The sequence below is a fragment of the Homo sapiens genome, chromosome 14 (genome assembly GCF_000001405.40).
Source record: "Homo sapiens chromosome 14, GRCh38.p14 Primary Assembly".
Lineage (NCBI taxonomy): Eukaryota > Metazoa > Chordata > Mammalia > Primates > Hominidae > Homo > Homo sapiens.
In genome coordinates, this window is record NC_000014.9 from 26,423,435 (window position 1) to 27,000,150 (window position 576,716).

The following is a 576,716-nucleotide window of genomic DNA, read 5'->3' on the forward strand; positions in this document are numbered from 1 at the left end:
TTTTTTTTTTTTTTGAGACGGAGTCTCGCTCTGTCGCCCAGGCCGGAATGCAGTGGCATGATCTCGGCTCACTGCAACCTCCGCCTCCCGGGTTCCAGCGATTCTCTTGCCTCAGCCTCCCGAGTAGCTGGGACTACAGGCATGCGCCACTATGCCTCGCTAATTTTTGTATTTTTAGTAGAGACAGGGTTTTACCATGTTGGCTAGGCTGGTCTCAAACTCCTGACCTCAGGTGATCCGCCTGCCTCAGCCTCCCAAAGTCCTGGGATTACAGGCATGGGCTACCGTGACAGGCCACATAATGTATTTTAGATAAGAAATCCCTTATGCTAAGAAAGAGGAGCTTAAGAATAATAATTTCTTATAAATTTTATTCTTTATATTAGATATTAACTCACAATCAGTGCTGCTGCTTTGTAAGTTTCTACTTCCTCTGTGAAATGTGCAATATCAGCAATGTATGTACACTGAAAAGAGGGAGTTTTTAATTTATTGAAATATGGTAGCAGGCTGGGCGCGGTGGGTCATGCCTGTAATCCCAGCACTTTGGGAGGCCGAGGCGGGTGGATCATGAGGTCAGGAGCTCGAGAACAGCCTGATCAACATGGTGAAACCCCATCTCTACTAAAAATACAAAAATTAGCTGGGTGTGGTGGCACGTGCCTGTAGTCCCAGCTACTCAGGAGGCTGAGGCAGGGGAATCGCTTGAACATGGAAGGTGGAGGTTGCAGTGAGCTGAGATCACGCCACTGCACTCCAGGCTGGGTGACAGAGCAAGACTCTATCTCAAAAAAAAAAACACAAAACAAACAAACAAAAAAACAAAAAAACAAAACACACACACACAAAAACGAATGATATATGGTAGCAACTGAACATTTACAAATAGACAATTAACCAGATATATTAGTTGTTATCCACAATGAGAACTGCATTTCTTTTTGCATTCATGAAAGAAAAGAAAAAATAAAGAAAAACAAAACATATGGCCATTTACAAGTATTTGTAAGGAGGGAGACTCTAAATAATTAAATTCAGAATAAAAAGGATAAAAACAGATGAAGAAAAAGAAATAAAACATTAAGGGGAATTTAGTAAGATTTAATAATAATTTATATTCAAAAGAAGATTGGGGAGGTTGGGAAAACAAGATGTTGAGGAAAGAAACCTGTTATAAAGGGATTTATAATTTTAAGGGGGCAGGGAATGAAGTGAGAGATATGTATTTCTTTATCAAAAATGCAGGTTTTAGTTTGAAATTCAACTACAAAAGCAGTTTGAACATACGATTGTTATGTGTTATTCCCAAGCAAAGAAGTCCTTCCTTCTTTCCTTCTTTCTTTTCCTCCCTCCCTCCCTCTCTCTGTTCCCCTCCCTTCCTTCCTTCCATCCTTCCTTCCTTCCTTCCTTCCCTTCTCCCTCCCTCAATTCCTTCTTTCTCTTTATATCTTTCTTCCTATTCCACGTTGATCAAAGCTCAGATACTGCATTGTGCACCATGCATTCCAAACAAGGCAGGAAAACTGAAGAGAAATGAACTACATTACCAAGAAGTGAAATCTCTCTTGGGAAGCAAAAATGCATCAGGAGACCTCTTAGTTTCATGTCTTAGCAAAATAAAACCTCTAAGTGGTCTTTGGCAGGATTTTACATAACCTAATGAATAAGAAAGATGAAAACTTATGCTTAATTAGGCTTGACAAGAAATCAATCATATTTGAAGAACAAGTAAGTCTGATTTAAATACCAGGGAGGTCTCTAAGAGTACCCAAATCTGATCCGCTCCTGTGCATAAGTCACACAGGTAACTGTAGCTGCTACCCACAATGTCAGAGCCTTGGAGTTCATTGAAAAAGCACGTTCAGAAGAAGGCTATTCATTCTTAAAAATCACTCTTACTACATCTTGGCCATGCTTTGAATTATTTGCAGCAGCATTCTAATTGCTGCTTCTTGGGTTTTGTTACTATCGGGTGCAAGAAAACATTATCAGCCAAAACGCAATATAAAGAGAAATATAACGTGTTGTGGAAAACAAGCACAGCATTATACAATATTGGATTGAGCATTGTTTTGTCTCTCTGACCTTCTTACCATTATTATGGATTACATATTTTTATTTCTACCTCACTTATTTTACTAATATCACTGAGAGGTAGAGAGATTGTATATATTATCTCTCATTTTAAGATAAGTAATACATTAGGTAAGTTCTCCAGTAAAATTTCAAAAAAGGCAGTCTGAAGCTTTCCTTAGTTCTGTGACCCAAGTCACCGAATAGAAACAGAAACACAACCACCAGACTATGTATCAGCCTCTATTCTGCATGAAATCTGCCTTTATTCTGCTTCCAGAACAAACCATGTCACCTTGGGCAAATTATATAATCACAATCTCTTATCAGTTTCCTCATCTACAAAGTCATTCACTCTTTCAACATCTGTTTTTCTAACAATATGTTGTAAAATGTTCTTTTCTAAGATTCTACAAACCTATGTCATTATATACTTTTTCCAATTAAAAGTTATTTAATAAAAAATAACAATTTAGTGACTCTCACAGAGTGAGAGTATACATGTTAGCAATACTAGAATAGTGAGCCTGAAATTATTCCTTAATATTTGCCAAGAATCTTAAGATTTTGTAATTAGAACATTAAAAACTCTTTTAACTCTGACTTCTGTAGAAAACCCCAGTAATACCTGATTTTAGGATAATTTTTGCTTTAAGTAGAGGATTTGCTATGAATATAAATGAATTATTATAATAAGAGGTATAAAACAGCAAGAAATGTCATCTGTAGAATATTCTCACCTGTATAAACTTAGTCCAAGATTATAAAATACACAATAGACACTAATCCCTCCTAGGATGAATATCCTTTCTTCAACTTTCTAGGGACATCTTCAAGCTGCTTATGACTTTACTCATTAATATTAATAGAATTCTTACTATGCTCAAAGCTCAGAGACAGGGCTATTGTCTTTTAGGAGAAATATTACTATATTATGGTTTTAATAGATTTTGTTACCAACAGGCTGATAGTTAGAACCTCTTTGAAAGTGACCTCCTGCTGATACTTTAATTTCTTAACTTTGTAATGAATTCAATATTAGGAGACTTTGAAAAATTATTAGGGTGCCAGAAAATCCTCTTGGGAATAAAATTTAGAAAGCCACTACATTTTACTGCCATGGAAAATCCATTCTTATGAAAACAGAAGAAAATATGACTGCTATACTGTTAAAATATTCTAAGAAAAGTCACTCATGTAAAAATGGTATTGCATATTTCCGACAGTTAATCAGTCCCCTCCACTAGGAGACGTTTTCAAAATTTAATTTAAGACTATTCCAACTTTTTCTGTTATAGTAGAAATAGAATACAGTAACTCACCTGACACTGCCCTCTAAAGTTAGAGCTGGTTATTGAGTTATTATCGGCCATCTCGTCTCCACACTAAGTCCCATTTCCTTTCCTATTGGGATTTTAGTTCTGAATTATTAGCCAGTTTTGATTAAAAAACTTTTTGGAAGTTCTCTGTCACATTTTAATGCTAATGAATTTTAAAAATATGTCATGTAAAGGTAAAATAAGTACTTACAACAAATAACAGGGGGTGGGGGAGTAGGACAGTAAAAGAAAGGCGATTAACTCACAAGATACTTCAGAGATAAGTACTAGAAGAGATACTGGGTGTTATCACTGGAAAAGGCTGGACCCGCCAACGTTCAAGAAGGCAACTGGAACTATTGGGCCCACGTGTTAGAAATTTGGCCTAGACTCCAGAAGCTGTGTGCAAGCTGATCATTATGAGTAAATTCCTTAGGGATTTGTCACCATCACAGTTACGATAGAAACTGTTATATTAAGTACCATATCCCCACCATGTAGGAGGTGGGGATCTGTTTCTACAGAGGCTTTCCTCATCAATTGTTCCAAAAGCAACAGGAATGCAGTAAAATGAAACATGGCAGAATTCCAACCTAATTTCCTTTTACTCCCAGATACGAATATTCACTGCAACTTAAGCCAAAGCCAAATGGATGCTGGAAGGGAGTTTCTTAATTTAGGACTTATCTATTAAAACAATAAACATAATTTCTAAAACTCAGAACCTCACAGTGCTTGCAGTTAGGGATATTTTTATGACATAGCCATATCTTCTTATCAGTATCTTCAAAACTTACTTGTTCAAATCTTTATATGAGCATAAAATACTGTCTTCAGAAAGGCCAATTTTCGTCACTATAATAAAGACCACACACACATTTTGTTCCATTCTTTTCCTTGTCCTCAATGGTCTGTTTCATACTCTTGGGACTTCACTTTGGTGATTAGATGATTGTTTGTATTGTCATTGAGTGTACGATTCAGAGCTGATTCTTGGCAGATACTAGCTAGTGTGGCCAGATATACCAGTTTTCTTGGGAAATCCAGGGTACATGTTTTATGCCATTGTTGTTATTCACAGAGCACCCTTTGAGTTGTGGAAGTGGCCTGGTTTGGACAATCCATTACACATTCACTCTACTATTGTTTGTTTCGTTCCTCCTCCCTATTGTGATGGCCTCCTAGATCTATGATTGAGGCCCAAGGTGAAGGGTCATTATAGGTGGTGTGGTTATTTGACTAGGTTCTGTCTGGCAATCAGCACCCTTCTCCTCTTTGCCAGTCATCATGCTAAGTTGAGTTCTGATACAAGACACACACTTGGGAATGGATCTTGTCTTGGTGACATTCTTGATTAAAGAGTATGGAAAGAGACAGATAAACTCAAGATGGAATTTGGTAAGCAGAAAATACAGAAAGTATGACTGAGGCAGATGATGGAAAGATTTGGAAAAAAAGGAAATAAAGTAAGGACAAAGCAGGCAAGAAATATAGTAGCAGGCACTTCACAAAGAAAGTTAACAGTATGGCTCCTTTTCCAATATTTCTTTTGATACAATTTTTCTAATGACACATTCCTCACACTTCCCCATTCAGATAAAAGCAGGTATCACCTGCGGCAGCATTTCATATTTCTCTGCAAGGTCTTTCTTCTGGAGCTAGTGTTCTTATTTACTTTTTGGTCCTTTCTCTTGTTGAAATTCTTCTTCAGATTCTATTTATTCAAATCTCTGCCTTTATTAGGTCAATAGAATAAATTAATTTGCATAAAGATGAGAATGGCTTAATGTGACTTTTCCAATAAACTTAGATTTTAACAGAGAATTTCAATGTATTCTTAACCTACCCAAGAGTGTCTTATGTTGGGGGCTGTGACAGTGATAAAAGGGGAAAATATATTTTGAGTCAGTGGGCTATCACCTTTAATTTATACCCGAAGGCCTCTGCTTACTCCACATACTAATAAGCTGATCCTCAAGGCCCCTGCCAGCCCTGAGTCTGTGTTTACTAGTTCTCAGTGTTGTGGCTGACACTTCATGTTGTTGTTGGCTTTCGAAAGTAGGACATTTCTACCTTCAGTACAGATAACTCAAATTATTATTATCTGCTTCAGTGTGTAAAAGTCATCCTCACTCTGTCCAGCTTTAGAAAATGCAGCTACTCTTCTCAATGTGTACCTAGGTTTCATGACTATTGGAAGAGAGTACAGCTCAATTTGTGCCATTGTAATTATAATTGTGAAATTAATGTAGGACCTTACATAGTAATTTTCATAAACTTTCTCTTTAAATTCCGGCTTCTGAACATAAGAATGCTGAATGCAGATTTTTCTTTTCAGACTTTTCCAGTCATTTCTTTTCTGGATTATAAATGTGCTATAATGAGCATTCAAAACAGGCTTTTTAAAATAAAAGCATTTTATCAAAATGAACATTTCCACAATTAGATTTATGAGAGTGGTATGGATTACTGGAAAGCAAACTTGTGAGGATCAGGAGGTGTGATTTCCAGTCACAACTCTATCATGTCTTTGTCATGTAATCACTAACTGACCTGCCCCCAACCAAAAAAATCACAAGCCTACTTAGCCTGATGGCTTTCCCCTCTGCTAGTGTTCTAGTGTGGTGTTACCTCCTTTGCATCTTCCTATGTGTTTTGTGATTATCCTACAGAAAACCTCTATTATATCAAATACCAAGTATAATATAATCCTTGGTCTCCTTTCACATTTCCTTCAAAGTTCAGACAAGACCTTTTTCTTGTCCATCTTAATAAACCCAGGGTTTATTACAATGTCTAGCATATTGCAGACATGTAATGTTTATTGAATTAAAAAATAAAAATCACAGACAAAATGATCAGACTCTGCTATGCATACTGTCCTTATCTACAGATAGGGACTAACTAACCATCTCTGGCTCTTCCGCACTCACAAGACGGAGAGAGTGACTCCCTGGAAGAGGCCTTGCCTTTTTCAAGTAGTCTTCCCTAACTCCCCTGTGCAAAGTTAACTCTCTCTACCTCTGTCCTATGTCATTTCCTCTTACTTTATGCTGTTTTATTCTCTTCATAGTCTATTTTTTGACATCCCCACTCAAATATTAGCTCTATCAGGTAGGTGTTTTGTCTGTCTTGTTCTATCCAGAATCTGTTGTGCACTTTAGAGAGATATGCACACATAACAGGTACTCAGTAAATGCCTCAGCGAATAATGGACTTCTATATGTGACACTGAAGAGACTCTAAATAAATGCAAATATTTTTATGTGGCAAAATTACTATGAAAATTCAACGCATTTTTATCATCACTAAATTACACTGAGATGTCTCCTTTGCTTAATAATAAGAGAATACGTTAAATAAGAAAGAAAAGGTCTTGTTTACTGATTTTTTTTCTTATTTAGTTTTGTAACTATCCTTTCTTTAGAAGGATTACAACCATCTGAGCCTTTTAAAATGCAATTTCTTATTTTCCTGAAATTTTTCTGATTCTTTCTGAAAAGACTAAGGTGCGTTTCTTTTTTTTTTTTTCTTTTTTTTTGAGACGGAGTCTCGCTGTTGCCCAGGCTGGAGCGCAGTGGTGCGATCTCGGCTCTCTGCAGGCTCCACCCCCCAGGGTTCACGCCATTCTCCTGCCTCAGCCTCCTGAGTAGCTGGGACTACAGGCGTCCGCCACCACGCCCGGCTAATTTTTTGTATTTTTAGTAGAGATGGGGTTTCACCGTGTTAGCCAGGATGGTCTCGATTTCCTGACCTCGTGATCCGCCTGCCTCGGCCTTCCAAAGTGCTGGGATTACAGGCATGAGCCACCGTGCCCGGCCTAAGGTGCATTTCTTGAATTTTTTTTTCAAAGTTGGAAGATACTATTTTATATGAGAAAAATACAAGCTTGTGTTTCAAGAATTAAACATATATTCATTTTTATTCAGTGTGAAGATCTCGACTTGATACTTAATTATAGTATTAGATTATGGCATGAAGGTAGTTTAGGGAATAACACTCAGATGTAGGTGATTTCCTTTATTTTAGGGATGACGTTTTGTGGATCCGAATGTGGACACCCATATAATTTGTAAAATCAGAATTTCATAGTCTGATTCTAAAAGGAGATTTTTGGTATTGGGCCTTCTGTGCCCTCTGTGTTTTAAGGACATTCATGTAAAAACTTACCATCGTAGATGTGTGCTGATTTGAGACTGCCATCGAGTAAGTAGTGTTTCACCCAGTCATTTGTCATGTTTATTTTCACTTTGATCAATGAGGATGTTGTTCAGAAACATTCATGAGAATATGAATATCACAATTATATACACACGGTATTTGAACATATTCATACTTAGGAATGGAACTATCATATCTGTTCATGCATAATGAGGACTGCAAGCAATGTTTATAGGAGGCGAGAGTTTTGTATTTTGTGGTATTATTTAATTTTAATATGGTCATTTTACAGGCTACTAACAATAAGCAACCTCTGCTATCTCCTCCCCCACAGAAATAAAGAGCTGTTAGAAAGCTTTTAACTATGGATTCAATCAGGAACCAGTTGTTTAAATTCAACCAGGAGATTTTATCCTACCACGCTTCACCATTATTCAGCAGAAATAATCATTTAAGACCAAATTGGAGCCAGGCCTCAATCAGTCATACTTCTTGGAATCAGCTGAAATGTCATCAAATGTGGGCTTGTTTAATACAAAAAGCAAAAAGAAATGAAATAGATAATATATGATTCTACAATTGGTCCTACATAGTGCAAGTTTACCATTGTCTATGTCTTAATTTGAGCCAAGGGAATATCTGATAGCTATTTAAAATTTTATTAAGCCAATGGTGGATATTTACTCACTGCTTGAGAGTCGGGTCTCTATAATATATTTTAGAACATAAAGATTGTAATCCAAACATATTTTAACTTACCTTCTCAGGTTCTGGATTATTTCTGAGAACAGCTGATCTGGGTAGGCAGCAAACAGGTTAAAAATTTAAATACATCACACATGTAAATATTATTATTGCCATTGTTGCTGAATCATGGTATATTCTTCATACAAACTAAAAGCTAAGTGACCCTCATACATTTGGCATTAAATATTGATATTAAGCATATGTGTTATCTGAATTTTAGGTAGAATATAAAGATTCATATTTAAAATTAACCCCTTTTTTTAACCTTTTAAAAATAAGAGGAAAATTATTTTTTAAGTATACTATATAGTACAGTGTTGGGGGTATATCTAGGTATTGGTATATTTTAAACTGATTGATATTCATATTACGAATATACACAATATAATTTTCATTTTTTCAATTCAAAGTAAATAAAAACATAATTAGTTTTATTATTTATTATCTTTCTTGGTTATGCTGAAAGCCAGGATGCAATAATTCCAGATGTTCAGAACCTGAGATTAATTTATCAAGTTAGAAATGAAATTTGTGACTAGGTAAGAAATATTCTGACTCTAAATCTGTTTGTTCTAAATGTCCTAAGTTTGGGAGTGATAAAAATAAAACAAAGTTATCAATTATCTCTTAAATTTCATTAATTTGCATCCCATTCTAGCTTAAATGTTGGCAGAAAAATGGAATATATGGGATTATGTGCATTTATTTTTCAGAAACTTCACTCAATCTTTATACCAAGGGACGAGACTGCTCTACATAAAGCATTCCTGTCTGCTAATTTTGTTTTCCTGTTATTTTAAGTTCAGTTGTGCAAGTTCAGTCATATTATTAAACAAAAGAAAACTTTACTCTTCTTTAATTTCAGGTTTTTTTTTTTTTCTCTTTAGGCTTCTATAAAAAGTTTAATACTTATAGCAATGCATATTTTAGAGAAACAAACTTATAGGATAAATTTATTTAAAAGTATAATATTGATATTTTTTGTTTAATGCATAGAAATCTATGATATATATTTTAAATTTTAATGCTGAATTTAAGTGCATTTTAAGTGCAATAAAGGGGTGTTATGAGAAATTAAATGAGACAACTACTTGAGAGTGTTTTGAAATTTGTACTACAGCAAAAGGCAAATGTAAGTTGATATTGTCATCTTCATCTTTGTTCTATGTATCCCGCAGAACAATTTTTCAGCTTTCTTACTGCCCTAACAGTGTAGAGCTGCTGTTTCTCTCAATAGGCCTTGCCCATGTTTCAGTCTTACATGTGTCTAACATTGTTCCTAATGAACGTTCACATCATTTCTGGACAGAAAACTAGACAGCAAAAATAATAATAATAATAATAAAGTTGGGTCATTTTTTCACATACATTTTTTCTATGCTATGACTTTTTTATTAATATAACAAAAGATATTTTCTTATGCTGTATGGTAATGAACTTCACATATATGGCAAATTAAAAGTCTGAATAAAGATTAAAATGATATTAACCTCCCAAGCCTTAGATGTAAAAAATACGTTTCTGATGAACCAAAGTGGCTCTAGACTTTACATTGGGAATTTCAATTTAAACACCCAAAGACGGAGATAGAAAAGTTTTTTGAAGTACAATTTCATCAAAAACATCAAAATCGCCCTCTCCCTCTTTTAAAGCATATTGAAAACTTCAGTAGGGTTATAAAAAAAATCTATCTTTCCTTTTCACGTTGGTTCTTAAAAAATATTTATTATAATTCTCTGACATTTGGTAAATGCTGTATAGACTGTTGATCGATTCTGATAAAATAAGCCTTCTTTTATTTAGGATCAGTATCTGCTATTTATCTTGACTATATTTATTACAGATTGTTTGGAATTCCATATCTATTATGTAATTCATGTTTTGAAACTACATTATGTTTCAGATCTATATTTGTTGTTAATGGTAACAAAACTTGGTCACTAAATTAAAATGCATATCATTAAGAAATAATTTTAAAGTGTTGATTGTAAATATCTAGGATATACAATATTCATTTTTTATTCTATCTTCTTAATGAATATAATTATCTATCAAAAGCAATTAAGATGATTTTCACTGCTTATTACATACCAGAATTAGTAATAAGCACAAAATAAACTAGGTTTCATAGTTCAACTTAAAAATGATTCTTTTTTTATTCAGAAAATCTTTACCACTTAAAAAGCAGTGTTTTGAACATTAATTACAATATTCAACTTAATGCTTTCAAGACCATAGCAAACCAAATTTTCACATTTCTATGTATTGCAATCAAATGAAAAGAAAGGGTATTTATTAAAATCCTCTTGTTTTCAAATATCAATAGCTAATAATGTCTCAGTTTACATTTGGATATACATCTTGTCCTTTCCCCATGTTTCTACTATTTGATTTTTTCCATATTATTGACCTTAGAAAACATTTTAATGGCAGAAAATATACTTTTATCTCAGAATGCAAAGCTCCTGTGTATACTGAACTTCATTTTGATTAACCTCTATATAGTGCTTAAGTACATATATCCTTTAGATGAGTAACTCTTGCCCAGAGTGAAAAAGAAACTCTGTATCTTTCCATTTCGTATACCTTTCAAAAAATCTTCAGACCATGTAAGATTTTGCAATCAGATTTCTATGCAACTACAAATCCATTATGCCCATAATAAAATTAAACATATTTTAGCAGAAAGAAGCATTGAACCATGTTTTAAATTTTCACCTTGTATATCAGATCATATGCATGATGTTGATTGCTTCTTAGTAAAATAAGGGAGCTATGCTTGACAGTCAATTTCAGCAAAGGTATTGATTGATCAAACTAGTAGAGGAATGAGTGTTTTAAAAGTATATTCTCGTTTAGGTTTTAAATGTTCCATAACCAGTAGTGATCACTAATATTTTGAAGACTCATAGGCACACAAAATATTAATGGAAGTGCCAGTGTTTCTTGTGGGATTGTCCAAGTTACTTCTTATTCTATTTTTATTCCAGTGAAGAAATCCCAGTGAAGAAACTGAACTTTTTAATTCTAACATGAAGTATTTAACTACCCAAAAGCTATGTTTTGAAGACATCAACAATACAATGTGGTGTGTATTAAAAGGATGTCTGCCTTGCCCTTTTCTCTAATATTGAAATTGGGTGAATCATTATCAGGCTGAAAAAAAGAACATTAAATTTGATACTGGTTCTACCATGTTCAAGGGTTAGTAAAGAAAAAAATACAAATTGATGATACGTCAAAGCACTCTGACAACTTTAAGGTATAGTTATGATCATGTTGTAAGAGTTTTGGGCTGTGCTGAATTATTTAAATTTTTTTTTTCAGACTTGCAGAAAACCAGTGAAGGGGTAAGGATGTGCTTATAATTTCTCTTACCTTCTTTTTATAATTATTATACTTTAAGTTTTAGGGTACATGTGCACAACGTGCAGGTTTGTTACATATGTATACATGTGCCATGTTGGTGTGCTGCATTAGCCATATGAGCAGAAAACACACTCTGTGGAATGGAGTATAGCTGAAATTATTCACAAAATGTGCCCTACGAAGACTGCCAAAATTTAGCTCTCATTTTTCTTATTGTGTAAACTTACCTCTGATCATTTACAACACTTTAATGATGAGAATATTTATCTGTTGTCCTACAATTCTTCAATGAAGAAATAAATACAGACATACCTCAGAATCTCTTCATTAGCTTTTAAGAGTTCTTTCTAAGAAGATATTTCTTACCTTTAAAATTTTCAAACCAAATTTCCTTTATCTTTTAATAAAGCGTGTGCACTAGATATTTAAAATATAAAATTCTGTGGTGTTTAAAAAATATTTTATTCTATATTAACATTATTAAAAATGAGTTTACAGGAAAATTACTTATATGAAATATACAACACTACGTGGTTAAACACAAAAGTTACTGAGATATTAGTTTTTATTAATATTTAACATAGTATAATACCAGTATCAATGCATTTCCAGTTCTTTATTATTTATTCTTGTATTTATATAAAAAAGCAGTAGGTTTTTATGTAGGGGTTTATGAAAGATTTAAATTGAAATATGATTAGTTTATGGGCACTCTGACGAACCTGTTGGCTTGCTGAACTTATTATCACAAATAAGAGCAATTAATTGCCAGATATTCAGTTAATTTCAGCAAGTATTTTAATTAATTGCAAATTTTTCTGTTATTAATCTTTAGAATATTAGAAGTTTTCATTTTTTCCCATTATTCATTGAAGTTTATGGACACAGAAAAATATATATATTTTTATTTTTTTTATTTTTTTGAGACGGAGTCTTGCTCTGTCACCCAGGCTGGAGTGCAGTGGCACAATCTTGGCTCACTGCAAGCTCTGCCTCCTGGGTTTACACCATTCTCCTGCCTCAGCCTTCTGAGTAGCTGGGACTACAGGCTCCCACCACCACACCCGGCTAATTTTTTGTATTTTCAGTAGAGATGGGGTTTCACTGTGTTAGCCAGGATGGTCTTGATCTCCTGACCTCATGATCCGCCCGCCTCGACCTCCCAAAGTGCTGGGATTACAGGCACAAGCCACCACGCCTAGCCTGAAAAATACATTTAAAAAGTTTTCCTGGCCAGGTGCGGTGGCTCACGCCTGTAATCCCAGCACTTTGGGAGGCTAAGGTGGGCGGATCACAAGGTCAGGAGTTCGAGACCAGCCTGACCAACATGGTGGAACCCCGTCTCTACTAAAAATACAAAATGAGCCAGGCGTGGTGGCAGGCGCCTGTGATCCCAGTTACTCGGGAGGCTGAAGCAGGAGAATCGCTTGAACCCAGGAGGCGGAGGTTGCAGTGAGCCAAGATCACGCCATTGCACTCCAGCATGGGCGACAGAGCGAGACTCCATGTAAAAAAAAAAAAAAAATTTTCCTTAAGTGTTCATAAACATCTTCTTGTGCCTGTAATAAGAATTTTCATATTATCAATTAATAAACCAGTATTAATTACATATCTTTGTATGATCATTTATATTCTACTCTTCAATTAATTTAGGGAATTGTTACCATTTGTTTTTAGTTGATATGAAGAATTCTACTGATTTTTAAATAAAATCTGTTGTAATAACTTTATGGGAGCCTCTATGTGTAGCTGTAATAGAAACGAGTAAGACGAAATACTTATTTAATGCTTATTTTGTGTATTTATATGTAGACATTTGTCTATGCAATCGAAACTTTTTCAAATTTAAGACTTTATCTTACATTCTATTAAGCTTATATATTTTGTAAAGTACTTTCACAAATATTACTATGCTCTTGTTCGACATATTTTATAAATTCATTTCCCTTAATTTGTAGAGGAAATTAGTATTTATTGAAAAACCTCTTGCTTCCTTGTGGTTGAATTCAGGTACTGAAATGTAGGTATACTTAAAACAAATATAATGTAATTTAATCCTTATATGCTGAGGGAATTGTGATCCCCATATTCTATACAGGGTATCTGAATCTACAAAATGTTCAGTATCAGAGGAGTGAGACTGAGATTCAAATCTGTATTTGTCTATTTCAAGACCCACTTTTCCTCTATAACATGCTGGGTATGTGGGATTTATGTCTTCTAGCTGATGTTCTTTGGTTAAAATTTCTGGTAATAAACATAATTCCTTAAGAGAAGTCACACAGTTTCTTTTGCTAATAATAAAAATAGCACCCTGACATTTATTCTTTTGAGATGATAGAAACCATATCTATAACTCTTAAGTTCTTATCATGCATCATTTTAGATATTATTTTTCTTAGATAATTCACTTCAATCTATTTTAGGCTAGATATATTTGTTGCCTAGACTCTGCCTTAGGGTAGAATAAAACTCTGAAAACCCAATAAAATCAAGTGATTTATATCCTTCTTCATTTGGACAAGGCACAGGCAATTACTTGAAACACTTGAGATTAAGGTAATTGTATTTTTTCCTGCTAAAATATTCTGTTGATTATTATTTTAGAGAAAATAATAATTCTCCTATTATGGAATGGCCACACTAATTCTAATTTTTTTCTGTTGCTCTAAAGTGTAAGGCAAACAGAATATCTTATAAAGATCATTGTCAGTGATTATGTACTTTCATTTTTTATGAAGACCTATGTAAACAAAAATGACTATACTATTAACAGTGGATATGCAAGGGCTACTTCACAATTAGAAAATAGCATAATTTGATGAAATATTAGGAAATATTTTACCTTTAATAATATATTTTTGGCTGTGAAATATATAGAAAATTTATGTTAAAAATAATCCTTGTAAAACAATTGAGATATTTTTAGAACTTACTTTGTTATATTTATTCTACAAAGAAATAACCTCTGAATATGTTGAATGTGATGATAGAATTGGATATGGTACAGTTAATTTGATTCTCACAACTATTTTGATAATCAAATAAAAAAGATGAGGAATATAAATAGTGCACTTGATTACTAGGAGACTGAAAAAAAATCCTATAAACTATATCAATATATGTCAGATATGGAGTTTGCCCACATCTTTTTTATTTTCTTGCCTTTCAGAAAAGAGAATAACAAATTACAGATGAAGAATTATTTTTGCAGAATTTAAAAACATTCTATTACATGTTACTCATATTTTAATATGATTTCTAATAAAATATCACCCCTGAACTTTTTATAACATATGACCTTTTGATTTATAAGAACACATTGGTTATATCTTGATAATTCTATAAAATTTAGTACATTTCAGAATGTAATAAATTTAAAAAATCCAATGAATACTTTAAAATTTAGAGTCCCAACAGAATTTTCAAGAAACAATGTATTGATTAGTACCATATATCATATAACCTCTATATGAGAGCATTTATTTCCATTTAAAATTGATGTTGATTACTTTTATATTGGTTTTAAAATATAAAATTCTTAAATAAATTGTAATCGTTTTCTGAGTGTGTATTACTAACTCACTTTTTGTTTTCACAGGATTGACCCAATCCATGTAATATTACCAAACTTTCCACCATTTGATTCCTCTACAGTATGTACATCCTTTGATAGTTTGAGAAAATGCTTATATTTTAAGGACAAACTATCAAGTGACAAAACATTTCTTAATGTAATAGCTTTATGAAACAGATTTAAACTTATGTAATACACTGCATCTTGTGTGCACTCAAAATGAAATAAAATGAATTTTCTCTAGGGCCACACAACTAATGCACTGGACAGATGAGATACACATTTATTTCAAGTAATTCCATATATCCCTACCACGCTATTCCAGTTGCTTGCATGTTTATTCCCATAAGACGCTTTAGTTGTTATAAAAGTTATTGTTTTATTTCTACAGTTTTCAAGGTATCTCTCAAAAGGTAACATGCACTGTGACAGGCCTAGAGGTATAAATTAAATGGTAATGTAATTACTTGTGTACAGCTATGATTCTGAGAGCTTTAGACTATTTCAACTTTTTAGAAACAGAACCCATTAACTTGCATTAAAGTTGCTTACTGCTTAAAATATTCTAATGCATTTATCATTTTAATTTTAAAATCTTAGCTCTCAGTAAAGTGGGATCCTCAATTTATTAATTTTATCTTAGTGACTTGAGACTCAGTGGTTGTATTTCATTTTCTGTAAAATGGAAATCAAATTAATATCTATACTTTATAATATGAGAATTAAAGAATAAAAGTACATTCTGCATATGGCAGAAGATAATATAAATATTAGTTATTTTATTCTATTCACACATTGGGGAATTATTTGTGAAAATACTTTTCCCAATATTATGTGAGAAAATTTCTTATTTACTTTCGTATTTTCAAAAGCCCCAGAAAAACTGTAGAAGTTCAACTTTTAAAATATATTTAAGGTCAACAGCAATAAAACTTAAGCTAATGAGAAGAAAAATATTATAATGCCTATTTTAACATCATCATTGTAACTTTGTTTTTCCTAAACATTTGAAGTTATATAAAAAGAGGTGTGATTAGCTTAATTATACTCCTTTTAGTGTTTTACCATAAATAAGTGATGACATTGTCATTGTTGGTGAAACTAATTTACTCTACGTTCAAAATCAGAATCAGCATATACATAGAATACATGAATACATGATCTCAATTGAGTGTTAAGTCCTACTATTCAGAAAAAGAGGATTTTGTATATGCACTTTTATTATTTACTTTTGTCCTTGGGTATAACACTATGCTTAAAATTTAAAAATAAATTGGTGAAAGTTCCTCCTTGATTTCTTCATGTCAGGATAGAAAGTAATTTATGTCTGAGTGAGAAATAAAATAACAAAAAAGTGTGTATCAATCTGTAGCTATGTGATGTATGGAAGAAACCAGAGCAGAATTAGTGACATTAATAATAACATGTTTTTGTAGCATCATTACGTTCTACATGCCACTTAACTGGTACTTTAATTAGTGTACAACTTCGGTTATTGTTATAGGAGACCCAATGATGAGATAGTATTGATTTTAAAATAATACTCAAGACTTGAAAAACTCACTAAATATAAAAATTCACAACAGAGATAATATTACATTGTCATCAACCTCTGTATGCTTACAGAAGGTCAAGGGCTTATAATGAATTATCTTGGTTGGCTTAGATCACTAGACTTGGTTGTCCAGTCACTCTTCAAACGATTGATTCTCTAGTGCTTTGCCTTCTTGTCCTATCTTTCTTCCTTTTTTGTCCAAGCTATGTATTTAGAATATCCGATTTTGTTCATAATTGAAAAATCCACATGCAAACGAATGCCAAACAGATTCCAAGTTTGTACATCATGCATACTGATGATGACTGGATCCATCAGCATACAAAACTCTTTTCAGAAAGTTAAAAAAAGGGAGAAAACCCATCATTACCATTAGTCTATAAAACCTTAAAATACCTTTAATATTTAAAGAAAAATCATTACAAAATAAAAACTGATGCATACTATTAAAAAAATAAGCTGTCAACTAAAAAAATGGGTATAATTTCAAGCTACCTTTTAATGGCTTTAAATGAGATAGGTCCTAAAGGGGGCAGATAACAAGAAAATCTTTTTAAAAACCCCCATCTCCCCCCCTTTTTTTTTTTTTTTGAGACAGAGTTTTGCTCTTGTTGCCCAGGCTGGAGTGCAATGGCATGATCTCGGCTCACTGCAACCTCCACTTCCCAGATTCAAGTGATTCTCCTGCCTCAGCCTCCCAAGTAGCTGGGATTACAGGTGTGCACCACCAACCCGGCTAATTTGGTATTTTTTTAGTAGAGGTGGGGTTTCACCATGGTGACCAGGCTGGTATCGAACGCTTGAACTCAGGTGATCCACCTGCCTCGGCCTCCCAAAGTGCTGGGATTACAGGCATGAGCCACCATGTCTGGCCCCCAATTTTTAAAAGTTCATTGAAAGTAAGAATTTTTATGTTCAGAAGTATCTGCATTGGCAATTATTTAAAGATTTCAAATGACAAGCCTGTTTGTAAAGACAATGGACAATGATTCTGTTTAGTTATTTGCTAGAATGTATAAAAATCAGTTTTATAGATTTGAAGATTAAAAAATGATTTTTTCAAAGTTTCTGATTCAGATTAAGCCTCTGTAGTGCATATGGAAGTAACATTGTTTTGGGAGTCATGCAGTCAATCTTCACAGGAAGTTTAACCTCAGAGGTTTTCCCTGTACTGGCAAAGTGATGCAAAAATTCAATAATTGAAACTAGCCAATTGAGTATTTGGCCTTCTGAATCATTTTTTATACAATCGGTAGTTGCCTGAGTGCAAATAGTTTTGATAATTGCTTCTATTCTCTATCATCACCCCCCAACAAAAAAACAAAACAAGACACACACACACAAACCTAAAACAAAACACCCATAATCTTGATGCAAGATTGAAATGTTAAAAATCTTGAGTTGTATCTCCTAAGTGATAAACTACTAGCCAATGCTTTCTTCTGGGGAATGGAACCTCACAAAATATATTCTGTACAGAATTGAGTGAAGAATGTTTTTCCTAAGATACTTTGAAAAATATAACTTTTTCTTTTATTAAAAAAGATTTATAAGTTAATGTGTATTATGCCAATATTTTAAAAATTACAATATATTTTTTTCTGTGCTGAAACCTTAAAAGTAATGGTTTATTTTCAATACAATTTCAGCATAAATTGGTCTCACTATAGGTCTACAGGCTTCCTCTTATCAGAGCCTTTTTCAACATTTATCTCCTAAAATAGACAACATAAAATATAGAAATGCTATATATCAAGTCCATCAAAGATTATTTCTTAGTATACTACAATAATTTAATATAGTATGTTAATCTACTAAGGACTTGAACTATCTTAAGATTCACAGAAAAAGATATAACATTAAAAGTGTGGAAATTTTGATGTCATAATTTTGAAATTTAAATTATAGAAATTCTGTTAAAGGAAAAATTTGATACAATTACCCATTATCTAAAATACTGACAAGAACAGTATTTTTTATTGATCAAAAGCTGTAAAATTGATAAGCCAATAAACTATACTCTTGGAAATGCTTAAAGTTTTCATAAGCCAGATCCTCTGAAATATTTTACTAGCTTAAAAAAATGGCAAATACAAATACTTCATTAAAATTTGAGTGCCCTTCATAGTTCAATAGGATTGGAATACTCAATTGAGTCCTTAACCAAAAGGTTAGCATCTCTGCTCTAGCAGAATGACAACTTAAAAAAGATACACACATTAGTATTTATTCTAGTATATCTATTGATGTATTGTGTACAAAGCATTTTTTATGAAATGGAGACTCTACACTAACAACAGAAATAGATGACTATATGTTATCCTAAAACAGTTTCAAATGCATGAGCATAAATCAGAATTCAAGAAAAATATATGTATTTTTAGATATCAACTTTAATCATAACGCATAAATGACATTAGAGAAGACTGAGGAGGCACCATGGTTCAGAAAAGTCTATATTCCTTCATGGATACATGTAAAGAAACTGATTAACTGCATCAAATAATCTTTTGATTATCAACTGTTTGAACACATGATTTCACTTAATTTGCTCTTTCATTTGGTACCGAGTTAAAGCAAATGCAAACTGGTCCTTTGTTTTGGGCAGTGGCTAAATTCATGAAATTTGGGTTGGGGGAGAAGTGTTGTTTTTTCATAAAAATTCTTCAATCATTTCATAGAGGTAAACATACTTAAATGCTAAATACCTGACCTTTTTGAATAAATGCAGACCTACCTTGATTTCCACAATAAGCCTCTATTCATTTCCATGAGACAATGTTTTCACAAAATGTAAGGCAAAACAGGTGTTAAATTACTTAAGAGAACTCATAATTTAAATAATTAAAACTAATTTGTGTTTAAAGCTATTTGCAGATTTATTAGAGAAACAAATACAAATATGCATTTCTACAGAACTGTTTTAATTTTCCAAAATGAGCTTAAAACGTGTTCCACAGTTTTTGCTTGTTTATATATCTATGGTAACCCAAGTATTGGCTTCTGTACCACTTTGTAATGAGACAATTGCCTTTCCATTGCAATTATAAAAAACTATTTAAAAAAAATTCGGCACATACACGTTAAATATTTTTCCTTAAAAAAATAATCTAATCAAAATATTGAATACTTTAGAATTAAACAATATTTTATTTACAAATCTGATTTGATGTACTTTATTATACAAGGTAATGCTTCAATTTTCAAGAACAGTTTTTTTTGTTTATATAGACCAGTGGAATGACATCCTGTCTAGTACTATACCTCAATATTTTTCAAAATTAACATGACAAGTTCTCTAATACTTTCATTTTTTGAAAGAAAAGTTATTTATTTGGGGCACATATCTGATGAAACAAAAAATAACATGCAGATTTCCAAATATAATCTGTTAAAGTAATATGATACTTACCCTTTATGTAAAAAGACATCTATGAACAACAGTGCATAACAATATTATGTATTCATGTTTATGAGAAACCAAGCAGAAGGCAAAATGAGTTCATCCTGTTTTCTAATCATGTGCAATTTTGTATGGCTGTTTGCCTCAGTTAAGTAACGTGTGTACATTAAATTTATGACTGTATTGCACTCAAAATTATTGTGTATAGCCATGCTTGCCCTGTATTTAATGAGTGATGAATATTTCTCCTACTAACAGAGTAACTAGTCTCAAATAGTGCCTGTGATGTAAGGGGTATTAAATTATATTTTCATCTCTCAATTGCTGCCTTCGAAAGCAAGAATTCCCTTCTTGGAGAAGACTTACAGTAAATAAAATTATTAAGTAAATAAACTTTACTTAAGGACTCAGTGAGGAATCAGCATATAAATCAAGACTGAAATATAAGAATGGATTAAAAGGAATATGATTATCAGTACCTTTGTTGAAATCTATTACCACCATTAAAATTTCCAAGGAAACATAGGGCCTGTAACGTAGGGATTCCATTCATTGTTAAATTACTAAAATCTACCAATTTAATGCTTTCATACTGTTTATTTTTTTCCAATAAAAAAATAAATCTCATACATTAGAAGTGGTACACAAAAAACGGGGATAAAATTTATCAGATTCTTGATAGCACCATTTACACATTCTTAAAGTAAACATTAATATGCACTTTCTTAGAAAGCGATATAAATATATAATACAGGACTTGCTAACCTCTGTTAACCATCTGAATGCGATGGAATAATCTATCTCTACTGTGCAGGTAGGCTTGTGCATGGTGGTGTGGCAATATCATTTTAAAAGTTTGTTACAGATGTGATGGGAAGCTGGAAGGAGTCGAATAAGCAGAAAAAAGAGCTTAGATCTATTGTAAGCAATGAGTCGAAATGAGCCGTTACAGGTTAGAATTTATCTTTGTTTCTAATCATTCAATGAGAAAATGACTTCCACAGAAATAGATACATTTAACTGTTTCAGGAGTGGGGTGGGTGAAGTGAAGTAGGATTGAAAGTCCTACAGGTAATAGCAATAACTGGAAGTGCAGACGAAATTGGTCTTCAGTGCAAAGAGGAAGGCAGCCGTTTAAAAAGTCTAGGTGCAATGTTGTGGTGCTGAAAGAAAAGCTCCCAGTGATAAAGAAAAAAACAAAAAAACAAACAAACAAACAAACAAAAAAAAAACAAAAAAACTGCAATGCAACTTCAAGCAGTAATTTTGTGGTGCTGAAAGGACAGCTCCCAGTGTTGAGGAAAAGATCTTGGATCTAGAATGAGGTGTCCAATCTGTATGATAAACAGCACACTGTGTCTCAGAGCGCCCATTCAATCTCAGTAAGTAAATGAAATATTGATTGAAAGTGACCCTGAAACAGAATGCATTAAAAAGACATAGAAAGCTGCAGAACTGAGGTAATTCGTATTCAGCGTGTTCACCAGCCTCCCTATAGCAAAACAAGTCTATAAATAGTTGCATTTCATAAGATGTTTGGCCCTTGTATCATCAGTTTTCTCCATTTTGGATCAGTACAGCTGAACAGCCATTGTTACATGCCTACCTGTGGCAGTTTGAAGCCATACTAATTTTCTTGCAATAAATTAAAGCATCACATCACAAATCAATTCTACATGGTCTATAAATTTCAGAGAATAAATTTTTAAACAGCATGAAGCTGATTTACACATAATGCATACAAACCCTTATCTGTCACCATAAATTAAAATGTAATATCTTCAATTTAGCTTTCAGTTTTAACTAACATATAACCATGCTAACTAGGAAAAGTTTAAAATTCCCATTTACAATTAAAATTGAACTAAGTGCATTTTCAGCAACACTAGCTAATAAAACACACATAATTGTTTAAATGGTTTGGCTTCAAAGTAACATTAAATTCCAGATGAAATGCATGGGCTCCACAGTGGACTACTGGAATTTTGAAATAAAAGATCGAAGATTTGCTAAGACTGAACAAAACATTTTAAAGACCCAACATTTGAAATGCTTCTAGTACACATCCTAGATCACTTCCTTTCCCTTTTTCAAACTAAGTGGGGCCCCAATCTTTGCCTTTGTTCACTGCTGACTCTGAGACAGCATGGTGAAAGAAATTTACATAGATATTATTTACTGTTAATGTATTATAAATGATCTGAGACTTGTGACATGCAAGGAAAAAATGAGACGGGAGACAAGTGATGCTACATGATGAACTAAGCACATTTATAATGATAAAATGAGTAAATATAATAGCGGCAATGCTAACCACTGATTCCACGAGATACACTATTTGTCAAAACTTACACAGCTACAGAGTATCGACGATAAATAGTCATTACCAATTAACACAGTTTACTACAGCTTTTCTCTTTCATTTAAACAAGCATATCATTCCCTTTTAAAATCATTCTCTAAATAAATATTTAGAGATAGAGAACTCTAAATGAAATAACAGTCCAATGTTAAAAACTAAAAAAAAAAAAATGAGTCTACTCTTACAGTTTGACAGAAATGAATTATTAATAGTGGAAGGGGAAGGGATCAGGAAATAATTTCAAGTTCTCAATGTCCAAAAGTAAATTGCACAGTAAATCAATATGAAATGAAGAGTCCATATAGTTCAATGAACAAAAGGGAAAGTTCATGAGGACAAAGATCACAGTTCAGAGAGAGGCTGGACGAAATTCAGACATGGAGCATCACACTCATTGTTCTTTAATTGGTTGCACAGAAAGGAGCAGCTGGGATGCCATTTAGCTTGCTAGGATGGACGTAATCAATGGGTTGAAGTTGAGATGGAAGTAATTCTCTTTTGTAATTCAGTTGCTCAGCCAGATGATCCAGAGGTAGCCAGCATTTTATTTTTGTCCATTGAATTTAAGACTGCATGCACAGCATGAGGAGGTGCTTGGGGATGGATGCCCCTATGAGTGGCCTTGAGTGGGCAAACTCAGAGGTTAACAGATGGTGTGTCAAATGGCCTGGACAGTTGGCACTCAGGAGAGGTACAGAAGAGGGTGACAGTTGTTGGGTCTTGGGAACAAAGGCTTACTCTGAAATGACCTGTCAAAAAGCCTGACAAAGGTAGATAACACTACCTCTCAAGATAAGCTGCCTCTTCTAAATAAGCATGCAGGAAATACTGTCTGGTTGGTGACATAAAAATGCTCCACAAAACATGCAAATTACCGAGTATTAGAAACTGCATTGGCTGCTAGCGCCATGCTGCAAAGACTCCATCATGGGAGCAAACAGCTAAATCACAGATAGCTTCACAGTAAAATCTACATTCACAATACTAATAGGTTTCTAGTGTTAACAAATTATACACAATTATAAGCTCTTAAAATGCAACATACTTATCAAGCAGTTGCAGATAATGAAACATTATCAGCTATCAATAATTTGTTGGCACTTTCACTTTTGTTTATAAAATTTCCAATACACTGTACCACAGTTATGTGTCTAAACAGTGAGGATGTTAATGGAGTAATGACTGTTCTACTGGCCAGGCGATGGGATCAGTAGTGAATTCAGTGCTTAAAAACAAATGTACAAACCTCTGAAGAGGTGGGACTCCATGTGAGAACTTTTGTTGAACTTACAAATGATGAAGAATGGGCCATGGCCAGCATGCAGCATTATTTCCATTGTCTAGTTCAGATGGAGAACAGGTGCTTTTATTGATCTGTAAACTTACCAATATAATTTTCCACAGTTTTAACCTTTTAAATATTTTACAGTGCTTTTATGCAACTATATTGCTTTTTGATCATTTTAAATTTAAAACTTATTTTCAAAATATTGTTTCCTACTTCACTGTGCCCTAAGCAGGAAGTAAGACTTACAGGACAGTGCTTTGGCCTCACTCCATTTTAGGTCACTGACCCCACCATACTCAACCTAACAGTAGTTAATTTAGTGTTATCTAGAACTAATACTGAAAACTATACGCATATCCCTGTCTACATTCAATCATTAAACTACAATAATGCTGGTAAAATGGCAGGCTTAAATCTTACACTAGAAACACCTCTGACAAATATACACAAGCAAAGTATAGAGAACAAAACAGATCAAGAAAAAATTCTTTCTATGAAACATCTGGTAAAACACATATTATTTACATATACACATTGTCAACATAGTCGCATTCATTTGCATAATTATATATTAATAACAGAAAAACTTCACTTCTGCAAAGTACAGTACATCCTTCTTGAAAATGGGGTAAAGGAGGGGTTAAAACAATCTGATGTGTAACTGGGGCACTCAACCCACTTTCTGAGGATTGGCAGCCCGAACTCCTTGCTCATATGTGATCCTTTGTGTAATTAAATATTGAGCAGCCTGTGTTGCAGCTGGTGTTCCAGTAATGGTTACCTTCCGATTCCTTGTGCCAGGTACGAATTCTCCTTTTTTGGAGATCTGTATCCTTGCACCAGTCAACTCCTGGTATTCCACTAATGTTTTCCCTCCTTTGCCAAGTATTGCACCAACTAAGTTTTCTGGCACTGCTATTTCAACTACATCCTTGGATCCATCTGTGGACTTTTCTGTTCCTAGAATGGCACTGGCAGCTAGGGGAGAAGCAGCTCCAAAATATCCATTGGTTGCAGCAGTAGCAGCAGCCAGGCTACCTAATGCAAATGTCCCCGCCGTACCACCAGCTGTGCTGCCACTGGCTGAGGCTTCACTGGCATAGGTGGCCAATAAATTGGCTGCTGCTGCTGCTGGGTTGGCACTGGCAGCTGCTGCAGCCAAAGCCCCTGTTGCTGCTGCTTGACTGAGACCTAAACCTAAAGTGTTGAGATTATATCCATAGCTGGCTAATGTATTAAGTGCAGAGGTGATGGCCACCAGGTCATTGCCTGTGAAGCCAGATAAAACTGCTGGAAAGGCTGCAACGCCAGCAAGGTTAGCATGTCCTAATAGCCCTGCAGCTGCTGCAGCAGTTGGTAACACTTCAGCAGTGTTTGCATAAGGAGATCCGGTTGGATTGGAATTTGCCACTGGACCTGTCACATTGGCATAACTGATATTGAGACAGCTGCCACTTTGTGGATCCTCTTGTATCTTCTGGATGATAAGTTCAACAGCTTTTCGGTTTTGTTCAGGTTCTCCACTCACAGTGACAACCCTCTCTTGCAAGTTGATCCCATCAGGTTTCTGGGAAAGCTGCACCCAAGCCCCTGACTGCTCCATTACAGCCTTCACAGTAGCACCTCCCTTCCCTATTATCAGACCTGCTGTGCTGTTGGGAACTATAATCTTTACCTGTAATTAAAAAAAATACGTATAAATAATACTTCTGTTTTGTGCATATACATTATATTACTTTGCTATCCTAGAAAAGTAAAATAATAAACTGAAAATTAAACATAATTTATGAAACAGAAATATCACAACTTTAAAGTGACTTTTATCACACTTTAATATAACTATCTTGTAAAATTAGAATTTTCAAAGGAAAAACTCAATTTTCAGGTCAAAATTATTAAATAAAATTTTTCCTTGAGTCACTGTGAATTTTGCAACAGAATTTATAAGAAATCAGTATCTTAACAAGAGGGGATCATAACTATACACCAAAGGTAACATTTTTATATAGCTCCAAAAATCACATGCTGTTGATGATTCTTCACCTATTGTAACTTTAAGAAAATGCTTTGTTCTAAAACATTTAAAAAACAAAGAATGCAGAATTAAAAAGCAAAGTTAATAAAGATAACAGTAGGAAAGTTCAAGCCTGAGTCCCTTCAAAACATTAATTTCATGTTCCTTATCACCCAGTAATTTTTTTGTTATTAAAGATAGCTTACTTGTTTCATGACTGTCTTCAGAGATAAAGGTCAGTAAAATTATTAGCATTTTCATTTAAACTCACATATGAAATATAACTTCATAATAGTTATTTCTAAATAATTAATAATTTTTAATTTTTCAATGGCTTGGGGTAGATTAACCCTATTTAAGAATTATATTACCTAGCTGCACTATCTATATTTGTAAAATAATTAGTCTAATTATTCGCTTTTTTGGCTATCATTGCTACATTTTTAAAATTAGGGCTTACTACCATCTTACCAAATGGTACTACCATATTTTCAGAGGATACTGAAAAATTACTGCAGTGACATGAATATTCAATCCAATATGACCACACATAGACATCTTTATTTGTATTGAAACATCCAGCCACAAAAATCAGCATATTTTGACTTAATCACAATAAAAATTATTATAAGAAATATCAAATCAATATGACATTTTCTATCATCCCTAAAATTAAAATGTAAATAGTAACATTTAAAATTATATTATGGAAGCATAATGACACATATGACAATGTTTTATGTCTCACTGGGTAGGTCAAAACTTGTGATTGTTGTGTTACTGACAAAGCACTGAAGTAATTGCTTTCCTTGTTCCAGACATTAAAATGGGCAGGCTAAAAAAAGTGCTAAAATTTGAGCAGGACATTTAGTTGTTTGAGGTATTCTATGAGGGATTTCATTAGCTAATTTTTAGCAAGCATCTCTAATGCTATCTTTCAAACACAAATGTGGATAAGAATATTTTAAAGAAATACAGCCATGCATTTCAGGCAATTTTGTTCTGGAAGGTAGCAAGCAGAGAAAGTATAAATGCAAATTCTAAACCAAGTCACCTCACAAATATATTTACACATATAATACACACACACACACACACACAAACCTCATTTTATTTCCATGCACACAATTTACAGTAATAAAAGAAATTTAATTTTGTTTCATTACAATTTATTAATACAATCATTTCATTTTATGGAAAATAGTCTAAGTTTTCAAGAACTTAGAAAGTTTGAGAAATAGTCTAAGTTTTCTTGGGAATGTTAAACATAAACTTCATATTCCCTGATTAAGTGGATTCAGTTTCAAGAAACAGACCAAGAAGTGTTTTTATAACATTTGTTAGTTTTGCTCACAGACATCTTTTTGTACAAAATTATTTGTCTGAAAAGTTAATGTGTTACAATTAGAAAGTTAAACTATGATTATATACTATACCAATTATAAAGATGAATTACAATCATCTTTATTTTTATCCCATACACATGAAATACTGAGAAAATGCACTTTTAAGGATTTAAGTATCTGAATGTTAAATATGATTGTATTTTTATGGATAAGCAATTCTTTTCAAAATGATAACCTTTTTGTAACACTATTGAAAACATCACGGACTGGCAAACTGCAGTGCTTTAACATATTTTTAATGAAGAAAAATGTATTAATCGGCCAAGACTTTTAAAAGAGCTAGTCTTATGTTATTTTAAATTATAAGTAATCATTTTTGTTTTGTTCAGTGTAATGGTTTCCTGCATGATAACCACAAGAAAAGTACAGAAAAGGATAATTATAGGCTGTTAATAAAAGGTAATGAAATTTTATTATTTTATAACATTCACTCTATGAAATGTGTGAAGATATTAATTTCTACTATATGGCACATCAGTCTCACATTATATATGTTTTTTCACAGTTTTTTTCTTTTTAACTCTAAAACTATTATCTAAAACAACTTGCACATGTGGGCATTGCACTTACATTATTGAACATTAGCCTGTCTTTTTTAACAATAAAAAAACAATATATTTTTCCTTCTTTTCAATACTCAACATTTTATTTTTATTTATTTATTTATTTATTTTTGAGAGACGGAGTCTTGCTCTGTTGCCCAGGCTGGAGCGCAGTGGTGCAATCTCGACTCACTGCAACCTCCGCCTCCCGGGTTCAAGCGATTCTCCTGCCTCAGTTTCGCAAGTAGCTGGGACTACAAGGCATGCGCCACCATGCCCAGATAATTTTTGTATTCTTTTAGTAGAGATGGGGTTTCACCATATGTTGTCCAGGCTGGTCTCAAACTCCTGACCTCAGGTGATCCGCCTGCCTCGGCCACCCAAAATGCTGGGATTACAACCACGCCCGGCCAATACTCAAAAACTTTGAAATAATATATAATTTAAAATAGTGTTAACTTTTAATGACAGTAAACATCTTCCAAAAATATCCATATTTTTGAAAATTGAAGAATTATATGACAATGTCTATCTTTATATTAAAGGTGCTTTTATGTAGTTAATACTCATCTTCTGAATTTTAGTGTTTAACCATTTCAAAGAATCTTAAATAACAAATCTGTCAACCACAATCAATGTTTAATCAAATATTGATGTGGCCCCAAGTTTTGTTGGCAAGATTAAAAAACTAAAGATGTGTTATGACTTAAGACCAGACTTAATGTTTGCATCTTAGTAATTATAATATATAGCATTTTCTAACTTTAGACAATAGGCTATTCTGTGTAAGACTACCAAATTTAGAAAATTAATGGAAACATAAATATAAAAAGTTTCAAAATTTAATAAAAGTAAATACTTAATAGCTTACACAAGGCATTTATCACCCAATTTTTATTTTTGACAAAAGAACATGAGAATCCTCTTTGCCTTACACTGTCTTTTTTCTCTGAATAATTAAAAAATATATCCATACCTATTTGCACACAGTATTAATCTAATATGGGCAGAGAGAAGAAACAGACTCTCTGAAAAGAAGTTGAGACAAAAAACTGAAATTCAGTTAAATAACATTACAAGGACAGTAGTTTTATATTTACATTTTAAGTGTCGGGCCAGAGTTAAGGAAAAGTGAGAGAGAAAAACATGGAAGCTTTGAGATGGTGGACAACTGAATACTGGTGGGAAAAAACAGAGGAGAAGCAAAGAGAATTATGTAAGATAGATTATTTTCTCTTACTTCTTAGATAAAGGCATTTACCAAAGCAAATGTCTGTATACTGATAGTATTTAAATTCCAACTGAAACGACAAATAGCAAATTCTAACTGTATACATGGATTCATTTTCACTGGTGAAGTCTGCTAATGCTCTGGCTGAGAAAAATACACATATTCTTATTTCTAAAGAATCGGGAGAAAAGAACTGATCTTCAACGGCATACCAATTATTTGGTATAACATGTATAAAACTAAGTCAGATATGTTCTTGACAGTTACAAATCAGATTGCCCTTCAGAGTTATGATTATATTTGCTAGCATCTACCTAATCATTTATAAACGCTTACTGAATGGCCCAAGCCCTGTGTTGAAAGCTGGAGATAAAGGATATATATGACATTGTTCCTGCCTTTAAAGAGGTTATAGATAGTTGTAGAAAATGAGTGTGTATCAGTGCAGGAGTCTTAAGGGTGCTGCACAGAAGTATATAAGGTTATAAAGGAGACACAAAGTTTAACTGGAAAAAGAAAGAATAGGTAAGAAAATCCTCTAGAGATGAAGATATTTCCCTAATGGTCTTTACACTCTTTTTTCACAACCAAGTATTTCCATAAATTTGGTCACTATTGTTTCGGTGTTGGACAGTTCCTGTTTCAAATCTAAACCCATTTTAGCAGTGATGAACTGCTTCAATTATGTATGTATGTATGTATGTATGTATGTATGTATGTATGTATGTATTTATTTATTTTTAGAGAGGGGGGTCTCCCTTTGCCACCCAGGCTGGAGTACAGTGACACAATCATAGCTCACTGCAGCCTCGAACTCCTGGGCTGAAGCGATCCACCTGGTTCAGCCTCCTGAGTAGCTGGGATTATAGGTGTGAGCCACTGTACCCAGCTTAATACTACTACTTTTAAATTAAAAGAATCTTTACTTAAACCTTCCTTATTCTAGACTCACAAGTTATTTATCCAAAAAAAGATAAGATTAACAATATAATTATACTAATTATGCTAGCATCAACTGTTATCAGAAAAAAGTAATAAATTTACAATTTCTCTATTTGCAATCACAAAAGAACTTCTATAACAATCCTATGAGTTTTAAAAATACCACATAAACTGATTTTAATATTGATATGTTTCTAATTAAAAACAGACATTAAGATATATTTACTCTTTCAACAAATAAGAACTCCAACTCATGATGGTTTTATGGCTATAAAGGAATGAGACTACCTATAGGCATCATATTTCTTCATTATCATGGCAGAAAAATCATAAACTATTTAATAAAACCACATATTGAAGTAAATGCAAAACAACTTCCATTATAATTTGAGAGCTCCCAATTAATAGTATGAATTATTTTATTTAGGGCTGCCATATTTACTACACACATATGACATTACACTTACAAAGCAATTCCTATCAACAGTGGATACCTGTTATTTTACTCAGTCATTCAGTTGGTATCCAATCATTCTTCTTCTGGCAACAGAGCCCCTGTTTTCCTCTGGAAAACACCCTTTCTCATTCTTAGTGTATGTGCCTCAGATAAGGCTGACAATCTTTCAATATCTCTAGAACAGGGGTGTCCAATTTTTTGGCTTCCCTGGGCCACACTGGAAGAATTGTCTCAAGCTACACATAAAATACACTAATGATAGCTGAAGAACTTTAAAAAATGCAAAGAAAAAAAAAACAGAAAAGTTTTAAGAAAGTTTACGAATTTGTGTTGGGCCACATTCAAAGCCATCCTGGGGCACAGGTTGCACAAGCTTGCTTTAGAAGTAAAAACATGACCCAGGTCTGACCTATTGCTATACTCACACCCATAACCTTTACTGGTTTGGGTTTGAGCACATGACGCAGGATGGCCAAACAAGAGCATGAGAAGTTGGGAAACTTGTCGATAAAGAGATATTTGTGTTTCAAATCTAGTAGAACACCAGCCTGGCATTGCTAGTGGCTATCTTACCACTATTATGAGAAGAGGAAGAACCTGACTGAAAATGAAGTTAACTCAGATAAAAATGAGACTGCATTTTTTGGCATCTGAATCTAACCCTGTCTAAAGCCATCACAGAGGAAATACAACTCCCTTTTTTGCTTAAAGAAATTTGAATTGAATTATGATAATTTCTATAATTTTGAGGGCTTCTATAATTTGTAACTGACCAAAAAGTACCTTTGAAAATATTTTTACATTCTTTTTATATCATGCATTATTTGCCTATCAAAATACTGACATTTCATTTTATCTCTTAAACTTAATAGTCAAGATATCATAGTTCTGGTAAGGAAAGACATGTAGATTAATTTACTTTTTACCATGATATACACTATATAATCTAACCAGAAAAATGCCTTTTATTTTCCCAATGTATTACAATTTAGGATACTGAGGCTCCACTTAGTAGCATCCAGTGGAGATACATGTGCCATTTTGGGGAATCTACATTGAATTGTTGAACAAAGCAAATTGAAAAATGGTATCCTTTCGATTACAGACTTCAAATAAATAAAAATCTGCCTGTGTGAATGACTGATTTGATAAAATATGTACAACAGATTTACATGAATAGAAGTATCCAAAAGAATTTAAAAAGCAGTTCTTCCAACTTCCACTAGTTTGTTTAATCTACTTTTGATAACCAAATCCAAGGCAGAACAGTTTTCATAGCATTGTCTAATATCTCTCATAAAATACCATGCCACCTTGTCTCATGTATTTTTACCTTTCACCCATTGCTCACTCAGATTTTAAACCTAGGAGCTATCTGTGACTTCTCCTGCTCCCTACATCTATATGTTCTATTATGTGCTGTTCTCCAGTCTTACTACTTTATCCTATCTAAAGCATAGTGTAGTATAATACAAATATAGAATTGGCCATTAATAGATACGTGGTCTTACCCTGGCTCTGCTATGTGACCTTTCTCAAATGACTTTAGTTTCATCATCTATAAAATCAGGCAACTTAGTGAGACTGAGGATAAGGAGTCTTTATTTTAGCATTATGAGAAAATTCTGTTCAAAATTCTTCAATGAACCCTTCCTTCAACTCCCCACTGAATTACCCAGACAATTTTCTAAAGACAAAATTTAACTTACTTATTTTTCCATTTAACACATTATTTCACTTTGCTCCTGAAACATTATTCAAAATTTAAAGATATACAACACTATATCCCAGGGAGGGATATAACTTAGGAATAAGAAAAATAGAAAAAAAAAATCTATGCTTTCTAGGTGAAGGAGGAACAGAAGAGAAGCACTTCAAACTATTCCTGTTGAGATGATGAGCACTCTAGACATAATTACTTCACAAAAGAAAACTACTAGAAGTTAAATAACTATGAAAAAACTATGAAGGTCATATAATAATAAACTATTGCAGGAAAGCCCATTATTTAAAAATGAAAATAATTTGGGGTATTGTCTTCTTAATGCTTACTAAACCAGATTTTACTAAATTGAGGTTATACTGATGAAAGGCTTATAAGCCTTCATCATCCATGTGTCAAGTTAACAAAAAGCTCTTTGAAATCATTATTATTTTAAATCACCTCTTTTTAGCCCAGCTCTTTCAGGGCACATATAGTAAGACATATGTTCAGAGTTCTTAATTTTGATTAGCAAAAAATGTATTCAACATATTTGAATATTTGAAATGAAAACTAATGTTTTCAATTTAATGTTGTAAATTAAACATTAAAATTAAAAAGTAAAAAATACCTACGAAGATAAACATAGGGCTGTGTTCATTGAAGTAGATGGTGGAAAAGGGGTGAAAGATGAAGATGGAAGAATTTCTATTTTATCCATTTTAAGCTTAAAATGCCTATCAGTCATCCAAGTGAAGATGCCAAATAAGTGGCTGATTATGGGTCTGGAGGCCAGGGGAAACGTGGGAGTTAACATACAAATTGTATTTAAAGTCACAGGAAGAGATGAAATTATTTAGGGGGAAGTAAAAGTGAAGCAAATTGTTAAATAATGAAAATTAAAGAATTAAGTATGAAAATATTTAATTTCTAAAATGGTGAAAGATATTCAAGGTAGAGCAGCAAAACTGATCATCAAGTAAAAAATAAACCAAATATAAATCAGGGAGGGGGTAAACTATTATCTTTTTCTTTTTTAAAACATTGGTGTCCGTATATATTGTCTTTTGCAAATCATATTGTAGTATTCATCAAATTTTGAAATGGGTATCATCTTTCACTTTGTTTCTGTCCTTATGCAATTCTTCTGGGGAAATTTCCAAAACAGAGGACATTGTACAATGTATTAGTACACTGTACAATGAACACTAGTACACTGCATAATGTATTAGTGTTTTAAGGTAAGTGTTTATAAGTCAAAACACTAAATGTCATATACAAAGGACAGTATGCAGGCACTACACTATATGAAATTATAAAATGATGTAGAAAATAGCAATGCAAAGTTGAATGTATATATATACACACACACACAAATATATACACACACACACACATATATATATATGTAGTTTGGGTTAAATAATGTAAAAGTATATAATTATATTCAGGTAAAACAGAAAGGGAGGAATAGAGATTGCATTTCAGATGAGCTTTTTTCTCTTACCATATACACTTTGTCTTATTTTTTAAAAGCAGTGTAACAAAAGGAAATGGAACAATTGTCCAAAATTAGGCTGCAGAATAAATGAATCCTCCAAAAGTAGAACAATTAAAAAATAATTTTGGCACATTTCTGGAATTTATTGCACAATTATTTATTGAGTGGCTACTACGTGCCAGGTATAATTCCAAATGTTGGGGATGTAGGGGTAAATAAAAAGGATAAGATCTCTGTTTTCATAGGTTTTACAGTCCAGTGGTATAATAAAAATAACAAAATATTTAAATGTATACACAGTCATGCACCAAATAACAAAGTTTGGTTCAACCACAGACCATGTATTCAATGGTGATCTTACAGGATTATAATGGAGCTGAAAAATTTCTGTCACCTAGCGACATTGTAACCGTTGTTAATGTCCTATCACAAGGCATTTCTCATATGTTTGTGGTGATGCTGGTGTAAACAAACCTACTGCTCTGCTAGTTGTACACAAAGTATTGCACATACAATTGTGTACAGTACATAAAACCTGATAATGATGATAAATGACTGTTACTGGCTTATATATTTACTACACTATACTTCTTATCATTATTCTAGACTGTACTCCATTTACTTATTAAAAAAGAAAAGTTAAAGATAACACAGCCTCAGGCAGGTCCTTCAGGAAGTAATCCAGAAGAACACATTGTCATCACAGGAGAGGATAGCTCCATGTGTATTAGTGCCCCCAAAGATCTTTCAGTAGGACAAGATGTGGACAGGGAAGACAGTGGCACTGATGATACCATCCCTGTATAGGAGTAGGCTAATGTGTGTCTTAGTTTTTGTGTCTTAGCTTTTAATTAAAAAGTTTTAAAACTAAAACAAAATGAAAAGAAACTAAATAGAAAAAAAGCAACAAACAACCCCATTAAAAATGGGCAAAGGACATGAACAGACATGCCTCAAAAGAAGACATACATGTGGCCAACATACATATGAAAAAATGTTCAACATCACTAATCGTTAGAGAAATGCAAATCAAATCCACAATGAGATATCATCTGACACCACTCAGAATGGTTATTAAAAAGCCAGAAAATTACAGATATTGGAGAGGTTACAGAGAAAAGGGAACATTTATATATTACTGGTGGGAATGTAAATTAGTTCAGCCACTGTGGAAAGCAGTGTGGAGATTTCTCAAAGAACTTAAAACAGAGCTACTATTTGACCCAGCAATCTCACCACTGGGTATATATATACAAAGGAAAATAAATCACTTTACATAAAAGACACATGTACTAGTATGTTCATCACAACACTATTCAAAATAGCAAAGACATGGGATCAACCTATATGCCCATCAATGGTGGACTGGATAAGTAAAATGTGGTATATATACACTATGGAATACTATACAGTTGTAAAAAGGAAGAAAATTATGTCCATTGCAGCAACATGGATGTAGCTGGAGGCCAAATTAATGCAGAAACAGAAAGCCAAATACTGCTTGTTCTCCCTTATGAGAGGGAACTAAACACTGAGTAAACATGGACATAAAGATGGCAACAATAGACACTGGGACTCCCAGAAGGGAGAGGTTGGGAGGGGGAATGGGTTGAAAAACTACCTATCGGGCACTATGCTCACTATTTGGGATCATTCATACACCAAACCTCAACGACATGCAAATTACCCATGCAAAAAACCTGTACACATACCCCCAAATCTAAAATAAATGCTGAAAGGAAACAAAATTAAGAAAACAGTGTACAGAATAAGGAAAAAGAACATATTTTTGGACAACATGTTAGTGTTTTAAGCTAAGTGTTTAGAAGTCAAAAGAGCCAAAAAGTAAAAACATTAAAAAATATACGAAGCAAAAAGTTATACTAACCTAAGGCTAATTATTAAAGAAAGTTTATTTTTATACAATTAGTGTGCCCTAAGTGTACAGTGTTGATAAAGTCTACAGCAGTGTACAGTAATGTCCCAGACCTTCACATTCACTCACTACTGAATCACTGACTCACCCAGAGCAATTTCCAGCTCTGGGTGAATGAACAGAATTCAGCAAATTCTATTCATGGTTAGTTCCCTATACAGGAGTATATTATATTATATTACATGTTATACACGTATCATATATACAGGAGTATCATTTTTTATCTTTTATTCTGTATTTTTAATACTTTTAATGTGCTTTTTGTTTTGATACATTTAGATATACAAATAGTTAACATTGTGTTACAACTGCCTACAGTATTTAGTAAGGTAACATGCTGTACAGATTTGTAACTTAGAAGCAATAGGTTACACCAAGGGCCTAGGTGTGTATTAGGCTATACCTTCCAGGTTTGTGTAAGTACATTCCATGATGTATGCACAATGACAGAAACACCTAATGCTGCATTTTTCTGAATATATTCCCATCATTAAGCAAATGACTGTAAAATATGCATGACTGTAAATAGTGAGTTGATAAATGACAGAAAAGAACATTTAGAAAATATTTTAAAATTTTTAAGTAGGAAAATTCAAAATCATAGTTTTAAATGAAAATCATGCATTTAACCTGAATGCCCATTTATAAAAAACACTTTATGTAAGAAAATAAAGTTAATCTAGGAATAAAGAACTTTTTAAAATTTTGAGTTGTTTATGGATTAATACTCTATGACATAACCAAACTAAGTAACATTGGAAGTAAATGTCTCAACTATGTTTGAAAATCCATCTCCATTTAAACTTATGTAACTAGGGAATTAAGTTATAAGGAAAACTTTCACAATTTGGATTTTTATTGTACCTTTATACATTTTTTATTGTCATTTTTACCATTAAAATTAAATATTATTAGTTAAAAGTCTGATGTGCCATATTTTTGAAATGATTTATTAAATTGTAGTTGCTTATGGGTATTTTATATTTACTGATTAGGTGAATTATATATTTCTTATTATTTTAATTTCACCAACAGTTTTCCTAAAGGCAATACTTATTTTAAAAAATAAGTTCCCTCTCATTAGGGAGAACAAGCAGTATTTGGCTTTCTGTTTCTGCATTAATTTGGCCTCCAGCTACATCCATTTTAAAAAATAAAATAAAGATATTTCAGTATCTTACTAGTAATGGGAGGTTGATTATTTACTATCCCAAATGACTGTCATTAAGAAAATGAAAATGTTATACATTAGTATTTCATTAATACTTGACATAAATAACCATATAAACATTAACATTTAAAAGATTACTGAAACACATCTGCCATTTAACAAACTGTACTATTAGTCACAAAACTATATTCTTTTCATATATATGGGTGAAATAGTTCATTTATAATATTTCATAAATCATATATAAAATATACTAATTTTTAAACTTCTGTTACTTGGCTAAAAGCAATTTGAAGCCAGGTAATAAAAAGGAACGTTTTCTTTTTCAAAAATATTTTTAAAGAGTAATTGAATAAGAAATATGAGCTAAACCAAACACCAATAAAATGAATTATATGGCATTAGGTTCAGAATAAACAAAAATGATCAATTTATTGTCTCCGGAAAAATTCAATGATAAAAAATTAGAAAAACTAATAACCAAAAAGGGCAATTATAGATTTCTGAGGTCAAAACAAGGAAAAACACTTTTTTTAATTCCAAAACGAGAAGGTATCAAACTCCCCAGTTTTGCAAAATTACTTTTATCTGAGAGAATAATGTGAAGACATTCATGTATCTAAGCATTCTTTAAAAAAATTAAAATGTTTAAAATAAACTTGATAACTATCCAATTCTACTATTTTAGATATTTTCAATTTTATATGGCTTTGCTTGAAAAATGAAAAATTCTATTGAACTGTATACACACACACACAAAGCAAGAAGATAACTACACATTGTGGAATAAGGAGACATTAAGTGGTTTGGTTATATAAAGGCATGCATAATGTTCTGTCTTGAGAACATGTTGTGTGCAAGAATTACTGCAGCTATGGCTGCAGGGAAAACTTTGATGAAACAGAGAAACCACCTTTGCCTACCAAGTGGTCCAGAGAATCTTGCAAATCTACCTAGTATGAGCCAATACTAGACACAGGATTCTATGCATTTTACCAATGCCTGAGCCATATATGGGATGTAAAAAAAGGAATGTTACAGAGCGACTATTTCATTAACTCTTTCCCCTGATGTGTACCACTTTCTTCAATCTTAAAGTCTTAGGCGTTTCATAAACTTAAAAACGTCTTCATATAAAATCACACATTTAAAAGGGATTTTGGGAGGTCACATAACCTGATATTTACCAAATATTGTGTTAAAATACTAACCTGAAAACATTACTGGTGTGCTGCTTTCAGTGGTATTTTAAATAGCTTCACCACATACTATTTAACTTGCCCTAAGGGAGATCCGATTCCCGTCACTGGTGTGGATAATAGACTACCTACACTACAGCACACTAGCAAACTCAGAAGTCTGCAATGGAATGAGTATGGGCAGGAAGCACTTATTTAATCATATCCATAATTTTTGGCAAGAATATTGCTAAACGACCTTAAAAACTCCTAATGTAGGCTGGGCTTGGTGGCTCATGCCTGTAATCCGAGCACTTTGGGAGGCTGAGGCGGGCAGATCACCTGAGGTCGAGAGTTCAAGACCAGCCTGACCAACATGGAGAAAGCCCATCTTTACTAAAAAAAAAAAAAAAAAAAATTTGCCAGGCATGCATGGTGGCTCATGCCTGTCATCCCAGCTACTCAGGAGGCTGAGGCAGGAGAATCTCTTGAACCTGGGAGTGGGAGGTTCAGGTGAGCCGAGATCGCATCATTGCACTCCAGCCTGGGCAACAAGAGTGAAACTCCGTCTCAAAAAACAAAAACAAAAACATCCCACAAAACTCCTAATGTAATCTGCATATAAAAATCTCTAAGAGAACCTCTAACTGTATTTAATAATAGTCAAAAGTATTAAGCTAAGGTAAATTTATTATTGACAAAAAGATTTTTTTTTTGTAAATTCAGTGTGCCCTAAGCGTATAGTGTTTATAGTCTACAGCAGTATACAATAACGTCCCAGGCCTTCACATTCACTAATTATATCTAAAAGGATAATCATCCTTTGTATAATAACCCTTCATAGATTTAAGTTGTATTAATTAGTAAACACCAACTATTCTCAATGCTGAAACTAATACCTACCCTTCAACTTTTGTACAAATTTAGTATTTTTCAAATCACAAAGTATGTATATTGTTTCATGGTAAAGTCTCAATGAATTAACACTTGAAAAAAAAGAGACAGTGTCATATAGTACACAATTATCAATTTATTATAAACTAATGTGCTCTTATCATGTGATAGTGTTTCTCAAACATTTCAAGAGGCGTCATGAAATATTTTATCCGACTGTTCAAATATAGATGCAAAATCTCATAATAGGTCTATTAATTAAGAATCTACATAGGTAATTTTGATATAAAGCTAGAGTTGAGTATTTTTCATGTTTTAACTCAAAAGGATAAATAAAAATATTACATATGTTACACAATCATTTAATTCGGCATAACTTTAAAATATGAAGCAATTGCCACTCCCTTTGCCAGTCAGTAAGTGCTTCCTCTAGGCCTGAAGCCTCTCCCCAGTGAGTCTTCTTGACCTCAATAAAGCATCAAAAAAGTAGGAAATCAAGACGCCAAGTAGCTTTAAAGCATATGTAATGTCAAAGACAACCAATTTTCCACTTGGGAAATTACCTTCTTTCCCTTAAAACATTGCATATACCACAACTGAAATAAGGATTTGTTTTCCATTATCTTTTGTATCCTCTGTTATATTTTAAAAACAAAGTAGAGATATAAGAAGGGAAATGTAGTGATTTTCATATTCCTTGTCATCACTCTAATAATACATGAACAAAGTTCTTTGACTATTAAAGATAGGGCCAAATGTTTCTTAGCAACTTAATTTTCTTCATATTGTATGACAATATTCTAGGCTAGTTTATGCAGATCTAACTCAGCATTTTAAATAGCTTCACCAGATACTATTCTGCAATATCAGAATTTATTTAATCACTCTCCTGTGATTAAGGGTGAAATTGGTTTCCAACTTTTATCATACATACGTTCTTTTATTTGTTTCTAAGTATTGGTGCAGTAAGTTTTACAGGATAGATCTCAAAAGCTGTAATGTAGCATTTCTTGTATCAACATTGTATGAGCATGTTTATTTCTTGTATCTTTGCCAGCACTTTAGATTTATAAACACACACACGTCTTGAATTTCTGATATGTGTATTATACACAAACATAAAGTTTTGTCTATCTGATATAAAGTAGTGCAACTGTGTGATGTTGATTCCAATTTCCCTGATGACTGGTGAGTTAAACATGTTTTTATATCTGTATTGGACATTTCCACTCCCTCCTCTGTAAATTGTCTTTTCATTTTTATATTGGGTTTTCATATGAACCTAGGAGTTCTTTGTATAGCCGTGATACGAATTAACTGTCATGTGTTCAAGATATTTTTTCCAAATGTACTGTTTTCTTTTGCTTATTAATGGCATATTCTGCTATACCAAAAATAATAAATGTTTATATACTCAAATCTGGTAACTTTTTATGTTTTGGATTTCTTCCTTGCTTAAGTCATCCTTGATTTCGTACACCATAATTTCAAATAGTCTTACAGTTTCAATCTTGAATGCATTGGGATTTATTTCTGCATATCGTCTGAGGTGGAAATTTATTTTCTTTCAGGTGGACAGTCAATATACCAGCACCATTCATAAAATAAAACATCCTTTTTAATAATGAATTAAAATTACACTTATACATTACTCTGGACCAGGCAGTGTTCTAAATACTTCTCATGTATTTGTTCATTTAAAAGTCATGACAACTCTGCGAGGTAGGTAGTCACATTTTACAATGAGAAAACACGCATGGCAAAATAAAAAAATGTGGCCTCACACATTATAAAATTCGGATGTAACAAAGATTTGATTGGAAGCCAGGTATTATGGCTCAAGACCACAGTTCTCCAAATCCCTAGATCACACTTTTTCTTTATCATACATTAAGTTCCCATATATAGTCATGTGCTGCATTGTGACATTTTCATCAATGACAGGCCACATATATGGTGGTCCCATGAGATTATAATGGAGCTGCAAAGTTCCTACTGCCTAGTGATGTAGCAGCCAAAGCATTACCTTTTCTGTTTAGATATCTTTAGATATACAAATACCACTGTTACAGTTGCCTGCAGCATTCAGTACAGTAACATGCTGTATAGGTTTGTAGCCTAGGAGCAACAGGTTGTGTATTGTAATGGGCTATACCATCTAGGTTCATGTAAATACACTCTATGATGTTCACACAACAATATCGTTTAGGATACTTTTCTCAGAACATATCCGTGATACATGACCTTACTTGGATCTATTTCAGAAATATCTATTTACTTCATTTACCAATTGCATCTATTTGTACGCCACTTTTATTGTGACACATTTATAGTAAATTTTAATGCTGGCTGATCTCAATATTACTAGTTTCTTGATATTTCTTTTATTAGCTGATTGATGGTAATTATCAGGGATTTGTTTCTATATGAATATTAAAATCATTTTACCTCAGAAACCAGAAAAATGGGAATATGATGAAAATTGTAATATATTTATATTTTAATTTAAAAAGGATTGATATTCCTATATTAAATCTTCCCCACGAAAATTATAGTAAGTCTATCCATTAAGGGAGTGTTTCAGGCCTTTATATAAAAATTGTATATTACTTAATATGAATTCAGTGTTTTTGGTTCAATTTATTCCTAAGAATGTTTGCAATTTTGATATGTATATGATACATACTAGGTTGAGCCACAGGAAATTACAATCAAATATCAGCAATTTCATAACTCTCATCCTAGTGATAAGCAAAACACATAAAATCTAATAGACATAACAAAATAAATAAGTTCATTAAAAAATGGATGTCACGATATTTCTAGGACCTTCTTATATATTTCTGATGAACATTATCTTGATATCACACAAACACAATACACTACTCACACATATGCTGAAAGAAATACAAATTAATTTTTCTTTTTTTGAGATGGAGTCTTGCTCTGTTGCCCAGGCTGGAGTGCAATGGCGTGATCTCAGCTCACTGGAACCTCCGCCTCCCGGGTTCAAGCAATTCTCCTCCCTCAGCCTCCTGAGCAGCTGGGATTAAAGGCGTGCACCACCACACCCAGCTAATTTTTGTATTTTTAGTAGAAGGTTTCACCATGTTGGCCAGGCTGGTCTTGAACTCCTGACTTCAAGTGATCCACTCGCCTCGGCCTCCCAAAGTGCTGGGATTACAGGCGTGAGCCACTGCACCCGGCCCTAATTTTTATATTTTGTTGGAGAATTATGATAATATTCGTATTTGAGACAAGTGCCCAGCTGGTTTTCAAATTGTGCTCTGAATACTGTAAGGCATAAAATAGACATCAAGCCAAGAAGGCTATGTTCTTTTAGCTTAATCTCTTCATTCAACTATAAGTATTCTTTTCTAGTTGGTTTATATTGTTAGAGAGAATTCTATGCAAAATTTCATTTCAAATATTGTAAAAAAAAAGAATTTTAGAGCATATAGACTTGTAAGCCTATTCTTTCAACTAACGCTAGTCATTCAACAAATATTTACTGAGGACCTATTATGCTCCAGGCTAGTGCTTCACATACATCAGAGAATAAAACAGAAAAAAACCCTATCCTCATGCAATTTACTTTACTCAGAGAGTAAGAAACACAATACACAATACACATGATAATAAGCCAAGTATACAGTATTCATGAGGCAATGGAAAAAAGCTTAAAAAACAGCACGATAAAGGGAATCAGGAGTACAGGGGGGGAAGGGGGAGGCCAGGTTGCCATATAAGGAGGTCAGGTAAGCCTTATGGAGAAGGTGAATTTTGAATAGACTAGAAAGCGATGAAGATGTTAGCCAAGCAGATCTCTATGGTAAGAGAATTTCATGCAGAGAAAAGCAAGAGAAAAATACTGAGGTGAGGGTATGCCTGATGTCTGCAAGGGGCAACAAATGTCAATGTGGTTGGGCCAACATGAGTGAGGAGGCCAGTGGCAGGAAATAAAGAGATTATGTGGCAAAGGCCTTTTCTTATAAGTTAACTAAGGCCATTTTTGACATGTTGGCTTTTACTCAGCGAAACGGTAAACTATTTCAGGTGGCAGCAAAGAAATAAAAAACTGAGTTATTTTAAAAGGAACAGGTTAGGGGTAGTTTTTGGACTTACTGTATTTAAGATGTCAATTAGGTATGTAAGTGGAAAGCCTGAGTGGGGAACTGGACATAGTCTGGAGTTTTACTGTGAGAACTGGACCAGAGATAAAGGTGAACACAAGTTATGTGGGGCCTGAAGCATATACAATTTTAGAGGACATCTTTGGGAAAACAAAATTTAAAATTGTGAACATAAAATTAGGTAATAATTCTGCACATGTGAGGAATAATAAAGATTAAGCTTCTTTAGTTCATGGTTGCTATGGTTAAAATGTTTTTGTCCATTCCAAAATTCATGTGTTGGAAACTTAATCCTCAATGCAACAGTTTTGGGAGGTGGGGCCTTTTGGGAGGTGTTTAATTCATGAGGACTTGATTAATAACACTACAAAATGAGCTTTCAGGAGTTGAGTTTTCTCTCTTCTCCTCTTCTGCCATGTAGGAACACAGCATTCATCCCCATTTTGTACTTCTGTCTTCTGCGATTTCAAGACACAGCAAGAAAGCCCTCATCAGATGCCAGTGCCTTGATCTTGGACTTCCCAGCCTTCAGAGCTGTGAGAAAAAATGTTCTGTTCTTTATAAATTACCATCACAGGTATTCTGTTACAGCAGCACAAAATGGACCAAAATGGACTAAGATAACAGTACATTTGTCCCACAGTGGAGACACAAATTTCACAGATGTCAGCATATAAAAGCCAAGGTAATGGAGAAAGAAGACTCAGAAGAATTCCCAAGTATTGAGACCTGGAGCACTTCACCATTAAGTAGATAAAAATAAGAGAATAAACTAGCAAAGGATTCTGAGAAGAAGCAAAATGGAACCAGGCAGGAGGAAAATCAAACGTGGGTAGTATCCTGGAAGCCAAGTAAACAAAGTATGCCAAGGAGGTGGAAGTGATAAATTTTAACAAATACTGTTGGTAGATAAAGTAATATGTAGACTAAGAACAGACTACTGGAATTAGCAAAGTGCTCATCATTGATGTCCTTGGCAAAGAGTTTTGGTGGAATGGCGGAGGCAAAAATTTGACTGAAGTGGATTTAAGAATGGGAATACAGACACTGGGAAATAGAGAGTAGAGATAATACTTTGTAAGTTTTACTACAAAGGAGTAGAAGAAATAGGGCATTAGCTGGTGGGGGAAGTGACATTAAGAAAGTTTTGTTTGGTTTTCTAAGATGAGAGAAAAAACAGTTGCACACTGATGGGAATGATTCTGTAGAGAGCAAAAACTTGACAGAAAAAGGAGAGAGAAGGTAGAATTGCTGCAGGAATGTTCTTGAGTAAAGGAAGAATGAAGTTTAATGGACAACTGAAATGAATGGTTTTAGACAAGAGCAGGGAAAATTTACCTATAGTAATTGATGAGAAGGCAGACTATGTGGGTACAAATGCTGCTTCATTAAGTATGTGTTGGTATGAGTTTGTGGAAGTTACTTTTGATTGCTTCAATCTTCTCAGTGAAGTAGGAAAGGAAGTAAGGTCATTAGCCGGGAGAGAATAAGAAGCAAGAAACATTGTGGGGGTTGTGGTAGGGACAATTCTTTGAAAACTTCCATGATCTCTACCCACTGGTGTTACAACCTGTACAATCTTCTCCCCTTGAGTGTGAGTGGGACACATGACTTACTTCTCACTACAAGAATATGGCAAAAGTGATGCAATGTCATTAGCATGATTAAATTATGTTGTAGGGTAGAGGTGGTGAGAACGTTACTCCTGTGATTTGGTTCAATATATAAGACTCCATTTTTGCTGGCACACAATGTGGAGAGATTCTCCTACTGGCCTTGCAAGAAGCAAACAGCCAAGTTTTGAAGGTCCTGTGGAGAGGGACGTGTGGCAGGCAACTGTGGGTGGCCTCTAGAATCTGAGAGTTGCCTGTAGCCAATAGCCAGTTATAAGTTGTGGCCCTCAGTCAAACAGGTTAAAAAAAAAAAAAACCCTCACAAAAATTGAATGCTGCCAACAACCTGGATGAACAGGGACGCATATTAGTCAAACCTACAGGTGAGAATGCAGCCCAGCCAACACTGATTGCAGCCCTGTGAGGTCACAAGCAAAGGGCTCAGCCTGCCTGGCTTAAGTCATGCATGGGCTCTTGACCTACAGAAATTATAAGAAAATAAATGTGTGTTGCTTAAGCCACTAAGTTTGTGGTAATTTGTTATACAGCAATAGAAAACTAATACAGGATTGAAAAGAGAGGAGAGGTTGTGAAATAGTCATCTAGAGAATAAGAGAATAAGAAAGTCAATGAGCTTACAAATGACAGAATTAAGAATCCATTTGTGACTTGTGGTCATGAATTTAAAGTGAGACCAATTATTTTTATTTTTATTTTTCTGCAACCATAGTAAGGGTACTATATATGAGCTACCTATTTTCATGTGTTTTATACAATTTGATAAATGCTTATAATTTCAAACTTATCAGTAAATAAACAAATGTTTATAAACACATATTTCTGAAATCATTCTTTTATTCTTTTCATGAAATTTCAGAAAAATTCCAGGAGAGCTAACAAGGACTAAGGTTAAAACCAAAATTTAATTTTTGGTACCACTGATTAACAAAACCATTTTGTTGAATCTTAATGGAGTGACTGAGTAACTTAGTATTAATAACTTAGAACTGATTGAACGCTACTGATTCTGTTTAAGTTTTATTTGAAAGTTAAAACATGTTGCTTTAAATAATTTGATCTATTTGCTATATCTTTATATCTGCTTCATATTTAAAACTCCACGTGTAGAAGAATATCAAACTTGTACCTTACAATATGAAACACATGCACAGAAATACAAGTTGTAAAACTGTTAGTTCTTATAACGTTTCTTCTTCAGTAGGGGAAGAAGAGCAATTTTATGTATTTTTAGGCAACAAGTAACTGAGTATTCTTACTAGAAAATAATTGTAAAGTAGTTTAAAGCAGACAGGCTTTAATTACAGAAATATTTTAGAGTTGAAAAAACAGCCAATACTAATACTAGAATCTTTCCAAAGGCAAAACTCAAAAGCTTTAATAAGCCATTTGCTTTATTATTTACTACGTTAAAGAATAATCTTTTTCATTAGCACTTGACAGATAAGAAATTAAATAAACATAACCTAACATTTATATGATGTTTATTACATTCAAGACACTGTTCTAGGAAGAGGTAACTGTTCTTCATTTCTTATGTCAATCCTATGAGGCAATATTATTTGAATTTCACAGACGGGAAAACTGAGACTTAAGGTAACACACAAGACTGGAGAGCAGTGGCATGATCATGGCTCACTGCAGCCTCGAACTCCTGGCCTCAGGCACTCCTTCCGCCTCAGCCTCCAGGTAGCTAGGATTATAGGCAAGTGCCACCATGCCCAGTTAATTTTCAAAATGTATACATTTTTAGAGACAGGGTCTTGGCTATGTTATGTTGCCCAGGATGGTCTCAAACTCCTGGCCTCAAGTGATTCTCCTGCCTCGGCCTTCCAAAGTGTTGAAATTACAGGTGTGAGCCACCATGCCATCATTTTATAAGGCTTCTCATATAGTCTTTCAGTTTTAAGAAGGAAATTATTATAGGACAACACTGTAGTCAGAGTCTGTCAGTCTGACCTACGGAAACGTGTTAAGGGGTCTCAAGGTTAATAAAGTAAAATTCGGTATGTACTGAAACATGTCATCATTTTTAAAATAATAAAAAGTATTTTTAAATATTGGAAATGCAGATCAAACTTACTCTTTGAATAGTTTTCTGTATTTTTTATTTTTGGTTTTCTGAATATTGACAGTCCATTAGTTCTTTTCATTACAATTAGCTTAAGATGATCATATTAAAACCTATTTTCTTATCTTGGTTATATACTTCCAGATATAAGTCAGTATAGCAAAGCTAAATTAATCAGGACTATTGACAAGAAACAAATGAACAACAAAAAACACATTTCCTTCTGCCCTACCACATGATTAGAATCTACTGGAAAATACTGTTGGGGAGAAAATAATTACAAAGTATTAATAATATGAAAGATTGATGATTACAATTCTTTCAATGAATTACGGATTTTGTTTTGTTCTTCTCTTATATCTTGCTTCATGATATCCAGGAGATATTATGCTTCTTTGTACAAGAACAGAAGAAAACAGAGTATAAGTAACAATATAACAGAGTATAGTGGACAGAATATAAAATTACAAATGACTTATTATTTCAAAATAGCAAAATTTAGATTTGGCAAGGGTAAATGTAGCACTTTATCTAGAGGGTGAAAATACAACATTAGTAAACTAAAATATATAATTTGCCTTTTAAAGAAACCATTTTATAAAGATTCACAAGTTCATATAAGAATAAATGAAAGAAAATACAAATTTAGCTTCAAAGGCAAAATTATTAAGGAGGTTTTCTTTTCTAGATCCAAGGTTTTTTACCTTGAGAAAAATCATTCGTTTTATTTGTATTGTGGTTGTGTTTGTCACGTTTACATTTGGAAAAGACTGAACAATAAAGTACAAAAGAAATATTAAAAACACAAAATCAGTTGTTTTCCTAAAAGGTTTTTATACCATATAATTAAAACTCAGTAAAAGACAAGGTATGTAGAGTAAAAATGTAAGTATACTTTTAAACTTCATGCATTTGTAATACAAGCTTGGTTGTCACTTTATGTAGTACCATTTCCTTCAAAGAGAAGTGTTGGGTTTTACAACACTGCAGATGTGTATTTACTAACCACTTTACTGGGCCTAAAAATGTTTGCATTATAAAATGCTTTTGTTTGAAGGGAACGCTATTGCATAAAATGAAAATCAAACCTGTAGTATAAAATATCATCCTAAATGTTAGTTTTGCTTCCAGTTATTATATTTAAATCTTTCTTCAGGTTGCAAAAGTATTAGGATAAAAAAATCAGCAAAATAGTTCTGATAGTCTTATATTAGATAATACGCAAAAGCCACATTTAATATATTTAGCAAATATAGTTCAAAGTTAATAATTTGTTAGTCAACTATATGAAAAATATATTAAACAGATAAGCTTATATTTAATATTTAAATAACCCCATAAAGCCTTTTATTATTAAAAAAAGCAAAAATATTAAAGAAAATAACATTTCTCACCTAAATGAAGCTCAACTCACACAAAATAAAAATGTGTTTAATAATTTTAATAAATATATTATTCAACATTGTCAAATTAAAGTACAGTATGGCTCTGAATTACACAAATATTTTAGATAATCTTCTTATATTTGTCAAAAATAACTACATTTTTGAAGAATGACCTACAAATAGTACCAAAACAATCATAAATCAAACTAATAAAATATATTCTACTTGCAAAGTTTGTCAGCAGAGCAATGAAAATGCTTAGAATTTTTTAAAATACTAAGAAAACACCATCTCCTGAGTTGTTAAACATTAAAATTACCACAAATACCAATTTTCAGTTTCTTTTAGATTGCTAGAAATGCTTTTCATCAATAGTTGAAAGTTGTTTACATCATAAGGCATGTCTCAAATAAAAAGCAAATAAAATTGCATTCACTTTTAAAGATATACCTTTGCTCAATTTATACATTTTTTTTTTTACATATATGATATCCTTAACTTACATATGAAAAATTCTAGGAAGATACAATAAGGGAGATTAAAAATACCAATTCAATAAATAGGCTTCAGTGCTCCATTAGGTAGTCAAATTTTAAGGAAAAATAATAAAAAATTAGAGTAGTTTAATATCTGAATATAGTATTTGTTATCTAAAATTAAAAATGCATATAAAATTTTAGAAATAATTGATATTTCTTTCTTAGGTTATTTGGAATCTGACTATGGTGCATATATGTGAATGAACGAATAAATCCTTAACCCACCATTATCTTTTTCTCCAGTTTGCAGGCAATCACCCGTGAAAAGTATGGTGTAGATGACAGGATGATACTGTACCTGATTAGCTCTGGAGGTGGTCATGGGATCAGATGGAGAGGACTTGGTGGTAGTTGGGGAAGATGGCAATGTCTGGGAAACAAAGCAGTTCAGGAGCAAATCAACCTTTATAAGCCTTAAACTGATTATTTAAATAAAACAAAATAAAATAAAATGTAATATAACGAGAACAAAATCCTATGAACAAATTTTTCTCCTATTCATTTGAATTTAATGGATTTTAACATCAATTAAGTAACTAATGCATGTAAAGATGCATGCATAAGCATGTAAAAATAAATTCATGACTTGAAATCATGATGGTGACTGATAAAAATTCACATGAGTACTAAAAGTATCCTGACCATATTCATGAATAGTAGTTTCATTTCTTTCCCTCTTGTTTTCTTGGGGAAAAGAGATGTAAAAAAAAAAAAAATTCAAGAAGTTCAATGAATAAAACCAAAAGAGTCACTTTCCTATCGATGAATACAGTCGGAGATTTGAAGAAGTGGTGAAATGAAGTTTACTTTGGCATAAAATTATCCACCTACTTAATATGTTGAACATCACCAACAAGTTGATTCCACATGAATTTAGGGATCCATACTTAAAAGCAATTAAATTTGAAGTTCTGAGTTCTTAATATCACATTATCTTCTAAAATATTAATTTTTAATAAATTTAAGGCCCGTCTGAAAATGTAAACATTAACCTCATATTAATAAACAGGTAACTAATAGCATTCTAACAAATCATCATAATATTTTTATTATTTATCTTAAAGAGTAAATTTAATATAGATGAAGAGTATAATATAGCATCATCAGCTGTGTTAAAAATAAACACAAAAATATTAGGAATCATATTTATTGTTCACTTCTAAACATATACACTTACTATATATATATAATATGTTGTATAAGGCCATCTACACATGTTGAACAATTCATTAAGATTTTTAAAAAAGTTCTTATGTCTAACAGAAATACCTTAAAAGTGTAAGATGTTTAGAATTTTTTTAAGTGTCATATGCTCACTAAGCAAAATAGCATTGCTTATGTTACGTCCTCAATAGATAATATTTCTAAACAGGTGAAATGGGATAGGTTTTTATATTGAAGATACACTTGTATATGGACATTATGTTTTATATTATATTAATATCTATTTGTCAAAATTACTCAGATATGAGCAAAAGCATAACTTTAAAGGTTCAGCAGTGTCAGGAAAAGCAGATGAAATTACTTGAAGTCATATTTTTGCATTTGACATTTCAAAAGTTGTAATTTGCGTACAATAAAGCCATTAAGAGTTAAAAATAAAAAAAAAGAATAAGAAATTTCCAGGCTTCTGGTTAATTCACTGCCCTCCAGTAACAAAATACTACTGTTTCTAACATCATACCATGTTTTACATAGTCCACTCCTCAAATAATTCCTGATTCTTCTAAAGTTAAAACCTAAGTACTTCTAGGAAACCTACAATAGTGAGTCAAACCAAGATTTTTACCAAATCATACAAAAAAGGGGTAGGACAGCTATAGTAATCAGTAAATCCTCAAAATTCTAAAAAAGTTTTAAATCTTTTGTTTTCTATTTTTGTTTTTTATAATTAATTCTTGCTATTTCTCAAGAGAGACTTCATTTCCAATCATTAAAAATTTCCCTAATATTTTATTTTCCATGCAATACTTTGCTGAGACATATGCTAATGACTCCATGCTATGATTGTTCTATGAATTGAACAGTAAAGGTTTTATTTTTCTACCATTGGTTACAACTGTTACTACAGAGGATACCTGGGAGGAGTTAACATACATGTAAAAATCTATTCAGTACTAATCTCAGATTAATAATGAGTCTGGTGACTAAGTATGTGTTAAATCTAGAGATCATTTCTCCCAATACAGGTTAGAATCCATGTTGATTAACCTACAGAAGCACGATTCTATGTGTGTTGAGCTCTTCTATTTCCATTAGAAGTACTATCTAATGGAAAATAATTCTGAAGTACTACAGGTTTAATATGACATCCACCTTGTCTTGGATACAAATTCTCAACAAGGTCTTAACTGCAAAGAACCATGTAGAAAAAGTTTAATTGCAAATTGAACTTTTAATTAAAATTAAAATTTAATATCGAATGGCTCAGAATTTGTAATCACTTAGATTAATACAATCTGTCGATTTTTATTGCCTTTCTTTTTGCTTGGCATATATATAAAATATTGGACATGTATTAATAATTGATAGAACTTACATTCATCAAAATTATCCCTAATAATTGTGATGCTGTTTCTTTCCTACAGGAATAAAATCAATGATTTTAAATTTCTAGACAATATCAATGTGCCTAAGATAATTAAACTTTTGGTTGGTAAACATCATAATCTGTTAAGAGGTTACATTTTAATATATTTAATAAACAAGTAAAAATTATGTAAGTTTGGGTTTCAAGTTGTAAGAGTGTTGAAATGTTACAGTAAGTTGTCTCTATATTTTCTTAGTTTAAATTATTAAAATAATGAAAATGTAATGAAATAAAGATGTGACAAGTTTTGCAGCTATTATTCATATAAATACTTTTAAGCACAAAAAGACCCCTGCTTTATAAATTCAATTTATAACAATAAAAATACCCTCGAAAGTTTCCTTTCAGTTGATTGTTTTTTAAATACTAGGAGAAAAAGTGTTCTCATAAACAGCTAAATGTAAATATACTAAAGTAATACTTGTAAAAGATTATTAAATTAATGGAACAGGTGTGATAGTTGTTCTCAACCATACAGATAAAGCCATACAGATTTCTTATAAAACAAAAATCCGTAAGAAATATTTCAATGTGCAATATAAATGTACAAGTTGTTTATTTCCTTAATATTTTATTATATTATTATTATCATCATTATTTTATACAGACAGGGTCTCGCTTTGTTGCCCAGGCTGGTCTCAAACTCCTGGCTTCAAGCAATCCTCTGTCTTGGCCTCCTAAAAGTGCTCAGATTACTGGCAAGAGCCACTGCACCTGGCCTGTTGCCTTAACATTTTATAAGCAAACTGTTTACATCCATTTACTGTACAGAGTTAAAGTTTAGTGGTTTCATGTTAAATATCCTTTAGTAAAATTTCTGATATACATCATGAAGATGTAATTAACTGAATATCCACATAACATTATATACTGATATATTAGTTAGAACAAAGCACACAGTCCTACAAAAATTTTTTTCTACATTTTTCAAATAATGAATGTGAAGGACAGACTCAGTTTTCAGTGCCATTTTTTCTTTCAAACGGAAAAGCATAATATATATTTTATCTACATTACTTGAATGGCTGTTTAATAATTCTTTAGACGCTGAAGGGTGAAAATACTTAATGCAGAATAATTATTAACAATTTTAAAACAGTGGATCTTTTGGAATATAGTTTTTTAAAAAATCAAGAATTTAACAGTAGGTAATTAAATGTAGACATAACTAGGCTTTTGGAAATAAGTGTGACTATTACAAATTATGAGATGAATTCTTGTTAACAAATGACAGTTTTGCTGGGCCAGAGAATATTATTATTAATAAACACTGTAATAAACAGAGCTTGCTTTCAAGCAAGTCTGCAGTAATAGACTGTCAAGAACCTCTGGTATTTATAGGCAAAGTGAAAACAGCGACGAACAACAAATCTCAATTGTAATTCAAAATCTATTACTAGTGAAGTAACATTACTGAAGTAATCACCTTCCCAATCCCCTATTTTGAGTTCTGTTAAATAAATCTGTGTACTGTAACATTTGTATACATACTGTACCAAAATGAATAAAATATTTAAATATTTAACTGTCATCTTTAGTTTTTAATTTCTGACAAATATCTTCCTCTTTCCAACATGTGAACTGTCTTCCAGCATCTGAACTAGTCAATTCACAGTTCTCTTTTCCTATGAATAGCTGTACCTACAAGCACCCTAAGAGTCTGTCTGGATTTTTAATGCAAGAGAGAACAAACAGCATAAGTGACTTCTTTTTTTTCCCCCCCAAAATCTTCCAGATAAATTAAAAGGGCTCTTTAGGAAAATGTTTGGCAAATCTGTATTCCATAGGATGTCCTTTGATTAGACATCCAAGGTTTTTCATTATCTGGCTCCCTAACATCTATCTAACATTAATTCCCTCTCGACTGCAACATAAATGTCCCACTTCTGCCAATACAGTCTCCTTACTATTCAACAAATATGATACCCTTCTCCCCAAATTCACATCATTTCACCTTCCTAAAATAAGTGTTTTTCTTTCTTCTACTCTAATTAGGCTATTCCTATACATTCTTCAAGGTCCAGTCAAGTTTTCATCTATTTACAAGACTATTAACTGTCACTCTGACCTGTATTTCTTTTACACGCCTCTGAATTTTTTTCTTTTCTTTTTTTTTTTTTTTGAGACAGAGCTTCGCTCTTGTTGCCCAGGCTGGAGTACAATGGCGCGATCTTGGCTCACTGCAACCTCCACAACCAGGGTTCAAGCGATTCTCCTGCCTCAGCCTCCCAGCAGCTGTGACTACAGGCATGCGCCACCACACCCGGCTAATTTTGTATTTTTAGTAGAGATGGGGTTTCTCTATGTTGGTCAGGCTGGTCTCAAACTCCCGACCTCAGGTGCTCTGCTCGCCTCAGTCTCCCAAAGTGCTGGGATTACAGGCGTGAGCCACAGTGCCTGGCCACGCCTCTGAATTTTTATAGCATATTGTTTACATTGTAGTTTTGGTATATAAATACAATTTTAATTTTTATAAGTTATTTTAAGTACTTATCTCACAAACTGGTCTGCAAGGGCTACAGTTTAGTATATTTTGCTACTTACTAAGAAGGCATTTAGTAAATTCATAATTATTCATGCCCATGAATAATGAACAAACAAATTAACAAGTGCTATTTTTGTCAATTTATCATGACGACAGTAAAACTCTTAGGGTTAAATGAAATATTTTTGATATCTTACTTTGATTTTTTTTAAATACAAGAGAATTCTTTAAATGTCCATAACTACTTCTTCCCTGATGTAGCTTTTAGAAAAAATACATATATGAATTAAGAATTAAATATTCCACAAGATCTAATATATCAAGTTATATATAAGGCCATTGTGCTAAATTTCATTATTCTACTATATGAAAGACCTGAGAGACCAGCAGGCACTACTTTCCCAAGAAATTATACTTGTCTGAGAACCCACTCAGTCAATAAGGGCAGTTTTCAATTGGATAAAATACCTGGTTCATTCAATTTACTTAGTTTAAAACATACATAAGAAACATACAAAATGTATTTTAATCTATTCTATTGCAAAATGATTTTAGACATAACTATTTTATACTGAATAACAGCATAATTTTTCAGAAGTAAAATTAAGGTCATTTAAATTTATATATTTATTATTTAGAGAATAATCCAGCAAAGAGTACTACGTTGGTAAAATTGGATACCTAGAAAGTCAGAGAATCCCAAACTTAGAGCAAAAGGTCTGACTGATTTATAATATTTTGGAAATACATTTCACTGCTTTACTAGATTTTTCAAGTAAAATTTTCAACTTTTATAATATAAAGAAAATATGTAAGTGTTAAATACAATGTCTTATTAGATTTAGTGTTGTCTTTTTAATAAATCCTTTTAAATGATACACTGTCACATACATTATTGATTACATGAAAATATTAAATAACCAACAATACTTCTAATTCCATGAATACCTACAAGTCTTACAAATGGATGCAAATACACAAAAGTCAATAAATCACTATTATTTTTTATACTTATCTTGAAGTTAAATAACATCCAAAAAGGCAAATAAAAATAAAGCAAATATTTTAAAATTCTAGTCTTCATAAATCTATACTGGCACTGGATATATGATAGCCTGTAAATCTCATACTGCCATATAGCAAATTAGAATTTTAACAATGATTCATAGACCATTATTTGGTGGTATGAGATATTTATTCTTATAAAAAATAATAATAATTCATATCACCGTCCTGAACATATTGTCAATGGTATCATACTACTAAATTTTATGTTTTACTTAAAAAAAAATCAAGATATTGGCTTCTATCCCTAAATGTTTGAATTTTCTCACAGAAATTACAAAAGAAAAGGAGGAACTTATAGGCTGGATTAAGGCAGAAAGCCAATAGACCTTATACTTCAGTGCTTATTCTGTAAACTCTTAGCCCCAGGTGATTTTAACCTAAGTCTTTAACTACACTTCTACTTTTAAACTCTGATTAAAGTCACAGTATTACTTTCAAGAATTCAGTCTTCAAACTACTCTTTGTATTCACTGAGGGTAAAAAAAATAAACACAACTATAAATGACTGTGAAAAATAAAATATCCACTGATTTTACAGCTTTAAAATATTTATATTCTCCCATGTATACATTAAGGGATACTTCTTTTAAGACTTATGAAGGGTATAAACTGAACCATTTGACACTGACAAAGATTATAATATGAACATTTTTGTATAGAATAACAACTACCTACTCATGATTTAAACATAAAGGGATTTTTTTAAAAAAGTAATTAGTATAAAATTAGACATTAGTCTATAATTTGAAAATATATTGCCTAATTATCAATTTCTATGTTTATATTTCATTATTCAACATTATATTTATCTATATATTGGTAAAATTATAGGATTCATAACACTGTTCAGTATAATACTTTTTAAATTCAGAAACATGAAATTAATAAGACTTTGAGCTACATTTCAAATTTATTACAATGAACATGAGTATTCTGTAAATTAAATATTCTGTGAATTACTGAAGAATAATACATTTCTTTTGAAGCCATAGTCTGTGATAGTAAAATTACGTCACAAATTAAGACGCTAATTATAAAAAGGCAAAGGCAGAAACAATAATTATGAACATAATAAATTTATAGACGTAAAAGAGTTTACGGTGGAAGAATCCACCTTATTTAACATGAAATAATGTCATTTTCCCCCTACATCATGTCACCCATTATTCAATCTTAAAAACTCACATCAGTTTTTCCCAAGTAAAATTTTTTACAAAAAATCTCGTACATTAAAAATGAACATTGGCCCTTTATGACATATGTTTAAATACTACATAAGTTACACAAAACACAGTAACTGATTTGTAACAAAGGACTGTATGGTAGGTACATAAATTTACTATACATTTTTTTGATAAAAAATGAGAACATGACAACAAAATTAACAAAACAGGAGCCTCTATGCATAATAACTATCCTGAAAACTACAAATATCACTAAAAATAGGGTATTGGAAATTTTGAATGTATCATTGAAATACTTATACTTTATTTAAAAAGTGATATAATTTTAAACAGATTCAATTCCTATAAATTAAATTTGTGTCTATAAATTTAAAAAGGGCAATCACTAAGAGTCACATAAGTGCTCCTCAATGTAACACTAATAAATGAATAATTCAATTGATCAATAAATTAACTGATCAATCTAAGGATGAGACCTTGATAGTCTTTAAATAACTAAATGACAACTCTGGTATGTTTTATGTGTGCTTAAAATAAAAGTTTTATGCTAACACTTTAAGGCTTCTTTTGTAAGGAACTTATACTATGCTGTGGATATTTCTCTTTGATTTCTCAACTAAACACTCACTTGTTTGATGCGATCTGGATTAACGGTGGTCTGGGGTTGTAGAATGCTGACTGGTTCTGTCTTGGCCACATTTTGGGGCATTTCTCGAATTTTTTCTGCAATGAATCCATGAACTGCATTCAGTGCTTCAACCGTTCCCTGGATCAAGCACACTCGCTCAGTAGTACCTGTGGATAAAACATTGATTTTCAGAAAATATTCCACACTTTGCATTAAAAAAATTATGAAAAAGGATGATATCATAACGCCAAAAAAATGTAAAATGCAGAACTCTAACGTAAAACATTTAATTGAACCACACGTAATATATACATGTCTCTTCTCATGATTCCTTTTATAAATTCCGTTCTAGTTGTTTTGGTCTCAAAAAGGGCATTTGGATTGCAGCTCAATCAGAGATCCAGAGAAGTTGTGAACATATCACTGATTCATTGACATAACAAATACTTATTGAGTACTTATAAAAGAACTTAGGGTTAGAAACTGGTAACATGCCAGTAAAGATCTATAAACCCAGTTTTCAAAGAGCTTACTCTTCAGGGGGAAAAAAACCGACATAAAACCAGAGAATTGTAGGACATTACAGTCTGAAAATAATGGTGGTAACAACATAGATGGTACAAGTTGTTCCATCACTTACCACGCTCTTCCTTTAATCATAGCAACACTTGTTACCCGATATTTTACATTGTTTTTTTTTTTACTTTTTCACTAGAATATAAGCTCTACGTGGAGTGTAAATTTGTTTTGTTTTGTGCTGTAGTATCCTCAAAGTTTAGAATAGCTTCTGGCACACAATAGGTACACTGTAAACATTTGTTGGATAAATGAATCAGTGCTGTCTTTATTGATGATATAATTTTAATAAAAAGAATATTAGGACTAAACATGAAATTTAAATAGTTTATGAAACTTGAAATTCACAAATATTTGTTAAAGATATTATTAATAGTATTTATTTAATATCTTGTGAATAAAATGTAAATATATGATGCAAGACAAGACTAAGGTGAAACTGTGTCTAACACACAGGTCGTATCACCTATTTTATACTTTACAGATATACATTAAGGCAATAAAAATAAATTAGTTTTTCAGATTATTCTCAGGCTTATTGTAGAAGCCTGGTATTCCACTGTAATCTTCTCAGTGACCCAACATAACACATGAACTTGCTTCTAAGAAATAAGTATTTCTTTTCTAAACAGTTGTTAAAATTTTCCAAAAAATGGGATTTTAAAATTTATAAAAGAGTTTTTGAATTAATGGAAATATTTTCAATTACCTAACATATTTCCTTTTGGTGCTACTGTTTCAAAATTTCAAGGTACTTTGTAAAATGTTTTAAAATACATTCTGAAGGACAAATTTGTGAAACTACAAATATTTAAAAAGTCATAAGGAGTTTATACTGCTTTAAAGATTCTGACACACAGACCAATTTTCTAGTAGTTTTGAAATTAAAATAATAGTAAAAGAATATCATTAATACTTCTAGAAGACAGAATTAGATTACAGGAATTAGAAGCAGAAATAAAAGAAAAACTTAGAGATATACCTAAATAAAATTGTCATATTTTAAACAATGAAAATTCAGATCTATAAAAATCTAAGTTTCCTGGATTTTACAAAACATTTCAATAGACCATGTATATGGCTTTCATTTGTAAGGGTGGATAAAGCCTGAAAAACATAATGTGAGTCTGTGGGTTTAATTTTTCCAGTTTCTCTTAATCAGCTTTTCTCATTCTTGTCTATCTTGATATACATATTGTGGTTCCTGCATAAAATGATCTAGTTTATGGGGATACTCTAGGGAGTCTTTACAAGGTTGTATTAAGTGTCCAATAAATGACTAGAAAGGATAGGAACTGATCAATGTAGCTAATACAAAGTGTTCTTATCCAGGTCAGCAGACAATATGAAAACAGATCAGATTACATTCTTGTTTTTGGAGACAACTACAGAGTGCTCTTTTGTGGATGCCAAAACAGTCTAACTTAGATAGAGATAAAAAAAAAAAAAAAAAAAAAAAAAACATGGCTCTAAATAACTAAAGAGATTATAAATCTATGCTGTCAATAAAATTCTGATAATACAAACCATGTCAGACCACACAGTAGCCCCTATACTTTTCAGATTGCAGAGACTAACAGATAGTGAGTGGAAATTACTGAGCCATAAAGAATTATGACTGTCTAAAGCTAAATTTCACATATTAGCATCTGTGGGACAATTGAAAATAGTTCACAGGTTCACAATTGCAGTACATACTGTTTGAAAATTAAATTACATAATTTGCATTAGAACTATTAACATAAAAAAAGGAAAGAAAAAAGGAGATTCTATATCTACCACTCAGAAATGCTACAATCCTCAGAAGAGATGCTATCATATTCTTCTACTGAACTTATGGCCTTTTCACTCAGAAAACACAAAACCGTAATTTTTAGGAGAAAGTCACAAAAAAGGGAGACTGTCAGGTGTATGATCAAACTGTGTTAAAAAAAATGAGCCTATAAATCATAAAAGTTGCTGGTTTTGTCATTTTAAAGGATTTAGGCTCAATTAGTATCTAAACTAAACTGCCTGTTATTTATCATTTTATTTAACAGTAGCATTTATTTCTCTTTGAAACACACTAGCAACGAGAGGTGAAAACCAGTTACATAAAAGTACATGCCCATATTTTGTATAAGATAGAGGTATATAAGATACCATTAATTAATTAATTTTTTTGAGACAGAGTCTCACTTTATCACTCAGGCTGGAGTGCAGTGGTGAGATCTTGGCTCACTGCAGCCTCGACCACCTGGGCTCAAGAGTGATCCTCATGCCTTGGCCCTCCAAGCAGCTGGGACTACAGGAAGGCACCACCATGCCTGGCTAATTTTTTGGATTTTTTTGTAGAGACAGAGTTTCGACATGTGGCATAGGCTGCTCTTCTGAGCTCAAGTGATCTGCCCACCTCAGCCTCCCAAAGTGCTAGGATTACAGGTGTGAGCCACCACGCCCGGCTTAAGAGACCATTAATTTAAAACTGCACTTTTAAGAAAGAAATCACAAAAAGTATAATAAGAAGGGGCAATGTCAAATACAGGCATTGACATTTACAATGACTTTAAGTTTTGATTTAACATACAGTATTAAATGCTAAAAATGCACAGGTTTCTAAAATTACATACAATTATCAGTTTTAATAGAAAAGTTTTCACAGAAATTTAATAAAATATATTCAGTGCTACTATAAGTTTAGGTAAGTCAGTTACACAGTTCCTGTTTCTACCTAAGGTGATCCATCACTTATGCACTGGGCCCTGTGCCCCCTTACCTACCAAGTCCACTGCTTCTCCAGTTAGAGTTATTTCTTACATCATAATTTTTTTCTATTGAATATTCCCATCAGTAGGAAATATGTTGTAATTTCTACAATTTTTAAAGACATTGATAGAGTTAGAAAATTACTCTTTTGCAAACCTAATGACAAAATTAAGTTTGGTAAAGATCATAAATGGATAAAATCATCAGATGAAAGGTTAATATAAAATTTTCAATAAAAACATCAGGTATTACCAACTGATTTCAATGATCAACATTAGCATGACGAGTATGAAAACCAAACATTATATGCTTCTTGATGTGATGTAATAAAAAACACACAGAACCAATTATGATGTACCTAAAAGTAGTTGAACCTAAATCTAATCAAACATTTAGCACTATAGATTAATACTGAAAACAGAACAATAAACGATACCATAAGGAAGCAAAGACACAAAAATAGTTTATAAGACAACTGATGCAGCTTCGTCAATAAAGAAGAGATTACTCTCCAGACAAAAGAAGACTTAAAATATGTTATGACTAAATGTAAGGCAGAATTTGGTTGGGTCCCAAATTAAACAATTTTCACTTGAAACAAAATTGAGGCAATGACAAGGACAGAGTTTTGGCACCAAATAATTACTGTTAACTTCAACATGTGAGATTATGGCATCAGTTTACAGAAAGTGTCATTTTTTTTTCTTTTCTGAGATGAATACTGAAATATGTACAGGTAAAATGTAACTGAACTTGCATCAAAATATTTCTGCAACAACAAAAAATGAGTAAACTTTTTAGGCATGACAAATCTTGATACTGTTGATATAGATGAAGGGTATAAAGAAATTAATTGGCCGGGTGCGGTGGCTCACACCTGTAATCCCAGCACTTTGGGAGACCGAGGCAGGCGGATCATGAGGCCAGAAGATCGAGGCCATCCTGGCTAACACGGTGAAACCCCATCTCTACTAAAAATACAAAAAAAAATAGCCGGGCATGGTGGCGGGCACCTGTAGTCCCAGCTACTCAGGAGGCTGAGGCAGGAGAATGACGCGAACCCGTGAGGCGGAGCTTGCAGTGAGCCAAGATCGCGCCACTGCACTCCAGCCTGGGCGAGACTCCGTCTCGAAAAAAAAAAAAAAAAAAAAAAAAAAAAAAAAAAGAAATTAATTGTTCTATTTTATACATGCTTACAATTTTCATTTAAAAACATTTAAAAAATCTCATTGACCTCATACCCCTCTTCTAGTTGCAGCTCAATTTCCTTATCCCTCAAAATTCCTTGAATGAGTTTTATAGATACTCTCTTTCTACTTCCTCATCACCCAATCCTGAATATACTCCAATATGGCTTTTTTTCTCCTTGAATCTAGTAGATTCTACAACTCTACTGAAAGCATTCATCACAGCTGTACCTGGATAAATCTAATCTTCAAGTCTTCATGTTGTTTGCCTCGTCAGCAGCATTTTATGCTGTCAGTAGGTGACCATTCTGTTCTAAAAACACTTCACTTGGCTTTCAGAATGCCACATGCTCCTAGCTCATGGTTTTTACTCAGTTCATTAACTCATTTGATAAAAATGTATTGAGTCCCTACTAAATAAGTATCATATTAGAAGCTGAAGGTACAGCAATGACCAAACAGGAAAAAAAAAACGAACAAACCCTGCCTTCATGGAGCTCATATTCTAGTTCATGTGGACAGACACTATACATAAGAGAAATAAAACACAGAGAAAGAATAGTAAAAGAAAATAACTGTTATGAAAAACACTGAGAGACAATGACAGGCTCAGCAGAGACAAAAACAACAGTATGAAAGGGACTTTGTCATGTTTACCACTGTATCTCCAGTGCCCAGAAGAGTGCCTGGCACACTACAGATACTCAACAAGTATTTTTTTTTTAAATAAACAACTTCCTGAGTCTAAAATTTCTTGTCTGTATTTTGAAACATATATGTGATTGATTTCTAAGGCCTTTTTTATCTACAAAATATCTATAAAGCCAGTAAATCTCTCGGTTTATAAGATCATTCAACGAACATAAAAAGCAGATATATTTCGGAAAATGATTTAAAAACTATAATAAGTTATAATTTATCATTTAAAAAGGGCACGTGGTAAAAGTTTTTTGAGACAGGTACTAGGAGAAATAATGGATAATTTAACAATTTTTTTCTTTTTCCTAGGGTAGAAAAAAATAGACAAACTCTGAAAATGAACTCTACCTAAAATAATATTGTTAGGGAGAAAAATATTTTTTGTTGTGGTCTAAAGTGCTATAAAAAACTGTTTAGATACCTGAGACATTATTCAAACCAGAGTAAGACTATTCTAGAATAACGAACATATGCTAATGATTTGATCCACATAGTTTCAATTGTCATCTATAATGAAAATTAGTGAACATTCTGTTCATATAAAAGAAAATGCATCAGTTTATATTCCTACTGGAAATATAACTCAGTATCTTATGAAAGAATACAGACATAATTATTTAGGAAATATTAATGTTAGTGTAGAGTAAGTCATTTGGTTGGATGAGTGACACTGAAACATCACAAAATAAAACAATAATACAAAAATGTAGTAGAAAATTTATTAACACTTCTATGACAATCTATAGCAATAATTTTGGCCTCCAAAATAACTTAAGAAAATGTAAATACCAATTAACTCTAACAGGCAAAAGCTGATATTTAAAACAACATGATATACAGATAATTTATAGAGATAACTGCTACTTATTATGCAGAGAAATTACTAATTTTGGATAGCTAATATTGTGATCAACATGTTTTTATTTCATGCAAGTAAACATTTAGTTTCTATCATATCAAGAAATATCTTGCAATATATATTTTCAAATACATTTAAATTTCCTTGCTATTTGGAGGTATGTCTGTCTGTTTACTCTTACACAAACAGTGCTTTGTGAGTGGTATCTATTCTTTTAGTTTTCATATTTTTCCTCTTTTTGCCACTTATTTTTGCTGTTTGCTAAAATATCTGATTATAACAGGCTCTTCTCTTATAATTTGCTGTTTCTAGTCCTCAGCAACCTAATAATATACAGTTAAATAAGACTGTTAAAATTATATAAACTATTAACAAGTAGGTTCCGGGCCGGGCATGGTGGCTCACGCTTGTAATCCCAACACTTTGGGAGGCTGAGGCGGGCGGATCATGAGGTCAGGAGATCAAGACCATCCTGGCTAACACGGTGAAACCCCGTCTCCACTAAAAATACAAAAAATTAGCCAGGCGTGGTGGTGGGCACCTGTAGTCCTAGCTACTTGGGAGGCTGAGGCAGGAGAATGGCATGAACCTGGGAGGCAGAGCTTGCAGTGAGCCGAGATCACACCACTGCACTCCAGCCTGGGTGACAGACTCAAAAAAAAAAAAAAAAAAAAAAAAAGCCAAACAAACAAAAAAAAAACCAAGTAGTTTTCTTGTTCCTAGTGACAACCATAGGGAATATGTGGCCTTTATGAAATCATTTTTGATTTCATTTTTCTTTATTTCCAAGTTTGGGGTCAGTGTAAATAGATAAAATATTACTTTAATGCTTTCTTCTTAAAAGATTTAAAATTCTATACAAGCATCTTAATTTTTAAAACTAAAACACAAAGTATCCTTTCAACAGACTATGTTACCATTTATTTAATAAAAATCACCCATAATAGTCTATATATGATAATCACTTTTCATATTGTCTTTATAAATAGATGATTTACATTCATTTCTTAGGTTACCAAATTTATTGCTATAATTACATAAGCAAAAGTCTCATTTATGAGTATTTAAGATAATGAGTCAGCAAAAGCTCCACTGAAGGACATTGAAGGGTTTTCTAGTCGCAGCAATGTAGTAGTACATTCTTTCAGGGGAAAGTATATACTTAACCAATTTCAAGAAATGAAGCAATTCAAAGGTCTTCTCTGAAGCTCACAACTACAGACCTTTTGTTTCCTTTCTATGTCCCTATACGCATACGGAATAACTTAAAATTTGAAGCAATTTAACAATATGCATCTCAGAATATTCTTTTAAGTGACTTTTAACAGTAATCATCCTTCCTTATCTTCATAAGCCAATTTGTGATTTACAGAAGATATATAAATATGAATTATAATACATATATTTATATATTGTTAGTATAATTGATTGACACACATAAAATCTCATTTAATGTTCACAATAATCAGGACAGATATCTCCAACTTACATGTATGGAAATGGAAGCAACTGTGCAAAGACATATAGCAAACACAGAGAACAGTAAAAGTCTTGTCAAAAACAATTTTTTATCATTATACCACATACCTCCTAAGAATGTAATATTAGGCCAGATAGCAAATTTAACACATTTAAGAAAATCGCATATGTTTCAGTTGATTGTGGAAAAATTATTTTCATGTAACTTTGATGTTTCTTTAAAAAGCATTGTCTTAATACCATTAACATTTCTCCAAGATTTATTCCAAATCTGTCATAAAAAGAAATGATTGACCCTTCTTGCAGAGAACAGACCACCACAGGAGATGGTTAATAACTATGTGGGCTATTAGTAAGATTTTTTAGGACAAGTTTTCAGATCAACAAAAGTACTTGATAAAATTGCCATTAAAAGTAAGTTCAATTTGTAATTGCAGCTTTTATACCACTGTACAGTTACGCACATTTGATAATACTTCCTCCTACCCTACAATTACTGAGGAGAAAATACACTATTTCAAGAAAAGGTCTTTTAAAAAAAGAAATCATAGGAATTGACATCTTATGATGTAAAGTAATAATTGGGTTTCTTCTCTAGGTGATTAACTCTACACAATTATCTCTCTACTTTTAAACTGCAAAAATTTGCAAAAGGCCATATAACATGCTTAATCCAAAGTCAACATAGTGAAGGCCTGATTCTGTTTATACAACATGTTTTCACATTAAAATATCACAAATCAAGTCAAAGGATGAGAGTATATTTTTCAGAAAAATCTAAAAATATTCATTCTTCAGAGACCTTAGGAAGAGAGAATGAATGGCAAAGTAGATGTTGTCCAGCTTGTCGTTCATTCATTCTCTGTCTCATCATGCAAATGGAATACTAATTTACTTAACTAGCTATTCCCATAAAGTAGCATCTGCACAGCTGAGGAATCTAACTTCTGAAGAACCCTGAAAACAGATATATCTGAAAATTTTATATAACAACTGCAATTATTCTCAAATATATTGCAATTTATTTCTAGTTTTTAAATTTTGAGGCCATGCAAAAAACAGTTAAGATGATGACGATTCATTCATCCTCAGCATAGGTTTATGCTAAATTTAGGATCACTATAGCAATCCTAGTTATGTCAATAGTATAACCTTTTAATTTCCACAATTACAGAAATATAAAACTGCCATAACAAATTTTTATTAAAGTGCAATTACATTTTATATGTACATAATAAATAGAGATTTGCTGACTTGTCTCCACTCCCCCTCAATATCACCATTTTTGACAGTAATTTGTACTTTTAAATTTTTGCTATGAGAAAAATGGCACTTGAAATTCTTCTATCTATCCTTTATGTATTAATAGGAATTCACTTTTGCAAAGCTTGATTTGATATCACATGTCCCAGCTGGGAAAACAGTTTGCACCAAACATGTGATACCAACTCAAGCTAAGAAACTCAGAAGTGTGACCAGTGGTGGAATGCATAGCTAATCAGAGTCATGTAAAGGTAAGGGGAGCAGCATTGCAATGGACATGCAGCATGGTAACGAATCAGAGATTGCTTACGAGATGAGAGCAAGAAAATTAATGTCTCTTACATTAATTTCTGACATGTAACAAAGTTGTCAACTTTGAGACCTAATATAGATTAATGCATTAGACAAAATTAAGCAGTAACTTTATGTCATATTTTTTAAAAATATAGAGTTTATAGAATGATCCATTTTTTAATCATAAGCCTACAAATTCAACTGAAGACAAGGCCTGCATTTGTTGAAATTTCAAGGACTGAATTATTTAAATCAGTGAATAATCAATGAATATCATATCACTGACTACATGCACTATATCAAATAAATGTAGAGGTAGGATAAAGAATTTTGACTGTTTAACTTGGTGGGAGAAGTAATATAGGAGAGTAGACTATAGTCGGAAAAACAACAGAAATTTAAGCGTATATGTAATCTATTATTTAAAAGTATTATATTATTATTAATATTAAAATGTATTAATTTTTTATAGTTTTAGGATGCTAAGATAATAGAAAAATGGCAATTTAAAAACTGTACATATACCAAGGCGAGTGGATGACCTGAAGTCAGGAGTTTGAGACCAGCCTGGTCTACACAGTGAGAACTCCATCTCTACTAAAAAAATTTTGTTATTTTTTAGTGGTGCACGCCTGTAGTCCCAGCTACTTGGGAGGCTGAGGGTGGAGAATCACTTGAATTTGCGAGGCACAGGTTACAGTGACCAGAGATCATGCCACTGCACTCCAGCCTGGGCAACAGAGTGATACTCTGTCTCAATAAATAAATAAAAAATAAAAATTGTGCTACATACAAAACTGGTCCTTTTACCCATCTTTAGGTGTACAATTCAGTGGTATTAATTAAATTCAAATGTTGTACATATACTCTCACTATCTCTTTCCAAAAGTTTTTCATTATCACAAACTGTAACTCTAACCATTAAGAAATAAATTTCCATCCCTTCCTTCCTATATCCCCCAGTTACCTCTAATCTACTTTTTGTCTCTATGTCAAAATTCTAGATATTTCGTATAAATGGAATCACACAATATCTGTCTGGTGTCTGGCTTATTTTACTTAGGATAATATTTTCAAGATGCACTGATGTAGCATATCTCAAAAATTCATTCCCTTATTACAGCGTAACAATATTCCATTGCATGTTACATACCATATTTTATTTATCCATTTACCTGTTGGTGGACACGTGGGTTGTTTACACCTTTTGGCTATTGTGAATACTGCTGCAATGAACACTGGTAGCATCTGCTTCAGTGCTTGTTCTCAATTATTCTGTGTACAAACCTAGGAGTGGAATTGTTGACTAATATGGTAATTCTAGCCTTTTGAGGAACAGATAAACTGTCCCAAGCCGCGGCACCATTTTACATCCCCAACAACAGTGTAAAAGGGTTCCAATTTCTGTAAGTCTTAGCCAACATTTATTATTATTTTTTAGTAATAGCCATCCTAATAGGTGTGAAGAGCTATCTTGGAGTTTCGATTTGCACTTTACTAATGACTAATAATGTCGAACATTTTTGCACGTGCTTACTGTTCATTTGTATATTTTCTTTAGAGAAATATCTGTTCACATCATTTGCACACTTTTCAAATGGTGTCTTTTTGTGTGTATGAGACAGGGTCTCACTGTGTTGCCCAACTGTGAGTGCAGTAGCGTGATCATTGCTTACTGCAGCCACAAACTCCTGGACTCAAGCAATCCTCCCAGCTCAGCCCCAAGTAGGTGAACTACAGGTGCGCACCATCACATCTGGCTAGTTTTTTTTTTTTTTTTTTTTTTTTTGAGACGGAGTCTCGCTCTGTCGCCCAGGCTGGAGTGCAGTGGCGCAATCTCGGCTCACTGCAAGCTCCACCTCCTGGGTTCCCGCCATTCTCCTGCCTCAGCCTCCCAAGTAGCTGGGACTACAGGCGCCCGCCACCACGCCCGGATAATTTTTTTGTATTTTTAGTAGAGACGGGGTTTCACCGTGTTAGCCAGGATGGCCTCGATCTCCTGGCCTCATGATCCGCCTGCCTCGGCCTCCCAAAGTGCTGGGATTACAGGCGTGAGCCACCGTGCCCGGCCACATCTGGCTAATTTTTTTTTAATTAAAAAAATTTTTTTTGAGATGGGGTCTCGCAATGTTACCCAAGCTGGTCTCCAAATTCTGGACTCAAGTGATCCCACTGCCTTGACCTCCCAATGTGCTGGGATTACAGGCATGAGCCACTGGGGTTTTATTCGTTGAGTTTTAGGAGTTGTTTATATATTCTGGATATTAAAGTTATTGTATAAATTATTTTCAAACATTTTCTCTCATTCTGTAGGTTGTCTTTGTTAATGTCCTTTGGTAATGGACGTTAATAATGTCCTTTGATGCACAGAAGTTTTAAAATTTTGATGAAGTCCAATTTATTTTTTGTTCCCATTTTTGTTACTGAATAATCCATTCCCAAATCCAAGGTCATGGAGAACTATTTCTACATTTCCTTCTACAGTTTTATGGTTTTAGCTCTTATATTTAGGTTGTTGATCTATTTTGAATTAATTTTGATATTTTAATATGATATGAGGAGGGTTCTAACTCCACTCTTGCATGTGGAAATCCAGGTGTCCCAACAACACTTGTTGAAGAGATTGTTCTCTTCCCATTGAATGAACTTGATACCCTTGTCAAAAATCAATTGGCTATAGTTATGTGGAATTATTTCTAGACTCCATTAATTATTGTCTTTCCTAATGACAGTACCAGACTCTTTTGGTTACTGTATCTTTACAGTAAGTTTTGAAGTCAGGAAGTGTGAATCCTCAACTCTGTAATTTTTCAATATTGTTTTATCTATTCTAGGAACCTTGCAATTCCGTATGCATTTTCAGAATCAGGCTTCCCATTTCTGTAAAAAAAAAAAAACATTTAGAATTTTGATAGCAATTAAGTCGAGTCTGTATACTTTGGGTAGTACTGATATTTTAACAACATTAAGTGTACTCACCCATTAAATGGGATGCCTTTCCTTAGGTCTTCAGTTTTGTACCTCCTTGGTTAAATTTATTTGCAGGCATTTTACTATTTTAGATGCTACTGTAAACGAAATTTATTTCTTAATTTCCTTTTTGGACTGTTCACTGTGGTGTATAGGAACTGATTTTTGTTTGTTCTAAAACTTTGCTTAATTTATTAGCTCTAGTGGCTTGCTTGATTCTCTGGAGTTTTGTATATACAGGAAGATGTCATCCGCAAATAGAGATAGTGGTACTTCTTCCTTTCCAATTTGGATACCATTTTTGTTTTCTTGTCCAATTATTCTGGCTACAAGTACCAGAAAAATGTTTAATAACAGTGGTGAAAGCAGGCATCCATGTCTTGTTTCTTATCATGGGAAAAGCTTTCAGTCTTCACTATTGAGTGTGATGTTAGCTGCGGCTTTTCCATAAATTCCTTTTACCATTTTAACAAAAAATGTGTAATGTTTTATCACGAAAAAAATTACAAACCTATCATTAATACACTGTGGTAATCTATATTTTTCCTGGTAATCTATATTTTTCCAGCGCATTAAAGCTATCCTATGACTATAATGCTGAGAACAAATAACAAAACACTTAGTTAAAATAAATAGCGGCTGGGCACGGTGGTTCACGCCTGTAATCCCAACACTTGGGAGGCCGAGGTAGGCGGATCACTTGAAGTCAGGAGTTCAAGACCAGCCTGGCCAACATGGTGAAACCCCATCTCTACTAAACATAAAAATTAGCCAGGCATGGGGGTGTGCACCTGTAATCCCAGTTACTCGAGAGGTGGAGGTTTCAGTGAGCTGGGATTGTGCCACTGCACTCCAGCCTGGGCTACAGAGTGAGGCTCTGTCTCAAAAAAAAAATTAAAATTAAAATTAAAAATAAGTAAATAGCTTCAGCATACCACAACATATTTAGAAAAAAAATGTGACTTTGGGTATGAAGGCAAAGCTCAGAAATTCTGCTCAGAAATTCTGCAACTCAACTCATTTGCTAAAAATTATTTTTGTATGCCCTGATGTGAAACACAATGGAGTATCTTATTACCTATTTTTTCAACATTAATTATTATAGAATTATAAATTAAAGAATATCAGAATATCTTAAGAGTTATAGGGGCTAATAGTGACATGTGAAAATAGATAATACATCTGTCAGACACCTGTTTGAGTACAGGTCAAAATAGGTAACTACAATTCAGGTAAGTTTCTGTGACACTATGAACAAAATCTGACTTAGCCATTACAAACAGTTTTAAAAATACAAGTCTCAGAATATTACAGATCTATGTTTCCATAATGTATTTCTGTTAATTCCAATTCTTCTTTCATATAAGTCTCTCTCCTATCCTTGTCTCTTTTATTCTGAATTATTAAAATGCTATAGATAAGGCCTGACAACTGGCAGAATCCCAGAGTAGATATTACCTGGATGTAACAGAGTGTGATCCCTGTCAGGTATATTCATGCACTATCACAGGAATACACAATCATCCACAGTGTCAAACCCAGTCTTCCTCTGGACTGTCTTCTGACTTCTAATACACTTGAAGACAGATCCTTGGACTCCTGGTCACTCACTAGCCTCTAATCCAAGTGAGGACAGATGACTGGCTCTCTGTCACCATCTGGCCTTTCCTTTAGAGGGGAATCTCTGAGTCTGGTTTCCTGTATACTCTCCCTGCAGTTTTTGATCTCCTGCCCCTACTCATTAATCTGCCCCCTGTGAACAAGTTCTTGGGTATCCTTCAGTTAGTTCATTTGAGCCAACTCTTCCCCTAACCTTTAGTGACTTCAGTATTTCACTACCCCTGCTCCTCCCCCATCAAAACTCACCACATAATTACAAGGAGCAGAAAAGAAAGGTCAGTGGTATCATACCCTTAAAATAACAAGCTGGATTATAACTCTAACTGCCCATCTTCCTCTAAGAGACTGCTATTCCTCATATTTCTACATATCGAAGTTACCAGAAGTCTGTTTCTTCAGCCATCATCAGACTCTTATCCTCATAGTAATCCATATATCTCTGAATCTCACCCAATTCTGTATCCTTCCCTGTCCCTCTAAATTTCTTCATAGTGCTCTTGGTTACCTCAAGTTTGAGCATATGCCTCATATCCAAAACCTCTTTTATGAATGTTTCTTTTAGCTTTGTCTCTTAGGCAAAATTAGACTGTGTCCTTAGCTCTTTATGTCCTATGGAGCAGGTAGGGAAGCTGTTGTCTTTCTCTTCTCTCTCAAATCCCAGGTTTTGGGGGAGGGGCATGAAATTTTGGCTATTTTCCTTGGTCCACTTTGCCACTTCTTTGTTAAAGTTGTCATAGCCTTTCCTCTTTTCTTCAAAGTGTTTGGAAGCAAAGGCTGAACAGATGTATAGGTGTAGAGGCAGACATTAAATCAGTTTTCAGTCAATAAGGCAAAATGACAGAGATACTGGTAAACTGTAGCCATGAGGAAAAATATCAAGTGCTATAGTATTATGGCATTTTACCTTTCCTTTTCATGTAGTGACTTCCATTAACCACTTCCTCCTTATGGAAATAGTTTCCTCTTCTGGCTTCTGTGTTGCTACTCTCTTCCCAGGATGATGTTCATTTAGTCCCCATGGTTGTAAATACCATAAAATATAATCTGACTTCATTCTCTCTCTCTCTTTCTCTCTCTACCAACACCTCCCTAGTCGGAGACACTATTTGCTCTAAACATGTTCATTACAATGGTCTGCTAATTACTGTCCATCTTGGTTCACTATTTGCTCCACTACAATCCACTCCTCTCTCAGAATAATAGTTTGAACCTGTAAATATTATGTAATTTACCTGTTTAAAAACTTAACGGCTTCTCATCTCATATTAAGAGTTAAGTCTAAACCCTTTACTATGGCTTTCAAAACCCATCAAGATCTGACCTCTGCTGAGCTCTCGTCAGTCCCCATCTCATATTACTCTTTCTCTCTTTTTCTTCACTCCAGGGAGTTAGGTCTTTTTTAGTTCCTGGGACATGCCACACTTATTCTCTCTTAGGCCTTTTTTTTCCCACTGATCTCCATCCTGGGAACACTGTTCCACTGGCTTTTCCCATAGCAGCCCCTTTCTCATCATAAAAGACTTAGCTCAATAATACCTTATCAGAGAAGACTTTCTTAACAGCCATAAACAGCCTCTTTCAAATCACTATCACTTTATGCTTCTTTATGACCCTTACAATTTTCTGAAATTCTTGTTTGTTGTAATTTGCTTACTTCATTGTTTGCCTCTCTCTGGTGGAACAAAAGGTCCAAATGAACAGGAACTTGGACTGTTTTGTTCACATGTGTATCCCCAGCCTACTACTTAGCAAGTTGTTAACAAATAACTATTCATTTAATGAAATAAAACTATGACCTTGGATGAGCCCTATTATAACAAGCTTTTTTTTGTTGTTGTTTATTATACTTTAAGTTTTAGGGTAGATGTGCACAATGTGCAGGTTAGTTACATATGTATACATGTGACATGCTGGTGCGCTGCACCCACTAACTCATCATCTAGCATTAGGTATATCACCCAATGCTATCCCTACCCCCTCCCCCCACCCCACAACAGTCCCCAGAGTGTGACGTTCCCCTTCCTGTGTCCATGTATTCTCATTGTTCAACTCCCACCTATGAGTGAGAATATGCGGTGTTTGGTTTTTTGTTCTTGTGATAGTTTACTGAGAATGATGATTTCCAATTTCATCCATGTCCCTACAAAGGACATGAACTCATCATTTTTTATGGCTGCATAGTATTCCATGGTGTATATGTGCCACATTTTCTTAATCCAGTCTATCATTGTTGGACATTTGGGTTGGTTCCAAGTCTTTGCTATTGTGAATAGTGCCGCAATAAACATACGTGTGCATGTGTCTTTATAGCAGCATTATTTATAGTCCTTTGGGTATATACCCAGTAATGGGATGGCTGGGTCAAATGGTATTTCTAGTTCTAGATCCCTGAGGAATCGCCACACTGACTTCCACAATGGTTGAACTAGTTTACAGTCCCACCAACAGTGTCAAAGTGTTCCTATTTCTCCACATCCTCTCCAGCACCTGTTGTTTCCTGACTTTTTAATGATTGCCATTCTAACTGGTGTGAGATGATATCTCATTGTGGTTTTGATTTGCATTTCTCTGACGACCAGTGATGGTGAGCATTTTTTCATGTGTTTTTTGGCTGCATAAATGTCTTCTTTTGAGAAGTGGCTGTTCATGTCCTTCGCCCACTTTTTGATGGGGTTGTTTTTTTCTTGTAAATTTGTTTCAGTTCATTATAGATTCTGGATATTAGCCCTTTGTCAGATGCGTAGGTTGCAAAAATTTTCTCCCATTCTGTAGGTTGCCTGTTCACTCTGATGGTAGTTTCTTTTGCTGTGCAGAAGCTCTTTAGTTTAATTAGATCCCATTTGTCAATTTTGGCTTTTGTTGCCATTGCTTTTGGTGTTTTAGACATGAAGTCCTTGCCCATGCCTATGTCCTGAATGGTAATGCCTAGGTTTTCTTCCAGGCTGTTTATGGTTTTAGGTCTAACGTTTAAGTCTTTAATCCATCTTGAATTGATTTTTGTATAAGGTATAAGGATGGGATCCAGTTTCAGCTTTCTACATATGGCTAGCCAGTTTTCCCAGCACCATTTATTAAATAGGAAACCCTTTCCCCATTGCTTGTTTTTCTCAGGTTTGTCAAAGATCAGATAGTTGTAGATATGCGGCGTTATTTCTGAGGGCTCTGTTCTGTTCCATTGATCTATATCTCTGTTTTGGTACCAGTACCATGCTGTTTTGGTTACTGTAGCCTTGTAGTATAGTTTAAAGTCAGGTAGCGTGATGCCTCCAGCTTTGTTCTTTTGGCTTAGGATTGACTTGGCGATGCGGGCTCTTTTTTGGTTCCAAATGAACTTTGAAGTAGTTTTTTCCAATTCTGTGAAGAAAGTCATTGGTAGCTTGATGGGGATGGCACTGAATCTATATAAGCTGATAAGCAACTTCTGCAAAGTCTCAGGATACAAAATCAATGTACAAAAATCACAAGCATTCTTATACACCAATAACAGACAAACAGAGAGCCAAATCATGAGTGAACTCCCATTCACAATTGCTTCTAAGAGAATAAAATACCTAGGAATCCACCTTACAAGGGACGTGAAGGACCTCTTCAAGGAGAACTACAAACCACTGCTCAATGAAATAAAAGAGGATACAAACAAATGGAAGAACATTCCATGCTCATGGGTAGGAAGAATCAATATCATGAAAATGGCCATACTGCCCAAGGTAATTTATAACAAGCTTTTTAAATCCAGAATTACTGCATTAAAATCCAACGTAAATGTCAAAAGAAGAGGGAAAATGTATATGAAATATCAATGGCCTGAGGTAAAGCAAAGATCATGATTAGACCTTTCTATTTACTAAGGATTATCACATAATGCTCCCTTACTGAAATGTATTAATGAATATACCTACCATACATTTCTATTCCAAAAGATTCTGTCTATCCATCCTTTTAGAAACACCCAAGGACTGAGGATCAGCTCAATGCCTCCTTATTCAATTATCTTCTGACTATATTTTCTATCACATACCCAAATCCAGAGAATAATTATGCATGGAAAAAGATTCAAATGAACTGATTTCCTGAACTAGTCAAGTAAGGAGTACAAATCAAACTTCCTAATTAAACTTAGTCACCGTAATAAAAAAATATTAAATCTGACCACAAACTGAGGCTTTCTTAGAATACTGCTGCATATCAAACCCAGACATACCAGGAATGGCATCTACTAGAATGCTAGTAACTATATACTGTTAAGAAAAGAAATAAATATCTTTATCAATTAAATTATCAGACCAAATTATACTACCTTATACTAGAACTGTTACTATATTGATCATGACTTTTTAATGTAGAAATTCTGAAATACATGATGTTGAATAAAAATTCTACTAATAGATTAAAAAATAAAGTGCTAATATGGGATATAGTCTTGCTCTGTCACCCAGGCTGGAGTGTAGTGGTGCGATCTCAGCTCACTGCAAGCTCTGCCTCCTGGGTTCACGCCTTTCTCCTGCCTCAGCCTCCCGAGTAGCTGGGACTACAGGCGCCCGCCACCACGCCCAGTTAATTTTTTTTTTTTTGTATTTTTAGTAGAAAGGGGGTTTCACTGTGTTAGCCAGGATGGTCTCGATCTCCTAACCTCGTGATCCGCCCGCCTCGGCCTCCCAAAGTGCTGGAATTACAGGCGTGAGCCACCGTGCCTGGCTGTTAATATGGGATATTTCTAAGTAAATTAAAAAACATATTAATTATTTACTGAGTATTAATCCTTATATCATTTATCTACTCAGTAAATCTCTAATAAGCCCGTTATTTTATAAACATCTATAATCAACTGACAAGAATATTCAGAAAATGCCATATTACCATAATATTAAAATAATTATATTTAGAGTAAAACTATTTCTAGTCTTTTCCTACTGTTAAGCCATGATTACAGACATTTGTATATGTAGTATCAGGTGTAATATATTACCTAACTTACCTATCACAGAAACAAACAAACACAACCCAATTTGACATTAAAAGTGAATTTGTCTGACTACTTCACAAAGAGACTTATTTCTGAGGGAGACCTACAAAAGTGTACTGAAGCATTGGTTCTGAGAATATTAAAGAACATTTTCTTTGATTGATTGGAAAGGAATTAACATTTTGAAAATTTACCTCCAGTCTCCTTATAAACATTTTAAAGCAGATTTAAAAGGAAGGCATCCTGCCATTTGCCACAACTTGGGTGGAATTGGAGAATATTATGCTAAGTGAAATAAGCCAGCCACAGGAAGGCAAATACTGCATATTCTTACTTAGATATGTAGAATCTACCAAAAAAAGAAAGGTCAAATATATAGAGATAGAGAATAAAACAGTAGTTTCCAGGGTGGGAGTACATGAGGGCAAATGATACAAAGTAGCAAATATGTAGGATGAACTATCTAATGTGCTACATAAAACTATAGCTAATAATAGTGTATTGTTTTCAGGACTTTTGCTAAATGAGATTACAGCTGCTCTTGCCACAGGGGGCGAAATGAGTAACTATGAGAAATGACAGATATGTTAATTTGCTCTATTATAGTAACCATTTCACTGTTTAAAAACCTTTATATATGTCTCATAACATTATGTCGTATACCTTAACTATACATAGTAAAATTTATTTAAATAAACACAAATAAGGGTAAGAAAAAATAAAATTAGAGACCAACAGTCTAAAAGTATACATAAAACAATGTGAATTTGTATGATGCAGCAAATTGGTTTTCCTTCTGTGTCTAATACTTAATAATGCAGGGAGGTATCCATATTGAAAAGAAACTTTTATGCTATAGGCTACTGTTCTTTATGTGTAATTCAAGGAAAACAGGAAAGTGATATAGAAACTCTATGGGTAACATCAGTGTGTAGCCTGTAAAAAATTTTACAAGGACTTTGACCACTCAGTCTGGAGAAAATATATATGGACTTTAAGCACTTCCACATTTCTCTGATATGGAAGAGAGGGACACAACTAATCTATCCAACCTTGTTGGGAATTTACTCTCTTATGGCAATTTAGGTAGGGCTTTCTTTCCATTGTAGTGTTATATGGCTATGGCATGAAAAAACAAACTCAATCTGTGTGACTTATAAAGTGTTTTGTACATAGCAGAAAGCCTTCTTATTAGCCACAGTCAATTCCAGCGTGGTCTCAAAGTCCAGACTTAGAGTTCTTAAAGCCGTGATGTTTGTTAATACTATAAATACTATAAAACTTCTCCTAACACATATTATCAGTGTCTTCCTGGCTAGTTTCCTAGTAATTACACTGGTTTTCATTTATGTCTATCCAAGTTTTTTACACTTTTCTTAGGTGTTCTGATTGCACATTCATCCTTTTACCTCGCTAACTCCCATTTATCTTTCCAATCTTTGGCCAGTTATCAGTTTACCAGAGAAGTGTTACCTGGTTTCCACAGTCTAGATTATGTGTTCTTTCTGTGTACCCACTATGCTATACTGTCCCATAACAGCAATTATTGCCTGTTCACTAGCCTGTAGAGCTCACAAGAATGTGAGCTGTTTACATATTCATATTCTTATCTTTACACTCACAGCAGCCTAGCACACATGTGCATATGTGTCAAATACTTACTAAATATTTGTGATTTAGTAACAGATTAAATGAAAGAATAAATAGATGGCAGGAAAAGCTTACTGCTCGGCTTACTGAGTGGGTCACACTTAACCAGAGTTCTAAATCACAAAAGCTCTTGAGGTAAGGGGCCATCCCAGGAAAAGAGAACTACATGTGTAAAGGTCACTTTAAAACATATTTAAAAGAAGAGTATCCTACCTCCCAGGAGAAAAAAAAAAGAGAAACAAAAAGGATTGTCAGAACTATGATGTCTCTTTTAAGAAGAGTGTAGCTGAGTAAAAAGTTCAAGGGGAATATGAAAAGAAATGGAGATACACAGGCAATACACAGTATGCAGAAGAAAAACAGATAAAAGTTGGAAAAATATGACCATATTCATAAAATTCTGAACTTATCACTTCAAGAAAATTTAGAAATTGCAGAAAGTATTGTTTACAGTAAGAAATATAATTGTGTTATATAATCATTTTGTTTTAAGATAAGTTGAAGATACAAGATTTTTTAAAGTATTAAAGCTCCCAAATATTTGCCTAACAGTTCTCTAAGTATGTTCTATACAATATTTGTCATATAATATGATTTATGAAAAAAATATATCTCTGGTCAAATACTTTTGAGGGAAAAAAAGTGCATTTATGTCCTCAGCTCTAAATGATTCACAGTGCTCATCAGCAGATTAAAAAATAAAGTGCTACAATAAACATATTTAGTTTTTTATCAACAAACTTATGTATGCCACATTTTTGCATGTCAAACCTCTTAATACCCTTACCAAGTATTATTTTATAGAGCATCTTCTCCAAAACTAAAACATCACAAATCAAATGTACTTGAGGTACTCACTTCATAATTTTACGAAGGTAGCAATTCAGTGCTATTTGTAGAACTAAACAAGATGTTAAAAAGAAAAAGAAGATAAAATATCACCTTAAGGTTAGGCAGGATCCTTATTACTTGAGATTTTGACATTGCTAAGATAATATCATTCTTAGTTTACTAGTACATCAGGGGCCACAGAAGATAAAGGGAACATAGTGGCATACAGTTGCATAGGTGCTAGGGAAGACGAGTTAGATGTGGATTCGACTGCCTATGAACACATATACAAACTCATCTTCAAATATATGTGTGCAACAAGCAAAATTAATAGCTGGTATACAGACAAGCTATTATTTCTTTTTAAGGAAAAAAATCACTGGAAGTGTGTTTATTTGAAGCAATCAACAGATTTGTTTTGAATGTTGGCAATACATATGAAGTATAAAGAAATAATATATTATTTTATCTTCTCATTAATACATCTATAAAGGTAATTTAAAAATTGTTATATTATTTGAAAAAAACACAGGCATTATTGGTAAGGAATCAAGGTATTGTCCTTTTTGTTTTGAAAGTTCCGCTTTGGCAAACTTCCAGGAAGACTGAAATTATATTTGGTACAAAAGATTTTAAACATTAATAACTATTTTGAGGAGAAAAAAATTTACTATGCTCTTCTAAGACTTTTCAGCTATTAAAATAATCAATCATAAATCAAAGTGCCCATTTACTATGAATCAAAGTATTCTACTATTCTTTTCTCAAGTTTCTCATTTATGGAAATAAAGATAAGGAATAAACTAATATGTCTGAGGATTTTCTATCATTAAGTGCTACAAGAGAAATAGTTTCAGCAAGGACTATGTATAAATACTTCAGATTAAACAAAATGAGAAATTTAAAATAATCACATTAGCAACTAAGAGAAACAGAATCAACTAAACAAATCCATTTCTTAAATACCGCAGATAAAAATGAATTGTTTGGGATATTATTGAAACTGTAAGAGGAACTAACTAGTTCCTTCTTTTTTTTCTCAGCTCTCATCATTTTATTTTCTTTACAGACCCTGATGTTGGACTGAATTTTATTTGCTTTACTAATCATGGATATTATATGGATCATGTTCTGTCTTAGAACATGAGCCTTTCTATATTTGTAAGTTTCTTGCTAACATGTCATGCAATGTAAAACCTATGGGACTTTGGGATCTTAATTTAAGCCTGTGGTGCTAAAGATGCAGCTGTTCTTTTGCAATTAATTCCAGCTATTAAAGCCATAGTAAATTTAAAAATATAAATCCATTTTTTACTGTTTTTCATTGTATTTAAATATACAACAGTTAGAATTAAATAGTATTAGCATTTTCGTTAACTTGCTAAGACTATATTTTAAAGAGAAGGCAGATACTTAGGATACAGCTTTCATGAAAAATGTAAATCTAATTACAGGTTATGCATATAACTGAGTTTCAACATAACATGTTTCCAGAAAAAAAAAAAAAAGCCTACTTATAGTTAACTATATTGCAGAAACTGGAGAGTTAACGATGTGCTAGTTCACTTTTAAAAATTCACTTGGCAGCAAAGTTCAAACATAAACAATTGGATTTTGTAAATAAAATATTTTGACAATTATAATTTTTCCTAAGTAAACTCAAAAAATAAAAATGTGCCATTGTTTTCTCACCTTATTTGAAATATGATACATACAATGATAACACTAGTTTCATGTTTTTTGCTACAGTTCTCAAGATGACATTTTAGGATAAGATAAATCTTTTATTTCTACATAAAGTGCTATGTTAAACAATGTTCTTCATAGTTGTTTTTTCTCCTAATTGAGGATCAATCAAGGATCATAAATCATATTTCTTTCAATGTCTGTTTGTTTTCCTTTAGTCTCCTACCAGCAATGTGTTAAGAGGATTCTTTTCCACATAGGTTCTCCACACAGCACTTAACAAACACATACTTTATAATTTCTGTAGATCCAAAACAAAGGGAGAAAGCGACGATGAAACTGGGGAAACTTGCAACATATGTAATAAATGTTAGATTGAATCTAGTATTTATTCCTTAATATATGAAATGTTTTTAAAAATCCTTAAGAAAAAGGTAAACATCAACCCCAAAAGAAAATGAGCTAGGTATATGAACAATTTCACTGAATCTCACGCACACACCCACATGCACACATACCCTGGCACAATCACACCAAAGGAAGAATGAAAGCCAAAGGAAGTGGAAGAAGGGAAAGGACTGGGAAAAGACTAATGTAATCATCCAATGCAAAAATATTCATTTTCAATTGTATTAAAAAATCAAACCAAACTTCCATCAAATATCACCATATAGCTCTGATTGGCAAATAATTATAAAAGTTTGGGATGGAAATGTAGGAATGGATACTCTAGTACAATTCTATTGGAATGGTAAGTTAGCATGCTCTTTCTAGAGGGCAACTTAGCAATTAAGTACCAAACGTTTTTTGACCCAGTAATCATTTTTTTTTAAAAATTAAAATTCACAAGCAAACAATTAGAAAAGTATACAGTTGGAAATACTGAGTTATTCATAACTATTTTTTCTAATAGCAAAAAATATAAAAATTAAACTTAGGGTTCAACATCCAGAGGTTAGCTAAATAAACTGATTCATCATGATAAACCAAAATTAAATTTATAACGTAGCCCTTTACTTATCAGCATGGAAAGAGGTTCATGATGAATGAAATGAAAAAATTTACATAACAGAACAACAGGCACAAACCGAAAAATGAAGTGCCCTGGTATGTTTGGTGCTTCTTTAACAACATCTCTTAAATATTTGCTCAATGTTTAATAATGTAAAGAAAAGCTGATTTTTCTTTAATAAAATCATAAATCTCTCTTTATACTCAAAATATGACATTGTAAAACATGACATTTTCTGAATCAAAACTTCCTAGAAGGTATATATACCATTTAAAATTTAGATAAAAGTATAAGTCATTCATAATTTATAAATAGCACCCTATCAAGTACCATTCGCTTGTAGAATTTCAACTGGCTTTTCTGATGTCAAGTAAAAACCAATGAGCCACATGGTCCACAACACAGCCTACAACTTTACTATGTAGCGTACATCTGGACACCATAAAATTATTCAACAGATGGTTTTTCCCATGAAATGTATACTTAACGTGTCTATTTCAGCAATGGGACCACTTTGTATTTTCAATATACACACTTTTAATATGTAAATATAGAAACCTCAATTAATCAAATTTCCAATATATTTAGCATATTAAAAGTACATGTAGCTCAAGAGAGTAAAGGTATTTCAACATCCTTATCTCTTCCCTTTTTGTCTCAAAACCTGAGAAAGCTATCTCATTAGAACAAAACCTATAAAAACATTCCTAAATAAGAAAGATGGGTGTTCTGCTAAAGCAGGTAGTCCTCTGTTATATGAGCCTCCCTTTTGATCTAGAGAACACCTATATTATGCTTTTGTAAAATCTTACCTATGCTATACATTATTTATTGAATTATTTCACTTCCCTTCAGGTCAGTGACCTTGTATGACTTTTTACTGTGATATCTTCAGTGCTTTGAAGTATGCCCAATACACAGTAGGTGTCCAATACGTAACTGCTGAATGAACAAACGACAGTAAGTTAAAAAAAAAAAATGGCACCAAACTCACAGAAAACAAGCTAGTTCATGCTCTTACAAAATATAACTGAGAGAGGGTTTCTAGAGGAAGAGATAGGGTGGTTCTTTGAAATGTGTGTACAAAGGGAAAAGGGAATTAATTTTTTGCACTCTCTCTTCCTTAACTTGTGCTAAGTAAGCAGAGGGCATGGGCCTTTGATCTCAGGTGGTGGCAGTGACGGCAGAAATTTTGTCTTGAGCTAGCTAGCCATACTCAGGTAAAACAGATGAGTTAAAAGCATACCAGAGAGAGGCCTGTAGTAAATCACATTCAGATAGGTAAAAAATGAGCTCAAATATAAAAATAAACACAGAACCAAAACATTATTACATATGTAAAGGAAGCAACATGAACGCTGCACAATGTTTACCTATTTATAATTTTTGAATGAGCTAAACGGTAAATTGAAGATGGCTGATATGGTTTGGTACTGTGGCCCGACCCAAATCTCACCTCGAATTATAAACCCCATGTGTCAGAGGAGGGACCTCATGGGAGGTGCTTGGATCATGGGGGCAGTTTCCCCCATGCTGTTCTGACAGTGGAGTTCTTGTGAGATCTGGTTGTTTTCTAAGTGTGTGGCTCTTCCCACTTCTCTCTCTCTCCTGTCACCATGTAAAGATGTGCCTTGCTTCCCTTTAGCCTCCCACCATGACTGTAAGTTTCCGGAAGTCTCCCCAGCCATGTGGAACTGTGAGTCAATTAAACCGATTTTTTAATAAATTACCCAGTCTCAGGTAGTTGTTTATAGCAGTGTGAAAATGCACTAACACAACACCTTTCCTTGATTTACTTCTACCAAACACAGTCCCATTTTATTAAAATAATACACATAATACACACATATATGCCTGATAATATATACACTATGTAGGAAAATGTTAAAATTATCTCTGAATGGTATGATCTAATTTTTCTTATTTTTGCTAAGCTGCATTTAAAAATATTCCTATTATAATCATGTGTTACTTGAGATTCATTAACACATGTTAACAAATAAAACGGTAACACTGTAAATAATTAAAACATAGTGTTTGAAATATTTTATTCCATTTTGTAATTTACAACCCATTTAGAAAAACAGGATTGAAATTTAAACAGCCTTTAACAAATCTCATTTTCCTTATTTCATTTGTATTAAAATATTTAGAAACCTTAAAAATGATACATTTAGTGAAATTTAAAGAAATTAATTTAAAAACCAGTTGTACATAAAAATAGATGCTTATCTAAAACACTAGTATTACCAAATATTACAACCAAATAGCACCATCAGTTAAAAATATGTTAAAAGAGACAGAATATAGTAATTAGAGCCTTCTAATAATGCAATGTTACTTATCATGTCTTAGAAAATAAATCTCATTCTTAGGCCCATGCTAAATTACCAACACTTGTTAAACTATTCTTTCTTTAGCTACAGGTATTTTCCCAAGTTAAGAATTTATAGAATTTTAAAATTAGGCTAGGTAATCTTCCAGGGCGTAAAATTACTCCAGCATACCTTAGTGGTATTGCTTGGATCTGGAGTTAATAAAGAGAAGTAAATTCAACCCTAGTAAGACACTAAGACAAACTTGGGGAACAGATTTGCTTCAGGAAGCTCAAAATCTTTTCATGCTTAGTCAAAGTAAGGCCACATTGCCAGAGTAAAAGAGTAAAATCATAGTCTTCTTCTTTCATGAGTGTTGTCTTCGCCAATCAAGAAAATCTTAATCAGTGCAGACCTTAAATCTGAATGGCCTCTGCAGATAGAAAGACCAACAACTGTTCTTTTTTTTTGAGATGGAGTTTAACTCTTTGTTACCCAGGCTGGAGTGCAGTGGCATGAACTCGGCTCACTGCAACCTCTGCCTCTCGGGTTCAAGGGATTCTCCTGTATCAGCCTCCCAAGTAGCTGGGACTACAGGCACCTGCCACCACGCCCAGCTAATTTTTGTATTTTTAGTAGAGACGGGGATTCATCATGTTGGCCAGGCTGGTCTCAAACTCCTGACCTCAGGTGATCCACCCGCCTCTGCCTCCCAAAGTGCTGGGATTACAGGCATGAGCCACCGCGCCAGGCCAACAACTGTTCTTTAAGGACTATCAACACATGATTGGTATCAGATATTTGATACCAAATAAAATAAAATTCCAGAATGATTTTATTTAATCATTCAATAGTTATTTGAAATTTCCTGAATTTAATTTTCACAGTTAAATCCAAACCATATTATTTTATTTTTAAACTGGATTGTATCCTGGTTGCTATGTGCTAAGGTGAACAGCAGCAGAAATGTAAAATTCCTCAAGTACTAATTTATCATAAATTAGCATTTGTTTTATGCTATAACAAACAAGCACTTAGCACAATTCTCGAACATTAAGAAATCCACTTAACGCTCAGATAAAGGGCACACCTACTTAATTGGGATGATTGCTAAAGCATACTGCAGTGTAATACATTCAACTCATTGTAAAAAAAAAAAATAATGTCAAAACTAGGTTTTAAATGGCATGGCTGATTTCTGAAAATCTTATCATAGTAGTTTATAGATGAGAATTGATAATTGAGGCATGTTTCCTGCTAGCAGTCGATAAAGCTGCTACTTTATATATTAATGTGGCCAAACAAATCCATCCCAGCTTTGTTGAGGGTTTTATAAAGAGTGTTTTTTATGAAGTTGTCCAAAACAAATTTTGAAAGTCAGTAAAATAGATGCTGAAAAAGTTTTGATTAATCAGTATATTTCATTATTTTTATTGTGTTTCATGAATTCTACCCTTTGGAAACAGATATTTTCAAATAGCCTTAGTTTACTTCATATAAAATCACTGTGTTCTTTAGTTTGTTAGATCAAGTAAGTATCTAAATAATCATGCAACAGACTGAGCAAGAGTACAAGTTTCCTACTGTTTTTCCACCTTACTATAGCCATGTGTTCATCATGTTAACCTTTACACCAGAAAATCCATAAACAAAATCAAAACATAAATGTGTATGACTTTAATTATAAATTCATCTTAAAAAACCACTCAAAACATCCTTGATAAATATCCACTCCTTTCACCAAAACAAAAACATACAACAAAAACAAAAACAAAACAAAACAAAAAAACAGGCTGCTGAAAAGAATAAACAAATTCTGTCCTAAACAAGACCATAAGAGTTATATCAATAGAAGAGGAAAAAAAGCAAAAGCTTCTAGTAAAAAAAGTGATCTCTAAAGTTTTTCTATTACTTACAAAGAAACCATGTATTATATTTGAGAGTTCTGCACTTTTTGAATAGACATAGCAACTGCTGTTGTTCATACTACTTTCATTACTAACACATTAGTTTATTAATAACTAATATGGCACTGATTGCAAGAGATAAGGTTATTGATTTCTCCCTCAAAGATGAATACACCATTCTTGTATTAACTTCTTTATAACATTTTTGATTTTTTAGATTGAGCATAAAGTAAAATGTTCTTATAGAATTAGGATATAATTTTCCTAAGTGTTGTAAAAAATAGTTTGGTATTTCTTGAAAAGTGAAAGAGTAAGTATGTTCTTGCTTTCAGTAGCTTCTTGAAGAAAGAAAAGGAACTGGGATTGAGGTCACAAATTTCTATAAATATTCATGATATTGAATAATAATGTTTATAATTAGGAAGGCTCTAATTGATGATTTTATGTAGGAATAGAACAACCCTATATCCTACGATTTGATAAATACCAACATTAAACCAAGAGAAATTTTTCACATGTACATACACACACACACACACACACACCATTTATCCGCATACACTTAAGCATACTTCACACTAGACAATGTAAACATTATACACACTTAAGCACACATAGCATATTCCATGTAATGGAAAGAACTGTCATAGAGTTGATGAAAACTATAAGGCAATAAAGGATTAGTAGAGTATTCTGTGCTTAAAAATCACTTGTATTTCATACAAAACAGAAGAACCCTAAAAATTTAATTAATAAATAAATGGAGTAACATATGATTTTAAAAAATCTTTATATTTTAAAAATGAATTTTAAATTTTAAAATAAAAGAAAAAATTTAATAGAAGTGTATATGTTTAAATATATGAAAGATGAATAGATAAGCAAACTAGCCCATCTAGGATAAAATGAACTTGTAGTAAATATTAAATAAAGGAAAGAAAAAAAGCAAAGAGAGTTAAAATTAAATTGAATGTGGCAAAGAATATGTCTAAGGTGGCTTGCTAACTGCAGTAGTGTTTCTCTACCTTGAAAGAATTTCACCTCTTTCAAAGTAAGACATCTCAAGAAACAATTCATACAGAATATCGCCTTATATTAGGCTGGTTCTTCAAAGATGAGTACATTTTTAGATATTTGTAGATGTATTTTTTAAGAGAATAGTAAGCAGAAAGCCTGAAATACTACATTAATGTGTGTGAGTTTAATGCTAGACAATGAAAGAAATGTTTTAAACCAGAGTATGGAATAATCACAGTTATATAGGATACATGGAGGAATGAGATTGGTGATAAGATTATGAAATATTGAATATCCTAAGTAAGACTCATTGAAAATGAGAGTAGTGGTAGTGGGAGTGAAAAGATTGAAATACATTTTAAAGATAAAATTGTCAAAAGTTAGCAATTAAGTATGAGAAGCAATGAAAAGGAAGATTAAAAGTTACCTCCAAAGTTCTCAAGCTTCATGATTAGATCATTGTAATGCGATTGACAGAGCAAGACAGAAGAGAGATTTTATAGATAAAATTTATAAAATTTACAATGTGCCTAGGTTTAATTAGGCACACTGCACATTTGATACATTCTCTAGATGTAAAGATGGAGGAGACATTGTTTTAGTGCTGGCAGTTGAAGGCTTTTATTCATGCATATGGGGTTTTTTCTTGAGACAGTGTTTTGCTCTTATTACCTAGGCTGGAGTGCAATGGCATGATCTGGGCTCACTGCAACCTCTGCCTCCTGGGTTCAAGTGATTCTCCTGCCTCAGCCTCCTGAGTAGCTGAGATTACAGGCATATGCCACCAGGCCCATCTAATTTTGTCTTTTTAGTAGAGATGGGGTTTCACCATGTTGGTTAGGTTGGTCTCAAACTCCTGACCTCGGGTGATATGCCCGCCTCAGCCTCCCAAAGTGTCGGGATTATAGGCATGAGCCACCGCGCCTGGCCAATATGGTCTTTCATTCAGAGTACACAGTACAGACATAAGAGAATAGAGTCAAGGCTAGATCTTGAGAAAACATGTACCAATAGAAGGCAGGAAAAATATTGGAGAAATGGAAAAAAGGGGACTTCAGAAATACTCACTGAAAGAAGAGGAATACAGGAAAAATACATCATTTTGGCTTTACGGTGGATTCATTAAGTCATTATTTATTTTATTGACTTCCTTCTATACAGCACACACAAGAAATATAAGCTAAGCACATAATGGCCCCTGCCTTCAAGTAGCTCATGATCCATTTATAATCTAGTTAGCCTCCCTCAGTGGTCTTGGTTATTGTTTATAGAATGTTAAACGGTAAAACAATAGAAGATAAAACTATCTATTGTTTCCAAACATAATGTCCTGGGTACAAATAAACTTCAGAAGGGTCTGGGTTAATAAGTAATAATAAACAACATGCATAAAATAAAAGGGGAAGATTAAAATGAAATTCTTGATAAAGGAAACTTAAAAGTTGCAAAGGTCAAGGATACATACTCTCTTTTAAAAGGCTCCCACATACTTTGTAGAGAGAAAATGAGAAGTACTGAGGGTTGGGGATGGTGGATGGCATTAAAAGACAAATAAAGATTATGGAGAAGGTGAAAAAATCTAAACGAAGAGTCATGGTAGAGAAAGTGTTTCACTGCTTTATCTGAACAACATTAACAACAAACTAAAGGCAAAATGGGCATGTGGACAAAAGGCTTTAAACACTGTAGTTCATCACAAAAACTTTTTGGTTTCTCCTCTTCACTCAAACATAAAATTAAAGACTACCTGTCAGAGTTATTATAAATCTATTTTATATTTTCATTAATAAGATGGTAAAAATTTAGATAAAATTACATTTTTAAAATTAACATAATATTCAAATAATATTTCTCATTGGTGGATAATGATAAATGGACAAACCAGACTGGTTACTGTTGGTTTAACAATTCAATAAACAGATTATTTAAGAAAATCTTTCCAAAGTAAACAAGTCGAAAAGTAATTACCATACTATGCTGCAAATACACATTCAGTTAACTGTACTGTGTCCTCCATAAGAACGTAGCCCCATGAAACTACCATTTAGCACAGTATCTGGCACATTTGAGATGATCGATATTGTTGAATAATTGGGAAAATTCTTTTTAAGGTTCACTTTTATCTTCTAACAAAATGGTTGCTAATACATACAAGGCTGTGCAACAGGCATGGCTAAGTTCCCCACATGTACATGAGGTCAAATTAATATTTTTTATACTAAAAAAAATTATTTCAGATTATTTGATGAAGTAGTTAAATATACTAACATAGAGAAAAAATACCTATTTGAATATTTTTCATATTAACCTAAAATTCAATCAATAGCCAAAACATACAATGCATCTATTCTCATTATATCGTTAAACACTCCTTAGATTTTAGTTTAATCATCTAAAAATTTGCAGATAGGGTATTAATTTAAAGAAGAGCTTCCTGGCCGGGCGCGGTGACTCATGCCTGTAATCCCAGCACTATGGGAGGCTGAGGCGGGCAGATCACAAGGTCATCCTGGCCAACATGGTGAAACCCTGTCTCTACTAAAAATACAAAAATTAGCTGGGCGTGGTGGTGCATGCCTGCAGTCCCAGCTACTCGGGAGGCTGAGGCAGGAGAATCGCTTGAACCTGGGAGGCAGAGGTTGCACTAAGCCGAGATAGCGCCACTGCACTCCAGCCTGGTGACAGAGTGAGACTGTGTCTCAAAAGAAAAAAAAAAAGAAGAGTTTCCCAAAGTTTTAAGGTGTGTTGGGTAGGCAGGGAGACGAAGAGTGGGAGGGAGAGAGGAAATTGAGATTTTGATTGAAAGACCCTTTCATAGTCTAGGTAGTCTAGTAAATACTGACCGAAATATCATTAAACAAAAGTGTTTATTGACCCTCTGAACATTTAGTACAATAATATACATCATGGATTCTTGGGAAAACTATTATGTTAAGCATTTTTCAAATTTCAAACTTGCTAAACTAGATAGAACACTTTTTCATGGAAGATTTCATTCCAACTATGATTCCACAGACCATATTCTGGGAAATACTGCTATATAATGTAAAGAAACCTTTAAAAAGAATACATTAATGCTTGAATAAGAGTATATATTTTGCTTTAAATCTGTCTCACTGAAAAGCTATATATTTATTCCTGAATTACTCAAAAATATTTAATTAAGACTTCTTTTAAACTGCTTTTAAAATCAAGTTTATGAGCTAAGCAAAACTGGTCCTATTACTTGAATTGTTGAAGAATGCTTTTCATACTTTTTCACATTAGTACTTCTAACTACAAAGGAGTAAGTAAAACTTGGGATAAGGGAGGTGATTCTGAGGGAATAGTTTAAAGCAGGGGTCAGTCAACTAAAGGCTGCAGGCCAAATACAACTCACCACCTGTTTTTGTGAATACAGTTTTATTAAAACACAACCACACACATTTCTAGTTAGCTTCAACAATTGTAATATAATATTAAAACATCTGTGACTTCAATTAAACTCTTAAATTGCAATGTTTTAAATTATGTAATGTTAATTACAAAAAAGACACTAGTCAAACCATCTCATTGCTTGAATATATTACCCACACTAAAAGCTTTAGATATTATAAATAGTTGTAGTATGCACGCAAAGATTATGACATAATAATAAATAAATTTTGCAATAGCAAATTAGTTCTTCAAATTGTGGCTTCACTGGCTATACATGTGGCATAATTTGAAAAGTAGAAAAATATATGCAAATATTATAAAACTTTACTTGAAGTGCTACAAAACGCACAACTTCCAATTTACATATCATAAGAGGTAATCAATACATTTTTAAATATAGTCACCTCATGTTCAAGAGAACTATAATATAAAAGGATCTATTGTTTCTCCTTTCAGGTTACTGTTACCTGCAATTAATTTTCAAGTGTATAAAAAATACTTTTTAAATGTCTTAATATTAAATGTCTACTGCCTTCAACATCTAGAAATGTATATACATACTTTGCCAACTGCTAAACATTATAGATTGGTGTAAACTTTTCATCCACAAAACCATTAAAAGACATTGGGAAATTTACAACAATGCTTTATGCACTTTGCCTTCTATATTTTAACAATTAACACAAAATGATCCTATAATGTTCTTATAAAAGCGATTCAGCATTTAGCAGAAAGGGCATTTTATTATTTTGTTTTAAAATGAATGTAATAGGCTCAAATTAATTCTGTAAGCTTGAATGAAAGATATTCAATTTATGGATTTTCATTAAATTTCTTAGAAAAATTATGCAAAATTAGTAATTTTCTAGAAATAAGAGTATGAAAAAGATATGTCTGAAATGCTACAACTGGCATTACATGCAATGCTTTGAAATTAAGTAGGGATACCTGATAAACAATTGGCAATATGTTAAAAAATTATTAACATAATTAAAATAATCTGATTTTCTAAATCATCTGGAAGTATGCAAGAGAAAATCTGCTGTCATGGAAACAGTTGTGCAAATGGCAATAAATCCAGAAGAAAATGTCAGTGCTTCTGAACAATGAATGAATATAAAATAAATGCTACTTATAAAATTTTTAAAAATACAATGAAAGAAAGTACAATATTTTAAAAATGTTTTAAAATTCTAAATTACCTCCTGTAAATTTTATTTAATAAAAAAACAGATAAAAATACTGATAAATATTAATACTAAAACAAATGAAAAGTATTCTCAACCGAACATTAATTGGGAACTAGAAATGAAACTATTATTAAAAGTAACTTTAATTTCACCAGCTATTGTTCTAAAAATTACAAATCCAAACAAATTATGTGTAATATGCTAATACTATTTATACTTTAAAAATACACAATAGGTAGCATTTGCACATAGTAACTCTTTTCGAATAGCTAACATTCATTAATAAAATAGTGTATTATAATATTGTTGCATTGCTTTTAGCCAAGTTATTTTAATAATTTATGAATGTAACATTCAAAAAGAGAATTAAATGTTAAAAGATATCTCTAAGTTAATATGAATGTCAATAACTTATTTTTAAAGTGCAAGAAAATTGTTTTACATTTGAAAGTTCATGGAATCAGGATTGATCACATTTAACATTAGATAAATACTTAACCAAATTATATCAAAATCATATAGTTAAAAATTTATGTCAATGTAAGTATAGGCACAATATATAGATTTGACTCTCACATTATCTTTTATCTTGTCATTTTTAAAAAAGCTTCAGACAAAAAAATCAACTCTATTAAATGTATCTACCATCCATGTGTACCTCCTATCCTTGAGGAAAAACTGATCTACATGTTCATAGTTATGGTAAATCTGTATTCTCACAGAATACCAAATATTAATATGAATGTTAATATTTCATATAATTATAACAAAGTGTTCAGATTAAAGGGAGGAATGGAATTCCTCAACATAGAGGCATTAACTTGTTAATATAATATAAAGATGTTAAACATTTTAAAATAAGACATTACATATTTTTAAGTACGTAATGCTTAAGGTTCATTCTTCTCAGTAAAGGAATGTGTGCAGTTCTTCAGACAGTTGACAGAAGTAGTACTTTGCCTTTTTCTCCTCCTAAAGGAACACTGGATCAAATTCAAACTGCCAGAGAAATATATAAACTGGTATTATACCAGTACGGCCTTGCTACATAAAAACAGCCTTGATTTATTTCATTTTTTCTTCAAAGTTTAAATATTTCAAATGAGCTTTTACTGATGAAAATGTATTCCTTTAATTAAAAATACATATGAATTGAGACAAACACACTAAAAACTATATACATTTGTTTTATATATCAATTTGCTATTATATTTGTCCTTACCTTCAAAGTAAACCCACATCCCAATAGTATATTTCTTTCATTTTCTTCTATCATTCTACCTACCTTAATATACAATTTCATTATTTTAATATTTATCTTTTTACCTACATCTAATAACTTTCCTGCTTTATCTTATCCACTATATACTTATTCTTTCTTCCAGTGTCTCTACAAACTTCTAAAGTGTAGTCCAAAAATGGCCAACAAAGAACAAAAGTGGACAATAATTATGACATTTACTATATTGAACCATGAAAACTATTTCAAGAGAAATTCTCATTTTATTCCTTATTCCATTATTAGGTTGATTACTTTTGAAAATTCGCAGGTTCACAGGGCCTCTGTTTAGGGTTCCAGTTAACAATGACTGTAATGTGTAACCTGGAATTGTGCAATATGATTGCTCTGAGCTTGTATTTATATAAAGAAAAAAAATTACCTAAGTTTAAAATTTTCAAAAATGGGTTCTATACAGGAAATTTTCTAAAACACTTATTATATGTGCATTACTCAAAGTTGATAACAATTGCACAATATAAACTTTATTTTCTTACATTCACTAGTAGTCGTCAATTGTCAGGCACATAATACATACTATACTAATCAATTTGTTCATAATATATGCAAACAGAGACTCCAAATACTTTGTTTAATAAAAGACCAGACTCAAAGATTACTGTGCAAACTTTTAACTTACAAAACTTATCAGTATCTATAGTCTATCATGGTTACTTTACATTTTTACAAAAATACAAGATTTTGGACATGTATCCTATGCCTACTAAAAAGCATGGTAAAGAAAAAGGATGAAAGGAAAAGCAAGTACTGGTTACGTTATTGACTTTTCAACTACAATTATTGTATTACTTTATCTGTAAAGAAAAATAGATCATAGTGATCTACGCTTGAAATATTTTAGAATGCCTATACATTTCCATTCTTACATTCATACATTTCTACAAATTATGTTATTTGCTATTTTAACACTTACTGAGGTATGTATACATGTATACATAAAAAAGTACAAAATCATAAGTGTATATCTTAAATTTTCAAGAACACAAACGTATGTTCAACTTTATAGGATGCTCCAAAATGATTAGTTTCTAAAGTTATTTTATCCACTTCCAATCCTTCCACCTGTTTATGAGAGTTAATCCACATTCTTGCCAACAAAGTATTGTCAGTCTTTTTCACTTTAGTTATTCAGGTGGATGAACAGTGGTATCATGTTATGGTTTTAATCTGCATTTCCCTAATGAATAATATATTTGTAACGGTATTGAGTGTTTATCGGCCATTAGGATATCCTCTTTTGTGAAATTCCTGTTCAGTTGTTTGGCCAATTTTTTATTGGGTTATATTTTTTCCTTATTGATTTGAAGGCATTCTATGCATACTGTATTGCAAGTATATGCTCTCACTTTGTGACTTGTCTATTCACTGTTAATGGTGTCTTGATGAGCAGAAGTTCTGGATTTTCATGTGGCCCAATTTATTGTTTTTTTTCCCCTTTATGGTTAGAGCTTTTATGTACCACTTTAATGTTTGCCTAATTTAAGATCATAAAGATATTCTATGTGGTTTTTCTTTTCCCCAACAGCTATGTTTTCTTTCCATTGGCATTTAGATCTGCAATCCATCTGTGACTGATTTTTGAGAACAGTGTCAGGTAGGAGCCAAGATACAAATTTGTTTACATATTTCCTATTTGGCTACTCAATTAACTCAGACTATGCTTTCACAACTACAGTATAAGGTAACATTTGGCCTAAAGGAACTGACTATATATATTTTTGTTTGTATTTAGGCTCTATTGAACAGTGTTTTTTCTTTCCATTGGTCTACTTATTTATCCTTGCAGCAACAGCACACTGTCTCAATGGGACTTTGTAATGTAAATCATCTAGCTGTGGTTGTCTTTAATTATGTGTTAAAGAAATGAAGAAGAATAAAGTCCAAATTCCTTATTATGGCCTACAATGGCCTTCATGTTCTGGCCACTGCCTAGCTCTCTGACTTTGCCTCTTTTTTTTTTTTTTTTGGAGATGGAGTCTCGCTCTGTTGCCCAGGCTAAAGTGCAGTGGCACGATCTTGGCTCACTGCAACCTCCACCTTCCAGGTTCAAGCGATTCTCCTGCCTCAGCCTTCCGAGTAGCTGGGACTACAGGTATGTGCCACCATGCCCGACTAATTTTTTGTATTTTTAGTAGAGACGGGGTTTCACTGTGTTAGCCAGGATAGCCTCGATCTCCTGACCTTGTGATCCGCCTGCCTCGGCCTCCCAAAATGCTGGGATTACAGGTGTGAGCCACCACACCCAGCCAACTTTGCCTCTTAATACTCTTCCCTTGCTCATTCTGCTGCTGCTACACCAGCCTTCTTGAAGTACCTGGCTCTTTTTGCTAGAATGCTCTTTTCCACCTAACACCATGACTTATTTCCTCACAAAATACCGCTCCTCGGACAGGCCTTTACTGACCAATCTGCCTACAAAGCTTCTTTTCCTCCTGAAATAATGCTAGTAATTGCTTGCTTATTACTTTTCTTGGCCACTAGAATGTAAACTGATAGAGGCAGGAACTTTCACAGATTCTGTTTTACTGTTTTATTTCAGGTACCTGAACATGTAATAAGAGTTCATTAAATATTTGTTGAAATAAGTATTAATTAAGAGAGTCTGTATAATATAGTAGATAGAATACAAACTATATGTTGAGAAGACTAAATGGACTATGTACTTTAAGAATGTTAAGATACTTTAACAATTTTATTAATTTTATTATAAATAACAATTTTGCCATTTGCCACTTTCCAGATAAAATTTAAAAATTAATCTTATCACAAACAGTAAATATCTGAAGAATATATCCATAAATGAATTATATATACCATGCCATGGCATAGTCATATGTAAATCACCATTTCCAACAAGGACATCCTTTGAACCACAAGAGGTTTACAAACTATCAGTTTCCTCTTCCTGAATTTCAGAATAAAGATAATATGAAATTGTTTTAAATTCTGAAGAAATATACTTGTTGGAAGAAGTATACAAAATCTGGGCTGGAAGCAGAATTGGAAAAACACCAACTATTCTGATGAAATGCAAACTACAAATGAGACTACAGTTAATTGGACTTCCAAATTTTAATCTCTATCATAAACATGATATAAGTACAGGTCCAATACTTTATTTATGCCATATAATTCATTTCAAAGGGAAGATAAATCATAGAGTTATTTTGTAATAAAATATTTAAGGATATTATATTATCCTTAAATGTCCCTGTTCAAGATGAAGAAAGTATTTTAAATATAAATTGCTTACTCTACTTCTGAAAAAGTATTTCATTTTCACAAACACTGTGTTGGGATAATGAGTAATGTTTCTTTTCCATAGTTTTCTATGTTATCTAAGTTTTCTGTAGTTTAGTACACTTATATATAAATACAATAATTATGGTAAAAGCATTTTAAAAGTATTGCCATTATTATTATAAATTAGACCAAAGATATTAGCTTGTTTTACGTAGCCCTCTTTTATCAATAACACCTTATCACTTTAATGCTACGACAAATCATTTGAAATTTCACATTTCTTGCTTTAAAAAGTCTAAATCTTATTTTTAAGTTTCACTCTGAATTGACACATACTAATTGTACATATTAATGAGGTATAGTGTGATGCTTCAATACATATACACACTATATAAAAACCAAATGAGGGTATTTAGCATATCACTTCACACATTTATCATTTCTTTGTAGTGAGAATATTCGAAATCCTCTATTCCAGTTATTTTGAAATATACAATATTGTTAACCATAGTAACCCTATTCTGCAATAGAACACCAGAACTTATTCCTCATTTTAGTTTCAACTTTTATTTTAGATTCAGGGGGTACATATGCAGGTTTGTTACATGGCTATATTTGCATGACTCTGATGTTTGGGATACAAATGATCTCTAGTTTTTAAATTGTATTTGGCAATAAGGAACTATTACGACGATTTTTCATGTGTAAAATGTGATTACTAAATTATATACTTTTTCATTTTTGTTCCAAATCTAACATTCTATGGTACTATAGAGTTGCTTCAGAAGGAAATACCTGGGTTCAAAACTGAAATAATCTTTATCAAAATTTTGTACTGGATAAATTAACCTATAAAAAACATTTTCCCCTTTGAGATTCTATTTTAAATGGAAAACATTTACTCAAATCTCTTCTCGTGAAATTAGTATTTTTGAAATGTATTTCAAATTTATATTTCCTCCAATATAACTATATAATGTATAATTTTAGAAATATTTTGTCAATGCCTTTAATAATGATCTGACAATAATGTATTAAGTTACACTCACAAATGAAACAATCACAGTACAACCTGTGAACTAAACTGAGTTAGATTATTAAAGTTATTGGGAGGCACTGTGAGCAATGGGAAAGGTGAGTATGTACAGAGCAAGTGAGGATACACAGTAAGGGTATAATCACTGTAATGGCAAGATATGCATTAGAGAATCAACAGCACAAACTAAGAATAGGTAGAGTAGGGCCAGATTATAAAGGGCTTTGAAATTCATAAAAAGGATTCCGGATTTGATGTAGTGGTTCTTAGGTTAGTGATGCCATGTAAATTTGTTTTCGTAGAATTAGACTGTTAACACCTATGCAAAAGAAGTAGAAAAAACAAGGTAAAATAATTGAAAGAGAAACAGGAATCATAAGTAACTCTTGAAATGATAAACTAAAATAGAATGTATCTTCCTAACATGTACTTTGAATTGTTTTTTTGGTAATTATAATGGATTTGCATGACAATTTCTCTTCCTGTGTATTCTTTATAATCCTATGACTGGGAAAAACAAAAGCTGCATGACTTTGAGAGGACCAGATAATTAGTGAAAATATAAGAGAGAAAAATAAATTTTCTACAAGTAGAAGAAATTTTTTTCTTAATTTATATTCCTATCAGTGTGATCACAGAAAAAAGTTATGTTAAATAATGCAAGAAATAATGAAGAATGGGGTACATTTTCTGTTGATATACACGTGCAGTTGGTTTGCATTATTCAAGGTAGTTATGATCTATTAAGTTGCCACAAACACTGAATTAACAAATAGTGAACATTATTTCTAGGGGAAATACAGGGTTAGGTCCCTATGAACTTCTGGTTACATTTAAAAACACCTTATTTAACATATATTGTTGATACATTAACATTTAACTCATGGCCAACGGCCTTGTAAATATGCCTGTGTGAGGATCACCTAATTCATGTAAAGTTGACCTTTCAATAACATATTTAAACTGAATAGATTCACTTATGGTGCATTTCTTTCTACATAAACACAGATGAAAACACAGTATTCACAGGATGCAAAACCCATATATGGAGGGCCAGCTATTCCTACATGCAGGCTCCCCAGGGTGGACTGGGGGACTTCAGTATGCTTAGATTTTGGTATCCACGAAGGTGCTGAAACCAATCCCTGATGTATACTGAGAAATTACTATATTTTCTCCATAGGGCACATCATTTCCTTCTGGCACTTAGAAACACCAATTTAGACAGCACTTCAGCACTGCACTTGGGGGCCATTTTAAGCAACGAAGTCAACAACAAAAAGCACAAAATTAAGCCGTGGCACTAATAAACTGAAAAGGACACTTGTCAAAACAAGATGGCAGGACATCGCATTGCCGGACCTAAGCTATGAAAATATGTCAGGTGACTCAAATTCTTTTTATCACTATGCACATGCTTGTTAATGATTGCAAAGCACTTGTGAGTACTAATTTTGGGGTTTTAAATAAATTTTAGTGAGGGGACAAATTTGCAATTATGGAATCCAAGAATAATGAAGATCGACTGAATTTAATGGAATGAGACTTACATGGCCAGAGTTTTAATTCTCATTTTAAAAATAATTAGCTAGATAATCAGGACCAAGGCACAAAATTTCTTATCTGAAAAACTGAAATGCTATATAAGTTTATCAACTTTTCTAGCTCAAACACTGTATAACGCCATAATGTACAACTCTTAATCCCCTGTCATCCAATCCTCAAGCATATTTGACAATGTTGATGTTAGAGCTCTCTGGTAGAGAACACCAAAGTCTAACATCAGATTTGGTAAATTCTATCCATATCAAAAAATAAAATAAAAGTATGGTCCTAAAGTAGATTTGATAAATCAGTCAAAAATAATAACTTTCCAAAGAGTACAATTTGAAAATCAATGCTCATTTGAGGTAGTTCAGCATGACTATTTTAGGTCACAAGCAGAAAAGGTGTAAAGAAAAAGTGACATGCTTTGTAAATTTCCCAGCAGAATTAGGTTGAAAACTGACATGTTAATATATTTCATACCTTACAATGAGTTTACTGGACATATTACTCTAACAATACATGAAAATTATGCATTATCAGTAAACTCAAAGTAAAAATTCAAGTTAATTTAAAAAGTGACATGCAGTTTTAAAAAATTTTAGATCGTTTAATTGCTATTACAAAACAGAAAGAAACAAAACAGACTCACGAACTCTATTACAATATTGTTTGCCTTTGTGTTTTTTAACTGAGCATTAGGTTTTGTTTGTTTTTAAATGGTATGAGAAAACTAATAGACTGGTGCTTTTCCTTTTATAACAGATTTGTCTTTGTTTAGGATTTGGTTAATTGATCATCGTATAAATATATTTCATTCTTTGTAAACTTAGTTCTTAAAATTTACTCTTTATCTTTTTATTGTAAAAGATAAGTAATCAAAGATATAATAGTATGAAAATATCGAACAATTTAGTTGTAAAAGTAGATATGTTAGAACAGAGGTCAGCAAACTTTTCCTATTAATATATAGGTTCAGAAAGTAAATATTTTATGTTTTGCAGGCCAAGAGGTTAAATCAAGGGTATTATGTAGGAGTTTATACAAGAGAAAATAAATTTCTGCAATTTTTATATTGACAAAATTCAAATAATACTGCTACTAACAACCAAGAACAGCAAACAGATCTACTAAGGAGAAAGATGAAGTATAACATTTTCCTTAATTAGAGTTCAAAGTCAGTGTTCCTTATCATTAAATCTATTGCAATTGTTCACCTGTTAATACTGATCTAGAATGAAATCTTATGTATTTTATTTTTGAAAATGAAATGTCTTTCACAAGATAGTTACTGCCAAATATTGATATCAATATTCATATCAATGTGCATATAATATTTTAGGGTCATGTCCATCACTTGGGAGGCATCTATAGAATTATAATAGATTTTTCTCTTAATATTTGCTTTTAGCAGGCCATTATATTGCAGAGTAATCACTGTCAATTGAAGATTAGGCAGAAGCTCAACTGCACAGATAAATGGATTTTGAAATATGGAAATTTCTTTTGAACTGCACTGAGGTCTGAAATATGCTGCTGGAACTATAGTTTGAACTCATAAAATACATCTGCTGCAAATTTGTGTAGGGTTGGAGATTTTGTTTTAATTTTTGAGACAACAGGAAGTGTAACCTGTGATTCAAAAACTATTGTTAACATGACTTCACTGAAGTTTAAGTTTTGCAAGTAAATGCTGTTGGCCTGGTAACACTGGGTTGAATTCATTGTAAACGTTATCAAGTCTACACAAAAAGCTAATTTTCGTAGCCATTTAATGTTGATAAATGTGGGTTAGAGTCAGATTCGTTATTTTCATTCAGAAAAAAAAATCCATCTTGGTCTTAGCTACATTGCAATAGGCTTTATTATGGTTAAATTATTGAACTGCTATATAGTAGGGCAAGTCAGAATATTCATCTTCTATTTCTGACAAAAATTCACAGAACTGACACTCTGTGAAATTGAGTGAAGTTTACTATTGATACTACTGGTTCAATAACATGATAGACTCAAATATATTCCACAAGGTACTTGGTGAATAATATTACTATGAATAACCACAGATTTCACAAGTTTCATAAATTTCTGTAACTAATTACACAAATTATTATGCTCCTAATATCACAAATATTTTTGCCACCATTAGCTTCAACTCATCTCATTAGATTCTACTTCTAGTTGTCCTAAATTAGTGTTTTCTTAACTCAGCTGAAAATATTCTCATCCGTAGTTGTTCCAAGCAGACTATTCATAGAAGTTTTCCCTCAGTCACATTAGTTCTTTGAATAAACAACCTGGCATTAGCTCCTTCAGTAAAGTTTATTTTCTCTGGATAGGTTTTAACTTACTCACCACTGGGAAATGACTTTCCTTACTTGGCCAACAAATTAGTTACTCAGAAACTCACTGTGGTTGCAGCCTCATTTTTTATTTTTGTGAATAAGATGTTTTATTTAAAATGCTTCTGACCATTGCTTTCTCGTGTGTTGGTAATGCTGCAATGAGTGTGTAATCTGGTAATGTCAACATTTATTATTTTAGTGCAGCTATAGTGTTACTGCATAACACAATACTGTGCCACCTTATTTATAACAAAGTAATTCACACTGCATGGTTCCTTAAAACCATAACATTAGAAGCTCACATTCTCTTCTCTTCTTGTTTTGACATGATGAATATGTACTGCTAATAACACGTAAGTACAATTCCATGGTATGGCAAACATTGCCGAGACATTACAGTGTCACTAAGATTGAGAAGCAATGTAAAGTAGTAAGACCTCCATATGCGATCTCTGTTGCAACTACTCAACTGCCATTGTAATGTAAAAACAGTCATAAACAATCAGTATGGTTGTATACTAATACATTTTTATTTATGGGCAGAGAAATTTGAATTGCATATAATTTTCACATTCCTTGATATATCATTCTTTTTTTTTTCTTTTTTTTCCCTATCCACTTGAAGATTTTTTTTTTTTTTTTTTTTGAGACGGACTCTCGCTCTGTCGCCCAGGCTGGTGTGCAGTGGCACAATCTCAGCTCACTGCAAGCTCCGCCTCCCGGGTTCACGCCATTCTCCTGCCTCAGCCTCCTGAGTAGCTGGGACTACAGGCGCCCGACACCATGCCCAGCTAATTTTTTTGTATTTTTAGTAGTGACGGGGTTTCACCGTGTTAGCCGGGATGGCCTCGATCTCCTGACCTCGTGATCTGCCCGCCTTGGCCTCCCAAAGTGCTCCAATTATAGGCGGGAGCCACCACGCCTGGCCCACTTGAAGATTTTAAAACAATTTTTAGCTTTGTGGGCTGGGCAAAATCAGGCAGTGGTAAGATTTGGCTTACTGAACAAAATTCACCAACCCCTGTGTTTGAGTATGGATACAACTAATTACCCCAAAAATAACGAAGGAGGTTTTCTAAAACCTAGCTATAACAGTTTGATTAGCTAGAACAGGATGGAAGCCAACCTGTTTGTGGATCTGGTGCCTGCGGGATCAAATATCTTTGGAGAGTAAGACCAATTAACTTCTTAAATGATGACTGTAAGTCACACTGCAGGAAGACCTTTACTTGTATTTGTGGATGCAGGCAAAAGAGTTTTCTTGTAAGTTCACATAGAACAATGTAATCCACAAGACAAATGGCTCAAATGATATGTTCCACTAATGCTTTAATATTATTATAAATAATTATATAGTAATAATATGAATTCTACTCAACATTAAAATGTCCGCATATTTTAGATCTGTCACATCATAGGGAGATACAGAGGGCTTTCTTCAATCACCTTATCAAAAGTAGCCAACATGACCTAGCAGTCTATATTAGGTCATCTTCCAGGATTAATAACAAAGAATGTCAGAATATTCAGTAAGTTCTTCAAGTTGTATTTGGAACTCTTTTCTTCCCATGCAAAATGTGAAGGAGTCAATGATGTGAAGATTTTCTCTTTAATGTGGTTTTCCATATATGGTAGAGTCAAGAAGAGCCCCCAAGGGCATAACTCAAGTAATCACTTCATAAAAGGTAAAAATTTGAATATGGAGGAAGTATTAAAACAACATAAAATTTTTTAAAGGTATCAATATTTTACAATGTGGAACAGGGTATTACAATCTGGGTAGCAGTTTTGTAATTATCTCCTTATCAGAAATACTACGGCCCAAAATGTAATTAACTGCAACTAGTTCCATGTGTATTCAAAACTATAGTTCAGAAATTCCAAAAACAAAAATAATTTCACATATACTTCTTGGGAAAGATAAAATATTTACATGGTTTAACAAAACATGATTTCAGAGTAAAACATTCAAATTCTGAGGATCAAGACCAGCTTAATTTTGTTAAAAATTTCAACTCTTACCCAAATACATCTGTCCAGTGCTATGTAATAAGAAAAACATCTGTCTGTTTTACATTAGCAATTATTGTACTTTTATTACAAGCCAACTTATTTTGTGTTGAATGTCTCAGCTGCAAACAATAAAACAGATGTGGCCAATTCCTACAAGAGCTTTTATCTATAATCAACAAATTACTCTGCCAACTTTTCCTCCACTTTCTATATAAAAGTGAAGGTTCTTAAGGTCATTTATTGCCTTATGTTAAGACACAAATGTTCTATTGCAGTATTTACAATGAGGAAAAACAAACAAGATTCACAAAAGAACCTGTGACAGTCTTAGTAAAAACACTTTTGTGTATAAAACTTATACTAAATGACTACGGCACACTTCATAAACTGTTACATGTCTGAAAGTTATTTATGAACTTAATGAGAAAGAAATCATATTCACCCATTTATAATAGGTCCACATTCTCACCTTCCTCAAAACATATTTCCAGGGGCTTCCATTTTAGTAATTTCTTGTATTTATTAGTGGATGAATAGCCACGTGGCAACCTCTAATATTCAACTGGTCTAAAGCTCTCTCTTCAGGGGTCATTATAGTATTCTCCCTTTACAAGTTTCTTGACATTCTCACCTCATAAATATCTCCTGCATTGTTTCTCCAGTATTTTCATCTCTACTCTTTTTCTGATCTCTATCCCACAAAGTAAAAAATTAATATATTTGTCTTGAGGGGCGTCAGGGATCATTTTAAATATAGTAGTATGGCCAATAATACACATTCTTTTACTTGAGATTCTAAAATCAAATGTGTTATTAAATAGCTTTAAGTTATAAGACAAAATTCTTTCCACCTGGTAGTTTTAGCTTATGTTATATATTGGAAATATTATATAATTTTTACTTTCTTTTTCTACTGTTGCTTATTTAAGTAAAAGTTCAATTTTAAAGAACTGCTTGCTAATTTATAATGTACTCAATGGAAAGTCTCTCAATACGCTAATAAATAAGAGATTAAACTCATTTGGCAGTATTGAGGAAATCACCCCAGATATATTAAGTAAACATAACTTAAATTTGAGAAATGTTAAATATAAGAATATGTTTTTAAATCTGCAAACTGGTGTAATTTATTGATGACTAACATGGTTCTGTTTTTCATCAATTACTGAATTCCAAAAGTCTTACAAATTTGGATTGGTTGCTTTCCTGAGTATTCAGTCATTCTTATAATTTCAAGGCTGATGTTGCTTGGAAACCTGCATAAACACTCCATGTCTTTTCAGAGAAGGAAATAAAAAACTCCTTGGCACTATTTTCTTTTTAGATGGAGAGATCTATAAAACTAGACAAAATATACTTTTATTTATTTAAAAGCCCAGCGCTGTTTACAAAAATCTTGGAGATTTTTTTAAAAGACAGGTTTGCTAAATTTTAATGTTAGAAAATAAAAAAATATACTCACTTTATCAGCATATGAACCATATCATCATTTTATTCCTTCATAATTAGCTACATTTTATCTGAAAGAAACACTAATACTGGGTGGTAAATTGCATGTTTCAGTTTTGCCTTGAATTTAGAATCAAGGGGATAAGAGCTAAAAACAATTTGTCGTTATTTTTCACCAATACCTGCTACCTTCAAGTGGTCCAAAATAATTTATGGGCAAATCTACTTCTTAAGGCAATGTGGTCTTGCAAATGCATGATAAACCAGTGATGTGTATGTTATTAAAGAAAATCATAGGCACATCAGCTATGTGAAAAAGTGGCTAATAACTCCCAAAATACGGCCATCCCAAATGCAAGAGTCTGTACCAGAATCTTGGACATCCTGGAGACTTCAGAACTTTGGGCATCCTGAGGATGCCTGGGTCTAGCTCACAGAAGAATCACCTAAGGTAAAGTCCAATGAGGTGCTCTGGGCCACTGCAGCTGTGTGGCCCCAAGGAAAACTGTTTAAAACTGTGCATGGAAAAGAGAACTCTGCTCACTAGGTGAAGTCATGAGCTATGGTGCTTTCCCTGGAAAACACCCCCAAAGTCTGTTATATTTTCAATGACTGATACCAGGAGTCAATGGGCTAGCTGTGTGGTCTGAAGCCTGGCAGTGGGACAATTTAGATGACCTCGTTCCAGTTTCTGTGGAGATGAGCGTTATAGTTGCAGGCTGTACAAGTCTCACATTTCTTGTTCATGATTCATGTTGATGCCCATGGGAAAGTACCCTTTGAGGATGAGCATCACCAGAATCAATAAGCTGATCAGACTTGCACTGCCTTGGTAGAGACCACAGTCACCTGAATACATCATTGCCCAGAGCATGGTAACCCATCTCCAATTCAGGATACCGCCAAAAACAAAACAAAACAAACAAATAAAAAAAAAAAAACCTTAGTGATTCTCTAACACGTAAGGTCAAGGATATGTGTGCTCTTGACTATCAACTACACAGTTAAGTAGCAAAGGGAACTCTGGAGCCTATAGCTAGGGGTACCAGACATGTCTGTCAAGTAGACCATATAGTTCTTAAGGATACTACTTGGCACTGACAGCAGTAGACACCTTCCTAGGTTGTCCATTGTCATCTCTATCCACACAGTAGAGAGGCCATACTATTCAAAGACAGACGGACTATTTCACACATGTCGATTTCTCAAATGTACCCAATCAGACAATAGTGTGGCCTTTAGAGTAAAACTACCCAGCAGTGAGCAGATATTTGAGACATTCACTGGACCTTTTATGTCCCATATCATCTTCAGGCAAGAGGTACAATGAAAGACAGAATAGATTCTCAAAGAAGAAACTAAAAAAGGTAACTAGAGCCTAAAAACGGCTTGGCTCCCAGAGGCATACACACTTAAGAAAAGCAGTCTGGGTTCTAAGTGTGGCAATTCCCCAGAAGGGTCCCTTTCAGCTAAACAGAATGTTTAATTATGAGGTTTGAGGGGAAGGGAGAAGGCCCAGACTTGCTATAAAAGACCAAAAACACATGGTTAATCTTTCTCACACCACTTCCTCACATACTGTATCCCTGGAAAATCAGGGTGCTGGAATTTTCAAGTAGTAAAGTACTGGGGTTGGAAGACTCTAACCTGTTGACTCTTTTACTGTCCTGTTATGCTTACTAGGTTTAGGCAGTTAGGGATAATCATGATAATGATGATGAATATGAGGTCACAACTCCTATGGTATCTCCAATGTGGCCTACATTTCAAGGAGCAAAAGATGTTCTAAGATGGTACAATGCATATTGTATATAATGAAGAAACTGCTAAGCCATGTAGGGCCAACTCCAGGCCATATAGTATGGGTAAGGTAGAGGGTGGATTAGAAAAAGAGTGAAACAATTGCTGCAGGGACTGATCATGCTGCAGGGACTGAAACACATGGCTATGGGAAGACAGTAACCCTGGCTGTAGAAAAAAGAATACCTTAGACACCGGCACACCCAGGGTGGGTAGAAGAAACATTAATATTTCTCAGCTCTTAGCCACCGAGCCAGTATTACCCAGACTACTGCTTTCAGCTCAACTGTTGACCAATGAAGAATCTTAATCTAAGGAAAGCTGCTGATTGCAGGAGTGAACAAGCCACATAACAAGATTAATTTTCGGGACACTGTTATGATTCCCTTTAGCCGAATCCTACTATTGTTGGTGCCCTGTGGTCTTCTTCTAATACTTAAGGAAAGACAAACTCTTTTGTATATTCTTCACATATTAAAGCTGACCACTCTAAACTCTCTGGTCCAGTGGTGATGAAAAGTCTAGGAAGCCCTGGAGTTCCTCCCAGCCAGCTGAAGTGAGATATGTGTGATTGCCAACACCACTTGCTGCATTCTCAATTTATGACGTGAATGGCTTGGCTCTGGATGAGGAGCTTGGCTAAGGTCTATCCAACAAGTACACCCGATCACCCTACTAGGAGGCATATTTGCTCTCAGCCCCTAAAAGTACAATTAAGTGTAGTATCTAATGAAGTGGTTATGCTTTTTTTTTTTTCCTTTTTTTTCTTTTTAGACAGAATCTCGCTCTGTCACCCAGGCTGGAGTGCAGTGGTGTAATCTCGGCTCACAGCAACTTCCACCTCCCAGATTCAAGCATTTCTCCGGCCTCAGCCTCCCAAGTAGCTGGGATTACAAGCGCCCACCACCATGCCCAGCTAATTTTTGTATTTTTAGTAGAGACGGGGTTTCATCATGTTGGCCAGGCTGGTCTTGAACTCCTGACTGCAGGTGATCTGCCCACTTCTGTCTCCCAAAGTGCTGGGATTACAGGCATGAGTCACCACGCCCAGCCGAAGTGGTTATGCCTTTGAGGAATTGTTACCTGATATGGGAAAGGTCAAGGGTTGGAGTTGTAGGGGAATGGCTCTATCATGATGCTCCAGCAATGGTGAATGTATACTTATAGGCCACACAGTGAATGGCTTTAAATGCAGGTAATCTGTATCTTAGCAGAATGGTTCGTGATCCTCTGGAAAATGAGAGAATGGGAGACTATCACAAACAGTTTCTCATGGTCTCCCAGGTTCTAATGAGGTATGAAGTTTTTGCCTCACTCTTCCTAATCTTCAACCCCTTAGGGTATAGTGGCACACTATAAAAGTATTTAGCTGTACTCTAGAATTGAGTCTTCAGCAATGGGGAATCCTAGGACTCACACTTCAGTCATGCAGCCTTTTGTTTTTCATGTTGTCCTTTTCCTGTATGTGATGAGGACCTGGAGATGTGATACTTTTAGCTTCCCCTCCTTTTGCTGTCTATGTAAATAATAAACTATCTGAATCTAAAAATGGCTCATTTTTTTTTCACTCTGTCGCCCAGGCTGGAGAGCAGTGGCGCGATCTCGGCTCACTGCAAGCTCCGCCTCCCGGGTTCACGCCATTCTCCTGCCTCAGCCTCCCGAGTAGCTGGGACTACAAGCACCCGCCACCACGCCTGGCTAATTTTTTGTATTTTTAGCAGAGACGGGGTTTCACATGTTAGCCAGGATGGTCTCGATCTCCTGACCTCATGATCCGCCTGCCTCGGCCTTCCAAAGTGCTGCGATTACAGGCGTGAGCCACGCGCCCAGCCTAAAAGTGACTCATTTTACCTTTACCAGCTGATTCTGTCAGTTAGGCTTGGCCTCGCACTTGTCTACCTGCTGCATGCTTGAAAAATAAGTTATGGTATATTCATCCTATTAAATAATATACAGCAGTAAAAATGAATGAAGAAAGTATCAACCCGGAAAGATTTATCAAACATTCTGTTAAGATTAAAAAAGCAAGTATAATATGTTCATTTAGGCTTACAAAGAAAAATACACCTACAAATGTGCCTATATATAAATAAATATATATCAGTATAAATGTATAGATAATTATCTGAAAGCAAACAGATCAGATCTATAATACTTATCTCTGGGAAAAGACTGGAAGCGTAGGTAAAATGTTACTTGCGCTGTTTATTCTACATCTACTGTTCTTGAACTTTTCAAAAAAGTATTCAGGAATTATCCATGCAAACAAAGGAGATCATTCAAAGGATGCTAAAAACACTGCTTCCTATTACTTATGTATTAGAACCCATTAACAATTAAGTTTCTTATGTGTGTGAGGGGTTGGGAGGGCAGAAAAAAAACATAAAAAGTATGACTACTATGTGTAAGTATTAAGTAAATAAATTACAGAAACCAAACCTATTTCATCTAAATATCATCCTTTCTAAAATTCCTCAAGGCAAGAATCCTAAATATAATAATTATAACAATACGAATGACATTAACAATAATGAACATTAACAACCAAAAACAACACTTACTGAATATTTTGCATGTGACAAGTACTGTGAAGAGACATTAATATGTACATTCATTCTATACAGAATGTTAGCAGTCTCCACCTAAACCCACTACTAATAGGAAAGTCATTATTTTACAAGGCATGTTTTATTTGTTGGATGGGTACAAAAACTAGAGCAGTATTTCATACATAAGTCAGTACTAAATTAACTTCAGCAGAAAAAAATCCATCTACTCCTTCTTTATTTAGAGTCTGTCAAATGTGTGATGATAGCAATTTTAGATTTCCCTTAATTAAGCATACTTATTGATCAAATTTGTTTTCACACAATATGTAACATGACCTCAAAATGAACCATAGATCTAACCATAAAAATTAAGCTATAAAACCTCTAGGAGAGGCTGGGCGCGGTGGCTCACGCCTGTAATCCCAGCACTTTGGGAGGCTGAGGCAGGCAGATCACCTGAGGTCGGGAGTTTGAGATCAGCCTGACCAACATGAACAAACCCCGTCTCTACTAAAAATACAAAATTAGCTGGGTGTGGTGGCACATGCCTGTAATCCCAGCTACTCAGGAGGCTGAGACAGGAGAATTGCTTGAACCCAGGTGGTGGAGGTTGCCGTGAGCCGAGATCGCGCCATTGCACTCCAGCCTAAGCAACAACAGCGAAACTCCGTCTCAAAACAAAACAAAACAAAACAAAACTTGTAGGAGAAAATCTGACATTTGCAAGCATTTCTTAATATGCAAAAAGTAAGACAGGTTTTTAAAAAGCGTTTACAAACTGGACTTCATGAAAATTAAAAATTTCTGCTCCTGGAAGGACACAAACAAATAAATGAAAAGGTAAACCACGACACAGAACAACACAGGAGAAAATATTCACAACACATATATCTGACAAAGGACTTGTATCCTGAATATTTAAAGAACTCTTCTAACTGATTAGTAGAAAAACAATCCAATAGAGACAACCAAAGGTTTGAAGAGTTGACAAAAGAAAATAAAGCAATGGTCACAAAGCACATGAAAACCCACTAAGAAAACAAAAATTAAAATCACAATGAGATACAATTACGCAAATTACAATGGCTAAAATTTTAAAAAGACTGACACCACAAAGTACAGTCATGGTAAGGATCTGGACTAATTGGAGAGCTCATGAAATAGTGGCAGGAATGTAAAATGACACAACCCCTCCTGGTGGTTTTTCACAGAGTTGAATATTCCATATGACTCAGATATACCATTCCTAAGTATTTACCCAAGATAAACGAAAGCATAACTCTGCACAAAGACTTGTACTCAAATATTCATAGCAATTTTATTCCTAATAGTCAAGAACTAGAAACGACTTAAGGTCCATTAATAGATAAATAAACTGTGTATACACACACCTAGACAATGACTACTCCTCAACAATAAAAAGGAATAAATTACACATGCAAAATCAGGGATGAATCTCAGAAACATGATTCAGAGCAAAAGAAACTAGACACAAGGCTACATAATGTATGCTTCTATATAAATGAAACTCTGGAAAAGTCAAATCTATAGTGACAGAAAACAGATCACTGATTGCCTATGGCAGGAGGGGGTTAAGGAAGGAATGTTGAAGTGAGGATGGATGGGAAGGATGGTCTGGCAAGGGGCACAATGAAATTTTTTGGCATGATGGAAATATACCATAGCTTGACTATGGTGGCAGTTGCATGAGCTTGTATTACTGATGTATGTAATGGGCAGATACTTGAAAATCACCTTTATAAGACATGTTTTACGAGACTTTTGTACCTTTTGAGGGCAGAGGGTATTTCATTTTGATATCCATATCTTATGAATGCCTGGAATATATTTGGTGAGAAACAACTTCAAACAAATTTCAAATAGTATGTCTAAACTCTTTTACTATAAAATTCTTTATTTCATTTTTCCAAGTGAAGATGTACTAAAAACATCATAAATAAAATGTGATTTTTAGATCACCATGCTATATGGTTCAGAAATCTTATTAGAATGTCTATTTTTTCTCTCCTAGCTATTAGATATATTGTCTATAATAGATAACTTTGGTTTCTAACTAAAAATGTGATCCTGACATTGATATTCCTATTCACATTTTCATGTTAATGATACAGTCTGTGTAGAATATAATAAGTCTTTCAAATGAAATCAGAGCTATCACGTCTGAAATAAAGACAAGGAAAACATTTTGTTCTAATACAACTGACAGGAAGTTAGAAGTCGTCTTGACTTCTCCCTCATCTACCGTATCCAATCAGTAAACTAATCTTTGGTCTATTTCTTTAGCATTTGTTTATATATAGTCTTTCCTTCATTTCTATCTCTATTTGTAGCCCTCGCTTAGGAGCCACTTATGCATTTTGCGGTAATGCAATGGGTAAGTGGTTCCAGCATTAACCACTCCCACTTCCTTCAGTAAAGCCCTCCCTATTGCCATCAGAATAATCTTTTAAAATGTGAATATACTGATGATAAACCCAGAATGAACATTATTAACAGTCTATCAATGTTTATAGGAAAAGGTACAAATTCAGGAATAATCCATAATACAGCTTCTAATTTGTATACATTACTCTTTCCTGACCAATACCTAAACTCAAGCTGTAATGATCTACTTGTAAATGTCTCAATTGTTCATGTATTCAACCATTTTTATGACTTTGTACATGCTGCCTGTATTCATGAGGAAATCGTTATCAGAAGTTCTGTTTAGATGTTAATTTCTTCTTTTCTATTTCTTATGTCTCTACCCTAAGAAAATTAACTTCTCTCACTACATGCTTCCTGAGATTAAGAATCCTAGGAAATTCTTATCTTTGCATGCACAGCACCTAGCACAATGCTTAATACATAGCAGGTATGCAACAAATAGTCCTGTAAAATCTTGATAGAGTGGACAACTCTCTGAGAACAAGGTAAATTATCAAAATTCACTCAAAAATAGCCAAGAAATGAAAAAGGCCTATCAAATAAATATATTCAAATAAGCTCTGTGCTCAGACTGCTGTATGTGATATTTCAAACTATAAATGCAAAGAGAATTTTCATGCTACAAAAAGTATTCAATACTGAATATAAACTAGTCTATAGAGGAAAAATAGAATGTCTTTAAATTCACTTTACTAATAACTAGCATAACTCTGATAATCAAAATGGAAAAGAAAGTCACACACAAACTCAGCCATACACAAATGTATGAATGAAGACGTTAAAAATCATAACTAAATATAAGCAACTTAAATCCATCTGTATATTGAAAAACTGATATACTATAGTTAAATACAGCTTAATACAGAAATGCAAGTGTGGGCTAATATTTGGTAGTACATAAATACAACAAAACATATGTCCAAGATGTATGTTAAACATGTTTGTCCAAGATGACTGTTAAAGAGCAAGAAACAAATTACTTCTCTATGATTAGGAAAAAATACCCGTCTGAAAACAACAGAAAATATCATGAAGGAAAACATTTTTGGCATTTGCATTAAAATTGAAAGAAGTAATAAAATATGAAATAGAAACAGGTATAAAATTACTACTATAAAAATAAAAAAACATATAATCACATGGAGATTTTATAACTGGGTAGAAAATGAACTGAAAGCAACAATACTTAACATAATGTTCAATAAAATCAATGGAAATAAAATAGTATAAAATTAATAATTATTCTATATGGGCAGGCTGAATAAAGGTCACTCACATAATACACACACCCTAATCCCTAGAACCTGGGAATGTCACTTTATATGGCAAAGGAGACCTACAGATGTGCCTAAATTAAGGATCTTCTGATGGGGAGATTATCATGGATTATCTGAGTGAGCCCTAAATATAATCACAAGAGGGAGACAAGAAGGTTAAAAAAGGAAGTAGAAAATGTGATGACAAAAGCAAAAGGATGGAGTGATTCTTAAAAGGGGCTGAGAGTCAAGGAAAGGTAGAAATGACAAGGAAAGGGATTCTTCCCTAGTGCCTCCAAAGGAACCAGACCTGTTGAGGCTTGATTTTAACCCAGTAAGGCTGATTTTGAACTTTTGGCCATCAGAACTGAAACAGAATAAATCTGCATTATTTTAGGACACAAAATTAATGTTAATTGTTATAGTGATCACAGGAAACTAATAGACTACAGAAGCATAATAATCAGCTAAATATGTAAATTAAGAAATACTAAAAGAGCAACCAGGAATAATATTACATGAAATAAACAACTAGTAATTGCCTTAAGTGACATATTTAGATATCTGTGTAGAAAAAAGCTTTACTGAGACAGAAAATAATTTTTAAAAAATCTCAGTTCTTATAAGAAATCCTGGATATTACAAGAATATCTTATGCAAACAGTTAATACTTTCAATGTGACTTCACTAAAATAAAAACGGATATGGTTTATTTAGGAAGGATAAAGTGGCAAAATAATTTTAAGTTTGTAGAGAAAAAGAAATGTAGCAATATACCAGAATAGTTTTTAAAATAAAGGACAATAGGGCCAGGGAATTATTATTCTAGTAGATACTTTACAATACAGAGAGACTAAAAAACAATACATCAAATAAGGATTAATATAACAGTGGACCAGAATAAATAGCCCTTTCTCAAAAAACCCTGGCATATGTAAAAATTAAGCAAAAAAATTTAGCATGATTATAGTATATATGATTATTCAAAAATTACTATCAGCAGAAACAGATGACTGGATAAAGAAAATGTGGTACATAGGCCGGGCGTGGTGGCTCACGCCTGTAATCCCAGCACTTTGGGAGGGCGAGATGGGCAGATCACGAGGCCTGGAGATCAAAACCATCCTGGTTAACGCGGTGAAAACCCGTCTCTACTAAAAATACAAAAAACAAAAACAACAACAACAAAAAATTAGCCGGGCGTGGTGGTGGGCGCCTGTAGTCCCAGCTACTCAGGTGGCTGAGGCAGGAGAATGGTGTGAACCTGGGAGGCAGAGCTTGCAGTGAGCCGAGATCACTCCACTGCACTCCAGCCTGGGCAACAAAGCGAGACTCCGTCTCAAAAAAAAAAAAAAAAATGTGGTACATATACACAATGGAGTATTTAGCCATAAAAAGAATGAGGTCCAGTCATTTGCAGTAACATGGCTGGAACTGGAGATGATTATGTTAAGTGAAATAAGACAGGCATAGAACGACAAAGACTGCATGCTCTCACTTATTTGTGGGATCTAAAAATCAAATTTATTGAACTATGGACAGATAAAGTAGAGGATGGTTACCAGAGGCTCGGAAGGGTGGTGGGCGGTTGGGGAGAAGGCGGGATGTTAAATGGGTACAAAAAAAAAAAATAGAACGAATAAGACCTACTATTTGATAGTATAATAGGGCTACTATAGTCAACAATATCTTAACTGTATATTTTAAAATAACTTTAAAAATGTAATTGTATTATTTGTAACACAAAGGATAAATGCTTGAGGGGAAGGATACCCCCTTGCTAATGATGCGACTTTTTTCAGATTGCATGCCTGTATCAAAACATTTCATGTGCTCCATAAATATATACACCTAATATGTAGCCATAAAAATGTTAAAAAATTAAAAAAAATTTAAAAAGATATAGCTGGCATAACTAGATTACTATTTGGAAAAAATAAAGCGAGAACTTCTACTCTCAAAACCCCCCAAATCTTAAATTCTATATAAATTAGAGGCATATAACATAAAAAATAAGATCAAACCATAAGTGAGCATATTCATAACCTTCAAATAAGAAAAGTTATTTTAAGCAAAAACACAAAATGGAAAAAAGGGGGGGAAAGATAACAGACTTTACTATGTAAAAATTTTTTAATTTTGTATGTGACAAACATTCTAATAGTTTTTCGAGAAAGTTTTAGAGGGAGAGGGCATTCATGGAGAGGAATGGGCCAAGTTTTTAAAAGCACACAATATCAGGAATTAGAACATTTCATAAACACACACATACATACACTACTACTAGGAGAGTAAACTGATTTAATTTTTCTGGAGCATAATTTGGCAATGAATACTCAATGTCTTAAAATACTGTGTATACTATACTCCTAATGACTCAGGAAATCCACTACTTTATGTTTCAGAATTTATCATAATGGAGGTATTATAAATGAACACAATAACTTAAATACAATAATATGCCCTGTGTTAAATGTATATTAGCAAAAAAGACTGAAACAAATATATAATAAAGGATTGATAAATATATCAAATGCCTAAGATGAAATAGTGTAGAAATTTTTAAAATCATGCTTGTGAAAAATGAAGGGTATATTATTTAAACATGCACATGGTAAAATATTAAGTGAAGAAAAACAAAAAAATTATATATAATTTCTATGTTATAAAATATGTAATCAAACTAGAAATAAACTTATGAGCTATTTTTTATCTTCAAATACTTTCCCTAATTCACAAAAATAAATGATAACTCTATATTCAAAAACATTTCAAATTAGAATATTGGTAAATGGAAGATCTCAAATGGAAAGTTTTTTTAAATTTCAAAAGCTTCATTGTTTTGATTCTATTAAAGTGCAAAATTCTACATATAAAAAGCCATAAGCAAAAATGAGAGACAATTGGCAAAAAGGGAAAGAACACAAGTATAAGATTATAACAAATGGTTAATGCCCTTATATCATCCACTCCACAATATGTATTTATTACCCACCATATGCCCAACAATAGCCCCATACAGTACAGCAGTAAACAAATCAGATTAGATGCCTGTCCCCATGGTTCTTTCATTCTTAGTGGAAAGAACAGGCAATAAGTAAGTAATAAATAAGTTCAGACAGTGATAAGTGCTGTGAAGACCTTAAAAGACTATGAGGAGAGAACAAAGAAAACAAAACAGAGACAGTAATGTGATAGAATGTGAAAGATGTAAGAAGGGATATTATATTAGGAAACTGGGAATAGCTCCTCTATGGATATGACATTTGAACTGGAACATGAATGATGAACCTTCTCTCACAGTCATGAGTGAAGATGTAGAGGAAGAGGGATCCAGAAATGGAGAACAAGTGCAAAAGCTAAGAGGCAATACAAAACTTGCTTGGCTGAGAAGTGTCCAGATTGTCTACAGCATAAACGGCAGGGGGAAACTGACATAAGAGAATCAGAAAGACTCAGAGCCAAATCAAGTTGGAACTTTTAGATTATCTCAGGAAATTAATAAGGCCTTTCAAATCAATAAAGAAAATACCCAATATCCCCCAAACAATCAAGACTAGAAATAATCCACAACTGAAAAATACAGTTGGTTAATACACACATTAAAATTTGAATCTAAGTAGTAATCAAAGACAAACAAAGTAAAATAGCAAGATACAATTTTCTACCTTTCAAACTGACAAGCCATCAAAAATCATTGTTACATTCAATGGCAGAGAGGTGAGAAAATGACATGATGTCATTTATTTTAGCAAAACTAAGGAAAAAACTAATAATCAAAAATAGATGTGTAATTTAAAAAATTATACTACATTTTTACCATGGAAAAGTTTATGTCGATTAAATTGTATTTCCAAAGAATATTTAATGTTTAATTATGTTTGATACTTTTGATTACCCCATTTCTAATCCATTTACAAATTCTAATAGTGCTCCTCCAAAACATCTTTCCTCTCACCATTTCTACTACTACAAGACTTACACCAAGACACCATAATTTCTAGCTGGGACCACAGCAATAACCCCCTAATAATGCTCTTGCCCCCCACTCCTTTCCCTTGTTCATCTTCTGCACAGCAGGTAAACTAATTTCCTCAGTGTTAATCAGTTCGTAACATTCAACTATCCAATGTCTTCAAATTGTAATTATGGTAAAATTTTAACTCCTCACTATGACTTACTGATCTGGCCTGTACATTATCTTAAAGACCTCAACTCCTGCCACATTCTCTTTCTGAAGGATAGCCAACCCACACAGCATTTCTTTCTTTTCTCTGAGCATGCTAAGCTCATTCTGATCCAAGGACGTTTTTCTTTACTATTCCTGATGACTAGAATGTGACTTTCGTCGTCCTCATCCTTTAGAGTTCAACTCAAATGATCCTTCTCCTATATCCTAGCTAAAATATACCCCCAAGATATTTTATACCATGCCCTTATTTCTTACATTGTATTTATGCCTCTCTAAAATTCTCTATTTGGGTTACACATCTCCCTCTTCTTTTACAAGAATACAAACTCCACGAACATAGAGACTTCCTGTATCCCCAGCATGCAGGACAGTGCCGGGTACACAGTATTACTAAATAAACACTGAATGAAGAAATGAATGAATGAATGATGAATAAGAATAACAGATTATACAAATAACAGAATGTAAATTACATTAGGTTCACTAAATGCCACAAAACTTGTGATAGTTATAATATGAAAGCAACACACACCAACGTTAATATAAATACAGACAAATCTGGAAAACAAAACATACAGGCTTCAGATTTTGTTTCTAAATAAGACAAAATAAAATTAAACTGACTTGAAAAGTTCTTTTCCAAGAAAATAACTGAGACATCAGAATATAAAAAGTGGATTTATAAAATTAAGAGCTCTTATGTATATATATGTGTATATGCCTTTATAGATAGATGATAGATGTAGATAAAGATATATACACATAGATACTAAAAGAAAAAGAGGAGAGAAATGGGAAGAAAACAGGATTATATTAATCAAAGCATTCAAAGTTATAGACTGAAATAATATTTTTAAGAGACTGCATTTAAAATGTTATTTTTATATAACACTGACAACTCAAATAATTTAACTAAACATTTCAAAAGCAAGGATAAGCATATATTCAAATTCAGTCTGATATGAATGACAGTACTTTTGTAATAAAATTTTTCAGAAACTAGTGATTATCTTCAAAGACTATAATAATAAGAGGCAAAGGAAAAAAAAAACAAGCTATCTCTAAAGTTCTAGCACAAGAAGCAAAAATAGCCTGCTGCAGAGTTACTCCTCTTAGGAGGCCATTGTGTCCTCTTACTAGCATAAATCAGATCCACCCTCAGAATAGTAGTTGGGTTTAAGTCTTTTGTAACATTTCCAAGGAAGCTTGTTTCCCATTTGTATTTTATCTCTGAAGGAACCACAAAGAGACTAATGTAAAAAAAGAGACCTAAACAATTAAATCAGGGGTCCCCAATCAGCCATCCCCACTTCCCCCACACCCCTTCCCTGACCTATTAGGAGCCTGACCACACAAAGGAGGTGAGCCACAGGTGAGCAAGCATTAAGCATTACCACCTGAGCTCTGCCTCCTGTCAGATCAACTGGGGCATTAGATTCTCACAGGAGTGCAAACCCTATTATGAACTGCCCATGCAGGGATCTAGGCTGCGTGCTTCCCATGAGAATCTAATGCCTGATGATCTGAGGTGGAGCAGTTTCATCCTGAAACCATCCCCCTCAGGGAAAAATCGTCTTCCACAAAACCAGTCCCTGGTGCCAAAAAGGTCGGGGGCTGCTGAATTAGATGACTTTTGCCACAATTATTTCCTCAAAATGGCATGTAACCATATTTTTAAAAATGGAAACAAAAAGACAACTCAGTTCATCTAAATTATAGTAAAAGCCTACAAACCAGCATGTACTAGCATACTATAAGTAAAATTTGTTTTCACATTAGTAGCAAACCAAGTGTTCTTAATAATTATTCAGAATTCATTTAAGGTACTTTCCTGGTGGTAACACTAATAAGAGTATCATCAAGTTGGAATAATGTGAGATTAATTTTAAACTGTGGCACTGATCTGACTTTCAGCAATCCATTCAATATTTTTAAGACTTAAATACCAGGAATCAACTACTTCACAATTAGTTGAGTGAACTCAGAAATGATTTATGAGAATATCCTCCATGGAAAGCACAAAGGTGAACAATACGTGCTTTCCACTCTTAAGGAAATACAGTGGTAAAACTAGTACACAAACCTATTTTTAAAAACTTATCACTTCTTGTGGTAAGTAATGAGCTAGAGTTTTATCAACAGAGATAGAATAAGCCATACTGATTCAATACAAATCTTAAAGGCAAAATATTTAGGATCCAGAAAAAAAATTGGATGATATTTAAGTAAAAGGAGAGGAAACAGTCACAAGTATATGGTGAAGACATAAGCAAAGAATGATTGGGGTTGGAAGGTAGAATGAGAATAGGGAACTTCTGATTTGGGTTTTCAGGCATGCTGAATCTGTCATACTTTAAAGCACAGTGGGAAAATGTGAAGTTGGAGTTGCAAAGAGACGCATAAAAACCAAGTATCAATTGATGGCTGTTTTCTTATTTGCACTTTCCCTGTAACATGAGTAAGGTATTTTGTATAGGAACACAATCCAGGATTAGTTATGAAATAAAGAACAAGGTATATGAAAAAATTTACAGTTAATCACTTACTTTTTAACTGGACCCACTAAAAGAGGGTTTCTAAAGTCCTATACAATCTTACAATTCAAAAACAGAATGAGCCATTTATAAGGAAACAAAGGGAAAAACAAGTATTTAAAAGAAATATACTTCAGGTGGCATATTTTAGGAAATTATATTTTTAGGCATCACTTTTCCTATTTTATAATTGATACATACTAGATGCATGCCAAAAAGTCTATTGCATTTTAGTTTCCCCGAGTATGCTTTCAAAAACAGAAAAACAGAATTTTGTTCTTCCTAATCTCAAAGTTCCATCCTAAGTCGATGTTCACCTTAAACTCAGTGGAAAATACAAGAAAAATGTATTTTACTGATGTTGTAAATAGAATGTTTGAATTATTGCAAGGGTTGAGGAGCAGGGAAAATCACAGGGATAAACAGTGTTTCTTGATACCTAAAACTGAGACTCACTTGGCCATATTTTGTAGTTTGTTTCTTCTTATGAAAATACACAAAATGTTATTGCTATAAGAAGTATGACTGCACACAAGTAATCATATATATTATATATTATAATATCTGGCACCTTATTGAGCTGATTCTGAGATCTGCCATCTATATCATTTAACCTAATGTAAAGGTCAGAATATCCATTCACTAAGATTCCTAAGCCAATAAGTGCTAACAGATAAAATTATCAAAATTAAATATTAAAATGTCACCAGTCATATTGGTGCAAGTCATTAGGTAAGGTAAACATATCTATTAAAAACTTCATATTTCCAACAACATGAAAATAAGGAAGAAAAAAGATCACTGGGCTATTATATGGCAAGTTGATTTATCATCTTTCAGCCTTTAACAATGTGATTTGAAGGGAAAATATGCTTTCTCTTTTCTTAGTATACCATCTGTACTCATCTGGAACTTTCCAGGAAAAAGAATTTTTAAATAGAGGTAATTTTTCAATTTTCTCTACTTAAAATGCTTTTTGGATTTCTTGGTTATCTAATTTTTACTTATTTGCCTGACTACATGTATTAAATAATTCTACTTTTGACTAAATTTCAGTAATAAAGACTGCATTATTATAAAAAGACTGCATTATTATTCTCTTGAGGAATGGCAGAAATTCGGTGCTGCATTTCAAATTGAGACAACTTATTTAGGGTAATCACTCAAAATAACAGGATAATGTCTGAATGAAACAGAACTTTACTCCCAATAAATATAACAATTTAATTTTCTATTATAGGAATATTATTCTTTTACAACCAACCCTTTTTATGACCAATAACTTGTCTTTCATCATTTCTGACCATATCTAAAGATGGAATCTGAAACCCTGAAGAATTTAAAAAGGAAACAGAAAATTTTGTAATGGCAAAAAAAAAAAAAAAAAAGTAGTAATGGGGTGACAGATCATTACAGCTATTTAATTAAATTAATTAGTTATTTTTACTTGCAACTTGAAGCTACTTGGAATATCTAATTATCTTTATTTATCATAGTTAGCTACAGAGACTGAAATTTAAAGAGAAAGAAAAATAAAGAAGTCAAAGGAAAATGGGAGAAAATTAATTTAGCCCAAACCAGAACTAAAACCTAAAATAAATTTGCCTAAGAATAAATAAACACCACTGAGTTAAAAAGTAATAATCATATATTTCAAAATAACTAGAAGAGTGGAATTGGAATTCTCCTAACACAAAGAAACGATAAGTGCTTGAGGTGATGGATATCCCAATTGTCCTGATTTGATCGTTACGCATTGTATGAATGCATCAAAATTTCACATATTCCCCATACATATGTACAACTATTAGGTATCCATAAAAATTAAAAATTCAAAAAGCAAAAAATATGATAAAAGGCATAGAAACTAACTGTTGATCCCTCAAACTTTTTTTGGAACAAGGAGAAAAATAAATAAGGAGATAGAAGTATTAATTACTTAACAATTTTATAAACTTCAATCTGAGTGTTCAGAAGAGATTCATTAATTAAGCATATAATGTCCCAAACACATAACAGGAGCTAGGCAATAAGAAGTTCATCAATAAGTAAGTCAGTGGCTGTCTCAAAATCTGTCTCATAATCTGGTCAGAGAGACAGACACATCTATAAGTAATATAATAACACATGAAACAAAGTATTAATGAGAACACACTAGAGAGAAATATTTATTCTAACTGCCAAGACCAATAAAGACTTTACTTAACTTGGACATTGAAGACTGGGTAGAATACCGAAGGAAAAAAAGGTAGAAAAGACATCCCAAAATGACAGAACAGCATAAGACAAGGCATGGAATTACAGAAATGGATGGACATTCATAGAAAAGCAAGCTTCCCATTATGGCCTCAATGCCACAATGGTAGTGTAACAGGATATTAAAATGAGAATTTTCTTGTTGTCTCAGTTTCAGCCAATGATCCAAAGCTGAGAACAAGTTCAATGTACTAGAAATGAGGTGACAGATCATCTAGGCTACAGTTGGTAAGAATGTGGCCAAAAATTGCTCAGGCTATCTTTAGCTCACCTTTCAAATAAAAACTATAAACATATACTGAGGGAAGGCAGCTTATAGATTGATTGAGAAGGAAGTAGCACCGTGATGCACTCAGAATTTAGTCTATGATCTAGAATATAGGGCACTCAAGGAGTGGTAACTAATTAAAGACTCATGCCCTCAGTCTGGGCTACTACTTTAGAATTGGCCAGTACTTTAGTAGGTTGGTGGAGTAAAGAAATATATTTTCCCATGGGACAGATAACCCCTAGGAAAACATTAATCCATTTTTAAAGGAACTTACCTAAAGGACTATAAAAAAAGAAAAAAGAAAAACAAGGTAACTCCAAAACAAAGAGGACAGAGATAAACCAGAAAGTCAGAAACTAAGCAGGGTAGTCAAAACCAGACAAATAAAGTGTCAACCGCATCAAGGAACTATAGTTGGGTTATCTCCAAATACTAGAAGTCTTTGATGAATCCAGAAAAGCAAGAGAAGAATCCATTAAGACTTCCAACATACTTTTACTACCAATTAGTTCTTCCCTACTTCTAATCCCTGAACTTCAGAAAACCTAGGTGATGCACAGTGAGGAGGGTGAAAACATAAGGTTAAAAAAAAAAAAAAATTAATGCAACAGCCTACTAGCTGACCAACCTATTTCCTTCCTTATTCAGGTTTTTAAACCCTCTTTGAGCAAGGTTGATGTAGAAAAGACATTTTATATTGGAGGAGAATTTAAAACTTTAATTCATTAAACATTTTCTTCATTACTTGAAAATTTAGTCTATTTTAAAATGCCAGAGTGAGAAAAGAAGGAATGAAAGAATGAGAGAGAGAAAGAAAAAAATTGAGAAGAAAAAAAGCAAGCAGCAGCAGAGAAGCAAGAATAGAGTAGAGATGCAAATAACAGCACTTAAACAGCATTTTATCAAGGAGCAGAAAACATAATATTCAGAATGGAACTGCATGTAAAGTGACTAGAGAGAATAAAGTAACTCTCTGCTTGCACCCTGAATGAGTCTATCTCTTCTAATAAACCCGTTAGAGTGATAAATGGTGGGCAAAGAAGACCAATTGTATGGCCATCATTTTGTTATGATTATTGTGGGACCTGAAATACATTTTATAAATATAGAATCCAAATTGCTTTACTTAAGGAGTAGCACTCATATTATATATGTTGTGAATTTGTTTAGGGAACACATCTACTTATAAAATGTTCAAATATTTCCTGAGTTACAGAAACTCTTAAGTAGTGGAGGAAAATGGCAAATAAGACAGGCTCCACCCTCTCTGACTTTACATCTAGTAGAGGAAACAGACAAGTACAAAGGCAGTTACATTACATGCAATAATTGCTGAAAAGAATAAACACAGAAGGATCATCCAAGAAAATATATAAGTGAGGAAGAAGGGACAGAAGACATCTTAGTGAAGAAGAAATAGAAAGCAAAGCCTGACAGATGAGGTTGAGTTATACAGAGGATAGTAGCCTAGGGATAAAGGGGAAAGTAAGTAGTTTAAAAGAATGGTGCATTCCAATAAAGGCCAAAAGAAAGCATGATATATCCTGGGAACTATAAAGACTACAGTATCAATAAATCAATATGTGCAGTTTTCAAGGAAAGAAATGGGGCTGAAGACATAAGGGTGAGCCAGAACACACACCATGACACAGAATTTGGATTTTATCCTGAGGACAATGGGGGCCACTGAAGGTTTGGTAACACTCATTTTCATACACTGCACATCTATTATATGCTAAGCACTCTTTCACATATGTTTTATTGTTTTTTCCTCACAACAACCCTGTGAGGTAGGTGAAATGATTCCCAATTAACAGACTTAAAAAACAACCTTAAAGTTGTTAAGCAATTTACACTTGATTAATAGCTACAAAGTGGCAGTAAGGATTCGAGATCACACTTCAGAAAATACATTAGAAAGATTATATACACATATATACACACACACATTTACCCACAAGACATATAGAAATTTCAGAATTACAGAAAAATTTTAAAGTAATAAATGCTTAATTCAGTTAAGATTAATTAAAGATAATGAGGTTTCTGGCATCAGTAGTCTTTTACGCAAACTTATACATTTAAAATTTTCAATGAATTCAATTTATATTGAAAAATAACTGCAAAATTTATAAAAATAAGCAGAAATCATTTGATATATAAAATAAGAAAAGCAAAGATATGAGTATTATATCTCCATTAATCTATTGGAAACCATTTAGAAAAAAACATTTTTCATTTTTAATTCTAAAACATTTAAATTCAAATTCCATATATTAGTCTAGGAATATAAATTATATTTTGGATAATAAGAAATGGTGTATAAAATACTAAAGCTTGATTATCAAATGAAGTAACTCAAATATTGACCACTTAGGATAAAAAGAATTGTCCACCTAATCCTACATTGAAAAATCATCTCCCTATTGCTTACAGTAAAACATCTGAAGGTGTTTCGTCTCTCTAACAAATAAAATTTGTTCAGATAAATCTGATAAGAAAAATAATTTTTAAAAAATTATCTATTTGAGAGGGATATAAAAATATGTACCTAATTTAAAAGAGTATTTTGTAAAACTGAGAACATCTGAGAATTTAAAATTATGGACTAAAATTCTACTTTAAAATGTATGTTCTTTAAAATTAGTTTAAATTGAATAAATTCTGCAATGAAAAATATATTGCCATATAGTTTCCTATTTTCTCACCAATTTCACTATTTCTTCAGCTGGTTCTAGTATCTCTTCTTAAAGCCTCTAATGGAAAGCTAGATGTTGCCAGGACATTATCACAAGAGGTCTAAGTATTTATCATTCATACATAAGTACTGAAAAATTCATATAACTTGGCCGGGTGCAGTGGCTCACACCTGTAATCCCAGCACTTTGGGAGGCCAAGATGGGAGGATCACGAGGTCAGGAGATCAAGACCATCCTGGCTAACATGGTGAAACCCCATCTCTACTACAAATAGAAAAAATTAGCTGGGTGTGGTGGCACATGCCTGTAGTCCCAGCTACTCAGGAGGCTGAGGCAGGAGAATCATTTGAACCCGCGAGGCAGAGGCTGCAGTGAGCCGAGATCGTGCCATTGCACTCCAGCCTGGGGATACAGCGAGACTCCATCTCAAAAAAATAAAATTAAATTAAATTAAATTAAAATTCATATAATTTATGCATTTGCTTCATTTTTCCTATTACAAATAGAAAATTATAATGAGAAAGGATGAAAAATAAGTATTTCCTTAAAGTTTAATTATTCATAACCTATAATTTATTTCTGAATTCCAAAATTATTAAGTGAGTGCTAATTAAGTAATAATCCTGCCCACAATTCTGGCCTTTCACAGTATGAGGAAGGCCCTTTGAAAATCACCAATAGAGATAAGAGGTATCTGTTTTATGAAATGGTGATCATCTCTAAATAAACTAAACAAATGTTCCAAAAAATTAATTTAACTGAAACACCGACAGTTTATTTTTGATTACACAAGCAGTATATTTTCATTAAATTCAATAATACAGAAATATATTCAATAAAAAGTTCCCATCTGATTCTTTTTCAAATCCCATACACTATGGGTATAATAAAATACAAGATTCATATGGCTAAATATTGAATCAAGTAAGTTGCCAAACTTCTATCATCTACATAAAGTCTAAAATATAAAAAATAACTTGTATAATTTAAAAATAGATACCAGGACACACAAAGCAGGTATAGTTTGTGCCTTTTCAACCAAAATTTAGTATATAAAACATATAATCTATTCTGTCAAATACTGATGACTTCAGTAAATAAAATGAATGGGATTAAGTAATACTTACAATTACACTGTAGAAAGTGCCAAAGAATCAATTATAGCAATTCGAATATTTCATATATTGATAAAAATACTCTCTTGGCTAGAGATACATAGGTATATTACGTGTAAACTGTAAATTTTTAAGTATTGACATTTACTTCTTTAGTGCTTTGACTATTAAATGAAATACTAAATCTATGCAAGTAAAGAGGGTAAGCCTCATTACAATATGAGTTTTTGGTAACCTTTAAGTAAATTTCCACTCAGTGTAAGTAAAGCCTTTTATTCTTACTCACTTTATGCTTCCATGATGAATAAGATACTAAGAACTGTGCTGTATTGTCCAAAGATTATATTTCATAACAATGGAGTTATCTACACTACAAAATTAGATAGATAATTAAAAATCTTTGTAGGAAATCCGACCCCCTCTATTGATTCTAAAACATTATCACTCAGCATTTAATTAACACAAATAATATTCTAATTAGAATAAAGTCACTTAAGCCCAAATATCTTGGTAAGGTACAATTCTAAATACATACACTACTAACCCTGAATTAAAAGGAAAACACTTAAAATGTCCCTAGAAAATCATTTCTTCTACCTACCTCATTTTACAAGTAAACAAACTGTAGAATGAAGTTATTTTTTATCTGCTTTGACTAAGAATATATAAACATAGATATGTGCACATTATAATTTAACTTATGACACATAATTTAAAGTTACCTAAACCAAATGACACCATATTTAATATGATTAAGACTCTGTGAAGTTTGAGATTCTAATTTCTTCACATAGAACAGTCTATAAATGTAGCAGAAAAGAGATAAAATGTCATACTATTGACTAAAAAAAAACCCTAAAATAACAAAATATAACATTCCTTATCATGTTGTGTAACAACAGACACAGCTGTTTCTAATGATATTTCTCTATTTTATAAGGCATAAACATGCCAAACTATTACTAAAGACAGCACTCTTATAAAAGTGCTTTTACAAAAGAAAATCTCATTAAATAATTAAATGGGAGAGACTAAAACTACAGTAAGCAGAAATTCAAATATTTACTGTTCCTTCTCTTCCCCACTTTTTTCCCCAAATGTTAAAGAAAAAAAAAAATTGAGCAGAGCACAGTGGCTCACACCTATAATCCCAGCACTTCAGGAGACCAAGGCAGGAGGATCGCTTGAGGTCAGGAGTTTGAGATCAGGTTAGTCTCAAACAGTGAGACCCTATCTCTACAGAAAGTAAAAAGAAAAAAGAAAAAAACTAGCCAGTTGTGGTAGCGCATGCCTGTAGTGCCAGCTTCCAGCTACTTTGATAGCTGGGAGGCTATCTTTGATACTTGCAAGGCTGAGGCAGGAAGATCGCTTAAGCCCAAGAGGTTGAGGCTGCAGTGAGCCATGATCACATCACCATCCTCCAGACTGGGTGACAGAGAGAGACCTCATCTCAGAAAAATTAAAAATAAAAATAAAAAAGAAGTCAAAATTGGTGTTTCTAATCCTAAGAATCAAAACTAGTTCATCATAAACTGGCTTTGTTGCAAAACTCCAAAAGAAAGTATTAAAACCAAGACATAAAACACTGGAAGCAAGGTTAATTAAGACGTTCCTGTTGAATTACAAGTTTTTTTTTTTTTTTTTTTGCTATTTTAAGAACATGGCTCTGAAATCTTATAATATTGATTTGGTTACTTAAAAATATTTAAAAACAATATGATTAAGTTCCATTCAAAGTGAAGAATATTGATAAAAGCATTTTAGTTTCATTTGCTTTTAGAATAAAAAGGAGTGCATCCATCTATTTGTTATTTAATTTTGTACCAATCAGAAGACCTTAAAATAAAATTTAGAGCCAGGGAGAGCAGCACTAAGTTTAACTGACCTCAATACACTTTTAGATGATGTTTCCCAGTTATTTGTTATTTTCTCTTATTGGGCTTTCCAGTCTAGGGCAGGTACACAAGAAACTTACAGTCTATGTAGTACTCCTAGTCAGTTTCACTCTGCAGATGGCACAGTGGAGAAATACCTTCTGTACAGCACCATGTACAATTTCTTCTGCAGCTGTCAGCACCTAGGGGAAAGTGCGCTGTTAAACAGTTGCTGCGTTCCACCTCAGAAGTGGCTGCAATTCGGTGGTGGGTGAAGTGACTCCTGTACATACATACAGGGATGAAAAGTACTATAGAAAATGAAAATATATAAGAACAAAGTGGCTGTCTGAAAACTTTGCCACAGCAAAACAGAATACATCACTCAGTCACAAGAGACCTACACAGATGGGCTGTCATTCATTTAAAAATTGAATGCTAAGAATGGTTGCAGGAAACGTAGAAATATACTTACTCAATTCACAAAATAACAATAAACCAAATGTTAAAACGTATATGTTAAAAAATAAAACCCAAATACTTATATTGATTTATAACATTATTTCTACAGAAATTTACCTAAAACCGGGCAAACATATACAACAAGATTCTTTATTCTGCTCAGCTAATTATTTTTTGGTTCAGATGAGAATTCAAGGGAGAAAAAAACAAAATAGGTAAGACATCAAAACTGAAGCACAAGTACCATAAAATATCTAAAAGGGATTTTTAAAAAGTTATTCTGAAATTCCGAATTACTTTATATTTGAAAAAGAATTTTTTGAAATTAGTCCTCAACAACTACTGATGTTTTATAAAAAGACAACTTTTCTTCTCCAAAATCAAATTAAGATAGACCCTAAACACAGTCTTCATCCTTAGCCCATATAAAGAATGAATCAACCAAGTTTGAGATCACTTTAGCTCATTAGTACAGAAAATTATTACCACATTCTGCTTTTACTACAACAACCTGTCCACACAATTTATCTTTGATGGAATCAGAAAATCAAATTCAATAATTATTCTCTGAGAAATATCACTGAATCAAAAGGCTGTAAGGTACTATCTCATCTCCTAGCTCTAGGCACAGCTACTATGTATATACTACTCTGAAGAGGTAACTTTACATTATTCAAAATATTCACACCTAGGTTTCTTTCTGAAACAGACTGAGGGTGCTTTGTGACAAAGTCCAACAAACCTGACCATTAGCATACCATAAGTCAAACTTTTCTGAATCTCACTTCCTAATTAAATAGAATTTATTTGATTTGGCATATACTCAGTGGAGTTAGAGATAGCTGACAATTTCCTTTCAGCTTTCTTAAATTCTTTCTATAATAAAGCACAGTGTAAATATATATTATTTTCCTTAAGTGACAAGATGTGGCTCTTTATTTTAAAAGACATAGACCAGAGATTCCCAATCTAGAGTCCACATATGAAATTTAAGAAATCTAGGAATTCTAGGAAACTGCATACTAAAATAAAAATACATGAGTCCATACATACATTTTCAGGGGAAATGGGCCATAAGATTTTGTTAGGTTTTAAAGGGCTCTGTAACCTCTCATGTAGTTTAAGAAACTTTGATGAATTATACTCAAGAAACCCAACTGAACAAGCAGAATTAATCCTTCTAAAATTAAATGTGTAAATGAGCAGCTGTTTCTTCTCATGTAAAATGAATAATAGTAACTTGAAGGGATAGTCCAACTACAAAATGAATTAATGCATACCAGACACATGATATAATACCTGGCCTATTATTACCAGTAATAGTAATAATTGTTCAAAAGAGCTACCTCAAATAACTTTGGGATTCCACCTTTGTTTACTGCTACGTAATTTCATAATATTATTTTTGATTTAGCCATGTCTTCTAAAATAGATCGATATCACAAACTATGCATTTCTGCATTATTTTCAAAATAAAAATGTTAAGTATAAGTTTTAGAATCCTGCCACATACCTATGGATTCTGCATTTCTCAAAAAGCCACACTGGTCCCTTCTCACACACTGTACTTACTTGGAATAGAGTCAGATATAATAAACATTTTGCTTTGATTTTTATATAAATAATGTCATTTCATTTATCAGTCTTTTATTTATATAACAGTATACAAACAAAAAATCTAAATTTGAAGAATCTAGCAAGGGATCACATTTTTTTAAAAAGTAATGCACATAATACTTTTATTTGTATGTATCATTTTCTCTACTCCTTTTAGGTATTTTTCTGTAGATATAAAGATATAATAACCATTCATACATACATATCCTCCAAAAAGAAAAAGATTATTCTCACCTTTAAAATAATTCACAATATTACAAAACAGTATTATAAAACAGTGTATGCTCCTCAAGACTGTGGTGACTTAAATACTCATTTATAAAATGACAAGTAAATTCTTAACAAATCCTAAAGATACTCAGTGAGGAAAAAGACTTGCTAATACATATAAATTAATAGCATACAACAACTATATGGGTGGTTCCTAACTACTTCAAATGTAAAGAGTGTTTTCTACTCTTCTCATAGTAGAAGTTCCATTAATGTATTCACACAGTGAAAAATATATAGCAGTAGGTTTTATGTAAAAAGGCACAGAAGTAAAGAGAAGCATAGTTTAGCATTCAGAATACTGCAATGAAAAGGATGTGAGTGGAATAGAGTTCATGTAAGAACCACGGAGAGAAGAAGAATAGGCACAGGACCAATTATGTTAAGGAATTTTCGAATGTTTTACCCCAATAGTGGCATTTAAGTAAGTATTTTATAAAAAAATAATTCTAACAGCATAGAAAATCAATTAGAGGTATGGATGATTCAACTGGGGTGATGATAATGGGAATATGCAGTTAGAAATAATAAAAGTGATAAAAATTAAAATTATACTATGTAGAACACTGGAAAAGTAAATAATGTAGGATAAGTCAAATATATTTTCTAAAGATTGAATCTAATAGCTAGAATTCATTAATTCATTTATTCACTCAACAACAAAAAATCCATTGTTTCCTATGGGTCAGGAACTATTTTAGGCACTGAGTAAAGTGGTGAACAAAGAAGTCAATGTCCTGCCCTCTTGAGAATCATGTTAATGTAAGTGATATAACTAACTATTAAATATACAATTTAAGGTATGAAAATTAGTGTATAAACCAAAAATAAAGCAAGTGATGGGAAGAGAACAAATATACTATTTTAAATGTATTCAGAGAATACTAAGGAAGCAGCATTACTTAAATGAAGAATGAATGAAGTGACTCTACTCTCTGGGGTTTTAGAATACCACATACAGATGGCAGATGGTAGAATGATAGCAAAGCTCTGAGATAGGAACATGCGATCAAAAACTTAACCTGCAGTCAGATCACCTGGGGCCTTCCAAGCCATAATAAGGACTTTGGGTTTGTTTTTTGTTTTTACTGTTTTAGAAAGCCATTACAGTATTTTGACTGAGGGAATGATATAACCTGTTTAAAAGGGTTACAACAGCAGCTGTAGTGGAATGAACTTCACTGTAGCTAGGAAGAATAAAACTACTAGGCAAGACAGGTAAAAGAACATAATGAGATATCAGGTAGCACTTTTCCAATCGCCCAGGGGCTGGCAATTAGAACCGAAGGCTAAGAACAAAGGCATCTATCAAGTATTTTATATTTGGAAGACAGACTTAAACAAATGAGAGCCAACTCCACCTCCATAACTTAAACATCTTTACCTTCCTTAGTTCTTCCTTATCCAGAAGTGCCTTCTCCTGTCCCCATCATGAGGCAATCATCAGAGTTTGCTTCACTGACTTAATGTAGCTGAATAGTGCTGTTGCTGAGAGTCCAAATCAAGCGAGAGTTCATCTAAAAGATTAGTAAGAAGGGAAGACTGGTATCTCACCTCTCAGTTGGACCTCTGCTTGTGTGTTAGAGTTGCTTATTATCCCATGCCCACTTCCCTTCTCTGTGCCTATTTGAAGAGAGGGAGAAAAGACATGGAGTTGGAAGACAAGGTACAGATAATTGGACTCCCTCTCTGCAAAAGCAAAGAGTGTAGTGAATGTGAAAGTAGCTGGACTTGAGCCTCCAGTTGATGGGGACTCAAGCAGCCAGAGGCTATGAATATAGTGGAGAGGTAGAAATTGAGAAAGAATAGAAAAAGACAATTCAGAAATGGTTGGTATGACACTCCAAAAACAACCCCCATGCTCCCCACCAAAGTTTTGTACATGTACCTCATCAGAGAGCTAGTACTCCTCTCCCGTCCTCATAGAAGGAGGACTAGGCCGGGCCAGGTGGCTCAAACCTGTAATCCCAGCACTTTGCAGGGCTGAGGTGGGCGGATCACTTGAGGCCCCGGTTCAATATCAGCCTGGCCTACATGGTGAAACCCCGTTTCTACTACAAATACAAAAAAAACTGGCTGGGCATGGTGGCATGCACCTGTAATCCCAGCTGCTCAGGAGGCTGAGGCAGGTGAATTACTTCAACCTGGGAGGCAGAGGCTGCACTGAGCCAAGACTGCACCACTGCATTCCAGCACGGGTGAAAAAAAAAAAAAGAAAGAAAAGGAAGAAAAAGAAAGAAAAGGAAGAAAAAGAAAGAAGGAAGGAAGGGAGGGAGGGAGGGAGGGAGGACTAGTCAGTGTGAGGCAGTGGAGCACAAACAGAAAAAAAGGGAACAAAAGGTACTACTTACATAAGAAAGCCTTTTCCCTTTCCACCTTTCCCCTTACTTCATCAGCACACAGGAGGAGAAATAGGTATATGAGAAAAAAAAACAAAACAAAACAGATCATTCTCCACTCACTGGATTGAGCAAAGAGAATGACTAGACTTCAACCTCTTCCAACACTCTATAATCTCCTAGAAAAGTCCAAGTCATATTGACTGAAAGAAGAGAAATTGAGTTATAGGTTGGCTATGAGGTTAAATTCAAGTTAAACTGACTTTACTACATTAAAGTCAGATTAAATTGAAGTGCTCAGAAATCTATGACATCATCTTGAGATGAGTAAAAGAAACAAAAAAGAGTGATTTGACTAATCATAAACAAAAAAGGTCACACTGGAGAAAAATAAAACCACTCCATGTTCCCATTCCCACTTAATTCACCATCCCAATTCATACTGTATTATAAAATGGTTAGTACCAATGAGGTAGTGATTTTGACTATTCATTTCTCTAAAACATTCTATGAATACTAGGCTGAATACCTAAATTACCACATTCTTATTTATTATTCTTAGGAACAACCAGCAATTACCTAACTATGGCTATTTTGTGGAGATTTCTTAGCGTTTTCCTTGCGTATAAAAGCTACAGAAATATTTGTCTATTTGTAAACAGTAATATTAAGCAATTAAATAACATGAATATGTTTCGTGCATTTGTAGAAAATACTAGGTTTTACAGAAGCTAAAACATAATATCTCCTAAATAAGACACCAAACTTAGAAGCTTGTAGATCAAAAAGGCTCTACAGAAGGAAAGACTAAAAAAGAAAGAAAAAAGAGTTTAGATGGATTCTTGTTTTATAGGAACACTTTCAATATTCATGTTGCAGTAACCTAAAATACAATTGTAGAGAATACTTTGCTCTGACTTATAGTTTAATAACAGAATCTTCCCCTAAATGGAATCATGCTCTCTCCAGGCATTTAATAGTTAAATTAAAATTTAATGGGCATTCTCTTAAAAATCAGGCAATTCCTTTTAAATAAATTAAGGTATCAGTATTTTACATGATTAAATTATGCATGGCCTTGTCTCTTTTTAAATGTCACACTTTTGAGAATACAGAATCCTATTACATTGATGTTTATAACTGTTCATGTAATGTTCTCATTCATTTAACAATCACTCATCATCCTAAATTATGACATGTATATTCAACACATATTTTATCAGTCATTCCTTCTCAGAGGTACAACACACTGAAGAGAAAGTGTGAGTCAAAAATTACAAAACTAAGTTCTAAATTTATACGTTTTTTCTACTCTACTTTCTCACAGGATGTAGAAAGAAATATCAGTTACAAGTAAATTTTAAAGTGTAAGAAAAATCATGGAAACTCAATTCATCCAAACTAACACGTTAATTCACTGTTAGTTAATAATATCAACCTACATAACTTGAAAACAATCAAGTTGTGATGAAATACCTCTAAGCTTTTCTAGCATAAGTAATATTTAATTCAACAACAGTTATCACTTATGTCAACCAGGAATAAATAATCTGCTACCGTAATTTGTTATCACACAATTATTGGGGCTAGTTCTAAGACTTATGTTAACGTTTCTTACAATTGTGCAAAAAGTGGTTGTTCTAACACCAAAAAAATAGAAAAAGTTCAATATAAAACTAACAAAATATGTTCATGTGCTATGTGAGAAGAACCACAATATTCCAATGAAAGAAATCAAAGACAATCTAAGTAAATGACCTATTTCATGTACTCAGAGAGGAAGACTCACTGTTGTTAACATGTCAGATCTTCCCTACTTGATCTATAGATGCAATGCAATACCCATCAAAAGTCCAGTGAGTTATTTGGCAGATATCAATTAACTGATTCTAAAGATTTATACAAAAAAAGCAAAAGGCCCAGAATATTAAAGGAAAAGAACAAAGCTAGAAGACTGACACTATCCAACTCAAAACTTTACAAAACAATAGTAATCAAGACAATGTGGTACTGGTAAAATAACAGACAACTTGATCAATGGACAGAACAGAAATAAAGAAAGCCCAGAAACAAACCCACATCAACATAGTCAACTGATTTTTCACTAAAGAGAGGAGGTAATTCAATACCGCAATGATAGTTTGTTTCAGCAAATAGTGTTGGAACAACTCGACATCCACATGCCAAAAAATAAAAAATAAAATAAAAAACTAATCTAAATACAAATCATAAACCTTTCACAAAAATTAACTCAAAATACACCAAAGATAAAACTCTACAACTCCTAGAAGATAACATAGGATAAAATCAGGGTGACCTTGTGCTTGATAATGATGTTTTAGATACACCAAAAGCAGATCCATGTAAGAACAAAATTGATCAGCCGGACTTCATTAAAATTAAAACTTCTGCTCTGTGGAAAACACTATTAAGAAAATGAAAAGGTAAGCCACAGATAGGGAAAAACACATACCTCATAAAGTACTAGTATCTAAAATATCAAAAAAGCACTCACAATTCAACAATTAGAAAAGACGGACAAAAGGTCTGAAAAGACACCTCATTAAACAGATAAAATGATGTCAAAAAAGCGTACGAAAAGATGCTCAATATCTTATGTATATCAGGACTGTTATAACAAAGTACTACAAACTGGGTGGCTTAAGTACTGGAGGTTGTAAGAGGGAATAAGGTGTTGTCAGGGGTGATTTCTTTTGAGGATGTATCTTTCCAAGCCTCTCTCCTTGGCTTGTAGATGGCAGCCCATATTCCCATGGCATTCTCTCTGCATGCACATCTCTGTACACATTTCTCCTCTTATAAGGATACCAGTCATAATGGATTCAAACTTACTGCAATAACCTTCCCTTAACTTGATTACATCTCCAAATAAGGTCACATTCTGAGGTACTGGGGTTTAAGACTTTAACACATCAATTTTGTGGGGACATAGTATCTCCTTAGGGAAGTGAAAATTAAAACAACAATAAGATACCATATTACACACCTATTAGAACAGCTAAAATCCAAAACGCTGACATCACCATATGTTGGGGAGGTTGCGGAACAACAGAAGGAAATTGCTGGTGGGAATGCAAAATAGTAGAGCCATTTTGATTTTTGTGACAGTCTCTCCTTGTTGCCCAGGCTTGAGTGCAGGCTGCTCACTGCAGCCTCGACATCCTCCCGGTCACAAGCAATCCTCCCACCTCAGCCTCCCAAGTAGCAGGGACTACAGGCACATGCTACCATGACTGGCTAATTTTTTTTTTTTTTTTGTATTTTCTGTGGAGACGGGGTTTCGCCATGATGCCCAGGCTAGTCCTGGACTCCTGAGCTCAAGCTATCTGCCAACCTCTGCCTCCCAAAGTGCTGGGATTACAGGCATGAGCCACCATGCTCAGCCCACTACAGCCATTTTGGAAGACAGTTTAACTGTTTCTTACAAAACTAAGCATACTTTTAACATACAATACAGCAATCATGCTCCTTGGTATTTACAAAAAATTAATTAAAAACATATGCCTACACGAAAACTTGCACACAAAAGTTTACAGCAGCTTTATTAATGACTGTTCAAACATGGAAGCAAAGATGCCCTACAATACAGGTGGATGGATAAAAAAACAGTGATACATCCATACAATGGAATATTATTTCACGATTAAAAGACATGAGCTAACATGCCATAAAAAGACAAAGAGGAACCTTAAACGCATCTTGTTAAATGAAAAAAAAAAAAAGGTCAATCTAAAAAGGCTGCCTACTGTATGATTCCAATTAAATGATGATCTGGAAAAGGCAAAACTATAGAGACAGTAAATGTCAGTGGTTACCAAGGGTGCCTCGGAGGGAAAAAAGGGGAAATGGACAGGTAGAAAACAGGGAGGTTTTCTTTTTACAAATCTTATATATATATATATGAAAACATATAAAAATGTACAACGTAATGAATGAATCCCAAGATACATTATAGACTTCAGTTAATAAGAATATCTCCATTTTGGCTCATCAATTGTACCAACTGTACCACACTAATTGTCCAAACTTGGAAGTAAAGATGTCCTTCAACACAGGTGGATGGCTAAACAAAGTAGTTAATAATAAGTTGTTAATAGTAAGAAAAACTGTGTTAGGAGCAGAGGGAGTTGGGGCAAAAAGAAATACATGGCAACACTTTGGACTTTCTGCTCAATTTTTTCTGTAAACTTAAAACTGCTCTAAAAAACAGTCCATTAATTAAAGAAAAGTAGCTCTTCTACTAAGAAGGTCAGGAAGCAAAGGATTTAGGATAATTACATGGAAATAGAAGTAAACTAAAAAATTAAAGTGCAAAAATACTGTTTTCTCAGTAATAGTCAATAATCCATGACATACTCTATGACAAACTATGACATAAAACTCAATAAAAGTATAATTTCTATATAGGAAAGTTATTTTTAAAAATGGTTTAGACAGGTCATTTTGCAACATTTAACAAAATACTATTTTCATTTCAGAAAGCCAGATAATGCCTTAGACATAACAATATTGATACATAAGGTTATATTTTTAAAAATATTCAAACCATACTTATATCATTCTAAAATACTCTAGCCTACATAATTATATTAGGATGGAATAAGGTAATATTGTTTGAGCAAAGTAAAACAGAACACTTCTGATTAGAAGAACACAAGGATAATTTCCCCTCCTTGCCTACATATCATGCACCTCGCTTGGATGCAAAAGAAAACTTATAGGGAGAAGATCATTTTATATTAACTTTGAGATAAATTTTCAACAAGAAAGTAGTAGTTTTCTACCCTTTAAAGTTAAAAAAAAAGTTGCGATTATTTCTCTGAAGCATGTAGATTCATCCATACTCCTGGTACGATCACTACTGTATATAATGTTCCTATTTAATTTTCCTTTGTCACTTCTATGGCTATAATGCATCTTTCCTAAAAAGAGAAATAGTAATCAAGTTTAGAAAAATATAAAATATACTGGTAGCCACATTAAAGAGTCTCGTTAAAGTCCGTTTGGGAATCCAACAAATGTGGAATTTATTCTTACCGTCATCATTTATTGAATACTGGTTAGTATAATTCTGAGAATGTTATTTAACCACCATTTATAAAAATGGGATAACTGTAAAGGTTAATGCCATTCTAAAATGATGTAGACAGGTTTTTTTATATGAGATCCTCTTATTATTAATTGCTGTTGACATTTACAAATACAAATATCAATGAATGATATTCAAGATAGATTCTATACCACATACACATGGAAGTTTATTCAACAATAACAAAGAATGAAATCCTGTCATTTGCAGCAACATGGATAGAACTGGTAGTCATTATGGTAAGTGAAATAAGCCAAGCACAGAAAAAACAAATATTGCATGTTCTCACTCATATGTGAGAGCTACAACCGTGGATCTCATGAAGACAGAGAGTAGACTGCTGGTTATCAGAGGCTGGGAAGGGTTGAGTGGAGGGATAAAAAGAGGTTGATTAATGGGTACAAATATACAGTTTGATAGTGTTTGATACATCAGTAGAGTGACTTTAGTAACCTTTTGTATATTTCAAACTAATTACAAAAGAATAGTTTGAATATTTCTAGCATAAAGAAAGATAAATATTTAAGGAGGTGAATATCCTAATTACACTGATATGATCTTTACAAATTATACAAAATGTATTAAATTATTGTAATATATTACATTGTATGTATTAAATTATTGTAATAAATTATTGTAATTTAATACATTTTGTATAATTTGTAAATATGCACATCTACTATATATCAATTAAAATATAATGTTTAAAGACAGATCACACACCAAACTGATATCATGACTCTAAGACTATCTCCCTACTTTAAGGATGCCTGAAAGGTACATGAATTTTTTAGCACTCTTTAAAAAAATGTCTATGATTTGTCATATTTAATAATACATGTCTTTAAATAATTTTCTCAAAGGAAAAAGATTATAGTTGATCTACCACAAAGTTGTGGAAATGTGTTACTGAAATCAGTAATTGTATAAATTTAGTAAAATGAAGCCTTTATTGAATAAGAAAATATAAATTTACTTTCTGTCTATGTCACATAAAGAAACTGTCAAAGTGGTGTTCTATAATTTCCTGAGGCTTTTGGGGATAAAAATCAAGTAACAGCAGACTTCCTCAATTAATAGAAGAATTAGCTTAAGGGATAAAATTGCCTCGTTTTGAGATTTTTATCTAATTTTCAATATGTGATAACTCCCACCAGTTGCCTATACTATAATAGAATCTATCAGATTTTGTATAAAATTCTATTAGCCTAACGTGGTAGTTGTAAGGACAGACTTTGGGGATGGAATGTAAGGAAATCTCATCCCTGACTCTAATTGCATAGATATTAGAAATATATATATTTACACACATAAACATATATACATACCATACACACACATTTACATATAAAAAGGAATACACACACACAATGTGGGCAAATTAATCTTTGTGCCATCTTTTCCTCATATATTTATTGTGAACTAATTCAGCTGATACATGAAAAGCATGTAGTTTTAACCATCTCTGGCTCACAGTAAATTTCATATAACTATTATTATTACTGCTGCTGCTTTAACCAATGTTGAATTTAATATACTAACATGTCCAGTGTCCTGAAGAATATAATTTCCAAATGCTCTATTACAGCAGAAGACAACATGGTACAGGGTGGGGGGATGGTTTTGGGATGAAACTGTTCTACCTCAGAACATCAGGCATTAGTTGGATTCTCATAAGGAGTGTGCAACCTAGATCCTTCGCGTGCTCAGTTCATGATAGGGTTTCCGTCCTATGAGATTCTAACGCCACTGCTGATCTGACAGGAGGCGGAGCTCAGGTGGTAATGCTAGCTGGCCCCACAGCTCACCTCCTGCTGTGTGGCCCAGTTCTTAGCAGGCCACAGACCGGACCAGAGCAGGGTTAGGGACCCCTGCCCTATTACTTGAATAAGCTGAATAAGTTTGAGGACTACTAACATTGAAACATAAAAAGCACAGCATTTTAAAATACACTTGGAATTTTTAGATCTTTTGTTACTAAATACTTTGAACTCTCTTGATTTTGAAATCTATTTGCATGTCATATAAGATTTGTGAGTAGAGGTAACAGAAATGCATCCTATCACAAAACTTCTTTATTCTTTAACAGCAGCAGCTGACACAGGAGAATAATTTCCTGCTTCACTGTGCTGACAGCACATCGTCTAGATTCAGAAATTATATCCTCAGCAGGAAGGCAATAGGTTTCTATCTACACTAAGGAAAGAGAAGAATAGAAAAATTACACAAAACAGAGGTGACTTACTATTATCATAAAACAAACTGTATTGAACATAGTTTTTTTAAACTGGTAAAATGACACAAATTATAACTAAATTTATATTTTAAATTTCAAGTATTTGGCTAGAATGTTTCTTAAAGAAATAAAAGTTTTGTCTATTTATAATGTTTAATACTTCTAAACAAATATTATATTTCTCCTACTCTCAAATTTTTAAACAAAAAAAATTCTAAGATCAACTAAAACATATTAGTTTTCTGATTTTAATCATTCCTAGTGTGTTAGAACACTATGTCCTAGTTCAGTCAGTAAATGCCAATTCTTTTAAAAAAATATTTAGGAGAATGGTGTTAAGTGATAATCGTTTATATTAAAGTTTTGTTCTGTTACCAGAAAAATTACTCTTCACTCTATAAGTTATAATTTCCATGTATTTGTGTATGCTGAATATTTATAAGCTGCTAGGTTTTTGTTTTGGTTATATGAAAATCTAGTGACTTGCCTTATTGGAAGTCATTTTTAAGGTGTCATATTAGTTTAAGTAACTCAGATGTCTAAAGAAGTATGTATTGTAGGCTTCTGGTCCATATTAATAAACTAAAAGTATCAAGACCTCAGGTTCCACAAGCAGTTCCTGGATTCAAATCTTTCTGTCACTTACTAGCCCTGTGAAATTGGTCAGTTACTTATTCTGCTTCCTCATTTGTATAATAAGGATAACAGTAGTATGCGTTTAATGGGATTGGTTTGAGTATCAAATGAAAATCTATACAAAAGCACTTAGAAAAAGTCTAGCATATAGTAAGGCACTCCACAAATGCTAGCTAGCTGTTGTTTTTGCTGCTAAGTATGGCAGATGAGCACACATATTAAACTCCACTCCCTTCTGAAACATCACTAAAATGGCAAAATAGTATAAAAGCAGAAAGACAAGGAGAAGGGTGAGGGAAACAACAGCAAACAAGAAATTCAACATCGTTTTGGAAAATGAAAAATTGAAGCAGAATAACTAGGAACACACTCTGCACAGAGAGGAAGCTGAAAACTAGGTAACAGAGAATGCTAATATCAACAGCAAGATAATTTGCCTAATGAAACCCCAGAAAGACAGCGATAATGTTAGCGCTGAATACTGAGGGAACTCTAAAAATCTATATACAGAACATTTTGGCACATAGGTTTACTACCCTACTTTACATATTCTCTTCTTTTCTCCCCCTTGAAGTTCAGAATATTAGGTATCTTGACCCAGAAATGTTCCTGAACTACAACTACCAGGCAAAACAGAGAGGAGTCAAGGGACAAGGTTAAAATGGACAGAAGCGGTTCCTAAATATTGGCAGGCAGATATACACCATGCAGAAAGAATATCTGAAAATCCAGTAGTGAAAGTTTAAGAACTCAGATAACAGACATATAGCTACCGTCATACAGAATCCCTAGCTTTTTGCATGATCACACTAATGAAGCTATCTAAGCAACAAGTCTTGCTAGCAGACACACAGCTTTCAACCAAATATGTAGCACCACATTAAGCCAAAGCTTTGACAAAACGTCTCCAACACAAAAGACTAAAACCAGAAGAAAGAAAGAAGGAAGGAAGGAAGGAAGGAAACTCAGAGGAAATACAATACAAAGAGCAGAAGCAACCTTAAGGCAAAACAATTAACATCTTCACAGACATTAGAACTGATGGTTACAACCACAAAATAAGAACAATATGTCACATTAAAAAAAAAAAACAGTAATAATGGGGGCAGGGGAAGTAAAAAATCAGAGAAACAGTAAGAACTTTTAGAAAATGAAAATAACTGAAACATTCAATGAAAGAAAAAGTTTAGTAAGTCCCTGAATAACTACAATTTTAAGATTTTTTTAATGAAAAAAGAGAAGGAAAATAAGAAAATCAGAAGACAAATCCAGATCAACATAGCCCTATGATCAGTGATACAGAATAGTAAAATGAGAGAACAGAACAGAATGCCTTCATAATTCTGAGGCAAAATTATTTTCAGCCTACAATTATATACATAAGCTTATATTCAATTAAATGTGAGAATGATGACATATTCAACTATGCAAGCTTCTATGACTCCTTTGTTAGGATGCATGTGAAAAATATATTTCTATAAAACAAAGGATTAAAAAAAGTAAAAGCAAGCATTGGATTCAGGAAATAGAGGATCTAGCACTGGAGAAACAGTATAAGCTCTAGCCTAAGCCCAAGTATGGGCTTTATGAGCGTTTTCAGAGATTTATTCTGTTTATATACAAAAAACTCAAATAACTTTAGACCTAAAAAAGCCTTCATCCGGTGGTTTTCAGGTTGTATCTGAACTAGTTTCTTCTAGTCTTACATATAAACTTCAACTCTGTGATGTATGCACTATTATTTTCATCATTTTACAGATGAGAAAATAAAGTGTGTATAGCAAGACAAGTTAATAAGTGGGAGTGGAAATTTTAACCCTGGCAATTTAGTTCCAGAACCCATGGTCTTTAGTGTTTTGCTCTACTATATGTATTATAAACCTATTGAACACAACATATTGTCTTTAATTATCTGGAAAACACTTCAGGACCTCATAGGGCCTGACGTACATAACTTCACCATTTCATAAAAATTGTGGATCTTACAAACCATGGTACTTCAGATTTGATGAACTTGTAGCTAACGGTACTAACAGCATAATAGCACTTACAACGCATCAGGCACTATTCCAATTGCTTTATACATATGTATTAATTCAGTCCTCACAACAATCCCATGAGGTGGGTACAGTTATTATCCCTACTTTACACATGAAAAAATGGAAGCACAGGTTAACTGGCTTGCTGGAGTTCATGTGGATACTAAGGGGCAGAAACACAGGTTAAGTAGCTTGCTGGAGTTCATGTGGATACTAAGTGGCAGAAGGCTCCAGAAACTGAGTTTTTAAATATTATACAGTACTGTTAAAGGTTTTACATACACCATCACTAGTTACTGCTCCTCGCGATAGACAAATTAACATATCCATTTTTATATCAGGAAATTGTAAAACAGAGATCAAGGAACTTGTACAAAATTCACAGAGTTTGCAAGAGACAAGACAGAAATTCAAACCCAGTTCTGCCTCACTTCAAAACCTTTGAAATTGGCAATAACCAACCCTATTTTACTATATAATATATAAACAATATGGTTAAGGACTTTTTTAGTTGTAAAACTATGTCCAACTGGTAAGTCTCATTTAGTGTTTCTGTGAGATAAAAAGATACACTTAAACCTTTAAGTACTCTACCCAAAGTTTAAATACATTTGTGGAAATCTTTCTAAAATGTATCACACATATACCTAACTTCTTAAAATGTAATGAATACAATTCAAACATATCTTGATGAATCTGGTTCATCACCATGATGAGCAGTAATGACTCTGTGTGGGAAAGTAGCTACAGGTGTAGAGAGTACAAGATAAAACTTAAGAGCTATTGAAGTCAACAGGAGTCCTGTAAATTTGAAAAAGACCATGCTGAGAGAATTCACTTTTGTAGTTGGTCTTCGTCTCAGAAAGAAAAACACAATAGCTGCTTGACTTCACTTCCTATCTACACTCACTGTACTTTTATACTCCTGCAGTTTTGTAAGAACAAAATGTTACCCTTTTTGAAATACAGGTAGGTATTTGAGTTATCATCAGCCCCCAAAAGAGACCCTGTGGAATTATCCTATGACTTAATGGATTTCTGGTATCTCACAGTGCCTAGAAGTCTATCGCCCATCCCATCCTTCAAAGTCATAAAGACATTCTTTCGTGTCCCTCAGATGACTCTTCTGTTCTCTTGTACCCACTGCTGTCCCAGTGTATTCCCTAATTCTACAGTCCACCACTCTCTTTCCTTTTCTTTCACCATTTTTCGTTTTTTGTGTATGCAGTCTGTCATTTCTTGGCTTCCACGTAAAAAGACAAAAAATTCGGTGTGATATGACAGCCAAAAAGTGGCAACAAACTTGATAGACAAGAAAAAGATGGACCATGGTTCACTTATTTTTGTAATCTAGCCATTAGCACTGTGCCATACTATAGACTAAATGATATTGTGTGGAATCAAACTAATTACATAAAATACAAGCAAATCACCAACAAATGGATAAGCTAACACCAGTACCACCACATTCTCTCATTTATTAGTTTTCTTTTTAATCTTCTTTAATCCTTGATTAGTGCTGAAAATGTGACAAAAGAAAAAAGCAAGAGAATGCAAACTGAATGGCGTTCTTAAATAAATACTTTACAAAATGGGCTTTCATACAGAAAAAAATATAATGATTCAGAAAAGTGATCTATGTTTGTTTTAAGGGTATTTAAATGAGGAGAAAGAAAGAGAACATGATGCAATTGAAAGATAGGCAGGAGTATGTTTCATGGCAAACAAAGGGATGAAAATATAATTTGGATACTAAAATTATATGAATGATGAAATATTCCTTCAGAGTCGTTGTAAAATAAAAGACTATAAAATGCTATAAGGAATGCATAACATAACAGCTTAGCAAAATCTTAGAAATGCAATGACAAAAGAGTTCAAGCACCGTTCAAGGTTACTAAAAGATATCGTACATAACACCAGTCACAATTTCTAAGGAAATGTCATACTTATTTAACGCTATTAACAAAACTAACTTATCACTAACTTCAAATTCGTTTTAATTTATTGTCATCAAAATAATAGTTACCATTAATAATCAAGCATACACAGAGTATATTTATATACATATATACATATATACTAGTTTGGCTCCAATGATTGTAAGTGAGTACCTTGGAAAGTGATTTAATTTTTTGTGCTTCAGTTGTCTATCTTTAAGAATACATCCTTCTTCATAAAGTTTTTGAAAGAAGTAAATAACATATACACAGTGTGTTGAATATGGCTTTGAAAATAGTAAATGTTCATTAGTTAACTATTATTATTATCATTATTACTATTTCACTACATCTTCCTTATCATCTATTAGCCTACCTCTCAACTAATAAGGCGATAAATCCCATAATATGGCCAAGGCTACAGATGCAAAAATTGTAAAACTAAAAGTAAAATAACATGTGCTAAGAAACAGAACCCACCATAATCTTCTTTCTCACTTGGCATTTCTTGTTGACAATGGCAATTTCTGTCATCAATAAAAATTGTGGAAAAACGGAAGTCATCATTATAAGGAAAACATATTACTATGTTAGAACACAGCAAAAATAAATGCATTTACCCATTTTTAAAAGGCTAAATGCTACTTTTTAAAATCTTCCTTAAGAAATCAATCCTTAGACAAACATTCAATTTTTCTCCCCCTCCCCTGCAAAAAGCTAGAAGCTGGGAATACCGTTAATATCTTCAAAACTACTTGGAAATACCTTTTACATAGGATGAGCACATAAAAAACATGAAAATGGAAGAAATAACTTTCATTTTCCATAAAAACACTTGCCTTCAATCAAACTCACCTTTCCCTAAAAACTGTGCAAAATGATGCCAAATTATAATCCAAAAACCAATATATTAAAGCATATACTTTGGGTTTAAATTTTTAAATCCTATAAAAATAATGTAGAGTATAATCAAATTTAATTGTAATTCATAAAAACTGCCTTCAGAAAAATTTATAGTTTCTGTTATATGTATTATCCTATAACATTTAAGTGTCTTGTTTAATTTTTTTTTTTTTTTTTTTTTTTGAGACAGGGTTTTGCTCTGTCACCCAAGCTGGAATGCAGTGGCGCAATCTTGGCTCACTGCAGCCCCGACCTCCTGGGCTCAAACGATTCCCCTACCTCAGCCTCCCAAGTAGCTGGGACTACAGGCACGCGTGACCTCACCAAATAATTCTGTTTATTTTTTGTAGAGACAAGGTCTTGCTATGTTACCCAGGCTGGTCTCGAACTCCTGGACTCAAGCGATCCTCCTGCCTCAAGCTCTCAAATTGCTGGAATTATAGGCATGAGTCACTGTACCCGACTGTCTTACTTGATTTAAATAGTTTGACAGTGGTTAGAGCATCCCAATCTGGAGAACAATAATATCACCTCCATTTTTCATATAGTTATTCTTCTGCACCTGTTTCATTTCTAGTCTTCTGCTTCATTAACTTTCCATTTCCTCAAATACATTAAATCTGAAATAGTCATCTCAATATGCTAACGATCTGATAACATTTTAAGCAACTTTTTTATTGCTCAAGATAAACTAGTTATGCTTTTAAAAAATAGTTTTTCCATTTGGTTATCAACAAAGCTCTCTGAACTGCTGCACCTTTACAAAGCTTAACCAATATTACAGTCATTTCTGCCTGTATTTAAAACATCTGAAGAGTTTCTTGATATTTACTGTGTGATACCTCCCAACCAAACAAAAATACTGATAGGACTGATAAAGGATAAAATCAAGGAAAAGATAACAATGAAAAGGGAATCTTGGGAACTGCTGGGATCTTGGGAAAAGGTAGGCCAATATATTAAGATAATAAGAGAGATTTAGGTAAAACAGAAAATGTTTTACAGTAGGTTTTTAACACATATTGCTAACTACTCTTTACAATGTAGTAACTGTTATTAGATCTTCTTTCTCAAAATTCCTATCAGGTAGTAACCTAGAATTCCATTTCTTTATATACACAGTCATTCATATACAAAATGAACACTACCCGGGAACTCAAGTATTTATGAGAGAAGAATTTAAACCCCATAGAGGCAGTGCTATACAATGTACAGCATGGACTCTGGAGTCAGACAGACTTGAGTACACATCAACCTTTTCACCAACTGCATGATTTTGGTCAGCTTACCTTATTTCTGAAATGGTTATAATAGACGTATATATTTCCAGGGTAGCTGGGGAAAATAAGAAAATTTTGTAAACAAACAAAAAACCTAACATGCTTTTTTATGTCTGACAGTATAAGCAAGGAAACCCAGCCAATTCTCCTGCCTGAAACAACTATGTCACAGAAAAATATTAAAAACACATTCTTCAATGGCATCTGTTAGCTGACCAGAAACTAATAAAACCTAAATAAATGCAGGAACCTGGAAGAGCAACTAGAGCATGTAAGGGGACATTTACCTTGAAGTCTTTTGATAAACCAAGGTAATATGATCTTTTGTCTATTGAACTTCCTGTTCCAGGTGGGCAGCCTGATGAGAATCCCCAGTAAATACTAACTTTAACCAGCTATGCTGTCATTGTAAGAGTAAAATACGCCCTGATCCTCTGACAATTCCTAACATGCACTTAGAAGGCAGGAAAAAATTATCTGGGAATTCATAACCCCAAGTTTGCCTTCAAGCAGATTTTCAGCATGAATTCATACCTGGTGGTTAAAATAATCTCAAGCCAAGAATTTAGATTCAAGTTGTTCCCAACTATAAATGACAACTAAACGCAAAGCCAAGCCACTCTGAAGGAAACCACCTTTATCCTAGGATTCAAAAAATTCCCTCAGGTAAATTGCTAAGAAAACTTAACAAACATTCACCAAACACACAAGGAAGCATGGTGGCAAGAGTGAGAACCAGCAGAAACAACACAGAGCAGAACTGTCAGATAGAGTATTTTAAAATAAGTATTCTTAACACATTTCATAAGAGGTTTGAACATTTACAGTAAAAAAAATCCGAGAAAGGGTCAAACAGCACTTCTAGATTTAAAAAATATAACTGCAATTAATGAACCTTGTAAAGTATTTTGAATACAGAATATCATAATGTATTTTAATTCATTTATTTCCCATTTTCCTCCTCAAAACACAAACATTTTGATTAAATAGGAGCAGCAAATTTGAATTATTTAAAAATCTGATTTACAATATGCATTTATCTGTGGCTTATTAAATATTTCTTGGCAACAAACCAGACCATTAAAATATTAACAAAAACAAAGAAGTAGATGTGAATGATACGTTAAGAAAAGTTTCCAATGTAATTTTTTAAAATTACATGTTTCTTGAAATCTTACTTGCTTTATCTAGAAAATTCTGTTTACCACAGAAAGCAATTAGGTAATCCTTAGATCTATATATACAATTTATCAAAAACTTCAAAGTGGCATAATCAAAGAAGCAAAAGTGGCCCATTATTGACAAATAATCACACCCAATTTCAACTTCTATAAACTTGAGAGCACAGTCTAAAACAAATTTCTAGTTGAAAAGAATCAGTGCTAGCTTCTTTCAAATCTTTACTTCTTCAACAGCATACTATTCCTTAGTTTATATTATGATCTTCACTTTCACTATCATAAATAAAACAAAACCTAAATAATTTTGAAGTTCTGATTCAATGCATTCTTAAACAAGGGGTCAGTGCTTTTGCTAGATGATAATTCTGTATCTTCCATTTCTGGCTCTTTGCCTTAAAGGGTCTCTAAAAGTAAATGCTAAGAAAGTTAATAGAAGGAAACCATCTGCTTATTCAAATAAAAGTATAAACTAAGGCCGGATGCAGTGTCTCATGCCTGTAATCCCAATACCTTGGGAAGCAGAAGCAGGCAGATCACCTGAGGTCAGGCGTTCGAGATCAGCCTGGCCAACATGGTGAAACCCTGTCTCTACTAAAAATACAAAAATTAGCCGGCAGTGGTGGTGGGCACCTGTCATCCCAGATACTTGAGAGGCTGAGTCAGGAAAACAGCTTGAACCTGGGAGGCAGAGGTTGCAGTGAGCCATGATCGCGCCACTGCACTCCAGCCTGGGCAACGGAGTGAGACTCCAACTCAGAAAATAAATGAATAAATAAAATGTATAAACTATGAAATTAAAAAAAAAAAACTCAACTGAACAAAGTAATCCATCCTCAACTGCTGTGGTTATAGTATTAAAAATCCCATCAATGGCAAAATTGCAGTTGTCAATATGAATATCTCATGTGAACAGATTAAGGAGAAAACAAAAAGGGTTATCTAGCATCTATATAACACATTTGTATATGTGTATGTGTATACATATGTGTATGTGTACTGTATGTGTATACATATGTATATGTATACACACATGTATATATGCATATATTTAAAACCAATAGATAAAAGTTGCAGAAGGCAATTGTTCCTAAAACAACACATAAACTACTCTGGTAGGTCAATCATTTCCTGAATTATCTTTTAATAGGTCATGAAGCACTGCTATAATACTGTAATATGCTGAAGCAGAATCTTCCATAAATTTTATATTACACAGATAATTCACCCCTAATAAAGTATTCCAAACCAACCTTTACTCTATTAAGTTTAAGGTATATCTGTTATATTTCCCTTTGTTTAATTTTCCAAAATTCTATGAAATGTTTCTTTCATATATTATAAATAGGTCTAAGAAAAGTATTTTTTCTCGTTTAACCCACTGTTCACATACATGCACAGCTGCAAGAATCACAAAGTCTGTTCTCTCTTTACTATGAATCCACAGACTTCACTTACAAAGGCTGGTGAAGAGCAATAATTGGTGATGTGTTACTTTGGTTTACAGGTTAAATAATATGGATTAAAATATTTTGAATTAAATAATATGGATTAAAATATATATATATATATGATGTTTAATGACACTTTTCCTGTTACCTAGGATTTAGAAACTAGGACCCAGAAAAGAGAAAAAGGAGGAATTAAGTGTCCTCACGTTCTAAAAAGAACTGAAAAAAAATTGAGGCCAGCCAGTCTCTTTTGGAAGTATTCCTCCCCTAAGGTGCTGCAAGCCAAGAGCATGATTCCTATATACTGAGAGTACTCACGAGAAGATACTATCTTTTCACTCTGGCTTAAATTAATACTTAGATATCAGACTTAACGATGTTCTCTGTTCCTAAGTGGGCAGAAAAAACAATAAAGAGAAATAACAGGAAAAACACATGACATGACAATGACGCAGTTACCTCTAGCACCATATGATATGAGTCACATGGGCCTACCTTAAAAAAGATGTCCACAAGAGCGAGGAGGCTCCAGCAACCCCAGGAAACTGTCTACCCACGTGGCTAGAACACAGAGGGCCTACAACAGAGTTAACTAAGAATATCTCACATCAGGTTTTAACTGTGTAGTAGAAGACCTCAGCAGAGTCCATCACAGATGTAAAGCATGCAACCTATGAGAGAGCTACCATTTGGACAACTGTCACATAGAAGAAGGCATTAATGGCCAGTGTAAATCACAGAGGCATCAAAACTCAATAGAATATTATTACAAGCCTAGTTAAGTAAAAAGAAAGTTTTGCCCATTTCCTTCTATCTGGTCCCTAAACCTAGAATCAGAATTGGGGGAGGAGAGAGACATCTTAGAAATCATCTATACAACCCTACTTAAATATAAATAAAGAAGGTGAAAGCATAGACTACAACAGCTTCCAAGTTTCAAGTTCTTAGGCCCCAAAGCCTGACTATTGCTGAGATGGGGAACAGCTTTAAATTAGATATGAGATTCATATATCATATTACCCTGTACTAAAGGTTTGTTTTTGTTTAATAATCAAAATGAATGGGATGTTATGAAATACACCACAATATTATTCTCTGCTACTCTGGTAGAGTCTATATAAAGTACAGTTGTAAGTGAAACAACCCACCTTAGGGAAAACATCAAGAACATAAAGGGGAAGATTAATTCAAGGTACATGTTGTGAGTAAAACAGACAAGAATTGGCAACAATTATAGAATAAACAGAGAATAGAAAAGGGAACAAGATCAAAATTAACCAATTTTTCCAGTTTGGATAACTTGAAAATCACTGGTGCCAATAAATAAAACAGGAAACACAGAGAAAGGCAAGTTTATAAATTTAAGAGAATACATTTTTTGACACTGAGTTATTTATCTACTCGATTATTCATATACGCAGTACATACAGATTGAGCATCTACTATGTGGAAGACCCTATAAAAGTATTAAGGGTACAATGTCAATAAAGGTGACATGGTCTTCATCATTTTTGTAGCACTTATAGTCTAGTGAGCTAGAAAAGATTTGTAATTACAAGAAGCATTAAAAATATAGGATGTGTCACAAGAACAAAGGAAGGGTCCCTCAACCAGATTGAGGTGATCAGCAAAGACTTCCTGGATGATCATATAAGCTGAAACCTCAGCCTTATATAAGGAACCGCAGTGTGTGTGTGTGTGTGTGTGTGTGTGTGTGTGTGTGTGTATGTGTGTCTGTACGTTTAAAAAAATAATACAGATACATAACCAAATACCTGTGGAAGAAGTAACATGCCAAATTATGTGAACATATTATGTGTACTTTTAGGGTAAGGTAATTTACAGAAAGACTTTATGTAAGGTATAAACAATCACATTTATTTTGAAATACATTAAATATAATAAAGTGTACATAAAACAAAAGATCAAAACAGTTTTGAGCTGAACATATGACTTAAGCATGATCTACATAAAGGGAGTAATTAAAGCTAAAGGGATCTACGGGGCCAAGGACAGAATCGAATGTAACCCTAACATTTACGTGATGATTTCAAGAAACAAAAGAAATCCATAAAAATGTCTGAGATAGTACAGTTAGAGAAATAATGAGAGAAACTGGATCATACAATGTCAAATAAGCCAATGGAGGAAGAATAGTTACTAATATTGAATGCTTTAGAAAATTAAAAGAGGATGATGGTTACATGACTGAAAAAGATAGTTCAGTTAATTAAGCAACTAATAAAGATACCATGAACTCTGAAAGAGTTGGATAACCAGGAGTAATAAAATGCTGAGAAAAAAAGAAACTCAGTAGACTACCCTTTCAAAAAATTTTGTTGGTATGTAAAAGGGAGAGAAAGTGACCACAGGTATTACCAGAATTAAAGAAAGGATTTAGCTTTTGGTAATTTTGTATAAAATAAGAACTGAACATATTATAAAGCCAAAGAGAAAGATCTCATGAAAAAATTTAAAAGATCCAAAAGAATGAGATAAGAATCTGAAAAAGATAAAGGGGGGCATGATAAATGATTCCTAAAAAGAATAGAGAATTCTCATTCTATATATGTAGACAAGGATTAAAGGTGAAATTAAATTATAATTTGAAGTATAAAAGGAAGTTGAGGGAGGTCCTTAAAGATGACCTAAATAAACTGTGAAGCAAGTACATTTACAGAGTATAAATCTGTTGGGGTGAGTTTCTGGGTTGAAAAAGATGAAAAAAGTTTAAAGAGGCACAAAATGTAAAGCTAATCAGAAATAAACAAAAGGATAACAGCAACAGAGCTGGCTCAACTGAAAAGATATGTTAGACTGAGTAGCAGAATCAACTGGCCTGATTTCAGTCTTTATCTAAGGATGCTCAGCAACCCCACAGCAAAAGTACACAAAGTGCAAGACAATAAAAACATAAGGCTGAGCCACATGAGATCTTACATTTTATCTTCAATACTAACAGCTCAAGAAAGCAAAGATTACACTTTTTTTTTTTTTTTTTTTTGAGACAGAGTCTCCCTCTGTCACCCAGGCTGGAGTGCAGTGGCACAATCTCAGCTCACTGCAACCTCTGCCAACTGGGCTCAAGCGATTCTCCTGCCTCAGCATCCCAAGCAGCTGGGATTACAGGCACCTGTTACCACGCCTGGCTAATTTTTGTATTTTCAGTAGAGACGGGGTTTCACCATCTTGGCCAGGCTGGTCTTGAACTCCTGACCTCGTGATCCACCCCCCCCCCCCCGCCCCCTCGGCCTCCCAAAGTGCTGGGATTACAGGCGTGAGCCACCACGCCCAGCCAAGATTACACATTTTTAAAGATTCTCAGAAATAGAAACGAGTATCATAAAATTGGGAAAAATAATAAAATTATTAGTGTATATTGTAAAGCATTCACTGCTACCTTGGAAATGTCATTCATACTTAATTTAAAATAACTTAATTCTGTTAATTTCCCCATATATCCTTCTCTCCCATGACGTCTTAATGTAAAACAGTATTTTATTAACAAATAGCTTTAGGTTTCCGCTTTAAATAGAGGGGCATAAATGAGTGGTTACTTAAAATTAAAGTGTTATCATAAAACTTTAATTTCAAATGTTTTAAGTTAATGGACTACTCATTCATATTGTCTCCCTCCACCCTTTTTGTTTGTTTTAGAGATAGGGTCTTGCTCCGTCGGTGAGATCACGCTCACTGCACCCTTAACACCTGGGCTCATGTGATCATCCTATGACAGTCTCCAGAGTAGCTAGGAATACAGGCTCACACCACTATGCCCACTAATTTAAAAAAATTTTTTTTTTGTAGAGACAGAGTCTCACTCTGTTGCCCAGGCTGGTCTGAAACTCCTGGTCTCCCACAATCCTCCTGCCTCTCAGCCTCCCAAAGTGCTGGGATTACAGGCGTGAGCCACTGAGCCCAGCCTATACTGTCTTTTTATGTTGAAAAAATCATATTGTGGGATATCTTCTAGGTAAATTATAAGTAAATAATTCTCTTAAAACTGCAAACACGTACTACTGTTTAGGAGTTTTGACATCAATATAGGTTTTAACATGTAATAACTGCAGATTTAGACAGTCCTTTTAAAATGTATGTAATTCAATTTAAGATAAATAAAAGTTCAAATTGCTTGACACTGACTAAACGTCCATTCATAATCTAGCCCAATGTGATGAACTTTATAAACAAGAATTGGGGAAAGTACTTTCAAAGAAATTTTTTACTTCATAATACAATGTGGTGAAAAGGAGCTTGCAGTGAGATAAATCTACACAAAATCTGTCTCTATCAGTTATGTGAAAATATAATATAGATATTTCCAAAATAATACATAAGAAAGCTTTTAGCAAACCCACATCATCTTCCATAAGTCAACACTAAGGGATGATTTAAGAAATAACTATGTAATTAATAACCACGAAAAATAAAATGTTTTAAGTCACAGATTTTAAGCTTTAATATTGAGCCATATACTTAAATTTTAATGTTAAAAATGAAATCAAAAGCATACACAAGTTCTTGTCCTTATAATCCAGGAAGCCACAACTACTACAGTTTTCCTTTTTCACAACAGTGATTAAACAAATCTCCTCTACTTTATCACATATATCAACAAGCCTACAGATTTATTTTGTCTTATTCTGGCAGAACATTTACAGAGATTAAATATCATTTACCAGTAAGACATAGTGATAAAATGCATGATTAGAAAAAAAGTCAAAATTGTTATTATATAATTATTTCAAATATTTTATTAAATCTATAACAACTCATTTTTTCTGCTTATGTGGAAAATAAGATAAATGTTTTTAATAATTGAGTACAGAATGAAAAAAACATTAAGTAGTACAGTTAAGCCTAAGAGATTTAAATTAAAACAGATAAATGAACTCTATCAACCAGAATAATTTTTATGGAGACTAAAATGAGGAAACTCGCAGCTGACAGGCATAAATGTACAGTATCTCAAAATATTTTACAGGCAAATATTGACCATTTTGATAATACATTTTTAGGTATATAATTTCCTTAAGGTATAATCCTCAAATAGATGAATTATTGATTTAGCACAATATTCTAAATGGTTCAATATATACTTATCATCTACAATGTGTGTGTATATATATATATACCACCTGATATGGTATACATTTTAAGCTAACTGTGTCTTCTAAGAATGATAGATTTTATTTTTATATAATCTGATGAACAGGTATTATTCAGAACTTTCTTACTCCTCTTGCTTCCTTTTTTATTACTGTATATACTTAAGGTGTAAAACATGATGTTTTGATACGCATATACATAGTGAAATGATTATAAATGAACTCTATCAACCAGAATAATTTTTACGGATACTAAAATGAGGAAACTCCCAGCTGACAGGCATAAATGTACAGTATCTCAAAATATTTTACAGGCAAATATTGACCATTTTGATAATACATTTTTAAGTATATAATTTCCTTAAGGTATAATCCTCAAATAGATGAATTATTGATTTAGCACAATATTCTAAATGGTTCAATATATATTTATCATTCACAATGTGTGTGTCTGTGTGTGTGTATATATATATACACATACCACCTGATAAGGTATACATTTTAAGCTAACTGTGTCTTCTAACAATGATAGATTTTATTTTTATATAATCTAATGAACAGGTATTATTCAGAACTTTCTTACTCCTCTTGCCTCCTTTTTTTATTATTGTATATACTTAAGGTGTAAAACATGATGTTTTGATACGCATATACATAGTGAAATGATTACTACAGTCAGATAAATTATCTATCACTTTCCACAGCTACTTTTTTGGTGTGATAAGAGCATGTAAAATCTACTCTCTTAGTACATTTTAGTATACAACACAATATTAACTATATCCTCATATTGTACATTAGATCTCTAGACTTATTCATACTACATAGCTGCATGTTTGTACCTTTTGACCTACTCTTCCCATTTCCCCTCCCCACCCTGGTAACCACTATTCTATTCTCCATTTCTAGGTATTCTACATTTTTCTAGATTCCACATACAAATAAGGTCACACAGTACCTATCTATCTGTGTCTGGCTTATTTCATTTGGCATAATATACTCCAGATGCATTCATACTATTGCAAACGTCAGCACTGTATCTCCTTTTTTAAGGTTAAATAACATTCCATGATACATATTCATGCTTATTCTTTAAAACTCAATTCCCCTAGGTATAAAAATAATTATGCTACTATAATGGATATATCGATACTGATATTTCTTAAATATAAATTTCCTACAGGGTTCCCTATAACACAAAATTAAACATGAATCTAGATTTCCCAGTGAATTATCTTTGAAATTGTAAATAGTTTGTGAGCTTAGTCTGGTCAACCAAGTAACTAAGACAGGCTACTTTTTTTTGTCATTCACCAGAGTTTTAATACTGAATTCACAGCCAACCATATCTTTATGTTAATTCTTTACCTGCCTACACATAGCAGAGTGCATTTCTGTAACATTTACTTTTGTTTCTGTTATCTTCTTTTGGCTTGAATATATGGCTTTCCTTTAAGGCAAGTATCTTAAATATAATCAGAATTGTGACAGATTGGATCTGAAGTTCAACAGAAAGAGAGAAGGTAAAGATGACTCAAATATTTCTGTCCTCAGACCCTGAAAAGATGAAGCTGCAATTAAGATGGAGAAGACTGAGAGAAGTTGATCTGAGGGGGTCAAGAGAAAGATCAGAATATTTAAAATCATATTTAATTCTAACATACATATTAGACATAGAAGTGATATAAAGCAGGCAGCTGCATCATCAGTGTAGAGTTCAGATGAAAGGTCCACAATGGACACAAACATTTGGTAGTCATCAAAGAACAGATGGTTATTTAAATCCATGATACTGGATTGGATCACCAAGGGAGTAACCACGGACAGAAAAAAAGAAGTCCAAGGAAATGAGAAAAAAAAAAACAGCAAAAGAAATATACGGCTGCAACCAATGAGATAAAGGTGTACCAGAAGCAAAATGAAATGTTTCAAAAAGGAGACAGTGATCACTGTGTCAAATGCTGCTGATGGTTATATAAAAAGGAGGACTGAGAACTGACCACTGAATAAAAAGTATAGAAGCTACCAGTGACTTTAACATGAGTAGTTTCAGTGAAAGGTTGGGTCAAAGTCCTAATTGGAATAGCTTCAAAAGAGAAATGAAAAGAGAGGAAATGGAGATAGCACAAGTATGGGCAACAAATTTGAAGAATTTTACCGTTAATGCCATAATTACCAGAACAGGAAGTGGGATAAAAAGAAACACACTTTTTTTTTTTAAGTGGGAGAAAGAACAGTGTATTTGTAGGTAAAAATAATTTCCAGTAGGGCAAGAACTTGATACTGCAGGAAAGTGGAGAAAGAATTGCTAAATGATATCTAAGTAGGTAAGATGGAATGGAATGGAATATAGAAAAAAAGTAGAGGTAGGCCTTTGCTAGGCACATAGTTTAACAAAATAGTAAAAGTATTCAGATACTCATATACTTAGGTAGGTAGATCTGGTGGTAGGAGCTTATGAAATTTTTAGAATTCTCTCAGTGAAATAGAAAATAAGATCATCAAGGAAGATCATGAAAGAGCTTTCAGAATTGGGACTTAATATCATCATATATTGTGTAGCTTTAATTCCAAAGAAAAGTAAAAAATATTACAAATGAGAAGGAAATCTGGGTTAATGTCAGAGTTCACACTCAAAACCACACCCTAATATTAATAAAGACAGTGATAACCTTTAGTCATCCCTAATACAGACTAACACAGATTCATCGTCTATACACTGACAACATATAATTTAACCCTCACTCCAATCAGACTTCACTGTCATCATCTCTACAGATTTTAAAGATGTAAGAATAAATCCATTACCATAAAGATGAAGTCTATTTAATCATTCTGGAATTAAATGGTCTTTAACAAAGTTTCTCAGTTTCTTTATTTTTTTTTTTCCATAGCAGGTGGTATTCTTTTTTTTTTTTTTTTTTTTTTTGAGACAGAGTCTCACTCTGTTGCCAGGCTGGAGTGCAGTGGAGTGATCTTGGCTCACTGGAACCTCCGCCTCCCAGGTTCAAGTGACTCTCCCGCCTCAGCCTCCCGAGTAGGTGGGACTACAGGCGCGCGCCATCAAGCCCAGCCAATTTTTGTATTTTAAGTAGAGACGGGGTTTCACCGTGTTGGCCAGGATGGTCCCAATCTGTTGACCTCGTGATCTGCCTGCCTCGGCCTCCCAAATGCTGGGATTGCAGGCATGAGCCATGGTGCCCAGCCATCGTATTCTTATATATTCAAAGGTGTACCCTTCCAAATATAAAACTGAATTTACACTATTACAAATACAAAGATTTTATTTCTTCCACAAAGCAATCTAAGAATCAGTATAATCTTATTAAATTTATTGTCCTCCAGGTCACAGTCACGCAAAACAAAAATCATACTTACAGTTAGTTGATCTTGCAATAGTATTACATGAAACTTAAAATATTTAGTATGTAAGTAATATTTAATTTACTATATGAAGTATCTGAATACAGAATTAAGTTTATACAATAATTAAGACAAAATACAAACAAATCATAAAAAACAATTTTAGCGTAATGGCAATCAAGAATATGTGTAATGACTCATGGAAAATACTTGCTAAGGAATGGAAAGGAATAAAAAAAGTGGCCTCTGAAAGATACGTTTAGTAGAATTACACTACTAAAATTTCTTAGATCCTTTATGGAGGCTGCAAGAACATGAGTTAAAATATTTAAGACCTTGACAGAGCCAATATCTTAAAACTTAAAAAAATTAAATTACTTTTATTTACTTATTTTTTCATAAATAATTATACTGCAAAATTAAATTATTTTTAGAGATGGGGTCTCACTATATTGCCCAGGCTATTCCCAAACTCCTGGGTTCAAGCAATTCTACCATCTCAGCCTCCCAAGTAGCTGAGATGAAAGGTGTGCACCACTGCACTGCACCAGCTAAAAAAATCTTACTAACAGCAAAAAAAAAAGCTTTAAAATAAGCCTTATGAATTATCATCTATATTATTAAACATTTAGCTTCATCATTTAATGCATTATGACTTTCATTTTTGCTAGTAGGAAAAAAAATTCAGAAGTCTTAGTATCCTGAAAAAGATCATGAAAGACAATATTAAATATTCTATATGCCACCTGATTTATTCCTGTTAAATCCCAATTAAGACTCTAATCAATGATTTTTAATGTTTTGTATTTGCATATACAAGGATGAAGACAGAGGCTAATTAAGTTAATTTTAATGAGTTATAAAACAAATAAATCCATATGTTTCACATGAGATTATTATAATTTGCTTTAATATTACAAATTCACATGCCTAGTTTTCTTCTCCACTATATAGGCAAAAACATAAACAAATAAAAAAAGCTCTGCATATCTTCAGGGGTATTATAGAACACTTATTTAGGCTATGCAACAAAAATACCCACAAAGCTGAGACTGGAAAGACACCTTACAGTATTTAGAAGCTCCATAAACCCATTAATCAACATAGGTGGTTTGCGGAAAACTCATTCTTATCTATAAAAACGATGATCACTTATAATTACCACTAAAAACAATAACTGCTATTTTAAAATAGAATGTTTAAAAATATATAAGAAATTATTTATATTAATTATCTTAAAGGTGTGGGATGAGGATAGGTCAGAGCTTTGGCATTCTATCACCTGCATTTTTACAACAATTATGAAAAAAACACTTCAATTGTTAAAAATCCTTATATAAATGTTGTCCTTTTTAGGGCCACATTAATGTAATTTATTCTACATTAAAATCTCTGCTATAAATTTAGTATTATTAAATGAAACAAGCATAGAAAGGAGGTGAAAAATGATAGGGTCATAATAAGCTTATTATACACCAAATATTTATTATGTGACATGCTTTTACAGTTTTCCTTTTTAGTACCTAAAGTTATAATTATGAAAGAGGTACAGATACTACATTACGCAGATAAAAAACTGGAGGTACAAGAAGATTAAATGACTGATTAAAATAGTACACCTAGTAAGTGGCAGAGCTGGGATTCAAACTCTGGTCTGACACCACATGTTCTCTAGAAGTCTTGTATTCGTCGTACTTCCACAGAGGCGTTAAGAAGTACTGAACTGATGTGATAATTGCTTAATAAACTACATTGTATAATATCCATTGCATATTTTCCTCATAAAATTTTTTATTAAACTGAGTACTATATCACAGTGATCTGACCAGAGTTTTCTAACCTTAAATCTATAATTCAACAAATCTTGAAAGTAGACATTATATATAATTTAAAAAGTGAGAAACAAAATCTTACAGGGCCAAATGAAGGCAATTGAATCATTTCATGTAAACAATCTCAAAGTTTACATTTCATGTAAGCAATTTCAAACTATCTTAATGACCTAATGTCAATATGAAAATAGGAAAATAGAAAGATATCAAGGTTCTATATATATACACAAGTCTGGTCAGCTGAAAAAATAACTTTTGTATGTTTCCATGTTGCTTAGTTATTACTATTTTCCTTTCAATGGCAAAATTTTTGTAGGATTTACATATGAATTGGAAAAAAATGTATAACCTATCAGAAATATTATCTCCCAGTGATGGGCAAATGTGGCAGTTTGATAAATCTTACTTAAATTTTGAATACTCCATTTCTGAACTCAAATTTATACACAATTTGATGCAAATACAAAATAACAGAATGCTGTTACACAATAACAGAAAATAAACAGGTTCATTATTAACTTGACATATCACAAATAATTTTACCTTTCACTATCTTATATTCTTCATCTGTAAAATGAAGACAAAAACTTCTACCTACACTGATGTTTTAAGAATTAAAATCCTATAGAAATGTAAGGTCTCATTAAGCCATAACTGATCAACAAGTAACTTTTAGTTGTATAGTCTAAAGAATTTAAAAACAACACAATCCCATTTTCTATTAACTGTGATAGAGTCAGTTTAAATGAAAACATAATGAAATTCAGAGTCTGGCTTTTTAAAACACAGAAATTGCAAAAGATATAGAATTCAGATAACTGTTAGTTGAAACATTTCCCAAACCCGAAATTGTACTTATTCTGCATATTTTAAGTAGTCAAAAAATGTTTACATTCTTTACTTATACCTTAAATTTAAATTATCTAAATTATCCTCATTGCAATGCAGTATCTACTTATTTTTAACGCAATCTCCTGACTGATTTGAAGGTGCTTCAGTAAAACCCTTGGATAAAAGCATAATTTTAAAAATAAAAAATGAATATTATGTCCATGAGAACTGGAATATGAATTTAAAGTTGAGCATTCTGTCATAAAAGAACATTATTTATTGCAGTTTGCTTTTTAATGGCTTCACTGCCAAGACTCCATAGAACCTCAAAGCTTTTCCTATGCACTTTTTTCTAAAAATAAAAATATTGTGAACAATTCTCAATTATGTACTTTACTAAACCATTGCTGGCAATACTAAATATGTTAGCATTATTATTCCTTAACAAAATATACATAATTACTATTTACATTTATAAACCTATCAAACTATATATGTTTTTTACTTCTCACTAATCTTGACAAACTTCAGATAATAAGTCAATCAGCCAGATAGATCTTATGCAGATAATTTCAATAGTAAAAAGATTTTTACAGAAATTAAAAAACAGGTTTTGAGTAAAGAGTCCATCAGACTTATAAGCCCAGCAGCAGGAGACTATATCATAAAAGTAGCAGCCTTCCACTGTAAAATTACTAATCCTAGTAATACAGTACATTAAACATGCCATTTCAGATATATGCCAACCTAAAGTGCCACATATGGCATATCTAGCTCATTATCACAGTTTGGGTGTTCGTATGCAGAGACATTCTAGTTTTTAAACAAGATGTCAAATACACCAGCATAGCTGAAAGTGTGATAAAGCTTTGAGAGGAACATACCTTTCCTTAAACAGAATAGGTATACGCTTCAGAACAATTAGTTTAAAATACTACTGTAAAGAAAGCATGGTTTCAAATTTTCAGTTGAGAAGATAAGCTAAAATACAAAATAGAATATCATTTTAAAGGCAGAAACAGTAAAATATGTTAAATTCAAATAAATATTATTTGGAAATAATTCAAAATTTCTTCAAAATTTTTCTCAAAAAGAATTGAATTTGACCTGCAAAAAAACATGTATGCAACTCTTAGCTAGATTATTTCTCACTTTATAAACAAATCATGAAATCATACCATAATACAGATATCAATTTTAAGGAAATGGGACTTTTCTTATGCTTCCTTTTTTATATTGAATTCAACCTTGAGTTACACAACTGGTATTACTGAATTATGAATAGCACTTAAATAAAGATTACACAGTGAATATTTTTATTTTAAATCCCCATCTGTTGCTTAATGTCACTTCAGCTGTTCAATTTTTTAATGTTTCTCTACACAAGTAGCCAATAATTGCACAAATCAGTATAAAATGCAAGATAGATTTTTAATCTCATTTTCTAAATGAAAAAACAGTATCATATTTTTCAGACTTTTAAAAATTCATCTGAATTTGATAAGGGTATTAATTAAGATTGATTCTTATGTGAAATACTTATAAATGATGAAAAATCCCGCTTTATCTCAATAATCAACAAAAATTCAAGCAAAAAAATTACATAACAGAGAATCCACTAATAAATAGTAAGTTTTAATTTTCACTGACATAGCTTAACAATGTTTTGACAATATACCTAACTTTAGCGTTTGAACAGCATCAAATTCACACACACACACACACACACACACACACACACACACACATATATTGTATAAATCACTCATGTTTATCCAATTAAAAATAAGTATATATTTTCATATGCTAAGAAAGCAAGAAAGGCCTACATATTGAATGAATTTAAGAAACAAGAAACATTTCTTCTTGTATATGATCTGAACTGCTATGAATCAAAAGCAAATTAGTTAAAGATCTTCCCCACATATAGCAAAACATTCTTCATAGAAATCTGTCATTCACTAACTGTCCTCCACCTTTTTTTTCTTCCATACTTGGCACATAACTGGTTAAACACAACTCACATTTCTTAACATCTCTTTTCTGTATTTCTAGTTGCCCCATCTTTCCCTTTGCCTTTTCCTTTCTAAGTAAATTGGGTCTTTATAAAATTCTATTTCTATTTCCTAAGCAGAAAGCCAGAATCCAATCGTATACTCAATTATACTTTTGAACAACTGGGCAATCCATCCGCCAGACTATAAGTGTCACTATATTTACATAAATATATATTTTTTAATTACAGTACCACTGTCAGTCATTTTACAGACACACAGCAGATGTAGATTTAAAAAATATTCTTGCTAACGAATATATCTAGGAAGAATATTTTTCAGCCAGTCTTTTCTTCTTTTTCATATGCACTAGATTGTCTCTTACCTGTACAGATATCTATAGTGCCTCCTACCACCACTGACCCCCACACCAACAGCAATATCCACTTTTTATCCAATCAATACCAAACTACTTTTAGACCCCTGAATATAACAGAATTTTTGCACATCTTTATGTCTATATATGCCTTAAATGACTTTCCACTTTTGTTCACCAAGCAAATTAAAATTCAGTCCCCAAAACCCTGTCAGCTCCTCTTCGAAGTCTTCTTCGAAATCTAACCCCTCCTCCCAAGACTCTGACACTAACAGAGATAATTTCAACTTCTAGATATAATTCTCCATTATACAGTTATCAAACTTGTAACCTGGTATCCATCTAAGATTTTAGGGCATTGTATACTTAGTTCTAACCCCAACAAAGCCCACTAATGTTCATAATACTTAAAATCCGTGGCAAAGAAGGGCACGGGGAAACAGACAAGAAACACTATGATATGGTTATTTTAACCCACTGTTCTCCATTACTTTTTAAAATATAAATAAAATTTACAAAAATGTGGAAGACTAATCACAAGGCATGAAAGAGTGCTATCTATTAAATCTTAGATGTTTCACTGGTTTACTATGATAAAAATCAAACAATGTATTAATACAAGAAAAACACTCTTATTTCATGTATCTCTTTAAATTGCATATATTTACAAAGTATGTAAAGACTCCGAAATATCCCAAACTCAATATCTTCCCTAAAATTTTAATTTCAAATAAAGTAACATACTAATACCTTGATATTTAAGTTAGTCAAACTATAAGCAAATAAGTTCCACTCTACTATACAGCTGGTATTTTTTATTTTTCTTGGCACATTAGAAAAGTAAATTGTCCAGTTTCTCAATGTAACAATGTAACCTCCCCCAACAAAGTCACATGTTAACTTCCCCACTATAGTTGGGGAAGAAGATATTAAAATATATTATAAACAAAACACTTAGTAAGCATACTTCTAATATATCACTTTAATTTGATGGTTAGTACTCAAGAAAAATCATGATTGGTCTTTTTCCTTACTGAACATATGGCCATGTGGCCATAAATAAACTACAATGTGATACAGCTATAAAATCTTGTAATATATATATACTTTTAATATACTTTATTAATAACTAATTCTTAAACTCATATTGCTTAAGTTATTTTAAAGGTGGTCTTCATTTCAGAGGTGGCTTTAACATACTCTCCATAATATTGGATTTCAGTTTCTTTCACACAGGATAGCATGCTAAACAGAACGCAAAATTCCCGTCATACTCCACTGTACCTAGCCAATACCTACCCTAACACTTCTATGCATTTCTTGTTCATTTAAATTTCTAAATTCATTATTAAAGTAAACTAGAAGTGTAATGAAAAACTAAAGATGGACTGCCTTCTATATCCACTGTATTGGTATTCCATGAGCACTTCACAGAAGAAATCTCAAATGGTTCATTCAGTCATTCATTCATACATTCATTTAAATTTCCAGTGCCACCTATGATTAAACAATTGCGCTGTATGTTAAACACACAGCAGGCAAGAAGGATGCCATAAATTCCCCCACATCAGTGGACCTTAATCCAATTACTCAACTGATGTGAGTAAAGACTATCACAAAAGAGTTTTTGTTTTAATTTAACACTGTAGAAGGAAAAGTCTTCAAAATCACATTAAGTACTTTTATGATTATATTAGAACATAGTCCTTAAGCCTATAACACAATGAAAATAGTATCAGAATTCTAATTAACTGAGTAGACCAATTTAATGAAATGAATAGCCAAAAAGGAGAAAACAGTGATGTTTTCAAATTAATAATTACTGGACAATACAGCTACATTTTTACTACGTTGCCTTACAATTAGCCTCATGCTTATTTTTTAATCATGGTATTTATCTGTTGAACCAAATGTTATGAATATTCACCCAAATACACTATACTTACAGGAGTTTTTATAAAAGTCATAAAAACATGAAAAATACATATATTATTAAAATAATTCTTGAAAACAAAATTTAACTTAGCCTACTTTTTTAATAAGTCAATACTCTAACCAAAAATTAAAATGTAGAAGTATAGCTAAGGAATGATGAAAGCAAGAAAGAAAAAAAGTACAAATGAAGAAAAATAACAATGCTGCAGAAATCTAATCACCATAAAAACACTGCCACTTTCAAACAGTATAATTAAGGAAAGAGAGAAAATGACCAGGCTACATGCTCCAGGCAATATAACCTATGATATCCTTTTCTAAAAGAAATTTGTTAATGACCAAAGAGCATCCTGCCTATGTTCCTTCAGTGTAGCACATGAACTAAAATAATAATAATAATGGCAAAATAACCACTGGGCCATCATCTCAGTTTTTTTTTTTTTTTTAAAGAACATATATTCATTTTAAGACTAGGAGAGAGAGGAGGTAAGGACTTACTTCCTCAGAGTCACATCCAGAAGGGAGGGAAAAAAAAAGTAGAACAAAACAAGAGAATGAAGTACCTACCACAATTGCACCACAAATTCAGAAAACACATTTCAAAGCTACAGGACAATTACTGGCATTAGAGAAACCTTACGTAAATCACTTAATCTCTTGGTACCTTGGTTTTCTCAACTGTTAAATGAAAGTTTTAGAAGAGATCATCTGAACTTCATCACTTTGATCTATTTCCACAACTCTATGATTTCTCCAAATCTTTTAAATAAAAAGTCTCTTAGCTATTCCTAAGTGTTGTCCTAAATCTTTAACAGGGATCTAAAATATATAAAAAAAAAAAAAAACAAAAATCTAAGGAGAAAAGAGCAAAGCAAAATTTCTCAGGGTAAAGCAAAGTATGCCTATATTCCTCGAATGGAGAAAAGATACATTGTAATAATTCTAAGTAATGATTACCAAATAGCTGCCTACACCAGCGTTTACAGGAAGCATCTGATAAATATGCATAATAATTAACAAGAGACAGCTTCCAGGCAGACTTCACACTTAAGAATGAAACCAAGTTTCAAAAAAAATTACCTTCACCACTTTTTAAAGAAATCATCATCATAGAAAAATAAAAACATGGGTTATCCAAAGAATAATTAAGGACTAAGTATGTGAATGAGCTCTACCAGTAAGAGCTTACTTACCTCCAACACTAACCACTTCAAAACCAGGTATTTCAAGAATTAATATGACCAAAATTAAAAAGCTACAGTTCTTCTAAAATATTTAGCAACATAAAAAGAAAACAAAAACATGTTTTTTTTTAAAATAGTAGGTACCCTATTACCTACTATTCTGTGTTACTGAAATGCACTACTATTGGTTCTATTCTGCCCTTCCCCCCTAGATTAGATCTTAAAACACAGTCTCAGTCCAGTGTATTTTCTACAGCAGCAAATTATTAACAATTTAAATGAAGACAATCTTCTTTAAAATCAGAATGATTTTTTAGAACTAAGTAAACTAAGTAAACTTCTGTCATATCCTAGAAGAAATGCAGGATTTGAAATCTTTTTAATTAACAAACTTCTCTGAAAACTTACACTGTGAGTAAAATTATGGAGCCATGAGAGTATAACTATTCTCAAACATCTTTAAAATGAACTGAAAAGTTCTTCCACAGAACTTCGAAATGTATGCTCAGTTTCACAAGGAAGGTAAAAAAAAAAACACTACCATCTAAAATTTTTAAATTATTGAGTCTGCAATACAGTTTATCAGAAATTAGAAATATATTGAACATCAGTAAGACATAAAATAGGTCTTGAAATAAAAAAGAAAAATATAACATCAATTTTAAATATAACCTATTGAATAAAATTCATTGAAAAATGGACAAAAATGTTTTATTTTCCACACCAAATAATCTTACCTTAATCATTTTGCTGTTAAAAACCTCAAGACATTAATTTCATTTTTCATCTCTTCCTGTCAACAATGCTATGACAGGCCCTGCAGGAAGCAGCAAAGAATCAATGATGGAGTGGAGATAGTAGGTGTTTTCATGATCAAGATTTGGATATCCATACAGTGGTGTGAAACTTGGAAAATACTGAAAATATCTCAAAAAGTTGATCAGTGTAAATAATTATCTTTTTTACTTTGCAGTCTTAAAATGTTTGTTCTTATTCAATGTCTTATTAAACAAAAATTTAAAAATCACGGTAAAAGTATATATGTGAAATTTTAAAGTATTTTTATATTGATAAGAATTGATTAAAAATAGTCAATCATGTCAAAAGAGAATAAAATAATTTATGTTTTAAAGTACTGGAATGAATCTCTTGACCTCTAGATAGCATAGCTTTAATCTTATTTCTTTTAACAGCTATAATTACCAATAAATTCCAACTATTCATAATTAAAGTAAAAATTATTTTCTTCTCAAGCAGTATCTTCAGTATGAAACAGTTATTACCAATACTGGTAAATATTCCTTCAGGAAAAATACATAGTTTACAAAACAAAAAAATAGAAAAAAAACCTGTGCAAACTCCAAAACTTAACTACTCTTTGGTAAATAATAAATTATATTCAATGGATACCAAAAAATTCAGATTAGTAAATTTAATAGAAAATTCAAAGCTATAAAACTGCTTTACAAAGACTTCAAATGGTTTTTACATTCCAAATTATTTTAAGATAGTACAGACTTTGCCAGATTTCGTTTAAATGTATTTTTACCTTTGAATATATTGTCTATTTAAGGGCTGATTAATGAACAGGACTGTGATAACATATCTGTATTCACTGGGAATACTATTAGAACACACAAGAAACTTGTATATATGTCACAGACGCATACTCAAAGTCAATACTTCAAACAGATTGAGAAATTAAAAACAACAGAAATAAATGACACAGTAATTTTTTGAGATTTTGACTAAATTTTAATTTACTTGTAATTAAATGTGGGAAACATTTCAGTAAAATTAAGTTCAAAATCTTAAAAATATTTTTAATATGCTACACCTGTCCTGTTTGTTGGAACACTTCAAACTACTCTGCAAAGTGTACTTGCCAAAGCCATCAATATTCTAAAAAGATACAACTTAAATTTTATAATGTTTTAACTTCCTATGAAAAATAAATGTTAATCTGAGATAATATTTTAAGAAGAACTACCAAGTACTTCCACTTATTTCCACTCACTCATGTTTTACATATGTACTGGTGGCATAGTGAAATGTAAATGCTTCTCACTTAAGGTTATTTTTTTGTTATTTCTATACCTAAAGACCCTATCCTTGTTTTATGTACATTCTATCAGTTTCATGAAAAATCAATGTAGTTGAAAATATTTCCATATTAAAGACGTAGGAAAGCTGATGCCATATCTTTAAAGAATAAAATGAAGAATATGGAAATTTCATCAACCCAAGCATCAGAAAGTATTGAAAAGCACTACTTCATTCCTTGCATGTTGCGTTTTATACCATGACACTTCAGTCTCTGAGGGTCAGGTTAATTAAGCTCCATAGCAGCTGCAGTGCAATGTGAGATACACACTGTTGCAGTTCCCACCAGTCCAGTCCAATTACCTGTAGTATTCCAGTACTGAACAAGTGACAACTAACCTCTTCTCTCTAGTCACTTGCTCCCACTGGTCTACTGATAAATGTTAAAACAAACTAACCTCTTTTTGGAAAAGACTGCAAAGCTGAATGCACCTGCTGCAGGCTGCAATGATGAGTCCCAGAGAGATGTTTGTCAGTCAGATCTCTGCAGATGTTGTTTAACTTTATGCTAAAGCAGTATCCAAAGATGGAAATGAGATGGCAATCAAGCACAAATCTCCCACCTTCGTCCCCCCAGTTTTATTTTGAAAAGCAGAACTTACTCATAAAAGTTGTGTTTTAAAATATAGCTCCACTGAACTGGACAAAACTGAGACTCCACAGTTAAAAATTCTATGGTCAAAAATATTTATTAGGTGCTGAAATTTAGTTAACAAGTAGCATAATATGTAGTCAATAAATGTCATTTGTGTCAGTTAATAATTTTTTAAAAAATTAATTCTCTGAAGCCAGAGCAAAAAACTCCCAAACAATACAACATAAAATACATAAGTTTTTCACTGATGGTTGTCAGTCAGGTTTTTAGTGATATCACATACTCCTTAGCATTTTCAAGACACAGATCATTTTTCCTCTTGCTGTATGAAACATCTTCAATACATAAGTATTGAACTATATCACCAACATGTTTAAACTATTCCTGAAATCCTTTGGGGTAGTATTTGCAAGGCAATGTTGTAGATATATTTCATTACAGTGACACAAATTTTAAATGAGCTGTTTTTCCAAAGCCCAGAAAGCATCAAAAAGCAAATTTCAAAGTAGCATTATGTATATGATTCATGAAAACACCAACACTATAAATTAATGATGTCTTATAACTTACTCTGTCAACATCAAAATGATACAAAAAGGAATCAAATAAAATGTACAGCTAAAATTTTTAGTGCTAATTCATCTTTCTAAAAACCCCACAAAACATCTGCATACACAAGATACGAATAAAATTGTATCTTTTGGAAACTGTAATGTTAATACAGATTGCGCTATGCCAGTAATGTTCCTTCATATGTTAAGATTTCCTATTGCTTAAAGTAAGAAAATAAAGTATTAAAAAAAATTAAACCAAAATACAGCAAATTTTCAGAGATACTAATGTTTAAGTAAAAGATTATGTTTCTCCTTCAACTGTAGATATAGAGATAAAAGATAAAAGTAACCCTAACAATAGGTAGTGTGTCAAATAAACATTACAACTTTAAGATTCAAGGAAAAACACTTTGTGTCAGCAACTCTTTGATAACACTAAAATCCAAAGTATAACCTAGTGTAATGATAACTATCCTATTAAACCCACCCAACAATGTTGGAAATTATACCATTTTATTTTCTGTACTTGTTACAGTTCTATTTATCACTAATTTTGCCTTAAAATATATATTCCAACAAATGTCCAATATTCTTTGCATCTAAGATCAAAGTACAGACTGCAACTTTTAGAAGCTGTAAGAGATTCACATTCATATGTACTACCAATATCATAATACTCTTCCTTCAATGATGTAAACAGAAATAATGTTTTAAATTCATTATCTCCTCTGATTTGCAAAAAATTATCATAATTATACAATTCCAGTTCTAAAGTTTAATTTGGCCACTATATTTTCCCCTTTTCAAAATAAAAGCAATGTTGGGTCTTTCCTTCCCTACAAAAAAATTTCACTTACATTCTGCTCTTTTATGATTTAAAAAAATGTATAATGGTTTGTGTTTTTTTTAAAAAAGCACCACCCAATTTGGAAAGTAAGAAAAATTGAAATATAATGAATGTACAAATAATAATTTCAAATTTTAAATTAAGAACCATAAAAGGAAATATTTTTATTAAATGTGATACTAGTTTTATAATGACAAATATTAAAACAGTGTAAAATAGACAGATTCCAACACTATAATGAAGGATTCTGTTTGACTGATGTAACGAATACCATATAATAGAATAAAAATAAGTATACTATGATATGTTCTAAAATCTAAGGAATACACGAAAATATTTATTGCATACATCCGTTATCATTTCCAACCAATAATGCATGCAGTAAGCTTTTCGGATTACCTACCTGAACCATCCATTAAATAATTTTTACAGATAAAACCAATATGATTATTAACAAAAACTAAACATATCCTTATGCCAAATAAAAGAATAAAAATAAACTATCGTCACTCTGAAAAGGCATACAATAATATATTCCTCAAACCAAGAAAGCTGTTTTTTACTACAAGGTAACTTGCTATAACCTAGTTATAAAAAGATATATAAGTAAATCAAATTGGCTTGCTCTAATCATGTAAGAAAAAAAAAAAGGTATATTCCTAAACCACCAGAATTAAGTCAGTACTCTGTAAGATTTGATTTTGTAAAACAGATAAATGGATTACGTAGTACAGCAAAAATGATCTACTTGTAGATCATTTTATCTGATTGCAGTAATTGAAGAATACATTTTACAATTCCTCATCACACAATTTTCTCAAGTTTGTTATTTAATACACGACATTGAAAAATGCAATGCAATATCCAGCTGTACAAATTCTCAATTAGTGTACAAAAATGTTTTTTCATTTCAACCATAATTTTAAAAATTACTCATAAAGGCAGGGTTGCTTAAGATATTTTCAAAAGAAATAAGAAAAACAAATAAGCATACAAGGAAATTATATTGGCTATAATTTCTTTAAAGTACCTATCGTTTGAGTTAAAATGTATTAAAATGTCCCGAGTGTGTCTGTATTCTGTGTTACACATCCTGAAGAAAGTTTCCGAAAACACACTAGTATTTTAACTAAACCTTACAAACACAATTACATTCTGCTTAAAAACTTGGGTAATTTGAGAAAATCCATTAGGTTATACAACTAAAGTAGACTTTTCCCCAAATATGCTCTTACCAAATGAGAAACAGAAAAGGGGCTTCATGAAATAAACATTAGGCATATTTGTTCCAGTAGATTATGACAGTCATAAATATACATATATATAGCTTTAAGAACTTCATATATGTATGAAAGACACAAAAACGGGCTTCCAAATGATTTCATTAATCCTCTAAGAAATTCTTTATAACTTGATGATATGATCACAGTTTATAATTTAGCTCATCTGAGATGTACAAGGTAAGTGTCCCTTACGTACATCTGAGTAAGAGAAACTGAAAAGCGCTCAGAGGCTATGTTGAAGAATACCGGGATCTTAAAATTATTCTGAAGACTTGTGGTCAAGTGCGAAGAGAAAGACTATTAAAATTAATGTCTATCTGAAGCAAAGAGATTATCTGTCCAAACAGGTAATAATCCAGTTAAAATTGTATTTTAATACAAACTGTTCAGAATTCTTTAAGCTTCTTATAAACTACGAGGCTTTATTTTATCCTTAAAATTGATCCCATACTGTGTGATTGGTTTCCACCTGTTACCGGTAAAGTATAGACTTCTTTTATCCAACATTTCAACTCACATTTGATCAGGTTACGTCACCACACACACAAAATTTTATTCAACGCATTCCAGCTTTCCATTTTTTTCCAACAGATATTCTTGCTCTATACAAATAACATGCCTCAGAACTATAAATAAAATAATCAATTTCAATGTAATAAGCAAAAAATGTACAACTAAGTGGACTAAAAACAAAAGATCTAATTCTCAGTGCACCCTTTCCAACCCACTGAAAATAAACTATATTCAAATGAAAAGGCATTTAATTTACTATTTGGAATATCCTTGATAAACACCAATTTTCTGTAACATCCCTGCACATCTGATACCACCTCATGTATAATGCAAAAAAGCTATTTCATTTTCATCTATTGACAGTGAATTTAATTTACCATTGCAGCTCTTTTCCTAGAACTATCACGTTATTAATTCTGCAATCAAGCTCTTTTGAGTGCTTTTATTTGTACTAAGGGTTTTCACAATTCCACATTGATTTTTTTTATCATAATATACCTTTTAAACATATGAATGTGAATATGTTAGCAAACTTTCTTAATGCATAAGGAAAGTTTCAGAGACAAGGAAAGCCATCTGCAAAACTACACTCATAGGAAACAAACTTTAGAGGAACATCGTGTCTAATATATTACTTTTTAGTTTAATAAGTTTAATGTTTACAAAAAATACTACATTTAATTTGTAAAACTAAATGATAGTTTCAACCATTCTAAAACCTTCTTATCCAGTATAATGGTCCATTTCTAATACCAAGTGATTGGCTATGAAAAAGAAGTCCTCCAAATGTTCTGCTTACATTCATGCCAGATGTCTTTGCTGTATTAAAGAACTCTTACTGAATTAGATCACTGAAAGCAAATCAGCTTTTCTTTTCCACCAGGAAGAAAAAAATTAAAGCAGTATTGGTTCCCTCAGCACTGAATTAACGTTTTTGACAGCCATAAAGATAAAATAACCTTTAAAAAAATCACAGAAAGCTAGATTTAAATAAAAGCAAATCAGCTGATAATGTTTTATCTAGGAAATGTACTACTCAATTACAGAGACTTTTCCCTTAAACCTAAAATACATATAGTGATTAGCAAAATGTAAGAAAAAAATAGAAAAAGATGGACATGCAGAACTATTTAACACTTAAAAAGGCATACTTGAAAGTGAAAAACAAAAAATTTATACCACCAAGGAAACTTCCCATATTCCAGTAGGTTACTGTACTACACTGTCAACATATTTAATCAAATTTAGCTCTTAAGTTAACATGAATTCTGAAGCATTATTTTACTTCTTGCATAACAGTATAAATTTCCTTATATCAATTGCATTAAAACTGCAATATTTAAAAAATCTGAAGAGGCAACACTTGTCCTCTTTACTTCACTCCAAGGCCAACAAACAAAGCAATGAAGCAGAAAGAGGTACATAATGGATTCAGAAGTAAATGGTCCATTCTTTAAGAAGCCTCCCTACCCCCCTCTTCTGAATTCACTCTAAGCTAATTGTCATTACAATGATGTCTGAAAACTTCAGAAGAACCCTATTTCCTGATGCCAGCTGTCCAGGTTTCTATCTTTAAATTTTTGAGTTTTTTTGCTAATAAGAATTATTCAGAAATACCCGAATCATCTTGCAACTGGTCTAATTCACATACACGGTACAACAATTATAGGAAAAAGGCATAATCAACAATAGAAATAATCTGAAAATTTTTCCACAATATATTCCTATAAAGCAATATCTAAATAAAGTCTCCAGTATTGTTTAAAAATTCTTTCAAGACAGCACACAACACAAGTAGATCTTTCTTTCCTGTGGGGAGCTCATCAAACAATCTCTTCACCATTGCACCTACCTGGGTAAAAATCTTTGGACTTAGACAGCTTGATGGTGGCTCCAGTTTCTTTTTGCAACTGAACAATTGTCTGTCCTCCCTTCCCAATTATAGATCCAGCAGCATAACTAGGTATGAGAACCTTTAGAAAATACTGGCCGTCTTCTGAAAAATGCAAAGAAATATACTCGGTTAACACAGTATTTCAAACTTTGTATCCCCTCTCCACCCTCAAGAGAGAAAAACAGCAACTAAAGCACTGGGTATATAACTGCAGGAAATATGAAGTTAAACATTTTTTGAGAATGAAAATAAGCCAATTACATTGAAAAACAAACAGGTACAAAATGTTTCCCATTTTATAGGATTTATACTTTCAAGCTTGGAATTAAAATATAAACATATTCTATTATTTTGCAGCACTGTAAAAACTGATGACTAAATTCCAGTTGTTATTCCAAACATGGAAATCTTCCAATTCTATCTGTGGCAAAATGAAATGAACTGACCCTTTAACAAAACTTCAGAGGTTTATAAGATGACAAACCTTCACTTAACATATTAAAAAAGAAGAAAAGCCCAGGACTGTAAATAGTGATGAGCTATATTTATTTGTCATTAGCAGACACATAAGGACTACAATTAGCCATTGCCTATATCCTACTTAAAGTCCGCAAAACAACCATTCTCCTACCAAATAATCCACCCAAACTGTGGGGTGTATTCCAAGTCTTCAATAACTGCCAGGAAATAACTCAGTGTGGTGGACTGGCAAATCTAACTAATCCTAGTGCATTTCTTTAGCACTTCTTAGTCTACCGTGATCTCGTTTAAGCTCATTAATTAAAGGACCTTAAGAAGAATTCTGCCAATACTAAAAAGCTTAGGAGTCATTTATATTAAATAGGCTTAAAAGTGACAAAACAGGTAATGTTCCTTTCCCAAAATAATCACAACTTTTAAAACGGAAAGGGGGTGGAAGAACCAGGAAAAATAAAATGAAACGTTTTAGAAAATTAAGCCAACTCCACAAACTTTAATTTCCGTCAACTTGATCACATCTTATACAGGAGACACCCCGGTAAATCCAGCTTTCTTAATGTGAATGAATGTTCCAAATGTTGTGGTGTGCCACTCAAAAGACCCCCATCCGTCTACAATGCATATGCTGGAGATAAATTCACCTCTGCTTCGATGCATTGGGTGCATTGTTAAGATGATTCCAGTGCAAATGAAGAAGCGATATCGGTCCCGTTAAAACTCATCTTCCAAGGAAGCGCAGGATGTTAACTAACAAGTCACCGTTCCAGACACCCCCACCCTCGTATGCACCCCCCTGAAGACAAATCAATGAAATATTTGCACCGACAATCTAAGTGCGGTAAGGGCATGCACTCATCAAGATTTTGCATACTACTTGTGGCCCAAAGCAAGAGGATGGAGAGAGGAAAAACTCTCCGGCGCCCCAGTCATTCGCAATCCGCTACCCAAGTGCCATTTATTTATTTATTTTATCAGACTGTTAAACGCAGCGCGCATCTTCGGGCGGCCATCACCTCACTCCGGGGTCATCCTCCTCCTCCTCCTGAATGGACCTTCTTGCCCAGGTCTAGGATATTTACATGGTCAACCTCTGGACCGATTAAATGGAAAGATAGGTCTATTCCGAAAAACTGGTCGCCATTTTGATGAATGATAAACACAGAAATGGAAATGTGTCGGGGACACCTAGGCGCGGGGCAGGTGCAGGGGAGGGGGCGCGGGGCAGGGGCGCAGGGGCCGCCGGGTTCGGGCTGGAGGTGTCCGGGCCGCGGGAGGGAGGGAGGGAAGGAGGGAGGGAGGACGGCGAGGGAGGGAGGCAGGGGCGGGCGGCGGGGGATGGGGCCAGCGGGGAGGTGGAAGCGATACCCACCGCCCGTATTGGTCCTCTTGGTGCTGCCGGCTTCAGGGGGGGCTTCCAGCGGCCTTTTCCGCGAGTCCGGCGGGTCCAGGTCTATGGGAACCCCAGTGTGGGTCCCGTTCTGCTGGATGGGAGCTGCCGCCATCATGTTTGCAGTTCCTGCCGCTGCTACCGGGAGAAGGTTCTCCCTTTTGTTTTGGCTTTTTCTTTTCTTTTTTCTTTTTTTTTTTTTTTTTTTTTTGCGTTTGGGGTTTCTTAAGGTTTTTTTTTTTTAATCGGATCAATATAAATCTCTTTAGGAAAAAAAGCAATGTTGCTGGTTTGTTCTCACTGGGGAGGGGGCAGGGCTGAGGAGCAGCTGCAGTGCAGTGTCAGAAAGGAGACAGGGGAATGGAGGGGGTGTGAGAGACGGAGGGTGAAAGAAGAAGAAGAAAGGAGACAGGGGGAGAGAGTGGAGAAGGGAGAGGGGCGAGTGAATGAGCGGGAGGAGGGGACCGGGGAGGACAGGCAGAGGGAGTGGGAGAGCGCGAGGGCTGGCGGGGCGCGGGGAGAAGCCGAGGAGGAGGGGAGAGTGAGGGAAAGAGTGAATGAGCAGGAGGAGGGGAAGGAGGTGGATGCCGAGAGAGGAGCGAGCGGCAGAGGAGGGCAGGAGCCGGGAAGGAGCGCGGCGGTCCCCGCGCCGCGCTAGCGTTGCGCTCGCTCCCGCTGCTGGTGCTGCCGCCGCCGCCGCTGCCGGAGCGGTTCTGCCGTTGCCTGGGCTGCTCGGCGCTGCTGCTGCTGCCGCCCGGTCTCGCTCATTATTTCTCCCGCTTGTTGGGGGGGGCTGGCGGGGAGGGAGGGGGGTGGCTGTGAGGGGAGGGTAGAGAGGGGTTGAGTTCGTAGACTCCCACACACTTCGCGCTCGGGTCCCTGCCTCTCAGCAGCGCCGCCGCCTCCCAGCGCCGATGCTTCAGCCGGCGGGGCGGCTGAGGGGTGAGGGGGAACTCCGCGGGCGGGGGCGAGGGAGCGTGTGTGCGCGAGCGTGTGCGCGCGCGAGGGGAGCGCGTGCGCGGTGAGGACGCGCGCCGGCGGTTGGGGCGGGGGCGGGGGCCGGGGCGCTCCTGTGGGAAGGGAGGGGTGAAAGGTCGCTGGTCCCCGGCAACACGGCTCAGGCAAACGTAAGCGGCTTGTCGCAGAAACCAAGGGGTCCACGAAACGCGCTAGGCTAGAAGGCGGGAAGGAGAGATTACTGACAGCCGTGCCAGCCAATAAAATAGAAATGTGAGAAAGGTTCTTCGGGCCCCTTCCCAATCAGGAAACTTGGGTGATGAGGGGCAGCGAAGGGGTGGGGTGGGATCTTGGTCCAGCTGGTACTGGAGCGGCGACAATTTTGGCTAGTCTAAGAAGGGCATTCGAGTGACCGTTGACAACGGGTGGGACAGCGTCAGAGCTGGAGGGAGAGCCAGCACTGTATGCTTCCAGGACTTCTTGCTAGGTGCATTAGTTTTTATTTTTAAGAGTTGGGTAAAAGACATTAATTAGTTAGCATCTCACTCATCGGCGATTTTCTACGGTATGATTTCATCCAAAGAGGATTTCTTAATCGCACTGTGTGACACCGTTAGGGGACTTAGAGTGTCACTCGCCGCCTTAAATCCTTTCGGGAACAAGCCAGGATATAAATAAATAAAGCTAGGTGTGGGTCTTCCCTTCACAAGGCGCTGGTAGGCAGACTAAAGACAGGCAACAGCTGAGTGTGCACACAGAACTAAATATTGAACGAAATACGAGTGTCGGAATAAAATTCATTGCCATGTGCACGGCTTATGATTATACAGATCTTGGACATATCACGGACCTGAACGTCAACCCTGCAACACCGGATAAAACATCTAATGTAGCTGGAATAGACTCTGAAAGGACGTTAGGCATTATCTAAATCAAGTCCCTCATTTTACAGATGAGTAAACTGACTCAGTGAAGTATTTTGCTCAAGGTCGTTCATCAAATTAGTAGTTTAATTAACTCAGTGTTCTAGGAAGCAGGGTAGTAGAAAAGCATGGGATTCGGAGTCTGAAATCTTCCTTGGTTTCTGGTCCTTGTAGGCTGTTTTACAAGTGTATCTTGGGCAAATCCCTTAACGTCTTGCCATTTATTAAGGGCTTACTTACCACGTGGCAAACAATCCACTTTGCATGCTGTGTCAATTACATGCAGTATGTCGTGTAGTTATTACTGTCCCCATTTTATGAGGTAGTTTAGGTTTAAAGATATTAGAAATTTACCCAAAGTTACGCAGTTATAAACATTGTAGTAATTTCAAACTCAGGTCTTCGTGACTGCAAAGGCTGCTGTCTTAAGTATTGTAATACATTAGAGCTCCGGATTCCCTCCCACTCAAAACAGAGACTGAGACTCCAACCAATTTCCACCATTATTGGGAGTCAAACGAGAGAGACTGTGGCAATGTATTCTAAGCTGTACAAAGGTATAAACATATTCACTAGATTTGTAGAATGAAGTTATTCCTTCCCTATACTTTCCACTACAACAATTCAGCCAAAAAGATGGCTTTCATACTAAGCATAAGAAGGAACTTCACTGTAATTATGATATTCTAACCAAGAATATATGCATATCTAGGCAATAACCAAAGTGAATAGAATAAAATTTAATTCCTGATAGATTAAATAGGCAATAGCAAGGAATGCTAACGCTCCTCATAGCGTTCTTGTTGGAAGAATCATCTAGGAGGCATTGGGATTTCTGGTGCTTTTTAAGCAATGAGAGATATCAGTCCACTGAATGAGGAAGAGAATAACGTTTAGTTTCGGACTAAAAGTTCATCTGGACTACGGAAAACACGTTTGCCTCAATCAGTGAAGAAGGTATGCTGAGAGCTGAAAGAAAAGGAAAGCAGGTAAGTTAGTGCATATTGGAAAAGGTCTATTAACCAAAGTCCAAAATTTTGATCCGATGTGTAATGTTATGGGAAACCACTATATAGCCTTCATGACCAAAATAAAGAGGAATTAAACATACAATTGGGTACAAATGGAGCTGTGATGAGGAAAAAAGGTTTGGAATAAGTATGTGGTATTCAAGATAGTAAAAGGCTGATGCCAGACGTTGTACAAAGTGTTCAGTGTACAAAATTATGTAAGGACGTTTTTAAATGAAAAATTACAAAAGGGCTGGTATTTGGCACTAGATTGTTTTAAAACAGTAAACAACAGTGGACAAAGATATTTGAAGGACAGATAACTCAAACATATTACACTAAAGCTCGAGCAAAGTATTCAGTAGAATGTAATTTTGAATTGGAGAAAGACTGAGGTTAGAATTGGAAAACCTTAGTTTAACAAATTTCTAAAAATAAAATATATCTAACATAGTTTAGAAAATATTTGGCATTGCCATGCATCAGTTAAGTTGAAAAAGAGCTTGTAAGTTAAATTGCTTTACAGATACATGCTATTAAATAAAAGTCACACTGTATTCTTATAGTATTTATTTGACCCTTCTCTGATTTCTTTCTTCAGACTTAATATTTAAATACTATTATACCTATCACTCCATGGGGCCCAGAAATGGTAGATATAATTTTTAATGTGGATGGGATGCTGAATGGTAACTTAGGTATGATATGCCAGGAATCACAGAGACTATCCCAAGACCTAGTCAGACATCAAAGTATCAGTCAGCTACGAACTATTAATAATCTGGACAATGAAGATTATCAGAGAATACATTCTAATTAAGCTTCCATTTTTTAGTATATTTTGTTGTTTTTTTAAAAAAAATTATACTTCTACATCATTCTTATTGCATATCCCTATAATTCTGATTAAATGGACATCACAAACATTTTACCCTTCGTTTTCTGCATTTTGTATCAGCTAATAAAGCTGAATAACTAAAAATGTACAGTAGATCTCAGTTTATTAATATTTGGTATGATATACCTTTTATGCTACAAATAAACTGTTAGAATATACTTTTTAAAAATATAATAGAAGCGTTTGACCTTTTCTCCAAAAAGAAATACAATTTTATTTTTTAATTAACAAAGCAATTCAGCTCTACTAATTTAATAATATTTATAACACCTTAAGACACCATAGAACTTGTGTTAGTTATAAGCAACTATGATAGAAAATGATATTAATATGAATAAAAAAATCCCTGTTCTTTATTGTCTTTTATTGAGAGAGTTTTCTTCCTGTTTCAGGCTAAGTAATATAGACATAAGATTTTCTATTTTCAGTAACAATGATTGGCTTTCAAGACAAAGGACAGATAGTTGATATCCACAGATATCCCTAAACTCACTTTGTCTCCATTCTCTTGCTTTTCCTACAATCGATCCTGTTACTCAAAACATAATACAAAACATAAATACTCCCACTACTTGAATGTCTCTTGAACGCTTTGGGAAAACATTTTCTGAATTTGTGTCTCACCAGAAGCAGACCCTGATTTAAAGATTCAAGTGCAAGCAATGTATTTTGGAAATAATTTCAGGAAGCACAGTAGGACATGGGAAGTGAGGCAGGGAAGGGAAGGAAAGCAAAAAAAAAAAAAAAAAAAGTGTAAATTGCCAAGCAAGTTGTCATTGTTTTTAATCTCACTGTGATTTTCTTGGAGCCAGTTTAAAACACTAGCCCTAGAACTATCCCACTGGAAGTGTGAGAAAGCTGAGGTATATATGTACTAGCTCCCTTCAGCCATTGGTCAAGATCTATTCCTAGTGGCATTAACTCAATTCATGCTGGCCAGTCTTCAACTGCCAGCACTGCATCTTTTTCTGAGCACTTTCTCTGGTCACTGGAGTCTGCGCTGCCCTTACACAGGCTGGAAACAGTGGGGCATTAATACCTCCTGGTGTCAGAACATCCCCACGGTGACGGAAAATCAGGCCAGTGGGCCCTAAAATGATAGAGCACAGACATATGAGTGAGGCTCTACCAGTTCGTTACAAGTATCAACCTAAATTTAGGGGAAAAGAAAATGAGAAGACTGTTAATAGAAGGTATTGTTGGGAATTAAATAGTAAGGATAATGAAATAATTTGGAAAGCTTGAAGTACTGAAAAAAGAAGGCTTTATAATTTCTATAATTCAAATACTGTAACCAAGCACTGAGTGTAAAAAGCCTGAATAATTTGTTTTCTCTGGGCTCTTCACAAACAAATTTTTAATTTTTTAAGGTATAAGTCATGAAGAATCAATGTATGTATTCTGATTTTGTTGTTGTTATTGTTTTGTTGTTGCTGTTCAATGTAGCACAAAGAAAATAGGAGCAAATATATACCAAAAGATACATGACCTATCCCAATTCTTTTATAACAAGTTCTATAAATAGACGTATTGATTAGAAATACTTTTCTAAGATTTCACTAATAGAAAAATTATTTATTGTACTTTACCTTGTCAAAAATTAAACAGTTTTCATGTTTCTCTACTTAATAATAAATTCACTATTGGTGGATATGTTTATAAAAGTATGAAAGCTCACACTAATTTATATAGAGAGATAAATGTGTTCTATACTATTTCAAAGTCCCCAAATCTTAATATTCCAATTGTAAATATGTCATCCTAATAGATATGTTAGGATTAGAAAGAATACTAAATTCTTTGGCACTGAATATGCTTCCTTGGTTTCTAATGGATCATTAATTTTTCTAGCACTTTTTCTAAATATTATGAAATGTATCATTTCGTACTTTACACACTTGACTTAAAGGCAATAAATCTGAACTAAGACTACACAGTGCAATAAAAAAGAACTTCATAATAATTGTATAATGGTTATGTAAACATTAGGGGAAGCTGGGTGAAGGGTACAGGAGAACTTCTACTATATTTGCAACTCCTCTTTAAGTCTAAAATTATTTCAAAATAGTTAAAAAAGGAACCTTGAATTGATGATCTGGTTATGACTCTTCCACGCACTAACTTTGTGACTTACAGTAGCTTAACTTCTCTGAATTTTAATTTTCCCATCCATATAATAGGAGACTTGATAGATGCTCTGTAAGTTCCTTTTTCTTGAAAAAAAATAGTATATTTTCTACCATTTGTAGAATCTGACAAAGAATATTATCAAAATCAATGTACATAATATGTACCTTACCAGGTATTTTTAAATGAGTTAGCAGTACACATTTTGATGATGTACCGTTAGGCACAATGAAAAATAAATACAAAGGAAAACAAGATTAATGTAAAGAATATATTCAACATACTTACTCTCTGTATTTTTGCATTTTAAAAACAATAATACTTATTAAAATCTACAGTTGAAAATACATTTTCTTGGAACCACAGTTCAAAATGTGATAGTTGCATCTTTTAAAACATTCGGATGTGAAAAATTTCTGGAGTAAAACAATGAAAGATAAAGATGTTAAGATATAAAAGGAGAAGAAAAACGATCTTAAAAAAGAACTACAAAAGTAGACTAACAAAGCAATAACTGACTAGTATTTATATGTTTTGTCAACCAAGTTTTAAATCACTTGGACTGTATACCGTATATACTGTATTCTGATAAAGCCTAGGGTGACTCCAAGTCCAATTGCCCCCAAATGATCCTAGCTTAGGCCAGATGTCCCAGAACAATTGTTAATACCCTCAAAATTGTCCTAACTTAGATTATTATATGGTCACCCTAATAATACTCAAGAGCTATGACTTTTTGTTGTGGACCTTTCCATTTTAACCGTAAGATTTTGTGGATTCATAAGATTACTTGACGTTGCAATTCCTCTATGTGTAAATAATAGAAATATTTATCATAGTTCACTCTTATGCCATCATTGTGGTGTAATAAATTAGTACATTGTCACATCACCGTTTGTGATGTTCTTAGCTAGAGCTAAGTAAGGCCAGAGATCAAAAATAGACATAGGAATTGGTAGAATATAATTTTTTAAATGTATCTTTTCACATTTAAAGATGGAAACAATCATTTTTATAGGATAGCTCCTTCATTAAAAAATACTGTATATAGGAAAATGAAGTGAATTGAAGAAATAATAAATGAGATGTTATAAATATAATGAAATGCAGCTTCAAATGATAAATAGTAAACACACAGATGGCATCAGGGAATAGTTTGCATTATGGATTATTCAGATTTCTTATCTGTTTACTTCCTACTACTCAAATAAGCAACAGTATTTCTTGACTTCTGGATAAGCTTTTAATGCCTCTGGTCAAGGCTCCTTTCTAATGTAGTTTGCTATTTCCAGTGTTTATTACAGGTCAAATAATAAAAAGTTATAACAAGATTATTTGTGTTTATAAGTAAAATAACAAATTGGCATCCTTGTATATTAAAAAAATACATTACCATAAACCATTTGGATGTGAAAAACATTACCATAATCATTCCTAGATTTTGCCTTAATATTTAATCTTTTGGTTTCCCTATGTAGTCATAACCATGCTAAGTCGTGAGTGTGTAATTTACATCATATAATTCTAAATTATTGTATCCATGTATCATTTCATATAATTGAGAGCAAATTGAGCTTACTTATTAAAAAATACCATTTACATGTGGATGTATATGTGCATATATATATATACAGAGATTGTGTGTGTGTGTGTTTATTTGTATGATAGAATGAGGGAGACAAAAAGAAACTGAGTAGAGCTGTTCTAATTCTGTAGTAGCGGTAGAAAAAATACTAAAAAAAATAGTTTTTTTTTCATTTTACCTTCTCATTATAGAAAATGTGGAACATATTCAAAAAGAGATAAAATAGTATAATGAATCCCGGGTACTATATACCCACATTCAAAACTATCAACTGACCAATCAGGTTTCCTTTGTAACCCTTACCTCAGGATACTTTGAAGCAAATTCTGTCACATCATTTTTCTTCAAAAGTATTATAGACTTTTTAAGAAAACTAAAATATTAGATTGAAAATAATTAACAAAACTCCTTAATATCACCAAATATCTGATCTGTATTTAAATGTCCTTGATGGTCTTATAAAGTTATTTTACATTTTGTTCAAACCTCTCCCCTAATAAAATACATGTATTGCAACTGCCTGGTATGTCTCAAATCTTTTTAGGTATACATCAGTCAAGTTTCAACTAGAGAAATCAGAGAAATAAAACCAATAAGTATATACACATATTTTTAATTTTTATTGTTTAATATAGATAAATAGTAACAGAATAATAGTAAGGGAACTGGACTACACAATTGTGGGCACTGACTAAGCAAGCTCAGTGTCAGGAAGATAGAGGGGGAATGGAGAGCAATTGCAGGCCCAAATGTGCTTGGAGTCTCCACTTTCAGGAGGAACTAGTCACTTTGGTAACTAACCTCTTAAATACCTCCTTCCAGGTACTTAAGAAAACTTTCACAGTTTGTCCAGAATTTGACTGAGGAGCTGATATAGTTAGCCTTTGTGTCTCCACCAAAATCTCATCTTGCATTGTAATTCCCATAATCCCATAATCCCATAATCCCCATGTGTCAAGGGAGAGACCAGGTGGAGGCAATTGAATAATGAGGGCTGTTTCTCCCATGCCATTCTTGTGACTGTGAGTTCTCACGAGATCTGATGGTTTTATAAGGGGCTCTTCTAGCCTTCACTCAGCACTTCTTCCTGCTGCCTTGTGAAGAAGGTGCCTTGCTTCCCCTTCACCTACCACCGTGATTGTAAGTTTCTTGAGGCCTCCCCAACTATGCTGAACTGTGAGTCAACTAAACCTTTTTTCTTTATAAATTACCCAGTCTCGGGCAATTCAGTATAGCAGTATGAAAACAAACTAATACAGAAGCCATGACTTTATTTTGATAATTCTAGTCAAATTATCAAAATTTGTGTAGTCACTAGGCCTAGAATTTTCTACTTATAAAGGTCAAGTAAGAATTTAATATACTTCCTATCTCAGGAACATTAAACATATAGTTTTCATGTGAAAAGTTAAGTTTGGGTCTTTTCTATACCTTCCAAGAATCTACTTAATATGTTCAGTAAATCCTCCACCTTCTTGAGCTCATGGAAGACAGTTACAAAAAATTATTATCATTATTTATTGAATCTGCCATGTGTCATTTCTGGTATCATTTTGGCTATCTGCTTTTTCTCTTTAACATGGATCAAATTGTCCTGCTTTTCTGCATGTAATTTTTTATGAGATACCTGTTGTTGTGAATTTTATCTTGTTAAATGCTGGATGTTTTTGTGTTCCTATAAATACTCTTGAGCTTTCTCAAGGGATGTGGTTCTTTAGAAAGTGGAATTTTGGGGTCTTCTAAGCTTTATTAGGTGGGACCAGATCACCATTTAGTAATGGGCTAATTTTGCTGTGTAACTGAGGGAATATCCTCTGAGTACTACAGCTGATGCATAATGAATTATGAGGTTTTCAACAATGTGGGTGGTGGGAACAAGAACAATTCCCAGAGCTGTGTGAGCACCAGGTGCTGTTACCTCTAATCCTTAAGTAGTTTTCTCCAGTGCATGTGCTGATTAGTACTTAGCTGAAGACTCAAAGGGACTCTTTCACATTTCCAAAGTTTTATTTCTGTGGAGCTCTTTTCTCTCAGTACATTGCCACCCTGTGTATTCTAGCCATCCTCTTTGGTATTTCCCTAAAAAGTTAAACATAGAATTCCCATATGACTCAGCAATTCCACTCCTAGATATACACACGAAAGAATTAAAAGCAGATTTCCAAACAAATACTTTTACATAAATTCATATAACAGCATTACAATAGCCCAAAAGTGGAAACAACCAAAATCTCCATCAACTAATGAGGGAATAAGCAAAATGTGATAGTCATCCAATGCGAAATCATTGAACCATAAAGAGGACTTAAGAACTTATGCATGCTACAACATGAATGAAGCTCAAAAACAGTATGTTAAGTGAAAGAAGTCAGATTCAAAAGGTCACATAGTACATGATTCCATTAACATGAAACGTACAGAATAGATAAATCCATAAAGACAGAAAGACTGTTTCTAGAGGCTTGAGGAAATGGTAAATGGGAAATGACTGCTTAATGGATTTGAGTCTTCTTTTTGGAGTGATGCACATGCCTTAGAACTAGATACAGGTGATAGTTACACAGCATTGTGGATGTAAAAAGTACCAATGAATTGTGGTATACCATAAAAAGGTTAATGGCTAATTTCGTGTTATCTGAATTTTACCTCAGTAAAAAAAATGTAACTCCCTCCGATACTCTGCACCATCTTTCCAGAATCCTCTAATTATTCTCTACAAAGAGATTATACTGTGATACAAGTATTTAGCACAAGCCCTATGTTTATAAAGGTTACACCCAATGTAAAACACATAATTTATGAAAGAAAATATGAATAATTTTCCTTAAATAATATTTTGACAAGAATTAAAAGCTAAACAGAAGCATTTTGTGTGTGTATGTGTGTGTAGTATTCTTTCTTCTATCATTGTAGAATGGCCAGATAAATACAATAAATACGTCTTCATTGAACATAAAGTATATATCCTCGTGATGCATTAATAATGCATTTGTGGAAATTCTTGAAAGATTATTTCTTCACTCATTTCATATTTGAAGAAGAAGGCTAAATTAGGGAGGTGTCAGAAAGATAAAGATGAGAAGCAGTATTATATACCATTACCATTTTGTAGAAAAGCCTTTGTAGCATGAGGTAGTAGAGTGTAGTGATTAAGTATACACCCTCAAATCAGATTACCTGGGTTTGTGTATTGTCCTCTTACCTACCATGTGACCTTGGACAAGCTGTCCACCCTTTGTGGCTCAGTTTATTCACCTGTAAAATCAGAATAATGTCACCTGCCTTTGCTACAGAAAATAAGTACTCTATCAAAATTTATACTTCCCCTTGCACAGTGTAATGTTATTTTTGAAGGATGGCTGTGTGGCCAGGCACTAAGTTTCTGAGCTTCCCATGCATTCAGGTATGACCACGTGACTATTTCTCACTAAGAGAGTGAAAGTTGAATTGCTGTATACCACTAAAGGCTCATGGTTTTCAAGAAATTATAGTGCCTTCTTCATAATATTTTCCCCTTCCATCAATCAGCTGGAAGTGGTGAACAATAAGGCTACTAGTCCCTGAACCATAATATGAAAGAAAGCTGCCTATGACCAAAAATGCCTTCACTGGACTAGTATGTGAAGCAGGGAGGGGGTAACATCTACTATGTTACACTACTAGAATTTCGGGGGCCGTTTGGTATAGCAGTAGGCATAATCCTAATATTATATATTAGGGTTATGAAGATCAAATGGATTAATGTAATAGTGCTTGCTTATAACTGAGCTTGGCATATTTTAAGTGTTTGCTAAATGTTAGCTATGATATTCTCTTTTTATTGTGACAAAATGTGAATATCATAAAATCTGCCATTTTAACCACTTTTAAGTGTACAATTCAGTGGCATTATTATATTCACAATGTTATGCAATCTTCACCACTCTGTATTTCCAGAACCTTTTATCACCTCAAATAAAAATCTCTGCCCTTTAAGTTATAACTCCTCATTCTCCCTTCATGCAGACAAATTTGCCAATTCTAGATATTTCATCCAAGTGGAATCGTCCGATATTTGCAAATTTGTGCCTTGTTTATTTCAGTTAGCATGATGTTTGCAAGGTTCATCCATGTTGTAGCATATGTAAGAACTTTGTTTCTCATTATGGCTGAATAACATTCCATCATAGGTAATATCACATTTTGGTTTAACTATTTATGTATGTTGATGAACACTTGAGTTGTTTCAACCTTTTAGACATTGTGAATAATATTACAGGGAACATTGGTATGCAAACATCTTTGTAAATGCCTATTTTCAATTTGGGGGGATATATACATACTCAGTGGAATTGCTGGGTCATATGGTAATCCTATGTTTAACTTTTTGAAGAACAAACTGTTTTACGCAGAAGCAGCATCATTTTACATTCCTATCAACAATGTACAAGAATTCCAATTTCTGTCCGTCCATCATTAACACTTCTTTTTGTTTTGTTTTTGTTTTTATAACTATACCAGTAGGTGTGTAGTGGGATCCCTATGGATTTTGATTTTTATTTCCTTAGTCACTAATGATGTTAAGCATTTTAAAATGTGTTTATGTGTTGATTGGCCATTTGTATATTTTCATTGAAAAATATCTTTTCAAGTTATTTGCCCATTTTTAAATTGGGCTTTTGACTTTTTGTTGTTCAGATGTGAGTATTCTTTACTTATTCTGAATACTAGTGCCCTGTTGGATATAGGATTTGCAAATACTTTCTCCCAATTTAAATGTCTTTTCATTTTCTTGATGATGTCCTTTGATATATAAAAGTTATTAATTTTAATAAAGTCCAACTTATTTTTCTTTTGTTTTTCTTTTCATATCACATCTAAGATTCCATTGCCAAATTTAATGTCATGAAGATTTACCCCTATATCTTTCTAAGAGTTTTATGATTTTAGATCTTATAGTTAGGTCGTTGATTTATTTTGAGTTAATTTTTGTATATGGTATGAGGCAGAGATCCAATTTCATTATTTGCATGTGGAAATCCAGTTGTTCCAGTACAATGTTAACTATTCTTATGAGTTATGGAAGGTATCAGAGTCCAGTATACAGTAGTTATAACTTCCTAGTGACTTGAATATCAGCATACTCTATTTCTTTTATTTTCCTTTTTTTTTCTTCTTTCTTTGCTCTTTTAGCATACTCTTTCTAAATGAAGATTTAGAAAAGGTTTTTGTTGGTACTAATGGAGGAAGACAAAAAATGGAGAATAAAGATGAGGAAAGAAATGATAAGATTCTCTTTTATCTTGAAAAAGTCATTTATGACTATATTAACGGTATGTTCCAGAGCCTCCAAAAATTCCTGGGCACTCATAGTAGGATTCTGATATATAGTTTTATATGCAGTCTTTATGCCCTCTTCCCCAGAAGTCCTGCTACTCTACATAAGGGAAAAGCCTGGGATGACAAAGGATAAATATTTTAAGTGTTCCAGACTTTTCCATTCTACATTTTCACCTCTGTGCTCTATTAGCTCTTTCTAAAATGCAAAGCCAAAATGAAAGTTACTCCCACCATGCTAAACTACACAACAACTAAAATTTCTCTTACGCCTTGCCTTTGGTCTAACAAAACATTTTGCCTCCTAAACTAAGGAAAGATAAGAATTTTAAAAATAGAACTTAGGTAGAAACTAACAAAAAATGGAAAGCATAGAAAAATTAAAGTTTAATCTCTTCCCTGTGTACTAACAACTAAAATGTATCCATGAATTGGCTTCGTTAATACATGTTTATGGAACACCAAGGCTTGCTTCCTATTTCTTACTTCAAATATGCCAAGGCAGCATGTTTATCCAAGTGTTGTTAGCTGGAGACAGACTTGGGATATCCCCACATCTAGGTAATAAGTTTCTCAGTTTTATTTGCAGATTTATTTCCAGCTCTCCCTCCTCAACCCCAGTTTCAATCTATATAGTTTTCATACTTTAAACCAATTATGTGAGTCATAGACATGGTCCTATATTCCCTCAACTAATCCCAAAGATTGCATATTTTGTTAGCACAACCCTTCATCACACCCCGATCCTATGATCTCTTTTTACCTCTCACCTACTTAGCTCATCCTTTGTCTGAATTATTTTTACTAATTGGTTGTGAAGTTAGTCCTACATGCTGGAAAAGACCAACATCTTAGCATTGCAACTAAAGAGCAGTGCTCTGGGTGTTTGTGGCTGAGCATATATTCAGCAAGTGCTGTTACCGAGGTGGATTTAACGAGCCTATCAGTAGACCAGTGCCCAACATATAGTAGAAGACTAGCCTCAATAACACCATCATGGAGCATAAGGAGTAATGGTAAAGACACAATTCCCATTAAGTAAAGACCAGCCCATATCCTCATCCTTATGTTCAATTTCTGAACAGGTACTAACTACAACTCCACTAGATCCTTGGATATCTCTAGGGAGAAAAAGAGTCCCCTTCATTAAATACAAAAAGTATAATTTTTTTACTACTCTAAAGAGAGGGAATTTGAAATATGATTTGAGGTTTTTTTAGAACATAAAGTATGCAACTTAGTATGTGGAGAAAATTCACACTGGCTACATTAATATCCAGTCCTGGTCTCTCAAGCAGCTCTGTGGTTCTGACAGAAAATGCCATAATTCCCTGCTGGAACCTGTCTGAATCCTGTCAGCTCTTCTGACAGCCAGAAGCAATGTTCTCATCTTTTACAGTTTCTAAAACCCTTTTTCTATTGAACTGCCCAGTAAATTCCTATTTCTCTGTCAATGAGAAATCTCTGAATTTCTCAGCTTATTTGCAAAGCAGAGATGAATGACAGATTCTGAGTTTAATTACTATTGAAGTTCAGGACACTAGTTCTGTCTACCACCACAAGCCTTTTTGAAATTCCCCAAATGCTCACAAACAGTACCCATCTAGAGCTCTTTTATTTTAGGTTAACAACTTGAAAAATGCTCTACCAACATATATAATAATAACCAAAATACTAGGAGATATCCAATGAAAATAAGGGCAAAGTTATTTCAGTAGACCTCATAGACCTAAATTAAAAAGTTATTTCTGTAGATCTCCCTTTTAAAGACTTCCTAGTAAAGTTCACTCAGGGATGTCTGTATCTGTACCAGTTGTATATATTTTAACATTCTCTATATCGTATATTTTCTAACATGGTCTTTCTGTATTTCAATCTTTTCATAACTCAATTTGGCGTATTAAATGCTATGTCTTAACTTTATGCTCTTTGCATTCTCAGCCCTTTTGTTGACTATCTGTGACATTGGACAAGCACTTCACCTTTTGGGACCTTATTCATCTACAATATAAAGGAGTTTATTAAACCATTTTGAGAATCCTTATAGTTCTGACTTTCTATAAGAGTAATTTGAAAATATAAAATATGAGTAAGAAGTCAAGGAAATTTTATCTCTCATTCTTTTCTGAGGATTTGAAGAGTTAAATTTAAATCTATTACTTTATGGGAGAATACTAACTTACAATAATATATTAATTTTAATATATTATTGATAGTCAATGAAAGAAGAATGAAGTGTATTGAAATAGATATTTCTCAAAAAATTTGTAAATACTTAAGTCACTCACACATGACGTGTGATGCTGGATTCTTTATGTAGATTTAGATATTGAATATATTCTTTCATAATGCAGACAAATATTATGTCCCTGTGATACATATAAAATGAAATTATTTGAAATAATTGCAAGCCAGAATCAATTATATAGAGGCCAAAATGTATCATTCTGTTGATCCAAATTGTTTTGCCAAGGCAATTTTGAGGTAGAAGCAATTTTGAGGGAGTTTGATTTATACAATTGATAGGTTAAAGGCTGGCTGCCTTGTTTTATTTTACCAGCACTGTCTCCATTTTGAGCTAACATTTCAGCATAGGTAGATTTTATGTTTAAAAAATATTGTTTTCAGTGCTCTTATGAAAAATCACATAATCTAGGAACTCTGGTTCCACATTCACATGTAGCAGTGCTTGGCCAAAGCTGAAAAGCAGCTGTCTGTTTAGTCAGGGCATAGGCTGTGGCCCTTGAACTGATTCCTACCACTCACACTTATAATGGGCTACTTCACTTATTATGTTGCCTACCTGCAATTTCAGTGAATATGTTTATCCCATTTGTTAGCACTGTTAATATTGAATGAAAATAAAATTTTCCTCTGGATTTATAAAAAAGGCTTTGGATTCCTTGTCACCCAAATTTAGCATCCTGTTTTAAAAGCGTGTTTATCAGAATTTGTACGTTTCTATAGCTTTTAGATCCTTAAGCTTTCTGAAGTGAGTAAATGTCAACCCTTGATTGGCATAATGTCCAAATAAAGACAAGGATAAGCATTGAGTTATATATTCTTCACAGAGAAAATACAGAAAAAAGTATTCCATTTAAATTTGAATACCAATTAAATGGAATATTTAATAAGCACCATTATTAATAGTTAAAATTCCTCAAATATTTCACCCTAACACTAAGAAAGCTATTTAGACATTCAAACACTGAAAATAAAAGCTAAATAAGATGGATGTGTTATGGCTTTAAGTGGAGCCCCTTTTTCATAAAAATAAGTTATAAAATCCTTTTTTTTTTTTCCTTAGAGATGGAGTCTTGCCCTGGCCCCCAGGCTAGAGTGCAATCATTATCATAGCTCATTGCAGCTTCAGCCTCCCAATTAGCTAGGACTATAGGTGTGCTACCACACCCAGCTAATTTTCTTTTAATTTTATAGAGATGGAATCTCACTATGTTGCCCAGGCTGGTCTCAAACTTTGAGCCTCAAGTGATCCTCTTGCCTGGCCCTCCCAAAGTGCTGGGATTACAGGTGTGAGCCACTGCATCCTGCTTTTAACATGTTAAAATGATGTTTATGTCATACACTCTTAACATGACTTTGGAATGATCAAAGAATTTTTACACAAAACTCAAAAATTTAAGTCCAATGTGTGCAGAATCCCAGAGGCTCTTCTGCAAAGTACTAGGAAGTCACACATAGTCGTTTAAAAACTATTGTTCAATTACTAACCAGCCGAAGATGAAAATACTTAGAAGATTAATAAACAGTTTACTTAAACTAGAGATTACTTTGCTGTTTGTTCCCTCCCTTCTTAAAATATATTTAATTCTGAAAGAGATATATGGAACCATTGAAGCCGGAAATTATCTTGATGCCTCAGCCATATTTGTGCTCTTTCCACCATGAAGTCTCAGGTGAATGATAGGGTAGAAAATAATATGTTTTGTCCATGGCAGCTGCTGTAGGACAAGGAAATAAAGATCTCTACCTTAAAGTAGAGATTTCAAGCTTTCTGGAGTTGCATTACCTAAAAATTGCAAAATATCTTTTTTATTATTTTATTTTTTTAGAGAAAAGTTTTTGCTCTTTCACTCAGGCTGACTGGAGCAGTGGCACAGTCATGGCTCACTGGAGCCTTGAATTCTGGGGCTCAAGTGGTCCTCCCACTTCAGCTTCCCGAGTAGTGGGGACCACAGGCATACCACCATACTTGGTTAATATATTTTCCTTTTTTTTTTTTTTTTTTTTTTTGGTAGAGATGGTGTCTCACTGTGGTGCCCAGCCTGGTTTCAAACTCCTGGCCTCAATTGATCATTCTGGGCCTCCAAAAATGCTGAAATCACCAAAATATCTTTTATTTGATTTCATAAAACATATTATCCAGCCTCTGGGATAGGATACTTGGCACAGACATTTAATTTTCTGAGTTTCATCGTTCTGTTTTATTTTGTTTTGAGAATTTGGTGGAGATGCTGGAGATCATGAAAAATATTGAGATGTTCCCAACCAGATGTGCAAAATTTTACCTTATGGTATCTTACAATGTTCTTTCTTGCATCTTAATTCTGATAAAAATGTCATCAAAAATGAACATTGGTCTGGCCAGTAAATATAGTTCAGATAGATTGAGTGCTTCCACAGAAAACATACTAGACATTTAAATGTATTTCCACATTAGATTATAAAATCCAAGGTACCAGAGCTTGTATCTGGCTAGGTCATCATTTCATTTCATTTCTCAACATAATACATGGCCAGAATATATGTCTGAAAAAATATTTGTTAAATGAATCCCTACTACTTTTTAATGACCTATTAATTGCATCCTTAATATGTAAGAATTCAGAAGCTTTCAGATATACATTCACTGTAATTAAGACAGATGCAAACTACTCAGGAAGTGTCAAATATGCAAAGTTTACTTTACAGTGAAGCCAGCTATATCATGATGTGTAGCCCTTATTTTACTATTTTTAGATCAGTGTTTCTCAATATCTTCAAATTAAATGTACCCAAATCACCATATTTGCTGAACTAATAGTTGTAGTACCCTTTAGTATGTTGTTTAATAGTCCATGTAGAATAAGCAATTATTTTCAGACAGGTGCTATACTTTTGTAGACAAAACAGAATGAAATTTTAAAATATTTTTCAAGTAGTGGAATTACTACGTAATATATGAAAACATGCTCAACCTCATTATTAATCAGGAAAATTAAATTTAAGCCATAGTAAGAGAGTTCATATCTATCAGATTAAAGCAATGTAAATATCTGATAATAACAGATTTGTCAGGATATGAAGCAATGGTACTCTCATCTTCTTTGGTAGGTGTATAAGGCCAATATCCCTGAAGAACACAGATGCAAAAAGCCTTAACAAAATACTAACACACTGAGTCTAGCAGTATATCAAAAAGCTAATTCACTAGGATCAAGTAGGCTTTATTTATGGAATGCAAGGTTGGTTCAACACATTCACAAATCAGTCAGTGTGATATACCACATAAACAGAACCCAAAACAAAAACCATAAAATCATGTCAGTAGATACAGAAAAAGCCTTTAATAAAATGCAGCATCCCTTCATGACAAAAACCCTCAACAGATTAGGCATTGAAGAAACATACCTCAAAATAGTAAGAGCCAATTATGACAAACCCATAGCCAACATTATACTGAATGGGCAAAAGCTGGAACCATTCCCCTTGAGAACTGGGACAAGACAAAGATACCCATTCTTACCACTCCTATTCAACGTAGAACTGGAAGTCTTAGCCAGAGCAACCAGGCAGTAGAAAGAAATAAAAGACATCCAAATAGGAAAAGTAGAGGTCAAGTTATCTCTCTTTTTAAGTGATATGATTCTAGAATTAGAAAACCCAAAAGTCTCTGCCAACAAGGTTCCTGGAACTGATAAACAAATTAAGTGAAGGTTCATGATAGAAAAATGTACAAAAATCTGTTGCATTTTTAAATGCCAATAATGTTCTAGTTAAGAGCCAAATCAAGAACACAATCCCATTTACAGTAGCCACAAAGAAAATGAAATACCTAGGAATTCATCTGACGAAAGAGATGAATGATCTTTATAAGGAGAACTACAGAACACTGTTGAAAGAAATCAGAGACAACACAAATAAATGGAAAAATATCCCATGCTCATGGATTGGAAAAATAGAGTCAAAATGGCTATATTGCCCAAAGCAATTTACAGATTCAACACTATCCTTATCAGAATACCAATGTCATTTTTCATGGAATTAAGAAAAATCTATTCTAAAATTCATTTGGAACCAAAAAAGAGCCCAAATAGCCAAAGCAATTCTAAACAAACAAAAAAACAAAGCCAGATGCATCACATTGCCTGACTTCAAACTATACTATGAGGCTACAGTAAATCAAAACAGCATTGCACTGGTATAAAAAGAGATATATAAACCAGGGGAACAGAATAAAGAACCCAGAAATAAACCTGTGCACTTACCATAATCTGATCTTTGAAAAAATCAACAAAAATCAGCAATGGGGAAAGGACTCTATATTTAATAAATGGTGCTGGGATAACTGTTTAGCCATATGCAGAAAGAGACTGGACCCCTACCTCTTGTCATATATGAAAATTAACTCAAGATGAGTCAAAGATTTAAAGTAAGACCACAAACTATAAAAATCCTAGAAGAAAATCTAGGAAAATACTCTTCTGAACATAAGCTTGGGCACGTAATTTATGGCTAAGTCCCAAAAGCAATTGCAGCAAAAACAGAAAATAGACAAGTGGGATCTAATGAAACTAAAGAATATCTGCACAGCAAAAGAAACTACCAACAGAGTAAAACAGACAGTCTACAGAATGGGAGAAAATATGCCCAAGCTATGCATCTGACGAATGTCTAATATCCAGAATCTACAAGAAAATTAAACAAATCAATAAGCAAAAAAAACAAAAAATCCAATTAAAAATGGGAAAAGGATATAAACAGACACTTCTCAGAAGGAGACATACAAGCATCCAATGAACATATGGAGAAATGCTGAACATCACTAATCTTCAGATAAATGCAAACCAAAACCACAATGAGATACCATCTCACCAGATTATTAAAAATTATTAAAAATTCAACAAACAACATGTTGGTGAGGCTGAGGAGAAAAGGGAATGCTTATACACTGTTGGAGGGAATGCAAACTAGTTCAGTCACTGTGGAAAGCATTTTGGAGATTTCTCAAATAACTCACTAATAAAATAGAACTACCATTCGACCCAGCAATGTAATGAGTATATAATCAAAGGAAAATAATTCATTCTATCAAAAAGTCACATTATACCCATATGTTCATTGCAGCTCTATTCACCATAACAAAGACATGGAATAAACCCAGATGCCCATCAACAGTGAATTGGAGAAAGAAAATGTGGTACATATATACCACGGAATACTATGCCACCATAAACAGGAATGAAATCATGTCCTTTGCTGCAACACGAATGGAGCTGAAGGCCATTATCCTAGGCAAATTAATGCAGGAAAAGAAAACCAAATACCACATGTTCTCACTTGTAAGTGGGAGCTAAACATTGAAGGTACATGAACATAAAGATGAAAGCAATAGACACTGGGGACTACAAGACAGCAGAGGGAGGGAGCAGATGTGGGCTGAAGAACCATCTGTTATGTACTATTGTTTATTGCCTGGGTGATAGAATGGTTGGGACCCCAAGACTCAGCGTCATGCAGTTTACCCATATAGCAAACCTGTACATGTACGCTTTAATCTATAGTAAAAGTTGAAATTAATTTATAAAAGAAAATAGTTTATAGTAGACATTCAGGCTGTTCACAGATATTTCTTCTTCTTCTTTTCTGGGCTTGCACTAAAATGTTTACCACCCCCTTAAAGTTAAATGTGACTATGCAACCTGTATACTTTTCAAGTGGGAGACTTTAAGAGCTGCTGAGTGATTAAGGAGGTGTTTCCCCTTTTTTTGTGGTGACTGGCAGCGTATTCTTAGGGAGGATAATGTGAAAGAGAGACTCTCCCTACTCAACCCCCTAGCTAAGATGAAAACATAACATGAGCAACAAATAAACCTTTGATGTTTTAACCGCTAAGATTGTGGAGGTTGTCCAAGCCCATTCCCACTGCTCTAGCTTACTAAGTAAAGTCAAACATTTTTGTGTTTATTACCCAGCAATTTCAATCGATGGCATTTGCCCATTTGAGTATATGTATAAGGAAGCAGGTAGAAGGATGTTTACAAGAACATTGTGGTAATAGAAAGAAGAGGAAAAAATGGAGTATCCGTAAACTATAAAAGAATAAACTCTAATATATTCATACAACAGAATCCTGTAGAGCAGAGAAAACTAATGAAACATAGCCAAATGCATCAACAAAGATGAATCTCTAAGTATATTATTGAATGTAAGAAGCAAGTCAGAATAGTACAATTCATGTTAAATGCAAAGTGTGAAGAGTTGATGGAAATTATAAGAATCCATGCATAGGTTGTAAAAATATACAGAAAACCTAAGAAATGATTAATATGAAATTCAGGATTGTGATGTTCTCTTCTCCACTATCTCTATATAGAGTAGAAGACAGAGAAATGTACTCAAGAAGTAGAGGGCTTTTAACAGGCAGTGTTTTATTTCTTAACCCAAATAATGGATATGTCTGTGTTCATGTTAATGCACTATAACTTGTCCTTACATGTTTTATATATTCCTCTCCATGTATTCCATATTTCACAGATAAAACTATTTTAAAGCCATCAATAATAATCCTGACAAAGAGCAGCCCATAAAATAGGTTGAATAATATTTTGTGGAGTAGCCTATATAATTCCTTAAGAAAAGTTTGATTTTGTTGTTCAGGGACACAGATAGAGATGAAATAAGTGATATCCTAATTTTGCTTTGGATGATTTTTGTGAGAAGTTGGGCAATGTTTTATTAGCTCGATTTACATTTTTAGGTTTATGAAGTACCAGTATATTTGAAGATTAGTGTTTACAAAACACCTTGCATCTGAAATAGTACCATATTCTGTATTAAAATATGATACTACTGTTGAAAATAATATATTAAAAATATGCCATAGCTTCTGACTAATGAGCATTCCTGAATGAGTAATGGGAGTATTGGCAATCTAGATCGTTATTGGATTGGTTCTGAGTGATGATATGAAACATTTAGCTTAATGGAAGAGATAAAAAATGAGAGCAATTAGATAGATTTTTGAAAGCTGAAAGTTCAAACAAATACCAAACTCTGAAAACACTTTCATAGTGCTTTTTACATGATGAAAAAAATCTGCCAGGGGCATACAAATCCATAGGAAGAGTGTTTTGAACAGAGAAAAAAAATGTAGCCTTGCTTAGGATGTTAGCACCAAATGTCAAAATGCCATGCTGCTGGCTTTTGGTGTTAACTTTTGTAGATTACGAGTAACCCTCCATACAATTTTAGTTTTTCAAAGGGTCGTAAAAAAAAAAAAAGGTCCCTGCCAACATCACACCTAAATTAACAGTTTTCCATTTTTTTAAATGAGCAGGATTTAGTACAGTGCTTTCCTTAAAGGCAGGACATTAAAGACAGGCTGTTAAGTCAGGCCTGACTAAAACAGGGGTTTGAGGACTGACTCCAAGGTGGGTGAACACAGCATCTGAAGCATGACAGTATCAGGTAGGAGCTGAGTTAATGCTATCCATGGAGAGTAATGTGACTGATGAAAGCACCCTAGTAGTGGTATCTAAAAAACGGCCAAATTTAATGCCAAAGAAGCCTATCTGAGTTCAAATCAGACCTCAGTCAAAGCCACGGGTATAGGTATGTTTCTAGAAAAGAGAAGTAGATTAGGATTAGGCAAGCTGGAAGGCTGAGTAGGATTTGCTAACAGGAAGTTAGAATGTGAATCTGAACCCAAAGCAGGCTGCTAATCATAAAGAAAAAGTATACAATGTAGCTGTTTGCTCCATCTGAGTAACATAAACGTCTAGGGCATTCATACCAAGAGCGTTATGTGTATGTCCTAAACTCTTCTCAGCTAGGAATGGAAATTTGAGTAGTCTACCAGGCTTCTGTGATTCCCAGCTTTTGAACCACATAGAGTTAAATTTGCAGGATTCTGAAGGACTTCTGTACTTGTAATTGGCCAGACCCAAAAGGAAGGGACTGATTATAAAAACCATCTTTTTAATGGTTACAGATAGTCAAAACTTTTGATTCTACTTGCTGCTTCCTGGAACTCAGCCTGCATGCTGTGAGAAGCCCAAGGCAGACCGAGGAATCACAAAGATGAGAACAGAGGCATTCTAGGTATATTAAGCACTGACAACCCCATGAGTGGGTAATTTTGGTAGCCACCTTCCAATATGGCATCCAATAAAGGCTGCTTCCTGGTAGTCACATCCCTGTGTAGTTCTCTTGCACATTGTATCAGTGTTAGTTTGTTTGAATACTACAGAGGTGATGATTGTCACTTCCAAGATTACATTATAAAATGCACTGTGGTTTCCATCTTGGTGGCCCTCTCTCAGATCACTCTCTCTGGGGGAAGCCAGCTGTTATGTTCTGAGGACACTCAGGTAGCCTATGGAGAGGCCTATTTGGTGAGGAACTGAGGCTCACCATGAAGTGAGTCTCTCTTACTTCAAATGACTGCAAATTTAGCTGATAGCTTGCCTCAACTACAGGAGAGACCCTGAGACAGAACCACCCAGTTAAGCTTCTCTTGGATTCTAGATCCACAAAATCTGTGAGATAACAAATTTTTGTATTCTCAAGCTGCCAAGTTCTGGAGTAACACATTGTACAGCAATTAATAACTAAAGCATACATATTAAGCATTTCAGGTCAATTGAGACTCCAGATGATTGTAGCCCCAGCTGACATGTGGAATAGAAGATGCCATCTGAGCTAAGTTAACCTTAAGTCATGATAGACAATAAACCAGTTGTTACATTAAGCCATTAAGTTTGCAGAGTTTTTGCAGCAATAGATAACTATAACAGAAATTGATAACTAGAAGTGGGGCACTGCTGTAACAAAAACCTAAAATATGTGACATTGACTTTGGGACCAGTCAGTGGCTATCAGCCAAAGGAGCCTCAAAGAAACAGTTAATGGCAGCTGTAAGATAGCAAGGAAATTGTTATTGGAGCCTGGGGGAGAGGTGACTCTGTTCTGCCCTATTGAGGAGTGGCAGAATGTTTGACAATGCTGTAACTTGCAGCAATATAAAAGATAGAAAATATATCTAATGAACCTCTGTATTTGGCTAATGAGATATCCACACAGAATGTTGAAAGTGCCAACTGGTTTCTTTTAGTTGTGTATGATCATTAATAGGGTAAAATAAACTAAAGAAGGAACTGTTCAATTTTCAACCAGTGTCTAGAGTGTGAGTCAGCAAACATCTTCTGTATTGGATCAGATAGCAAATATTTTAGGCTTTTCAAGCTGTATGGTGTCTGTAGCAACTGCTCAAGTCTGTAGTTATAGCATAAAATATATCTAGACAATGTGTAAATGAATGGGTATAGCTGTGTTCCAAAAAAACTTTGTTGACCAAAGCAGGCGACAGTCTGCATTTTACCTGTGGGCCAAAGTCTACCCACCTCTGATCTAGAAGAAACACATGTGAACCAGTATTTGTAGGTTGAAACATAAATTATTATTTTATCTAACTCCTTCAGCCCACAAAAACTTTCCAGAATAAATAAAAACCTGGAGACAAAGATCAGATTCATAGTGGTACCAGAACAGCCTCAGAATGAAAGTGAAGATCAGTTCAGGGTGTAATTGGAAGGCCCTTTGTACAGTCCTCAGAAAGACAAAGGGATTATCCCTTAGACTCTCATATAGATAATAGGGCTTTTAGAATCTTAAGGACTTGCCTTCTTTGACCTCTCACCTAGACAACAGAGTTTCTCACAGTCTTAAGGGAGTGCCTCTTAATCCCAAAAGAGATTTTTAAGAATGTAAAAGTATTGTCCCCATAGCACCCTGGTTCTAAGGCCAAGGTAGAGAGGAGTGTGTTCTAAAGAGTCTGTTTTAAAATAACGGTATAGACAGGAGGTTAAAAATTTTTAAAGAAATTTTAACAACTTGGAGTAAAAGAGACAGAAGTAGTTCAAATTGAGATAAGACCTCATGTGTTATTAATCTCCTATGAGAACATGATTTCACTGCAAACACATTCCATTTCTTATGGAAAGAGAAGGATGACTCAGAAGGCAGAGCTATGGGGAACCACTCTTATGTAGCAGAAATTGACCCTAATAAAGAAATATTTTCTGCCCCTTGAAACAAAGAAAATGGTGACAAGTCTTGCTCGATCTCAGAATTGCTATGAACTAGTAACTGCTATGGGACTCCTGTTTCACTGTTGGAGATTGGAGGTTTCTATTGTGGCTGCCATGACCCTTTTCCACTCTTGTATATCGTACAGGTCAGATAATGATTTTATTGGTGTTGTTTCATTTTTTTAGTTCACAATTGCTCCTGAGGACTGTGAAAAGTCTCCCCCATCTGCATCTACCTCTGTCAATAGATGACAGGAGTGTTGGATATGAGCTGATACATAATGGAATGGGAATTTGTGGGGATCTTAGGATGTGGTGATTGTACTTGGTATGAGAATTGTTACTGCCAGAGGGCAGAATCCGGAATGCCTCTCCAAATTCTTCCCCTTCTTGTACATGCATGTTAGTCCTAGTATCAAGTGATGCAGTTTATCTCCCCTTTCCTAGACTATGGGCTGCTCTTGTGACTAACTCTGATCAGTCAAATAGCTATGAAACTGGTGAAATTGCTGCTTTGGGACTCAAAGGCCCAGAATTTAAGAGGATTGGTAGTGTGGTAGATATAAGATATGCCCTTGTCAATAGACAGCAGCAGCTGGAAACCATGCGAATGAGCCATCTTGAACTTTCAGCCCTGCTAAACCACCAGGTGATTGTACCCCACCTTGCTGACATCATACAGGTCAGAACCACCCAACTGAACCCAGTCAAACCATGGAAACATAAACAACAGTAAAATAATTGTTTTGAACGACTAAGTTTTGAGGTGGTGTATTATGCAGCAGTAGTTAACGGAAACATCTTCCCAGCAATCTCCTTGCTAAGCAAAAGTTTTTGGCAAATTGCCGCTGCAGCTACTTCCTCTGTTTACTGTTAACTGGTAATGTATTCCCCACCTTTCTATCCCCAGGTTATTGTGCACTTATTGTAAAACTCAGTATTCCTTTATCTTTTTGGATCTTCATCTATTTGGGAAACTATCTCCCAAATTTTATAAAAATATAAAAAACAAAGTCAGGATTTCTAAAAAGAGGAGGTTTAAGAAGAAAACTTTCAGACATTGCTCTTTGTCCTTTCTTCTTGCAGATACATATCTATTTCTAAAAAGAGGTACTTTGTCTTGCCCTTTCTTATGAACAACAAGCAAGGGGTTAAGGTATATTCATCTCTTTTACTTTCCATAAAAGGAAAAACAGATTTTGCTTGTCTATATCAGAAGGTCTTAGTCCAAAGTAGGATATTTTCCTAAGATTCTGCTGTAACCAGTAGTATTTGACAATCTGTTATGCCTTGAGCAGACTTTGAGAAATGTGGTCTTAAATAATTAATTTTTAATGGTAGCTTTTCAGGGAAATTATTAAGTGGATAAGTTTGGAGTAGGATAATCTTTGAAGATTTTCAATATATTTCTAAATTGTTCCATAAGATAAGAAAAATCGGCTGCCTTATTTTCAGTTTCTGACTCTTTATTAACAGGGTAAGATAAAGTTGTCACTTTTAACTACGTGAAGATCTGTATATTGGTAAATGAATTATTAAGAATCTACTATACATAATAGAAATTTTATTATATTAGCACCAGTGGTGCTGGGTATTTCATAAAGTTTTGGGTACTTTTGGTAATGTTTGTCTCTTATTTTTTTGAATTAAGGTTAGGTTTAACCCTTTGTGCAGATTTGCCCAGGATAGACTGCTTTATGTCCATTATCTCAGGATTACTATTATCATTATTATTACTATTGTTTTCTTTTTTTTTAAACAGAGTCTTGTTCTGTCACCCAGGCTGGAGTACAGTGGCACCATCTCGGCTCACTGCAAGCTCTGCCTCCCAGGTTCATGCCATTCTCCTGCCTCAGCCTCCCAAGTAGCTGGGACTACAGGCACCTGCCAACACAGCCGGCTAATTTTTAGATTTTTAGTAGAGACGGGGTTTCACTGTGTTAGCCAGGATGGTCTTGATCTCCTGACCTCGTGATCCACCCACCTTGGCCTCCCAAAGTGCTGAGATTACAGGCGTGAGCCACCGTGCCTGGCCACTATTGTCTTCTTTTATTCACAAAACTGCGCTTCTTTGGATGGTAAATTATGTGGTTACCTTATCTCAAGTGGCAGTCATATCTAAGACATAAAACTGGGCATACTTATATCAAAAAATAATTAGACATATTTAAATATTTAAATATTTTAAAAGTTAGCATGTTTTGGCCACATAATATGATCAGAGTATTTAAGTGTATTTGAAAGCTTAAAAAAGGTTAGCATACATTTTAAAAAGAACCTACATAATTTTAGGCTTAATTGGTTTAAAATGCCCTTTCTCAAGTTGAAATAAATTATACTCCATAAGTTGACTTTAATAATTTTTGCCTATAGCATATTTTCCAGTTACTTGAAGAAGACAAATGAGGTTTGAAACCACAAGTAAATTAGAGGTTTTCTTGATCAGCAGTTACATAAATTAGAGGGAATGTCAGTTTTATATTAATATTTAATAATAAGTTGATTAAACTTTGAAAACTTGTTTGTTTACATATTATGTAAATTTATTTTGAAATAAGGTTTATGGATTTAGATGATGTTTACATATGTCAGTTTGTAAGTTTACCTGTGCCACATAAATTTTGGTGCTTATATGACAGACCCTAAACAAATTTGAATTTAGACAAAAATAGCAAAATGGTAGAATCAGTGATTAGAAAGATTTTCTTTCTTTTTTTAGAATAACTTCAACTTTTGTTTTAGATTCAGAAGGTACATGTGCAGGTTTGTTACATGGGCATATAGTGTGAAGCTGAGGTTTGGGACATGAATTGTCCAGTCACTAAAGTAATAAGCAGATACCCAACAGTTAGGTTTTCAACCCTTGCTGGCCATCCTCCCCACTCACTCTGGTAGTCCCCAGTGGCTGTTATTGCCATCTTTATATCCATGTGTACCCAACGCTTAGCTTTCACTTATAAGTGAGAACATGTGGTATTTGGTCTTCTGTTCCCGCATTAGTTTGCTTAGGAAAATGACCTTCAGTTACATCTATGTTGCTGCAAAGAACATGACTTCATTTTTTTTATGGCTTTGTAGTGTTCCTCGGTGTGTATTTCATGTTCATTACTCAATCCATGATTGAAGGGAAAGATTTTCAAACTTAAAGTTTAACCTTTGTCCCCATTAGTTTTATATTTTTAATTTTAAACAAGTGTCATATATACTGACATGAAAAAAATCTCTATTATTGTCGTTTTCTCTCTTGGAACCCTGTTTGCTAGCCCTATATCCTAGCCAGATCCATTTTCTGATCTTCTTTGCCTTGTGAATTTTATCCCTGTGAACTTTATGATGTGGTTTCCTTTGTCTTGCATGTCAGATAAAGGACTAGTATCCAAAATATAAAAAACTGTTAAAGCTCAACAGTAAGAAAACATATAACCCATCGAAAAAGTGGGCAAAATATCTAGACACTTCACCAGAGAATATAGACACGTGACAAATAAGCATATGAAAGATGTGCATAATTATTTCTTATAAGGGAATTCCAAATTAAAACAACAATGCAACACCACTTTATAACTATTAGACTGACTAAAATCCCCCAAACTGACAATACAATTCTGATGACAATGAAGAGCAACAATTAATTCTCATTGTTAACCTGACTTCAACCTATACTATAAGGCTATAGTAACCAACACAGCATGGTACTGATACAAAAACAGGCACATATATAGAATAGAAATATCCTGTTTCTATTCAGGAACAGAATAGAAAATTCAGAAATAAAGCTGCATACCTACAACTATCTGATGTTTGACAAAGCTGATGAAGATGAACCATGGGGAAAGGACTCCCTGTTAACTAGATGGTGATAGTATAACTGGCTAGCCACATGGAGAAGAATGAAACTGGATCTCTATCTTTTACTGTATACAAAAATTAACTCAAGATGAATTTGTGATTTAAACATAAGACCTCAAACTATAAGAATCCTAGAAGAAAACCCATGAAATACCATTCTAAACATTTAGCCTTGGCAGAAATACCATTCTAAACATTAGCTTTGGCAAGGAAGTCATGACTAAGTCCTCAGAAACAACAAATGAAAATTAACTAGTGGGACCTAATTAAACTAAAGGGCTTCTACACAGCAAAATAAACTATCAACAGAGTAGACAGACAGCCTACAGAATGAGAACAAATATTCCAAACTATGCATCTGACAAAGTTCTAATATCCAGAATCCATAAGGAACTTTAATCAATTCAACATGCTAAAAACAAACCCATTAAAAAGTGAGAAAAGGACAGGACAGACATTTCTCAACAAGACATACAAGTGACCAACAAACATGAAACAATGCTCAACATCACTAGTAATCAGAGAAAAGCAAGTCAAAACCACAATGAGATATCATCTCTCACCCATCACAATGGCCATTTTCTAAAGTAAAAAAGAAAACAAAGCAAAACAAACCAAGAACAGATGCTGGCTAGGCTATGGAGGAAAGGAAACGCTACATACCCACTGTTGGTGGGAATGCAAGCTAGTTCAGTTACTGTGGAAAGCAGTTTGAAGATTTCTCAAAGAACTTAAAACAGAGCTACCATTCAGCCCAGCAATCCCATTACTGAAGTATACACCCAAAGGAACATAAATTGTTCTACCAAAAACACATGCACTTGTATATTCACTGAAGCACTATTTACAACAGCAAAGACATGGAATTAACGTAGATGCCCATTCAATGGTGGATTGGATAAAGAAAATGTGAGACATATACACCATGGCATATTATGCAGCCAGAAAAAAGAATGAAAGCATTTCCTTTGCAACAACATGGATACAGGCTGGAGACCATTATCCTAAGCAAATTAATGCAGGAAAAGAAAAGTAAATACCACATGTTCTCATTTATAAGTGGAAGCTAAACACTGGGTACACATGGACATAAAGCTGGCAACAATAGACACTGGGGACTACCAGAAGGAGGAGGAATGGAGGGAGGCAAGGGTTGAAGAACTACCTATTGGGTACTAAGCTTACTACCTGGGTGATAAGATCATTCATACCCCAAAACTCAGTGTCATGCAGTACACCTGTATAACAAACCTGTACATGTACCTCCTGAATCTAAAATAAAAGTTGAAGTTATTTTTTAAAAAAGAGAAATCAAAACAGTCTAGCCACTTTGAAAGACATTTTGGTAGTATTAAAAAATATTTTCAATATTTAATATATTTTAATTTAAATGTTCAATTTTTAAAACAAAGTTGAACATAGTCTTACTATATACAGTAACTGCACTCCTGGGTATTTACTCAAATGATATGAGTACTTATATACACACAAGTATGTATGTACTTATGTACACACATTCATATGAATGTTTAAACTAACTATTCATAATTACCAAAAACTGGAAACAACCAAGATACGCTTCAATAGGTGGTTGGATAAACAAATTGTGTTACATCAATACATTGGAATATTCTTCAGTAGTAAAATAAAAGAGCTCTCAAGACATGAAAAGATGTGGAACATCTTGAAATGCAGTTTGCTAATTGTAAAAAGGCTGAAAATGTACATACTTTATGATTCCAATTATATGACATTCTGAAAAAGGGCAATCCTATAAAGACAGTAAAAGGTTTGGTGGTTACCTGGGGTTCAGTCAAAGGGAAGGAGGGTCAAATAGGTAAAAAAAAAAATTAGGGTACTTTTTTTAGGAGATGAAATCATCTTGTGTGATACTGTAATGGTGGGTACATAACATTAGGTGTTTGCCAAAAACTTATAGAACTCAGAACTTTACAGTACAGGAGTGAAACGTAATGTATGTGAATATTTTAAAAAATCAACTAGGAGGTCAGAGGATCCCAGGATGGAATGCAGATTGTGACAAGAGACTCTAACTGTATTACAAGTGTATGGGAAGAAAACATTAATGAAGGAAGTGGGGGGAAGGTGCTAATATCTAATAACTTTGGAAAGGAATGGATCACACAATACTAAATGCAAAAGAAACATCTGATACACGCTGTATTTATTTGACAAAGTTGTTTCCCATGGGGTTTTGAGTTAACAATGCTGATGCAGTCATCCCTTGTCCCTCGAAATCCATGGAGGATTGGTTCTAAGACCCTCAAACATTCCAAAATTCGTGGAATCTCACGTGCCTTAGTCAACCCTCTGTAGCCAGAGATTTTGCATCCATGGTTGGTTGAATTGCAGATGTGGAACCCATGGCTACAGAAGGCCAACTACACATACATATTTCTTTTTATTATATGTATGTGTGTGTATATATATAAAACAAAAAAAAATAAATATATATGTAATCAAAAAAATCAAATGCCCATGAATCCATAGGGGATATATATATATATATATATATATATATATATATATATATATATATCTCCCATATCTATATATACCCATATATAGGATATATACATGAATACCTTTTCTCTGGTAAAGTCTTATATTTAAAGGCTTTCCTATGTAAATCCAAAGTTTTGAATGCTTAGGAACCAGAAGAAATTCCTAAACAGAAGTCTCCTTACCAATAAAGTCATGATTGAGCCAAACCCTAATTGCTCACAGATGAAGGTAGTGTTGAGGTGTTTGCGTTTCTTTAATTCTTACTGTCTCTTACATTTCTTTATACAGTTTTGAGTCATTAAAGTGATGTAGTCATTTTAATAACTTATTTATAACAGAAAAAGCTCGATTATGTCTAGGAACTTGTGCTCCTTTTTTTCACATCTTCTCCATCTATGTCAAAAATGGTCCAAATGTTAAAATAATAGTATTCTTTTTTTTTTTTTACTTTTTTTTTTTTATTATACTTTAAGTTTTAGCGTACATGTGCACATTGTGCAGGTTAGTTACATATGTATACATGTGCCATGATGGTGCGCTACACCCACTAACTCATCATCTAGCATTAGGTATATCTCCCAATGATATCCCTCCCCACTCCCCCCACCCCACCACAGTCCCCAGAGTGTGCTATTCCCCTTCCTGTGTCCATGTGATCTCATTGTTCAATTCCCACCTATGAGTGAGAATATGCGGTGTTTGGTTTTTTGTTCTTGCGATAGTTTACTGAGAATGATGCTTTCCAATTTCATCCATGTCCCTACAAAGGACATGAACTCATCATTTTTTATGGCTGCATAGTATTCCATGGTGTATATGTGCCACATTTTCTTAATCCAGTCTATCATTGTTGGACATTTGGGTTGGTTCCAAGTCTTTGCTATTGTGAATAATGCCGCAATAAACAAACGTGTGCATGTGTCTTTATAGCAGCATGATTTATAGTCCTTTGGGTATATACCCAGTAATGGGATGGCTGGGTCAAATGGTATTTCTAGTTCTAGATCCCTGAGGAATCGCCACACCGACTTCCACAATGGTTGAACTAGTTTACAGTCCCACCAACAGTGTAAAAGTGTTCCTATTTCTCCACATCCTCTCCAGCACTTGTTGTTTCCTGACTTTTTAATGATTGCCATTCTAACTGGTATGAGATGATATCTCATAGTGGTTTTGATTTGCATTTCTCTGATGGCCAGTGATGGTGAGCATTTTTTCATGTGTTTTTTGGCTGCATAAATGTCTTCTTTTGAGAAGTGTCTGTTCATGTCCTTCGCCCACTTTTTGATGGGGTTGTTTGTTTTTTTCTTGTAAATTTGTTTGAGTTCATTGTAGATTCTGGATATTAGCCCTTTGTCAGATGAGTAGGTTGCAAAAATTTTCTCCCATGTTGTAGGTTGCCTGTTCACTCTGATGGTAGTTTCTTTTGCTGTGCAGAAGCTCTTGAGTTTAATTAGATCCCATTTGTCAATTTTGGCTTTTGTTGCCATTGCTTTTGGTGTTTTGGACATGAAGTCCTTGCCCATGCCTATGTCCTGAATGGTAATGCCTAGGTTTTCTTCTAGGGTTTTTATGGTTTTAGGTCTAACGTTTAAATCTTTAATCCATCTTGAATTGATTTTTGTATAAGGTATAAGGAAGGGATCCAGTTTCAGCTTTCTACATATGGCTAGCCAGTTTTCCCAGCACCATTTATTAAATAGGGAATCCTTTCCCCATTGCTTGTTTTTGTCAGGTTTGTCAAAGATCAGATAGTTGTAGGTATGCAGCGTTATTTCTGAGGGCTCTGTTCTGTTCCATTGATCTATATCTCTGTTTTGGTACCAGTACCATGCTGTTTTGGTTACTGTAGCCTTGTCGTATAGTTTGAAGTCAGGTAGTGTGATGCCTCCAGCTTTGTTCTTTTGGCTTAGGATTGACTTGGCGATGCGGGCTCTTTTTTGGTTCCATATGAACTTTAAAGTAGTTTTTTCCAATTCTGTGAAGAAAGGCATTGGTAGCTTGATGGGGATGGCATTGAATCTGTAAATTACCTTGGGCAGTATGGCCATTTTCACGATATTGATTCTTCCTACCCATGAGCATGGAATGTTCTTCCATTTGTTTGTATCCTCTTTTATTTCCTTGAGCAGTGGTTTGTAGTTCTCCTTGAAGAGGTCCTTCCCATCCCTTGTAAGTTGGATTCCTAGGTATTTTATTCTCTTTGAAGCAATTGTGAATGGAAGTTCACTCATGATTTGGCTCTCTGTTTGTCTGTTGTTGGTGTATAAGAATGCTTGTGATTTTTGTACGTTGATTTTGTATCCTGAGACTTTGCTGAAGTTGCTTATCAGCTTAAGGAGATTTTGGGCTGAGACAATGGGGTTTTCTAGATATACAATCATGTCGTCTGCAAACAGGGACAATTTGACTTCCTCTTTTCCTAATTCAATACCCTTTATTTCCTTCTCCTGCCTAATTGCCCTGGCCAGAACTTCCAACACTATGTTGAATAGGAGCGGTGAGAGAGAGCATCCCTGTCTTGTGCCAGTTTTCAAAGGGAATGCTTCCAGTTTTTGCCCATTCAGTATGATATTGGCTATGGGTTTGTCATAGATAGCTCTTATTATTTTGAAATATGTCCCATCAATACCTAATTTATTGAGAGTTTTTAGCATGAAGCGTTGTTGAATTTTGTCAAAGGCTTTTTCTGCATCTATTGAGATAATCATGTGGTTTTTGTCTTTGGCTCTGTTTATATGCTGGATTACATTTATTGATTTGCATATATTGAACCAGCCTTGCATCCCAGGGATGAAGCTCACTTGATCATGGTGGATAAGCTTTTTGATGTGCTGCTGGATTCGGTTTGCCAGTATTTTATTGAGGATTTTTGCATCAATGTTCATCAAGGATATTGGTCTAAAATTCTCTTTTTTGGTTGTGTCTCTGCCCGGCTTTGGTATCAGAATGATGCTGGCCTCATAAAATGAGTTAGGGAGGATTCCCTCTTTTTCTATTGATTGGAATAGTTTCAGAAGGAATGGTACCAGTTCCTCCTTGTACCTCTGGTAGAATTCGGCTGTGAATCCATCTGGTCCTGGACTCTTTTTGGTTGGTAAACTATTGATTATTGCCACAATTTCAGCTCCTGTTATTGGTCTATTCAGAGATTCAACTCCTTCCTGGTTTAGTCTTGGGAGAGTGTATGTGTCAAGGAATTTATCCATTTCTGCTAGATTTTCTAGTTTATTTGCGTAGAGGTGTTTGTAGTATTCTCTGATGGTAGTTTGTATTTCTGTGGGATCAGTGGTGATATCCCCTTTATCATTTTTTATTGTGTCTATTTGATTCTTCTCTCTTTTTTTCTTTATTAGTCTTGCTAGCGGTCTATCAATTTTGTTGATCCTTTCAAAAAACCAGCTCCTGGATTCATTGATTTTTTGAAGGGTTTTTTGTGTCTCTATTTCCTTCAGTTCTGCTCTGATTTTAGTTATTTCTTGCCTTCTGCTAGCTTTTGAATGTGTTTGCTCTTGCTTTTCTAGTTCTTTTAATTGTGATGTTAGGGTGTCAATTTTGGATCTTTCCTGCTTTCTCTTGTGGGCATTTAGTGCTATAAATTTCCCTCTACACACTGCTTTGAATGCGTCCCAGAGATTCTGGTATGTTGTGTCTTTGTTCTCGTTGGTTTCAAAGAACATCTTTATTTCTGCCTTCATTTCGTTATGTACCCAGTATTCATTCAGGAGCAGGTTGTTCAGTTTCCATGTAGTTGAGAGGCTTTGAGTGAGATTCTTAATCCTGAGTTCTAGTTTGATTGCACTGTGGTCTGAGAGATAGTTTGTTATAATTTCTGTTCTTTTACATTTGCTGAGGAGAGCTTTACTTCCAAGTATGTGGTCAATTTTCGAATAGGTGTGGTGTGGTGCTGAAAAAAATGTATATTCTGTTGATTTGGGGTGGAGAGTTCTGTAGATGTCTATTAGGTCTGCTTGGTGCAGAGCTGAGTTCAATTCCTGGGTATCCTTGTTGACTTTCTGTCTCGTTGATCTGTCTAATGTTGACAGTGGGGTGTTAAAGTCTCCCATTATTAATGTGTGGGAGTCTAAGTCTCTTTGTAGGTCACTCAGGACTTGCTTTATGAATCTGGGTGCTCCTGTATTGGGTGCATATATATTTAGGATAGTTAGCTCCTCTTGTTGAATTGATCCCTTTACCATTATGTATTGGCCTTCTTTGTCTCTTTTGATCTTTGTTTGTTTAAAGTCTGTTTTATCAGAGACTAGGATTGCAACCCCTGCCTTTTTTTGTTTTCCATTTGCTTGGTAGATCTTCCTCCATCCTTTTATTTTGAGCCTATGTGTGTCTCTGCACATGAGATGGGTTTCCTGAATACAGCACACTGATGGGTCTTGACTCTTTATCCAATTTGCCAGTCTGTGTCTTTTAATTGGAGAATTTAGTCCATTTACATTTAAAGTTAATATTGTTATGTGTGAATGTGATCCTGTCATTATGATGTTAGCTGGTGATTTTGCTCGTTAGTTGATGCAGTTTCTTCCTAGTCTCGATGGTCTTTACATTTTGGCATGATTTTGCAGCGGCTGGTACCGGTTGTTCCTTTCCATGTTTAGCGCTTCCTTCAGGAGCTCTTTTAGGGCAGGTCTGGTGGTGACAAAATCTCTCAGCACTTGCTTGTCTGTAAAGTATTTTATTTCTCCTTCACTTATGAAGCTTAGTTTGGCTGGATATGAAATTCTGGGTTGAAAATTCTTTTCTTTAAGAATGTTGAATATTGGCCCCCACTCTCTTCTGGCTTGTAGGGTTTCTGCCGAGAGATCCGCTGTTAGTCTGATGGGCTTCCCTTTGAGGGTAACCCGACCTTTCTCTCTGGCTGCCCTTAACATTTTTTCCTTCATTTCAACTTTGGTGAATCTGACAATTATGTGTCTTGGAGTTGCTCTTCTCAAGGAGTATCTTTGTGGCGTTCTCTGTATTTCCTGAATCTGAACGTTGGCCTGCCTTGCTAGATTGGGGAAGTTCTCCTGGATAATATCCTGCAGAGTGTTTTCCAACTTGGTTCCATTCTCACCATCACTTTCAGGTACACCAATCAGACGTAGATTTGGTCTTTTCAGATAGTCCCATATTTCTTGGAGGCTTTGCTCATTTCTTTTTATTCTTTTTTCTCTAAACTTCCCTTCTTGCTTCATTTCATTCATTTCATCTTCCATCGCTGATACCCTTTCTTCCAGTTGATCGCAGTGGCTCCTGAGGCTTCTGCATTCTTCACGTAGTTCTCGAGCCTTGGTTTTCAGCTCCATCAGCTCCTTTAAGCACTTCTCTGTATTGGTTATTCTAGTTATACATTCTTCTAAATTTTTTTCAAAGTTTTCAAGTTCTTTGCCTTTGGTTTGAATGTCCTCCCGTAGCTCAGAGTAATTTGATCGTCTGAAGCCTTCTTCTCTCAGCTCGTCAAAGTCATTCTCCATCCAGCTTTGTTCCGTTGCTGGTGAGGAACTGCGTTCCTTTGGAGGAGGAGAGGCACTCTGCGTTTTAGAGTTTCCAGTTTTTCTGTTCTGTTTTTTCCCCATCTTTGTGGTTTTATCTACTTTTGGTCTTTGATGATGGTGATGTACAGATGGGTTTTTGGTGTGGATGTACTTTCTGTTTGTTAGTTTTCCTTCTAACAGACAGGACCCTCAGCTGCAGGTCTGTTGGAATACCCTGCAGTGTGAGGTGTCAGTGTGCCCCTGCTGGGGGGTGCCTCCCAGTTAGGCTGCTCAGGGGTCAGGGGTCAGGGACCCACTTGAGGAGGCAGTCTGCCCGTTCTCAGATCTCCAGCTGCGTGCTGAGAGAACCACTGCTCTCTTCAAAGCTGTCAGACAGGGACATTTAAGTCTGCAGAGGTTACTGCTGTCTTTTTGTTTCTCTGTGCCCTGCCCCCAGAGGTGGAGCCTACAGAGGCAGGCAGGCCTCCTTGAGCTGTGATGGGCTCCACCCAGTTCGAGCTTCCCGGCTGCTTTGTTTACCTACGGGAGCCTGGGCAATGGCGGGCGCCCCTCCCCCAGCCTCGCTGCCGCCTTGCAGTTTGATCTCAGACTGCTGTGCTAGCAATCAGCGAGACTCCGTGGGCGTAGGACCCTCCGTGCCAGGTGTGGGATATAGTCTCGTGGTGCGCCGTTTTTTAAGCCGGTCTGAAAAGCGCAATATTCGGGTGGGAGTGACCCGATTGTCCAGGTGCGTCCGTCACCCCTTTCTTTGAGTCGGAAAGGGAACTCCCTGACCCCTTGCGCTTCCCAGGTGAGGCAATGCCTCACCCTGCTTTGGCTCGCGCACGGTGCGCGCACTCACCGGCCTGCGCCCACTGTCTGGCACTCCCTAGTGAGATGAACCCGGTACCTCAGATGGAAATGCAGAAATCACCCGTCTTCTGCATCGCTCACGCTGGGAGCTGTAGACCGGAGCTGTTCCTATTCGGCCATCTTGGCTCCTCCCCCAAAAATAATAGTATTCTAAGTGGATGTCACTGTCTACACTATGACAAGAGTAAAACGCAGAGGAACTAACCCATTTTCAGCCTGCTTGCCTAATAAACTGATTTTCTTATGTAACACAGATAAATTTGATGCATAGGTCATCAATATCTTATAGAAATTTAATATCATAAAAAAAGATACAAGCTGAAGGGATGGTCAATTATAGTCATCCCATTTTTGTCCTGATAGTTGACATCTGCCTATACAGATGATGATAGTTATTAAATATTGCATTGAAATTCATGTCTATGATAAAGCAAACTTAGAGATTACTGGGGAATAGAGGAATTCTCTAAGAAGAAAGATCAGCAATTCAAAATATTTTCTGTTGAAGCAAAGCTTCAATAAATTTAGAAATAACTCACAAGAAGGCTGAATGTCTAAAGAAAGAAATGCATGCCAATTCAGGTTTTCAAGCTAACCATTTTTTAATCTTCTCTGGTGTAGAATTTAATTTTATCTTCTAATTTAGTCATACAAACTTTTACTTCTACTTTGAATGCATCTATAACATATGGTATATATCTATTATCTTCTATGTCATTTAGTTATTAAAGTAACTTTCCATAGCTCATAAAAGTAATGTTTTTCACAACAGAAATTTAGAAGACTGACAAGACATATTTATAAGATACCATTGTACCTCTACCACACAGATTGTCATCCAGATAAGCAAAAAGTAAAATAATGTTATCTGTGAGCACAATAACTCAATATATAGGAATTCAAATGTTTTTTTATTTGGTCATCAAGGAAGCTTCATTTGTCTTCTCTTTTTTGGCCTGTTAGATTACTCCATTGCATTTTAGTGCTATCTTCTGTTACATGTGTTTCACAATTAATTCAAAACCTCCTTGTCAAATTATTTATTCTGTAACTCAACTAATGAAAAATATCTTAAATAAATTAATTGCATACTTAAAGAACACATCTAGACATATGGATCTGCTTTCCTGCCATCCTGAATCATGAAGATAAGCAGTTTTCAGCTAAGGCTGTTAGTGTCTTACCTCCATCAGTGGAGCTTTGGAGAATGGATCAATGGGAGGATGTGGCCTGTAGTTTTCAGATCTATTTGGCCAGGATCAGTAAAATTACACTTTATTTACAATATTCTTATTTTCTCTTGTTGATTATATGACAGCATACTAAATCAGAGAAATCATAGTGTTGTTGCTTAGTTACAATGGATTTTCATTTTCAGTAATTCTTCAGCAAGTAAAAAGATTTTAACTCTTTTTTTTGTTTTTTTTTGTCATTAAAACAAAGGGACTATGATGTCTCGTCTTAAAATCAACTCCAATTTTTTTATTCACTTTTGTTTTCGCTTTTTTCTCTAGCTAACTGCCTTTCCTCATTCTAAAGTTAGCTCTGCTAAATTTGAATATCTTCCGCCAAAATACTTTCTGGCAATCTACCAATGTTTTCACCATTGATATGTGTCAGCTTTCAGGATTTTTCAGTCTGTTGATTTGTTTCTCTTTGAATTCATCCTTCTTCATTCTGAATAGCTTCTGTATTACACGTTTCTGCTTGATTTTTACTGTGGATGAAGCAACGCTTCCTACTTAGCAAAAATAAATTAAAGAATTCTTTCACTTCCAGAAGCCAGAGAGATCAAAGTGCAGTCTGAAGAGTCTGATCATCACTTAAACTTGGGGGCAAACAAACGAAGCAGAAAGAAGCTTGCCGGTTCCATTAAATTTTATTCTTGCACACTCAGTGAACCTGGAAGATGATTTTACATTTTAACTAACTAGGCTTTTTATTATTTGCAAAAGCTCCAATTTAAAGTCTTGACTGAAGATTCTTTAATTCATGCACAAACCACAAAATGTATTTTTTTTTTTTTGCAGCAACAGTGAGAGCTCAGAAATTCCCAGACTGTTTTGATGATAAGGTCCAAGAACTTGCCATGTGATCCATCACTACTAGACTCCCACAACTGCATTAGATTTGTTCAGGATTTTCATATAATTTTCATAACTGGCTAAGGTAGGTCATACTAACATAAAGTCCTAGCATGTATAATATTGAATTTGTTCTTTACCAATATCTTATGGGATCTAAACCTGCTACTATATCCTTCTTTATATTATTACAGTGTTGAAGAACACATTTCCATTAGACATTATGTTTCTCATGTTTGAAGAACATTTTCTCTTGTTCAATATTTAGAAGTAGCATGACATGGTAGAAAAGCCTCTAGACTGATTATTAAGAGGCCTGGTTTTTCATCCTGTTATGTCTTGACTCATTTTTTATGATACTTTTATATTATTTAAGTTGCTTTTGTTATAAGGAACAGAAGCTCACCCTAGCTAATGTAGGAAAAAAATAATTTCTTGGAGGATATAAGAAGATACAAGGATAGCTTATTTAAAAAGAAACAAGAAAAACTTTAAAAAATAAAACTCAGGGCAGCTTTTGGAATCCTGGTAGCAACAACAAAGAACTCATCAGGTACTGCTGATGGGATAAAACAGGTCCAAACCCTCTCAGTCTTCTTTTTCTTTCTTGTTTACTCCTTGCTCTGTCACAAATTTCAGATAAAACATATCTTATTGATCTAAATTGAAGAACATGAAGGGAAGCAAATCCTCTTGATTGATTTCCTAACTGGACTGGACTTAATGGGAGAAGACCACTTACCTCAAAACAAAATTCAAGTGTGTTAATGGGAAAAGAAAAAAAAAGATATTGGCAAAATAACAAAATGCAAAAGGATGTGGCAAAAATAACAAGTTGTTCACTCAACCTTTATGCTTCCAAAGACGTCACCCCATATTGCTATGGTTTGTTTGATAGGAAATATTAGAAAAGAACCATAATAATTCAACTTGATAATTATATGTGTTTAAATGGGAGCCACTTTCTAGCAGTTCTTTCACTGCTTTGGACCATTTCCTTATTCTCCTATAGTAGGCTATAGATGTAGCTTTCAAACTGACAACATGGCATCTAGTTTTATTCATCATCCTCCTAACTGCTCATCCATAACTTTTAGAGTTATTCTAAAATATAATTTTGTGTCTTGGAAGCTTTCAGTGGCTTCAGCATTATCTATAGATAAACGTAATACTGTTCCGTCGACATGTTTGGCAGAATTAGATGCCCATTCTACTTAGCTATTACAGCATTCTGTCTATAACTTCTTTACAGTTCTCAAATCACTGAATAATTATTGTAGGACAGAGAAAACGTCTGTTTAAAACAAAAATATTTCAGATAATTGTATATAATTCTGGCTTTCTTGCTGCTGCTGTTTTCTAAGACAATTCATATCTGCTTTAAAAAAAAATTGTATAGTTCTAGCCAGGCACTGTGGCTCACACCTGTAATCCCAGCAGTTTAGAAGGCAGAGGAAGAGCTCAGGTGTTCAAATCCAGCCTGCACAACATCGTGAGACTTCACCTCTCCAAAAAAAAAAAAAAAAAAATTATTAGCTGGGCATTGTTTTACATGCCTGTAGTCTCAGCTACTTGGGAGGCTGAGGTAGGAAAATCACTTGAGCCCAAGACATTGAGGTTGAGGCTGCAGTGAGCTATGGTTGTGCCACTGCACTCCAGCCTGGGTGACAGAGTGAGACCCTGTCTCTAAAATAAAATAAAGTAAAATAAAATAAAATAAAATAAAATAAAGAAAAAGAAAGAGAAAAACTCATTATAGTTCCTTGTCACAGAGGTTCATAGAGGAAGAATGAAAATTGACACATATTTAAGGAAAAACAGCAAAATTTTCAAAAACTCTGTAAGTTCTTCCATTCTGTTAAAAGGTCCAAACCTGGAGTGAACAGTTATTCATTTAATGGGCCACCTTAATGAATTTGTGTATATACACAACTGACTTGAATTTCATTCCTCTGTACAATCAAGTGACAAGTGATGTGAATTTTTATTTTCCGGTGACAACATGGGGTAGAGTGGTTTAAGGAGCCTGCAAAGCAGAATGAAAAACAAATTTGAAAAAGATTTTAAGGAACAGAAAGTCATGCAATGTGGAAAGCCTTTTCGGTTGGGGAATCTTCACAGTAAAACCAGCCAGTGAGGATTTCCCAGGATAGGAATTGCCAAAAGCTTGTGATAATAGTTGCATCCAGGTTGGGTGCAGTGGCTCACACCTGTAATCCCAATATTTTGGGAGGCCAAGGCAGGAGGCTTCCTTGAGTCCAGGAGTTTGAGACCAGCCTGGGCAACATGGCGAAACCACATCTCTACAAAAAATACAAAAAAAATAGCCAGGTGTCATGGCACGAGCCTGTAGTCCCAGCTACTCTGGAGACTGAGGAGGGAGGATCAATTGAGCCCAGGTGATAGAGTCTGCAGTGAGAAACATAAAAGTTAATCTATCATGCTAAAAATGTCATTGAAATCGTGTCACTGCACCCCAGGCTGAATGATAGAGTGAGACCCTGTATCCAAAAAAATAAAAAGTTGCATCCAGTATTTAATTTTAAGTCATTTGCTCTTCCATTTTTCCATGTATTTTTTTTTAATTATACTTTAAGTTCTGGGATACATGTGCAGAACGTGCAGGTTTGCTAAATAGGTAAGCATGTGCCATAGTGGTTTGCTCCACCCATCAACCCGTCATCTACATTAGGTATTTCTCCTAATGCTATCCCTCCCCTAGCCCCCCACCTCCCAACAGGCCCCAGTGTGTGATGTTCCCTTCCTTGTGTCCATGTGTTCTTGTTGTTCAACTCCCACTTATAAGTGAGGCATGCAGTGTTTTGTTTTCTGTTCCTGTGTTAGTTTGCTGAGAATGATGGTTTCCAGCTTCATCTATGTCCCTGCAAAGGACATGAACTCATTATTTTGTATGACTGCATAGTATTCCATGTTGTATGTGTACCATATTTTCTTTATCCAGTCTATCATTGATGGGCAGTTGGGTTGGTTCCCAGTCTTTGCTATTGTGAACAGTGCTGCAATAAACATACATGTGCATGTGTCTTTATAGTAGAATGATTTATAATAATCCTTTGAGTATCTACCCAGTAATGGGATTGCTGGGTCAAATGGTATTTCTGGATCTAGATACTTAAGGAATCGCCACACAGTCTTCCACAATGGTTAAACTAATTTACACTCCCACCAACAGTGTAATAGCTTTCCTATTTCTTCATATCCTCTCCAGCATCTGTTGTTTCCTGAGTTTTTAATAATCACCATGCTAACTGGCATGAGATGGTATCTCGCTGTGGTTTTGATTTGCATTTCTCCAATGACCAGTGATGATGAGTTTTTTTTCATATGTTTGTTGGCTGCATAAATGACTTCTTTTGAGAAGGGCCTGTTCATATCCTTTGCAGGCTTTTTGATGGGCTTGATTGTTTTTTCCTTGTAAATTTCTTTAAGTTATTTGTAAATTCTGGATATTAGCCCTTTGTCAGATGGATAGATTGCAAAAATTTTCCCCCATTCTGTAGGTTGCCTGTTCACTCTGATGATAGTTTCTTTTGCTGTGCAGAAGCTCTTTAGTTTAATTAGAGCCCATTTGTCAATTTTGGCTTTTGTTGCCATTGCTTTTGGTGATTTAGTCATGAACTCTTTGTCCATGCCTATGTCCTGAATGGTATTGCCTAGGTTTTCTTCTAGGGGAGGTTTTATGGTTGTAAGTCTTATGTTTAAGTCTTTAATCCATCTTGAGTTAATTATTGTGTAAGGTATAAGGATGTTGTCCAGTTTCAGTTTTCTGCATGTGGCTAGCTAGTTTTCCCAACACCATTTATTAAATAGGGAATCTTTTCCCTATTGCTTGTTTGTGTCAGGTTTGTCAAAGATCAGATTGTTGTAGATGGGTGGCATTATTTCTGAGGCTTCTGTTCTGTTCCATTAGTCTATATATCTGTTTTGGTACCGGTACCATGCTGTTTTAGTTACTGTAGACTTGTGGTATAGTTTGAAGTTGGGTAACATGATGCCTCCAGCTTTGTTATTTTTGCTTAGGATTGTCTTGGCTATATGGGCTCTTTTTTGGTTCCATATGAAAGTTAAAGTAGTTTTTTCTAATTCTGTGAAAACAGTCAATGGTAGCTTGATGGGGTAGCATTGAATCTATAAATTACTTTGGCCAGTATGGCCAGTTTCGTGATATTGATTCTTCCTATCCATGAGCATGGAATGTTTTTCCATTTGTTTGTGTTCTCTCTTGTATTCTTGAGCAGTGGTTTACAGTTCTTCTTGAAGAGGCCTTTCAAGTTGTATTCTTAGGTATTTTATTCTCTTTGTAGCAATTGTGAATGAGAGTTCACTCATGACTTGGCTCTCTGTTTGTCTATTATTGTTGTATAGGAATGCTTGTGATTTTTGCACATTGATTTTGTATCTTGAGACTTTGCTGAAGTTTTTTATCCGCTTAAGGAGATTTTGGGCTGAGATGATGAGGTTTTCTAAATACACAATCATGGCATCTGCAAACAGAGACAATTTGACTTCTCTTCCTATCTGAATATCCTTTATTGCTTTCTCTTGCCTGTTTGCCCTGGCCAGAACTTCCAATATTGTGTTGAACAGGAGTGGTGAGAGAGGACATCCTTGTCTTGTACTGGTTTTCAAAGGGAATCCTTCCAGTTTTTCGCCATTCAGTATGATATTGGCTGTGGGTTTGTCATAAATAGCTCTTATTATTTTAAGATACATTCCATCAATACGGAGTTTATTGAGAGTTTTTGGCATGAAGGTGTGTTGAATTTCATTGAAGACCTTTTCTGCATCTATTGAGATAACCATGTGGTTTTTGTCATTGGTTCTGTTTATGTGATGGATTACGTTTATTGATTTGCATATGTTGAACCAGCCTTGTATCCCAGGGATGAAGCTGACTTGATCCCAATGGATAAGCTTTTTGATGTGCTGCTGGATTCTGTTTGCCAGTATTTTATTGAGGATCTTCACATTGATGTTCATCAGGGATATTAGCCTGAAATTTTCTTTTTTTGTTGTGTCTCTGCCAGGTTTTGGTATCAGGATGATGCTGGCCTCATAAAATGAGTTAGGGAGGAGTCCCTCTTTTTCTATTGTTTGGAATAGTTTCAGAAGGAATGGTATCAACTCCTCTTTGTACCTCCGGTAGAATTTGGCTGTGAATCTGTCTGGTCCTGGGCTTTTTTGTATTGGTAAGCTATTAATTACTGCCTCAATTTCAGAACTTGTTATTGATCTGTTCAGGGATTCGACTTCTTGGTTTAGTCTTGGGAGGATGTATGTGTCCAGGAATTTATCTGTTTCTTCTAGATTTTTAAATTTGTGTAGAGTTGTTTGTAGTATTCCCTGATGGTAGTTTTTATTTTTGTGGGATCAGTGGTGATATCCCCTCCATCATTTTTTATTGTGTGTATTTGATTCTTCTCTGTTTTCTTTCTTATTAGTCTGGCAAGTGGTCAATCTATTTTGTTGATTTTTTTTTCAAAAAACCAGCTCCTGGATTCATTGATGTTTTGAAGGGTTTTTTGTGTCTCTAGCTGCTTCAGTTCTGCCCTGATCTTGGTTATTTCTTGTCTTCTGCTAGCTTTTGAATTTGTTTGCTCTTGCGGCTCTAGTTCTTTTAATTGTGATGTTAGGGTGTCGATTTTAGATCTTTCCTGCTTTCTCCTGTAGGCATTTAGTGCTATAAATTTCCCTCTAAACATTGCTTTAGCTGTGTCCCAGAGATTCTGGTATGTTGTGTCTTTGTTCTCATTGGTTTCAAAGAACTTAGTTCTTTCTGCCTTAATTTCGTTATTTACCCAGCAGTCATTCAGGAGCAAGTTGTTCAGTTTCCATGTAGTTGTGTAGTTTTGAGTGAGTTTCTTAATCCTGAGTTCTAATTTGATTGCACTGTGGTCTGAGAGACTGTTATGATTTCCATTCTTTTGCATTGGCTGAGGAGTGTTTTACTTCCAATTATGCGGTCAATTTTAGAATAAGTCCGATGTGGTGCTGAGAAGAATGTATATTCTGTAGATTTGGGATGGAGAGTTCTGTAGATATCTATTAGGTCTGCTTGGTCCAGAGCTGAGTTGAAGTCCTGAATATCTTTGTTAATTTTTTGTCTTGTTGATCTGTCTAATATTGACAGTGGGGTGTTACAGTCTCCCACTATTATTGTGTGGGAGTCTAAGTCTCTTTGTAGGTCTCTAAGAGATTGCTTTATGAATCTGGGTGTTCCTGTATTCGGTGCATATATATTTGAGATAGTTAGCTCTTCTTGTTGCATTGATCCCTTTACCATTGTGTAATGCCCTTCTTCGTCTTTTTTGATCTTTGTTGGTTTAAAGTCTGTTTTATCAGAGACTAAGATTGCAATCCCTGCTTTTTTTTTTTTTTCTTTCTATTTGCTTGCTAGATCTTCCTCCATCCCTTTATTTTGTGCCTCTATGTATCTTTGCACATGAGATGGGTCTCCTGAATACAACACACCGATGGGTCTTGACTATCCAATTTGCCAGTCTGTGTCTTTTAACTGGGGCATTTAGCCCATTTACATTTCAGGTTAATATTGTTATGTGTGAATTTGATCCCATCATTATGATGCTAGCTGGTTATTTTGCCCACTATTTGATGTGGTTTCATCATAGCGTTGATGGTCTTTACAATTTGATATGTTTTTGCAGTGGCTGTTACTGGTTTTTCCTTTCCATATTCAGTGCTTCCCTCAGGAGCTCTTGTAAGGCAGGCCTGGTGGTGACAAAATCTCTCAGCATTTGCTTCTCTGTAAAGGATTTTATTTCTCCTTCACTTATGAAACTTAGTTTGGGTGGATATTAAATTCTGGGTTGAAAATTCTCTTCTTTAAGAATGCTGAATATTGGCCCTCACTCTCATTTAGCTTGTAGAGTTTCTGCAGAGAGATCCACTGTTAGTCTGATGGTCTTCCCTTTGTGGGTAACCTGACCTTTCTCTCTGGCTGCCCTTAACATTTTTTCCTTCATTTCAACCTTGGTGTATCTGATGATTATATGTGTTTGGGTTGCTCTTCTCAAGGAGTATCTTGGTGGTGTTCTTGGTATTTCCTGATTTTGGATGTTGGCCTGCCTTGCTGGGTTGGGGAAGTTCTCCTGGATAATATCCTGCAGAGTGTTTTCCAACTTGGTTCCATTCTCCCGATCACTTTCAGATACACCAATCAAGCATAGGTTTGGTTTTTTTCACATAGTCCCATATTTCTTGGCTGCTTTGTTTGTCCCTTTTTATTCTTTTTTCTCTAATCTTTTCTTCATGCTTTATTTCATTAAATTGTTCTTCAATCTCCGATATCCATTTTTCCATTTGATCGATTTGGCTGTTGATACTTGTTTATGCTTCACAAAGTTCTCGTGCTGTTTTTCAGCTCTATCAGGTCACCTATGTTCTTCTAGAAACATATTATTCTAGTTAGCAATTCCTCTAACTTTTATCAAGGTTCTTAGCTTCCCTGCATTGGGTTAGAACATGCTCCTTTAGCTCAGAGGAGTTTGTGGTTACCCACCTTCTGAAGCCTACTTCTGTGAATTTGTCAAACTCATTCTCTGTCCAGTTTTGTTCCCTTGTGGTGAGGAATTGTGATCCTTTGGAGAGGAGGCGTTCTGGTTTTTGGAATTTTCAGCCTTTTTCTGCCGGCTTTTCGTCATCTTTGTGGATTTATCTACCTTTGGTCTTTGATGTTGGTGACCTTCGGATGGGGTTTCTGGGTGGACGTTCTTTTTTGTTGATGTTGCTACTCCTTTCCGTTTGTTAGTTTTCCTTCTAACAGTCACGCCCCTCTGCTGCAGGTCTGCTAGAGTTTGCTGAAGGTCCACTCCAGACCCTGTTTGCCTGGGTATCACCATCAGAGGCTGCAGCACAGCAAAGATTGCTGCCTGTTCCTTCCTCTGGAAGCTTCATCCCAGAGGGGCACCTGCCAAATGCCAGCCGAAGCTCTCCTATATGAGGTGTCTGTCGACCCCTGCTGGGAGGCGTCTCCCATGCAGGAGGCATGGGGGTCAGGGACCAACTTGAGGAGGCAGTCTGTCCCTTAGCAGAGCTCGAGCGCTGTGCTGGGAGATTTGCTGCTCTCTTCAGAGTCAGCAGGCTGGAACATTTAAGTCTGCTGAAACTGTGTCCACAGCCACCCCTTCCCCCAGTTGATCTGTCCCAGGTAGATGGGAGTTTTATATATAAGTCCCTGACTGAGGCTGCTGCCTTTCTTTCAGAGATTCCCTGACCAGTGAGGAGGAATCTAGAGAGGCCGTCTGGCTTTGCTGAACTGCGGTGGCCTCTGCCCAGTTTGAAATTCCTGGCGGCTTTGTTTACAGTATGAGGGGAAAACTGTCTACTCAAGCCTCAGTAATGGTGGATGCTCCTCCCTGCACGAAGCTCGAGCACCCCAGGTTGACTTCAGACTGCTGTGCTGGCAATGAGAATTTCAAGGCAGTGGATCTTAGCTTGCTGGGCTACATGTGGGTAGGATCCGCTGAACTAGACCACTGGGCTACCTGGCTTCAGCCCCCTTTCCAGGGAAGTGAATGGTTTTGTCTCACTGGCATTCCAGGAGCCACTGGGGTATGAAAAGACTCCTGCAGCTAGCTCAGTGTCTGCCCAATGACCACCCAGTTCTGTGCTTGAAACCCACGGCCCTGGTGGTGTAGGCACCCAAGGGAATTTCCTGGTTTGTGGCTTGTGAAGACTGTGGGAAAAGCATAGTATGTGGGCCAAAGTGCACCATTCCTCATGGCACAGTCCCTCATGGCTTCCTTTGGCTAGGGGAGGGAGTTCCCTGACTCCTTGCGCTTCCCTGGTGAGATGACTCCCACCCTGCTTCTCCTAGCCCTTTGTGGGCTGTACCCACTGTCTAACCAGTCCCAGTGAGATGAGCTGGGTACCTCAGTTGGAAATACAGAAATCATCCACCTTCTGCTTTGATCTTGCTGGGAGCTGCAGACTGGAGCTGTTCCTATTCAGCTATCTTGCCTGTGACCTTTCCATGCCTTTATATTGGACATTGCGTCTATCATTTCAATATCCCTTCCCCTCTTCCCTGATTATGTGGCAACCATTTGGTTTAGATGAGATGAACCTTTTTTTCTCCTCCAACAGTCATAGCAAATTAGTCTAAATGATCAGGTAATCTCATAATACTCTACATAGCAATTAGTTTGAAAGTAGTCTAGGCTGAATCCATTCAACACTTTTCCTAACATGTTCTGAGACAGCACTGTTTCCTCTGCCTAGAACTCCCATCTTTCAGATGTCTACATGACTTCTACAGTTTCTTCAAGTTTCTCTTTAAATATACCTTCTCCATGAAGTTTTCCTTTACTCCCCTAACTAAAACATAAACTACATCTTGTGCCCTTCTGTGATCACTGCATATTTATATTTATTGACTTGTTTATTATCTATCTCCCCAAAGAAAAATGCAACTCTGTGACAGCAGAAGTTTCTGAGTATTTTTTTCACTGTAAATTCCCCAATTCTTGGACCAATAACTGTTTGTTGAATGAATAATTTTGTGTAGTTAGAGATTTATTTTTCTACCACATACAACCAAAAATCCTAAGGGCTACAGCTCTGATTTAATGTCCATTCACTATACCATTATTGTTATTATTTTTTTTTTAGAAAACTCAGTTAAATCTGAAGATCTTATATTTCTGGGAACTTTGGGAAATATGAGATAAGTTATTTGTCCCTTTTAGGGTAACTTGGTCACAAAAAATGAAACATTGTTGTAAGAATGTATCAAGGAAAGTGGAGCGAAAGGCCAGTAGGAAAACCAAGACTCTCTGGAGAAGTCAACAGGTGAGAAAGAAGGCTATGTTTTTTAAACATATACAGAATAGGAAAGCTAGTTCATGTAAATATTAAGGGAAGTGTGATAACTCAAGGCTGAGACTGGGTCTTTCCATTTATCATTGATCCAGTACACAGAGAAGGTGTTCAATAGATTGTTATAGAAATGAAATAATACTGGAAAAGAGTTTGGAGTTGGAATTGCCACTAACTAGGTGTTAGATGTGTTATTTAGTCTGCTTTTGCTAGGCCTTAGTACCTTCATCTATAAAATAAAAGTGTTGGACTTCATAATTAAGTCCTTTTCAACTGTAAAATATCCTATAATTTTAACTGCTTATATATGAGTGGAGACATGCACATACTTTCATCTAATGGAAATAAAGATATAGTTCTTAAAAATTTCCCTTGCAAATGTATTTTGGTTAATATAGCTGCCATCAATTTGGCTTATAAAATAGTGTTTTCAATGATCTTTTAGCATGATAGATTAATTTTTATCTTCCTAAAGCCATTTCCTCTGAATGCTGCTGAATTCACACTTCACTAATGGCAAGGATCCGATTAGAACTAATTTCGTAGTGATTCTTTGACATTTTCAAAAACAGAAATGTGTGTGCTTTTCTGAATAAAAGTCAGAGCATACCATAAATTGTAAAAGTTACTATTAAAGTTCAGTCTAATATTGGATAGTAGTATGAAAGTAAAAGTGCCTGAAAGGCTGAACACTTGCAAAATGAGTTTCTTTAAAGTTTTTCCATCCTTCATTTCTTTTAGTTTTATCTCCCATAATTCTGTACACCCAGATCCACTAGACCTGTTTCCAGACTTCTGTCCCTGTCATTACCCACTTTGTCAGTTCCTCAGCTTCACTATTTGATAAAACTTAAAGAAGCTGATGGTGTTTAGCAGCATAGGCTAACAAGTCAGCCTCTCTCACTCACCAAGAGTGAGAAGTCAATGCAGAAACTCAGTCCTGTGGATAGGGTCTGTATAGGAGAGAACAGAGACTTCTAAGTGACATAAGCACCAGCAGTTTGTCCCTGAGTCCCAAATTAATGAATCTAGTACAAGAAAATTTGGGAGAGAAACACAACATCTTAACATTTGTGACTGGGCCGCTTGATTATATTACTAGGAAGTATGACAATTTCAAATCTACTTCAATGATGGAGTTTTGCTTCTGGAAGAATTCTTCCCTAGGCTGGACTTAATTCAGAAACTAAATGATGGTCCTGTTCTACAATAAGAATTCATTAGTGGAGCAAGCCAGAGAAAGTAAAGGCAGGAGGAAGAAGGGAGCTAAAAATGCCTTTACTTTTATCGTAAGGAACCAGTGAGTCAGACATAAGAAGGAACAATAAGGTTTAAGTGAGAGTATAATTGCTGAGGCTAAGGAAGTGGTTTAATAAAGAGTATAATTAATAATTTAAGTGAATTTCCATTTATTCATAAGTTAAAATTTAATTTGTGATATGTTAAAAATGGTATAAATTCAAAACTATTTTACAAAATCTATCAGAAAGGGGTCAGATTTCATACCGATGCACAGTTGTTTTTTAAAATAAAAATTCAGCGTAAGTTTTCTTTTTCCTTCCCCAAACCAAAATATATCTTCCTTTTCTCCCTCTTTTTTTCTCTTCTTTCCTCCCTTCTTACCTTCCCTTCTCCCTTTCCTTTGAGTCCTGTAGGGCATAGCTAAATTTTATACAGGGGCCATGTTGAATGTGAAAGACAACGTGTTCAAAACTGCGCTCATATTCAATGAGTAAGTAGCTCACACTATGAGAGACCTACTGAGCTGATGGTGGTTTCAGGTCTCCCGTCTCGTGTTCATTTTGGAGTAGACGTTTAATGACTGGAATAGCACATAAATTACCTGATTACTTTTGTATTTTTTTCTTTTTCTTTTTGGCCAAGTGTGCATAACTGAAATTTCAGAAGTTCAGTGCTATATGATATGACTATCTTATCATGCTGAAGAGAAGCTAAGGATATGGATTAGGAAAAGGCCATTTAAATACCTATTTAGGTGGTTATAAATGACATCTGAATAAAATTTATAAACAATATTGAGGAAATGTGAGCCAAATAACAGAGCTAATTAAGAAGTTTCTGGATCTGTTAAAGAAAGAGGCAATTATTGATGGAATTTTTGAAGAGCACTGTTCCTTAAACTTTGGAAAGCCTAATTATCTTGAGTGTTTGGGTAAAAATGCAGATTCTGGTCTCATTCCAGTAATTCTGATTCAGTAAGATCAGGATGGAAACCAGAAAAGAGAACTTTAAATGAACAAAAGGTGTTTTGGATGTTGGTGTCCTCTGGTCTCATTTTGAAGACCCAGGTCCTAGATGGAAAGAGAAGGAAAGACAATGACCATACATTGGGGGTTAGTTTTGGCAAGGAAAATGCTGAGTTTTCTCCTGAAGGAGAAGAGAAGATTTTTAAAATGAAATTAAGAAAGAGCTAAACTGAGGTTAGAAAGAAGACAGTGGTCTTAATTTGGAAGATGAGATAGACTGAAAGATGATCTTTCAGGAGTCAGAGAATGGTGAAGAGCAACCAGGGGAAGCTTGAAAAGCACGGATAAGGTTTGAAATAGCTCTTATAGCTGAGTGATTATGGCAAGGCACTGGGTCTGCTTGGGTCTTCATAATATTATCTGTTAAATGATGAGATTGGAGCATCATAAACTTGGAGGCCCTTCCCAACTATAAACAATTGTTCAGTTCTTCCATGGGAGAAGTTTCCGTCAGCACATCATCTCTGAGTATAAAGTACTGCTATCCATAACAGTTGTGACAGCAGGTATTTTCCTCCAGGCTCAGGGACAGGTCCTCTGAAGGCAACATATTTCCATCTTAAGGAAAAATGATTTCAACTATAATCTCCGTACTGCCTAACCTCTATTTTGACTCTAAGAATTATTTTCCTAAAGAGTGAACAATAAACATTGTTAAACAGCAGTGATTAGCCAATTTAAAATTGGGTAGTATAAACTTTTGGAAAACTGAGTCTGTAAGATTCTACAATGTTGTCCCATTTTGGCAAGCAAATCAATCAGTAACTTGAAAGGCGATGATCTACCTCTAAATTATATATTTTTATTTTTTCTTTCTACTGCTCCTTTTCACTATAGGCTTGGGATTTTTGTTGTTGTTACTATTGTTTTAGTTTTTCCTGTCTCATCTCTTAACTTGACTCTCCTTATTGATGTTAACCATGAATGTCGGGAAAGCAGTGATACAGCATATATCCTTCTTGGACAGAGAAAAAGAGATTCAGACAAGTACTTATACAGTTAGAAATTGCAATCCATTCTACTTTTGACTTAGTTATGGTAGATGGCAGCTCTCTGATCTCATGCTGATGAACAGATTGAATTATAAATACAAAGCTAATATTTATTGGATGCTTACTGTGATTCAGGCCTCTCTAGCATCAAAAGAGAGTGCCCGAAGAGTGCCCTTGTATATAGAAAGTGTGATATTTAATTTTGTTAACTTGACTAGGCTGTGGATCCAATTTTTTTGTCAAACACCAGTCTAAGATGTTACTATGAAGACATTTCTTCAATGTGATTATCATTTAAATAAGTGGACTAAGTAAAGCAGTTTACCATCCATAATGTGGGTGGGCCTTATCCCATTCATTGAAGGCCTTAAGAAAAAAGACCAAAGTTTCCTGAAGAAAAAGGAATTGTGCATCCAGATTCCCTTTGGATGCAAGACTGCAACATCAACTCTTGCTGGAATTTCCATCTTATCAGCCTGCCCTGCCCTGTGAATTTCAGACTTGCTAGCCCCTATAATCACAGGAGCCAATTGCATAAAATCTCTGCTCTGTGTATGTTTATACGTATATGTGTGTGTATATTTGTATGTGTGTGTGTATATATATGTATATGTATATATGTGTGTGTGTGTATATATATCTGTGTTTATGATATATATGTCAGGGTTCTCCAGAAAAACAGAATCAATAGGAAAGCATATATATATATATATTCTATATATATATATATGGAACCCTAATACAGAAGGCAACTTATGAAACATGGAACCTCCTAATGGGTCAGTGGCTTCAATCTATTTGGGATGAAGAACATTGCCAAGACTCAGATGAAAGGCACAAACTTTTTACCCAGGAAAATGTGTTTGCAGGTACATACATATAAAATTTTGCACACCTACTCATGCAAGGTATCTGAGGATTAATCCTTGTACTGGGTTTAGATATCAAACTGATTTGTTTCTAAGTAAAATGCAATGAGACCTTCTAGGTTGGAGGTCTTATTGATTTTCACTCAGATTGCAGATAGAAGTTAAAGGCCAAAAATGTGGTGCGCAGATAAGAATATTATTTACAATCTTCTTCTGGAAGGACCTGAAACAAAAAAACTGCTTCTGTTGATGCACTTTTGAAGGACATTAAAATTGCAAAATGCACACATTCTGAGGCAGCATAGGGTATAAAGCCAAAAAGTTAATGGGAAGGGAGGGCTCCCACATGACAGTTGAATTGACACAATAGTTTTACCAAACACACTCAGAAACTCAACTACTGGAATGAGCATGAGAAATAGGTAAAAATAAGAGCAACCCAAATAGGCGCTGATTCTTAATCCCAAATTGTCAATGGAAGATTGCATAAATTCCTTCCAGAATCTAGAATATGCCTATTCTTTGTTTCTTGTTACTTTATGGAAAATTATTCCTTTTAAGATGATTTTGTAGATATTTCAAAGAAAATTTTAGAGAGTTGATTTTCAAAGGGCTACTGTCTCAAGTGATGATCTTTGACCCATAAATATGAGCAAAAAGTGGCTGCTAGAAATTAGTACAAAGAGGACTCAGATTCTGTAAAAGTTTAGTAAAAACAAAAAAAACTGTATAAAATAGAGCAACACAAAATATGAAGGATATCATTTGTTGAATTTAAAAGATCAGAGATCTTCAGTTAAATATTTTGTAGGTTAACTCATTTTTTGCATATATCAAAAAAATCTTGTCCTATCATCTCAACATATATAGGTACGACTTCTTATTAAGTCATTGTACTTTAATTTAATGCTACACTGTTATCAAAAATATTCAAACCCTCGTATACAAAAATTGTAAGCTGAGAAATGAAGAATGCTATCATAGCATTGTTTATAGTTTTGCAATGAATTTAATGCTAGGCAAGTTCAGGCATACGTAAAGGTGCAGGCTGAAATTATAGAGTAAGATTTTGTTAAGGATTGGCAAGTCATGTTATAACAAATTCTGTGTATAACATGGTACGAAGGTTAATTTTATGTGTCAACTTGACTAAGCCACAGGATACTTATATTTTGGCCAAACACTGTTCTGGTGTGTCTGTGAGGATGTTTTTGAATGGGATTAACATTTCAATTGGTAGAATCAATAAAGCAGATTGCCCTCCCTTTTGAGGGTGGGTCTGGGTTCAATCAGTTGATGGTCTCACTTAAACTGAAACATCAGCTCTTCCTAGGTCTCAAATGTGTCAGACTTCGGACTGGAACTACACCATCCGCTCTCCTGGATCTCTAGTTTAGTGACTCACCCTGCAGATTTTGGGACTTGTCAGTCTCTATAATTGGGCCAATTCTTTATAATAAATCTCTTTCTCTGTCTATGTATATACATTCTATTAGTTCTGTTTCTCTGGAGAATACTGACCAATGCACATAGTATTAAAATAGTTTTAGCACTTATTTTAAATTTTGGATGCTTCTATGCTTTCTTTGATAGTGGTATTGTAGGCTTTATATTCTTGCATACCTTTAATATTTACAAAGATTACATTTTTCAAATGTTTAAAATTACTCTTAAAACTAAAATTATTGTTAAAATATGAAAAATATGGAAAGAATCTTGTGATAAGATTGATCTGGTTTAAGATGATATAAGATGTTGTATTATGTTAATAAGGTTATTCAGTTGATGTCCGCATTAATAAAAACATAGAATAAAATATTTTGCCAGAAATTCTATAAAATCACTAGAAATTTAAAGACAAAATATAGCAAGAAAGATAAAGACAAGTTATTTTTGTTGGGATCATTTTTATGGCAACAAAAGTTACTCAAATCCTTGATACGTTTATGCAGTGAAATTTTGAAAAGAGTTTTACAATCTCTGCCAAGTCACTACATCATGAAACAAAACAAAGTGAGCAGAAAAATAGGCTTTCAAATTCTTTCAGAATAAATGAAACAGCTTAATGTTATCGAAAATTTATGCAAACACAATTTGAATCTGATGCTGAAAATGCACTTATTAAATGACATTCTATTATATTGTAACAATTAAATTAGATTAGCAGGCAGCTACAAAAATACAATTAGTACATTGTCTGAAAATGAAGCTAAAAGAAGAATGTGCATACAAGTTATTTGACAATTAGTTTATAGACTGACATATGTGAAATGTTTACAATTCAACTGTACAAGAGAAAAAATAGTTTAGAGCTCCCTATTTGCTTATTTTTATACGATATGTGATACAAGGAAACTTATTACTTTGCAAATCACTTGGCATAAGCAGAAAAAGAAATTTGGTTTAAAATTGTGAGGAAATAATTCAATAAAAATCAGCATAAGTTCTCTAAATTTTAAAATATAACAGAAATGAATATTTCATTATGAAGATTTAAGTTTCAATCTGTTTATCCATGCTTTTTCAAAATGAACACAGATATAATTATGTGCCATACTGTAAGCTAATTCATGTGTTAAGTGATTTGTAAACATTATCTCACTTAATATCCTATGAGGTAGATATAATTAGCATTACGAATTTACATCTCAAGTAAACGGTTTAAAGAAGTCAAGGTCAAATAGCAATTAAATGGGGGAGGCAGAGCTCTAGTTGCAGGTCGTTCACCCTTCAAACCTTATTCCTTTAACAGCTATTATATTATAACTTGTAAGAATTCAACTTTGAAATAATAGTTTTCTCTAAATCCTCTTTCATGCTTGTGGATCAGTTAAATTAAAGTGTGTCATGAGATTGCAAAGCATGTCATTCAAAACTATTAGATTTAGAAACTAATTTTCTATGTGAATTCAGACTTTCTTCTAAAGGTAAACCAAATTAAATAAAGAAATTAATTAAATGTTGATGTTGAGGCTACTGTGATATACATAGCAATAATTTAAAAATTTATAGAAACACTATCATTGTTCTCATTTAATTACTTTCTATTAAGTAACCATTTTAAATTTAAACTTAGAAAATGTGGTTGTACTAAAGTTAACACTTTCATCTCTTCCTTGAGTTCAAGATTTGACTTGAAAAATTACAAATTTTATACAAAATGAACATTTATTTATGACAAATTCTCTATTGTCTCATATTTATGACAAAAACCACTATACACCCCAAAATTATCTCACATCCAGGTCTTCAAACTGAATCCTGAATTCTTATCAATGAACTGTGCTGTTTACAGATAAGTTTGTCTCAATATATTAAAAATATTTAAATAATCATAGTTTTAAAACTAATAAAAGAAACCAAAGTAAAGATAACCAGTAGTTTTTTCAAGAAAAAGTTAACTTTAGATATATAATTTTTAGTATATAATTTTTTTATTAGAGATTTACTAAGCTATCAAAAATAAAAGTCTTTCTGTTTGGTTTTTATTTATTTTAATTTCCTATATAATTTGGCATGTAAAATTTCAGTTTTGCTGCAATCGTAGATAGATAAAACTTTTGAACATTTTGCTTATTTGATAATTATTTTCAAGAAATTACCTTCACCTGCATTGTGTTTCCATTTCACTATAGAATCATATCACTCTCTACCTCAAAAATAGCTTCTTTCCTATATTCTTTCATAATAATAGTATCTGGAATTTTATACTTTAGTGTTTAAATAGATTATTTTCTTGTTTTTCAATCAGACAGTGCATAAAATATTTCATGAGCCTTTAAATACTGCTTTGTTCTTAACAGCAGGTTATCAAAATTAAAAGTTCTATGATTAGTGGTATATATCAAATTCAAATAACAAAATACATGCAATAATTTCTTTTTTATCTTCCTAATCCTACGTGGCCAATTTCACGTTCAACCATGTCAGAATTATCTGTGACCAAAATATGCGGAGCGTCAATTTGTAATGGCTTGTAAATATAGGTCTACATGTTGTGGGATTAATATTTTTCATGCACAGCAAATCAGAACAAACATATTTTCTTCAGTCATGTCAGACCCTGACAATGTCATATTCACACGCCCTTCACAACCAAGACCAAGACATTCACAGTTTGTAAAGAGACTGAGTTGATAAGTGACAGAAACTGACAAGCACCAGCTTCAGATATCATTTTAGAGATCCTGCATTTATGATTTATGTAAAATGTATAAATCAGAGTACCCAAAATTACATTTTTAGTAATAGAATGATAGTAAGTTCATCTCCTTCAAACAGCAAAGAAAACAAGCCTATTTACCTTTTCCTTACTTAATAATTTCCTAGTTAATAATTTAGGCATTTTGTAATATTTATTATAGTTTAAGCTTATTAATAATGACAAATGTAGTAAAGACACCTGATTTGAAGTAGAAAAGAGGGGTACAAAAAGATACCTGGGGGCCAGATAGACTTATTAGCTGGATGACTTTGACAACTTTCTTAATCCTCTAAGTAGCAATTTTTAAAATATGAAATATGAGAATATTAAGGACTACCTCACATGTTTTTGTGGGGATTAAATTTTTAATCAGTACAAAATTACTAGTGCAATCTGGCTGGAAGTAGGTACAGTACTCAGTAAACATTCATTCTCTGCCCTTGTTTTTTCAGTGTTTTTCTCTCATTAACTATCTAGAATTATGTTACCCAACATGGTAACCACCAACCATTTGAGTGTATTGAGCACTTGAGGTGTGGCTATTCTGAAATGAGATGTGTTGCAAGTGAAAAATATATACTAGATTTTGAAGACTTATGATAAAAAATGCAAAATATATAATTTAATATTTACATTGATTATATGTTAAAATGGTACTATTTTATATATATTACTGTGCATGAAATACAGTATTAAATAAATTTCATGTTTCTTTTTCTTAATGTACTGCAAGACAATTTTAAATTACATACGTATTTGTGTCTCACATTGTATCTCTATTTAATAGTGCTTACCTAGAAATGAAAAGATTTTAGAATTCCAAGATTTTAATAAAATTCCCAATTTATATAAAAAAAGAAAACGGTTTAACTATGCTTTCATATTTTAGATTCCTTGTAGAAACAAATAATATATTATTACAATCTTATAAAAAGAAAATCAAATCATATCAGCTAACAAAACAGAGTTACAAGGTGAAAAGGAGTTTTTCTTCATCTACTACAATTTAAAAAATGGGAATAAAGTAGAAAAAAATCATATTGTTATCCTTGTTCTCCCTGCCTTGAATATAATGGCTGTATAGGGCATCGCTCAAGCCCATATTCTTTACAGCCAAAGAAGTCAAGTGTTCTCCTGAACTACCTAAGATTTATTGAGGTCTTGACCAGTCAGATTCCTTAACCTAGAGAGGGCCATAGCCAGTTTCTCAGAAGGCAGAGAGAGTGACAAAAGGAACTGCTAGTATTAGATATTCTGAGCAACTTCTATATACTATAATAAAGCATGCTTTGTAAAAGGCAAGTCTGCTCATGTCTTTTTCCTTCTTAAAATCTTCAATTACTCCTCACAGTTTTTACGAGAAAGCTAGAAGTCTAATTTCTTGAACAGAAGTTTCCCTTGTTAACATATAAAATTGTTTTTTCTCCTTTTCCCTATAAAGGTGTGGAGCATTACAGGGGTAGGAGTCCTCTCTGCCTCATGCCTGCTTTAGGCCATGCAGTCCAGCCTTACCTGGCCTAGCCACACTTCTGGTGTAATAAGAGCATGTGAAAAATGTTTGCTTTGCTATTATTCTGCTTGTAAGTTTTCTTTTCCCCCAAAAAAACACTCATGTTCTTTATACCTGTCCTCTTAGCATGTATGTTCCAGTGAAGAGACAAACAGATAATAATTAACAGAGATATCTTAAATATATAGAATTAGATAGTGATAACTACTAAGGAAAAACAAGTATTGAAGAGGAATAAGAAGTGCTCATTACAGAAGTTTGGGTTTTAGATGGGGTGGTGCTATGGTCTGTATGTTTGTGTCCCCCTACCAAATTCATATGTGGGAACCCAATCACCAAGGTGACACTATAAGGAGGTGACACTTTTGGTAAGTGATTAGATCATAAGCCCACAGCTGTCATGAGCAGATTAGTGTTCTTATAAAAGAGGCTCCAGAGAGCTGCCTTGCTCCTTTCACCATATGAGGACACAGCAAGAAGGTGCCATCTATAAACCAGAAAGCAGACCCTCACTAGCCACAGAGCCTGCAGGCCATTGATCTTGGACTTCTCAGCCTCCAGTACTATGAGAAATGAATTTTTTTGTTTATGAGATACAACATATTGTACTGACCAAAAGCAAAAACAAAATGAAGAAGTAGAATAGAAAATAATATCATTTGCTGCAGCAAAAACAGGAATTATTTCAAACTCATACACCCACATTCAGCTATGTGTTTACTGAGAAATGATATATAATGTGTTTCTTAATGTGGGTCATGTACAGAGAGTTCGAAAAATACTATGCTGGCTGATAAGAGGACTTCTCAAATAGCATCTGCTATAGAGAAGTTAAGAAAATGAAGAAGGCCAAGAAGATGTGATGGGCTCTTATCTCCAGGAAAAATGAAAGCCTAGGGCTAAATGAAGGTAGTAAGGCATCCACTTATCCCATCTGTTGAATTAGAGATTTTTTTAAAACTGCATTTAATGGCTAGAGTTTCTTGTTCTTTTTATTTTGATGTCCATTGTATGCATTCGTGCAAGTGTATAGTTGTGTGTATTTATGTGATTTACCATAGTGGCCACCAGTACAAGCCTGAAAAGAAAATATAAAGAGCCCATATACTTATTTTCAAAAGAAGTAAGGAAAATGAGAATAGAAGCCAGGCATGGAGGTACATTCCTATAGTCCCTTCTACTGGGGAGGTAGATGTGGAAGAATTGCTTGAGCACAGGAGTTAGAGGTTGCAGTGAGCTATTATCATGCTGCTGCACTCCAGGCTGGGAAATAGAGCAAGATCCTATTTCCTAAAAAAAAAAAAGAAAATTGAGAACAGAACCCCAAAAATGGAATGAGAGTGGAGAAGGCTAAGTCTGTGAGAGCTGCTGCAAAGCGAGAAGATAATGGAGAACGAGCTCCAGAGACCTGTGGAAAGAATTAAGAGCTGAGCTTTATGAAGGCCCATGTTAGATTTTCAAACCCAGTCCACAAAGGCATTTTCTAAGACTCAATCTTGATTCTTTGATAAATCTCCCTACACTACCTTCCTCATTAAATGTGTCTCTTTTGATTCTGCAATTATTATTTTAATGCAGATGATTCTTAATAAATCTTTACCCATAAACATAGTTTTCCTAAGTTCCATTGTAGCATCTTCAAATGACTGCTAAGCAGTTCTTTGAATATTTCTTTCATTGTATTTTCTGGCTCCCAGCCTGAGAACCTAAACTGCATTCAGGACTATCCATATACGTCTGGAGAGCTGGCAGTTCAGGCCTATTAGGGATAACTGTGCACGAGAAAATGAAACATCTTTTAGTCTCTCCTAAAGGTATAAGTAGGGAAAAATCAAACTCTTTAAAGTTGATTAAAAAAATAAGAAGATAAATACCTCTACAGTCCAGGTGGTGGGCCACCATGAACCTACACCAAAAGAGCAACCAGAGCTAGAAGGAGCTATCCTCCTCTAAGCTCAGAGCAGGAGGGAAATAGAGGGGAACCTTAAGGAGATTTCCTAAACAAAGAAAGGAAGGCTTTTTTTTCTTGAATTCAATGGTATGTGTTTGTGTTTGGACATTCCTGTGTTTTCTTGTTTTAAATTTTAATTTATTTTCTTTAGAGACAGTGTCTTATTCTGTCACCCCAGCTGGAGTGCAGTGGTACAACCATAGCTCACTGCAGCCTCTACCTCCTAGGCTCAAGTGATCCTCCTGCCTCAGCCTCCCAAGTAGCTGGGACTACAGGCACATGCTACCACACCTAGCTTTTCTTTTTCCTTGTAGAGACAGGGTCTCATTATGTTTCCCAGGCTGGTCTTGAATTCCTGGGCTCAAGCAATCCTTCTGCCTTGACCTACCAAAGTGTTGGGGTTGCAGGTGTGAGCTACTGTGCCCAGGTCCCTGTGTTTTCTTGGAAGAAGTACTTAACAATTTCTACGTTGTTTCTGTTCTGTTGTGCCTACAAACTGTTGTTCTTTGGAGAAACATGAACTACTTTTAGATTAACATTACTTCAAACATTTTGAAATCTCCATCAATTTCCTAGTTTTGTCTTTCCCCTTTGGATCTATTGATGCCCTTCAATTCTAAGAAAGTTACACTTTATATTATGATTTTCATTTCCCATTGAGCAAAACTAAGAATTACATCAAACTCTGAAACCTAGAATCAAAGCTCCAACCCTGATTTTCTTCATAGCCAAACAAGATGTGTAAGCCAGTGATTCACATGCCTGCCCTCAGTGGCAAATTGAGTTGGTTTTACCTTAGACCTGATTGGAGATCTACGCCTGCCCAGGCAGGATTAGAAGGAAGTTTTAGCAAGGCCATCAGAAAGGCCTTGAGCCAAAGTCACTTGTCAGAGGAGTCCCACATCTCCAAGGAACAGGCTTACCTCAGTATCCATGCCAGGCTCAGCCATTGATTGGGAGCAGCCCTTGGGAACGGTGACCTCAGCACAAGCACACAGATAATTTTAGCATAACAACTGGAACTTTTGGTAAATTATACTCCTCTAGGCCGGAGTACAGTGTTGTGGATTGTAGCTTACTGCCACCTGGAACTCTTGTGTTCAGGTGATCTACTTCAGCCTCCCAAGTAGCTGGGATTATAGGTAGGCACCACTGTACCCTGAAACGTAAATTATGATCAGTTCAATTCCGTGCTTCTGTGTTCTTGTGAAAAAATTGGGAGCGAGGGAAGGAGGGGGGAGAGAGAGAGACAGAGAGAGAGAGAGAGAGACATATTTATCATCAAAATATTAATTTCGATATAAAAAGTTTAATGAATGTCTCTATCCTGATTGTTCTTAATTTAGCAAGAAGAAAAAATCATATTCTCTATGGAAATAACCTCACATTTGTTTTTCTATATTAAAAGTTAAATTTGTGATTTTTTCTATATAATTTTCTCAATAATGCAGATTTTCATTATAGTTATAAAATAGAACTGGATTTGGCTCATTATCTAATGGAGTGGAATTTGGAAGTTCCAAATGGTGTAGAAACATTATTTGTGTGATAGAATGAGATTAACAAACTATATAGAATTCCATATTGTTTAGCAGTGTCAGGGAGACTAAGAGAAACATACTGGAGAGGACTTAGATATATCAACTATTATTTCCATTATACAGGTAGGAAGTCAAGGCTCAGAAAATTTGGATATTGATTCATCCATGAGAGTAGGACAGCCTTCAAATTACTGCAGAAACTTTTTTCCCGGAAGTCAGCTTTTCTCCTTAGAGATGTTTCTTAATTCCAAGCCATTTGCACATTTGTTTTTGTCCTCCCACAGTTCCCACGAATTTAGTCTTCTTATTTATTTTTCTGTATATATCAGTACATATGTTTCTACCAGCGTTCCTCTTCCCCATTGGAAGATAGTCCTAGAGTCAGTACTGTGGTTAAGAGAATGTCACTTGTGTAAGTTACATAAAATTTCTAAATATTTTTCTGAACTTGGAGCATCAAATGAGCTCATGTATTGGTAAGAATATTAAACTATATAAAGCAATTAATACACACAAAAGCTATTTTGGGGGATTATGGAGAGTACAGACTCTATCTGAACCAAGTTGCTTGCATAGAAAAATGCTGAAGAAGATTTCCAACCTAAAAATAAGTGAAAAACCAATGTGTTCAGAAGGCTGAACTTGGATAGGCTCAGGTAGCCAATAATTGAGTTATGAGAATGAGAAAAATAAGAGGGGGAAATAATTAAATAATCTCCCTGCTGATTAAAGTGATTGATAGAGAAATGACTAGCCCTGTGTTTTCTTTTTAAATCTATAAGTAATTTGCCTTTTTGGCCCCTTCTCTTTATCTTATCTTCATCTTTCCTTGTAAACAATGGCAAGTTGCTGAACACAGAGAAAATGCCAACAAAAGCCAACTGGGAAAAAGAGAAAGAATAAAATTTATTTTATTTATTTCTATTACTCTTTGAATTGCATAAACTATAAAGCTCTGCATGAGATAGCTGCACTTCTGAAATACTAGTTGTCATTAATTACACTTTTAACAGAATAGTAGCCATTCAGTTCTCCTATTGCCAAACAGCACTAATGCCATGACATTCTGTGGTCCAGAAGTTAAACTAAGGTATTACATAGAAACTGTGGAACCAAGTCAACATTTTTATATAACACCTACTAAACACACTTAGTATTATGTATACTGCTATTTTCAGGATCATAAAAATGACTTCTTATCTATAGTAATACAATTTTATATGAGACAACATACTCATAGATATGGACAAAAAATAAAATCACAAATACATTAAGCCTACTTAGATTTTTAAAAATCTCACTATTATACTTTTAAACTAATGTTGTGTGAGAGTTAAAATTCAGCATTAAAGAAAGAACTTGTTGTTTCATCCTTGTGAAGTTCATCAAATGTACTTAAGGCATCTGTTATAAGTCCTCTACATCAGGCAGAAATTAGTATTAAGAGTTTTAAATCATGTTCATCCTTTCAAATGGTTTAAAATATGCTTATGTAGAGTTACTAAGAATAATCAAGTATTTTTATTGTAATAAGTAATTTGAAAAATACCCGTTATAAATCATCTAAAAACATTCTTGCTGAAAACACAATTCACCATGAGCTTGAAAATGTACTTTTGCTTTTCATATTCTTAGTTCTATATTTTGATTTAGGTTTTTAATCAGATCTTTTTCATAGATCAAACCCTACCCTAGCTCTGCCCAAGGTTATGCAATTTAACAGAGGACAGCATTTTGTACTCAGCAAGTTTTACAGGGTAGAACGAAAACATGTTTGTAGATTAATGATGTAGTATTCTTTATGATTAAATTTTCAAATGGAGAGTCATAGCATCAAGTAGTGGAAATAACACTGGGGCTGGAGTTAGGACTGAATCTGAGCTCATTTATGGGTGGAATGACCTTGGGAAGCCATCTGCTCTCTGCAAGGCTGTTTTTATCTTCAGTATAAGGAGATGATAAAATCCAACTAATAGTGTCATGGAGAGTCAGCTTTGTAAAAGCCCACAGTTTAGCGTCAGTTTTCTACTTGTTAGTCAATAAATATGTGTTTATTACTTTTATAAGAAAGAAGAGAGGGTTTTATACTTCAGCAAGATTTATTCAAAGCTTTTCTTAGTTCATAACTGTTTTTAGCTATTTAGATACATTAATAGGTCTAATTTACTCATGAAATAACCGGGTAAGTTTAGTTTTGGAAGGATTACTGCATTTATTTGACAGAATCATTCCTAATTTTATTGTTTTACTTGGTGAGAGAAAAGGTGTATGGCTACTTTATATATACACAGCCAAGTTTAGTACATAAAGAAAAATCTACAGGTTTATAGAACCTCTAAAATTTTAGTTGCTTTCTGTTTCAGCTGAGGAAAACACACACACCCCAAAAAATGTTACCCAGGATTTTTGTTTCTTTCTAGCAAATCTAAGGCAGTTCAGCAACTCTATAACTGTAACTGTTTTCCCTTGAGATTTCGTGGGCAATTGGTAGAAATCATATGGAAAAATATAGCTTGTAAGTGACCTCTAGGTTTCATTTCCTTAGCTGCTGGAAGAGGGATGTATTATGAGAAGCAGTATGTTTAAGCTCCAGGAGATTAGGGTGTGGGTATGAGCTACGATAGTGTTGGTTGTTGTTTGATGAGGTGACTTATTTGTGGAGTGGGGCTGACAACTTTGTTGGAAGCTAGGTGATCTCACCCTGAGGGTCTGAACTGTAATGGTAGACCCATGCAAGAAGATAAATGGAAAACCTGGCTTGACAGTGTTGAAGTGTTAGAGGGAACTCAAAGACGCTGTTCATCTGGATTGACCTTCAGGTTGAAACTAGGTAAAGTGTGCTACATGTTTGTTTGCCGTGAAGTGCTCCTGAGTCATACAGAAAGATAGGGTTTTTTTTTTCTTATTTAAATCAATTCTTTAACATAAAATGTTAACAAAAACATCTAGCCTAGGGTTTCAAAATGTATTCAACACAGAAATCTTGAAAATATTTAATGCATCAAATAATTTTCCTTAGCCTGTGAGATATCTTGCACTAAAAATGTCTTTCTGCTGAAGTATTTTCTGAAATATTAGTTTCCACTTTTACTTTTTTCTCCCAGGACATCCATTCCTCTGAACCAAAGCAGCTCCCTTATTTTATTTTTTCCTTTTTTTTATTTTTTTCTAGTTCTGAAATAACCCATCTTGAAGACATAAACAATGTGCATTGATGGCTAGCCAGACTCTGTCCTGCCACAGTTCTCCTCCTACTCTTCATTTCTTACCCCAAGGAGTAGTAAACATGAATCCTGACCCACCAATGCAGTCCCAGAACTGAGAAAAGATTCACTGCAGCTAAACAGTAGGTAGAAATAAAAACAATGACTCAATTCAATAATATTAAGTGTGTTGGGAAGACAGTCTCCAAGAGAAACGATAAATAACCTACATAATGAAGAATTAGTTAGCAGTGTTATGTAAATATTGTAGCAGCATCAATGAGGAGGTAAGCAGAAGTATTTTAAGACACTATATTATACAATACACTGTGCACTGTTTCCTGGTGATAAGGTTTTTAAAGCATCTTTATAAGCTCTTCTTCTCTGTTGTGACAGGATTATTTTTGCACCTTTGGAAAGCAACTGAAAAAGGAAGCCTGGAAAAAATCCTGCCTAACAAAGCAGCAGTACTCAAATAGCTTTAACTATAAGAAAGAACTGATTCAAGATATGAGAAGAGATTTAAGATATAAGATTAAATATAAGTGTAAATGATATCCTCATTTTTATTGAAATGCTGTGTATTCCTATTATTTCAGTGAAATGTTAAATGGCAAAGGATGCATTTTTTAGATTATTTTTTTCACTGAATTTTAAACAGTCTTTGAAGCAGATATTTCATATAACAATATCCAGAAACAATAACACATATGTGGATAAAGTTGAGTGGTTGGATAATGTATTGTGCAAATTATCAAGAAGAAAACCATCTTAAAGAAATATTTTAGCTTAACAGCATCAATAAATGGGACACCTAGTTCACTTAAAAAAATTGACAATGAATGTTTTCCTCCTTATACCCCTGAAGGCCTTGGGTTTGGAATGACAAAATATTCAAATATTTTGAAATTATCTACATTTTAAATATTTATTCAAGGAGAATTGAATCTTGATTGACAATTGTGCACAAATTGCTGAAATTCAAAAATTCTAAATCTCATGTCAGATATTAGGAAATTTTAATTTTTCATTTACTAAAACGGTAAAAATGTAGACACTAGAAAAAAATGAAGAAATGACAATGTCATAGATAATCAACAAACTGAATAATTAGGTGGAATTACTCAACCCCCAGATTAGTCCATTTTCATGCTGCTGATAAAGACATACCCAAGACTGGGCAATTTACAAAAGAAAGAGGTTTATTGGAATACAGTTCTACATGGCTGGGGAGGCCTCACAATCATGGCAGAAGGCAAGGAGGAGCAAGTTACATCTTTCGTGGATGGCAACAGGCAAAGGGAGAGAGAGAGCTTGTGCAGTAAAACTCCCATGTTTAAAACCATCAGATCTTATGAGACATATTCACTATCATGAGAACAGCATGGGAAAGACCTGCCGCCATGATTCAACTACTTCCCACTAGGTCCCTCCCACAACACATGGGAATTCAAGGTGAGATTTGGTTGGGGACACAGTCAAACCATGTCATTCCACCCCTGGCCCCTCCAAATCTCATGTCCTCATGTTTCAAAACCAATCGGGTCTTCACAACAGTCTCCCAAAGTCTTAACTCATTCCAGCAATAACTCAAAAGTCCACAGTCCAAAGTCTCATCTGAGACAAGGCAAGTCCCTTCCACCTATGATTCTGTCCAAATCAAAAGCAAGTTACTTACTTCCTAGATACAATGGGGGTACAGGCATTGGATAAGTACAGCTGTTCCAAATGGGAGAAATTGGCCAAAGCAAAGGGGCTACAGGCTCCATTTAAGTTTGAAATCAAGTGGGGCAGTCAAATTTTAAAGCTCCAAAATGAACTCCTTTGACTTCATGTCTCACATCCAGGTCACGCTAATGCAAGAAGTGGGTTGCTGTGGTCTTGGGCAGCTCCATCCCTGTGGCTTTGCAGGGTATGGCCTCCCTCCCGGCTGCTTTCACGGGCTGGCATTGAATGACTGTGGCTTTTCCAGGCACACGGTGCAAGCTGTCAGGGGATCTACCATTCTGGGGTCTGGAGGACAGTGGCCCTCTTCTCACAACTCCACTAGGCAGTGCCCCAGTAGGGACTCTATGGGGTGGCTTCAACCCCACATTTCCCTTCCACACTGCCCTAGCAGAGGTTCTCCATGAGAGCCCCTCCCCTGCAGCAAACTTCTGCCTGGACATCCAGGCATTTCCATACATCCTCTGAAATCTAGGCGGAGGTTCCCAAACCTCAATTCTTGGCATCTGTGCACCCACAGGCTCAACACCATGTGGAAGCTGCCAAGGCTTTTGGCTTGCACCCTCTGAAGCCACAGCCTGAGCTGTGCCTTGGCTCCTTTTAGTCACAGCTGGAGTGGCTGGGATGCAAGGCACCAAGTCACGAGACTGCACACAGCATGGGGACCCTGGGCCTGGCCCATGAAACCACTTTTTTCTCCTAGGCCTCTGGGCATCTGATTAGAGAGGCTGCCATGAAGACCTCTGACATGCCCTGGAGACTTTTTCTCCATTGTCTTCAGGATTAACATTAGGCTCCCCATTACTTATGCAAATTTCTGCAGCTGGCTTAAATTTATCCTCAGAAAATGGGGTTTTCTTTTCTATCACATTGTCAGGTTGCAAATTTTCCAAACTTTTATGCTCTGCTTCCCTTATAAAACTGAATGCCTTTAACAGCACCCAAGTCACCTCTTGAATGCTTTCCTCCTCAGAAATTTCTTCTGCCAGATACCCTCAATCACCTCTCTCAAGTTCCAAGTTCCACAAATCTCGAGGGCTGGGGCAAAATTGCCACCAGTCCTTTTGCTATAACATAACAAGGGTCACCTTTGCTCCAGTTTCCAACAAGCTCCTCATCTCCACATGAGACGACCTCAGCCTGGACCTTATTGTTGATATCACTATCAGCATTTTTGTCAAAGCCATTCAACAAGTCTCTAGGAAGTTCCAAACTTTCCCACATTTTCCTATCTTCTTCTGAGCCCTCCAAACTGTTCCAACCTCTACATGTTATCCAGTTCCAAAGTCGCTTCCACATATCCAGGTATCTTTTAGCAATGCCCCATTCTACTGATACCAATTTACTGAATCCACTCTCACACTGCTGATAAAGACATACCCAAGACTGGGCAATTTACAAAATGAAGAGATTTATTGGACTTATAGTTCCACATGGCTGGGGAGGCCTGACAATCATGGAGGAAGGCAAGGAGGAGCAAGTCAAATCTTACATGGATGGCAGCAAGCAAAGAGAGAGAGAGTTTATGCAGTAAAATTCCCATTTTTAAAACCATCAGATCTCGTGAGACTTATTCACTATCACAAGAACAGCATGGGAAAGACCTGCTCCCATGATTCAACTACTTCCCACTAGGTCCCCCACACAACATGTGGGAATTCAAGGTGAGATTTGGGTGGGGACACAACCAAATCTTATCAACCCCTTTATACAGCCAACTCTTCATTCTCTAGCTATGTTTATGTAGTTTGTAGACACTCTACAAAGACTGTTTCATGGAAGGATGCCTTCCTCCTTCTGGTCTTCCTATTGCCATTAGTTGTTGCATACTCAAAAAAGGCAAACATATTTTAATATTATATTTTAGCAAGAGGCCACCAGAGAAGAAATATATCTAGGACTAAAACCCAGAGGCCCACATGTGCTGAATGAAAGTAGATAAAAACAGATATAAGGAAGATATTGACTTAAAAGGGAGTAAGTCAAAATATAAAAATACAGATACAGGCTAGAATCTAGGAGTTGCATCCTGGTTACCAAAGACAGTGAAAAGGGGATAGATGAGCACAGAATTCATTTAGCAATGGCAATCAGGTGTCCAGAAATGAATTAAACTTCTGAAGGTCTAAGAAAGGTCAAGGGCTTACATTAAATAGATACATAAATTCTCCCATATTGGAAAAATCTTGCTTCAGACACTATTTATAATCCCAAACCCAAGAACTACTGAATTCAATTCAGTTTATGAATGGCCAAGATATGTCAAGTCAGTCTCTCAGTATGTGATACTTAGTTGTTTGCAGTTGGTATTACTTCTTATTTCATTGTGACTTACAACATTGTAAGACTCTCTTCACAGTGAGGAGGAGTATTAGCTTTCCATAATCTCATGTCTCCATACATCACCAACCTATTTACCAAACCAAATTAAGTCTAAACAGGTCAAAAGTTAATGTATTACAGGAAAAACAGGATCGAGGTAGAGGGACTCGTGAGTATTTGTGAGCTGGACTAGAGGTGGCATAGTTGGAACCTGAGATACTGCAGAGCCAGCTGACTTGACTGACACTTTGACTGAGGTAGGAGAGGAAACTGGCACTGAGGACAAAATCTACACGTTTGCTTTCCTGGGTCAGGAATTAGGATTTGGGAGACATTTATAAACAGCACTGCTTTTCAAATCTTTAGGAAATAATTGAATTTAGGGTTAATTCTACCTTACAACTTCTCTTGTAATGTGGAGTGGGACCTAATTTAAAAGAGCAGACACAATCAGAAGAAGCCTATTGCAATCAGTATTTCTATGGAATGAAATACTCCAGGAAACAACAGTTCTAAAATGGCTACTCTAAGAATGTCGAGGGTTTTGTTAAAACCTAAATATTTACCACAGTGTTGAATTTTGAATTGTCAACACAAGATTAAAAATATTGATTAATTTGAGCAAACTCCCACACCTCTGAGACATCCAATTGTGGAGAAAAAGTTTTTAAAAACCGAAATTATTCGTGGAATAGATGGTATCTATTTAATATTTCACTTCAGGTTTCATCTCAGATTTTAGCATTTTTTTTTACATGAAGAATATTTTAAACACAATTTACTGTTAATCTTCTGAAAACTAACCCATGGTCACCTGTCATATAAACCACTCGGTCAAAGCTCTAGAGACTGATTATAGCCTCAAAATGAAAAATTCTTAAAAAAAAATAAACAGGTCAGTTCATAACGAATCTTATCTGACGGGGAATATGGCTAATCATAAAGAACAATGTCAGTCACATTTAGTTTTCAAGAAAATATTTCCTGAAGTATTCAGTATTATTAGCTAATGTACTCTACCTCTTCATTATCAGATTTCAGATAACTTATTTCTGAATTTCCTAATAAAATATAATTTTATTTTTTATGATAAAATATAATTTTATTTTTATTTCATGATAAAATATAATTTTACTTCTGGGAGTTTTGTTTTAAAAACAATCTCTTTCTATTAAATTAATTCATTAAATTAACAAATTAAATATATTAAGCCATCTCCCCAATTTTTATTTTCACCCCTTTTCTCCATCTCTGCTCTCCCCATTCAGTGGAGTTTTCCTTTCTGTGCTAAAAGAGGCTATGATGGCTGCTGAATGATTTTGGCCTAGAGATGGGCACATGATGTGAGCTGGATCACTTAGAAAACTTCATTGAGATTTCATGTAGAGGATCTGGGAGATAAATGCTCTCTCCTTCCTCTGGTTTGTCTAAGCCAGGATTTGTGACTCCCAAGTCAACTACAGGCCATGCTTATCTCCCACTGCTTGCAAGAATCAAATCATCGAAAGGAAAAAATAACATAAAAACATGCAGATAAACAAAAGTGAGAGCAAAATAAGGGAGAGAAGGAGGGAGGGAGAAAGACAGCAATAAGATGCAGAACTCAGGGAAGAAGGAAGAGGAAGACCTAATTCAGAACCTAGATCCATCCCTATTCTTTCCACTAAACTGTATGGACCACCTTTTTATTTTCTTTAGGCTAGTTTGAGTTGGGATTTTGTCATTTGAAATTGAAAGTGTTCCAACTAAAATACTGTTCAAAGAGATTTCTTCCTGGTATTAAGTGTGCCTGTGTTTCTTCAAGATTCCAAGTTTTTGGCATTTAATTAAAAAGCTCCTAAGTGATCTGGTTGGCTTAACTTTAATATCTGTGCTTTTCAGGAATTGATTTAAATAAATAATGGTGTTGATAATATCCCAAATATAACTTCTTTAGGGTTACTATTATGGAATTTTTGGAATTGAAGTAATCTAAAGAATATATTGAACCAATTATCTCCATTAAAAATAACCTATTTCTCATAAAATTCATTTGAGGATTTGTTTGTTATAACACTGAACATAGCAAAGAATAAATTAAAAGCCTGATATTTCGGGGATTCTAAATATAGTGTTATTTAAAAAACCGTTTATCCTAAAAAATCCAAAACTACTCTGTATGATAGCTTGTATTAGTCTGTTTTCATGCTGCTATAAAGAACTGCTCCAAGACTAGGTAATTTATAAAGGAAAAAGGATTAATTGACTCATAATTCCACATGGCTGGGGAGACCTTAGGAAACTTACAATCATGGCGGAAAGGGAAGCAAACACATCCTTCTTCACATGGTGGCAGGAGAGAGAAGTGCAGAGCAAAAAGGGGAAAAGACCCTTACAAAACCATCAGATCTCGTGAGAACTCACTGATAATGTTAAGAACAGCATGTGGGAATTCCTGCCATTATCTAATCACCTTCTATGAGGTCCCTCCCCCAAAACACGGGGATTACAATTCGGATTACAATTCAACTTGAGATTTAGGGTGGGGACATAGCCAAACCATATCATAGCTCAATTTAATTTTTAAATTTAAATGTGCTTCTATATTTTTAGCAAATAAAGCTTACATTTTCTGAACTCAGGTACTTTAAAAAATGTGAACTATTTTTTTCTAGAGCAGTTTTACAACAAAATTGAGTGGAAAATAGAGATTCTCTATATACATCTTTCCCCCATGTATGCCCAATCTTCTCCGCTATCAAAACCCACAGGATATATCCCATATAATTTCATAGTAATCTGCATTTAAGATGCCTCTAAGGTTTTTCATGGCCAAATAGATTATTTCATTTCAGTGCTGAATGATATTGTATTGTCTGGATATACCACCATTTATGTATCCATTTGCCCACTGAAGGGCATCTGGATTGCTTCTAGGTTTTGGCAATTATCAAAAAAACTGCTATAAACATTTCTGTGCACATTTGCACATATTGTGTAGACATAAATTTTCAACTCATTTGTGCTGGAAAGTCCTATTCCACCTTCCTGCTCCAGTGGCCTGTAATTCTGTGACATTATCTACGCTGAAAGGATCTTGTCTTAGTTTTACAGATGAGACCTAAGATTATCTGTGTATAACATGACCTCCCTGGGTATGGCAATCATTTAACTTCTTTCCTTCCTCCTTTCAGAGGTCTGCTTTATTGAAAACCTCATTCGTAAAAAAAAAATTTGAATTTTTATAGTGCTTTATAGATCTGTTTATTGACTACTTGGGCAGTGTTACACTTTTATAATTATCATAACTTTACAATACATATCGGAAGAATGGTATGGTTCCATATTATATAGAAATATAACATCAATAACCTGTAGAATAAAGATAATTTTCAAAACTTTCTGTCACTTATCTCCAAACAAAATAGTATGTTATCATTCCTCTTTCTTTATTATAAAATTTTAGATATTGTCAATTGGTTTTGTACTGGGTATTAATTTTACTGCTTAAGCAAAATGGCAATATTGACATTTCAATATATATTTTGCCTAATATTTCCTTTCTTGCATTCTGAATACACTTTGAAAAAATAAACCTGATAAAGTGTTCAGACTTATAAACCAGTGAAAGTAAAATATTTTAAATATAAAAATTCATAAATATGTATCCTCTGTTCTTTATTCCTTATGACTTTCTTTGATATCGGCTCTACCTTCCATTTCTCTCCAAAGATATCCTAAGAATTACTTCTGATGTTACTGGTGTTTTGGAGAGAGTCTCAGAATCTTCCTACTATGTTGAGCTGCTCTGAGTGGAACTTTGAAGGTCACCATCTCAGAGAAAGCCCACTGCCTTTTCCAGTAGCTCTAAATAGCAGCAGTCTCGATTTCTCTTTCAGATAACTCAGGAGGGTTGGTGTTACCTGTGGTCTAAATCCTTTCCTTCCTACTGGGGAGATTAGTTCACTTCAGAGGGCTTCACCCAGCATGTCCATGCACAGTCTTTTAAGTAAAGGAAGATGGGAGGGGTTAGGGGAGTTGCAGGAGCTTAACAGAAAAAGAACTGGAATGGCTGAGGTAGTGTCAGGGTTGGTAAGGGGGGAGGCAGGGAAGAGAGAAAGAGGAAGCACTGATCAGAAAACTGCAAAGAGTGAATAAAGCTGCTGATGAATTTATGAAATAATAGCATCTTAGTACTTGAAAAAGGCACAGTGTATGGAATTCCAGAAATGGATTTTTTTTTTTTTTTTTTTTTTTGAGATGGAGTCTCGCTTTGTTGCCCAGGCTGCAGTGGCGCGATCTCGGCTCACTGCAAGCTCCATCTCCCGGGTTCACACCATTCTCCTGCCTCAGCCTCCCAAGTAGCTGGGACTACAGGCGCCCGCCACCACACCTGGCTAATTTTGTATTTTTAGTAGAGACAGGGTTTCACCATTTTAGCCAGGATGGTCTTGATCTCCTGACCTCGTGATCCACCCGCCTCGGCCTCCAAAAATGCTGGGATTACAGGCATGAGCCACCGCACCCGGTCCAGAAATAGATTTTGTTAGTACTACTACTATGACGATGATGTGTTAGTCCTCTTATAAACCTTCCTTATACAAAACACATACTTTTCAAAATTTTAAAAATAACTTTTTATTTCAAAATAGTTTAAGACTCACAAGAGTTGAAAACATTAGAGTTCTCATGTATTCTTCACCCAGCTTCTCCTAGTGATAATATGTTACATAACCATAGCATACAGTCAAAACCAGAAAACTGAGTATGATAAAATACTATTAGTCAGGTACAGGCATTATTTGGATTTCACCAGTATTTGCATGCGCCCTTTTTGTCTATTTGTCTGTTTGTTTGCTTTTGGTTTACAGTTCTATGGCATTTTATCACAGCAGTAGACTCAAGTCACCGTCACCATATTTAAGACACATACTTTTCCCCTCATTCCCAATTTGGAATTTTTGTAGAATTAACATTCAGAATTTACATTGTTAGGACCATAAATACTGTTCATTGCTGAGCTACATAGTGACTGTACATGCTGTAGTACAACTTTTTCTAAAGTTTATGTAGTCTATTGCTGTTTTTTGTTTCTATTTCTGTTTCCTATTCTTTCAAGCCAGAAGGAAAGGGAGAACAAGTCTGCTGGAAGTGTAAGACATCTTTTTATCTTCGCTGTATTCTATTGGTGAGAAACAGGTACCAGGTTCCATCCAAACTCAAAATGAGGAAATGATAAAATAGCAGCAGTTGAAGATCACAGGGGTCACCTTACAGTCGGTTTGCCGCATATTTGTTTCTTTCTTTTATTCTTTTCCTTGATATCTGACATGTCTAACATACATTCCACTCTGTATTAGCTAACATACTAGCCAATATAGTAAAGCATTCTTTCTCCCAGGTTAAATACATCAATTATTTTTACTACTTCTTCTTTCTAGAACTCTGTCAGCTTACTCCTCCTCTTACTCCAAGCTGGGCTGTTGCTTTCTAGGCCTGCTGTACAACCGTTATCCTAGGATTTTCACTTACCATCTAACATGGGATTCCCTTTGCCCAATACCTGCTTTGGATCCCTTTTTCCTGAACTCTATGTTTTTTCTCTTTATTATTTCAATCTCTTTAAGTTCAGCTCCTGGTAGTTTCTTTTTTTTTTTTTTATACTTTAAGTTTTAGGGTACATGTGCACATTGTGCAGGTTAGTTACATATGTATACATGTGCCATGCTGGTGCGCTGCACCCACTAACTCGTCATCTAGCATTAGGTATATCTCCTAATGCTATCCCTCCCCCATCCCCCCACCCCACCACAGTCCCCAGAGTGTGATATTCCCCTTCCTGTGTCCATGTGATCTCATTGTTCAATTCCCACCTATGAGTGACAATATGAGGTGTTTGGTTCTTTGTTCTTGCGATAGTTTACTGAGAATGATGCTTTCCAATTTCATCCATGTCCCTACAAAGGACATGAACTCATCATTTTTTATGGCTGCATAGTATTCCATGGTGTATATGTGCCACATTTTCTTAATCCAGTCTATCATTGTTGGACATTCGGGTTGGTTCCAAGTCTTTGCTATTGTGAATAATGCCACAATAAACATACGTGTGCATGTGTCTTTATAGCAGCATGATTTAGAGTTCTTTGGGTATATACCCAGTAATGGGATGGCTGGGTCAAATGGTATTTCTAGTTCTAGATCCCTGAGGAATCGCCACACTGACTTCCACAATGGTTGAACTAGTTTACAGTCCCACCAACAGTGTCAAAGTGTTCCTATTTCTCCACATCCTCTCCAGCACCTGTTGTTTCCTGACTTTTTAATGATTGCCATTCTAACTGGTGTGAGATGGTATCTCATTGTGGTTTTGATTTGCATTTCTCTGATGACCAGTGATGGTGAACATTTTTTCATGTGTTTTTTGACTGCATAAATGTCTTCTTTTGAGAAGTGTCTGTTCATGTCCTTCGCCCACTTTTTGATGGGGTTGTTTGTTTTTTTTCTTGTAAATCTGTTTGTGTTCATTGTAGATTCTGGATACTAGCCCTTTGTCAGATGAGTAGATTGTGAAAATTTTCTCCCATGTTGTAGGTTGCCTGTTCACTCTGATGGTAGTTTCTTTTGCTGTGCAGAAGCTCTTTAGTTTAATTAGATCCCATTTGTCAATTTTGGCTTTTGTTGCCGTTGCTTTTGGTGTTTTAGACATGAAGTCCTTGTCCATGCCTATGTCCTGAATGGTATTGCCTGGGTTTTCTTCTAGGGTTTTTATGGTTTTAGGCCTAACGTTTAAGTCTTTAATCCATCTTGAATTGATTTTTGTATAAGGTGTAAGGAAGGGATCCAGTTTCAGCTTTCTACATATGGCTAACCAGTTTTCCCAGCACCATTTATTAAATAGAGAATCCTTTCCCCATTGCTTGTTTTTCTCAGGTTTGTCAAAGATCAGATAGTTGTAGATATGCGGCATTATTTCTGAGGGCTCTGTTCTGTTCCATTGATCTATATCTCTGTTTTGGTACCAGTACCATGCTGTTTTGGTTACTGTAGCCTTGTAGTATAGTTTGAAGTCAGGTAGTGTGATGCCTCCAGCTTTGTTCTTTTGGCTTAGGATTGACTTGGCGATGTGGGCTCTTTTTTGGTTCCATATGAACTTTAAAGTAGTTTTTTCCAATTCTGTGAAGAAAGGCATTGGTAGCTTGATGGGGATGGCATTGAATCTGTAAATTACCTTGGGCAGTATGGCCACTTTCACGATATTGATTCTTCCTACCCATGAGCATGGAATGTTCTTCCATTTGTTTGTATCCTCTTTTACTTCCTTGAGCAGTGGTTTGTAGTTCTCCTTGAAGCGGTCCTTCACATCCCCTGTAAGTTGGATTCCTAAGTATTTTATTCTCTTTGAAGCAATTGTGAATGGGAGTTCACTCATGATTTGGCTCTCTGTTTGTCTGTTGTTGGTGTATAAGAATGCTTGTGATTTTTGTACGTTGATTTTGTATCCTGAGACTTTGCTGAAGTTGCTTATCAGCTTAAGGAGATTTTGGGCTGAGACAATGGGGTTTTCTAGATATACAATCATGTCGTCTGCAAACAGGGACAATTTGACTTCCTCTTTTCCTAATTCAATACCCTTTATTTCTTTCTCCTGCCTAATTGCCCTGGCCAGAAATTCCAACACTATGTTGAATAGGAGTGGTGAGAGAGGGCATCCCTGTCTTGTGCCAGTTTTCAAAGGGAATGTTTCCAGTTTTTGCCCATTCAGTATGATATTGGCTGTGGGTTTGTCATAGATAGCTCTTATTACTTTGAAATACGTCCCATCAATACCTAATTTATTGAGAGTTTTTAGCATGAAGCGTTGTTGAATTTTGTCAAAGGCTTTTTCTGCATCTATTGAGATAATCATGTGGTTTTTGTCTTTGGCTCTGTTTATATGCTGGATTACATTTATTGATTTGCATATATTGAACCAGCCTTGCATCCCAGGGATGAAGCCCACTTGATCATGGTGGATAAGCTTTTTGATGTGCTGCTGGATTCGTTTTGCCAGTATTTTATTGAGGATTTCTGCATCAATGTTCATCAAGGATATTGGTCTAAAATTCTCTTGTTTGGCTGTGTCTCTCCCCGGCTTTGGTATCAGAATGATGCTGGCCTCATAAAATGAGTTAGGGAGGATTCCCTCTTTTTCTATTGATTGGAATAGTTTCAGAAGGAATGGTACCAGTTCCTCCTTGTACCTCTGGTAGAATTCGGCTGTGAATCCATCTGGTCCTGGACTCTTTTTGGTTGGTAAACTATTGATTATTGCCACAATTTCAGCTCCTGTTATTGGTCTATTCAGAGATTCAACTTCTTCCTGGTTTAGTCTTGGGAGAGTGTATGTGTCGAGGAATTTATCCATTTCTTCTAGATTTTCTAGTTTATTTGCGTAGAGGTGTTTGTAGTATTCTCTGATGGTAGTTTGTATTTCTGTGGGATCAGTGGTGATATCCCCTTTATCACTTTTTATTGTGTCTATCTGATTCTTCTCTCTTTTTTTCTTTATTAGTCTTGCTAGCGGTCTATCAATTTTGTTGATCCTTTCAAAAAACCAGCTCCTGGATTCATTGATTTTTTGAAGGGTTTTTTGTGTCTCTATTTCCTTCAGTTCTGCTCTGATTTTAGTTATTTCTTGCCTTCTGCCAGATTTTGAATGTGTTTGCTCTTGCTTTTCTAGTTCCTTTAATTGTGATGTTAGGGTGTCAATTTTGGATCTTTCCTGCTTTCTCTTGTGGGCATTTAGTGCTATAAATTTCCCTCTACACACTGCTTTGATTGTGTCCCAGAGATTCTGGTATGTTGTGTCTTTGTTCTCGTTGGTTTCAAAGAACATCTTTATTTCTGCCTTCATTTCGTTTTGTACCCAGTAGTCATTCAGGAGCAGGTTGTTCAGTTTCCATGTAGTTGAGCGGTTTTGAGTGAGATTCTTAATCCTGAGTTCTAGTTTGATTGCACTGTGGTCTGAGAGATAGTTTGTTATAATTTCTGTTCTTTTGCATTTGCTGAGGAGAGCTTTACTTCCAAGTATGTGGTCAATTTTCGAATAGGTGTGGTGTGGTGCTGAAAAAAATGTATATTCTGTTGATTTGGGGTGGAGAGTTCTGTAGATGTCTATTAGGTCTGCTTGGTGCAGAGCTGAGTTCAATTCCTGGGTATCCTTGTTGACTTTCTGTCTCGTTGATCTGTCTAATGTTGACAGTGGGGTGTTAAAGTCTCCCATTATTAATGTGTGGGAGTCTAAGTCTCTTTGTAGGTCACTCAGGACTTGCTTTATGAATCTGGGTGCTCCTGTATTGGGTGCATATATATTTAGGATAGTTAGCTCTTGTTGTTGAATTGATCCCTTTACCATTATGTATTGGCCTTCTTTGTCTCTTTTGATCTTTGTTGGTTTAAAGTCTGTTTTACCAGAGACTAGGATTGCAACCCCTGCCTTTTTGTGTTTTCCATTTGCTTGGTAGATCTTCCTCCATCCTTTTATTTTGAGCGTATGTGTGTCTCTGCACATGAGATGGGTTTCATGAATACAGCACACTGATGGGTCTTGACTCTTTATCCAATTTGCCAGTCTGTGTCTTTTAATTGGAGAATTTAGTCCATTTACATTTAAAGTTAATATTGTTATGTGTGAATCTGACCCTGTCATTATGATGTTAGCTGGTTATTTTGCTCATTAGTTGATGCAGTTTCTTCCTAGTCTCGATGGTCTTTACATTTTGGCATGACTTTGCAGCTGCTAGTACCGGTTGTTCCTTTCCATGTTTAGTGCTTCCTTCAGGAGCTCTTTCAGGGCAGGCCTGGTGGTGACAAAATCTCTCAGCATTTGCTTGTCTGTAAAGTATTTTATTTCTCCTTCACTTATGAAGCTTAGTTTGGCTGGATATGAAATTCTGGGTTGAAAATTCTTTCCTTTAAGAATGTTGAATATTGGCCCCCACTCTCTTCTGGCTTGTAGGGTTTCTGCCGAGAGATCCGCTGTTAGTCTGATGGGCTTCCCTTTGAGGGTAACCCAATCTTTCTCTCTGGCTGCCCTTAACATTTTTTCCTTCATTTCTACTTTGGTGAATCTGACAATTATGTGTCTTGGAGTTGCTCTTCTTGAGGAGTATCTTTGTGGTGTTCTCTGTATTTCCTGAATCTGAACGTTGGCCTGCCTTGCTAGATTGGGGAAGTTCTCCTGGATAATATCCTGCAGAGTGTTTTCCAACTTGGTTCCGTTCTCACCATCACTTTCAGGTACACCAATCAGACGTAGATTTGGTCTTTTCACATAGTCCCATATTTCTTGGAGGCTTTGCTCATTTCTTTTTATTCTTTTTTCTCTAAACTTCCCTTCTTGCTTCATTTCATTCATTTCATCTTCCATCGCTGATACCCTTTCTTCCAGTTGATCGCATCGGCTCCTGAGGCTTCTGCATTCTTCACATAGTTCTCGAGCCTTGGTTTTCAGCTCCATCAGCTCCTTTAAGCACTTCTCTGTATTGGTTATTCTAGTTATACATTCTTCTAAATTTTTTTCAAAGTTTTCAACTTCTTTGCCTTTGGTCTGAATGTCCTCCCATAGCTCAGAGTAATTTGATCGTCTGAAGCCTTCTTCTCTCAGCTCGTCAAAGTCATTCTCCATCCAGCTTTGTTCCGTTGCTGGTGAGGAACTGCGTTCCTTTGGAGGAGGAGAGGCGCTCTGCTTTTTAGAGTTTCCAGTTTTTCTGTTCTGTTTTTTCCCCATCTTTGTGGTTTTATCTACTTTTGGTCTTTGATGATGGTGATGTACAGATGGGTTTTTGGTGTGGATGTCCTTTCTGTTTGTTAGTTTTCCTTCTAACAGACAGGACCCTCAGCTGCAGGTCTGTTGGAATACCCTGCAGTGTGAGGTGTCAGTGTGCCCCTGCTGGGGGGTGCCTCCCAGTTAGGCTGCTCAGGGGTCAGGGGTCAGGGACCCACTTGAGGAGGCAGTCTGCCCGTTCTCAGATCTCCAGCTGCGTGCTGAGAGAACCACTGCTCTCTTCAAAGCTGTCAGACAGGGACATTTAAGTCTGCAGAGGTTACTGCTGTCTTTTTGTTTGTCTGTGCCCTGCCCCCAGAGGTGGAGCCTACAGAGGCAGGCAGGCCTCCTTGAGCTGTGATGGGCTCCACCCAGTTCGAGCTTCCCGGCTGCTTTGTTTACCTACGGGAGCCTGGGCAATGGCGGGCGCCCCTCCCCCAGCCTCGCTGCTGCCTTGCAGTTTGATCTCAGACTGCTGTGCTAGCAATCAGTGAGACTCCGTGCTGTGCTAGCAATCAGTGAGACTCCGTGGGCGTAGGACCCTCCGAGCCAGGTGCGGGATATAATCTTGTGGTGCGCCGTTTTTTAAGCCGGTCAGAAAAGCGCAGTATTTGGGTGGGAGCGACCCGATTTTCCAGGTGCGTCGGTCACCCCTTCCTTTGACTCGGAAAGGGAACTCCCTGACCCCTTGCGCTTCCCAAGTGAGGCAATGCCTCGCCCTGCTTCGGCTCGCGCAGGGTGCACACACCCACTGACCTGTGCCCACTGTCTGGCACTCCCTAGATAGATGAACCCGGTACCTCAGATGGAAATGCAGAAATCACCCTTCTTCTGTGTCGCTCAGGCTGGGAGCTGTAGACCGGAGCTGTTCCTATTCGGCCATCTTGGCTCCTCCCCCACCCCCGTATTATCTTAAAAATTAGTAAGTACGTGAGTATTTTCAGATCTTACAAGAGTGAACATGATTTAATTTTGACTTTTCATTTGATGCAGTATTTTGGCTACATAACAAATTCTAGGTTGAAAGCAGTTTTGCCTCAGAATTTTGAAGGCATTTTTCAATGTCTTCAGTCTTCCATATTCCTGCAGCAGAGAGCAATTTTATTCTGAAAACTGCATCCTTTTATGTAATCTCTGTAAGCTTTTGATATCTTATGTATGTTCTATTTTGAATTTTTACAGCATTGTGCTTGCTGTATCTTTTTTCATTATCTCTTCTTTTCAGTCAGCTTATTTTCTAATGTGGAAATTGCTTATTCATTTCTAAACTATTTTCTTATATTGCTTCTTTGAAAACTTTTCTGTTTGTTTTGTCTCTTCTCACTTTGTGGAACTTTCATGAGAGGGAGGTTGAATCTCCTAAACTGATTTTATTTTCTTACAATTTATTTCTTATTTTCCATTTCTTTGACTTTTTGTTCAGTTTTCCAGGAGATTAGCTTGATTTTATTTTCCATCTCTTCCATTGGATTTTTAAACTTTTTGCTATGGCAGTGTTAATTTCTAATAGCTGTTTTGTTTTTTGACCTCTTATATTTTCTTTTTCATATCCCCTTGATATTATTTTATTGATTCAATGTTGTATGATCTAATGTCATTAATTGCTAATATTTTTGAAGTTTATTTCTTCCTAAAGTTTCTTTTGCCTTTTGTTGGTTTTAGTCTGTCTTTCCTATTAGAGGCTTTCCTTGAATATGTAATGATCCTAAGCTGACAGTTTTTGCCTTTTTAAAATTTTATTTTTAATTTTTGTCAGTACATAGTAGGTGTATATATTTACATGGCACATGAGATGTTTTGATACAGGCTGAGAGTTTTAAGCATGAGACACTAAAAATCTTTTTGGAAATTGTGTGTGTGGCTGAGGCTTGTCATTAAGTGGCTGCAATATAGGGTGATTGAGTGACTGATAGACTTTCTCATTGAGGAAACAAAAAATGTTAGTATTTATATGTCTTTTCTTTTGGATTGGTTGTTATTATTATTTTTTAGAGTCAAATCCTCCCTTCTTTTTCTTGGGGTTTGTCTTACTATCAGTAGCCTGGGATCACAGGGTAGGCTCTCTTTGCTCCCAATACAGAATTTTTTAGATTCCCTTGTTCTCAGTATGGCCACATGTTGGCCTGCAATTTTGCCTGGTGTACCTAGGTCCATAGCTCTCATGTCCAAACTCTCTAATTGGTTAACCTGATCTTCCTAGGTGGGGAAGAAACAGTCTCAGAAAGATGAAGGGGATCTTGTTTCAAACTCCTGAGGCAAATTATCCACCAAACCTCTTTTGTTCAGCCTCACCCTTCATGCTAGCTTTCAGATATATTTGGTGCTTCAAAATCCTGAGCTTTTTGAGAATTTCCTATCAGAATAAAGTTAATTCTCATTGGTATCATCCTTCTGCAGATATTTTTTATCTTTAAAAAAATCAATAAATGTAAAATAGCTTTTAATATGTGGTTAATAAATCAACCACACCATAGACTTTCTTGATAATTAAATTAAAAACATAAGACAGAGTAGGCTATTATCTGTTAGCCATTCATCCCATTGAAATTCCTCTGGATTTATTTGTATGCATTTTAGAATTTAGATTGTCCAGATTTATGTTATTTTAATGTGGCAAGTATAGTTTTCTTTTTTTTAGTATTTTAAAAACATGTGTTTAATTATTTATTTTATACTTTTAAGCTCAGGAGTACAAGTATAGGTTTGTTACATAGGTAAACTTGTGTCATGGATTTGTTGTACAGATTATTTCATTACCCAGGTATTATGCATAGTACCTATTAGTTGTTTTTCCTGATCTTGTCCCTCCTCCCACCCTCCACTCTCCAAAAGGCTTCAGTGCCCATTGTTCCCCTCTATGTGTCCATGTGTTCTCATCATTTAGATCTCAATTAAATGAGAACATGGGGTATTTGGTTTTCTGTTCTTGTTAGTTTGCTAAGGATAATGGCCTCCAGCTCTATCCATGCCCCTAAAAAAGACATGATCTGTCTTTTTCATGGCTGCATAGTATTCCATGGTGTATATGTACCACATTTTCTTTATCCAGCCTATCATTTATAGGCATTTAAGTTGATTCCATGCCTTTGCTATTGTGAACAGAGTTACAATGAACATATGCTTGCATGTGTCTTTATCATAGAATGATTTGTGTTCCTTTGGATATATACCCAGTAATGGGATTGCTGGGTCAAATGGTATTTCTGTCTTTCGATCTTTGAGAATTGCTACACTGTCTTCCACAATGGCTGAACTAATTTACACTCCCACCAACAGCGTATAAGCATTCCTCTTTCTCCACAACCTTGCCAACATCTTTTTTATTTTATTTTATTTTTTTACTTCTTAATAGTAGTCATTCTGACTGGTGTGAGATGGTATCTTGCTGTCATTGTGATTTTCATTTGCATTTCTCTAATAATCAGTAATGTTGAGCTTTTTTTCATATGCTTGTTGGCCACATGTATGTCTTCTTTTGAAAAGTGTCTGTTCATGTCCTTTGCCCACTTTTTATGGAGTCGTTTGATTTTTTTCTTGTAAATTTAAGTTTTTTATAGTTGCTTGATATTAGACCTTTGTTGGATGCATAGTTTGCAAAATTTTTCTCCCATTCTGTAAGTTTTCTGTTTACTCTGTTAATGGTTTCTTTTGCTGTGCAGAAGCTCTTTAGTTTAATTAGATCCCATTTGTGGATTTTTGCTTTTGTTCCAATTGCTCTTGGCATCTTCATCATGAAATCTTCCTGTGCCTGTGTTCTGAATGGTATTGCCTAGGTTGTCTTCCAGGGTTTTTATAGTTTTGGGTTTTACATTTAAGTCTTTAATCCATTTTTAGTTAATTTTTGTATACAGTGTGTAAAAAAAGGGTCCAGTTTTAATCATCTTCATATGGCTAGCCAGTTATCCCAGCACCACTGATTGAATAGGGAATCCTTTCCCCATTGCTTGTTTTTGTCAGGTTTGTCCAAGATCAAATACTTGTAGGTGTGGAGTCTTATTTCAGGGTTCTCTATTCTGTTCCATTGGTCTATGTGTCTGTTTTTGTACCAGCACCATGCTGTTTTGGTTACTATCACCCTGTAGTACATTTTGAAGTCAACTAGTATGATGCTTCCAGCTTTTTTTTTTTTTTGGCTTAGGATTGCCTTGGCTATTTGGACTCTTTTTTGGTTTCATAGATGTTTAAAATAGAATTTTAAAATAGTTTTTTCTAGTTGTGTGAAGAATGTCAGTTGTGGTTTAATGGGAATAGCATGAAATCTATAAATTGCTTTGGGCTGTAGGACCATTTTAATATTTATTCCTCCTATCCATGAGCATGGAATGTTTTTCCATTTGTTTGTGTCATCTGTGATCTCTTTGAGCAGTGGTTTGTAGTTTGCCTTATAGAGATCTTTCACCTCCCTAGTTAGCTGTATTGCTGGGTATTTTATTCTTTTGGGGGCAGTTATGTATGGGATTCATTCATTATTTGGCTCTTGGCTTGCTGTTGTTGGTGTATAGGAATGCTAGTGGTTTTTGCACATTGATTTGGTATCCTTAGACATTGCTGAAGTTTATCAGTTTAGGAAGATTTGGGGGACTGAGACAATGGGATTTTCTAGATATAGGATCATGTCATCTGCAAACAGGGAGAGTTTGACTTTCCTTCTTCCTGTTTAAATGCCCCTTATTTCTTTCTCTGGCCTGATTGCCCTGGCCAGAACTTCCAGTAGTATATTTAATAGGAGGATATCTACTTCTGGATTTTTTTTTAAGTATTCCAAAACAATCTTTATACTGAACAAATTCTTTTGCTGAAAAGCATTGATAGTTTTATGGTGCTAAATTATATTCTTTGAAAATAGGCTTTTGTTATCATGTGCCATCATATCTCATACTGTCATGTTATTGCTAACTTGAATTGCCTGGTTATTGAATATCTAAATTTCACCAGAAAAGTGTTTTTTATTCAGTGGAGTAAGAGAAAGGAGTAATCAAATAACCTAGTGTCCATGATGTATAATATAGGATCTGCAGCTATTGATCAACTTGAATGGATACTTATAGGTTTCCATGTGCTCAGGAACCAGCATTTCTCATGTGTTTCACCTTCATTAATCCTTTCCAAAAAAATTTTGTGCAGCACAGAGGAGGTTCCTCAGAGAATCCAGCTAATGCTGGTTGCTTCTTACTTAGAGAAGGTCTTAGATATGTGGTTCTCTTCCGAGCAATCTCATTAATCTTTTTTGTCATGGAGTGTTTAATTCCTGGGATAGTAATGTTGAGCTCACCTTTCACTGTTACTCCAGTCCATATGCCTAAGATTTTACTTTGTTCCATATGAGTATGTATTAACTTTTGAACTACCTCTACTAAGGTTTATATTGCTTAGATGGTTTTATATCTAATTTTCAGAGTCTACAGTTTCAAAAGCCCATAGTATTATTTTAATAATTATTAAGTCATTATTAATTAGTATTCCCGTTTTTACTATTATTAATCATTGTCACTCCTATTGAAACGTAAAGTTTTGTGTCACATATAGCTTTCAATTTACGTTTATTTTCTAACATCTAAGGAAGGAAGTAGACTAATATATAGTTTGGAATTTGCAGTAGCTAGGGAGTTAATAAAATAAAAACATTTCAATTGATCTTGCAGAGATAAATAAGATTAAATCAAACATAGAAAATGAAATGCAAAAAAAAAAAAAATCTAAAAGACACAGAACAGGCAATTGCTAGTTGCCTATCCAATAATGATTCTCCTATTGTTTAATAATAGAACACAATGTAATTAAGTACTTTATCTTTCAACCTCCCTTTCCATTGCCATTAGGGGTGATGACTTGACACAATTCTGGTCAATGAGATACACTCAGAAGTAGCTGTTTAAGGGAGAAAGGGCTACTTAAAGGGAACAGGCCTGCTTGCTTCTTTGGCCTTTGTCTTTTGCCCTTTATTCTTCAACTTTCCTGCCCAGAAGATAGACACCCTTGGAGGTAGGGTAGCCATCTTTTGATAGGAGAAGAGACTCCAAGACCATAAACACTTTCTTGAATAGTTGAATCCCCTTGATTTCCTTTTTATGTACTTTGATTACATGGAAAAAATAATTCCCCATTTGAGTAAGCTGTCCTTGTAGGATTTTCATTAACTACTGCTGAATTTAATTCCTAACCATGGAGACGTCCTCATGGTTTCTGAGGAGAGTCCTTTGCATGTTGCTTACATTCTACACTGCTGAGTGACACAGACTTCTGTGCTAAACTAATTTCCAGTGAAAACTATTTAGTATGATCTGTATCTCCTGAAGGAACAGTGGTTTTTATCTTTCATCTTACTGAAAACTTAGAAGTAATTGAGAGTCTTAAGTGGCTACATGACAAAAATGAGCTTCCTGCCATAATGTGTTCTGTTATCTGTAGTGTGTGGATAATCAGAGCCATAGATGGGGGTTTCTTCTTGCATTAATGAAAACCTTAGGGGTCATGCATGCAAAAGGGCAAACACACCTCACATCTCACCTCTAGCTAAATTAGGGCAATCTTCCAGCCTTTATTCTTCCAATCCTTGGCACTGTCTTCCAATAGTAAGCCTGCAAATCCATTTCAACCATGATATGTGATAAAACTGATGCTTAAAAATGAACCAATTATGCATGTATATAGGGTATATAACCGTTTAATGTCATTATCAATTTCCATAATTTATTCTACCTTTCTTTGGAACACTTAAAGCAAAAGTCTAACGGAATTTAAAGATGATATTTTCCAGAGTAAGATGTATATTAAAAATAATTTAGTTGTGCTGAACTTAGTGGTGTAAATACATTCTTAGAAATGGCAGTGCTAAATGAATTAGTGCTGTCTCAGTTAACATCACATGGTACTTACAGAATTGTATCTACAATGCCATTTATTCAAATCAATGTCTAGTTAGGGTTTGTTGGTTGATGACTTTATGTTTCTGCATTCTTTACAATTGTTTTAATGGTGGATTTTGCTAGGACTTGCATATGATTTACCTCAACCTGAGAATTTACTCACTCCACTCAGTAAAGCTGGCATTTTAATGCAACCCATGCAGTACCCATGATTGCTTATTCTTTGCAAAATAATGAAAGTGTCTTCAGATAATAGGATGTAATCACACTAAAAGGGACTTTTGTGTAGTAAACAAAATAAAGAGATTAGAAAGTGTAATGGAAATGGAAGAAAGTGCAATAAAGTGGCTAAGTATTCATTTGCATGAGAGTAAATTCTGTCATACTGGCTGATCAGTGTGATGAAGAATCCTAACTATGTAGCTGCGCTAAATAAAGTATTGCTGCAGTCATTCAAATGTGCTTAATATTTTTAAAAGCATTTTCACATTCATTTACTAAGACCCTTTTTTAAATTCCAAACATGTGTACTTCAATTTAATTTATGTTCAGTGTATCTGACTGTATTTTCATGCATTAAATTAATTTTACCTTTAAATATGTACTTGATTCTGCTTTTAGGCAACACAGAATAGCATGTGGCAAAATTACACTCCCACTGTGAACAACTACAAAACTGGACAAAATATATGATGCATCTGTTTTCTAGGATTGGACTATAGGCAGTGTAGATGTTTCTAAGAAGGGAAACATGCAAGGTGTACCCCAGGTTCATGGTGTCTTGCACAGGGCAGGACTGTGAGGCCTAGCTGACAGCACCTGCTCCAGGGCTGATAGCTAAAGGGAAATACCAGAGGTTAGGCAGTGCAGGAGATTTTAGTATTCAGGACCAGGCCGAATGACAAGGCCTTACACACCTGAGACATTTAGCTGATACTCAGAAAGGTCATATTTAGAAATAATCACTAGAAAATAAGATGAGGGCCAGAGCCTAGGACCAAGCTCTAAGTGACAATGGACCCTCTTTAACAAAGCATAAAACAAACTCTTCAGGATCAAGGGGAATCTGCCAGTAGTTTAACTGCTAGCCAGATCACAGCTCAACACCCTTTACAAGAAGACAGTATAATGCAAATAATTCAGTTGAAACCCATGAAGCAGGTCTGAGTGCTGATGGTAGCTGGGGATAGGAGTCAAGGGTTGAATAAGGAAGTGACCCTGTGTGAAGTTTTGATTCACAGGAAGAAGGTATATAAAAGATAGTGGCATGACAGAGGCTGGAACCCTCATGAGAAAGGCAAATTCTCAGGGAAGCAGTTTACTCCAGCAGTCCTGGATTGAAGGAGAGACTAAAGACACATGACAGCTAGATACAGCATGTGACCCTGTATTGGATCATTTCATAGAGGACATTACTGGAGCAGTCACTGAAACTCCAATAGGGCTTCTAGGTGAATCAAAACGGACAATTCTTGCAGCCTTTCTGCAAATTTAATTTTTTTTTCAAAATTAAAAGAAGTAAAAATAAAGACACATAACTTATCATTTTTTGAAAAAATAAAACCACACCCTTTTTGATAGTATCAGATCTGATAGTATGCAGAACTGTCACATAAATTATGTCATTTCTCTGCACGCCTGTAGTCCCAGCTGCTTGGGAGGCTGAGGTAGGAGAATGGCGTGAACCCGGCAGGCGGAGCTTGCAGTGAGCCGAGATCTCACCACTGCACTCCAGCCTGGGCGACAGAGCGAGACTCCATCTCAAAAATAAAAATAAATAAAAATAATAAATTATGTCATTTCTCAAGTTTTTTTTCCTGTAATGTCATTATGTCATAGCATAATATATATGTGCATTTATTCTCAATGAGCATGAATTTTAATCCTAGGTCTTAGAAATATATCTTTGTTGTACAAATGTAAATGTTTGTTTTAAATAATAGGTTAATAAAGTCAATAATTCATTTAGGGCCAGAACATGGAAGAAAATAAATTTGTAGCCAAAATGAAGTCACATTTAATGGCCACCCAGTGGGGGAAAGGAACATAAATCTCCCCAAAACACAGTGAATTGATGCCCAGGTGCTTGTTTGATGCATTGTAAGCAAAGCTGGCAAATGCCAGTGAAGCTTTTCTTAGAGGTTTCTAAGCCTTTGGAAGATGTTGCCAAAACTTGACTCAAGTCACTGGCAGGAAGAACAAGCTCTCGAAAACTACTTGTTGCCACTCCAAGGGCCATTTTAGGTTATTGGTGCTTATCCAGAAGATTCTCCTGAAGTGACCTTAAGGTACACGAAGCCCTATAGTGCCCTATTCTGAGCATTTGCACAACCTTCCCCTGTACAGGAAATGTCCCAGTGGCATTTTACAATGTGGAGGCAATGGCAGTGGCTGTGATGGTGTGTATGTGTGTGAACAGGGGCATTATGTGGGGGAATAATATAATTTGATTAGAATAACTGAGAAATTATCTGCCTTTGCTGGTACCTACCAGATAGAAGCTCTGAATCCAGAAGCCTCAGGTCTTTTCCTGTTGATTTATTTACCTCTTTCTGTGCTGAAACTTACCACACTTATAAAAAAAAAATCATTTTTTCTTGCATCTATTTGATTCTTCTTTCTTTTCTTCTTTATTAGTCTTGCTAGCGGTCTACCAATTTTGTTGATCTTTTCAAAAAACTAGCTCCTGGATTCATTGATTTTTCGAAGGGCTTTTTGTGTCTCTATTTCCTTCAGTTCTGCTCTGATCTTAGTTATTTCTTATCCTAAGCCAAAAGAACAAAGCTGGAGGCATCACACTACCTGACTTCAAACTATACTACAAGGCTACAGAAACCAAAACAGCATGGTACTGGTACCAAAACAGAGATATAGACCAATGGAACAGAACAGAGCCCTCAGAAATAATGCTGCATATCTACAACTATCTGATCTTTGACAAACCTGAGAAAAACAAGCAATGGGGAAAGGATCCTCTATTTAATAAATGGTGCTGGGAAAACTGGGTAGCCATATGTAGAAAGCTGAAACTGGATCCCTTCCGTATACCTTATACAAAAATTAAGATGGATTAAAGACTTACATGTTAGACCTAAAATCATAAAAACCCTAGAAGAAAACCCAGGCAATACCATTCAGGACATAGGCATGGACAAGGACTTCATGTCTAAAACACCAAAAGCAATGGCAACAAAAGCCAAAATTGACAAATGGGATCTAATTAAACTAAGGAGCTTCTGCACAGCAAAAGAAACCACCATCAGAGTGAACAGGCAACCTACAAAATGGGAGAAAATTTTTGCAACCTACTCATCTGACAAAGGGCTAATATTCAGAATCTACAATGAACTCAAACAAACTTACAAGAAAAAAACAACCCCATCAAAAAGTGGGCAAAAAATATGAACAGACACTTCTCAAAAGAAGACATTTATGCAGCCAAAAAACACATGAAAAAATGCTCATCATCACTGGCCATCAAAGAAATGCAAATCAAAACCACAATGAGATACCATCTCACACCAGTTAGAATGGCAATCATTAAAAAGTCAGGAAACAACAGGTGCTGGAGAGGATGTGGAGAAATAGGAACACTTTGACACTGTTGGTGGGACTGTAAACTAGTTCAACCATTGTGGAAGTCAGTGTGGCGATTCCTCAGGGATCTAGAACTAGAAATACCATTTGACCCAGCCATCCCATTACTGGGTATATACCCAAAGGATTATAAATCATGCTGCTATAAAGACACATGCACACATATGTTTATTGCGGCACTATTCACAATAGCAAAGACTTGGAACCAACCCAAATGTCCAACAATGATAGACTGGATTAAGAAAATGTGGCACATATACACCAAGGAATACTATGCAGCCATAAAAAATGATGAGTTCATGTCTTTGTAGGGACATGGATGAAGCTGGAAACCATCATTCTCAGCAAACTATCGCAAGCACAAAAAACCAAACACCGCATGTTCTCACTCACAGGTGGGAATTGAACAATGAGATCACATGGACACAGGAAGGGGAACATCACACTCTGGGGCCTGTTGTGGGGTGGGGGGAGGGGGGAGGGATAGCATTAGGAGATATACCTAATGCTAAATGATGAGTTAATGGGTGCAGCACACCAACAAGGCACATGTATACATATGTAACAAACCTGCATGTTGTGCACATGTACCCTAAAACTTGAAGTATAATAATAATAATAAAAAGAAAGTATAGGTAATTATAACAAAAAAAACATAAGCAACTTTTCACTAATATTGTTCAAAGGGCAATGTTAACTATGAAAAATTTATGAAGAAACAGAAGACATTTTAATTAAAATATGTAAAAAGAGGTGTAGGAAAAAAGAGCCAAACAATAAATGCTGCTAAAAATTCTAATTTGAATACTTTTGGACATGTACATTATTTTCATTTCCAATTCCAACATTTCTACCATGCATTGTTAAAATAAGATTCTCTCAGAGGGAGTCTCTCGTGGGCCCTAAGCCAGCTATCAGTTCAATTCACAACACAGTATCGTTCTTGTTCTCATCTACTTCATTTTTAGTTGTTCATTTCTGATTCGTACTGAGTTGCTTATGGGGGCTTCACTGCTGTTTATACTCATCATGTAAAGATCAGTTGCTGTTTTCATTGCTTTCAAACTCCTAATTTTCAAAACAGCTGAGCAATTCATGTCTTTCTGTGGAGTATGGGGAATGGCTTCCCTGCCTACTTTATTTGCCCCCTGTCCCCTAGGTCACACGTTTCATTTAGTATATACCTCTATGGAATTGATCCTTATCATGAAAGCAATACTTATGTTTATGATGAAATAACTCTATAATATATGAAAGCAAACAATGAAATTTCAATTATGCTAATAGGCCTCAAGTCATCTTTTGATTATTTTTTAATTTTAACTTTAGGTGCAATACATTGTATTATTCGTTATTACTAGTTCATGACATATTACTTTATTATTCTTCCTATAAACACTCATACACACACACAAACACATATGCTTTTATATAAAAACAACCCAAGTTTAAATTGTTTTCAAGCAGTTTGGCGACAATGTCCTCCTTGTCTTCTAACTCACTCCAATTATGTTTATGCTTAAGATTCTGTGATGCTTTTATGCTAAACCCAGAGTGTACATTGTCCCATATACATAACTCAAATATTCTAGGCCTTATAGCTTGTGACTGTAAGGAAGAGAGCACTTTCTTTTTACACTCAAAGTGTAATGGGATGCTTTCCCATTGGACGACTGCCTACAAGTAGCATCCTCAAAGTGTCTCCTGATAATTTATGAGATTCTCTCAGAGGGAGTCTGTCTTGGGCCCCAAGCCAGCTATCAGATGAATTCACAACAGTATCCTTTGAGTTCTTTTCTACTTCAATTTTTACTTGTTTACTTCTGATTTGTTCCGAGTTGCTTCTGGAAGCTTCACTGTTGTTTATATCCATCATGAGAATCAGTGTAAAGGTCAAAGTCATTGTTTTAATTGCTTTCAAACTTCTAGTTCTCAAGACACCTGAGCAATTCATGGTTCCATGTGGAATATGGCGAATGGCTTCCTTACCTACTTTATGCCCCACTCTGTCTCCTAGATACAAAGCAGCTTTACTTGTGCCCCAAACTTCAAGATATTTTCAGATCCCACCTCAATCTCTCTATCCATAGAAGTACTAAAACAATCCCAAATAATAGGTTGAGGATAGATACCATGGAATCCCCTGTGTCCTTCTCCTCCCTCTCCTGATGCCCTGACTCCAGCCAAAGTTCCCCTATCCTTTTCTACTTACAAAGTGAAAACTTCTGCTTGTCAATGGAATCAAATGGATACTAGTCATTGAGAACATAGGTGTTCTTTACATTAGTAATTCCTAGCAGTTAGTATGGTTTCTAGTTTCTAGTTACTCAAGTAGCCATTCATCTCCAGCTCAACTAGCTAACAAAACTCCCTCAATACAAAATATTTTCAAAGTATGATTTAGCAGTACAAAATCTTAAAAATAACTCTAGTTTGTCATTCCTAGAGAGAATGTAACATCCTGACAAGAAAGCCAGAAAGAACATACAGTTTCTGTATTTCTATGCAGGATTATACCTCAATAAGAGTCATAAGAGTAAGGTAAATAATGAGTACAATAAGTTTATATTTCTTATTACTCTAGGAATCTCTATGGCACTGCCCTGCTTCCTTTCTACTAGGTTGGAAAAGATGAATGAATGAAAAGATGCTGCTGCCTCAGAGCTTTATCTCCAACCCGAATGGCAGCTGGTTTGCATAATTTGAGGATCATGTTATTGGGCAAGTTACTATCTTTTGTGAATCACAGTGCTTATTCAGGACATGCCTCTGCAGGATTAGAGCAGAGCAGATATCCCAGCTCAGCCCCTACCCTCAAACTTCTCTTAAGATACCACATTTGAAACCTGGAAGCTTCTGGTTACATTAGAAGTATATCCAGCTCACAGGGGAAAGAGCAGTCATGGCTGGTTCTGGCAATTTAATATCAGAAAGTTGTAGATGGGCAAAGAATGGGATGTCTACTAAAGACCAGTGAATTCAAACTTGTTCATGAAGGTGTCTGCATTAGCTGAGCATTTCTTGTTGAATATTTACCTAGTGGATAACAATTACTATGTTGCTACTATATACCAGGTACTGTCCAAGGTAGGGACAAAGATGACTAAGGTAAAACAAAATCTGAAGTTACCAGTTTTAGAAATTTTGTGGCAACGGTATGGAAAGTGGAAAGAAAGAGTGTGGTGAGAGATACAGGGAGATCTAGTTGGCCATTGAAATATCCAAACAAGTCGTGATGAAGGTGGAGACAAAATGTAGAAGACTGAAGAGAATAGAGCTGAGAGATAATTCAAAGAAAGTGTTGACATAATCTATTAGGTATGATGAATAAGGGAGGTGGAGAAAATAAGATGGCTCCTAGGATTTTAATTTCCTAACTGAGTAGATGCTGGTGTCTTTTCTTGAAACAATGCTTTAGGAAGTAAAGTGGTTTTCTGTAATGATTGTGGTTAAGGCAATTAAAAAACATGGAATAGATCAATTGTAGGTATTGTGAGAACAAATAACTTGGTAATTGTGTATACGTGTGTGTGTGAATGTGAGTGGCAAAAATAGTGAATAATTTCCTGTTGTTTAGTGTCAATTTATGGACAAATTACCATTTGTCTAAAGCTCAGTAAGGTTTAGCTGCTCAAGGAATATTTTCCTAATGGTGTTAAACTGAAAGCAATGAGCAGTGAGTGGTGTGTGTCTACCAGGAAATAAGCCCCAAACCAGGTTAATAACATAATATGATATCTTGCTTGAGTGTACCTGTTACCCATAGGACTAGGCAGGTGCATCAAGAGATTGTACAGAGAGAAACAGATGTGTAGAGAGTGAGGCACATGTATATGGTCAAATTTTGTATATATCACAATGTATTAGTGAGATTGTTCTTTAATCCTAACGTCTATTCATATCTGAGTCCTAGAGGTCTAAGAAAAACTGAAAGAGTGTATCTACTATGCACTCTAGAGAGTACTGACAGCACGAGTGTCACTCAGAGCAAGAATGCAAGAAATTTATACACCTCAGCAGAGAAAACAGCTCTGGCCTGGATTGCTTTTGGCATTTGCTGGCTGAGCCAATAGCTTCCATATTAAGTAGCTCCAGAAGCTTTGGCAGCAGCAGAAAACCTCCACTGATGCAGGTGTCTTTTCTCTTGGGCTTGGAAAGAGACACCTTGGCACATGCTGGCAGCCTTCACCCACAGTGTGGGCAATGGCAAAATAATGTGGATAGGTATAAACAATAGTGTCACACCATTGCTGCTCATCACTGCAAGAAGCCTGAGCCGTGAGGGAAAAATGGCCAATACTGCATGATGACTGAGAAAAGATGGTTAATGAGCACATGTGATGTGCTTGCTTTCCTGATGATTCTTTTACATTGGGGTGAGGTTTGTGGCTTTATTTAGTGTGTGTGTGTGTGTGTGTGTGTGTGTGTGTGTGTGTATACATATATATAGAGAGAGAATATATATATATACTGTGTATGTGTGTGTATATATATACACTATGTATGTGTGTATATATATATTATATATATATATACTATGTGTGTGAGTGTGTGTGTGTATATATATATATATATATATATATATATATATATATATATATATATATAAGTTTTTACTATGACATTGCTAAGCACATGAGGCCACATAAAATTGTGAACATTTCGTACAGTCTTATTCTCTGGAAAGTATTTCACTAGTTTGTGATTGTAGCCTCAGAATAAAATGGAAACAATGCTTTTCACAAATTACATTACACATATCAGAATTGCTAACATTTCTTCTAATATCCCGAAGTAGCAGGATTTTACAACTATGTCATTTTCCTTCCTGTATACAATTAGGTGACACTACTATTATTTTTCTGTGCTGTCAAACCTCAGTTTTCTTGATTTCTGTGCACACCAAAACTATCAAAAGAATGTTATAATGCATGAGACACTTTTAGAAATGTCAATGGCCATAAATACTTTCAAAATGGTGAAAGTTTTTTTCACTGAGTACTCTTTGTCTAGGGAAAACAAAACCAAAACCAAACCAACCAACCAACCAAAGAAACAAAAACCCTACAAGGTCGGGTGTGGGGGCTCACGCCTGTAATCCCAACACATTGGGAGGCCCAGGTGAGTGGATTACTTGAGGCCAGAAGTTTGAGACCAGCATGCTCAACATGGTGAAATCCCCTCCCTACTAAAAATGCAAAAATTAGCCACATGGGGTGGCACATGCCTGTAATCCCAGCTGCTCAGGAGGCTGAGGCAGGAGAATCGCTTGAACCTGGAAGGCGGAGGTTGCAGTGAGCCGAGATCATGCCACTGCACTTCAGCCTAGGTGACAGAGTGAGACTCCGTCTGAAAAACAAAAACCAAACAAACCAAAACCCTACAAAAACAAAAACAAAACAAAACAAAAAATCCTAAGATAATTGTGCCCCAGTGAGGCATAAACAGTTTTGACTCCAAATGGGTCTCTTGCTTTGGTGAAGTTACACCAATATGACTTCTCATGGCCATTGATATGAAGAAACACCAGTGTCACAGATCAAGCCAGCAAACAGTTTTGAAAAGAATAGTGTTTACTGTTATGAATGAGATCAATTTCCTCCAAGCCAGGTTTTTAAATCATTTTCTTTTCAAGAAGTTTTGTCATAAATTCAAGTATAACAAAAAAAAAATTTTTAAGTCCCAAGAGGTTTGCCACCTTTTTAAGTGCTTGATTCAATTTTAAGTAGAAGTTTCACTTTTGAGAGAATGAGGAAGTTCATTCATAGAAGAACCTCACAGGGAGAAGTACACTCAATGGTTGGCTTACTTGGTAGATATTTTGGTCCAATGAATAAGGCATTATCTTCTGATTTAAGGTCCTGCCATTTGCCTGCAAATGCTTTTGTAAACAAGGAGTTCTTTTGGCCCTTTTTATTCTGCTAGAGGAGGATAGGAGCTGTGGAACATACACACTTTTCAATTTCAGAAGTTCTTCTAGAATCCGGAGTTGAGAGTGACAGTTTTGTCATTTTATCCATTGGCAGAAATATTTGGATATATCAAAGTACTGAAAAAACGTGTTTGGAAGTTACCACTGCTCTGATGACCTTAACTTTGAAATATGGATTTATTTTATTTTCAAGCTGAAATAGACAGGATCAGTGATGCAGTACTTGCCAAGGATGACCTTACTGACTGGGGAAAATGATGTGAGTAGAATTTATCAGAAGGGTCCTGGAGAATGCGTTGTGTTTGTTTTTTTTTTTTTCACACAATTCTATCTTTGAGGGGCAAAGAGGGTAATGCTAATTTTAATTCTGTATAATATGACAATGTCATCTTATTCAGGGAGCTAGATTTTTCACTATTTCTTGCTGCCAAGCAACAGCAAAATCAGAAATCCAGTGAGCATCCAAGATACATTCTCTGTGCCATGTCAAAGAAAACTAAAATTTTTTAATCAGCTTCTTTGAGATTTCATATTGAGGAGAATTATTTTTCTTTTTGTTTCCACAATGCAATTTCTTTCCATTTTATTTCAGAAAGTGGTCATCAGTTTTTGCCTGAAAAATGAGAAGAATTATTGAATCATAAAGTAAAAAAAATTGCTTAAGTGAAAAAGTCAGTTTATAATGAAATAAAATATATGCATAAATATATGTATATGTGCTCATATTCATATTGTTGATTAAGGGGCTCTGGCTTTCATAAATTTTACAAACAAATCTAGTGACCTTTGCAACAATGAAAACAAAAAACCCCACTCTACTAAACTAGATCCCTAAAAAATTTCCAGCTTTAATATCCCATGATTCTGTTTCATAATATAGAATTAAAACCAGACTTCAGGGATCTAGAACTAGAAATACCATTTGACCCAGCCATCCCATTACTGGGTATATATCCAAAGGACTATAAATCATGCTGCTGTAAAGACACATGCACACGTATGTTTATTGCGGCATTATTCACAATAGCAAAGACTTGGAACCAACCCAAATGTCCAACAATGATAGACTGGATTAAGAAAATGTGGCACATATACACCATGGAATACTATGCAGCCATAAAAAATGATGAGTTCATGTCCTTTGTAGGGACATGGATGAAATTGGAAATCATCATTCTCAGTAAACTATCGGAAGAACAAAAAACGACACCGCATATTCTCACTCACAGGTGAGAATTGAACAATGAGAACACATGGACAGAGGAAGGGGAACATCACACTCTGGGGACTGTTGTGGGGTTGGGGGAGGGGGGAGGGATAGCATTGGGACATATACCTAATGCTAGGTGACGAGTTAGTGGGTGCAGCACACCAGCATGGCACGTGTATACATATGTAACTAACCTGCACATTGTGCACATGTACCCTAAAACTTAAAGTATAATAATAATAATAATAATAATAATAATAAAGAAAAAAAGAGAAAAAAATAAATTAAATAAAATAAAATAAAACCAGACTTCAATCAGAACTTAATCTGTGTTTGGTCTAACACACACACACACACACACACACACACACACAAAATAAGCATTGTATCAGTTTGCTAGAGCTGCCATGACAAAATACCACAGACTACAACAGAAATTTCTCACAGTTTTGGAGGCTAGAAGTCCAAGATCAAGGTCTTGGAAGGTTTGATTTTATTCTGAGGACCCTCTCAATGGTTTGCAGATGGTCACCTTCTTGCTGTGTCCTCATGTGGCCTCTTTTTCTGCGTATCCACACTCCTGGTGTCTCTGTGTGTGTGAATTTCTTCTTCTATAAGGAGGAAATTAGACTGGATTAAGGCCCATTCTAAGGACCATATTTTAACTTAATCACCTGTTTGAAGAACCTTATCTCCAAATATAGTCACATTTTGAGATACTGAAGGGTTAGGACTTCAACATATAAATTTCAGGAGGATGTGATTCAGCCCATAACAAGTATCCTCTCAGTGCAAGGTGAGGATGGCTTTGGTGAAGTCTTCAATCATGGACTTTCTTGGATAGGAAAGAAGAAAGTTTATGCATGATATTAATAAGAATGCCAGAGATGTAAGATGAGGTCAAGAAAGTTACAGAAGTATACAAATTAAAAACTTTCAAGCAGGAGGATTTAATTCTCCATGTAGAATGATGAGAAGTCAGGTAAGCTAAGTGTAGCAGTTGTCTACTATCTGACAAATGTCATAATAAAAATAACACATCTTAAAAAAAGTTTTCAGAACAACCCAGTTTTCTATTTATTTGTCTAATATTATGGAGGGAATTTATCACCACACCGAAATTTCTGAACTTCTTGTCTACTTCTTCTCTCAGTATATCTGCCCTTTTTTGAAACATCTTCTCAAATTTCCTTCACCATCTGTAGCTCTTTGCCTTTCATCTTACACTCTGCCTCTTTCTCCGTGACCCTACATCGTAAAATCTAGAACTCTCTTCAAAGGAAAAGTAAGAGAAACGAAGAGGTCAAAACCAAAAACCTTTGGTTGGGGAGGGAGAATGCCTGATAATACCTACAAGTTAATTATTTTTCATTTGTCACATGAATAACCTGCATTTTGGAAAATTGAAGATTGTTACTATTGTTACTGATCTTCCCAAAAATGGCTTCAGTGAATGGGATTAGAGGCTTCATTAGAATGGGAAGGGTCATGCTGGAACTGAGGCATTGAAAAAGAATAACAATTATTCTTTCCAGATGATAACTCCTAAGGAACTCCTGGATAGAGAAATTGCCAGAGGGAAGCTAGAGGGACATGCAGGGTACAAGTTTTTATGCTTAGAAAGATTTGAGTAGATTTGCATTCTGAAGAAAAGAGTCTATTGAAAAGGAGATGATGGTCATTTGGGCAGGAAAGGGAAGACTTGATGGATTATTATCCCTGAGAAGGAGATGAGATAAAATTTAGCTAATCTGAGAAGGTCTGAAAGGAAGATAATTTTTTTTATAGCAGGAGTGAAAGTTTATCAAAAAGTTTTAGAGCAGGAACAAAAGAAAATATACTTGAAAGAGGGACAAGTGGGCCACTTGATTCACATGTGTGGTTTGAACTTTGACTCAGGGTTTTATATGTTGGCTTGCTTCTGGGGGTTGCATCCCTTCTCCCCTGATTCTTCCCTTGGTGTGGGCTGTCCACATGCACAGTGGCCTGACAGCACTTTGCAGGGGCTGCATGTTCAGTGTGCTTACTGAAGTTGTGCACATGCTCACTTGAGGCATTTTTCCTTTACCAGTTGAGTGTTCCTAAAGGAAGGTCATACACCAGTTAAACTCCATGACTTTGCCTCCACTCACCCAACTTCTGACTTTTAGTGGGAAGGTGCTGATCACCAGTTTCAGAAAACCAAACACTGCATGTTCTCACTCATAAGTGGTAGTTGAACAATGAGAACACATGAACATATATTTTTAGGAAGCAAATTGAGGCACTTAACTCCTGGCAGACTGTATTTTTCAGGGAAGTAGGAAGAAACGTTCCTTCCAGCAGGAGGAAGACTAGAAATCTTGGGAAGACTAGTGAATATTTGGAATATATGGGGAGACCAATAGGAGAGGAAATCAAAGTTTTGACTCTAAATAATTTTAGTTTTGAAAGTAGAAAATAAAATGAATCCAGTCATCTTAGGGCAAGAGTTGCTTTTCTAGTCCTGTAAGTAGCTGAAAATGATACTCAAGTAAGAAATACGAAGATGAACTACATTTTCATTATGAAGATCTATTTGTCATGTATAAGTCCTTGAATTAAACTGTTTCAACATGAAAAGCAAGGAGGTATCTTAAGGCTCAGCAGATTTTGTCTCCCCTTTTCCTTTGTTAAAAACTACCAAATGTAGTAATGTTAGTTGCCATAACAATTGTGAGAACTTCTCATTTCCTTCAAGTGTAGGCAAATGGAGGGTGTCTGCTGTATTTTATTTTTATGGCCCTACTTTCAGGCAGTGTCAGCTGTTTTTAGATTGACAATAAAAATCCTTATTGCTGGGAGAATTATATTCCTTAAGTTTCTTTTCTCAGCTTTTCCATTTTCCTTTGTAGAACTGTTAGAGAGTTGGAACAACTCCACTGAAGCTTAAGCATCCAGTGTCATCAGTGGAGAGTGGGACACAGACTGCAGATGCAGACAAATTGTTGTTTGTTTCTATTGATTTCCCAGTGTTGCAAGAAATATGGCCATAGAGTTGTTTGTTTTTATAACTACTTCTTATATCATAGTAATGTTATTCTGTAAAATTCTCAAGCATACGGTTATATTTTTAACATAATTTCTCTATCTTTTGGCATAAAGAATAGCATCAGAAATGTGCATAAGTCTTTACCCACTTTTAGACATTTTGGAATCTTAAGCAGACCACTTAATTATCAGTGTGTGACATCATTCTTCCATCAGTTGTTCCATTCCTCAGCACCTGCTTATTGAATGCCCACACGTATGCCAGGTCTTATGCTGAGGTTTTGGAGATGTAGAGATGAATGCATAAATCCAGTTCCTATTTTAAAATTTAGCCTCCATTTCCTCCCCAGGATAGTCATGTATAATGGTATATATGTACTCAGATTTAATATTACAGTTAGCTTAGGAAAACAAATCAAAAGTGTCTTCTATGCATCCTCAAAGATCCACTTGGGGAAGCAAATCAGAGGGTCTTCTATGTACACCAAACATTGCACGCCATGAGAAAGATGCTGTTCTTGACACATCACATACATTAATCCCTTCATAAACACTACGAAGTAGGCATTACCAGTCTCATTTCACAAATGAGTTAAGTTACCCAAAGTAATTCCCCAGTGGTAAAGAGAGATTTCACCCCCAAAACGCTGACTTGAAACACTGTGCCCTTTACTGCTTCTTTGTGTGTTACTTTGGCATATTAAAAAGATAAAATTACAGAATTTAAGATTTACAGATAACAGAAGAGTGGTTCTCAACTGGGGGAGATTTTGCCCTCCATGGGACATTTGACAGTGTTTGAAGACATTCTAGCTCATCACTACTGAAGGGGTTGAGGCTCCTGTGCACTGCTAAACACCCTACAGTGCACAGGAGCCACTTCAGCAAAGAATGATATGGTTCAAAATGTAAATAGTGTCATGGTTAAAAAATTCTGCCTGAGAGAGTACAACTTGGGGACTAGGCCTCAGAGAGACACGATTACCTCCCCAAGTCACCAAATCATGTTGATGTCTCCTGATTCCCAGTCCAGCTCCTCCTTCTCTCTCTATTGCTGGTTTTGTGCACCATAATGCACGTCAAAGTTACTGGGTCCTGAGTTCCTGGCAAGTGTTTTTTGAGTGTTGCACTTCATTTAAAATAGGAAGAGGGCCAGGCTAGTCATCAGTGGAATCTGAACCCTTTCACCCGTGATTCTCTCTTCTTCTGCTACTCCTTCCTGGTCATCTGCAATTTTCTCTTCTCATAAATGCCTTCTTGTAGCCTTTAGCTGTTCAGTGCCTTATATGTATGCCCTTCTTTCTCTGTAGTGTCTCCAATTCAAAATTACCTTTTCTTTCCTCAGTACCTTTCATCAAAATTCTCTTAGTGAAGTTTAGCTAAATATCAGAAAGGAATGTGCAGAGTTTGTGCTCAAAAGCAGGCTGGCGAGTCCCGCCGAGCTTGGAGCCCATCTCTGCCTATTAACCTATGTCAACATGTGTCGACGAAAAGAGTTGAACTCTGTAAAATATTTGAAGAGATTTATTCTGAGCCAAATATGAGTGACCATGGCCCATGACACAGTCCTCAAGAGGTCCAGAGAACATGTCCCAAGGTGACCAGAACGCAGCTTGATTTTATACATTTTAGAGAGGCATGAGACATCAATCAAATACATTGAAGAAACATATTGGTTTGGTTTAGAAAGGCAGGAAAACTTGAAGTGGGGTCTTCCAGGCTATAGGTGAATTTAAACATTTTTCTGGTTGACAATTGGTTGAGTTTGTTTGAAGACCTGGGATCAATAAAAGGAGAATGTTCAGGTTAAGATAAAAGACTGTGGAGGCCAAAGTTTTTTGAAGTTTTCTAGTGGCTGCCCTTAGAGAACAATAGATGACAAGTATTTCTTATACAGATCTTAGTTAATCTCTTTAGGATTGGGAGGGTCTGGAAGAAAGACTTCTATGTTAATAGAGATTGTTTAAAGATGCAAATTTTACCCCACAAAGAACAGAGGGGTCATTGCAGGGCCATTTCAAATATTTCAAAATATGGCAAAGAAACATGTTTTGGGGTAAAATATTTTGATTTTCTTCCTTGTCTCATAATGTTATGCCAGAGTCAGGTTGGAAAGTAAGTTATGACACACAGGGTTAAATAAAACCCATCTGATATGAATTTATTATTTGTATGGCATGACTCCCCAGACCCTTCAGATAGGAAATAGGAATTTGGGCAAGATAAAAATCAGAGTTTAGTCCTCACATGTTTTGTAACCTCTCCATATACCACCCACTTAATCTATCCTAGAATTTTATTTCAACTTAATGATTATTTGAATTTGTATGGTGGAAACGCTGGGAGGTGGGAGCCTCCCTGTTTTCTCATGAATTATACTATGTGGTGATTTCATTCATAGATAATGTTTGCTTTGACAGTAAGCACTGGTTGCCTTGTTAGTCCTTTCCCATCCAGGGGAGTAACTACTCTCTGCTTTTCCTCACCAGGAACTGAATCTTCAGTCACCTTGATTTTGGACTTCCCAGCCTCCAGGACTGTGAGAAATAAATATCTGTTGCTTAAGCAACTCAGTCTATGGTATTTTGTTATAACATCTCATGCTGATTCATACATGATCCAAGAGGCTCACTCACTTCAAGGAATATCTAGAAAAATTGGGAGTCCATGTTGCAGGAGTTCTCTAGTTTCCAGATTTCTTGAAGGACTGTTAAGTCTTACCTATTTTAATGGATAAACAACAAATGATTTCTTTTTCTCAACCTATTTGGTCTTTTTCTTCCTGAGATCACCATTAGCCTGATTCTCTGCTTCCCTAGGCTTAATATCCAACTGAAGCACAACCCTGGCAGGAAAAAAAAAAAAAAAAAAAAGAACCTCTGGTATTGGTACCACTGTCACTGAGCCCACTAGATCAGAGTTAAATCCTGTGACATCTGGGCAAGATTAGAGTAACTGGGCTATCAAAAAGAAAAGCTGAGAAGACACTCAGCTTTTAACACTCCTCTTGCCCCAATTATGCCTAAATATCAGGCAGTATTACTCATGTTTTATTTTAGTTTTAATTAAATTTGTTTTATTTAATTGTAAGTCTCAACTCATTAATATAGGTGATTGTCATATTATTTTGCTTCATGCCATGATCATCTGACTTCTTACAGGTAAAAGTCTTGGAGGGAATATGACATTAATATACTACTTTCTTTTAGAATTCAGTGTCTGCATTTGGAACTCAGACAACAAGTCAGATCATTTGTGTTCTGTAATGCAGATATGGAGGTAGAGACAGTTTTAAGTTAAGAAGGGACTGTCTACAAAAGGAAAGAGTGCCACCAATAAACAATATTTATTTGGCGTCTGAAGCAGGAACTTAGCAGCCTGCTAAGACATGCTAAATTCCTGCTTCAGATGCCAAATATATTTATAATTGAATAAAATTCATAACTGGTAGACATAAAGCTTTCTATACTCCTTTTAATGCTAAAATACTTCAATTACAATTTAACAAGGTGCTATATTTTGTTGAGAGCTTAAGCAAATTAATTTTGGGCATCAGTTTCCTCATCTTTAAAATGGACCAGATGAAACAAAGATCTCTTCCAGGAATGAATTATAAATTCTGGTGTTCTATGATCTTTTCTTTTTGTTGAAAACACACAACGTATTACATTATTTGAGGTTCCTTTGCTGACATTTTGCTCTATGGGGTTTTGCAAACATAATAGGTACAAAGATTGAACTCTCTAATCATCATACAAAAATGCAAAGTTGGATTAGTAAAGATCTTTGGGATTTATGTCATGGTTATTTTACTCTGTTTTTCAACTGGTTTTTCTTAGCTGTTCTTTAAATGGAAGAGCGTTACCAGCTCAGTGTAATCCTGCATATAAATGGGAGACAAACCCAATCCTTTCTTTCATCACTTGGATACTGGTTGTGACAGCAACGGTAACGTTTGCTTTACTACTAGTTCTGTTGCTAACTAATGTGAGACTTAGAGTGAGTCATTTCATATCTCTGCTTCTTGATTCCATGCACTGAATATACAATCTCTGGTTTCTTTTTTTTTTTTTTTTTAGTTTATCTGTTTAGAAAGGTAAATATATGCTCACTGTAGAAAATGCAAGTGATACTAAAAGATATAATGAAGAAAGAAAAATAAAGCAAAATGTTACCACCCAGGGACCACACACACACACACACACACATACACACACATTTACAAACACTGCTGCAGGCAATAGCATGAATAAGGATGTATATATCTTTACATCCTTATTCCAATCTCTACTTTGAATAAACTTCTAGGGACCAAATTGCTGGGTCAAAGTATACTTCTCTGACTCAAGATGTCATGTTTTCCACAATGGTGTTAATATTTTGCATACCACCAACTAGCTGTTTCCTCACATCCTTCACCACACTAAATACTGGCAATATTTGTACCTTTGTGGAACTGATTCTGAAATCATATCTCACCATTACTGGTTATTGCACATATTTGATGTTATAAGATAATATTTTGAAAGATAATATATTTATGACATTGTTATTTCTAATTTCTGCTGATAACAAGATTAAGCTTACATTGTCGTGGTTGGGATAGAATTGTTTTTGTGGGTTTTTTTTGTTTTTTTTTTTTGTGGATTCCTTTCAAAGGCATATGTCCTAGCAGTTTCATCCTTTCCAAGGATTCAAAAATGCATTTGCTTCCTTCTGTCTATGGCATACAAGTTCAAGATCTTTTCCAAAATGCATTTTCACATTGCCTCGTGGTGTCATAGCACCACATGATCAGGTTGTGTTCCTGTAGAGATAATGTCACACAATCTGTACCCTGATCTGTGGAAAAACCAGATATAGCTTGTTTAAGTACATTTTTTTATTTGTTAGCCTATAAAAGCATAAAAAAAGCTCATTTCAGCTTTAACAATATCTAATTAGTGACATTCCCTTTACCAAAGTTTCTATCCTTTTTATTGGCTCTAGTCAAACTATTTTATACGTCCTGCAGAATGTCTCATCTTTTTTATTTCTTTTAAACTTCATTATCTTTTTGATGACACAGTAATTTTCTTTCCATCTTTTATCTCCCTTTAGCTGACATCTTCACTTTGTCTTTCTTTACAACTATGCTAGCTCTTATCCATTTGTTTTTGTAACTTTTAATGGAAAATTCAATTTCTATGAAGTAAATGCTAGTATCTTTAGAAGTACTTAATTAAGTTCTCAAAAGGTTAGGTGAGCAGATTAAACAAAAAATATAAAAATGTGGCAAGACAGCTTCCTCATGGGACTCTGCCAGAGAGGGTTTGGGGTGAAGAGTGACAAACTGTATTAAACTGATATACTATTTTTCATTAATGTCTTCCCAAGAAAGATTCAGGGAATCTGTTATATGCTCTTTACACTTAAGATTCTGAAATATCTATGTATACTGAAGTATGAGCAGGCAATATAAGTAATCAGAAAAAATAAATATTGAAAATTGATAGAATTCAGAACTCATGATACTGTATTGGTTTTATGAACAATAACTAAGCAACTTTAAAACTATTTTTTTCAGAATTTTGAGCCCTATCAAGGATATATTTGATCTGTATAGTTATTCATATTCTGTAAGCACCTTGCTATTGTGGAAAACATACTGAATTGGGAGCTAGGAAAATACTATAAGTCATCCCTCATCTGATCTCTCATCTGTATTATTGCTTCCAGATCTGTAGTTCTATGATAGTCATCTTTCCCCTGTTTGTCTCTTCTGTTTTTTGCTCATCAGAGTTGTACCCTTTTGATAAGAGAAGACAATCACACTCAGTTACATTTGCAAATATAATTATATTTCTCCCAGAAAAACACAATTTTTATTAAATTTAAACCAAAAGAGAATAGAAAGGAGAGGAGGAATAGGTGCAGGATTTCCTTTGTGCTGGCACAATTTAATATATTCTGGAAGCGACCTTTTGAAATAGATAGTCACCTAACTAAATTAAGTGGGAATAGAGAAGCATCATTGAAAGCAGAAGAAATTTGAAACTAAGTGGGGGAAAGTTTACTGAGCATATCAGCACCAATGATGAAATGCGGGAAAGGGAGTATAGCATGGTCTTAAGAATTTGGGTCCTGAAATTGCAAAGACCTTGTTTTGAAACATGGCTCTGTCATTTACCAGTCGAGTGTCCCTCTCTAAGCCCCAACATCCTAACCTGTAAAATGCAGACAATAACAGTACTTGTCTCATAAGGTTTTTGTGAAAATAAAATGCAATAGCACATGTAAAGTCCTTAGCATGGTGACTGATACTACTAATAACAAACATTCATTCATTAATCACTAGGTGACAGTCACTTTTCTAAGGGCTTTCTGTGTATTAACTCAGTAAATGTTTAATTCATGTTAGCCTTTTTATCCTTACACTTGTTATTGGGAAGTAACAAATTTATCGTAGGGGCTCCCAAGCTTCCATCTATCTATCTATCTATCTATCTATCTATCTATCTATCTATCTATCTATCTACACATATGCTTGCATAAAATGTATATGTGTAGATCTATATCTGCATGTATCTTTGTAGAAAATTAAAAACGAGGATGACATAAAATAAAATAATGCAATGGGTTTTGGTTCTCTATTGTGTTCATTTTCATATTTGAATATCTTTTTATAATATTTAACATTTATATAATGAAATAGACCTGAAACAAGAATCTTTCCATGTTCCTGTATGCCTACAGTTTTTACTATCTTAGCAAGTGCTCTTTTGTTGTCTGTTAGGCGAAGGTCATATTTCAAAATTTTATTTTCAAACCAAGACATAGAACTGCCCTTTAAAGGAAATCTAATGATTATACAAGTAATTAAATATACTCATTATTTTTATATTATCTCATTGAATTATACTACCTCTATGAGCTAAGTATTATTAATCATATTTATAAGAGGGAAAAACTGAGGCATAGATATCACACATAATTTGCCACAATATGAGATGAGCAAGTGATAAAGTCAGGACTTGAAGACAGAATTTTAAAGTTTAAATCTCATTATTGTTTCATTATTAGTGCTTCACCAAAATATCCTCAGAGCAGAGAACACTGCACCCTGGAATTCCAGAAGCATGGTCTGAAGAAGTAAATTACAGACAAATATGTTCTAGAGTCACTTGTATATCTTCAAATCATGTAAAATTTTCATTCTATTCATATTATTTCCATGCTAATTTTAAATAAAACCAATTATTCTTCTTATTTATTGTTGAGGCTTCACTACGTCGCACACTCCCATTCATATGATAAAGTCTAACCCACAGGACCTCAGAATGTGACTGTATTTGGATATAAGATCTTTAAGGAGGCAATTAAATTTAGATGAGGTCCCTGAGGTGGACCCTAATTCAGTATCAGTGGTCTCATTATAAGAAGAGGAGCTAGGGCCGGTTGTGGTGGCTCACGCCTGTAATCCCCACACTTTGGGAGGCTGAGGCAAGCAGATCACTTGAGGTCAGGAGTTTGAGGCCAGCCTGGCCAACATAGTGAAACCCCATCTCTACTAAAAATACAAAAATTAGCCAGGATGGTGCTAGGTGCCTATAATCCCAGCTACTCGGGAGGCTGAGGCAGGAGAATCTCTCGAACCTGGGAGGCAGAGGTTGCAGTGAGCTGAGATTGTGCCACTGCACTCTAGCACTCTAGCCTGGGCAATAGAGTGAGACTCAGTCTCAAAAAAAAAGAAAAAAAAGGAGCCAGTACACAGATAGGTATACAGAGGAAAGACCATGTGAAGATACTGGAAAAAGGCCACTATCTCCAAGCCAAGGAAAGAGGCTCTCAGAAGAAACTAACCCTGTCAACATCTTGATCTAGGACTTTCAGCCCTAGAAATGAGAGTAAATGAATTTCTGTTGTTTAAACCACCTGGTCTGTGGTACTTTGTTATGGTAGCCCTAGTAAACAAATATGCTTACCATTTGGTAAAAATGATACTCCAGAAGGATGTGGTACACTTATCATACCTTCATTTATCCTCAGTTATACCACCATAGTCTCCTAGGAGACAGAGAAAGAAATAAGCATACCTTGTTGCCTTCCTTGGAAAAAAGACTCAGTGTGGAAACAAAAAGATAACAATATTTTGAGGCACTATTCAAAATGCACGTTAGGTTAACTATCTATACTAACTCGCCATTGATAGTAATAAATTTTTGGTTTAGAAATTAAGACTATCATTATCAGAATTCTGTATTTATTCTTAAGCAGATGCCTTGATTCCTGTTTAAGGCTCAAGAGCGTGTACCAAGTATTGCTGTCAGCCTCTTAGGAGTAGACTGAAGCCAAGAAACCTAGGTGATAAGGAGAACAATGCAACATCCCTTGTGGTGAAAGGAGCCTTTGTTCATTTAAGATAAAAACCATGCAAACATCTGTGTACTTATTTTCCTTACCAGTAAACAGTCAGAACAGAATACTTCATTTAATAACTAAATTCTTATTTTTTTTCTGGGCTAAATGCAATGACCATATGTGTTGGCCACATCTGTACCCTGAGTATAGTGGAGACATACAAAAATAAATCTAGTAAATGGAAAGATGAGAATAAAAATATAGCCTGAATTAAAATAGTGTTCCGTGTTATTAAAGTGAGTAAATGTTAGTGCAACAAATATGAGATATGTCATTTGTACATTTTTAGCAAGCATTCACAGACCTAAGACATAAATTGATCAGCACCTCTCCATAATGGACTGAAAGATCTAACTTTCCTGCAGACTTGGGAAATTATTCAGAATATAAATATAACAATTTATTTATTGACTTTGCATCCCAGGAAATATCAAGAAGAATTGTCTGATATAAATGTAGACCTTGGCCTTGCTAAAATCAATATTTATCTCTTGGGTCAATCAATTTATTGACGTTCACCTCAAAGAGAAGTCAGTATGTGTGTAATATCACTGTGGACAAAATTTCAACATAGAAATGTTATAATGCTGAATTTAGTTTTGTTTCCCTGAAAACTTGTTTGTCCTGTCTGATTTTATATGGTCCTATCAGGTTCAAAATAAGAGAGTTTAAATATATTAAATATTTTAGACTATTGTTTCTCATATCACTTAGCAAAAGCAAAAATTATTGCCTTAATGTTGTTTAAAATTGAGTAAGTCCAAAGCAACTCTTACCAGTTTAATTTCTTATAGTGAAATTTTCATCAGATGCATAGAAATCATTTAAAGCTATGAATTGTAATTACAAATTTCCCAAAGAAACAATGTCATAATTTTAAAATAAGTAAGGGCAAAGAACTATGGTGAGTAGAGGTAAAAACTTCTAAAATTATTTTATATGGCAATCATCAACTGGTTAATTGTGGTAATGTAGAAAAGCACACATCACATATGAACACAGAATTCAAGCTAATGTCACAAGCTAACGAAAAGCAGCAAATTTGCTGTCCATCTACTTGACATATATGTTATTTGAGCTAATCATTTCTACTTTGCAGCTGATGTCTACCTTCATTACAGAAACTTATGCCTGTCTTTAAATATATTTGATTTATTTTCCCAGTACACTGAATTCATGTGTATTTTTCTTTTTACAGTAGCAAACCAAATATATTGAATATTTTTATGTACTCTCCTTGCAACTAATATATATCTTGCTTAAACTATATATGGCAATCATACATAAATAATCACACATGGTTGATGAATTGCCTGCTTACTTTTCTTTGCTGTGGATAATTCAAATGTTAGCTGTAACATACCTACCAAAACTTTCCATCCCACTCTTTTCTATGAAATTATATTAATTGTCAGGAACAATCAAAATAAAAAGGTTTGTAAAGGCAAATTCACTCTCAAGAGATTTTATATAGACAGAATATGATATATATTACCTAGGCCTACAGGTGAGGCCAATGGATTTGGCATTTACTTTCATATTTCAAGCCATAGGGCAGGAATACATTCACCAAGTTGATTCAGATCCTAAAGTTCTTCTTCTATGCTCTAATCTGTAAGACTGAAACATGGCTATTTCTTTCCTCCTTCTACTTCTTGTCTCTTGGCAATGTGATTGAAGTACAAGGAAATCAACCCTCTTGACTTAACTATGTGACTCACATCCTACTTACTTACTGATTTTGACCACTAGCTTAGCCCAAACTTCCTTCCTTTTATTTTCTGTGGTTCACTTAAATCCTGAAACTTGAGTGATTTAATATTCATGTTTTCACTGGGCTTGTGGACTAATTATATAATAAGTAACCTTCCCAAAATATATTGGCATAGAGAGCTAAAATCCTTTTCCTGACACTTCAGACATTACAATAGTATCTACATGACAGATATTGTGCAAATTAACTACAATTGTCCTTTTCCTTCTCATTGAGTCTTTTTTTTTCCCCTTACATTTATATATTTGCCTAATGTAGCTTCAGATTGTTTCTTCCACAAAAACTACTTTTATTACATCTGGTTAAAACATGTAATACTAATTTAAAGGGCTATGTTAATTTTTTGTTAACTTTTTAAATGGAACTTACTATGTTTTAGTTGGTTAGTTTGTTTTATCATAGAAATAATCTTAAGCTCTGAGCAAAGATTTTTCTGCTTTTAGTTACAGAAATTCTGATAGGAGTATAATGTAAGGTAATACACTTAAAATATTAACTGGTTAAAATAAATTTTGGATTAAAGTTTTTGGAAAATCAGGTAATATTTATGCTTTCAAAATTTAAGAGTTTTATATCTATACTTAGCCATCAGTTCTTCAGAGTCCTTCCCTTGCCCTCACATTGGAATCTTTATTTGTATTATTCCCTTTTCTTGTTCCATGCTATTTTCTTCAATGAACTTATCACAATTTGTAATCCTATATTTATTTATATTTTCATTTGTTCAATAAAGAATTGTCTTCTGGGCCTGTGCGGTGGCTCACGCTTGTAATCTCAGCACTTTGGGAGGCCGCAGTGGGCAGATCAACCCAAGGAGGTCAGGGGTTTGAGACCAGCGTGGCCAACATGGCAAAACCCCGTCTCTACTAAAAATACAAAAATTAGCAGTGTGTGGTGGTGCCTGCCTGTAGTCCCAGCTACTTGGGAGGCTGAGACAGGAGAATTGCTTGAACCGGGGAGGCAGAGGTTGCAGTGAGCCAAGATTGAGCCACTGCACTCCAGCCTGGGACAGAGTGAGATCCATTTAAAAAAAAAAAAAAAAGTCTTCTTAACTAGTTTACAAACTTGAAGAGCTCAGGAATCATATAGACTTTATTCATCAATGTAAATGCTGGGCATAGGAGAGTATTACAGTATCTGACACAATAAATGTTTGTTAAAGGAATTAAATAAGAATGATAGTGAAGTAACAGAAATGAGGTAAAAAAGAGAGAAGGAGAAGGAAATGAAGAGGAGGAGGAGAGGAGAGGAGCAAGGAGGTGGCATTGAGGAAGGGAAAGGAGGAGGAGGAGAAAAAGGAAGAAAGGAAGGAGGGAAGGAGGAGAAAGAAGAGGAGGAGATGGAAAAGGAGGAGGACAGCTAGAGGAGAGCATGGTAATTTTTATGAACTGTATATGCACTAGCTATTTAATCCTCACAACAGAACTATCAGATAGTTTCCACTGAAGAAAAGGTTAGCATAAAAGGTTAGTAACTTGCTTATGGTGACATCCCAAATGGCAGAGCTGGATCTTGAATTCAGGCATAATGACCTCAATTTGGCCAGTTGTGCCCTATTCTGAATGGAAAGACTATGAAATATTTCCCAAGCTGTTTGTGACACTCATTGCATCTTTTCCCAAGGCAGCTACGGTGTAAAATTAGGTTTACATGAAAGCTGTAGTATAATGTTGTATAGTTCAATAAGCCATGTGTAGAAGCTGAATTTTTCAGGCACTAAACAGATTTACTTTATTCTTTTAATACAAATATATTTCTTAAGAAAACCCAATTGCAGTGGCAGCAATTGTTCTTCTTGGGGTTTATCTGTAACTCCAAGTCTGTGAGTTATACCCTTACCTGTCCAGCTATGTCAGATATAATTCTATCCGAAGTTTTCTGAAGTTTTGAAATTTTTATGTGAACCACTAATAGGATATAGAATCATTAAATCCATATATTACCTTAAGCCAAAGTGTTGGTCTGTGCTTTGGAAGTAAAGAAACAAGTCAACATACTACTCTTAACTTCCCTCCCTTCTAATAAATTGATTTGTGTCTTGACTTCCACCCAATTTGTCCTGTCTTTGAAGAAAAAGTGCTCCTGGTTTCCAAAGCTAGTCATTCTATCCTTAATTGAATTCATTCTTATTATTGATTGCATTCATTATTATTCTCAGTTTCATAATTGTAGTCCCATAATTTATTACTCAATTAATATCTTTCTTTATATTCACCAGATTTTCTGAAGTCAACAAACACTCATATTTCAAATGTAAACAAATAAAACCAAACTCTTTTACCAGGCCCTGCTTCCCTCACCTCATGTCTTTTCTTAAGTTTACTAAATATTTTGAAAGACTATTTTACATTGCTATCTCTATTTCTTTACCATCCATCTATATGTTTCTTTATGGCTTCTGTCTCCTACACTTTATTGAAACTACCAAATCAGAGGTCATCAGTAATGTATTTTTTGCCATTTCTAGTCATTCCTAGTCCTCATCTTCCCCAAATTTTCTGCTGTATTCGACCGTTATTGGACACTCTTCATTCTTTAACCTTTCTGTGCCATTGATTCTCTGACATTGTTCTTTAGTTAGCTTTATCTTATTTCTTTAACTAAGGCTATATTTTGCTACTCTTGCTTTTAATGTGGATCCTTGTCAATTTCACCATTGAGTTTATTACCTTTCTTCTCACCCCTTACATATCACAGTTTTCTGGGGGGGTTTGATTAATCCTTACATATAAAATCTTTCCCTTTCTGGTCTTGGTCTTTTTATTGTTTAATGTCTTTTTTTCCCCTTAGAAATATCATGCCCTCACTTCTGGGCAATAACTGGCAACTTTGCATGTGTTTCTTGAAATTTTAAACCTAATTCCCAATAATTTGCATATCTTAAAGCCAAATTGAATGCAATCCAGTATAGTTGATACTTCATCTTTCTGGTCACCCATGAAAAGAAGTAGTTATCCTTAAGTCATTCATCGCCATCATCCTTGCCACTGTTAAATTACTATGTTCTATTTGTTCTACCTGCGTGATGGTGCTTCATCAGTCTATCATTTAATTTTGTTCTTCCTCCTGTAGAGCACGCAATGACATTACCTCATACCCAGAATATTCTTGTAGTTTTCTAATTGGTATTTCTGTCTTCAGACTTTCAATATACTACTGTACCTTTTACACAGGGTCCAGAATTAGCTACTTAAAATGTAGGTCAGAGTACATATCACTTTTTTTTAATAAAGAAAAAAATGGCAACAGCCTATGGCCTACAGAATACAGTCAAAATTACCTAAAATGACATTCATAGGCTGCTACAGCTGATCTCTGTATGATTGTTCAGATTACTTCCAAATGCATATTCTTTCATTGAGCTTAACTTTAGCCATTTTCTCATTACACCATGTATTTTCATGCTCTTATTATGCTTTTGGTCCTAATTAACTTAGAATATGTTTTTCTTACTTTCTTCCCTGTCACTGAGAGCCCATCAATCCTCAAAGTGTTAAATTAGTTTATTCCACCTTACATTGTGATCGTCTTCCTTTCTAGTTTGTAAACACTTCTAAAGCAGAAATAATTTTATTCCTAATTGTATTCTTCACTTCATCCCCCACCACATACATAACACACACACACACTCTGTCTGTGGTACATAGACAGTGTTTATTAAACATTTTTTGGAATGTTACTGTAAAGATATCAGAATATATAGACACATGAAAATCAGTTTGGCACTTTAAGGTCACACTTTTTCATGCAGGAATTGTTTTACATAGAATACAGTATAATTTGGCCAAAAAAAAAAAAGCAAGTTAGTTATCCAAAAAGGCTCAATTCAATAACTTTCTTTTCAACAGCCTGTGTAACATGCCTGATATTCACAAAAAAACTGGACTTTGTCATCTGGGCTCTTCACCAGATCCTCCACTAAGGCCATTACTTTCAGAATGTACAACCTGCTAGCGAATATTCATGATAAACTGAATTACCAGGACCACTGGAACCTAGCTAGTGGTTGCCACCACTGCATGTTCTTTGCTAGTGAGTAGTGGAAGAAGTAGTGAGAGTAGAGTGTTCAGAAAGGCAAGCATGGAATGATTATTTAACAGAATATTTGACAAATGTCAGAAAAGCTATTACGTATATAAAGCTAAAAACGAAAAAAACCCTCAAATTTGCTTGTAAATCCAATGCAACTATTATTAATAAAAACTCACATGTAGCCCCTTAAAATATATGTTTGACCAAATGCCTCTGAAATGTTTAACTTAATTATTCAATAATTTTATTTAAATTATTAACAGGAAAATTTAAAAATATACACGAACAAAAAAAATCAGAAAAAAAAAAATCCTGTTTTTAAAAACTACCCAGAAGGTAGCATACTCTACTACACAGTTGCATATTTTTTAAACAGAAAATTGGAGCTTAAACTAAATTTTTTCTTTTTGTTTACAACATATTTGGAACATCTTTTTATGCTATTAAATGCAATATTTATATTTAATCATTGCATATTATCTAATTGCAGCAATTTGCTCTAGTTTATTTAATCAACTCATGAATGTTCAGTTTCTAAAACTGCTTGCACATAAATTGTAAAAATTTTCACCAAGAATTTAGTAGAATATATTTGGGAGGAAAAGAGAAACAAGGAGAGGGAGAGGATTTGAGAAGGAACACTAAATCCTGTGTCCTCCCAGGGCATATTTCTAGCTCTAGTATCCCTGACTCACAATCATACTGAAAAAGAAAATATATATATATTCTGCCTGAACATCCAACTGATTTAAAGTCTGTTGATGACCCAAAGTACAGTTCCAGACATCAGAAATGAAATCTCAATCTGTGCCAGTTAAATGTTAAATAACTGTATTTCATTATTAATACAAAAAATATTTTATTCATTACACATACCAAAGAGATCAGAGTTCATTCATTCTTTCATTCATTAAACACAGCTATGACAGCCTCACTGTGTCTCTAGGATAGGAAGAAAAGAGAAAAATGAATATCATAATTTTTAATATGTGAAATAGGAAATGGAGGCAATTTGGGTGGTCAAGTGACTCAATCCAAGTAACTCCTATAGTTTCTCTTTTAGTGCCCAGTTGACCAGAGTTGCTTTAACTCAGTCTGGTTCTTCTCTAATCGGGTCACTCTCCTTCCTGTACTCCCTGTGTGTCCTGCATCCACACCTTTGATTCTGCTGGTCTTTCTCTGCAGAAGGGGAAAACTACAAGCTGACGATGAAGACTCAACTACTTACTAAACTTTCCCTTGTCCCCTTTCTGAGAGTTTTCCAAACTACATTCCAAGATTTGCTCTTTACAAGTAATAGACATTTTGTGGGGGAAAATAAAAAGACTTCCATGCTTAAAAACATCTGACAACTCTTGGAAACTCTTATTTAAATAATTCTGGTAGGGTTCACTAAAGTAGCAGGATTTGAAAACACTAACGTGAGAATAACACAGGAGCTCGTCAGGCTAGATTAGTTCAGTTTTACACACTCCTAGCACCTTCTGCTACTTATTCGCAACATCTTCCCAATTATAGTTCAAACAATTATTTGGTTAGTTCATGTATTCCCCATAGAATGTAAGGTTCTCGAAGGCAGGGACCATGTTTTTCTCATTCACTTCTACATTCCAGAGTAAAACACAGATAAAAATGGCACAAAGCAGAAACTACAAAATGTAGGTTGAATGAATAAATAACTGAATGGATCTTCATAAGAGGATGGAATATGTAGTTTTCTCAGGTATATCTGACCAGAAAACCTTTCTTTTGTGGAATATCTATTAACATTTCTTCCCCTTACTTTTCTAGTTGAATTTGTTGGTGGAACTTCGGATCATCTTGTGTACAATATCCAATTGTCCTCTTTTGTTTTCTGTTTGGAGTGGGACCACCCCAATATACCAGGTGTCCAAATCAAAACATAGAGATCATCCTTAACTGATCTCATCCATGTCTAATTCCATTAACTCCCAGTCCTTTTTGCTTCTACCTATCTTCATTTGCTTTTTTTTAACCCTTTGAGACCCTAGCATAAGCCAAGAAAATACATCTTTCATAATAGTATCAGAACTGTTTTTTCTTGCTGCCCCACAATCTCTAATCCATCATAACCGTCAGTTTTTGTCATCTGAATCTCTTGTTTAAAATATTTTTAGACTTTGAACAATTTGTACAACTCTGTACTTACATCTTGATTTCAGCATTACACTGCCTGACTCACTGTATATACTCCAGTGCTGTTGAATGTTGTTGGTTCCCTAACGCCAGCATATTCATTTTAGCTTCTGACTTTAGGACTGTCATATAGGGCTTCACAGCTGTGCACTGCATGAATCTAACATTGTGATGTGAGTGGGGTCCCCTAGAGATGTGCAGCACAACGTCCCTACCTGATGACTCATTTTTTCCCTCATGGAATCCTTTGTGACACTTTTTCTTGTTTCTTATTCTTCTTGTTTTTGATTAGTCATCTCATGCTTACTCCATGATCGTTGGGCACCTGTACCTTGTGCCTCCAAAGCATACTTACATTTCTTCTGTCATAGCACTTGTCACTGTCTTATAGGTATTTTCTTCTCCATCTAGACTGGAAGAACCATGGCAGCCAGGCCTCTGCTAGCCTACATGGTGGATATTCAACATCTTCCCAGTGCCTAGAAAGCCCCGCATCCTCAGGGCCTTTGTTGTTGCTATTCTCCCACTTGCAGTGTCTTTCCTAGACAGTCACAAGGCTTTATCCTTAGCCTCCTTCAGGTGTTTACTTGGGTATCACCTTCTTAGGTCCCTGACCACCTTATGGTAACCCCACCTCTTCTGTCCCTATTTATCTTCCTTTCTTGCTTTATTTTGTCTCCATCCCAGATCAGCTGAACTAGGTACCAGTTTTCAGAATAGTCAACCAGGACAACAAACCAAAAATGAAAGTATCAGACCTTTGATCACTTACTGCTGGAGTGTAAGTGAAAGAATAACTTAGAGAAAGTGTAGACGCCCCCTCCACACCACTTCTTTCCATTTTTGCCCATGGAAAGGCACAGAGGTTTAAGGTCAGGAGGATGAACACAGATGTAAAGGTTGGCTCACTGCTGAGGAAGCCTAAAAGAAAAGGTTCCTGTAGTTTAATGGACATGGGGGCTATGGGGAGAAGGAAAGAAAAGGACCAGGAGTGGGAAATGTATTGAGTACAGATGGTCCTTGACTTATGTTAGTACAACTTATGATTTTTTGACTTTAAGGTGGGTTTATGGGAGCATTAAGTGTATTTTCCAGTTATAATATTTTGGACTTTTATTTTCTACTTACAATGGGTTTATCAAGACATAGCACCATTCTAAGTCGAGGAGCATTGGTATTGAGTCAAAGCGAAAAGGATCTTTGAGACTCATCATCTTTGCACTCAATAAGGAGTTTTAGACAGATGAATCTGGAGAAAGCCTTCCATAGAGGCCTTGAAATGAAGGTTTCTGGGCTAGGGATTTGGTTATACATAAAGCATGGCTGGCTAAGGGGGCCTGAGACTTTGACTGGAACTCCTTTCAGAGATGCAATGCACTGGCTGCACCAAGTTGGCTGTGGCTATAACAGCTTTCCCATATGAGACCTGGCAAATAAAGCCTTGATAATTTCCTGTGGTTGGACTTGAAGTCACACATAGGTTTTTAGCCAGGAGCCAGACTCTCCTGTTTCATTAGCAGTTATCACTTTTATCATACTGTATGTTACAAATCCACATTTCATTTGTTTTCTGTACCTTTCACTAGCTTCATGAGGGCAGGGGAATTTTGCTGTTTGCTATTGCATTGCTAACGTATAGAGAAGTGCCTGGTACGTGGTAGATCATTAAAAATGTTTATTCAATGAATGAATTAGTTTTACTTTATGTGTGCATTTTTGTCTTTGCAACTAAGCTATAAATTTTCTTGAGGATCGAGACCTTGTCACATATTTCTTGCTATATGTATACCTTCTCAATCAGATAGTATAGTTTAAATGTTAAAAATGTTATTCACTGGATTCATATGTAATTTTCACCCTGTATCTTAAGGTAACACTTTAGAGTTACAGGGATAAAGTCTAATCTTTTCTTTATTTCAAAATTTGAAATATTTTAAAACAGGTGTCATTTATTTCCCTAACTTTTGTTTTTTCCAAGTGAAATCTCTCTCCCCTCTTTACCCATTTATCACATAGCAATGGAGTTGTGATGGCTAATTTCACTTGTCAACTTGTCTGGGTCACTGTGGGCAGATATTTGATCAAACATTAGTCCAGATATTTCTGTGAAGGTAATTTTTAGATAAGATTAACATTTAAATCAGCAGACTTTGAGTAGAGTAGGTTACCCTTCATAAGATGGGAAAGTCTTATTTAATCAGTTGAGGGCCTTAAGGAAAAGATTGACCTTTCCCAAAGAAGAGGGAATTCTTCCAACAGACTGCCTTTGGACTAGAATTTCAACATCTTCTCTTCTCTGGATCTCCAGTTTCCATAATTGTGTGAGTCGGTTCTTTCAAATCTCCCTCTCTCCTCTCTCTCTCTCTCTAGGGTAGAGAGAAATTTGAAGGAATTGACTCACATATATATGTATATACGCACATATATACCATATATACACACAGTCACACATACACGCAGACACCCACACAGAGACATACACACACATATCCTACTGATTCTTTTGCTCTGGAGAACCATGAAAAATACAGGAGTCCTGTTTTTCACCCTCCTGTTAGTTCTGGAACCACTACACCCCATCAGTGTTCCACCTAATTGATATTAATATCTGAAGCAGACACAGTGCTCCAAATATAGTCTTATCAATGCAAGATACAGGGATATTGTTGACTCCCTTGCTAAACACTGTTCTATGAAAATGCAATATATATTTGTTGGCTCATATTAAATCTCTTATTAATTAAAAATTATCTAACGTAAGCTTTTGTGTTGTGCCAGGAATTGCATTAAGAAATGTGAATATGGAGCTACAAAGTAGGGTCCCATTTCTCCAAGGACATGAGGATTTCCTTCCTATTCACAATCTCTGCCATCCCGCATTTGTGGTTGACTTTTAAATTTAGGTGTTAGACTTTATATTTATCTTCCAGAATTCCTTCTTGCTCAATTTGATCTACTGTTTCAACCTTCATAATAAAAAAATTGATTTTTTTATCATGATTCTGTCATCCAATATTTGACTACCTCTCCAAGTTCATACACATCCTTTCTATGTCTACATCTATTTTTAAACTAAAATTGTGAGTAAAGCTCACAATTCAATTCACAGATTCAAAAATGAGCCATTTAATCATCATCATTTGACAATAATTGTTCAACTAACACATATCCACGTAATTTACAAAAATCCTCTGTACTCTATCTTGTTCACAAAGACACCAACAAAACACTGCATTAAGTGCCTCATTGAAATGCAGATTCACTATGTCTAAATAATTTAATTAATTTGGTATAATTTATTCTTAGTGAACTCAAAGTGGCTCTCAGTGATTGCTTCTTCCTTTTCTAGGTGTTCATGAGCCATCCGTTTAATTATATGTCTTGGAATTTTGCTGGGAATTGATGGATTGCTCCATGATATATAATTGTGGTATGTCCATTTACATTTTCCATGAGAGAAGAAAAAATACATTGATCTGTATACCATTTTCTAGCACTCTTTCCACTCACCATGATTATCTTCACGCTGCTTACATTGATACTGTAATTACATGAGAAATAGGAGCTGCCTCATGGAATCCAAAGGCAGGAATGGAAATGTATTTTAGAAATCAACCACACATCAGTCCACTTGAAGGGAACTCAGCGAGTTCTCTTAATCCGTTGTCTCTCTTTTCCTTTTCACATCACCTTTTCTCTCATCCGTATTCATTTGTATAGAGAAAATGTATGTTTTCTAGTTAAAATAATAGATAACAGCTAATATGAATAACTCTAAAATTTACAACCGTTCTATTTCAGAAAGTGGCCTATAAGCTGAAATCTCTTATTTCATATTCTATGCAGAAAGGATTTTTGATTCACTTGGCTGAGATTTCAATGTCTGGATTAACTAATATTGTTAAGGAAATGGAATAATGTTATATGAATATGACTGTCCGATTCTCAAGCAGAAGTAAAATGTAGAGGGGAGCTTCCAGAACTAGAGATGATGTTCAGACAACCCAGTAGGTATACATCACATACAATGTATCATTCAGATATCCAAGGATGAGAAACGCATGGCAGCCTACCCACTTGAGGCCTGGAATTGGAAGCCGGTATCTGAAACTGCTTTGTGTCTTTCTAGGGTGATCTGGCTTCTCATCTATACTTTTCTTTTTACGCATTCCTCTGGTGTTTATGCTCCCAGAATACTTGGATTCTTTGGCTATTCATGGTCATGAGTCCTCCATGACTTCACTGTGCAAATAGCTTAGACTTACAATGCTGATCCTTGCGTAACTGAAAATGACTCTTCACTTCTATTGCTTACCTTCATCTGACTAGCTACTCTTTCTGAGGTTTTGAGTTAAGGTTATATAGAGAATGAATCTGCTTAGTTACTAGCAGTTAGTTGATTGGTTTGGGATTTTTGTCAGATTCCCACTGGTAAGAAGGGGACCAAGGCAGGACATTTTGATGGATACTTTTGCTAAAATAGAATATAAATTATCTATTCATAAACACATTGACCTCTTATAATAGGTAGAGCCATCTAGATATCTTTTCTTTGAACTTGGTTTATCTTTAGTAGTATGAAGAAAATTTTCACCATAGATAAGTTGAGGATTAAATATCTATACTTGCCTACTATTTTGGTTAATGTGAAACGATCAGCTTCAACCACTATAATTAATTATCTTTTTGAAAAGGTGCCTTGAACATGGATGATACATTTTTATTATCTTCAATTATCTTAATAGTTCTATGCTGAACTTTATATTTCTGGAGACTTCTTAATCACTTCGAGCCTAGCCTCAGTTTTCTCTTCGATAAAATAGTTATAGAAACACCTGTCACAACATCACCTATGGGAACAACCAAGCATCTTGTTTCCACATAACAGATGCTCAAAATGTAAGAATCTGGCTCACACCTATAATCCCAACATTTTGGGAGGTTGAGGTGGGCAGATAAACTGAGGTCAGGAGTTCGCGACCAGCCTGGACAACATGGTGAAACCCATCTCTACCAAAAACACAAAAATTAGCTGGACGTGGTAGTACGCTCCTGTAATCATAGCTGCTTAGGAGGCTGAGGCAGGAGAATGGCTTGAACCTGGGAGGCAGACGTTGCAGTGAGCCGAGATCACGCCACTACACTCCAGCCTGGGTGACCAAGCTAGACTCTGTCTCAAAACAAAAACAAAAACAAAAAAGTAGAAATGTTTTTCCTTTCTCACTATTACAGCGCAGGAATGTGTATATAGCTATGACATTTTCTCTTATGTACTTTTCCCTCTTGTTTCTACCTCCTTGAAGTCATTTATAATTTTCTTATCAGAATTTCTTTTTAAAAGCCTCTAATTCTTTTAGAAGTCTAAGGTGGTAGAATCACTCACATCTACTCTCTGAAAGTTTTGAAATCTGCTTTTCTAAAGTCCTAAGTATCTGTCAGACTGTGCCGAGTGTTTCCTTTCTTGGCTATTTCAAGCACTAAGATGACAACTTGACTTTCTCCCCAGGTTCCTGTCACTTGAATTTCATGAACCAGTTTTTTTCTTTTGGTCAAAGTTAAGTCCAGAGAAACAGTTGTCCTCATTGCTTCATCAAGTAGCTGAGAGACAAAATTTTCAACAAAATTCATTGACATTTCAGCTATAGCCTGCCTACCTCTAGTTCATTCTCACATCAAAATCATTTATGCCTCTCCCTCCTGTAATCCTGAGCATGGTATAATTCACTGTTTCTCAAACTGTCTTTAGATAATGCAGTTTTATGGTACAGGAGTACTCTATAAGAATTTTAAATGTTGTGGATGTTTTAAAAATTTTGCTGATACAGTCTGGATTATTATTTCAATTCCTGGATTTGCATGCATATTTATGATTTTGTAGATGTCAAGTATCACCTAAAATGACACTATTTAATATTATTGTGCTGCCTTTAGGGATGACATGTCTTAATATCAAGATGAGAACAATATTTTCATGTATATTGTTGCTGAATTATTTTGCCTCTTATAACACATAATTCCTTTTGCAAAGTAAATTTGCAATTAAAAGACATTTCCACAGCATAAAAACTTTAGTTCCTTAAGTTTTTCAATAGATTAAAACATCGATTTGACCTCATGAAAAAGACAGTGCAGTACTAGTTCAATTGTCACTCGCTAATGAGAAAAGAACAGAGGAAGTTAACTCAGCATATAAATAATGCATCTCCATCAAATGAAGACCTTGCTGTTCTGTAGGAATAAAGGTGTAACAGAGTTTGAAGAGAAAGAGTGGAGGAAGACTTGAATTATCATGTGGAACACATTTTTTAAAAAAGCAGGATAATACATTTCATATCTGTCTTGTTTTAATTTTAGAAAAACACATTATTACATAGAATAATTTGAATGTTTTTGGTTATGTTCGCCATTGCTTTAATTTAGACTATTCCTTATACATCTTAACTTTATAATTGTGTTAGGATAGGGTAGGTGTTAGAGATTCAATGGTGTGTATAAAAAATTCTTGTTCCTGTTCTGGTAGAGCATTTCTAGCAAAGTCAGAAGCATCACGAAGCCTTGCAACTACTGCAATGCTGCTTTTCACCTCAGGACATTGGACTATCTCCTGAGATGACACGAGAATGAAGCAACATCTTCTCATTCCCTTCCCATCACTCATATAGCTGCTCTGTATGATGGAGTCTAATATCAAGCTTTGTAGTTGCAGCAAAAGGGTTAAATTAGAAATATAGCTACCTCTCAGTACAGATTTATTTAAGAAAAGTCTTTAAGCAGCCAGATGGCTGTGTGGATATTCTCAGATTGTGGGTGAGAGTGAAAGAAGGTGAGGTGAAGATGAAAAAATAAAAGATGTGCCAGGAGGAAAAAGAAGAGGAGAAGGAAGTAAAAAAAAGAAGGGAAAAAGGAAGATTAGAAGGAAGGAAAAAAGAGGAAAAAGTGAAAAACATAAAGAGAGAACACAAAGTCCATATAAAGTTGATATTAATAATGTAACCTAAAATAATTCTAAAAATACAACACAATTAAATCAAAATAGCATATATACTTATTTCTTAATGTTTAATTTTCTTCCATCTCCTTGATTTTTTATAATTGAATAATGTGTTACAGTAATTTATATTTGAGCCAGAAATATTTAGATTATAAACTAATCATTGCAGTTCATGGTATATAGACACTCATTAAATTTTTAAAATATGTACATATGTGGTAATAAAATTTGATGCAAAGGCAAAAATTTTAGGATTTAGTATGTGAAATTTATTGTTGAAAAAGCAGGTTCTTGCCTTCTAAGGGTTTAGATGAAAAAAATAAGAAAAAATAAGAAATGCAGGTTTCAATAAATGCCAATTAAGGCTTGATTCTGATAATCATTTTTAAAATGTTATTTACTATTCCAAGTAATCAATAAAATTAAAAACAAGATATGATTTATACGTAACACACAGGAGAATGTAAAAGTAGAAAAAATGTAGTCTATTCAGAAAAAGTTGACTGAAATAAGATAAAATATATGAATTATAATATGAATGAGATTAATTTATTCATTAAAATACATAATAATTGTTCAAGTCAAACATATAAAAGAATATGATCACATGCTGTTTACAAGAGATGCTTGAAAAACAAACTGATTAAACAAATATTTTAAACAAGCGTAAACTATTAAAAAGGGAATTTGTATTAGCAGTAATAACATCAAGTAGGTAAGGCTATTTTATCTCAGCTACAGTTTAAATCAAAGGATCACTGAAGTATGAATGAAAGTTCTTATAAAGTCATCTGACGAAGGATTCATGTGTAAACCTAAGTAAAAGAAACCAAAACCAGAAACTCTATAGTACACATATAGAAAAAAATACCTATGTTAAAGACAATGAAGCACCTATAATACAAGTAAAATATGCTGAATAAGAAATGTAAATATTTTATTACAAATGGTTTCTCAGATCCACGGAGAAAAACATGATTTTGTGAGAGGTAATCATTTGAAAGTAAAATCAACTCATATCTGTTTTCAAGCAACTCACAATATAAATTCAATTTAGGATGAATTAATGATCTAAAGTGGTCAAATAATTTGAGGATAAACTACACACAATATTAGACTCTGGGAAATTCACAATAAGCATTTGTCATATTAAAACTCCGGGGCCTTTTTTCACTAGTGAGACTTGCTTTTCTAACTGATCATAGAATAATCTTCCACATAATAATATTGTATTAACATGGAACTAAAATTTTGCTGAAATAGCTTTGGCAGGTGCTATGCTAGAGACAAAGCTGATTACTGTCATTATTATTCATTATTTTTTGGAAGACACAGGTAATGCTATAAAACAAAATTTTAAAATGCATAGATTTTGAAATAAATATTGCCAAAATCATTTTTGGTTTGTAGATAATATGTACCTAGCTGAGAAACCCAAGAGAATCAACTGAAAGTCTTTTTTATGTCCTTCCAACTTTTATTTTAGGTTCAAGGGGTTCATGTGTGGGTTTGTAACATGGGTAAATGGCTTGTCACTGGGGCCTAGTGTACAAGTGATTTCATCACCCAGGTAGTGAGCATAATATCCAAGAGGTAGTTTATCCATCCTCACACTCCTCCCACACTCCACACTCAAGTAGGCCCAAGTGTCTGTTGTTCCCTTCTTTGTGTCCGTGCGTACTCCACATTTAGCTCACATTTATAAGTGAGAACGTGGTATTGGGTTTTCTGTTCCTGCGTTAATTCACTTAGGATAATAGCCTCCAGGTGCATTCGTGTTGCTGCAAAGAACGCGATTTCATTCTTTTTTATGGCTGTGTAGAAAGAAAGCCATGGTGTATATGTACACATTTTCTTTATCTAGTCCACTGTTGATGGGCATCTCAGTTGATTCCATGTCTCTGCTATTGTAAAAAGTGTTACAATGAGCATATGCATGCATTTGTCTTTATGGTAGAACAATTTATATTCCTTTGGGTATATACCCAGTAATGGAAACTGCTGCATCTATTTTAAGTTCTTTGAGAAATCTCCTGACTGCTATCTATAGTAGCTGAACTAACGCACATCCCCACCAACAGCGTACAAGCGTTCCCTTTTCTCTGCAACCTTGCCAACATGTTATTTTTTGACTTATTAGTAATAGCCATTCAGACTAGTGTGATACGGTATCTCATTGTAGTTTTGATTTGCATTTCTCTGATGATTAGTGATGTTGAGCATTTTTTCATATGCTTGTTGGCCACATGTATGTCTTCTTTTGAGAAATGTCTGCTCATGTTCTTTGTCCATTTTTTTAATAGGATTGTTTTCTGCTGGTTGCTTTCTGAAATTCTACTGGACCTAATGCGTGAGTTATATGAAATGTTTTTTATAAAATCAATATACAAAATCAATATCATTTTTATATACCAAAAATAAATAATTAGAAAATCTGATCAATATGTTTTATTCATGATATCACTGGAATTCAACTTTGAAGAAAATCTTGAGAACCCTTATATTAAAATAAATAATAATTTTTACAAAACTATGTTTAAAGGCACTCCAGGTATTAACAAAATCTTACTGTAACAACAAATTTCTAGAATCTGATTCTAATTCTTCCTCACCCATGCAAGCCTAGTTCACTGAAATTAACATGAGGCATTTAAGGAAAATATACTCATTGGAGTAAGTAAACTTCCTTCAAGTTTCTTCCACCAGAAAAGGAAGATTTATCTTTCATTACAATCAGTCAGAGGAGTGGGGTCTTGATATGGTTTGGATTTGGGTTCCCCAGCAAATCTCATGTCAAATTGGAAAAGAGGCCTGGTGGGAGGTAACTGGATCATGGGGGTAGATTTCCCCCTTGCTGTTTTCATGATAATGAGTGAGTTCTCATGAGATCTGTTGGTTTTGTTTTTTTTTTTCTTTTATTATTATACTTTAAGTTTTAGGGTACATGTGCACATTATGCAGGTTAGTTACATATGTATACATGTGCCATGCTGGTGTGCTGCACCCACTAACTCATCATCTAGCATTAGGTATATCTCCCAGTGCTATCCCTCCCCCCTCCCCCCACCCCACAACAGTCCCCAGAGTGTGACGTTCCCCTTCCTGTGTCCATGTGTTCTCATTGTTCAATTCCCACCTATGAGTGAGAATATGCGGTGTTTGGTTTTTCGTTCTTGTGACAGTTTACTGAGAATGATGATTTCCAATTTCATCCATGTCCCTACAAAGGACATGAACTCATCATCTTTTACGGCTGCATAGTATTCCATGGTGTATATGTGCCACATTTTCTTAATGCAGTCTATCACTGTTGGACATTTGGGTTGGTTCCAAGTCTTTGCTGTTGTGAATAATGCCGCAATAAACATACGTGTGCATGTGTCTTTATAGCAGCATGATTTATAGTCCTTTGGGTATATACCCAGTAATTGGATGGCTGGGTCAAATGGTATTTCTAGTTCTAGATCCCTGAGGAATCGCCACACTGACTTCCACAATGGTTGAACTAGTTTACAGTCCCACCAACAGTGTAAAAGTGTTCCTATTTCTCCACATCCTCTCCAGCACCTGTTGTTTCCTGACCTTTTAATGATTGCCATTCTAACTGGTGTGAGATGGTATCTCACTGTGGTTTTGATTTGCATTTCTCTGATTGCCAGTGATGATGAGCATTTTTTCATGTGTCTTTTGGCTGCATAAATGTCTTCTTTTGAGAAGTGTCTGTTCATATCCTTCTCCCACTTTTTGATGGGCTTGTTTGTTTTTTTCTTGTAAATTTGTTTGAGTTCATTGTAGATTCTGGATATTAGCCCTTTGTCAGATGAGTAGATTGCGAAAATTTTCTCCCATTTTGTAGGTTGCCTGTTCACTCTGATGGTAGTTTCTTTTGCTGTGCAGAAGCTCTTTAGTTTAATTAGATCCCATTTGTCAATTTTGTCTTTTGTTGAGATCTGTTGGTTTAAAAGTGTGTGGCACTTCCCCCTTGGCTCTCTCTCTCTCTCTCCTGCTCTGTCATGGTAAGATGTGCTTGCTCCTCCTTTGCCTTTTGCTGTGATTATAAGTTTCCTGAGGCCTCCCAGCCATGATTCCTGTACAGCCTGCTGAATTGTGAGTCAATTAAACCTCTTTTCTTCATAAATTACCCACTCTCAGGTATGTGAGAATGGACTAATACAGGTCTCAGTATTTACTCAATTATTTTTATTTTACTTAAGGACCACAGTTCAATAATTCAAACCATGTTTTTCTTGGCTAAGTTGTACTGCCTGGTAAAATTTGTCATTGATTTATAATATATTTTGAGCCAGAACATTATACTTCCTAAAATTTCCATAGGCGATATAACTTTTTGTTTTTCTTTTTCAAAAGCAGAAAAAACATAATGTATTGCAGAGGGAAATCCATAATCAATAAGGCCATTTCTGCCTTATTTTTATTTTCATCGAAGTTAAACAGCTTAAAATTTTCTTGAAAATTTAGCCAAAATTTAAATATAATTTTATAGACAAAACTTGAAAAAATGATTATATGTTTAGAAGAATAATTAAGGAATAACTGAAGAGTATTTTGAAGAATAACTAAAGAAGCTTTGAAAAATAAGGGTATTAACATGAATACTTTATAGCTGGGTGTGGTGGCTCATGCCTGTTTTCCCAGCACTTTGGGAGGCTGAAGTGGGCAGATCACTTGAGGTCAGGGGTTTGAGGCCAGCCTGGCCAACATGGTGAAACCTCATCTCTACTAAAAATGCAAAAATTAGCCAGGTGTGGTGGCACACACCTGTAATCTCAGCTACTTGAGAGGCTGAGGCAGGAGAATCACTTGAACCAGGGAGGTGGAGGTTGTGGTGAGCTGAGATCACACTACTGTACTTCAGCCTGGACCACAGAGTGATACTCCATCTCAAAAAACAAAACAAAACAAAACCATTTATAGTTTAAAAGTATTCAACAGAACAAGCAGGTTAGTGAAAATAATAGTACATGAAATAGAACCATGTATGTAGAGAACTTAACTATATAATAATATTGACCTCTCAAGCCAGATAGAGGAAAGAATAAAACGTTGAATAAATACTGTTGGATCAACTTGTTAACCATTTGGGAAAACAGTACCTATGACACCTTGTATCTTAGTCATAAATATAAAAGTTACACAAATTAAATTATTTTCAAAGAAAGCATAGTCAATTATAAGGTATGATGTTGTCATAAACTCATAGACTGTGTGTTCAGTTGTTTTATAACTGGCTGTTTTATTTGTAGAGAACATGTATAAAATAAATACAAATGCATGCACAGGTTGTGATCTTTTATTAAGCGTGGCACATATGGCTGTGGCATTGTACACAGTTGTATAATTTTATATCAAAGTCATGTGCAAGCCCAAATCTAAAATATACACTTGTGAACTACAACCTTCCTAATCAATGACTCTATCATAAGAACTTCAAATATGTGATTTATTGTGAAAGTAGCAAAACAAATGGATTAACTTAAATACTCAAATCCATCATTGTTGCTCCAATGTGTTAATATTTTAAGATATTGTAGGACAAATTTTGTGTTAATTAAACAAGTGATAACTTCACAAGCTTCAGTAGCCTCATCCGTATAATACAAATAATAACACCTTCCTCATTGAAATTAAATAAAATTGCATATATAAAACACAGTGACATGTAGTAGGCACTTAAATATTAATTTTCTTCTATTTCCCTGTTACCTGAATGCCTGTGCACTGCCAGTGAACACGTACTACACAGTAAGATTAGGTTAATCTGACTATGACCCATGCAAGTAATGGGATTTTAATCTTTGATATGGGACAAATGGAAGTTAATGAAGTCATAATTTTTTCCTTTTGTTGATATTAAATTATTACAACAATTAACCCAAAGAACCCACACAAAGAGTTATTTCAAATGCAACATCAGGAGATGCCCAAATCCAACATTTCATTTTGATTTCCTATAGCTCTGACCTGAATGCTCTAGCTTATTGAGAAGAATTTTGAAAATTCAAAAGTTAGAAAATTCACTTTTGTATTTCTGTGCACCCAATTTGGTTTTAACACAAAACTAAACAAAATATCAAATCGTTATTGCCTAATGGTCTTGCTTTAGTCCTTCACAAATGCTGTTCTGTCTTCCTGCGGCATTCTTTCGACACTGTCTCTCTCCTCAATCTAGCCACCTGAATCCTACTTAACCTGAAGTTTTCACTTAGACATGATTTTGCTGGGATATCTTTTGTGATTCTACCAAACGGGTAAAATGTTCACCCCTTTTATGTACTTCCACAGCATATTGAGCTTCCCACGCCATTTCTCAAATTGAATTCAAATTACTTTCCTTATATATCTGAAGTATTGATATGTGCTAGACAGCAAGCTCCCTGAGAACAGAAACCTCCTGTATTGATCACCATTGTGTCTCTAAAGCTGTGCATAGTACAGGGTACAATATAAATATTCAATTAATATTTTTTGAATTGAGGCTAATTAGGAAAAGAAAATGGCTAACTTTGGAATTCAATTCAACATAAAATCTAGAAAGAGAATTGTGTAAATCTAAACTATTAATTCAGCTCAGCATTTGAGAGCCTGCTATGAATTTTAAGCTATTAATTACACTCATTCTCTGTAATGAGGATTTGCAGTTCTGAAGAAAAGCTAAATGATGCCTTGTGAAAAACATTCATTGCTCTGTAACTGTTTAATGAATAGTTTTATCACCAGCGAAATTATCAGCTTTGATATCTGGAATCAAATCTTAGACTATCCTGTCATCCCTTACAAACACACTCAGGAGCCTCCAGAAGTATTGTGTTAACCTATTACATGGTTAATCTATTAACCATGAGATGTATGTTACTAAGTCATTATCTGTAAAACAAAATTCTACTGTTTTTGCTGTTTGCCTCATTTATTGATATTTGTCAACATTTTCTGAATTAAAATTTCAAGAACCACATTTGTATATGGTTCTTGACAGAAAAAATGCAAGAGAAGGTTTTTTTTATGCCTTTTAAAGCTTGTAATCAAATTAGGAACATTTTAAATACTAAAACTGATTTTTGGTAATTTAATTTGCCATTACTGTGGATTATTGCAGATTACCCTAGTATACTGCAGCTTAACAGCCAAGGAAAAGATAAGTAGGAGAGAAAAAGTCAGGTGGTTTCAAGGATAAAAGGCTTCCCAAAGAAGATGAAGTTTACACTATGAGTAGTAGAAAATATACCCTCCATTGCAAGAAACAGAAAGTCCCACTCGGATACAAAAATAAAGGGAATTCATCAGCTCCTGTAACAAGAAAGTTCAAAGGTAGATCTGGCTTCTGAAAAGAATTCATCCTGGGATACAAAATGTCATCAAGGATCTGGCTCCATTTGTTTGTAAGCTTTTGTGTCTGCTGCCCTCGGCACGTTGGCATCATATTCAGGCACCTCTCTTCTGGAAACAATAATGATTACAGAATTCCAAACTTCAAACACTCTTCTTACTCTCCAGAGGCTGAGTTATCCTGGGAGAATTTCTGAATGAATTACTGTGGCTTGTGGGTATGGAGTGCATATGCCCCATCCCTGGCTTTGAGAGAGAAGTAAATTCCTCAGAAGATTCTGTATCTCAAATGAAAACAAGATGCTAATAGGAAGGGGAAAGGGGAAAATTGGCGCTGAGAAGGCAACCAATAAACATTGGCTGCACTTGGCTTTGAAGGAAGTGAAGAATACAGGCTTGTATTCTTGTATCTAACTTGTAAGTTTAGATTCCAGGCAGAAGGAGTGATGTGGCAATCAGTAAGAAAAAAATCATGGAGATGATTTTTAGCCAGAGTGTAAAGAAATAGTTATATATTGATGAATTATGTGATCGAAAACTTTTATATGGTCTTGAAGATTAGATTAAAGATGCTAAGTTTAGAAGTTATATCATGGAATGGATACTCTAGTGTAAAATTTGCCCATTGAGACTAATAATTCTCCCCCTCCACCTGCTTTTCATGGATATAGCAGCCAGTAAAAGCTATTCCAAAGATACGAGAACAATTACCAAGACCCTTTTAGTTATGTATACAAAAAGCAATAGTCTTAGGGATGGCTGAAGTTACCTGAGTGCAGATGTTGTAGACTAGGAAATTAAGTATAGCTTTCTTGATATGCATTGTAACCATACTGGTAGTTTCATCTGCAATTTCTAAAACTCCTACTATGGAAAAACTGTCATGGAACTGATCTCCTCATGGCATAGCCATACACAGTTTGAGTTGTTGATGTTCACAGCTGGCAATATTTTTAAGACTGAATAATTACAGAATTTGTTGATGTTAGGTTCTATATTCCAGTGTAATTATCTTCTTGAAATCAAATTAAAATATACTTCTGTGACAGGTAGAAGGGCTTTGGTTGAAAAGAATACACCGTCTCCCTATTATCTAAGGTGGTCTCCCGAAACAGGAAATAAGGTCTAAGGATATGTGTTACACCTTGTTGGGGGAAAACAAATATAAGTTTCTTGTTGTATTCTGTGACTGTTTTATTCTGGACTAGGAACTGTGCATAGTCAAAGTATTCCCACTGGTTAGGAGTAACCTGGTTTTTAATCTCATTTTGACAGCATTGGAAATGGATGGGGAGAAGGCCTGATGAAAATTACTGAGGAAGCCTCTTAGCCTATGTGCTCTGAGAGTAGTGACACCTAGCAGTCGTTGTAAGTAGTTCCCCGTTTGCACTTTACCTTCATTTTTACGCAAATCTTTAGTAAAAACTATGTATCTTAAATATATAGTTTCATCTCTGCTGAGCCATAGGAAATAAAAATGGGTGTATAGCTTATGCCAGGCCAGTGCTGAGAAGAAAACCAATAAACATTTAGGGATGATTCTGACTAATCCTTCAATGCCAGAGCAGTGGTCTAGCAATGGCCCCCACTTGAGGACAGCTGTGAAAAATGGAGGCCTAGTCTTAGGAGGGTCAGCAGCAGTAATGGAGGCAGTGGGGCCACCTGGTGGAGACACTGGAGAGATTGAAATATTCCAGACTATAATAAAACACGCAGAAATGTTACTGAGTAGAGAAACAAGGCTCTCTGAAGGGACATAAGTAATTGGGACATTCTGATGGGGATTATTAAACAAAAATATAATTTATATCATACTCAAAGGCTGGCAAGGTAAGGACATTTGGCTAATAATATTATAAGGAGCCAGGGTAATAATAGTATAAAAAACAGTACTGGAGGAGCATCATATAATACCATTAGTCATGTATAGGGTAGATCATAAGGCAGAATAAACTAAAGATCAGGGTGACCAGTGGAAGAGTGAATGAGAAATAAATACCATTAATGGGTTTTAAATTCCTCTGTTTCAAAAGAATCTGCAAACTTTAGGGTTGAATAAAAATGTGTTTTGTGTGTGGTGTGAGCCGATGGTAGTTGAAAAGAAAATAGTTCAATCTGGAAAAGAAAAATAAATTAGAGAATAAGCTCTAAGATCTAGATCCCTTTTTCCATTTCTTGCCCACCACAGTTCAGTCTAGATCTGAAAGTCACACTAAGTCCCCCCTTCCAAGAACACTGGCATGATTCACCAACACCATGATTTAATTTGGTCTCTCTCTACTTAGAAGCAAAGTTTGATCGGAAAAACAAAACTGAATGTTTCCTTATCATGGCCATGTTTGTACTTCTTAAACTATGGAAGTAATTTTAGGAGACACGTAGAGTATCCAACATCATTCCTCTTTCTTTCTTTCTCTTTCTTTCTTTCTTTCTTTCTTTTCTTTCTTTCTTTCTTTCTTTTCTTTATTTGCTTTCTTTCTTTCTTTCCTTTCTTTCTTTCTCCTTCCTTCCTTCATTCCCTCCCTCCCTCCTTCCTTCCTCCCTCCCTCCCTCTCTCTGTCTCTCTCTCTCTCTTTCTTTCTTGAGACTTCTTTCTTTCTTGAGACAGGGTCTCACTCTGTCATCAGGATGGAGTGCAGTGGTGCAATCTTGGCTCACTGTAACCTATGCCCCCAGGCCCAAGCAATTCTCGTGCCTCAGCCTCCCGTGTAGCTGGGACTATAGTCACATGCCACCATGCCCAGCTAATTTTTGTATTTTCAGTAGAGATGGGGTTTTTCCATGTTGCCCAGGATGGTCTCAAACGCCTGGCCTCAAGTGATCCACCCACTTCGTCCTCCCAAAGTGCTCCAACATCATTTCTATCCCCAGTTGTATTTTAATGGGTATGATGAATTTGGGAATAATAAATTATATTTCTAAATGTCAAGTTATATCTGTTTCTCTTAATAGGAAACAAAAACCTAAATAAAACAGTTTATATTTCCCATGGAATAATTGTATTAGACCCTGAAGGGTTTTTTAAACATTAAATTAATTAAAACTTAATTTCCAAATTGAAATATAAAATTTTATGTACTTATCATGTACAACATGATGCTTTGAAATATATGTACAGTGTGGAATGACTAAATTAGCAAATTAACATGTGTTACCTCACATACTTATCATTTTATAGTGAGAACACTAAACATCCACTCTCTTAGTGTATTTCAAGAATGAAATCTTTTACCTATAGTCACCATGTTGTACAATGCATCTCTTGGACTTATTCCTCCTATCTGACTAAAATCTGTACACTTGGAACAATACCTCTCGAACCCCTTCCTCCACCCCAACTACTCTAGCTCCTCATAATCACCATTCTACTCTCTATTTCTATGAGATCAACTTTTCAAGATTCCACATATGGAGATATATTAGTCTGTCTTCATAATGCTATAAAGAACTGCCCAAGATTGGGTAATTTGTAAAGGAAAGAGGTTTAAGTGACTCACAGTTCAGCATGGCTGGGGAGGCCTCGGGAAACTTACAATCATGGTGGAAAACAAAGGGGAAGCAAGACACCTTCTTCACAGGGTGGCAGGAAGGAGCAGTACCAAGTGAAGTGGGAAGAGCCCCTTCCCTTATAAAACCATCAGGTCTCATGAGAACTCACTCACTATCATGAGAACAGCATGGGGGGAAACCACTTCTATGATTCAATTACCCCCACCTGGTGTCTCCCTTGACACATTGGGAATATGACTATCACAATTCAAGATGAGAATTGGATGGGAGTACAAAGCCTAACCATATCAGGAAATCATGCAGTTTATCTCTCTGTACTTTGCTTATTTCACTCAACATAATTTTAATATGTGTGTTAAGTGTGTCTTAAGTGTTTTTTATTAAGTACAGTGCTGAACCAGAGGGAGAATTAAAGATTTAGGTGGCCTTGCTATGATAAGATGACAGAAATTTGATATGTGGTGTTAGCTAAGGTTTAATATTACCAAATACTTTTGACAAATTTTGAATTACTGGTTAATTTACAGCTGCCCATGTGCTTCATTAGCTAGAGAATATTTAGCTCCAATTTCAGAGATCATTTTCAGTTTTAGTAATTATAATCCCTCTATGATTTAATTTTTATCATTTGTCTGTGGGTCCATGACACAGAAAAATGGACAAAATATTGTGTGCAATTATATTAAAGTGACTTTTAAATAATGTAAAACACAGTGGAAAATTAATATTTTCAAATAGGAGAAATCCTTGTGTTACTATTATAAGAGTTTTGTTTTTTTAATTAGCCTAAAGTCATTAAGAATCTTAGATAACATTGTCTTTTCCAATACTACTTCTTTAGAAGAATTCAAATTATTTTTGCTAAATATCTTTATTAAAGATCTAATCTTAAAGTATTTAAGTTGCTAAGTGATGGTAGATAAGTTGGTGGTTTCCTATTTTCTCTAATGCTAAAGTTAAGGATGATAAAAGATATTTCAAAGTACTTTAAATTGTGCAGGAACATTTTTTTGAACAGCTTGACAATATTGTATATTCATAAAATAGCTCTTTAAAAAACAAATTTGAATATTTCTTTTGCTAACAACTTTTGTGACTTATATTTGGGAAATGTTTGGAAAATTCAATAAAAGCAAACATTATTATAAACAAGTTTCACATAAAACTTGGTAGCATAATTATATTATTAGAGGTAAAGTTTTTCTCCTTTCTCTTTTTCCTTCTCTCCTCCTCCTATTAATGGAAATAACTCCATTTGGATTGAGAAATAAAAATGTCAGTCTACTACAACATTGTAGTGTAGAGTTATCTTAGATATATGAGTTTTTTAGCTCTTGCCATATGCAAATGAAGAGAAAAGCATGGATGATAATTTTCTTGAGGGCATGGTGCCTGTCTTTTATTTATTATATTCTCTGTGCTAACATAGTAGAGCATAATAGTCACTTCTGTTATGAATTCCAGTAAAATAACCATATAAATATAACCCCGAACCTCACTTCTGATTGCTGGTTTAAACTTAAGACAAGGTTTAGGCTGGGCATGGTGGCTCACGCCTATAATCCCAGCACTTTGGGAGGCCGTGGCGGGCGGATTATGAGGTCAGGAGATCAAGACCATCCTGGCTGACATGGTGAAACCCCGTCTCAACTAAAAATACAAAAAAAAAAAAAAGGTTTAGAATTTCAGGATTCCTTGACTCCTTTTATAATATTAGTTAATTTCATAGTATTTTTCTTGATCATTCAGGTTAGTTATCATGTCCATTATTTTTCATTGTTTTCTGTTAATACTTTATGTCTTTTCTAATATAACCATGCAGTTTCCTGGACTTAGCATCTGGAAATAAATTTCAAAATTTTGAAGTGATTTTCCACCGTTTTTTAAAGCAAAATATTAAAGTTGACTTTTAAGTAGAGTTTAATTTCTTTCTGTGACAGAAGACCACTTAAATTATCCTAAGACAATGGATGTGAACAGGCACTTTTCAAAAGAAGACATACATGCAGCCAACAATCAAATGAAAAAAAGCTCTACATTACTGATCATTAGAGAAATGCAAATCAAAACCACAGTGAGTACCATCCACACCAGTCAGAATGGCTACTATTAAAAAGTCAAAGAGATTGCAAAGAAAAAGGAATGCTTATACACTGTTGGTCAGAGTGTAAATTAATTAACCACTGTGGAAGACATTGTGATGATTCTTCAAAGACCTAAAAACAGAAATACCATTCAACCCAGCAATCCCATTACTGGGTATCTACCAAAATCAATATAAATTTTTCTATTATAAAGACACCTGCATATGTATGTTCATTGTAGTACTATTTGCAATAGCAAAGACATACAATCAACCTAAATGCCCATCAGTGATAAACTGGATAAAGAAAATATGGTACATATACCATGGAATACTATGCAGCCATAAAAAATGAATACGATTATGTCTTTTGCAGGAACATGGGTGGAGCTAGAGGCCATTATTCTTAGCAAAATAATGCAGGAAAAGAAAACCAAATGCACCATATTCTCACATATAAGTGGGAGCTAAATTATGATTACACATGGACACATAGAGGGGAACAACACTCACTGAGGCCTATTGAAGGGTTGAGGGTAGGAGGAAGGAGAGGATCAGGAAAAATAACTAATGGGTACTAGGCTTAATACCTGGGTGACGAAATAATCTGCATAACAAAGCCCCATGACGCAAGTTTACCTGTGTAACAAGCCTGCACATGTGCCCCTGAACATAAAAGTTTAAAAAATGTCCTGAGAATATATCATTAAAAATGTTATTTGAATATCACATCTTCTTGTATAATGATTATGGATGAAAAAGCAGGCAAGACTTTTTACCACTAGCTTTGGATGACTTAGAGGAGAAAGTGAGAGTTGAACTGTCTTGTTGATTCCCTAAAGTGAGATAAGTTCTTTCTATATGAAGTTCCTGAACATCATGACTGATGTTAGCTTTCCTAATGGACTTTGATGAGATTTTCATGAAAGTTTTTATGTTCCTAAGTTTCATATGATTTCATATGAAAGCATGATTGTTTAAATATAAACTAATTTCCATAGATATATGATAATAGATAAGTTATTTTCCAAAGCCTATTTTGTTTATTCCTTTGCTGGAACAAACACCCAGGCAATGAGTCAACACAACCAATAAGAATGTTCTCTTTTTCCTTATAATTTTTAATGAAAATATTTATAATAAGGAATAATTTGGAAAAATTCAGCTCATAAGCTAATAGAAGTTGACATATCCATCACTTGCCTTATATGAAACCAGTTTTTCAAAAGTCTATGAAGTTTTGGCAAATATTTGACAATCGGGATGCATGGTTGATGATCTCATTCCACATTAAATATTATAAATATTTCCACCTTTTAAAATTTTGTTTCAAATATTATTGCTTGCAATTTATTTGGAAGGCAGGAACATCTATATGCTTTGACTTTAAGGGTTGTCAAGTTATGTTCATCTTTACTTCAACAGCTGGAAATTCCTAGCGCAAGGAAGGTAAAGACTGGCAAATATCCCCCTCAGAACTAGCATAAATGCAAACATGGTTATTTTGTAAGGCCCTCCTGACACCAGGGCTGTTAAGTAATACTTGGCGTTCAACTTTGGGGCTACTAATATTGAAAACATTTAAAGAACATGAAAGTCTCTGAAAGCCTTATAATTGTAAATGCTGAAGGAGGGACAGTTTCCATCATTCAAAATCAGGAGTGTTAACATCACAGTCAATAAAATTATAAATATGAGATTTGTGGAGATCTTATTTATGAGAACAAGGTCACAAAATCAAAGATTGAAAATTCTGCTGTGAAAAGTTGAGAGTCATCTGAATTCCCTTTATCCAAGCAATAGCTAAAATACATACTCCAAAAGACTCCCTTACATTTTTATTAACATTTAAAATTGGCAATGTAGATAAAACATTGAGAGATTATGATGTGAATTATAAAAATTAGCTGCATTGTGTCAAGTCATAATATCTTGAGGATAAAGAAGATGACAAAGTTATAATAGCAAACAGGTGTTATGTAAGACTTTTATGTATATTATTCATTGAAAAAGGATATGCTTTTTCTAAGGGGATAAAAATTATGTAAAAATATAATATTTCTTTATTTTATCTATGCTGAATAGCACCCCAGGCCTTCCCACAACTTATTTTAATGGATTGAATTTCTGTAGCTCTTAAAATCTCTGAAATAGCATTTTGATATGCTAGGACAATCATTATTTCTTGGTTGATGTGGTAGAAAAATAACTAAGTTTCAAGTTTAGATTTTCTTGGTTCATATCCTATGTTGATAATATCGCATAAGGTGGCCAAGACAGAAATAGGAAGAAAATATATGCTCAAACCTGTAAAGGCTGCTGATAGGATATGCCTGTGTTTTGAGATAGTGCTTTAGATCCTGTTGGTGGGTGCGTGGTTACGGTTATGGAGAGGGTATTGCTGTACACATTAGGTAAAGTAATTTCTATTTGGAGTACAAATTCTAATTACTTACAAAATGGAGAGCACAAATAAACATGAGCTGGAGCCATAATTCCAATAGAACACGCTATTTATCTAATTGTTTGAGAAATTAGATAAATGCAGGAAACAGCAAATGTGTTAGACTTCTAGTAGTTTCTCCCAATAAGTGCTCTTTTCAGACAAAAAAGTTTGCTATAAATTCTAACCACCTCACACTCTTTATGCTTCGTTCAATATATTGTGTACTTTCACGCTTTCTTGCTGTTCCATCTGCCTAAAATGCATCTTTTTCTGTATTTATTTAATAATCACTTACATATATTTCAAATAGGTTTTTCTTAAATAGTCATCCTCAATCCAGCCCCAGGCAAAATTAACCACAGATCTCTAATTGTTTGGTTATTATAAAATTATTTCTGTATGACTCTGTTTCCACTTTTAGATTATATTTTTCACAAGGACAAGACCATGACATTTTCTACTATCTCCATACCCTCTCTTAAATATTTATTGAATTGAATAAAATAACTTAATGTTTAATAGTTTCGTATTACTTTGTAACTCTCACACACACATTGTTAATTTATTTCTGTGCATTGCTTGATATTCACAGAGTTTTAATATCTTCTCTATAGCAAATTTCATACTGTTTTCAATGTTCAGTTACACTTTTTTATTTTTGAATTCTTCCTAGATTTTGCTTCCGGCTTTTGTCCTTGAACTTCAAAATATAAGAGGAAGACTTTCATTTGATAATCAATTCAAAAGAAAAGTCTTTCATACTGAGAGCCTACAAAAGTTTTTGTATTAGTAGGTACTCTGTATTTTAACAAAAATTCAACATTAAGAAAGATTATTTTTCTCTCTTTTTTGTATATTTGTACACCACAAAATAGATGGCATATATGACACGTTTCCACTGTTTCATACGTTCATGATCTAATCTTGGCTGTAGTCCCAAAATCCGTTTGTCAGCAGCCTGCTGCTTAAATCTAATGCCCTTTTCTCCCATTCATCTTAGTTGAGATAGAATTATTGACAGAAATGATTTCTAGAGGGAAATTAAGAATGATAATTAATGTGGTGCCCCTTACAGTTACTAAATGGCATGTCTGTCTCTATTTGTGTTGGGGGAGGTGTAGTAACTTCATCCAATTTAAATGAATCAGTATAAAATTTGGCACCAAGACATACAACTCAGAGACCTTATTAAATACAAGGATGATGCTACATTACATTTAAGCAGTACCTGTTGAAAATTAACACCTAATAGGGTGCAATTGCTTCACAGTTTCCTCAAGAGGAAATCTGCCTTATCTCTTTAATTCAATTCATTTTGCTTTGAATAATTTCATGTATATTATTCAGCTTCTGGCTCTAAACAGTGGCAAAAGTATTTATTCGTTAGAAAGTAAGTGCCTTGGTTGTTGAGCAATCCTCTTATACACCAGACACATTTTCCCCTGCTATAGACTTTTTCTTCAAATACCTACTTGCATTTTATTTTGTGGATATTTCACATAATTAATTATTTAGCATCAAATTGATCAGCTTGGAATAAAGGACTAAATATAAGCAAATATATTTATATTTTAAATTAATTTTAGTTTTTATTTGGCATTGATATGGTTTGTGTCTCTTGTCCATTTGTAATCCCCAGTGTTAGAGATGGGAGGTGATTGGATCATGGGGACAGATTGCTCAAGAATGGTTTAGTATCATCACCTTAGTGCCATCCTCACCGGTGAGTGAGTTATGAGATCTGGTCATATAAAAGTGTGTAGCACCTCCCCTCTCTCTCTTGCTTCTGCTTGGACTGTGTGATGTGCCTGTTCCTTCTTCACCTGCTGCCATGATTGTAAGTTTCCTGAGGCCTTCCCAGAAAGCCTAACAGAAACCAGCATCATGATTCCTGTATAGCCTGCAGAACTGTAAGCCAATGAAACCTCTTTTCTTTGAAAATTACCTAGTCTCAGGTGTTTCTTTATAGCAATGAGAGAATGGCCTAATACAGATATAATTTACACATATTGTTTAAATGGTCAAATAGCATTCCAAGGTTTCACTCTTTCCTCCTAAATTCCCATCCCCAGGGCTGATGTTTGGTGGGTGTATCCTGGAGCAGTCTTGCTGATTGTTTATGGACAGAGACTATTGGATTAGTTGGCATATATGTAAGTTATTGGTTGTTAAATATTTTAATATTCAGCCTTACTCATCCCCCTCCCTCGTTCTCATTCCAAGGGAACTTCTATGAAGAATTAGAGATACATGATGGATGAAAAGGAAAAATGAGGCCATTATTATTCCAGAAAAATGGCAAAATGCTATACAAGAAAGGAAATACATTTTCAATAAACTTGTTTTAGCAAGTAACATTATTTATATAGTCATGACAGTATTAAAGCTGAATATTGATTTACCTCAGAGCCATGATATAACTATATTGGGAACGACACAAGAAAAGAAAATGGTGTGGTCATGGTATTAAAAGTGGTTAGATGACATAAAAGGCAAATAATTAATAGTGTCTAAAATTGATCAAGCAGCCATATAAACAGATTGCTTAGAAATATGAAAGTACATAGCAGAAGAAACAGCTAAAGAATTTATTTCCTCTCTGCTCAGTTAAAAATACACTTTTTAATTCTTTTAGTGATAACACTAGAAATCAAAATTTGCATACTTAATTCACTAAGTCCAAACATACTCAATACTTTTGTCTTTCTCTCAGACAATATTAGAACTGTAGATCATTTTATTTCCACTTAATGCCCCTTTCTAGACTTACATGTTATTGATTTATATACTTTAATCTTAATATTTAACTATAAAACATATTATTGTTTTATATGACCATTCTTCATTTTTCACTTACCTTTCTCTCCATTCCTAGGATTACCATCCTTCTGCCTAAAGTACTTGCTTTACAATTGCTTTTTATGAGACAAGGTATGCCTTAGCTTGGGTGAAAGATAGTGTTTGTGCTGGGCACTGGTAATCTTTTATGCAGAAGAAATCTTACAAGGCAGCATTTTAAAATAAAACATAAAGAAGTAGAGCTTTCCTGATTGATTTGAGTTAGGAACCTAAAATCCTGTTTAGGCTTTGATTTACTCATTTGTAAATTGAAGCTACAGCACAAAATGGCCATTTTTTCTCATCTACAATTTTCAATTCTTCAGCTATCTAAGATCTCTTCACTCTTCAGTATGATCTATCAATTTACCATTATCTACAAATTGAATGACCTTCTATTTCTTTCATTCATATATAACTCCTTTATTTATTATCTTCCCAAATAAATAGCCACAGGGTAAAAAAGGGAAGGAAGCATAATGCCATATCATGGATGTAAAATGTTGCCAGTGACTTCTCTCCTTATCTCAGACTGTTGGTACTTTTAGTGGTGATGGTGAAGCTAGTTTCTTACAGCTTCTGTTTCTCACTGGAGCCCAAGGTTTTGGAGGACTCACATAGCAGGCTTCATGCAATACTATTGTGTCCCTAAACCCCAGGGGACAGCACTAATATTGTTTTCTAGGTGAATAGTGCCCTGTGGAACTCCAGGAACTTCAAAACATTTATATCCAGGCTTTTGCTACATTTTGATTAACAACCCTTAACACTGTGCAACATGGCACCCTAGTCCCGAGTGAGAATCCACCTGCCCAGAGGTAAAGTCCTGCACAAATTCTTTTTTCTCTTTAAATGACAAAAAGAACAAAGCAAAGATGGTAAACAAGACACAGGGAAAGAGAAATGAAAGTTGTTTTGCTTTGTTTTTATTTTTTGCTTCGTTTTGTTTTTAAAGATGGAGTCTTTCTATGTTTCCCAGACTAGTCTTGAACTCCAGACTCCTGAGTAGCTGGGACTCCAAGGGCATGTCATCATCAAACAAGCTCAGTCAAGTTTTGACTCCTGGTTATAGTTCCAGTCATGAGAGCAGACTTTAGGAAATCACAAGATGCAAGCTCAATTAATAGCATGGTACTCTCCTAAAATCATTAGAGCAGCAACCATAACAATGGGGATGTATTGCCTGCTGCAGCTGTTTTATTTCTGGAAGCTCACTTCACTCCCAAATGGGAAAAAAATACAACACAATTACTTGACTTTCCTTTCCATTTCCTGTCTAAAAATTTTTCTTTTGCTTTGCTGAAGGAAAAAAAAAAAACCAGCATTGATTGATACAGCTGTATGTTCACAGTAGGTGATGCAACTGAGCTATTTTCACTAATAATACATGCATCCACTGAAGGGGTATTTTTTGAAGGAAGAAAAGGCATTTTCACAATCAATCAAATCCTGTTTCAATTTTTTCCTATGTAGTAAAGTTAGAATAACAGATATCCTGAAAAACTATGTAAATGACATCCTTTTTTTTCCATTTGTCTACCCATAGATTTCTTCAGAAGTGTGGGCTCTCAGGAATAAATAAGACAACTATGTCATTGGGTTGACTCCATTTTTTCTTTTAAAATTTTTGATTATCTCTCTATAGAAAGAAAAGAAATAATTTGATGTGATTTATTATAAGGAAAAGTAACTTTCGAAATCTTCCAATCAAAGTTATTATTCTGAGCTTTTAATCCTTTTAGGGGACTGAGGCACTTACTTTTCTGCCAGCTTTCACTGTTGCTGCCTGCATTTCTATCCCTCCATCCTTAATGATACTGCATCTTATTTATCATTTGTCCATTCCTGAGGCACCTTTGATTCCTTACTGTTTTATGTAATACATTTTGTCACCCACCTCTTCTGATTCTATATGTACTCATTTTCATTTGAACAGTTAAATATGGTTAAAAATCTCACACAACTGCTACTGAATTTAAAGACAGAGAAAACATACACACGCTTGTTCTGACTACCATTGGTAAACAAAGTGAAATGGACATATTGTACAATGTATGCATCTATTTAATTTTCAGATAGGACAACATATTTTGAAGATGAAAGTCATGAAATGGTCTCTGTTAACTACCTACATTAGTTAATCTGAAATGTACCACAGATTCAAATATGTGTACAAATATCTAGATTTATTCCATAACCTTCCTCACTGGTTACAAAATATTTTAGTGACTTCTGTATCAAACTAACCATGTAATCTTTTAGTGGTTAAATTTTTAACCACTAATCTAATAGATCTTAACCACTAATATGACTTGATCCCTAAGTTATATTTCTATCCACATTTTAAATATTTGCAAATATAAACTATGCACCCATTTTCTTCAAAGGTTACAATAGTATTTATAAGGGAGCACTAAAAAGTGTCTTGTTTCATGGTGTAACAAATAATTGTAAACTGTCTTCTAATCATTTATTTCTCTTTTCTCAATTTCCAAAAGTCCTTAATTTCCACTGAGTGATACTTGCAGTGTTAGAGAAACTGCTTCCACCCTGGGCTACGGTAGTGGAATATGTAGACTACAGTATCTCATTCCATATTCCTACCCCAAGTCAGAGTAATGTGTGATTTAACCTGTTCTAATTAAGGTAAATAACAGAAATTCTGCTGGGTATATTGGGGTTAAGATGCATATACTTTATCTCTCATTATTATTATTTTTTAAATAAGTAACATAGAATATGCAGAATTTTTTGATCTGAAGATGTAGACTGGGCCACGATGAGGACCAATACCACTTGTATTAGTCAGCTTGCATTAGGTTATGATGCATAGCAAGTATCTCTTAAATCTGAATTGCTTATGACAACAAAGTTATTTGGTTTCTCTCATTACTTGTAATCCGTAGGCCACTGCTAAACAGAGATAACCCAAGTCTACTCTTTTTCTATGAGTCTTTTTTCATTTGAGAATTCAGGTGGAAGGAGCAGTCTCTATTTGGGCCATGCAGTTCTCATGGAATAAATAAAATAGCTGCTAAGTGAGCCCAACCACTTGAGTGCTCAAAGTTTCTGTTCAGTCATGGTGTACTTCACATCCATTCACCTTCCATTAGCCAAAGCAAATCACACAGTGAACTCCAAGATTAACTGGGCAGGGTAATTAAGATGTTAATAAGTAAAGTCAGTTTGCCTTTATGTATAGCTGCTATAACTTTCCGAAATTTTGGACCTACCACGAGATAATGGTTATTAAAAAGTAAAGTACAGTTAAATGTTATTAAAAGTTGGATTTTAGTTTTAATTACTCGGAGAAAAATGATGTCACTTTAAATAATGATTTGACTTTGGTTTTAATGAGATAAATTTGCAGTAAGGAGTTCTGAAACATCCAGTGGAACTTCTCTAAATTTACCAAATGTTTCTCCAGATGTCTATTAAGTGTCAAATTGAACTTGCAAATTATTTTGCTTCACGTGGGGTTTTTAATTGAAGAATCACTCATTTTCTTCTTTCTTCAAAATCTGTGACATTTGGTAGTTGATAGTATTACACAGGAAAATTTCCTTTCAATAAATTTATGTTTCCAGTATAATCAAGAAATACTTTTTTTTCCAGTATAATCAAAGCATGCCCTTGCAGATTTCAACATGTACATGTGATGGTGAATGACACCTATTTTAAATAAAGTTTCCATGTTGCTTTATCAACAGATTATGTAAATTAAAAATTATTCAGTTAACCACATATTTTATTTTAAAATGAAAAGAACATTGCTATGTATATTACAAAATTCTTAAGGCATATGTGAGTCCAGATTTGTTTGCTTGTTTAAATATAACTTCCTGAAGCAAATTTGGCAAATACGTGTCTGAAAATTATACCTGAAATTCTGCCATATAAATTAAAGATAGAGGTAATAAAATAACATATTTTGTATTGCTTTATGTATTAATTTAAAAACTAACAATTGTATGGTCTGTTATATCATCTATCATGTGATTATAGAAGGCTTAGAAATAAGTAAAAGGGAAGAAAGTCATGGAACTAAGCCAGAAGTGGAAGTGCAGACAGACAGGGGTATCAGGTGGCTTACATAATCAACAGAAAGGATGAGAACCAAGACTGAGCAGGATCTTGGTTGTGCAAAAAACTCTGCACAGATAAGATTTTGTTATAAGAAGTGTTTGTTTGCTTAGGGCATCACTTTTGGCATAATTGTCCCTGCTCATGTGACATTTCTGGCCCTGATGCCACTGGACAATTAGCTGATATGCTGCTTGCCTACATCTTTGAATATTTGATTTACATCATGTCACTAGGCTGTCAACTCTTGGTAGCTGCTTCACAGAGCCCCTGTTTGGCCCTTTATCTTTGTGTCACTCCCCCAGTTTTCTTTTTCTTCCGTAGCAGCTACTAAGTTGCTGTGTTGACTCACATGCCTAACTCTAGCTGCTAAATCATGTTGAGAGAGACATATTTTCACATACTGTAGAGGTGGGAGGAAATTGCTTGCCATACTGAATATTTGCATGCTGGGCAGACAAGACAATAATACACTGTCTACCACTGTCACTTTTGGTATTATCACACAAATATGGGATCATTAGCATTTTTGTTTATATATTTCTAATCATTTGTATTATAATTAGTACATCAAACAAAACATTTTCTTAAAATCTTAGTTTAATAAAACAAAACAAAGTTAAGAGATTAAAAACTGGAGGTTATCTGCACCATATATGATAAAAATATTAATGATCTTAATACATACAAAAATTTCAAAATCAATAAGATAAAACAAACATTCCAATTACAAATTGACAAAGGACATGGACAAGCAATTCTAAAGGGAAATGTAAAAAGCTATTAAACATGTGACAACATGTCAACATAACTGGCATTCAAAAACACACACATACACAAAGCAATGATTTTTCACATTTTTTGTCAATCTATGAAATATTAAAAAGATTGACAATATTCAATGTCAGTAAAGACATGAGGAAACCAGCATTCAGACTAAATTGATACTTTCAAGGAAAAAGTTTGTTAACAAATGTAAACTAGTAAAACATAAATGTGATATCCTATTTTCCAGGAATTTATAATAAGAAAAACATCAAATAAATATGGGATAATACATGCCAAAAAATATTCATTATAATATTGTTTATAATAAAGAATTAAGCTAAATGACAAATAAAAAATTTAGGGGAGAAGTCCTAGCTAAAGCAATCAGACAAGAAAGAGAAATAAAGAGCATCCAAATTGGAAAGAAAGAAGTCAAATTATCCTTGTTTGCTGATGATATGATCTTACATTTGAAAAAACCTAAAGACTCTACCAAAAAATTATTAGAACTGATAAACAAATTCAGTAAAAGTGCATAAAATCAACATATGAAAATCAGTAACATTTCTGCATGCCGGCAGTGAAAAATCTGAAAAAGAGAAGGAAAAGATGTCTACAATGAAAACTATAGATCATTGATGAAATAATTGTAGGAAGACACAGAAAAATGGAAAGATATTCCACGTTCATGGGTTGGAAGAATCAATATTGTTAAAATGTCCATACTACCCAAAGCAATCTGCAGATGCAATGCAGTCCTTATCAAAATGCCAAATAACCGTCTTCCCAGTAATATAAAAACAATCCTAAAATTTATATGAAACCAAAAAAGACAGATAATGGCCAAAGCTTTCCTGAGCAAAAAGAACAAAACTGGAGAAACAAATCACCTAACTTCAAATTATACTAGAAATCTATGGTAACCAAAACAGCACAGTATTGCCATAAAAATAAGCACCTAGACCAATAAAATAGAATAGAGAACCAAGAAACAAATCCATACATCTATTGTGAACTCATTTTCAACAAGGGTGCCAAGAATATACATTGAGGGAAGGACAGTCTCTTCAATAAATAGTGCTGGGAAAACTAGATATTTGTATGCAGAAGAATGAAACTAAACCTCTATTTCCTGTCATATACAAAAATCAAATCAAAATAGATTAAAGACTTACATCTAAGACCTCAAATTCTGAAACTACTTAAAGAAAACATTGGGGTCACTCACTAGGACATTGGACTGAGCAAAGATTTCTTGGGTAATACCCTACAAGCATAGGCAATCAAAGCAAAAAAGGACAAATGAAGTCACAAAAAGTAAAAAGCTTCTGCACAGCAAAGGAAACAATCAACAAAGTGAAGAGACAACACACAGAATGGGAGAAAATATTTGCCAGCTATCTGTCTGACAAGGAATTAATAATCAGAATATATAAAGAACTCAAACAACTCTAAAGGAAAAATCTGATAATCCAATTAAAGAATGGGAAAAAGATCTGAATAGACATTTCTCAAAAGAAGACATGCAAATGGCAAAGAGATACAAGAAAAGCTGCTCAACATCACTGATCATCAGAGAAATGCAAACGAAAACTACAATGAGACATCATTTCATTCCAGTTAAAATGGCTTTTATCCAAAAGACAGGCAATAACAAATGCCGGTGAGGATGTAGAGAAAAAGGAACACTGTACACTGTTGGTGGGAATATAAACTAGTCCAACCACTATGGAGGACAGTTTGGAGGTTCCTCAAAAAACTAAAAATAAAACTACTACATGATCCAGCAATCCCACTGCTAGGTATATATCCAAAAGGAAGGAAATCAGTATACCGAAGAGATATTTTCACTTCCAATGTTTATTACAGCACTATTCACAATAATCAAAATTTGGAAACAACCTAAGTGTCCATCAACAGACAAACAGATAAAGAAAATGTGGAACATACATACAATGGAGTATTATTTGGCCATAAAAAAATAAGAGCCTGTCATTAGCAACAACGTGGATGGAAGTGGAAGTCATTATGTTAAGTAAAATAAGCAAGGCACAGAAAGACAAACTTTGCGTGTACTCCCTTATTTAGGGGGAGCTAAAAGTTAAAACAATTGCACTCATGAAGATAGAGAATAGTATGATGATTACCAGAGGCTGTGAAGGGTAGTTGTGGGGAGAGGGTAAAGCAGGGATGGTTAATAGGTACAAAAAAGTAGAATGAATGAGATCTAGTGTTTGATAGCACAATGGAGTGACTACAGTCAACAATAATAACTAAAAGAGTATAATTGGATAGTTTGTAACTCAAAGAGAAGATAAATGCTTGAGGGGATGGATACTCCGTTTACCCTGTTGTGGTTATTATATATTGTATGCCTGCATCAAAATATCTCATGTACTCCATGAATATATATATCAACTATGTACCCACAAAAATTAAAAATAATTTTTAAAGAAATATATTGAAGAGAGAGAAAGAGAGCGAGAGAGAAAGACATGTTTACAAGTTGGTTCAAAGAAAATATACACTGGTTACTTTCAGTTAATGGGGTGGCGAGTGAATTTTATTTTCTTCTTTGTATCTTATTGCTTAAATTTCCTATGTGAATATGTATTCTTTTCATAATTAGAAAAATAATCTTTCAATTTTATCTAGAATTATGGAAAAGATCATTAAATTATATTGTAAATTTGGTTCTCTTTATGTTTCTGAGTCTTTATTTGTCTCTAAAGTGAGAATTTGAGGATATATGATGAATTGTTTTCATGGCCCCATCAGTCTCCAACATGTTTACTCTACACACTGTTTCGAACCCTAGTATGTCTTCTTCAGAAGGAGAAATGTAATAAAATGTGGTAGGATTGAAAGAGGATGTTCACTTGGAAGGTGACTCCTGATTATTTCTAGAAGATCTTGTATGTGATGTGAAATCAGACACGTTAGTAAGGGTGGGGAACACGAGGTACCTCTTAGAAATGCAGTTCTTCTGTAAAACTTTGGAGTTGATGTTAAATGGCTGCAGAAGTCTGAAAGCCAACATCAATAACATTTTTTATTCTCAGATAAACTGCTGGGGAAGAAGTTGAGGTGGAACTCAAGATTACCAGAGAATTTTCAAAAGACATTAACTGACAAGAGATGAAATCTAAAGAGCCGATAAACATATAAAAACATTCTCGAATTTAGCCACTTCTGACATGACTTTTATCACCCAAATTTAGGCCTACCTCTATTTTTGTAAATAAAATTTTATTGGAACACACAAACAAAACTCAAAACATTCTCAGCCTCATTAGTAATAAAACACATGTAACTTTAAATTACAATGAGCTACCCTAACACATGTATTAGATTGACCAAAATTAAATAACCAGAAATACCAAGTGTTGGTACAAATATAAGGCAATGGGAACATGCATACTCTGTTGGTGTATTGTAAGCTGGTCCAATGACTCTGGAAAACAGGTTAGTCATTACCTAGAAAAATTAAAGATATATATATATATCTCCTATGACTTAGCAAACCCACTTCAAGTTGCATACTCTAGAGGAAAACTTGTTTGTCTACAACACGTTTATAGCAATCTTTTAAAATAATAGTCCAAACTAGAAACAACTCAAATTTGCATTAGTAGTAAAATTTAACATTCTGGTATATTCATAAAATAGAACACTATATGATACAATCCCTAACATGAATGGACATATACAAAGTACTGAGGAAAAGAAGAAAGTCAACAGAATATGTGCAGTATGATTTAAATTTTATATTACTGAGAAGACAGAAAAAATAAACTTTATTGTTTAGAGATTCATACAAAGGAAAACAATAATAAATTATTCATAGAAATCATAATAATGATTATCTCTTGTGGGAAGAGAGATAAATGTAACAAGAAAGGTCAAACAGGAGGCTTTAAAATGCTGACAACAATCTATTTCTAAAACCTGGGTTGGTTAAAATTGCTTTTGTAATTTACTTATGTATACATTTCTGATTTTTATCATATATTTTAAAATTAAAAACCTTTAGCTAGGCATGGTGGCTGTGCATGTAATCCCAGCTACTTGAGAGGCTGAGGTGGGAGGACTACTTGAGCCCAGGAATTTGAGACCAGCCTGGGTAAAATAGGAAGACCCTGTATTTAAAAATAAACAAACACAAACACACACACATATTTAAAATAGACCTATGGAGAAAAAATATGATAATTACTTCTACATGCTTCTCTTATGTTTTCTTTTTCCGATACTGGTCGTCTTTAGTAGATACACAAGAGTTGTAGGTTAGGGTGAGAGTAAGTGGTTAAAGTTATAGGAGAATGGTATAGCTAAAACACTCTGAGCAGGTGCCACATCTCAGTTGAGAAATGTGTAGATAAAGTCCTAATTTTGCAGCATCAGAGAACACATGTAAGAGGCATACAGCAAGATTGAAGCTGCAATACCTAGGAAAAATAAAAATCAAGAAAATAAATTGAGAAGGATGTGAATTCTACTATTGTGAGATGGAGCGTTCTATAAATCCAGTATGCTAGGTCCAATACGTTAATGACATTGTCTAGTTCTTTTATAACTTTGCTGAATTTCTGTCTCCAACTATAATTGTGGATTTGTCTATTTCTTCTATTGATTCTGTCAGTTTTTCCTGCATCTGTTTTGTAGCTCTTTGGTTAGGTATATACACATTTAGGATTGGTATATCTTTTGGTGAGCTAAAACTTTTGTCATTATATTGTTAGAGTAGGTAGTCAGGCAGACATGAGCAGCGCGGGAGAAGGCCCCCCCGGCCCATGCTCATCCCTGACCAGGAATGTCAGGCAACCATCAGGTGATGGTCAAGTGGTTGTAAAACTGCCTCTCTAAAATAATAATTGGTTGCAGCCAATGCCAGGTAAAGACAGTCTCCCAAGAGCTAGAAAACACCTGAAACTGGTGATCAGTAGCTTCCCAATAAGATCTCAGGAATTGGGCAAGTGGGCTCAAGCATGTGCACCAAGAGGCAAAATGGCTGAGTTTAACCAGTATACGACCTTCCTCAGGGAACACTTGACTGGTAAGGGAAAAATACCTTAAGCGAGCATGTGCACAATTTCAATAAACATACCGAGCATGTGGCCACTGCTCATGTGGACAGCCTGCTCCAAGGGAAGAATCAAGGGAGAAGAAATGCAAACCTGGGACGATGCCAATGTGTAAAACCCCAAGTCAAAGGCCAGACGAGGCGCTTGGATCTCTCAAGTCACCTGCTTGGCCCTCTTCCAAGTGTACTTTACTTCCTTTCATTCCTGCTCTAAAACTTTTTAGTAAACATTCACTTTTGCTCTGAAACTTGCCCTGGTCTCTCCTTTTGCTTTAAACCTACTTCTGTGCCTCAGCCAAATTATTTCCTCTGAGGAGGGAAGTATAAAGTTGCTACAGACCAGACCCATATGAATTCACCACTGGTAACAATATAGTGCCCTTCTTTATCCTTGATAATTTCTTTGCTCCAAAGATGATTATATTTTAATAAAGCCAAATATATTCTTTAATTATTTTTTCCAGCTACTTTTGATTAGTGTTTAATAGTATGTCTTTTTCCATTCTTTTAATTTTAACCTACCTACATTATATTTGAAGTTTTTTTTTAAATAAACAATATGTAGTTGGGGTCATGTTTGTTTTTACATTCTGATAATCTGTGTCTTAAATTATAAGTTTATTGATTTAACAGTATATGATATTTGATATGATTGAATTTAGATATATCACATTATTATTTGTTTCATGTTTCTCCCCTCTGTTTTTCATCCTTCTATTTTACGTTTCTGGCCTTCTTTTGAGCTAGTTGAACTTTTTTTAGCGTTTAGTTTTATTTATGTTTTGTGATTTTGACTATATCTCTTTGAATTTTTTCTTTTTTGTTTCAGTGGATGCTCCACGGATTATAAAGTACTTATTTAACTTTTCATTGTTTACTTAGAATTAATATTTTATTATTTCAATGGGAACATTTAGCCCTCCCATTTACACTATAGTTATGCTTACATACTATGTCTTCATAAATTGAGAATGTCTTTATTTCACCTTCATTCCTGAGGGATATTTTTGCTGGATAATGACCTGGATTACCAGTTCTTTGCTTTCAACACTTTAAAAATGCTGTGCCAGTAGTTCCTGCTCAAGTCAATATCATTGAAGGCTTGTAGGTGAGGGATTTTTCAGAAGCATTTTGGGAAAAGGAGTGGGGCTGCCTAGGCAATGGGTGCTTGCTGCCGATAGGCCGCAGCAGAGATTAAATCATAGCAGGTCAAAGCTGTCCTCTTGAGCTGAATAGCTCATTGGTGGGGCCACAGGGGGGGTTTGGTGGGTCGAGGTGGAGCCATCAGTGTCAGACATGCAAAAAACTTAAAAAGATATCTCAAAAGGCCAATGTACAATAGTGATGTTATCTGCAGGAGTAATTGGAGAAGTTGCCTATCTTGTGACCAGTCTACACCTTAGCAGAGTTCAGGCTCCTCTCTTCCCCGTAGCCTGGTGGTCTTTCATTAGCTTTACAAAGGCAGCTTAGTTTTGGGCAAAGGCTATTATCTTTTTTATTTTATTTTTTTTTTTGAGACGGAGTCTTGCTCCGTCGCCCAGTCTGGAGTGCAGTGGCGCGATCTCGGCTCACTGCAAGCTCCGCCTCCCAGGTTCACGCCATTCTCCTGCCTCAGCGTCCCAAGTAGCTGGGACTACAGGCGCCCGCCACCACACCCGGCTAACTTTTTGCGTTTTTGGTAGAGACGGGGTTTCACTGTGTTAGCTAGGATGGCCTCGATCTCCTGACCTCATGATCCGCCTGCCTCGGCCTCCCAAAGTGCTGGGATTACAGGCGTGAGCCACCGCGCCCGGCCGGCTATTATCACTTAAACTATAACTTAAATGTCTTCCAAAGTTAGCTTGGCCTAAGTCTAAGAATAATTAAGGCAGCTTGAAACCTAAAGGCAAGAGTGGGGGTTGGTTGAATCAAATCTCCCCCACTGCCATATTTTCTCTCTGATATAATTTTTGCGAAGGTAGTTTCATAATCAATCTTCCTGCATTTCTACTTCAATGATGCTATTGTAGAGACTCAGTATTGAAGTAAATATTACTGAAACTTAGTGGGATGGGAATTAAGACTGAAATTTCCAGCTCCTTCTAAATGTTTGAGTCAGTGTATCTGGACTATAGCCTAGTTATTATATGCATTTAAAATAATCTTCCCAGATAATCTAAACTTGGTGGTCTAAGATGCTACAGTGTAAATTCTACAGAAATGGGTAAAAACGTGTATAATATTTAAAAACATTATCAGAATCACCTGAAAATATTTTTTTACAAGTATAGACTTAATGCCTCCTACTACTTCTAGTACATTAGACTTTTTAGTGATGTGCTCCAGAGATCTGTCATTGCTGTTGCTGTTGTTTTCAAGGTCCTCAAAGGATACTGTGATTATCTAGATTTGAGAATAACTGCTTTATATTATCTTCTTAAAAATTACTGATTTCATTTAGGAGCTATATAATTAAAAAAAAACTGCTTGAGATCACTGGGGAGTAATAGATATTTTGGGTATTTAATTAAATGGGGAAATTAATACATTAAATATATAATAAGAAAATGACACTTTATTATGTGAAAATAAAAAAAACAACTTACCATTTTTTTGTTCAAATAGAAAGCATTCCATATTCACACATTATAATAAAACCAAATTGTAGCCAGGAGAATATATTTTGTTTTCCATTTTGCAAAAATATATGCCTTCACTTCATCCATTTTACATACAAAATGATGGAGCTCTAACTTAAAAAGGAAGAGAGTGAAGGAACATCAGTTTTCTTCATGTATTTAAGCCTTTAATATTGGAATCTTCTCAGTCTTCACTTGGGATATATATAGTCACAGAAGGGTTGAGACTGGGTTGGTGCCATCCATCTCAGTTCAAAGAATTTATTATTTCTAGGGTCCCTAAAGCTTTCATACCTAGCTATGAAACCTAGCTATAGTTTGCTAGGTTAAAACAGAAAACATTAAAACAGAAATTCACTAAAAAACACAAAAGGTAAATAAATTAAGAAAAGCTTTTATCTGTCATAGTGGCACAAATTAAAAGATTGATAATTTTTTTGACAACGATATAAACAAATGGACATAGTCATTAACACTGGTTGAGGTATAATTCCATATTATTTTTGGAGGGCAATTTGGCACTATGTATTAAACCTGAAAATATGCCTAATTTTTGATTCAACAATTCTACTTTAAGGAATTAATCCTACAGAAATACTGCCAATATTGCCTAATAAATTTGTACATGGCAGTAAATATATATTGTAGTATATTTTATAATGGCAAAAATTGTAAGTAAAGTAGGTTCATCAGAAAAAGATTAAATAAATTGTGGTACAACTATATGATGGTATACAATGTAATGAGAAAAGAATAAGATAGCTTGAAATGTTTGAACACAGAGGCAAATAGGCTGCTGATAATTTAAATAAAAGCATTTGTAGAACAATATTTACCATGTAAGCCCACTTTTGAAAAATATGAATATGTACAATCATAAGAGAAATAGGCAAATACATCTATATAGATACATATGTAACAAAATATTAAAAAATGTTACTTTTGGAAAGTAGGATTGTAATAGGACTATTCTGTTTCTAATATATCCATTCCTGTATTGTTTAAATTTTTATAGCAAGCATGTGTTAGTTTCATAAGAAAATACTTACAAAGGAGAAAAATGGAAAAAAAAAAAGAAAGATTAATGGCTTGCTGCCATCTGGGAATGCCACAAGGCTCTGTCTTCTGCCTTCATACTGTTGAAAAATGTTATCAATTATTTGGGTGAAGTCATATATGACAAGCTTATCATACTTTCAGATGGAAAAAAAATTGGAAGGGATAGTTAATAGCATAGTTGATTGAGTCAAGTGTTATCATAACCAGAACTAGAATGTTGTGTTGAAACTAACAAAAAATTAACAGGGATAAATATAATTTACTCCATTTAGGCATAAATAATTGGTTGATTTAGTTTAAGATATAGAAATATCTGGCTTGTATTTCGTGTGGAAGGAGATTTAGTTTCCCTCAGCTCACTACAAACTGAAGATTGACACGCTTACAATTTTAGGCTATCCAGGTCTCAGGAGTGTTTGTGGTGCTTTGTGCTTGTCCACCAGGGTGATCTTGTTCTATTCAGAGTGTCATATCTTTAGAGAAACATTGCAAAATTAGAGCATATACAGAGAACAGGGATCAAAGTGGTGAAGGATCTATAAAACTGTGCCACAAATTTGAGTTCTTTAACTTAGAAAAGAAAGAATTAAGGTGACACAGGACAGTGGAATTCTAATATTTGGAGGTTGCCTTATGATAATATTTTTCTTTTTGAGGAAAGACCAGAAATTATACCAATTAGAGAAACAACAATGTGAGCTCACCTTATGAAAGAAGAAACTCATTAGCCAGGCATGGTGGCGGGTCCCTCTAATCCCTGCTACTAGGGAGGCTGAGGCAGGAGAATCACTTGAACCTGGGAGGCGGAGGTTGCAGTGAGCCAAGATTGCATCACTGCACTCCAGCCTGGGCGACAGAGCAAGACCCTGTCTCAGGAAAAAAAAAAAAAAAAAAGAAACTCCCAGTTCTTGGATATCTGAGCAGAAACTAGCAATGTACACAGACCCTGGAAAATGTATTCTGAATTTGGGTGTGTTGAATTAGGTATTTTCTAATTTTTTAAAAAATAACTGCAATCTAGAATTCTAAAAGAATGATTATGGAATATTTTATGTAAGTGAAATAGATGGTTAAACTTGTAACATTTTTAGAAACATGCATTTTGTAAAAACATAAAAATATATATCAGAAATAATGAATGAAATACAGTTGGAATACAGTTCACAGTTGTTTAAATTTATATAGATACATGTTAGAATCATAGCATTTGAAAAATAAGCTTTGTGCAGATGAGTAATATCTTGTGTATCTTACTGTATGTATATAGTTTATATACTTATATATGTATATAAGATATAGATATATCTTACTATATGTAAGATAGTTCCTAGAACACAGTAGGTACTCTACTTTTTTTTTTAAGGATAAAAAGAAATGGCCTTAGTATCAAAATCAGAACTGGAGTGACAGAGGGATAAGATAGATGTGGCAGCAAGGGGAAGGGAATATGTTGGAATGTCTAAGATTAGAAATCTAGGTATGTCTGCAGTATTAGATAAAGAATTTATACCAGGAATATGGGAAATTTGAACACAGGTATTAAAATTAAATCTAAATTGATAAATTTCGTTTACGGAGGAATATATAGGCAGATTTTGAGGATTAGCCAATACTCTGATTTAAGTTCAAATCAAGGGTGTCAGTGCAGTAGGAAAGAGAATAGATTATAACTTTGATGATCTAGCATCTGCTTTTTGATATTTATCTAGGAGAAGATATTGCATATTTTTCCAAGGGACAGTCAAGCTAAAGATTAGGAAATCCAGTTTCTTAGTATCTTGAAGTACCAAATACAGACTAAGTCACCTCACAATCAGTGATTCAGCTATTAAAATTAAGAGAGGCCAACACTCAGGAGGGTTTAATGATAAATAATGACCCAAAGCTTCTGACACTACATCTTGCGCTAATAAATGGGGGTGAGGCCACTAAATATTCATGGGAATGTTAGTAATTCTAGTTTAGACTTAGAGAGCTATAGGTTCAGGGAATTAAGCAGACTATTATACCCTCATTTTAACAATGAGGATTGTTATATTCAGACTATCAATGGTTGGTTGGGCAATAATAGTTCCTGAGTTTTTGCTTTGTTTTCAATATGCAAAATCTTAGGGTGACAATTGTATGTAGTCTTTTGGTAAATTTTAAAAATTAGGCCGGGCATGGTGGCTCACGCCTGTAGTCCTAGCACTTTGGGAGGCTGAAGCGGGTGGATCACCTGAGGTCAGGAGTTCGAGACCAGCCTGACCAACATGGTGAAACCCAGTCTCTACTAAAAAATACCAAAAATTAGCCGGGCACAGTCATGGGTGCCTGTAATCCCAGCTACTCAGGAGGCTGAGACAGGAGAATTGCTTAAACCTGGGAGGCGGAAGTTGCAGTGAGCCAAGATCGTGCCATTGCACTCCAGCCTGGGTGACAAGAGCAAAACTCCATCTCAAAAAAAAAAAAAAAAAAAAAAAAAAAAAAATATATATATATATATATATATATAACTCAAATAAGAAAAAGAGTTTTTCTCTAGCTTTCTGGTCAAGTTCACACACAATATTAGTGACAAATTTATTATTCCAGTGAAGATTGAGATTATTCTAATTAAGTACTGAAAAAAGTAGAACAATTTGGTTATCAAGAGAAAATAAGATAGCATTTATGTGCTCCCTCCAATGTTAAAAATATAATGCTTTAATAAAAAGAGAAAATACATCATTGAGCATTTTGTTTTCCTGAAGGAACTAAGCTATGCAGTGTTTAGAGCCCAACAATATTAAAACACACTTTAATATCCATAGTAACCAGTGACCTATGGCATATTTTTGTTTGAAGAATATATTCAAAGTATACTCTTTCCAATTGAGACAGCAATTATCCATTGCACTAGAAAACAAACAAAAACACTAAGAAAAGGTAGCAAAAAGACAAAATATTATGAAGAGAAAAACTATAGAAACAAAATTTCAAATGTGTTTTCGAATTAATACCACCTATATTAAATTACTATGAATTTTTGATACTCAAAGTATGGTCCATGAAACACCCTGGACCTATTGAATCAGAGTCCACATTTTAACATTATCCCCAAGTGCATGCACATTTAGATTTAAGAAATACTGCTGTAAACAATTTATATTATTGTAAAATCTCACTCAATTTCTGCCATCTTAGAGAAGCTGTTTCAGGCTTTCACTTCATAGCTAGAAATTGTGGTACAACTATATGATGGTATGATAGAAAACAAACAGTGCAACTTGATTGAGTTCTGAATTTCTAGTTCTAATACCATGTCTGATTTGTAGTAGAGCTTACTAAATAATTTTCAAATGAATAAATAAATAAATGAGCACTCCCTTGGAGAATCTAACCGTCCGTTGTATCTCCAGCACCTTCAGAAGCTGTAGACTCTAGAAAGTGTCACAATGCAGAAATATAAAGGATCATAAGCAAATACTAAAAGCAATTATATGCCAACAAACTGGATGACCTAGGAGAAATAGATAAATTCCTAGACACAGACAACCTACCAAGACTGAATTATAAAGAAATGGAAAATCTAAACATAAAAATAACGAGTAAGGAGATTGAATGAGTAATAGTCTCTCATTAAAGAAAAGTCCAGGATCTTATAGCTTCACAGCTGAATTCTATCACACATTTAAAGGAAAACTACTCCCAACCCTTTCAAACTCTTCAAAACAACTGAAGAAGAGGAAATAATGCCCAAACTCATCTTACAAAGCCAGTGTTATTTTGATACCAAAGCCAGGCAAGAGCACTTCAAGACAAGAATTTTGGGGGCCAATATTCTCAATGAACACAAATACAAAAATCCTCAACAAAATAGTAGCAAACCAAATCAAACAGCACATTAAAAGGACCATTCACCAAGATCAAATGGGATTTATTCCAGGAATGAAAGGATAGCTTAAAATACACAGATCTATAAACATAATATACCACATTTGAAAGACAAAAACTATATGACCATCACAATAGATGCAGAAAAAGCATTTGACAAAATTCAACATTCTTTCATAGTAATAACCCAATATATTTGATATAGAAGGATTGTACTGCAACACAATCAAAGTCACATATGACAAACCCACAGCTGACATTATACTCGAGGTGAAAAGTTGAAAGTTTTTCCTCTAAGATCAGGAACAAGACAAAGATGCCCACTGTCATCACTTCTATTCAACATACTAATTAATATTCTAGTACTGGAAGTCCTAGCCAGAGCAATTAGGCAAGAGAAAGAAATAAAAGACTTCCAAATTGGAAAGGATGAAGTTAAATGGTCACTGTTTGCAGATGACGTTATTTATGTATAGAAAATCCAAAAGACTCCAGTAAAAAACTGTTAGAACAAATAAAAGAATTCAGCAAAGTTGCAGGATACAAAAATCACTAATGTTTCTTCGCAACAACAAAGAACTATCCAAAAAGAAATCAAGAAAACAATCTTATTTACAATATCTACAAAAAAAAATTATAAGTAAGTTTAACCAAGGAGGTGAAAGACTTGTACACTGAAAGCAACAAAATATTGAGGAAAGAAATTGAAGACACAATAATTGAAAAGATATCCCATATTCACGGGTTGGAAGAATTAATACTGTTAAAGTAGTCCATACTACCCAAAGTGATCTACAGATTCGATGCAATCCCTATAAAAATTCCTATGACATTTTTCACAGAAGAGACAATCCTAAAACCCATACAAAACCATAAATGACATTGGCCTGGGCAAGAATTTTTTGAAATAACCCTAAAAGTACTGGCAACAAAGGCAAAAATAGACAAATAGGATTATTTCAAACTAAAAAGCTTCTGCACAGCAGACAATCAACAGAATGGAGAAACAACCTATGGAGTTGGAGGAAATATTTGCAAATGGTGCATATGATAGGAGGTTAATATCGAAAGTATATAAGGAACTGAAAGAACTTTACATTAGTCCGTTCTCACACTGCTATTATAAAGAAATACTCAGGACTGGGTAGTTTATAAAGGAAAGAGCTTTAATTGACTCACAGTTACACAAGGCTGGGGAGGCCTCAGGAAGTTTACAATCATGGTGGAAGGCGAAGAGGAAGCAAGCACCTTCTTCAAAAGGCAGAAGGAGAGAAATGAGCAAAGGAAGAGCTTCCAAACACCTATAAAACAATCAGATCTCGTGAGAACTCATTTACTTTCAGGAGTACAGCACAGGGGAACTGCCCCAATGATCCAATTACCTTTCTCCCTCAACACTTGGGGATTACAGGTTTCTCCCTAGACACGTGGGGATTACAATTCGAGATGAAACTTGGATGGGGACACAGAGCCAAACCATATCAAACTCAATAGCAAGAAAGCAAATAACCTGATTGAAAAATGGGCAAAGAAGCTGAAAAATCTCTCAAAAGAAGGCACTCAAATGGTCAATAGATGTATGAAAAATGCTCAACATCACCAATCATTAGAGAAATGCAAATTAAAACTGCAATGAGATATTACCTCAAACCTGTTAGGATGGCCATTATCAAAAATATGGGCGATAATAGGCATTGGTGAGGATGTGGAGGAAAGGGAACCCTGGCTCCCTGTTGGTGGGAATGTAAATTAGTACAGCCATTATGGAAAATAGTATGAGAGTTCCTCAAAAAAATTAAAAACGGAACTACTATATTATCCAGCAATCCCACTACTGGGAATCCAAAGGAATTAAAATCAGTATGTTGTAGAGATACCCGTACTCTCATATTCATTGTAGCATTATTCACAATAGCCAAGATATAGACTCAATCCTAGTGTACATCATTGGATGAATGAAGACAATCTGGGACTTATACATAATAAAATATGATTCAGCCTTTAAAAAGAAGGAAATCACATCATTTGTAACAACATGGACGAACGTGGAATACATTATATTGAGTGAAATAAGCCAGGCCAAGTAAGACCAATAACACAGAATATCACATATGTGGTATCTAAAAAATTGAATTCCTAGATGTAGAGAGTAGATTGGTGGTACCAGGAGCTGGGGTGACGGTGGGAGGTTGAGGAGATGTTGGTCAAAACATACAATAGTGCAGATAGGAAGAATAAACTCAAGAGATCTATTGTACAACCTGGTGACTATTGTTAGTAATGATATATTGTATTCTTGGAAATAGCTGAACATAGATTTTAAGTGTTCTTATCACCAAGAATATGTATAAGAGGTAATGCATATATTAATTAACTGGATTTAGCTATTCCCTAATGTACATATACTCTAAAACATCATGTTGTATACCATAAACATATATAATTTTAATTTGTCAATTACAAAATAAATTTTAAAAAAAAGCGTTACAGAACTGATAGCCCATACTTAGCCATACTAAGAATGTGGTTAAACATACTGAAGGTATGAGGCTTATGTTGTACGCTTCATAATAATATAAAAATAGTAGTCATTTGTGAGTGCTATGTGCTGTTACAGCATCACATATGGGGGATATAATGATGAAAACCACTCTAGTCTTCGCCATTGTCAAAACTGCATTTTGAGAATCCTGTTTCTAATCTCTGGGATTTAATCCTGAGACCTTTCCCCCCAGGTGTTAATCTCTCAAAATCATTTCTAATTTTCCTACTGTTGATCTGACAATATTGTCTTTGCATTTATGAATAATACTAACAGTTTCTTTCTGAATTTCCTCCCCCCTTCTTTCTCCTGTGTTGGATTTTAATGTTTAAAACACTGTCTATAATTCCATTCAGGAAGTTGTTTTGCCTAAGTCTACCTAACGATGAATAAAAATGTCTTTAAGTGTTTTTTATTTCTATCCCAACCTCTATTTGCATAGAAAAGGACAAATAAGATGATAAGAATAGGGAAGAAAAGAATACATTTCTTTGTTCTAGTTCTTGGATCAAATATAAAACATCTCACAGGTAATATGGCTGTTCAAACCTTCTGCTGACTGTGATTTTTTTTTCTTGTTGACTCTCCCAATTGGCTTACATCTGGGATAGGGAAGCAAATGATAAAGTTCTCAATTTCCTTAAACCTAAATACTCCACTCATGCCTGGGGTCCCTTTTCATGAACAATTCTATTGCCTGACTATATTATGTACTGCATATTTTGTGTAGGATCCGTTTCCCTTAAGTGCTCATGGTCTTGCCTTCAGTGATTATTCTCATCTTTCTACAGACTTTCCTGCCCCCACCACAATATAAACATTTTCAGTTCTCTCTAGTTTTGGAAAAAGACACACTCCTTTTACTTTTCTTCCTGAAACATATTTTTGAATATGGTCTCAATTCAAGCAGCTTTGCTTTGATGGAAAACTACAATCATGCGTTGCACTGGTAACTTTCTGAGAAATGCAACATTAGGCGATTTTGTCATTGTGTCAACATCACACAGTGTACTTACAAAAACCTAGACCAGCGGTCCCCAAGCCCTGGGCCACTTCCGTGGCCTGTTAGGAACCAGGCCGCAGAGCAGGAGGTGAGCAGTGGGCAGTGAGCCAAGCTTAGTCTGTATTTGCAGTCACTTCTCATTGCTCGCATTACTGCCTGTGCTCTGCCTCCTGTCAGATCAATGGTGGCATTAGATTCTCCTAGGAGCGCGAGCCCTATTGTGAACCGTGCATGTGAGAGATTAGGTTGTGTGCTCCTTATGAGAACCTAGTGCCTGATGATCTGTCACTGTCTCCCATCACTCCCAAATGGGACCATCTAATTGCAGGAAAACAAACTTTGGGCTCCCACTGATTCTACATTATAGTGAGTTGTATAATTATTTCATTGTATATTACAAAGTGATAAGAACAGAAAATAAAGTGCACGATAAATGTAATGTGCTTGAATCATCCCGACACCATCACTACCCTCCCCTCCGCCCCCACTGAGTCCGTGGAAAAACTGTCTTCCATGAAACCAGTCCCTAGTGCTGAAAAGGTTGGAAGCAGCTGACCTAGACAATATAGCCTACTGCACACCTAGACTATATGATATAGCCTATTGCTCCTAGACTACAAACCTATACAGGATGTTGCTGTACTGAATACTGTAGGCAACTGTGGCACAATGTACATATTTACGTATCTAAACATGTCTAAACATAGAAAATGTGTAGAAAAATGCAGTACAAAAGATTTATCCCAGGCATGGTGGCTCAAGCCTGTAATCCCAGCACTTTGGGAGGCCAAGGTGGGCATGTCGCTTGAGCCCAGGGAGTCAGAGACTGGCCTGGGCAACATACAAAACCCTGTCTCTACAAAAAAAAAATAAAATAAAATAAAAATAAATAAATAAATAAAAAACAAAGAAAGTAGCTGGGTGTGGTTGCATGCACCTGGAGTCCCAGCTACTCAGGAGGCTGATGAGGATCACCTGAGCCTGGGAGGCAGCAGCTGAAGTGAACTGTGATTGCACCGCTGCACTCCAGCCTGAGTGACACAGTGAGACCCTGTCTCAAAAAATACAAATTAAAAAAAAAAATTAAAATTAAAAAAAGATTTTAAAAATGGCACACTTACCATTTACCATTTTACCATTAAAAAATGTATATCACTTTACCATTAAAAAATGTATAAGACACTTACCATGAATGGAGCTTGCAGGAATGGAAGTTGCTCTGGGTGAATTAGAGAGTGCTGAGTGAATGTGGAGGCCTAGGACATTACTGTACACTACTGTAGGTTTTATAAACATGGTATACTTAGGCTATACTAAATTTATTAAAGCTATTTTTATTTTCTAATAATAAATTAACCTTAGCTGATGTAACTTTTTTACTTCAAAAACTTTTTAATTTTTTAAAACATTTGTAATAACAGCTTAAAACACAAACACATCGTACAGCTGTACAAAAATATTCTTTCTTTACATCCTTATTCTATAAGCTTTTTAATGTTTTTGTTAAACACACACACACATATTAGCCTAGGCTTACACGGTGTCTGGCTCATCGATATCACTGTCTTTCCCTCTACATTTTGTCCCACTGGAAGGTGTTCAGGGGCAATAACATCCATGGAGCTGTCATCTCCTATGATAACAATGCCTCCTTCTGGAATACCTCCTGAAGGATCTGCCTGAGGCTGTGTTACAGTTAACATTTTATATATATATATATATATATATATATATTATATAATATTAATATATATTATATATTTTATATATATACACATGTATATATGTGTGTATATATTGTATATATATGTATATGTATATATATGAAGTACACTGTAAAATAATGATAAAAATTATAGTACAGTAAATACTAGGTGATATAACTTTTTCAGCTCCGTTGAATCTTATGGAACCACCATCATATATGTAGTCCAGCATTGACCGAAACATCTTTATACAGCACATGATTGTAAAAGTTAGTCTCCACTCCTCTCCACTTCATTGCTCATTCAATCCTCTACTCTTGTCAGCCTTGGGTTGGCTTTCACACACCCCTGAAATTCTCTCACTTTTCAAACCAAATGGCCTTTAGACTGCTAAATTTGGTAGACTCTTCTTAGTTCTTTTAAATATCTCTAAAGTACCTTCAATTTACATCTACAATGCAATTTTGTCCTCCAAACTCTTCCCAGAGTAATCTTAGCAAACACGTTTGATCATTTAAGTGCTCATGAAATACCTTAAATGTTTCAAGGATAAAATTTAAGCTCCTCTGGCTAGTATAATGAGCCTTCGTTATCCAGCCCTTTCTTCATATCCTCTTTTCCTCTATTCCATATTAATGTGTGTACACCAGCCCAAATATGTCAAGCTGTCAGTTCTTTGCATTTGTACGGACTTTTTACTCTGTCTAGAGTACCCTTCTGCTGTTTATATGCCTGGTTAAATTCTATGTATTGCTGAGGACTCAGGTCAATTGTCACCTCTTTTGAGGAGTCTTTAATCCCCATCCCTCCCCATAATCTGGGAAGGGAATGTTTCTCCTCTGGGCTTCCAAGGCATCTTGTGCATATTTCTATCACATCACTCATTTCTGTGTATTTGTTTGTTTATTTGTTTAATTTTATGTCTCTTTCACTAGAGGACAGGAATTATGCTTTTCAATTTCTGTGTCTCTAAATCAGTCCTGAGGACTTGAGCACATATAGCAGGCATGGCGCGTTGGAGAATATGGCACAATTATCTAAGTAAATGAATCAAAGGATGAGATTACTGGCTTCTAGTATTAATTGGTGACTGGTTTTTATTATTACCAGATTCTAGAGGAATATCATAGGAAGAATTGATTAGCCAATGTTACAGCTTATTAAGACAAGCTTTTGTCCTCAACTCCAACTTATTTTGTATATATGCTGCTGCTTAGTTATATCTGCCCCAAAACTTACCACAGTTGGCTACTTAATAACTTACAGCAATTTTAGGCTGCTAGATAGCGTTTTGATTTCTGTAGTTTTTATCTGCATATTGTTTAATCAAACATCTCTCATATTATGCCCCAGCATGAGCCTCTGCTCCAGAAACATGATTTATTTGGATATGTGGTTTATCACTTAGGATAACTAAGGTCAGCATCCTTATACTAAAACTCATATGAATAATGTTTTACAATGCTTAAAATGAAAGAAGTGCATTTCCCTATCGTGTTGAACTTTATTATGAGCTGGTGTAGACACACATGGTGGTTGCTCAAAATCATAGGGACCCAGATTATTTTCGGTGTGCTTCTTCCTCATCCCTAGGTGTGTTACCAGAGCTAGCCAGTGACTTGAGCTCTAGCCAACACAGACAACTTCTGGACAGCAGGACAGAGGCAGGGCATAAGATGAACATGTCCCCTCTCTCAAATAAATCCTCCTGTAAGATTTACAGGACATTTTTACATTTCACTGGCTAAAATTGACAATGAAATGTTAAAAAGTGCTGTTCACCCTCATAAGATTCCTACTAAATGTATGGCTTGGGGAAGTGACTTTATCTCCTTGAAAGTCATTTTCTTCATTTCTAAAATGTAATTAACATGCTCATCTCATAGAAATACTGTAAAGATAATAAGTGTGTATTTGAAACTCTAGTCCAGTGACAGGCACATAGCAGGCTTCCAATAATGGTAGTTGCAGTTGTTAGTGTAGATGACATTACTGATTCAGAGATATCATAGCTCCTGCAAGGTCTCATAACTAATGATGGTTAAACCAGTATTCAAACTTAGATCAGCCTCACTCTGAAGCTTCCTCTCTTATAAATACAGTGAAATATGGCAGGAACTTGGCCTGAGAGCTTCTACTTTCCAATTCAATTCCTCTATATCATGAATCATGATATACTTCTGGTCTGAGTTTTCAGGACCATTGAAAATAGAGTTAAAAATAGAAAGATTTAGTTTATTTGGTTTAACTTATCCAAATAATTGCCTTGCTTTCACTTATTTTTGTGGAGACTTGGCTGAAATCAACAGCATTAATTGAGTGTGTAATTCTGGAACCATCTAAGAAAGCTAAAATCATTTAAAATTAGTTGGGGTTTAGTAACTAGGTTGAACTTTGCCTTTGTCAGGCAGTTTCCAGCTGACTCACTGCAGCTGCAACAATTGACATCATTTTGTGCCTTTCATGCAAAGACTAATTTGGCAGGCAGCACTCCCAGTGGAGTGGGTTTCTGAGGCTTGGTGAATCTCAGGGTTGGAATGGACTTTAAAGGTCATGAAAGCTAAACCTTAATGTAATGATTGAATTGGCTTACATCAACCCCATCAAGAGGTTTTCTAACCTACATTTGGATAAGTCCAGTGACAAATAAATAGTGAAGATTTCCACATGGCCTGAATTGCATAACCCGTTCTGTATTTGAATAGCTCTTACTTCCTTATATTGAACTGCAATCTGTATTCTTAACCTTCCTGCCACCAGTACTACTTCTATCCCCAGTACAAATATTCCTTTTTGGAACCTTACAACCTTTCAAATATTTGAAGACCATGACGTTGCCTGGTCTTAGAGTTTTCTCACTGCTAAATACCTCCAGTTTTCTTCAACTTTTTCTCATTCAATATGCCTTTAATTTCCTTCACAATCCTGAGCTCATAGAGAAACCCATATGGCTTGGCTTGATTCTTCTTAAAGTGTTCATTCTCCTCTTATCCCAGGAATGAATGAAATCCTGCAGTGTAAATGGAGGGAATGACCTAATCAAACTGTCCTGGTAAAGTAAAAGGGAGTTGCTTGAAACATGATAGAGAATGGTGAAAATTTAGGGAATCATCAAATTGTTGAGATTTTATTGGCCCTCCTTACAACTAAGCAAATGTGACAAAATAATTTCTTGCTGTAAAAAGCTCAAAGGCATAACAAAGTCATAGTACTCTTAAGCACAAAGCAAGTTAGGTTATTTATTGTGATAGTTCAGACTCCATCAACTTTATTTTATTTGTATGGTTCCTTTATTTTAGTGCTGAGTGATATCATTAAGATAAAAAGGATGAACGAATGGATGGATGAGTGAATTGATGGACAAACTGCTCAGGAACAAATGTTAGTTATATTTCAATAGATACAGATTTAAAGGAAAACAAACCAAAACTTTTTCTCTGAATCTGACAAAATTTCAGGTTCTGTATGGAATTAAAATAGCAGTTTTGACTCATTCAATGTTGTACATATGTAACCCTTTAGTAGCCTCATAAATCTTGTTCTGCTCTTGAGAAAGAATGTTGCATTGATGTAAAACTTAATAACATTTTTGTCTGATGCTAAATAACTGTGTGCTATTTGAAAAATATCACTTAGCATCTCTGCTTATGAAATAGTAAGAACAAAATACCTTCATTGTGTCACAAACATGTAGTCAGGGTAAAATCGTATATTTTAATTCATTCTATGGGGATTTATGCAGTGATTTTCATATTTTATTTAATGTTCTGAGCAGTGAAAATTCAGTGAGGAAAAGCCTAGAAAAGGCCCATGTCCTCATAGAGCTTATATTTTATAACAAAATTTAAAATCAAACAGTTTTAAGAGCCTCGAAATACAAGGTACTTTTAAATGGTTCTGAATCTTTGATTTTTAAATTGATGTTGTTTCTTTGTGGTACATATTTTTAAACAGTCCCAGTTTTAAAACTAGGTTCTAATACATTTAATGCAAATTTTAAAAATTACTTATAGTTTTTTTTTCCTACACAGAAGGAAAAAACAACTTATGTTCAAGTTTTCATTTCACCCTAGAGGTAGATATTCTTTCGCTTTGTTTTGCAATTATTCTTAATGTTTGATTGCCACTATTTACTAAAAATATTGTCTCTTTCTCAGTCTCATATCCCTTCCAGAAGATATGCTAATATGCTTAAAATGGATTGTATTTTACAGAGTTTTAGGGTAACATTGATTATGTCAGTCTTGTGGATGTGGAGGCCTAATATTGCCAAACTTGATTGATTTCTACTTAAAATCCTGGAAAAATTCTTATCAAAGAAGAGCCACAAATAAATGATTGTTTTTATTTTCTACTTGGTTGTCTGGAAAGTATAACATACAATCTCTAACATATGGATCTTGTATGTTTCCCTTGTAAAAGCAAAATTTTGTGTTTGGGAATGAAAATTTATTTTTATTCTTATTGAATTAAAAAAAAAATATTTACAACCTTCAGAGCTTTGAAGGCCCTTTACATAACAGTATATAACCTCCTTAAAGCTTACCTAGTTCTGAAAATCATTCACTCATCAGAGATATCCTGAAATGGAGATTAGAATTGGGATAAAGTATGTCTTAATTCTTACAAATTTTCTTTAACACAAATAAAAAGCATTAGTGCTGCTCTCTTACTGTATGCTGTCAGAACCATATTTTTAATATATTAGCTTCTACATTACTTCTAGGATTTTCTATTACTCAGAACTACTCTCCCTCTCATACCTTGAGGTTGATGAGACAATTACTTCCTCAAGGAGAGTCTACAGATTTTGGACACCTGAAGCCTCTTTTAAGAAAAAAGAAAATGGCCGGGCACGATGGCTCACGCCTGTAATCCCAGCACTTTGGGAGGCCAAGGCAGGCGGATCAGCTGAGGTTGGGAGTTTGAGACCAGCCTGGCCAACATAGAGAAACCCTGTCTCTAGTAAAAATACAAAATTAGCTGGGTGTCCTGGCACATGGCTGTAATCCCAGCTACTCGGGAGGCTTAGGCAGGAGAATCACTTGAACCTGTGAGGCGGAGGTTGCGGTGAGCCGAGATTGCACCATTGCACTCCAGTCTGGGCAACAAGGGTGAAACTCCGTCTCAAAAAAAAAAAAAAGAAAATGATACTTACTTTCAAAAGCTTAAGCCCTGAAGAACGCTGGGCATAAAGTTCATCCCATGAAATATATATATTTGGAGAAGACAGGGTCTCACTGTTGCCCAAGCAGGAGTGCTGTGGTGCAGTCACCGCTCACTGCAACCTCCGCCTCCACCTCCTGGGCTCAGGTGATCCTCCCACTTCAGCCTCCTGAGTAGCTGGGACTATAGTTACACACCAGCACACCCAGCTAGTTTTTTGTATTTTTAGTAGAGATGGGGTTTCACCATTTTGCCCAGGCTGGTCTCGAACTTCTGGGCTCAAGGGATCCACCCGCCTCGCCCTGCCAAAGTGTTGGGATTATGGGTTTGAGCCACCACACCCACCCTCATAAACAATACATTTTTTTAAGAAATACAAAATAAGGCAGAAAAAGTTTCCTTCCTGCCTCCTTTCTTTCCAGATTAAATAAGACTTCCGTTGCTCTGAGAAAAAACAGAGTGGGAGTAGATATGGTAAGAAGACTTAATGAGGAGGGACTTACTTATATATTGAGGTGTGTGTGTGTGTGTGTATGTGCGTGCATGTGTGCACCAACACAGTTTTGCCTTGATCCTCTCCTATACACCAGCAAATTGCCACAATAGATGTGGTCTTCTCATTTTTCCTTTGATGAGGAGATAATACAGATGGACACTTGGTATAACTAGAGGGGCGTGTCTGAGGAAGCCAGAATTTCAAATGTTTTCTGTGTCCAAGAAAGATGTAGACATAGCTAAGACAAAGCACAACTCAAGAGGCCTGTGCTCAGAAATGTGGAAAATACATAACTGGCTTGGACAAGAAAATGAGTAAGTAACTGTGGGACCAGAAACATATATCTGTCAGCAACTTATGTGGGTTGAAGGGTGAGTACAGGACGGGATAATTGCTAGATTATCATCTACCTGACTTCAAACTGTATTAAAAGGCTACCACAACCAAAACAGCATGATACTGGTACAAAAACAGACACATAGACAATGGAAAACAATAGAGAACCCCCAATATAAAGCTGCATACCTACAGACATCTGATCTTTGACAAAGTCAAATGGGGAAAGGACTCCCTATTCAATAAAAGGTACTGGGATAACTGGCTGGCCATATGGAGAAAAATAAAACTGGACACCTATTTTTCACTACATACAAAAACTAACTCAAGATGAATTAAAGATTTAAATATAAGACCTCAAACTATAAGAATCCTAGAGGAAAACCTAGGAAACACCTCTGGATGTGGGCCTTAGGAAAAAAATTCATGACAAAGTCCTCAAAAGCAATTGCAACAAAAACAAAAATTGACAAATGGAAATCTAATTAAACTAAAGAGCTACTGCACAACAAATGAAACTATCAACAGAGTAAATGAACAACATACAGAATGCGAGAAAATATTCACAAACTATACATCTGAACAACTATGGATACAGCTGGAGGCCATTATCCTAAACAAATTAATGTAGGAGCAGAAAACCAAATACCGCGTGTTTTCACTTATAAGTAGGAGCTAAAAATTGAGTAATCATGAACATACAGAAGGCAACAATAGACACTGGAGACTACCAGAGTGGGAAGGGAAGGAGGAGGGCATGGTTGAAAAAGTAACTATTGGGTGCTATGCTCACTACCTGGGCGACAGGATCGATCACATCCCAACCCTCAGCATCATGCAAATACTGAGGTAACAAACCTGCATACATAACCTTTGAATCTACAATAAATATTAAAATTATTTTTAAAAAGAAAAGATGAATTAAAAAGATAATAATAAAAATTGCTGAATATTTGGAATTGAATTTACCACACCTCAATATTTACAACATATAACCAAGTGTTACATAGAGAGAAAGATATTGGCCTAAAAATTACCTGATGTGATGTCATTACACCAGAGGGACTGAGATAAATGAGCTGGGCCTTCAACTCCAAAATTAAGGGAAAGAAACACAGAATAAATCCAAATAATATAAAAGAAATGAAGAGCAAATATAATGTTAGACATTGAGGAAATAAAAATATACAAAGAAGCAAGCAAACAAAGAAAATTGTTAGTACAATTAAAATACATCTGCTAAAAATACTAATAAAATAGGTAAACATTTGAAAAACTGATCAAAGGGGAAAAAAGAGATATTATAAATAAAAATATTAGGAATGTGAAGAAGGACATGACCCCACAAACACTACAGATTAAAATAAATGACTGCATTATTTTGGCTAGATGAGTCTGAAGTCCATTAGTTTCAGGCATGTCCTGTAGTGTGCTAGGAATGAAAAGTCAAGCTCCATTTTTAAAATGTAAAAAAAAATACAGCAAGTAATACAGTTGAAGTATTTTCTAACTTTCACATCAAGGAATATGTGTCTCCCCAGGGGTACATATCTGATGGATCACTAGTGACCCAGCAAAAGATCACAGACTCCAGAATCTCTTTCATGATGCTCCCCAGAATATAGTGAAAATTCTACAGCAGTTTGCTATAATGAACAGTAGAAAGGCATTCACAGCAGTATCTTGGTAATTGTTATTTACAGTGCCTTCTTCCACCCAGAACAATCTCTTCCACCATACCTTCATATATTCTTGAATCTTGAATACTACTTGTTATGTAAACTAAAGATTAAATGTTATCGAAATTAAAAATTCAATTTCATATCAAATTATCATTTGGTTACAGTTATCAATCCAATTTTTCTAGGTTTGATAAGGGCTTTCTCTGTTTATAAACCTTAGCTATTTCATTGTTTTAGATTAAACAAACAAACATTACTGTTGAAAAAGTTGAGGGGTATATAGGCCTGGCCATTGAAAGTATAATAATCAGATTTTCTTTTTTTATATATATTAGAATGCACGTATTAATATAATTTAGAGGGAAACATAAGATTACATAATAATTTGCCTGAATGATGAATCAGATTTTAAAAAACAAGTAATATACCTATTGCAAGAGCAAATACACTACTTCAATATATACATGTTTCCTCATTTTTTTCTTTTTTTTTTTGAGATGGAGTCTCACTGTGTTGCCCAGACTGGAGTGCAGTGGCGTGATCTCGACTCACTTGCAACCTCCACCTCCCTGGTTCAAACAATTCTCCTGCCTCAGCCTCCTGAGTAGCTTGGATTACAGGTGTGAACCACCATGCCTGGCTAATTTTTTTTTTTTTTTTTTTTTTTTTAGTAGAGATGGGATTTCACCATGTTAGCTAGGCTGGTCTCGAATTCTTGACTTCAGGTGATCCGCCTGCCTCAGCCTCCCAAAGTGCTGAGATTACAGTTGTGAACCACCGTTCCCATCCCTTTTCCTATTTTTTAATTAACAAGGGCAAAAAAAAAAAAGAACCAAAAATATGCCCCCATAAATCAACAATATATTCCTGTTAAAAACAAATAAAGCCTCATTTCCACAGCATTAATGAAACAAAGACTTTGAGAATATAATTGCTATTTCTTCAAAGTTAAGAGAATATTTGTTAAAAGAACAATTTTGATGCATTAAAATGTTATAATTCAGACTTTCTTATTAGTTAATTTCAGGGTAAGTGAAAATACAGCATCAGTTCCAGAATGTTCAGACCAATGGAAGAAAAACAGACTAAATCAATAATTAAATTGTTCAATCAATACAAAATTAAGAGTCTGTTGTATGGTAAAGTAGGCAAGGACACAAACTGGAATGGTAATTAATGGCCAGAAATTTATCAGAAAAGGAAAATTTTGAAAAATTATTATTATTATCAATAATTAGTTATGTATAGAGCTGGTATTTGTTTCTGAACATAAATTAATGATTGCATTGTCTCTTTCATGCTTCTCAATAATATTCATAATTTCTCTTTTAATTTACTAAGTTACCTGTGGTTTGTAAGGTTTATTGTTTTGTTTTTCCCAAAAGCTAGGTAACTTGCTCTTCTGGAGTGGCTTGGGTACTAGAAGATTCCACTTCATTATATAAGAAAAACCACAGGGCAAATTTATTATTACAAGACCCAAATTGCAGTTCTACTTTATCAATTTTTGCCTAATTTTGTTACAGCATAAATATCATTCTGGAAATAATTTTAGAGGACTACTAGAAAAGAGAAGCATTTGTTTTTTATTTTTTATAATTTTTATAATTTTTTTTTATGAGTACATAGTAGGGGTATATATTTGTGGGGCACATTTTTTTTTTTTTTTTTGAGACAGAGTCTTACTCTGTTGCCCAGGCTGGAGTGCAGTGGTGTGATTTCTGCTCATTGCAACCTCTGCCTCCCGGGTTCAAGCAATTCTCTGCCTCATCAGCCTCCTGAGTAGCTGGGATTACATGCATCTACCACCGTGCCAGGCTAATTTTTGTATTTTTAGTAGAGACAGGGTTTCACCTGTTGGCCAGGCTGGTCTCAAACTCCTGACCTCGTGATCCACCCACCTTGGCCTCCCAAAGTGCTGGGATTACAGGTGTGAGCCACTGCACCCGGCCACATGAGATATTTTGATACAAGCATACGATGCGCAATAATCACATCAGAATAAATGGTGTATCCATCACCTCAAGCGCTTATCCTTTCTTTGTGTTACAATCTAATTATAGTCACATTTATTTAAAAATGTACAATAAATTATTGCTGGCCGTAGTCACCCTGATGTGCTATCAAATACTAGGTTTTTTCATTCTATCTAACTATATTTTTGTACCCAATGACCATCCCTGCTTCTACTCCTCCGTTACCCTTCCCAGATTCTGGTAACCATCATTCTAACACAAACATTAATTACAATGTTCTAATGTAACTTTAGAAATGCTTTACTTCTCAGTAATTTTGTGATGAGAATAAACATTATTTAAAAAACTATTTTTTTCTAATAAAATATCCTATGGTAGAATTTCAAATATTATGTTGGATCCTTTCACTTTTATTTGGATAAAAATAAGGCATGTTAAGTAGGTTTAACCATCTCATTTTTAGATTGATATACATTGTATACATTCTTTTTTTTTTTTTTTTTTTTTAATGAGATGGAGTCTCCCTCTGTCTCTGTGCAGTGGTGCGATCTCAGCTCATCGCAACCTCTGCCTTCTGGGTTCAAGCTACTCTCCTGCCTCAGCCTCCCGAGTAGCTGGGACCACAGGCACACGCCACCACACCTGGCTAATTTTTTGTATTTTTAGTAGAGACGGCGTTTCACCGTGTTGGCCAGGCTGGTCTTGAACTCTGACCTCGTGATCCACCTGCCTCGGTCTCCCAAAGTGCCGGGATTACAGGCGTGAGCCACCGTGCCCAGCGATTGTATACATTCTTGAGAAGGTCAGAACTATTTCTGCTCTGATAAAGACAATGACATTATATATACCTTCACAGATAACAAACACCCTCGTGGCAACTTATTTCAATGAATGTTTTTTTCCTCTCTTATTAGAGCACGTTGCCAAAATGAACAAGAATTTAGAAAACAGCAGCATTTTGCTGGTAGGATCATTTCTAGTGAAAAACAAACAAACAAGTAACAACTGGATATACCCAGACTGCTGGGATTGGATATCTTATTAGTAATTTGCAACATCTGTGGACTCTGAGATTTCCCTGATGTGGCACAATTTACACTGTAAAATACTTGCTTTTGTTTATTAGGAAATTTACACTGGGTTTTGCCAGCTCACTTTACCAAAACCATCTGCATTTTTCTGCCCAGGTCCACCCATATGATAAAAATAAATAGATAAGAGTAGTTTTTGTTTCCTATAAAAAAAATTGTGTAAGGAAATACTTTGGCAGACAGTATGGTGTAGTACAGGTAACATGGCTGAATCTCACCACAGTAACTGAAAGCTATGATATTGCAGGTGAAACGTCAGCGAGAGACAACACAGGAATTCCTGTGATTCACTTCCTCTCCTCCCTAACCCACGTATGATTCTGAAAGGAGGTGGATTCTGTCATTTCCATAAAATCATTTTTCCATTTCTATGTTTATCAGTCCTAGTCTAGGTCAACAGAAAATACCATTTTTGGTGAGTTCTTCTATTTTGCTGCAAAACAAAGGAAGAAATGTTATTTATCTCATAATACAAACACACTCATAAATTCCTGTGCAATTTCTTTGTTAACAATAAATAGGCGGAAAATAGACATAATGAAATATTTGCATAGGACATATTAAGGTAAAATATACATTCCTGTGATATATGTGAAATAAAAATTCACCAGCAAGGTTGTCTGTAGATGGATTTTACTTTTTATTGTAATTCCCATTGAAAGCAAAGAAATATACAATCCTATTGATAAAGTCCACTTTTATTCATTTATTCAACAAACATTCTGTAGTACTTGCTATGTCCTAGAAAATACATTAACTCCTGTGACAGATACAGGACAAATAATATTCTATAGGGCACTTCTTGTAGTGAAGGAAATGGACATACAAATTAATTGTATGTGATACTGCTATGTTGGAGGTGTGTGCTATGGAAATACAAAGGCAGAATATTTATTTCTCTCTGACATGTGATTTCCGGTCACTAAAGTGACGTTGGAGTTAAGAATTAGAGAATGAGTTATATACACTAGGTGAATAGTCTTGGAAAAGCCATTTTTATGTAGACGAACAGCTTCATTTTTTAAAAAGGCACTGAGTGTGAATATGCACAGTATATTTAGAGGATAACAAACAGGTAAGAGATGTGTGCTCCAGTGGAAAAATCTCCGCTGGGGCTATATTATTTTCCGGGGCCCTCTATCTTACCTGTAGATAGAACTCTTTTTGTCAAAAAAAAAAAAAAAAAAAAAAAAACATCTTAAAGATTGCTGAATGTTTCTGTTTCTGGCTCCTACCTTTAAATGAACTATACTATTATTTAGGGGAAAGCACATCAATTAATTAACAGCCTTAAGGAATTAGGATATTTTATCAGGAAAAATACTAAAGAGAAAGCAACTTAAAAGATCAGTTAAAAATAGAACATTTTGATAACCACCATTTATTTGGACTCAATAGGCAGAAACCTATTACGGGATTCGATACAAGTAGTGTAAATGGGGCATGAAGGCTTCAGTGTATATATAGAATTGGAGATGCTTTCACTTTCCATTTGATGAAATTGAATTTCTCAGAATGGACTCTATATCTTTTTAATTCCATGATTTTCAGCAGGCAGAAGGACGATATCCTGTAATTTATGAAGATAGTTTATTATTATTTTTTATTAGCTCTCAGCTTTAGCAACCACTTTCTTCCCCCTCCCTCCCCAGCCATGTTGCTGCTGGTGATCCTTATAAGTGAAGCTGCTTTTCATTTTCATCTTCCTCAGAACAGCTGGTGCTTACACTACCCTAAACATTCATTGAGTCATTTCCTGCTGATAAATGTCTATATGTAGTCACGATTATCACCTATGCGTGTGATACTAAACTGTCCTCTCTCTTTTTAAACCAAGATAGCATTTGTACCAGCCTCTAATCTTATGTACCACTTTCTCCCCTTTCAGAACCAAGCTGGCAATTCTCATCTTGAATAGCTTTAAAATTGCTCATAGCAATCAATGACAACTGAGGCATCACTAAAGAATTTCTTTTATCTCCAAGCTCCAATTTAGATCTGTCATTAAGCTTGAGTAAGCTTGAACTGTCAGAACATTTTCCCTCATCACATGCTCTAAGCACAAAAAGTCAACTTCAAAATCAAATTTGTTCTGTCTCTTACTATACTTTGTAATGGTTTCATGTGAACAATAAACTTCACCGAAATAGTAGTGTCAATCTTTAGTAACTCAGATCACTATGGTTTCAAAAAGTAGTGAAATGCTGCCAAAACTCAAGTATGACGTATGGTAGATCATTCACTCACATTCAATTGCTCTTTGTTGTGCTTTAATATTAGGGGAAGGGGGACTTGGCAGGGGGTATGGAGATGAGGAGTCTCTTTCCTCCTTTTAGAGGAAAGGTTGTGTCATCTTTTTGGCAAGTCACTTTCCCTCCCTACGCCTTCCTTTCCATGCCTGTAACATGAGATAGTTTTATTACATGAATTCTAAGTCTCTGCCCATTCCTAATGTTGGCCTCTTAATAAATTCAACTTTTCATTGTGTGGTGTTATTCTTCTTCAAGAAATGGATTAGAAATGTTACCATACAGAGCTAGAAGTCATGAATTAATTAGGAAGCCCATCGTCCAAATCTAACTGTAAAATGCCTTGGTTTCATCTTCTGGAACAAAACGATTTTTTTTGGGGTTCTGCTGATGAACAGAAACTGTCTTTTAAAGATCACAGTTTCTATCTTGGAGATCTTTTCCACTGACAGATACTTCAGCCTCATCCACATATTTAAATGTACTTTGATCTTTCTTTGTTTTGCAAATTCCCTTTTGAAACAGTTTGTGTGAACTTTAGAGGTGCCAAACTGAGACTAAAGACCACTAAAATCTGGCAGAGCTATACATGTGAAGTATTCAGCAGCTCAAATATGTTTACAGAGTCCATGTTCAAAATAAGCGATTGCTTTTTTACAATTTCTTGTCAACTCCAAATTGAATTGTATTTCTTCTTGTATCTATAAAGGAAATAGGAAGCTTGATAATAATCACTTTTTAAATTTTATAAGTACCGTTGTGTTAATGTGAAGTTATTCTTTTCTCGTTTATCTTCCTGTTAAAAGATGGCCTTAACAGAAACATAATTCAGGTCATTATTACCATGATGTATTAGAGTGAGAAGAAAATTGATGATTTTTTTTTCCTTAGACATGGAGGTCTCACTCTGTTGCCCAGGCTGGAGTGCAGTGGCACGAACATGGCTCACTGTAACCTCGACCTCCTGGGCTCCAGCAATTCTCCTGCCTCAGCCTCTCAAGTAGCTGGGACTGCAGGCACGCACCACCACACCTCGCTAATTTTTGTATTTGTTGTAGAGATGGGGTTTTGCCCTATTTCCCAAGCTGGTCTTGAACTCCTGAGCTCAAGTGACCTGCTCACCTTGGACTCTCAGTGTTCTGGGATTACAGGTGTGAGCCACCATGCCCAGCCTTGGTGATCTTTTAAACCCAGAAATCAAGATCTTAAAACAAATATTCTAGCAGATGACCAGTGAAATTGAGGGTACCATTCTGTGATTTTTTTTCTTTCCTTTTCTTTGGCAGATCTTCTTTGTTATGGTTCTGTACTTTAGCCCAGATTCTCTTGGTATACTTGAAGTTTTCTCATCACTCATCCTTCATTGATTTAACTCTTAGCCTGACCAATGTATTAATGTTAAAATCTGATGGGAATTTTTACAATCTTCGCCACATTTCCTTGCTCCTAATCAAAATGTGTGTTGTTTCTTAAAGAGTCATTTGTTAATGGCTAACAATCTTTATTTATCTTATTTTATTCTATTATTTTTAATTATACTTTAAGTTCTGAGATACATATGCAGAATGTGCAGGTTTGTTACATAGATATACATGTGCCATGGTGGTTTGCTGCACCCATCAACCCATCATCTACATTAGGTATTTATCCTAATGCTATTCCTCCAATAACCCCCCACCCCTCAACAGGCCCCAGTGTGTGATGTTCCCCTCACTGTGTGCATGTGTTCTCATTGTTCAACTCCCACTTATGAGTGAGAACATGCAGTGTTTAGTTTTCTGTTCCTGTGTTAGTTTGCTGAGAACGATGGTTTCCAGCTTCATCCATATCCCTTCAAAGGACATGAACTCATCCTTTTTTGTGGCTACACAGTATTCCATGGTGTATATATGCCACATTTTCTTTATCCAGTCTATCATTGATGGGCATTTGGGTTGGTTCGAAGTCTTTGCTATTGTGAACAGTGCTGCAATAAACATACGTGTGGATGTATCTTTATAGTAGAATGATTTATAATCCTTTGGGTATATACCCAGTTATGGGATTGCTGGGTCAAATGGTATTTCTGGTTCAAGATCCTTGAGGAATCGCCACACTGTCTTCCACAATGGTTGAACTAGTTTACAGTCTCACCAACAGTGTAAAAGCGTTCCTATTTCTCCACATCCTCTCCAGCATCTGTTGTTTCCTGACTTTTTAATGATCACCAATACTTAAAAATGGATTTTGTGCTGGAAATATTTTCAAATTCAGCTTTGGTTATACTGAAGCAGGCATACTTTTCTATATTATATGCAAGTGATAATTACTTGCATATAATACTATATATTATAATTAACTCTGAGAAGTTCTTTGTAAGATACAAATGGCATTAATATTAGTATTAGTATTGCTTTCCAATGAATGACTACTGCTCCAGTTTATTTGTGTATTCATATATAGCTCTCAAACTACAGAAAGAAGAATTCAGTGACAGAACAAATCTTTGTAAAGAGAATCTAAATTTGGGGACAAAAACAATGTTTATCTACATGGAAAATTTCTGAAATGTATATTATTATAAAAGTTAATTTCCCTCCTGAATAAATGATATGTGATTTTCATATTATCATACTAGTTTGAACAGCTGCAAAGAAGTGCTTAGATAAAAATTTAAAAAAAGTTTCAGATCCAAATTTTGCTTTCAAATTAACAGGCGCAAAATATTCCAGGATATGAACTTCTGTTTGAAGAAAGAATTTAGCTTGGGATACATAGACTGGCTATGATTGAAATGCATATATTGATAGTAAAATATTTTACAAACAAGGTTTTTACATATATTAGAAAGAGTGAAAAACTTAGCCCTCTTTACTGAGCAATATTAGTAATTGCAAGGAGCAAGTCACTGGACAAACAACCCTACCACGCAGATGGTTTAGGTGCTGTCAAAGCAGAATCACCCATTTCTATGTCTTTGAGTGTGTTTTAGAGAAGTGCTGATTGTCAAGGAGAATAAAACTTTAGTGAATGTTGTTTGTCTTTCCTGTGAGGAGACAGGAAACACAACCATTTGTGGTACATGAAACATTCGGAGTATAAAGATACAAATTCCATGTTGAATTCGGCTATTGATTATTGGCTTGTGTAAAATGGTAAAAGTACTGTATTTGTAATTTGTTACTAAGAATCATCGTTTAGACCATATAATAACACAATATAACAGTATAATAATAGTATTTCTATTATATACTACAATGAAATGTATTTAAAATACAATTTGAATTAGATTGCTTTCAAATATTTAAATGTTTGATCCTACGCTCATCTATAAATGCTTACATTTTATAATTTAAGGTCTGTTTAAAAGTTTATAAATAATACAAAACTTTGATTTCATTTGGCTGTCTTTTTGTGCTTTGCTTCTTGAAACTTAGCAAAAGATGATCAAGAGGAGCATGAAAAAATCCCCTGAATCCATTGGCTTTCTTCCCTATACTGACAACAGTTTACTTGTGTAAGGTAATTCTCTTTTGCCTGTGTTGCCTCATTTTGCTTCTCCTTGCTTGGCACCATTCTTAAGCAATTTATTTATTCATTCATTTTCTCATTCACATATTCATTGTTTCAACAAATGTTTATTGATGCTGCTATGTGTCAGCTCCTGTGCTCGACTTTAGGGATACAGAGATGAGCAAGGCAGGTATGAAACCAGGCTCTCATGGACTTTCTGGTTTTTGGAGAAGAGAGACAACTAAATAATTAAGTTTCACTGTATGTGAGAGATGCAGTGAAAGAGGATTATGCTATGCTGTGAAAGCAGCTAATCAAGTTTGGAGGTTTTGGGAAAAGCTTTAGTTTCTGTTCACCTACTCAAATTATAAATTGTTTAATCTTCAGTTGCTATTTGGTTAGAACATTTCTGACTTTATTGGCTTCCCATTGTAGCTGTAACAAATTACCACAGATTTAGTCAACTTGAAACAGAAATGTATTCTTTTATAGATTTGGAGGCCTGAATCTCAAAGTGGGTTTCTTTGGGACAAAACGAAGGTATCGCCAAAGCCATATTCCTTAGGGAGGTTCTCTGGGAAAATGTGATCCCTTATCTTTTTCATTTCTAGAGATGCATGCCTCGACTCCGGACCCCTTCTTTCATCTGCAAAATCAGCAGCACCCTCACATCATCTCCTGTAACAAACTCTCTCTGTCTCCTCCATATAAGGTCACTGATGGTTACATTTAGGGTCCATGATATAAGGTAAGATAATTGCCCCTCCTCAAGATCCTTAATTAAATCACATCTGCAACATTCCTTTAGCCATGTAAGAAAACATCCAAACATTCCAGAGATTAGGATATAAATATTTTGAGGGGCTATTGTGTAGCTGACCGTACTGGTCCATCGAAAATTAGTGTCTATAAATAGTTACCTGAATGTGTAACCTAAGAGAGTTTTTGTAAATGATATGAACAAATATTTTATACTCATTTTTGGGAAAGAAGTTCAAAATTTCTTTATAAGGTACTAAACCTTTATGGTTTAGTAAAGGTATAAAATCATATTTTATAATATTGTGAACTTTTGTATGTAACTCAAGAAAGCTAGGCTACATTCACGTAACTATTAGAAGGGCAGTGATAGCATGTGGACAGGATCAAAACTTTGAGATTTCTACCTGTCTCATACAGCAGTTGCAGCCCCCCTTGACCATCTCAACTTGAGTCCCATGTGCACAGATATCATTTCACAAAAAGAAAAAGAATAATTACTGATTTGGCTCTGAAATGCTTATGTATCCAGCCCTCCAGAGAACAAACCGGTACTTCATATGTATCATGAGGACTACCTTGCCCTAAATAATGTATGGGCCTCACTATCCTGTCTCTTAGTTCCTTTTTCCTGAACTCTTCCTCCAGAGTTGTGGGTGTTTCTCTTCCAATAAGAAAAGAAACCTATCAGCCACATGGAATTCTAAGGGGGAGAGTATTTAATGAGAGACAGGAGTGTGTTTGCATGGGTCTAGCTGCCATTATGATTCCTTTATTCTTCCCAACAGAAATTCCACCTTCTGGTACAATAGCCTATTCTTATTAATTCCATTTGTCTATTGTTCTGTTCTTCCCCCAGCCCTAGAGGAAGAATGGAGTGAGGTTGTGGGGAGAGAAGGTCTTGAGGTATTTCGAAAGATATATTATATGGTCAAACTGATGAGCACCTTGAGATAAAAGTAGAATATACGAGACTGAAGGCAAAATCGCATGAAGCAACTGAAGTTTTTGAACAGTAGCTAATAGCATAAAAATTAGGGTGAAGATAATATCTGAAGAAAAGGAGATGAGTGAACAAATAATTATTGAATGCCTATTATGTTTCAAAATATTTGCTGGGTACATGACCTTTGATGCCTCTGTTTGTTTAGTGAATTCTCTTTCTGTAGGAAGAACTAAGGCTGAGAAAAGTTAACTGATTTTCCAAGGTAACTCATGTAGTGAATGGCTATGCTTGTACTTAAAGTCTGGTTTGTCTGAATCCACAATCTATTGGTTTTTTGATATTCCAGGCCCTCTCCAGGGTGCCTGAGTTTGTTGTTTCATCACAGAATTACACGGAAGAGACTGGAAAGATAACTCTTCAAATGTCAAATCATTCCCCTATAAAAAATTTTGCCACAGCTGTTGAAATATGGCCTTAGGGTTTATGACAGAATTTGAACCAGCCCCATGGAAAATGCATCTTGACTCTGCTTTTATTCCTTTCCCTGCTGAGCTCCTAATAGAAGATGGATGTCTATTGCTTTTCTCTTGATATTCATGGCACTGCTCCTCTCCATCCATAGGATTATCTTATGTAAGTAATAGTTCTTTCAAATTTTGGGTGGATTTTAAAATGACTTGCTCCAACAGGGTTCACTCTTCTAACTAACACAACCTCTGAGTAGGTTTAAATTCAATTAGTTTGGCTAGTGCCAAAATGTGATCAGCTATTAATGAGTGGTCTGAAGATTTTTTTTTTTTAAACTGAAAGGGTGATTCTGTCATTCACTTCCTGAAAATTAGAAAAGCTCTTCTGATTTCATTTGCATGTTGAGATTTTCTATTATGACTTGTATTCAATTTAGCACACTCAAATATGAAGCAAATCTATTCATTTAATCTGCTGCCTGAGCCAATATCTCTGCAGCAAGAGATATCCTACCTTCGTGTGTGCATGTGCTTGAGAGCAGTTGTTTGGCAATAGCTCTTATTAATATAAATCAACATCTACAAAGAAAGCCTCCTCTATTCCTGAAATTCATATTTATATAAATAGAAAAGTAATGGATTTCAAAATGGGTCCAATAGGTTTGAGCTTCTAGAATTATCCCAAGAGTATAGACAGGACTGAAATATTTCAAGGTGTTTTGGAGAGGGGTGTTGATAAAGTATTTTCATGTTTGCTGCGTGCCTCTGAGCTGGCAGATTCATACTAATAATGGCAGAAGCCAGGAATAGTTATAATACGCTTAATTAACTCTAAGCTTATTTAATGCCATGGTCCAGATGAACTCTAGATAGGGAGACATAATACATATAGCTCATTAAAAAATAATTTGGACTTTTCTAATCTATATTTGCATAAAGTTCAGGTCCTTGTCCTGAGGTATTAATTATTTTTCTAATATTATTGTTGAAAAATGGATGCCCATGAAAAAATGGTAATTAGAGAAATGCTGGCTAACATAATTCAATTTCACATAACATGCTCATGCCAATTATGCCAGGAAGTTTCTTTGTCTTGAGGAAATACCCTTTTAAAAGAGAGTTATAGTAAAAAAAAAAATGTGTAAATGAGATCCTGCTGAGAGCTGTTAAAAATAAAACAATAAACAAAATTAACCTATTTGTCTCTGTTTATATGAGTTAGAAAGGTACTTGCTAGAGACTTTATGCTTCCATCAGAAACAGGTTATTTTTGCTTTGATCATATTTTAGAACTCATTTTCTTAAGGATACTACGTGTTATTTTGAGAAAATGTATGCAGAGAATTAAAAGAATCTGATTAATTGTTGTATTTGATGAGATCTTATATGACACACTTCTTGAATTTTATGGTGAGTTGCTAGCAGCGAACAATTCTAGAAATCAACATTCTAGCAAAGAAGCTATAATAGCATCCTAAATAAGAACAGCAACTTTAACTGAATGTACTACTGAAATGTTTTCTTCTAATTTTACGCATGGTGTTTGTTTTTATGCATTCTCTTTTTTATATGCATATAATGGATCTATTTTGTGCAGAGGCATAGGTCAGTGGCTCCATCATCCAATATCCTTCATGTGTATAAACAAAATAAGGAAAGATGAAAAGGTAGGCAAGGAAGAGATTGCAAAGTTATAGGGTTAGAGAAGCCAATGTTTAACATTCATCGCCATGTTCTGCTGGGGCTTTTCTCAATTCTACATCTTAAATCATATCTTGTTTTTTAAAAAATATTTATATGAAGAAACCAATATGGACTAAGCTTAAAAATGACAAACAATAGTTTTCCGTATCTTCCTTAATTTCTACTGTGGAAACTGTAGCCCATCTCAAAGTTCCACCAATTATTTTGGGACCTCTGTGTAACTTTTAAAATTTTCATTTTTGCCCTCATTGTTGGTCCATACTTCTAAGGCATTGTATGCTGCTAAAATAATCAAAGTCCACACAATCCTTCAAAGGAACTCTAAGGCTGCTGATATTGTCATAGTCTCTGGATAAAAATCACTGGAACTGAGCAATGTCAATATTCTATTGAACTGAAGCTGCTTTGCTGCGCCAAAACTGAAGTTATTGTTGAAGCTGAGGAATCACCATGTGGCCATTCTGTTCTATGCTTAGGGGAAGAGAAGCCCTTTCTCCCACCTTTGTGGTATGCTTGGATACATATGTCCCAGATATAAGCAACCAGAGTAGCCACTTCATGTTGGACTTCATGGTCCCAATATCTCATGGAGATTTTGGTGAAAACAGCTTTTATTTTCTCTGGAAGTCAATTTTCCTAGAATACAAATGTGAGGCCATGAAACTCACATAAAGCACCTATTGATAACTGCCTCCTCTTTCTAAATTGATGTCGTTCTCAAATTGAGCTTGCATGCCTCATTCTTTGGATAAACTGCTTTCGAGGTGGACATGTCAATGAAATAAATTCCTAGCGGGCTCCACCCATCGGCTCTCTAGGGAGTTACTGCAGCATCTGAATCTTTGAGCACAGTTTACAGCTAAGCTGGGAACAAGCTTCTCCTTTCCCTCCTAATATCTACTTTGTGTGTCATACCACTGATTTACTGGACTAGATCTAATAGTTTTGTGCCAGTTTCACTTAACTATGTTATTGTTATCAAGAAATGGAGTTAGGTCATGTCGAAAATGGGATATTTGTGTGCATCTTTTTAAAATTTATTGTGTGCGTGTTATTTAGAAGCCCCACGTGTTGGCTCGGACATTTCTACCATCTGTAGTTTAGGCAGAGTAGCCATACCCAAACGACTTCTGGAAAGTGCCGGATATGGAATGCATGGAGCAGAGTGTGGTTGTCTGAGAGTTAACACTGTAACAAGGTTCAAGAAAATGTCTGGATTTGAGTGCTAAGACAGAGGTACAAAGAAAATATCTAAGGTCAAAGCTGTGTGTACCTAAAGTCAGGAAGATAGGGAGTAAAGAGTTAGGGGTACCATTCTGACTAATATGAGGCTTCTGAGACAAGCAGAGAGGTTGTTGTCTGTAAACCTCAGATAAGCACCTAATCAATATGGCAAAGGGTAGCTTATTAATAGTAACAGATAGGATTTTTACTGGACAGTGACACATATGAGACTGTCAAGAGTGATGAATATGAGCCAATGCATGTCAAGCACAGAGGGAGGCTTCAGATGAGGTCTCCTTGGTAACAATCGAAAGGAGGTTCTTCATCTGGAATACTGAAGGCTGTTTTTGTTTGTTTTTTGCTTTTTTCCTTTAATACTACTTGTCTGATGAAAGTTTATAGGAACCTTTAGAAACTAATTTTTATGCATCCTTAGAGGAGAGAAAAATCAACCTCAGGTTAAGAACATGCATGGTCCACACCCAGAGATCAAATCTAGTTATGTAATCGTGGAAATAGTATTCACCACTTGAGGCTTTTAGAAGGTGAAGTTTTCAGAATGGAAGTCTTCCTGGCCACTTTCATCAAGGAAAACATAAGGCAAACAATAACCTTACTGCAGTTGGAAATTTAAACCACATTTTATAGATAACATCCTCTTGTCTATATCTAACCCCACCCCCAAAAAATAGCACCTCTACTTTTTGTACACTGTGTGGCCATACTAGAAATATTTCAAAGCTTGCTTGAAAAATAAAACTTGTTGCAAAAATATTTGTTGCATGCCAAGTATTGTGAAAATACTATAAAAATACAAAAAAATGCAGAAGATATTTTGTAAAATATATCTGTGCTCACATTTTAACTTTGGAGGCTGACAGATTGTATTATCCAAAGATGACCAGAGACCTCCCATCCTGTGTGCTCTTCTGCAATGTGATGTTCCACTCTCTCACCAAGACGTAGAGTTTATTTCTCTATTCCTTGACTCTGAGCAGGCTTTGTGACTACTTGACCAACCATATATGGCAGAAGTGGTTCTGAACATAGCTAGTGGTCAAGGGATATCTTTTCAACCCTGTGTAAGAGTTAATCTAGGAGAAGTGAAATAAGAATTTCTTAAAACCGTTTGGCTTCCATCATGGGTGTTTTTATGGCAGACGATATTAATCAGTTGAAGTCTTGAGAGTTATAGATCAAATACTGGTTGGGAAAAGTATGTTAGAGAATTATCTTATTTCATTTGTGTTTTGGTTTGAACTTTTTTATGACTAGTAGCTTAATGTACTTACTTTGATTTACATTAATGAACTAAGAGGGCACTTCAGCGTACCTGAGAGAGATGATATTATCTTATTAAGTGACATTTTTCTCTTAAGCTAAGTACTGTTTTAAAATATTGACTCATGATGGGGGAAAAGTTATACTTAACAGTGTATTAACAGTAAGATGAAAGACTTGGAACAGATTAATATGGTTCTGAAGGTTAAAAGTTCTGAGTTCTTATCCTGGTTAAATTCTAAAGAAAAATTGACTTGTAAATGCTGCCCAGCACAAACACATGCATTTTCTTTACACTTTCCCATTGCATTATTATGTTACTTCCAAGTGATAAGAAATAAACATGCTTAGATTTCCCGTTATGATGGGAGTTCATTGTAGGTTTACAGGAGAAGAGGGAAAGTACAAGAAGCTGCTTCAGTAATCAAATCCCAAGCCCTCAAGGAGTTCTTCGTGTCTCCGTAGATTTTTAGTTGTCCCATTGTAGGCAAATGCCCATTGCTCCCTTTACTAATCACTCTATTGTTCCACTTGTTTCTCTGCTTTTACTTGTGGCTACTTTTTGCTTTTCTATTTTTACCTCCTGGCTTCTTCTTATTCATGATATGCACTTTCTCATGGCTCTTATTTATTTATTTCTGCAAATCTTTTAAATCCTTCCACTATCTAATCCTTCTCTAATTGGTTTGGATAGTCACTATCAATTTAAACATGACCTTTTAAGTTCAGAATACACAAGTGAAGACACCATTTACTCTGCTGGCCAGCTGGCAACTTCATAGAATTACTTTTTGGAAACTGGAGCACATACATTATATCCATAGTTAGATATATCTCCAGGTTAAACTAAATTGTGGATATAGGAATGGTGAGAATTTTACGACAGATAAAAAAGAAGCCAATGGGATGGCTAGTGAAAAGTGGGGAATATTGTGCTAGAATATATGTTGGTAAGTCCTTTTTTTTTTCCAGATTCACCATGTATTATTTTATTTTTTCACCCGATTGAGTATTAGGCAACAGTCTTTCTAGGGACAAAACTGTATATTTTTATATATTTTTTTTCTTGAAGAAACATATAAACACATTAAAAACAAATAAGTCAAGGTAATCTCTCATACATCCAGGCCTATGTTGATGAATATAGTCCCACATCTTGATTCTCATTTTGCTGTGTCCTCTTTTAAAAAAAGTCAAAACGGGCGAAGCAAAGGCTAAATGTCTTTCCATTGCTGTTTTTACAGTCTCCTTTCTCTTTTATTATTCTCCCTCTTCTCATTCCCCAACTTCCCTTTCCCCGGAATCAAAGTATAAAAAGCATAGGATACTAACGTATCACCACTTAAATGTCCCAATGCCCTTGAAGACCTGACTGGGAAGCTTATCAAGTACTTTTACAGTTTTATCTCACTTCACCTTTCCTCCTCTCTGAACTTGTAGGTTTTTCAATCATTCATCCTTAATTCTGCAGTATATTCAGACACGCAATCCTTAATTCAGCTTCTGTCCTTTCACCTTACTCATATGAATCCTCACGGTGAAAGTACAGTAATGAGAAAATGGTGGTCTGGAAGTGAGAAGATATGGCTCCTAGAGGGCACTTCTAATGTCGTGGATAAGGCCTTTAAATAAACCCATCTAATTATTATGCTGTCTATTTCTCTCTCTGATTATAAGAATAATAACAACTACCATTCATATGATGCTTAAAGGATGTTTAAAGTGTTTAGCCAGTATTTCATTTGATTCTTTAGGACACTGAAATAGGCAGGATGGATATCATGCTCCCCTATCCACCCTATTCCTTTGATATGAATGAGGAAAGTAAGGCTTAAACAGTTTAAATAATGTGTAAAAAGTCTCAGGACTAACAACTAAAAAAGTAGGGACCAGAATTCTGATATTATTTCTGGTCCAGTCCTCTTTCTATTATACCTTGATGACTGTTGAGATTAAATCTGAGAATTTGCAAAATATTACAGGAACTCTTCTTCTTTCTCTTCAGAACCTAGGTTGTATTATCAAGTGCTATGACTAGGATCTGTGTCCGCACCCAAATTTCATGGTGAAAGGTAATCCCCAATGTTGGAGTTGGGAGCCTGGTGAGAGGCAATTGGATCATGAGGGTGGATTTCTCATGAATGGTTTAGTACCATCCCCTTGGTGCTGTCCTGGAAATAGTGAGTGAGGAGGGATCTTGTCCTTTAAAAGTGTGTGGTGCCTCTCCCATCTCTCTCTCTTTTGCTTCTGCTTTTGCCATGTGATGTGCCTGCTCCCTCTTTGCATTCCGCCATGATTGTAAGCTTCCAGAGGCCTCTCCAGAAGCAGATGCCAGTGTTATGCTTTCTGTACAGCTTATAGAACCATGAACCAATTAAATCTCTTTTCTTATAAATTACCCAGTCTCAGAGAACAGACTAATACATCAAAGATAGATAAAACAGAACTTGAGATCTTTCAGCTTCTCTTCACTGGTCAAAAGGGAAAGAGGTTGGATAAGCAAGTATGGGGAGGGGGTGGTATCTATTGAGGATGGGAGACCAGGTCTTCCAAACCTCAAATACTTGCTATTTGTGTGGGTTTATATGCATGTTGTGGGAGAAGGGGCCATAATGATAGATGATCACATCATACAAACAAGGATAATTTTGATTGTCAGAGGGGATGCTAACCAGTCATAAGACTGAGAAACAACAGATATAACTTGGGATAGTCCTTGGCAAATTGGAACATATGGTCATTCTAGGGAGTAGAAAGTAGGGTCCAGCAAGAAAGCCCTGTTGGTTTGTAAGGGTTGGTAAGCCTTAGGCTAGTAATTAGCATTTGACTTTGCCTTTCCTCCCAAGCTCCCACATCTATCTTCTGGAAGTGAGATTTCATATGTAGCCATATATAGCAATTGATTATTGCTCAGTTCATACCTTCCCCTTCTCTTCTCTCAAATAGGTTGTGAAACAACTTTTTGTTCCAGCAGAGTGATGCTTTATTTTGATAGTATAATACGATGACATTAATTTGTTGCTTTTGCAGTTGATACAAGGCCTACTTTTATTGATTACACAATTTTCTTGTACTGTTTGCAAATTTATTATAGTTTCTGAATATCTAAAGACCTCAATGTCTCTTCCTAATATATTTCCAAAGAAATAAAACCTCAGTTTTTTCAAAATTCCATTTTTAACATTGTGGGTTTCTGCGGCCTTGAAGTTGAGAAACTAGTTGTTATGGGCTGAAATGTGTCTCCCCAGTTTATACGTTGAAATTCTAACTCCTAGTATCTCAGGATGTGATTGTATTGGAGATAAGGTTTTTAGAGATGTGATTGCATTAAAATGAGATCTTTAGGGGGGACCTAATCCAATCTGACTGTTGTCTTCACAAAAAGAAGAAAATTAGACACTCAGGGAAACACCAAAACCCTGTGCAGGAACAGAGGAAAGAATGTGTGAGGACACAGGGAGAGAGTGTCCATCTGGAAGCCAAGGAGAGGGGCATCAGAATAATACCTTGATCTTACACTTCTCCAGAACTGTAACCAAATAAATTTCTGTTCCTTAAGCCACCCATCTGTGGTAATTTTTGTGACAGCTCTAGCAAAACGAATACATTAATTTTCACATATTACTTTGTTACCAATTTGTGAACTTTTTCTTCCTTTTTGTAAATCCACGAAGTCCTCCCTAGCCTAGTTGTTACTGGAGCAATACTTGCTATTCCCTCAATGTTTATCCTCATGATACTATTAAAGTGTACTCAGCAGAAGTAAAGCATTTTACAAATTTATATATTAAACAAATAGCCCTTGAATTATGTCTCAGGTGCCTTTCAAGCACTATGGTGGATTTCAGGATGTAATATGATTTTTAAATTGTTAAGATAACAATATCTAAAGATTAGGTATATATAAATATTACCACTTTTTTGATACCTGTTACTTAACAAATGAGAGTAATTTCTTCATGATGCTAACTTTTAAGAGGGGGAAAAACCCTGTGTTTAAAGCTATATTTACTTTAAAGTTAAAATTTTATAAGTATTCAGAAATGCATCTTTTTAAATATAGAAATTACTAAGTTCATTTAATGACTAATATAAAAATTAGTCTTTAGATATGTTGTTTTATATTTTAAAAAGTCAGCCAGTTGCGGTGGCTCACACCTGTAATCCCAGGACTATGGGAGGCCGAGGTGGGCAAATCACAAGGTCAGGAGTTCAAGACCAGCCTGGCCAATATGGTGAAATCCCATCTCTACTGAAAAATTAGGCAGACGGGGTGGCGCATACCTGTTGTCCCAGCTACTCAGGAGACTGAGTCAGGAGAATCCCTGGAACCCAGGAGGTGGAGGTTGCAGTGAACCGAGATCACACCACTGCACTCCAGCCTGGGTGACAGAGTGAGACTCCATCTCAAAAAAAAAAAAAAAAAAAAAAGTCAAAACTGGAGACTCAAAGCCCTCTGTTTTAGGCACTTTCTGATGGTAAGTGCTTCCCAAATTTAGGTTGAAAATATGAGCATCTAACTGTCCATTGACATCGTTATAATATCAAAATCTTGATGAGGCTATCAATGCCTTGGTGAAAATTGTTATAGTGAGGACACTCCCCCGCCAATCCTCCATTTAGCTCATGATGACAAAATGAGCCTTAAGTTTGTAAGTTTGGCACTTTCAGGGATACAATGACTGTATATTGTACTCCTCTGTTGTGTTCCGCAAAAAGTAAAGTGTGAACTAATCCTCTGGTAGTCTAGTAGCACTTTAGTAGCTACTGGATAAAATGACTTTCTAAGTTAATGTACTTTCTTATTAACAAATGTCAGAAATTAAGATATGGAGAGAGCTCGAGGTTGGAATTTTCCTCTCATAGGAACACATCTCTTAGCTCTTATGGGTTTAACAAACTTTTAATATTTTAATGAAGGCTTTTTATGTGCGTATACTACTTAATATTTCAAATTAAGGTCTGTTCTTTTCCTGACATGCACATGCCACTCCATTATGAACCATCAAGAAGAGTGTGGTAGAAAAGCCTCTATCTGTATGGAACAGCACATGCCTTAAGCACAGAAGGTCAACAATTGCGCTTTGACTAAGCCAGGGCTACTTAATGAGAACTTCAATGCTTCAGCAAAAGTGTTTTATATTTTAGTCAAAGCACCAGAGTTGGATAATGATAAGTTTCAATATGTTCCCATTCAAAAATAATTTCATAGTTATTTTAATGTCATTCTCCGCTTTTAAAAGAACAACACATGCAATCTGTGGTGTGAGGGTTACCTCAGGATTTTCAGAAAAGCAGATTTTAAACTTTAATGGGTAGTGTAACTTGGTTAACTGTCACAATCTGTTTCCATTCAGATGCTAATGACCTAAATTCACTGGTTTCGTTCCTTTCACTAAGGGTCAGTGGTCTACCACTAGGAAAGAGAGATTTTAAAATCTGAAGAAAAAAAAAGAAATCTTTAGCTATGTAATAACAATAATTAAATGAACAAATAACTAGGAATACTTGTTTAAGAAAGAAAAAAATGTCCTAGCAAACTAGAGTAATTTCTTCACTGCACTAACTTTTAAGAGGGGAAAAGAAGCACCTTTATTTAAAGCAAAATCTATTTTAAAGTAGAATTTTTAGAAGTATTCAGAAATGCATCTTCTTTAATATAAAAATTAATATAGGAATTAATGACGATATAATGCCATTTCTAGTGATGAACAAATGAATGCATTGGGACAAAATACTGCTTGAGTAAATCTGATCCTTAGGAAACTTCCCAAGCATTTTTATTTGCCTTCCAGAGGAAATAACTAGAAATACTTCTGGCCCAACATTACAGACACTAATGGCATTAGTATGGTCCTGAGAGAACTGCTTCTCTGAATTATTGTGAAGAAGGAAAGTACCTGGATGGTTCATCAAAAATCACACATCTTATTTAAGGAATAATTAGGGAAGAGATGTAGAGGTATACTGCTCCCGTTAAGAAAATGTTGAATTGACAGTCTCTTGACTAGAGTTAATGTCAGAGCAAACTGATGAGAATGACAACCTAATGATATATTTGAGAGATTCTAAGCTAAATATTTGAAAATTAAATTATGCATCCATGAGTGCTACCACTGGTGCTTTATTCTCTAAATTAAGGCACATCTCATGAGTCCTGCAAAGATCCAAAGTGAAAAGAATCCAGGAGACTATATAGCACATACTCCTGATTTAATAATGAGGAAGCTGGAGGCTCAGAGGCTTATATTGGGTTATCACCTATTAACACCTTACTGTAAAGTTTATCACATCCTTTACACATGATAACTGGCTGTCAATGTTTTGTTAATGAAGACGTTGTTCAGGAATCAAAAGCAACAACTAAAGCTTTGAAATGTGGGCCAGTTATCTATTTCTGTGTAACAAACTACTGCACAAGTCAGGTCTCCAAAGCTATAATCATTTTATTATGCTCATGGTATGACTCAATTACTGGAGGCAATTTGAAGGGGTGAAGGCTGAAACAGTTTGGGCTGGAGGACACCCTTTAAAAATGATCTCTTTATTCACATCTCTAGCAGGTAGAGTGGATGGCAAAAGAATGGACATAGTTAGGAATGTTGATGGGGGAATCTACATGACTCCACCCCAAGTCAGCAGTTTTACACTGTTGTTTAGGGCTCCAAGAGCAAGTGTACCAGTAAGGAAGGTGAAAGCCTGGATAGATATTTTTATGACCTAGTTGTGGAAGCCACATAGTATATTCTAGCGGTAAAAGCAGTTATAAACTTGCCCAGATTAAAGGAGAGGTGCTGTGGACCTCATATCACAATGGGAAGAGTGTCAAAGCATTTGTGTTTTTAAACTCTGTCAGTGTGGGATAGACTGGAGAAAGACAACAGTGGTCCAGGTGAAAGCCCGATGAGCAGTGACATTCATCGTATGCTTTCTCAGCTAGTATCTCTGGTTGTTATTTTTCATTTAGAAGTAAGTGAAAAGGAAAAAGAATATCAAAAAGACAAAATCTGTTTCTTAAAATTCTGTTGTCATTTTTGTTAAATAATGTCGTGGGGTATTTTTTCCCCAGCTTTTTTTGTAGAAAGCCGGGATCTAGTGTCTTCTTGACAACCAGCGGTAATAACAAGAAGATGAACATTTCGGGGAGAAAAAAAGGAGAATATTTAGATCATAGTGATTAAAAAAATTATAACTCAGGATATCTTGCCTAAAGATTTTACATTGCTATAAGCGAAAACTGGGCAAAATACTTTTTCTTTGTTGAGCTTGAAACTTTCTTTTCACCTTACCTTTCCATTTCTTTTCCACTATAAACACAAGGTTATAAATCTTATAGTAAGGCAAAATAAATTGGCATAGCTATTTAAAGAGAATGAGTGATGAATGGGACAAAGGAATTGATTTAATTAGAATGAATCCTTCAACCTAGTCAAGATTCCTTTTATTGCTTGAATGAGTTTGGATGTCCATTGGCAGTCTGCTGAACTAGGCAGGTTTTTTCGAAGTAGGAGATTTAGGCCTATAGTGAGGGCCATTTAAATGGTTAGGAAAAGACTTGAATAAAATTTGGCGGGTTAAATTTTTATGGCTGTCATTATAGCTAGGCCCAAGCCCCTAAAACTGAAATGGGTCAAGTGTTATTTGAGGGAGAGTTAAACTAGGAAGCTATGGATAGCCATCTTTTGTTATATAAATATGAAGAAGCAGTAAAATACTATATGGAGATGGATTAGAGATCGAAGGGAAGGGGTGGAGAGACAGACATAAATGAAAAAAAAAAATGTGCAGACAACCAGAGATGAAATATCTGGCTCCACAAAGATGTAGAAGGAGACCCTGTCTCACTTCCCAACATCATTCCAGTTTCCTGGTTTTAGTTGCTTATTAAATATGGAAAGTATATAGAAAAATTTTATTTCATTTCAGTGAAATAGTTATGTACCCAAAATTAATTTACACCATTTAAAAACAGTTAATTTGTTTGAATTTGTATTTTTTTTGTACCAAAATTGTACTATGACTTACCTCTCATGTGCAAAGCAAGATACTGAATACTGTGAATGCAGATGTGGTTAACAAAAATGAATCAGACACTGATAGTCTCCTCATGGAGTCCAAAAACTGAGAAAGGAAATAAGCTGTACACAAATAACAGTACTGCAGTGTGTATTGCATAAAATCACTTAAAAAAAGGAAAATTCAGTTAACACCAAGGTTGGAATTTGAAATACATTTGTGATCAAAATGCATCAAAATACCTGTTCTTGTAGATCTTATATTCTAGTAGAGAGAGACGCAAAAAATACACAAAAGTAAATTATATAGCATATTAGAAGGCCATTAATACCATGGTTAATGAATAAAACAGATACAGCTGATCAACAGTATAGGATAGAAAAAGATACATTTTTAAATAGATGGTCAGAATAGACCTCACAGAGAAGGTGGCATTTATGAAAATACTAGAGGTGAGGAAATTAGCTATGAGGATATTTTGAAGGACATTCCAGGCAGACAAACTAGTCACTGGAAATGCCCATAATGGAAGTTAGCTTGGTGTATGGGAGGAATATCAAGGAGACAAGTGCAGCTTGAGTAGAGTGAATCAGACAGAAAGGGAAAACCACAAGGTGAAAGAGGCAATGGGAATGACAGATCACGTAGGCCTTTGCAGACTATTGGCTGCTGTATGACGAATGGTAAGAATAGAATCTTGGCAAGTAGCTAGAAGGATGTTGCAAAAACCCACACAAGTGGATAATGGTGGACAAAACCAAGTGATAGTAGGGGAATTTCTGAGAAGCAGTTTGATTCTGGATAAAGTTTGAAGATAGAGTCAAAAAGATTTCCTGGGGGATTGGACAGGGTTTGTGAGGGAAAGAAAGGCAGATAAAATGTTACTGCAAGTTTTTGGCCTGAGTAACTGCAAGGATGATATTATCACTTGAGAGAGGAAAGAGTATTTGTGGATGGAAGATCAGGAGTTCAGTTTTGGACAGGTTATGTTTGAAAGGTATATTAAACATTCTGGAGGAGATATCAAGTATGCAGTTGGTACCATAGGTCTGGAACAAAGAAGAGAAGACTGGGTAGCATAAATCAACTTTATGAGACATTGCAAATAGATGTTTAAGGCCATTAGGTTGGATGAACTCACCAAAGAAGTGAGTGCAGATAAAGAAGAGGATTTATCAGGGATTCAACACTAGGGTTTCCAACATTAGGAGGTTGATTCAAAGAGAGAATGCTGCATGTGCAGAGTATAGAAAAATTCTTTTATGTAAAGTAAGATTGTTTTGAATAGGGAACAGTTCATGTTATTTCATGGAAGAAATAACATTTTAATTAAGTCCTAAGAGTAGGAAGGATTTTGAGTGAGTAAAATTTGGGGATTGAGAGTTATGTCATAGAAAAAAGGAATAGAATGAGCCATATATGAATGAGGACAACAAGTATGTCACCCTGACTAGTTAATAGTATGCATCAAGGTTTTGCAGTAGGTTATATAATTTATATAAAGTAGACTATGCTGAAACCAGTTGAGAAAAATGAAAGGCCTTTGCACACAGAATGATAAGGTGGGATGGTGCTTTAGAAAGACTAATCTAGCAAGCAGCATGGTATGGGTTAGTTTAAAAGGGGTTGAGTTTTGTTTACAAAAAGTGGTTTAAAGAATAAATAAAATTGTTAGAGTAGGTAGCTAGTCAGGTATGAGCAGGGCAGGAGAGGGCTCCCCACCAACACACACCAGGAGTGTTGACCATCACGTGATGGTCAGGCAGTTGTTAACTGTTTCTCTGAAGTAATAATTGATTGTAGCCAGCACCAGGGAAAGGCAGTCTCCTGATAGACAGAAAACACCTGAAACTGATCAGCAGCTTCCCAATAAGGTCTCAGGAGTCGGGAGAAGTAAGGCAAGGTCCCAGAAGCAGGCCAACGTATAAAACCCCAAGTCACTTGGTTTCTCAAGTTGCCCGCTTGGCCCTCTTCCAGGTTGTACTTTCCTTCTTTTCTTTCCTTTCCTTACTATTCTAAAACTTTTTAATATACTTTCACTTCTGCTCTGAAACTTGCCTCAGTCTTTTTTTCTGCTTTATGCCACTCAGTCGAATTCTTTCTTCTGAGGAGGCAAGAATTGAAGTTGCTGTGGACCTGCCGGTAACTCCGGGTAACTCTGATCTCTGCCAATGCTAACAAAATGATATATAAGAAAATGTATCAATTAGCAAGAAAAGCAGCCTTGAAAGTCAATACAGGAGGCACAGTTTACCTCTGCTACTCATCCTGGACAATTGCAGGCTGTGGTCTACTTTGCCTCATTATTGAATATTAATAGTAGGATAAGGTGTTCTATTAATACATGGTTTACAAAGATAGCATTAATTGATAATGTCTGAATCCACGGTTTTGGTCAGAATCATAGATATTAGGTAGATACATACATACATACATGTATACATAGAGAAAGAAGAAAGAGAAAGAAGGAGGCCACTGGGTGCTCATATATTTGGTCAAACATTATTCTGGGTGTGTCTGTGAGGATGTTTCTGGATGCGATTAACATTGGAATAGGTGGACTGAGTAAAGCAGATTGCACTCCCTAATGTCAGTCAGCATTATCTAATCAGTTGAAGGTGTGACTAGAACAAATTGTTGGCCCTTCTATGATTAAGGGGGAACTCCTTCTAACAGCCTTTGAGCTGGGACCTCAGTTTTGTTTAGGTCTTGAACCTGGGACTACACCATTGGCTCTCCTGGATCTCCAGCTTGCTGATTGCAGATCTTGGGACTTGTCAACCTTCATAACTGCATCAGCAAATTCCTTATAATTAAGTCGTATATCTATACATCTATACATCTATACATTTTCTATTGGTTCTGTCTCTCTGGAGAAACCTGACTAGTATACTCACTAAAAAATTGGAGAAATTATCAAATAGGTGTGATCAAAGGAAAAGTTATTCTAGTAGAGTGTGGCCTTGTACTAGGTGATAATTTCTTAATGCCATTGCTGGAATGGTAACTTTCATACTAGCAGGTGAAGACTACCAGTCTTTCACTTTGTAATTGCACTAGCTTGCACCTGAAGTACAGGCTCTGTTCTATAGCTGTAGCTATTGCTTTAACTTGCGTTCTACTGTGTTATGCTGTGTAATGCTGAAACTGAAAAAGTGTTTTTCTCATTCAGTGTGTGGCCTATATGATTCCTGCTATTAACAGGAAATCAGTTTCTCTCTAGGCCCTGTGGCATTTATCATTTTGGACCCTATCTCTCTCCTATCTATATTGGACTATGGTGGCACACAGAGTGTTGTAGGTAATCTTTACGTTACTTATTTTTTGTGTACTCCCTCAGTACCCCTAGAGTATAAGGATAATTCGTTTAAGCAGGTTGTCTGTTTTGCTTAGTAGTATATTCCCAGTGCCTAAAACAGTGTCTGACACATAGGAAGTACTCAACAAATATTTGATGATTAAATGGCTGAATGAAAGACTGAATGTGGGGGGATAAGGCTTTCAAGTTAGATGCAGCATGTTGAAAGCTTTTATACTATGAAGCTATTTTTAACCCTAAACTACTCCTAGTTTTGTATGATTAAGTATTGCTCCTAGAGAGGACAATCATAGTTCCATTTTAAAGTTCTTTTTTTTTTCTTTTTAGAGATGAGGGTCTCATCCTTTTGCCCAGGCTGGAGTACAGTGGTGTGTATGTAGCACACTGCAGCCTTCAACTCCTGATCCTCCAACCTCAGCCTCCACAGTTGCTGGGATTACAAGTGTGAGTCACCATGCCCAGCCCATTTAAATGTTTTTGTATCATCTTTAAGATATTGTAAATTAAGAGAAGATTAACCTGTTTAGGTTATGTGTTCAAAAGGAAAAAGCCAGGATCAAGAAGAGACTTGAAAAGGTTTTACAGAGAATACTCTAATACAGTGAACTATTTATACCAATGTTGACAAAACCTAATATAGTATAATGGGAAGGAGATAATGATGGCAGTAACAGTGAAATGGGGGTACATGGTGTAGATGTTAAATACTGCAGTGGGAAAATCAATATGGCCTCCCAACTGACTATTTTGATGGAGGCAAGGTCTATGAAGTTCAAAAAAAAAAAGAAGAAGAAAAGGCTGGATATGGTGGCTCAAGCCTGTAATCCCAACACTTTGGGAGGCTTAGATGGGAGGATAACTTGAACCCAGGAGTTTGAGACCAGCTGGGCACCATAGTGAAACCCCATCTCTACCCAAAATAAAAAACTTAGCCAGACACTGTGGTGTGCACCTGTGGTCCCAGCTATTTGGGAGGCTGAGGCAGTAGTATCCCTTGAGCCCAGGAGTTTGAGGCTGCAGTGAGCTATAATTGCACCATCACACTCCAGCCTGGGTAACAGTGAGACAAAAAAAAAAAAGAAAAAGAAAAAGAAAAAGAAAATCAAACTCTAAAAACTCTTAAGTTGAAAGCTTGGATGAGTAGAGAAAACGCCCAAGCCATTAACTGAAGTAGGGAATTAAACCGGATAATTCATTTTAACTAGGAATTTGGGAAATTCAACTTTATGAATATGGCCTTTGAGATTCTGTTATGGTCTCAAAATAGATTAAACAAATAAGTAATTTGAAATGAGAATGAAGGAGTAAAGTGATGGTGGATGTAGACTTGCTGGTGGGCCATAGAGAAATCACTTTTTTTTTTTGGAGATGGAGTTTCGCTCTTGTTGCCCAGGCTGGAGTGCAGTGTTGCTATCTCAGCTCACTGCAACCTCCACTTCCTGGGTTCAAGAGATTCTCCTGCCTCAGCCTCCCGAGTAGCTGGGATTACAGGCACCTGCCACCATGCCCGGCTAATTTTTTGTATTTTTAGTAGAGATGGGGTTTCGCCATGTTGGCCAGGCTGGTCTTGAACTCCTGAACTCAGGTGATCCGCCTGCCTCAGTCTCCCAAAGTGCTGGGATCACAGGTGTGAGCCACCGTACCTGGTGATAAATAATATTTAAAGCCACTAAATATTTAATATTTAGTGAGAGAGAGCTCGAGAAGAACAATAACGAAAAAGGAGGAGATAAGGGAATGGGGTGAAGACACATATATTGAGGAAAAGAAGCCAAGAGAAAAGACAGAGAAAAAATGGCTGTAGAAGTCAGAGGAAAACAGAAAGGGACAGGGTCAGGCAATCATAATTGGAAGGAGAATCTTCCATAATAGCTCTCAGGTCATAGAGGAGAAAAATTTTTAAAAATTTTAAAAAGTATATAAAAAAGTATACAAAAGTATATTTTTAAAGTATATAAAAAGTATATAAAAATATGTATAATATATAATATAATATAGAATATAGAATAATATATTTATATATAATTATAATATATATTTTTATATAATTATATATAAAATTTAAAAAGATATATATATTTGAGTTGATGACTATGTTATTGTTTGTTTGTTTTTTTTGAGACGGAGTCCCGCTCTGTCGCCCAGGCTGGAGTTCAGTGGCACGATCTCGGCTCACGGCAACCTCCGCCTCCCGGGTTCACGTCATTCTCCTGCCTCAGCCTCTCCGAGTAGCTGGGTCTACAGGTGCCCGCCACCACGCCTGGCTAATTTTTTTTTGTATTTTTAGTAGAGACGGAGTTTCACCATGTTAGCCAGGATGGTCTCGATCTCCTGATCTTGTGATCCGCCCGCCTCGGCCTCCCAAAGTGCTGGGATTACAAACGTGAGCCACCGCGCCCGGCCGACTATGTTATTGTTAAACTTTAAGAGAACAGGTTAAATTTTGTGGCAGGAATTACAAAGGGACAAAGAGCAAATAAGAAAAAAAAAAAGAGAGAGAGAAAGCTGGGGTAAATGAATCTTTACTGAAATTTAGCTGTAACAGCTGTAAATAACACTGGAGGTATGTACAAAAATACACTCCTTGATGAATCCCAGTAATTCTTTTGGAATGATTACCAACTTTTGATTTGAATCTGTGCTAAAATACCTGGAATACTTTAGGCCTTTTTGACTTTTTGGTCTATAAGTTCTTTTGTCTCAAGGAAGCTTGTTTTTGAGAGTCTCAATCAATTGTCCTCTTTGGTCAATTTACAGGATAGCACTGCAGAGTCCATCTGAATACACAGACAATATGTATGAGAGTTAATTAAGGAAAGTATTGATGAAAGCATAATTTGTTTCTGAAGCTTATCAACTGAAATGGATATTAATCCAAGGTCCTGCACAATAGCAGACTTGACACATCTATTTCCTGGGGAAACAAATTATATTTATTTTTGAAATATTATTCATAAGACTTTACTTGAACTTGATAAATGTAACTGTCTTGATGATATCATCCACACACTTTTTTGTTATGTGAGAGACTATACTGATATCTAGGCAATGATATAGACTTACAGTGGGTTATCGTAGCATGATAGAGGCTGGGGCTACCAGTAAGCAACTCAGTTTTGCAAGGTAACCTATTGTGCATCTGTCTGCACGGAGAAGTCAATCTTTTTGTAGATTTTAAGTATTCTTAAATTTATGTTTTCCATTTGTTCATCAAAGCAAATATTTATTGTTCAAACTTTCATTTTTCTGTACCATTACATTTTCTTAATAACATCTGGAAGACATTTCTTAATGTTAAATTAAAATATTAGCAAGAAGCTTACACATGTATGACCTAAACTGTAAGCTGAGGAACTGAGTCCTATTGCAGTAAGTAATATTTTGTGCGCTGAAGGGAGGATTTATTACTAAACTTGAACATTCACAATGAGCAATGTCACTCTCATTGGCTGACATATCCAGCTTTTTTTCTGGATTTTTCACTTAGCTATAAGTTCAATAAGAATTTTTCGTACATCTTCTGTCAAGAAAAATAGAGTAATCTCATCAAAACTTGGCATAGCAAGAATTTGAAGTGTTATTTTTTGACTATTATAGTAAATGAATGACAGAAATAATATATGTTGTCATGACTATTATTTCTTTGCTTTTGAGATAGGAAAATTTTCTTTTATAATTAGGTTATTTTAGTTAAACTATTTGCATGTAATTGTTTATACAACTGACTCCTAAAATACATTCAGGGAATTCTTAAGTCATTATTAATAAAAAATGCTTTGCAAAATAGAGACATATGATGTGAAACCTCATAAATATCCTCAGTCTGTATCCTGATAAAATAAGCAGAGAAAGATTAACAAATACATAAACTTTACATAACATATACATAAACTTTATTTTTTAGCCATCAAAAATCTATGGATATGCATTGTTTTTCTGAGAATTTGTATTCAGGAAAAGATGCTTTGAAAGGTATAGTTTAAATGGATGTTCCTATAGAAACCATGTTACCATAGAAAGTCACTTTCCTGACCAAAGACATGATGCCTAACTTCTAGAAGAAATGATTACTGGTATCATAGATAACAAATTAAAAGTAATATGAACTGTCTTTTACTTGGAAGACTTTCCAAAGATATACACATCAGCTAAACAGAGTGGTGCAATAGCTAATCTTACTTCTAATTAATGAATGAAATGATCAATAGAAGTGAATGTGCAGGTCAAGGACAGAAGGTGGGGACAAGAGAAAACAGCCAAAGTTCCCCTGGGAGTGAAGGCCAGACAGTTTCCAAGATGGAGCCAGGACTTGGCAAGGCTTCATGGAAGAAGCTTGTGGGCAGATGGCATGAGACCGTTCACAAATCACTGCTGGTGGTGCCTTTAATATTGTAGATATTTTTAAATCTTAGATGTACCCATTATGTGGTAGATACGCATGTGTTTTCGAAAAAATACAGTGACATCTTTATTTGTCTGTATGTGTGATGATCCCCTTCTCTTTACCTAAATGACATTGTGCTTTAGTTAGGTATTTTTCCATTTCCATTTTTTTTTTAACTCAACGGTATGTTTTTAAGATTCTTCCACAATGCTCTCAGCAATCCAGTTCATTGCTTCTACAAGCTGCTTGATATATTAGGATATTGATTTAATGCCATTTACTCTTGCCTCCATGGTATAATCAAGCTCTGGAAATTGAGTTGTTTTTTTTTTTACTTCAGTGAATTCCTGGACTGTCTTATAAACCTAAATAATAATTGAAAATTGTATTACTCTTAATTCTACTAAAAAATATTGAAATACAGGCAGTCCCTAACTTATGATGGTTCGGTTTACAATTCTTTTACTTTACAATGGTGTGAAAGCTATATATATTCAGTAGAAATTGGACTTTGAATTTTGAATTTTGATTATTGGGCTATGAATATGTGGTATGATACTGTCTCTTGATGTTGGGCAGAGACAGTAAGCCGCAGTTCCCAGTCAGCCAGGCAATCATGAGGGTAAATGCCAGTACCCTATGGTGTACTGTGTTGCCAGATGATTTTGCCCATCTGTGGGCTAATGTAGTGTTCTAAGCATAGTAATGTAGGCTAAGCTAAGCTATGATGTTCAGTAGGTTAGGTATATTAAATGCATTTTCTACTCATGATATTTTCAATTTATGATGGGTTTCTCAGGATGTAACCCCATCATAAGTCAAGAAGCATTTTAAAATAGGGACTATTTAGATAGAGTTTTAAAATATTTTGCAATCCTTGAAGTTACAAACCAAGTTTTTAATTTACTGAAATTGATTTAGAACCATCTGCATAAGATCTATCTTGTTGGTCTTTTTTCCAACTTTTATTTCAGATTTAGGGGATACATGTGCAGGTTTGTTACATAGACAAATGTGTGTTCCAGAGGTTTGGTGTACAGTTTATTTCATTACCCAGGTTATGAGCATAGTACATGATGGTAGTTTTCTGATCCTCAGCCTCCTCCCATTCTCAACCCTCAAGTAGGTGCTGGTGTGTCTCTTGCTGCTTTCTTTGTGTCCAAGTGTACTCAATGTTTAGTGCCCACTTTTAAGTGAGAACATGTGGTATTTGGTTTTCTGTTCCTGCATTAATTCACTTAGGATAGTAGCCTCCAGCTGCATCCATGTTTTTGCAAAGGACAAGATTTTGTTAATTTTTATGGCCATGCAGTATTCCATTCACCTTGTTTTTATATTATACATATAAACAAAAGCATCTCTAAATGATGTTTCTCAAGATACACAGTGAACTACAGGATGGAATCAACAAAGGATTTTACTGTAATCTATGTTTAGGAAACATAGGAGGTTACTTATTAAATATATTAGACATAAAAGCTCTGAAAAAAGAACAAAGCTTTTAGCACTAGAGTGATGCTTAAGAACATTGCCCTATAGTAGTTAGATTCTGCAAACCCAGGTGGAACCTTATTTCATATCTTAGCTCTAACATTTGCTACCTGTGTCACATTTGGCAAAGTTCTCTGCCTCTGTTTCTTTATCACTAAAGATTATTACTAAATTAAAATATGTTGCTTTTGGTAAAATTCTTAGGACATTACCTGATACATTATAAACCATACATATATGGATGATGAGTATAAAATCATTCACAAAAATACCTTTAACCTATTGTGGTTGATTCTAATATTTTTTTACTCAGTTTAATTTTCCTATGAACAGTGATGGTCATATGTACTACATTGATATAATGACTCATGATATACAATTTTAAAAAATTAACACAGATTGTTATCTTCTTGGAAAATCATAATGTACAGAAACCATTTAAAAATGTGGAGATGTCCTGCAGAGAAAAGAAAACCCTACTTATCATTTCTTAGACAGCACTTCTAAAGTTTACTTGTTCATAGAAATCTTTTCATCTAAACCAGGTTTAGCAGATCAAATTCTAAGATGGACTCCCCACAAGATTTCCTGCCTTAACCTTTTGATTTGTGAATGTAACAAAAGAGTATGCCCTGGTTGTGTTACCTTACATTGAAAAAGTGATTTTTCGGATGTAACTAAAGTCACTGAACAGTTGACTTTCAGCTAATCAAAAGGGAGACTATTCTGGTGGGCCTAACCTGATCACATGAGCCTTTTGATAGCAGAGTTAGTTTTCTCTAGTTGGCAGCAGAAAGAAAATCAGAGAGATTCAAAGTGTAAGAAAGATGTTGCATGCTGTTGTGTTCATGGCTTTAAAAATGGAAGGGGCCACATGCAAGGACCAAACAATTGCCTTTAGGAGCCTAGGGTAACTGCCATCCAATAGCCAGCAAGGAACTGAATTCTACCAACAACCTGAGTGAGTTTAACAGTAGATTCTTCCCTACAGCCTACAGATTGGCTGATACTTTGATTTTGGATTTGTGAGGCCCTGAGCAGAGAATCCAGGCATTTGCGCCCAGACTTTTGAACTAATGAACTGTGGGATAATAAAGAGATGTCACCTTCAACTAATAAATTTGTGGTAATTTGGTACACAGTAATAGAGAATTAATACACCAGAACACAACTCTAAATCAAAATACGCCAACAATAAAAGAGTAAGTGCAATTTCAACATGAAAAGAAAGATGTAAGAGAGGATTTCATGTTGTTTTCAAGTTTGGTTATGCCTTACTGGTACAAGAAAGCAAAAATGTCAGTTTGTGAAGGGGTAGCATTGTTTTACATACACTATGTTTTAAAAACAACACCCTATAAAAAGTAGCAGCAATAAAGCAAGGCAAGAACAAATAAAATTACCAACTCCTTTTTGTGGACTTACTCTGTTTCTTGTGTCTGGAAAGACTTTTCCACTATTCCACCACCTCAAAAAGAAATCCCATAAACCTTTAACTATCAAACCCTTACCCCTTTTTCCTTCCTTGGCTGAAAACAACCACTGTCTCCATAGATCTTTCTATTGTGGACTTCCTATGAATAGATTCATATCATATATGGACTTTTAAAACTGGCTTATTTCACTTAGCATAATGTTTTCAGTCATATCAATCTTGTAGCATGTATCAACACTTCATTTTTTATGGCCAAGTAATATGCCATTGTATAGATATACCACATTTATTTATCTATTTGTACATTGATGAACATTTGGGTTGTTTCTATCTTTTGGCTATTATAAATAACTGCTATAAACATTTGTGTACAAGTTTGTGTATGAACATATGTTTTCATTTCTATTGGATATACCCTAGGAGTGAAATTTCTAGATAATATCTGAATTCTGTTTAATCCATTCAGGAACTACCTGACTTCATAGAAAATTCACCATTTTACATGCCCATCATCTCTGTATTTCATTCCAGGATGTTCTTACCCCAGAATTTACTAACTAGGTTTCCTTTCTTTGGAAGATTCTTAGTCTTCAATAAGCAGCATCATGACTTTTCCATGATGCTCTTCCATCCTGATGCAAGTGCAGTTATTCCATAGCTTTCCACCTTATGATCTCCATCCATTTACCTCCCTATCACACACACAGTTCTATAGCATGATCATTGTGTTAGTTAAGGTTTCTGTTCAGAAAAAACAAAACCATGCAGAAAGAGGCTTTCTACAGGGAATTACTTTTTTAGAAAAGCATTGCAAGCAGATTATCATTAGACTTTTTGCTATAAGATCGCAAATCCCTGCTATTCCCAGGGCTACTTCCACTGCCATCATATATGCTGATGGTTGATGACAAGGGAGCAGAACGTTCAGCCTGTCTGAAGCAAAAACCTTCCTGTCAAAACTTGCTTGCCAGCCACCACTGCCCCTAAATGCCATGTGAATGCAGCTAATTCACATCTAGAAACCCGGTTTCCAAAGGAGTCTATGTTGTATGATTTTTATCCTCCTAACCTCTCCAAATAAGAGAGTAAAATGATGTATGATAAAACAAGTTCAAGTAACTACCAGTTTATATGTAGTTGAGTTCATTTCTCTGGTTGTTCCTCAGTGACTTTGGAGTGTCTCATCCTCAAACCCCACATCCCTTCACACTTGGCAATAGCTGCAGTTCTACCTTGGTCTGTTAAGAATTATGCGGGTGGTGGTGGGGGAATTGGGGGGAAATGTGCCTCGCCTATGGAACAGTATCGTTGACTATTTATTTCTTTTATTTCCTCTCAGTCAAGTTGGTGTGTATCTGCAAAGGCGATGGAAAGGAGTTCTTACATATGCATATTCTGAAGAAGGATGTTACCCTTACTGAAAAACTTATTCCAAGATATGTTTAATCAATCATGAGAAAAATAAAGAGACATCCTTATGAATGGAGAATAAAGTCCTCAGGGTTTTTTTCTAATTCCCCATGTGAATGAAGAGCTGTGTTATTCTAAATATAGTGTTTGTCATAAGGCAATTGTGTTGGTTTGAGTCCTTAGTCGCTGTGACACTGATAGAATTCCTATCTCCAATTGGAAGGTAAGTTGACCTTGCCTCACTTTTGGGCATTTACAAAGTAAAAGTGTCTTCATATTCCAGGTTACAATCCTCATAGAGATGCAGGAAGAGTCCAAAACTACCAAGGCAGACAGAAATGCACCATTGAGCTCTGCTGTTGAAAGCATCTGATGGTGGCCCATTCTGATGAGACATTGGACTTCCCTAGTAGGAAAGTTTGGTTTGGGGACTCCTGTCTTTCTGGCTCAGATTTTCTTAGAGCTGCACTGCAGTCTGAGACTCTACCTGCCCCACTCTCTTTCTTTCCCTTTCTTGTCAACAACATCAGTTCTGCATTGCAGTCTGAAGGATTTCTCTGCCTGATCCTGCTTTCTCCTCTTTATTCTTTGCAGTTGTTTCTAACTGCAGAATCTCTTGAAAGTCTACTCCCATCTGGCCGGGCGTGGTGGCTCATGCCTGTAATCCTCGCACTATGGGAGGCCGAGGCGGGCAGATCACGAGGTCAGGAGATAGAGACGATCCTGGCTAACACAGTGAATCCCCGTCTCTACTAAAAAAAAAAATACAAAAAAAAAAAAAATTAGCCGGGCGTGGTGGCGGGCACCTGTAGTCCCAGCTACCTGGGAGGCTGAGGCAGGAGAATGGCGTGAACCCGGGAGGCCGAGCTTGCAGTGAGCCGAGATCACGCCACTGCACTCCAGCCTGGGTGACAGAGCGAGACTCCATCAAAAAAAAAAAAAAAAAAAAAAAAGTAAGTCTACTCCCATCTTGCTGTCTGCTTTTCAGATGACCTAAATAAATACTTTAAAAAATATAATTGGTGAAACCCCGTCTCTACTAAAAATACAAAAATTAGCTGGACGTGGTGGTGGGTGCCTGTAACCCCAGCTACTAGGGAGGCCGAGGCAGGAGAATCGCTTGAACCTGGGAGGTGGAGGTTGCAGTGAGCCGAGATCACGCCACTTCACTCCAGCCTAGGCAATAGAGTGAGACTTTGTCTCAAAAAAAAAAAAAAATAAATTGTTTTGAAGATGGTGAATATGGGATTATCACCTCACCTGAGAATAGGAGTGAGAGAAATTGAATAAATATAGAGAAGTGAAGTTATTTCAATAAGAATTTTTAAATTTAAAGTCATGTAGATTCTGAGATGAGATCATATTAGAAGACAAGTTAGAAATGGACTACTTAGCTTTAAGAAAGAGTTAACATCTAGGTACATATCAATAATGGCTAAATCTATGAGCATTCTCCTTGAATGATGAAACTCCATCTTTGTTTCAGTCATGGAATTGCGCTGTTGAACTTTTTGTGTCCTGTCTAGGGCAAGTCTTAACTGCATCAGCCCTCATTACAGGTTAAATACACCCAAAGTCCCTAATCAACATTCACTGCATGTGTTTGTAAGTAAAAGCATTTGCGTTTCAATTATGGAAGAGTCTTTACTGTAATATGGAGACTATCTGAGCTTACTTTTGTTATTTCTGTAAAAGTAAGTTACCAGCCCACATTTATCTATTAACTTTTTGCAATAATTGTAGTATAATTTGTGAGCTTATTAAGAATGTGATTGTTTTTTAAATATTTGGAAACATTCTTTCTACAAAATACTAATAGCTCAGATGGGAAATATTTTGAATAATTGTATGTTTTAAGTATAGTCAATAAATCAAATAAATTTCAATTCATAACATTTTTCATTAGATGACAATGTTATATAAACTTAATATAGTTTCAGTGATAGGTTATATTTGTTTTTTCTTCCTATTCCCTTAGTTCATCTTGAAGCTCATTCTGGGTGTGTAACTGATTCCAAAGGCAATTTCCCTTCATCCTCAGTTTTAGGAACTCCCAGGAACCAAAGCTTAAATATCTATTTTCTTAGGAAGGCTACATTTATATAAATGTATTAAGCCTGATCCCTCTCTGAGAGCAAATATAATTACATTTGTTTTTCCCAGTTTGTAATAAAACTTTAAATAAAGATCTCTAGATAAAGGACTTTTACCCCCCTGGTTAAAATCTGCTTTCTTGTTTACTTAACATTTGGTGGTGATGCAATGTATAAGGTATCGGCCAAGGAATGACTCTGTCTTTTCCTGTTGTTTTCTTCTACAGGTTGTGTTTCACATGGATGTGGGTATGGTATGCCACAGCAATATGACATCTTGATTATGTGTATCTGTCAAGACTGTTTTAAAGAACATTCTCACCTCAGATTTCTTAGGTCATAACATTATATTCTTGGTATTCACAGCCTAAACTGTCATGCAGATGGAATACACTTTGCTTTCTTGGTGATCTGTGGTATAGAGAATGAGTTCCAGTTACCATGGGAAATGTATTTGTTTGTTGGCTTGTTTCTTGTCTTAATAGTGGTTTGTATTAAAAGTAAAATCAGAAAAATATCTAAAAAATCTATTGAGATGGTGGCGAACATTACGAATCTTAACCTTCTTATAGAATACCCAAAGAACAGATCTAAAGAATTTCAATAATGACCATAGGTTATGTCAAATAGTACATTAGCTATATATATATATATATATATATCTGTAATAAATAATATTTTGATTAATTTTCCACCAGATATATACATATGTAATTTTCCTGCTAATATATATTTGTACCAAATCTGTACATTTGAACTTTCCCTTCCAAACGTTTTTTTATTTGGGTATAGTTATTAGCAGTCATCTGTAGCAGGTCAGAGTGCTGGAAGAGAGGCTGGTAGACATCAAAATAAATGACTTCCGTGCCACATCTGAGATGCCCTAGAGGCCGAGATCATGATTCCCTTTGTCAAATAAACTAAAAGTTCTAGAATTTTCAGACTCCTGTTAGTTTCTGCTACCACTTAAGTGTTAATAGCTAATAATAGAGCAAGCTTGATTACTACCTTGGTGTCCTAAAACGGATGTTGGCCTGCCAGGTAATGTCCCTCCATTTGCATCTTGTTTTTTCTATCTATGTAGCCATGGAGAACACGTGCCACAATTTACAGGGGATGGTCATCTTATCTGTAAAATAAAGTGTTCCCGTCAGATGATCCCCAGTATGCTGAGTTGTGTTTCTCTGGTATTTTAATTAATTTATTATTATTATTATTACTGTTAATTTTATGTCTGATGAAGTGGCAAAAAAGGAGCTCTACCTGCTTTGGTTGCCAAAACTATCATGAATATTTTTAAATAGTATCAGAGGTTGATGAGCGGCTGGGTTTTTTTGTTTTGTTTTTTGTTTTGTTTTGTTTTGTATGAGACAGAGTCTCACTCTGTCACCCAGGCTGGAGTGCAGTGGCATGATCTCGGCTCACTGCAACCTCCACCTCCTGGGTTCCAGTGATTCTCCTGCCTCAGCCTCCCGAGTAGCTGGGATTACAGGCACCCACCACCACGCTGGGCTAATTTTTGTATTTTTAGTAGAGACGAGATTTTACTGTGTTGGCCAGGCTGCTCTCAAACTCCCTACCTCAGGTGATCTGCCCACCTTGGCCTCCCAAAGTGCTAGGATTACAGACATGAGACACTGTGCCTGGCCGAGCTGCTGATTTTTATTCAAGAGTCTATAGTTGTTTTTCCTTTTTTTCTTATTTTCTACTTAACTTCCAGGAGGCATGAGTGTGGACTGAATGGAACACTAAGATTTCTTCCAGTTCTATGATTTTATGAATTATTACTTGATAACTCTATATATTGGCAATGACATAGATGAGAAGTTTTCCTGATTTCTATTCCACTTCTTTTTTTTTTTTGCTTCTCTTTCTCCTAGGAAAACAATATTTTTTTCCCCAGATTACCATATCTTACTGTAGTAAAGAATAATTAAAATATTCAAAAGCAAAGCGTCACTGGCTGCCAAGGCTCTTAAAAATGCTCAAACATATTTTAGGTCTGTAAAGATTATCTTTTCTCATTCTTCATACAACACTAAAATATTAATCCTGACCATAGTGTGACTATATTAGTATTAGTATGAGTACTTTTAGATGCTTAGTAATTAGTTCTGCAAAAGATTGATAAAAGACACTATCATATCTATGAGAATTCGAGAATCATAACTTGTCTTCCTGTTTTAAATGCATGCTTAGATAACTAAAAATAATTTTAAACTGTTATCAGTCTCATTATTTTTAGTGAAAAATACACCTTTCTCCAGATACATATTCCTTTATCTGGGAAATATAGATGGAATCAGTGATATACCTGTTGCTGAGCACATTATTATATCATTAATGCTTATATATTTCAAATTATATGCATATTCTCTCCAGAGTGATTAGATCCCTTCTACAGTTAGGGTAATGAAGGCTTTATTTGCCTGAGGGGACACAGGGAACCATTTAGGAGAGTGAGGCAATTAAGCAATTATATAACATTTTGAAAACATTCAATACTTCCCACCATTTGATTTGTACTTCTGGAGAACTGCTTTTCTCATACTAGCTGGTTAGAATAGTAAAAATCCTCACACCCTCCCCTCCCATCTGTCATTTTTTTTGGTCATGAAATTATACCTCATTTTACAAAATGCATTTTTCTGAGAAACTAATGCTTACATTGAATTTTGCAAGTTTAATAATTAAGGATTGGAATGTTTTATTTAAAATAATTAAGATTATTTTTTAAAAGTATCACGTGTGAAAGTAATTATCACCCCCAAATTGTATTTTGCAAATTGTGCCTATTTTATCACTACTATACATTTAGGACGAAAAGAAAAAAAGTTGGGGGTGGATAATCTATCATAATACAAAAAGAAAAACTCTTGAGTCAGTGTTACTTTTCATTGGGGAAAAGGCAGGTGGGAAAAATAGATAAATACAAGTTAGAGTTAATCCTAAAATCTCATTACAGCTTAAAATATCAATCTCTAGAAATACAAAACATTTGCCAAAATAATTGTTAATATGTGCAACACTACCCAAATTAAAAAATGCAATTCTCCCTTCTGCTAGTCCTCCTTCTGTACCAATATAATTAGCAATAAAATTGAAGGCAACAAAAATAAGAAAAGACATAATGATCCTGGAAAATCTACAAAATGGATTATCATTTTCTAACAATTGTTAATACACTGTGTTTTTTATGTGGTGGTGTGATAACATTTTTTTCTTGCTTTCTTGTAAGTTAGGTACTGTGCTATATTTATCTTTGACAGGGCACCTAGCATCTGATAGAAATTCTAAACAGCAAATGGTAGTATGATATTTTTATTATCTATGCCTCTTAAAACTCTGGCCAATAGCAAGTAACACCATTTCCACCTCCCAGAGGAGAAAGATAAACACAAAAGGAGCTTAAGTGGATAAATCACATAGCATGGACACAGAATCTTTTCTAAATAAATAACCTATTAAAATAGAAGTTGGCAGTCTTATAAAAAGAAAATAAAAGTTCTGATGAGGAAACCTGGGTTGTTTCTCAGCTCTAACTACAAAAATAAACATCCTTGAGAAATTGCTGAACCTCCTTGTTCTTGCTTAATGTAAAATGAGAGGGCAAGATTAAATGATCTCAAAGCTCCCTTTCAGTTCAGGGACTGTGAAATAATATGGTAAATAGGCTTACTTAGGACCTTCTCGGGCACTAGCACTTTAAGAGTTTTACGTGGATTGTATAATCATCAAAATAATCCTGCATAATAGACACCATTGTTAGTTGCATTTTATGAAGAAAGTGAGGCTTAACCATTGAAGTATTTTACACAATGTCATGTGTTTAGGGAGCAGCCAAGGTGAAGTTTTCAACCAGGCCGACCAACTTCAGAGTCCACTGGCTTCAAAACAGTGCTTTACATCCTCCTTCCAACATTATTCACAAGCCGATCAAGACTGAGAGAGTCACAAGTGTGTGAAACCTGTATTCTTTCTGACTTCATTTTCCCTGGTAAGATGGTTACTTGCCCACCAATCTGGCTTATGCTACAGTGAAACACAACTTCTTTATGGTTAACGTTTTTGTCTGTGCTCATTCTTTAGCTGTAATCAAGAGGGTGGCACATCTTCCAATAGGATATTTATCCTGTGTATTTTCCAAAAACTGGCCATGCAGTCACTAAACATGGATCAGAGAGAGGTTCATGGAAATTATAAATGAACAGTCAGGAGAGAGTCTTTTGTGGCAAAATTACAGGAATGTCTCCTCAGGTCAAAGTCAAAGTAAGGATGAATTAACTCCCGAAGCAATTTTGAAAAGGTGAAATTCAATGATATTGCAGTTGTTGGACCAGGTGTTAAAATGTTATTGGGTGTTAATTTAATTTTCATCCTGTCAACACTCATCTGAACTGTAACAGCTGCTAAACACAGTTCCACAAGAGCAAACTATCCTCACAGAGGAAGCAGATGCCTAATCAATAGGGCCAATAGAAATGTATGGCTCAGCCAAGCAACACACACAAGGGGGAATGAATCCCATAGGACTCTGTCTAACCTGAATGAAAAAGAACTTAATGATGGTGAGGCTATTGAAGCAGTAAGAACAGGAGACTGAAAGTCCTGGATTGGCTTCCCATTGACTCTTTTTTTTTTTTTTTAATTCTGCATGACCTTGGATGGGACAATGCCTTAGTTTCTCTGTCCCCCTGAGCTTGCAGAGGTATTGTAGATGGAGTTTCAAATCTATTGCTATTTTTACTGCTATTATCATTTCATAGGTCTTGCACAGTTCTGAGTAAAAATCAGCTTTTTCTTAACAAAATGTAACTTTCTTGAGCTTCTAATATTAAAAGATAATAATGATGAGGTAGTAATAGTTAATAGCTGTCCTTCATTGCAACCTAGGGTGGAAATGAATAGATGACTTATCACTGAGAAAGGGAATTTTTAGATTTGAATAGTTTTTGAGTACTATAATTTAAAACATACTAAGATATGTTACCTCCCCTTCTGGAGATTTTCAAATAGAAAGTAGATCGTTGCGTTTAGACGAAATATAATCTTACCTAGAAACAGTGGTTTGACTATATAACCTCTTAAGGTCAATTAGAGCATGCATTTAATAGTTTTCTATAAGCTAGTATACCTCATCCAGAAGGTCAGCTTTATTTATGCATCTCATACTTGGTTATAGATCCCCCTGGGAGCATGTGGTGGTGTGGGGCTGAAATATTACCTGGGATGTTTTTTTTTTTTTTTTTTTTTTTTTTTTGAGAAGGAGTTTTGCTCTTGTCGCCCAGGCTGGGGTGCAATGGCGTGATCTTGGCTCGCTGCAACCTCCACCTCCTGGGTTCAAGTGATTCTCCTGCCTCAGCCTCCCAAGTACCTGGGATTACAGTTATCCACCACCATGCCTGGCTAATTTTTGTATTTTTAGTAGAGATGGGGTTTCACCATGTTAGCCAGGCTGGTCTCAAACTCCTGACCTTAGGTGATCCACCTGCCTCGGCCTTCCAAAGTGCTGGGATTACAGACATGAGCCACAGTGCCTGGCCAGGAATTTTTAATAAATGAAAATAAGTTGATATTTATTTAAGGAAGTAAAATGAAAATTTCACATGAATATTAAAATAATGCATATTTCAAATAATTTGAATGTTGAGATAGACCTTTTGGCCTACATACAGACACTTGGCAATTGTTCTTTCTTGAGGGGTCATCAGGGAGAGGTTCACTGTGGCTACTTATGTAGGATGTTCTCTTGAAGGAGAGATCTTTCGTTTTTCTGGACTTGTTAAATGTCATACCAACCAAAACAACAACAACAAAACACCCGTCTTTGACTTAGAGTTTCACAGTGCTTCTAATATTCCTTCTCTTCTGCTCTCTACTTCTACAGAAAGTGAAATATTTAAGGAGGCATGCAGTAGATGTTATTTCAGAATATATAGAAACTGTCCAGTGACTTTATGACAAAAAAAAAGATTAGTTTTGAGAAGATAAAATAATTGCGGCATATGGTCTGATGAACTGGATTTTTTTTTTTTTTTTCGGAGATACGTCAGTTTTTAGTTGGGAGAATTCAAAAGGCCATCAGGTGCATATTGAGAATTTTGTATCATAAAATTCTTATTCCAAAACATAAATGCAAATAAGGTTGATAAGAGGAACAACGCCAAGCTTTGGCTCTTTGGAGCTCTTGTAGAAAAACAAATACACAAAAATAAGGTCATGAATTGTATTTCTTAGCACTTAACTGAAACTGGGGACAAGAGCCATCATTCGTTGTGTTTAGTATGACAACATACTAGAAGGTTTTTTTTTTTCTGTTAGGTATTTGAAAAGCTTAAAATTTGGCACAGGACTGTAACATCAGGAATCCCTTCATTCCCACCTCTCTCTCGTCTTTCTTCTTCTGCCCCCTTTTCTCCTTACCAGTGGGAAACGAATTTAGATGAAACAATTTGATGAATGGATTTTGAGCAATTTCAGTGAAGAAATATGTACTTACAGGTTCAATTGGGTTTCTAGTGTGTTAATACATTATCAGAGTCATTTATAACCTGCATTCTTATGGCTGTAAATTAATTTCATTATATAATTTATATAAAAAAGATAATAGATTGATGCATGTTATTATTTCCTTACCTTCACTAATTAGGTTATTACTAAATGAGATCAGCTAAATTCTGAAGCTTTTAATGGAAAATTGATGTAGCTATTGTGAGCTCTGGAAATCTTATTTCTTTGTTCTATCACTATAATATGTGTATAAGGATTCATCACCAAAACTTGATATTTAAGTCAAATTAAAGGGCATTTTTACTGTAGTGATCAACCTTATACAATTTATGAAGATTTGTTTTTAAAAACAAAGTTCATAGAGAAATTAATGTTTCACCTTTTCCCTTATAACCAGATGGCTTCTGGAGGGAAAACTGCTTACAGCTTATTCACTGGCTTCTCAATGACTTCAGTGCAAGATGAATAATTTCAGGGGCCACTTTATCTTGACTATGCTGTTTAGTAACTAGTGTGATTGTTTGTAATGAAATGAAAAGAGAGACTGAAGAACGTAAAAAATGAGAAACTAAGGAGGAAACAGGGAGAAGGTTAATAACTCATTCTGAAAATACCTGTAAGATTTAGCCATGCCCTAAAGTTTTAATCGGTTGGGCCACATTTTATTCAGAAATTTAGTGAGGAGCCTATTAACCACCAAGACTTCATTTCTTTTCATATATAATATTTATTTGAGATTTGGGGATTATTCTATATCTTCTGATATGAAATTATAATAATGTGACTTTCACTACTGTTAGACAAATACTGATTGTCTTTCTTCCAGGGAACCTCAAAGAATTCAAATATGCTACTTAGTATACACACTAATGTTTGCTCACCCTTTGAGCATAAGCTCAAATTTTATTGTGGCTTATCTTCTCCAAAAAATGGGTAGGTCTCCACTTTTCTAACATGTATAATGAATTATTTAGTGTTTGTCTTCCTTGATGAACCCCCATGCTTGTCACAGTAGCTGGTATATTAGGAATTGAATCGGATAGAAATTCACAAATACTCCTCTATATGTATTTGAAAAAGCTTATCCACATTTGTTAGTTGGAGGAAACCAACACAAAGAGATTAAGATTTGCCCATGATCTCTTGAATCTCTAGAATCCTCATTTACTGAATTTTATTCTAATACTCTTCTTAAGGTAATACTATAATCCTTAAAGTTAAATGTAACCTATGGCTAATGAAAGCTGAAAGCTAAGGCATACATCTAAGCACAAGCCTAGAATTAAGAAAATGCTAGGTCTTACACTAATCCTGCTACTAGTAAGTTCAGAGAAGTTACTTGTATAAGTATGTATATGAATTATCCCCTGAAAAGTTGTTTTCTTGTTTTTTAATTCTAACAATGTTGTACTGAAGCTGTTTTAATGTATATTTTCAAGAGATGTGGTACAATATGGTCGTTTGAGAATGTGATATATTGCTTTTTCCTCATAGCACTTATCACTACCTTAGGTCTATCTATCTATCTATCTATCTATCTATCTATCTATCTATCTATCAGTTGAGGAGCTCCTCCTCCTCCTTGGCTTCATCTATAATGGAAAAGCCATGACAGCCTGAGAAGAAGGACTTTGTCTATGTTTTTCACTACTGTATCCCACCTTTAAGAACAGTCCCTCAGTCAGTAATGGTGCATAGATAGCATTGGGTTTGTCAGTGAGTGAATGAACCATAAATGTATGTCATCAGCACCGGCTCTATAGCTTAGCCTCAGTCTTAGTGAACTCTATGACCTACCTTAAGTGACCTTATTGAAAGCCTTGAACCACAACTTTAATAACAGTTCTGGTAGTATCTTTATTCTGCTTTTGGCTTTGATTGTTTCTTTACTTGTGTCTTTTGCCCAAATGGATTAACTATTTGAATGTATTGTTGCTAAACATTAATGTAGAATCTCCTTCCACTGTTATTGTAGGATTTTAAGGTTGTGGCATTTGTTGTTGTTTATAGGTCGAAATTTTTGTAGAATAGACAAATCAAGAATGATGACTTCTTAAGATGCAGTATTCAAGTTCAGAAATCTATACTCAGATGACCTTATGTAGGTCATCTGCTTCTGAGGTTTATCTCACCAGTGGTAAGTGAAATGGTATGAATATATAGTACTTCAAATAAATGATAGTGTAATAAACTAACCAGTCTCTGAGAAAGATAACCTGTCTTGTGGAACAGCAATCACTCAAATATAAATGAAATAGCTTACTCTAAGGTGTAATTATTACTTATTACTGTAATTTAGTTTTGACTTCAAATCCCCAAGCCTGAGTATCTTACTCATCCTGGATGTTTTAATAGTATTAGAAGTCTCTTGGTTTCCTAAAAATTAAGACTTTGTTCCACATGCAGATATTGGAAATTTATTTAATAGGCCAAGTGACTGAAGTGTTAATTTCTGTTTTGAAATATTACAAGAATCATGTAAATATGGCATGTTTCTAAGAAGTGAATTGGGAATAGATTTTATTGAACAAAATCTATTCATAGCATGTGGCTGCTCTATAAATCCTGGACGATTGTAGTAGAATGTGTGTTGGTTTGCAGATGTAAGGAAAAAAACATAATTCACTGCTATGCTATGGTAATAATAAGTTCCTAGAGGGAGAGCAGGCTAAAAATAATTTATTGAAACTGCCCTCAATTTCTAAAGACATTTCTGAATTCTATTTAGAACATAGCCATTGATTACAAAGTGTGATTTGAGAAGGCAAAAGAGGCCAACTTTCCTGCAAACAAATTAAGAGATGCATATTGACTGCAGGGAAGTATGTCATCACTGAGAAATCGAAAGCAATGGGACTTTAGGAAATCAATCAGCAGTCCAGTCAAATTAGATTTTTTTTTTCCTCATACTTGCTGGAACCCTATGTAGAATGTACATATTTTCAGCAGATACAAACTTTTAATTTTTTTAGTAAACCCAGTTCAACAAAATAAATAGAGGATAGGTTACAGGTTCTAGTTCATTCATATTGCATATTTTCAGAGCCCTGATAGAACACAGAAGTCCCTTGGAATCCTATGTAGGTGTATATCATCTTATGATAATTTTTGTCCCAGTAACCCATTTTTCTTAATGGTCTAGTTTGAATGCCCTTTGGGAAGACATGACTCTAATCTGAGACCAATAACCAGCTTTCCACATTTATTTTGACCCCTTTTGGGGACTAAAAAAAATGCGTATCTTTTCAATACATAAAAAGACAATAGCACTATATGCTAGTCAGTTCTACTTGATTCTCTATGCTTATAAGGTCAAGGTCATTCTCCTTTCTGAAATAATGATAGGAGAATGTTCCTAAAAGTAAAAAGTCGAATACTGGAATCAGTTAGATCTCAAGCATATAATGATTCATGGAAGCATATGTATATTGTCACAGAGTTTTTTTTTAAGATAATAAACCAGAGACCTTATAATAAATAAGAGCAACATATATCCCGAATTTATTATTTTCAACATGATATATATTATTTTCAGACATCTTTAAAATATTTTTAGAGAATTGAAAACATATCCTCTAAATATATCAAACTAGGATGTGATTGATAAAATGGGGTTGAAGTGGATCTTAAGTCAGTCTTAACTACTTGTGTGTTTCATTGTGTGCTTGTGTAAGGCCCTATGCTAGCCGCAATGAAGGGTATAAAAATGCATTTGACACAGTGTTTATCCTCAAAGAGATTATCCTCTAATACTGTGTGCAGTTAACACAATCTCTGTGGAATTTTTTTTTTAGAGAGTTGAAAACATATCCTCTACTTATATTAAACTAGGATGCATAAGAGGGTTGATAAAATGGAATTCAAGTGAACAGTAAGTTAGTCTTAAATACTTGAGTTTAATTCAAACTTGTTTAAGTGTATTTCTTACTAGAAAATGTCCACTTTCTTTCTATAAGTGGTCTAAGACAATAAAAGTGAAAGTATTTCAAAACTACTTTTAATTTTTCTTCATTTTTATTTCAAAAATACTTTTAATTTTTCTTCATTTTACCAGATATTATTAGAGATATTAAAAACAGAAACAAATAGTATAGATTTTATGATTGTAAAACAATATATGCCAAGAGTGAATAATTTGGATAGCATGGATTTACTCAAACAAAGAAAATAAAAAGCATTCATAATTCCACCACCCAATCATGAACACTGCAAACACAGAGATAAGGCAGTCTTGACTGCCATTGCCAAAATTTCTCCAATTTTGTGTCAAGATTACAGAATAAATGCATACTGTAGCTTTCCTTTCCAGCTTCAAAAACTTAGCAATGGAAGATATTATAAAATGAATAAATGCATACATATACATAAACATGTTGGTAAAAGCAGTGGGGAAAAATTATAATTATTCCCTTGAAAAAAATTATCAAGAATCAGATTGAAGAGAAAACATAGCAATGCATGGATGGGGCCAGTTATGAAAGGTGGAGGTTGCTCAAGGAGTGTTCCTCAAATAAGATCATGAAATTGCCCTCTTCATTCCCGTCTTGGGAGATTTATCTGCCCCTAGGTAGGAGCAGTGAGAGTTTCAAACTTTTTTTTTCCTATATGTAAATATATATGTATTATATATATATATATATATTTCCAGAGTGTTTTCAAAATAAAAATCATTATTATAACATACATACCATTTTGTAACTTATCTAACAAATTATTGTAAGAAAATAACTTGCCTACAAAATCATAAAGTTCAGATGCAGTGTAATTTATTTATTTAAACAATTACATCTTTCTCTATTTTAAACAGTGCTGCATTGAACATCCTTATAGTAAAATCTCTTAATTTATTTGCCTTTTTTCAATACATGTTTTGATAAATTAAATTTTAGTATTATTTTATAAGTAAAAAATTGGGATTTTGATTAGATTTGCTTTAAATCTAAACATTAATTTGTAGAAATGTCTTAAATCTTTACAACATTTAAACTTATGTATGGTAATGTCTCTATTCAAGTGCTTATATTATTCAATACTTCTGAGGTTTTCTTCACTTTAATCCTAAATATTATGCATAAGTATTTTTATGTTGTTCATATAGTTCTTTTTAATCTTTGAAGATATTGATATATATATATATGCAAGTTACTGGCTTCTGCATATTTATTTTTAAGTATTTTAGAAATTATCTTGTTAAATTTAATATTTTTTTATTTGACTATATTCATTATAATTCTTCATGTACTTTCAGGTTTTCTTCTGATTGCCAAGTGTTCTTTTTACCCCCAACAGGCATCCTGACTCAAGCTGTATACATTTGCAATATCTGATTTTTAACCACACACTCTTCATCCTATTGACCCAGAGTGAAAATTGATACTCTTAGCTGAAGGACTGTTCCCTTGAGTATATTTAAACCAGACCAATCTCTGTGTTTAATCTGGGTTCATCAGGAACCATTAGCCTTGATTGGTTTGTTTTTCTCCCCCTCCATCTCAGGACTTGATTCTATTGAGTTAACAACTATTCTCCCCAGAGAACAGCTACCGCAAGCCTGTTTCAAGTAATTCCAATATCTGGCTCTTAGAAATTGAACTGATCTTTTTTTTCTTTAGTTTTATGTGAAGAACTGCAGTAATGAATTCTGAATTTGTTCAAATCATTGAAGATGTGTGAAGACAAAACATTCACTCAAATCTCTATCATGTTAGCATGTTATTTATCATTGCTCTGTTCTTCATTGTTGAATAATGCAATTGAGTTAAAAAGAATAAACATTATTTACCGAAGACTCATATGTTGATATCCAGTAAATCCTCATTAATCACAATTTGACAAGCTTGCAATTTCTGGTATTTCAGGAAGGAACTAGGTATATGTTTATCTGTGCAAAATATCAAAAAATGCATTAGTAAGCCTTTTAGTAATGTAAATAAGACTGCGGAAGAATTATTAGAGCAAACTATATTTTGTTTAAACTATTCCGGCATAACACATAACTCAGAAAATAAGACAATCTATCGAAGCCTTACAAATTACAATCTGTGAGGCCTGTCATAACTTTCATAAGAATGCTTAATTACATTGTGCTGCTGATATAAAGAACCCATCTCTAAATACAGTTAAAACATTATCCAGATTTTCAAACATAATTTCAAGGGGGATAATAAGTAGAAAAACTACGGGGTTATTTTTCAGATCATATATTTCTAGCTCTACTTTTGAATATCTGTGACTCATGACTTCAAGTAAATATTTTACCTCTTCTGAATCTAATTGCTTATCATTTAAATAAAAATACGTCATTGTGCACATTTCATGGAGTTGCTAGTGAACATAAGGAGCTTGAGACTGAAAGCTACCTTAAAAATTATAAATCAACAAAATTCTGAATACTCATTACTATGTTCTGGATTACTCTTATTATAAATTTGCAAAATAATTTTGTCTTCAGTTTTTGAATTCTGTATGGCAAGGAGCACAATGGCTTGTGTTAGCTTGTCTATAAAATTGTAATTGGTATGAAACAGCTTTGATAATTACCTCAGCTACAATATTCTGAATAATTTTCAGTTTAGCTTAAAATATTAGAACAAGTGGCTATTCATGAATAAATATTACTGATATCTTGAAAGAAATAACAAGATTCCTTCTTTAAGCTCTTAAACTCTTTCCATGCTGTAAATTAAACACATCAGTAATAGCTAAGAGAGAATTCTGATACACCATCGTTTACCACTATTATAGCACAAATTTTGGATGTGACAAATTTTAAATTAGTAGATGTTATTTTCCCAAATAAACAAAAGGAGAATCTAACATGAAGCAAATTCAAACTACATCTTTATAAGACGTTTTATAGCCATGTAACATAAAGGCTAATACTAAGCTGTCATTAGTTAAATGATTAAGTTTGGAAAAATTATTATTGATGACTAGTATTGCAAAGTGTTAAAGTATTAAACATTACATCTCCTTGTGTCACTAGGTACTTTCCTTCCTCATTCCAGGCAGCAACACAAGAAAGCATTCATTATTTTAAGGGAGGACAGTCTCAGGAAAACAGCAGAACAAAGGCATAGACCTAAAATTCTTACCTTTTAGATTCGAAGTGGTTCTCAGGTATAAGACAACAAGATTTGAGAAAAACAAGCAAACAAACATGATCACACACAAGGAGTTCTTTCCCAAACTATACTAGACCAGAGACTAGAGAAAGATCATTAAATCTGAAGGAAGGAGTTTAGCAATCCAGAGGCTGGTATGTGTTTCTTGCCCTCTCCTCTCTTACTTGAGTTAATTCTAAACTGATGGGGACAAAGTGGAATCCCTTAATAATTTGAGGGATCTGCAATTAGATAAAATCTGTGCTGCCAACATTCTATGTTCCTTCTTGGCAGTAGAGGATACAATGAAACGGCTAAATCAGTTCTCCATGCACCAACAAGACTTACAGTACAGACAGATAGTTTTTCTGGATAAGGTTGGCATAGCTTTGCCAGTCAAATTGGAGGAGAGTTGCAGTAGCATACATGGCATGAATCATATGATAAGAGACCACATGAGAACTGTATACCTCAATTGATATCATCATGAAGGTATTAATTCCAGAAAGCAGATGGAGGATATATTTTAGTGGATGTCACGATAGGCAGGTAGTGATGAAGGATGAGATGCCACCTTTCACCTCATGTCACATTTCACCTCAGTGACCTTGGCGTTTATACACAATACCAAGAAGAAAGGGAACAGGAAGAGGAATCCTCTAGACTGCTTTGAAGTGGCAAATTATGTTTCTGTTCTCCTGAGCAGAATGGAGTTAGGGTTAAATTAGACTGAGTTATAGAAAATAAAAACTACAATTTTTCATAATTAAGTTTGAAATTATTGTAGCAGATACACTGGTCTTCCTATCATGATGATTGTGTTCTCTTCCTAACATGGCATTCACCTTAGTAACTCACTGTTAATATGTAAAACACAAAACAGAAAGATAAGGAAACTGGTAAATTCCATCAGCCTAACAAGTTTCCTCCATGTTTTCCTTTGACTTATGCTGAAGTTAACTGCAGGGGATGTCCTGGTTCTTTCTAGCTTCTCTAGTTTTAATGTCAAGAGCAATTTATTTTCTTTCTGTCTTCTTATCCACTTGAAGTGGTAGAAAGAAACTTTATTCATAAATAAAATCTCCCTAGGTAATAAATTTTTGGTTTAAAATACCTTTAACTATTGGCAACTCCTAAATTTCTCTCAACAAGGAGCTTAGGGGCAGTAATCCGGCTGGAAGTGGTGATGGTGGCTGCATTTGTAGGCGGCACACTGGCACATTATGCATTATTTGGAGATAGATAATGGGAAAGTTAACAAGGTTTACTAATCATCCCCGCAACAGCACCCACAGATCTGATCTCGGTGATACAATCTTTACTGACGAGCCCTCCTTGTATGCTGCCTTCTGCTTATTGCTTGCATATTTTATTTTATTGCTTGTCCATTTGCTTTAAATGTGGTCAAAAATTAGACAGAGATGATGATTCTCAGTGGTTTTATGTTGAGTAATAGGCTAACAAAAAAAAATTCATACAAAATTATTGGATGTGTTAGAACTGAGTTTATATCTAGAAGCCACAATAGCAGAAATAAGAATTTAAACCTTTTTGATCTTTCATTTTTACTGTCAAGCTGTCTTAAATTATGTCCCAAGAGGAATTTTGGATCTACCTTTCGCTGCTCTTCAGTGCCTTGTGCATTCCTGAATCCAGTTCACATCCCTCATTCTTCACTTGAATGAAACGCAAGCATATCAATGCATTTAATCTTAACATGGCAAGACAGCATTCCCCTATTTCTGTGCTTGTCTTCTGTAATTCCAAATCTTAGGCAAGGATATATAGTAAGGTTTGGAAACCACGTAACTTAGTGAAATGGATTTAACTCTTTAAATGAAAATACTGAGGATTATGGTCCAAGTAGTAGAAAGTTCACCAACCTATACAACCACAAATATTCATATAATAAATATCTATTAAACACATGCTATCAAAAGAACACTGTTCTAGACGTAAAGATGGGATAGTAAAAAACACCAACTCTCTCTCAAGATGTTCAGATTCTAGTAGATGAACAGACCGCAGATAATAAGCTAAAAAATAGCCACAAATCATATTGATCATTAAGACTGATGGTCAATGAATGTCCTTCTGAGAGGTCAGCATTTAAGCTTATTCCTAAATAATAAGGTGAATATAGCCATGTGAAGATTGCGTGGGAGAGCTTTGGTGGCAAAGGGAACACTAGATGACCAGAAATTTCAGTGTTTCAGGGTCTATTGGATGCAGGTGACAGCAGCATGAGAGAAAAGCATTTAGAGAGGTAGGTGTGGGCTGATACTATGGATATCAGAGAAATTAGACTTTATTCCGGCAGCAAAGGGAGCCTATCGTAGGGTACCAAGAGCATATGGTGATTTGTTTGATGATTTTAAAATATTATTCTTCTTATAGTATAATACCAATGATGAAATGTTGTGATATCTGGAATTCCTTTAAAAAACTGTTGGGAAGTAAAGTGAATGAGGTTTAGTGAAACAAGATTAGCTGTGAATTGGATAGTCATTAAAGTTGGGCACATAGAATTCATTATACTATTCCCTCTACTTTATATATAATTGAAAGTTTTCATAACACAAAGGTTTAAAATTATATAAAAACACAACTTTCCTCCAGTATAATAAGCAATCCAGTGCCCAGATTTGACTCTGTAAGTACTAGCCTTTAGTGATAGGATACACTGCTGGGGAATAGTGCTTGGGAACATAGACTGGATAATAGTGCCATTTACTGAGCTAGGAAAGACAGGTCAGTGAATTGCAGCTTGGAGGGGACACTGGAAATCAAAATTTCAATTTTGGACATGGTAAGGGCAAAATGTTTGTTAAACATCCAGGTGGAGTTATTAAGCAGCTCTAATGTCCATATGAACCTTGAGTTCAGAAAAAGGGTAGTGCTGTAGCTGGGATTATTTGTTCATGAGTATTCGTCCCCTTCCTTCCCTTGCCATGTTTATATGCAGAACATACTTCCTATCCCACACGAATGGCTCTGGGTAATAGAATATGAGCAAACCTGACATTTGCTATGTGTAATAAAAAGCTTTAAATTGGCTTGCATGTTTTAGTTTGGCCCCTTTTTCTGGCCCATTCACCAAGAAAGTGATATGTTCCAGTGATTCTATGATCCTTAAGCCTGGCATCTGAGATGAGAAGACACATGACACCGAGCTGTTTGAGTTAAGGCCACTGGAGTTGAAGCACTGGAGTGCTGTGCACAAGAAATCCATGTTGCTGAAATCCACTATGTTCCATTTATTTGTTATCCTAGAAAAGCGGACTTACACTGTCAACGAGGCAGATGGAGGTTTGAAAGTCATTGGCTTATTGGTTGTGTTTAAAGCCATTGGACTAGATGAGATGATCTAAGGGAGATGATAATCTAAAATTTTTTTTTTTTTAATGTGGACAAATGAGCTCAAAAAAACAAAACAAATCAGCAAACAAAAATTGCCCTAAATTAAGAAGTTCTAGGAAATATATGGGTAAAAGAACATTAATTTTCATTTCCATAACATTTGAGTTATATTTCAGAAACTGGCAAATGAGTACTTTAAATAAGCATTTAAGAAATATTTGTTCTTGATTTATATGCCAATCAGACAAAATGTGAAGGCCTTACTCAGATTAAATATCACCATGAGAGAGAAATTTCTGATAATTTTTCAAGTTTTAACAAGGTAGCTGAAATTGGAGAAAGTTATCACTTGGAATGAGTTGATCTATCCCATCCTAAAATATGTCACTTGCTTTAAAACATAATAAATATGATTTTAAATTGTATCGTTTCCTGGTATAAATTTCTGTCATAAAATGTATGAAGCTCTCTTTTAATTAGATGAAATAAGGCATTTCTAATTTGATGATAAATGTTTCTTTAAAGTGCATATGACATTGCACTGGTGGTAATTTGTTAAATTATTATGAAAATTTTATACTTCTACAGTAATTTGCTTTTTATTTAGGATAAGAGTTCTGTCATAAACTCCCCATTCACTCTCCACATCCACTCTTTCTTCTCTCACACACATACTTGTGTTTTCCCTAATCATGAGGGTCCCAAACAAATCATAGTCAAGGTAGGTTGGTGGGGTTAGTAGAAAACTGTTCTTGAACCAAACACATCTCTTTAGAATTTTCATGCTACATTATTTCCTCTTGAGTATGTTTTCAACTATGGTTTTAAATTTTATTATTATTAATTAGTATGCCTCTTTAAGGCATTCCCTCCCTTTAATCATTTTTATAACATAGATTGGATTCTTTTTATTTCTTTATTTCCATGTAGTTTATATTAAAGTCCCTGGCATAATACTAAAATGCAGTTTTATACTGCTATAATGCATCCTGTCCAAATCTATTTGACTAAAGTCATGGCTTGCCTCAATCCTTGCTCTCACATACAAAATTATCATAAATATTTCATTAAGGTAAGGAAAGATTTGGGGGTGACCCTTATGAATTGTATATTTTCAGCTATTCAACTATTTAGCAACAATTGTAATTGCTATTTTTAGGCTTTTACTATGCTTCATATGTTATTGTAAAAGCAGCATATTATTTAATCCTCACATAACCATACTAGGTAGGTTCTGGTAATATTTTCTTTTAATAGGCAAAGGAGATAGCTAAGTAACTGGCCCAATGTTATGCAGTTAGTAAATGTGGAGCCAGGATTGAAACCTTTTTCTGTCTCATGCTAAAGCCTGAATGCCTAACTCTATTAAGTACAGCCCCTTATTAGTTGGAGTAGTCTAAGAGTTCCACGAAACAACCTCCAAATCTCAGTTATTTAGCAAAGTAAAATTTCATTTCTAGCTCATATCACAGTTCAATTAAATGACCGGCATGCAACATTTCAGGCTCCATCTATCTAGTGTCTTTGCCTTCCCCTAGAACTGCACAGTTCAACATGGTAGCCATTAGCCATACGTAGATATTAATTGAAATGAAAAATTCAGCTCCTCAGCTGCAGAAGCCACATTTGAAGTGTTCAGTAGCCTCATTTGCCTACTAACTATTTTATTGGTGTGTAAAGATGTAAAACATTTCCATCATCACAAAAATCTAGCTGGACACTCTGTAGAGCCTCTGGGTCTTCCACTAGGAACTCTGTTTCAAGCCTGCAGATGAGAAAGAGAGAGCATGTGAGATTGGTAGGGGGATTTTTGTGAGCCAGGCTGAGTCCAGTATATCACGTCTGTTCACTCTCCATTGGCCAGAATGCAAATAAATGGCTGCATCTAAATAAAAGAGAAACTGGGAAATGCAATCAAGCTATGTGCACAAGAGCAAAAGGGAAATGGCTGGTGAACAACCAACCAGGTTCTGTCTCATAGTTACACTAAATATCTCTCTTCTTCAAGCATTCACTGAATACTTACTATATATCCCTCTCTAAGCATTTGAAGTGCAGTTTAAATCCCTCACAAGACATTGATAAAGGTTAGATTATTGTTTAGATAATGATTACTGTCTTTCCCCTTACCACCTCATGAGGGGGAGTTTTCTTCCACATCTCCTTGATGTTGGGCTTGGCATATGACTTGGTTTGGCCAATAAAATGTGAGCTGAAATGACATTGTTGTATCAAACTTGAATCATTAAGAAACAGTACATTTCACTCTTCAATCCCCTGGAAGCTTGAGAACTCTACTATGAGAAAAACGTGTCTCCAGGTAATCACTGTCTTTCTAACCCAGGTCCCAGAAGGCTGCATATGGAACTGACCTGGACTTAATCTACAAGATAGATACCCCCAGCTAACCTGCAAACTCACAGAGTGATGAGTGAGAAAATAATGCTTCTTCTTCTGTGCCTATGTGATTTAGTGATTCTGCTATGCAACAAAAGTTAATGTAATTTTTTAAAGCAGAAGCTATTGTAAAGAAACTGAGACCAAGAATGGTTAAGTAAAGCATCCTAATTCACATGATTATAGAACAAAAGAACTGGGACTCAAACTAAGGCCCTCTGATTTCAATACACATGTTTTTAACTGTTATGCCATGCTGTCTCCAAGTAAGCATATTATTAATATTATTATCAGGTACAAGAACATATTATGTAGAAAATGCCAGGGTTGTTCAGTGCTTCTTTTCAACATTTCTGTTATTAATAGTTTAATTTTCTCACTGTGCTCTTTAAGCTCCCTATCTATAAACCTGTTTTATATGTGTGTGTCTGTACATGTACATGCAAGTAACAACGAATAAAATTTTGAAATTTTATAAAGAACATAATTTCGGCCGGGCACAGTGGCTCACGTCTGTAATCTGTAATCTCAGCACTTTGGGAGGCCGAGGTGGGTGGGTCACCTGAGGTCAGGAGTTCGAGACCAGCCTGATCAACATGGCAAAACCCTGTCTCTACGAAAAATACAAAAATTAGCTGGGCGTGGTGGTGGGTGCTTGTAATACCAGCTACTTGGGAGGCTGAGGTAGGAGAATTGCTTGAACGCAGGAGATGGAGGTTGCAGTGAGCTGAGATCACACCATTGCACTCCAGCCTGGGCGACAAGAGCAAGACTTTGTCTCAATAAATTAATTAATTAATTAGATAATTTGTTCAGGTGAATTGTTAGACTACTTTCCAATAAGTTCCTTTTTTAGGTAAGTCGTTTCTTCAATAGGTGATCTTTATGGACAACATTGTGGCAATCGTAAATGAATACACTACAGAAGATCAGGTGGGTATTCATCCAAGTTAGGTTTGAACAATGATACCAAAAAAATTGGCTTCTTTTAGTGAGACCCCAAGAGAGATACTTTTAAGAATGCTCATGTTTCCATGTGTATAAGCAAGCTTTGCTATTACTTAAGTGGCATATGGCTGTGAAATCAGAGATCGGATCTTGCTAGGCTGCCAGGAGTACGTGTGGACACTGAAAATATGAAAAATCAATAAATGAGCAAGATACGAGGAAACCTTGTGGTTGAGAGAGTGTTAGCATAGTTTGTGAAGTGCTAGTATAGTTGAGAAGTGTTGACTATTGAACTAGCTTGTTGCACAGTTACAATATGCAAAACATATTCAAAGAGTATAAAACGGGTTTAACACATCTAAAATTATCCTATTTCTGTGTGTGCTTCCCTTTGTGTGACTTTTTTTCTTTTTGAATATTGTCATTTTAGGTTAATAGTATGGTTTTATAGTCATTGAAGCCAGTAAAAATTTAATAAAATGAAAATTGAACATTTACCTGATGCGACCGCAATTTGCTATTCAAAGTCTGGTCCAAAGACCAGCAGCATTGGCATCAACAAGGAGACTATTAGAAATGTATAATGACTGGCCCCACCCAAGCCCGACTGAATTAAAATATTTGTTTTAACAAGGTTTTAAATTTTAACGAGAGAGAATAACAGAGAAAATGTAAAGTTATTGTCTAGAAGCCACCAAATTGCAATCTTATTATTAACCAGGTTGATTTTTTTAAATACAGTCATAAGGAAATAGATTATTTACTAAAATAAAATGGAAAATAAGATGAGAGGGAACCCAGATACCAGCTATTTTATCATTTAATATATATCTGACTTGCAGTTAATGTCCAGAGCAGTGTGAAGAAAGATTTATTTTTAATGGTCAAAATAGATGAGAAGATGTAGTAAGCCCACTACTATTTTTCAGTTGATAATCCTATTCTGAAATGAGCATATTTTTGGAATTTAATGCATTAAAAAGGGAAATATTACAAACTTAGACTAGAACCTTTAATCAAAGCGTAATTAGCAAATACAATAGCTTTGGAAATAAGAACAGAATGAACATTAATATCAATAACGTGCTAATTGTCTTTCCTTTCTGTTGACTTTAGGAAGATTTGGACCGTAATCTATTTATAAGAATGAGACTTAGTGCTGCTATTTGATGCCTTCATTTCATATCTTTACAATAAGCCAAAAATATATTTGTTCAAATAACATTCAATTTAAAATTGATATTAATTTACATAAATTTTGATAGGATTCATGTCTGGTGAGATATCTATGGTGAATATGCTGCCAAAAATGCTAAGTATAATAGAGGCTATGATGAAGTCCTTGAACATTTTCTTTTGGAGAGGATTTTTATGAAACTAGTTGTCATGTCTGTGTTCAAATAGCTTTTAATTTATTGTTTAATTAAATATAATTAATTACAATTCAGTAATTAATTACTAAATTAATTACTATTGAGTCAAAGAATCCTCTGTCAAATAACTTCTTAATTTATGTTGTTGTCTTTTTTTCTCTTATTTTGATGGGCCAGTATAAGGGACATGAGTCATGTTATTCTAAATGTGTGTGTGTGTGCGCGCACAAAGCTTTGCATTTGATCCAACATCATGCTCAGTGTTGTTCGTCAGTATTGTGACTTCTGATATGTACTTTTTTCTGTGTTTTAATTTCTATGATCATTGATATTCAGTGACTGAAGAAGTTATCCTTTATGGACACACTCTGAAGGAAGAGTGTGACCTACTGATCTTTCCAAAATGAGCATGTATTTGGAAATTTGGCAGCTTTTCACAAAGCCAGTCACTACTTGATATAATTTCTCCAAACTTGGAGGCTGCCTGGGCAACTGTGTTCCTCAATATCTAATTCCTAGTATCAGAGACCACCTTTCATCTTCTTCAGTGCCATCAGCCTCCCAACATCATGATTTTAAGGATACAGGAAAGCCACCTTACTTTCAGGAAGATTCTCTACTGCTTACCAATAGATAGAAGTTTTTTTTCTTTCAATTATTTGACATTTTGTCTTTTATAATACTTCTATTTAAATGTGAAACTTTATATAATTAGGAATGAACCTTAAAATGACAAATGTAATTATTAATATTCACATGTATAGCATCTAAAATCATTTTGGTTACTACAATTTGTGAAACATTGACTTCTGTTTTGGAGAGTTATTTTTCCGAGAAAAAAAGTTGCGTAGAATAGCTTGAGAGCTCAATGGACTGAATAAGCTAAATGCTCCTAGTGAGTTGAATTGGGGCGGGGGGGCTAAATCCAATGACAAGTGTCATTGGAAAAAATGTCCAAGGACAAGTGTCATCTAGAAAAGCAGAGGAATATTTGAGATGCACACGCAGAAACAGGGGAGAAGTCAATGTGAAAAAGGAGGAAGAGATTGGACTGATGCATCCTCAAGCCAACAAATGCCAAGAATTGCTAGCAGCCACCAGAAACTGAAAGAGACAAGGACACTTCCCTAGAGTGTCCCTCTTTGGAGGGACCATGACCCTGCCAAGCCCCTTGGTTTTAGATTTCTGGCCTCCAGATCTGTGATAGGATAAATTTCTGTTTTTTTAAGCCACCGAGTTTGTGGTCATTTATCATGTCAATCCTAGGAAACTAATACACTGTTGTACCAATAGATTCCCAAATCTAATGAGTTAACAAAATATATGTTTATTGCTTATTCACATCATAATCTGACGTCTTGACAGGTAGGACTCTGCTCCGTGCAGTCATTCACCGACCCAGGTTATGTCCACAAGGTGGTCCTGCCATTCTCAAGAACTGGCTTCTAACATCTCTGCAAAAGGGAAAAAAGAGAATAGATGATCATACAGATGTTTTTTTGATCATGTGAGAAAGTGGCATACATCACTTTTACTCACAGGCATACTCAGATGGCTAGGATTCAATCATAGAAACTCAAACTAATCAAACTGATGTATGAAAAAATGTACTCTTCTTGAAAGCCAAGAAAGGTGCTTTTGGTGAACACATAGCATTTTCTCTGCCAAAGTCTGTACTTCCAATATGAAATATCTACTTCACTCTTACTTCTACACACAGAAAACACTAATGACCTTTCCAATGAGGTGGAAAAAATTCATTCAGTCACTGCCTCCAACTCAAAGTCTAGAATCTTCCGACAATGTGTTGTCTTTTTCATTGGGTCAGCATCCTATAACCTGAAAAGTCTTTTTATCTGGTTCTATCCCCAAAACCCAATAGCATGACAACATTGTCATGTGAAAAGGTAAAGAATGGGCTCCATGTAACAGACACTGGTATGGAAAAATTCTAAAACTTGCTTGGTGAACATTTTAAGCACTATGTATTTTGGAAGAGGGAGAAGTTTATTGATTAGATGCTAATTCCGCTCTCTGCAAGAAACTCTCCTAGGGGGTGCCTGGCTCTGCCTTCTCTGAGGACTGCACAGGTTTTGCAGCCAGCCTCTTAGTCTGCTAATGGTTAACATTACCCCCAAATCCTCCAGTGTTTTAGACTAAGCTTATGATTTCCTTTTTTAAAAAAATAGTTTTGTCACAAACAGTATCTTCTAATCTATCTTTCTTGTCATTTACATGGCCTAGTAGCCATACCTAAGGTTCTTTCTCAGATATCGTTCACAAATATACTCTTTCTTTTAATTCCTCATTCACGTCTCTGACTCTATGCTTAATGCCAGCTCTTTTGAGGCTATCAGGAATTTTAGGAAGGATGGATCCCTGATCTGAATTTGGGCACAAAGCTGAGTCACCTTGTTCAACTGAAAAGTTTCACTGGGTCAGAGACTTTCCTCAATTTTATTTCTTACTCTTTGGGATCTAGAAGGGGTTAGCAAGGCTCAAAAATTCTGGATTCTCATCCTCATTTATTTATGCTTGTAAATTTAGCCACTTTTTTCTTAGTCTATCTCTTTCTTACAACATATTACCAAACACAACAGAAGCAACCAACCTATACATTGATGGCTTTGTTTTCTAACCTCTTCCCTTAGATCAAGTTCAGCAGGCACAGGCTATAGGTGATAGTTTACCAAATGTGTTCAATGAACACTCTGATGCCTGTCATGAGTCATGTCACAGTCAATGTAAGTTGCCCCACCTAATCAATTCAAGACCTAGCCTTCTCCCGTCTTCAGCATGTAGCTCCAGGAGAATGCAGGAGAGTAGTAGTGAGAATGCAGGATTGTGGAAGAAGCCTTCTGGCTGAGTCTGGGAATAGTATACATCAATTATACCCAAATTCTATTAGCCAGAATGCAGAGATATGAAATGTGAAAACAGGATAGGCTAGGCATTATAGTCTTCTTGTATGCCCAGGAAAATGGCATGGTTTGGGGAAGCACATAACATTGTTTCAAACCTAGGCTCCAGAAATCCCTTTTCTTTTTCTCTGTAGCTAAACAGTCTAAGGTAGTTCCAGTTCAGAGACTGGGGCTAGAAAAGAGTCATGATCAATTCATTCAGACATTCAGAGACCAGGCTGCCAGCAGCCATGTTATCTTCCAGGACACCCTAGGCTTTGATATTCAGCCAACAGATAGTAAAAGAGAAGGGAGAAGGCATGCTCATTTTTCAAATATCTGGACCATTAAATAATATACTTTGCTTCCAGCCATTTTATCCCATTAAAAACTAGTCATACAGCCCCATTTTGATGCAAATGGAACCTAGAAATGAAGTCCTGAAATGAGTGCCTGCTTCCTAGCAATTATTCCATATGATGGAAGGAGGAGTATTTGAGGAGGGACAGACAAAGGGCCAAAAGTGCCTAAACATGAGTGAAGTTTCAGGAAAGGAGAAGACAGCAAGGCTGACAGGCTTGCCCACTTTATATTTTTGGCTAGGATTTGTGATTGATTCTTACAAAAGTAATATATTTTAGTCATTATTTAAGGCTGTGATTACATGGATTAGTGACATCAATACATTTAATTTAATTATTTATTTAATTTGCTAATGTTTTTATAATCACATTGCCTCACTGTTTAGATGAATGGGTGATTTGCCTCATCAGTTAGCCATGGGTGTGCCTTCTGGTGACCTGGGTGTAAGTGCACATGGCAATAGTGTGGCCTTTTTAGACCACACAGTGAATCATTTTTTCTTTGCATTTTATTTTGTAAAATGTAAATAATGATGAGCCTCTTCTGGGACTGAGACTAAGATTCCCAGCAGCAGTAAATACCAGCAACAGTGGCAATTTCCACTTAAAAAAACCCCACAAGGTTAGCCCATGGTCTTAACTTCATTGGTAAACATAGCACCTAATGTCCAAGGCAAGCAGAAAGCTTGATGATTCATCTGCCTTAGCCACCCAACCAGCTAAATTGTATATTTTCCAAGAGTCATATCTATTTTTAAGAAATTATTTTGTATACAGTTGAAATATTGCAGAATGAAATAAAGTTGTTGTTTGAGTTGTTGGGAAGGTTTATTATAGAACATTTCCAAAAAGCATTCTGTAGAATTTGTTGAGGATAAAATGATTGTAAAGGTTTGGGAAAGTATATAAAAGTATGAAAAAATAAATCACCTAAAGGATTCTACACTTTTCTTTCTAAGTATTTTTAATTTCTTACTTCATTTTAAGGGAACATAAAATTATATTTATCAAAAATAGGGAAGAGTTGTGGGTTAAGCAGAAAAATGATGAGAAATTCCAACCAGGAGCTCTCCTCTACTGCCCATAGTAGTAGCAGACACTGTTGACGCTTCATGCTCCATCCACAGCTTTTCTGTGATCACCTGCACTTTCAGTAGACAGTGCCCAGCAGCTTTATAGCTTGCCATGCCACACACATGCATTCCTTTGACTCTGCCTGAGGATTTCTCTTAGAGATACAGAAGCTTGCTCAGTCCAGTGCCAAGGCCACCTAAAGCGCTAGGGGTTTAATGCTCCCAGGTAAAACTCTGATTCAATGAGGCATGGACATCAATGAATAAATATATAGCCAGCTTTCTATTTTTTTTTAAGGGTAGTTTTGAAATACCACACAGTTCCTCAGAGAATTTCAAATGTGATTGAATTTCAGTTTCCATAGCTAAACCTACACCTTGATGACTTTTCTCCCCTTCTCTAAATCTTCTTCCCTACTTTATTCATTGTGCTTTCTTGGAGCACTTTCAAATAAGCCACTTGTACTTTATCCTTATTTCAGTGTGTGCTTTGTGGGGAGCACAAAATAGGATACCCACCAAAGAAAAAGTTTGGCCATATATGAAAATATCTACAGATAAATCTGTTAATGTATTCATTTCTTTCTCCATGTCTGTCTGTCCTGTAAATTGTTTAAGACAATTTCTTACCTTAACTGATTTCTTAGAGTAAATGATCAACTTCTAGTGCCAATCATGTTGGATAAGGTTTTGTTCAAAGGCTTTGTGGGATTCAGATGGTCAAAATGACTAAATACTCTGGTTCTGAATTCTTATCCCAGCCCTGCTATTCTTAGGAAATATAATTTTGGACAAATTATTTATCCTTTCTGGACCCAATTTATATTTGTAAAATGGAAAATAAGTAATGATTGGCTCTAGTTATTAGTTTGTGTTATCATGAAGGTTAAATTGGCTAATGCATGCAAAAATACTAGTACTATTTAGTTTGTAAATTGCAGAGAGTAGATTGCTAGTTTTGACTTTTGAAGATGCCTTGAGCCTCCCAAAATGCATATTGACTTACATATACCAGATGGATCTTTCAGAGCCTGTGTACATGTCATAGCATTTTAGGACAGCAATCAGCTTTAAATTCTAGGGAGACATTTGATTAAAAACACCCGATGAAATGAATGTCTGTGGGCAATTAATTATATTCTCTTTTTGAAATCTAACAGGATATTGTGGGATGGCCCCTGATAGGCCTAAAATTCATTCTTCTTTCCTTTTTTTCCCCTCTTTTTTAAACCCTCTCATTCTATATTTTATTTTCTGGTCAGTGTGAGAGTCAATATATTTGACTTCCTTCTCAACTTCTAGGTTTTATAATTTACTGACATAGAATTTGATAAGTGTATTTGTTGTAGTTTTGTTTTTTAAAACTATGCATAAACAACATGAGACATTCATTTCGTTTGGCTAGTGAATCTCTGCTGTTGGTTTAAACCAAGTATAATCACCAGCACACCCAATTTAGCTCCAAGTCTCTGCAAACTTTTGGATATTGTGCTGAGCAGATTTAGTGCAAATTCTATAGCGTGCTGTTTTTTATGTCATATGAACATTTTCTATGGGATCCTCAGACTTATTTCAAAATGATGATGTCCTTGATCTCAAGGTATCTCAAATGAAGAGAACTTTTATGGATTAACATATAAAAGAATGTGGTTATATAAAGCCGAAAAAGCCACCATCTATTTTGGATGAGGCATTTATAGCTCATTTTATGCAAGCACTGATAGGAAAGTGCTAAAGTACAAGCACTAATCCAGGAGTGGTTTTGCTGCATAGTAGAAATGTGCTAGTGAGAAAAAAATTAGGGGCAGAAAGATTAGCTTGCTTTCTTTTGTATTTCTTAGTCATAGAAACCTGTATTAAGAAAACAGATTTCAGGAGCCTTTGAACAAGAAGAGAGAGGAAGAATGACATAACTGAACAAGAGAGATGGCGAGCAGAGTTTCCTGAATGCTGTGAGCAGAACAATTGGACAGATGAGGGAAGTCTGTGACAATCCAGTGGAATCACGCAGTGTGTTTAAGTAAAGCTCCCTTTGCTCAAAATAAATTTTAAAAGGAAATTAAATTCTAACCACGTCTTAGGCATAAAATGACCCTCTTTTCTTATCTAGCCTCATTCTCTGAAGGTATACAAGAATGTTTCAGGTACCTGCAAAACTGAAAGAGCCGACTATACTTTCCTTATCTATTACATGTTGATTTTTACACAAAAATAAGAAAAGAAAGCCTTCAAATTATCACAACATTTCAGTTAGTAGATTTTGATAGTCCTTGGGTGGGATATTTGGGAACAGAAAGTAGACAGTTTTTCTTCAGGACGATTACAGCCCAGAGCAGCTAAGTTCTTTTCAAAATTTCAAAATGCTGGATTGCTTTAGGTAAGTTATCTAAGCTACCAATTATGTTTTAAATGTAATAAAAGCCAATCCTTCTACTCTTGGAGGCAGAGATGCTATAGCTTGTTTAAAAGTTCTTGCCTTATTAACGAATGCTAATTATGAGTAATGGAAGTCAAATTAGTTTTCATTTCTTGAATAGCTGTACTGTATTTGCAAAGAATTTTAGAGAAATTGAATTAATTTGTTTGTTTTAATTATAATTTGTTTTCATAACAGCCAACTGACAGGTGATACTTGCACTTGCTTGAATTACATCCACAGTTAATGTTTTCATGTTTGTAGCTGTATAAATTATTTTAGCTCAATGACAATATTTAGTCATAAAATAAAACATATAAATACTTTTAAAACAGACTGAAGTTGTTTATTCCCTAAATAGATTATTACCTATTGGGCATGCACTTAACATCTGTGATATCTAATATAAAATCCAAATTACCTTGAATACTACTGCTACATTTCATAAAGAGCTTACATTTTCCTCTTGTGAATCAGATTGTCTCATTTAACAAATAAAAATAAAGAATGCCACTATATTTTCCCCTACCTCACTGTTCCTTCAATTGTTATGTTATATATATTTACTTTCAAAAGTGGTAGAACCTTAAAAAAAAAGGAAATTTACTTTTCTGGTCAACTCACCATAAAGCTACCCGGGGGTAGATATGCCTTATCCTAGATTTAAAAACAGAGTCTCTCTTTGGGAGGCCCAGGTGGGAGGATGGCTTGAGCCCAGGAGTCTGAGGTTATAATAAGCTATGATCACACCTCTGCACTCCAGCCTGGATGACAAAATTAATTAAAATAACAATAAAGAGTCTCTCATTGGATACACTATGAATGCTTATAGATCTAGTTCCAGCTCTATTCAGGTGAAATGCAGTGGGGAAAGCAGAAAGAAGTGTAATTATCATGAGGGCATATTACATGCTTAGAACTAGTAATCTGAAAGGTACTTTGCTTCTTTTTAAACTCCCCTGGAAGCAGCGTCTCATGGAAAGAAAAAATGAAACCTTAGATTATAGAAATTAGAGGGAGATACCTGGTTAGAGATTGTGGGATAAATCAACACTCATCTTCCTTGAAGTTTAAGTAGTATTTCTGGGGTGTCTAGGTGTTTTTCTCAATCAACATTTAATGTTTAACCCATTTCTATACCAAACTGGAAGATGCTTACAAAGACTCAATCTTCATCAGGGGACTCTAACTGATTTCTAATTCTAGTACTGTATAATAAAATCGCAATTCTGTCACATATTAACTATATGACCTTGGGTGGGCCTTGACTTACTAATCTATGATACTAGACTTGATTAATTTATTTTTAACTAGAGTTAACACTTCTTGCTGAATTAGAGTCTCAACATGAATGAGTTTTTCAGATGAATTACATTGACATTTATATCAACTTATCTTTGGGATCTCTTTTTGTTTTTTTCATGTCATTATTTCATCTACCCATTTTAAGATGTTACCTTGATCAGATGTGTGAATACAGAGTTGATAAAAATGTGAAATTTGCTTTTCCCACAGAGTAGATATTTGGCATGTAATAGCTCTAATAAGCACTTCTGAAAACTTTGTCCTCCTCCATCTTCTTCTTTTCCTCCTTCATCTTCTCTTGTTTGTTTAACTTCATACTCCTAAATAAGAGATTACCAGCAGGTCAGTTGATTTTATTATTTTTTGCTAAATGTTTATTTACTTATATATTTTTTGTTAGTTTTCCCTGACAAGTAGGAAAGGAGCTCAAATGGAGCTCCTGCTACAGGAGTTTTCTCTTTTGCTTATTGGATCTTTCTTTTGAAAACATTTCATTTCGATCCCTAAATACATTTCAAAATAATACTACATAAAAGAAATTGTAAACCATTAACTGGATAGGCATGTAATATATAAATTCATTACCTATAGACCTGGTATAGTGTATAATACTTTGACTCCAGATGTATACAATATTGCTTAGTAATTGGACATAAACAATTTTTGGAATACTTACAATAGCCAAATAAAAGACATTTCTTATTTCTAATATTGTTTCATTATTTTAAACAGATGGTATATGATAGCATGAAATTCTTTTTCTAGGAGTGCTACTTTCCGATCTCAAATGGCTGTTAACAAAATATTTCTTATTATTCCTTAGAAGATAGTTTTAGTCTCACTCTCCCTGAAGTTTGCTTCTGGCACCTGCAGTGAACATCAAGAATATGTGTTTTTTGAAGACAAGAAATTGATCTCATCAGTCTATGCTGTGGCTCACTGCAGGGTCCTTACTTACAGGGTTGGCTAGACACATTCCCCTATCCATGTGAACACCAGGCTTCAAGAATTCCTGTCTGAGCAGCATTTGACTTTCTCCAGAAGAAGGAGTGGATAATGTTTAAGGACAAGAATAATGGAATCATGATTAACAGTGGATTACTTTAATGAATGAAAACAAAACTTCCTGGAGAAGAGATTTTAATAATGTTTTTGTTTCTAAGTTTCTAAGGCATTTCAGAAATATTAGTGGCACAGCCACTTCCTAGTGAGAATTGTCTTCCCAATAAATGCTCTCTACCCCCTCCATAAAGGCACAGCCCACGGGTTTTATTATCAACTTAATTTCATGAAATATAACAATGTTTAAAATTGTCAAATTTTTTTGTCCACATGTTTTTCCAGGTCTATCAGAATCTTATTTCATTTGAGACAAAAATATGTCTCAAATATATGGCTGTTTCATTAGGGAAAAAAAGGCAATATATTATCATTTTTGGATTTCTTTATGATTGCAAAATTGAATAGAGAGCTGAAATTATAATCTGGGAATTCTGCCAAAATCCTATTCTTGAGACAAATATTTGGGACCTGAGTTATCCCTATTGGTTGCCTTTATTGCTCACATTCATTTCACAACTACTTTTCTGCCATATCATTTTTCTTGAATTGATGTATACTTAAAGACACTCTTATGGCAGATAAATGTTTCTTTCTTAGTAGCTAGCTTTCAGACGTAGTACTATGTGCTTACACATTCACCTAAAAGCCCATTTATGAAAATAGGCATTCATAATACATTGGACCACCAGTTTTTTTTTCTTTCTTTTTTTAATGCTACTGCATGTCAATGGGATATTTACTTTGCTGGAAAAGGTTCTTGAATACTATTGAAGTTTTATCAGTTTCTGTCTGACAAGAAATAGCTTGGGTTGCCTATGAATGGAATGGGCCAATAACCTAGATAAACATCAGATAATATGTGAGCCCTTAAGACACTTTTGAGATATGATAAAACATGTCAAGGTATGAAGGGAAACTATCTCAGTAACCTTCGAACCACAGAGTATTAGTTTTGAAAGATTAATCTTAATAGATTTTGAATCAATTTATGTCATTTGAACACACAATGAGACAGGAAGATGCTTCTCTGTTCTATTTATACTTCCTGAAGGTTAACTTTCAAAATGTGTGTGTACTTTGCATTTGGAGAGCTGTCAGATGATTTTTAAGACTAAAAAACAGATTAGATTTTGGGATTGTATTTCCTATCCCCACAGAGAGTTTACAGTTGAGCAGAAAGTTGAGTTTTATATGTAAAAGTGAAATAAATTTTACGTTTTTATTTAATAGCTTTTGGAAAGGTAAGTAACACAGATTGCATTAGCTAAGCCACAGGTAGAAAAATAATTCTTTAAAGTATTTAAATATATCTTAAAAATGCTATACTCCCACATTACATTGGGTGTACAATTTAAAATACATGATTTTTAAGTCATGAAAAATATTCTGGGGCACATATTTTTACAGAAATTCTTGAGTTCAGCTTGTATGTTTTATGCATGAACACTTGCAGTGGCAAGCCAAAATGACTTATTAGAAAGGGTGAATTTTCTGTAAGCACCTGAGCATTTGGGTGATCTATGTTTTTGGAACAGCACTAGCTTAACTAGATGTGAGAGGGTTAGATATTTTGGGAAGTAGGGTCATTAGCATAATGTGGGTTCTTCTGAAGCAGGGGGAATGTAGGTGATCTAAACGCAATCAAGGTCACGAAGCAGCAGCTGATGTTCAAGTCAGCTAACATTCTTTTTGATTTAGGCCACCTTGATAGAAGGATTTTTTTTTTTCTTTCAAAATGTGTGTAATGATGCTAAGTCCATTACCAGATTATATAAGGAAAGCGATCATTATACTAGCAAATATGCCTTTGTAGAGCCTATCCTGTGAATGTTTGTGATTTCACACATATGCAATTAAGATAGCAAATAAGCCAGTTTAAAGAAAAGGCAAATTCACTGTCACAGTATGAAGTCAATCTTTTTAGTTCCTAAAATTTCTTTCTAAGCAATGATCCTTAATGACAGTGGATAAGATGTTGTCTTTCCTAAGAGAGAAGCAGTGACAAGATGAGATGGCTATGGCATGATTTGTGATATTTTCTTTCAGGAGCTTTTATAGTTAATAAATAAACCTAATTATAACTCACCCACAAGAAATTCTGACAATATAAAGTTGACGACTGCTAAAACTCAGCAGGTTTGTAATGTTTTCCAGCAGCTATTTTGGGCTACTTTATGAAGGGTGTGAAACGAAGATCAGTCAATCAAATCAGGGTGACATTCATTTATAAGACTTGTGAGAAGACTAAAGATAAGGTTTAAAGTGCAGTTCAATTATAAAATTGATTCAGAGAAACGATGTGGGCTAGCCTATTCATTTTCACTCCTTGTCCTCTAGGTCAGACGTGGTTTGATGTGTAAGTCCAAAGCTGCAATTTGCAATTTAAAGAATTACTAATAGAAAATCACAAAGAGTGGAAAATCCCAGTTTTTCACCTCTGCCCTCTGACATCATCGTGAGAAAAACATAATTTATGCCATTACCTTAAGATAATATTGCATGATTACATCTGAGGCTCATACAAAAATTAAAGATTGATGTAGATATAATATTTGAAAGAGGGGTTCAAAAGTTCCTTGAAGCCTGTCTCAGGTTTATAAAATTTGCTTTAGAGGAAACTCAGCTGTAGGCTATTCTCTAATTTTTTTGTTTTTTTACCTGAAATAGTTTATCTGTAATTCCACACAATTTTATTTCTACACCCATATCAATTCTTTGAGCCTTTTCTCATAGATCCTCTTTCCCAATCATTTCCATTGCTCTACTCTGGGCACATTCCAAGGTTTCCACAACTCTCTTAGTAGTACAGGCACAAGCACCAATAAGGATCTTTTTAGGAGCCAAGCTGAATGGAATCCCACTTGTTTTTCCCTCTGTTGCAACAACTCTGTGGGACTGCCAAGGAGAAAATAAATATTTGTTACTTTTGGTAATGAAAAAAGTATGTGTGACTCAGCAGCACATGGGGAGCAGATGTGTTGAGTAAGAGGCCACTCCTGTGCAACAGACCTGTCACTAAGTGAGGCTATAAATAGAGAAAAATTAGGAGAGAATAAACTGCATCTCTGATTCGGCTCAATCGCGTTTAAACTAGAATTACTAAAGTTTTTGTTTCTGATGTAAGAACAATTCTGCTCTGTATAGATGTCTGGTCAACATGTGCTTAAATGAGCCAGGCAGTCCCTCCACCCCTACCACCCCACACACAGGCAGTCTGAACAATGGGAGTCCTGGGGATGTTGAAACACATAGAAGTTCAAAGAGTGGATATCTTGCTCTAGAAATTGCTGGATTGGCCTGATTATGTTGACCATCTCTACCTTTTTTGTCCTAGCAGGTGAGAGCTGAAATTTTACCTTGGACTTGCCTGGGTGTTTTTCACAGGGGAGGGTACTGAGCTCCCAGTTGGTAAAGTAAATGCTTGTAAAAGACATGTTCTACTGGATCAAAGTCAGCCCTAGAAAGTTGGCCACATCTCTTCCCAGATAAAATTGTTCAGCCTGGGGGTTGGTAAGAAAGTGGATTTGGATTAATAAATAACTCTAAGAAATCAAATGTGTAGAGTTTACTAAAGAGCTACCACTTGGACAGTAAGTATCCTTTTTGCAGGTGTGAATTTCCTAGAAATAATTCACTTGCAATTTTGCAATATGACTTTTTCAAGCTCATATTAATACTTTGATACTTACATCAGGGAAATTCAATGGAAAATATCTGCTCCTGTGTCTCATAATTTGCCAGATATATTATCTGTACATATAACGATGGACTAAAAAGAAGGCAGGGCAATTCTAATGGTTCTAGGACAAAGCCAACTATATTATCATCTCTTGAAGTCTAGAAGCCAGCCTTAGTCATCTGTGCATATGACAAAACAATATAATATTGTCTAGAATATAATCTATGCTCACTGTATATTTGTAGGATGACATAAACAATTCTCTCATAACTACCTACCATTAGAATGAGATTTTGACACTCTCTCCCAAAACCTAATTCTGGAATGTTATTGTCTCAAGACAATTCTTGGTTGCTTCCCAAGGAAGTTCTCCTTAGACCTATAACTTGAAAGGAAAAAAACTGAGAAGGATGAATATTAAAATGATATTTTGTTATGGTATCTCATAAGGTATGTTAGTTTTTTTTTTTTTTTTTTTGAGACGGAGTCTCGCTCTGTCGCCCAGGCTGGAGTGCAGTGGCGCGATCTCGGCTCACTGCAAGCTCCGCCTCCTGGGTTGACGCCATTCTCCTGCGTCAGCCTCCCGAGTAGCTGGGACTGCAGGCGCCCGACACGACGCCCAGCTAATTTTTTGTGTTTTTAGTAGAGACGGGGGTTTCACCGTGTTAGCCAGGATGGTCTGGATCTCCTGACCTCGTGATCCGCCCGCCTCGGCCTCCCAAAGTGCTGGGATTACAGGCGTGAGCCACCGCGCCCGGCCCCTCATAAGGTATGTTCTTTTACTTCAAAATAAAAAATAGTATTAAATGAAATAAATAGCTGTGGTGACTACATTGCGATGGAACATATTCACTGTCTGAAGCCAATCAGTAATGGAAACATTACTTTGATATCTATACTGCAATAAAAAATTGACAATTTTTTTCTACATACCACATACAAAATGCTGATTAACTCTCATGTTATTTAGGTAGGAGTCTCCGCTCCAAGGCAGAATTGATTAGAGTGGCATTCTTTGCTTCTGCCCTCCCCTCTCCTCCTGCTTTTTTCTTTGTTACTTGATTGCCAAGACTGCTTGTTCACTGAAAATTACACTTGTTTGAGAATGCCTTACTGATAGACATAGCAGGAACAGATAATTTGCAGAATCACTTAACTAAACTGCATTGCAAAGAAATCTAGCAGCCAACTTTTGTCAATGGCAGACACCTGAGTTATTATCCTAGGAAGAATTCTTGCTCCTCAGGCCTGTGAATGATAGGCGTTTTATAAGCTCTTTATCCAAATGCTATAAAGCTAAGGTCAATAAACCTTTGGGTGAACTACAGTCAAGAAAAATTTTATTTTCATGTACTTCATGGAAATCAAAACAAAAAAAATACTCATTCTTTATAAAAGCAAGTTTCCCTTCTTATGTTTTACTGGTTTTATAGTCCCCAATTTTTCAATCCCCTTCCAATATCTTGAGTTAACTTCCAATCTCCCAGAACCTCACTCTTCTTTCCTCTCTCTTTCCTCATTTATCATAGACACCAAACTATCCTAAATGAATATCTCTTTCTCATAATTTAATAGACAATTCCACTGGCCTTACTTACAAATACCATTTTTTCTTATTACATGGAAAAATAATAATAGGTCTCTCATTGAGTAATAATACAAAATATTTATCCATGTACAAATTACTTACATGCAGTATGGAAACACATTCCACCATAATTATTGCTTATTGACATAAAATGTCAGTTCCAAATCCAAAGTTTCACCTGCAATTTTAATGGTTGTTTTAGTTTTCTCTTAAGAATAAATACCCTGTCTCCTCACTGCTTCATTCTTAGCTCAGTTTTATTTTCAGGTGTTAATCTATTACTGAACCTTGCTGACATATTCACATGTGCTCTCTGATACCCCCATATTCTGTGGTACATAATATGTGACAACACCAGTTCCCCATCTGTCTTCTGTCTCTTCCCAAACCAAGCCTTGCTCATGTTAAAAATTCTATAACTGTCATCATCTTGGAAATGTCATGACATTCATGGATCAATAAAATCTTTTCCCAGGGAGAATGAGAAATATATGAAAAGAGCTTACTAAATACTAACAATTTCCTTTAGAGGTTCAATGAATGAGTAAGAAATCTGTGTGAGAATAATTTCAGGAAGGGGGTGTTGGATGAATGCAGAAAGGGACTGAGAAGGCGGGTTATAGGAGTGAGAATATGGGGAGAAAGGGAGTTCAATTTCAGTTGCCTGCAAGACTTCTTCATCTTAGAGATTATTTTCCTTAAGGAAGTGCACGTGAAAGGATGAAGAAAGTGCAGAGGCTCTTTCTTCATCAGGGACTGTGAAGTGCAGAGGCTCCTCAGTGGCCACCACGTCTCTGCAGTTTACTAGGCCATACCGAGATATAATGAGGTGCTTTGTATGCGCTGTGCATGAGAGAGAAAATCAGCTCACCAAATGACTTTTTTTTGTGGGTAATGACTTACAGTCAGGGGGCAGTTTTGTGAATCTGAGGGAACATAAGGATTCTGGAAGGAGTGCTATGTGTCCAGGGAATGGAATAGAAAACAAAAAAGGATTTTGATGTTCGTACTCTGAATGTCACCCTAGAGCAAATAAAGAAGGGGAAGAATTGTGTTATAAAGGCTGTGACATCAGAAGGATGAGCAAAGCAATTTTACAGTTATAGTTAGAAAATCATTAAACGCTGATGTTTAATAGGTAGCTGAAATGAAGAAGGTAAGCAGAATGTCAAGGTCCTTTTAAAGAGCTTAAAGATTACAAAACAAATAAAAGGTTCTGGCAGCTTCTCAGACACTTGCAGGCTGGAGAATTCACAGAGCAACAAGGTGTATGGGTTTTCCTCTTTTCCTTTCCTTGAACTCAAACAAAATGTGAACAAAAAGGGTGCAAGTGTGTGCAGCAACAGTGTGTCAAATGTGCCTGATGAGATCTTTTAAATTGACACATTTTCTGGACTCAAAATGAAGTATTTTAGCTTATTACTTTCTGTGAATTTCAATACAAACAATTCAGTTAGATGTGTTTTGTCGAAGAAGTAAAAAAGAGTTAAGGTCAATCAAAGTCATAAGGTAGTTCTAAAATTCAACAAGATTTTCTCCAAGAGGCTAAGTTAATATCTTTTACTTATGTGCTAAACATTATGAAATACATACTCTCCTACTTATATATTATTGATTAATGATATATAACAAATTTTTAGAGTAGGAAAGAAGTTACAAAACTAATAATCGAACTAAAATTAACTTTGATTTTCTCAGGGTAACATAAATATAGATACAAATTTTGCTTTTCTATCATATGGTAAGTGGCAGTATTTTTATTTTGGAAGAGGGTCTAAAATTTGTAAGTTTTGAAATTTATGTCAATGGAAAGGCTATATCCTATCCCTTGTTTCTTTTTTAAAAATAAAACTGTAAGAAATTATTGCTTAATTTTATTTGAAGCAATAAGTTATAAATGAGAATATGTTTATAATTTTATGTAAGACAGAGGCACTTAACTTTGTTAGGTACTTTGGCATATTTTGCCTCTTGATTAATCTGGGAACTACATTTCCAGAATCCCCTTCTGCTTATGAGTCTGGTTAAGAATTGGCAAAAAAAGGAACTTATGCAAAGTTGGGAAGGTGGAGGTTAAATGCTCTGAACGTGGGTGTGAAACTCTCCAAAGGTCATTCTGTGGTTAAATGTCCTTGCAGACAGACACAGGGGGGCCGGCTAAGTTGTAGCTTGTCTTTTCTTTCTCCTGCTAACTGAGCAGGTCTTTTCAATTATTGTCCCCATTAACTAACAGGGTGGGTCCATGGCTACTACCACATGTATAGCTGTGGACTCATGGAGGTGATAACTATACAAAATACACAAGTTCTCATAGATTTCCCCATAACCTTCCCCTTGGTGGACCCACTCATGCTTAGAAGTACTTGGCTTAGCAGACTGTTTTGTTAGTGACTCTCTGTGAACCTCTGTCTCCCATATCCAGTCTTTACTTCTCCAGGTTCTCCCACAATTGTGGATTATATATTTGAAAATAAGGTGACCAATATTTGCTTTATTTGAGTCTGAATAAACGTAGACATTTTATTAGCATGTAGATATTTTCTGTATCATTTGCCATTTTTAGTCTATATTTTAATTTCTCCATCTATCTCAAAGTACTTTGTGATTCTAAATGGCTGTACACCAAGATCTTCTTACAGATCGTTTCGTTCACCAAGTTTGTGGCTTTTACTACAATATATGTAGAACTGGATATTTAGAATATCATTAAAACAAAGTACTTTGTGATTCTAAATGGCTATACACCAAGATCTTCTTACAGATAGTTTTGTTCACCAAGTTTGTGGCTTTTACTACAATATATGTAGAATTGGATATTTAAAATATCATTCTACATGGACAAATTGTATATGATCAGAATTGCTTTGAAGTGAATTGGTGTCACCTTGTAAACCAGGTACTTGTTTTGGGTAAGTTGGAGCCTACTACTATTTTTTTTAAATGACAAATGGAGCAATTAATTAGGCAATACTGATCAAAATTCTTAAACATCTATTTGTGCACTAGAAATTCTTCCCTTTTACAAATATGCCATTTGTCTCAAAAGGGAGACATATCTGAGTCATACACAGTCATTTTACTTAAATTTTGTGAAATTTACTGTTATCTTTGTCACCTGTGCATTCCATGAACTATATAAAATCTATACCTTTCAAAGTGATAAATAGTGTGTAGGTTTTACAGTACACATGGAGCTCTAACAATACCTAAACTAGAGCATCTTTATTGACAAGAATTTGCTCTCAATCATGTAGGAAAATATACTATTGATGCAACATCACTGGGGTTCCATTTGAATCCTTGTAGTAAGTATCAATGATTTGACAACTCTAATAGAATTTCTAAGTTCAAAGTTAATGGGATTATTGTGTATGTCTGAAAGGCATTTAATAGATTTCATCGTATATCTTAACCACTCTTTTAAAGATACAAAATAGTACATTTTATCTAGCTATGATGAGACGAATGAAAATTTGCTTATTAATGGCCGTAAGTGCTTTCAAATTACTTTTCTGTGAATGACCAATGCTATGTAATTCTCTGTGGAGTTGAGCTTCTTTCCTGAGAAATGGGAGAAATAGGAGAAAGATTTGCATTATATTAATAATAAAAATAAAATTCAGATGCCAGAAGCAGACCTACATATGACCTAGATATAAAAGTTGCCAAAGACTTTTAAGCTAATTGTGATGGAAATATTAAAAATTGAGACATATATGAACAAAAATCAGTGTAAAAGATAAATAAAAATAGCAATCAATAAGATGTACAAATTAACTCATAATTTAAAAAATATTATATAGAACTGAATAACTCAAGAGATGAGTTTAATAGTCAACTGCGCAAAGCAAAAGGCAGGATGAATTAATTCAAAGATGAGTCAATAGAAAATACTGAATGCAGAGAAAACAGAATAGAAAGCAAAATAAAAAAAATAATAGCATAAGAGACACATGGGCATATTAAAAGCCTTAATATAATTATAATTGGAATTCCGGAAAGAGAGATTAGTGTCTTTCTGTGTCAGAGGCAATATTCAGAGAACAAACAATAAAGAATTTTCCAGATTTGGTGAAATATATTAACCTATTCCAAAAACTTAGCAAATCCCAGGCAGGACAAATAGAAAGAAAACCATACCAAGAGCCATCATAGTAAAATTGTTGAGAATCAAAGGCACAGAAGAAAGAAACATTCAGAAAAACAAACAAAAAAGGACACGTGGCTTTCAAAGGAACACTAGACTGATAGCTGATGTCTTAACATAAATTATTCAAATCAGAAAAAATTTAAATGATATTTCTAGAAAAAACTCTCAGCTAAGGTTTCTATCCCAAAATATGTTCCTCAATAAACACGATAAAATAAATTTTGAAACAAATAAGACAGGCAATTTATTATTAGCAGACCAACACTAATAGACACACTTTTCAAGGGAGAAATGATCTAGATGGAAATGTGGAAGTGCTGTATAAGAGAATAAAGAACACAAGGCAAGAGAAACATACAGGCAAATATTAAATTCTACAGACTACTGAAAAATAATAGTAATATCTTGTGGGTTAAATTATATGTAGAACTAAAAAGCATGATTCTAATAATATAAAAGGTAAGAAAGGTCAATATAATTTACAAGTACTGTGTTTCCAGGTAGTATCAAGAAAGTAGTAGGAATACAAATTTTATTAGATTATAATAAGTCAATGATTTATGTTGTAGTATCTAGCATATACACTATATGAATAGTAAAAAACAAAACCCAAATAATCACACTACTTGAAAGAAACAAAAGAACAAATAGAAATATTTGATCTTATCCAAAAGAAGTTAAGAAAGCAAAAGGAAACATAAAGTAGTTGAACTAAACACAAAACAAATAATTAAGTGTATAGATATAGACCAACATGTAATTATATTTTATGTAGATGGATGACATAGTCTAAATATTAAAGACTGTTCAGGTTGGATTAAAAAAAATGACTTTAGTATTCTTATAAGAGAAACATTCTTTTTTTTTTAATCAACTTTTAAGTTCCTGGGTACATGTGCAGGATGTGCAGGTTTGTTACATAGGTAAACGTGTGCCATGGTGATTTGTTGCACAGATCCACCCATTGCCTAGGTATTAAGCCCAGCTTCAGTTAGCTATTCTTCCTGATGCTCTTCCTCCCCACTTTCTGCCCAGACAGGCCCCAGTTTGTGTTGTTTCCCAACATGTGTCCATGTGTTCTTATCGTTCAGCTCCCACTTATAAGTGAGAACATGTGGTGTTTGCTTTTCAGTTCCTGCATTAGTTTGCTGAGGATAACTGCTTCCAGCTCCACCCATGTCCCTGCAAAGGACATGGTCTCATACGTTTTATGACTGTGTAGTATTCCGTATTGTATGTGTACCACATTTTCTTTATCCAGTCTACCATTGATGGGTATTTGGGTTGATTCCATGTCTTTGCTGTTGGAAATAGTGCTGCAATGAATATAACATGTGCATGTATCTTTATAATAGAATGATTTACATTCCCTTGATTATATACATAGTAATGGGATTGCTAGGTCAAATAGTATTTCTGTTTCTAGAACTTTGATCTTTGAGGAGTCAACACACTGTCTTCCATAATGGTTAAACTATTTTACATTCCTACTGACAGTGTAAAAGCATTCGTTTTTCTCTGCAACTTTGCCAGCATCTGTTATTTCTTGATTTTTTAATAGTCACCATTCTGACTGGCATGAGATGGTATCTCATTGTGGTTTTGATTTGCATTAAGATAAACATCCTTAATTTAAGAACACAGAGAAGTTAAAATAACCAAATGCAAAAAAAAAGTATCATAAAAATCCTAAACAAAATTAAGTAGGCCTAGCAATACTATCAGACAGTCTTTAAAAGCAAGAGTTGGGGCCGGGCGCGGTGGCTCACGCCTGTAATCCCAGCACTTTGGGAGGCCGAGGCGGGTGGATCATGAGGTCAGGAGATCGAGACCATCCTGGCTAACAAGGTGAAACCCCGTCTCTACTAAAAATACAAAAAATTAGCCGGGCGCGGTGGCGGGCGCCTGTAGTCCCAGCTACTCGGGAGGCTGAGGCGGGAGAATGGCGTGAACCCGGGAAGCGGAGCTTGCAGTGAGCCGAGATTGCGCCACTGCAGTCCGCAGTCCAGCCTGGGCGACAGAGCGAGACTCCGTCTCAAAAAAAAAAAAAAAAAAAAAAAAAAAAAGCAAGAGTTGGTAGAGCCGAGGAGAGATATTCATAACAATATAGGGGCTAATCCAACAAGAAAATATCACAGTCTTAAATCTGTACATTACCAAAAACATATTTTCAAAATTTACAAAACAAAAGTCGACAAAACTAAGAGGATAAATTAGCAAATCTACTATTATGTTGGGAGATGTTAACATACCTCTCTCAATGGCTAATAAGGCAAAAAATATTAAGCATATAGCATGCTGAGCAACACAATTAACAAATTTATCCTGATTGACAGACATATATAGAAAGCTGCAATGAATAATGACAGAATTCACATTTTTTTCAAACACACATGAAACATTTACCAAAATTGTCCATTTGCTGCCACAAACAAAACCTCAATGAATTTGAAAAGATTAAGATAACACAGATGATGTTATATGACCATGATCATATTACTAGAATAAATAACAAGAACACAACTAGAAAAACTCCCTGGAAATCATACAATATACTTGTAAATAATTCATGAGTCAAAGAGAACTTAAATTCAGAAATGTAAAGTATTTTGAACTGAATATGAATGATGACATAGCATCATAAAACTTATGAGATGTAGATAAAACAGAACTCAGAGGTAAATTGATAGCCTTACACCTAGGCAAGCAATAGCACTTCAAAGGTAAGGAAAGACCTAATAAACATAAGAGCAGAGGACAATAAAATATCTCATGCCCTTTCTGTTTCACTATCCACTACCTGCATCTGCCAAGAATCACTACTCTTCTAACATTATATGCTAGTTTTGTCTGTTTTTGAAATTTATAGCAAATGGGATACCATAAACTATGTGCTTATGACTTCTTTGCTCAATATTATGTTCATTAGATTCATCCATGCTTCTGTAATGCATCTGTAGCAGTATCAATATGATAAATTAAAATCATATTCTTTTCTAATGCTCATTCTTGAATTCCTAGGATGCTCTCAGTTCAGTTGTAATGTACTCTTTTGTACACTGAAAGAATCAGGTATTTTTTCAAATGTTATTTTAGTTTTGGGGGTACAGGTTGTCAAATTGCATGTCATTAGTGTAAATAACATGTCACTGGGGTCTGGTGATTTCATCACTCAGGTAGTGAGCATAGTACCCGATAGGTAGTTTTTTGACCCTCGCCTTCCTCCCATCCTCCATCCTCAAGTAGCCCCCATTGTTTATTTTTCCCTTCTTTGTCTCACATGTACTGAATGTTTAGCTACCACTTATAAGTGAGAACTTGAGGGATCTGGTTTCTGTTCTCACGTTAATTTGCTTAGGATGATGTCACCAGCTGCATCTATGTTGCTGCAAATGACACGATTTCATTTTTTGTGTGGCTGCATAGTATAGCATCTACATGACATGCAATTGACAACCTGTAACCCCAAAACTAAAATAACATTTGAAAAAATACCTAATTCTTTCAGTGTACAAAAGAGTACGTTACAAAAGAGTACATAGTATGGCATAGTGAATATGTACGATATTTTCTTTATGCAGTCCACCATTGATGGGCATCTTGGTTGAGTCTATATCTCTGCTATTGTGAATGTGCTGCAGTGAACATATGTGCGCATGTGTCTTTATGGTAGAACGACTTATATTCTTTTGGTATATACCCAGTAATGGGATTGCTGGTTGAATGGTACCTTTGTTCTAAGTTCTTTGAGAAATCTCCGTACTACTTTCTGTAGTGCCTGAACTAATTTACATTCCCACTAGCAGTGTATAAGTGTTTAAAGAATCAGTTTTCTAATATTAAGAATTTTTCTTCCATTTTAAGAAATCACACCTACTTCTCATTCTGCCCTTATGTAATTTTCACATTAATGTAAGGCCCATCGCATAAAATAAATTCTCTCTTGAGTCTCAGGGACAAATTTTTAAAGGAGGAGATTATTTGTTAATTTGTGGTTTTGGAGAACCTGTACAGGCACACCTCAGAGATACTGCAAGTTTGGTCAGACCACCACAGTAGACCAAATATCACAGTAAAGTGAGTTACAAGAGTTTTTTGGATTCCCAGTGCATATAAAAGTTATGATTACACTATACTATAGTCTAAGTGTGAAATAACATATCTGAAAAAACAATGCACATACGAAAAATTGCTAATAATCATCTGAGCCTTAGGCAAGTTGTAATCTTTTTGCTGGTGGAGGATCCTACGTCAGTGTTAATGGTTGCTGACAAATCAGGGTAGTGATTGCTGAAGGATGGAGTGGCTGTGGTCATTTCTTAAAATAACACAACAATGAATTTTGCCACGTAAATGGACTCTACCTTTTACAAAAGATTTCTCTGTAGCATGTGATGCTGTTTGAAAGCATTTTACTCACAGTAGAACTTTTTTCAAAACTGGAGTCAATCCTCTCAAACCCTGCTGGTGATTTACCAACTAAGTTTATGGAATACTCTAAATCCTTTCTTGTCATTTCAACAATGTTCACAGCATCTTCACCAAGAGTAGATTCCTTCTCAAGGAGCAACTTTCACTGCTCATCCAAAAGAAGCAACTCTTCATCCATTCATGTTTGACCATTAGATTGCAGCAATTCAGTCCCATCTTCAGGCTCCACTTGTAATTCAGTTCTCTTGCTATCTCCACCACATCTGCTGTTACTTCCTCCACTGAAGTCTTGAACCCCTCAGTCATCCGTGAGAATTGGAGACAAAATTATCACAACTGTGAGGCTGCTACAGGCATCTAGTGAATAGGGACCAGATACACTGCTCAATATCCCACAATGTATAGGGCAGCTTCTGAAAACAAACAATTATTAGTCCAAATCATCAATGGTAACAAAGTTGAGAAATACTGGTGTAGACCAATTCAATTTCTCTAATGGTTATAGGTCTTTTATGAAATATATTTGCAAGTTGTCCTCTTCTAGTAAGTCTTTTAATTAAAAGTTTATATTCATTGGCTAACTTTGTTATTAGTTTTTTCTTAGCATTTTAAATCTCTGCTATAATTGTATCACTGTTGCTATTTATTGTTAGTATTGTTCATTTTAGGTGTCTGCATTGGCTAATGCCATGTGCTAAAGGTATTGTAATCAAACTGGTGCTGTTTTAATATTAATTTTGTACTTTAAGCACCATAGAGTTTGATATTTTGATTTGAATTTCAAATCCATGTTAGGTTCACCACTATTTTGGATTCTCAGATCAGTTCTTTATTCACCTAAATTTCAGGGAAAAGCATAAGCTTACTTATAGTCCCTCTTTACCTACACGTGTCTACCCTTTTACTGAGGGCGAGTGTCTCAGCTTTGTGGGAGACTATCACTAATAATCCGTTCCTTTCTCAGACACAGAGTATTAGCTACATCTGGGCATTAAAATCCAAGATCAGTTGTTAAGGAGAGGAATTAACCGTAGCCCACTCCACCCCAGCAAAATTATCAGCTCATGTAGTTCTCCCCTGCTTTTCGTTCCTTTTCCAATTTTGGTTTCTGAGGATATCTCACAAGTGTAATTTAAATATTGGCTATGCAGTTAAAATATGCAATAAAATTTTATTCCACATTTGTAGCTGTTTGGTAGCAGCTGAGTTTTCAGATTATTTTGATCATCATATTGCTGGAATTATATCATCATTTAAAATAAATATTTGCATTTTCATGAGTTATTTAAAGTACATTTATAATAATTCTGACTCAATTTATATTTGGCATGTTACATGCCATTTCAAGAGGGTTCTTTGATTTTATAATGTATAGCTTCTGTAATAAAATAACACCTATGAAATGTTTGTTGGTGGAAATATTTTTATTAATGTTCTAAAACAAAAAGAGTCATCATCAGGCCCTATTCGTTTTCTTATGTCAAATTAAATATACATGTAAGTTACCTGATGTTGAAGCCTTTGTTTTTTTAACTTGTCTGGAGAAATTCCCATTGTAGTAGGCAACCCCCTTCTCGTTGTGAATTTTGGTCAGTCCTGAAAAATACAAATGATGTCGGCCGGGCGCGGTGGCTCACGCCTGTAATCCCGGCACTTTGGGAGGCAGAGGCGGGCTGATCACGAGGTCAGGAGATCGAGACCATCCTGGCTAACACGGTGAAACCCCGTCTCTATTAAAAATACAAAAAATTAGCCGGGCGTGGTGTCGGGCGCCTGTGGTCCCAGCTACTCGGGAGGCTGAGGCAGGAGAATGGCGTGAACCTGGGAGGCGGAGCTTGCAGTGAGCCGAGATTGTGCCACTGCACTCCAGCCTGGGCGACAGAGCGAGACTCCGTCTCAAAAACAACAACAACAAAAAAAAACAAATAATGATAAGATATTTTGCTATTCAATGAATTTATTTAGAGATTGAAAAATGAAGTCCTTATATCATTAAGGTTTTTGAGTTACCAGCAACAGAAAATTAGTCACTAACTTAAGAACAAATGAATGAATTTAACTAATGTGTGTTAGCTCAATAGAATAAAGAAAAATCTGAAGTCTTGGAAAATTCAAGATCCTTGGCTGTTTTAGGAATTTGGATTTTAAGAAGTATTGCATAATCTCTGCAGAATTTCCGGGATGAAACAGCTTCAACTGTTTTCTGTCTTTGTTACTCAGGTTGATTGAAATTCTTAGGAGAGAGAGTCAGACTGACCTAACTTTGGTCATATGCCCATCTCTTTTTAGTGGAAGAAGATAAACTTTACTGAAAGTCTCACTAGAATTCATAAGGGTACGAATTTGTGTCTGTTATCACTCAGATATGCTGCCAATGATATTGAATACTAGAACTACAAACTATTATCCTCATAGAACCATAAGCAATTATTGCTTGCTCATATTTCCGTGGGTTTGCTGGGGTTTGGCTGATCTTAGCTGAACTCACTCTGGCTTGGCTACAGGCGAGGTGTTGTTTTAGCTCATCTCCACATGTCTCTCATTATTCTAGGGCCTGTGTGCCACCAGGGGTATCTTCTGTTCATAGCAATGGCTAAAGAACCCTGGAAGCACGGGTTCAAGTACATGTGAAGCTTCCGTGTCATGTCTGCTCACACTCTCATTGATCAAAGCAAATAACACAGCCAATCAACGAGGTAGGGAAGTATAATCTGCTACTGTTGAAAGAACTGCAAAAGATTTAAATGTAGAGAGGGGGAAGATTGGGAGTAAAAACATAATGTAGTCCAGTTTCCTGAAGGGAAACCTGTGTGCTTTAACAAAAGATGGACAAAAAGGTATATTACTGGAAAATAAAAAACCTCATATGTACACTGCAGTGTCTAAGACATGTCTTAATAAGTACATTTGGTTACAAAGTGAGTATGGACAAAATTGGGAAAATCAATTTTTATTAACTATATTTTAGAAAAGGAAAACATTTTATTTCTTTTTAGTCACACATAATTTAATTGTATAACACATACAGGTTCCAGTTAAGCCTCTTTGAGTAGGAGAATCTGGTAATAGAATTATCAAAGAACAACTTGGCACAGATAGAGCTGAACCTAGAAGGCATCAGAATACTTTCGCCTTTGTTTTATCCACGTGACTTCCTTTATTTTGAAAACATTTATACTGAAAAAATCAGATTACAATGTGTATGATTTCAGTCATAATGGGGAAAAGGGATGTTATTTATTTTAGGAATCTCTGATATACAATCTTGAAGTTTCTTCACTCACTAACTTTATCAACCAATTCTCCATTCTGCTTTAGTTTTCTAATTCATAATAACATACAGAAAAATCATGGGGCCATTCTAAAGAAACTGCTTGTGAAAAATGGCAGGTTACATTTAAGATAATACGTAGATACTTTTCCCTTAAGGGAAGTATTTCAATTAAGTAAGGCGAAGGGAAATAATCTAAGAGTTTAGGTGGGGAGGGATGAACAAGTCAGAAATGTGAAGACTAGCACTAAAGAGTATACCTCTTTAACGAGAAAGCAAAAATCTTACATTCTTACAAATGTATATTCATCTAAATTCACTTACATGCTTATAAATTAAACCCGTGTTAGTTCACTAAACGGTGCTTTAATTGCCTAACTTCTGTATACTTGAGGTGTGTTACCCTTGTTAGAATTGTTCCCTATTGGACTTCTTGTTCACTCACCATTTCCAAAGTGATGGGTTCTTCCTAAAACAATTTCTTAGGGGTCTTCTCCTCTTAGTCCACCAATATCTGGAATCTAGACCTAATGTCTAGGAAAGTGCCTAGCACAATTAAATGTGCTCTTTAAATTTTAGACAAAGAAGCAAAGCAGAAAGGAAAGTATCCGTTTACAGTGTACTGTGAAGGGAAAACATATGCCACAAGTGCCCATCTGTGGAGAGTCTGAGTTTCCCCAGGAGTTCACAACACTGTGCACTGCTAGCTGAGAGGACTTGGCAGTCGATTCTCATTTCAGAGATCCAGAGTTCTTGTTTGTTGTGACTATCTCCTCTTGGGCTTGTCTGCCTTTTCCTTCTCCTAAGCATGACAGTGATATCAGCTGAATTTCATTCCAGCTCTTCTGAAATTGGACAGCTTTGTATTTCCCCCTTGGTTCCAAGGATCAAATTTAAATGCTATTTTAGCCTCTTGCTGCATAGGGAGCCTACAGGATATATTCTGCCTTTGCCATAGAGAACAGGCCTTTCAAACATGTGGTAGAAAACCTAAGGGGGTTGGTTGTACACTGGAATTGGCCAGCGTACCCAGCAGCTTGCCTAGCCCTTGTAGCAAACATGTTAATTCAAGCTTAGTTATGCTAAACCTCAAGGCTTGTTCTTTGAAAATTAAATTGGTACTTCCACACAATTATTGGCTGAATATAATTTACACTGAGGTCCTAACTAAAGCTTCGCCATAGCTGTGAGAATAGTTAAGCACAGACCAGCTATTTTAGTCTGAAAAACTGCCCCTGGCATGGGAGAAGTAGAACTTTTGTTCACATGTGTTTTGCTTTGCCATATGTGAAACTGCTGTTAACGGCAAAAGACTGTTTCCTGAGTAATATTTCAGAGCTCTGGACTACTGTCTTTTGGGAATGTTCTACCTGCAAACTGGCTTATCAACTTTGGTCAGAGAAATTGTGTGGGTCAAAACTTGTATTTTACATGATCCAGAGTTGTTGCTATGTTTGAATTCTCATTATTTTGGTCTCCTCCTATGTTTGGATTGATGTTAACAACCTAATATGTTAGGTTGAACCACACTAAATTGTCATTATTCAACCGGTTTTGATAGACAAAGATGACATTTTCACATGGCTCAACCTAATAGCTTTGATTTCTAAAGCCATTTAAGTCCTATTTTATTCTAGCAATCTAGATATCATAATCACTAAATTATCAATCAGCTGGTGAATATGAGTGAGAAATATAGTGAGAAAACTGGCTCATCTTGAATTTTCCCTTGTTGAAGTCCTAGAGCTTTAGGCCACATTTTTGTTTTGACTGCTGGAGTCCTTCAGAGAGAAAGGGGGTTTTCATGCTCCTTTTTCTTTTTTCTTTTTTTCTTTCTTTCTTTATATTTACCAGGGCGGGCATCCTGAGAATTAAAGACTCCTTTCCCTTCCCTTTCTCTGGCTTCTCTCTTTCAAAGTCCTCCTTCTGTTCTGTCTTTTTAATTGATAGTTTTGAAATGGATTTAAAAAATGATTTTTCAAGACAGAGTTCTGAAGAAGAACCTCGGTTTCTCTTTTTGTAAGTCCCAGAAACCAGAATAAGCCCAAGCAGATGGCTCTTGCTCAAGAGCCAGTCTACTTCAGTACACAGTTCAGCGAAGGCTGCCACTGAGTCACACAGAGCCCTCTTTTTACTAACGGTGTAATCTTGAAATGTTGCCTAACCTTTCTGAGTGTCAGTTTCATCATTGGTAAGATGGGATAACTACCACCTACCTCACAGGACTAGTGCAAAGATTAAATATATAATATATAAGCCATGAAGTGTGTTTTGTTTGTAATGTACACTCAGTAAATGTCATCTCCTTTTCATTCCCCTAGGTTCTTTAGCCTCAAGACAAATCTCAAGGGGAAGGCTATGTAATTCCAGAGTTTGTCTTCTTTTCTGTTACTAGTGGGGACATTACAGGAAATCTTATCTTCTGCACTTTTTTTTTGTTTGTTTGTTTGTTTGTTTTTTTGAGACGGAGTCTCACACTTTCACCAGGCTAGAGTGCTGTGGTGTGATCTCAGCTCACTGCAACCTCCACTTTCCGGGTTCAAGCAATTCTCCTGCCTCAGCCTCCCAAGTAGCTGGGATTACAAGCACGTGCAACCACGCCCGGCTAATGTTTGTATTTTTAGTAGAGACGGGGTTTTACCATGCTGGCCAGGATGGTCTCGATCTCCTGATCTCATGAATCGCCTGCCTCGGCCTCCCAAAGTGCTGGGATTCTGCACTCTTTTGATGAAAAAGTTCATTGCCCTAGTGGGGGGATTGTGTTCTAAGATGGTTATATTTTATGCCCTTGTTGTTTTCTAGGGACTTCCCTGAAAAATTTGAAGTAGATTGTGGGAGTGTGAAGGAAAGGGGACTCCTGATACTACTTTCAAAAATCAGGTCCAAAATTCAAGAAAGAGTATTTATGAATATGCACGCTCCCTTATTTTAAAACACTTTGCAATATAATACTTTATACTATTAAATTGAAACAGGTAGTTGTAAATATTAACATTTTCCAAATGCCCGGGGTTGCACACAAATGCTGATTTGCATGTAGATGGGTGTGGGTATGTCTAGTTTCTAAATTTGAATGTCTTCTTGCAGATTGTTAAGGACAAAGGGAGATGAAAAACTCCTAATTCAGTGATTCTGATTATAGAATGTATGAGATATGGAATTTTTAAAAATTAATTAAATATTTTTTGAATATCTGTTAAGAGCCCAGTGCTATGCTAAGAGCGCTTTTTCTCTTTTGCTGTTCCTTTTTCTGGTCTGCAATTGCCTGTGCTTCCTTACCCAGTCTCTTTTGGAAAAGCCCTGAGAGACCTCCTCTGTTGGCTATCTGGAAAGTCTCTGCTAAGAAACAAAGAACTCCCTGTGTTGTACCTCTAGGGAACAGAAATGTGACGGATGATGGCTAAACTGGGTGCAAACACAGCTATAGAGCTGAGTGAACTGTCAACTGGAAATAGCTCCTTCCTAATTCTAATGAACTTTATTTGTGGAATATTGCCTCAACTACCAGTATTGCTTTGGGAAAATTCTATTCTCTTTGGCAACACAAAGGAAGCTCAGAGTATAAAATGTAGGGATGGAAAGTCCAAAAATCTATTATGTTTATTGTTCATGTCATACTTTTTTTTCCTGCAGACTTTTATTTTCTCAGCCCACAAGAAGAGCTGAAGAGAAGCAAATTTTTCAATTTAAGGCTTGAGAATACAATTTACACATGTTATATATAACATTGCCAGAGGCAGGATTTAAACACTCTTGGATTTCTGTAACTAGTGTCATGGTAACATAGTGGAGGGCTTCTGTGTAGTTTCAGGTATTTTACTTGTATTTGCTTTTATTTTTATTTTTCTCACAATGGTAGATTCTTGTGAAAAGTCCCCTTGTTAAATGAACTTTGGTATAATATGAAATTTACTACCCAGTTCTTCCCGTAGAAAATACAGCAATTTTGTCACTATGTGAGTATTATTGCCAGAATATACCTGCTAATTTGCTGATGGCTCATTTTTAAAAGATTCTATAATATACCTTCGATTATTGCTATTGAATATAATACTGTGTCTCTTACATTTTACATAAATGACTCGAGAACATCCACTTTTGTGCAATTATTTTACTAACACAATTAACTACAATATATGACATAGAAATAATTTTTTACATAAAATCAAGGATATATTTTCAATCAAAATCCTTTCTACATTTAGAGAAGTGTATTCTAACCAAAAGATAATGGAACCAATTGTGCTCTTACCTAATTTGCCAAAATATATTCTTTAGATTGATCATTTTATGTTTAAAAAGTGAAAATATTCCTCTGTAGACATTTTCATTAGTTGTTGTTTTATAGAAACTCTTGGTACTATTGTTGATCTCGTTTTGTTACTAGTGCATTAAATATATATGGAGATTTGCATGTTAGTTAAATGTTGCTTCGTGGATTTGTGAGGGTCAGGTACTAGAATATACACACATATTCTTCATAGGAAAACATTAATTTATTCTACTTCATTCTTTTCAGATTATTTATAGTTATTGTCTGTTGAACAAAATAAAAATAATTGACCGTTATAAATGATTTTGGTAAAATTGCATTCCTATAACTTCAGTGTCTCTGTAGCTTTTGGTGTGTAACAATGGTAATCTCAGGAATGGGAATATGAAGGTCAATATGATCAGAAAGAAAAAAAGTCAAAATGATTTGTGGAATGGTTTTGTTGTGGGAGAAGAGATAACAAGGAGGCTATTTTACTGACAGAGTTATAGGATGGATGCAAATGAGAACAAATTTTGTATTTGCTATGGACAGATATTTGAGAATGATGAATCATAGAACATTAATTAAGTAAAGCAATGGGACTCAAAAGAAATGGGAATTTCAGAGAGAAATGAACAGATATGTGTGGTTCCCTGGGCTCTTCTGCTTTGTTATGGTGGCTTACAATGATTCCATTAAATCCCACTGAGAAACGAAGATAGAAAAAAAAATTAGGTCATTTTGTAATCTAATAATACTCATTTTATTTTAGTATCTAGTATTCTAGATCTAGGTCTTGGACTAATTCCCAGTGGGCATTCTACATACTTTTGTAAACTCTACATCATTCAGCAAGAATAGCCTTTGTGCAGCTAAGGCCGAGGACATAGTCACAAAGGTATATGACAAAAATGTATGTTGGGTTGGTGAGGCAGAACCTCTAGCCATTACTAATTTCGCTTAGAATAGGAATTCCTCCAAAGAACTCAGTCTCAGTAGTTAGGAAGCAGAATCAAATTTAAACCATAAATACTTGAAAAAGTTCTATTAAACATGATATTTATAAATAAAACAAAAAATTGGGTGGATATAGCTGAGCACATTATATGAAATAGTCTACATGTTGATGCTAATGTTGATTACTAGGCTTTCATTACAAGAATATTGCTGAAGTCCCTGTCCAAGTGTAGCTGAGACATTAGTATATGGGAACCTGGTTCCATATTTGGTTAGCCTCTGATAAAAATTGTCTCTTAGCATCCCATACTATTTTAAGCTTGTTTTTGTCACTCCTCAATATGATGCCAAATTATCTATCAGAGAGAGCCTAACACCTTTAAGTGTCATCTGTATAGGCATTTACTTATCAACAGAGGTTTCATAAATTCTATTAATATAGTTTAATGTTTACCAATGCCGTTTGCTATTTCATAAATTCATACAGTGCAAGAAATGCTGGAAGTATGGAGGACTGTCTCTCCTTACCAGAAAATAGGCTAATGCTTACTGTAAAACATTCTTCTAAAAATATTCAGTGCTTGTGGTTGTAGTCTGAAGTAGGAGTTTTAAGAGACTTTCCTGATTTTTTTTTAAAAAACACAGTGGAAGTTTATTTCTCGTTCACATGAAATCCCCCTCGTGTTTCCTAAGAAGCTTCCCAGATGAGTTTTGCAGACACAACGGACCTTTCTTTAGTGTCTCTACCTGAATTTTCATGGCAGAAAATAGCCTCTAGTTGTTGTATAGCTCTAAAGGTTCTCATTTATTCAGATATACATTATATTGTATATCCATGATTCCTTGCCTTCTAGTTTAAGCTATCATTTAAACAATAAGGGCTAGGGTTAAAAATGCTCTTTTTACAGCCCAGTGGTGTCTTATTTGGCTTTTATTACAGAACTATTTTATTTAAGCTTAATTATAAATATTTACTAATGACTTACCTATGTGCCATTTGATGCCAAAAGTATATTAAGGAGTATTAATATGAATTGTATAATATAACAACTGGAGTTACTAAATGAAGCATGATAATGAGACATATCAAAAAGAGTATAGCAGAAACAGACTGGAATTTGTTGGTAGTCTCAGTAGGGAAGCATGTGTTTGTATCTTGTAAGATTTCTGTACTCAGTGTGGAGTGTCACAGATGAAGTGATACCAGGCTCTTGTAAAGCACAAGAGAAAAACCATTAAGATGATAAACTTAAAATATAACACATGAGTTAAATGAATATATAACTAGAGTCAGGATATCTGGCTTTATATTATTTTATTAGGCAATAATTTAGTTAGTCAATAATACAAGAGGCTGAGTAGCTGTATCTTGACAGGGACATGTATGTTTCTATAGTAGAACTCTCTAAGATTCTCATAATACTGGGAAAAAATGTGGTTTTTTTTTTCTAAGTTTGAAGGATGGGCAAATCAGTAAGCTCGAACAAATAAAATTGTTGTTGGAATCCTAATATTTGCAATTGTTATAAATGAAGCGGAAAGAGAGGCCAAAAGACTCATATCTTGTTTCCTCTTCCCCATGGTCCACCTCCTTGTTCCCACTCACCTGAGAAAATACAGTTGATCATATCTGTATCAAGGAGAGCACTGCCAATATTTTGTTCACAATGGTTTCTTAGTAAAAAGTTGCTGATGATAAAAATGAGATCTGTTAATGCAATGCAAATTGCATGGAAGGCCTGTGTTCTTGGTGGCATTTATTTATTTTGGCAATGATTGTTCAAGCATTGCTGTTATAATTAATTAAATCTCCATTCAGAAATATTTATTACAAGTTTTGCTGCCAACAACTTTTTATTATGATTATTTCAGCTAAATAAAGAGGGCTTATGATCTAAGATCACATGTTTTGAAATCACTTATATAAATTAATTTTATAAATACATACTGACTGCATGTTCTAATTTGTAAATAGGTCAAATGATTCTTATCTCCTGAAAGCTCAGATTTACTATTCTAGATTGTAAGTTTTCATTATTTTGTGTTTGATAGCAGCTATCAGGTGAACTCAATTGTTTTCTTTTACTGGATATTTGAAAAGAAAATTGTTGGTTTTCCCTTCAAGTAAAGTAAGCAAGCTAAGTATCATTTAGTATTCTTAAGCTTCTATGTGAGGTTGAGAGTTGTACAATAGTGTTCTGAAATCATGATTTCTGCAGCACGTCATCATCATAATCATTCATATTTATTAAGTGCTTCTAATGTAACAAGCTGTCAATCTATCTTCACGGCTATATCTATGTATGTGAAACCAGAGTTTATATAATCACAAATTAGGTAGATAAGTGATAGAAAAAAATCATCCCAGGAAGAGATGAGTAATAGCACAGTGGTTGATACTGTGGTCAGTCTTAATGATTCACTTTCCTCTTTGGGGCCTTTGAGGTCTGTGGGCACGTGAACACGCATTTTTACTTTCTGCTTTCTCAGTTTATCACTATAATGGGAACAACTCTTTATTTTATTTTATTTATTTATTATTATACTTTAAGTTCTAGGGTACATGTGCACAACGTGCAGGTTTGTTACATATGTATACATGTGCCATGTTGGTGTGCTGCACCCATTAACTCGTCATTTACATTAGGTATATCTCCTAATGCTTTCCCTCCCCCCTCTCCCCACCCCACGACAGGCGCCGGTGTGTGATGTTCCCCTTCCTCTGTCCAGGTGTTCTCATTGTTCCATTCCCACCTATGAGTGAGAACATGCGGTGTTTGGTTTTTTGCCCTTGCGATAGCTTGCTGACGATAGTTTGCTGAGAATGATGGTTTCCAGCTTCATCCATGTCCCTACAAAGGACATGAACTCATCCTTTTTTATGGCTGCATAGTATTCCATGGTGTATATGTGCCACATTTTCTTAATCCAGTCTATCATTGTTTGACATTTGGGTTGGTTCCAAGTCTTTGCTATTGTGAGTAGTGCCACAATAAACATACGTGTGCATACTCTGGGAACAACTCTTAAAAATCATGGCAATCACCCGGAGCAGTGGCTCATGCCTGTAATCCCAGCAGTTTGGCGGGCCGAGGTGAGTCACTTAAGGTCAGGAGTTCGAGACCAGCCTGGGCACCATGGCGAAACCCTGTCTCTACTAAAAATACAAAAATTAACCAGGCGTGGTGGCGCACTCCTGTAGTCCCAGCTACTCCAGAATCTGAGGTGGGAGAATTGCTTGAGCCTGGAAGGCAGAGGCTGCAGTGTGCGGGGATTGGGCCACTGAACTCCATCCAGCCTGGGCGGCAAAGGGACTCCTTTCCAAACAAACAAACCAACAAATAAAAAATCATGGCAATTTTTTTTTCTACAAAATAAACTTACTCAAGAAACAGAATAAACATTTACAATTTTTTTAAAAAAATTTTGTAAGGAGTTAAAAAAGAAGGAAACAACATGAGATAAGAGTGCACAATGCATAAAACGGAATCAAAGTTATTACATTAAAACAATGGAGCAATGAGGCCGGGCACAGTGGCTCACACCTGTAATCCTAGCACTTTGGGAGGCCGAGGTGGGTGGATCACGAGGTCAGGAGATCGAGACCATCCTGGCTAACACGGTGAAACCCTGTCTCTACTAAAATTAAAAAAAAAAAATACAAAAAATTAGCTGGGCGTAGTGGTGGGCGCCTGTAGTCCCAGCTACTCAGGAAGCTGAGGCAGGAGAATGGCGTGAACCCGGGAGGCAGAGCTTGCAGTGAGCTGAGATTGCACCACTGCACTCCAGCCTGGGCGACAGAGCGAGACTCCGCCTCACAAAAAAGTAAAATAAAATAAAAATAAAAAATGGAACAATGAGTAACAACCATGACAATGCTGAAAAATTAAATCCGTGAAGAAGATGAAAAACTGGAGAAACTTTCTTCTAACTGAAAGGGAAAATATGTGATGTGGAGGACAGACACAACATATATGATTTAAATATATGTTTAAAAAAGTTTTGAGTGAAAACACAGAACTGATGGAGTAGTGATCAATGCTAAACTTCAGAAGACTTAAAACTTTAGATTGAGAAAGTTTACTGAACATAAATGAAAATCTACCTGAGGAAACATATTTATACCTGTGCTAGATTTTTATTTTACATTTAAAAATAGGTTTAAAATGTTTTTCAACCGTCTAGATCAGATTAAAAAATAGGTTAACATAAAAAGTAAAAGATAATCATGCTGATTTCAGATTTCTCATATCAGAGATATTGGATTAACATCCAAAGAGTTTCCTCAGATCTCAGAACTCTATATCTGTGTTTGAGGACCAAAGAAGCACATTCCGTGATTACTCACATCTTCTGTAAATAAAGGTATAAAAATCACAACTCGATGAGAAATAAGTTGTGCAGGTGAAGCACATTAATCCAATTAAATGGAGAACTGCCTTTGAATTAATGCAATTTTCAAAGAAATCCCTGAACTTGAAAACAGATCATTCTATAAAATAAATTATAAGATGCTAATATTTCACGTTTAAAAAAAAGGGAGTGAGAGGCGTCTATAAGGATGAGTATCCTAAATATTAGGTGCTCTACTTGGAGATTTAACAGATTATTACTAGGGAAATAAAAGAAAACACAATTGGAAAAAGTTATAAAATGATATAAGGAGTCACCTCAATTTTACAGAAACATTTTATGCAAATATAAATATAAATTATATTGTATATATTTTCAATATATTCCAGTGAAAGAGATATTTAGATGTTGAATGAAAGATTATTAAATTCCCTCATGTGTTTTTATTTTACATGTTTTCAACAATGACTATCAACTACATAACAAATAATAAAATAATGATTTTGTATTAACATAAAATTTAAAATATTTTCATATACATACAATGACATTATCTAGAGATTTTTAGCTAATAGAGTATTTTCAGTGACAAACTTGAAGAGATAAATTAAACCTGATTATATTTGAATGACTTAAGTCAATTATTTTATATATATGTATAATAAAAGTGGCATTTATTAAGGGGAGATTTAGTTGTATATTTATTATACATTTAAATTAACAAAAAAGTGGAAATTGAGAGTGGTTAACCTGGCAAGTGAGAGAAATAATAGCCAAGGTGAGCCTTAAAATAAGTGCCATGATAGAAATGCATGTGTTCAACTTTATCTTAAACAAAAACCTCAAGGAATGAAACTTTTGGGAATAAGCATATCTGGTTTTTTTAAATTTTAATAATTTTCATCCATAGATCAATGATTGAGTGAGATATGATGCTAAAAATTTGCTCTGCTGTTGCAATTTTAATGTGAAGAATTAGAGAAGAGATAACAGATGTCTTTGCACTTTTGGCAGGAAAGAGCTTATTTCAAATTCTGGGCTGATTTAAGGCCTGTTTAAAGCTGATTTGTCACCTGGATGATGATTTTTTACTAAAAAGTAGAAAGCTCATCTTGGGGGAAAAGTTAATCTGATGTACTGGCTTAACTGAAAATCAGAATACGTTTGTATTTTCAAGTTATGTTGCAATAGAAACTAGGATTATATCTCAATCTTTGTAAAAGTTATTTCTTATTGAAAGAAAACTTTGTATGGTAAACATTTTTTCTTCCAAAATTTCCTCAGAAAGTTAAATAGAAAAAATCTTAGGAGCTAAATGTGCCAGAACCTATTTTGGTCCATGGAAATTGCATTTGTCACCCACTTTTCCCTTTCCAGCACCCACCCACCACAAGGCTGACTCAATAGGTGGAGCAGGTGTCACGAATTCCAGTGAGCTCATGAAGTGTTGAATGTGTTCCCGTTGCAAGTCACTTACTATGCTATTATTCCTCAATCCCTGTGGGAGCTCGTTCCTCTGTGTTTACTTACTTTAATGTATTTGACTTACAGAAGAATTAAAACAAAACTCGTCTTTACTTGGTTTATTTTGACTTTTTCTGATTACTAAGGTAAATACGTGGGAGGTTAAGAGAGATGTTGGCTCTTTCTGACCAAACTTCAGATACAGAAGGTCTCTTGCAATTTATGCTGTGTTACATTGGCTAGATAGGTACTTTGCACTTACTAAACTTAATAGTTTCTAAAATTGGAAACTGTTTTCTTCAAAATTGTATCGTATATGTTTCTCTTTTGTCCCAAATGTTTTAGAAAAAGATGAGGGGATTTTTTAAAATATATTTTCTTATATTTGTTTATAACAAGTTGTAGTGAATTCAGGGCTTGAAATCAGTTGATTTTTGTTCTACAAATGAATCTCTTCCTTCTTCTGTTAAACTACATTTATTAATTATTTTATCTTAGGTAGGCTAAACATTACTGTTAAATTTTATTGCAAGATCTAGAAAATGAAGCCAAATTACAAATGTCTGTATTGTCGGTAATGTATTTTTCTTAACCATTCCTAAACTTACTTTTAGCCTCTGTTTTATTAACCAAATTTTCTGCATTTATATTAATTGTGGAGACAGGCTGGTGTAGTGGATGAAATGTGAACTTTAGAGAAAGATTCCTTCAGTTTTAAGCTGAGCCCTTCAACTTTATAACACATTAGCAGAATATAACATTAAAAATTTAGGAAAAATTAAAAGGATCAGATTCTTCATCTGTAAATGGGGACAAGTATAAATAATGAATGGAAATATTTTCAGGGTTTTATGGGGCAGTATAATTTAAATGCCTAATATTATTTAGTTCATGATTGGTGTGAGAAACATCTCTGCTTCTGATCATCCTTTGTTAAAATTTCAAACCAGCTGTGAAATAAATGTTGTAATGCAGGCATCAAGGGAAGAAATCTAAATAATTTATAGACACAAAGAAATGAGTCTTTGGGTGATCATCTACAGTTGTAGTAGTTGAATAGATGCTGTGTTTCTCAGTCTTTTGCAAATGACTTTTGGAGAATTGTTAACCTCTCAAAAATATATTCAGTTTTAAAATGAGCACTTTATGGCATTTAAGAACATTAAATAATTATTTAAGAGAATACTTGAAAAATGTGGTAAAACAACAACATGTTATCCAGGTTACAGTTCATGGTGTTAACTCATATTGTTATACCTGATTTTAAGAGATTTCACAATTTTCTCAATATTTATCCAAAAGTATTCCTATGCGGGTAAAATGTTCTTTTAAAAACGATATACAGTGAGGTCCTTTAAAATTATAATTGCTCACAGACACCAGCTGAAGCAGAGACTGATATGTGTCTGAATTAGTTAGCTACTACTACAGTAATGATATTTAACGAACTGTGTCTCTCTCCCTCTATTCTGCATCTTACAGCAGCAAACTGATTCTCACCTACCAGGCCAGCAAGCCACTTGTAGTTTAGCTGATCTAGGATGGTCTACACTGAGTGGCTCTGTCTCAGAATGTGGGTTCACTGGATGTGGCTTCAAACTCATATCTGCACAAGTTTTGGTCTACTTCACACCTTTCATCCTTCCTGAGGCTTGTTGTTTTCAAGATTAAGGGAACAAATTGCAAGGGAAGGTGAAACTTGCTCAGGACATTTAAAACATTTGCTATTGTCAATTCTGCTAATTTTCCACTGACAAAGCAAATTTTATGGCCAAAGCCAATATCAATGAGATGGGGAAATAGATATTGCTCACTCTCCTGAGAAGTACTGCAAAGTCACATGGCAAAGGTATGGGTGCATGGAGAGAATGAAGAAATTAGAAGGATTTGATCTACTATGGTGTTCACCAAACTTTCCTTCCTGAGAAAATACTTAAATTATGTTTCTCTTGCCGATAGGGTGTCACATGGGAAGGGGTGATGCCAATGAAAGGTAGTTAGAAGTGACAAATGCCAATTCCATGCTTGGTTCGTAAAACCTCTCACACTATGCTTCTTGCTCTCTCCTTATTAATTTGCTGGCTGAGTGTGGAGGACTCTTGGACCTGGAATAATATGTCCAAGCTACACAGTCACAATGGAAGGAAACTGGACTCTAATTTTATACAGGAGAGCCTCTAAGTAGTCTCACATTGATGTGTGACATTAGAGCTAAATAAACTTTTGTTGCGTATTAATCTTCTCAGATCTTTGGCATTATTTGTTATAGTAGCTAGCCTGTGATACTAGACTCTTCAACTTCTTAACATCTATCCTAAATATTCAAGTGTCTAAAATAATTCCACCAAAGAATCAAATACGTGTTCTGGAGAAGAGATCATCCTCAACACTTCCATCAGGACTCAGATGAATGTAAGTAGGGCATACCTATCAAGGCACTTCATTTGGAATACTGAGGGGGAGATTGCACTTCTGAACTGAGAAGGCTGTTATTTAAAATGGTAGGATGGATTTCAGTGGATGTGTTTGAATAGTGAAATTTACTTTCAGATTGAGGTATTTGAGAGAAATTATTGGGGAAAAATTGAAAAGCTGTGGGCAAACTTAATTTTTATTGTTTAATTACTACTTCTAACAAAGCTAATAAATGCATATGGCAATAAATTCAAATTGTATAAAAGGATATATAATTAAAAACTAAATCTCCCTGTCTTCTCTCCAGCTATAACTAAGGTAATGGTTCCCTATGTAAATCCTCAAGCATTTTTTTCTGCATATATACTCTACATAGGAGCTGTTTTGTGCTGGTTCTTGATGCTGGTATGAGTACTGACTCCCACCCGTTTAAGAACTGGGTGCTAGGCCTACACCTTTTCTATCCACTGCTGTATAACTAATGCCAGATGGTACCTTGACAATATCTGAGGTGATGCTGTGTGACAGTACCTATTGTGATGATCAGAATTTATGCTTCAAAGATTTTATGACTTGCAGAAGATGCCAAATTTCTATCTAACCAAAAATATTATGTTCAGTCTAAATGCAGTGTTAAAATATTAGAGTTAAATTTATTTCAACTTGGGATTGCAATCTGGAATTAGGAGTTAATTTTTTTCGGTAGCAAAATGGTGCATGGTGTCAGGTGAAATTATGTAATTTCTTTCAGTAAAGGAACAAAGGTGTACAATCTGCATCTAAGCTATTCTGCTCACTTTTCTGTATACCTTGGATTAGAGCATGCTTTTTTCTTGAAGTGATGGGGTCTTTTGTGTACCTTTACCTCGGCCCTCAGTAATTGTAATTGTGTGGGGCCCTGAGAGTCCAGTTTCCTGAAGCTGAAAAAAAACACACTTTGTATGAGGAGGGATATTGAGAGGTCATTTGTACCAACGGTGACCAGATGGCTTTGAAATTTTGAAGAAGCTCGGTGTGGGGGCTGTTTGGAATCAAGGGCAGATTTGAAACCATATGGGATTGTTTTAGTCCAGAAAAGTTAAAATTTATAAAGAAGAATGGCTAAAAATAAATCCAGTCTTGGGCAATGGCTAGAGGACGAGCAATTCCTCGGAGTTGGGAATACTGGGTTCTTGGCTTCTTGCTATAAATATGTGAATCCCTCCTCTCTCCTCCCCATTCTTTGTCTCCTGTGACCCTCCATCACTTTGTTTCCTGTTTGCTTTTTTTCTCAATGGGGACTTTATAATTTTGTTGTTTACTGTCTGTGGTGCAGGGAATGTTACTGTCAGGTCTGTTGAAAGGCTGCCATGGAAAGGGTCAGCCTCGTCATTTGTTTTTTTATGGAACCTCCTGCTCTAAGCTAGCAAAGCCCTAAATCATACCCTTGTTCTGGGAGACAAAGTAATAGACGAAATGGTTATTTAAAACAGGGGAAATAAAACGTCACTCAAATATCCCTAACAGAATTGTTTATTTTACTCTCACCTTTAATCACAAGTAGAATTATTCTTTATTCACAAATACAGTGAATCTAAGCTTTCAGCTGAGCATTTAGTGGAACATCTACCCAGTAAGCCTTGCTTATGTTGCAGACAGCTACCCTGAGGAGTGATTTGAATTTAAATGTGATTCCCTTATTAGTTTCTGCTAACTGCAAATATCCCAGGCACTTAATTAAGTGGCTGAGTAATGTATGAATGCTCACTTCTGCTTGTCATGCAGAACAAAGTGATGTATTTATATTCCATGCACAATATGAAATTTAATGACACGGGCAACAGTAATTTAGAAAACCTTTGTTTTATTGTCCTTGTTTTTGCTTAAGCAATTTCTTCGCTTTGTTATAGTTTGGCCAGGACAGTGATATAAGACTTGGTCTAAATGTTAGCTTCTGGCAGGTGACATTTCCTAATAAACCATAGGTTCTTCTGTGCCATGTAATGACTGTAAACGTCGGTGGGTTTTTGTTAACTATGCTACTTTGGCTTTTATTCCTAACTCTAATTTTGATTTAATAGCAGAGAACAATTAGTTTACCTGGCTGGTTAGCCACTGAAACAAAAGAGAAAATGTAGATTCTGCTTGGATTTGAACAAATGCATTGCGTTGCAAAGTAAACAAATATAAAAACAACCAGTACTTCTTTTTTGAACACTAGATCATGGAGAGGAATAATATTGAGGCAAACTCTCCTGATAAGTATCAGGGGACGAGTTTCATGTTTGTTGTTTTTCTAATATTGATATTTATTTTTTTACTTCAGGAATGCAAAAATCCAAGATATTTTTGTTTGTTATTTAAGGTGAATGCCAAAGCTTTGGCACTAGTTTCCCTCTATCCCAGTCTCTCTGGATTTCCCTTAGGCTCACATAATACTTCAGATACCTCTAAATTAAGTGTGCATGTCTTGTCATTTTAAACTGGGATGTGCATATGTTTGGTCATTTGGACAGATGTTTGACTTGTCAGATGGTGCTATTGTCGTGCACAACAGAAGGAATTCATGTCCTTTCTGTTTCAGCTCCTTTGCTCCACGTGTGGGGTTAGGAAGCTTCTTTAATTAGAGTCTCAACTCTTTCTGTTCTGGAAATCCTAACCTCAATTAGTCTAGTCTCTTTATTTAGACTGTTTCATTTGTTTCCTAATGGATTTAGGTGGGTGATGAATTGGATCAAAGTTGCAACATATTACTTCCTGGTATAAAATGTATTTTATATGCTGAATTCTGTGCCACAAGAAAGCTGCAACTTTGATCTGAACCATAATTCCTGACTTCATGAGGAACTGTGTGCAAATTATGTACCCTTACTTTCACATACCTGCATAATCTCTTTCCTGTCAGCTTCAGCCACGCTCTGTCCAATCTCACTCCAACCAATGCAGAATGACGTCAAGCTGCTGGGAGAACATTGCTGCGCAGTTCCTGTCAGAGAAGCCCTACTGCTCAGTAAATTCTTGGCAGTGCTATTCCTTGGTGCCTTGATAACCATAAACTGCTGTTGTGTTTAAAACAATTATTGCATTCTGCAAAATTCTTAGTCGTATTGGACAATATTTCAGTCTTACTTTTCTGCTCCTCTCTTATCACACCCTCAATTCTAGGTGTGCTGACAAGGCACTGAGCAAGGGAATGGGAAAATACTGGAAATGTAGCAAGAAATGCAAGGAGCTGTTCTGATCTCCTAATTTCTGTGCACCTGCATTTGATAGGATTACTCTCTCTGGCTCTGAAATCAATCGTCTTCTGTCTCATCCCCTTCAGCCATTGTGACCTCACCATATGCCCCTGACTGGAGAGAAGCCCAGGTTGGCTGCCTACAATCAGAGTCCACATATGTTCGGGGGAGGGACCCCAGAAGGCGGCTGACAGTATTCCTTTAGCCAGAAATCCCTTCAGGGAAGAGAAAGGTGCTCCCCTTTGCCTGCTTTTATACTACAGACTGTTTCCAACTCCAGCTAGAAGTGACTATTGCCGATTATGGTAACTTACCTTTACCCTCCAGCTGTAGAGCTCAGCCAATGGATCTTATCTATCTTGGCAAAAAAAATCTTCCTTTATTTATCTTTTTTTCTTTGTTTTCAGCTAATCAGTGGCGACAAGCTCCCTTTGACTGCTCACTTCTCCAGTGAGGCTTCAAGCTTCTAGGCATCAAGATTAGTAAGGCTGTCTTCTGGGTGGGCCAGTTTGTTTCTCAGTGACACGAAAACATTGCCTGGGGTGTGCACTGGGTGAGGCTTGTCAGTCAAGATATGATTTTGCACTTCTGATGGATTTTCCAACTATTCACTACAAGTTAAAGATACTAGAAATATATACTTCCCTATATCTCTTCTCCTAACCACATTGAATTGTTTTTATTTGAACAGTTGCATGCAGCATGACAGCAGTACATTAGGGTTGGAAATACACTTAAATGTTCAGTCGATACATCCATCTGGTGCTTAAATTCTAGCCACAGTTCCTGACTTTCATCCAGCCTAGATTTGAATCCTTTCAGAAAGAGGAGACTCATGTTCTTCCAAAGCAAGTAATTCTGTCCAGCACACAAGCACGTGTACACATATTTTAACATACACATTCATACACACAGACTGAGCCCTTGCCACTAAATCACCTCTGTCCTTTTCTTGAGTCATGTAGTTGAAGTTTGGAGCATAGATGTAGGTAGGATAGGGCAATTATTGATTCTTGGTGAGGTCCAACACCATCTTCCATACCAAGCTATCGAGGTATTCATTCACCTGCCGGATTTGACATCTGCAAGTTTAATTAAGCATATATATATATATATATATATATATATATATATATATAGAGAGAGAGAGAGAGAGAGAGAGAGAGAGAGAGAGAGAGAGAGAGAGAGTATAGACTATTACTCAAGTGACATTATTGTAAGATGAACCTGGATTCCAAGCCCAACAATAGCATTACTAATTGTTAAGATTTGGGATTTGTTACTAAACCTCTCTGAGCATAAATTCCTTATCTGTAAGAAATAAGGATAATAGTATGTATTTCATAGAGTGGTTATCAGTAACACAGAGATAATACAGAAAAAATACTTTGCAAAATGCTGTAGCACATAGCTGAGAGTTAATAAATGCCATTATTATTGCCATTATTACTTCTTAACCTATATTCAAATTGATGGCCAAAATGTTTATTAGGGGTGACACAAGGCCAGACACTCTTAACATATATGGCTTGATAGTTTTCCTATTGGTGTGGATCAGTTTAATAACAACTCATCTGGGCATTTTTTCAAATAGTAATTGCACTGATATCCAGATATCCAGATATTTTTTTTTTCTCCATTTTGCTCACGTAGTTATTCTGAGAGTTTTCAGTAGGCAGTGAGGATTTATAAGTGAATACAGACTGTTATTGTTTGCTTCTTAGGTACCTAGATTATTAGGACTCATGTATTCTTTAATCTAAGTATTCCTTTTATTAATTTCCCTGCAGTATTTTCCAGAAAATATTTCAAGCAGAATATACTTATTTTCCAGTTTTGAAAACAACTAGATTGCCCATCTCCATTTCTCTCTATCATCTACTGTATTATTCTATGGACAACTGCCACCCTAATAAGGTATTTTGCAAGTCCTCTCTATATTCTCATAGGCATTTTAAAGCTTATCCTTCATGAATGTTGTTTCAGGATTCTGATAGTTGTTAAACTAATTTGGCGTTTTTAATTGATAAGAAGACAGATGCAACAATTATATCTCAAGATGCAGACTGTATCTCTTCAGAACCTGAGATTTAGATAAGACACTCAGTTAAATAAATGGTCAGAAATGGAAAATAATTTTATGCTAGCCCAGGACATACAAGTACAAGCACTGCTTGTCAAGTACCTACTTTAAACTATTGGCATATAAAACAAAGTATGGAAAAATGTATTGCATACTATATGCCATGTGTTACTTGAGTGAATTTTAGAAACCTTATTTTGTTTGCTTTTCAAAACAACCTCATGATGTAGAATGACATTATTGACATTTTATACACAAACAAACTGAAGTTCAGAGCAATTAAGCAACTTGCCCAAGACATTTATGTAAGTCAGTAGCAGAGTCTAGATTCAAACTATGGTATCAAATATTTCATTAGGTATTGCTGCCATGAAAAAAATGTGAAACTTATATAAATGAATCAAATACAACATACATATGAATTTGATATCTCATAAATTAGTATCTGCAGTTAATTTCATTTTTACTAAATCCTCTGGGGGAAGCACACTAAACATGTCAAAGATCTTTAGGTAGAAGCTACTTAGAATCAAATATATATACATATATATATATGCCATCAATTTAGGGACGTGGTTCATTTTTCCTGACCTTTTTGAGATAACTCTGGCTTAGGTAATTAAAATGTTGTTAGTAATGGTGGTGTATCTGATGGTAAATATTTTAGAAGAAAGTGATGCTTATATAGCAGAGTGTAGTAGTTTAAATACAATTTCTGTTTACTGAAACATTCCGCATCAAACATTATAAAAGTAAGATTGGTTAGTGTTGTGCTGAATCACAAAGTGCTTGACAGTGGTCTACCTAATTTTGATCTTCTCTGAAGAACTTTAGAGAACAGACTAAATTCAGAATTATGAATGCCATTGGACTAAGTACAGAAAGTATTTTATCTAAGAAGACTGCACCTTCACTAATCTAAACCTTCTGTCTATTGGAGAGAGAAAAATGGTAAAAAGGCATCCTATCTGCTAGGCCAAGTGTACTCTACACCCCTGAGATGTCTCTGCAGAAATGTCACTAATCACATGTTGGTAAAAAAACAAAAGCAATCTTGGCAACGTTGCTTTTCCCCCTTCTCATGATGCAACACTCTTCATTTGGAGTAGCCTATGGGGGTATAATATAAATGCCTGGTCTTATTTAACGTTTATATACATACATTTTGATACACTGTATTGAAATTGCTAATGCATATCCAGTGTTAGCAACTTGGCCTGACCCTGATGCATATTTATATTTGATAATCCAAAAGGAACCTCACATTGCTATAGAGAAACAAGAGGTTGCTTCTCAACATGTGGAAAGTGCTGAAGATTTTTAAAAACGTTTGATTGTTCTGCTTAGTACAGGTACCTCTGACGTTGTAAGCCCAGTTAAGTTGCAAGTTAAGAGCTCAGTAAGAGCTCAATATGAGCTCTTAACTTGGAAGACTCACAGATGCATAGAGGGAGAAAGCTTCATTTCTGTTTCTCATAGCTTTCTTCTTCTATTAAGAACAAGGGATGAGGCCAGTCAAGCTATACATTTTACTGAACATGATTTCTTCATAAAGATTTTGAAATTAGTTTAACTCCAGTTTAACAGAAATATATTGTAGAAGTGTCTTAGTCACTATGTCTGTCAAAACTCCAACTTTTGTGCTCCTTACCAAAGATCTGAGGTGAGGACCAATGTCATCCTCCAGATGAATTTGGAATTTGGAACTCTGACCCAGTAACATTATTACCTAATCTAATGGGTACAAATCTGGAATATTAGAAACACCTGTGAATCTTTCTTTTAAAAACTACTCAGATTTCTAATTCTGTGGATTTTATTCTGGTAATCTGTACTTTTAAGAAGCATATCAGACAATTCACATGAATAGTTACATTTTCAATTAATAGCCTGAATTTGGACAATTTTATCCCTATTCTCTAGCCAAGCATCAGGAAGGGATTTCTCTCTCTTTTCTCTCTGTCCCTAACTCTCTCCTTTTCCCCTCCATAAATACATTTTAAACACTTAGTGTACACCAGGTACAAGAATGCAAAACTAATAAGATCCTCTTCCTACCCTCAAAAAGATTATAGCCTTTTAAAAACTATGCATTATCAACTTCAGGAAGAATTTTCATTCTGTCATCCTGAATAAAACTTCCTTAGTCTGTATGAAGAGTGACAAATTAGACATATAGCTTTTGTGTCAATCAAGTCATTCTGCATCCTAGTTTCTCTGTTACCAAACACAAAAGAAAACAAAACAAAAACAGCTCTACTGAACCTTTTTATGTGAACTATTCCTTAGCCCTGTAATCATCTTTTTGGTTTTCTTCATGACCTGTTCCATATGCTACAGATGATTACATGGCTGATAATTAGATCCAATATGCATATTTATAATCATATTTTAAGCATGTTAATTGTCATTACACAGCTAAACAATGAGAGCAGTGTTAGTGTATTGACTTCAGCTCAGTTGTTTCATATCTGCTTTCAACTTTTTTTCCCAAAATATTTCTAAGTTGTTCATTGTGTAATCAAAATGTCTTTGTAGGCTCATGTCTATTCCTCCACACAGTAACTGCTATCATTACTTAAAGGTCCACTACCTGTCAGGTACTCAATTAGGGCATCTCACAAATGTGTGGAGGAAAGAATTGAGGAGGTGATGCATGTACATCATAGATGGAAGTGTCTCAAACATGCAATACAGATTATGGATTAATACTACAAATTAATAGCTATAATATTTAAGAACACTGTATTTTATACTTACAATAAAAGACTATACATTAGTTACAGTAACGATATTATAGCAGAGCAAGTTGATTGTCAGAGAATGTTATTTGTCTGTTGACTCATGGCTAATAATTGTTGGTCTTGTACTGGAACCCAGATCTTAGCAATTCCATAGTCTGTGTTGCAAAGTGATATAATATATCAGCTTGTCATAGGACTAATAATTATGACATATCTGCTTTTAGAGTCCTCAAATTTACACCAGCTTTTTTGCAGTGGCACAATCTCAGCTCACTGCAACCTTCACCTGCTGGGTTCAAGCGATTCTTGTGCCTCAGCATCCTGAGTAACTGGGATTACAGGAACATGCCACTGTGGCCAGCTAATTTTTTTATTTTTAGTAGAGGTGGGGTTTCACCATGTTGGCCAGATGGGTCTTGAACTCCTGACCTCAAGTGATCTGTCCACCTCAGACTCCCAAAGTGCTGGGATTACAGGCGTGAGCCACCACTCCTGGCCTATAACAGCCTTTGAATATCTAGAATGTTTCATAAATCTTTGCATTTTATTAAAAAAAGACAACTTAGGGTCTAACCACACATACACCTACCCTAACACATATAGTATTGATTTCATAAAGAAATAGGGTAAGTTGTATAAAGATGAGAGATGCATTTCCATCTTTGATGCTGTTTATCACTCACTTATCCATTTATTTAAAAATATGTCTCAAATTCTTACAATGCAGAACAAACTACTCTACAATTAAGTTGATAAGGTTACTTTTGCATAGGAAATAGGTGAACTCAAACTATTTTTACTTAACTCTCACTGTACTATTTAATCATACTGAAAGCATTCAGCACATACTTGACTTCCAGGTGTTGCATACATAAAATATACATTTCTTCAGATCCCTGCCCTCTTCTCAATGACCTTGTTAACTTTTCATAGTGAGTACATGCCTACATTTATTTTATTTAATTTGAAATGGCAAAGAATGGCCAAAGAATATTTTTTCCCAATAACTTTTAAAAAGGATTGCAGAGCTTTCTTCTTTTGTTAATTTACGAGCAGACTTGCCTACAAAAAGAAGGGGAAGTTAAATGTTTGCTGATATCTTTTCCAGCCCTGGTATAGTATTGCTGGGCCTATTAGAGATACCTTTCTATAAAGTTCAACACATAATCACACATAGAGTTCTGCCTGAATATAGAGATATTAAACTTACATGATCTATCTACTTGTCCTCAGGGTCAAAAACAGTCTCTCTCTCTCTCTCTCTCTCTCTCTTCACATTCTTCTCCAATCCCCTCATTGTGTAAAATGACTTGCAACATAGTTCTTCAAAGATTGATGGAGTTCACATTGTATATATTTTACAGGAATATTTTATGCATAGCTAAATGTTTGTTCTTAACCAATCAGGTACACTACAATAATTTCTCTACTTCCTAAGTCTTTCTCAAAAAAAAGTCTAGGACTGGTATCCTGGAAATCATTTATTTTTAACATTGTTCAGTTTGCTACTCTGTCTTATCAAGGTGTGACTGAGTAGAATAGAAATGCTTGGTATCTCATGTGACTACTCTTGTGGCTGATGTAGAGCGCCAGGTATGATATAATCCATAGTTTTGTCCTTGCTGCTCCACTATCATGTACATTTCAGATGTGATATCTTTGATATGCCTTTAGAAATTAAATTGTGGCTCTGTAATATTTCTTTTGTTTCATAAGAACTTAACAATTTCTTAACATTGGCTCATAACAAAATTGACAATTTCCTTGTTCTGTCTTTCTCTCCCTCTCACTCTTTCCTTCCCTACCTTCTAATCCTGAGTTACATACTTTATTTTGACAAAGACTTCATCAGTGAAAATATGCTTTGACATCAAAATATTAAATATGGCCAGGTGTAGTGGTTCACGCCTGTAATCCCAGCACTTTGGAAGGCCGAGGCAGGTGGATCACAAGGTCAGGAGTTTGAGACCAGCCTGGCCAACATGGTGAAGCCCTGTAGCTACTAAAGAGACGAAAAATTAGCCGCATATGGTGGCATGCACCTGTAATCCCAGCTACTCAGGAGGCTGAGGCAGGAGAATCGTTTGAACCTGGGAGGTGAAGGTTGCAGTGAGCCAAGATTGCACCATTGCACTCCAGCCTGGGTGACAGGGTGAGGCTCCGTCTCAAAATATATATATATTTAAAAGATAAAATTAGAAGGACATTATTCATAATTTTCAGCTGCCCTCCCCAAATGAATGGAATACATTTATGGCTTTTACCTGAAACCAAACCAAACAATACAAAACAACTTCATGTCCAAAGACTGTTCCATATTGATTCAAGTTTTCAAAAACATATGTGAAAGTTATGCTTTTAAATTTTTATTTTTAAGAATACAATTTTTTCACTTTTTTATCTCAAAATAACCATGCCTTTGAAATGTAAGTTTTTTTTACCCTACGTTCCTTATATCGTAGAGAAATAAATATAAACTTTAAGACTCCTTCTTAAACAAATGGATTATTTCTCTTTACAATAATGTGTTTGTTGTTTCTGTTTAATTCATAGCTCAAAGGAAACCATGAGAGACTGTCTAACTAGACTTTTTGCTTGATTTCCTGGACCCAAGAGCAGGAGTGAGGAGCTTTCTCCTGGTAATTTTGTTATAGAGCAATCAATGAGCTTGCTTCCTCATGCACATGGAGGCCAACACCATGACAAAGGCTTTTGAGAAAAGAAAAGCTTTATGGAGACCTGACTGGCAAGGAAACAGAAGAAAATTCTCATTTCTGTCTCTCTGAGCTGGGGTCTGGACCAGATTTTATATGCATAGGGTAATGAGGCATGATCTGATTGGATAATCGGGCAAGATCTAGAACCCAATCACATAAAGCCCCGGTGTCACCTGAAAGCTTTAGGATCCAGAATCCAGTGGTGACACCAGAGCTTTATCTGATTGGATTCTGGATCCTGCCATACAATGTTCACTTTTCTTTTTTCTTTCTTTCTTTCTTTTTTTTTTTGGGAGACGGAGTCTTGCCCTGTCGCCCAGGCTGGAGTGCAGTGGTGCGATCTCGACTCACTGCAACCTCCGCCTCCCAGGTTCAAGCGATTCTCCTGCCCCAGCCTCCGAAGTAGCTGGGATTACAGGCGCGAGCCACTATGCCCAGCTAATTTTGTATTTTTAGTAGAGACGGGGTTTCACTACGTTGGTCAGGCTGGTCTCGAATTCTTGACCTGTGATCCTCCCGCCTTGGCCTCCCGAAGTGCTGGGATTACAGGCGTGAGCCACCGCGCCCGGCTGGTACAGTGTTCACTTTTAAAATCAGTCCCTGCACCTCAGTCTCAGCACCTGGGTTCCTCCACTGGTTGCATGCTTTGTTCATCTGGCTTTAGTAGTAAATAAAACAATGATCAGGTTATGTGACCTTTTACCTGGGAGTCCATGGCAACCGAAGAAGGACTCACTTTGTTACTTAAATGTTAAGCCAGATTGGTTTGGTGCAGTTACAGTTTCCTACTGGATATTTGAGTTCTCATGAAGAAATATTCTATATTAATTTTCTTTTGGCTTAGAAAAGTTTCGTATAACTTTTCCCAAGCCTTCCAGACAAAGCAGCCGTTTTCTCATACTGTTTTCAATGATCATTTTCCATAATTAAATTCATGTTTTTCTTCTCCTGTGGAGAGATTTTATAAAATAAGAGGCAGCCTCTATAAATATTTATCACTTTTATTTCATGTTAGCAAACACGAACTTATGCATTTAAATACACTTCACTCCCTATATTTTACCTCTTATATTATCTGTACTTGTGCTTTTTCACACACTATTTTACATATTCAATAGGTGTTTTTGGTTTTATTTTTCCAAAATTGAATCTTAATTTGCTAATATTCTGCATTCTGCCTATCCAGGTTCGTGGTCACCTACTCTCTGGCAGTAAATATTTCTAAATTCTTAGAATATTTCTCTTTCAAACTCACTCAGTGAGTTTGAAATTTTGCAGCTCTATCCCTCTCACCTGGCTATGTCCTCTTATCCTCCAAGAGCACTTTCAAGGCTATCCCTCTGAGAAGTATCTCTTCCCATTCTAATTCTCTTAAGTCTCTCTACTCCTTGAATCCCTTTTGCACTTAAGACTCTGAAGCACAGAATTTAATTCTTTTGTATCTTTGGTTTAACTTCAAGTAGATGGCATAATTCTGAAGAACCAACTAAATCTCTCAATGTGCTTTTGTGATCAGAGTAGCAAGTGCAATGTAATGTAAACATACTAATATTGATTGGGGTGTTACTACTTAAAAAATATTCAGAATATCATAGCATATTATATTGTCAAATATATGAAAATTTTTGTTATTTTACTTTCCAAAGATTATTTAGAATATAAGTTTTTTGAGTTCTTAGAGAAGGAATAATTGAGCCATAGAAAAATAAAATGATTTGAGCAAGAACTCATTGCAGATCATCGTATTTGGGATTGTACATTGCAATTTCTTAGTTGCAAGCGTTTTAAAATAAAAACAATCTCTCCCCTTTTCTTAGATTAAGCATACATTACTCTCTAACACAAAACAAAAAGGAAAAACAGAAGAATGACAAGACAATAAAACACCAACATGCTCAGTTATTCAATACTTGCTATGACCCAAATATTTCTGTTCCCCCAAAGTTCATATGTTGAAAACTAATATCCAATGCAATAGTATTAAAAGGTGAGGCTTTTGAGAGGTCATTAGGGCTCAGCACTCATGAATGGGATTAGTGCCCTTATAAAAGAAGCCTGAGGAGGTTTGTTTACCTCTTTTACCATGTGTAGACATAGCTAGAAGGTGCCGTCTATGAGAAACTGTCCCTCTAGACACCAAATATGCTGGTGCCTTGAGCTGTGAGCAACAAAATTTTGTTGCTTATAAATTACCCAGCCTAAGGTATTTCGTTATGGCAGCAGGGACAGGCTAAGATAATACTCCTATTTCACTGGAAGGAAAGAATATTTCTTAACCACACAGTGCATTGATCATTAAAATTCCTTTATCTAATATTAGTCATATTTTATACTACATATCTATTGTGAAATTATATATTGAAATATATCAGTACTAATATATCTAAATTACCTTCTATTTTTAAAAATACTTGTCACCTAGTCATAAATAAAACAATTATTCTTTTTAAAAATAAAATTAATTATATACCAACTATAAGTTTAAGTATATTATATTATAATAAGTCTTGAGCATCTTCTTGACTTGGATTCAGCACAAAAACACAGTTTGAATTGCATCAGTTGGAGCTGGGACATAGTTTTAAAAAAATTAGCATCATCTATGGCAGGTAATATTTCATGGAAAAAGTCCTAAATTAGATAACCTTTGTTAACTTCACCTGGACCCTCACTTTGCGGGAGGAATAGGAAATTTGATACAGATAGGTACAGAAGGAAGACCATGTGAAGACACAGGGAGAAGATGGCTGTTACAAGCCAAGGAGTGAGGTGTCAGAAGAAATCTACCCTGCTGACATCTTGATTTCAAACTTGTATCCCCCAAAATAAATTTCACTTGTTAAGGCCATCAGGTTTGTGGTTCTTTGTGATGAAAACCCTAGTAAAGTAATACACAAGATATATATATATATATATAATGATTAAGTTTTAACTTATTTTCTATGTATATTTAAAGTGATAAGCAATAGAGAATTTGATAGGTTATATATACAGAAGGCAATATAGAGTTGGGTTTTGCTTTTCTATCTAGTCTGACAATCTCTGCTGTTTATTGGATCTTTAGCCCATTTATATTTAATGTGAATTTTTATACGGTTAACCTTAAGATCATGATCTTACTATTTTTATAATTGTCCCATTTTTTCTTTCTCTTTTCTCTTTTGAACTGAGAATTTTTTATGATTTAATTTAATCTTTTTTGTTGGCTTATTACACATGACTTGTTATTTTAGCGGTTGCTTTACAGTTTATAGTACATACTATTACTATATCACTATCTAGCTTCAACTGATATTATATCACTTCACATAAAATATAAGACCTTTACAAGAGTAAACTTCCATTTCTTACCTCCTGGCCTTTATGGCACTACTGTCATATATTTTGCTTTTACATGTTATATGAGATTCACATCACACTGTTATTTTTTAAAGTTACATTTTAAAGAGGTATAGATAATAATACAATTCTTTTATAATTACCCATGCAGTTACCATTTTCAGTGCTTTTTATTCCTTTGGGTAGATTCATATTTTTATTTGCTATCATTTCCCTTCAGCCTGAAAGATTTCTTTAGTGTGCGGGCTTGTTTCGGGTGAATTCTTTTACCTTTCATATGCCTGAAATATTATTTTTTCACCTTCATTTTTTGAAATACAGTTTTTATTGAGTATATAATTCTTTCAATATTTTGAGATGTTGCTCTTTTTGCTGGCATTGTTTTAGCAAGAAAGACATTGCCATCTCTTTTTTCCTCTGTAAGTTTCTTTGTCTGCATTTAAGATTTTTCTCTTCTTTTTATTATGGTAGAATATATGCAATATAAAAATAACCATTTTAATCATCTTAAGTGTACAGATCTGTGGTATTAAATACATTCACACTTGTTGTATAACCATAGACACAACCTATCTCTAGAACTTTTTCATTTTCCTCCACTTAAATTCTGTTACTATCAAACACTAACTTCCCATTCCACCCTACATTTATTTATTCCCTGGTAACCACTGTTCTACTTTCAGTAATGACTACTCTAGAAATCTCATTATCTCATTTAAGTGGAATCATACAATATTTGTCCTTTAGTTGTTTAAGTGAATTTTATTTCACTTGGTGTAATGTCTTCCAGGTTCATTCCTGTTTAGCATGTGTCAAAATTTATTTCCTTTTCACAACTGAATTATATTCCTGTGTATGTATGTATCATATTTTCTTTGTTCATTCATTCTTCAGTGGGTACTTGTGTTGCTTCCACATTGTAGCTATTGAGAGTAATGCTGCTATGAATGTGCATCCTTGCTTTCACTTCTTTTGTCTATAAACTCAGGAGTAGAATGGCTGGATTATATAGTAATTCTGTATTTAAGTTTTTGGTGAATCATCATACTATTTTCTGAAGGAGGAGCACCATTTTACTTTCTAACCAGCAATGCTCAAAAGTTTCAGTTTCTCCGCATCCTCACAAACATTTGTGTTTTTTTGCCGTTTATTTATTTTTATAATAGCCATCCTAATGGGTGTGAAGTATTATTTCATTGTGGTTTTGATTTGCATTTCTCTAATGACTAATGATATTGAGCATCTTTTTATGTGTTTGTTGGCCATTTGCACATCTTCTTTGGAGAAAGATTTATTCAAATTCTTAGCCTATTTTTAAAATCAGTTTGTTTGCTTTTGTTGTTGAGTGGCAGGAGTTCCTTATATATTATGGATATCAATTCCTTATCAGACATAAGATTTAAAAATGTTTCTTTTCATTTCGTTAATTGCCTTATCACTCTGTTGGTATTCTTTGATACACAAAACTTTTGAATTTTCATAATGTCCAGCTTACCTCTTTTTTCTTTTGTTGTTTGTGCTTTTGGTGCCATACATATTCAATCAATCATTGCCAAATCCAATGTCATGAAGTTCTTTTGTTATTTTTTTTCTAAAAGGTTTGTAGTTTTAGCTCTTACATTTATATCTTTGATCTATTTTGAGTCAATTTTTGTATATAAGGGTCCAACTTCATTTTTTTTTAATACATGGATCTCCAATTTTCCCAACACCGTTTTTAAAATTTATTTATTTATTTTGAGACAGAGTTTCACTCTTGTTGCCCAGGCTGGAATGCAATGGCGTGATCTCAGCTTACTGCAGCCTCTGCCTCCCAGATTCAAACAATTCTCCTGCCTCAGCCTCCCGAGTAGCTGGGATTACAGGCACCTGCCACCACGCTTGGCTAATTTTTTTGTATTTTTAGGAGAGACAGGGTTTTGCCATGTTGGCCAGGCTGGTCTCAAACTCCTGGCCTCAGGTGATCTGCCTGCCTGGGCCTCCCAAAGTGCTGAGATTATAGGTGTGAGCCACTGTGCTCGCCCCGACACCATTTGTTGAAAAGATTGTCCTTTTCCCATTGCATGGTCTTAGCATCCTTGTTGAAAATCATTTGGCCATACCTGTGAGGGTTTATTTCTGGCCTTTTAATTCTATTCCAATGGTCTGTATGTCAGTACCATAGTCTTTTGATTACTGTATATTTTTATTTTTTTTTTCTTATTAATTTTCACTACTGTATACTTTTAGTAAGCTTTAAAAAATCAGGCAATGTAAGGCATACAATTTTGTTATTTTGGTTTTTTTTTTTTGCAATTTTAGGTACCTTATATACCATATTAATTTTAGGAAGAATTTTTCTGTTTCTGTTAAATATGTCACTGGGACTTTTATAGGGATTTCACTGAATCAGTAGATTGCTTTGGGTATATTGACATCTTAACGATAGTAAGTCTTCCAGTAAATGAACATTTGTTTCCATTTATTTGTATCTTTAATTTCTTTCAACATTGTTTTGTAGTTTTCAGTATATAAATCTTTCACTTTCTTCTTCAAGTTTACTTCTAAGTATTTTATTCTTTCAGATGCTATTGTAAATAGAATATTCTCTAAGTTTTCTCTGTTAGATTGTTCATTGTGATTGTGTAGAAATGTAACTGATTTTACATATTAATTTTATATCCCGAAACTTTGCTAAATTTATTTGTTCTACTAGTTGTGTGTGTGTGTGTGTGTGTAGTCTTTAGGGTGTTTTACATTCAAGATCATGTCACCTGCAAACAGAAAATTTTACTTCTTCCCCTTTTTTCAATTTGGTGGCATTTTATTTCTTTTTTTGTCTAATTTTTTCTCTGATAATTTTGATACTATTTTAAGTAGAAATGTCAATAGTAAGCATCCTCGTCTTGTTCTTGATCTTAGAAGAAAAGCTTTAAGTCTTTCAGCATGGAGCATAATGTTGTCTGTGGTTTTATATACATATACATATGTATTAATACATAGATGTAAATGTATGTGCTTTTGTTATGTCTTGGTAGTTTCTTTTCCTCCATACTGAATTTTTTAATAATGAAAAGCTGTTGAATTATGTCAAATGGTTTTTAGATATCAATTGAGATGATCATATATGTTTTCCTTCATTCCATTACTGTGGTAGATCATAATAATTGATTTTCACATGTGGAACCGTCCTTGCATTTCAGGAAAAACTTCCACTTGGTGGATAATCCTTTTAATATATTGTTGAATTCGATTTGGTAGTGTATTATTCTAGTTGAGGCTGCTCTAACAAAATACTTTAGACTGGGCAATTTATAAATAACAGCAATTTATTGCTCACAGTCCCAGAGGCTGGAAGGTCCAAGAACTGTTGCACTTTTGAGTTGTTCCAGCATCACCTCAAAAGTCTAAAGTCCAGAGTCTCATCTAAATATTAAACAAATCAGATAAGAGTGTGAATCAAGGATATTTCATTCTGAGGCAAATCCCCCTCCAGCTGTGAGCCTACGAAATCAGACAAGTTATGTATTTTCAAAATGTTATGGTGGGATAGCCATAGGACAGATATTCCCCATTCCATAAGGGAGAAATAGAAAGGAAGAAAGGGTAATAAGTTCCAACCAAATCTAAAAATCCATCAGGGTAAACAACATTAAAACTTAAGAATTGAGAACAATTTTTTGACTCCATGTTTTATTTTCTGGACACACTGGGGAGAGTATTGGGTTCCCAAGGCTCAGATCAACACTGCCTCCATGGGTTTGCTGGCCACAGACCATATAACAACTCTCAAGGGTTGGAGTCAAGTACCTGTGGATCTCCCAGAATGGAGTTGCACACTGATGGCTTTATAGTTCTGGGCTCTCAGGGCAGCCCCACCTCCATGTCTCCATTAGATACATGGCAGCCTTGCTCTCGTGATTCCACTAGGCACTGCCCTGATGGGAGCTTTCTGCGGTGGTTCCACCCCTGTGGCCATTCTATGCCTAGGCTGTGAGGTACTCTGAGGCATTCTTTGATATCTAGGTAGAGGTAGCCATGTCCCCATAGCTCATGTACTCAACACACCTGTGAGGATGGCACTGCATGGATACCACCAAGGTTTACAGCTTGTGCTTTCCAGACGGTGGCCCAAGCTGCAATCTGGACTCATTGAGCAATGGCTGAAGCAGCCAAGGAGTGATGCACCAGAAGGTGGGGAGTGAAGCCTTGAAATAGTTCTGTCTCCAAGGCCCTGGCTTTCTGGGTTTGTGATGGGTGGAGCAACTTGGAAGATCTCTGAAATGCCTTTGAGTTCATTATTCCACTGACTTGATGAATAGCATCTGGTTTCCTTCTATCCATACTAATCTCCATTAACTGTTTCCTTGGCTGCATCCTTGGTATTCTTTTTCAAACATGCCTTTCATTCTTTATAATAGGGGCAGCCTGATGATTTTCCAAATCTTTAAGTTCTGGTTTTCTGTCAATTATAAATTTTATATTTATTTTGTTTCTTCTCCCAGATTACCATATGCAGTCAACAGAAGCCATGCTGTACCCAGAATAATTTGCTTAGATATTTTTTCTGCCAAATATTCTATTTTATCACTCAGAGTTTCTGTCTTCCACAAAGCACTAGGACGTCAGCATAATTCAGCCAAATTCCTTGCAACTTTACAACAAAGATTACCTTTCCTCTAGTTTTCAATAACATATTCCTCATTTACATCAGGAATTTCATCAAAATGGTCTTTACCATCCATATTTCTACCAACACACTGTTCAAGATCTTTTTGGCAATCTCTAAGAAGATTGAGACTTTTTCTATGACTGTCTTCTTCCGAGTCTTCATCAGATTGTCCTTCATGCTCCAGTCACAGAAATGTAAGCATTTTTTCTAGAATAAACTTCCAAATTCTCCAGCCTCTCCCCATTACTCAATCCAAAGCTGCTTTCACATTTTTAGGCATTTGTTCCAACAGAACCTCACTTCTCAGTACCAGTGTCTTAGTTTATTCAGTTGCTGCAAAAAAAAAAAAAAAAGAAAAGAAAAAAAAAGTACCTTAGGGTAATTTATAAACAGCAGAAATTTATTACTCACAGTTCTGGAAGTAGGGAAGTCCAAGATCAAGACACCAGCAGATTTGGTGTCTGGTGAGGGCTTGTTTCCCAAAGAACGTGCCTTCTTACTGGGTCCTCATATGGTGAAAGGGCAAAGGGGCAAACAAACTTCCTCAGACTTGGGGCACTAATGCCAATCACAAGGTTTCTCACCTCATGATCTTGTCACCTACCAAAGGCCCCACCGTTTTGTACCAAAATATTATGAATTAGATTTCAAAATACGAATTTTGGAGGGGCAAAATCAGATCCTAACAAGTAGCATTTTATTGAGATTTTTTGCATCAATATTCATAAGCCATATTAGTCCATAGTTTTCTTTTTTTATAGTGTCTGTCTGGCTTTCACATCATAGGGTAATGTTGGCCTTATAGAATGAGTTAAAATGTTCCTCTTCTTCAGGGTTTTTGGAAGAGTTTGAGAAAGATTTGTGTTAATTTTTTAAATGTTTGATAGAATTCACCATTGATACCACCTAGTCCTGGATATGTTTTTTTTTTTTTTCTTTTTTCTCTTTGGATGTTTTGTATTACTGATCCAACACCCTTACTATTTTGTTCTGTTCAGATTTTCTATGTCTTCATGATTCAGTCTTGATAGTATATTTCTAGAAATCTGTCATATGATCTGCATTACCCAGTTTGTTGGCATGTGGTTGTTCATAGTGCTTCCTTATAATCCTTTTCATTTCTGTAAAATTCATAGTAATGTCCCCTTTCATTTGTGATTCTAGTTATTATATTTTCTCTTTATTTCTGAGTCAATCTAGCTAAAAGTTTGTCAATTTTTTTTTATTTTTTCAAGACTAATTTATAATTTCATTGATTTTCTCTATTTTTTCTATTCTTTAGTTTATTTATACCTGCTCTAATTTTTACTATTTCCATCTTGAATGCTTGATTTTAGTATTCTATTCTGTCTTCCATATCTCAATTTAACTTTTAGATTATATATAATGTAGTTATAAAAACTGTTTTGGTATTCTTACCTTCTAATTCTAACATTTGTTTCTGTTTGGGTCTGTTTTGATTGGTTGGTTTATCTCTTCATGATGTCTTCCTATCATTTGGCATGCCTGGTAATTGTTGACTGGATGCCTGCTATTGTAATTTTTACTTTTAAAATAACAGATCTTCTTTTCTTCTCAGTACTCTTGAGCTTTGTTCTGTATTGCAGCTAAGTTGCTTGTAAATAATTTTCCCTTTTTTGTCTTCCTTTTAAGATTTATTAGGCAGGATTAGAATAGCGTTTAGTCTATGCCCAGTTATTTTTCACTATGAAGGCAAGGCTCACTGTAGAGTCCACCCAGTGACCTACAATTTATAGGATTTTCCAATGTTGCTGGTGGAAGCAGACATTATTTCTGGCCCTGTGTAAGTGCTGGGCGGTGTTACTTCCAATCGTTTTGGCTGGTTCTTGTCTTGGCTATCTTCACATAGTTTCCTACCATGTATCCAGTGATTAGTGTTTGGCTGAATATGTAAGAAATACCCACCCAGTGCAGAGCTCAAAGTGCGGATCTCTCATCTCTAGCATTCTTTCCTGTGAATTCTATCTGCCTTGGTTGGCCTGGACTTGTCAGATATATCTCCTCAACTAAGGAAGTCTACAGGTATAGGTTTCCCCCCTTCTTTGTTATATGTGAATGCTCTCTCAAGGTAGTAAGCTTGGTCAATCAAAGGGCACATCACATTTGTGTTTTGTCTCAGGGATTACTGGCCTCTGTTACCTGATATACAGTGTCTTGAAAATCATTGTTTTAGCTCTTCTGTCCATTTTCTTATTTTTTTTGGTTGTGTGATGCAGGAGGAAATATTACTCCCCGTTACTTCACCTTAGCCAGAAGAATTGTTACTTCTTTTGATTAAACTCTCTGTTAGCTGACGGGGATACTCTTAGTTTTTGCAAGAAAAAGGTACATGATTTATTTTATAAGCACTTGTCTATGTGAGCATGTCTCTAAAAACTGCCTTTACTCATAAAAAAAAAGAATTACTTGACTGCATAAAATGCTTGTATCACATATTTTTGTACTAATATTTGAGTATTATTATATTGTCTTTGTCAGAGTATTTAAAAAAATTCTGTCTATTTTTCCCAATGTTTAGACATTTTAATTTTGTTAGAATACCCCCATCTTGTATATGTCTCATTTTAACAGGAAATTTATTTCAGTGTTCTTAACTGTGCCTTTCAATATAAGCTCTAAATAATTTGCTGATATTTGGATACATTAGGCTGAGAGATGATCGATTTACTCTTAAAGATGTTGATATAATTCTCTTCATTCCTCACTCTAAGCAAAACACATGCAATTCCCATCTTCCTACCTTCTCATTATTGTAATATTCTAATTCTGTTATTCCAGTATTAAGTGTTTATTGTGACTTTATGAACTCCATTTACAGCTGTGCCATGTTAAGTACTATAATTAATTTTTTTCTTTCTTGCAAGACTGTTTTTGTCTTCCTGCAACATACATCATCTTTTTAATTTATATGCTTATTTGTTTACTTTTAAGTATGTATTTATCACCAATTTATCCATAACCTCTCCCCAAATAGTGTAAATATTTACTTACCATATTAAAAATGATCAGGGATTCTATCAATTTTAACTACTTAAAACTTTCCTAGAAAGTTCTGATATATGCCAATGTTGTTGGTCTCTTTTTAAATTATTATTATTTTTTGATTTATGTTTTTGAGACAGGGTTTTGTTCTGTCACCCAGTCTGGAGTGTAGTGGTGGGATCATAGCTCACTGCAGCCTCAAATTCCTGGGCTCAAGTGATCCTCCTGCCCCAGCCTCCCACGTAGCTGGAAACATGGGTGCATACCACCAAGCCCAACTAATTATTTAAAAAAATGTTTTGTAGGGATGGAGTTTTGCTATGTTGCTCAGGCTGATTTTAAACTCCTGAACTCAAGCAAACCTCTTTTCTTGGTCTTCCAAAGTGCTGGGATTACAGGCTAGAGCCCTTGTGTCTGGTCTGATTGGTCTATTTATTTTATTTTATTTTTTAGGTCTGCTTCATGGTTGTAATCCTTCGGGGTCTTTTTTGATAAATAGTCTTGTTTTTCCTGTATCCTATATCTTTCTAATTTTGGTTTGTTCTTTTATTTTTGTGAGAACATTCTCCAGTGGCTTTCTAAGTAATGGTGCATTGGAAGTAAGTTTATAAGATCTTGGACTGATCATGTTGTCTTTATTCAGCCACTTTCTTGGTAATTTGTTTAGACCAAGAATTCCATGTTGGAAATTAAGCGTTCTACTAAGCTAGAAGGCAGGGTTGTTGTTGCGAAGTCTAATAGCATCATTCTCTTAATCTTTTTAACATTTCTTTTTCTCTTTGAAGCTTTTTGAATCAGCTTTTTGCTCTAACATTCTGAAATATAATGGAGATGTAATTATCACTAGTCTACTTTCACTGCTTCTTTTGGGCATTTATTCAGTGAATCTTTCTGTCTACAAAGTCCACAAAATTTCTTCAACATTATGATACAATCCTGCTAAGTTTTTTCTTTCTGCTATGTTTTTCTAATTTCTCATATATGTTTTCTATTTTTTTCATGCTCTTTTGAAATGGATTCCTTTTGTAAAATGGATGTGATATCCTTTTTCATATTTCTGAAAATATTAATAATAATTTTCATTACCGGGGGGGTGGATAATTTTACTGCATAATCTGTTTTCTCTAATTATGTTTTTTACTTGTATATTTACATGGTCTCTGTCTTTTGTTTCGTTATCTTTTTCTGGATATCTAATTTAAATCTCTGTGTGCATAGATGGAGTTGACCAATGCTAGCCTTCAGTGTAGGGAGACACCAGTTTGATTCATTGGGAAATCTCCATAATTTTAATTTTAATTTGTATATCTTCTTTTGGTCACATTTTTCGGAAAACATTTTGGTATCCTGCATGGGAGAATATAAACCTTGTTGTGTTCATTTGAGAAGTGAAAAGAGGAGACTACTGGATATATCAGAATTCCGTGTGAAGAGTCAAATTTCCTGTTTTCCGTGTGGTCCCATTACCTTTAATTTTGCTGGATACCTAATAGTGCAGAAGGCCTCTAGTTTAGTCTCTTTAGAGAATAAATCTTCTGCCTTCTTCCTGGTCGGGGGCAGGGAACACACATTGATTGAGGAACTCTGGTGGTTCAACTTCTTTTAAAATGGATTTTCAAATAATCTTGTTTATCAGGCTCGCTTTCATAAATATCTAATGCCATCAAAACCAGTTTTCTTCGTTGACATCTTAAGACCAAATTTCTCAGGACAGTAAGTTACCTCTTGTGTTTTTCTGCATTCTACTTTGGGAACTTCTGTTGCTGTTTATCGTCTTTCCTGTTCTTTGGCTTTGCACACTAATGATTAAAAATAAAAATACTTGGCTCTTATTTTATTGGTATTTGGAGAAGAATTGGAGGAAGGCAAGTCCAATCTTTCATTTCTAATCAACTTTCTTCTCCAAATTTTCTCTTGATTTACAATTTAAATTTTTTTCCAAAATATGCCTTTTTTATTTAATTTTCAAATGTTTTGTTTGAAGTATATAGTAAGCATTGTCAGTCTTAATCTCAGAGTATTTTATGTCAGGAGATTTTTTTTTGCTTTATTTACTCTGCTGTACACTTTTATGATAAACCAGTAATCCTTGGGCCAGCCATGTGTGAAGCATAAGCCCCAATATGTACTTCTAAGAATCTTCTTATTCCTTGCCTCCACCTGAAGTGTTTTTCTCTAGAGATAAAGCATAAGAGAATTAGGAAGCCTATGTCTACCCTATCTTCTTCTTGCTCCTTTCTTGAAGTTTTAGTCTTTGAATAGATAAAAATATATGAAGCCAAGAGGCCTAAGAACAATGCTCTAATCACTTCATAAAATTTTCCCGTCATAGTAGAGGAAGGAATAGCTAATTAGTTTTCTATTTGAAACAACCAAAAATGTATTGAAGGGATATTTATAACATGCAAAAGAAAAGAAATATTCCTACCTTCTCTTATGTTATTAATGTTATTTAGTTTTGTAAGCATGAGCTGGACACTTTGTTTTTCTCAGCAGCTCCTTAGACTTAGCAAAATATCCTTTCAAATTTTGAATACTTTTTGTCATCTCAGTTTTGATAGTGAATGCTTTCATTTATTTATTTATTGCTGATTTTTCATAGTTTTCTTTTTACAATGCCAGGAGATGTGTCTGAAGCTAATTAATTGGACCTTATTTAAAAAAGAAACTGAGTTGTTAATATGTCTTCTTATTTCATCTTTGGTAATGATATACTTACATTTATCCACAATTAGAATTGTATATACAAAGAATATATGTATCAAAATATCATTATATGTCCTATAGTAATTAATTCCTAATTTTTCTGTAATTATTTGATATTTTCAATTGTATAAAGTATGAAAGGACAAATATTTAAAGCATTATTTCTTATTCTCATACTTAGGACATAGTATTTATATATTTTTGAAGTATCATGTCTGAAATATTTCCTAATTCAATATTTGAGCACGGGAGAAATGAATTTCACTCCCAGGCTAGCTTGGGAGCTTTGTGTTAGCACCTTCTGCTATTGGGTTTATGATGTAAGCAAGGAAAGCCTTGCAGAGATTAATGAGGGATGATAGCTTACAGCTATTTTGAAAGAAATTATTTTGCTTATTTATATTCAACAGAACCACATCAATCAGCAAACAGAAGTAGGGAGTCATCCTTTCCTTGTGTTTAAATGTCTGCATTACAGTGTCATTTACTGAAATGACCATTCACATGGAACTGGGCAAAAAAATTCTTACATAATCGCAGAGATAAGAACTAAATTTGGCAGATTTCCGTTGTTCCTTTTAATTGAATATTATAATCAGCATTTTTATTTTATAAAGACAAATAGCTATGATGAAAAATTATTAGGCAAATAGAAAGTGAATGCTTAATTTCTGTCTGAAACATTAAGTACACAAATCAACAGGTGTTGATAAAGTTCCTAAAACTGTCGATTTATGAAAATATCTTTTTTATGAGTTTACCTGAATTGTTTTCTCCATTAAAATGCAAATACCTCAACTTATCTCTCAAAACCTTAAATAAGAAGAGAAAATCCTATTTTGGGGAGAAGAAAGGAAGAAACATAGCTACCCATGAGAAATATAAAGGTTTTTGTTTCATTTGCAAACTAGGTATGGCCTTGGTACTAAATTCTGATCAGTTATTTGAAATTTCCAGTACATGTCTTGATATGGAAAAGATGTACCACCTCCATTTCTTTCTTATTTTTGCTCACTGAAATAAAAAATGCTTGGAGTTCAAATTGCTACTTGGACCAGAAAGTGGAAGGCACGTATTGGGGGTCATGGAGAACAAAGTAAGAAGGACTGGCTCAGCTGTGAACCACTTATCTTTGGATTTCATTTATATGTGAGAGAAATATATTCTTTTTCTCCTTTTTTGGCACCTGCATCCAAACTCATTTCTGATTGATGCAAAGTGTTTCAGCCTTCATTCTATTTTTTAAACCTTATCTTTTTCTCTATTACTACAGTCCAGCTAGATTAGATGTTCAATGTTCCTTTAGTAAGCATTATGCCTTTTCAGGTTTGACCTTTTGTTCAATCTCTTCTTTCTGCACAATACAAGATATTCCCCAGGCTATAAGTTTGGAATTCTCTTCAAGCACATTTTGATTTCCTTAGATCACCCTAAGATTATCTTTTTCTCAATTCCTATATTATCATTCTATGTAATTTACCATAAGTATATTATATAATGAGTGTTTTGAGGGCCAGAACCAGTTCCCCATTGCAACAAAGCGTATTGAGCACCTATTGTGTGTCATGTGTTATGCAAGAGATGACCGAGGTAGGAAGGATGATAGAGACAGTATCCATTTCCTAATTTAGTGAAGTAAAGGTATACAAACAAGTAATACTAAAATAAGAACTCAGCTTAATGAACAACACATTATAGAATTACAGAAGAGGAAGTGATTAGTTCTTCTGGAGATGGGATGAGCAGGAAGCTCTAAATAATTTCTCCAGGGGGAAGATATTTGGGCTAACCTCAAAGGATAAATATACATTTACTTAGGAGGAAATGTCTGAGGAAACTTAAGAGGGCTCTGGATATCCAGCTGGAGCAAGGTATTGACTTTGTGTTAAAGAGTTGAAAGAAATCAATGCTACTCTTCATTAGAAAACGTGGCACTGTCAATGAATATAAGCATGGGACAAAAGGACAGATGTTTACATATGTGACATTTATATGCTTTTTGTTCAAAAAAAGAAGAAAGCTCTGATGAAAAGATGAGAAATAGATTTAATGAGGGATAATTGATGAGAGTAGACTGAAGAAAATGGATCTAACAAATTGGTCAATGGAGCAACAAATGAAACCCAGGCAATGGAAATATGTCACTAGGTAAGAAATTTTGAATGAAAGAGAGGTAAGAAGAAAGACTACTCTGACTATGTTCTTTGTAAAGTTGTGCATATACGTAGTTTGTAGAAGAAAGTTGCTTATGTGATTGTGGGCTTGGAAATTAAGGTAAAGGTGGAGAACAGCAGCTATGAAGACTGGGAAAGAGAGAAATGGAGGGGGCTAGTGTGAGTGTGCGTTTAAAGCAAAAGGCAAAAGTATTCATGTCCAGATTTGGAAGGGGGCCACGAAATGACTAATGGACTGAAGAAATAAGTAGAGATTAAGAAACTAGAGATTTCCTAAGAACTGATGTGGTAGGAGTATTATACTTCTTTGCTTTCCTTCATAGTATATAACACAATGCCTTCTACTGAGTCCTCATAAATACTTATTGCATTAATACACTACAATCCATCCCAAATCACCTTCTTATATTGTTATTTAAACTTAATGAGTTTTTAGGGAAGAAAACAAAATGAAATTATTCTGGAGAAGAGCTGTGGGGTATGGTGGCATAGGTAGCTTTATCTCCATTTGTGGGTGTTCATTAAGACCTCATGGGATAAATTTACTCAAAGTATTCCTGATTGTAGCTTTCTAATGGGGTTGACTGTGTCTCTTTTTAAGCCTTTTTTAAACGTAAATATGCAGAATATAGATTTTTACTTATGTTTTGAATAAAAATGAGCTATCTTAGGGGAAACATAGATATGGAGAAGAAAACAGTCTAAGTTCAGCATTGGATAAACAGCCCAGAGGCCCAAAGATTTGTCACAATATGTGAGGTTTCTCCAAGATCACAGGATTGTTTCTTATTAGAAAAGATGTAGCATTTATAGAAAGTGCCATTTAAAGGATTGTGTAGCTCAGAGGGGGAAAAAGCAATATTCTGGTAGGCTGCCTTTTGAAGCAGTAAACACCTTTCATGTCATTTAATAATGGCTTGGATAGGTTTGAAGAACTGTGTCAAGCATTCTGAACACAAGGAATGTAAATTTGGTGAACTCTTTCAGCCATTTGAATCTTAAATCAACCAGTCACAGTGTCTTAAAACAGCTTGTTTGATTCATTTAAGCTTGTAGTTACAGTAGGGATAAGATTCTCAGGCCTACTGTTGTTTCATCTGTAGTTGTTGTGGAAGAAAAATATACACCAGTTTTCTCCTTTCTAGGTCACATATCAAACTGATATGTGGTTTTAAGCAAAAGAGAAAAAATGGCTCATGTTTTCCCTGTTTATAAGGCGAAAATCAAGCAATTTCTAAATAATATAGAGATCATGACCCCAACTGAGCTCAAGGCCAGAGACTGGCGATTTCTTGTTTGAGTCACAAATTGTTGAATAGTTTATAGTGAATGTTTAGAATATGTGATTTAACTTTCAATCTACAAAGCCTAGTCAGAAAGGGAAACTTTTTTTTCGATATTTTTTGCTAGTTTCGCATATTTGGATGGTGTTGTCTTATTTGAGGAATTATTTCTGCTAAATTCTTCCTAGATTGAAAGTAGGAAATTGCATTTATCTAACCTATCTTCTAGTGGTTTTAGTTTGCTGCATTATAAACAGGCCAACTCCTCCCTTCCCATAGCAACCTGTGCTTCATTTTCTTAATATTTCTTTAATGTTTTTGAAATAATCTTACTCAAGATATAGATTCTTTGGGGAAATCCTAATTATATCAATCAAGTTTCATGTAACAGTAATGTTATACATCAATCATTTCATTGACTATATTTATTATTTTTCATAGGCTTTGCACTAAAATAATCAAACTAATTTCATTTAAAAATATTCTGGATGTTCTGAAATTCAGGCTGGAGGTGAAAATTTGGCTGCATGAGATTTTTATTGGGTTTACAGGTTAACTGCTGTCATTGGGAATACTGAAATAATATTGCTTAGTCAATGACCTCATTGGGTTAAACGGAACACCAAAAGACAGTCTTACAGGAAAAAATAAGTAGTTAGAATTTTGTTTTATTTAAGAGGATTATAGATATATTTGGAATGCCTTTTTAACAAAACAAGTCAATATTAACACCTTAGCTCATTTACTTTACCACATGTTAATCAGAGATAATTCATTTAGCATTCATGTGGATTAAATAAATTCTATCACTAACATTGGTCTTGTCTTTGATTATTTTTTCTCTCTTTTTTTTTTGTTTTAAACGTATGTACAAGATCTAAAAAAGTGAGACTCTTGTTCAATTACAATAGGGTTAAAAAATTCGTCTATAATAAATGAAAACTCCAGGTATGTATCTCATGTAAGGAAAATAAGGATTTATGAACCTGATACTATGAAGATAATAAAAACAAGGGAGTATGTGTGTGTTTATGTTTTTTGAAACATAAGTTATTAAGAAATTTCCAACTATATTTCTACATCTGTATATGTTTTCATAAGGCTAGAAGGACTTTAAAATATTATCTGATTTATTGTTGTGGATAGCATGTGCTTGAGTGCATCTAGACTACCATATATTTTCCTTGGATAAGAGTCCAGTGGGGTTTAGAATAAGATTTCCTGGAATTGAATCTCAGTTCTGTCATTAGTTATGGGCCTGAATAATTTTGTAATATTTCTGGACCTATTTTATCATAGGCGAAAGGGACATAGTTATAAGCCAGTTGTGAAGATGATGTAAAACCATCCATTTAAATGGTCTAACCTCCAAAGTCTACTCAGTAAGTAATAGCTATTATTGTTGGATGGTAACATACCTAACAACTCTGGTAAAGTAGATTTTCCCTAACACTGCTCCTATTTCCTCAAGCTAAAATCTTGTGAAGCCTAACCTAAATCATTTCTACACAGTTTAAGTCAATATTCATCACATGCGAAAATTAAAACACACACAACTTTTATATATGCTTATTTTTTCATCTTTCTATATAAAAGTTATCACTATTCTTATACTGTAGTTTTTACTGTTCTACTATTGTATCTCTCACAAAACTTGCAATTTGAGTTTGTTGCAAAGAAAACTTAATTAAAATATATTGACCCTCAATAGTAGTGGAGCAGAAAAAAGTGTTGGTCTCTATGCCTGTATTTAACAAGCTAGATGATTTGGCCACATCTTTGCATCAACACAACTAAAAATATATAAAATATTTCAAGATTTTATTTTTTCAAACCACTGAGACAGTGTCAAAAATTACCAGGCAGTACTCTAAAAAAAAAGCAGGAACTAATACAGCTAAAAAGACCACTGAAGATTTGCTGGATCTAATGAAACTGACTTCAGCTTTTGGTTGCAATTCAGGTCAAAGATGACAAGAATCAAAGCTGAAAGGTCAAAGTCTAACAGGCTACACTTTACCCCTGAAACTGAGGCCCTAAAAGACTATACTCTCATAACGAGGATGACACTAAACAAACCTGGCTCCCTGACATTGAAGTAGAACAGTGCATCTTAGAAATTGTAATCACAAACCTTGTACTTTACAAATGTAGTCAAGTTAGCATTTCCCTAATGTACTCAAAATTCTTAAACTAGAAATTCAGTTTAAATGATCCCAGAAACATGGTCTTCCCAGGTCCTCAGCAGAAACAACATAAATCATCCCTAGAAAAATACAGTCCATCCTTGACCTTAAGGAATTTGCATGAATAAATTCCTTAAGGAATTTATTCCTTAGGGATATTATATCCCTAATGAGAAAAATAATATATTAAAATAATAAATACACATAACAAGAAGGCATAATGAGTTAGAAATAAGCAAAAGCAGCAGACAGCAGAAATAGAAGCATACATCTTCAAATTCGGAAATAATCAGACACAGATTATAAACTAACAATGGTTGTATATTTAAAGGGGACGAAATCAAATTTGAAAGTATTTCTAGAATAATAAGCTATAATATATGACCTGAAAACACAGTAATAAAAATTAAAAACCCAATGGACATGTTTAATAGCAGATTGGACACAGACATAGAGACAATTAGTGAATTGGACAGCAAATCAGAAGAAATTATTCAAAAAAAGTACAGAGAAGCAAAAATAAGAAAAAAATATGAGAAAAGGTAAAAAACATGGAGGGAGAAAATATTTAATGAATAATGTGGAAAGAGACAGCAGTAAAAATATAGCACAAAACAATATTTGATTACCTAATATCTAAAAATGTCATAGAGCTAATGAAAGTCACTAATGACAAATATACAGGTTTAGAGGACCCCAAGCATGAGCTATATAAAGAGAAATCTACACCTAGACATACTGTTGTGAAACTACAGGTAGATAACAGCTGGGGTGGGGTGGGGAAGGAAATACAGATTAACTTTAAAAAACAGCAGCTGCATTCTCATCAGTGAAAGCTAAAGGACAGAGAAAGTAACTTTTTCAGTGTTCTGCGAGAAAATACTTATTAATGCATCATTCTATACCCAGCAAATATATCTTTCTTTTAGCATGAAGATGAAGTAAATCAATTCTCAGCCACCATCCCCTACCACCACCAAAAAAAAAAAAAAAAAAAAAAAAAATCCAAATGGTTGTATTCTTGTCTATGTAATATTTATGTACACTTTTCCTATGGTTTGAATGTGTCTTCCAAGGTTCATGTGTTAGAAACTTAAGATGGTATCTTTAAGAGATGATTAGATTATGAGGGTTCTGCCCTCATGATTGCAGTGGTATCTTTATTGCAGGAGTGACATTGTTATAACAGTGAGATTGGCTCCTCCACTCTTTTCTTCCTCCTTCCACCATGGGATGGTAACAGCAATAAGGCCCTCACAAGATGTGAGTGCCTTGCTCTTGGACTTCCCATACTCTACAACTGTGAGTGAATCCATTTCTGTTCTTTATGAATTACCCAGTCTCAGGTATTCTATACCTTTGGCAGCACAGAATGAAGTAAGACAGGTGTACTTTTTTTATTAGGAATGTATTTAAATTCCACTTTATTTAAATTCCGATATTACTCAAAGATTGTGGAAGTCTGTCTTTTATCATAGAAATTAGTGGAATATAATCATAGAACAGTAAGTTGGTGTTCTTTTCTAAGGAAAGCAAGATTCTAGAGCAGAGACCTAAAAATTTGTTACTTTTCCTGACACCTCTGTATCCCCATGGAGTGTTTCTCTAGTTCCTCTGGTTAGTTTGATAAGCTATTTTAAGAGTGATGGCAATTGAGTGAAGATCATGTTCTTATCCCCATGACAGCCAGTAAGCTTAGTGCTCTTTCATGGCCATAGGCCATCACTCAATAATAGCTAAAACATATTACCCAACAGAGAGCAAGGGATGGAAATGTAAACAGATTAGAATGAACATGTAACCTATCCACCATAGCAAAATCTTCTTAAAGAGCTTAAAGTGCTGATGGTAAAGAAGTATTTATACTATATTAGATCAAGGGACCATGAGGTAAATGCCAGCGTCATAGTGTAAGTTAGAAGACCAAGCTTTTTCTGGTGTTAGATGATTTTTGGACAAATTTGTCTTCAGTTTTCCCATTCAGCACTCCAAAATTGACTTGTAAATAGCAACTCTTCTGTAGCACCTTCAGGTTATTTCAGATAGGAGTTTCTGGTGCTATACACAGTATTAAATGCATCCTACAGAGTTTGAAAGTGAATCAAATACAGTAATGAGGAAAGGGGGGAAGTCTATGAGTTTCAGAGGTTTCCTCGGAGACTTGTAAAATATGCATTAGAAGTAAGCAATTTAAGCACCATGAATTTTATTACTAGCCCAAAAGTTACCCTGAGTCTTATATTTTAGCTGATTTACATTCATGCTGTCTTCAGGGTACAATAATGAGTTCGGTCTTGCTTATATCTGAGTTCAGTTTGTAAGGCAAACTCAGGAAAAGTGCTTAAGTAATACAAGCAGAACCCTAAATTATTGTTTTATAATTTGTCCTCTCCTTCTAAAGAAAAATGATTGGTCAAAAGTAATATTTTTATAAAATTTTCCAAAACTGTTATCCTCCTATTAAATTTATTAAATTCTGGTTTATTCTCCTTCTTCATTTTTATCACACATATCTTTTACCATCTTTTACTTTCCCAGATAATCAAACAATGCCAATTGGTTACACTGCATTTACTTATTTTTATTTTGTCTATATCTTTATGTGTACATATTCTATGTATGTAGGTATATATGTATGTATGTATGTATCTATCTATCATCTATCTTCCTTAAGATACCTTTATAATACCATTACTTATAGTAAAGAGTTTATGAAACATTCAAACATAGTCATTGATATTATATTGTGAAAAGTTTAAATTAGTGCCTTGGTGAATCATATGCATTATTTATGTTTTTTTCACCTATTTCTAAGAAGAATATCAAACAAAACAAGAATGTCAATATTTCTGAGAGTAAATTCTTCTATTTTACCAAATTCCTCTTCTCTCTATGGCCAACATATATTCCAATCACATACAAAGCAAAAACAAACCCAAAATCTCTGCAAAACTGTCTTTGTTTCCTTACAAGAAGAGATAATAAATACTGTCGATGTTATGTGGAGCCTCCAATTTGTAATTGCTCAATTGTCACTCTTCTTTTTACTCAGCTATTAAAAGTAATAGCTTACTTTTTCAATCTCAAGTCCTGTAACAAACAATAATATTCTGATTTACATTGTGGTGCATCTCAAATTGTTTTAAAATCTGAACTAAAATTACCTTGAATATTTTGTGTTGGACTTTTATTACTAGCCATGCAATACTATTCTAAATACCTGGGGGGTAGACCAGGAGAACAGGCCCAAGAGGAGTCATTTAAATATCAATGGTGAGACAGAAGCACAATTCAAAAAATTCATAATTAAGGCAGTATTTTCCTTTTGATAGTATGTATATTGGCATAATGTTGTTTTGAATTTTATTGGAAATATTTGAAAATAATACATAAAGTATGTAATGTCAGTCTAGTTAAAACTTGTATTTTTGTGGTATATCCCTCAATCTGATTTTTCCAACTGATTTGATAATGTTCAAAAAGCCAACATTTAAGATTCTGTTTCTCCAAAGAATATAAATAATATTCTCTTTCTCCAAAGAATATAAATAATAATGTCATTATAATCCCACAAAACTAGTAGAAATAATTGTACAATGATTTAATGAAATCTCCCCTGTGGCTGATGTTCAGCATTAAAATGTCACTATTAGTTGAATGCTTACCCTTACCAAGTATTCTAGTAAGCACTTTATATGCATTATCTTATTTACTGTCAATCATCCCAGTAGTACCATTAATATATCTTTTGTGTTAATAAGGAAAATTCTATTTAGAGTGGTTAAAGACCTTGTGTCAGCTGCTTAGCACTGGAGACTCTAAGTTCACTGGAATGAACTCTATTTTGTTTGATTCCAGAGTCTGTGTTCTTACGCTATAAATTATTCTCTCTTTCAAGATGCTATTGAGATCCTGGAATTGGTTTATATATTTGATCTGAATAGGACAATCTGAATTTTTAAGGTCATTTAATATTAAGTATAAAGTGAATTTTCTTTTTACATGACTGTAATTTCTCAAAGTGAATTCTCTTCTTCTCCTCTGATATTATGCTGTGTTCACCCCATCTTTAATCATAATATGTTTGGTTGGCTTCTTAGCAATTGTCAGCATCTTTGCCACATGTTTGGAGGCCTGATATCAGTTTGTCACCATGTACTGTATTTTTCCTGTCTGGTTGGGAGCAGAGAGCAGGTGCTTGGAAATCCTGCTCTCATCCATTCTCCACACATGACTGGTCTATGTTCAGCTGAATTATGGTGAATATCACTTGAGAACTGCTGTAGTAACTGCACTTCAAGACCTGCCTGTAATCTTGCCCTGCTATTTGATATTCATTCAGCAAAGCACATAAATGAAATTATTAAAACTATTTAAGGACTCAGATATGCTCATATCATCTTCAAGACTTATCATCTTATTATAATACATGAGAAATCAGCGTAATTCTGAAGAAGTTAAGCTTGACCCAGAGTTTGGAACACAATTGAAATACCTAATTGATGGTTTGTTATTAAACTATCAATTAAATGTATTTTTACATTTAATTTTCAATGTTGTTGATCTGCTGGTTTACAATTGGGAAACTCACTCAAAAGAGAAATGAAATTCAAAACTATAATGATCTATCATCTTACACTAGTTAAAGTGGCTTTTTTCAAAGAGATAGGTAATAATGGATGCTGGCCGGGATATGGAGAAAGGGGAATCCTTGTACACTGTTGGTGGGAATGTAAATTAATATAGCCACTATGGAGAATAGTATGGAGGTTCCTTACAAATCGCAAAATAATACTATCATATAATCCAGCAATCCCACTGCTGGGTATATATCCATAATAAAGAAAATTAGTCTATTGAAGAGATATCTGCACTGCCATGTTTATTGCAGCACTGTTCACAATAGCCAACATACGGAATCACCCTAAGTATCTACCAACAGATGAATGGATAAAGAAAGTACGGTACATATACACAATGAGATATTATTCAACCGTAAAAAATAATGAAATCTTGCCATTTGCAACTTAGATTGAAATTGAACACAAAGGTTTATGTAAACAGATACTCATGTAAACAAACTTTCAAAAGACAATTTTTGTTAATGCAAATATTTACATTAAACCAATCAATAATAAAAGTTTGCCTTGCTTTAGCAAATGTTTTAAATAAAAATTAAGATGTAAAAATATGAATAAGAGAAGCCCTAATCACTGGAAAATAATTATGTGTAAAAATTTTTAAAGATACATGTGAACACTTAAATGACTTAGTTGAAATAGATTTACAACTGTCTTGTATTACATACCTATTTTATACCGCAAGCGTACCTATATGTAGATTCTGGAAACCTCATGCCGAGGTAGAGATTTTAAGATTAATAGCAAAGCTCCAGATATAGGTAGATTTTCATATATTTCAAAGGCATGTATGCTCTGATACAAAATACGTTATTAGAGGAAAGCTTGCTTAAACTGTATAAGAGAGAAGCTTTTCTTGTTTCTAAGCACAGGTTTGAATTTTCTTCTGTTCATTTATTTCCCAGCAGGTGTCTCTATACAGCAGCGATATTCAGAAAGCACAAGAAGACAAGAACTAATTATATAAAAAAGAAAATGTAGCAAGGAGAGAAATGAACTGGTCATAGAGTATATCTATGTTGACAATATGAAGTCAAACTAAAAATATATACTCTCCATAAATAGTTGTATAGCATATTTTATTTTCTTCTTGATTTTATTTGTTTAAACAACTTTTTGAAAAGAGTCCTAGGAAAAGCTTTTAAAACAGTTTGTACTATATACAACCTATATAGGTTGGTTTTTTATATATATATATATATATATGTGCAGATATATATATATATATATATTTATATGTGCAGATTGGACCAAATACAAACCTCTAACAGTATCAGTTTACTCATTGCCATCTTGATCTGATAACTTCAGCATTTCAGATGAAACTTAAAGGAAGTAGAACTGATCTGTGCTATAATCATCAACAATGATTTAAAGGTGATAGTAGACAGTAAGATATTAAAAAGCAGAAAGATAGTGTAAAATAATATCACTCAAAGATGTAAATTATCCAGCTTTCCTTGATCAATGCATTACAAAAGTCACTATTTTCATTTAGAATGAGATGCAAAAGAGTGAATATTTTTAATGCTTAATTGTCAATACATAAGCTTTTTAATCAAACAAAATTTATGCTTTGATGGATCCCAGTTGAATTTCTACCCTAAAATAGATTAAATAAAACATTTCAACTTTACAGATTAAAGGAATTGAACTCATGCCTTTTTTATTGTAATTGCAGATTTAATGCATCACAACATTCTGAGATGAAAACACGAAATCAATACATGCTTAAAACTTAATAGCGTTAACTGAATTGCTTCTAAGTTAAACTTAAGTTTTAACATGTAGAGTTCTTATTTCCCAAACAATAAACATTCACCCAGTTTAAAAACACATGAAAACTATAAATTTGTAAATATAAATATAAAATGATATATAAATATATAAATATATTTATATATATATATAAATATAAATATATTTATATATAAATATAAATATAAATATAAATGATAAAATATAAATATAAGAATATATTCCACAAAATGGTTAAAGACAGAAAAAAATTCTAGCTGGATGGATCTCAAAGACAGTTTGCTCAACTTTTACATCTATTGGATTTTTTAGGACGTTAATAGAAATTTATAAAATCTTAGAACTAAGTATGTCACAAAAATGTATGTGTATTTTGGCCAATTATAGAGAGGCTATGGAATAATTGTACTCAATGAGGTCCCAATTTTCCTTTCACTCTGATGTTATATTTCTTTTATCTTATGTTTATTTTAAAAAATTAATACGTTAATCTGAAGGGCCACTAAATAAATCTTCCAGGCTTCCACGATACTTTCAGAAATGGATTGAACTGGCTGGGCGCAGTGGCTCACGCCTGTAATCCAAGCACTTTCGGAGGCTGAGGCGGGCGGAACACCTGAGGTCGGGAGTTCGAGATCAGCCTGACCAACATGGAGAAACCCTGACTCTACTAAAAAATAAAAATAAAAATAAATACAAAATTACCCAGGCATGGTGGCACATGCCTGTAATCCCAGCTACTTGGGAGGCTGAGGCAGGAGAATTGCTTGAACCTGGGAAGCGGAGGTTGCAATGAGTTGAGATCATACCATTGCACTCCAGCCTGGGCAACAATAGCAAAACTCCCATAAAAAAAAAAAAAAAATAGAACTTTTTAAATTCATTCTATTTAGATTAACAATCTGATTTCAAATTATCAGATAATATTTTCTGGTTTAAGATGAACAGAAAATACACTTGTCAATGTTTTCTCACAGTCTTTTTTTTAAGTAACAAAAACAAAATTATAAGAACAAATTAATGATAAAAAAAAAGAAAGAAAGGAGGTAGTGAGAGGCCACAAAAATGGAGAATTCCCAGTAAAGGAGAATGAGTACATCTTTAAAGAGAAATCAGAGTTGATAGGGTATATCCCAAGAATAAACATGGTTTTGTCCAAGGAGCCAAGAAGAAGCTCCAGGTTCTAAATCCACAAATTAAAAGAAAAGGAATGTGTCATGGGGCAACAAAAATGGGCTACTGAAATGTAAATCCATGAGAGCAGGGGTTTCATTGGTCTTGTTTGCTGCTGGAACTGACATAGAATTTTGCCTGGCAATAAAGAGTTCAGTACAGCATACAGAAATTTACTACCAGTAGAGTAAGGAGATCTGTCATTGTTTTATAGTTATTTTTTCCTCTTTATGGCTAACCAAGATATGGAGTTAGAATAAGCTCAGCTTTGTTGCACTCTCAGGCTTTATTTTCTGCTGTGGGAAGCTTCCAAAGGCATAAGACCAGTGGTGTGCTGGAGCTGCCTTCTACGGTCTATTAAAAGCCAGCTATTAAATTTTTAGGAATTTTGCAAGACAGGTTTTAAATGCACATATCAGTTTTTAAAAAATCTACAAAATAAATCTATACTTCCATATCTTCCATATATTATAATAAAAACATGCAATATATACTCAATATTCATTACTTTCTAATTATTCCACCATATTTTAATGCTATTGATGATCTTGTGGTTATTTACATCTGCGTGGGTGATGGAAAAGCTATCCAGTTGTCCCTCATTATCCCTGGAGATAATTGGTTCCAGGATCACTCCCACTAAAACAGAATCCATGAATGCTCAAGTCCCTGATTTAAAATGGCATATTACTTACATGTAACTTATCAATATCCTCCCGTATACTTTAAATCCTCTCTAGAATACTTACAATACTTAATACAATGTACATGCTATGTAAATAATTGTTATGCTTTATTATCTTTTTACTTGTATTATTTTTATTGTATGTATATTGAGTTTATTAGAATATTTTTGATCAGCAGAGGGCTTTTTTATTGTTGTTCTTTCTGGATATGCATGTGTACATACATGTTTTTCCACCTGCTCTACCATATGGAAATAGTTTGCTGACATTCTTCTAGATAGCCTCCAAAACCCAACCAATAAATTTAGCCCATATTATACACAGCAGAAAACAATAGAATTTATTTGTGCTTGCGGCACCCATATACATGGAAGAACTCAATGATGAGTGACTCAAAAGAAGTAATTAGAATTTGGAGCTTATAGATAATACAATTTTAATAGGTGAAAGGGAGAGAGAGAAAGGCACCTAGGGAAAACAGATGACTTTTTGGAAAGATAAATGGGCTTTCAGAAGAAAAAACAGGAGATAAAGTTTGTGATAATGTTTGTCTATATAGTTATGAATGTTTTTTCCTGTTTCCTTCAGGGCCATAATACTCCCCTGGAGAAGGGGTTTGAGGTAGGTTTTATTTACATTTTCCCTTCTGGGATTAGATCTACCCTGAAGTGCAATTTATAGCAGCCTTATTTCCCATAAGTTTCTACTTTTACTCAGATAAAGAAAGCTCTAGGAAGGCTTTTTTTTTTTTTTCTGCATCTGTTGAAAAGTTTTAAATAGTTTACTTAGATACATTTATTAGATTTGAATGAAAAGGTTGGTGTACTTTACTTTTCAAAGTATATACCAATTTTACAATTCTTTCTTCTTTACAGTAAACCTCATTTTTGACAAGTGGTTGGCTGTCTTAGCTTAACTTGAGATATGAAAATATAGGTAGAACATTTTTCTAGCAATCATCTACAAAGATGAAAATTTCCCTCTCAGATAGGCACTTGAACTTTTTCTTAATAATATAAGTACTTTATTGGAGAGTATGTGAACCCTCTTTTCTCAATAGATGGTCTTGTTAAATATATTTTTTAAATATGACAACAAAAGAACACAAGAAACTTTGATAAATTTTATTTTATAAAAACAAGAGTATTTGTTCTGCAAACACAATGTTAAGAAAAGAAAGAAACTGCAGACTGGATTAATATGTGCAAAACAGGTAACTAATACAGACTTGTATTTACAATGTAAAAAGAATCTGAAATACTTAATATGAATATATATATTTTTGAGACAGAGTCTCACGTTGTAACCCAGGCTGGAATACAGTGGCACCATTTTGGCTCACTGCAGCCTCAACTTCCTGGCTCAGGTGATCCTCCTACCTCAGCCTCTCAAGTGTCTGGGACTATAGGCGTGTGCCACCATGCCCAGCTAATTTTTTGTATTTTCTGTAGAGATGGGGTTTTGCTGTGTTCCTCAGGCTGGTCTAGAATTCCTAGGCTCAATTGATTTGCCCACCTCGGTCTCCTAAAGTGCTGGGATTATAGGTGTGCACCCACCCTTAATAAGACTAATTTTAAGAAAACAAACAACCAAATAGAAAATGAGGAAAGGATTTGACAGGTATTTCACCAAACATATATGGATGATAAATATGCATAATAAGAGTCTCAAAATCAGTAGTCATTAGGGAAATACTAATTGAAACCATGAGATACCATAGGTTGTTTGCAAGAATAAACGTGATATACCATTTGTGAAAATAAATTAGAAATTTCTTATAAAGTTAAACATAAGCCCATGACTCAGTAATCCTACTCACAGTATTTAACCAAGGTAAATGAAGACTTAGGTTCATACAAAAACTTGTATGGAAAGGTTTATAATGGTCTTATTTATTATTGTCAAAAACTGGGAAAACCTAAACATCCTTCATTGGTTAATGGATAAATAGTGACATATACATCCAATGAAATACTAGTCAGCAATAGAAAAACCTGATTAATAATATACACACAACATGGATGAATCTCAAATGCATGTGCTAAGTAACAAGAGGCAGAGAGAAAAAATTTTATATGGTATGTTTCTATCTAATGACATTCTGGAAAAGTAAAATATAGGAACGGAAAGCACATTAGTGTTTGCTATGGGCTGGGCGGGCAGGAGGTGTTGACTATAAAGTGCAGCAACAGGGGTTATTTGGGGGGTGATGAACTATTTTGCAGTTTGATTGTGGTCATGGTTTTATATGACTGTAAGCATTTATCAAATTTGACAGGGTGGTACATCAAAAAGTAAAATTTATGTGAATTTGAAAAGTGAATAATAATAACAGTGACAACATTAATCATAAAATCCTAGATGAGTAACAATGCCAAAAAAGTGATATAAAGACGAGAAGAACTTACAGCATTAGCACAAAACATTTTTTAAAAATTTAGGTCTCAGCTTCATTGTTATCTCCTCAGAAAAGTTTTTCCCTGACCATTGAGTATGAAGTATCTACTCGTCATTCTCAATCACAGCATCTTAATTTAATTATCTCCCTTGCACTTAATTCTAATCCAATGTTTTCTCATTTATTTAAGTTTTTATTATTTTTTGTTGTTTGTATTCCTGTGTTAAAATGTAATCTTGTTTTCTGTAATGCTCACAACTGTGAGCTGAGGACGTCGAATAATTCCTGGCATGAAGGATTACTTGATGCACATTGGTTAAATGGGGATAATGTCATTAGTCTTTGAACTGCAATGTAGGAGTTCCAAGTTTTTAAATAAGATTAACATGTCATATAATAAAAAACATTGATCAAAATTGAAATACCAAACAAAAGTCTCTTAAAAGCCACAAGTATTCAATAAATATCAATTTCTTACTAATATGAGTTGGGAAGTAAAACAATAAGGGCTAAAACTGACTAAAATATTTAGGTAGTATCTTTGGAAAAATAGGTAAAAACATATAAAGTATAAAAATGTTTTGAACTAAAAGAAAACTGTTTAATATAAAATCATATATAAGAAGAAAGAAAGAAAAGGCTGTGATTTTTTGCATAATTTGGATAAGAAACTCATCATATAGTTTTCACATTCTTAGAAGAAAAGTGAATAGCTTCAAGATGGCACCAAGAAAGAACTGCACAGATGCCAAATATACAGCTTAGGACACAATCAACTCCTTGCATTAAAACGACATGCCATCATAAGTTGGTTGCAAATTCCTGATTTGGGCAAAAGAATGGATGGCAATATAGAATCCCCCAGTTATGAGTTACTCATTAATTTATTAACTTGTAAGATTAAAATTAAGAAGCAGGACTCAAAAATGTTGTGTTTAGGTTTTTGTCTTAGTATACAAATTTAAGCTTGCTTGTTTGAGAACATCTGTTGTTTTATATATGGACTTTTTTTCTCAATTACCTATCTGTATCAGTCTAACTGTGAATAAGTTGTAGAGAACAGATTGATGTTGCTTCGACCTCTTTACCTAACAATATGACTGCAAAGACTAATTATTAGATGGGAAAGCTGACAGTTTATTCTCTGGAAGGGCTGGTGATTGGGATTGTAATGATCTTGAAAGATATTGTTGCAACTGTACCACTTCCACTGTTCCTACTATTCCTTTTTGCCTCAGATGAGGTGGCTCTGAGATAGGAGTTACAGCAAGGAAGTGTTAACATGATTATTATTACTAAGTTACTTAGCTGAATATGAAAAATGACCCACTGAGGATTTTTATATCTTCTAAGATCTGAGTGAGCCAAAAGGTAATCAAGAACACCCTGCACTGATGTAGAATATGGCCTGCTTTAAGTCCACTTTAAATAGCTATTCATTTTCTCATCCTTTCATTTATCCAGAGGCACTTATGGAATATCCGTGGTGTAACTGACCTTGTTCTAGGTACTTGTTCCCTGTTTTGAGACATCTCCTGGAGATCAAGGTCTTTGGAAATGTGGCACTGCTCTTGCTACTTCATTGTTCTATTCTTGATGTGACATTTTTGACAAAATTTTAAATATTCATTTCTAAAAGATATAATAATTTTGTGGTAAATGAAAATAATATGAAAGCCTTTGCAAAATACTAAGGTCAGTGGTTTTTCTATGTAAAAAATAAAATCATAACTTAGGGGTGGGATAGACAAGGTTCCCCAAAGAAAGTACACATGCTGAACTGTTAAGATGTTTGAAATAAGAAATCTCACTAGCAGTAAGCTGGAAAGAGTAGCGATACTATCTGAATATAGATTGGAACTATTTTAGAATACAGGGTAAAGAATACGGTTTCTTAAAGAAAGAGATTGGTCTTTATATGTTTGTATTTCAAAACGTCAAGCTTAATAAAGAACCAAAACTAGTCCCATTGAGGAATAAGAAGTTGTCTGTTATTTTGCCAGTATTCTAATTATTATATCTATTATATCCAAAAATCACATGATATCTGTACAAAAGAAAAGAAAAAGACAATGAACAATACCTGAACTACAATTCTACATGTCTTTATATATATATATGTATATATATAAATAACAATTTTCTCTCTATAGATTACAATTCTACATGTTTGTATATATGCAAATATATATACATATATGTTTTATATATACACATACATATATATATATATATATATATATATATACACACTACAAAAAGGGAGAATTCACTTCAGAACACAAGCAAATCTCTTATGGTATTGAACACAAATCTGAAGCAAAAAAAGTATCATTCAAAAAATATTTGAGACCGTTAACAAGAAACTTGAGTAAAATGTTAAAACACAAAAAACAAAACAAGATTAATACTCAATACATTGGCCAGCCAAACAATAATATATTTTATGAGATAAATATTTCTTACATATTAAACAATAAATAATAAAAATTAAAATTAACCAGGGGACAGAAATTAAAAAAGAATTACACCTAAGAATGCTTTCAATAGGATTGTTATTGTCAGACTAACATAAAGAAATTAGAAAACTTTGGGCTATTTAATGAGCAGGATATACACATCATTATAACCACTATGCATACATACGTGAGTTCAATTATTTCTCTCTCTGATATTATCAACCTCATTTCATGATGCTAGCAATTATCATAGTAGCTAGCATTTATGTTTACTTACTATGTGTATGTTCTTTATACAGTATAAACGGCATGCCAGATATTCAAATAGCAATGCCACCTTGGCAATTCTGTGATTAAATCTGTGTTTTTTACTAAGGTTCAGAAGCTTTGGAATATTCACAGATGATATACTGTACCTTATATCCTTATAGATGATTAATAAGCATGTTCTACTAAATGAAACAGGATAGAAAGGAATAATTTTAAAATTTGAGTCAAGTATATTTATGTAAATTTAATTCATATATAATTTCTCCTGAAAACTAGGCACTGCTCTTAACTTTACTTAGTATTTTCCTCTTTCCTTGACTCTCTCTATGCTAGACGATTCCTTATTTCTCCATAAAACTAAGAAAACATATGCATCAGCATATCTTACAACCAGTGGATACTAAGAGTTAATTTATTGGCACATTTCATGCAAAATTAATAAGAATGGAGGAGAAATAAGAGCCTGAGTGTATTAAATTTTCCTATTAGACTACTACCTGATTTTTGTAGGCCTAGTCATATATTTCTTGGGGATAGAGCAGGGTATAGGACATATTTATAGCTATTAAATATTTATATTTAAAAAGAGAAAGTAAGTACATAAGACCACTGTTAGAAATTTTAGAATTTGTTAGTTAAAAAAAAAAGAAACTTTAAGAAACAGCTGTTTTTGTTTATGGTTTCATTCTTCCAGGAGATAAATCAGATTTAGTGTGGATCTGTGAAAATAGCATTGGAAGTGGAATCAGCAAGCCTCAGTAGGAGCTCTAAACCCTTCAGGAAATTACTGAAAGTTTAGTCAGGGTGCTTTACTTCTCTAAGCCTCAGTTTTCTTATATTTTATACAGAAATGATTATTTTTGTTCTGAGAATCTTAGCTAGTTATTATGAATAATGATAATAATATAAATGAATAATAGAAATGGAAACTTCATGCATTATAAAATACTACAGTAGATTCAGAGCAAGTTAAATAATAAAGCTGATTGAGAAGTTTTGCTGAAAGTGTAGCCTTCCTGGTCCAGAATACACCAGCTGAAATGTCTACTCAGAGAAGCTATAGACAGAGTAACTAAAAGGGTATATATCATTCTTAGGTCAAGAAGGGAAGCCAGAAGTCAAGGCCACAGAAGACACAGGAAACATCATTTCCAAAGTGGGAGACAAAGCTGTTAACAGGAAATTATTTGTAAAGTCAAGAGCCAAGCAAAACAGAAAAAGGACAAGAAATCTATCACCTGTGGGTATGAATGGTTCTAGGGAAGTCTGTTGACAATTGGAGGGTCTCAAAGGCGCTTTATGGTACTTATTTTATGACCCTGAGTCTGGAGTCTGATGAATTAAAGAGGAAATTCTGCTCTGGGCAACATTTAAGAGATAGTATCTCCAGGCAGTAACTTTCGTATTAACTCTCATAAGATTGATGCCATTCTGTCATCTAAAGTGTGGACAAAAGTAGCATTAAAGCAAAATGAAAGGATATACTAATCTTTGCATAGTTAATTTATAGCAATGCGATCTTTTAATCTATGTTTTTCTTTTTGGTCTCCTTGGAAAGCATGGTCATGCAGAGCAGTGGTTCTCCAAACTTTTCAGCACCAGGGACTGGTTTTGTGGAAGGCAACTTTTCCACATTCTGGGGTGAGGATGGGGGATGGTTTCAGGATTCAAATGCATTACATTTATTGTGTACTTTCTTTCTATTATTATTACATTGTAATATATAATGAAATAATTATACAACTCACTATAAGTGGGACCCCTGAGCTTGTTTTCCTGCAACTAGATGGTCCCATCTGGGATGATGGGAGACAGTGACAGATCATCAGGCATTAGATTCTCATAAAGAGCAGGCAACCTAGATCCCTCACATGCACAATTCACAATAGGGTTCATGCTCCAATGAGCATCTAATGCTGCCACTGATCTGACAGGAGGCGGAGCTCAGGTGGTAATGCCAGTGATGGGGAGCTGCTGTAATACAGATGAAGCTTTGCTCACTTACCCACTGCTCACCTTCTGCTGTATGGCTTGGTTCCTAAGCCGTACGGGCTATGCACTGGTACTGGTCAATGGCCCGGGGGTTGGGGAACCCTGATGCAGAGTTTACCTGTAGATTTAAAATAATCTATACCCCACAATTTTATTTTAAGATGAATGCTTCAAGATTACAAGCCAATTAATTTAGCCACATAGGGCACTTATTTTAGTAAGACAAAAAAAAAAATGACAACACAAAAACACCAAACTCCTTTTATTTTTAGAATCCAACAACTATAAACTTAAGTACACAGACAAGTTTTATATTTTTATCCAGTCAGAAAGCAAGTTCATGATGTTGGTTCTAGACATTAAAACTATTGGTTGTTACCAATCACATGAAATAAAAATAATATCAGCAAATATATGAGTTAAAGAATTATACTTTATTAGGTACTAAAGGCCACATAAAGAAGGTCAATGCGATAGTTCTGCTTCTCATTTTAAAGAAAATACAAACAATTCAAATGTCAGTTCAAGCTAAAAGAGAAAAAGCACAAGACTGCACATCATTAATTACTTTGTAAAAAAAAGTACTCAAAACATTTTGCATTCCTAGCAGCCAATTATAAGAGTTCCGATTGCTTTTCATTCTCATCAGCATTTAATACTATCAGTATACTTTAGTCATTCTTATAAATCTAGTAGTGGAATCTCACTTCAGTTATAATTTGCATTTCTCCAATGACATTAAATTGATGTTCTTACATTGAACATCTTTTCATGTGTTTATTTTCTATCCATATATCCTCTTTAGTGACGTGTCTGTTCAAGTCTTTTGCCCATTTTTTAGTCAATTGTTTCCTTCCAGTAAAAAGTGTAGTGAGTATATATATTTTCTAACAAACTCTTGGTTAGATATATGCTTTCAAAGTATATTTTTCTTCTCTATAGCTTGTCTTTTAATTTTCTTACTAGGGCCATTAATGAGGGAAACATTTTTAATTTTCATAAAACCCATTTATCAATTCCTTTTCTTTTATGTGATGTGTTTTTGTGTCATCTTTAAGAGCTCTTTACCTAACCATAGATTATAATGATTTTCTTCTATGCCTTCTCCTAGAAGTTTGAAGTATTACATTTCATATTTAGATCTGATCCATTTTTGAGTTTTTTTTTTTGTATATGGAAAGAGCTTTAGGTTGAGATTCTTTTTTTTTGCATATGGTTGTCCAATTGTTCTAACATTATTTATTGACAAAATTCATTCTCTATTGAATAGTTTTTGCACCTTTGTCAGAAATCAATTGGACATATTCGTGTAGGTCTGTTTCTTGACTTCATTTCATTGATCTATGTGTCTATCTTTTCACCAATACCACAATATCTTGATTACTATAGCATTATGCTAAGTCCTAAAATCAGATAGCATCATTCTTCCCACTTCATTTTTCCTTTCCAACATTGTTTTTCCTGTTCTATTTCTTGTGTCTTTTCAAAGAGATTTTAGAATCAGATTCAGAGTTGCATCCCTTTGAGCTTCTAATCTCCTTTTTTTTTTTTCATTCTAAATTTCTACAGTATTCATTAGGTGAATTGACTACAAAATGGACTGCACTGAAAACACATCACATGATTTCATCGAGGAGATAGGAAACTTGAATCCTTACTAATGAGAAGGAAGTTAAGTCATATTAATAAAACTAATAATATATCAAAGTGATTTTCAAAAATTGCACTTAAGTATTAAAATTTATCCCAGGAGATATACTACAGAATAGTTTCCTGAAACATGAGAGTTGTTTTTTAAGAAGGGAAATTATGAAACGCTTGTATGCTAGAATAAAAAGCTCTGTTAATAACAGAACAAAATGAACATTTAAAAAATGTTTGAAAGTACTGTGAACCCCTAGGGAGCTTATGTGTATGAGAAGAGAGGAAAGAGTAAGAAAGGGAGGGGCTTCCAGTAAATTGACTGAAGGAAAAGTACTAGCCATTTAATCTGCCAAACTAAACAGGCATCTGATGTCCAACAGCTTTGGGAACATTGATCCCCTTATTGCACTGGAGCCCTTGAGTCATTTGCAGAGATTTGATGACTTGCTTTATCGCCCCCTGGAGACATATAAATAGAACAACAAGTGCTTTCCCTGAGAAGATTATTAAGGGAAGTGAAGGGTATTTTTGACAAAGAAAAGTACAGAAATAATAAAGGCCAGATTACTTACTATCTACCTATCTATCTATCTATCTATCTATCTATCTATCTATCTATCTATCTATCTAGTTATATATATATATATATATAGTTATATATATTTTTTTGAAATGGAGTCTCACTCTGTCACCCAGGCTGGAGTGCAGTGGCTTGATCTTGGCTCACTGCAACCTCTGCCTCCTGGGTTCAAGCAATTCTCCTGCCTCAGCCTCCTGGTAGCTGGGACTACAGACACATGCAACCATGCCTGGCTAATTTTTTGTATTTTTGTAGTAGAGACGAAGTTTCACCATGTTAGCCAGGATGGTCTTGATCTCCTGACCTCGTGATCCACCCGCCTCAGCCGCCCAAGGTGCTGGGATTACAGGCATGAACCACTGTGCCTGGCCATACTTTATCTATTTTTAACTATCGCACCTTTTTAGCTGTCATTCAGCTTGGTCCATGTGATGTTTTACTAGATAGACTAGGACATATAAGCAGAGATATTTTAAAGAAATATGCAAATGAATCTTTCCTGGAGAAGCAAAGGTTAAAAATAAAAATAAAAAAACAGTAAACTCTGAGCATACTTTAAATTTTCAAGTACTGTAAAGCCCCCTTTACATAATGTCCTAATATATCGTATCCTCACATAAATTTTTCTGAAAATCAGTGTAGGCATAATTTTGTGATTAGATTTTTTTTCTCACAGGAAGCAGAAAGTACATAGTTCATTTTTCCACTTTGTAAGTACTATTATACATACACAAACGTTTTCAGGCAATGGTAACTTTCATCCTTGTTTTTCTAACCCTCTTCTCTTTTGCTCTGCAGAGATTAGTTATAAATAAAGAACATATAGCCAGCTACATTACATTCCTAGATGCCTGAGTTTCTATCAATAGTGCAATTTTTTGATGAAACACATAGAAAATATCAACATGGCAAACTCTGAGATGTTACCTGGCGCCCTTCCACCAAAAAGGATTTCTACCTCCTTTTCAAGACTGATTCATCTCTAGTTCACAAACAATCTAGCACTGAAATATTTCAGGTACCCACTCCTCTGAGGTCATTGTAAAAGCGAAGAATGAGACAACACCATATAAAAGAAAATTGTGTCACCTTTTCAGCAAATAAAAAGTTCAGTCTCAATTTCGTGCTGAAGTATGAAGCACAGTCCCTGAAGAGACAGCCAGTTTGGTTTGTTATAGCAGGATTTGTAACTGTGGAGGTGGAAAACTTTTTCAATCTATGAAAGATATTGTGAAACATTTACTGTGAAAAAGCTGGAATAATACCAACCAAAAGCTATAAAAGTAAGAGGGGGGAGGCTTAATTTGAGAAGTTTTACACTCTTTTATAAGAACGGCTCCATTATTCTTAATACAGACAAAGGTTGAGTCAAGTTTGTGATGCAGTAAATGAAAAGTTCAGCTCATCTCTTCAAGCGAATCCATACAGATTCACAGCATTCGTTTCTCTCCCTGTTCTTCCTTGCCCTGCACTTCTTCATTTTGATTAGCTCGTTCCCTTAACTGGTGAAGCAAACATTTGTCCTTCAAGTCCAATAAGTTCTAACTGTCATTAATCACAAGTTTCTTTAGTGAGTGTTTAAAAATTCTAATCAGGAGGGGAAGAGTGCTAAAGAGAAAATACGTGGCACTCTCCAGAAGAGAATCAGGGTCAAAAACTAGACAGCTAAGTTTGGAAGTCTCAGATAATTGAAAAACAAACAAACAAAGAAACAACAATCAAACTATAGCTCTCATAGTTTTGTTTTCAAATAGATGTATACATTAAAAAGTCACTTATGTTCCTTTTTTGTGTAGATTAATTTGGGTAAACTGATTGAGTGTATAAATTGAATTCTGTCCCCTTTGTCTAGCCTGCACGCCATCTTTAATGGTAGTAAAGATGTATGAGGCATTAAACAAGAGGCGATAATTTTAGAGAAGAAATCAAATGTCAGAGATTTCAAGAATTAAAATGCCAAACACAAATTAACATTTACAATTTTTCTGTATCTTCACACACAGATTATTATTTAGTAGTTATAATTCTATTAGTGCCTAAGTCTTAGGGGCTGACAATTAGGCTCTAAGGGAGGCATAGTATAATTAGAGTCATGGACTAGTGGAGTCAGGATTACCTCTACTTTAGCTGGAATCTCTTTATGATGTATGAATAGCCAGAATAAGAGGCATTTGAATATCCAAATATTTCATGTGTAGGCATATTTCTAATCCCTTTACAAGGCACCCCATGTAAGCTTCTATTTCTTTTCCCATTTCATTTCAGCCATCATTTATTGAGTTCTATTAGGCATTAGGTAAATATCAGGCTGTGTTAATACAAAGAAGAATACAAATGCTTTTAAGGAATCTCTGTCATTAGGAGAAAGGAGTAAAAAGAGAGAGGGGCATAAAGTAGTATTTTATTGCAATATTCAAAGTGTCATTAAAGGGTTGTATAGGATATCATGAAAAATAGATGAATTGTGTTTAACCTTACAAAGGAGAGGTGTTAGAAGACTCTCTGGAGGAGGTGACATATGGTGCTGAGTCTTAAAAGACAGGGTGTTGATTACCAGGGGAAGAGAGAATGGCATGAGTATGTCTATTTAAGGCAGATGGAAGAGTTTGGATAAAGGCATGTAATCATGGCTTAGTATGATGTGTTTAGTGCTTTCTAAATAGTTGTTATTGCTAAAGTGCAAGGCACACGGGAGGAGGCAAAACTAAAAAGCAGATGGGATGAGGCCATGCAAATCATCATATGCACATTAAAAATTTTAAGTTTTTAGATAAGTTGGAAGTATTGAAGGATTTTAACCAAGTGAGTAATATCAGGTCTATGTTTAAGGTAAATCAATCAATTGGTAAAGTGGAGAATGTATCTGAAGGGTATAGAAGACAAATATCAGAAGTAGATTCGAACATCCTAGGCCAAAGACGATGAAGGTCTAAATTGGAAGGTTGGATCCAGAAATAAGTGGTTGCCCAGATTTGATGCATAATAATTAAACAAAATTGACAAGACTTGTAGATTATATATACAGGTAAAGGTAAGGTCCTTATAAACAAAATACCTGAGATTTCTCACTAGGTGTCTGAATTGTTGGTAGAGCTATAAATTAACGTGGGATTTAGAAGGGAAATGATAAGTTCCATTTTAGATATCTTGAATTTAAGAAACTCCTGAGACATAAAAGTGGAGAGGTTCAGAAGTAGAGTAGATATACATGTTTAATTTTCTCAAGAGAGATCCTGGTTAATGCTGAGTTTTGAAAACGTAAGAACATACAGCTAGAGTTAAGGTAAAAAATGTGGTGATCTTTCAAGGAGAAATTTAGTATAAGAAAACTCACTCAGTGGAGAGGAAAAAGTTGAGTGCACTAGCTTTTAAGAAATAATAGAGTCAAAGTAAATTAAGATTATTTAGAAACAAATTACAGGAGTTTGGTGTTACAGAAGTGAGAGAAATAAAATGTTTTAAGCAATAGAGAATTATCCATAACATTAAAAACAGCAGAGGGAGAAATAAAAATTAAGACTGAAAATGTCTGTTGCATTAAGGAGTCAGCATTGACTGGGTTAGGAGCACAGGAACGCCCCATTTTATTGTGCTTCACACATACTGTGTTTCATCTAAATTGAAGGTTTGTGGCAACCCTGAGTTGAGTAAGTCTGTCGGCTCCATTTTGCTGATAGCATGTGCTCATATTGTGTCTCTGTGTCATATTTTGGTAATTCTTGAAATATTGGAAACTTTTTCATTGGTATTATATATATTTTAATGATCCGTGATCAGTGATCTTTGATGTTACTATTGTAATTGTTTTGGGGCACCACAAACTGCATCCATGTAAGAGAGAAAACTTAATCAATGCTGTGCATGTTTTGACTGCTCCACCGATTCACCTTTCCCTCATCTCTTTCGCTCTCTTTGGGCCTCTGTATTACCTAAGATGCAGCGATACTGAAATTCGGCCAATTAATAACTCTACAATGGCCTCCAAGTGTTCAAATGAAAGGAAGAATCATGCACCTTTCACTTTCAGTCAAAAGCTAGAAATGACTGAGTTTAGTGAGGAAGGCATATCAAAAGCCAAGGTAGACAAAAGGCTAGGCCTCTTGCACCAAACATTTGGCCAAGTTGTGAATGCAAATGAAAAGTTCTTGAAGGAATTAACAGTGCTACTCCATGAGCTGCTCATGGAGCAAGGAGTAATTTTGACTTTCCACTCTTATTACTGAAGAAATACATTTTGTAAAGTGATGGTTGCCATAGATAGTGATTCCTCGGATGAATCTGGGTAAATTTAAAATCTTCTGGAAATAATTCACCATTTTAGATGCTATTAAGAATATTTGTGATTCCTGGGAGGAGATCAAAATATCAACATTAATAAGAATTTGGATAAAGTAGATTCCAACCCTTATGGTTGACTTTTAGGGGTTTAAGGCTTCAGTGGAGGAAGTAACTGCAGATGTGGTAGAAATAAAAAGAGAACTAGAGATAAAATTGGAGCCTGAAGATGTGACTGAATTGCTGCCATCTCATGATTGAACGCATGAGGAGATGCTTCCTATGGATGAGCAAAGACAGTGGTTTCTTGAGACAGAATCTACACCTGGTGAAAATCCTATGAACATTGTTGAAATGACAACAAAGGATTTAGAATTTTACATTAACTTAATTGATAAAGCAGTGACCATGTTTGAGAGTATTGACTCTAATTTTGAAAGTTCTACTGTGAGTAAAATGCTATCAAACAACATAGCTTGCTACAGGAAATCTTTTGTGACAGGAAGAATCAATGGATGTGACAAATATTATTGTTTATTTTCAGAAATTGCCACAGCTCCCCCATTCTTCAATAACTATTACCCTGATCAGTCAACAGCCATCAACACTGAAGCAAGACCCTCCACCAGCATATCATTGTTGTTTATTTTCAGAAATTACCACAGCCACCCCATCCTTCAGTAAGCATTACCCTGATCAGTCATCAGCCATTACACTGAAGCAAGACCCTCCACCAGCAAAAGGATTATGACTTGGTGAAGGCTCAGATGATCATTAGCACTTTTAGCAACAAAGTATTTTTAAATTAAGGTATGCATATTTTAAAGACATCATGCTATTGCCTACTTAATATTAGTGTAAACACAAATTTTATATGCACTGAGAAACCAGAAAGTTCTTGTGATTCATTTCATCTGCAGTCTAGAACCGAACCCCTGGTATCTCTGAGAAATGCCTGACACTTTCAGTGGAGGCAGAAGCCAGGTTGCTGTGGATGCAGAAAGGAACAGCATGAGGAAGGCAGGCTGCCATGATACAGGCAGACTGCATTGTCAAAAATTTAGCATAAGAAGGATGTATGACATGATATCAGTGAGGCAAAGGAAATGTAAACCATTTGTAAATTATGTCATTTTTCTGCTACCTAATATCCAAAGTTTAAAAATTAAAGTACATTTATTTGGTACATGAGCTTTTCTATAAAATGTAACCTTCCACCAAGAGTGGGAAATACAGTGAGCTATGTAAGCTGTCATTGCCACAATATTGGTTTTATTTTACCCTTTTGTGAAAGTTCATTTTGATATTGCTGATAGAGGGGGTTGAAAATAATTCTACAAAATCTTGACGCTGTGCTTTTGAATTAATTCGAGTCTTCTTTTTGAAAATCTGAGCCTGTGAGACCAAGCTATACTTTTTCAATATTTATTAAATTACATTTCTAAAATCTAGGAACTATAGCTGGCTATAATGGATATCCCTATTGGTTAACACAAAGACGATGTGTTTGATTTCTTACAAGTTTTTTTTTTTTAATTATCACTTCAAGAAATATATACTTGGCAGCCAGAACTGGATTCAGAGTAACATGTTACCTTATTACTCCCTCTGCTTGTTAATAGATGAAAGTCAAGTCCACAATTTGTCATACGCTTGATACCCCTAGCTAAAGTGAATCTCATTATCCCCATTTTGCTCTTCTTTCTATGCAATTCTGTTTCTAACCCTCACTCATCACAAACCCCTCTCAAACCTCAAATTTAATGTTAATATTATCCAATCTGTTTTAGTTGGAGTGGTCTGTCATTGTTTTTACATAATACTACTTTAATTTATCTAAACTTATTTTTTAAAACTTGTTTAAAAGAGGCTTTTTATATAGAAAATAAAAATATAAAACAACTTGTCAATCTTCCATTATGGTCTATATTTATTTATTTATTTGGTCTGGTAAAAAACTCCTCCCATATTCTCTGGCTTAATGTTTACTTCTAGTTTTTTTTTTTAAAAAAAAAGGTTAAAGGGAATGGAAGTGACTACAAAGAATAAGAAAATTTTTTAAGGGGATGGTAATGTTCTACGACTTCATTGTTGTGATATCCTGTACATTGGTAAAACTCATTGGCTGTACCTCAAAAAAATACATTTTAGTGTCTGTGAGAGTATGCTTAAATAAATCTGAATTTTAAAATTGCCTCTTAAATTTAGATAATTAATATGGATATTAAAAATATGTGTAGGCTATTGACAGAGAAATTGTCCTACCAAATATTAAACATATTATAAAAGTGCAATGAAAGCGTTATAGACGTGACTCATGAATTGATTAACAATAAAACTGGCTAGATAGATACAGACCTATATAAATGTAATAATGCATGCAATGAATAAGACTTTAGTTTAAAATTAAAAAAAATGAAAGCAAATATGTTGGGAGTCAGTTTGCCTCTGTTAGAATCCTAGCTTCACAATTTCTGTCATGTGATATGGGGGAAAAGATTCAAACTGTCTATCACTCAGTTTTCTCATTAGTTAAACAACAATAATTCCTATTTCACAGGGACCATGTAGAGATTAAATAAGATAATACACATAAAGCAAAACTTCTTAACCTGTGATCCAGTAACACCCATGAGGTCCATGGGTAGGCATTAAGGGCTTGGAATTTTATGGAAAAAATTACATCTTCATTTTGATAAGCTGTGACTGAAGTGTACTATTTCCTCTATCATGAATGTAGGCAGCAAACCACAGTAGTATTAGCAGGAGCTATGGTGTTACCGTTAGAAATCAGATATTTTTATACACTACATTACTGTTTTTGTAAATATCTCAAAATCTTGTTTGATATTAGCCAACATAATAGTGTTATTAGCTCAACTTTCAGAACATATATTGTTGAATACATAGCCAAATATAAGGCAACTCTATACCTAGTAGCATTTCCTCCACCAAGTGATGAAGTCCCATTGTCTTGTATCAGTGACCCAAACACCTACACTGTTTTACAGTTCTCTGTATGTATACAATTGTTTGTTGATCAATACAGGGAAGAACAGATAAGTTACTTTTATCATTTGTCCAAATTTTGCAAAACTGAGCAATTTAAATGAGAATTGTCCATTCTGGGAAGGTAGTGTGTCATTTTTTAAGATAGGCATTCATGTAAGCTACACTATCAGCTTATATATTTATAGCTCTGTATTTGTGATTCCTCTTCATTTCAGCGCCTGCTGATTTCTCTTCTTCCGTTTAAACTTGGTTAGTATTCACTTACTGTTTTTATTTTACTTATGAAGCATTTCCAAGTATTTTACAGGAATGGGTTAAAATATTATCTTAGTGTGCCATATTTTCAGACCCAGAAGAACTTTCATTGTTTTATAACACATAAAAAATTCTTTATTGAATTTCAGGTTTTGTGGATTTTCATTCAGTTGGACTTTTTTTTTTTTTTTTTTTGAAACATGCAACTTTATGAATCGCTTGTCTTCCTTGAGGTCCGTTTCTTTTGAAATATGTTTCCTTTTCTGTTTTCCTCCTCTGGTCATGAGGTACTAACTCTTATGGGCTATTCACCCCTTTGCTGAGAAAAATATAAATGTATAGGTGATATCAATTTGGAATTAGGGCATATTTGGTTTTCTGTAAATCTTTTCTCTAGCAAATAGAAACTTTGAAAACTATTGTTATTATTATTTTCAAAACTTTTCAAAACTTTTAACAATCTTTCATTACCAAACCCCACGTAGGGCCAACTCTAACCTGGCTAACAGCAAAAACAGCATCACTAACAAGATCAAGGATGGAGGTGCAGACCCCAATAAAGATTGTCTCTTAAAAAAAGGATTGGAAATATATATATACATATGCATGAGTACTTTTTAAAAAACTAAATCTTTCCAGTGTTGCAGAAAAATATCTCCCAAAGTGATTTCAGTTGATAAAAAACAGCATTTGGTAGTCTGTGCTGCCTTAAAAACCCCAACTTGAGATAACCCTAGGAGAAAAATCACCCCCACCCCATAAAGATGAAATTCCCTTTTCTCCTCTTTCTTGTTCAAATTTCACTGCTTATTCCACCAACACCCAAAGAATAACAAGACCCAGCTCACTTCTCCCGGCACCTGTCTGATAAGGTTCACAGCAAGGGCTATTCCTTAAGTATCTTTGCCTCTACTACAGTCAGGAAATTGAGCCCTAATTTCTGGGCCAGATTCTGGAAACTTGCAAAACATCCTTATGCTTCGAGAGGCCTGAGGACTCCTTCAAAGATCAAGGGCCAGCGGACCTGGCAGAGACTGGCATGCCTGCCCTGCAGGGCTGGGACAAGGGGACTTTTCTCAGCAAAAGCACCCCAACACCTGTCACTGAAAGTCTAACGAGGCTAAACCATGGAGCAGCAGGCACCAAACTAGGGCTGTGCCTAAAAGGTGCACATCTCCCCTCTTTAGCCATAAACGCAAGGGAGATAAAGAGAATCAAGTGAGTATTTGACCTCATTGTTATTTTTAATTCTATAAATCTGAGGGCATTCCTAAGAAAGTATTCCTTGCTGAGAAGGCTCTCAAAGAATCCGATTCTCTACATCACAAATGTGGAATCTGGAATATTCGTGTGCCTGGTGAAGTTAGCAAATACCCAATCCTCCCTACCAATGTTCTCTCACATAGATTAGAAAAAGCAAGATTTCAGTTCTTTGAGCTACCTTGAATTTTTTTGTCTTGTGGAAGCCGACTGTGACTGTGAGAATGTTCTGAGTCATCCCTAATCCACGCATCATGGGAAGATATTTTTCTTGTTCTTTTAAGCATTTTTTTCCTAAAAAATATGCTTTCTTGTTTCTGCGCTCCTTTGCTGTTTTCATCTAAAATTTTTAAATCTGTGAATTGTATCCTGACAATATCATAAATATGTAAATAGGTTTATAGACTATCTCAGCATTCTAAATTGTCAGGAATAAAATACCACTGACAGATTTAGCATCCCACACAGGCAAAAGCATTCTTTAGTAACAAGGAAGAACTTTACCATATGGCACCCCGCTAGGTGGTGGAATACAAAGGTCTTCCAAAGTACTTATTATAATTCGTATACCATGAGAAGCTGACTAATGTTTTATTTTCTTTTTAATCAGAGATCTACTCACTGTCATGTCTTTCTTCCTGCCTGCATCTTCTAACTTTGGACATAAACTTCCTAATAAGCACCATCACAAATCTTTTCTCAGTTGCAAAAAGAAAATACAATAGGAGTCCTGAACCAATTAAATGAACATCATGAGTAGAAGAGAAAGAAATGTGTAAGATAGATGGAGATTGCTACCAAATGTTAACAGCCACAGGAAGACAAAAGGTAAAGAGCAAAAAGGTCACTGAACAAATATTTTAATAATGCTTTCTTTGAAATTCCATCAGTTACACATTATTACCTTTACCATGCTGCAGAAACTCAGGAGGGATAATGTGAACAGTATTATTTATAATACAACAAACCTCAACACCTCTAGGACACACATTAGCTTCTAAGCATTTTGCCATGTATTGCCTTATTTTCTGACTTTAAAAGTTGCTTTTCTTCAACACAAAATATCTATGTGTAGAATAAAACTAATATTAATGTAATAAAGGGTGTTTCTCATTGTCAGCTCAGTAGAATGAACTTCATAATAATATTATTAACATTATTTAATGCATTCTATGCACAGAGACTATATTAAATGATTTACATGTTTTTATTTAGTTCATCCTCATAGCCAAATGTGACGTAAATGCCATTAATTTCTCTGTTTTATAGAAGAAAAACAACTTAAAACATACAGAGTTGAAATAACTAGACCAATGTCATGTATGCAGTAAGTAAGCTTCTGAGATTTAAATGTAAATGTCATACTCTTAAACACTGCTGTACTATTATGTTGGTGCAAAAGTAATTGTGGTTTTTGCCATTAAAAGTATGGCAAAAAAAAAAAAAAACTGCGGTTACTTTTGCACCAACCTAATACCTCTTTAATTTACCAGTATTTCATTTAATTTTATATAAAAGAACGGTGTGGTGATACACCAAAGCCATTTCAAAATGGCATAATTCTATATTATACTATAGACTATTAAACACAGAAGCACATATAGTATTGAAATCCTTTCCTCTGGTTAAGGCTGTACATTATGTCATCGTGAAAACAGTATTCAATTGTGAGGAAGAAAAAAAAAAACAGGAATTAAGGATTCTTACTGTTACAAACTGACCGTGTGATCCAGGGTAGATTATTTATCCTCTACCTCTTTTCATCTGAAAAATGGGATGCACAGAATATATGTAGGTAATTAATTTGAAACCTAAAGAGTTTTGTTTTTTCTCTAATCTAACCAATTTCCAGAACACTGTAGTGTCATAGTTGTTGTTTGCTCTACAGATTGTCATGGGAAGCCACAGAAATATGCAGTACTGAAAGCCTACTCATGTCTTGTCTGTCTTAGGCAACCAGAACCCTTCAAGCACAAATGCTTTCGTTTCTTACCCCTGGCAGATCCAATTGCTCACTGTAATTTAGGAGGTAGAAGGGTGGACAGAGGTAGATACAAGATAACATTTCTACCACGTTTATAGTAGAAGTTTTATATCCTTTGAGATCTAATACAGGCCTATACATTTGAGCCATGATTTATTTTATATTTCAAAGTCTTTAACACTGAGAAATGCAGATAATTGTATGTAAAACTAAATAACATGACGTTCCTACTGGGAAATACATGTTCATACCAATTTGCAATCCTTTGAGGATCCCCTTCAGACCTTTTTGGTGTCATTAGGCTTCCATGGTTATTAGATGTGAGTTACTGCTTCACAGTTCTATGCTGGCAAACAGATTTTTTTTTTCATTGTTGTGCTGTGTGTGGATGGGGGTGGGTGGGAGGGGAAGTGGGGTGATGGAACCAACTAATACATAAGACTAGTCACATAAAACCTCAGTGACTGCAGAAAAAAAGTGAAAAATATCTGGAATCCTGAATGTTGCCTTTGCATTATCTTTGAATGTGAATGGATAATTTGTTTAACCTAATGGTCTGTGATACAATCTGGAAGCAAGAGAAAGGTAAAAGGGACCTACTTTCAAAACATAGAAAATTCTGAAAACTCTCCCTTTTATTTCTATATACAGAATTTGACCACTTCTTGTCTCTTATCTCCTTATCTCTTTACCTTCACCTGGGTGAATCTTTCATTACCTCTGACTTGTAATACTAAGCCCAATCTAGCAACCAGAGTGAGCTTGGTGAGGTGTAAATCTCACCCTGTCGCTCCCCTCCTCAAAATCGTGATGGCTGACATTACTTATATGTGGTATCTGAAAAAGTTCAACTCACAGAAGCAGACAGTAAAATGGTGGTTACCAGAGGCTGGAGTGGGGTGGGAGTCTTTGGTCAAAGAACAAAAAATTTCAGTTAGATAGGAGGGGAAATGTTCAAGTGATCTATTGGACAACATGATAACTACAATAAACAAAAATGTACTGTATTCCTGAAAATTGCCAAAGGAGTAGATTTTAAATATTTTCATCACAAAAAATAAATATGTTAAATAATGTATATGTTAATTAGCACAGTTAAGCCCATTCACTATGCATGCATCTTTCAAAATATTATGTTTTATAAGATAAATATTTACAATTATTTTCAATTAAAAATAATTAAAAAAAAACTGTGATGGTGTTCCAAGTCGCTGGGTGGTGGTGGGGGTTGGGGTGTGGAAAGCCAAAGTCCATTCAATCTGCAGAGACAAAGCATTCATTTGCTGACTTCAGTGCCTACTCATGTCCCGTTGGTTTTTGCTGCAGCCATGCTGGCCTCCCGATTGTTTCTCAAATCTTTCAGCTTCCTCCCATTTCAGAGACTATCCTTGCTGGTCTTTCTGCCAGGAACAGTTTTCTCTTGGATACCTGCAATGGAATACACTCTCACCCTATTCAGAATAGGGGCATCTCTTTGCTTGCTATGCCTTTATCATCTCATTTTAAAAAATTACCCTTCCATTAAATATATTTGTATATACATATTAACATTCTCAAAAAATGGAAACACAGCTTGAGTTTATGGTATTAAAATTGGGGTAGATACATTCTATTATCTATTCTATTATCTATACTAAATATAATAGCACTATTTATTTTCCTCTTTATGACCGGTAAATGAGATAAGATGTAATTGGTATCTATTGATTTTTCCATGTTCAATGTGATACTAATTAAATTTAAATATAGTTGAAAATATTTCCTTGCAGGAAATAGTCGTTGTCTCTGGGTTGCAGGATTAAAAGTGACTTTTGTTTCCCTCTTTAATTTTTTCTGGGTTTTAAAAGTTTATGACAGACTACACATTTATTATGTTTATTGTTGTTGTATTAACAATTTATTTGTTTTTGTTTTAATAAATAAAGGGTCATTTTTGAAAAATAAAATTGTACTAATGGTTTGTATAAAATAAATAGATATACTGTTTTCTTTTCTGCCCCATGCTCAAGGTTACTCTTCAGGAGTCATGGCTTTATTCTTTTTGCTTTGTTTTTGTTTATCTCCATTGTACAAAATAATATGCATATCTTGACATTTGCTGATGCAGTCATTTAAATCACTGTTTATTGATTTTCTTTTATGAAAGACCGCATTTCCCTTTCTTTCATACCACCCTTCCAAATTCCCACCTACTTTCTTTAAAAAGCTCAATAAAATTTTTTGGTTAACTTGATTGTAAATTTGTATATTATAGGACAATATAAGTATTATCTAGTAGTAAGAAAATTGCCTACAAGGTGGAAGTTTTATTACCTGTGTAACTTATTTTCCCTGAAATTAATATTTGCTTCATGTTTTATTTGCTTAGTTTCCAATGTACCCATTTTTACTCATTATAAACCTGTCAACAACATTATTTTGCAAAAGCTCAATTCCACTAGAGATTTTATCATTTCCACTTTTTCCTGAGTGTCATCTTTCATCCTATCCTGCGAGCCTGAGGCATTTGTTTTCTAAAACTGCTCTGTCCATAATTGCATAACTAGCTGTGTTGTTTGGAGTTTCCTGTATTTTAAAGACGTCTCCTTCTTCTCTCTTCTTGCTAAATCTTTTTACCTCATTTAGTTTATCCTCTTGTTTTTTGGATCACATGTTCTAGTAGCTCTGTAAAAATCAGAAAAATGGGCAATATGTTTCTTAAAACTTTACATATCCAAACATAAATTTATTTTGTCCTTCCAATTAACAAGCTAAATGCAGAATTCTATTGAAAATCATGTCCTTTCAGAGTTGTGAGGACAATGCATTAATCTATTGTTTTCTGGCTGTTATTATTGAGAATTTCTGAAATACTGTGATTCCAATTCTTTTATATAAGATCTTTTCACTCCAAATATTTTAGGAACTTTTTGCTATCCTTGATATGCTGAAAAATTTAAATACTGTGCTTTAATTCAGGATTTCTTTATTGTGCAGGACCGTTTGTTAGCTCTTTATGTTCAGAGACACATGTCCATAATTTATAGGTAATATTGTTGTATTATTTATTTGATAGTTTTTTCCACCTGTTTTTATCAGTCTGATTTTCTTTAATTTTTGTCATTGAAATACTGAAACTTTTAAATAGTCTTTTCAAATTTCAAGATTTTTTTTTAATTTCCATAGCTTTAATTTTTGAGCATTTTTCTTGACTTCATCTTACATCCTTTCCTTTCTTATTTCAGTGTTGTATTTTTAATTCCCAACAACTATTTTACTTGATCTAATTGTCCTTTATTCTTCTTATTTTACCAATGTAATTTTTATTTTTCTCTTCTTTTGTTGTAGCTTGGTAAGTTTCTACATGAGCTGGCATTAGCTTTTTAGATAGCTCAGTCCTTGCCATACTTCAGGTCTTAGCTTAAAAGACATCACCTCAGTTTTCTTTATAGCAATTCAAATTTGAATTTTGAATTAATCATTTTTTACTTGTTTATTATCTCTTTACTGCTGCTAATATGTTTTATGATGACAGAAACTATCTTTTGCTTATAACTGGGTACCCTCAGTCATGTGTAATGCCTGGTGCATGATAAATATTGGTTAGGGTTGATGAGAAAGGAAATGGTGTACAGTAGGAAAGAATATATTGGGTAAAGTAATAAGTGCACAAAATGAATGCTATAATAGTAGAATTTGAATGTGCTAAATTAGTGGATATAGGAAACCCTATGCTGGCAAGTAAGATATTACAGAGAATTAGAAAATGTAAGAAAGTAGAAATTCAAAGAGTGCTTAGATTCTTAACAACACAGAATAAGAAGCCAGAACACAGCCAGAGTTTGATAAAGTGGGGAAGAGGGCCCAGGTGAGATGGATGAACTGCCAGGTACGATTCGGAGTTGGTTTGGCCATAAGACCCACTCCTCAGGATAATGACATTAGGATGAAAAACACTTCATTCATTAAATTAATAGTACTAAGATATGTAATACCATTGGCTCATGCCTGCTTCACCTTGGAATAACCTTTTGGAAAGAAATTATTGGAGGTTTCTTCAGAGCATAAGAAAATGGCTTTGGTTGTAAATATACTGCACTGAATTTACAATGCAGAGAGCTTTCCGGTGCCTTAAACCTTGAACCCACCGTAACTCCTGTAGATGCTCTTGTAATCAGTATTAGAAAACTACATTATTTCATTTTTTTTCCTTGGTTCCTTTTTTTTTTTTTTAGTAAGGAAGGAAATCCCTGGGCTGAAACAGAATATGACTCATTGAACCCATTCTTCTGATGGTTTTGTGAAATAGCTTGGGGTAAAAGCAGTTGTAAGAGCTTGTTGTTTTCTTAGTGCCTTGCCACCGCCATGGAGCGAGCATAAACCCCATGTAAAAAGCTAAAACAGGTAGGAAAGGGGAACTACCAAAAAGTTATGTTGAATAAATTCAACGTATCTTTATTCATTTTTCCAGCAGGAAGGTGTGTGACCTTGTGAAGGTCATTTAGCTCTGAGTGCTGCCTGAGAATTGTAACATCTGCAGTGTGCGCTGTAGGTCTTTTGCAGAATAAGTGTCATGAGGGACAGTCAAGTAGGATGAATCATTGCCTAGACAGAATATAAAAAACAGTCCTGAAATTGAACTGAACGGGTGGCAGAAGGAGGTTATCACATTTTGGTTATCATCAGGACCTGACACACAGTGAGAGGCTCAATAATCACTTTGGATATAATGACATTTCAATGTTAAATTTGTAGAAATGCTGATGCCATTTTGACATGGGAGCAGCCCAGGTTCGGGGGTCTTCCACGGTGGGAAATTGCACTATGAGGAGAGTAAAACACACAATGGTGTGTAGGGTTGAGAAATTGTATGAAGGAGAGAAATAAAGTTCCAAAACAAACTTCTGACAGGCATGAAAAAGTATAAGGAAGTTATAAGTAGAAAATCAATCAAGGGATAGGTCTAAATCATTAATCAGAATAAAAGCCACAAATAAATGATTACTTAGACACTTTGAAAAAGAAGAATTACCACCACCAGGGACTTTTTGAGGTTAAAATTGTTTCAAATAGAACTATTTATTTAGGAAGTAATATAAGTTTCATCTTTTCAGAGGGCCACTGTCAGACACATTGGGTGAAAGCATTTATTCTGACAGAGTGTTTCTTTATTTTGACTCATTCGTTTTATTAACCATTTATCTCTTGGGGAATTGTTTAAATATTTAATCCTTCTTAATATTTATTTTGCTGCAGGCCAAAGACGGCTATGTTTTTAAAGGAACTACAGTATCTTATCGTTCTGATGGTCTGGAAGTTTATATTCACATCCAAGAATTCTTCCTGCTTCTCCGAAAACTCATCCTTTGCTTTATTACTCTTCATGGGAATAAGGAAACAGCTGTGCAGTATAAGTTATGTGCTCTTTCTTTTCTTCTTGACAACTATTATCAACTCATTCTTACCGAAAAATGACTTAATAAACTTCTCTCTTCTAGCCTCTTTTAAAAGATCTATGTAGTTTCCAAAACTCTTAAACACTGTAGGAACTTTTTCAAAGCCTATTTCAAATTGGGGTCTGTATCAGATGTAATAATCTTTAGAAAACCTGATCAATATTAATTATTTAGACATGATACCCTCCTCATTTCTAATTAGCAAATGTTTTATTTTTTTCTTTGTATTTGATATGAGCACTTTATGCACCCTTTACCCCACACCCCAACAAATCTAAGAAAATAAATTATGGGCCCAGACATTTTATTGATTTTAAAATTAACTTATTAATCCGTGAAAAGCCTAAAATGAGAAAGGTAAAAAACCCAGGTCATAATATATCCTAGAAATTCCTCTTTTAAAAATATCCCATATTTTGTTCAATGGATTCCCATGTTTCTAATGAAAAAGAAACACCAATTTTTCCACTCAATTTCAATATTAAGAAAAAAGGCAGGGGAGAATACTTTCTATGGGAAAAAGATGCCAAATTGCATGGGTTTGAAAACATTTGATTCCAGAAGACATTATGAGATCAGTCTATTCTGAGATGTCCTCAGAGTTATCCCTGAGCTGTCTGCAACCTGACCTTTCAGTTGTTGATACCAGTTGTTTGTGTCCTTGTTTGATTGTTCCTTTTCCTCCCTATCACTTATGACGAAAGTTACATTGTTCTTAATCCTAGGATCTTATCTAAATTATTTGCCGTTCCACTAAACCTCAACATTTTTTTGCTCAGGCTTTCGATAGTTTGAACTCCCAACTTAAAAATTCTGTAATTTTTTTCCATCTTTCATTGTTTATTGTTATATGCTTTTATTTAGAAACCATAGATTCTAACAAGAAATCAGGATTAAAATTGCGGGTCTGAAACTAATGAGCTGTTTGAACTTGGGCAAGTTCCTTAACCTTGTTGAACTTCAGTTTCTTCATCTATAAAATGGAAAAATCAATATCTATCTCATAATATTGGTGTGAGTAGCAAGTGAAATAATGTGTATAAAGGAATAAGAATGGTGCTGGCATTGTTAAATCTAAAAATACTAGTTTGCCTTCTCATTCCTCATTGATTTCCTTTTTCAAGCTAAAACTGGATTTCACTTTGTCAGAAGCAACTGGAATATAATGTGCAGAAGAATATGGCTAATGCAGCTTAAATTTGTTGTTATCATTGTATTAAATGATCTAAAACTGTATCAAATTGTGTACAGTGAATTTGCTTACAAAGGAGGACTCCTAAATTTAGTTGGTCACTCATTTTTGGTCATTTTTTTAAAAAGTTCCTGCAAAAATCTTGAATTGGCATTATTTAGCCAGCAATAGCATCAGCTAGTAACAGAAAGCAGTTATAAGGAAAATGAGCACTAGGAGATTATTATTATGTCAAAATATATGTAAATAAAAACATCACACACACACTAAAATGTAGAAGAACAAAGCCCCACTGGAAAACAAAACAAAACAAAACAAAACAAAAAAACAAAAAAACAATGGTAACTACTTGGCACATAGTCATCTAATTAGAAAGCACAGTTTTGATACATCCTTACTTTGGCAAAATATTAAGTCCGTTTTCCACTGGATTGTTTGGAGACTATTAGTATTCAGGCTTGAATCCATGGAATAGGGACATGTATTTGTGTGTCACAGATTGAAGGAAATAATGATGACAGAAACAGCCTCTGCCTCCTATCTAGTGCTGCAGAGACATCTTAATAGAGGTGAAAGAAATGCTTTTCTTTTTTAAAGCCATTTTAGGAAATAGTTATAGACCTCCGGGGCAGAGCAGAGAGGTAGATCAGGAAATATTTATGCAGAGGAGGGATACCTATAAAAACCGTAGAACATTGATCATAAGGGATTGCAGAATTACTCTGACACTAATTCAAATTGGAGCACGACAGTGGCCACCAAAGGTGTTTGTTTTCAAGACAGCACAGGCAAGTGGCAGATAGGCAACTGTTGGAACAGAAAACAAAGTCATTGTCTTGAGAATTTGATCTTGTAATCATGCAAACTTCACTTCTAAATAATAATGAGAGTTCTAAGGAGCCTTAAAAATTATAGCCTAATTCTCTCCCTCCCTTGCCTTCGTCTCTCTCTGGGAGAAGTCATAAGTGGGTACTCAAAGAAGCTCATTCACACTTGGAGGCTAAGAGGACACTGAAGCAGTAATATGCTAAGTGCTCCCCTAGCGGGATAAAAACCTGAATGTGCTTCCCTGAGTGTAAAATGTTATCAACAAAGACCTTGGCACTAGAAAGATAAAAACCTCATTGAACACATGGATATGTTTTCTTTGACTCTGATTTATAGCAAGAATGTCCAACAGACAAAATCATAAAATTCGACTTCCATACATTTGTACTATGCTCAGCTCGACACCAGATTTTCTGAGGACAGTAGCTCTACATCGCTTCCTCCTTTACCATCAGAACAAACTTTGAGCTAGCTGTCACATAAAATGGAAGGTGATAAAAGAAACCAATTCAAATTAAGGATTTAATTATACAACTGTTTAATTTGCCCTTTCCCTCCAAAAGGGGGAAGGGTTAAAATAAGCATTGTGGAGACCATGGTTCTTATTATGTAGATGAAGTCTCATAGGTGGCCTTCCTAATAAATGGTAAATGTTTCCTGTTTAGACCTTTAAAAGGTGCTAGCCTCTCAATTCATCTCTTCAGGATTGGGAGGGCCTGAAAAGGGGAAGATCTAGTTATATTAATATAGAGATTATTCATAGATGCAAATATTCCCTCAAAAAAGATGCCTTTGCAGGTCCATTTCAAAATATAGAAGATATTTTGGGGTAAAAATATCTTGATTTCTTTCTTTTTGTGTTATGTGATGTTATACTAGAGTCAGGAATTTGATATCTTATTGCTACGAAGAATCTGTTTTGTCAGTCTTAAGATCACTGTTTTAATGTTAATGCTGGTCAGTTGCGTCTAAACTGGAAAGGGAGGAGGTTATAGTGAAGCATGTCTGACATTATAATTACTGATATTCTGAATTACTGTCATGGCCTGAACTAGTTTTTCAGGTTGCTTTGGGATCATCTTAGCCAACAAGAGGGTCCATTCAGTCTGTTGGGGGGCTTAGAATTTTATTTTTGGTTTACAACATGGCATATAGCAGGCTCTGAAGGAAATCAAAGTATTTTACCCCAAAATATATTTCTTTGACCTATTTTAAAGTGGCCCTACAAAGCTGTCACTTGTAGGGGAAATCTGCATTCTGTGGAGACTCTCTCCCTTATTAGGTCTTTTTGGGGAAGTCTGACACAGTTTAGATTTGATAAGAGACATTCACCATCTATTTTCTCTGAAGCCTCCTACCTGGAGGTTTCATTATATGACAAGAACCTTAGCTTCCATAACCCCCCACCCCTTACTTTAATTTAAGCTGACTTCAGTTCTTGAGGCGGAGCTTAACTCTTTCAACCAATTGCCAATCAGAAACTTGCTGAATCTACCTGTGACCTGGAAGACACCCCACTTCAAGGTGCCCCGCCTTTCTAGGCCAAGCCATTATATACCTTACATGTATTGATTTATGTCTTTGCCTGTAACTTCTGTCTCCCTAAAATGTATAAAACCAAGCGATAGCCCAACCACCTTGGCCACATGTTCTCAGGACTTCCTAAGGCTGTGTCATGGGCCATGGTACTTAACCTTGGCAAAATAAACCTTTAAATTGATCGAGACCTGTCTCAGACACTTTTTGGTTTACACTAGAAAGTGATTTCACTCTGACAAATCACTTTAGCAATATTTCATATTCTGTTGCAATAACTTGAAAGAGTTAATGCACCACCTGAAAAGCTAACAAATACAACCATCAGGAAGGGACTTAGGTGCTGAAGGAATTGGATTCATTATGTAAAATGGTGCATGAACTCTCACTTTTTCAAATTCCTGGAGGACTTTTTGAAGCAAATGGAAATTTTGTGCTTGCATTAGTCTACCATATAGATTACTGTGATGAATTTAAAATCTTTGCCAAATGACTTAACCAAAAAATAAAAAAACAAAACAAAACAAAACAAACCCTCACACAGATGCCTCCAATTTGAAAATACAACGTAAGCATATCTATTTTGTTACTCCCATTTATAGATTTTCCAATAATTTGAAAATAAACAAAACCTTCTGGCTTTACATGTCTGTGGGGAGTTTAGGACTGTAGGTACACATATTTGAGAATCTTTTACATAAATCTGCATATGTTTACATGCAATGACAGACATACTGCCGCTTCCCAAATGTGGCTAGGGTAATTTAATCTTCTGCAACATTTTGCATAGCATATGTAGGTGTAATATGCTCCGAAACTTTACCTGAATATATGCAAAGTACACTTAGCTCATGCTTACATAGTTCTCATACCACAAGATGTAGTTAGATCTGAGATAACACTTTATAGCTTTACATCTGTACATTTAAAGAACTCAAACCAAATTATCCATTGCAAGAAATGAGCTTTTTAAAAATTTAAAGATACTCCTAGATTTGCTTATTGTGCATTCTTTGAGCTGATTTGTATTTCTTTAACTATTTTCTTTGTTTAACTTTGTAACTATTGAAATTTATTTTTCTAAATTATTCAACAGTTGTAAGTTGGGGCTATTGAAAATTGTTGTAACACTGATTGTAAGAGCATTTACTCCAAAACAGTAAAACTATAAAGAGTAAAAATAATAAAAAGTAATATTGGTGTAAGCATAAAGAAAGCACTTATACATTTTTTAAAGGGGTAATATTACAAAATTTACAAAACTTATTAAATCATATAGAATATTATATTTTTACTTTTGTGTTGTTAGAAACACACTTTCTTTTCTTACGAGCCTTTGATTTCATAGACTGACTCTTTGTTCCAAATTCCTTAATTTGAATAAATACCTAATGTTTTGTTTACCCAGAAAATATATATCTATTATAATATTATAGAAATACAAGTAAGCAAAAAGAAAAAAATAGCACCTATAATCCTGTTATCTAAAGCAATGTTAACAGTCCATCCAGATATTTTCTTCTATCATACTTATTTGGCTAAAGTTTTTCATATAGATTTTTTCACCAAATTATATATTTTTATATATATTAAATATTTTTCATGCCATTTGAATATTATTCTTCTGTAACATCTTCTTTACTGGCTGCATAGTTTTCCAATCATCACAGTTTTGAAAGCAACTTTCCTGAATTCTCTCTTTTATGTATTATAGAGATAATCTTCAAATGAAAAAATATCTTTTTGAATAAGAATTTTTTAAAAAATCTTATTTTCTGAAAAAGAGTTAAAAACAGCTCATCACCTGCTCACCAGTGGCTTCCTTCCAGTCATCTTCTCCTCCTTCATGACTGGAATGTTCTATAATGAGTGCCTCTCATTCATACATCCAATTTACCTCCATCTATATCATAGTTATTTGGAATAGTGCCTATGAGAGAATGAAGTGACCACACCTGGAACGTTATTTTCCCACGTTAAAAGAACAGAGCTGCATTTCTTTTTTAAGGCATATTATTTAGAACAACTAATGAGCCTTATATTCATGCATGATGGTAAAAATTTAAAACTCCTGCCATTTTATTTTATAATTATGTCCTAAACGCTCAAAAAGTTAACAGATATGTATATAAATTTATATATATATTATATATGTTATATGTAATATAAATATATAAAACCTGATTAGGTCATGACACTGCTTAAAGAACCTGGACCAGTCCTGTTTCTTTTGAACTAAACTAAAATCCTAAATGAGGCACAGCAGCTCTTCTATTACCAGTCCCTGCCTTGCTTTCTAGCTTCTTATTCCATCACTACCGCACCCAAAATTCTCTATTTGTATTGAATTTTAGCTCACATAGAGACGCTGCTCTTTTCTGGTTGGAATGCTTCTTCTGTTTTCACTTGATCTTCTCTTCCTCCAAGGTTTAGCTCTGGCATGTTCTCCCTTAGAAGCAGTCCTTGAACTCCCTATTTTGAGTCAGTTTCCCTTTCTCTGTGCTTATAAAGAACTGCAATGCTATGTTTTGATGTTCCTTCAGCTGTGAGCTCCTTGAAGACAGGAATGAATGAAGGAAATTAGTTTACTTGTGCCTTTGAAAATGATCTTCAGATGTGTGCTTATGTATGTGGCCCTGCAGATGGCCTTTAGGATGCTCTCTTTGATTCCTTCCAAGAATAAATTGTGCATGTGCAAATCTGTTCTCTCTGCATATTGCAGAGCATATGAATGCCAGAGCCCAGTGGCTTGCTGCTGCTGGTCATAATCTAGCCTGAGTAATAAGTATGCTCTATGTTATATAAAGAGCCTTAATTTTTTTTTGTCTCTGCCTCAAATCTATGGCTGAAAGAATATATATGTGACATTTGTTAGTGTCTCTCATTCGTTCATTTCCCCGTCCATACTCTAACTTACTAGGCACAATTATAAGCATCCAGGACAAAATGATGTTGCTATTGATACAGAGCCACCAATTCACCCATAGTCTTTAGATTTCTGAGGTATGCCTTTGCCCTACCACATTTTTCCTTTTGTTGCCGTGTTATTAAGCACTCAGACATTAGAAGCCACAGAATATAATTAAAAACATGATTCCTGACCTTGAGATCCCTTCAAAATACATGAGAGTGAGAGTGTAAAAAGATAATGTGTATATGGGGCACAAAAGATATAAACATTTTAGAAATCCTAGTAATGTAAGCAACAATATCAACTAGTATTTAATACCTGCCTCGTAAAGTATGATGATTAAATGAGTTAATATATGTAGAACATTTGGATAATGTCTGGAAGTATTAAGCATTTTATAAGTATTTGCTATTATTATTATTTACTAATTATACGATAGATGCTGTTGTAAGCATTTTACAAATATGAACCTTATATAACTCTCATTTAAATCTTCATAATAGCTTATGAAATTGATTGTATTATCATCCCGTTTTATATGTGAAGCAACTGAGGCTCAGAGACATAAGTAACTTGACATAGGTCATCTAGAATTCAGGGCCCCTCTCTCTAAACTTACTGACCTTTCCACTGCAGACAGCTGCCTCAAATTTATCTAGCAGTTAGAATTTCTTTTATTGTGCTACTCTGAAGTTATCTCCGAAATTATTTTACTTCATATTTATTGGAAGTACTAAGTGCCTCTTGGCTATAGATAAATACAGGGTAATAGTGTCAGTGAGGCCTAAGAAAAATGGTAGAACATTTTCCTTTTAATTTTCTACTCACTTAATTTTTTTAACATCGTATGGCTCTAGTATAGGTCACATAGAGTTCACTTTTAGAGGGCATGGTTATTTTAAAATACTTTACTCAAGTCTCCTCTAACTCAACATACAATTAATTTTAGATTTTGTATTGATAATTTTCCTCTGCAAAGATAAATTAACTCTTCAAATCAAAGCTGTAGAAGCTGAGTATTGACCGTAGTGAATAGTAAGACTTCCTTATTCTTTCCAGCATCACCTAAAGAGTTGTAAATTTTCAAATCTCTGCTTCTGTTGGTGGGAAGCACAGTTATTTATAAGCATAAATTACAAATCAATAACTAGCTATTGAAGACAAATTTTAAAAAAACTTCATTCTTATTTGTGTTTTTCTAGTTATATCTTCCTCCCTTAAAGGTTATTTTCAACTGTAAGTGTTAACCCTCATGTTACTTTGAAAGTCTCTAAAGGGACTAATTATTCACATCTGCTTCCTCTGAATTTTAACCGGATTGAGACATGAGCTTAAGAGCCAAATACAGAATGAACTGTTAACATTATTATCAGTGAAATGGGCATATAGCTTGGATTTAAAGCTAAATTGGGTTTAGCGCTGAATTTGCTTTTCTCATGTCATTGCACATGAGAAACTTAGCAACTCAACCTCATCTCTTCAAGGGGCAGCCCTTCTCTCTGTGGGTATGAACTAGGGGAAGAAGGAGTGGTACATTACTTACAGGAAGGCAGGCTCTATGAGAGACTGTGCTATCCATCCATGCTCAGTCCCTCTTCCTAATGCTCTAATCAGATTATCCCATGGCTCTTCCATTTGAGGTGGTGGGTAGAGGGTAGAGGTGAGGTAAGTGGTGAGGTGGAGAGATTGGACAGTTATCAGGGAACCTGCCCTGATAGTCACGTAGGTTCTTTTCTATTTTCCCTAAGCATCAGCTGGGTTGAGAAATAAAGGGACAGAGTACAAAAGAGAGAAATTTTAAAGCTGGGTGTCCGGGGGAGACAACACATGTCGGTAGGTTCCGTGATGCCCCACAAGCCGCAAAACAAGCAAGATTTTATTAGGGATTTTCAAAAGGGGAGGGAGTGTACAAATAGGTGTGGTTCACAGAGATCACGTACTTCACAAGGTAATAGAATATCACAAGGCAAATGGAGGCAGGGCGAGATCACAGGACCACAGGACTGGGGCGAAATTAAAATTGCAAATGAAGTTTCGGGCACCATTGTCATTGATAACATCTTATCAGGAGACAGGGTTTGAGAGCAACCGGTCTGACCAAAATTTATTAGGTGGGAATTTCCTCTTCCTAATAAGCCTGGGAGCGCTATGGGAGACTGGGGTTTATTTCATCCCTACAGTTTCGACCATAGAAAACGGCCACACCCAAGGGGGCCATTTTAGAGACCCACACTCAGGGGCGTATTCTCTTTCTCAGGGATGTTCCTTGCTGAGAAAAAGAATTCAGCAATATTTCTCCCATTTGCTTTTGAAAGAAGAGAAATATGGCTCTGTTCCACCCGGCTCACCGGCGGTTGGAATTTGTTCCCTAAACATTGCTGTTATCCTGTTCGTTTTTCAAGGTGCCCAGATTTCATATTGTTCAAACACACATGCTCTACAATTTGTGCAGTTAACGCAATTATCACAGGGTCCTGAGACAACATACATCCTCCTCAGCTGACAGGATTAAGAGATTAAAGTAAAGACAGGCATAGGAAATCACAGTGGTATTGATTGGGGAAGTGATAAGTGTCCGTGAAATCTTCACAATTTATGTTTAGAGATTGCAGTAAAGACAGGCATAAGAAATTACAAAAGTATTAATTGGGGGAACTAATAAATGTCCATGAAATCTTCACAATCCACCTTCTTCTGTCATGGCTTCAGCCGGTCCCTCCGTTTGGGGTCCCTGACTTCCCGCAACAGGCAGTGGAAGAAAGGAGCAAAAACTGTGTCGCAGTATTTCTTAGGAACTCTATTTTAGTCTGAGGTAAAAACATGAATAAGTTTAGGGTAGGTTCTTTTACATATACATATTTATAAATTCTGAAAAGATCTAAGGTGATAAAGCAAAACAGTATGTCATATAATAAGAGCTTAGTGGGAAAGACAGACTTTTTAAGAACCCGTAACCCATACCAATGGAGTGTATTAAATACAATAAATACAATGGAACCCGAAAGCACAGGATACTATGGGAAACAGTGGAGAAACCCTCACTCAGCTTAGGAAGATGGGAATCTTGGGGAAAGTTCCCAGAAGAAGCACTATAATATCAGAATTGTCAACATAGAAGATTGCCATGTAATGAAGAATGGCAGTGGTGGTGATGATCTATGGGGAAGAGCGTCTTCTATAGAACTTTGGGCCCAGGGAAATCTTGAAATTCAAAGGAATGTTAAGAACAAAGACTGTTCAGAGAAAATCACACCATTCAGTATTGGAACACGATGAGAATGAAATTAGAGATGCAGGTAGAAGCCAGAGAATGGAGGTCCTATAACTTATGTTGAGAAATTCGTATTTTACTGGAATGGTAGTTGGGAGTTATCACTAGACATAATGAAGGGTTTGGTATGGTCATACATGAAGTCTTTTGGTATCTCTATGGTGACATATTGTAGGACTATGAGTCCAGAATCTGGAGAAGCCTTAAGAGTTATAATAATCTAGATGAGAGCAAATGAAGTTGCAGGAAGGAGTGTTTTTGAGAAATCTGAGGCAATCCAATCCATGAAGTAGGTAGAAAGGTAGATACAGTAAATTATTGAGTGTGGAGTTAAGGCACAGAAGGAGTTAAAAGGGTGTTTACATACATTATTCACCATGACATGCAATACTTTGTACTTATTTCTAACATAACATTGAATATAATTATTTGTTCCTTATATGATTATTCTCTGAACTCTCGTAAGTGTAATATTACCAATATTTTTTTCTGGAGTACAAAGAACTAAGAGATTTTACTGATAAGAGATAGTAAAATTTGCTAATTGAACAGTCTCTCTGGATCAAATTTAGCCAATATGAATGAGGTTAAGTCCATGAGGAGAATATAAGATAATCTTCATGTTTTGTTTTAATCTCAAAAATCCTAAAACTATATTTGACAGAGGAGAATTTTTTGGTAATTGATAAACATGTCTAACCATTAGTAAGAAAAGTATTTTTGTTTCAGCAGCAGGGTTTATATTTACAGCATTTACATTGTGTAAAACCCATTATATTCCTATATCCTCAAAGGTTATATTCCAAGGGCAATTTCTGGCTTTATACTTTTGGGATCTGTGTATTTATGAGTGTGTGTGTGTGTCTGTACATATAAAATTTGACTTCAGCATATATTTTAAATATATTTTTTAATGTTTTCCTTATTCTAATGATGGAAATATTTTGAGTTATTTGTATTGTTGTGTCAAGTCTCCTTTGAAGACCAAAAACAAGCAAAACATAATAAAACAAACACAGAAACAAACAAAAAATGTCCAATTACTTCATTGTACAGTACGGTGCTCAGCAAATTCGTTTGTCTGGCCACCCTTTCTCCACCCCTTCCACATCCTTTGTCTAGGAAGTTCCTTTGAACATTCTTCATCTATACAATATGATATTAATATAACAAAGATGCATAATTTACTGTGGCAACCAGTTGTAGGGGCACCTCACTCAGCCCAGTGGGAGTTGGATATAGGAAGGTTTACCTGAAGAGATACTGTAATACCTGAATAGTGATGGTCAGTGTGGGAAGACCCTGTGTAATGAAGAGTTGTGGAGGTGGCGGTGGTCACACAGCATAAACCTGCACCGAGACAGAGGTAAATACTTTTCTGAAGGTGATCAGTATACTCATACTGAGTTCATTTAATTTCTTCCTTGAGGACAGATAATACAGGATAACAAATTCCGTCTCTTTCTGAATACTCTTTTTGAGCAGAGGAGTAGGGACCTGGGAAATGTTGCCAGGAAACATTTTATTTCAGGTGGCTTAGGAATTGGAAAAAGCCTGCCCAAATTTAGTGGAAGAATACAGTACATCCGTGGAAAGAATCAGAGATTAGAAATAAAGAGAGGGTTTTACAGCACTCTCTACCCTGATTTTAATGCATTTTTAAGATTCAGCTGCATCCCTGCTCTTGGGTTTCTTAAGACACTAAACATCCTTGGGATGTATACACTATACTCAAGGAGTTTTCTATTATTCCAAAACAGAAGGGTGCTATATACACCGGAAAGTTTCTTTTTCAGTTGTTGATTAGGCTGCCAGAAAAGACAAAACAACAACAAAAAACCAAATATGTTTTGTGATCATGTGGTCTATCTTTAAAGCTCATTCCTACATGTTTTTCATTTGACAATACTTTTACCAAAGTATTATAACTTCTAAGGTATAATATTTTTCAGTGGTTGTGCTTAAGAATGCATCCAGGATTTTAGAAGGGGTAGGAAGAGTATCTCAACAAAATCACTATAAATTGACCTTGTTAAGCAAAAGTCTAACCACTCAATCAAAGTAAAATTTACTAGAGTGAGAGATAACTGTGGGAAGGGAGAGAAGGACAGGAAAAAAATATACTGTTGCCCAGGTCATTCTATGGAGTTCAGAGAAATATGGCAAAACAAGCTCACTTGCCTGGGATGGATGTAGAAAGATAAACACTGGGGTAAATGTGAGTTCTTTTCAGTGGAAAAAGGGGTAGGTGAATTATCTCTCCCAAGTTGAAATATGCCCAGTTTTCTTAATTTTTCTTTCTAAGATAACAATGCTAGATCCACCAAACTAATTACTATCAAGGAGATTGAATGCAGTGGCTGTTTGGGATAGCTTATAGTGTAATGCAGTGACTACAGTTGCTTGGATATACAAAACCTTAACCCAGAATCATTCTTAGAGTGGTGAGAATTTGATATTACAGAGAACTGATGGGGGCTGGGTTTATGAGATCTTATACATGATGCCAGACACAATGTGTGATTCTGGAGAAGAGAATAGAGATAATGATTTGATATCTTCATAGCCCTAGAAACTAGTTTGGTATCTGGCTCAAGATAGGCCCTTAGTAAATGTTTAGTAAATGAATGAATGTGGATGTACACTTCTCCTTCCTATTTAGTGGGTTCTGTGTTGGTCAGATGCTTACTGCAAACAACAGAATTAAATTGTATCTGATTTAGGCAGAAAAATAATTTATTACATTCCCTTTGGGTTATTCCAAGTATTGATTGCAAGGCTAGAAAACTAGTTCAGAGATGACTCTTGACAGAGTCAAGAACAAAGCCAAAAATAACAAAGCAGAACTGGCACTATGAGAACATCTTATGCCACTACAGTTGAGCATTATTTGTTGAAACTTACCTCTCAACGCATCTGATAAGAGAAAATGGATCCCACTTTTACCACTTATTCTTATTACCCAGAGACCAGTTACAAAGACCATGGAGGAAGGGCAGATTTCTTAGCTCCCATTTAAAGTCTGGAGCAGACTTGTCTAATTAGAGGAGTCAAAGACACCCTCCCTGGGCAGAAGATAGGCTACAAAAATAAATATCTGCCTCTTTCAGATTTTAGGGTGAGAGGTGGGCTATACCTCCCACCAGGAATGCTAAAATGGAGGATTTCCCAAATATAGAAACAAGATTTAAAATATGAGCATCCAAAAAAAAAAATGCCTACCTCAAATGTCCTCTGCAGATAGATTTTAAAGGTTTATATATACAAGATGTCATGCATCAGCCCTGGTTCCTGATTCTGTAGATAATACAGAATAAATTGAGTATTATTTAAGGAGTTCATTTGCACTTCTCCACACAACACAGTGACTACCAGCTCATCATCAATTCCTACTTCCCCTTTCCCACTTTACATATCCATCACCAGTAGGACTGAAATATTTTTCAGGTTTTAAGCATATGACTGAACACATATGATATTTGCGATTCTTTGAGTAGTTAAATCAATATTCAGCAACATAAGGTTATTGACTAGAACTTCAATACAATGGAACATTATACTATTTTAACTACAAGATTTAAATGGAAGAACAATTCCACAGGGAACTGGGAAAAACACAAAATAAACAATAATTATCAGAAACATTTTAGATAATCAATGATTAAAGTGAGCAGAATGACTGGATTTTAATCCCAGGTTCAACACTTAAAATTGTGTGACTGTGTGTCATTTACTTAATCTTTTCATGCCTCGGTTTCTTCATTATTACCTAACTCAGATGATTGTTATCAGGATTAAATAAGTTAATGACAGTAAAGTGCTCAGACTGTGCTTGTCATGTAGAAAGCATTTATATGTTTGCTCTTAATTTTTGTACTATTAATATTAAATCATTATTATTTAAAATATGCACTTCCTTAATATGTTCATCCATAAAGGAGCTTGATCTGCCTCTTTGATGGACTGTTCCCTGTGGATTTTCTTCTTCACTGCTCACCTTGCAGTTGAGGACAGTGGCAAGAGCTTTGACACTGGCATTGGGAAGAAGCCAGGTAGCTGAAGATAAGCTACTGCTCTGAGTGGCCGTCAGAAAAATTGTGATGTTTGTTTTCTGACATTTTGTACTTGGTGACTCTGCTACCTCTTTCTTCAATGGCCAATACCCTTTATTATTTTTCCATTTGGACCTCTATCAAAAATGATGTTTATAATTATTCCCTATATTTGTATTATACTTCCAATTTACAAGGTATATATATATATATATATGTATATATACATATTTGGTCCTAGTAAAAACTATATGACAGTTGAGACAATTTAAAGATGAGTCTGAGCTTAAAGATTTTAAGCGACTTACTCAGGGTCATGCCAATAATATCTGGCAGCATTAGAATCAAAGCCCAGGAATTCTGATGCTTAGTCCAGTATGGTATCAAGTTTTTCACAATAGTCATGTCCTTTTTAAGTGGAACATTCCCTAATCTCAGGCATATTTGTACAGGAAATAATAGGCATCACTCTAGAATGGTGGGTCTCTACATAGGAAATTTGAAGCAACTTTAAGTCCCAAAGGAAGAACAGAGAAAAAGCTTTTTAAAGGGCCTCAAATTACATCAGGTAGCATGGTCCATAAAGAAGACAAGTACCATTGTGCCTTGAATTTTCTGAAGAGTTATAAATGTGATTCATGCTATCTAATGGTCATGATCAAGATTACAACTGAGAAATTTCAGATTCCAGTTAGTGGTGGCATCATACATGCTTATCACCCTCTTAATAAAGAGCAATTATGTAAATATAAGAAATATTTAGATTGTACTCTAAATGAGAATGGGTATTGGCTATTTTAATTGCAAGATACTTATATATTTTTTAGTTCCATAATATTTTATTTGAATAAAGATTATTTGTAAAAGATATAGAGCAGAATGTATAGTAAACTAGTATGTATAAAATGAAAGGGATAAATCAGACTAATTTTATTGTATATACATGAATAAATTCTAGAATGGTACAAAAACTTACAGCAATAGTTACTTTGAAGACAGGGGAATAATTGGGTATAGGACCCACAGCAATTAATGCATTTGTTAAAATTAACATATAAATGTATTACCTAGTTTTAAACTATATATTCGATTTTTTAAAAATCCAGAGAACTTAAAAATATGTAATATAGCTAGGAACACTCTGACAAGGAGGAACATGAGAACCAGTCTAACAGATATTTTTATATATTATAAAATATTGAAAATTAAAATGGTGTGGTAATAGTGCAAGAATAGAGAGGTATATCAAGAAAACGAGTAGATATTCCAGAAATAGATAAATACATATGCGGATTAAGTACATGTTAAAATAAGCATCTAAAAATCAACTGGAGACAAGATGGACTATTTAGTAAGTGGTATTAGGAGAACAGAAGAGATATCTAAAAAAAATCATTTGGACTAGTGTCACAATGCTTCTTAGGATGTATTTCAAATAGGTGAATATTTAAATGTAAATAATAAACTATAGAAGTGCTAGAAGAAAATATGGGATAATTGACATGGAAGGAAAAGAAATTTCAGAATTGGACTCAAAGCAAAGGACATAACAGATTGTTAAATAAGAGAGAGAGAAAAAAAATGTACCAAAAGTCAAAGGACAAACAAGCTGAGGAGAAATATTTACCTCTCCTACCACAGACTGTGCTAATCTATTTAACATTAAAAATCTGAAAATCAATAAGGAAATCCCCCAAAAAACAACAGGAAGCAAAAGAGAAAAGATTTTGAAAATAGAGCTCACCATGGAGGAAATGAAAACTGGTTCACATACACAAGGAAATGCTCAAAATCATTATGGTAAGAGAAAAGTAAATTAAAGTAATTACTTCAGCAAATTTTCCGAAGTTTCACGATACTCTGAAGGAGAAGCTATAGGGAGATAGGCACTCATATATGCTATTGAGAACGTAAATTTGTGTAATCCTTAAGGTGGGTAAATTGACAAAATACATATATATTTTTTCTTTCATTATTATTATACTTTAAGTTTTAGGGTACATGTGCACAATGTGCAGGTTAGTTACATATGTTTACATGTGCCTTGGTGGTGTGCTACACCCATTAACTCGTCATTTAGCATTAGGTATATCTCCTAAAGCTATCCCTCCCCCCTTCCCCCACCCCACAACGGTCCCCAGAGTGTGATGTTCCCCTTCCTGTGTCCATGTGTTCTCGTTCAATTCCCATCTATGAGTGAGAATATGCGGTGTTTGGTTTTTTGTTCTTGCGATAGTTTACTGAGAATGATGATTTCGAATTTCATTCATGTCCCTACAAAGGACATGAATTCATCATTTTTTATGGCTGCATAGTATTCCATGATGTATATGTGCCACATTTTCTTAATCCAGTCTATCACTGTTGGACATTTGGGTTGGTTCCAAGTCTTTGCTATTGTGAATAGTGCCACAATAAACACATGTGTGCATGTGTCTTTATAGCAGCATGATTTATAGTCCTTTGGGTATATACCCAGTAATGGGATGGCTGGGTCAAATGGTATTTCTAGTTCTAGATCCCTGAGGAATCGCCACACTGACTTCCACAATGGTTGAACTAGTTTACAGTCCCACCAACAGTGTAAAAGTGTTCCTATTTGTCCACATCCCCTCCAGCACCTGTTGTTTCCTGACTTTTTAATGATTGCCATTCTAACTGGTGTGAAATGGTATCTCACTGTGGTTTTGATTTGCATTTCTCTGATGGCCAGTGATGATGAGCATTTTTTCATGTGTTTTTTGGCTGCTAAATGTCTTCTTTTGAGAAGTGTCTGTTCATGTCCTTCACCCACTTTTTGATGGGGTTATTTGTTTTTTTCTTGTAAATTTGTTTGAGTTCATTGTAGATTCTGGAAATTAGCCCTTTGTCAGATGAGTAGGTTGCAAAATTTTTCTCCCATTCTGTGGGTTGCCTGTTAACTCTGATGGTAGTTTCTTTTGCTGTGCAGAAGCTCTTTAGTTTAATTAGATCCCATTTGTCAATTTTGGCTTTTGTTGCCATTGCAAGTCAATCCTAAGCCAAAAGAACAAAGCTGGAGGCATCACTCTACCTGACTTCAAACTATACTACAAGGCTACAGTAACCAAAACAGCATGGTACTGGTACCAAAACAGAGATATAGATCAATGGAACAGAACAGAGCCCTAAGAAATAACGCCGCATATCTACAACTATCTGATCTTTGACAAACCTGAGAAAAACAAGCAATGGGGAAAGGATTCCCTATTTAATAAATGGGAAAACTGGCTAGCCATATGTAGAAAGCTGAAACTGGATCCCTTCCTTACACCTTATACAAAAATTAATTCAAGATGGATTAAAGACTTAAACGTTAGACCTAAAACCATAAAAACCCTAGAAGAAAACCTAGGCATTACCATTCAGGACATAGGCATGGGCAAGGACTTCATGTCTAAGACAAAATATATTAAAAATATGCACACACATTCTTTGACCTAGTACTTTTACGTCTTTCTGGGAATTTATACTGGAAGTATACTTACCTCTGTGCAAAATTGCAAATATATAAGGTAATTCATTCCAGCATTGCTTATATTAGGTTGAACTATGTAACATTGACATTGATGTGAATCAAAAATGGTTGAAGGCTGGCAGTTTCATATGATTCAGCCTATAATAGCAAAAGATTGAAAAAATCCATTAATACAGTGTGGTTCAAAAAAATTTGTTGTATCAAGGTAAAATAATAGCCTGAATATAATTAAGATAGTCTGTGTATACATCGATGAAAACATTGCCAATACATGTTGTCATGTGGATAAAAACAAAAGAAAACAACAATATTTTTAATAATAGAGATTATATAGTGTATTTTATGTAAAATGAGGGAAATGAATAATATTTGTCATATTTAATTGCATAAGCATAAAGAAACCCTAATATTTATAATAGTGGCTAGCTTTTGGAGGGAGGTGGGCCCGGGCTTCTGCAGATGGTCATAACTTTTGGAGGTGAGATTCACATGGAACTGTAAAATGTATGGCCATCATCAGGAAAGGCAACTGTGTGGATAGAGCCAAGAGTTCAATGGGAAAGGGAATTTGTACGTTGCATATGTTTTAATATGATTGGATATTTGAACTACAAAAATGGTCTACCTGTTCACAGATAAAATATATCTGGTATTTATTGTATAAAACAGTTTCTTCATGTTATCTGTGGGCCAGATTTTTCCTTATTCCTATAAGACTGTAATCTCATAACAGTATTAATACAATATTCTGATGTAGAGTTATTTTATAGGCATTATGAATCTGTAATGGATTAGAATAAAAAATATGTTTAGTAAGTATTTCTTTAACTTTTAAAAAATGTTTCCAGCAGGCTGCTTTGGTGTAATGATAGACGGATTTGGAGCCTCAGCTCTGCCACATATATACCTCCTTTGTGGGCTTTAGATAGCCAACAGTTCTCAACCTCCATTTTTCTTAGTTGCAAAAGTAGATTAATAGTTAAAACCACCATTAAATAAAATTTCTTTGTAAAATGTTTTGCATATCAAAATTTTTATGAAGTCAACATTTAAAAAAGTTCATTTTGAAGCATAAGTATTCATAATAATAGAAGTTATTGGGTTTTGCTATGTAGATAAAGTGTCCAAAAGAGTTGTGCTATGTGAACTGCCATATGTGTACAAAATAGAATCTTACAGATCCACAGGGAATTGGTCAATGGGAAGAAAATAGGGTAAATATGGGTGTTACAAAATGCATTAATGAACCACAGTACACTCCGGGCTGGGGCAGATCTTCTGCTTGTGTTTTCACCACCATCACCACCAATTACACCACAAAAGAAGCTATTACTTATTAAGTCCCAAATATTTGTTAGAGTCTGCGTGGCACGTTGTACTTATTCTATCCCACTTAACTGTTATAAAAACTCCTGTGAAATAAGTATTACTATTTCTATTGTACAGTTGCCTAACAGTGAATAGCCAGTTAAATATGTAAACAGGTGATTTAAAGACAGGTCTTTTTGATCCCAAATCTCAAATCCTTATTAATATTCCACTTTCTTTCAGACTTTAGTGGGCATTAACATATAACAGAAATGCAGATTTCTGGACGTTGCCTCAGAGATTCGGCTTTGCTTGGTCTGTACTGTACCATCTCTCCCAGCGGCTCTAATGTTGTTGGACAGTAGTTACTGAAAGTAATTCCATGCTATCCCCAACTCCTCTTGGCCTTCTTCTATAGCAGATAATCTGTAAGTAGCTCTGGCTAAGTCACTGTGTTTGCAGGAAAGATGGCTACCACGGAGCCATAGTTTATGCTTTGCTTTTGGTCTCTGGGTGTTCAATGTCAGCCTCTCAGATGATATTGTGGAGAAAGAGAAGGGGTCGTAGAATCCACCTTCTTTGTTGGAATGGAGGCAGAGAGGTTAGAAATAATCTGGGCAATCTGGGTTCTAAATCCATCCTGGAGATTGAACTTCAGGTCTGCAATAGGGTGTTACAATGTGTAGCTTCGAAAAAGCACAGTTTGGATAATTAGCCAGGTTTGCAAACAACTGGGATAAATGCTTTCAAACATTTTTTTTTCCTCACTGTTACATGATTAAGAGCCACATGGCAAATGTTTCCCAATTCAATGCTGTCTTATTAGGATAGCCATTTCTTCATATTCTCAATAAGTATTTTTTTTTGAATCCTTGTCTGTACAGACACAGAGAAAAGTGCATGGATGGCTGCAAATCTGGATCAGGCATATGGAAGATGAGGCATAGCCACAAATGCTGTGCACCACTAAGTAGAAAATTTGCTGAGAACCAAGATGCAATGAGGATGGGTGCTATAAGAAATTAGAAGAAGGGGGAGATCAGTGAAAGGATCAGGGAAACCTTCACAGAGAAAATGGTATTTGCAGGATGGATATGATTTTAACAAGCCAGTCTAAAATGGAAAGTAACAGAAGGCTAAAAGACTGCATGAACATATGTAATAAATATGTTGAGATTTGGCCAAAAATACTTTTGAATAAAAAAATAATGAATTTCCATGTATAAATGTCACATATTAAAATGTAATTAAATGAAATAATTTATACCATAATCAACTTAATACTAGTAAACACTGTAAATTAGACATACTAAAGAATCTAGAAATATAATAATAAACAAGATTCTACCCATATACAGGTCATTGTCTAATAGAATGCAATGCAGAAACTGCTATATATTAGAGGTATTTGTCAACTACCTGGGGATTGTTTTCAAAACTGTATTCCACAATGTATATATACTTTAAAACATAATGCTCTACACAATACATGTATATAATTTTATCTATCAATTTAAATAATAATAATAAAAATTAAAAAATAAACCTGTTTCCTATACAATACAAGGTGCCTGGGAATGGGCCTGGGAATTGTTTACATGTAATTAAAAAAAATTGCCTCTGGTCAATAAGTATGGGAATTGTTGGTTTAAACAAATTCAGTCAACTATTTTTTCTCTGTGACTTTACAGAGCCATTAATATTCTAAATGTATCATGCAACATTTGTCCAACTTCCTTCAACATGGTCTCCTTTTACTTCTTTATTATTATTGCTATTACTGTAGAGCACCTATAAACATCTGGAGCATTAATGTTCTGTTGAACACAGATTGGGAAGCTAAGTACTGGAAAACACAGCAAAGGAGTCAGTAGAGATATTCGCCAGGAAAGAGGAAAGAGTTATTTCATGGAAAGCCTTTAGCTTTTTTCTGTGAAAACTAAGGACAATTAAATGTAGGTAAGTTAGACTGTAAATAGCCATTGTAATAATAGTATACAATTTTATTTTATTCACAAGTTCTATATTATTTAATAATGTCATACATTGCATTTATTAAATAAAAATTAATCTGGTTCCTGTGAAATATCCTTTCTTTATATTCTAACTATGTTTCAGAAAGAGTAAAAAAAAGTCTGTTTACTGTGTAGTCATGTAGTTCCTACTGTCAAAGTGCGAGCATTTATTTCTCCAGAAAGCAGTATGTCAAGAAGTCCTGAAATAATCTGTGCAACAAACCTCTATGACACAAGTTTACCTATGTAACAAACCTACACATGTGCTCCTGAACTTAAAATAAAAGTTAAAAAGTAGAAGCATTGCACTGCAGATATATATTAAGTTTTCACAAAATATATGTACTCATTATGAAAAGTAAAGGGTCTTAAATATGGAAAATAAAGAGTTCCTATAGCCCTAATATTTATTTTGAACCTTTTCCCTATGGATGAGTGTCCTCAAATATTTCTAGACTATATAGACAAGTTAAAGGGAGACTATATTAAAAGTACTTTAAAAATTTAATTAGATTATTCTTTCATTATTTATTAAATGGCAGCACTGATACAGTATTTTCAAAGTTTTTTTTTAAGTCCATACAGATGAAAATATTCATGGAACTGTTCTTTAATCACTATAGGAATCACTCCCTCCTGGCATCCTTGGTTACTTACACATTGTCATTTTTGGTTGGAGTTAATTTTTGTCCCCATGAAATGGCTAACCAAGGTGTAAAAACATATATAAGCTAAGGGTTCTCTACTTACTATGTAGCTAAGGAGGTTGATACGCAAGAAAAATATTGTATTAATGACATATGGTCCAGATAAAGGAGTTTCTGAAATGGGTGTTAATATTGCCAACTAAAATAAAGTAAACTTGAATATAAAAAAAAAACAGGCCATTTTGAAAACCAAGTGATCAAGAAAATGAGGCTAATTTCCTTTTAAGTCAGAAGATACTAAGATTGTGCAGCTTTTCGGAGCAGATTTTATTGAAGGCCAGAGAAATGAGGATATTGTCTTAAGGTTATACAACATGTTTTTGAAAGAGCCAGAACTCAAATGCAAATTCCCTGTCCACTACTTTTTCTATTACATATATTCTCTCATCTTTTCTGATTTTCTAGTTTTAGACAGTTTATCAAATTGTGTCCTCTAAATTCTCTTTAGGGCAATGTTGTGCCAAAGGCTGAGTTGCTGTCATTTTCTTATGCTGCCTATCAAAAGAAAATAAAAACAAAATAGTCAGTATTTAGCACCTACTTTGGTGGTATCAGTATTTGAGGTTAGAATAGTATAATGTATTCATGGCCATGGTTTTCTCTGATGGTAGCACATATCCAAGTCAAAAATAGTTTGGCCCTGCCTTGACTGTTATAAAGTAAGTCATTATTTTTAAATAATTATGAATGCATTACAGCTTTCTTTTAAATTCTGTTAATTTTGATGCTTTTAAAATCAGCGACATAAATAATGTCCTAATACTTGAACTCTGGCTCATATATCCAGCTGCATAGTTGACATCTCTACTTGAATGTTCAATAGCTATCACAAAATTAACATATCCAAAACTTAAATCTTCATCAACTTGTCCTTCTCCCAATGTCTCATACTTTACTAAATGAGCAACCATTCAACCAGTTAGTTGCTCAGACCCAAAACTTGGAGTCATCTGTGATTATTTTCTTTCTCTTTTACCCCACATCCAAACTATCAGTAAGTTCTGTTGGCTCTATTGTCAGAAATTATTCAGAATCTAACTGACTTCTTATCATCTTTATCATTATCCTCCTTGTTCAGGCAGGAGCCATCACTGTCCATACTAGCGAAACAGCATGCTAACTGGGCCCTTTGCTTCTGCTCTTTCATTGCCATAACTTTTCTCCACGTTAGATACTTTGAACCTTGTAAAACTAAAATTGAATTATTACATTCCTCTTTTTAAACACCTTCCCAGCACACTCAGAATAAGATCCAAATTGCAAGCTCTTTTCTTGGCCTATAATATCCCATAAGATCTCAAGCCCTTTGTGTCTGTTCTCATCTCACTTTCCCTGTGCTCACTCACTTCGAGTTCCACTAGTGATCTTGCTAGATTTTGATCCTATAAGGCATACTACTACCTCAAGTCCTTTGCTTTTGCTCTTTCCTCCACTTGTAACACTTTTTCCTTTATTCTGTTCTTTTTTCAAATATCTCTAATTAAAAAATAATTTTCCTGACCACCTTACCTGAAATAATACTCTCTTGTACCCCTAAGCACTTACCCTGTTTTATTTTTCTTTATTTCTCTTAGTATCACTTAACATTATAATATGTGTTATATTGGCTATTATCTGTCTCCTTTACTTTTGTCTAGAGCAGTAAATAATTGCAATTGTTGGCTTTTCTATTGCAAGTTTCTAGTAAGTGCATGAGTTATGGGTGACATCTAGTAAGTATTTGTTAATAACTTGTAAATGTGAACAAAACTAGACACATACAAACATGGAGCTGTAGCTCTAATTCCTGTAAAGAACACTCGACTGAATCAAGGTGATCAAAAAGTCTTCCCTGGGAAGAGCATCTCTATACCTTGATCTAAGGGGACAATGCAGGCAGTTAGCTAAGTGAAGAGAAGAAGAGGAATCTTCTGAGTAGTGCAGTGTCATGCCAAATATAAGAGCCTAAGGCAACAAGGCCAGTGTGGCTGCACCAGAGAGATCAAGAGCATTCATGAGCAGAGAAGTGTTACTCACTGAGGGATGGAGAGGTAAGTAGGAGCTGGATCATGCAAAGCCTTGTTATGTGTGATAATCGTGCTGTTTTGTTGTAGCAATAGGAAGTCTTTTTGATGCTTTCAGTAGGGCATTGTCATGATCATATATATATATATTTTAAATATATATACTATATATACACATATATATTATATATATACATGTATATTATATATATACACATATATATTATATATATACATGTATATTATATATATACACATATATATTTTATATGTATACACACACATATATTTTATATATATACACATATATATTTTATATATATACATATATATATATTTAAAGGTGCGTGTGACCATGGTGTGAAATTTGAAATTTAAAAAAGTGAGTGAAAATCAACTAATTCAGTGGTGAGAGAAATCGTTGAGGAAAAAATTATCAATAATTTACCAAGGGGAAGGTGGTGGGAGCTGTTCGTCTTAGTTCTGGGAAATACAGGAGTGCATTGTTTGTTGAAAATTTAAAAAGAATAATATAACCAATTAAAAGCCAATTTTTTTTTTTACTATCAGAAAGTGCCAGTAATTCTAAACAATGTTAGCGACTAAATTAGTCTGTTAACTTGGCATGCCCTGGAAATAATAGATGATCATAGCTTGGACCAAAGATTCAGTCATTTATTCATTCAAAAATATGTTTAAGTGCCATCTATGTGACAGGTTGTGTTGTAGACATGGGAATGCAGTAGTGAACAAAAATTCTCTCCTGCAAGGAGCCTATATTTTTGTACAGGGAAGACAGACAATATTAAATACATGATTAGCATCTCCACTGGTGATAATTTTTCTTAAGATGCCCAAGAGGAAATTTTAATTAAGCACTTGGCTATAAGCTCCAAGTGCTGAAGCAATAGCTGGGCTAAAGATATAGTTTTGTATGTCATCTGTTGGTAGGTAGCTGCGATAATCATGCATGTAAAAAAAAAAAAAAGGAGCTTAAAAAAGAGCTTTCGAAAGAAGTGTGCAGCCGAGAGAGGAGTCTAAACCCTAGCATGTAGGAGATGCTCCAACATTTAATATTCAGGCAAAGAAAGATGAGCTTGCAAAGAAGATAGAGAAGGAGCAGTTAATTAGACATAAGAGCATATCAAAGACTGATGTAGTCATTATAAAATAATTAAAAGATCAATAGCTCAAAGAAACGTGGCCATAGTCCCAGTGCTTGAAGGGTGTGTTGCTTCTCACTTGGAAAATTTTGAAATTGCCTCTATTAAACATTTCTATTTTTCCACTAGAAAGATGGAGATGACTCTGGGATAGATAGGCTAATCTTTCCAAGACACCCATTTCCATATCACTCTCTTGCCAAAACATTTTTCAGTGGCATCTTTCTCATGGAATCAATTAGAAGTTCAAAGTTCTGACATTCAAGATGCCCCATGGTTTGGCCTAAACTTCTCTTTTCAGCTGTGACTTCTACTTACCCCTTACATGAACCTTCTGTTCTGGATCATCTAATTCTTGTCATTCCTGTTCTAGAAATTCTTCCCATTTTTATTCTTGGAATCATGAGGATGTTTTTTCAAAACTCTAATATGATCAAGGATGAAGGCTGTTAATTATGTGTTTGTGTCTACCACAACATCTAGCTCACATTTCTGTTTGTTCAGTAGTAAGTAGATCTTTACTGAGTGGATATTTCATGTCAGGTACTGCAAAGAGCCAAACAAATAGCTGCTAGCTGAACAACTGTAGTTCTTCTCTTTAAAGTGCCAGATGGCCGGGTGCAGTGGCTCACGCATTTAATCCCAACACTTTGGGAGGCTGAGGCAGGTGGATCACTTGAGGTCAGGAGTTAGAGACCAGCCTGGCCAACATGGTAAAACCTGTCTCTACTAAGAATACAAAAAAAAAAAAAAAAAAAAAAAATAACCAGGCATGGTGGCAGTCGCCTGTAATCCCAGCTGCTAGGGGAGGCTGAGGCAAGAGAATTGCTTGAACGTGGGAGGCAGAGGTTGCAGTGAGCCGAGATTGCACACTTGCATTCCAGCCTGGGTGACAGAGCGAGACTCCATCACAAAATAAATAAATAAATAAGCAAATAAATAAATAAATAAAATGAATAAAAAATAATAAAAAAAAGTGCCGGAATGAGCCTATCTTACAGAGCAGAGAGCTCTGGTGTTCAAGGTGATGGGCAATGACAGAGATGATCCCTAAGCTTATTTGGCTAATTTCATTTTTTTCTTGTTACTTACATAGCTCAGGTTAGTTTCAACACTATCACTGTTTTAAAGAAAAGAACAATTCCTCTTTTCCTTTTAAAATGATGAAACCTTAATATTTAAAAACCTCTCTGTGCAAGCTGTTGGTATGAAATATCACAACATCACATCTGATAGTTCAATTTAAATATTAATGAAAACCTTAAGCTTTATCTGGAACAGTTAATTTGGAATTTCAATTCATATTCACATCCTCGTGCAAAAAGAGGAGAGAGAGAAGAAGGGGGAGGCTGTGTGTTTTAAAGGATTTGTGAATAAGATTCCCCAACAGACACACTGTTTGCAGACAAAGCAGCACAGATGTTACTTGTCTGTCACAAGAAATGCCAGCCTATAATGAGGCTCACCTGATTTGGTGTGCGTGTGTATGTGTGTGTTTGTGTGTGTGCATGAACATGTGTATGACAAAGCTAACCTATTGCAAAGCCAAATAGCAAGTGCTTGCCAATCTGCCATATTCATACCATGTTGCATAGGAGAACACAGTAAAGAGAGAGAGAGGCAAGAAAAGGAGGCTCAAGTCTGAAATCCTGTTTAACATGGGGCAAAGCAAGTGTGTCTTTCAGATGATCTAAAATCTGCGAACTTATTTTCTGTTCGATAAAGCCCTCCAAAGTTTAATTATATACATATAATTGTAAACATTCACAAAGTGAAATTGTATATAATAAGTAAAAAAAAGTCATAGGTAAATGGCCATTTAGCAAATGTATTTCTGTGTCCCTGTGGATCCAGACATAGAAACAGCCTACTGCTCTTCAGTCTTTTTATGAATGCCTCCAAGAAAGCATTCTTGAATTTGGCTCATTGTGTTGTATGAACGGTGATTGATCTTGTCAGGCGAAAGTCAACCACACTTAGCCCCTTGCAAAGCAAACAGCACGGGCAATATCTTAGTCAAGTTCTCTTTGCTGCTGCTTCAGCTGTCAAAGTCACTGGTGCAATGCAGCATTCAAGGTAATTTCCATTTAGTGGTGAAAGCTGTTTTCTTCAATTTCTTGGCTTCTTTGTCTTTTCACTTGCCCCCTATCCATCTAATACCATTCCCGTGTCATTGGCACACTTATATTTACCTCACCTCGCTGATTTCTCCCCACCTGCGTGACATGCCTAGAGCCCCAGTGCTGCTGATGCATTATCCATCCAGGGCTTTGTTGTGTGGTGACATTCCAGAGCAGAGCTCAGCCCACGGGCATCTGCCAGTGCACAGGAACTCTCCTTTCTGGCAGTTATTCAGTTTGATTACACACGATAATAAGCTATTAAGAGGCACTCAAGCACGGCCCTTTATTTACCAACAGTGGAAATCCCCCCGTTTGCTTCCACTGTGTAAGAAAATAATTGTAGTGAAGTAAACAAAAGGGAAGGGCAGTCACCTGTGGTGGGAACAGTGCTACAGGGTAGTGAGTTTAAGTCTCCTAAATAACAAAGGTGTCAACAGATCAGTCACATCAATATTCAAAACTATCATGTAGATAGAGCAACTGGAAAAGAAGTATATCCAGTGTGTATGATCCCATAATCTAGTTTTCAGAAACGCTATTCCTGGTAGAAGTGGATGGTTTTTTATACAGTCACACCTTGTGAACAAAATGCGTATTAGGATATTGAAGAATGCTTGCACAAAGCAAGTTACCTGTAACAAACACTTTAACAACTATTGAAAATTCCATGTTTCCATTAATAATCCATAGACTTCTGCTTTATTAATTCGGTTACAAGTGTATTTTCTGTGTCAATATTTACAGCAAATAATGCATTGCATAGAAGTTCCTATTATTAACATTCTCAAACTCTAGAAAGAGTGCCATTGTGGACTGATGTGTGGAGTGCACATAAGTACCAGTTGTTTCTGGGTCTCTTTCCACTGGCAAATTTAAACAAGTAGTTTAAATTCCAAGTGGAATCATTTATCTGAGCAGCAAGCTATCTTTAACAAGATACCCTAAATTCTCTCGAAAGTAGTCACCTTAAATAATTACAAACATCCACTACAGAGAATTCTATCTTCTCTCTAATGCCTTTTTTTCCCTCCTATCTGCAATCCTATCACCCCTACCCTCTACACAGGCATTTTGGAGCCTGGAGGAAGAAAAAGGAAATTAATTTGTTTATCAGGTAGACTTGAAAAATAAGTGATTTTCCTTTGAAGGTCTCTTTCCTTCCTTTCACTGCATTGAATTTAGTGCCCTTCCTTCCCAACTTTTCCCCCACTTGTTAATACATTGCCTCCTCCCAGGGCAGCATCAATAAAGAGACCTAGAGATCCTGTTTTGCATTTGTTTACCCTCAGCCACAACTGGGAATATGATTCCTAGCAGCATACAATGAAATCTTGCTATTGTAGGGGGAAAACAAGAAGATGAAAACTGTGATGCTTATGGAGTTCACTGCAACAAGAATAGATTGAGCCCATGTGGATATATGCTTCACCTATGTATGTATTTATAAACTATTCTCTGTATGTCCATATGGGAAGTTGGTTGAATTACATGCATAGCCCATGCACTGTATGGAGGGAAAAATGTGAGAATAACAATACTAATTTTTTTTTACACACTCACAAGTGCACATAAGTACTAAGCTCGCATATCTATTTTCTAAGTATGTTTTCCAGTAATTCATCTAAGAAAGTCAGCAGGTGAGATAAATGTTTAGATATAAATAAAACTAGCTCTTAGAAGCCCATTTAGCTCCCTGCAAAAAACATCTCTAAACACACTGAGTATCTTCTCTAAGTAAGGCCTTCATCAAATCACAACTATAATTGGGTGGATACAAAAAGATAGGAATCTAGTTGGTAATTACAGAATGATTGTGGTGCCTACATGAAGTTTTTAGTCTGAACTGCCCAACTCCACAAACAAATATGTGAAATATCTAACATTTCTCAGAGAACTAGAATTAAATTGCTATTATTTTGGAAATGCAAACATTATTAATCTAGCAAATCATTTCTGAAAACCTATGAAACATTAAAATATGAGTACTGCAAAATTTGATACTTGGAAATCTTGGAAACTAGAGACAGATCCAAAATTACTCTGATGTTTGCAATTTCTAACATGATATAAAAATATTACCACCTATTGTTTAATTCCTTCTAAACCAAGATAAAGTAGATACTCCGTTGTCCAAATTCCTCCCATCCCAATCTTGTGATATTACATGTCCATAAATGTTACTCACAGTGGGCAGAATTTCTTGTCTCTGAATGTTATGTTGTTGTTGTTTTTGTTGTTTTTTTATTTGTTTTTTGTTTGTTTGTTTGTTTTGAGACTGAGTCTTGCTTTGTCACCTAAGCTGGAGTGCCATGGCACGATCTCAGTCCACTGCAAACTCCACCTCTTGGGTTCAAGCAATTCTCCTGCCTCAGCCTCCCTAGTAGCTGGGACTACAGACATGCATCACCACGCCTGGCTAATTTTTGTATTTTTAGTAGAGACAAGGTTTCACCATGTTGGCCAGGCTGGTCTCGAACTCCTGACCTCAGGTGATCCACCAGCACCGGCCTCCCAAAGTGCTGAGATTACAGGCGTGAGCCACTGTGCCCAGCCTGAATATTTTGTTTTACTATTAGAAATGATCCCAATTTATTTTATAATGCTTTTTACAATTAAATATTCCAAAAGTAGCTTTAAAATAAAGTAACAGCTTTATTTCCAGAAAAATATAAGTTCATAAAGTCTACCTTGTGTAAAATTCACAGAAACAAACCAATCCATTCTCCAAGTATTTTAAGAAATACACAAATTTTCAGAAACAAAAATCTGCATATATGAAAATCAAAGTGTTTTTTGTTTGTGATTGTTATGCAAACTCCAATTTCCTTCATTTCTGACCAAGAGAACATTCTTCTAAGTTTCATTCCAAATAGAAATTTCTTTCCTGATGGCATCATTTAATAAAGACCAGCTGTCATCCTTCAATCTAAGAGAACATTAAATCATACTTTCTGTATCTTAAAACATAGACAATCTTTTCAAATTGCAAAGTTCTCACAATTTAATGGAAATTTTAACTTGTTTGGCTTTGTGGGCTATTCAATAGTTTTCTAGGTAAGTAATCAGAGAAAATATTCTTGTGTGGTTTTGTGCATACATCATTTCAGCAGTGTAGCTAGCTCTAAAGCAGATAAAACTGGGGGAGAATAGTGAGTTTAACAATGTCAAAAAGCAATTGGTATTGGTAGTGGTATTGGTATCAACTTGTCTATTACAAAGACCACTCTATTAATATTCTTCTGTGGTGAAGACATTTAGCATTGTGAGAAATGGGATTATTACCAGTTATAGAAATCCAAGAGAAACCTTGGAAATGATTGTTTCTACTTTATCCTTTGGTAGTTTCTGTTACAACACTTTGTTCATTAAAATCAGATTCAATCATGACTGCTGCACTGATTTAAAAACATATCTTATGAAGAGTTCCTGCCTTTCCCAGGCAATTCCTGTTTCTAATAATGTCCTCTCCCTGTTGGTCCACTTGACATAGCTTACTCATCTTTCAAGAAGACCCTGCTCTTTGTGGTCTGTTGCGTAAAACTGCTGTCTTCCAATGCAGTTTAGCCCTCTCACTCATTAGGCTCCCACAGACCTTCGTCCCAGTTCTGGGAGAGCCCTGGCCCTGTTGCATAAGAATGATTTATCTTCCAGTCTGTGTTCCTGACTGGAATATGAGCTTCATAAGAGCAAGGATTATACCTTTTTCTGCCGCATAACCTCAAGCCATATCTGACATACAATGAAGTGCCCCAGGGGGATAGAGACGAGTGCTAGGGAAGTTTCTGTTTAAATGTACACAACAGCAACAAAAAATGTGTGACTATATTTCCTTCTCATTGTCTTTAAGCTCTCTTTGTTTGTTTGTTTATTTTGTTTGGAGGGCAGTAGTGTTTTCCAGGGAGGTTTAGAATAAATTGCAAGCTCCTGAAGGACAGGGAACTTGCTTGATTTGTTTCTTCTTAGAGCCCCCAAATACAAGTGGTCTGTGCAGTGGGCAGTGAGTGTTGAATCAACACTCCAACGCTCATTGCTCATCTTGAAAGTAGGTCATAATGTCAACTGAAAATAATATTGTCTTGTCAATTATAAGTGTTATAAAACAAAGATTCTCTTTATAAGTAAATTCACTGTCTGATATTAGAAAACAATTGAAGTTTAAAATACTTTTGCAGTGATAAGCCACAATTAAAGCAAATCAAATACATACACTAACAAAAGCAAAGACATTTATTGCCTCTTTGTTGTCTTCAAGGCATCCACTTATTCATTAATAAGTTCATTAATTTATTTCCTCATTCCTTTAGTGATCAATAATTATTACTATTTTAAATTATGTATACATAATAATTGTATATATTTAGGGTATATGTGAAATTTTGATACAAGCATACAACATGTAATGATCAAATTAGGGTTGTTGGGATATCCATCACCTCAAGCATTTATTATTTACAGGAGACCTATTGTGCAGGCACAATTCTAGTTTTCATGTGGTTTGCAGTGTAGTGATGAAGACAGACATTGAAGGGATGAATGGACAAATGATAATAAAAATAAAAATATAAAGAGTCCTGATTGCTACTGGAGAAAGTATAAGGGAACTCTCATCTTGTCACTGATGGAGGAAGATTGAGAGACTGGTGTAGAACAAGGAAGAAGTCCTTGAGGAAGTGTCACAGATGCCGAGTCCAGAGGCAGGAGGAGAGCTTGTCAGTCAAAGGGCTCAAGGGAAGGAAGAGAAAATGGTGAGGCAATGTTCTAATGCGTGAATGTGATTTTTATGTAGCACAAGGGCAAGGTAGGTGGATGTGACAGTGGAGACATAAGGAAGTGTAAATTGAGGATATACAGAGATAGGAGTCAAAGAAAAATGCTTCATGAAGTATTTATGAAGTTTTTAGTTTTTTTAATCAACATTTATATTATTAGTATTCTGAAAATATTTTAGGCAAGTACAAAAAAATCCTAATTTTTGATCTCAAAGAACTTTACATTTATTGTAATTATTCAGCCCTTTATTTATATGGACTGCTAATAATTTATTTTCCAGGGGTTATAAAAATTTGGGACTAATTAAGAAGGCCTGGCTCTCATGAATGGAAAGAGGTCAGTGAGTATAGTGAAAGCTTAAAGGGATGGAGCCTGAGCTAAATTGTAGCTACTCTCAGTGTACGCAAATTTCCAGACAAACACCACGTCTTAGAAGAGGATAGGTCAAAATCTACCGGCAAGTGGCGTTGGAAAATTGACCCTATTAGAAGGATTGTGCAGTTGGGTTCAGAAAATAGGAGCTCTCCCTGTAAACTCCTGAAATTAACTTCTCTACGTAGATTGCATAAGTGACAAGCTGCTGTCTTTTGCCATAGTGAAATGCAAAGCCTTTCTGTATCAACGAAGTCTAAAGCAAGGTGTATCACCATGGCAACCATAACTCCAATCTCAAGCCAGAAAATGGACATTTTTTTATGTGCAGAATTTTATTGAGATGGTGGTCTCCAGCAGTTCCCAGAGGTCTGGTGTCAAAGACAGGGTAGGAGTAAGTCGGAAGTCATTATATATTGCTTATCAGACTGTTACGTTGGTTGTTAAGCAGCATCTCTGTACAGCTCGTTTCCTCTACTTTATTCAGAGATGGTTGTCTGTCTGACAAGCATAGTTTTGGCATTATAGGAAACTAGTTAGCTACTGACAACTGTTGCCTCATGATTTTGACTTTCTGTGTTATCCTGAATTAATTGTAGGTGATTCTGTAAGATTTCTAGGCATTATCATTTATTTTTTTCAATGTTATTTATGAACACTTCAGGTAAAAAGTAAATACCAAATTTTTCATCTTGTTTGCCTAATTATTTGTTCATAAATAACAAACTGTAGGAGACTTAACATACCTGGAAGCTAGTTTGTGGCATATCTCCATTGCATATTAATGCATTCACTCTATTTATTAATATAGAAATAATATAAATTGATATTTGTGAGTGATGTTACTAAAAACCTTGTGGGGAAAGAATTAAAGAATTAAATAGCTATGATGCTGATTATGTAGCCTTCTGAAGAAATTAACTTTTTTCCCTCATCTTTTGTTAAATGCAAACAAAAATTTTGCAAAGATTTAATTTTTCACTTTGAATTAATGATATGCACACATCAAGAGACTCACAGAAAAAGCATATTGTTTTAAATCTTTCTTATTAGAAAATTTCAGATTATTTTTTCTTGTGTAGTTTCTAAGTTAAAAAAATGACTACTTATAAATTCATGAAAACCAGTCTTTCATTATGAAAAACCTGGAAATACTGGTCAAACATATTGAACAGCAAATGAGGATATTAACCACTTTTATATTAAGAATTTAAACAGTTTTGCTTCTTATTTCACATACACATAGACATAAATTATCTTAGATATCAATGATTTATTTTCTCAGCACCTCTGTTGGAGGAATAAAGAAAATAATATGAGCAACTTAATTCTGAGGAAAAGGCAGAGGAAGAGAAATCACTTTCAAATATTTTTTCATGACTAGAAGTTCCTCCTTTTATTTACATTCAATTTGCACTTGATTCCTCATTAACATATGCCTTTATTCATCTTTTCATTAGCAGGGAATCATAGCAACCTAGGAAGACACAGAAAGACATTGTAAGTTTTCTTACACAATAGATTGGAGGACAGAGTTGTCTTGTTTGTATAACTTTAGCCTTTTTTTATATTACTGAGGAGTCATAGAGCACTCTCACAGAGATCAACCCTGAATTAATGACGTTGGGATGATGAATGAGCAATTCATCTAAAGCTTCCTTTGGATAGGCAAACAGTCTTAGACGTGTGTGAACTACTCTCCAGGCAGCTGGGGAATAGGTCAAGTCAATGCCATTCTTTCCCTGAAAGTACTTTCTGTTCTAGGCATGAGGTCCTTTCAAGGCAGCAAGAAGTATCACATAGATGACTCAGCGTCATGCACAGGTGCTGGTTGGATTCAGTTCTTGGACCTGGGATCATAGCCTATTCAGATTATCAGTGAGATGTTAAAGAATTCCTGTCCAGGATCAAAAACAAAGCAGGCATTCTCTCTTTTTTACGGTTGGTTTTCCATGATCCTTTTAAAGTGCAAATTCTCTGTTTTCCTAAAATTAATAGTTAAATCACTGCCTTAGATTTTGACTTGTTAACTGTTTTTTTTTCCTCTTTGTGACATTACTGAACTATCTTACATAAGCTTGACTGTCCTGTCCTCATCTATAAAAATGAAGATCAGATAATCTAAGTCACAGTGATATTTCCAGAGTTAAAAAGATAACACGTGCAAAATTATTGCAAAATCTTTGGGATGTAGACAGTTAGTACTCTTCCAAATACATAAATCAGAAATTTAGCTCTCCTGAGTATTTTGTTTTTATTCTTCAACTGTTACTGGTAGATAAATTATTAAAGATTAAAAATGTAAAATTGTGACTTAACTAAAATGTCTATATGAAAAATTAGAACTTCATTAAAGAGTTTTAGATTAAAGATTTTATGATCTGCATCGGCAATTTCCTAATTCTATTATATTTTATAACCCTGCTTTAGATCAGTGAAGGATGTACATCTTCACAAGAGTACAGCAGAAGCTGGAAAAGTCAGAGGCTGAGTAGCATCTCTGATTCTTTAATATCAGGTCACTCACTTGTTGAAACCTTTCTTTGTCCTTGAGGAGTTAATTAGATTTCCCTTATTTCCTTTGCATTATTAAAGATAAATAATAATTGTAAATTGAAGAAGCACTTCTAGATCCTTTCATGGTGATGGATAATCATTCAGAGTATAAACCAAGTGTTTAGCCATTTGTAGACTCATAGTGCATTTTAGAAGTAAGTAGAAAAAAAACAAAAACAAATGCTCTGATGAGATAAAAGTTGGAATGTATTTTGTATCTTAAATGATATTTTTTATTCTTCTCATTTTTTGTATAGTTAGACATTTAATATAACCAAACTTATGTAACATGAGGCAGAGTGTGGTCTGAAATCTTTACTTCAAAGTTATTTTGAAAAAAAAATAGAGCCAGAAATGTCATTTTGAGGTAGGAGTAGTCCCTTAACTACTATTATTATATAAGCTTAATGCTTCCTAAAATTCTACTGTATCAGAACACCCAGAATAAATTAGTGCTCTCTTATTGGTGGCTTTGAGGTCTTGTACAACTAAATGAAATTTAATATCATCTAAAAATATCTTATTGTAATAAAGAAGTCAAGATCATAATTTTAGTCAGCATCATTCTAAGATCTGGCAAATGTTATCCAAACTGAAGGAGCTAATAATATGCATTTTTTTTTTTTTTTTTGAGACGGAGTCTCGCTTTGTCACCCAGGCTGGAGTGCAGTGGCGCAATCTCGGCTCACTGCAAGCTCCGCCTCCTGGGTTCACGCCATTCCCTGGCCTCGGCCTCCCTAGTAGCTGGGACTACAGGCACCCGCCACCACGCCCAGCTATTTTTTTTTTTTTTTTTTGTATTTTTAGTAGAGACGGGGTTTCACCATGTTAGCCAGGATGGTCTCGATCTCCTGACCTCGTGATCCGCCCACCTCAGCCTCCCAAAGTGCTGGGATTTACAGGCATGAGCCACCACGCCCAGCCAATAATATACATTTTTATCAAAGTATCACAAACTTATATTGTAAGGAACTGTCAAAACAAATCTTACATCCATATTCTAGTGGCTGCTACCCCGAATGTACTTATAAATCAAATTCTATGCCTTTTTTCTAATTTTGTTGTAAGCATTAATTGTTAAGTTATTGTCAAGATTGACTATGGTCATGAAATTATGAATCTTCAGGAAGATATTCTGGTACTTTACCAAGCTTTGCAATGAAACAAATCCTCTTCCTAATTTCCAGGAATACGTCATTGTTTTTATTTCTTCTCTTGTTTCTGAGTACTCAGTTTCTGAGTACAACACATTTTGGGGGAAAACTTTACAGTGCCCACTATGACTTACTTTAAGGTTAGTTTAGGGTGAAATCTGATTGTAATTTAATCACTTCAACTTTTCTTAAAATACAAAGACAAAGAAAAGGATAGTTGAGAAAATAAAATATTCCAAAAATAGTTTTTCATGGTGACCTCTTACAAGATCTTGCTAAATTTCAACTGTCAAGGAAAAACTAGTCAATAAAATGAATATAATATTAACTGACTGTTTCATTAATGTTTAAGTTACTATCTCAGTAACTTTTACTTCTTTATTCATTTGACATATATTCACTAAGCATTATAAGATGCTTATAATGCTTAGCCAAATGTTGTAAAATTTTAAGCAACTAATAGTTTTAGAGAGGAAGGATTAAGTTAAATTAAAACTTAGGGATATTTTATATAAATAATTCAAATCAAATCAAAATCAAAACTACTGGTAATAACATATGAGTCCAGAGAAAAGGGAAAGGGATTTCTGAAGAAAAGCCAATTGATGATGTGTCAGGTAAGTAAGGCTTTGAGAGAGTGAGCATGGTTTGTATAGGTAGAAGAGAAAGATCATTCTAAAAAAAAATGAGGCTGGGTGCAGCGGCTCACACCTGTAATCCCAGCACTTTGGGAGGCCAAGGTGGGCGGATCACGAGGTCAGGAGATCGAGACCATCCTGGCTAACATGGTGAAACCCCGTCTCTACTAAAAACAAAAAATTAGCCGGGCGTGGTGGCGGGCGCCTGTAGTCCCAGCTACTCGGGAGGCTGAAGCGGGAGAATGGCGTGAACCCGGGAGGCGGAGCTTGCAGTGAGCCGAGATTGCGCCACTGTACTCCAGCCTGGGCGACAGAGCGAGACTCCGTCTCAAAGAAAAGAAAAAAAAAAAAATGAGTAACATAAGTTGAAGCCTGAGAACAAGAAAGAGTGTGTTGTATTTAAGTGAGAGTCAGGGAACCATGATGGTCTTGATAAAATACGTATAGTATTATGAAATAGGGTCAGATAGAGTTTTGAAAGCCAGGCTGAGGTTGTAAAATTTATACAAGGACTAAGGAATTGGGGAAGTTTTAGGAGAAACCGTATTCTGCTGATGCTAGTAAAAATTGGTTCATTATTTCTGAAAATTTTTAAACCCTTTGACTCAAAATTGCCACTTTTAGGAATTCATCCTAGAGGAAAAAAATCAGAAGTGATTTAAAAACGAGTGCTCTACAATATTATAAATAATATTGAGAAACTGAATTTCAATTAAATGTCCAAAAATAGTGATACAGTTAAATGAATTAGAATACATCTTGGAACGTGAAATGCTCATGAAACCTCATGTTTTAGAAGATTATTTATCACATAAAAGTTTAATACTCTTTAGAAAATTAGGCTGAAAGCAGATACTGGTACTATTAAAAATATTATTTCTGGTTATCAGTTGATGAGGGATATGCGGGGTGATTCATTTCTTTGTTCTTTTCTGGATTTATAAACTTTATACATAGGGTATATATTATTTTGTACTACACGGTGTTTTTTCACAAAATAAATAACCTTGAAATAATTTTCCACAGGATATTGTCATAAAGAGCTCTGTATTTTAGGAAGGCCACCCGGTGAGAGTGTAGAGCTGAGATGAAGGGAGGCAGGAGCCATGTATTATAGAACTTATATTGAGAAGATATTGGAACTCAAGGAAAAGGTGGGTGAAGGAAATATGATTGGGATTTGATATTTACATGGACATAGGTATGAAGGAAAAGATTGTCAAAATTTGGAGCCTACAAATTTGATTGTAATAAAAGTCAGTTCTTTGAGTGATAAAAACAATAATGGGCCGGGTGCAGTGGCTCACGCCTGTAATCCCAGCACTTTGTGAGGCCAAGGTGGGTGGATCACGAAGTTAGGAGATCAAGACCATCCTGGGTAACACGGTGAGACCCCGTCTCTACTAAAAATACAAAAAATTAGCCGGGCTTGGTGGCGGGTGCTTGTAGTCCCAGCTACTCGGGAGGCTGAGGCAGGAGAATGGCGTGAACCTGGGAGGAAGAAGTTGCAGTGAGCCGAGATCGCGCCACTGCACTCCAGCCTGGGCGACAGCGTGACACTCGGTCTTAATAATAATAATAATAATAATAATAATAATAATAATAATGATTTTAGTATTGAACTGTTAAATTTTAAGGTGATGAGATTTGCTCAAAATATGGAGATGGAGCTTAAGTAGAAAAAAAAAGCAGAAGCTAAAATATGCATTTAAGGATCATCAAGTATTATGTTAAGCTATTGGAAATGATCAGTTACATAATGAAAAGAATGGATTGCAGAAAGAACAAATGCCAAAACCTGAGCCTTGGAGAATACTTTAAATCCAGAAATGGAGGATAATAAACAGCAAATAACCCAATGGAAAATGGTTAATTGGCAGTGCATGGGAGAAAAAAGTAATTCTCAATGTCATTGGAAAGCAAAAAAAGAGTAAGGCGACATTTCAAGGTGACGATTGTTAGTGTTGTCAACTATTGTAATATTTTGAAAAACATGTGGCAAAAAAGTCATTGCAATAGAATATTAATAGGCGATGAACGTGGGAGAAGCTCAGGTACTTCTCTGGTAACTGCAGACTTCAAGCTGGATTAAACACTACTGTTTAAAACTTGGGTGCAACACTGAGAAGCTGTGAATATTTGGAAATTGACTTCCACTACCGACCTATAGTCCATGTGCACGATGGCACCAATGAATAAACTGAATAATGAATGCTTTCAGTATTTTTTTTTCGGAACATAACTGAGATATAATCAAGAATTTCACGAAGTGTTCTGAAAAAAAAAAGAAAAAGAAAAAGAAAAAACTCCAGTTCCATGGGACATTACTAGTGTGAGAGTTACATGAACAAAGTATTCTGGAATAAAATGACTTTGGGAAACTGAGTTATACAAAGTTGAGAAAATCTCTTCTTTAAAGAAAGTCTTTATGTGATGTTAATTATTTTAATTATTTTTGTATACACTGTAGATTTCAGATAATAAGCTTTTGGAACAAAGTGATTCCTAAAATTAACTGTGACTAGAACTCATTTTTTCAGGCACTATCTCTCAGACTAGTTTTCTGTTGACTGGACAGTGGGAAATGATGATAGACTACTGTTGTGAGAAGCTTGGCCTTCCCCCTTGTCCCAAGGACTTCCTATCCTACAGCTTCAGGTTTTATCTATGCTTAGAACAATGGAAATGCTAATTTACTGTTCATTGTAGGCTATCCTCTTCATCTTTCTTCACACTTTTTATTTGCAATCACTTGGTAAAATATTCTTTAGAAGAGATACCTGTAGCCAACATAAGACTGGACAGATGCTATCCTTTTCTTCAAAAATAAAACATGACTTTTGATCTTTGACTATATTGAGCATTTCAGTGCTTTCCTTGTGGAATAGGTATCATTCCACTATAGTACATATTTTAATAATAATGTAAGAAAATTATTTTTAAGACTGAGATATTAACCTGATATTTAATATTTACTTTCTTTTTATGCATGAGCATTAGCTATTTTTCAGCCATACACCTGAATTGAATTACCCTTTTCCTCTTTCTCTACTTACTGACTTTTGTTCTTTAAGCATCACTTTATCAAAAAGACTTCTATGATTTCTAAGCTGAAAACTCCTACTTTGTGCCTACTGTTATGGAATAATTTACCACTCTGCATTGTGGTCTTTTCCATTAAATGTGTTTTGAACAACTAATTGCAGTGTCTAACATTTAGTTATTGATTAATACTTGGTAAATGAATGAGTGAATAACTGAATGCCATCTTCTATATATTTATGAATTCTGAGAATCCATATAAAATGTTTAATTACAAGAGGTTTTAAAGCTGAAATGACTCAGTAATGCAATATGTATTTTTTATTTCTTAACCAATTTCTCTGGAATTTTCTTTACACTAAAAACTGTTCTAGAATACAAGGATTTTATTTAAAGCTACAACTTACAAATATGAAACAAGAAATGCTTCTCAGTATCTCATATCCCTTCCCTTTTTTTCCTAATTATCTTCCGTTTCTTCGTTCTTTAAAGTGAACAGATGGGCTGTTCCAAAGTTTTTACAAATCTACTTGCTGAACATTCTTACAGACTAAGCAACAATTGAAAATGAAATCCACCAGTTGTTTTACTGCTCTACCATCAACTGGAGCAATAAAATGATTCCATGAGGGAATTGTTGCCACTAGAAAATGTGATAATGCAACTTTCCATTTCCATTTACTTTCATTAGTGATAATAGATAATTTCTTCTTGTTTTTCCTCCTATCTTTTTCTGCATATAACAGTGATTTCAAATTCTTTCAGCTGCAGAAACTTTCTTTAAAAATTATCTTCTGCATATTTCTAGTTACACAGAAGTAGAACCCCATGGTGAAGGGTCAACTCCCACCTTCTTGTCTTAAGCCACTGGAGTGGCCTTTGAGATATATCCATGGAAAAAACAGTTGCAAAAACACTGGGCTGAAAGCTTTACCTTTCCCTAATGAGTGCCATTATAGTTGACATTTTAAACCAAAGTTTACCTTTCTATGGCAGGACTTTTGGGGCTTCACAGTTATGGCCAATGTGTTAATACTAAAACAAATTATATAATTTTTAAAGTCATTTGATGCAATGAAAGCTTGGTGTCATATTGTGGCTTGTTTGCTTGTTTTATAGAAGATCTATAAACTGTGTTTTGCTCTGAAAATAACTATATAGACTTAGAAAATAAAAGGAGCCTAAATAATTTGGAGGATTAATACAAATGTGACATAAAGAAATATACCTCTAGGCTAGTAATCTGAATTCTTGACAGAACAATAAAAACCAAAATTGTCAGCTCCTGACAGCTGTTTGATAGAAGATAGAAAATGTAGTAGGACTTCCCATCTAGTTCACATTATGCAGGTGTCCACATTTTAAAAAAATCATAATTGGCACTAATTAAGAGCATTGCTGGCAGCTTCAGCAAAAAGGCCATACACTGAGTGGGCAGGAAGATCTGCTTGGCCTCTAAGCCCCCGAGTCCCCGGCAGGTCACTGCTGAATTGAATTAACAAAGCTACTCTTACACTTTAATTCTGTGGAAAGAGAAAGTCAATTTTCTGGTGCCAGCAAAATAAGCAATTCCAGTGTGTTTATTCCTATACATTTATTAAATACATTGAAAGGCCCAACCTCAGGATCATCTTTGATAATATGAATGGCTGCAAATATTTTCTATCTTGTTTGTCCCCTGTAAGAAGGCAAAGCAGCAGGATCACTTAGCACAAGTTCTGCAGTTAACATTCACACCATTGACAGGAAAGATAATTAAGTGTGTGATGAACCTGCACCAACCGATAACCATAAATTTTGCTTTTAGGACTTGCTGCAAGTTCCTATTTTATGGCCTTTGTATTTCAGTGTAATGTGTTGGTAGTTTTGGCTACCAGATCCATCTGTGATTTTAATTTTGTTTGCACATGAAAATAAAGTTGGCAATTAAACTTATTGTCTTGGGATTTCCATCCTGAATAGTATTTTTTAATATTTTTTAGTGATGATAACATTGTAAGCGTACAAGAGCCTCCTTGGCTGGTAAGAATAAGGATGTGTCCGTGTAAGCCAATCAGTGTTAAAAAGGTGCTCGAGGTTGGTTTTCAATCAATGTATTTAAAATTATTCAGCCTTACAGACCCACATTCAGTTTTACATTCAGATGCAGTCCAGGGTTGGGGGGTGGGAGGAAAATAAAGCTCTGAAGTGGGGTACCTAATCATATAAAGGTTTTCAATTTTGTTAGGAATAATAGAGAAGCAATATTGAGAGAGCTGTGGGGTTAATGAACACGGATGTGGCTTTCATGTGCAAATTTCTTTTGATTAGATGAAACAACAATTCCCAGAGTTGGGACTGGTGTCCACACACTCAGGCCTGCATCTGCATGTAAATGGCTTCATTAGATGCCAAATCTGTGTGCACAGATGAACTGTGTAAGGCACTCAGAGAGTCTCTGCTTCATGAGCCACTTTCTTGCTGTGTCTTTTTCCCATTCAGAAAATTAGTGGTAAATTTTCCTTTTTGCCAAAGCTTTTGAAAAAAAAGGGATAGGAAGCAGTGAACTGTTAACATATTTGTCCTCTTTTTCTTATTCTTACAACTTGCCGATTGAAAACATAACTTTTTCTACTTCCAAGTAAAATTGAACTTTCTCAATTTTACCTTGCAATTATTGAGGTTAGTGTTCTGTGGTTTACCATTTATTAAATGCTGACAGAAGAATGGTCCTCGTGTCAATCAAGGGCATCACCAAACATTCAAATAACTTGGCTGTTGGCTCATTCTACCTCGGTTGAATCGGACCTCTGAAACTCCCTGGCCTTTTTATGATTGAAGGCTACTAAGGAGAACAGTCTTTTCTTTGAGAGAAAAGAGCAAAATATATTCTCAATATGTGCTTAATGACATCCTGAGCATCATTTTAGTTTGAGATATTTCTGGGAAATTTTTATCCATAATCAATTAGTTTATTAATTGAACTGGCTTACTATCAGCTGTAGCCTACTTATTTTAGATGGAGCATATAGGTGCTAACTTTGTGGGCACTAAAGTAATAATACTTATATAATAGAGATCTGATGTTATGTTATTTCTGCTATAATATTTTAGAGATGTAGTTTTGTTTTATTTACAAGCTATAAAATGCATAGATGGATAGTAGGATCACATGCATTCTTTTGTATCTGGCTTTTTTTTCTCTCAGTTTAATGTTTTAAAGATTCAGTCACTTCACCGTATTACTAGTTTGTATCTTCTTATTGCTGAGTAATATTCCTATAAATATACCCCAATTTTCTTATCAATTTATCTATTGATGTTCTTTTGGGTTGTTTCCAGAGTTTGGCTATTATGAATAAAGCTACTATGAACATTGTGTATAAATCTTTGGATTTATGTTCTCATTTATTTTGAGAGAATACTTGAAGTTGTAGTTGCTCATTTATATGGTAAGGATATGCTAAACTTTATTAGAAATTCCCAAGCTATTTTCTAATGTGTCTGTATCATTTTGCATTCTCACTAACAACATATGAGATTTCCAGTTGTTTCACATCCTAGCCAACATTTGGTATTAACAAGCTTTTAAATTTTAGCCCTTCTAATGGGCTACATTTGCATTTCTTTGGGGATTAATAATATTGAGCATCTGTTCCTGTGTACACTGGCCACTTGTGCATTTTGTTTTATGCAGTCCTGTTCACAATTTTGCCCATTTTTAATATTTTTGTCTTATTGAAACAAAAGATTTCTTTATATATTTGGATACGTGCTTAATTTCAGAGGTATTTATTGCAAATACTTTCTCCTAGTCAATGTTATGTCTTTTCAGTCTTCTAGTAGTGTCATTCAAAAAGGATTTTTAAAAATTGATGAACTCAATTTGTTCATTGTTTCTCTTACGGTTTTGCTTTTTATGAACTGTCTAAGAAATATTTGCCTTCCCCAAAGTCACTTATTTTCCCCTCAGAGTGTTATAGTCTTAGCTTCTATATTTAGGTCTAAATCCATTTCAAGTGTGTGGTGTGAGGTAAGATTTAAATGTTTTCCTTTATAGATATTTAGTTATCTCTGCACCATTTATTTTTTGAAAACGCTATCTTTTTACCATTTTATTGCTTTCAGACGTTATCAAAAATCAAGTAAATATTTTGGGAGGTTTATTTTTGAAGTTTTCCCTCTATTCCATTAATCTCTGTCTTTAAGCTACTAGTATATTGTCTGGATTATTGTACCTTCAGAATAATCTTGAAATCAAACGGTATAATTCTTTCATCTTTTTTCTTCTTTTACAAAACATAATTATTTCTTATTTTTTACATTATCATATTAAAGTGGCTTATTAATTCTATTTTTAAAACTGCTTAAATTTAGATTGGAATTGAGTATTGTCTAGGGGTCTATTTTGAGAAAACAAATATTTTGACAGTATTGAATATTCTGATACATCAACAATTATTTGGATTCTTCATTTTTTCTTAATGTTTCATAGTTTTCAGTGTACATGTCTTACAAAATGTGAATTTCCCATAAATATGTTTTTGTAGACACTATGTTATACGTTCTTGTTTTAATTTTGATTTCCACTTTTTTTTCAGAGTGTAGAAACGTAAATAATTTTTGTATATTGACCTTGTATTCTGCAAACTGGATAAACGTATTTATTAGTTTTCTAATGATAGTTTTTACTCTTAAACCAACCTTATATACTTAAACCCCAGGACACAATCTTTTCATACATATCTGGTTTGGCTTTGCTAATATTTTGTGACAACTTTTTACACGTATGTTTATGAGGATATTGTTGGGTAGTTTTATTTTATTGTAATGTCTTTGCCTGATTTTCATATCAGTGTAATGTTTTCTTTATAAAATTAACTGAGTAATTTTTGCTCCTAAATTTTCTGGTAGAATGTGTAAATAGCTAGCATTCTTTCTTAAATGTTTGATGAAACCCATTAGTAAAAACATCTGTTTTTTTGTATATTCTTTGTGGGACCATTTTTAACTAAAAAGTCAATTTTGATAATACATATAGAAATACTCAGATTATCAATTTCTTTCTGAAACAGTGTAGGTAGTATGTCTTTTAAGGAATTAATTCACTTCATCTAAGTTTTCAAAATTATCAACATATGGATTTTTTTATCATTCTTCTATTACATACCAAGAAATTTACCAAATTTATTAGTCTTTGAAAGGTTTCATTGATTTCCATTCTTTATCTATTTTCTATGGTATTTGTTTTCTTTCTTACCTTTAGTATTTTCTAACTTTGTTCACCATGGGTTCTAGTTTCTCTTCCTTTTTGGTTTATTCATATAAAAACTTAGATACTTGATCTTAGACTTTTTTTTCAATTTAAGCATTTAAAATTAAAATGAAGGTTTTCTTACACATTAGCATCATCCTATGCATTTTGATATATTTGCATTTTCATTTTCAGTTGGTACAAAGTATTTTCTAATTTCATTTATAATATCTTCCTTGAAGTATTGGTTATTTAAACTTATGTTTTTAAATTTCCAAATACTTTGAGCTTTTTAAATATATTTCTGTTATTGACGTCTGATTTAATTTCAATTAGGTCAGAAAATATGCTCTTACAATTTAAATCTTTAAAAAATTTATTGAGACTTGTTTGACGGTCACACATATAGTCTATCTTTATAAATGTTTCTTGTGCTGTTGAAATGAACATGTATTCTGATGTTGATGGTGGTGTATTCCATGTCAATTAGATCAAGTTTGTTAACAGTGCTGTTCAGGTGTTCCATATTATTATTTATTTTCTCTCAGTAGTGTTGAAATCTCTACCTACAATGTGGATTTTATTTCTCCTTTCATTTCTTTCATATTTTGCTTTAAATATTCTGAAGATTTGTTGATGGGTGCTTATACACTTATAGCTGTTAGATTCTTTTAATGAGTTGAACCTTCAATCATTATGTGTTTTCCTGCTTTATCCATCGTAACAGCAACTGTTTTGAAGTCTACACTGTCTGATATTTACAAAACATCTTCAATGTTTTTTATGACTAATATTTGCAAGGCCTATCTTTTAAGCTATTTCTTTGTATTAAAAATGGGTTTCTCAAAGAAAGCAAATAGCTGTTGCTTTTTTTTAAATCCAGTATGTCAATATATCCCCTTTATTTGGGGTGCTTTAATCATTTACATTTAATATAATTATCAAATGTGTTTGGGTTCATATCCACCATCAGGTTAATTTAAATTTTTTTCTCATCTGTTTTTTTTTTCAGAAACTGAGGACATTTTTATTATTCCATTCTGATTCTCTGATTTATTTATTTATCATACCTGGTAAATAGCATGGTTTGTTTTATTTTATTAGGAGTTCTACATTTTAAAATACATATCCTTAATTTGTCGTAGTCTGCTCTCAACTGATATTATACCACTTTACATATAAGAACAATTTCTGTTTTAAATTTATTCAGGTGAATTGACAATCACATAAGCAAAGTTTAATATAAGTCAGGATGTAGGTTTTGTGTGACACATTGTGAATAAATCTGATTTGAAATCCACATCTCAGGCAATTGGTACTGGCTGAAAACACATCTCAGCCAGTTGGTACTGGCTGATTTTTCACAGAAAAGCCATTATTGGCATCCTAAAGATCTAGACTTGTCAAGGAACATAAGGCAATTTGATAGAAAGGGTGGGGACATGTGGGCTGTGTCTTATATATCCATGTATCTACAAGGCAGAACACAAAATCAGGTCAGGTACATCTGGAGTTCTAAAAATATATTTGATTGAAAGACAAATAAGTGAATTTAAGGATGACTAGCAGAAGCTGGAGAAAAAACCCAAAGCTCTTCTACACCATTCAATTGTCTAGAATGCTTTTGCTACGACTACCCAGGCAGAAGCATCAGACTTATTCTAATTTTATTTAAATAAAATTTCATATATCTGAACAATTTTTTTGTGGGGAGGGAGGTTCAATTTGTTAGGTAAAGGATTTTATTTTATTTTCTAATAAAACTATCAAATGTACTCCTTTGAACTGAGATATTTATTCTGCTCCTATGTTTCTAGAAGGCATCATGCACTTGAAAAATTTCTGAAGACTTGGTAAGTCAGAGTGGCCTCTTTCTTCATTTTTTCTCCCCTTGTTCATGAGGACCATGGAAAGTTATGGCTATGGAGGAAAGATAGAGTGCTGGGAGAGGGTTTGAAGGCAGGAGAAATCCCAGAGGCAAAAAAGTGAATGAAAATATTCTGATAAAAATTGTCTTATACTGTATGTCTATGTATTTTGTATCCAAAACATTTTTTGTTCAAAACTAGATGACTAATTTTAATACAATGTTGGGAAGCTTCTCTTATTCTGTTTATGATGAGCTGTTTTATTTTCAATTGTTACATCTTTTACTCTTTTATGGAAGGGAAGTGGGAAATAACATGTTTCCAAGACTTGTTTTGGTTACTTTTCACAAATCGTGATTTAAGACATTCTTTCCGAAACATATGGTCATTAGTTATCTTTATCATTAGGAGACAAAAGATGACATATTTATTATTCAACATATCTAAATAGTTTTGTTTCATATTCATTTTTTCTCTGTAACAAGGACAAAACATCTAGTTTCACCCAAGTTCTTGAAAGATAATATGTTTGGGCTGGTTTCGGTGGCTCATGCCTGTAATCTTAGCACTTTGGAATGTTAGGTGGGAGGCTCACTTGAGTTCAGGAGTTTGGGGCCAGGCTGGGCAACATAGCAAGACCCCAACTCTACAAGAAATTAAAAAAAAATTAGCTGAGCATGATGGCACATACCTATAGACCCAGTTACTCAGGAGGCTGAAGCAGGAGAATCTTTGAAGCCCAGGAGTTTGAGGCTGCAGTGAGCTATGATTGCACTACTGCACTGAGCCAGAATGACAGAGTAAGACTCTATCTCTGAAGACTCTATCTCTGAAATAGATAAATAAATAAAATGCAATATGTCTGTATCAATTTCCTACTTTTTAATTAAATAATTGTGCATAAATTAGTACTATTACTTTTTTCAGTTTTAAAATTGAATTTCCATAAAAGTAAGTTCTTTTTAATATTCTAAGAAGTCAACTTAACTCTTAGAAATATGTTCTTTTCAATGTCTCATTGATGGCTGCATTCAACACTATTTTTTAGAGATTGTATTTGCTCCAGAGGAGTTCTTTTGATGAAAGAGATCAAGTCATATAGGAATGTTCTTCCCTCTCTATGAGTGTAAGCTGTGTGGGTCCTTTCAAAACTTTAGGTCTCAGTGAATCATCACATGAGAGGTAGGTAAGCTTTATTCTGCGACTTCATCAGAGCATATTAATTTCATTTGATGTGCTTATCAAAAATTCAAATCTTTTGCTTGACTTTCATGTCTCATAATTCAGTAAATCATTCTACTTATGAAAAACCTGTAATTAGCAAGGTCCTAGTGAGATAAAAGGATGTAGAACCACTTGATGCCTAACTCGAGTAGGGGAGCAACAACATAAATATGGAGAGCAATGGTTTTCATAAGAGCTTTGAGGCAGAGGAGAAAGCTTTTGGATTATAGTAGAGCATAATACTAATGATGAGCAGAATTTTTGGTAGACACTTTCAATAGAAATGACAGTTTAGACAGAAAGGGCAGAATGAATACCAGCATGCCGTTTAGAAATATAGCCCATATCCTAGGAATGCCCAGTAGTGTTGTTCATGTCAGTGACACTGAGTGTAGAGAAACAGAAGTTAGGGTTGAAAAGATACAATCATGAAATACTGGTTTTTAGAGGGTGATCTCAAAATTAGCTGGTCTAATCTAATTTTATAAATGAAGAAAATGAGGAGCACAATTGTTTGGAGTCCAGTGCATGGCTCGGATTTTCTCGAATTCCATTTTGTCTCTTCAAAATGTTCTGTCTATGTGTCATACTCCAGAGAGCCCTAATCACATTGTCATGTGTTCACATTTGATTTGTTAAAAAATGGTCATTACTGAAGATTTTTGAGGAGAGAAGTAACATGATCAGAGTCACACTTAAAAAGATTTCTCTGACAACTCTCTGGAAGATGGATTAGAGAGGAGAGAGACTGAAGGAGGGGAAATAAGTTACAATTTGATTTAACAGCCCAGAAGAGTAATAAGAGTCTACACTATAATGATGACAACAGTAATAAGAAAGAGGAGATGGGAAAAAAAAAAAAAAATATATATATATATATATATATATATATATATATATATATATACACACACACACACACACGCACACAATCTATGTATATGTTACATATACAGTTAATATATGTAAAACATATGTATAGTTATATATAAAACATAGATATAGATGTAGATATAGCTTAGGGTAGAAGTGGCTGGATTTATTATCTTACTGAATGTGGGATTCCAGAGTGAAGGAAAAGTGATCTTTGACCCGGAAGTTCGGAGTCATGGTAATTTAGAGTAAGTCAGCATTATTAACAGAGAGAGGCCAATCTACTGACATAAGAAGAACCAGGCACACACACACACTCAATGCAGACACAGAATCATTATGAAAAGTTTTATTTCTTCTATGAGAAAAGCATTTTTCAAAGAGGATCACCTAGATGGGCTAGAGATTGTGATATGGAGACAATTCTGGAATCGTCACGCCAGAGGGCTCGGTTGTATGACCAAGCATGCTGTCTCTCCTAGGGTACACCATAGGACAAAAGGAATGAGTAAAAAAGAACCTAAGATATATTCACATAGCTGGGCTATAATTATTTAATAAATAGAACCAAAAGAGATCATATTTTTATATATTGGGAAGCCACGTATAGATAATTTTATGTAAAAAGAAAGGGTTTGACTAGCTGGGTCTATAGGATGAAAAACCTTGCACTAGAATTGTGTATCCTGACTCTCAGTTCAGTTCTCTTTCCATTGCTTTTAGGATGTTGGCTGCAAATACATCAAAGGCAAAACTGTAAAGAAAAATTATAGGAAAATTTAAAATACATGGAAGGGGTAATAGGATTGGAAAATTATGTTAGATACTCGTGAGCTAAGTTCTCAAGCGACATTGTGAGACATGCAACCCTCCTTTTCTCTGGCTGAACCAACTACTTTCATTCTTTCATTCTAGTAGCCACTAGTTATTTTTGCTAAACTTCTAATTCTATCCTAATTAAATGGGGTGAAAATAAGCCACTACCACATTCAAAGCAGCTTGTGTGTTCTCCTCATGCTTCTGAACTGGGGGACTGTAACATTTACAAAAGGCTGGTTTTGCAGTAGGCTTTTCATGTTCTAGTTATATGACCTTAGGCAAGTAACTTGACTCTTCTGGTTTTATTTTCTTCAACTATAAAATTGATAGGGTAATAATAAGATCAAATTATAGGGTTGCTTTTAAGACTAAAATGAGTAATAGATGTAAAGCGCTTAGAAGACTACCTGGCATAAAATAAATGTTCATTATTTTCCCCAGAGTTAGAAAGTGTTCTGACTTGAACAAAGCATTACTCTCCCCTCACAGTGATCTATGAGCTATTTATAGCTCCATGTATTGTACAGTTTCTTCATGAAACCTTTTTACCACTTTGATGCCCCACCTTTGATCATTTTCCTGCTTATAGCCAAGAATACCTGATAGAAAACAGGTGCAAATGAGAGAGGATACAGCCATATTTTGTCATAAAAACTTTCATTCCTTTTTAAAGCTTTGCAAATAACTGATCAAGGAAGCAGTATAAATTGAGCATATCCCATATGCATGTCGTTGTTTATCGGTATAATTGTTGGTATATATCACTCAGTATAATTAAGACACATTAACAACATTTTTTTCTCTTTCTTTTCTTGGACTTGGAGCAAATATCCAGTATGCCAAATTATACTGAGACCGGGATGTCTGATATAATTGTAAGAAGTGGAGAGGTAGACCAGTTCTGAGATTCATAATCCAGACTCTGCACTGGATGAGGACTGATGCTTCTTGCGTGACCTCCCAAGTATTTATTTATGTAACACCTATTGAATGAAGATGTGTGAAGATGTAAGGATGAAAGAAAGGTTCCTCCCTTCAACAGCCTCCATTCACTCTATATAATGCTATATATCCATTTAAGCCTGAATGTAATTGAAATCTAATTCAATATTACTCCGGCAAAAATGAGAAAAAAAAGGGTAGTTTAATGGAAGATTAATTGTGTAGGGGAAGCAAACTAGTCAGTTATTTTGTGGGTGTTTTTGTGTTCCTTGGAAAGTATTGTGAGCAATTAATTAGTATGCAGACCTCGTATTCTCTAGCGGTATCTTGACTATAGCTAAAGAAGAATAATATTTGGCAAGAAGTGATTATAAATTATTTTAAAAAATCAAACATAAAAGAAAAGTGAACTTTCTGGTTCCTTAAGTAGGCCTATGGAGACACAGTGGCAGAGCCAGGTGGATTATTCTCCTTGATTTTCAAAATCAGTGTTTTAATGGAGGGCTAATTACGTAGAAGAGAAGAAATGATGGTATGCAAGAAAAACAAATTGTATAGATAAAAGCTCTTTTTGTGTGTGGTGGGGAGGAGATTTACACATTTTGGTGGTAGATTTGGACAGAACTAGAATTTCCATGTATTTTGGCGTTGGGCAGCAGAACAGCCGAAGTCTTAGTAAAACACACATACACACAGAGATGTGCACACACAGGCACACACTCACAGAAACGTGCCTCACACAGCATTCCTGTTTTTAAAAAACTATTAAAACGTGCCTGTGTTTCCCTCTATTGTCCTTCTTGGTACCTCTTTCTTCCTTTTTTTTCTCCTTCCTCCCTTCCTTTCCTTTTTCCCATTTAGGCTGGAAACGACTCTTTCTCTATTGAAAAACCTTCACAACTGCGGTCATTTCACATGCAACTCAGGTCCTTAGTTTCAGACCATCTGCTGCCCTCTTGTGGCCATACAATCCACCTATCCATGCCCCAACTCTAAGACCCTGATGGTTTTTGTCAGTTGAAATGTTTTTTTCTCAGATGAAACGGACATCTCAAATTATAAAAAAGCTATTTTTACTGTCATATATTACACCATTATCTTCTAATACACTTCTCTAAAGTATGTAAAAAATATATAATGTTTGTAATCGTATTAAAGACAACATATTCCTATACATCATGGAGTGATTGTTATATCTTTCAGGGATATTTGAAAGTAGCGCATTTCACTCATTCATGTGGAGTCTTCAGTAAGTATAAGCCACTTTATATTAGTAGATAATGTTCTAACATAGAATGAGCCATAACTCACCATATAGTAAAATTATACCATGGCAAAAATTCTCTGAGAAAGGTATCAGGTAATGATAATTCTTGATCAAAATGATTTGTTTCAAGCATGTCTCATATAATACTTTAATAATTGAAAGAAAGAAATGGTTTCAGGTAGAATTCTTAAATATGTCTTTTTATAGATTTGGGAAATATGTTTTTCTAACAGATTCTCAATTTCAGTACCAACTATACATAAACTAATACATTTATCTCTAAAGTCATTACGCTTCAATTTATAGTCTTCCTTTTTTACATCATGATTCCAGTGTTCTTTTTTGGTCACAAGAATAAAGCCAAAGTTAAAGCAAGGATAAAAAGAATCATTTTATTAATGTTGGCGTGCATGTCCCTGATATTCCTTATTGCACTGCTTTTTATTTTCAGTTTCTCATTACCATTTTAAATTAAGGACAAAGATATTTAACTTATTCAATATAATGCTTTAATGAAAACCAAAGAGCTAATTCCAAGTAGCACCATATACTCAGCTACTCTGAATGCTCAGCAAAGCTGACAATTCCATTTAAGGGGAACCTTTTTTTTTCGTTATTTGGGCTGTGGCTTAAAGACTATATTAGGTAATTCAAATGTTTCTATTGCAATAATTCCTAATTAAAATATTCAAGGAGATGGAGGTAAAAGAAACAGAGATTAAATGTTAAAGTCCTGGTACTACTGGAGTGTTAATGTCTGAGACATTGTCACACTGGCACAGGTTGTGCTTAGGGCCCAGCAAAGAAGAACATCAAATCATTTTAGAGAATTATTTCATGCTTTATATTTAAAACAAAATCAAATGTTATTTTTAAACAACAAAGAACATCAAATCATTTTAGAAAATTATTTCATGCTTTATATTTAAAACAAAATCAAAATCAAAATGTTATTTTTATGTTAAATAGATGATTTATCTATTTAAAATAAGATAAATAGATGATTTATCTATTTAAAATAAGATAAATAGATGATTTATCTATGGGAAAAGGCAGAAATCTGTTGTAATTCCTAATACTTACTTAATGGTTTAGCTGGTTATGGTTTGAATTAAAAATATATGGGACATGTATATTCTTTATCATATTTAGGGTCGCTAAAGGTCCTAAAACAGTTCTTAGCATCGGCAAGCCATATGATTAAACTGATTCTTTGGAGACTGAGAGTAGAGAATAATGATTCAATGAGAAGCATATGGGCTATTGAAAATATTTCTAAGCTGATGACTATGATGTTTCCTTAAACATGAATCACTGATTATTGATCACTGAACATGACTTTTTACCAAAAATAAATGCCCTTTCTCTATATTCCTTACTATCCTCGTCTCTGAAATGGAAAATAGAATTGTGATCGAATCTGAAAGTATCATTATTTAATTGATACCTGAATAAACCTAAATTTTCTTCTTCTTCAGAGCCGAATGAAGAAGGAGGATATTTTTCACCTGGATTAAAGTTATTTAACTATTCAATAACAGTTTTAAGCTGTCTTGTGACCACTTGTCTTTACTATTTGAAAACAATCTAACCTGGATGATAGAGCCAAAGGCGGTTGTCTTAAGTTGTTTTGGAGATGATTAGCCTGTACAGTATATACAAACTTTTCCTATTGTTTAAACAAAAGAAATCATAGATAACTATTTCTTTCCAGAATATCATCTTAGTTTATTACTTTAGCATTCAATTTCACTAACTGAACCTAGATCCATACACAACTTAAAAGAGAATATTTTCTTTGCAATATTTGTCTTGTAGAAACTAACAACAAACAAAACCTTTTTCTTGCTGCTGTTAAGCAGGGGAAATTCTGGCTTGCAACTCCATTCCCCTCTCAATAGGTACCCCCAGTTCAAATATGCACATGTTGCAAGAAAAGGCCAGCTTCGTATTTGGAAAATGAGCTGTAGATACTTTTCTCCACTATAAAGAAAAGATGTTCTTACAGCTTTTCCTTAGGGTTTTATGGGACAAGAAAACAAGCAATTAAAAAACAATCACATGTGTAAAGTAGCATGTTGTTTGAGTTGTCGCACAGGCTAAGCAAGAAACTAAATCATTGAAAGTTCGAACATGGCTAAATTGCAAGTCTAGAGAACATTCTCACACTGAAAAATGCTTGTTTATAAAATTTATAAAGTAAGAATGGGGACCTGGACTGCATTTCAAATTTAATATGATTATTTAGAAATAAAAAAATTTAAATTATAAATTGTATGAAATCCTTCAAATGCAAATATTTTAAAATTGCAGTATTGGAGGGTACAGTATGCTGCAAATCAGAAAGAACATGTCTCAAAGGCAAGATTTTTAAAAATCAATTTAGATTAATTGGAAATAGTTCCAGTAAAATTCTTGGACACGTTTATTATTTAGTATGCATCAGAGCTTAGCTATTTAAAAATTATTAAGCACGGCATTTATTGAATAATATTGTTATTTTTATGTTAAATAGCTGATTTTTTTCTCTGAATGAACCATGCCTTATCTGAAAGATTTAGCTGTAACTTTACTATTTTAAGAAAACTAACAAGATCACATCCCTGCCTTTCTCCTTTTTCCCATTTCTTTCTTCCTCCTTCTCTCTCTGTCTGCCTTCCTTCCCTCCCTTTTCTCCTTTCTTGCCTTGTCTCATCCCACCTCTCTTTTCCTTTCTTTTCTCTCACCCACGAAATGGCCATGTGCACAAGCCTGATGGATGCCTCATTCTGTGAATAAACTGGCGGTGTTGATCTACAGCTGTATACAGACCACATCTTTCTTCTAAAGCTGCAAGGCACACATTTAAACTCAAATCTCAGAGATTGCAACACCTAGATTGCAGTACAAATTGGTATGACCGACCAGACCCAGCAACCATCGATCTTCATTCTTCCTGCCACCCTGAAAACTGAAACCTTTTGTAGCAAGAGGTAACTAAAATTCTGAAGTCGGCTTGCAATAAAGGGAAGCAACAACTTTAAGATTGGACTGAAATATCTGACAGCTCTCTGAAACAAAACAAAAACAAAATGTACCCAGGTTTCAGTTACGCTCTATTTGGTTTCTTTTCTTGTTAAATAAGTGCTGGCATATAACTCATTAGACACCTTGTGGGCCGCCCCACAAAGATGTGGGCAGTTCAATTTAGAGTAAGTGGGAGGTGTATAATTCAGAGTTTACACTTCTAGATAAATCAGGCTTCAGCATGAGATTTTTGCCATATACTTCAGATAATCTTATTTCCCTAGCTGCTGGCTCAAATTTGAATTTAAACAGAAATACAAACAATACATAGAGGGGGGAAAGTTTTCCAATAACAATTTCCATTAATAATGAAAATTTGTTTGAGGAAGTAAACACCTCTTAGAACTTGTTTTCCTGATTCATTCCTTCATTTTGGAGTAGACAGGAAAACTATGTCCTTATCTAGGAGGCTGAAGGCAGATCATCTGTTTGGTCTATTCTCAAGTGGTTCTAAAACCTTTTTAACTAGTCTTGGAGACATGTTTAACTGTTGGTCAGAGAATGTGCTTTTACTAGAAAGAGCTTCAGCAGATTCTCTCTTCTTGGTGTCTAGTGATTTCTGCCCAACCCTTGGCCTTTCCTGGGACAGTTTGTGCTCAAACTGGATGATCACATGTCTCCAAGTGTAGCTTGACCTAAGTCTGTTTAATGGGTAGACAGGGCATTAGAAGTGGTTGCGGATTTTTCTTCTATCAGAAAAATATATATTAAAAACAAAACAGCAACAATAAAAAGTACAAGACAAAAACAAGCAAACAAACAAACAGAAAACTGGAGTATCTCTCATTTGAGAAATATCCCTTCTCCCTCAAGATGATTAGAATTCTGTGGCATATAGTTTCCACAGTTATCAAGATGAGGTTTACTATTAGGCCTCAACAGACAAAATAACACCACAACACACTGCTCTTTGCCAACTATATGGCCAAAGATTTACAAATGAATAACTATTTCACTCAATGCTAATTATGGTATGATGGTACTAGCATTCTCATTCCCAGCTGTTGCTAGTTGTGGTAGACTATTTGCAACAAATGACAGAAGTTCCCTTACTTGAAAGAATCCCCCCTTGCCATGTAATTTTGCAAATCCCCTCATCAACAGATGGAGTATCCTTGCCCTTCTCTTTAACCTGGGCTGGCCTTGTGACTTTCTTTGACCAACAGAGTGTGGTGGAAGTGATTCTTGACCCAGACATAATGACACTTTTATGTCTGCATATAACATCATGAGAAGCTTTCTTGCTCTTATTCTGCCCTTGTCTGTAGTGGAGAATCATCTGTTATTGCTATTTGAGATCACAAGTCATTACCTTCCTGAGGAATGGACTCTGTTATTAAATTCACTCTCATCTTTCTGATTTAGATTTCTCCTAATACTGATTTCTCCTAATCCTCCCTCAGAAAGACTGATTTCTACTGCTTAATTCTAGGCACAGCTTACTTTCAGAATACACATTTTGACCAAACTCTTCATAAACTGTGTAGAACCAGACAAGGGTGGGGTAAGTAAATAAAACAAGGCGCTTAGATTGGATGCAATATTTAAGGGGCACCAAAAACGCAAAAGTCAAGAGAAATAATAGTTTAATGCAGTATTATAAAAAATCAAAATCAATGCAAAAGTCCATAATGAACACACTATCAGAAATTTAAACAAAGACATGATGAGTATGGAACCATGTAAGATGGATTTGGGCTAAATATATCTAAGTTAAATTTCTTTACTTTGACAGTTGTTACTTGTGAGGCCTCAGAAAATTTATATTCTCCAAATCTCTGTTTTGTCATTTGCATAATGGAACTATTATTTTCTGTGGGTTATTTAAAAGAGTAAATAAAATAAGGCATAAACTACTTAGCCTGTTCTTACCACATATTACTACCCAGTGTTAATGATTTGTCACTCTTTATTCTATGTGTGTGTTTTTTCCTTTTGAAGTTTATCATTTATTCAGCAAATATGTTTGAGTTCTCATCAATGATTTAATTGGTCTCAGCAATGGATATGGAATTACGATTTTAATGGTCAGCAAACACAAGCATAGGCCTTGACAATCCACGAGCTTACATTTCCATAGGTAAGATAGACATTAATGAGTTAATCACAACACACATTTTAAAATACAATTTAGATAACTCTATAACATAGGGATTCTACTTAATCAGACAGTGCTTCCTTGTGTAAGTACAAAGCTGTGATGTGTGCATTAATAATTAAGTGAATCCAGAGAAAGATAACATTCTTGGATACAGAAAGTATAGTTCTTCGTAAATAGTTGAATAAAAAGAGTGTTTGAGGAGAGGTCAATGATGACAATTGTTCTAAAAATGTCCATTGGATTTTGTGACATAGAGGTCACTGATCACCTTAAAGAGGGCTGTGACTCCAGGTTTGGCTTAAATGAAGAAAAGGGGGAAATAACAAATGAACCCATGAAGTAACAATACTCCTATTAATAAGCATTTTTCCCCCAAGATACCAGGCAGACATAGAATAGGGAGAAGAAGGAAGGTTTTTTCTTTTCTGTTTTTTAATTGTTTCCTAATAGAAAAGCCTTGACTGTGGTTAAATTTCAAAATAGGAAGTTTCCATTTCAGAGGGAAGAATTAAATATACAATCAAGAAAACAAGTAATCAAATCAGTCTAGTGCCCCTGAAAGTAGAAGAGAAAGGGTTTCAAACCATCATTTATAGATAGGTGGAGAGGCAGTAGTAGATCATCAATTATGAAGCAGAGAAGGATAAGAGGGGTATAAATATAGGTGATTTGCATGTTGTGTAGTGGAAAGACAAGAGCAAAATATCACATTTAAAATTGGAGGTGTCCTTTTCTCACTATGATTACCCTCTGATAGTGTAGTGTAGTGAGCTCAGTTTCATCCCCAAGTGCAAGTATGGGATCTTCTGTCTATCACTCTATTAAATGACTAGGGACTTCTTTGGTCTTATGAGTTGTGCTGTGCAGTGCTGGGAAAAGGACTCTCCATGAAGTTGTCATGGTAGCAAAAATGAAAAAAACAAAAAAACAAAAAACTTGGCATTGGTACTTATATTATTTTTTCATTGCTGCTCTAACAAATTACCATAATGTAATGGCTTAAACAACACAAATGTATTATGTTACTGTTCTGTGGATGAGAAGTCTAACACAGATCTCACACTGTGTTGGGGCTGCATTCCTTTCTGGAAGGAGTGCAGGGAAGACTTGGTTTCCTTGCCTTTTCCTGGTTTTCAGAGGCCGTCTGCTTTTTGGGGCTTATGATTCCCTTCTTCTTTCTTCAAAACCAGCAACATTAGCCTGAGTCCTTCTTGCACTGCCATCGGTCTATCCTCTAATTCTTTCATTCACTTGTAGGAACTCATAGGATTATTTTGGGCCTATTTGGGTAATCCAGTATAACCTGCCTATTTTAAGGTCAGCTGACGAGCAAATTTAATTCTTTCTGCAACCTTAATTTCTCTTTTCTATGTAACATAATTTATTCACAGGTTTTGAGGATTAATATATGAACATCCTTGTGGAGGGCCTTATCTTACCTACTGCAGTAATGCAGTAGTAGATTGACTGAGATTAAGGTTCAGACTCTGCAATATTGCCTTAGGGAAGGTTCTTGATGAAGGACTGGTCAGGGGCCCTAAACTCTTATCTAATATTTCTGGAGAAATAAATGGCACCAAATGCAAACATCCTTTGGAATACTCATATAGAATTCCTGACTAGTCATCTTCTAAATCCACCCTTCTAACTTAAGGTCCTAATCTTCTCTTCCACTACTTTAGAATTTCTAGAGCCTCTATTTTACTCCACGAGAACTACAATTCTGTAGTGATCTCCATGGATTGCAAATTAGACTAAATGGATGTCTAAATATTTGGAAAAGTGTTTTTTTTGTTTGTTTGTTTGTTTTTCATGAAACCGAGGAGGACACTGTCTCCTCAAATCCATTGCTCTGGGTCTCCACACCTGTAAAGGAATAATTAGGGGTAAAACATTGGCATTCTGATTCTGTCCTGCTGAGGTCACCATTCTTTACATAACTTTTAATACAGCAAGACAAACCAAAAAACGACAAAAAACCAAGTGTAGTTTGATTGATCTGCTAAGGATTTTTCTTTTGTTTATTGTTTATGACATATATGTATTTTGTATTAGTCAGCTTATGCTGCCAGAACAAAATACCATAGATTTGATGGCTTTACAGGAATTTGTTTCTCACAGTTCTGGAGGTTGAGAAGTCCAAGTTTAACATGTGCCCTGATTAGGTTCCTTCCTGAGGGCTTTCTGCCTGGCTTGCCAGCAGTGACCTTCTCACTGTGTCTTAATGTGGTGAAGAAAATTCTTTCTTACTTAGGTTTCTATTTTATTCAAGCCTTCCATGGATGGGATGATGCCCACTCACATTGGAAAGGGCTATCTGCTTCACCCAGTCTACTGATTCAAATGTTAATCTCATCCACAAACACTCTCATAGACACACCCAGAAAAAATGTTTAACCAAATATTTGGGCATCCTGTGGCCCAGTCAAGTTGACATATAAAATTAACCGTCACAAGTCCAACCCTTATCAACTTGGCACCAACATACATTTCCTTAAACGTTACTTAATCTTCAAGTACAGACAATAATATAGTCATAAATCCACTAAACATGATACAGCTACACTGTGTACAACTGAAAATGCACTGATACCTTCCCCAGAAAAGGAAGTAAAGTCCTTGAGTGATGTTTACTCTTCTTCTTGATATCTCATAACTAAAACACTATGATGCAATCAACAAAACTTAAATACTATGGTATAAAGTCCATATGTCTTATACTACATATGGGAATAAGAAAGGGAAGAAGACAAAGATATTTACATACACACATACGTATGTATAACAAAATATGGAGAAAGTATTCATAAAAACTATAGTTCTCATTTACATAGCTGATCATATGGTTGTAGCTGGTATTTATAACATTGTTCCTCTACTACATATTGTTTTTGGTTTTCTTTTTGAGTCAGAGTCTCGCTCTATCGCCCATGCCAGAGTGCAATGGTGCAATCTTGGCTCACTGCAATCTGTGCCTCCTGGGTTCAAGCAATTCTCCTGCCTCAGCCTCCCTGAGTAGCTGGGATTACAGGTGTGTGTCACCATGCCTGGCTAATTTTTGTATTTTTTTTATTTTTTATTTTTTGCCAGGCTGGTCACAAGCTCCTGACCTTAAGTGATCTGCCCACCTTGGCCTCCCAAAGTGCTGGGATTACAGGCCTTTACTACATATTCTTTATTCCCTTTGTCTTTGGCAAACATCTCAGCTGGTAATGGTTCTTTACCTGGTAGAATGACCCAAACCTTCATAACTGAAGGGTCTCAGCCATTAGTAGTTCTGCCTGGATTCCATTGTTTTAGTTTTCCATTGGCCTGAATCACAGGAAATGGTAATACTAAAAGATACCCTAAGGGATTTCCTGTATTACAGACATAGATTTATTTACTTTTATAGTGGCATAGCAGTCCAATTTCCCCTTGGCAGTTGGGATCAATTAGCCCATCCAGCAATGTAATTCCCTTCTTTGCTGTTGATTCAGAGGCACGAGGATTCTAAAGGGGCCAGTCAGCAGTTCTAACTTCCAGTTCGATGGATCATTGTTTCCCCTAGGGAAGAAATTCTTCCTCTGGAATGAAGACCTCTCAGCCAGCAGAGCATAAACTTAACAGGAACAAGAAGCAAACATTTTGCTAGAGGGTCACCAGGGGTGATAGAGAGTGTGTCACTTCCATTTCCATCCCTTGAATCTTGAATCTATGAATTTTGGGTATGGGAAAAACAGCACTATATGTTGGATATTGATCAGTAGCATATGAAGCCTACAGGAGAACTTTGCAGCAGCTGTGCAAGGTATTGCTTTCTAGGTGGCACCATCGCTGAGTCTTCAGAAGGCCATTCCACTATCCTATTAAACTAGTTGCATCAGGATGGAGGAGAACATGATAAGGGCAGTGATTCCATGAGGATGGGCCCCTTGCCACACTTCTTTTGCTGTGATATGAGTTCCTTGATCAGAAGTAATGCTATGTGGTATACCGTGATGGTGGATAAGGCATTCTGTAAGTCTGTGAGTGGTATTTTTGGCATATTTGTGTGTAGTGTTGGCAAACCCATATCCACAATATCTATTTCCATAAGAAGAAAATGCTATGTCTTCCATGATGGAAGTGATCCCATATATAAACCTGCCACCAAGTAGCTAGCTGATCACCCCAGGGAATGGTGCCATATCATAGACTCAGTGTTGGCTTCTGCTGCTGGAAGATTGGGCACTCAGAAGTGGGTGTAGCTAGGTCAGCCTTGAGTGGAAGTCCTTGTTTCTAAGCCCGTGCATAACCTCCTTTCCTGCTACTGTGGCTAGTCTGGTCATTAGCTCATCAGAAAACAACAGAGGTGGCTGGGGAAAGAGGCTGACTGGTATCCACAGAAAGTGTCATTCTATTCACTAGATTATTAAAATTCTCCCCTGCTTGGGTCACCATTTGGTTAGCATTGAAATGGGACATAAATATCCTCATATTTCTTGTGCATTCTGAGAGGTCTACCCACATCTTTCTCACAAATATCCTTGCCACCAACTTTGGAATCATGTTCTTTCCAAGTCCCTGACTGTATACCAGTAACATGCCTGGCCATTTCTTCTTTCGCGAAAAGATGTAATGCTGGAAGTTCTGCCCACAAGGAGGATTTCCCTTCCCCACTGTTCTTCAGAGATGTTCCAGAAAGAGGCTGTTGTGTTACAGCTGTCCATTTTCAGGCAGTGCTTGCATATTGTGCAGAGCCATCTATAAACCAGGCCCCAGTCTTCTCTTCTTCTGCCAATAATCGTAGGGACTCTCCATGAGACCATAGGTGCAGGATGGAAGAGAGAAGGTAGTGTAGCTGGAGTGGGAACCATGGGCATTTAGGCTAGTTCTTCAAATAACTTGACATGGGTACTTGTGTGTTCAGAGCCTGCTCAGGCCTGATTGCGTACATAGCACTTCCATTTGATGATAGAGTTCTGTTGTGCATGCCACACTTTTTGGCTTAGTGGGTTGGATAACACCCTGTTCATCATGGGCAACTCAGTCCCATGGTAACTTGGTGGCATTTGTTTAAGCACTCAGTCTCAACTGAGGCCCAGCGTCTGGCCAAGAACTGTTTCTCAGAAGAAAAGTAGTTATCTGCAGAGGATGGCAGAACTTTGCTCCAAAATGCTAAGGACTTGCACTGTGATTCATCTTTAGGGGCTTGCCAAAGGTGGCAAATGGCATCCCTGTCTGCCACTGACACTCCAAACAGTTGGATCTGCTGGATTATATAGCCCAATTGGCAGAACAGCTTGCACAGCAGCCTGGACCTGTTGCAGAGCCTTTTCTATTTCTGAACCACATGCAAAACTAGCAGCTTTTGAGGTCACTCAGTAAATAAGTCAGAGTAACTAAGAAATATGTTGCCAATTCCTTACCCAACTAGAGTAAGTTGCCTCCAAAATGCAAGTAGCCCCACTAGGCATTGTGCCTCTCTTTTGGTTGTTAGAGGGTCATATGCAACAACTTATTTTTCACCTTAGATGGGTAACTTGACAAGCCCTATACCACTGAACCACTAGAAATTTCACTGAGATAGAAGGCTCTTGACTTTTTGTCAGATGTATTTTCCACCTTCTGACGCACATATGTGTTACTAATAAGTCTAGAATTGGTGCTACTTTGTGCTCACTTGGTTCCATCAGCATAATGTCATTGATGAATGTACCAGTGTGATGTCTTGTGAAAGTTAAAGGAGATACAAAATCCCTGAGAACTAAACCATGACATTATATTAATATAAAGAATTTTTCGGAAATATTAAAGATATCAGGAAGCTATTCAAGGTCATGTTCAGGCTAAAGCTGCCTGGCTTTGAATGCCAAAGACTAATTATAAGTAATTTATGCAAGGCTGTATGCTAAAACCTACAATTCTCTTCCAGGAAACAAAACCATTGGCAAATACTCCAAACCCTTGTGGAGTGTTAGACTAAATTATCTTTACAAATCTTTCACACAGCATGGTGAGGGGGAAGGGGTATTTGCTCCTCTACCTATTAAGCCACAGGACTTGGAAGAATGTTCCCTACATCCTGTCATGCAGGACAGGAGGTTTGACGTACTTTAATTTTAAATTAGAGAGATTCTTTTAAAATAGAGGATATGTAAGGGGAAGCAGTTAGAATTGAGAATAGGCCATAAAGATGAGCTGTTGGCTTCTGGATGCAACATCTGGAGACTGTTAGTACTCAGGATTTGTGTAGCTCTCTGTTTAGAATTTGAGAAACAAACTTGGCCCACAGCAATCTTGGATGGGATTGCTATCCAAGGCAGAAAGACAACGTTTGCTTATGTCTCTAGCATAATAAATATTAATTTATGTTATAGAAAAAAATAATCACTCATTCATTCAAAAAACATTTGTGAGGTTCCTACTCTGATTCAGGTTTTGTGCAAGTGTTAGAGATTGAAAGACAAAGACTGAAACATGCCTTGAAACATTAAGAACTTGAGAGAATAACTGTGGACATTTAAAACATCATCGTAGTGAGATATTTTCTGATGAAGTTTAAAACAAGAGGAAACGTCTCTCAGGCAGATAAGTGGGGATGGGAGAGTGGTGGTAGAGGAGTTAATTCCAAATAGGGTAACTGCTAGCATGGGAAAAGGCAAGTGGAGTGCAACACAGTAAGTTTGCAAGGAATTATAAGACGAGTGAAGCACAAGATTCAAGCAGAATTAGAGACAGTAAGTACTGAAGATGAAAAGGTAGCAGGGACTGGCACATGGAGGATATTCTACAGCTATGACAGAATTTATAACTTTGATCATTTATGCAACAAATTTACAACTTTAATTTAGATACACATTGCGCATGATTGTTTGCTTTGACGTATTCTTTAAATAAACCAATTTTTTAAAATTGTATGTCTATTTTTAAAATCTTATATTAGTCTCATAAATAGAAAATTGGTACCATTTTCTATAAATTAGAAGTGAGAAGCAACTTCTCAAACTTCAAAAAATGTTATTAAGGGTGAATCAAAGGCAATTATCTGTCAATTATAGATTTATGATTATAGAGGTCATTCACTAAATTGGTCCAAGATACTAAAGAAAACCAATATTGTAGACAAGATACTAAGGTCAATTTTTGGTATGTTACCTTTGCAATGCCAGTGTTTGGGCATGTAGAAAAAAGTTCAGAAATAATGTTAGTGCTGGGAGTTTAGCTCAAGGCCATATCAACCTGCAGGTGGGAGTTGACACTCCAGGAGTAAATGGCTCTAAAGGTTTGTGAGGTTCTTAGTCAATGAGCAGATTAGCAGTAGGTTAGACTAGGTAATAACCATAACCTTGAAAATACTAAAGATTTTTTTTCTTTTTTGCTTTCCTTTTCTCCTCCTTTTCGTCTTCCTCCTTCTCTTATGCTACGATTCAACTATGACAAAAATTGTTTTTCATCACTCATGTGCATAAAAGCAATTTTTTTTTCTTTGTGGCATATCCTCCTAATGGCAAATTTCTAATCCATGGTGATATATATGTTTTCATTTTTTTCTTTCTTGGTGTTCCAATGTCTGTGACTGGACTTTGACTTGACTCTTTCACGGTTAGGCTGTTACTGAGTTGCCTAACCTTATCTCCGTGCTGAAATAGCCATGCATGTGCAGCTTTGCTATGAGCTGGATGCCCATGTTCTCCCAAAATTCATATATTGAAATCCTAGCTCCCCCAGGTGATAGTATTAGGAACAGGAGCCTTTGGGAATAATTAGGTTATGAGGATGAAACCCACATACATGAGATTAGTGTCCTTATGAAAGAGATTCCAGAGAGCTAGCTATCCCCTTCTGACATGTGAGGACACAGTGAAAAGTCACCATCTGTGAACCAGGAAACAGGCTTTTACTAGACACTGAATCTGATCTTGGACTTCCCAGCCTTTAGAACTGTGAGAAATGAATTTCTGTTCTGTATAAACTACTTCATTTATTGTATTTGTTACTGCAGCCTGAATGAACTAAGACATGATTCTATCCTATGGGTTCCCGTAGGAACTGACATATATAATCCTTGAAATGACCTTTGCCCCTTTGCCTTGGTATGACATTTACATTACATTTCCTTAATCCTTCACTCCCTCTGATTAATAAACTCATAGGTGAAATACATTTTAAGGTATTGTGTTAATATGATAACATAGTAGTGTAAAGGTATTTTCTAGATTAGCAAAGAAAAGAATATTTAAATAATAACTTACTGCAGGCAGTATCTTTACTATTCTGATGGAATCTAACATTGACGCTAAGTTTTAGTGAATTTCAGAACAAATGTGCGAGAATTCATGTTCTGGTCTTTCAGTCCGTGTTGACAGGGAATTTTAGCCCAATAAGATATTCATCTGAGGCATAAGATTTTTCCTTTGAACAAAGATAGGAGTTAGTGAGTGTGCTGGATCTGCTTGTGATAACCATCAACAACATGGAACTCACAACAAAACAATGGCAATGAAATGAAAGCTTGCTAGATTGAGGACATTTTAGGGGATGAATGTACCAGGATAAATTCAAGACTGACAGAGAGTGTAGAAGCAGTATTGTCCAGCAGTCCAGAGGCCTTACAGCAAGGTAGGCATGCAGTACACAACAGCATATAATAAAACACAGGCAACTTTCTATTTGATAATAGAGAGCTTGATGCTGGTGGGATTAGCCAATTGAAAATGAAATAGTATACAAACTCTCCTCCACACTATGTCCCTTCTACACCTTGCCCTGTTTTAATTTTGAATTAGAATTGTCATCATTTATAGGTTACACGGTCATCCTTTCAAAGCCTTTTCATCATTGGAATATTTTTCCCTCACACTCTAAGGTACTCATTCCAAAGTGTAAAAATGACACCTTTGGTGTTTCTCCTGGAGTATCTGGCCCAGTGCCTTGCACATATGCTATGCCCAATAAATTATGGTGGCTGGTTAACTTAAGAGCTATTTTATTGTGAAGTACTAAAAAGTCTTACAAAACACATTAAGTAGGGATGTTGATTTGAGGGACTTAGACTGACAATAGCCAAAGCCTGTCACGATCATTGTGCTAATAAAAAAAGAGATGCCAGAATAAATTGGGAAAAATAATTTACCTTTGTGATGGATTAACACAGTTTTACCAATGAGACATGAAATGTTGATGCTGTTTCTTTTGAAATATGATTAGTTAGAAGTACTAGAGTTGGTCAATAAATCAGTTTTGAACAACTAGAAATGACCACAAAAATTTAGAACATAAAGATATTTGTTGTTGAAAAAGATTAGTTCTGAGATTATGGTTAATATAGTTAATTATTTGATTCAGGATTTTAAAATTATTTTTTTCTGGGATTAGTTGATGAATTTAGGAAAATATGATTTTGACTCCAAGCAATGATACTGTAATATGATATCAAAAGTGGAAATGTAAGTTCAGAAATAAAAATGCAGGGGAATCTCCACAGGCAGGATATCTGTAGGTTAGTTTCAGATCTCTTATTAAGTTCTGTGAGCTTTTAGGCAAATCACTTTCTGTCTGAAAAGTTAGGATCTATCTGTAATTTAATAATTATGAAATATTTGTTAAGTTCCAAGTTTATTCTAGGCAATTTTTGAGGCAAGCAGCTGTCAACTTAAAATATGTTTTGGACACAAAAATCCCTTTCCATCTCTAGATTTTATTACCTATTACTAAGGTTTTTAATATTTTAACCTGCTAAATCCACATTTCAAACAAAATTCAATGAGAATTACAATATATAAACCAAATCTATGCAGTGAAGCAGGGATAGAGGGCTTGGTCTCCATCTGTTTGACAATGCCCCCCCGCCACCAAACATCTTCCTTCACTACTTCCAAATAACTTTATGGTTTAGTCAATTACCATTTAATTTGAACTTGACTTACCTAGACCACTATTAGTTGATATTAGCTTAACAGA

General features: G+C 34.7%; 1 protein-coding gene, 6 long non-coding RNA genes, 1 other non-coding gene and 1 pseudogene across 23 annotated transcripts, besides 4 other annotated features; 5 read left to right on the forward strand and 4 right to left on the reverse strand.

The window, feature by feature from the left end:
- Positions 1–19,655: 19,655 nt before the first annotated feature.
- Positions 19,656–174,599, reverse strand: NOVA1 (NOVA alternative splicing regulator 1). Of its 13 annotated transcripts, none has more exons than NM_001366391.2 (6): positions 173,867–174,599; positions 171,976–172,119; positions 126,246–126,347; positions 56,543–56,709; positions 48,886–48,957; positions 19,656–25,529 (listed from the first exon to the last, which is right to left on the reverse strand). In NM_001366391.2, the coding sequence occupies exons 4-6, from the start codon at positions 56,621–56,623 to the stop codon at positions 24,525–24,527; spliced, it is 1,158 nt and encodes a 385-aa protein (NP_001353320.1). In that variant the 5' UTR covers positions 56,624–56,709; positions 126,246–126,347; positions 171,976–172,119; positions 173,867–174,599; the 3' UTR covers positions 19,656–24,524. The 13 variants fall into 13 exon arrangements, with proteins under 13 accessions (NP_001353320.1, NP_001353324.1, NP_001353325.1 ...); NM_001366395.2 differs by lacking the exon at positions 173,867–174,599 and adding an exon at positions 173,139–173,648; NM_001366396.2 differs by lacking the exon at positions 173,867–174,599 and adding an exon at positions 172,464–172,663.
- Positions 174,600–175,212: 613 nt separating this feature from the next.
- On the forward strand, positions 175,213–383,033 carry NOVA1-DT (NOVA1 divergent transcript). The gene is made up of 7 exons (NR_147061.1): positions 175,213–176,753; positions 213,761–213,899; positions 301,314–301,360; positions 356,361–356,445; positions 357,048–357,184; positions 358,704–358,774; positions 382,802–383,033. It is a non-coding gene; the product is annotated as an NOVA1 divergent transcript (long non-coding RNA).
- Positions 254,743–255,488: an enhancer, noted in NCBI's record as "OCT4-NANOG-H3K27ac-H3K4me1 hESC enhancer chr14:27147383-27148128 (GRCh37/hg19 assembly coordinates)". NCBI's record gives its function as "activates a minimal SCP1, AML or CMV promoter by ChIP-STARR-seq in naive H9 embryonic stem cells {active_cell/tissue: H9 hESC(naive)}" and the evidence as "EXISTENCE:reporter gene assay evidence [ECO:0000049][PMID:30033119]".
- On the reverse strand, positions 352,061–398,686 carry LINC02294 (long intergenic non-protein coding RNA 2294). The gene is made up of 4 exons (NR_110033.1): positions 398,570–398,686; positions 397,258–397,356; positions 385,288–385,376; positions 352,061–352,265 (listed from the first exon to the last, which is right to left on the reverse strand). It is a non-coding gene; the product is annotated as a long intergenic non-protein coding RNA 2294 (long non-coding RNA).
- Positions 367,480–367,988: an enhancer, noted in NCBI's record as "OCT4-NANOG hESC enhancer chr14:27260120-27260628 (GRCh37/hg19 assembly coordinates)". NCBI's record gives its function as "activates a minimal SCP1, AML or CMV promoter by ChIP-STARR-seq in primed H9 embryonic stem cells {active_cell/tissue: H9 hESC(primed)}" and the evidence as "EXISTENCE:reporter gene assay evidence [ECO:0000049][PMID:30033119]".
- Positions 385,914–397,269, forward strand: LINC02293 (long intergenic non-protein coding RNA 2293). Of its 2 annotated transcripts, none has more exons than NR_110557.1 (5): positions 385,914–386,006; positions 388,799–388,962; positions 392,302–392,408; positions 393,486–393,612; positions 397,088–397,269. It is a non-coding gene; the product is annotated as a long intergenic non-protein coding RNA 2293 (long non-coding RNA). The 2 variants fall into 2 exon arrangements; NR_110556.1 differs by lacking the exon at positions 392,302–392,408 and adding an exon at positions 395,270–395,346.
- A 9,274-nt stretch (positions 398,687–407,960) lies between the features above and the next one.
- On the reverse strand, positions 407,961–449,345 carry LOC124903296 (uncharacterized). 2 transcript variants are annotated; one of them, XR_007064092.1, is made up of 6 exons: positions 449,199–449,254; positions 419,732–419,832; positions 419,131–419,274; positions 418,433–418,669; positions 414,865–415,032; positions 407,961–408,110 (listed from the first exon to the last, which is right to left on the reverse strand). It is a non-coding gene; the product is annotated as an uncharacterized LOC124903296 (long non-coding RNA). The 2 variants fall into 2 exon arrangements; XR_007064093.1 differs by lacking the exon at positions 419,732–419,832 and having other exon boundaries at positions 449,199–449,345.
- Positions 417,978–419,177: an enhancer, noted in NCBI's record as "P300/CBP strongly-dependent group 1 enhancer chr14:27310618-27311817 (GRCh37/hg19 assembly coordinates)". NCBI's record gives its function as "activates an origin of replication core promoter dependent on BRD2, BRD4, P300/CBP, MED14 and CDK7 cofactors, with strong dependence on P300/CBP, by STARR-seq in HCT116 cells {active_cell/tissue: HCT116}" and the evidence as "EXISTENCE:reporter gene assay evidence [ECO:0000049][PMID:35650434]".
- Positions 418,549–418,843: an enhancer, noted in NCBI's record as "tiled region #1279; HepG2 Activating non-DNase unmatched - State 11:FaireW". NCBI's record gives its function as "activates a minimal TATA promoter and a strong SV40 promoter by Sharpr-MPRA in HepG2 cells {active_cell/tissue: HepG2}" and the evidence as "EXISTENCE:reporter gene assay evidence [ECO:0000049][PMID:27701403]".
- A 353-nt stretch (positions 449,346–449,698) lies between the features above and the next one.
- Positions 449,699–491,309, forward strand: MIR4307HG (MIR4307 host gene). The gene is made up of 4 exons (NR_110041.1): positions 449,699–449,860; positions 449,963–450,108; positions 451,346–451,472; positions 490,923–491,309. It is a non-coding gene; the product is annotated as an MIR4307 host gene (long non-coding RNA).
- MIR4307 (microRNA 4307) lies at positions 485,208–485,291 on the forward strand. Its single transcript, NR_036193.1, has one exon. It is a non-coding gene; the product is annotated as a microRNA 4307 (primary transcript).
- UNGP2 (uracil-DNA glycosylase pseudogene 2) lies at positions 502,032–502,819 on the reverse strand (annotated as a pseudogene).
- Positions 527,519–547,641, forward strand: LOC105370419 (uncharacterized). 2 transcript variants are annotated; one of them, XR_001750688.1, is made up of 3 exons: positions 527,519–529,284; positions 530,643–530,815; positions 543,774–544,266. It is a non-coding gene; the product is annotated as an uncharacterized LOC105370419 (long non-coding RNA). The 2 variants fall into 2 exon arrangements; XR_001750687.1 differs by lacking the exon at positions 527,519–529,284 and adding an exon at positions 547,384–547,641 and having other exon boundaries at positions 530,390–530,815; positions 543,774–543,950.
- The last annotated feature ends 29,075 nt before the right edge of the window (positions 547,642–576,716 follow it).

Bases quoted from the DNA above. Each gene is read 5' to 3' on its own strand.
- NOVA1 (NM_002515.3), bottom strand. From the start codon at position 174,002: ATGATGGCGGCAGCTCCCATCCAGCAGAACGGGACCCACACTGGGGTT. The intron at 56,710-171,975 runs GTAGGTGCAATG...TTTTATCCACAG, and splicing joins GTCCAAAGATTTTTACCCAG to GTACTACTGAGCGAGTGTGC. The intron at 48,958-56,542 runs GTGAGTGTTTAG...TTTGTTTCCCAG, and splicing joins ATCCAGATCGCATCAAACAA to ACATTGCCATCTTCCCCAAC.